At 41.6% G+C, this 576,716-nt stretch overlaps 1 protein-coding gene across 1 annotated transcript; it reads right to left on the reverse strand.

Annotated features, from left to right (window-relative positions):
• Window positions 1-107,048: 107,048 nt before the first annotated feature.
• LOC126092089 (DNA mismatch repair protein Msh6) lies at window positions 107,049-432,918 on the reverse strand. Its single transcript, XM_049907512.1, has 27 exons — window positions 432,706-432,918; window positions 413,472-413,516; window positions 375,577-375,633; window positions 345,707-345,762; window positions 345,593-345,625; window positions 345,407-345,520; window positions 345,222-345,254; window positions 345,028-345,141; window positions 326,074-326,229; window positions 291,761-291,895; window positions 291,486-291,624; window positions 280,917-281,056; window positions 273,245-273,379; window positions 256,439-256,664; window positions 252,541-252,746; window positions 244,853-244,950; window positions 244,615-244,770; window positions 241,586-241,743; window positions 204,088-204,197; window positions 192,766-192,921; window positions 184,853-184,987; window positions 169,048-169,139; window positions 161,022-161,154; window positions 151,876-152,058; window positions 134,448-134,625; window positions 113,748-113,899; window positions 107,049-108,658 (listed from the first exon to the last, which is right to left on the reverse strand). Exons 1-27 carry the CDS (start codon window positions 432,824-432,826, stop codon window positions 108,389-108,391), a joined length of 3,531 nt encoding a protein of 1,176 aa, XP_049763469.1. The 5' UTR covers window positions 432,827-432,918; the 3' UTR covers window positions 107,049-108,388.
• Between the last annotated feature and the right edge of the window lie 143,798 nt (window positions 432,919-576,716).

Raw genomic sequence — 576,716 nt, forward strand, 5'->3', positions numbered from 1 at the left:
AACTTGCCGACTCATCAAAGAGGATAATAGTAATAAGCACTATAAACTATGTCCAATCATTCTAAAAGTTTTGCATGTTTTAAAGGCAGTGGACTCCTTTGAGCAATAACCCACAGGTAGGGGAGGAGTAAATTATGTATTGGTGTTGTTAGAATGTTGGTCAAAGTATATTATACTTTATCCCATTAAACAAGTATATACTAATATACCCTCCATGAACCATGGACCTTGCCGTTGGTGGGGAGGCTTGCGTGCCTCAGCGATACAGATGGCTGTACCGTAGGTGCAACCACAACGGAGGGGTATCTGTTGAGAGGCCAGACAAACATGTGGTTCCTGAAGAGGGGCAGCAGCCTTTTCAGTAGTTGCAGGGGCAACAGTCTGGATGATTGACTGATCTGGCCTTGTAACATTAACCAAAACGGCCTTGCTGTGCTGGTACTGCGAACGGCTGAAAGCAAGGGGAAACTACAGCTGTAATTTTTCCCGAGGACATGCAGCTCTACTGTACGATTAAATGATGATGGCGTCCTCTTGGGTAAAATATTCCGGAGGTAAAATAGTCCCCCATTCGGATCTCCGGGCGGGGACTACTCAAGAGGACGTCGTTATCAGGAGAAAGAAAACTGGCGTTCTACGGATCGGAGCGTGGAATGTCAGATCACTTAATCGGGCAGGTAGGTTAGAAAATTTAAAAAGGGAGATGGATAGGTTAAAGTTAGATATAGTGGGAATTAGTGAAGTTCGGTGGCAGGAGGAACAAGACTTTTGGTCAGGTGATTACAGGGTTATAAATACAAAATCAAATAGGGGTAATGCAGGAGTAGGTTTAATAATGAATAAAAAAATAGGAGTGCGGGTTAGCTACTACAAACAGCATAGTGAACGCATTATTGTGGCCAAGATAGACACAAAGCCCATGCCTACTACAGTAGTACAAGTTTATATGCCAACTAGCTCTGCGGATGATGAAGAAATAGATGAAATGTATGACGAGATAAAAGAAATTATTCAGGTAGTGAAGGGAGACGAAAATTTAATATTGAGGGGTGACTGGAATTCGTCAGTAGGAAAAGGGAGAGAAGGAAACATAGTAGGTGAATATGGATTGGGGGGAAGGAATGAAAGAGGAAGCCGCCTTGTAGAATTTTGCACAGAGCATAACTTAATCATAGCTAACACTTGGTTCAAGAATCATGAAAGGAGGCTGTATACATGGAAGAAGCCTGGAGATACTGACAGGTTTCAGATAGATTATATAATGGTAAGACAGAGATTTAGGAACCAGGTTTTAAATTGTAAGACATTTCCTGGGGCAGATGTAGATTCTGACCACAATCTATTGGTTATGAACTGCAGATTGAAACTGAAGAAACTGCAAAAAGGTGAGAATTTAAGGAGATGGGACCTGGATAAACTGAAAGAACCAGAGGTTGTAGAGAGTTTCAGGGAGAGCATTAGGGAACAATTGACAGGAATGGGGGAAAGAAATACAGCAGAAGAAGAATGGGTAGCTCTGAGGGATGAAGTGGTGAAGGCAGCAGACGATCAAGTAGGTAAAAAGACGCGGGCTAATAGAAATCCTTGGGTAACAGAAGAAATATTGAATTTAATTGATGAAAGGAGAAAATATAAAAATGCAGTAAATGAAGCAGGCAAAAAGGAATACAAACGTCTCAAAAATGAAATCGACAGGAAGTGCAAAATGGCTAAGCAGGGATGGCTAGAGGACAAATGTAAGGATGTAGAGGCTTGTCTCACTAGGGGTAAGATAGATACTGCCTACAGGAAAATTAAAGAGACCTTTGGAGAGAAGAGAACCACTTGTATGAACATCAAGAGCTCAGATGGCAACCCAGTTCTAAGCAAAGAAGGGAAAGCAGAAAGGTGGAAGGAGTATATAGAGGGTTTATACAAGGGCGATGTACTTGAGGACAATATTATGGAAATGGAAGAGGATGTAGATGAAGATGAAATGGGAGATAAGATACTGCGTGAAGAGTTTGACAGAGCACTGAAAGACCTGAGTCAAAACAAGGCCCCGGGAGTAGACAACATTCCATTAGAACTACTGATGGCCTCAGGAGAGCCAGTCATGACAAAACTCTACCATCTGGTGAGCACGATGTATGAGACAGGCGAAATACCCTCAGACTTTAAGAAGAATATAATAATTCCAATCCCAAAGAAAGCAGGTGTTGACAGATGTGAAAGTTACCGAACTATCAGTTTAATAAGTCACAGCTGCAAAATACTAACGCGAATTCTTTACAGACGAATGGAAAAACTGGTAGAAGCCGACCTCGGGGAAGATCAGTTTGGATTCCGTAGAAATGTTGGAACACGTGAGGCAATACTGACCTTACGACTTATCTTGGAAGAAAGATTAAGAAAAGGCAAACCTACGTTTCTAGCATTTGTAGACTTAGAGAAAGCTTTTGACAATGTTGACTGGAATACTCTCTTTCAAATTCTGAAGGTGGCAGGGGGAAAATACAGGGAGCGAAAGGCTATTTACAATTTGTACAGAAACCAGATGGCAGATATAAGAGTCGAGGGGCATGAAAGGGAAGCAGTGATTGGGAAAGGAGTGAGACAGGGTTGTAGCCTCTCCCCGATGTTATTCAATCTGTATATTGAGCAAGCAGTAAAGGAAACAAAAGAAAAATTCGGAGTAGGTATTAAAATTCATGGAGAAGAAGAAAAAATTTGAGGTTCGCCGATGACATTGTAATTCTGCCAGAGACAGCAAAGGACTTGGAAGAGCAGTTGAACGGAATGGACAGTGTCTTGAAAGGAGGATATAAGACGAACATCAACAAAAGCAAAACGAGGATAATGGAATGTAGTCAAATTAAGTCGGGTGATGCTGAGGGAATTAGATTAGGAAATGAGACACTTAAAGTAGTAAAGGAGTTTTGCTATTTAGGGAGTAAAATAACCGATGATGGTCGAAGTAGAGAGGATATAAAATGTAGACTGGCAATGGCAAGGAAAGCGTTTCTGAAGAAGAGAAATTTGTTAACATCGAATATAGATTTAGGTGTCAGGAAGTCGTTTCTGAAAGTATTTGTATGGAGTGTAGCCATGTATGGAAGTGAGACATGGACGATAACTAGTTTGGACAAGAAGAGAATAGTAGCTTTCGAAATGTGGTGCTACGGAAGAATGCTGAAGATAAGGTGGGTAGATCACGTAACTAATGAGGAGGTATTGAATAGGATTGGGGAGAAGAGAAGTTTATGGCACAACTTGACTAGAAGAAGGGATTGGTTGGTAGGCATTGTTCTGAGGCATCGAGGGATCACAAATTTAGCATTGGAGGGCAGCGTGGAGGGTAAAAATCGTAGAGGGAGACCAAGAGATCAATACACTAAGCAGATTCAGAAGGATGTAGGTTGCAGTAGGTACTGGGAGATGAAGAAGCTTGCACAGGATAGAGTAGCATGGAGAGCTGCATCAAACCAGTCTCAGGACTGAAGACCACAACAACAACAATACTAATATAATAATGCATTGTTTTCAAGAGTATTTTCAAGATGTAGGTATACCACAACATCTATTAACTGATAATGGCCCACAATTTATTAATGATAATTTTAAGAAATTATTGAGTTGGGAAGGGATAAGATACGTAACTATATATGAATATCGTCCAAAAAAAGATCCTTGTGAACGTGTTATGAAGGAATTAGGACGATTGTGTAAAACATTCTGTTCTACAAGGCATACTACCTGGGCACAACTAGAGCTGGAATTTCAAATAATCCTTAAAAAATTACCACATATGTCAACAGGATTAGCTCCTGTAGAAATTATGAAAAAAACTTTTATAGGAGCGCCCTTGTTAAAATTGTTCACATGGCTGAATTCAGCAGTGATTTACTTGGAAAAATTGCAAGAGAAGGAACAAGAGAATTTGATTACACAGGCGCAAAAAAGAGTCAGAACTTTTAACGATAAGACTATTCTACCAAAATTTCAAATAAATGATTCGATATTAGTACAAGTATTTCATCATAGCTCGAATTTAAAGAAGGAAACAAGAATTTTTTTTTCATCATTACAGTGGACCTTTTAAAACTCGGAATATACCACATACAAAAGCAGTATATCTAATAGACCCTGATACTGGGAAAGATAAAGGATTATACAATATAGATATGATTAAAAGATTTAACACTCCAAGAGAGTTTGTGTCCTTTTCCAATTTGGGAAATTGATGATCATGTTTCTGTATTTCTATCTTAGTTTTCTCAGGGAAAATTTCTATTTTCTTTGACAGTTCTAATATCTTTTATTAATGTTATACATTCTACTACTACTCTCTCCAGAAACTATATATATATATATATATATATATATATATATATATTGTTTATTCAATAATAATTGCATTGGTGTGTTTACAAAGATAGCCATGAGCTTAGTTAATAGACTTAATTATAAGTTAATATTTCAAAGAAGATTTTGAAGATGTGCGATGCACTTGTAGTACATGAAAAGCCAAGAAGAAGAACGATATTATCTTTATTATAATATGTTAGTAATAGAAGTGGAGGGAGTTTTAGCACTACGGAACTTGCAGAGAAATACTTTAACTCAAAAGGTCTTTGCATAAACTATGAATATAGTAAGCAGTAGGCTAAATCTTCTGGAATTTAGAATAAGAAGTTATTGGTTTTGTACATTTTTTAAACGTAAAGAAAGAAGAACAGGATGGTTGGGTTTGTATTTCAATTTTTTGGGGGAGGTTAATCATGGGTAGTGATATCACCAATATTGAGTATTGACTAACGAGCAGACTGACCACAGAAATTATGCTGATTGTTGACGACAACTTACGTAAAAATACTTGCCTGTTTCATTGCATTTCATAGGTGTTTCTTAGGGTCAGTTTTCAGGATGTCTGTGATGGTGAAGCTGTGGCAAGTCTGTTCTGTAGGGAATGCCAAACAACTTTTCCCTCCAGCGCCACAGATGGGGTCCCTGGGGAGGTGGGTGGTAAATGAATACATCTATGGGGTACTGTCTTCTTTTCTTCTTCGATCCTTACATTCCAGTCTCTCAATTTCCTTCTCTTACTTTTGATTAGAAGTACAAAATCTGCGTTCCCTATGTCCATATGCAAAATTCCTATCATAGTGTCTCTTTTGTTACAGTGTATATGATAGAAGCTACAACCTACAACAGTAGGTTTGCATTGGCTGGTATTCTGCGTATGACTATGACAATGGATTACCAATTTTTTGGGTTAAGTAAGTGACATATGTTAGTCACACCACACGTTGTAGGGGAGAAGAGTCTAGGTAGGAGATGGAAGGCAAGACAAACTGATGGCGTGATAACATGTCTAGCTGAATAAAAAGCAAGATCTTAAGGGTTAACAAGAAAATGAGAAGATTTGATTACTAGCTATCTTTTGTATTGTCTAAATCTAGTAATTATAAGAAAGTAGAGGATGAGCTACATGTATCACTAAGAAGAAGTAAGATGCATAAACGTGAGAAATGTGTACATAGTGATGTTGTATGTGTTATAAACAATTGAAAAAAGTTAGAAGAGAGGAGTTAAGATATTTAGATGAAGAGCAATCAGGTATTGCCAGCAGAAAGCAATATTCTCGTTTAGAGTGAGAAAAGATAGCAAAAGGGGCCTAGTAACTGTGTTTACTGATAAAGTTAAGGTGGGACATATTCAAATATTGGATGATGTGTAGGAGAGAAAATGGGTAGGTGGGTCCATAGGAGGAATGGTCTATACCTTGGTCAGGTGAATCTGTGGAAGGAATGACCTGTACCATTTAATGTAGGCAGCAGAGAAGTAAGGTTAGACAGACCCATAGAAGGGATAAACCGAAATCTATAATGTAATAGAGATTTGAATCTGTGGAAGGAATGACCTGTACCGTTTAATGTAGGTAGGAGAGAAGTAAGGTTAGACAGACCCATAGAAGGGATACACCGAAATCTATAATGTCATAGAGATTTGAATCTGTGGAAGGAATGACCTGTACTATTTAATGTAGGTAGGAGAGAAGTAAGGTTAGACAGACCCATAGAAGGGATAAACCGAAATCTATAATGTAATAGAGATTTGACACAGCGAGTGCCCTTAGGAGTGTAAGTGCACTGAATATAGAAGTATAACGCTTTATAAGAACTGGTGATCACGATATGAAAGTTTTCACCAAACTAGCTCAGTAATCGAATAAAATTGCCTGATAGTAGAGACGAAAATGGTTAAAGCAGGGATGTTCCAGGGTTGTTGACTAGAAGCAGTACTGAGATTTGACTCTAGAGACTGAATAGTAGGCATATACCCAACAAGCAGCTATTCAGGTAATAATAATGTGTGAAAGAGTAAAAGATAACTATGTAATACACGAGAAGTAAACACGAAACTCCTGAGTATAATGGCTTATTAAATAAATAAGAATAAAAACTATAAGTAAGTTGACACAATACACATATGTAATATTAAAGTGATATCTTGCTATATAGAAAGATTGGTCATTGCAGGACAATTTCTTGCATCACTCAGCATGTGAACTAAAAAAAAAAAAAAGGTGGACATACACAAAGTAGACTAACGCTGTTTAGCACAATTTACGTGAAATGAAACTACAAAATTGAGAAGAATTTTTATTAAAAATGAAGTTTTTATTCCTTTTTAGAGAAGGAAATCATATCCATTGTTCTTTACTTTGTTTATAGTTGTATGTTAATGAGAAATCAATTTCTTTTACAATGTGAGGGGTCCCGACATCTTTCCTTTAATTTGGAGAATATGAAGTGTTATACGCCGTTTCAGCAAAACATTTCACATTTCTTGTGTAGTACAAGTGTGTGCCTGTGTTTGGACCGTATGGGCGCCAAACGGCGAGGTCATCAGTGCCTCTACACGTATTAAAACACACGAATGTGGAAATTAACTAAACCTGTTGTGGTTGCGTGCACTCTAAATGACCACAGAGGCCCCCATGCACTCTCACATGCACTAAAACCAATGTGGGAGGGATTGTGTAGTACAGGGATAGATGATCGTGACAGAATAATATTAAGTAGGGAGTAAATCGTGGAATGTATACTGTGCGCTGGTTTTTGTTTTTGTATGTGCAGAAACTAAATGGGAGGTGTGGAATACGAGAAAAGTCAAGGTGTGACGATAAATAAACGGCTTCGCCTGCTGTGGACGGGGCCAGTCGCACTTTGGCATCGCGGTTTGGCGATGGCTTGACTGCCAAAGAGCAACCACACTCTGTAAGAAAGAAAACAATAGACAAGATGGTTTTGTGAGAAATTAAATACAGTATATTGTAATCTGGAATGTCATGTTGAACCTTCAAGGCGCATGTGGTATAAAAAGCTGTGTTCTCCTCTAATTTACAAGTAACACTAATAATCAGCACACGCATTCAAGGAAATCTATGTTTGTAAAACGGAAGTAATGGACATGCTTTTTCATGATATAAGTAGACGTTATCGTCTTTTGCTCCAATAACAGCTACAGAACGTGAAGAATTCAAGCCTTTCCACGGCTATAGATTGGATTTCAGAGGCACTGATCAGCAGGAACTCCACATCGAGAGAATCAATTATGGAAACTGAATTAAAAGAAAAAGGTAAATACTCATCCATCAGACCTTATGTCGGGTGACAGATCTCATGAAGTGTTCTGACTCAACTTCAACTACAGGGAGTGAGCCAGTACCTGCATAAAAGCTTAAACCAACAAGAAAAACACTTGAAGGGAATATATTTAACAAAAAATTCTCATTGCTCAAGTTACACCAAAAAATGCATGTGTGAATATAAAAGCAGCAACAAAGTAACCAGGCATTTAAAATGAGATAGTACAGTGATCTGGATAAAAGAAGAAATCCAAGAAAAGTATGAAAAGACTCAAAAAAATTATTTAATACAAAACTGTACTCAGAACATTTAGAAATATCCAAATCACCACAAATTAGCGTATTTGACATAATTATGAAATCGATCAATGAATGTGGCAAATGTGAACTCATAAAATTAGACTTTAAATTCTTTGATAGAGTTAAAAATCTTACACAAATAGAAGTCAGTAACAACATTCAGAAACAGACTTATTAAAGAAAGGTATAGCATGTATAAGTAATTTACAAATAACCCAACTTTTACTAGCATGGCAAACATCACTGGACTTGTAAAAATAACCATTGATAGACCTATGCTGCCTTTGCAGAACAAAACTATATTACTGGGAAAAAAGCTCCCAGATGATTACCAAACACTGTTATGGCAGCAGAAATACTAAATTGTATAAGAAAATACAAAAAGTCCACATTGTTTTAAAAAACCGGAAAAACACTCAATAGTTCTCAAAGCTGACAAAGGGAATACAGTAGTAATAATGTCTAAGTCAGACTATGCTGATAAAATCTTGAAACTTTTCAACAAAAAGATCATCATTCACATAGAATAAAAGCAAACATTTGACTCCAAGCCTTTATTAATAAAGCTCTACATATAACTTAATTTTTACTTGAAAAAAGAAAAAAAAATATGTTTTACACCATGATGAACTTGCACCTACATTGCAGTGTAAATATCTCTACACATCAACTAAGCAAAAAATTGATTTATATTCTTAGACAAAACTACATATATAATACCAAACATACATTTAAGAGCTTGAGCGTCCTGCCACAACAAATTGAAGATAAGCACATTGCAGACAACCAAAAACTTAATTCCTTAGATGTAACCTACATTTATGCTAATTTTCTGGTTAAAGGAACTACTGAAAGCAATGAAAACAATTGAGTTGCATATGGTAAATGAGTGCAGTAAAAATAGAAGAGTTTGCTACTTTAGTAAAATTAGCACTGTGCATGCGATAGAACACAGTTTAGTAATGAGAATTCCCTAATTGGTTCAATAGCTAATATTTTTGTACACGATACTGAAAACATTTTTAAAACTCAACCTGAATGAGCCAATAAAGCACATTATCAACTCGGGTGCAAATAACAAAATAAAGTTCCTAGATCTTGAAATCACGAAAATGGACCAATTCATGCATTCTGGAAAAAGGCGTCTCAAACTGTGTCATTCACCATAGCTCTTCGATGCAAAGGAGCATATTTGCGGTTCTGCAGAGAGAGACCAATAAAATATCCGCAAACTATATAGAAAAAATAACTTCCGAACTAAAAACCCGAGAAAAATAATAAAAAATGCGGATTACCATCCTCATCTTAGTCAACAAAACTTGTACTAAAAAGCTACATGTCAACAGTCTACAGCTATCGTTCTAGAGGTTAGTGTCACTGTCTCTAGATCGTAGTGTACAATGTTCAATTCCCAGCTGAGTGTCTACATTGCACTTATCATTTCATCTCATGTTCATCAATATGGAAGTCGCTTAAATGATGTCAAATACAATGATGTGCTCCAGGGTGCCGTATAACCCCAGACAGGCTATCCCAGACAATAATGTCATATGACCATTCTTGTTACACACAAATGAAAAGAAAATATTAGACAGCATTAGTCTAGCAAAGACACACGACAACAATCAAGCTCAGTTCATTGTCAAGCCATATAGGCAAAAAAGTTCAGTAAGTCACACCTACAGTTGAAAAAACCAAACTGATATTACGCTTCTGAACACACAACAAAATACGATCATAAATTTGTGATTCCCTACAACGCCCAGCAAAGTTAGCCATTCAGGATTTGTAAGTTAAATTCTGGTAGCTGTGAGGAAATATGTCCATGACAGAAATTCCAAAAAGAGATTGTATGTGACTGGTGCAAACCTGTTTTCTCTTAGTTCACATCTAAAAAACAAAATCACACAACCAGTGACATAACACATTGCTTAAAATGGCAGCTTGCTAAAAATTTTACAAGAAATGGAATTTTCACGTGTGTATGAAATCGTTCTAAAAAAGAAACAAAAATCATCGAAAATTAACCAATATTTTAGCAAACTTTTAGTCATTAAGCAAATTCTTTATTTTAGATAGTCTGATGATATATAGTATCTTCTTCATAATTCGCAGAGGCAAAGCACATCGTTCCTGTCTACACAACATCGAAATTGATATGCTGGTTCATTCATTTTTACTTACAAATTTTCACATCAAATGTTGAAAGTGTCCCCCCTGTTGTTGAATACACAATTCAATTCGTCTAATCATGTTTCCAAACACAAGCTGTAACATTTCTTCTGTAACAGAGGCAGTGAAAGTGGATATTGCAGTTTTCAGTTCATCGATGGATTTTGGACGGTTTTTGTAGACAGTTGCTTTCGCTGCATGCCAGAAGAAAAAGTCAGGTGATGTTAGGTTAGGAGATCGTAGAGGCCATAGTCCCTGTGAAATTACGTGATCACCAAAAACATCAGCAAGCAGTGGCACTGAAACGCGAGCTGTATGCGTGGTTGCACCATCTTGTTGAAAATAACCGTTCAGTATTTTACTTATCACAAGGTCTCCTATTAATGGGTACAGAATATCACTGCAGTATCGTTATGCATTTATTGTTTCGTTGAAAAATATGGAACCGACAACCCGATGTCTAGAAATGTCAATCCGAACTCCTATTTTCACAGAATGAAGTGGTTCCTCACGAATACGCAATGGATTTGCAGTACTCCGCATACGAGAATTTTACGAGTTCGTGTACCCGGGCAAATGAAACCACACCTCATCAGTGAAAAACGTTTCATTAAGAATATCCCTTCCATTTTGTTGAATGAAATTTTTGAACCATTGACAATAATGCAGTCTCTTGCCACGATCGGTATTTTTCAGTTCTTGCACGACTGTCACTTTGTATGGGAAAAGTTCTAATTTTTTCCTTACAGCTGTGTGGGCCGTTCCCACGCTGGCTGAGATAAACGAAAGGTGAATAATCATACAGCACGCACAGCTACAAATGATACGGCACTGCGGAGAGACTTTTTGAACACCCCGTGGTTCAGCAGTAATGTAAAGAATAAAAAGTAAAAACTCCTGGGCAGAGAACATCGATATATAAAATAACTTCACACATTTTTAAAATTTGATATATTCTTTCCTTTATCTATTGAATCTCATTAATATTTCTAACGTAAAAACTCCTGGGCAGAGAACATCGATATATAAAATAACTTGACACATTTTTTTAAAATTTGATATATTCTTTCGTTTATCTATTGAATCTCATTAATATTTCTAACTCTCGACTTAGTTGGTCAACTCAAAGTTAGTCATTGTCTAAAATATTATTAACTATCCTTATGGTAAATAATGTGGTGAAACTAAAGTGCGCGTCATTTATGTTGGCAGCCGAGTTTAGGTTCGTTCTGCGCATCTGACGTCACAAAACACAGTCAGCCAATGAACAGAGAACGACGTTGCCACATCTCGACTGCAGTGCAGAGCATGGACGATTGTCTTCAGTTTTAGAAACGTTCAGTCATAAATAAAGTAATAGAACAAAAGCAATGTCTTGATAGCAGACATTCTTTTATAGAAAGTTTGGAAAAAGCATTCTTTATACCAATTGCTTCATATTCTATTAATTAATTAAACCAAACAAGCAATAAGACTCCTAATTCAGGCGATAGCAAGGAAAGGTATTTGTATCACTCTCACGAACCGATTTTTCGCAATAAAGAACAGCGGTAATTGTTTATTTCCTTTTGTACTTCGACGAAGCGTGAGTAATTCATAGTCATACCAACAGTGTTTGTCAGTATTTTGCGTTGCGTGTTATAGTCCTCATGACATTAGATAGACAGACGAGGTGCGTTAGGGTAACGGTTAAGGTTATGAGTTCAAACCTTGTGCGGTGTTTAATATTTTCATTATTTAAAAACAATATCGAAGTGCCTTACTTCACGAATTATATTCGTTTGAATGCAATTCTTTGAAATTTCTAGTGCTTTGTCTCTTCATTAGCCCTTTCGCTGCTGCAGACACGTGCTCGCCGCATTCCGCGCTGTGCGCGATTTTGTTATCACTGCACTGCTCGCCTGTGCAGACACATGGTGTTCCTACTGCTTTGACACACTTATCATTCGATTTCACAAAAACTATTTGGCCCAAAAATTTGATTTTTACACGTCTTCTTGACTGATACCTTCCCCCCATAAATGACTTAGTTTTGTTTCGATGTTCAACGCAGTTATTATGCAGCATTAAATGTAGTAAACCATTGCACGAAATTTTGAAGAGTTTGCAGAGGTAGAAGTCCATAGCGTATACTTTCCGTATGGTCGATTTTAGTTGCCACAATGTTGTGAATGAAATGTGGACAAGATACCTAAATTTCATATAAAATTTACTGTATAACAATATCTCATTTAATTTAAGTACGACATAGGTGTCGTATGTAATATTGAGAAATATTCCGTCTTTCCCGACTGTAATACAAGTATTATTTACACCGGACGCGTCTGGCTTTATTTTAAAGCACTTCAATCAAGGAAAGGTATGGCACATACACAATGGTACTCATGTTCTCTTTCTTGTTTTTGTTCCACAGTCGCAGTTTTACCAATGGTACTGAAATATATTTCTCTTCTGCAACTGTAATAAGGGGCTTATTTAGACCAGACGCGTTTCTCTCTTTTGAAGCATCTTCAGTGGACAGTATTTTGTCTCCTCCAGTACCAAGTAATCATTCGTAGTTTTGTGCTGCGGTAACACAATATTCAACGTCTATGTTGGCTGATCAGTGTTTTAGCAAATAAATGATGTTTGTGTGTGCCACACACAAAAATTATATTTGACATAGCTCAGAGCACTTTACTGATAGACGGTACATTCAAGTCCTAATGTTTTTGTAAGTCCACAGTTTTGGTTAATGTATTTTGTCTACTTCCTTTTGATTGATTGAAGTGCTTTAAAATAAAGCCAAACGTGCTCAGTGTAAATAAAACTTTTGTTACAGTCGCAAAAGACGGAATATTTCTCAATATTACATACGACACCTATGTGGTACTTAAATGAGCTATTGTTATACAGTAAATTTTATATGAAATTTAGGTATCTTGTCCACATTTCATTCTCAACATTGTGGCAACTAAAATCGACCATACGGAAAGTATACTCTATTGACTTTTACCTCTGCAAACTCTTCAAAATTTCGTGCAATGGTTTACTATATTTAATGCTGCATAATAACTGCGTTGAACATCGAAACAAAATTAAGTCATTTATGGGGGGAAGGTATCAGTCAAGAAGATGTGTAAAAATCTCATTTTTGGGCCAAATAGTTTTTGTGGAATCGATTGATAAGAGTGTCAAAGCAGTCGGAACAGGCGAGCAGTGCAGTGACAAAATCGCGCACAGCGCGGAATGCAGGGAGCACGTCTTTGTAGCAGCGAAAGGGTTAATGCGGCCGTAGTGGCTTTACTTCATGAACTGCGCGCTCCCCTCCTAAACGTAAGCTTGCGAACTACGCTGTACTCTGGCGCTGCTTCTATTGGCGCGTGCGTCGTGTGCAACTGGCAACGCAGCAATCTCCCGCGTCTGGGCGGGCATGCGCGAGCCGCCAAGATAAAAGAATTGAACTATAGTCCCACATTCCGAAAGTCGCAGACAGTTGAGACCTTACAGAACTAATGAGCTGTCACTGCGTGTGGCTCGCGTCGTGGCATCTGTGAAGTGTTGTGCCCGACTTCATTCACAATGGTGAGGAGATGCGCGTTACAGAGTGATGTGCAACTGCCATCGTAGGAAAGCTGGAGCAGAAATGATTAGCGAACAAGTTAACACAACAGACAGAAGATATACTTGACTTAAATTTCGCCAAGTGTATGAAGACTCGTTATAAATAATGAAGCAAGAAACAGAACGATATGATACAATAGCAACAAGGATGAGACTCTCTGGACTAAAGCACAAACGAATGTGTTGGAGCCGTAGCTAGGTGAGGTCTGTGTGATGTTAGGCAGTGAAGAGGCTCCAGGTGGGAGCAGGCTGTGTGGCTGCCGCCGACCGTCCTATACTGCAGCAGCAGAGGGTGGGGCCGCTGTAGGCGTGGCTCAGCAGATGCACACCATTGGGTCCGCCATCTCCCGCGCGACTGCTATCGCCATGTGACGAAAACTTGCACTCCCATTGCCAACTCTAACGCCTGTGAGGAGGCATCGATAAGTGATGGACACTTGGAAAACTCTGCGACGATCAGAGTATAATTACACGAATAACTGAACAGTACTGCCATATCACATGTTACAGGATCAACCTGCAAACGGCAAAACTCTGATGACTATCTGTGTGAATAACAGCATCGTTGTTTAAGATGCTGCATACCTTGTGAAACTGAAGTGAGCGATCATACACAGTAGCAACCACGAAGTGCAGAGAAAAATACCGTGACATTCATTACACAGTAACTCGAAAAAGAGAGAATAAAGGTGCAGTGAGTAAGCAGGATGAGCGACTAAACTGATCTTCAGAATAAAACACTTTCATCTGCAACATTGTCTCACTCGATTGATGGAAACATGGTACTGGATTACCATTAAACAGAGTAAAACAAAATAAAGAAAGAAATAAAATGTGGTTAAAATATACAAAGAAAGAGGATTTAGAATTCCTTTGAGATGTTTATGGTGCTCTGTATAAACCTGCAACAGCTGTAATAAGTACAATGTCACTATGAACGTAAAAAAACCCATCAAATGCCATTTCTGAAACAAAAATGGGTGATGTTATGTTGAAAGAACGCCGCCTGGAGCTTTATGAATGCGGACTTCCTAAGTCGGTACTCAAGAGTGAAAATAACAACATTTTGAGAATTAAGAAGAACATGTCATCGTATTGTGACAGAACATAACATCACACAATGATTGGTTTGATGCAAAACATATTTACAGGAAAGCTTAAGGTCTAATTCATTTCCTCACGACTTTTGTTACATCATATTGGTGTAATGTCTACAGAATCAATATCTGTAAATTGTAAATCATGCAGACTTTTATCCAGATCATCAGCAATTCTACAAAAACAGTAAATTATCATATTACCCAAAGAACCATATAACGTTCTTATTATCTTGGAAATCTCATAACCATATCATAATTTAAGCCTATTACATACAGTTGCTTCGGTCATAATAGATATTGTTCCCTGTAGATCGACTGAAAAGAGCTTTGTATGTAGGTGACATGTACATGAATGTCATATACTGTATGTTGGCTTGTAGGGTAGTACAAAAGCCTAGTCATTTGGAAATCTGTTTCTGTATTTTAGGCCTAATCTAGGTGACGTGTGCTAATTGTATGAAACACACTTAAAGAGTGGCTTATCTCTGTAGTCTCCAACTTCATGATATGAGAACACATTTGCTGTGAAGGGAGGTCTTTGGGACAATTCTGACACAAACTGTCTATGAGTACATGGGGTATGTATGAGTACATGGGGCATGTATGAGTACATGGGGGAGCTGAAGTGTGATTGTGTGCTGGCATCAGAGGTCGGGAATGTGGTGGAGAGGACACCAATGCTGGCTGGGCTGGTGAGGGTGTGTGATCCATAGAGGGCAAGTGGGGAGCCATGATGGTGAGGAGACCGTTGGTGGAGAAGTGGTAGGCGAGAGCAGCTGTATCGACATCGTGCAGTATCTTAAAGGTTCTCTTAAAGAGAGAGGCGATACATCTGTCCGCGCTCTAGCAGTCTGAATGCTGCCCCTCGACAAGGAGGTTGTTGTTGATCGACTTGATGTGAAGGTATTCAGGAAGAAAATAGTGAACATCATGGTGCTACTCGAAACCTGGGTCAGAAGAAACGAATGTGGATAAAATTGCTGGCACACTGCCGGGAGGAAACGTATAAAATGACACTCATACTATCACATCCATCTCACTCACGTTAACCCACACGAACACTCTATCACACACGCTCCAAGTCGAAGGAGAAAGTGTGAAAGGTGCTGTACCTGGGATTAAACTAGAATTTAAACAACATAGGAACTGAAAGAAAGACAGAAGGAAATATGACTGGCTGACCACTTACAAAAAAACGTAGGCAAGCTGGTCACCTTGTTAACACTTTAAGAACATCTCCCTAAAATTCGAGGAAGTAAGTGGGACAAATCACAAAACCATAAAACTCTTCCCACATTCATTTGAACATTACTTAAAATAGAGGACAGATCTGTCAGAATATCTGCCATTGTCCTCTGGTTGGAAAATAAATCACAGTGTTATAAAATATGGCACACAGTAATCTGTACTCCACAAGTACTACACATTGGAGGGTCCCCTCGCCAAAGCAAGAAGCCGTTGTGGCCTACGTGAAGGCGAATAAGGATAACCTCGTCCCATCTGTGTGACTGGAAGGAGGTACACCATGGCCGTGTTGTGGGATTTACGAGACAGTGGTTGTTGTCTGTCACTTCCAGCCACTCATCTTCCTATTGATGCATGACTCCGTACATCAACAGCGAGACGACAGCATGCAGGGGAACGGCACACTGCACTAACTGAGGAACATGACGTGCCTCTTTGGCTACTATGTCTGCTCTTTCGTTCTCAGCAGTACCCACGTGCCCTGACACCCAGCAGAAGGACATCTCCTTCTCCATCCTTTTCAGCTGCGGGAGAGCATCCTGGATATCCTAACTACTTTATCAGCTGGACACAAGCTTTGCAGAGACTGAAGGACACTCAGGGAGTCTGAACAAACGAGGAATTTAGCAGGCATGGCACGTATCATCTGCTCCAGTACCCTCAAAATCGTGGATATTTCGGCATTGAATACAGTGAACTTTGGAGGCAACTGAATCTTCAGGACACAATCCAGGAAAACAACAAAGCAGCCAACTTAGTTCCCCTGTTTTAACCCATCTGTAAAGAGAGATACATAGTTGTGCTGCTCATATAAAATGTCAGAGTATATCGCATTAAAAACAAAAGCAGAAGTGCAATCTCTCCTGTACTGCACTAAATCTAAAATTTCTCTGGGCCTCTGCAATAACCAGCCAGGTAGTTGGTTAAAATCCCCTATTTGAGCCTGGATGTGCTCCACACCAATGGACTCCAGCACACCCGTTACACTGATTCCAAATGGCCTCATTGCCCATGGAAGATTCGTAAAGGGGCGTTTATAACACGACGAGCAATGGTATGGTATGCTGAGGAAGTGCGAGCAGCAAGGAGCTGACATGCCTGATGCGCCATGAGAAGCCGCCACCAGATAGTACATGGCAGTTCACCAGCGTCAGCACAGGGACTAGGTATGGAGCTCATCTTGTAAGTACCTGAGGCTGGCCTGATCCCCTCATGCTGTACAGCGCCAATGATCTTCAGATTTTGCACATGGACCGAAATCCCCTGAATCCACACTGAGAGTGACTTAGGAGCTGCATGGTCTCCAGCATGCAGACCAGACGATGGTGAACCATTCGCTCCAATGTCTTTCCTACAAATGCCAGTCTGCTCCCCAAGATCTCTGGCTATGACACTTCAAAATGTTCAGTGTCTTCTCGGCCCTTGCCTTCAGGTTCCTCAGGTGTGGTAAGCACGACATTAGGAGTAAAAAATGAGGCCTGAAAACCGCACAGAATGGAGTTCCACTTAAGCAATTCAGGTAAATTAAAAATACAATGTGAACGACTAAAATGAACATACACACACTCGTCTGCTGAAAACGCAAAACCAATCTGTGCAGCCCACTCCTCCAGCCATTTCACTGTAAGTAGCAACTGACAAGTTGCTGTCGCTCTACTGGAGGAGGAACAGAACACGGCCAAATCGTCCACAAATAAGGAGCACTGTATGGGACTCTTTACTGTAGATGTTATACTGTTTGTGGCTATGGCAAAGAGGGTAACGCTTAAAACACCGCCTGAGGAACACCATTCTCCTACTCGAAACTATTCGACAGCACCTCACGAACTCAGTACGGAAAAAAATTCTTTGATATGAAGGATCGAATAAAGATGGGGAGATGGCCAAGGAAGCCCCATTGGTCGAGCTGTTATAGAACACTGTGGCTCCAAGTAGTGTCAAACGCCTTGCTGATATAAAAAAATATACCTATACAATGCTGTTTACGTAGGAGAGCCTGCTGAATAGCTGCCTCTAGCAATGTCAGGTTTTCCGTAGTGGATCGAAATCTCCTGAATCCACACGAAAGCGACTTACTAGCTGCCTGGTCTCCAACATCCAGACCAGAAAATGGTTAACCATTCGCTCCAAAGTCTTTCCTATACAGCTTTCTAAAGCAATGCCCCAGTAACTGCTGGGGCACATTCTGTCCTATCCAGACTTTAGAAGAGGTAAAAAAATTGCCTCCCTCCACGATTTGGGAAATTTTCCCGTCTTCCATATCTAATTAAAATATTGTAACAGGACTTCCTTTGACACTGGTTTCAATTTCCGCAGAATGCTGTATTGGATTTGGTCGTGAGCGGGTGCAGTATCATGAGCCACAGACATGGCCAAATCCAACTCAAACATGGAGAATTGGCAGTTGGAGGACACTGAATTGATAGGCCTGAGGTCCAACTCACACCATGGTGGCATGGTACTGACTGGCTCTCAATGGCAGTAGTCCGTGCAAACTGCTCTGTCGCTGTACGTGCAATGTCTTCTGGTGTTGTTTGGAGACACATCTGATGCAATAACACTATCATGGGTAACCGAATGCCTTTACCAGAAATCCTCCTGATGACTTCCCACACAGTAGTAGAATAAGTGGAATAATTGATAGAGTCCAGCAATAGTTGTCATGACGTTTTCTTGCTCTCCTTGATCTTGTGTCAAGCCTTTGCCCTCGCTAATCGAAAAGCTGCGAAGTTTTCTGCTGTTGAGCGGCACTTGAACCGTCCCAGAACTTCATGCCTGACACGGATTACTGAAATGCACTCATCATTCGACCAAATTAGATGTGGCCTCCTACAGTGATGGAGAAGATAGCAGCATGTGGATTACCCGTGTGGTGTGGTCCACCCACTCTGTATGCAGCTGCAGCATTCAGACACAGCCATCTAGCTAAAAAGCGTCCATTTGGCTCTGCTGAGCACCCATCATGACCACATCCTTTCAGGGAGAGCTCCATCAAGTAGGTGAATGTGGAGTGGGAAGTGGTCACTGGAATGATGGTCATCATTGACTTCCCACTGAACAGAGTCAGTAAGGGCTGCAGAGTAGAAACAGAGGTCAATGGCTGAGATTAACCCAGTAGCAGCACAGATCTTGAAACATCATGAGGTTTTCCAGAACCTGACCCTGAAGGCAAGTAGAGGCCGAGCCCCACAATACATGACGGGTATTAAAGTCTCCCAGTAGGATAAATGGTCAGGGCAGTTGTTCTATAAGATCTGTTGGAGTATCAGAGACAACCACTTCGTGTGGAGGTAGATACAGCAAGCAGGTGATCCTCTGACACACATGAACTTCAGCTGCAACCACTTGCAGATCAGTGGCTAGGGGCAGAGCAGAGAAGTGGTCCAAGTTATTGACAAAGTGATTCCTTCGTTGCCCCTTTCCTCAGTCACGTCATGCTTATGATAGAGCGTGCAGCCCCATAGCACGAGGGCGCAAGACGCTTTAAAATGCGTTTCCTGCTAACACAAGCGCAAAGTACATTCCTGTGCCAGCCATTTCAGTTCCTCACATGTATCCTGAACCCGTTAAGGTTCCACCATAGGATGGGAGTCATCTATCATGGGGTAGCACTTTCATTCTGACGATGAGGGGAACCTGCAATGGGTAGAGGCTCGGTCTTGGGGCGAGGTGATCGCCGAGACCCGTCGCCTCTGAAGAAGATACGAGAGAGGCGTCAGAGAGGATGATGTCGACATCGTCTGACTGTGTACCTCCTGTCTCCGTCAGTGGGCGATCCTTTGCTTTTGGCTTCAATTTTTTGCCCAGGGGGCTTCAGAGCCACGACTGCAGAAGTGACAGTTGCAGCATTGGGCGGTGGACCAGACTGGATATTTGTAGGGACAAGGAGTTCCGCAACATCAGCAAACATGGCCTTTTCTGAATTTATGGGGGGAGGGGTAGGCTTCGAAGTAACTGCAGCAGCACAAGTGTATTGACAAACGCACCTACCAGTGCTACCACTAGCAACCTCCGTTTGTGTAGCAGCATCAGTTTCCTGGACTGGCTGTTTGAGAAAGGAAGCAAAGGAGGCAGCGAACATAGGTGACTGCATGGCCTTGTATACCTTTCTGGCTTCCTGATACAGGATACACTTTGTCGTTTTTATCTCTTGGCTCTTCCGTGCTTCAAGGCAGACACTGCAGTCCCTACTTTAGATGGGGTGATCCCCAGAGCAGCTGATGCACTTTGGAGGAGATGAACAACTACGTGTGTTGTGGGCAGCTTTACCGCATTTATCACAAGTGGCTTCTCTCTTTCCACAAAGAGTAGTGTGCCCAAAGTGCTGATATTTAGAATAGTGCATTGGGCTGGTAAAATAAAGCTGCATGCTTAGGCAAAGGAAACCTGCCTTGACATGTGTTGGAAGTTTGGTGCTGTTAAATGTAAGTATAAAAGAGTATGATTTGACAAGATCACCACCTACCTTTTTCATGATATGTTTCACGTCAAGAATGAATTCCCGAGATTACTCAGCTTTCAGTTCTTTTTGGGGAATGTCAATCAGGTTCCTGAAAGTCACAACACCATTGTTGTAGTTCAAGGTGTTATGCAGTTCAGTTTTCTACTGTGTACTCCTCGAGTCATCAAGCTTTCTGGAGGTTCTTCACTTGTTGGAAACTAGACGTTTCGACTAACAGGCTCCCATTTCGAAAATGATTGGCAGATTTTAAGGTTCCTGCAATGCGCTGCAGATATTTCTCGATATAGAACGGTGAAACTTTATCGAAGCTGCCCTCCTTTCATTTAACTATTATGAACACATTCTGAAAAGCAGCATGCATTCTGTTAGTATTACGTGGGTCTGGGGAACTGGTTCTCTGAGCCCTCTTGTTAGACTGGATGTTCGTACCTACCAGCGGCCCACTCGTTCCGATGTGAGGAGGAAGAGAACAATTCGAGGGTTCCGTTTTGGTCCCCACGAGCAACCAGGGAAATCAAAGTCCACCTCAACAGAGCCCCAGGTGCCTACGTAAGCCTTGTATAACTGAAGTGCGGCACACTCCCGAGAGGTTGCCCACTGATGACTGTTCCACTTCAACAGTCGTGCATCTTATCAGCATGCAGCATACGTTGAGACAGAGAGGTTTTTTATAGAGGTTTTCACCATCCTCGCGATCCAGGTGGTCAAACCGAGATCCCTGTTCCTGTGATACACAATGTACCATCGCCGTGCGCCATGCCGTACAGTGGTCACTGAAGCATGACTGTACCTTACAATGACAGGAGACTTGTGGCACTAACCAGTCCCCAGCTAAGGAACTCCGAGGTCGCCTAGCCTATACCCAGCAAATGAATGCTGAGACCCTGAGGGTGGGATGCGTCATTCGACGGAGTAGTGGAGGGCAGTTGGGAGGGGTCATCATTAAACCTTCTTGCAGAATCCACACTGGCCTAAGACGACTGACAGATACTGTCATAGGTTTTCTTTGTAACAGTATGTCAAAGGGACGGTCATCCCTCCGGAGGTAAAATAGTCTCCCATTCGGATCTCCGGGCGGGGACTACTCAAGAGGATGTCGTTATCAGGAGAAAGAAAACTGGCATTCTACGGATCGGAGCGTGGAATGTCAGATCCCTTAATCGGGCAGGTAGGTTTTTTTTTTTTGGTTTGTGGGGCGCTCAACTGCGCGGTTATCAGCGGGGCAGGTAGGTTAGAAAATTTAAAAAAGGGAAATGGATAGGTTAAAGTTAGATATAGTGGGAATTAGTGAAGTTTGGTGGCAGGAGGAACAAGACTTCTGGTCAGGTGACTACAGGGTTATAAACACAAAGTCAAATAGGGGTAATGTAGGAGTAGGTTTAATAATGAATAGGAAAATAGGAATGCGGGTAAGCTACTACAAACAGCATAGTGAACGCATTATTGTGGCCAAGATAGATACGAAGCCCACACCTACTACAGTAGTACAAGTTTATATGCCAACTAGCTCTGCAGATGACGAAGAAATTGAAGAAATGTATGATGAAATAAAAGAAATTATTCAGATAGTGAAGGGAGACGAAAATTTAATAGTCATGGGTGACTGGAATTCGAGGGTAGGAAAAGGGAGTGAAGGAAACTTAGTAGGTGAATATGGATTGGGGCTAAGAAATGAAAGAGGAAGCCGCCTGGTAGAATTTTGCACAGAGCACAACTTAATCATAGCTAACACTTGGTTTAAGAATCATGATAGAAGGTTGTATACATGGAAGAACCCTGGAGATACTAAAAGGTATCAGATAGATTATATAATGGTAAGACAGAGATTTAGGAACCAGGTTTTAAATTGTAAGACATTTCCAGGGGCAGATGTGGACACTGACCACAATCTATTGGTTATGAACTGTAGATTAAAACTGAAGAAACTGCAAAAAGGTGGGAATTTAAGGAGATGGGACCTGGATAAACTGAAAGAACCAGAGGTTGTACAGAGTTTCAGGGAGAGCATAAGGGAACAATTGACAGGAATGGGGGAAAGAAATACAGTAGAAGAAGAATGGGTAGCTTTGAGGGATGAAGTAGTGAAGGCAGCAGAGGATCAAGTAGGTAAAAAGCCGAGGGCTAGTAGAAATCCTTGGGTGACAGAAGAAATATTGAATTTAATTGATGAAAGGAGAAAATATAAAAATGCAGTAAATGAAGCAGGCAAAAAGGAATACAAACGTCTCAAAAGTGAGATCGACAGGAAGTGCAAAATGGCTAAGCAGGGATGGCTAGAGGACAAATGTAAGGATGTAGAGGCTTATCTCACTAGGGGTAAGATAGATACTGCCTACAGGAGACCTTTGGAGATAAGAGAACCACTTGTATGAACATCAAGAGCTCAGATGGAAACCCAGTTCTAAGCAAAGACGGGAAAGCAGAAAGGTAGAAGGAGTATATAGAGGGTCTATACAAGGGCGATGTACTTGAGGACAATTTTATGGAAATGGAAGAGGATGTAGATGAAGATGAAATGGGAGATACGATACTGCGTGATGAGTTTGACAGAGCACTGAAAGACCTGAGTCGAAACAAGGCCCCTGGAGTAGAAAACATTCCATTGGAACTACTGACGGCCTTGGGAGAGCCAGTCCTGACAAAACTCTACCATCTGGTGAGCAAGATGTATGAAACAGGCGAAATACCCTCAGACTTCAAGAAGAATATAATAATTCCAATCCCAAAGAAAGCAGGTGTTGACAGATGTGAAAATTACCGAACAATCAGTTTAATAAGCCACAGCTGCAAAATACTAACACGAATTCCTTACAGACGAATGGAAAAACTAGTAGAAGCCGACCTCGGGGAAGATCAGTTTGGATTCCGTAGAAATACTGGAACACGTGAGGCAATACTGACCTTACGACTTATCTTAGACGAAAGATTAACGAAAGGCAAACCTACGTTTCTAGCATTTGTAGACTTAGAGAAAGCTTTTGACAATGTTGACTGGAATACTCTCTTTCAAATTCTGAAGGTGGCAGGGGTAAAATACAGGGAGCGAAAGGCTATTTACAATTTGTACAGAAACCAGATGGCAGTTATAAGAGTCGAGGGACATGAAAGGGAAGCAGTGGTTGGGAAGGGAGTAAGACAGGGTTGTAGCCTCTCCCCGATGTTATTCAATCTGTATATTGAGCAAGCAGTAAAGGAAACAAAAGAAAAATTCGAAGTAGGTATTAAAATCCATGGAGAAGAAATACAAACTTTGAGGTTCGCCGATGACATTGTAATTCTGTCAGAGACAGCAAAGGACTTGGAAGAGCAGTTGAACGGAATGGATAGTGTCTTGAAGGGAGGATATAAGATGAACATCAACAAAAGCAAAACGAGGATAATGGAATGTAGTCGAATTAAGTCGGGTGATGCTGAGGGTATTAGATTAGGAAATGAGACACTTAAAGTAGTAAAGGAGTTTTGTTATTTGGGGAGCAAAATAACTGATCATGGTCGAAGTAGAGGATATAAAATGTAGACTGGCAATGGCAAGGAAAGCGTTTCTGAAGAAGAGAAATTTGTTAACATCGAGTATAGATTTAAGTGTCAGGAAGTCATTTCTGAAAGTATTTGTATGGAGTGTAGCCATGTATGGAAGTGAAACATGGACGGTAAATGGTTTGGACAAGAAGAGAATAGAAGCTTTCGAAATGTGGTGCTACAGAAGAATGCTGAAGATTAGATGGGTAGACCACATAACTAATGAGGAAGTATTGAATAGGATTGGGGAGAAGAGAAGTTTGTGGCACAACGTGACCAGAAGAAGGGATCGGTTGGTAGGACATGTTCTGAGGCATCAAGGGATCACCAATTTAGTATTGTAGGGCAGCGTGGAGGGTAAAAATCGTAGGGGGAGACCAAGAGATGAATACACTAAGCAGATTCAGAAGGATGTAGGTTGCAGTAGGTACTGGGAGATGAAGAAGCTTGCACAGGATATAGTAGCATGGCGAGCTGCATCAAACCAGTCTCAGGACTGAAGACCACAACAACAACGACAACAACACGGTCATCCCATCGAAGTGCCTTGTGGAGATTCGAGTTATGTGGTTGCAAGGGTTCTCAATTATCTTATCGCATAACATCATAGACTCACAATCTTCTACAGCCGTATGGAGGAAACCCTACATGCAGAGTGATGAAGAAAGGGCAGTACATGGTGATCGGCGACACGGCGTTTTACACAAGAAATGGGATTGGGTTGGTCAGGAGATGGAGTCGACAGTTATTGAAACACAGAGTCACTGGACAAGCAGAGGACTTTGCCATACAAAAGTTCAGTGAGTGAAGCTCGAACATCGCGTTTGTGGGCCATATGCACTCCTAGGTATACCAGCAGAAGTGGCTCCGTCCACTGTGGAACATAAGAGCCAACTTTAGCGCTCGACGGGCGCGTCTCTCCGTGGATGATCGACGGTTGCTGCCTATGTTGTGCAACTTGAGAAAAAGGACCGATCCTTACTGCTGACATTTGGCAGTCGTTATTGAGATCCACGTATAGATTTTGACAGTGGATATGACTACAATGTCCTTAAGTGGCACAGCTTCTAACCATCGAGTGACACACTCGATCACCAACAGGTTGTACCGACAGACTTCGGAGATGGTTAGTGGGCCCACGAGGTCGGTGTGCATATGCTGAAAACGTCCTTTTGGGACGTCAAAGCGACCTAGGGGCAGTTGAGCGTGGCGTGATACCTGGCTTCTCTGACACAGAATGCACATGCGGGTCCAGACCTTATGATCCTTCACATTAGGCCATACGAATAATATAGTGCTCCATTACAGACGGGATGTGGAATTTACAACAACGCAAATCGTATCCGAAAACACTCACGCTTTATTAAAAGAAAGTCAGTGCAACACAGGTACGTTGTGCACCGGCTAAAACCATCGTCTGAGAAGCTTGCACGTGGCCTCAGAAGGGGAGGCGATGACTTTGGCATCACAGGTTTACTCCAGACTGTGCACACCTTTAAAACAACACAGTGTGCAAGTAGTGGCGCGCACTACTCTGGCAAGTCCGAGAAAATCGCAAGAGTCGTGTTACACGTCTGTTACGTAACTGATGTGTCCGTGGCGAGGGGTCAGTCGTTTCAAGTCATGGTGGTCAAACGACGCCAGCTCGGTAGCTCAGTGCAATGAGCCATAACGAACAAAATGACATTAAAAAAAAAGCGGTTAGCGTTCATGGTTTGCAAACGGGTTGTGGCCGACACGACGGCTCGAATACCACCTACCAATTAGTTTTTAATCTATATTTTTTTTCAACACTGGTCACATTATTTAATTTATATGACATTTGATAGGTAATATAATGAAAAAACCATTAGCAATTTCATGAACTTGTAGAAAATTTCATGTTATTTGAATATTTACTATTTGTAATTCAATTTTCAAGGACGATGGATGGGCTTGGAAAGCCCGAGTCAAACCTCGATAAATAATGATGCGAATGACATTATTCACAATCAGTAATATGGTAAGTCACGGTGTGCCAGACCACAAGAGTAATGTAAAATTACTCGTTGGACATGTTCTCGAAATCACACGTTGCAGGATGGTATTTGTCATACATACAGGGGAAACAAAAATGGAAACTTCATGCAAATACACGTGGTTTTTTTTTCGTTATATTAACTTATCTCTGAAATGTCATAAAAAGTAAATAATGTGACCAGTGATGAATGAAATATAGATTTAAAAAAATGAGTGAGAGATGGGTTCGAACCATCGCGTCGGCCTTGACTCATTTGTAGCGTGAACGCTAATCGCTTCATTTTATTTATTTTTTTTATTTTCAAAGGAACCTTCCCGGTGCTCAAGAGAGGTGTGGGGACAAAGTGGGCAGGGGTGTCACAACCCGAGGCCTGGCCACCATGTCCTATTATTTTTATTTATTTATTTTTGTCAGTAATACCACCGAGAGTATCAGCAAACTGGCGCCACGCAAGAAAGAGGGCGCAGCAAGACCTCAGACTAAGAAGAACATTCCAATTATCAGTGAATATATCGGTTCTAAGTGTGGAGGTTCAAATGGCTCTGAGCACTATGGGACTCAACTGCTGTGGTCATAAGTCCCCTAGAACTTAGAACTACTTAAACCTAACTAACCTAAGGACAGCACACATCACCCAGCCATCACGAGGCAGAGAAAATCCCTGACCCCGCCGGGAATCGAACCCGGGAACCCGGGCGTGGGAAGCGAGAACGCTAACGCACGACCACGATATGCGGGCTAAGTGAGGAGGAGGGGGGATCAACTCTTCATGACAAGAACACACCAGCTCTGTGGTGGGGTAAGGAAGACACTGCAGAGGAAATTGGAGAAAAATTGTCTGTATTTTGGATTGCGGACAACTGCACAGTGGCGTTCATTAAGGAACTGCCAAAAGTCAAGGATACTTTTCTCGCCATCATCAAAAAAGCAGTGTGCTGTGTGTCCACAAATCCACCTCACAGAGTTCGTCTTCGCTGGCCTTGTATCCCGCGCCGGGAAAGACGAGCACTTGACAAGGTATCTGATGAAGAGTCGTATGGGTAATTGGGGACAACATGTGTCGCGCCAACAGCCAGACACCTCTCGCCGATCTGCACACCGGGCAGTGCTCGTCTGTGTTCGTAACGTCGCAGTCGACACCAATGGAATGTCTGTGAGGTCAATCCTGCGAAGGCGTGACGGGCATACTTGCTTCCCGTTGACGGTAAGGTACCGTGCAGACGGGGCGTCTGTATCAAGATAAGGAACGCACACCGGTCGCCAAGTGGCGCTCCAGTCGATGTGGGGAAGCTTGCCCTCAACCATATTCTGTGACCTGTGCTGCTGAAGGAAACCGTAGATCACCTTCGTGGATGTCAATTACGCTGGCAGTATCACAGGACGGGCGTAGCTCAGTTCAAGGAAAAAGTGGCGGAAATGAAAGAAGGGCGGCGGGGCTTGCGAAAGTTGGGTAGGTGGTGAGAGAGAGTGTGTGGTGCAAGGGCCTCCAGCAGTAGGCAGGTAAGGCACGCAGGACTATGGCGCCACAGTGTCATGTGAGAGCCAATGAAAAGGTCTATTGCCCTGTCAGACACGTGACACAAAGCTAAACCACCTGTGCACCGCAGGTGGGTGAGGGTTTCGTACCTAATCTTGAATAGCAAGCCGTGGCAAACAAATGAACCAAATGCTGCTAGCATGCGGCCGGCCGTGGATGGCGGAACAGGAAGTGTCTGTGCCACATGTACGATACGTGACGCCAAGTATACATTTAAGTATTGTGTGCATTACCGAAGATCGAGTGCCTGTAACTGGTGATCCAAGAGCCCGGCTCATAGTTGGGAAAGTAGATTTCGGTAGGGGAGGGCAACTGTCCACAACAGAACACTTGTGAAATCGACTCCTAAGCATCGGAGAGTATCAGCTACACACAAAGTAGCAGCACTGTCCAAGGAAAGTTCCGCACCTATAGCTATGGCACTCGATTTGCCCACATTAAGGCAGCTACCAGAAGCTTTGCGAGGTGCCGGGGCTAGCAGTGTATTTAACATTAAATTCTTCTAGAATCTACATATGTAAATGATGCTCTAAGCCCCCCTATTCTAACTCCGACTTTTGCTGTTGCACAACGATAAAAAAAAAAATACGCGAACCGACTCTAATCAACCCTGCCAGTGGAGTAGAAGAGAGTTTGGCACCTGCAATAATTTAATTTGATAGTTAAGTTAAATAAACGAAGGTTTCATTAACATAGTGGGGAATGATAGGGTTGCTCTACCGATTAACAGAATGAAAGTTCTGTCCAAAATAACAATATGATTTATTAAGACTAAACACAAAATAATAAACAAAACACATGAATTCTTTTACAATACATCAAATTGGCTCAAATTGGATACTCAAACAAACGCTGTGAATGTGAAGTTGTTCCTAAACTAGATTGTGAGGATTATGACGAAGTGGTATGTGCAGCCAATTCCTTGCAACTCAAATCTTAGAGAAAACACATAGTCAACCCAACATTAATTGCTGCTACCCAAGACAGAACAAAGTTAGAAAAAAGACGAACAGGCGCGCTCTGCTGAGCTCTGATTATCACCTAGGAAAATCCCTATCTGCCGGTGCTGCGGACATACATTACCAAACTGTCTTCTTGACTGCCAGGACACGATCTGGCGTACCGGAGCCGTTGGCTGGTTGCTTCGACTTCCTCGACCGAAAGGCGAGAGCCGACTACTTAGAGCACCCGTACAGGCCGAACGCACAACATTCCCGCCCCCACGACAGTGGCCGTGGTTAAAACGTTCCAATCAGCAACTCGAAAACCGGCGGAAAATTCCCCTCTATTGCTGGAGCACTACCATTCCACCAATGGAGATTCTTGGCGCCAATTTCTGCGCTGATTTTGCTACGTCACGGAGCTATGCCCTGAGCAAGCCAATCACAGTTACTATTTTGCAGAAAGCGCGGGAATTTTCCCGCCACAGCTGCCTAGGTGCACAAGTCATTCCCACGCCTCGCTGGTAGCCCGCCAGAAAGTGTTTTCGCTAAGTTTCTGCGAAGTAACGGAACCTCTAGACCAGCCGCTACTTCAGGCCCTGCGGGCGTGCCTCTTGACAATGTCGGCGTCTGGAAAGCATTCACTCGACTCCCTCACACCTGTTGGCTTACCCTTTCAAAGTCAGAGCCCGCCTGTCACTGGACCACCCGGGTGACGAGAGACGCTGCGTGGGAAGTCCGCGTGTGAAGGAATAGCAACTTTCCACCGCATGCAATTAGAGAGGAGAATCGTAAGATAGAAATATGAGAGGGGGCTCATGCCACCTCTCAGCTTCGCCGTAGATGGCAACCCACGCCAGTGACTCCCTGACCTCAGCAACGCTATGAAGAATGGGGACGAGATCGTCTGCATATGCAGTGCAGCTGAATACATAGTCACCGAGAGACATGTAGGGCACATAGCAACAGTTCCGTGGCAAACGCATACAACAGTGCAGAGAGTGGGCAGCCTTGATGCATTGATCGACGGATCAAGATGGGAGGAGTAAAATGGCCATTGTAGAGCACACGAGACGTAGCTTCACGAAGGAGACGCATTACGAAGTCGACAGTAGTATCAGGGTAGCCCATATTGCGGAGCACCCTTTCCAGGAAGTCACGATCGACTCTATCGAATGCCTGGCTGAAGTCAAGAGCTGCCGAATGTCCTGGCATACAACAAGCGTGAGCAAGAGCGATTATGTCCCGATAGCGGCAGAGACCAGTGCGGATGTTACTGGTACCCCCCAAAGCAGTTTGATTGGGGGAAACCATATACCGAGCTGTCCGTTTAAGCCACACAGACAACAGCTGGGCAAAGACCTCTGTATCACTGTTGAGTAGCGTCAACAGACGGTAATCACATATCTGTGAGATACTCCAACGCTTGTGGATGGGAATGAGGAAACCATCGAGGTAACTGTCCTGGCAAATTTCCATCCACACTGGCGCAGATGTCCGATGAAACTCCAGTGGGAGGCCATCAGGCCCAGGCGACCTGTTTGTGGAACCCACCTGGATAGCGTCGTGGACTTTGTCCTTCGTGACGTTAGCAATCAGATCCATCATCGCATCCATAGGAACCGAGGCAAAGGTGAGCCTGGAGACCGCTGTAATGTTGGCAGGGCGGTGACGTTGTTCACAGTACAGCGTAACATAATGTTCACGGAGGGTGGACCCAATATCCTGTTGGGTATCAAAACTCTGGCCATCATCAATCGTAAGAACATCAATCAAATTCCTCCGACGGTGGCGTCGTCCTGCTATGACATGATGCATAATGGACGCTCTTACAGTAACCCATCGTTTGTGCGCGCCCTGACCATAGGTCCTTCAAGGTGGCCGAGAGAAAGGGACGTGAGCTGCGCCTTGGCACGATTCGCCATCGCCTGGCGCTGTGGCGAATACTGCTTCATAGTACATTCTCAGAGAATGGGGAAATAGAATTCCCGAGTCCGTCGACGCCACGCTGCAACCTCCCTTCCATCGTCAGAGAACGCAGCAGGCCAGACTTCAGCACCCTGTATGCCACTCACAATATCGCGGGAGATGTAAACGTGGTCAAGTCGGCTGGACACTCCCAAGAATCCACTGAGCTGAGGTGCTGGAGAATTGTCGCTAGTGCCGTGCATGGTGAGTGAAGTGGTCTTTGGGTGCCTACGCGCAGTTGAAATCGCCTCCCGTGATCAATACATCCTGCTATCCCAGATAGAGAGGCGTGACTGTCTCTGAGAAGGTGGAACGTTCACTGTGGCAACCCAAAGCAGATAGTGCACAGACATTGACCATCCTGATGGCATAAAATGTGAGAGCCATACCTCTGGCGTCAGGGAGATAGGCAGCTGCATCAGCGAGGATACCATCACGTAAGAGGGTTCCATCCCACTACCAGTAGGTGAAGCATGAGAGACATTTGCTGTAAAACCATGGGGAGCACAGAAAGAAAATTTGGAAATTTGTGGTAAGGTCTTATGGGACCAAACTGCTGAGGTCATCGGTTCGTAAGCTTACACACTATTTGATCTAACTTAAACTAACTTACGCTTAGGACAACACACACACACCCATGCTCGAGGGAGGACTCAAACCTCCAACAGGAGGAGCTGCTAGGATCGTGACAAGACACCTCAGACTGCACGGCTAGCCCGCGCAGCGAGCACAGAAAGTTGCAACGTGCACCTCCTGGAGGAGAGCTACATCACTGTATACGGCATACAGCATATCATCGAGTAAAGCCAGTTTGTGGCATACGTGAATAGTGTTGACATTGACTGTGGCTATGCAATAAGTCCGGAAAGCTGCCATCGCTAGGACAGGCGATTCAAAGGGAGGGGGGGGGGGGGGAGGAGCACAAGAAACTCCCTGTTAGGCCCCCACTGAAGGGCACGTCACTGTGGCGAGGAGGGAAACGACACCACCGAGGTGAGTCCATCGTTCTGTACGCCTTCAGAATGTCCATCCTCAGCATCGACGTCGTCAGCCCCGGACACAGACGTGTGGCGCTAGGCTGGTTCAGTGGAACATTATCAGAGGTGCGCCCACAGGTAGCGTCAGACAGAAAAAGGGGGGCAACCGCATCAGACGCAGGCAGGGTAAGGTCGTTGTCCGAGGTTGGGCCGGCAGGAGTGGCCGAGCGGTTCTAGGCGCTACAGTCTACCGCTACGGTCGCAGGTTCGAATCCTGTCTCGGGCATGGATGTGTGTGATGTCCTTAGGTTAGTTAGGTTTAAGTAGTTCTAGGGGACTGATGACGTCAGAAGATAAGTCCCATAGTGCTCGGAGTCATTTGAACCATTTGAAGGTGGACACTGACTCGATACGGAGGCAGGGAAGGACGTCACATCATCAGGTGGCAGGGCGTCAGAGGACAGTGCACCACCATTTGCAGGATCGTTATCCTGTGCACACATCCAATGGACGCAGTCGTCAGAAGGGGTACAGCATTATCTCTTCCGTTTCCTCGGCGGCCGTTGCTTCCTAACATGCTGTTCTGTGTCTGATGGTGGGCGGCTATCGTCCGACATGTGGCGAGATGGCAGAAAGGCAGAGGTATATATAGCTCCACGAACAACAACCGTGGGGTCGGGACAGACAGCTTGTGCCTGCAGACGATGGTCGTTCATTTGTACTGCCTCCGGCAGGGATGTAGGAGAAACTTACTTGGTATCGCCTGGAGGAGCCGACGCGGGTACCGACTGATTCAGCACAGCAGGCATCACCGCCGCAGACGTAGCACAGGGCGCCGCAGGGGGAGCCTCGTCTGAACCAGCCTGCGTCGGAAGCATTCGGAACGGACGCGGCCTTCCTGGCCACAACCTGTACAGGTGCGCGGCTGGCCGTCTTACGTGACGACAGCCTTGCAGCCGGCAATATCCGAGTAGGTAGGCACGTGTTTCCGTAGTTCAATTTTTATCTGACGGACACCATTGAGGATACAGTACGTTGCAAACGTGTTCCACGTTTCAGCCACGTGAATGACGCAGTTGCCGTAAGATTCAGAAGCGGCTACCACAGCGTCCGACGGTACTTCAAACGGGATTTCGAAAACTCGCAACGTTTGGAGGCCAAAAACGAACCTGATCGACCACTACAGTCCCCGTACGTCCGTCAGAGTATCGCAGCTTGAGGCAGCCAGCGTGGCCCTGCCCAACGTCGGCGCACAGCTCGTCATTCGCCAGGTTTCTCTATACACAGCAGTACTAAGGATTGAAAAGTGTATTCCGAGAACATGTTGTGCCGGGAGACGCATTTAATCTCATAAAGCGTTCAACTTCGTACGCCTTCGTGAAATAATGGAAAAGTTAATTTAATTGTGGCGTGGCGGTAAGAAAACGCCATGATGGTCAATGAAGCTGGACTCTGAGACAAGCCACTACGCGGAAGTAAACAGAAGCGTACGCAGTCGCTCGCAGGCAGCACAATGGGCGAGCCCCAGCAAAGGCGCGCGCGCTGCACCGCAGCCGCAGGCCGACTGGCCGCTCGACTGCCAGGACTTCGAACGACCACTCCCTTCGCGCCTATACGTCAGTTACATAATAGACGTGTAAAACTTCTGTTGCGATTTTCTCGGAATTGCCAGACTAGTGTACCTTACTCCCTGCACGTTACCTTACTCCCCGCACGTTATGTTGCTTTAATGGCCTACTACAGGTGTGCACAGTTTGAAGTCAACCTGCGATCCCAACGCCTTGGCCTCCCCTTGGCGGTCGACTTAAAGAGGTGTTGTTTATTGTTCTGGAGTTTTCACAACTCCCATTACTCCAAATGCTTCGAAAAGATCACAGGTAGTCCCAGTCTTCAAGAAGGGTCGTCGAGCAGATGTGCAAAACTATAGACCTATATCTCTGACGTCGATCTGTTGTAGAATTTTAGAGCATGGTTTTTGCTCGTGTATCATGTCATTTCTGGAAACCCAGAATCTACTCTGTAGGAATCAACATGGATTCCGGAAACAGCGATCGAGTGAGACCCAACTCGCTTTATTTGCTCATGAGACCCAGAAAATATTAGATGCAGGCTCCCAGGTAGATGCAATTTTCCTTGACTTCCGGAAGGCGTTCGATACAGTTTCGCAATGTCGCCTGATAAACAAAGTAAGAGCCTACGGAATATCAGACCAGCTATGTGGCTGGATTGAAGAGTTTTTAGCAAGCAGAACACAGCATGTTGTTCGCAATGGAGAGACGTCTACAGACGTTAAAGTAACCTCTGGCGTGCCACAGGGGAGTGTTATGGGACCATTGATTTTCACAATATATATAAATGACCTAGTAGATTGTGTCGGAAGTTCCATGCGGCTTTTCGCGGATGATGCTGTAGTATACAGAGAAGTTGCAGCATTAGAAAATTGCAGCGAAATGCGGGAAGATCTGCAGCGGATAGGCACTTGGTGCAGGGAGTGACAACTGACCCTTAACATAGACAAACGTAATGTATTGCGAATACATAGAAAGAAGGATCCTTTATTGTATGATTATATGATAGCGGAACAAACACTGGTAGCAGTTACTTCTGTAAAATATCTGGGAGTATGCGTGCGGAACGATTTGAAGTGGAATGATCATATAAAATTAATTGTTGGTAAGGCGGGTGCCAGGTTGAGATTCATTGGGAGAGTCCTTAGAAAATGTAGTCCATCGACAAAGGAGGTGGCTTACAAAGCACTCGCTCGACCTGTACTTGAGTATAGCTCATCAGTGTGGGATCCGTGCCAGATCGGGTTGACAGAGTAGATAGAGAAGATCCAAAGAAGAGCGGCGCGTTTCGTCACAGGGTTATTTGGTAAGCGTGATAGCGTGGCAGACTCTGCAAGAGAGGTGCTCTGCATAGCGGTGCAACTTACTGTCCAGGTTTCGAGACGGTGCGTTTCTGGATGAGGTATCGAATATGTTGCTTCCCCCTACTTCTACCTCCCGAGGAGATCACGAATGTAAAATTAGAGAGATTCGAGCGCGCACGGAGGCTTTCCCACAGTCGTTCTTCCCGCGAACCATACGCGACTGGAACAGGAAAGGGAGGTAATGACAGTGGCACGTAAAGTGCCCTCCGCCACACACCGTTGAGTGGCTTGCGGAGTATAAACGTAGATGTAGATGTACATACTTCAGTATACCAAGTTACATAGTTCTATAAAAATTTCGAATACTGGAAACATCGCCCTGTAGATCCTAGACAGAATGTCTGATGGTTTAATCTGTTCTTTGGCCGAGTAAAATCTGTGTAGTTTTAACTGGTACGACTTTGCAGCTCACAAGCTTCGGTTTTCACTTTTCATGCTTTTCTATAGACTCACGGCTCTATCCAGATGAGAGGAATGCTGCAAGGGTTAAGGAATCGTTGCAAACTTCTGTTGGTATTCCGATTTCAGACGAATACCAGATACACTTCCAAATTTTAGTCATCGTAGCTTCATTAAACAATCGATACATCCGGAAAAAGAAACCTTTTAAATTAGTCTATATCAAAAAAATCACTGGAAGGTAGCTCTAGTCTACAATACAACATGACGAAGAAGAGACAAGAAAATAAACACGAGTATCGTAAATGAACGACAGATACACAGAGAACATTAGCGCAAAGAACTTATAGTCACAAATTAGCAACTGGCATCTAAAAACAAATTGCACCCAAATTCATTTACAAATGGTTCAAATGGCTCTGAGCACTATGGGACTCAACTGCTGTGGTCATAAGTCCCGTAGAACTTAGAACTACTTAAACCTAACTAACCTAAGGACAGCACACAACACCCAGCCATCACGAGGTAGAGAAAATCCCTGACCCCGTCGGATTCGAACCCGGGAACCCGGGCGTGGGAAGCGAGAACGCTACCGCACGACCACGAGATGCGGGCAAATTCATTTACAAATTGCCATAATGAACTAGTAATGTATCAGGTTGTTGAGTCTGCTCTGTTAACACAGCGTTACGCAAATCATCATAGGTTTTCCGGGAAACTTCTGACATCAGTTCTACTCTGACTGCGTTACAGCAAAAGTCGAGTTCTCTCAACGTTTCACCGAGCGGGGTGGCGCAGTGGTTAGACACTGGACTCGCATTCGGGAGGACGACGGTTCAATCCCGCGTCCGACCATCCTGATTTAGGTTTTCCGTGATTTCCCTAAATCACTCCAGGCAAATGCCGGGATGGTTCCTCTGAAAGGGCACGGCCGACTTCCTTCCCAATCCTTCCCTAATCCGATGAGACCGATGACCACGCTGTCTGGTCTCCTTCCCCAAACCAACCAACCATCTCACAACGTTTCCCAACCTAAATACCCGCTGTGCTTGCGTCAGTCATAGAAATTCAGAGCTGACAGAGAGATAGGACTCATACTCGGTCGATAATACAAGCCAGACAGAGATGTAATGTATTCTCTACTTGAGCCGTACAGTTCATTCGTGCAGTTAACACAGTTTAAAAGTTGTCGTGGCCCGACGTGGAATCACGTGACAGTGGGATGGTGGAGGGAGGTGAGAGTAGCACCGGCTACCGCGACGAACCACTCGCCTGCGCCGCACGCGACCCGCCGTGGCTGCGGTTTACGCGGCCAGAGCTGAGTGGTTGCGTCGCCCGCACGCACGAGACTCCGTGTAACTAGCGCGACCCGGGTGCAAACGCAGAGCCACGAGCGTGGTTGCGCGGCTCAACTCGTCACACAGTTTCGACTGCAGCAGCACTCACCTTTTATCGCTATCCATTCTTCTTTCTAATTTGTTGCTGCATATATCACGCCAGAACTGTTGCTAGGTTGCTGACGAACGACAATAACTCATTGTTAGTTCGCTTGCATCTGGGGAATACTTTCGAACACGACGGTGCCAATGCAGAGTTTATTACAAACAAGTTTCTTTACGCCGAACTAAAAAGGAATACGCCCATCAATAGGGGTTCAAAATGCTAGTTTCAGATGTATCAGACAGTGAGTTTCTGCTACTATCTATTAAGTCCAGCCTTGTCGTCAAATATGGGTCGTCTAGGAATCCTTCTTACTCGGTTCGCTAGACAAACAATTCAAACAAATCGTATTAAGGAGTGTTATTACAAAAAGAAATGAGACAGCACTTAACTTTGCAATTACAGAGATGTGTCGCAAGCAAAGGGCGACATACGAAATATGAGATCTTCTTCAGTATAAACAATTCCAAGCCTGAGCTTCGCAGAGTGTACAAGCGACGTAACGAGCGTGGACCCTGCTGCACAAGTCGCCGGTCCTAAAAGTACTCTTCAGCTGGGCCGCGACCAGTCTTCTTCACATAGGGGCCACAGCTGTCGAGTTGTCGTCCCGGACACGGGTCGGTCAGCGTGCGATTGGCTGTCTTCTCACAGCCATCTCTCCTCTATCGTTTCCGACTGGCGTTCCGGCACTTGACTTTACGCCGTAACACTATTCTTTCGACTCTGTGTTCCAGTCGTTTCTTAGAGCCTATGTGCGGAAAGACAGTGCCACATTAGTTGGATGACTCTATTTAGTGGTCAGTCGAAAGATACCCTCGACACATGGTGGTCGTCCTATTCTGAATCACGTTATTAGTAAGTATCCAGAGGTAAGAAAAATAATATGTTCAGAACAAAGAAACACAAGAGAATTCTAGACCCTTTAAATTGTACCGACACTCCAACGAATGAGTGCATGCACAAGATTTAACAAAGTGCAAGAGTAGCTCTGGCCTCTCGCAATCGAAAGGTTAGTCATGAGCGCTGGTGACACGAAGACTGGAGGCAGCTTCTAAAGGACCTGGGTGCAGAGTGTCACAGGCAAGTCGGAATCTTAGACAGACGTCAACATTTCAGTAGAGGTGCGCTTGTTTTCAAATCAGCTGTTGGGTCAGCTGTAGTAATATGATCGGCAGTTTTGATTTTCAAATACAGTGATTTTTACCGACCTTACGTTATGAACTGGCGAGAGTTTTGTGTCGTATTAGACAGCTTACAGTTACCTGTAAAATGTTCCGATTGAGAAAACGTATTTGACAACGTCTTTGAAAGTGAGTCTGAACAGATCGCATTGAGACTGTCATTTTTCATTTTGATGTGCCTCTTTTTTATATACATTTGTCATTACGAGAGTTTCTCCTTTTGTAGAGAAGACAAATAAGAACAGCACCAAACTTGACGCACTACTTCCCCTTGTAATCCATGCCATAAAGTAAGATAATATGGTGTTTAATGTCTGCCTCAACGATCCAGATAGCCCACCATCCAGAAAAATTGGAGAAAAAGTCATCAATGAACTCGCCCTCACACTGTACTGAATTGTTTCTGAGATGAAGATTCTTGTAAGGGAACTGAAACTATGAACGCAGGAAAGTATCTCGTGTCTGCTATGTTTGACAGATTTCATAGATACTGATGCATCTGAAAATGAACTGCAGTCTCAACAGTAAGGACAATTTCAGTGACGTAAAAGAAAAGTGGCAATATTTGTTGAGGATGAACATTTCATTCCATGTCTTTCCTGAAAAGCATTGAGCAAAATGTTTCTATTGGAGCGAATTTGTGGTGTATTGTGTAGTGAGATAGCTGTATAAGGGATCCTCTGTTCTTTCCTCTCTTATGATGACTTCAGAGGACACAACGTGCTACCGGCGGCGGCACTGCATGCCCAGTGAATCGAGCTCTCGGGGGCGTCACACGTAGATGATATTTCTGCTTCACGATTGTTGTCTGCCAGTGATCTCTTGATATTCATTCTCACCCTCAGAAACACAATTCAGTGGGAATGAGGTCGCTGATTTGCATTCTAGTCACCACATCTCGATTACGATGTGAAACGTAGATACAACATTGCGCAAAAGAAAGCTAATGAAAAGGATTTTCATCAAGGCAGACTGAAAGTTTTAAGGGGAATAGCCTATACGTGATACACCGAGCTCATGATACGTCTGTTGTGAATTGAAGAGACTCCCTGAAGAGATTACTCATTCCCTGGTGGCCTGAGGGTTGCAGCTCTGCAGTATTCCAGGTTTGAGCACGTCCTAGTGTTGACCGAATGATGAGAACACAGAGGAACCTTTAGGACGGCAAGCGCCAAATGACACCTAAATATACAGACAGCTACAAGAAATTTTGGCGTGAGCTTCTGAGCACCTTAAACCACACCGAAAGTCAGCAAGAATTCAGTTGAATGTACGTCGCTATTAAGATAGCACGTTTTACAAAGCATACTAATGTGGCGTATACCTTAGAACCCTGTTGCAGACGCCACTATTGACCTCTCCCGTACAGGAGTGTCCGCCTTCAGTACACGTTAAGCCGAATCCAGGAGAGGGCCAGCCGTGGGTAGAGGGGCTTCTGTTCTCCTTTACCACGTACCAGTCATGTGCGGCCTTCTCTTTGCTCAGGCTCTGTACACAGCACTCGAGGAGATGTTCCAACACCGTAACTAGCGAGCTCACTCGAAATCTCCAAAGCGGCAGCACTGTGACACTCGATGACAGACCCCCACTGCAGCCAATTAGAAGCATCGTGTCTCCGTAGCTCCTCACGCAGCTTCTGTGTTCCTGTATCATTACATCACCTCTGTTGCTGCTTTAGCTTCCTACGCACTTGATCGTATTTCTTTGACAAACTCCTACGAGGCAGCTGCTCGGATTTCTGCTGTGGCTGCTCCACCTCATGTTTCCTCCTGGTAGATTTATCTTTTTTTGTTATTTTGTTAAGTTTGTTGCACGTCCTTTCTTGTCTCAACATTACAGAGACTGTTTCAAACTAGAAGAAATTCTTATCATCATCTGCCATTGCTGACTGCCCTTGCTAGAAGAAATTCTTATAACATCTGTCACTGCTAACCGGTGACGCAGTCGCAAGCACACTCTCGCGAGCTGCTAGGCTGTTCGTTCATTCGTTTTAGGTAGCTTTGTTTTAGTCCGTGTCCAGTCAAGTTGTGCATCATACTGTTGACGAGAGAGATCCGTATATGTTAAACTAAGCCACTCTCTCACGACTTGGCGGCAACTGTAAACACAGCTTTCTGTTGCTGGTGCATCGCAGCAACACTGCCACTTCTGCAGAAGCTGTGCTGTAGTTTCTTGTTTAGTTCTCACGGGTTGTCCTATGATTTTTTTTTTTCATTGCTTGCGACGCACTCTTCTTCAGCCAAGACAAGACTCAGTGCCTTTCTTACGAACTTCCAGGTCTGCTGGCCAGAGAGGCTCACCTGAATGACTAGCTGGTGCAGTCCTATATGCTCCTGTTTAACTGCTGGTTTCGCCAGTTGCAACCAATGAGCCCTGACGCTAGCTATGGAGCTATGCAATAGCTAACAACCAGAATGGCTTTGTGATACATTCTCATACTTTGGTATGGAAGTTCAGACTTATTCTATCCTGTATTCGCTGGTTTGTTTATTAGGTAAAGTCATTTCTTGACGATATGTTGGATGTGGGCGGAGAAATTTTTTTTCTCGTCGAACAATAACCCAGATATTTGATGGCCTCTTCTCTTTGTGAACGTTCCTCATTTATTTTTGCTGTAGGAGTTTTACTTCTTAAGAACTTTGCTTTAAGTACTAGAATAACTGTCTTGCGTGGAGACATGCGGATTTTATTTTATGTCCGTCATTCTTGCAGTGTTGTGGTACTTGTTTAGAGTTGTCTTCTAGTTTGCGACTTGGATCTGTCGTTGTGAAGATAATTGCAGTATGTGAAGCAGTATTATTGCATTGTCTGTCGATTTTTCCCTTTCTAAACCTCTACTACATATTCTTTCTCTTGTGCCTCTGTTCCACGTCCATGCAGGGTCAGCAGGGTTATTTACAAATTTGGCACTGTTAAATTAAAGGGTAGCCCAACTGTATGTGAGCGAAAGTTTTCTAAATTTCTGCAAATCGTGTAACTGAGGCGGAACTTGGGTACCGGACCAGTATTCACCTGGTGGGATGTCGGAAACCGCCTAAAACCCACATCCAGGCAGGCAGCTAGGCCGGCTGGCACACTGATGGGCAGATTGAGTCCGGGCCCGGCACACGCCCTCTATCCCGTAAGCGGCACTTTCACACACTCAGCTAGCCGGGTGGACTTCCTAAATCCTTACTCGTAAGTATTTATACTTCAAAGAATCGTGCGAGTTTCTAATTGTTTCCACAAAAGCTTTTTTCTACATTTTCCTCATTGTGTTCAACAGGCATATTGGTTGGTATGACTTCACTTTTGTCGGATTCTTATCCTCTCCCCTTTGCTGCCTTACAAACGTTTGGTATTTTTCCGTGATGAGGCACTCGTTATGTAATTGTTAAGGCATGGCACGGCACTACTTTCAATGCCTGCACAACCTCAGCTTTTGTTCTGTCAGGTTCCGGTGTCTTATTCTTCTTCATCGTTGGAGTAGTCGTAGTTCTTCTTCACCAAAAGGAGAGGTGTTATCGTAGCGCAAATTCGTCTCTTCTCTTAGCTCTGTTTATCGTCCTGTCCAGTTCTCGTAGCTATCATCTGTACCAACACACCTTTAAAAGTTCTGCTGAATTATCCTCCTGCATCTTGGCTTTTGGTCAGAACGTAAGTGCGGGCATATTACTTTCTGCCTTGGATCAAGTCCTGGGGCCCGAATTACTTAACACAGTCACTGTTTATATTATACCCCTATGCTATACTACTAATAGCCACCCCTATCGGGGCAGAATATCTAAGACTGTTAGCGCAAGTCCTAGACAGATTTTCAGAATTTGAAGTCACAGCCAATCTAGTGAAACCGCATTTTGGTGAAGAAAAGGTTAAATTCCTTGGCCTCGTAATATCTCCACCAGGTACACTCCCAGACCCACAGAAACTGGACGCAGTCAAACACTGTCTTGCACCTCGAAATAAGGAGCAGTTTATGGCCTATCTGGGCCTAATATCATTTTTTAGGAAATTTGTACCGAGACAACTTTTGAATACTGATCCCTTGTTAGATCTTCTGGGAAAGTACCACCCACGGATACGGACCGACCAGCGTCAGGCTGATTTCGACAGTGTGAAGGAAGCGCTATTGAATGCCAATATTTTCGCCACCCTGCTGTGGCTCAAGGTTTCTGTTTGTGCACCGCTGCGTCCTCACAAGACTGGGCGCTTGTTTGTTCCACGTCACTGACTAGGCTGGGGAGCTTAGCCCCACAGCTGATTGGTTTCGTTAGTCGAATATTGTCAGAGACTGAACGGTCATATTCCGTAACAGAACTCAAAGTTCTCGCGGTCCTATGGGCATTTAAAAAGTTCGAATGCTGCCTGTGGGGCAGATACACTAAAGCTTATTGCGGCAGGCAGTCCTTGTCGTTTCTTTTAACTTGCAAACTGTGGTGCTGCTCGTATTTGCAAGAGTTCGATTTTCAGATCGCGTCTATTAAGGACAACCAAAATGTAATTACAGATGCCTTGTCAAGGCTACCTCACGGACGGGACATGACGAAATCCTAGAATTTATGGAACATAATTCAGACATCAGGGTTCTGTTAATGCAAGATGAGACACAACAGCCATATTACATTAAGGTGTGTAAGAAAGAGTATGGAACAGCTGCGACAAGCAGATCCGACGTGGTGAAAGGTAAGATTAAAACAATTACAAAACGGCGATGATAATTAAAAGAAATTTTCTACAATTTACAAAGGGGTCTTTTTCCACCGACAACACCCAGATCAAAGCCAGTGGTGTGTTGGTTTGCCAGAAGACTATGTAGACGATTTTATACTGCATACTCACAGTGGCTGGGGCCACTATAGGATTTCCAAGTGCACTAGCAAAATAAATATCTACTGTTACTATACTAGAATGAGAATAATTACTATACTAATTTGCGATGGAAGGTCCTTCAGGTGATACAAAAGTGTATTAAATGCCAAAAGTCAAGTATTCAAACATGGCCAAATTCATTGAGTTGCTCTCAATATTACCAAAAAGAGCTTTGGAAATAGTATCTTTGAATATGGCTTGGCCCTATCCACAAGGGAAAGGACGCGTAAAATATATTGTTGCTTTGTACGATGTTCCTCCAAAAAATATCAAACTGTATGCTGTGCAGTTGCTGAATGCCAACAACATTATTAGGAGAATCACAGACGACTGTTTCTCGATGGTAGAAAGCCAGAAATGTTACTAAGCTTGTCCAATGGAGCTATATTTACATGTCAACAGCCTTTGCACATGCGCACTGCACAGCTTAGTCCGACACTGCATAGCCGGCAGACTGAAGCAGCTTAGCAAGTGAACGTCAACCAAACTGTATTTTAGTAACCTTACGATATAAGTTAACTATTGTAGAAATGAACAGAGTACACTACAAAGCTGAAACTAAAGGGAGAGAAGAATTAATCTAAGGAATAATTACAGTGGACAAAATAAAAAAAAACTTTCTACGAAAAAATATCTACACATTATATTACTATCTACAGTATATATACACTTACAAGTGACTATACACAAGCTACACTAAACACTATAGGAGGACATCTAAGTACAATGAAGCAAGGAACAGATGTAAAGTTTTGAATAAGTTACGAAAGATAAAACTGAGGTCTCGTACTACCAAACCACAAGGGGACAGACCAGTTGCTGATGCGAGCGCCAGATATGTGTTTGCGTGGTGCATTTGCACATGATCACAGGCTAGCGAAACATTGTCTTACCGCTATTCACTGACACAATCTTGTTAGTGACATATTTAAACACATCATAATACACAAAGAGTGATATCCTCTAATGAGAAATGTATAAGTCACAAACACTGAAGGACAATCATTGCAGGTATTTTCAAACAGTTGACGTTGATGTTTTGTATAACACAGTGGTGTACTGTCAGAATTTACCAGTACGTAGGAAACACCAAAATAAGTGAGTTACGCAAAAACGAGTAAATAAATGTTCACAAAGGGTGTACTCGATAGTTCTCTCATAGATGAACGAAGGACTGTAGTAACAGAGTAAAATAAATGCTTCTTCCTTTCCATATAGCCATTCCTGTAGACTAGTAGACACCTAGTAAATAGTGGGACAAAGTATGTGCGGCCCCACATTCCATTGTTGCAAAATTTGTACAAGTTGGCGGCGATGACGTCATCCAAGATGGCGGCCTGTAGACTTGGCAACAGCACATGACGTCATCCAAGATGGAGGATTTTGGCGGGAAGTTTTCATTTTGGCGGGAAGATAGGTCGGTTGGGCTACCTCCACTAACCTAACCCTCCAGAAAAAAATTGGTGGGAAATTCAAATTCCAGCAGGATAATGCATCACACCACGAAAACGGCGGGAAAATAGACCAATTGGGCTACCTCCACTAACCTGACCCCTTCCCCAAGAGAAATGGCGGGAAGTTCAAATTCCAGCACGATAATGGCGAGAAAACCGGACCTGTCTTTGTTGTTATTTATACAATATCATGCAAGTGTGTTCGCCACGAGGTCCGGAGTCCAACTGGCCACATAGCCACCAGCAGAGGACATCATTCAAGTTGTCGAATTTTGGTGGGAAGTTTGAGTTTTGGCGGGAAGGAGGCCAACTGGGCCACATCCGCTCAACTACCGTTATCCAAGATGGCGACTTTCTTTTCACTACTCAGATGACCTGAATTGGCGGTGCACATTCAGCCTTTGCTGAGGAGGAATAAGTACAAGAATTCTGTTCAGCAGATTTCGGCAATGCAGAGGGATGGAGCCAGGATGCGTATCGTAACCAGCTCATGCTCATGCACACGCGCAAACGTCCGAGATATTCACCATGAAGCATTCACTCTCCCAAAACGGAAGAGACGACCAGTTGATGTCAATTCGCTTCAGTCTAAGCATATTCGTATACTCTGTATATACCACTGAATATCAGCTGCTCACCCCCCCCCCCCCCCCATCATTGTCATGGCCGTGCCAAGTGTTTTCTATAGATGAGTTATTGGTGTTTGAGTGGGTTGAGTTTAACAGCTATGTTGTTTGTAAGCATACAGTCGAGGACTGCCCCCATAGCCTCCTACATGTGGAATGGAAGCATGTATTAATGCTCGAACACATGAAGATGAAGAATACAGTCCTGCAAATAAATGCGTTTCAGGGAGATGCTTTAAAGATGCATTACCCATCTCATGGAAACATCTGCTATTGTTGGAACAGTCTGCCTTTTCTAAAAGCACCATATAAGCTCCCAGCCCACAAGAGACGACTGCCTCCGATCCAGCAGACCGAAGAACTGATCTAGTTCACGAGCTCATAGCTAGAGGGTGCTTCGATAGGTCATGTGATCACACGATTCAGCCAATATGAACACGGCATCATGATGACGTAGGTGGATGGTATATAAGGAGGGCTCAGCAGCTGCTCGATCTCTGTTCAGGTCAGTCAGTCAGTCAAGATGAAGCGTCAGTCACCGCAGCAGCAGCAGAATAGGAGGAGGAAGCACCAGAAAAGTAAGTATCTATTTCGCAAAATTACTATTATTATTATTATTTCTGTAACAGCAGCATATTATGCTTACGAATATTCTTCTTTGTCCGCTAGCTTCACCCGTGACGTCAGCATCGGCAGGTTCCAACTTGTCTGTGCCCGCACACGTGGTGACCTCGGACTCTTCCATGCAGGATCCTGCAGTACAGCTTCTCAGCATGCTGGAGCAGGAGAGCGAGGTCCTAATGTCAGTGCCAGAGACCGCTTCACAGTACTGGACTCCTTCACACGCGCCATCCATTGATCCTCACACAAGAGATGTACAACCATCAGTGCAAGAACAGCAGGCTAAAAGAACACCTGCCTTAATGAATCTAATCTTCCTAAGGCCCCCAAAAAACTTATAATACTCTACCAATGATCGCAAAGTGTATGGTGAAATACTACAACTGACTGAGCTGTATAAAAATCCTGATGGAACAGTGAGAAACCTGCAAAACTCTAAATACACAACCATTATACAACCTTTACTGAATGAGCAACCTAAAAGCATTGGTGAGGGTGTCGACTTCAGCATAAAGGCGTGGGCAGTCAACTCCCTCAGTTGAGCCGGATGAACTAATAGACAGACTTGGACTGTTGATGGCTTCGGCTGCTGCGGGCAATACAGCTCATTCGAATGAGGTTGTTTCGGTAATCTCTGAGCTTCGAGAGAGAGGTATCATCGAATAAGTATGGAGACGGTAGTTCGAGAATTGCACAAGCCAGCACGCAAAACATACCCTCGCAGGCATGTCATGATTAATGGGCTGGATGACTTGTGGCAGGCCGATCTTGTAGATATGAGTCAATGTTCACATGAGAATAATGGATTCAAATACATTTTAATGGTTATTGACACATACTCTAAATTTGCATGGGCATTACCTGTCAAAACTAAAACCGGTAGAGATGTTGCTGTAGTGTTTGAGCTTTCGCTGCAGACAGGAACGAATCGATGTCCGGACAATCTTCAAACCGATGATGGTGGTGAGTTTTACAATGGACAATTCAAGACTGTGGTGGAGCGGTGCGGGATACACCACTACTCCACGTTTACCCACCTGAAAGCTAGCATCGTGGAGCGTTTGAACAGAACGGTCAAAGCTCAAATGTGGATGCGTTTTAATCTTCGCAGTTCGTACAAGTGGCTAGATATCCTCCTACAGATAATTGCGCGGTATAATCGAACCAAACATAGTACAATAAAAATGAGACCGATCGATGTTCGCGATAATTCACTCATGGACATAGTATACTTCCGCATTAAAATGCTGGAACAGAGGCTCAATGTAGGTGACTTAGTACGTATTTCAAAACACGAGAGAGTGTTCGAGAAATCGTACTTACCAAACTGGTCGGCGGAGATATTCACAGTATCCAAAGTGCAGAGAACGAACCCTAGGACATATATCTTGAAGGATGGCAAGAGTGAAGAAATTGCAGGATGCTTTTACACGGAGGAATTGCAGAAGAATTCCGAGCTGGATGTATTTCTCATCGAACGCGTGATAAGACGTCGCGGGAATAGAGCGCTAGTTCAATGGTTAGAATTTCCATCATCAGAAAACAGTTGGATTGACGCTGACGAGTTAGTATATAACAGGGAGCGTAGACCTCTATCTCATCAGTAGCGTACCATGCACGATAGGAGGCACACCATAATAAGAGGTGGAGGTGGTGTTCTCGACAAGTTGCCTGTTGAATTGCACACTCCAGGGTGTAACTTCTGTGGGCCTGGGACAAAGCTTCAGAAGCGCCTGGCACGCGGTGGTAGAGGTATTAAGCTACCAGGCGAAGCCTGCCTCGAGCACGGCCTCGCATACGCTGCAAATACAGATCTCCCAGCACGCCACGTCGCTGACCGAATATTAGCAGATAAAGCCAAGCAAACAAGGCGAAGAAAAGATCTAAGAATAGGTCAGCGCTTAGCTGCATTCGTAGTTGATAAAACCATGCGTGGAAAAACTAAGTTGGCCTTGGGGGTGATGAATTTCAAACGAATTATGAATGCAGCGCGAACAGCTTTGGGGGCGAAGAAGAAGAAACCCGGTTGTTTGAAAAACTGTATTCTCACTTCGATGTGTGCAGCTAAACGTGTGTTGAAAGGGGGGGGGGGAGAAGAACAAGAAGAAGAAGAAGGCTGCAATTAAACCACCTAGGGTCCTACCACTACCAAACACATCAGGTGGAATTATTCTGTTCCCCGTTCCGGCCCTTGCAGCTCTGTCGGCGGTAGGGTCACTTACAGGTGGGGCCAAAACGATCAAAGCGATCAAAACCGCACAGAATGCACAGGCGCAACTAGAGGAAGCCAGAAGACATAATCGGGCCGTGGAAGCAGCAGCTATCGGAAAAGGTCTCTACTTGAAATCATACAGGAAAGGACTAGGTCTCTTCATAAATAAAAAAAAGTCCGTTACTTATCCTACCTGATCGAGCGCTCACGAATAAAGATCTCGTTAATATTCTGGATTCTGCGGCGTCTTTATGCGTGATACATTACCGAAAACCATGTCGCGGACTAATGAGTGCGGAATTGTAAATTTAGATGTTGCTGGGGGTCCAGGGACCCATTGGGTGGCGTATGTTAAGTAAAGTGCAAATACAGTACAATACTATTTCGATTCATTTGGGGATTTACAGCCGCCTGAAGAATTACAACGCTACTTCACCGGCAACAGACGTGTTTTCTACAATTTCCGGCGATATCAGGACCTTAACACATACCTGTGCGGGCATCTCTGCGCTATGTTCCTCATCACAGCCATGGCAAATTAGCCTTCGCCTGCATCAGCGAACCTCTGGAATGCGCGCTAAATTTAGACCGAGCGGTGAGAAGTCTGGAATGCGCACTTTCTCCTCGCCTCGTCAGAACCGGTGTGCGAACATCCACACATATAAAAGAGCCATCATTCAACGCACGCCCAACATTTGAGGTTTAGATGCAATGTCGTACACTCTGACTTTAAAAGAGCTAGGATCAGTATTACGTGCAAATTACTTTCCGCCTATTGATTTAAGTGCAGGGGATTGGAGTCTTGCGCTGATTGGTCTGGAGACATATAACAACATTCTAAATATCACAAAGAGCAACAATAAACTGCATCTGGAAATTGACGGTCGTTTCTACAAATATAACTTGGTGCCTATGATTTTGATGATTTAAACGAAGTCTTAAAACAGTCAGGAAAAGGTATTGAACTACAGGCAAACATTAATACCCTTAAATCTGAAATACGGACATAGAATGCTAGATCGACTTTAGACAGAAAGATTCAATAGGTCCACTGCTAGGTTTTGCAAAGAATCGTGTTTTGGTGAAGGACGCTAGTAAATTTTACGCATCTGATGAAGCTGTAGATATACTACCAGTCAGCACAATCCATGTTGAGTGAAATATTGCCACAAACTCATACCTCAACGATAAGTTGATTCACTCAATTTACGGATTCTTCCCTACAGTCGGTACAGGGTATAAAATAGTTCAAGCCCTCACAAACGCTATATATCTCCCGGTGACAGTTCAGACATTGTATTACCTAGAACTGTGTATCGTTGACCAAAATAATCAGCTTGTTAACTTTCGAGTAGAAGAGATCATTGTACGCTTGCGTCTAAGGCGAGATGGGAGTAAGGTATAAAGCTAGCACACCGAGCTCACAACCCGTCAGTGTATCGCGGCAGGGCAAGGCGCTAACTCGCCTTAATTACAAATTCCTTATTTCAGCAAGTTTAAAACCTCAAAATGAAGTCGCTCAACGTAACTCAGTCAGTAGAGTATTATGACCGAATTATACGTCATGAACACCACTCGCACAAACGCTACGCTTCAAGCGCATGTAACAAAAATGATGAAATTAGGATTGTTATCCGGGATCAGGACGCCGTAACATTGCCTTGCAAGAGCTTCCTGCATCTGGACTGTACGTTTAAGAAAGGATGGTACAGTGGTAACGCTATCGACGCTCAGGCGAAATGCTCTAGCATTCTTGTTTCAAGAGATACATTATGAACTTAAAAGTACTGAAATAGATCGCACAGGCACTTTCAGGTTAACGTCAACCCTTAAGACGCACGTTTCAGCCTCAGCCTCTGATTCAAACAGCTTGGAAAGTGCGGGACGGTTCATAGATGTGCTGGATGGTGAGGATTTACCGCATGTGTGCCACCAAAAATGCTCATGGGTTATTTTGAGGACATGCAGCGAATTATTATGAACGTTAAACAGGAAATTATTTTGGTACGGAGTGCAAGTGATGTGAATTCATTCTTTCAAACAGCTGCAGAGAATGTTAGAATCAAGATTAATAACATAGTATGGAAAATGCCTCACATCACTGTTGCTGACGAAGAACGCGTGATACTCTTAAAAGTTCTGAATGCCGGCACCTACCTACCACTAACCTTCCGATCATGGGAGCTTCTTGAATACCCAGTCCTACCTACAGCATCAACACATACTTGGGCTATTAAAACATCAGTGCAGTTGGAAGCACCTCAACTCATCATAATCACATTTCAAACTCAAAGCCGTGGGAATGTGTCAAAGGACTCAACTAAATTTGACCACTGCAAGTAAACTAACGCCAGGGTCTACCTGAATGTCGAATACTACCTATACGAGAATCTACATCTACAGTCGGACAGCAATGTACACAGTCTGGCATTTGACATGTATGCGAGGCGTTGAAAATGAACGATGCCTACTGGGTCCACAGAGTTTCAAGAAGCTAGCACCAATAATCGTAATTGACTGTTCAAAACAGAATGAGATAATTAAATCAGGGCCTGTAGATGTACGGATTGAATCTGAATCTTCGGCAAACTTCCCTGATCAGACTTCGGCGTATGCTATCGTTCTGCATGATCGTCTTGTTCGCTACTGCCCGCTCACGGGTGTAGTGCAACGAGTTGTATAAATTAATAGACACTGTGGTAGCTCTAAGACAGATCACGATGTTACCCCAAAGTGTGAGGGTCGTAGCTGACGTACAAGGATTTTACTATGACGAAAGCAGGCGATTCATTATTAAAGTCTGTGCATTAATAGCATTCACACAAAGTGATGGAATAATAGGAACATATGCATCAAGAGTTACATCGCCGAAACCACTGAAGGAAGTGAAGTGCAATGTGGTTAACACACTTCTATCATGGAATTCACTGGGATGACCGTGCCATCTCTTATAAAGATTTGGTGCGAGTGATCCGTGTATTTGATCACAAGGAGACAATCATCTATGTTAAAGGTGATGCGAAGATTACCTGGCTGCGTGAAATATTTAAATTTGCTTCTATTCAAGACCTGGAATTGTATGGATGTCCATCTATCCATCGACTCAAGAACATTTACGAAAAAAGTGCTTTGTATCTGCATATGAAAATGTAAAATTACTTTTAGCTTGGATTACAAATAAATAATGATTTATAAAATTTGTTCTTTTTCTTTCTTTCTATGACACCCAACATCAACTGCACATACGGTTCACGTCCACGCTGTCGCGGCATGCTACCAGTGTTAAAGACTGCGATGGAGCTCCGTATGCCACGGCAAACTGGCTGACACTGACGGCGGCGGTGCACAAATGCTGCGCAGCTAGCGCCATTCGACGGCCAACACCGCGGTTCCTGGTGTGTCCGCTGTGCCGTGCGTGTGATCATTGCTTGTACAGCCCTCTCGCAGTGTCCGGAGCAAGTATGGTGGGTCTGACACACCGGTGTCAATGTGTTCTATTTTCCATTTCCAGGAGTGTATATATATATATATATATATATATATATATATATATATATATATATATATATAATTTTACAAGTAAAGCAGAGATACTACAAGCTAATTATACGATCTTACAAGGTAAATAATATCGCTAGTGAAGTTCCACAGGAAACACTTTTAACTAAAGGCATATGTAACATTTTCCACTACAACAACCTATTGAAAATATATTTCATTCAAGCAAGTGGGTCTAAACATTTTTTCCACTACAACAAGCATGTGAACATATACATATATTTCTCTCAAGTAAGTTGTTATAAACATTTTTTCCACTATAATCACCAAGTGAATATATATATATGTGTATATATATATATATACATTAAATAGTAATATTGGTAAAAAAATATATTTCAACATATCTAAAGACTTTTTAAATAATTTATTTGAGTTTTTAAAATTTTTTTATGATTTTCTTTCAGAGAATAATTAATATATATTTACATACACGCACACTTAACACAGGCTCGCACACATTCGCACACTCGGACATACACGGAAGCACACTAGCTGATACACATCTCCACAGCAACAAAGTTCTTATTGAATATGGTGACCCATTTAAAATTTGGTCTGGCAATGCATTTTCTTTCCCCACAACGCCCATCCCATTCGGTTCTAATAAAAATTTCACGTCGTCTCCTCAAATTCTCCATAGTTTTACTGAAAATTGAATTATTCATTAATTTATAAAAAATCTTTCTCAAAGTCACACGCCGTGGAAGCTCTCTGTCTCGTATTCAAATCAATATACTCCTTCAACCAAGGGACTGCTTGAAGGAGATGGCCCGGGTGATTTTAACCAGCTCCATACCCAAGCTGAGGCATTGCTGGAGGTTACAATAATGAATAATATACCTCTGCTTATCCCCCAGCATTGTCATAAGTTTCGGTGTGGAATCTCCTCACGCAACTTGTTGCTCTGGACACAGCAGCAAATCAGTATGCGCATCATGCAAACTAATAGGGTATGTGAGTTCTGCCTCCACCACATACCCTACATCAGAATCAGTTGCCATACCCCCCATGATTTTTCCACCTAATCCCTTGCATTCATCTTCGGACAGCCACCAAAACTCGGAAATCGGCAGTGATTGCTGCATGGCGTGCCCGTATAAGTTATTTACGTCGAGATACATTATATAACTTGAATCAAGGGACGCGCTGAACCTATCACCCATCCGTGGGTTATTTGCTTTCACGTGTCTATGGACATATTGGCAAAGTCACCCGCAGATCCCTCGCTCAAAGAAAAGAAGCATGTCAGGATCAGTCAATAATTCGATGCTGCACTTCGTTTTCTTGAGGATTGCATCCCAAGACAACCCAGGTGCCGTGTAATAAAAGGCAGGGTCCAGAGAATATGTTTCATAAGTAGACTCCGGAACTTCTCGAAAACGTCCGCAACCAACCGCATGTCTGTGTCCATGTAAAGCAGTGCGTACTCTACTAAACTGGAAATATTGAATCCTGCCAGACATTCACGGCATGCTCATACTCTGCATTCGTTGTGGCGTCGCCTGTGAGGTTGTTGGAGAATGCAGTTATTTCGGGTAGCCTGGTTTCGTTGATTTTGGCCACACTATCCACATACTCATATGGGAAAATCCCCTTCCTAGTCGCAAGTTGAAACTTTTCCTCGTCGGGAAATGCGGCTCGAGTGATATGCATATCCCCCAGAGGTACAGAGGTAGAGTCTCAAGAAGTTTCTGTAGTGATGCCTGCATAAAACGTAGCATATCAAGGAAGCGGAGCGTAATTCTTGGCATCAGTCGTTTGGAGAATGAAATATACTTTTCAGCGCTCTCAGGTAGGACACTGATCAGATCTTTCTCCAAACTGAATCAATCAAGTGCTGAACTAGAAAGCGAGCATCATACCCACTTAAACTGTGGAAGAAGACGGGTATGTGTCTAGGTAAAGGGTACTTCAAATTGTATGCGTTGTGAGCGGCACCACGGAATTTCCCTGTAAGATGACAGTGGTCCCTACGAGGAGTTTCTGCTTTCCTGTCTAAAGGCAACCCACAAATATGACAGTCAGTGGCGTTATTATACAAATCTTCATTCTCCTTCGAGTTGGTCATGGGAACGTTGCCGCTGCAAAGCGTGTCAGCTTCCTGTGAAAATTTTTCAATTTCGGAGAGCAAGCAAACCGCAGTATTATTCCCAACGTAAGATTTGTATCGGTTAAGGTTGGAGTCATATGACGAAACAATTTGGTACGCTGCCGCATGTGGTATGTGTTTATCTGTAAAGGTGGTGTGTGAGGTTTTAGGGTCGCCTTCACAGCGGGTCACAGGAGCGAGAAGGCATTCAAAGTCGGCGTACACTACAAACGGACATTGGTCCTGATGGTGAGCATTCTTAAACTTTGTGAATCTGTTTCCCTCGGTGGGCATAATAACACGTACTGGGTCCTTCGAGGTACAGTCTACTAGATGCGTAGCTAATAACTCTTCAGAGGAGAAATAATTGAAGCACCTTGTAAGTAGCGTGAATAAAAGTAGCGTGAATAAAAGGACGCTATGTGCAAGAAGCATGAAGCGCCCTTCGAATGTATCCTGATAGCTAAAAGAGCCACGCGCACTTTGAATAAGAAAATGCTACTTGACACTGAAATTAATATAAAAGATAGGGTCGCCACCAACTCTAGCCACACGACAAAGAAGAGGTAGCACTGAGTCGGAAAATTACTTAATTTATTAATAAGAAAAAGTCACAAAAGAACATTCATTGTAAAGTCATTGATAATGACTGGGATGTAGTTATTAATATGATCCAGGCATTCTTCCCGTGAATCAAATATTGAGTAAAGTAAAGAGGTCGTGAACACCATGCGTAAGTGCAGCCTGCAGCAAGATTCGTGAAAACACGATCTATTCCAGAGCATTTGTTTCAAATAAAAAAAGGGACACTAATCACTACACCTGTGCACATGGAAACGCTATAGGTGGGCCAACAAGGAAAACTACAAGGTAAATGGCGAAGGTAACGACGACGTAACATCGGTACACAAGATAAGATTGGAGGCAAAATTATTTATTCCTTAAAACATTGATGTAGTGCATCTATAGACTGCTGTTGCATGCTAACTATGTACAATTGATTGTGAAATACTACACGCTTCATAACAGACTCGCGTGCCCACTCGGTCCATGGAGACAATTTCTATGGACCGTGGAAAAATTTTAATCACATGAGACAAAGAAAATTCACAAATACACAAAAATTACCAAGATCCGGAAAAGATTAGAAGCATACACACACAGTTGTAGGCATATAAACATTCACACTGAACCGAGGGCACTTCAACATATGCAACTCCTTTGTGCCGCGTTCCTCTCACGGATCAAAGTCAAGACTGCATTGGGAATCAAACTGAAAGTCAACAAAAGCCTTGCATTCCCTGCTGCAACCCAGCAAGTAAATCTTTATAAGACGAAATTCGAGACCAAAAGCTAAAAGCTCCCCTCTCTATGTGACAACGCGCCACGCGGTCAGTCCAACTCACCCTTCTTCGACTGGAGCACAGCTGTGTACGCTTCCTGTACCGGCGGCAGACTGCCTCCCGCTTCTCCAGCCTCTTCCACGCTCCGCGTGGACCGGAAAACCCCAGGATGCCATTTCCGCCACCAACCTAACGCAGGTGGATTTCTCACAAGTAGCGGAAACCTCTTTGCCGACTTGACCACTACGAGTGTTGGCAATGAAAGGTGGCTACAGGACCCTTTCATCACCCCAAGCGTCCCGGAGAAGACTGTGCCGCGAATTTTCTCGCCATGCTAGGAGATTCGCCAACAGTCTTCGAAACAAACATACCCTAACGAGTAACAATTGCAACAGTAAACAGCAGCACAAAGGAGTTGATTAATCTCTTATATCCAAGTGAGTTTCATCTGACCTTAGTCAATAATTGTGACCTCATGCGGTCCGCAAAGCAAACAGAACAAATTAAATTAAGCGTGATATACTGTCATCTGACCTACTACGACCACAACCATGAGATATTATTTTAAAATTGCTTTAACCAACTATCAAAAGTTAACATAGAGACATAGGTGAACAGGTGCATAATATATATAAATATATAAACAAATACAATGATGCACAATCATTATCACGAACCAAAGCAGTATCAGCTGGTGCTGACATATATAAAAACATGCAAGTGAAAGTGCAAAATACAATATTCACAACAAATACAGTGATACAAAATCATTAATGAACCCAATGGTATGACAGCTGGTAAATAATCACCTATGGAAAATAAGACATGAGTACAAAAACACATCCAGAAATCAACTCGTTGACACGCTGTCATTTTTCAGTTTCGCCACATGGTTGTTTCACTGGGTATTCTCTTTAGGTGCTGGGGTGGGCGTCTCTTCTAAAGGCGACTTGGAGGATAAGCTACTAGGGGACCACAACACTGAACTGGGGAGTTCGCAGCGGCGTTGATTGTAACGTCCGTTGTAACCCAGGTTGTTCATCCTAGACAGCACCCCGCGACGTTGCCTCGTGCCCGTTTCCACCCTCTGCGTCCATACTGTGGGATGGTTCGGCGTTGCAGATTTGCAGAACATCGCCACTTGTGGGCCCTGCCTCATCATCGAGAAGGCGGCTTGGCGGTCGTCGTCCGTGTGTTGTGGAGGAATGTGTTTTACCGACACACGCCCCCGTCTACTGTCGTGTCAATGGGGAGACACGCGCTCTTCTGCGTCGCATCGAGGTCGACGTAAACTCGTGCGGGTGTCGGGCTTGAGACCCGCTTATCACCTCTTTGCACCGTCTCAGCTGATGCGTCAGTGGTGGGACCCGCGTCCCTCCGGGCAGTGGGCGTTACCTCACCGCAACAGCCGTCTGGACTAGCGGCGCTCAGGGATCGGCGGCCTCGCCTGGTGTGCGTCATACTTTCCCTTTCGCTTGTCAGATGACTAGCGCATGGGGTGGAACGCCGGCCATCAGCTGGCGCTGCCGTGGTGACACGCCTGCGGGCTCCGGTGTGAGCCTGCGCCTGGGGGAAGACCAGCATCCCCTCCCCTCTGACGGGGAAACAGCTGTGACCGCTCGCCGCATCACTGCTTCGCCGTTGATACCAGGGTTCGGCAACGCCTGCCGGTGGACCAAGCCCTGTGCTTTCTGATGCGGAGGCTCCCTAGGCGGCCTTGCACCCACTTAAGAACTGCGCTCACAGAGATCGTTACAAAATATCATGTGTACAGATTACCACAAAATCTTCGGAGTTTCTCACTCCTGATCAATACATGGAATAGTGCCCAAAATTAACTTGACAAAAAGGGCCTTCTTAACATTACTAATAAAAAAAAACAATGAAGAAAATTAAATAACCAATATTCAAACAAACAAAAAATCCTTTTTACAAAATATCGTTCCAGCATTACATCTGCTGTCAATCATTCAGGGTAGATCTTGTACAAGGTTTGGTCAGGATTTGGATAGGATTTGGCGCCGCTGCTAGCTACAGACACAAAACTCTACCTACTCCTAACTACGCTCTCACACACAATCTACACAGCTCGTACTAGTCACCATCACCATATAGCCCGACTACAATTCCCACATATAAACAAAATATTCCTTTCAACACCAATACCCATATCGTTGTTCATTGACTGCTCCTCCAAGGTTTGCAGAACATGTTTGCTGATCTGTGAAAAATTTCCGAGACTTCTTTTCTATGGACATTGCATAATAAAAGTTATGATTAATGAGACACAGAAGGTTCATTCAAGTCACATCTGGAATGGTAAATGTTTCAACATCTATTCATCAGACTAACGCAAAAGGTCAGTGGGCATAAAAATGGAAATAAAAATCATCCTATCCTATTAGCAAACACATAAACACTTCGTCCTATAAGTACATAAAAAAAATACTGTCAAAAGAAATGCATTGTCCAGGGCCATGAGTACCCAACTTACTGCTATCATAAGATACTCATAATGATTACACACTTACTCACCACATGTCCCCAGGGGTCTTCACCTACCGTCATGTTATTTTAGCTTGGAGGTAGTCGCATTGATTCTCTATTAAATATCAAGCTGCTTGAGTTTATAAGCTGTTTCCATATACATCTTCTGGGGTTTCACATCCTGGTGTCCTCAACCGTACCTAGTAGTATGTGACGGCAAGTTACACTTTCCAAATATCTTATAAGATGGCAACTCTGAAAATCAAACACTATTAATCTCCCTTCATACACAAGTCCTTCACCTACAAGTCACCAGGTTGCTTCATTAACATCGCAGTACATTTGAAAAATCTCACTGAATCATGCTCACCTAAGGGGAATAAGAACACTAAAACTGTAATTTATCATCAAGAATTACCTTACGACCATTGACTCGCCACGCCAACACACCCGATACCTTTTTAGTCATCAAAAAACGAAAGCCATCTTACTGTAACAGGAAACACTTCATATGAGCCTCATGATCATTCACATTCAGACGTTTTGAAGCTGCACAACACTACTCCTTTCTGCTGAGAAGAAGAAATAACTACACACATATTGGGGGACCCTTTACAATACACAGAAAATATACACTTTAATTTTAATCACACCAATGTGAATCAAAACATTGGAAAATATGCACTGTAATTTTACTCACAAAAGAATGAATGCGAAAAAGCATATGGGCAATACGTCATTCCGACCTCCGAGGGCCAAGATCTTCTGCCTCTTATTCAATGTAAGGTTTTACGTTGGAGATGTGGTGCAGGCCCTTCGACTTTCGAGAGCGGAGTGTTTCTACTTCAAGCGCATTCGGATGTGGAATCCGCTTGATTCTGTACGGCCCGTTGAATAAGAAGAAGAACTTCTTTGACAACCCAGCCCGTTTATTAGAGAGCTTGTGCGAGCGTACAAGTACTTTCTGGCCCACGTGAAAAGTTATATTCCGCACCTTCTTTTGGTAGGTTCTTATCCGAGCCTCGGCGGCACTCTTTATATTTTTCAGGGCAAGCTCCACAATTGCAGATCTTCGTAACCTGGGTTCTACTGGCCAGGGAACCATCTCTTTTATTTTACTCGGAGGCTCCTTGTTTTTCAGGACCAGAATCGGTGGCAACGTCGTCGAGGAATTTGGCAACTCATTTAGTATGTTCTGGAAACCGGCTAGTTTCGTGTCCCACGTCCGGTGGTCACGGTGGCAGTATAATCTACACAATTTTCCAATCTCCTTCATCCACCTTTCATAAGGATTTGCTGAAGGGCAGAAAAGGGAGATAAAGATTGGTTTCACTCGCTTTCTCCGAAGCATATACTCCCAGTGACGTGACCTGAATTGTGGCCCGTTGTCCGAAATCACACGCTTCACAGTGCCAACCTCCCGTAAGAAGTGATTTGCGAACGCGGCAGCTACTGCCTTCCCGGTGGCCCTACGCAGCGGGGTGAGGCAGACGAATTTCGACGTCAGCTCTACTGCCACAAAGATGTACGCAAATCCGTTCCTAGAACGCACTAGCGGACCGAATAGATCTACTGCTGCGAGAGCCCTGAGTTTATTGGGAACGATCGGGTGTATTGGTGCGGCAAACGACACAGTGGGCGGCTTGGCTTGCTGACAGGGCTTGCATACCCTAATTACTTTACGTATTCGCCGAAGCATATTATCAAAGTAACAGGTTTCCCGCAGCTTCTCCAAGCATTTCCTCGCACCAAAGTGACCGTAGGTCAAATGCACGTACCACACGAGCTTGTTCACCAGTTCCTCCGGAATCGCTAACAGCCACCTGGAGTCATCCAGAGCTCGCCTCTTAAATAGGATGCCATTCCGGATAATATAATACTGCCTGATGGCCGCGTGGGATTTATCATGCCATTTCTCTTTGATGTCACGCAAGACTTCGTCCTTGTCATCTTCCGCCCCGATATTGCCTAGTGACGTAGTGACATAATTTTCGAATGCCACATTTTGAAGGTATAACACACTGAAATTGTTTTCATCAATAGTGTTATCCTCAGCATGGGTGAGCCCGATAGGCATTCGAGATAGAGCATCAGCAATGATGTTCTTGTGCCCCGGAATGTACTCTATCGTGAAGTGGTATTCCTGGAGGAACGCCGTCCACCGTCCGAGTCTACCGTGATTGATTTTGGCGCTCATTAGGAACTGTAGTGCTCAGTGGTCACTGTACACCCTGGTCGTGCGCCCGAACAAATAGTAAGGAATTTCTTGAATGCCCAGACAATCGCCAGGGCTTCAAGCTCCGTGACAGAGTAGTTCCGTTCACTCCGCGAGAGCACACGGCTGGCGAACGAGATAGTTTTCCAGGTGGACGGGTCCTTTCCACCATCCGTCTGGAACAACACCGCTCCCAGCCCCGTCAGTGAACTATCTGTCATCAGGCAAAATTCCTGATTCAAATCCGGATGGGCGAGCAATGGAGCGTTAACGAGTGCATTCTTTAATTCGTCAAATTCGCTCTGTGCTTGTTCGTCCCACATCCAAACGGTGTTCTTACCCGTCAGTGCACATAAACTAGGGGTGGACAAAACATTGAGATTTATAAATCTCTTGTAGAAATTGCAAAGCCCCATATAACCCCTGAGCTGACGCTTTGACGTGGGCGTTGCGCACCCCGCAATTGCTGAAATTTTTTCGGGATCCGGATGAATTCCATCCGCCGACACAATATGACCCAGAAACTTTATGCTTTCACGCCCGAACTGGGATTTGTCCAGATTCACGGTCACCCCAGCTTTCTCGAATACTTCGAGCAATCGATTTAGAACCCGGTTGTGTTCCTCCCATGACTTCTCTGCAATTAGAATGTCGTCCACATACACAGTTACGAGCGCTCTTAGGTCGTCAGGTAGTATGCTATTCAGGCCTCTTATGAAGGCGGCTGAAGAAACATTCAACCCGAAAGGGAGACGTTTAAACTGGTAGCAGCTCCCACAGCAGAGGAAGGCAGTGTATTGCCTGCAAGACGAATCGAGCATAATTTGCCAATAGCTGTTTCGGAGGTCAACGGATGACAAAACTTTCACGCCATGAAACCTTTGCAGCAGTTCCTCCAATCCTTCTGGCCTATCTGTCTCAGACATGATTACCGTATTTATTTGCCGCGAGTCCAACACCAAACGCACGGACTTGTCCCGCTTTGGCACAACGAGTAATGGCGAGTTGTATGAACTCCTAGCTCGCTCTATTATACCCTGCTCCAGCATCCTACTTATTTCGGCTTCCACACTGCTCTTGTGCACCAGTGGGATGGGGTAGGGGTTAACAAAGAAAGGAAGATGCTCGCGCACCGTAAAGCGGTACAGAAATCCATCAATTGCCCCCGGTGAATCCGAAAATACTCGGGAATGTCTTCTCAGAACGCGACACAGTTCCATACGATTCGCTTCCGAGGCTCCCGCACCAGCAATACACCTTTTCACCGCGCTCGTGAAAACATCGTTCCTACCATACTCATTAGGTTGTGAATCTAGATCACTAATCAGATTGACCAAAACCTCCTGCCCAGGTCGCGACTCAGTCCTAACGTGAAATTTCAGACAGCTCACCTCAGACTCCTTGCGCAAAACACATTCCTCGAAAATTAGACTGACAGGGTTGCTCCCGGCAATGATAGTCATAACACCGCCAGCCACGTCGATTACGGCGCGGTGGGCATTCATGAAGTCAGTCCCCAATATCATCGCCACGCTCATCAGCGGCATCACAAAAAAATTGAATTCAAACTCATGTCCTTGACAGACGAAGTTTACTCGAGTCTGAACTTTAATTTTAACACTTTTTCCATATATCGCGCCCCTGACTGTAGTTCCTCTCACCTGGAAAGTTGGCCAACTCCCCGTTTCCTCAGACTTCCGAAACGCCGCCTCACTAATCAGCGAAAAGGGGCTGCCTGTATCGAGTACACATCTAAGACTGACTCCCCGAATGTAAACAGACACGACTGGGTTTACCGCAGGCACACCAATACTGTGGTCCTCCCTCAACAAATCTTCCCTAATATCGTCTTCCTCTATCAAATGCACATCAATATCACTGGTCCTCATTAAGTTGTCGCCAACCGAGTCAGCCGCTAGTCATTGATCCCTTTGATTAGGGGCATTTGTCGGATTGTGCCGCGGGTTTGCGGGACGAATTTCAACACCCACTGGCGGACCACCCGTACTGTTTACAGCACCCCTGTTGTTGCTTGTTCGATAATTATTCTGTGGTCGGTCACGACTACCGTTCCTAGGTCCGCTATAATTACTCCAATATCTCTGCTCATTACCATATCTTCTAAACTCCCGGGGGTGTCTTTGATTTACTCTCGGCGAATGATGACGATTGGCATCGTTCGTTCTGCGACGCTGCCAACGCTCGCGCGCCCTGTATAACTCTGAGGCGACCGGTTACGTCTGGAGTGCCACCTGTCTCTACGGCTGCGGCTTCGCTCGCGCGGCCGCTGCTCGTAGGCGCTCTGACCGTAATTCTGCGTGGTGCCATTCGCATCGCACTCAAGCTCTAAAAGGAAATTGCGAAACCCCTCTACGTCATCCTTACATCGTCCTGCAAGGTAACGTGCCGCAAGTGCATTGGAAACTTTCCCAGGCAAATACGAATAATTTCTGCAGGTCCATAAGGATCGTCAAGATGTTCATTCGCCTGCAGCATGTGCTCGAACATCTGCACAGGGCTGGAGAATTTTGGCCTGTTTAACTCTGGTAGCATAATGAGTCCGTGTTTTACACGACTTTGCGCTGCCACTGACCAATATATCGACAGGAAGTGTTGACGAAACTCCCCAACAGTGTAGCAATTGCGTGCAATTGACCTCATCCGCGCCGCTGGCTCACCTTCGAGGTAGCCGCACATATACTCTATTTTGTGCGCACTGGGCCACGTAGGAGGGAGGGAGAACTCGAACTGCTGTAACCAGGCCCGCGGGTGAATCCCCGTAGCCGAGTTACGGAAGACTTCAAACTTCCTCACGGTCAGAAAATGTTTAAAGTCAAATTCGTGAGTTTCCCTTGGCGAACGTTCCTGAGGGGATCCGCGACGTTCCCACCTGGTACGAGATCCGTGATCATGACGCTGATCAAATTCGCCATCGTTCCCGGAATCATCGTCGGAATAATGGCCCTTTCGTTCATTTCTTTCAACTTCATGGGCCTTTAACCCTTTTAGGTGAAGTTCTAAACGGGCAATGCGCTCACATATTCCCTCGGTAACCCCTCCTTGTTGTATGTTTATTTCACACTGTCCACGCCGACATTTCGTTATCGACCGTATTTCGTCTGCATCCGCTGATGACGAGGTAATCGTTTCCCTATTATTGTCAGACTTACGCGCCACTGCGTCTGAGATCCTGGCTATTTCTTCTCGCATCTCTCGGTGGGCCGTGTCTTGTTTTGTTTGCGTAAGCCCTTGCTCTCGCTCGAGAGCTATTATCGCCTGGCTGAGGGATTCTACCTGCGCGCTAAGGTGGACCGGGCACTTAGCCGCTGTGTCCTCTATTCGGGACACAAGAGCCGCGTGGTCACTCTGGCATTGTGCTGCTAACGCGCGGAGATCCCTGGCGGAATTTCGTCCTACTCGGGACTCAAGAGCCGCTTGTTCACTCTGGCATTGTTCTGCTAGTATACGTATATTCCCAGCGAACCTTTCTTCTTGCTCCATCACCTGCTTGCTAATGACTTGGTGCCCCTCTTCTAAGGCGGAGATGCGTTGGTCAATGATCGCCAGTTTCTCCCCAACACCCTGTACTATTTCACTAGTCAATCTTTTATTCGCTTCCTCGATATGCCTCCTATTTTCTTCTGCTTGTTTTTTATTACTGTCTAGTAATTGTCGTAGCATAGCCTGTAATGAATTTGCATCTATCGAATGATTCGAAATCACTACAGCGGGCTCAGGATGGACAACACTTGTATTTGCGTTTTCCGCGTTTCGTTCCTGGTCGGACTCGACGTTTTGACCTCGTCCTTGTTCAGGGTTATTGTCTGGCAGGTTTTTCCGATCGTGGCTCCCTGAACAGCTACGCGTCTCCATCATAAGGATAGTTAATCTGTGCTCCAAAATACAACAAGAATAATGCCAAAGTCTCCTAATGGACTCACAGTCCCCACAAAGCACCCAAGATTTACTGTATGACACCGATACACGCCACAGGACAAGAGTCAACCCACACTTGTAACACAATTGAATACTAAATCACAATATCTATACAGCAATACATATACAAGATAAAACATGTAAGAAAATGCACACCTATATCATAAATTCACGTAAATTCTGTATCACAGAAAGACAATATACCAATTAGCACATCCAACCGAAAATAACTAATCCTCACTGCGCATCAGAAGATTCCAGGTTTACCGAAATCCGTGAGCAGGGTAAGCCATGTGTAAGTGGCGTGAATAAAAGTAGCGTGAATAAAAGGACGCTATGTGCAAGAAGCATGAAGCGCCCTTCGAATGTATCCTGATAGCTAAAAGAGCCACGCGCACTTTGAATAAGAAAATGCTACTTGACACTGAAATCAATATAAAAGATAGGGTCGCCACCAACTCTAGCCACACGACAAAGAAGAGGGAGCACTGAGTCGGAAAATTACTTAATTTATTAATAAGAAAAACTCACAAAAGAACATTCATTGTAAAGTCATTGATAATGAATGGGATGTAGTTATTAATATGATCCAGGCATTCTTCCCGTGAATCAAATATTGAGTAAAGTAAAGAGGTCGTGAACACCATGCGTAAGTGCAGCCTGCAGCAAGATTCGTGAAAACACGATCTATTCCAGAGCATTTGTTTCAGATAAAAAAAGGGACACCTGTGCACATGGAAACGCTATAGGTGGGCCAACAAGGAAAACTACAAGGTAAATGGCGAAGGTAACGGCGACGTAACATCGGTACACAAGATAAGATTGAAGGCAAAATTATTTATTCCTTAAAACATTGATGTAGTGCATCTATAGACTGCTGTTGCATGCTAACTATGTACAATTGCTTGTGAAATACTACACGCTTCATAACAGACTCGCGTGCCCACTCGGTCCATGGAGACAATTTCTATGGACCGTGGCCAAATTTTAATCACATGAGACAAAGAAAATTCACAAATGCACAAACATTACCAAGATCCGGAAAAGATTAGAAGCATACACACACAGTTGTAGGCACATAAACATTCACACTGAACCGAGGGCACTTCAACATATGCAACTCCTTTGTGCCGCGTTCCTCTCACGGATCAAAGTCAAGACTGCATTGGGAATCAAACTGAAAGTCTACAAAAGCCTTGCATTCCCTGCTGCAACCCAGCAAGTAAATCTTTATAAGACGAAATTCGAGACCAAAAGCTAAAAGCTCCCCTCTCTATGTGACAACGCGCCACGCGGTCAGTCCAACTCACCCTTCTTCGACTGGAGCACAGCTGTGTACGCTTCCTGTACCGGCGGCAGACTGCCTCCCGCTTCTCCAGCCTCTTCCACGCTCCGCGTGGACCGGAAAACCCCAGGATGCCATTTCCGCCACCAACCTAACGCAGGTGGATTTCTCACAAGTAGCGGAAACCTCTTTGCCGACTTGACCACTACGAGAGTTGGCAATGAAAGGTGGCTACAGGACCCTTTCAACCTTAAACGAAAATGTTTTATATTAACAGAATCTTCCGTCGGTTCTTGGTACAACAACATTATAATGAATGAAAAGCACCAGTTTGCTTTTGTATTATAATACTCAGTAAATGTCTGAAGATGGCCTTGTAAGCCGAAAACCGGTTTACAATAAAAGTAACATTGTAGAACAAAAGCAAATTGGTGCTTTTCATTTATTATTTTAAAAATGTGTTACATGACAATTAGTTGATAGTTAGGAGCAAAGGAGTTGGGACATGTCTTTGATCCAAACATAATGATAATTATTACCTTCAGAGAAGAGGAACATGTTTACATGCAACTCCTGCTCACCTGCAAATTTTGAAAAATGGAGGAGGCCGACGACGATATGCGTGTCTTGGTCATCTGACTTGCTTTTCTTCTTCTCCAGGCCATAAGCATGAACCGATATGCCGGTATTCAGTGCCTCAAATTTTGGTATGTCCTGGATCTTGACAGGGAACTCTATACCATCAAAGGTATAACACAGATCAATATTATCACCGACATGGTACGTACTGGGACGCTCTGGATGATCCCTTCGATGATACTTCCTTTCGCAAGCCAGGATTGACCATGCAAAACAAGCCTGATCTTTTCTATTTTCGACATTAATGCATGCCTGCTCATTAGCTATATCTTTAGGGAGCTTGATATAGCTAGACCCTCCATTTACCGGATCATAGACATGTACATGGATGTCCAGGTGTAGAATTCTGCTGAGTGCTTTCGCTGAGCCGTTGACTTCCATCTGGGAAAACTAGCTCAATATAGCACTAAAGGTGGATTTACAAAACCACTCAGCGATTGATGTGCTCCGTGTGCTGCATTTAGTGGCGGGAAACCATGGATCACTGACTACCTTGAGGAGCTCTGTTTCCACGACAGGAAGGCACGTGTTTAGAAATCCTACAGGATCGCGGTACCCCCCTGCCAGGTTTTCGATCCTAGTGAACGAGATTCGCTCCTCAAAGGCGTCGGCAATCACTGAGTACTACAACTGTGGTATGGTGTCACCGACCTGATGTACTTGACTAAAAGGACGGGCGAGAGAACTGCCACTAGCCACAGGATCATCACTAATACTACTCCTATGACTAGAGCCAGTGCAAGTAGCTGGTACGCGCTGTGCTTCGCATGATGGCGCCAGTGGAGGAGACGCACGTGGTGGCCGGGGCGCCCCCCAGTGTGTACAGCCAGGCACGGGCTCCGTGACCTTGGCAGCTTGCCGCATGGTGACCAGAGGTGCCTTCACTGGAGACGTGTGTCTCTGCAGACCCTGCTGGTTGGATGGTTTAGCCGCCACCAGTACACGTGTGATGCCTTGTTGAGGCGCAACCACTGTAGAAGAAAGAGATAAAGTAAATAAGTACATTGTCTTCCAATGCTGGCGAGATGAAGGAAAATGAATTCTAACTGAGTGAGTAATAACGTTTGTGGCTCTGAGTCCATGGCATAAACAATTCATCGGGACAGTCTATCGCGCCCTCAAAAAAATCATCCAGCCCATCATCTAATAAGGACTTATCATGATCTAGAACAAGGAAGATATTAACAAATGGAATAGTTAAAGAAAAAGAAATAATTATATTAATATTATTAGAGAGAGGTTTTTTTTAACTTACAAGTAGGCTGTTGACTGATCTGCTGTTGAATGGCCTCCACCTGCCTGTCTTTTGATAGTAGGTCATCAACAGCGTTTTCTGTAACAGAATGAGACATAATTTTAGTTATTTTGAAAGGTTAGCTAGAGTGAAAGATGATAAAGACTGATTTATTTTTCTCGATACTTAAGTGAGTGGTGGTGGTGTTCTGGGCTATTTGGAGCTCGAGGCTGAACACAATTATGTAGGGTGCTACGTGCGATCTAGAAACAAAGAGAAAAATAAGAAGTACGAAATAAGAAAAATTTTTTTTTAAATAGTTAATATAAAATGAGGAAAAGATTAGAATTAAAATTATACTCACAAGGCAGTTCCGGCTATCCACGGAGCACAGGGGGCTGGAGAGCCTGTTGTGCTCTAGTACGTTCCTCAGTCTCGAGGATAAAGTCCATGAGGCCCACTACAACAACAAGATATATAACTAATAAGGAGAATATGTAAGATATAGAGGAAAATTGATAATGAAAAATAGAAATTATTTACTTACTCGGTAATGGCGTACCCTGGACTCTTGTTCACTTCCCACTGGACTCTGCGGTGTTGTTGTCAGAGTTAACACACTTCATATTCGTAGTGAACGAAGAAATAGCAAGCACAAACAAACAATGTGTCAGACAATGGATGAATGAGAAAGATGACCAGGGGGTGACTCCTTATATAAGTGTGATGACGTAGTGTCACATGATCTTAGGATGAACTAATGGGTGTTGAAAATTTTGTGGGGGTGGTGGTTGAGTTCACTAGCAACCCTCGTGACTGAAAGCTGTACTAGTCAGATGCTTCCAGGACATGATGGAGAGGTAAGTGTTTTATAATTTATAAAATTATAGACAAATTATTCATACTAGGAGTGAAGATGCTATTTAGAATAGAGACCGGATGATATTGAATTCAGGATTTGAGATCATTATGCATTATGTGTGTATATTAAGAGCTATAGTGTTAGGATGAATGATTTAGATATATGCTTGATGAGGGATTTATTAAAAGTATATGCGGGGAATGTTTTATATATATATATATATATATATATATATATATATATATATATATATATATATAATTAGAGGTTGATGATATGAAGAATAGCATTAGTAAACGATGAAGGAAATGATTTTTAGGAAGTATGGAGATGAATATTGTTAGCTATTTTTCTTGGTAAAGAGTTTATGGTAGGGAGCGAATTTGTATATGAATAAAGAGAAGGTTGACTAGTTGTGGAACAATGTAGAATTTGAGTGAGTTGTTATTTTCTGTAGATAGGGATGTGAGTTGAGAGCTTTGCTAGATTCATTTGGGGGGGGGGGGGCTATCTAGCTAGGAGCGCGCGATGGCTCACGCATATGCGCGTGTGTTTTCGTGATGATCTTGGATTAGGTAATCGGGCCATGTGTGTTGAATAATGAGACTTGTGTCATCAGTTAACTTAGCGAGAGCGTTCTTTGTTGAGCAAGCCACGTGGTGGATCAGTGGTTGTGTGACGTCAGGGCAGATTCCACTGCCCAGCAAACAACTTTGGCACCAACTGACCTAAGGCTGTGATATGAGTGGTCGGACGGTCGCGGGACGGTGAGGTTGCATGAGAGAAAGCGGACGTCACGGTGGCGTCCTCTGGTGCACGCGATATGAAGTACACTCTGGACCTCGTGGTGGTGGACACAGTGGGTGCAGCCATCTTGAATAATGGTACATGCGTCATGTTCTGATGTAAGGGTGGAACCCTCTGCTGACAAGAATATGAACTAAGCCAGTTGCAGTCTGGACCTCATCGCGAACACACCTGCATGATATTGTTTAAATAATAATAAAGAGAAGTCCGTTTTTCCCGCCATTATCATAGGTGTGCCACATTATCATATTCGAATTTGAACTTCCGCCATTTCCTTGGGGGTGGGGTGTGTGTACAATCTTACACCACGTGGTGAATACACTGGGTGCAGCCATCTTCATTGACGTCATGGTCGCCATCTTGGATGATATCACGATGGCATCCTCTAGCGGTGGCACTGTGTACTAAGTCAGTTGGAGTCCAGTCCTCATGGTGAATACACTGGGTGTCGCCATCTTGGATTACATCACAGATGAGAGCGCCCTCTGGTGGTGGCAATGTGTGCTAAGTCAGTTGAAATTCTGACCTTGTTTTGAACACACATGCATGGAATTGTTTAAATAAAGTCTTATGTCCAAGTCCTTTTCCCATGAATCCTTAGAAGGTGGCAGTCTAGCGACTGAGGTTAGTAAAGCGTCTTTTATTTCACACCATTTTGTTAGCTTAGTAGACATATGGGAATTGAATTTTGTTTACCACAAAAAAAAAAAAATTGGTGGCAGTTCATAGGGAGAGGTGGCAGTTGGGTGACTTAGGTTAGTGGAGGTAGGCTAAACGAGCTATTTTCCTGCGATTTTCTTTACTTACTAGAGATAAGAGCGGTGTGGTGCATTATTCTGTTGGAATTATAACTTGCCGCCGTTTTCTAAGGGGTTGGGGTTAGGTTAGTGGACGTAGCCCAATTGGTCTATTTTCCCGCCATTTTCGTGGTGTGACGCATTATCCTGCTGGAATTTGAATTTCCTGCCAATTTTTTTCTGGAAGTTTAGGTTAGTGGAGGTAGCCCAATTGACCTATCTCCCTGCCAAAATTCAAACTTCCCGCCAAAGTCCGCCATCTTGGATAACATCATGCGCTGTTGCCCAGTCTACAGGCCGCCATCTTGGATGACGTCATCGCTGCCATCTTGGATACATCTGGCAACAATGGAATGTGGGGCCACACATACTTAGTGCCACTACTCTAGTAGACATGCAATAGGTGTAGCTTAAGTGAACCTATGTTGGCTTATAGCTACTTGCATGCCATGAACATTTCTTCTCTTCAGCATCTGGAATGACAGATGTTCCCGTCAGATAGGATTACCGATGGAGGTTTATGCACATCACGTGAAACTTCTGTACTCACGTTGTCCTTTTAATAATTAAAGATGAAACTTAAATTGGATTGACTAATGTCTTATGTAAAGCAAAGTTTGTAAAATATCATAAAATCATAATGTAATACTGAAAATATCCATGGGACGAAGAGAACATAAAAGATTGCATATAGTAGTTACAGTTTTAAGTGGTGCTCATATGGCAAGAAATGTAACTAATACTTATAAATATGTTTATATACTGAATAAGTAGCGAGTAAACCCGGCATGTCAGAGATTCTATAAATTTAAATACTTAGATGACTAGTTTAAGAGAATAATGATGTATTTTGAAATTCAATTGTATGTATTCGTTTGTAAGATCAGGACTGTGTTGAAATATCGAATCTCAAAACAGGACTGTGAAGTTATACGACTGCTTAACATATGCAGCAAATTAGTGCACCCGTGCGTCAAAGCGAAAAACAAGTGCAAGCGTTTACCAACAGGAAAACATCTTGACCCTCGGGAGGGTCGTGGGACGGCAGACATCTTACAAAAGTGAGGGTGGAGAATAAACTGGAAAACGCTGTAAACATACCTCGATCTCGATCAAGTGTCGAACCGGTGCTGAACGCACGAGTTGGGTTCAATCACTGAAATATGCGAATTACGACGGGGAACCACTGCCCCGGGGTGTAAATGATAGCCTACTCGTCGCAGCTTCGATACCCTAAGTATGACACGCCACGGCACACCATTTTGAAGCAACGCGATGAAAACTTACCCAACAGACTTCGTGATAAAAGGTGAAATGGCATTACATACTCAGATAGCCTGTCTGTTGCTGCCGTACTAATGAACTTACAAAGTACGCTCTCAGAGTACAGCTTGTGGCTTAACCATGCAGGTAGCAGGTAACGATTATACGCCAATAAGGGGAGCAAAATTTTTCACTTTAAAATGTGCTCGTTGTAAATTATTTGTAAACGTAAATGTACGTATTACAACGCTAACACGTCCTGGGCAAACAACAAATTAAAAATGTAGCCACCAATAACGGTCTTTCGAGTCCATATAGGCCAATAATAATAATTTAAAATGTTTAAAAATAGAAAATTGATGACGAAGATGACGTTTGGTTTGTGGGGCGCTCAACTGCGAGGTCATCAGCACATATACAAAGTCGCAATTTTTACATGGTCCAATTTTTTCACAGTCCAATCTAGCCAGTGTCACAGATGATGATGACGAAATGATGAGGACAACACAAACACCCAGAAAACTGAAGATGCTCGATTGCCTTACTACTGTATACTGTCGTCTGGTGATAGTGGAACACGTCATTATACAGTAGGGGGAGGGGCAGTTGCGTAGGTACCTGTAAGGTTTTGCTTGTATAGAAGAAAACGAAACTTATTAATTCATAGACGCGCCATTTGAATGCGCCAAAGATTTATTAATCCATATTACGCCACATTATTGTAATCTGAGAGGACAGCAGAGAAATTAAAAACGCTGTATCTGTACCTTAAAATTTTTTAACGTCGCCTCTTTTATTTTAATGACTGTAATATAGCTCTTCTGTTATCGTCAGCCGTAGTGTATGGATGTATCTTGTTATACATGTGCCTAGCAAATAAAAGTGGATAGCTCGTGGAAGAAAAGTATTTTATTTCTACGAGCTACGAGTACAATCGTTCCCTCCCTACGCACATCACGAGTTTACCGTACTCCCCTGTTCACCATAATTCCCGGATTTAAGCCCCATTAAAAATCCGTGGGGCGCCTCGACCGGGCTGTTCCAAAATATCACACCACACCTTAGAAGAGTACATGTTGCTCTTTGCCTATTAGAGAACCAACGAACTTATGCTAAACACAAACGCAATGAAAAAAGGCAGAACCAAAGTGATATTCTATTCTAAAACACAACATGCCACTGCATGCACTGACAAGTAATGCTGATCAGAACCGCCCCTAAGAGACTGAACGTTATGACTACACCAAAATTTCTGCAGAACAACGCCGTTCAAATACTGCTTCGACAGCCAAAAGGCAGCCATCTTGAATGGCCTTTATCGAGATATACTGATGGGCTGCGTACCGGGCAGAGCGCACCGCTGCGAGCTATGACGGTGATTTCCGTTAAGGCTGCGTGATGAAGTGACGGTCTATGCTAGCTGGAGCGGCAGCTGGCTCAAGATGACACAGCTGCTGGCAGGAGCCAGTGAGCGGCTCTCTGCACTCCGATTCTCGTTAAATGACGTACAAGATGGTTTCTTTTGGCTGTCTGAAGCAGTATTTGAACGGTGTTGCTCTGCAGAAATTTTGATGTGGTCATAACGTTCAGTCTCTTTAGTGGCGGTTGTGATCCGCATTACTTGTCAGACAGCGCATGCAGAGGAAGGCTGTGTTCTAGAATAGAACGTCCGTTGTTTCTGCCCCCTCTTTTTTAATTGCATTTGTGTTTAGTACAATTTCGTTGATTCTCTAGTTGCCTCAGAATAACAAACTGTGCCCTGACATCGAGATTTTATTAATTGGTTACTATACAGGGTGTTACAAAATGGTACGGCCAAACTTTCAGGAAACATTCCTCACACACAAAGAAAAAACATATGTTATGTGGACATGTGTCCCGAAACGCTTACTTTCCATGTTAGAGCTCATTTTTTACTTCTCTTCAAATCACATTACTCATAGTTTGGAAACACACAGCAACAGAACGTACCAGCGTGACTTCAAACACTTTGTTACAGGAAATGTTCAAAATGTCCTCCGTTAGCGAGGATACGTGCATCCACCCTCCGTCACATGGATCCCTGATGCGCTGATGCAGCCCTGGAGAATGGCGTATTGTATCACAGCCGTCCACAATACGAGCACGAAGAGTCTCTACATTTGGTACCGGGGTTGCGTAGACAAGAGCTTTCAAATGCCCCCATAAATGAAAGGGAAGAGCGTTGAGGTCAGGAGAGCGTGGAGGCCATGGAATTGGTCAGCCTCTACCAATCCATGGTCACCGAATCTGTTGTTGAGAAGCGTACGAACACTTCGACTGAGATGTGCGGGAAGTCCAACGTGCATGAACCACATGTTGTGTCGTACCTATAAAGGCACATGTTCTAGCAGCACAGGTAGAGTATCCCGTATGAAATCATGATAACATGCTCCATTGAGCGTAGATGGGAGAACATGGGGCCAATCAAGACATCACCAACAATGCCTGCCCAAGCGTTCGCAGAAAATCTGTGTTGATGACGTGATTGCACAATTGCGTGCGGATTCTCGTCAGCCCACAAATGTTGATTGTGAAAATTTACAATTTGTTCATGTTGGAATGAAGCCACATCCGTAAAGAGAACATTTGCACTGAAATGAGGATTGACACATTGTTGGATGAACCATTCGCAGAAGTATACCCGTGGAGGCCAATCAGCTGCTGATAGTGCCTGCACACGCTGTACATGGTACGGAAACAATTGGTTCTCCCGTAGCACTCTCCATACAGTGACGTGGTCAACGTTACCTTGTACAGCAGCAACTTCTCTGACGCTGACATTAGGGTTATCGTCAACTGCACGAAGAATTGCCTCGTCCATTGCATGTGTCCTCGTCGTTCTAGGCTGGAATGTTCCGTGCTCCCTAAGACGCCGATCAATTGCTTCGAACGTCGATCAATTGCTTCGAACGTCTTCCTGTCGGGACACCTTCGTTCTGGAAATCTGTCTCGATACAAACGTACCGCGCCACGGCTATTGCCCCGTGCTAATCCATACATCAAATGGGCATCTGCCAACTCCGCATTTGTAAACATTGCACTGACTGCAAAACCACGTTCGTGATGAGGACTAACCTGTTGATGCTACGTACTGATATGCTTGATGCTAATACTTTAGAGTAATGAGTCGCATGTCAACACAAGCACCGAAGTCAACATTACCTTCCTTCAATTGGGCCAACTGGCGGTGAATCGAGGAAGTACAGTACATACTGACGAAATTAAAATGAGCTCTAACATGGAAATTAAGCGTTTCGGGACACATGTCCACATAACATCTTTTCTTTATTCGTGTGTGAGGAATATTTCCTGAAAGTTTGGCCGTACCTTTTTGTAACACCCTGTATATATTTCGGTGCAATATTTAATCTAATACATAGTTTCTGAAAGTGTCAACATTTGACTATAGTGTCAAAGCGCTGTTGGCACTGCATATAGGATGAAGCAAAAAGATGTTAAAGTTAAATATGTCTTCTCTTTTTTGTTTTTGCCCAGATTAAACCGTGGCATTCCAATATTCCATTGAGGGACGAAGGAAGACAGCTTCCTGGATGGAAGTATTTCTAACCCCGAAGCATCATACAAGAAAAATTCAAGGTCTGGGCTGGACGAGATGCACCATTGTGCCTGACAGTTGGTAGGGTCTACGAGAATTTGTAACGACAGGTTCCGTTTCAAGACTATTGCAAGGGAAACAGAGGTAGAAAGAGAGCTGTCCGAACTGAAGCAGATGTTATCCTCGTACATAGAGTGATGGTAGCCAACCCAACCGAGTCCTCATGCAGACTTTCTCTAGAGACCAACATTTCTCAAAGATCAGTGGTCAGCATTTTGCACTAAGATCTGGGAATGAAGCCGTAAGCCTTGCAGACTGTGCAGCAGCTCACAAACACTTCAGACAAGCGAGCACGTGTGAGCCGCGCTGCACAGATTGTCTCGGAAACAGCGGCGTACACAGCCTGACGTTCACTTCCTGTTTTCTGACGAAGCAACATCCCACATCAGCAGTCGTGTGAACAAGCACAACACAACAGTTCCTGGAAGTTCAAGACTACTGACGCCATCACTTTCATCCCTGCCCAAATGCCCCAGTAGGCCTTAAGCCGTCGGCACACGGACCGTGCATCCGAACGTTGAGCGTTGAGCGCGCCGAGTTTCTGACGTCATGCCGTGGAACAGCACGTTCGGGAGTCTTTCCGGACGTGCAGAGCAATATCTGGCATGTCAGATATTCTCAGCGTGCGTCTGAGCGTTGACCAATGAGATGGCACAGCGCCACCTACGTCACACGCACGCCGTCTCCCTTCCGTACAGAGTTGTGAGGCGCCATATTGGCGTTCATTTCAAGCCTATATGTATATATGCCGTTTCTGAGCACCATCAAATTGGGAATCACTGGAAAACCCGTTGTTAGTCGTGTGATTCGTTTCAATAAAATAATGAGAATGTCAAGAGAATTATTGTAACTTGCGTATTTTGAGAGTAGGGTATTTGAAGGCAGCGACACATTGAAGATCCACCCAAAACGCATTGTTTTGGTACAATTAGTTATAATTAAATTTCAATTAGTAACATAATTGTCTACGATTAACGTTTTTAGCTCGAGGCAACATAATGTGGTTAGGCAGTCGGAGTGTGCCTTTTGTATAGCGTAATGAGTAGAGTCTCTGTCTCATAATCTGTTTTTGTTGGGCCGTTGGTTCGCGTCCTTACACTTCCAAATTTTTTTCCTAACATTCGCTTTTTTATTAGGTTCTGATACTTTATTATTAGTTTAATATAATTATATGCTATAATATTTGATGTTATATAAATATAAGTTCACGTTTTTTTGAGGGGTGACTGTTCGATTGGCTTAATCTACAGGACAGCTTGCGCAACTTGTAAAAAGATATTTTGCTTTGCAATTCACATGTTGCAAAGATTCTGCTACTGGTTAGGAACAGTGATTAAGTAAGACTGACCTTGGGGTTTTACTAAAATGTGGGAATGATGAAACAATGTTTATCTTATGCAGAGAAGTATTCCAAATTTGTAACGCACTGTTTGTAATGGAACTTTTATAAGCCTGTGTCCTTATTGATTGGACATGGTACTTTCCTTTTCGTGGACGATGGAGGAAATGTGCCTTTTAATAGAGGTAACGTGGGAATTGTACGCACGCCTGTTGAGTAAACAGTGTGATTTATGAACTAGAAACATCCCTCAACTGCCGCTGGAGTGCGTTGCGATCGTATATACCACGTTGGGGCCCACGTACCGTATGCACAAGTGGCATCGTTCCTGAGCGTTCTGCAGCACGTTGAACTTGGCACGCTCAACGTTAACGCTCGGCAGCACGGTCCGTGTGCCGACGGCTTAACAGTCACCAGTGGGCAGACTCTGTAAGCATATTGAGTGGGTTGGGTGCCAAATTGAAACCCTTTAACCAGATCCTTGCCTTGTATTTTCACCCGATTAAATACCCATTTAATGTTAACAGCTTTTTGCCTCACCCTGTATTATTTCAATTTAAAAATGCGTATACGATTCTGGAGTGTTTCAGAGCTTGGCAGCAAATGAGGCAGGGTAAGACTCAACATACGCATGGCTGAAAGTAAAAAGTAAGAATCTTATGATCAGTTCATGTTGTGTAAAATAGAAAACTTTTGGTTTATGTTGAAGAAGCTTCCAGGTGGAATACTTGATGATGATATGTATTCGTTCTTTATGCAGAAGTACATAGTTGTGTATCTGACTAATGAATAATATTTGGTTTTTATCCTTTTTAATGACATTAAAGTGATTAACTAAAAAGTTACGTTTATCTGTATTCAGTTACATTAAAACATTACTTGCAAGTCTGCGTATGTTACGTAACAATTATTTATGTGGACCTCGCAGTCAGTGGGGCGGCTCGTGTGCCTCGGCGATGCAGACAGCCGTACTGTAGGTGAAACCACAATGCAGGGGGCCGAGCGGGGCAGCCGCGCGGTTTAGGGCGCCTTGCCACGGGCTCCCCCCGTCAGACGTTCCGAGTCCTCCCTCGGGCATGGGTAAGTGTGTTGTCCTTACCGTAAGTTAGTTTGAATTAGATCAAGTAGTGTGCAAGCCTAAAGGACCAATTACCTCGCAGTTTGGTTCCATAGGAACTTACCACAAATTTTGCACAATGGAGGGGTATCTGTACAGGGACCAGATAGACGTGTGATTCCTGAAGAGGGGCAGCAGCCTTTTCTGTAGTTGTTTGGGCCACAATCCAGACGACTGACTGATCTGGCCTTGTAACGCCAACTAAAGCAGCCTTGCTGTGCTGGTACTACAAATGGCTGAAAGCAAGGGCAAATTAGAATCATAATTTTTCCAAAGGGCATGCGGCTCTACTGATTGGTTGAATGATGATGACATTCTCTTGGGCACAATAGTCCCTCATTTGGATCTCTGGGCGGGAACTAATCGGGAAGATGTCGTCATCAGGAGAAACAAAACTAGTGTTCTACTGATCAGAGCATAAAATGTTATATCTGTTAATCGGGATGGCAGGTTAGAAAATTTATAAAGGGAAATGGATTGGTTGAAGTCAGATGTAGCAGGAATTAGTGAAGTTTGGTGGCAAGAGTAACATGACTTCTGGTTAGGTGACTATAGGGTTATAAATACACTCCTGGAAATGGAAAAAAGAACACATTGACACCAGTGTGTCAGACCCACCATACTTGCTCCGGACACTGCGAGAGGGCTGTACAAGCAATGATCACACGCACGGCACAGCGGACACACCGGGAACCGCGGTGTTGGCCGTCGAATGGCGCTAGCTGCGCAGCATTTGTGCACCGCCGCCGTCAGTGTCAGCCAGTTTGCCGTGGCATACGGAGCTCCATCGCAGTCTTTAACACTGGTAGCATGCCGCGACAGTGTGGACGTGAACCGTATGTGCAGTTGACGGACTTTGAGCGAGGGCGTATAGTGGGCAGGCGGGAGGCCGGGTGGACGTACCGCCGAATTGCTCAACACGTGGGGCGTGAGGTCTCCACAGTACATCGATGTTGTCGCCAATGGTCGGCGGAAGGTGCATGTGCCCGTCGACCTGGGACCGGACCGCAGCGACGCACGAATGCACGCCAAGACCGTAGGATCCTACGCAGTGCCGTAGGGGACCGCACCGCCACTTCCCAGCAAATTAGGGACACTGTTGCTCCTGGGGTATCGGCGAGGACCATTCGCAACCGTCTCCATGAAGCTGGGCTACGGTCCCGCACACCGTTAGGCCGTCTTCCGCTCACGCCCCAACATCGTGCAGCCCGCCTCCAGTGGTGTCGCGACAGGCGTGAATGGAGGGACGAATGGAGACGTGTCGTCTTCAGCGATGAGAGTCGCTTCTGCCTTGGTGCCAATGATGGTCGTATGCGTGTTTGGCGCCGTGCAGGTGAGCGCCACAATCAGGACTGCATACGACCGAGGCACACAGGGCCAACATCCGGCATCATGGTGTGGGGAGCGATCTCCTACACTGGCCGTACACCGCTGGTGACCGTCGAGGGGACACTGAATAGTGCACGGTACATCCAAACCGTCATCGAACCCATCGTTCTACCATTCCTAGACCGGCAAGGGAACTTGCTGTTCCAACAGGACAATGCACGTCCGCATGTATCCCGTGCCACCCAACGTGCTCTAGAAGGTGTAAGTCAACTACCCTGGCCAGCAAGATCTCCGGATCTGTCCCCCATTGAGCATGTTTGGGACTGGACGAAGCGTCGTCTCACGCGGTCTGCACGTCGAGCACGAACGCTGGTCCAACTGAGGCGCCAGGTGGAAATGGCATGGCAAGCCGTTCCACAGGACTACATCCAGCATCTCTACGATCGTCTCCATGGGAGAATAGCAGCCTGCATTGCTGCGAAAGGTGGATATACACTGTACTAGTGCTGACATTGTGCATGCTCTGTTGCCTGTGTCTATGTGCCTGTGGTTCTGTCAGTGTGATCATGTGATGTATCTGACCCCAGGAATGTGTCATTAAAGTTTCCCCTTCCTGGGACAATGAATTCACGGTGTTCTTATTTCAATTTCCAGGAGTGTACAAAGTCACATAGAGGTAAAATCACTTAAGGGTAATGCAAGACTGCACGTAAGCTGCTATGAACAGCTTAGTGGACACATTATCATAGCCAAGATAGATACTAAGACCACACCTACTACAAAGTACAAGTTTATATACCATCTAGCTCCACGGATGATGAAGAGACTGAAGAAATGTATGATGAGATAAAAGAAATTATTCAGATAGTTAAGGGAGATGACGGGGGACTGGAATGTGGCAGTAGGAAAAGGAAGCGAAGGAAAAGGAAGCGAAGGAAAAATAGTTGGTGAATACGGACTAGGGGAAAGGAATCAAAGTGGAAGCCATCTGGTAGAGTTTTGCACAGAGCATAATTTAATCATCACTACTGATTATGAACTGCAGATTAAAACTGAATATATTTTAAAAAGTTTGGAAATTAAGGAGGTGGGTCCTGAAAAAGTTGAAAGAACCAGATGTTACTGAGAGTTTCAAAAGGAGCATTAAGCAACAGTTGACTAGAACAGGCGAAAGGAATGCGGTAGAAGATGAATGGGTAGCTTTAATGGATGAAACAGTCAAGGCAGAGGATCAAAGCGATAGAAAAACAAGGACCAGTAGAAATTCTTGGATAAAACAGGAGGTACTGAATTTAACTGATGAGAGGAGGAAATATAAAAATCCAGCAAACGAAGAAGACGAAAGTTAACATAAACGTCTAAAAAGTAGGACTGAGAGGAAGAGCAAAAAGGCTAAGCAGGAATGGCTAGAGGACAAATGGAAGGACTTGGAAGCATATTTCACTACGGGAAAACTAGATACCGCCTAAAGGAAAATTAAAAAGGACTTTGGAGAAAAGAGAAGCAGCTGTATGCATATCAAGAGCTCAGATGGAAAACCAGTACCAAGCATATCAGGGAAAGTGAAAGGTAGAAGGAGTATATAAAGGGTCCAAAGAAGGTAGGCAAAGTCAAAGGGAATTTTGCAGAAATGAAGCAGGACACAGATGAAGATGAGATGCCAGATATAAGAATGCGAGAAGAATTTGACAGAGCACTGAAAGACCTAAGTTGTAACAAGGTCTCTGGAGCAGACATTCTGTCAGAACTACTGATAGCCTTAGGAGAGGCAGCCATGACTTCCACCTGGTCCAAGATGTAAGAGACAGGCGAAATTACCAAATTATTACCTTAACCGTATTTACCCGAGTATAAGACGACCTGATTGTAAGGCGAATTTCTATTTTTTCAAGACAGTTCTTGAGAAAAATTTATTTGTGACATATTCTGACTAATCAAAATCACAATATGTTTTACCAACATAAAATATCCTTCTAGAAAGTTAACATTATACTTACTGTAAATTTATGCCGTTTATTGAGTGTGTACATTCTGGTACTACAAGGAGAAATAAAATAAACGAAAAAAAATGGTTTACATTAATTTGCTGACCGCTTTCTTCTCTACATTTTTCACTTACTAACCCAGTCGCCTGTAGTATCACTAATTTTAATCATCGTCATCATCATTATCCTAGTTGCATAGTTGTGAAATTTATATCTTCATTGTCACAAATATTTGATAATTTCTTCTGAATATGTTGCAGTTTCTTAGGTTGTAGTTATTGTTGGACCTGAGAGCACGGCCGTTCGTATCCGATTACATTTCGGATTTCACTTCTGTACCGACGTGGGAATGTTACAGTACTGCTTGCTTCCACCCGCCGCTCTCTTACTGGCTGCGTGGAACCAGCAGCTGACACACCCCATTCCGTCCCCGTCATGCGTCACGGTGAGCGCCGATGACACTGGAGCCACGAAGCACGTCGCTGGCCCTTGTCGAGACTGTTACCGTCTCCTGCAGAAATGAATAGTGTTGTGGAGTAATTATCGAATTTTAAAGTAAATCCAATTCCGACAGCAGATGGTTCTAGCAAACTGCAGTGTAGCAGGCCAAAGTACGTGGTATATATTTCCATGGTCGGCAACATGACATAATATGCTGCCCACGCACTACCATGGACTGGCGTCATCGTAAGAATGAACCTCATGTAAAACTACACTTCCTAATCTTTAGCGTTAGCTGAAACCTCATTGGAGCCAAGCTGTCTCGAGTACGGATCAACAGCTTTACCGGCGCATGTAACTAGGACAGTACTTTCCAGGCAAGTGATCCAGCTAACCCGCAGTGACGTGAACAGTTGCAGTAAAGACGTAAAAAGAAACGAGCAGAGAACTATATACAGTACTGGCCATTAAAATTGCTACACCATGAAGATGATGTGCTACAGATGTGAAATTTAACCGACAGGAAGAAGATGCTGTGATATGCAAATGATTAGCTTTCCAGAGCATTCACACGTGCTGACATGAGGCAAGTTTCCAACCGATTTCTCATACGCAAACAGCAGTTGACCGGCGTTGCCTGGTGAAACGTTGTTGTGATGCCTCGTGTAAGGAGGAGAATTGCGTACCATCACGTTTCCGACTTTGATAAAGGTCGGATTGTAGCCTATCGCGATTGCGGTTTATCGCAACGCGACATAGCTGCTCGCGTTGGCCGAGATCGAATGACTGTTAGCAGAATATGGAAACGGTGGGTTCAGGAGGGTAATACGGAACTCCGTGCTGGATCTCAACGGCCTCGTATCACTAGCAGTCGGGATGACAGGCATCATATCCGCATGGCTGTAACGGATCGTGTAGCCACGTCTCGATCCCTGAGTCAACAGATGGGGATGTTTACAAGACAACAACCATCTGCACGAACAGTTCGACGATGTTTGCAGCAGCATGGACTATCAGCTCGGAGACCGTGGCTGCGGTTACCCTTGACGCTGCATCACAGACAGGAGCGCCTGCGATGGTGTACTCGACGACGAACCTGGGTGCACGAAAGGCAAAACGTCATTTTTTCGGATGAATGCAGGTTCTGTTTACAGCATCATGATGGTCGCATCCGTGTTTGGCGTCATCGCGGTGAACGCACATTGTAAGCATATATTCGTCATCGCCATCCTGGCGTATTGCCCGGCGTGATGGTATGGGGTGCCATTGGTTACACGTCTCGGTCGCCTCTTGTTCGCATTAACGGAACCTTGAACACTAGACGTTACATTTCAGATGTGTTAAGACCCGTGGCTCTACCCTTCATTCGATCCCTGCGAAACCCTACATTTCAGCAGGATGATGCACAACCGCATGTTGCAGGTCCTGTACGGGCCTATCTGGATACAGAAAATGTTCGACTGCTGCCCTGGCCAGCACATTCTCCAGATCTCTCACCAATTGAAAACGTCTGGTCAATGGTGGCCGAGCAACTGGCTCGTCACAATACGCCAGTCACTACTCTTGATGAACTGTGGTATCGTGTTGAAGCTGCATCGGCAGCTCTACCTGTACACGCCATCCAAGCTCTGTTCGACTCAGTGCCCAGGCGTATGAAGGCTGTTATTACGGCCAGAGGTGGTTGTTCTGGGTACTGATTTCTCAGGATCTATGCACCCAAATTGAGTGAAAATGTAATCACGTGTCAGTTCTAGTATAATATATTTACCCAATAAATACCCGTTAATCATCTGCATTTCTTCTTGGTGTAGCTTTCAATGTCATTCAATTTTTAAACAGAAAGAAAATAACACATGGAAAAACTCAGGCGATGCGCATCTTACGTGACCGGACAGAAAATATAACATGCTCTCTATATTAGCTAACATAGTATTGTAAGAGTGATGAAAATTCCCGACTTTAAGCATGTAGTTAAATACTGAAGCCACAGAAGGTGTTACAGTCAGTCAGATGGTAATCTCTGAACTCCTCCCATATCGGACTCCGAGATAAACATTTCAGTACTGCTGGTTGATAACGTGACGATCAGCAACAGAATCCCAAGCCACCAAAGAATTCTCATTTCCTCCTCCTCTTTTATGAGGTGCTGTTCTGCATTTCGCCATCGTTCGGCAGTGACGTTTCACTAAGCTTCGTGCATCAGTTCCAGTACGTTTGGCAACTTAAATGTCTTGTTATTTCTCTCGACAAATTCCTTAACTTGGCTACAGATCAATGCCATTGGGTTCAGATAGTAGTGGAACGCTGACAACTGTAAAAATGCAGCATTTATATAGTGTGCTCGACGCCATGAAAATTGTGTTCCATGTTTCTATGACTCTGGCGAGACCACATCTGTCCTTCAAAACAATGGGCATATTCAAACAGAGTATTTGATTTTTCATTACTCTCCAAAAATTTAACTGTGTAATGTTTTCTTAACTTCAACAATATTTTATAAAATATCGATAATTAAGAATGTGTATTTGCAATGAAAACCAAAATTTCGCGAGCAATATGTAATTTGAAACTAGAAGACGTGTATTTTTCTTTAAAAATGATGGTTAAGCATTAGTTAATTACCATATATTCGATGAATTTTATATTTAGACATTCAAACCGAACTATATATATATATATATATATATATATATATATATATATATATAAAACACAACCAGCTGCGAACCGTCGCCTACAAGCATACCCTATTACCCGCCGACGACGCTACTATTTACGCCACGCATATAATACTACTCCCTATTTTTATGACCTACTGTTTATCGAAATACTGATTTTTCTCTGCGACCTTGTGAAAAACATTAACAACAGCTTGTCTCTCGCTATTAACGGTGTTCCGCGCTCGTGTTTCACTACGAAGCACGAAGTAGTGTCATCCATGTTCGCGGTACATATAAACAACGAGAAAGTCAGAGCACAAGCTTCGCCCTGACAAGGAGTATGGGACTTTACCACCACCACCACCACCACCACCACCATCATCATCAACATGATTAAGAAAGACGTTGATGGCTGTTAATACATGAGAATGTCTTAAAGTTTCATTTACATTCACACAGTGATAAGATATCCAATACAAAAGTTGGAACTACTTCCAAGGACGGAACCACACCAGTGTACCAGAGCTACGGCTGCTGGACAGTCGTATCGTTTGTGTTTGTTTACACCAGGTTTATTCTTATGATGAACGAAATATGCTCTCCTCGAACTCAGCCTAGTTCTCAGCCGAGCTGGTATCACTGTTTCCCCTTCAGCCCTTCCTTAGTGCTGTGCTTGAGTAACTGTGAAACACGGATTGCAGTATCTTCTAGTGTGCAAGCCATGTGAAACAACAGCCGCTAATACATGGTGGTGGTGGTGGTGTATTGGGGCTTATGGGCGCTCAACATAGAGGTCATCAGCGCCCTGACACACATTAAAAGGAACGAATGTGGACAGACCTAAGAAAACTAAAGCACACACTCAAAGAAAGCAGGAAAAGAAGGAAAATGCTACATAAAAAAGTAAAACCTAAGGAAAGGGGAAACATAGCAACAAAAATGTCACAGGAAATTGTTATTGGCTGGCCACTTACATAAAATATGGGCGAGCTTGTCACACAGTGTGCAAATTAAAATCCTCTCCCTAAAATCTTTGTAAAAACATTTGACAGGGCACAGAACTTTAAAACTTTAACCACATTCGTCCGAGTGTTGCCTAAAAGAGATGGCAGGTCCGCTGGCAAGTCAGCCGCGACCCGCTGGTCAGAAAATAAAACGCAATCCAATAAAACGTGGCGCACAGTGACCTGGACGCCGCAAGCACCACACATTGGAGGGTCCTCTCGCCGGAGAAGGAAGCCGTGCGTCATAGGGCTGTGGCCTATTCGAAGCCGAGTGAGGAGAACCTCGTCCCGTCGATGGGGCTGAAAAGAAGTACACCACACACGCGTTGTGGGCTTTACTATACGGAGCTTATTGTCAGTCACTTCCAGCCACTCATCCTCCCACCGACGCATGACCCGTGAGCTCAACAGCGAGGTGAGTGCGTGCAAGGGGATAGCGCACTGAGATACTTGTGGATCGGGACACGCCTCCTTGGCTGCGAGATCTGCCCTTTCATTCCCAGCAATGCCGACATGCCCCGGAACCCAGCAGAAAGCTACAACCTTCCCCAGTCGCTGTAGTCGGAGGAGGAGGAGGAGGAGATTAGTGTTTAACGTCCCGTCGACGACGAGGTCATTAGAGACGGAGCGCAAGCTCGGGTGAGGGAAGGATGGGGAAGGAAATCGGCCGTGCCTTTTCAAAGGAACCATCCCGGCATTTGCCTGAAGCGATTTAGGAAAATCACGGAAAACCTAAATCAGGATGGCCGGAGATGGGATTGAACCGTCGTCCTCCCGAATGCGAGTCCAATGTGCTAACCACTGCGCCACCTCGCTCGGTGGTGTAGTCGGAGGAGGGCATCCTGGATGGTCTGGACTATTTTGTCTGCCGGATACGAACGTTGCAATGAGTGAAGGGCACTGAGTGAATCGGAACAGACAAGAAATTAAGGAGAGGAAGAATGTCTCATGTGCTCCAGTGCCCGCAAGATCGCAGACAATTCTGCATCAAAGACAGTAAAAGTCTGAGGCAGTCGGACCTTGAGGACACGATATGGAAAAACAACTGAGCAACCCTTGTTTCGACCCATCCGTAAAAACAGCTACATAGTCGTGGTGCTCAGATAAAATGGCAGAAAATGCTGCATTAAAAACGGTGGCAGGAGTGCAATCTCTCTTGTACTGCAATACATAAATAAAAGATCGCAATCAACCGGAGCTCTCCGCCATTCGCGCACCAGCTGCCATCCTGCGTGGATGCTCGTGTGCTTCGCTCCGCTTTTGTGCGGCATCGGGCGAAGCCGGATCGTAGGTGTTAATGAAATTGTGTGCCGGGGCGCCCATAACGTGGGGCAAGCCCGTGTACGCGGGGGCAAAGGACAGGGTCAGGACTATACAGTCAACATCACTTCCGAAAATTCCGACAAATTCCCGATTCGCTGTGGATTCCTTATGGAATTCCGCAGCCGCTAAGGCTCCCCAACATTCCTCCGTCCATCCCCCCTCCTCCGAGCAAAACACATAGATACACCACATATCGCCGACACACACCGAAGGATGACGGGAAAATCCAAACCGCAAACGAAATGGAACGCGTCGTTTCCGCTATGGCGAGATGCGGAAAACACCGTCACTACATCCGACTCAACAGCTACAAAGAAGAAAGTCGCAGACGTTCCGTTGAATCCAAACTCCGATACAGAAGCTCCATATCTTCCCCCTTCAGAAACGGACATAGAGACCGAAACCCTCGCAAATGTCGCAACGTCGAACAAATTCGACGACTTCCCGATGGGCACTACAGGTGACGATAAAGTGAGACACCCGCCCAAACCAGCAAAACCATCAGTACCAACAATCGTGGTCTACAATACTAAAGATTACATAAATATCCCACGTGTCATCAAACCAAACCTGAACGGTAAGTTGAAAACCAGATCTGCACAAGACAAGATCACATATAACTATACAGAACCAGAAGCTTTCCAAACACTCTGCAAACTCCTGGACACGGAGAAGATACCATACTACACTCACGAGCTGTATCTGAATGGACCCTTGAAAGTAGCCATTTATGGACTGCTAATCAATATGAGCCACAGATTGTGTAGTTGGGCTGAACTTTCCCATCAAAAGGGTGGCACAGATGTCAGAGCCCATCGAAAATGGCGCAGGCAAGCGATACAAAGACCAGTTCATGGTCGAACTTGAAAACACCAATGAAGGGAAAACAATCTCTTCTTCGTATGAAGGTAACAGTCTATTCCTACAGAGCACCGAGAGGGCCTGCACAATGTCACAGTTGCAAGGGCTTCTTTCACGGATCACGTCGCTGCTGCCCTCCCCCAGGCTCTGTGAAATGCTACCAAGACCATAAAACAGCAGACTGTACAAAGGAGTACAAAATAACTCCGACTTGTGCGAATTGCGGCGGCGGGCAAACTGCCGATTACAAAAACGACCAGAATTCTGAGCTGATCCTTCCAAGTTTTCTGCACTTCCTAAGAGTAACAAGAACATCCCAAATTTCATCCCAGCACCACCCCAAAACCACAAACCATCACAATATGTTCCGCAAAATCCCCATCAACCTTCAGCACCAACCTCCGGACTGGGTGATGACATCAAATATCTCCTTGGTATGGTCACCCAACTAAATCTCCGACAAGTAGTCTCCACGGTAAACGAAACAGTCCAAGAACTCCGACAAACTCCCGATTTCATCTCAAAATTCAGCATCATTTGCAACACCGCAATGAAACTTTTCGATGGATATTAACAACCTAAGTAGGTCAGTAACACTCATGATATGGAATGCAGATGGCATAATCCAGCGACGTCCTACCCTTAAGGAACATTTAGATCAATATAGATATGGCACTGCTCACAGAAACACACTTCCATCTACGCTGCAGATTTACAGTAAGGAACTGTACAATATACCAAAACGACCGACTGGATAGAGAAGGCAACGGAATGGGCGTCTTAGTAAAAAATAAAATTCCTCATCGCCAAGTAGTTATACTAAACCTCATAAGAGCAGAAGCAACAGCCACTGAAATACAAATTAGTAATAAACCTGTAATATTAATAGCGTTCTACAACCAACAAGGCGTTCCTACAAAACATAAAGCTGACATAGATGCCCTGATAGGTCTTGGAAGAAACGTCATTGCAAGAGGTGACATAATTCCAAGCATCAAACTTGGCATTGCAGAGCCAGAAGCAGGGACAGAGAGATTCTCTACAACTATCTTCAGGCTAGGAGTGATGTAACAGTTGTTGCCCCTGATCCCCCAACTCACATCCCACGAAACTACAACCAACACCCAGACATTCTACAGCTATTCCTCCTCAAAAACATCTCCTGGAACACCATCATATCCATCACCAACGAGCTAAACTTGGGTCACAACCCGTTCTCCTTACCTTGGGCGCAGTAAACCATCCTGAACCATGGCACAAAATAAAATCATCCCACACAAACTGGGACCACTTTAACATCTCCATATCAAATAACATTCCTGACATCCCAAATGTAACTTGCAAACCAATCATAAACCAAGCCATCAAGTTGATATCAGACACCATCAATGAGAGCAGCAAAAAATTCACAATTACGATCACCCACCACACCAAATCCCAACTCCGTCAACAGATACAGAACCTCCTAGCAGAAAAGAAGCACTATCAGCAAAGATCCAGCCTACTGCCATCGTGCAGAGCAACTAGGGAGGTAAATAAGATCTCAGCTCCAAGACCACAAACAACACTGCTGGGAGAAAACTCTACAGGAGGCAAAACAAAATCCCAGGAAGTTCTAAGATTACTAGGGCAAGGAAAACTCCTTCTACCTCCATTAAACCATTGCACGGCCCAAATGGGGTAGTTTATGATCCAAAGTACAAGGCAGAGGCAATGGTTGATACCTGGGAACCGCAATTCACGACGCCAGAAATTGACGATGAGGACGTTGACGACCACAAACAAACGATCATGAGAAGTGTGGCTTGTAGCCTGCATGCGCCCTTATGACTACTCACTTTGTTACTATTACTACCAATACTCTTTCTGGCCACACAAGAATCCTACAAAACAAGATATCTCCTGGCCCTGATTCCATCTCCCCTCCCCCAAAAACACCTTCCTCCCATTGCCATCGATATCCTAACCGACATCCTCAATGCCTGCCTTTGATTGCTTTATTTCCCAAAACCCTGGAAAATCGCAAAAGTCCTCACTCTTCCCAAACCTGGCAAAGACCACCTCTTCCCCCAAAACTATCGATTGATTTCTCTTCTAAGCTGCTTAGGCAAAATACTCGAAACAATCATCCTATCCCACCTCCAAAATTTCCTAAACAACTATCATCATTCCTCAATAATTTGGCTTCTGTCAACAACACAGTCCTGTCTACCAAACCTTGAGGCTAGTGGAACACACATGCAACACCAGACAGATCCGGCACAGCATAGGGGCCGTCTTTCTCGATATCGAAAGGGCCTTTGATAAAGTCTGGCACACCTACCTCATCCAGAAACTCATCTTCTACAACTGTCCTCTCCACGTAGTCCACATCCTCAGGCCCTTTCTCAACAACCATCAGTTCTTCATAGCCGTCGAATGCTGAGAAAGCCATCCCCATCCAATAGCTACAGGGGTGTCTCAAGGTTCCATTATGGGTCCCACCTTATATTCAATATACACAAATGACAAAAAATGGCTCTGAGCACTATGGGACTTAACATCTGTGGTCATCAGTCCCCTAGAACTTAGAACTACTTAAACCTAACTAACCTAAGGACATCACTCACATCCATGCCCGAGGCAGGATTCGAACCTGCGACCGTAGCAGTCGCGCGGTTCCGGACTGAGCGCCTAGAACCGCGAGACCACCGCGGCCGGCCACAAATGACATCCCCCAGCAGATGGGAGGCCACCTTGTCCTCTTTGCTGACGACTCGGCGATATTCAGAAATAGCAGTAACATTCCATACACAGCAATGAAGCTCCAGCAACACCTAGATGATATTCATCACTGGTTTCGGCTATTGAAAATAACAGTAAACGCAGAGAAAACCCAGGCTATCATTTTCGCTTTCATAAGCATACCCTAAAATGTCATCTTATCACTGGATGGAAACAACATACCCTGGAAGAACAACATCAAACATCTCGGAATCTATCTCGACTGCAGACTAACCTTTCAAACACATGTAGAGCATATCTGTAATAAGAACCAATGAGTCATCTATATCCACTAATCAAAGGAAAGGGATTACCATTGAAGACAAAATTCATGATGCCCAAAACATAGATACTTCCGGTAATAACATATGGCTCCGAAATCTGGATGATGGCCCTCCACACCCATATGAAGAAAGTCCAAAGAACCCAAAATGGACTCCTAAGGACAGCTGTGGATCTGTCTCATTCCTTCCAAACATTCTGGAACAAAATGCCCATGACATTCCTAAAATCCCACAAATTCTTCATGAAAAAGCCAACACCTTCTATAAAAGCACGCGAACCTTCCCATATGATTCCATCCAATCCTTAGGAACAATCGCTCCTGACTCCTGATCTAAATTCCGGCGTATGCTCCTATACCGCAACTTCACGATACAACTCACCAAACTTAACATCTCCCCACTTTCCAGGGAGCTCGTCCCCTCAACCAAAATCCCAAATATCCGATGTAAGGAAAGAGACTGTATGGTTGCGGGCCTCGAGACGATAGAGGCCCACAGCCCATCCGATTACGCAACGGCCAAAATGTCCAATACCCAAACTTCGCTCGTCCCTTCCTCTACTGACGTATGTGAGCACTACATATTAATCATTTCTTTTGTTAGCATTTAATTCTGGATTAATATTCATTCTTGTTTCATCTGAGTGTCACCTTCATGTCCTAAAGCTTATTAAAATCTGGAAACGTTTTTACCCGGTATTTTAGTACATGAACAACAACCGCATTTTTCATTGCAACCAACTTTTTAAATCATTACAATCTTCCGTAATCAAAATATTGATCTCGATTCAAAATCAAGTAATGTTTTTTGAAGTCAACATTTTCGGGTTTGAAAGTCACGTTTATTTAAAAACCAAAATTAATATTTGTATAATTGTAGTATCCATGCATCTATGAGAACTTATATTGCAAACCTGTTCGAACACAAGTTTGTAAGATAACAGAATTTAATTAATGCTATTTTCTCCTGTGATTCACTAAATTGTCATATTTTAAGCAGAGCAGTAGACTGTTGTATACTCTGTTCATCATAAGACTAAACCTGATGCAAACAAATACAAACGTGAAGGTTTGTCAGCAGCTGCAGCTTTCATACACTGGTGTTGTTCCGGTCGTAGGTCCAATTACTTATTAGATATCTTATTACTATGTCACTGTAAATGAAACTTTGACATTTTGATGTATTAACAGCCATCAAAGTTTCTCTTTATCATACTTGAGCAACTTAATTTTTATTTCAAGAATCGTGTACAGACATAGTTTCTGTAAGCGCTATTTGGGCGCGCTCCTAGTTTCCCATGTTGTTATATATTGAAAATACTGAAGGACTTACCTCTTAAGTCGTTTCATAACGGACTCCAAAGAAAATATTTCAGTACTGCTACGCTGATACCAAGGCGATCAACAACAGAATCCCAAGCCACAAAAAAGTCCACATTTGCTCCTCTTTTATGACGCACTGTTCTGCATTCCGTGCATTAGTTCCAGTACGTTTGGCAGCTTAACTGTCGTGTTATTTCTCGCGACAAATCCCTTAACTTGACTCTAGATCAGTTCTACTGGGTTCAGATAGCAGCGGTACGGTGACAACTGTGCTCGACGCCGATAACATTACTGTTCTGGCTCGTGAGAGACCACATCTGTCCTACAAAACTACGTGCATATTCAAAAAAGGGTATTAGATTTTTCTTTTTTCTCCGAAAAAATTTGACTATGTGATGTTTTCTTAACTTCAGCAATCTTTTATAAAAATTGATACTTACGAATTTATACTTGCAATGAAAATCAGAATTTTGCGTGCGACATGTAATTAGAAACTAGAGGACGTGCATTTTTCTTGAAAAAAGATTGTGTATGTTCCGGCGTCACGAAAAGTGCCGGCACGAAGATGAAGAACGCAAGAACAAGACTAGGATGTGAGGCGACGTCCGCCAATAGCACGCTGACTAGGACGTCACCACGACTAGAGCCGCCTCTACAAGAAGACAACATAACGCCCATTTAGGATCAAAGAAACGTAACTACAAAATAGTGTTATGAGATGATTTGATTTAAAGGTTTTATCCAAAAAAACTGAGTTCTTTCTAATAGCTTTCCACAAACCTTTCTAAGGTAAATAAACAGTATACTTCATTGACTGTTGTTTTCTACAAGGTGTTACATACACTCCTGGAAATGGAAAAAAGAACACATTGACACCGGTGTGTCAGACCCACCATACTTGCTCCGGACACTGCGAGAGGGCTGTACAAGCAATGATCACACGCACGGCACAGCGGACACACCAGGAACCGCGGTGTTGGCCGTCGAATGGCGCTAGCTGCGCAGCATTTGTGCACCGCCGCCGTCAGTGTCAGCCAGTTTGCCGTGGCATACGGAGCTCCATCGCAGTCTTTAACACTGGTAGCATGCCGCGACAGCGTGGACGTGAACCGTATGTGCAGTTGACGGACTTTGAGCGAGGGCGTATAGTGGGCATGCGGGAGGCCGGGTGGACGTACCGCCGAATTGCTCAACACGTGGGGCGTGAGGTCTCCACAGTACATCGATGTTGTCGCCAGTGGTCGGCCGAAGGTGCACGTGCCCGTCGACCTGGGACCGGACCGCAGCGACGCACGGATGCACGCCAAGACCGTAGGATCCTACGCAGTGCCGTAGGGGACCGCACCGCCACTTCCCAGCAAATTAGGGACACTGTTGCTCCTGGGGTATCGGCGAGGACCATTCGCAACCGTCTCCATGAAGCTGGGCTACGGTCCTGTACACCGTTAGGCCGTCTTCCGCTCACGCCCCAACATCGTGCAGCCCGCCTCCAGTGGTGTCGCGACAGGCGTGAATGGAGGGACGAATGGAGACGTGTCGTCTTTAGCGATGAGAGTCGCTTCTGCCTTGGTGCCAATGATGATCGTATGCGTGTTTGGCGCCGTGCAGGTGAGCGCCACAATCAGGACTGCATACGACCGAGGCACACAGGGCCAACACCCGGCATCATGGTGTGGGGAGCGATCTCCTACACTGGCCGTACACCACTGGTGATCGTCGAGGGGACACTGAATAGTGCACGGTACATCCAAACCGTCATCGAACCCATCGTTCTACCATTCCTAGACCGGCAAGGGAACTTGCTGTTCCAACAGGACAATGCACGTCCGCATGTATCCCGTGCCACCCAACGTGCTCTAGAAGGTGTAAGTCAACTACCCTGGCCAGCAAGATCTCCGGATCTGTCCCCCATTGAGCATGTTTGGGACTGGATGAAGCGTCGTCTCACGCGGTCTGCACGTCCAGCACGAACGCTGGTCCAACTGAGGCGCCAGGTGGAAATGGCATGGCAAGCCGTTCCACAGGACTACATCCAGCATCTCTACGATCGTCTCCATGGGAGAATAGCAGGCTGCATTGCTGCGAAAGGTGGATATACACTGTATTAGTGCCGACATTGTGCATGCTCTGTTGCCTGTGTCTATGTGCCTGTGGTTCTGTCAGTGTGATCATGTGATGTATCTGACCCCAGGAATGTGTCAATAAAGTTTCCCCTTCCTGGGACAATGAATTCACGGTGTTCACTTCCAGGAGTGTATTTTATCCACTCGATGGACACTAATGAAATATTTAATAAAATTATGCACGCAGTTACGTTTGTCCGATCATAAACTTAATGGCTGCTGCTGTATAACATATGAACGTCAAACAAATAATATGCAGCTTTAAGCGATATTATCATATTAAAGATTACTGCAGTTGTGTTATTAATGTATTTATAAGTACAGATTACACGGCACAAGCTATGGGAGTGTACGTCGTTGCTTTCAATGAGTACTGAAAGCAAGAGAACTGTTTTCCAGAACGTTTATTATCAGTCTATGACGGAGAATACATAAAAGCCATTATTATTTTCACTTTGTATTATTTGTCTGCGGTATCACTGAATTACAATGAAAAATTTTCAGGTAACAGGAATAATATTCTTGTTGACAAACATAAGAAAAATCATTTTAACGAAACACAGAGCTGCCGGGCGGAGTGGCCGTGCGGTTCTAGGCGCTACAGTCTGGAGCCGAGCGACCGCTACGGTCGCAGGTTCGAATCCTGCCTAGGGCACGGACGTGTGTGATGTCCTTAGGTTAGTTAGGTTTAATTAGTTCTAAGTTGCAGGCGACTGATGACCTCAGAAGTTAAGTCGCATAGTACTGAGAGCCATTTGAACCATTTGAAACACAGAGCTGCCTCACACCTGTTTTTCTGTTCGTGGATTACTGTTTAAATTAAAAAAAGAATATACAACACAGACATTTAAACGAGCCAAAATTAGTGGTTTACATGAAATAGCTAAGGTGATGAACTTGCAACAATAATAAAGGAGATAAAACCAGAAAATAAACATGAAGTCTGTTCCTGTGATTCTTCCGCGTTTTCCTGATTTTCTAAATCGTTAGCAGCATTGAGTCCTTGATATAATGTGTGATACCCAGGAGGTATCATTGCATAAATCTATAAGATCTTTTTTCTTTTCTTTACTTATTCAGAGAGGACTCTCATATGCTAAGTCATGAATTCGAAGAATTTCGTAGTCCAGGTCTTTTCTTGGAGTGCAAAACTTGAAAGTCACGATTATCGTAGGAATACTTGAAAAACATCATGTCAGGCTGATCTTTCCCACATTGCATCCAAACAATCTTAAGCCATTTTACAGTTTCTCCATTCTCAGCAGATTTCCTGTTCTGTATTACTTTCTTCTGAAGCTGGTCGAAATCCATTTCTGTCACTCTGTACTTGTTGGAAGTCATTCTTACAATTGTATACCGGCCAATGGGATCGAAAACATCCACATGTTTAGTTTTTCTTTCGATGCTCGCATGCACTTAGTCTATTTTCATTTGTGAAAGTCCAGGCTAAAAAATCATTTGTCGATAGTTGGAATGTTCAGTGTATTCACTGCATGCAAACACATAGTGCTCATGTTGGCATTCCTGTTCTGGACCCCACATGTATCAGAATTCAAGGTTATCGCTTTTCCTTGTACTTCATTTTCCAAAAAATCCCACAAACATGAAGCTACCTCTATGGACCCCCTTTTTGCCGTTGGCTTGTCCCTCATGTAGCAATCGGTTTTGTTGACTCCTATACTGAGAAATGTGATTGTACACTGAGAGCCTTCTTTTACAGAATACTGCCTTTGCATTCACTTTAGGGCAGTAAAGCACAGCTTGTAAGTCAAATTCAGCCAGCAAAGATTCGCCTTTTCTTGCACTTTCTTTCTTAATCATCATAAATTCCTGTGCCATTACTTTCCTTTCAAAAGCTCTTCCGGATCCCTTTTAAAATCTTTTTCTTCCTTTTCCTCAGTCGAAAGGTGTGAGAACTTTAAACATTTATCACACATATCTTTTCGTGGCCTGTGGAATTTCAGATTAGATTCCTTTGTGAATATCTCGGTATACAGCCATAATTTCTCGACTATCTTTCCTTCCTCATAGAATTGTTACCGATATCTCATACATTATCTTAATACTCGTTGTTGTTGTGGTCTGCAGTCCTGAGACTGGTTTGATGCAGCTCTCCATGCTACTCTATCCTGTGCAAGCGTCTTCATCTCCCAATACCTACTGCAGCCTACATCCTTCTGAATCTGCTTAGTGTATTCATCTCATGGTCTCCCTCTACGATTTTTACCCTCCGCACTGCCCTCCAATACTAAATTGATGATCCCTCGATGTCTCAGAACATGTCCTACCAACCGATCCTTACTTCTAGTCAAGTTGCGCCACAAGCTCCTCTTCTCCCCAATTCTATTCAATATCTCCTCATTAGTTACGTGATCTACCTATCTAATCTTCAGCATTCTTCTGTAGCACCACATTTCAAAAGCTTCTATTCTCTTCTTGTCTAAACTATTTATCGTCCACGTTTCACTTCCATACATGGCTACACTACATACAAACACTTTCAGAAACGACTTCCTGATATTTAAATCTATACTCGATGTCAACAAATTTCTCTTCTTCAGAAACGCTTTCCTTGCCATTGCCAATCTACATTTTATATCCTCTCTACTTCGACCATCATCAGTTATTTTGCTCCCCAAATAGCAAAACTCCTTTACTACTTTAAGTATCTCATTTCGTAATCCAATTCCCTCAGCATCACCCGACTTAATTCGACTACATTCCATTATCCTCGTTTTGCTTTTGTCCATTCTGTTCAACTGCTCTTCCAAGTCCTTTGCTGTCTCTGACAGAATTACAATGTCATCGGCGAACCTCAAGGTTTATCAGCAGATAAATAATCTGCTGCACACTCCTTCCTCTTGTAATGAGAAGGAAGGGTAGGAAAACTCTTAATGTGTTTCCTAATAGCCTCTTTACTTCCTTCGGATCTCTTTATACCTGGCTCATGACATCCTCTTTGCTCTTTCTGAATTACATGATGTTCATTTCGTTTTTTAATAGTATTTCTTACAAAGGTTTCAGAAATATCAAATGTCTTGAGAAAAAACTGCATACACACTTATCAGATCACTTTATTAGATAGAATTTCTTGGTTCTCTTCCTTAGTGATTCATCCGATTCTGTCATTACACTTCGTTTCTCTTCTTCTTCCACTAACTTATTTAGGAACTGCCCTTGTAGCTCAACTGACCGAAGATCCCAGTAGAAACTATGAATATTTTGTCTGTCTTGCTCCGTAAACTTACTGGAGCACTGTCGTGGACATTTAGAACAATCTTTTGGCTTCACATTTCTTGCAGGAAATGTAGATTGTAGAAATGTATGCCCTACCATGCTGTCGATTGATTTTTCTTTGATTTCTTTTCCATTCCTCTTTAGCCGCTACCCTTTTTCATTTTCTTGTTTTTTTTACTATTCTCAGTACCAGCATTGTTATCTGCAATTTCCCCTTCCCGATGGTGATGATTTACTTGTGCACTAGTTGCATCCTCAGCAGTTTTTGTGACATTCTTTACAAGGGACGTTCCATGTTCAGTACTGGAGCAATAACATCACAGGTTTTCAGAGGACGGGAAAAGAAAATTAACTGGACCTACTATAGTGTCTAGTAATTGTTTGGCTACTCACTAGAATCTGTAGTGTTGTCCGGTTCATAGTTTCACAAATTAACACTGCGTCCAGTGGCCTAAAGACGGATCAGCTCTTCCGTCTGTCTGATTCTTACTACTTTTCGTAAAATGTAGATAAGTTGACAACTAAAACGGTAACCACGTAAGATAGAGTTACGCTTGTTTGATCGTAACTTAGGTCTTGATTTCGTATACCTTACGGTACTAACCAGTGATGGGATGGCGAGGCGCGGCGACTCGAGAATTTCTCGAGCCTCTAGTTCTCGAGCAGTTCTCGAGAAGCTCACGAGAAATGGCTCGGCGGCGTGTGCCGTTGCGCGCCAGTTGGCTGCGACAACATACGCCGCGCCGCTGTTTTAGGAATTGAATGCCGCCGCCAGGCAAACACGCTCGCTGTGCTCGTAACTAGTATGCCTCAAGTTTCATTCGAGGCAAGTTGTTATTCAAATCAATATGGACACTCGAAAACGAACGTCATGGTGATGGCAATACTGTACGGAGGATGGAGATAACGTTACTTGCAACATTTGTCCTAAAAATCTCCGTAATGTGTCAAAAAATACAACGGACATCATTAGACATCTTAAACTGCACAATTTATCGAGCAATAAAACAGCGACGTCCGTGGATACAGAAGCTCATTCTTCCAATAGCGCGAGGCAGACAAAATATCCAGGTACGTATGGTACAAGAGGTGAATTCCGTGCGAAAGTTCGGATAGTGTCCGAAGCGGTCCGCCACGCTTAAAAAAAAACATTGATTTTTTAATCGTACTCCGATAACATACACCAAAATAAAACCTATCTATCCTAGCTTTTGCAAGATACGATACGTAATTTTATTGGACTAGTTTCGAGCATAACGTATCCCCTCGCAGGGGCACTGATCTAAATCTTACGTTTCTCTTCATAGAGGGAAGTAAACGGCAACAACAGATAGATGAAGCACTAGTGACCATGATAACAGACGATTTTCAACCGCTTTCAATCGTCGAGGACACTGGTTTTCGATGTTTTGTTTCACTGTTGGACCCACAATACTCGATACCAAATCAAAAAAAAGTTGCGCCTCATGATTGAGGACGGTTACTATAAACAGAAAGAGGCTGTAAACATGGCCGTGGAAGACTCTACTTGTGTTTCTTTAACGGCCGATATTTGGACCTCAATAGTGAGGCATATATTGCTGTAACTGGTCATTTCATTAACACTAATTGGTGCCTGAAAGCTTTAGCTCTCGAGACATTCCGTTTCCCGGAAAAGCATACAGCGCTAAATATTAGTGAGGCGTTAGATAACGTGATTTCAAATGGAACATTGAAAACAAAGTTATAAGCATCACAACTGACAACGCCAGTAACGTGACGGCAGCCGTACAACTTATTCACAGTGGCAACATAGATATGCAACATGTGCCTTGTTTAGCACACACCATCAATTTAGTTGCGAAAAGTCCTTTGAACAGCAACAGTGAGCCCTGCATAATGCGGGAAAAGGCCAGAAAAATTGTTAGCAATTTTAAAACAAGTTGCAATGCTAATGTAAAAACTCCATGAGATCCAGGATATAATGAAAAAACCTGTTCATAAATTGATTCAGGAAACCGAAACCCGATGGAACAGTACGTTTTATATGCTACAACGTCTAGAGGAGCAAAAGGAATGCATTGCAGCCTGTTTATCAACTTTGTATTCAGGTGTAGAGAACCTCACAGCTGACGAGTGGCGAATTTTGGGCGAATGTTTGTGTGTACTGGAGCCATTTGAAGTGGTGACAAGTGAAATCTCAACTGAAAACTATACCTCTCTTTCGAAAGCTATTCCAATAATCAGACAGCTAATCATAAACGTATGCAATGGGAAGTGGGCTACCACGACAGCGCAAGAGCTACAGCATCTGCACAACTCACTAATAGCCCGGCTAGAGATGACTACACTAAGCAGATTCAGAAGGATGTAGGTTGCAGTAGATACTGGGAGATGAAGAAGCTTGCACAGGATAGAGTAGCATGGAGAGCTGCATCAAACCAGTCTCAGGACTGAAGACCACAACAACAACAACAGGACTAATAGAAACTAAGTACATGCCGTTGCCACAGTTCTCGACCCAAGATTCAAAACGTTACCATTTACGAATCCCATTCATTCAAAACATGCCGTTGCAAGCCTAATTGCAGAGTGCACAAACGTGGTAGAGACCGTACGATCTACTCATTCGGCTGCTAACGACACTAGCCACGAATACCATTTCGTACAAAATATTGATAATTTTTACCTATGGACCGTGTGACAGCAACTGAATAAAACACAATTTTAGTGCCATACGCGTTTCGCCTCTATTTTCTGCAAGGCATCATCAGTGAAACAAGCGTTCAGTTCATAGTGCTGTGGAATGCGGGAAAAAACCGCAAATTGGCATTCATAAGAAGAAGAGCAACACCAAAAATGCAACAGGAGCGTAATATGTAAGAAATTGTCCACGCAACCTGCCACTGATGATGCCTTGCAGAAAATAAAGGCGAAATGCGTATGGCACTAAGATTGTGTTTTATTCAGTTGCTGTCAGACGGTCCATAAGTAAAAATTATCAATCTACCGTAATATTACTCGTAACTGAGGAAGACAGGACTACAAAAATTGAAGATGTCAAAACGCCAGTAGTTCCTTATGGGCATCTTTCAATGAAGAGGTTTCCAATAAAAATCTAATGAAAAGCGGTTGCGATAGCATAGACCTGGAGGTACAATGATTTTGGAAGAACGGTACCTACAACGCACGGATAATCCTTTACACTACTGGGAAAAAAATTAAAAGTTACCAAAGTCTAGCTGTCGTGGCAAAAAAATATCTTGCAATACCTGCAACTTCTGTCCCCAGTGAAAGAATGTTTTCGAAAACAGGACTACTTATAAACAAACAAAGAAGCAGACTAAACGGCCAATTGGTTAATAAAATCATATTTCTAAACAAAAATCGACGGCAGTGTAGCAATGGGACGTAAAAATGCCTTCTGCTGAACAACTTTTGTTTCCTTTCTTACTTCAGTAAGTAAACGCATGTACGCAGTTTCTGTATATAAAAGGCTATAGCACTTCTCTTTTGCGTTTAAGCATGCATGCATACATGAAGAATGTACAAGTTGATTTATTTTGTAAGAAGAAAGCTTCTGTTTTATGCGAATTCTATGCTTTCTTTTAAACAACAATTCTATGATTTTTGTCTTATGAGACATATACTAATACTTCAGTACACATTAATAACGGTAGTGCAGTTGATATCAATCATAGAATTTCAGTGTCTTCCGAGCACGTACGTCCGACGAGTACGACCGCTGCGGCTCAGTGCTTCGTGTACTGAAGGTTTGCGCAATTTCTCAGAGAGCGCAGCACTGTCAACTTCTCGAGCGTACCCGAGAAATTGCCTTCGCGTCGCGCGATCATAGCCCATCCCTAGTAGTAACAACTCAGAAGTGTAGTTACGTCTGTCTGATCCTAAATGGGAGATAAGGGCCGCTCCTGCCAACCTGGGCCGCACAGTGCTACACCGGCACTATCAGACCACGACAGAACACAAGACACTAGGAGAGCACAACCATAGCAGTTATTGTTGATCCATATCCATTGCTTGTATGGACATAGTATATAGATAAGGACACTGACTATTTGCATGTCGCCAATAGCTTGTGGCACGATCTTGTAAATCTAGAGTTAAGGGGAGTTGGGACGTCCTATGCCAACAATGTTAAATTTAATGACTTGGCTTCCCTGTATTTCTGGAACCACTGTAGCCATTGGCATGGAACTTCTACAGAACATTAAAACTTGTGTTCCGGGTCTACTGAACTACAATAATTGCATTTCAGCCACTGCTTTCGGAAATACAATTTTTTTAATTACACGGTTACGATTTTGCATACTTTTTTTGTACATTATCATAAATAATTTTAATTATACATAACATTATGTTGTTCTTTTAGTTCTGTAGACTCAGGATATGTATGTTAGTACTCCCTGAAAATTTAAATACTCTACTTGAAGATTTAGGGAAAAATGCAACATAAAATTTTCAGGAATGGCTTCTAAAGTTTTAGAAGTCTGTAACTCAATATATGCTTAATTTTTTGTTTTTAGTCACTCAGAAGCACCCTTCACCATATGTATATCATCCTTTTGATCTCTTTTCAAGGTTTTTCTTCTTTCTAGACTCCTTAGTGGCCAACTGTGCTGCATACTTTGCCATAACTATGTGAACCTTGTTCATCCGTTCAAGTTATCTGATGCAGTTTGCTCCAGGATTAATTCCTATATGTTGTAGCACTTTCACTCTACCAATGTTGCCATCAACAAAAGCATTACTGACCCCCACTTTAGTGTCTTCATTCCAACAAAACATTTTTCGGTAAGCGACTCCATATAAGATTATTGGGATTTCGAGTGTGACCACGCAGACACTTCTTCAGTAATTCAGGATTTACCAGGTCGCTGTAAATATGTTTTATGATATTCACAACTGCTGCTGGGATGGAATGTTTATGACTGTATGAGTACTGGGCATTGCAGTAATTGCAGCACGAATCAGGTACACGAGGGCAAAAGTGGTGTACTGGCTTTCATCAGCTGACAGTCTGTGGAAGAAGGTAGCCCATAATGCCTGCTTCATTTTCAACAAATCCTCAGTATTATTTCTAATGGTCATCCCACAATACTGCTGTAGTCCATCAATAATTTTGTCCGCCAGCCTGCTTCTTATGGTTTTACAATCAGAAAGTTTTGTGTGTCTCAAACTTTGTCTCAGCTTCCTCAACCTGGTGCCCATCCTCTTCTGGACATGACCAACACATTTGTTTTGTGATAATCTTGTCACCATAAGGCTGAGCAGCTACTACACTGTTACATCTTTTTGAGTCTCCAGCAGCTAAGAGCTTAGTGTAACACACTCCCCTTTCGTTCATCGATTGACTAAAAATTTTAATAGCTGAGGCTTCCATATCACCACTTGTTCCTTCATAATTTCTGTCACAGGTATGCCCTTCATCATTCCCTGATTTAAACTTATAGCAATGTTTGGTTAAAATCTGGAAATCTATTACCTTTCCAGTATGTACACTGGTTACCGCAGCAACAGAATTCTTAGAACTGTAGCTGCACTTCTGCCAAGTGCCATCAAAAGCTACTGGTATTTCAGTCATACCATCATTTATTCCAACAGCTTCATTTGCAGCACCCTTCATTGACTCAAATGCAACAGATTGCACAGCAGCTCCTATAAATCCTTCATACTTGGTGATTTTACAAGGTGGGTGTGGCATATTCATCACAGTACACATTGTTTCTGCTGCAGTGTCTCCTTTGCCAATAGCTCTCAATCCATACAACCACCTAACATTTACTTTACAGTAATTACATTTACACTTATCAGAATTCCAAAATAAATGAGTATATTTACAGAATCACGATTTTGGGAAAAAACCTCGTCTTATCATCACGTTATGGCTGTACAATATTAACACAAATTCTTTACAGAATGTGACAACTGGTAAAAGCCAATCTCAAGGAAAACCAGTTTGGATTCCGGAGAAATGTAGGAACACGTGAGGCAATACTGGCCCTATGACTTATCTTAGAAGAAAGCCAAACTTACAATCGTAGCATTTGTAGAGTTAGAGAAAGCTTTTGACAATTTTGACTGGAGTATTCTCCTTGAAATTTTGAAGATAGTGGGGGTAAACTACAGGGGGCAAAAGGCTGTTTACAAATTGTATAGAAACCAGATGGCAGTTAAGAGTCGAGGGGCATGAAAGGGAAGTAGTGATTGAGGTAGTGTTGAGGTAGTGTTGTAAGCCGATCCCCAATGTTCTTCAGTCTCTATATTGCACAAGCAGTAAAGGAAACCAAAGAAAAATTTCAAGTATGAGTTAATGTTCAGTGAGAAGAAACAAAAGCTTTGAGGTTTGCCAATGACGTAGTAATTCTGTCAGAGACAGCAGAAGACTTGGACGAGTAGTTGAACAGTGTTTCTAAAGTAGAATGTTAAGATGAATATAATTTCTTCTTTTAGTCAAGTTGTGCCACAAATTTCTTGTCTCTCCAATTCTGTTCAGTACCACCTCATTAGTTAAGTGATCCACCCATCTAATCTTAAGCGTTCTTCTGTAGCACCACATTTCTAAAGCTTCTATGCTCTTCTTGTTTGAACTATTTATCATCCATGTTTCACTTCCATACATGGCCACATTCTAAACAAGTAACTTCAGAAAAGGCTGTGAGATCACAGTGAATACAATGGGTAGGACACATGGAGAGAAGGGGAGAGTATAGAATTCGAAATAAAATGATGAAGGGTGTGATCCATTCAGCTATGCAAAAAGAGAGACCTAGAAGAAGATGGATTGACGTAATAGTGGATCTCACCAGTATGGCAGTATGGGGATGGAAAAGAGCAGCAAACAACCGAGAAATGTGAAGGAAAAGTGTTGAAGTAGTCAAGGCTCACCAAAGGCTGTAGTGCTACTGAAGAAGAAGGGCAACAACAACAATGACAAGAGCAAGACAAGGATAATGGAAAGTCGTTGAATTAAATCGGTGATGCTGGGGAATTAGATTAGGAAGATAAACTGATGGTATCCAAAGTAAAGACTATATAAAATGTAGACTGGCAAATGGCAAGAAAAATGTTTCCGAAGAAGAGAAATCTGTTAACATCAAATATGGATTTAAATGTTAAGAAGCCTTTTCTGGATGTATGATAAATGGTTTAAACAGAGCATAGAAGCTTTTGAAAGTGGTAATGAACAGAAATGTGCAGACAAGAAATTTGTGGCACAACTTGACTAAAGGAAGGGATCAGTCGATAGGACATTCTGAGACATCTGTGGATGATGAATTTAGTATTGGAGGGAGGTGTGCGGTGGATAAAAATTGTGCAGGGAGACCAGGAGATGAATACAGAAAACAGATTCAGAGGGATATAGGTTGGAGTAGTCATTCAGAGACAAATAGGCTCGCACAGGATACAGTAGCACGGATAGCTGCATCAAACCTGTGTTTGGACTGAAGATCGCCACTGCCGCTACCACCACCACAACCACCAACATATATCCTGACAAACATTGAGTATGTAACAGAAAAGTATGTGATCAGAATTATCTACTGAATCAATTTGGTATGGGTGCACATGCCTTGAGGTTTGACTACAATTAGCTGCGTTGTCATTTTTCGATCTTCATTTCTGTAGTTGTTAACATTATCATAAGGGCCGTTTTTGTCATGTGTAAAATTTTGAAATAGTTTTATTTTATTTTAATGAACTGTTAAAAGTGTAACTCATCCAGAATTATTCTAGCACATTCAATATCCCCTGCCACACTCACCGACACTCAGTCTAACCGCCGAGTTGTTCAGCAGCCACAGTTCATAGTTTTCTGTGCAGCTGGTGCGGTCTTCCTTTTAAGAAATACAGTTGTGTCATCTGACAGCAAAATGGTTCTGTGAGCATCTACATTCAAGCTCAAGTCACTGATGTGCAGGAGGAATAGCAGAGATCCAAGTACTGACCCTTTGCTTGACTTCTTTACTTCAAGATTAAATTTTAGTTACTGAATTGAACAGCTTGTTTGTGAATGTCATACAGACATTCTGTACGTGATTGATTAGGAATGATGCAATCCATATATTTGCATCCTCTGAATCCGTTACTGTCTATAGCTCTAATTTTTCTGGTTCAAAAAATGTGTAGTTTTCCTTGAATAACATATTAGTTTATGAAATACTTCAATTACAAAATTAAAGTTTCTAAAAATCTTGACAGGCTTTGAAAATACCAGCACACACTAAAACATCTGCCCCACAAAACAGAACCATCATTTATGTCCATTTCAGGCCACTGTGCTAACTGTCAATCAGGCTAACTTCTCTGTCTAATTTTTATATATACACTATATATTTCCCACCTTATATGTTAATATCTAAATCTCAACAACTTCATATTTTAACGTTTCATAATATTTGACCTGAGTGAGTCATTAATTAGAAGTCTTGCACAAACCCACATTCAGTTGGTGGCGAGTCATTCAAACAATACACATACTATGTCAGTTCATGTTTAGCATTCAATACATAAAGTTCTATGTCAGTCAGCTGATAGAAAGAGTGTAGCAGTATTATTAATTGTATAGAATGCAGCAAATTCCTTGTATTTACATAAGGTGAAGTTCATTGTTAGTGATTATTGCACATAATCCATTATCTAAACCGAATAAATCGTTAGCATGTTATGTAATGTTCTTAGTGAAAGTAATCTAGTGCTACAAATCATGTATTATTGGCACTTGTAAGTACATCTGTTGATATGTTAGATAACACACAACTACTATTTTTGAGCTGGTAAACATTGTAGTGAATTATGGTTCTCAGGGGGTCTTGACTGTGCACCCCATATTTGGATTCTGCAGGCAGCAACAGTGCGAGTTTACAGGCGAACAGTGTTTGAAACAGTCATTCTAACATAAAACAGTGTCCCACTCAGAAGTATGTACTAACATCAGGTAGCTTTTTGGCGTCTCTGGAAACAAAGCACAGATCGGGGTTGTAGTCTCTTTTCCATCTAGCCGAGTGGAAAGTCCCTTTATCCTTTAGATCATGGATCAAGAAGACGTCTTCTATGTCCGCCCATTGCATTACTCCCTCCCCATCCTCATTGGTGTCGTTATATCCCCACTGGGTACTGTGGCTGTTGAAATCGCCCACTATCACTGTAGGATGCTGTATGTTGGAAATAGCAGAGTAGTACACCTAGGTGGAGAGATAAGCAAGAAATATAGGTTAAATGATGGCCTGCCCCAAGGATCCGTGCTAGCTCCATTACTTTTTAATATATATACATCAGACCTACCAGAGACATCTTCTAAGAAGTTTATCTATGCAGACGATATTGCTCTCACATATCAACATCGAGACTTCCACAATTCCGAAAGAATCATTGAGGAAGACCTCATCAAAATGGATGAATATTTTGAAACATGGAGGCTCAGACCTAATACTTCTAAAACCCAAGTCTCCTGTTTCCACCTCAACAACAGACAGGCAAACTATGCACCCCACGTGGAGTTCAGAGGCCAACTGCTTAACTACAATCCCCTCCCAAAGTATCTGGGAATTACATTGGACCGATCTCTGACGTACAAGGAGCACTTATACAAATGCACAGCAAAAATCAAAACCAGAAATAATGTCCTACACAAACTCACTGGAAGTAGCTGGGGAGCAAGCGCCACAGTTCTCAGAACATCTGCTCTTGCACTAGTATATTCGGTGGCTGAATACTGCGCTCCGGTCTGGCTAAACAGCACTCATACAGCAACGGTGGACACCCAGCTAAACGACACAGGGAATGGCAAAAGTGCGCTAACAACCGTGACCTACCCTTACACGAAGGCTGCAAGAATCCCAGCCACAGGCTCAAGTCCCGTAAGCCATCACGGAGATTAGGGCAACAGCTGATCAAGGACAATTATGATATCAACGAAGTCTGGCGTCGGGAATGGGATATGTCTAACCCTGATCACTTTAACTTAGTCTCGGACCCAACCGTACGCCCTGAGGGCTTCGGTCTTTCCAGAAAATCTTGGACAACTTTAAATCGTATCCGAACAGGCTATGGTGGATGTAATAACTGGAAGCACAAATGGGGACAGATTGACTCACCCAACTGCGACTGTGGGAATCCACAAACTCTACATCATATCGCAATGGACTGCCCTACGAGAAGATTCCCTGGCACAATGCAGGAGTTGCACCTCCTGGAGGGAGATGCTTCTTGCTGACTGAGGGACTTGGACATACAACCATGAGTCTGGTCTACTCTTTTCCTTCTGAAGAACCTATTACTAGACACTATTACTATAATTACTATGTATTTTTGTGTTTTACTTCCTTTTTTTAGATCTAATAATTGTTTGTTGCCTGTAACATATTGACCATTCATTGTTTTTATACGTTGTTTGTGTTATTACTTACTTACTGCTGTATTCTGTTAGCCATATGAAATATAAATATATACTAACATCAGGCAGCTTCAGCCGTTTGAAATAAGACGCATTGCTGCACACGTTGGGCACTACATATTGGTGGTGTGTCATTGCTTTGAACAGTTGTCTGTGGAACATTCCCACAGCTGTTGACCAGGTTCTGGAGGTCGGTGAAATACAGATGCACGCCGAGATCGATACATTGTGTGAGCAATGGTGGCTGACTGGTCGTTATCTAGGGATGAAATCTGGACATATGTTGGACTTGCTGTGTCATCAGGTACCCTTGGGAACAGTCTGCCTGTGTCAGGATTAACATCACATGTGGCTCCTGCCATGTTACTGCTGACACTGCGACACAGCCGAAAGTGGCTACCCTGGTGTTGTTAAAGTGACTGGGGAGTGTAACGCTGCTGTTCTGTCCTGTGATGAGAGTAGGTTCCGTCTGTATTCGAGTGCTGGAAATACACAAGTTTGGCACAGATCTTGTGAGCTGCTTGTGCCATAGTGCATTCACCTGCGACACACAGCCCTACCCCAGATTTCTGCATGGTGAAGTAACCAATGCTCGACATATTGCCGGGACAGTCATTTCTGGGCTATCACCATTTCTCCTACGGGTAGGTGATGCATTTTTTCAACAGGACAGTGAAACCCCAATATGGCTGCTTCAATGCAATATGCTCTTCATGATGCGCAACACCTGCCCTGGCCAGCAAGATCACCCAATCTTTCACCAGTCGAACTCGTGAGAGACGCGATGAAGGAACTTACTCATTCTTACAATACTTGCAAGAACAGTTGCCGAATTGCACCAAAAGTTGCAAGAGGCTCAGGACAATCTATCGCAGGATGCCATTTGGCTCCTTTACAATCCTTTTCAGGCAAGAAAGCGTACCTTTGTTGCTGCTTGAGAGGGGTACACTGTGTACTGATGCAACTGTCTTGACACCGGTAAAATAGTTACGTAGGCAATCAATTTCAGTCATCTGACCATCATCAATTTCATCACAGCATCACGTTATGTGAAATATAAAATTTTTATTTCCAGGTGATAAAACCACAAATAATACACTGTTATTATATTGTAATATAAATTACATCATCAATCTGTGGAAACTGTGCAAGGGGATGTACTCGCTAGTGTTAAAACTGTCTAACAGATGACTGAAATTGATTGCATACCTAAGCAAAGTATTTTACCAGCAGCTCAAGGCAGTAACGTGACATTTTACAAATATATAAGAGCTGTGGGGGCACCAGCCCCTGGACACTGTGTATTGTGTCATGTGCATTTTATTTGGTCTGAGTTTGTCATAATGTGCTCTTACCTTACTTATCCATAAAATAACCTTGTCCTCGAGAGAGTTGCGTTTTTTTGGTCCTCTACCCACGACACCACAAAATTCATTCATCAGTCTTCTTGGTCATTGTGTGAATATATCTAAATTATTTTCAACTATTCAAGGAGAACTTTCATGTAAATAAAACTAGCAGAGACACATAATGATTTTATTTTTAACATACAAAAGAAACTGAAATAAAACAGAGAAAACTTACAAAACTAGCTTCTCAATGCTACAATGTTCTAACAGAAATGAATATGCAAAAGCAAAAGAAACATTTTTGTAACAACAACATTTAGGAATCACATTTCATTTGTACTTGATTTTTAAATATTATGAAAAATGAAAATAAACTAAAATACTTTCTTGTGATGATACAAAAGTCAGTACATTAACACGACATGAAACTACGGGTAATTTACATAAAAGAGTACACAACTGTTTAATTAATGAAATTCTCAGACTTAACTGGCTGTAAAGGGCACTTTTATCTAATAGGAACTATTGAGTATTCACTAAAAAACATTTTGTGTAAGAAAAATCTGCTGGTTGTAATAAATGTGGAAAATGGTACTATTATAATTCAAAAAGATAGTGAAATTCTGTGCAGGCAACTTTACAAACAAAACACAAATCTTCAAAATTTCAGAACAAGCAACAGAATCATTTTTTCTGAGGCTGCACGGACCCATTTATCATTTTTGCAGGCCTCTCGTACTTCTACAAAATGGGACTTTCTGAATGTATGTATAATGTCTTTATATTTGGCTTCCCTCACTGTCAGTTATGTATAGTGCTTTATCAGTCACAGTTGTATTGGTAGTGAGGATGAAATCACACTGATCTAAGTGTCATAAAAAAATGACAGAATATTATGGAACCCAAACATCCTATTCTAGCAAAGCAAAACAAACAAACAAACATGACTTCGTACTGAAACAGCATCTATGAGAATAAACATTTAACAAAGTGGAATTGATTAATTGGTTGTTCTTTACTTTGAAACAATGTGACAGTTTGTCGATTATGGGTTCCAATACCATCTTCCAAGCTGTTCCCGGACTCTAAATAACTTTGCCACAGTGAAAACTGCAAGTATATATTTTGAGGAGTCTTATAAAACAGAACTTGGAAAATAATGTCTGTTGTTAAATCTATCAATTTCCAAGTTTTAGAGTGTTTCATTTCTTTTTGTGGAATGTTGATAGATAACAAATTTCCAATCTTTGGAAAGAGTATTACCAGTGGCACTCTACACAGTAACACCAGTTCACAAAGAAATAAATGAGAAAGGCAGTCCAGGAGCTTACACCTCTCACAGCAATATTTTAGTGACCTTATAATCCACACTGCAAATGAAAGCAGCAGTGTGTGCCACACTGACATTGACATTAACATCAAACTCTTCAGTTACCTTGTCACACAATCAGAAAACAAAGAGAGCAAATAAACTCTAATACAAGATGCTCATTATGCATTACATCATCTGTCTTTAATGAGCAAGAGTCTGCAGGAGGCTGATACAATTTTTCACATCTAGTGTACTTGAAAATATCTTCTTACATAATTTTCTCTTCTCAGCCCTGCATCCTAATTCCTCTGCCTTTTTGAAAGCAACTCTAATGATGTCAGTAGAAATTCCTCCCAATTTTGCTGCATTAAAACCGTATGACTTTGGACACACACCTTTCACAAACTTGTACAAGAAGGTCACCATCTCCTCTGTAGGATCATCTGCACCTTCATTTTCAACAGCACAAGCCTTGGAAAAAGAAAAGAAAAGAAAGCAACAAATTATAATGCTGAACATACACTAAAGACGCAAGGAGTATTACATCAACATAAAAAAAAAAAAAAAAAAAAAAAAAAAAAAACAGAAAGCAAATACACTAACATTCGTGAGTATTGCAACACTTTATAATTTATGCCAAAAATAGATACTACATTTTTAGGTTTTAAGTAATATCATTTCCGAGAAGTTACATGCCCAAGATCTGAAGGGTACACCCATGTCCACATTTTTTTGGTAGCAACACAAAGTTGTCATTTTTAGCATCAACAGACAAAGAGCATTACACAAACAGGGCGCACAGTAGCCTACTTTATGCACCATAAGCCAAAGAGAGACAAAAAAACTAGCTTTAAGGTGTGGCATTCAGATACACTGTGGCATAACAATGTTCTTGTCCACAACTTGCACACCATAAACAGCTTCTCAATTCCGTGGTTAAATACTTTTAGGCCATCCAGTGTCTTTTGTGCTCTGCTTCTTGAGTTATTCTCTTTTTCTAGAGTCAAAACTATGTTTTTCAATGGCAAGTAATACTTATGACAAAATTCAGACTCAAAGGAGCAGCACTAACACATAAGCACTTGCACAAGCAGTATAATTTCTACTTTGGTAGTTTTGTATTTTAAAAGCTTACCAACGTTCTCGTATTTCAAAGAACGCTCACACTTGCTTTTGCACTGGGGTACGAGCTGAAGAAAGTATTTTTCAACAGCTGGCCATTGTTCCAAAAAGTCTCTCTACAGCTGGTTCTACTGTCAGCCGTCTATAGATATAGTGTTTCATAAATCAATAACCCAGTAGTTTTATATCTAATTGTATTTTTTCAAAATCTTCCCAACAAGATGTTTGGCCACCAAAAAAATTATAGAGAAATGAGATTATGTACAAAGCATTTTCACCAGTCTTGTAATCATTTCTGGAATGCATTATGGGTGATGTTTATGCTACATGTGCCAGCATCAATCAACTGTTTTCTTCCTAACAGGACCAAAGAATCATTCGTAAGATGATTCACAGTTTTGTTACTATTGGTTCATAACGATTATCATCAATAACTTGGAACGAAAACGTTGGGCATTATTGAAGTCTTAATTTAACTCTCAGCAAATATCACTAGTGGTGTCTTTAGCAATAAAGAAAGTCTGCAGTTATCGTGTCATAGTCATTTGTTTGGAATCAGATCAGTATTTAATTACAGTATGAAACTCTTTCTTTGAAGCTGCATTCACAGTTTCATAAAAACAAAGAGAGAAATGTGCTCATCCAATATCATCCACTTTTAAAATATGGAGCTAAAGCACCACATATTAAATATCCTGCCTTTCTTCTGCTAAACACTGCACAGTATGCTTCACATCTTCACAAGCTGCCTGAACAGCGAGGTTCCCTCCAGTCACTCTCAAACACCAGGTTAACTCTGGCCTAAAAGCAGCTTTAACAGGATAAAGCTGAATCGATGGTGTAGGTCCGTGGGGTGTAATTGTACCAACACTCCTACATTCAGGATGGACAGAAGACAAATATATAGCTGTGAAGAACTCACTTTCACTTTACATTGTTCTCTGAGCTTCCGAGTGTAGGCAAGCACTAAAGTTCCAAGAAACTGAAAATTTCTGCCTTAAACTGAGATTTGTTTAAGATCTTCATGATCACTTGAATAATATTTCCAATATAGAGCTCAAGAAACACTCTTTGGTGCACAGGGTTGTTAACCAACTCAGAGCTTTTTCAATGGTACTTTCTAATTTTTTTAAATCCATCTGCCACATAAAATGTTACTTTACTGCATACAAACCCTTTTCCATATGATGTAAATCTTTTTCAAAAAAAGGCCATGGTATAAAACTGACTTTATAGACAAAAACTGAAAAATACAGACTAAAACTGACCAATCAGTAAAATGTTATATTTCATAATATTTTTAATATTCCAACCTGGCCTTTTAATTGTTTCAATCTGAAAAATACTCACTTTTACTTATTTTACTGAGCATTTTTCATCCCTGAATACTGCTTATGAGCAAACACTATGCACGAATCTAAATACACAACTGAAAGGCAAGTATTAATTCAAGTGAAACAACAGGGAAAGAAACATGACTACAGCAGAGCACACTAAGCAGAACTACAGTAAAACTTCATTTATATGTTTTTCTCACTTACACTTTTTTTCCCCCATATCCCGGCAAAAATCCAGCGTGCACAAGTTATGATGCAGTATTTCAGAGTGGGTTGCTGGGAAGCGGATTGGTAAGGTCAATATTAGACTATAATAAAATTTGATAGTATAATAAGGAACTTTGTCAAAGTTAGGCATTGGTCAAATTTTCTTTGATCAAATCTATCGCCTCGCCTTAGATTTGATCAAAGGAAGTGTTCATTTTATGTTTACTGCAGAAATCAACTGCATGGGGTGCTAGCATCGCTGCAGGTGTCTGACACACGATGTTTATCAATATGACTCCCAAACTTACATGATGTGTTGCATATATAACTAAATTGATAGAAATATTCGAGGCAGATGAAGCACTGTGTAGCTTGAAACGTCCCGAATACAAAAACATAATAGAAAGTGAGAGGGGAAAAAAAAAAGCTGTTAGCCATGAAGTACGGCCAGGATATACCCCCAACAATATAAAGGAAAAAATCTACAACTTCTGTGGAAATAAAAATTTTTCATGACTGCAGTAAGTATTAAATTTATTTGCCTTCACATATTCCTCCTTCAGTGCGTACAAATAGTTCCAAACATTTCTGGTATTCAGTTTCATTTCTGGTATTATTTTCATCAATGTGCACAGCAGCATTAGAGCGATATACCAGTACTGTATAAACTAGAGTAGCTAGAAATCACAGTATTATGGTAAATCTGCCTTTTGTGTATGTAGCATTTCTGAGGAGTGTGTTCAGCTTCATAATATGAGGAGCCAATTTCTTGAGCACATATTGAAATGTACTCTCGTCCATTCCCAAAGGGATTTTCATGCGACTTTACGTCCTTGACTTGTAGCTCCTGTTGCCAATTTTGTTGTATATCTTTTGCATTTTGCCATGAAGTCCATGGCTTCACCCAAGTTAAGTTTCCTTTTTTTCTGCTTCTCTTGCAAATGCAATGACAATGCAATTGCAGTGCACGCAATTGTGGACCAAGCATAATTTCATTTATGGCGTCGGTGGCCTAGTGTGTCGATGTTGGCAACGACCATTCATTACTGAAAATTCATATCACCATGAAGTAAATAATTAAATTTGTTCTTGCTCTATGGTTGATAGATTCTTGTATGTACCCTCATCCACTCAGAAAATTAGTTATACTCGTGAAATGAACATTTCATAACAAAACATTTGCATTATACGAAGATGGTGTTGCCAACATCAGCACACTACACCACCAATGCCGGAAGTAAAATTGAACTGTAGAGAATAGTATTAACTCGTCGTCGGCCATTATGAAGGAACTTTGACGAAATATTTGATGACAGTGTAATACCCCCTTTTGCGCCCCGTCTAAGATCATTGTCAAAGAAAATTTGATAATATAATACTGGCCTAAGCTTCATTTATTAACACGGCAGCACAGTTGCTGACCAGAAAATCACTTTGTTGCGAGCATCTGAATCCAACTAACATTTAATTTTTAATGTGACAGGCTTGAGACTGGTTTTATAGATTGACAGATACACAACAACAGTATAAACTGGAATAAGAGGGTCGTCACAAAAACCAGATGTTATTCAGAGACTGTACAGTACTGGAAAGTACAGTATAACATGATGGGAATGGGAAGCTTCCCTCACGATCAGGAAATTTGTGAAGCCCCACTGTTTTAAGAACATTGTTAGATTTCCCACAAAATACACTAGTAACAAGAAATTGTGGATTATGACAAAAGTTTTCAAAAGCTGGCTTCGAAGTGTCAATGGTAAAATGGGTGCAGCAGGCTGGAAGATTTTATTGTTTGTAGACAGGTGTGTAGCACATCTTCCACTTACTTCCTATATAAGAAATGTGACCGTGGAATTCTTTCCAGCAAATTGCACGACTGAGCTCCAGCCACTTGACCTTCGAGTAACACATATTTTCAAGTTGCATTACCGTAAAATGCTGTGCAGCAAGCCATCATGTGTGTAAACATGGAAAGAAAGGAAGAAATGAAAATAAACATCTGACAGGTACGATTTTTACTTGGCATTTGCTTCATGTTGTGCTACTGGATCCAAAGAACACTTCGTTGTGCTACCGGACCCAAAGAACACTTTGAGAAATCATTAACGAATTTGTTTCTTCCGATAGGCAATGCACTACACTGCAGCTTCATAGCACAGAATTTCAGACGATACCATTCGGAACTGTTTACAAAAAGCTGGATTTGAAAATGTAGTCCATGATCAGGGTGGAAATGATCATACTGACGGTATTTCACCTAATGAAACTACGTGAACGTTGATGAAAACCTCATCAGTACAGAACCTATGGCTATCACTGAGATAGTTCAATGGGCATTGCGGGACATGGATGATGAAGAAACTCACAATGAGGATGATACAGAAGAGCCTCAGCTGTGAAATTTAACAATGCAGTATACATGTTAGAATTACTTTAAAAAATTTGTGATGCGCCACAATGTTTCTGACGAAATAATGACAAAGTTATCACGTTCTGAGGGTACAGCATATGCTATTGCTGCGCCAAAGAAAAAACAAGCAAAAAATATGGACTTCTTTTATGAAATGACATTTTCTTCTGTGTAGATGTTTACATTTTTCTTTATATCTCTGTTAGGTATGGTACCTAGTAAGCCTATATAATGTTTTGTAGATTTTTTTTAATTTACTGAATTTTTCATTTTTGTTTACCAATTAATTTGATAGTAAGGTGCTATATTTAATATATACATTTTTCACACTTATACTTTTTTTTGTAGTCCATTGAAAAATGTATAAAAGAAGTTTTACTGTACATACTGCCTTTGCATACAAGGTGAAACAAACATTGATGGGGAAACAATAAGTTCAGCAACTATTTAATAACATGACTGCAAAAAGGTAGTGCTCACTTACCATGTGTGCGAAATAAATATCAGACATATCCTTGAAACTGTCAACCAAAAGATGATAATGTGTTGAGAAAATTGTTCGGCATTTCATTTTCCTTAGTCTATTTATGACAGCACATGCCACTGCACACCCATCATACGTAGATGTACCTCGACCTGGAAAATAAAATGTTCAAATATAAATGCAGGAAGAAAGAAACAATTTTTATTTATATTGGACCTCTGGGTCAATGACATTGGGTCATAGAATATATTACAACATATGCCCTATTATGAAAAGGATAGTTGCTAGTCAGTGTATTGTGGAGATTCTGAGTCACAGATAGGCACAATAAAAAGACGGTCAAGCACAGCTTTGGCCAAACAGGCCTTCAAAACACACACACACACACACACACACACACACACACACACACACACACACACACACACACACACAAATGCAAAGGCAAAGGCAGTCTGGTCTTAGAGCCAGAGAACGTGGTCATGTGTGGATCCTGCCCTGAAATGAGATTCATCCTTTATGAAATCCTCCCCACTCCACCAAGAGTGTCTTTCCACCGTCCACCTAACCTTCGTAACCTCTTAGTTCATCCCTATGAAATCCCCAAACTACCTTCCGTACCCTCTGTCTTCTACCCTTGTAACCGCCCCCGGTGTAAAACCTGTCCCATGCACCCTCTCACCACCACCTACTCCAGTCCTGTAACCTGAAAGGTATAAAGGCAGAGCCACGTGTGAAAGCACCCATGTGATTTACCAACTGACTGCCTACACTGTGAAGCTTTCTATGTGGGAATGACCAGCAACAAACTGTCCATTCGCATGAATGGACACAGGCAGACAGTGTTTGTTGGTAATGAGGATCACCCTGTGGCTAAACATGCCTTGGTGCACGGCCAGCACATCTTGGCACAGTGTTACACCGTCCGGGTTATCTGGATACTTCCCACTAACACCAACCTGTCAGAACTCCGGAGATGGGAACTTGTCCTTCAGTACATCCTCTCTTCTCATTATCCGCCAGGCCTCAATCTCCGCTAATTTCTAATTTCAATTTGCCGCCGCTCATACCTCACCTGTCTTTCAACAACATCTCTGCCTCTGTACTTTCGCCTCGACTGACATCTCTGCCCAAACTCTTTGCCTTTACAAATGTCTGCTTGTGTCTGTGTATGTGCGGATGGATATGTGTGCGTGAGTGCAAGTGTATACCTGTCCTTTTCCCCCCCTGAGGTAAGTCTTTCCGCTCCCGGGACTGGAATGACTCCTTACCCTCTCCCTTAAAACACACATCCTTTCGTCTTTCGCTCTCCTTCCCTCTTTCCTGATGAAGCAACCGTTTGTTGCGAAAGCTTGAATTTTGTGTGTATGTTTGTGTGTCTATCGACCTGCCAGCACTTTCGTTTGGTAAGTCACATCATCTTTGTTTTTAGATATATTTTTCCCACGTGGAATGTTTCCCTCTATTATATTCATATGATTACACAACTAGATAGATTTGCTGTGCACATTGGCAAAGGCAACAAGCAGTGATTTCTGATGATGATTAGGTAACTTTCCACACCTCATCCTACTGAACTGCCCAGACCTCCCGTTAAGGCAAGGTCAAGTGTTAACAGAATCCTTATAGGTTCACTTTGCTGTCCATCTGTCTGTGTCTGTCCATTAAATATCCTTTTCTTCAACAAAGGATATATGTATCAAAATGAAATTTGTGTCGCACACTAAGGTCTATGGCCCCTGGCTGGGGGGGGGGGGGGGGGGGGGGGGGAAAGCTTCTAAGTCAATGCAATCAAAAGATATGGCCATTTATGTGACATATTTTGATACAAACTTATCAAATTCTACGGAATATCTTCACATTGATCTAGAATCATGAATTTTGGCTAGAGCAAGATTTCATGGGAGAATGAAATTTTAAAAACCCAAAAATTGTTAATCTATAATTATACCACATAAAAAAATAAAAAATTGTCCTTTGTTAGCAACTTCAAATTTCAAATTAAAACATTCTCGAAAGTCTTGGAATTTCTGGTACCAATATCTTGCCAGTATCAAATGTCAGTACCAGTGAAAAATTGTCGAGATTTTTGAGAGCCGGGATGGATGATGATGCCTGGTTTGTCGGGCAATCAACTGCGCGGTTATCAGCACCCGTACAAATTCCCAACATTTGCTCAGTCCAATCTTGTCACTTTCATGAACGATGATGAAATTATGAGGACAACACAAACACCCAGTTCTTGGATGGATGAACTGTCTAATACATAATTAAATTCGAACGTAACCCTCAGAGAATGTGAGTCCTAGTTGCACTTGGCCAATTATTATTATTATTATTATTATTATTATTATTATTATTATTATTATTATTATTAAGTTTTGCACGCCATGGAGTCCCTCTGGTGCAGAAAATACAATTTGGAGCTACTTTGCACTGTCCTTGCGAGTAATTTTCTGGTCTCAATATTGTCTTGCTGACTTTGTTTGACGGTGCTCTAATGATGTGTCCTGTATCTTGTTCATTGTAAATTTCATCATCAAGTAGTATTTTCCAGTCATTAGTACTGCTGTCTCTAATATGTTCAAGTGTTTTACACTAAGATATACTCAACTCTCTCTCTCTCTCTCTCTCTCTCTCTCTCTCTCTCTCTCTCTCTCTCCACCCCCCCCTCTATTGCTGCTGCTGCTGCCTTCCCTCCCTTTTCTGGCTGGGGGTGAGAGGTGAAAGTCTACTCAAATCTTTAAATTAAGACTGGTACAATTAATGATTTACATATGTACAATTATTTAGATTTCATAGAAACTAACTTCCTTTTGACGACTCTGGTAAGACAATAACCACATCTGTTAGCCTTCCGGATGCATGGTTTCGGTTAGGCTTAAATGGAATTGTGAGAGGTTAGTATGCTGACAAGATAAAAAAATTCACTGGTCTTTGCGAAAGGTGTGTTATTAGTTTGTAGTACATTTCTGTGTTCTCTGAGAGCTTTAAATTAATTTTCATTGTTAGCTAATAGAACAATGTTTTCAAAATATGTTCTTCAGTTGTGTTCCATTTTGTAATAATTTTATTTTTCAGTTACTTTGCTAATTATGATATTAAATAAAATTGGAGGCAGTGAAATCATAGGTTGGACCTCAAAATCTTCACAAGAGTTTGTTTGCAACTTCAATTGTATATTTTGAGCTAGGAAGCGCAGGATTTTATTAAATTCATCAGTTTGTTACAGGAACAACACTGTCTCATCCACTTCTATAAATATTGCCTATTAATAATAGCGAAGGTTTTCTTTTATTCTTAAATCTATTAAAGTATACGGTAATCTTGACTGAATTCATACTTCTTTTTATCAACATCCTTAAGATATGTAAAGTGTAAGATATGTAAAGTGTGTCACTCCTAAGAGGCATAAGGCTTCTCCATTGCTTCGGAAGATATCTGCAATTTCATTTTAGCAATGTGTAGCTGGAGTCAGCTCAAACAAACATTGCCCATCACATCTTTTACGTGATGCCCTGTGTCAACGGAAAGCATCAATTTGTTTCTGGTTAGAAACAAAATGATTTTTAAAGTGGGATTTTGTATGCCTAGAGAAGCCTAGTGAGATACTCGTTTTACTGTCAAGTATTAACAGGAACAGTAAAATACCAAGAATAACCAGTACTCTAGCACGGATGGGACCACCCGGCCCGCGTCAACTGCTACTGCCACAAAGCAGTGTCGCTTAGTTACTGCTGGAGTACTTGTCACTCTTTACTCTTTACTATCACTGTTAATACACACAGAGAAAACTAATATCACAGAAGACTAATCCGAGACTGCTCACTCAAACGTGCATGAAAAATTCCACTTTAAACATTTTGTTCATAACAAGAAACCAAATGGTGCTTTCCATCAACCACGGGCATTGCATGAAAGGCATGGTGAGCAGTATCTGTTTGGGCTGATTGCAGCTACACATTGCAAAAAGTAAAATTCAAATATCTGCTGAAACAAGAGGGCAAATACATCCGATTACTTGTAGACTTGTAGGACAGACAACTCAAATATTAGCCACTGTGGACCTGCTTCTTCTGTACCCACAACGGACATTGTCCGTGGAATCTCAGACACATTAATGAGCCAAAACATCACGACTGCCTGCTTAACAACACGGTGGCCTGCCTGTACGATTCAGCTTTACAATTACCTCAAATTACAGGCAGGTGGGTCGTGTGCACTGCTGGCATCCAATAATGTACCGTGTGGGTCCAGATCAGGCGAATCTGGTGCCCCAGGTGCCAGTGTGAATTCACTATCATGCCCCTCAAACCACTGTTGCACAATCTCAGCCTCATAACTCCGACAGGTACCAAGTTGAAAGATGCCTTTGCTGTCAGGTAACATGTCGAGCACGAAGGGTGCACGTGTTCCACAATACTGTCCACTTAGCCGACAGTTGTAGTGATGCCTTTGATTACTACTACAAGTCCTACAGAAGACCACACAAATGTTCGTTATAGCTTAATTCTGCACTTGATGGCCTGCATACGGTGCTCGTTTTGAGCAGCCGTTCACACGGATGAACGGTTATCTGTGCATCATCCTGGTCTAACGAGAAACGTGAATCATCTAATCAGACTGACTCTCAGTCTAATCTCGACGATCCTTTGCCCGCTGAAAATCTAATCCGCGATATCATTCGATTGGCACAGAAACGTGCACAGGTCGTCGGCTATAGAAACCGACATTCGACAAAGTGTGTGTACGGTGTGGTTTGAGACACTTGTGCCTGGACTGGCACTGTAATCTGTTGTCATACGTACCACACATCACTGCCTATCCTGCTTTACAGAGCAGTGTCAGGCTCTACGGTCTGTGAGGAGGTTCTGACGTCCAAAATCCTGTCGTATACTCGTAATATCACCATCGTATACAAATTTTCCAGCTATGCTCACAGCAGTGTCACAAGGGACTGTGAAAAAGCTTCACTGCTTCCACGACACTTGCTCCCAGACGTGGGCCTGACGATTCTGCCCCTCGATCAGTCGCTTTTGTCGGTCTACCATTTTATTTAAAACACGAAGCAGAATAAATCTTGTTTGATGACAACACAAGCATTGTTATAAAGCTGAACACAGAATCATCAAATAGTAAATGCTATTTTTCTGAAAGTTACTGAAAGGTTTTGCACAAATTGGCTAGATTTCAACTTTGAAAAAACACAGCTTACCCAGTTTTGTGCTGTCAAAAATATTTCACCTCCTTTTAACCTACTATACCAACAAAAACAGGGTAGAAAATTGTAAGTTCTTCGGCGTCCATATTGTTGAAAACAAACTGGAAAAACCATCTATTAGACCTCCTAAAACGCTTATAGGTTTGACTACTTTTGTCATAAGAATAACTGCCAACTTTGGGGATATAGAAGTCAGTAAGATGAGAAATTCTGCATATTTTTATTCACTAACAGGATAATATTCTGAGTAACTCCTCACTTAAGCAAAAGGTAATTAGAATTGTGAGTCGTCCACACATGTACATCTTGCAGGTATCTCTTTAAGCATCTAGGAATATTAACCACAGCGTCACAGTATGTTTATTCACTTATAAAATTTATTACCAATAATCCATCTAATGTTGAAAGTAACAGAGATATTCATCAAGTACAACACTAAAAGCAAAATTAATCTGCTATATCCTTTAATGAATCTAGCCTCGGCACAGAAAGGGGTGAAATACACAGCTATAAAACTGTTTCAAATTCTACCCATGAAAATAAAATGCCTGAAAAAGTGTTTTCTAATCCAGATTAAAGAACTTTCTTCTCAACAATTCCTTCTACACCATAGAGAACTTCTTGAGTACAGCAAAAAATACAACTTTCTGTGTCTCTTCTGTTGACATGTTCAACAACATAACGTTTTTTATGAAACTGATCTCTGCAACGAGTAACTAACTATTGGGGAATGCTTCCCAGATACGGGTGGCATGAGGGAAATGAAATATCTCCTGTGGACTAATAGGCAATGCAGCTTGTGGTCCAGAGCAGGTGCAAATGGCGCCTGTATCCCATGTTTGGAGTGACTTCCAGAATTGCCGAAAGTAATGGAATAGCACTGCAGATTATTTTCCCTGCATAATGCAGTCTTCATTTTACATGCAAAATGTGGCTTCGTCTCAAGTTAATCAATAACCAGATGCAAACAAGTTCCCTGCATAATGCAGTCTTCATTTTACATGCAAAATATGGTTTCACCTGAAGTTAATCAATAACCAGATGCGAACAAGTCCCATGTTTGGATCTATGGGGAGATGGGTATCGGATGTGATGTGGAGCAACTTTGAAAGGAGACACTGTATGTTAAGAAGAAGAACGATATAGAGTTTAACGTCCCATCAATGGTGAGCACATTAGAGATGGAAATCAAAACAAGGATTAGTACTTGGAATGTCTAACACCGCTAAAGGAGAAAAACTAGAAATTCTTAAACAAGACCGAAAAGAATACTATGACCTTGTTAGGGGCTGCTGAGGTAAGATGGAATGGAGGCACAGAATTGCAGTCAGATGAATACATAATGTACTACTCAACAGGACAAATAAAAGTACAAAATAGAGCAGAGGTGATTATGACAAAGGAAATGGCTAATTGTGTGGCAAATGTAGACTATGCAAATGATGGGGTTATCAGGGTAAGACTGAAGGGAATACAGAAAATTTTGATTATCCAGGTATATGCCAACTTCAGAACTTTGACGACCACTTCACAGGGGAAACATTTAACATAACAGAGAAAATCGTGGAGAAAAATCAAGGGTGCTACAAAATAGTAATGGAGAACTAGAATGTCATTGTGAGACAAGGGAAGGACATAAGCATAGTAGGCAGTCATAGTATTAGGAGAAGGAATGACAGAGGTGAATGGTTTACTAACTTCTGCGTGGTAGGCAGCTAAAGTGCGCGTCATTTATGACGGCGGCCGAGTTTAGGTTCGTTCTGCGCATCTGACGTCACAAAACATAGTCAGCCAATGAACACAGAACGACGTTGCCAGAGCTCCACTACAGTGCAGAGCACGGACGAGTGTCTTCAGTTTTAGAAATGTTCAGTCATAAATAAAGTAATTGAACAAAAGCAAGGTCTTGATAGCAGACTTTCTTTTATAGAAAGTTTGGAAAAAGCATTCTTTATACCAATTGCTTCATATTCTATTAATTAAATAAACCAAACAAGCAATAAGCCTCCTAATTCAGGCGATAGCAAGGAAAAGTGTTTGTGTCATTCTCACTAACCGCTTTTTCGCAATAAAGAACAGCGGTAATTGTTTATTTCCTACTGTACTTTGATGAAACGTGAGTAATTCATAGCCATACCAACAGTGTTTGTCGGTATTTTGCGTGATAGTTTAAAGCCCTCCGGGAGAAACATTGAATGACGAGCCGCGTTAGTGTAATGGTTAAAGTGTATGGCTACTAATGTTCTGAGTTCAAACCTTGTTCGGTGCTTAATATTTTCTTTATTTAAAAACAATATCGAAGTGTCTTACTTCATGAATTTTATTAGTTTGAATGTAATTTTTTGAAATTTCTAGTGGCAACTAAAATCAACCATATGGAAAGTATACGCTATGGACTTTTACCTCTGCAAACTCTTCAAAATTTCGTGCAATGGTTTACTACATCTAATGCTGCACAATAACTGCGTTGAACATTGAAACAAAATTAAGTCATTCATGGGGGGAAGGCACCAGTCAAGAAGATGTGTAAAAATCAAATTTTTGGGCCAAATAGTTTTATGAAATCGAATGATAAAGTATGTCAAAGCAGTCAAAACACCGTGTATCTGCACAGGTGAGCAATGCAATGATGACAAAATCGCGGAGTGCGGGGAGCACGTCTCTGTAGCAGCGAAAGGGTTAATGCGGCCGTGGTGGCTTTACTTCATAAACTGCGCGCTCCCGCCTAAACGTAAGTTTGCGAACTATACTATGGCGCTGCTTCTCTTGGCGCGTACAACTGGCAATGCAGCAATCTCAGACGCGGGAATGCGCGAACCACCAAGATAAAAGAATTGAACTATAATAGTGACAAATATATGGTTCAAAAATCACAGGAGGAAGATCTACACCTGGATATCACCAGACGATAAATACTGAATCCAAACTGATTTTACACTGGTGGAAATCCAGAGATGGTATAAAGAAGGTGCACATATTATCAGATACAAACATTACTAATGACAATTTACTCATGCAAGGGGGGGGGATGAAGGAAAGGGGGGGGTGCTGAAGAATGTCACTCTGATGAAGAAGTGGGACCTAGAGAAGATAAGATCAGGGGGAGAGAGAATTACAGAAATGATACCACATTTCAGGTCAAAGAACCAACCGATAATGTCAAGGAGTATTGATATAATCTGAAAGACGTAATCAAAAAAGTAGGTAAAAGGGAAAATGGCAAAAAGCCAGGGGTTACACAGAAAATGATTTCCAAGATGGAGGAAGAAGAAAATTAAAAAATCAAGAACAGTAAAGATGCAAGAAAGAAATACCATAGGCTGTATTAGAGAAACAGCACAACAGGAAGAAATGGCTAAAAGAAGAGTGTGACAGAACTGAAGAACTGGAGAGGAAGGAAATATATGATTTACAATACACAACAATGCAAATGATGTGGCGCTAGTATGGAAATTCTCAGTAAAGTCAAAAATATAGCATACAAAGACCATGACGGTGTCCTCGAGAGAGGGAAAGACTAAAAAACACTCTGGAACTTGAATTCTAGAACAGTGTTTATGATGAGAAAGGAACACCAATCACAATAAAAGTAGTAAAAGTGCAAAAGTTGCAATAAAAAATCGTAAAGCAGTAGGTACAGATACTAAACTGGGAGAAATAGTAAAATGTCAAGCAAGAAGGAATAAGAGAAATATTGACGTTATGCAACAAAATATACGACAGTGGTGAATGGCCGGAGGACTTTTTGACAACAATAATGATTTCAACAACAAAGAAACAGTGAACCAAGAAGTGCAGTCGGTACAGGACAATTAGCCTCATTGCACGTGCAGCCAAAGTTATATTATGAATCATTTATGAAAGACTGGAGAAGGTAATGGGGGAAAATTTGGATGTGGACCAATCTGGTTGCAGATGGAACACAGGTACAAGACAGGAACATGACTGTTGCCAGTTTTGGGGGAGAGATTTATTGAAAAGGGGAGAGGCCTATATATGTCTTTTGTAGACCTGGAAAAGGCATTTAATAATGTGAGTTGTGATAAGTTTGCAACTATAATGAGGGAAAAAGAGAGAGGATTGGAGACCTAGAACTAATTACACTGTCTTCCCAAAGTTACGAAACTGATTTTATTCTTGTTGCACAAGCAACATCAGTGCGGTAACAGCAGTGGCAGCTGGAACTAATGATGTAAACAAGTGATGCGCATTTGGTCAGTTGTGAGCAGGTAGTGTTAATTACTGGTGTGCAATCATGGTGTCCAATGTTCTTATGTCACTAACTGCAATGGAACTAGGTATCTACATCAAATATTCAAGACAGTTTCCAGAAAGTTTTGAAGAAGAGAAAAGTCTGTGTAACGTTTGTCCCAAACTCCTTGATTCCTGAATGAAAACTATGCATGAGGACCTGCCACAATTTGACTGAAATACAAAATGCACACAATACTTTTCTGAAAAAATCACCATGGGTGATGAGACTTGGTGTTATCAATATGAAACTATCACAAAATGACAAACTTCAGAAGAAATTCATGTGAAGGGGCAATGTTTTGACAGCATAACTGGTATTCAAGCCAATTTATCATGTAAGTAGAACATCCCAAAGACAGATTTTTCTGGGAGTTTCACATGGTTGTATGAACATTCTGTGCATTGTACTTGTGTGTGTGTGTGTGTGTGTGTGTGTGTGTGTGTGTGTGTGTGTGTGTTGAAAAAAGGGGGGGAGGGGGGGTAGGAAGGTAGAACACATGAAGCATTAAAACCATCTCTTAATGTTTCTCTATTCTTTATTAGTCCAGTCTCAAAAGAATTGTGCTGATGGGGTGTATTTAAATCAAAATGGATCAATGAAAGTCAGAAGAAAAAGTACCAACTGGGCAGAACTAGGAAAAGGAGTAAGGGAAAAGGAGTAAGACAAGTCTCCTACCTTTTTCAGTAAGTAGTTACAAAATGTGATTGAGCACTGTCCACTAAATGAGAAGGAAGTAAATATTGGAAGATGAAGAATATAGTGTTTGAGGTTTGCAGATGACCTAATCCTTCTAGCAACATGTGCAAGAGAGTTAAATTTAGAGTGAATTTCATAGAAGCTAAATGAAAGGAGAGTCACGGAATGAAAATCAATACGAAGAAAAAGAAAGTAATGGCACTAGCAAGAAATGAAAGGGCAAAGATAATGATTAATGGAGAAATATTAAAACATGTGCAAAGCTTTAAATACCTAGGAAGCATGATAGAAGGAGACTGCAAGAGTAGCACAGCTACATCTACAGGGGCTGGAAGAACAGCACATCTACATGATTTCTCTGAAATTCACAGGTAAGTGACTGGCAGTGGAGTCATTGAACCACCTTTAAGCTACGTCTCTACCGTTCCACTCGTATGCGCTGGAAAAACAAACACTTAAATTTTTCCATGCGAGATCCGATTTCTCCTATTTTATTATGATAATTTCTCCCTATGTAGGAGGGCACCAACAAAATATTTTCACACGCTTGAAGAAAAAGCCGGTGACAAATTTCATGAAAAGGTACTTGCTGCACAAAAAAACTGCCTTAGTTTTAATGACTGCCAGTCCAATTTGTGTATCATATCCATGGCACTCTCTCCCATATTTTGTGATAATACAAAATTGGCTAGCCTTCATTGAAATTTTTTTATGTCCTCCATCAATATTATCTGACGTGGATCCCACACTACACAGTAGTACTCCAGAAGAGGATTGACAAGCATAGTGCAAGCTGTGTCCTTAGTACATCAGTTAGATTTTTTAAGTGTTCTGCCAATAAATCACAGTCTCTCGTTTGCTTTCCCCACAACATTATCTATGTGATCATTTCAATTTAAGTTATTCGTAATTGTAATCCCTAAGTATTTAGTAGAGTTTACAGCCTTTAATTTTGTGGTGATTGATTGTGTAAGAGAAATTTAGCGGATTCTTTTTAGTGCTCATGTGGATGACTTCACACTTTTCATGATTTTAAGTCAGTTACCACTTTTGATCATATGATGACATTACATGATGATAAATGGCTGCATCATCTGCAAACAATCTGAGGGCTGCTCAGTTTATCTCCTAAATCAATTCTGTAGATCAGGAGCAACAGAGGGCCTGTAACACTTCCAGATATTACTGCTGTTTTAGTCAATGACTTTCCATTCACAGGGTGTATACGTGGACACGGAAAAAAAAATTCCCGAATTTTTCCCGGATTTCCCGGTTAAAAATACACTTTCTCCCGGGTGGAAAAACACTTTTTCGTTGTTAAGTGACAGTATATTTTCCCTGCAAAACTTATCGATCCTTTGAATGGTTATGGGTTTATACACGGGCGTTGAATTTCCCGGCCGGAAAATATCTTTGATGTGCAGCAACATGTACGCTGCGTATTTTCGTATTACGAAAGTATACATTGGAATTCCACCAAACACTTCATGTTACTTTCCGAATCATTGAAATTGAGATTGTGATGCGCTTTTGTAAGCCAGTTATTGCTCAAGTCACGTGATCTCACCAGCCGATGACAGCGGATATTCAGAGCATAGGACAAGTGATGTACCGTATTTACTCGAATCTAAGCCACACTTTTTTTCCGGTTTTTGTAATCCAAAAAACCACCTGCGGCTTAGAATCGAGTGCAAAGCAAGCGGAAGTTCTGCCGTCGAATATATGTAGCGCTACACAGGCATGCTTTGTAGGCACAAAGATAAATACTGGCGCCAAAACCTCTGCGTCGGTAAATAAATTAAAAAAAGAAAGGGGGAAGACGAGCTTTTTTTCTCCGCCCCAAGTTTCGACCACTGCATTCTCATACATTATCCAATGAAGTAAATATAAATTCTGTATTGTTCATCTTCGAATGTACCAGAATTACAACGTACTACGAAAATCCGACTGGCAAGACTGTTTGGGATGTTTGTCAATATGGCCAACTCTACGTTCTCAATTTTTTCCTACCTGTGAGAAGTGATGGTTGCTAATAAGAACCTGATGAAAAGTGAGTCACATGCAGTATTCTCTTCACCATAAGAATAATACGAATATAAACATTTTGCCATGTATTCTTTCGTGTTTGCTGCTATCTCATTTAAATCCTGTCTGCCTAATAAACTACGAAACTAGAGTGAGACAACAGCAAACGCGGAAGACTATACGTATCGTGTCATGTTTATATTCGTATTATTCTTATACCTAATAGTGATAACAGTCAGAAATGAAGCACGGCAACTGACTAGATTTTTAAATCTAAGATGACTAATTTCTGTGCAGAATTTGATGTACTAAAGAAGCGTCCGCAAAGATTTTCAAACGGAGAAAAATTTTCGCCTAACTTTCGTTCAGAACATATTCTATCATACGCAGTCTATTATATGGCTCTTGTTGATCATTATCAAAGAAAGCAGCAGTGTAAGTAACAACAAATAGCATTCACTTGCCATTGTTTCGCTAATGAGATGATTCTTCTCTTTCTTTGTTTTTTTTTTTTTTTTTAAATTGTAAGCGGCAGTAGCGCGCACAAAAGCAAGCCATGCCGCGAGCCGCGACAGGCCGTAAACACGCACTATCAGAATGCGACAAACAATGCATGACACATTTTCAGCTGAGAGTGACGTAAACACCTATAACAAAGAGAACGGCACTTATCAGATCAAAGCAAAATAAGCAATTGATTCAAACCAGACAAAGCACGTGAAAAAGAAAGGGTACCCGTATAAATACGGACGGAGCGTCTGACGCACAGCAATGGCTACCTGGTAAAGCTTAACTGCTAAGCTTACAACTCGAACCAAACTACTGTAGGTGTATCGTCATTCATTCGACCTAAATTATGTCTCATATTGCAATGGACCAACTTTGTTTCGATTTGGAGGTGCGGCGTAAAACTTTCCTCTCCCCTTGAATTTCGAGTCTCAAATTTTCAGGTGCGGCTTAGATTCGAGTGTGGCTTAGATTTGAGTAAATACAGTAGCCAGCCAACAGCAACGTCACTGTTAAGTAGCACGAACACCCAAACAGGGAAAGTTAATAGTTTAAATTAATATACATAGTGTTGCTACAAGAAAAGCAAAGCGTTCACATACAATATTGGTCTCTGAGGTTAATAGGCTACAACAGAAGCTAAGCTTTCGTATATAATGTTGATCTTTTTAGCGCGTGCTACACTTTAAGCTATATCACACAAATGTGCCAGTAAAATTGTTAATAATGACATAAATGTCTGATCTTCAGGGTTCGAAATTCTTCTAAATGGCTCGTCACCAAATAGTTGATTTTTAAATGAGAGTCAAATGCTTCGCGCGACCTGTTAGAAATAGGTTCATTTAAGCAGTTGCCAGAGAGCGCAGATAACAGGCGACACCACGTCTGCGCAGCTACCATGGCGTAGGAAGCCCGTATGTACGTACATATAAAACATTGAAAGGTCATACATTATGTCATAAAAGAAACAAGACATCAGAGGATACTCCAAGAGCATCGGAATTATGTGAACCATACTAAAATGTGCACATTTAAAATGCATACTTAAAGTGCACATTAGTATATCCAGATTGCCAGTGAAGTAGACCTCGACCTTACATTAAGCTTTTCAGTGTGGTTTTCGGGATGTAAATTTTCTTGGAGCACTAGTACTGTATTATATCATGTTTGGTTATTTATTATGACATAATGCCATACGTGCTAGAAGATGAAAACGTGCACTTGAAATGCTGCAAACAGTTGAAACCAGCCAGTACTGCGGAATTAAACATTTCGTTTGAAATACATTGACTGTCTCTGCCGAAAAGGTTAATAAAAGTCAAAGTTCTTTAGCAAACAGGCAAAAATAACTTCTTTGTTCGCAAGGCGATTAATGCTTGACTGTCAGAAAGGTGGAAGTAAAATAAAATCTGAAACTAACAACATATTTTAGCCTTCCGTAATTAGTGAATGTGTTTTCATTCAGTTGATAGCGCCTGGCCACAGATATCCGTTTTGTTTTCATTTGACGTAAGAGTAAACTAAGAAGAAACAGTAAAATCTCTAAATGTAAACATGGCTCACGTGGAGACTACCCACTAAACTCTGACTGCTCTGCGCTACATCCCCGGATCTATGATATTTGCTAACCAGGTCAATACTATAAAAAAAAAATAAATAAATCGAATTTCCAAAAATATGTTCATCTTGTAGCGCACATCTTCCTGGGAAGTCTGAAACATAAAACGTGTGTTCGAGGAAATGTAAGACATGTTAAGTTGCCAAAGTGCAGTGCCACGCCTCTTTAGACAGCATTCTTCTATCGCAAGTAACTGTATTTCGTTCCATGGAATTTAAACGTGTATATTTAGTAATGGATGCCATCAAACTATATTCAGGACAGTGGAAATTGGAATGTCCTGTGGCGCCTCTCCTGCTACCATTCCGCCGGTTTGACAGCCTGGCCCTCTTTCATTTAAAAAAAAAAAAAAAACGCACCTAGCGATTAATAGCGGATGGGATTATTTGTAATCGGGAGAACAGGAACTCTTCAGAAAATATGCACTCTTTATAGCTCTTTATTGCCTATTAGTTAATAATTTGCTGTTTTGTGTGACAAAAAATTAAATATTGGATACATAAAACTAATAAAGACAAGAGACAAGCAAGAAAGTACACATTTCTTCAATTCTTAGCTCCTAGCCGTTTTTTCTCTCTAATCTTGCTACAGCATTACGTGGCGTGTTTTCCTTTCTGCGAAAGAATCTATTCCTTCATCGAAGTTCGTCAAACGGTTTGCTACATGAAAAATAGAAATGTCGTTATCTAATACTGAAAAAGCTGTTAACACAAATATTACCCAAGACTGGTGTGGTTTCTAGATCTGATTATGTCTATTTACTCACTGTCTGCTAGATAAAACAAAATAGGCCTTTCTAATATTGCAGCAATTTTGTAGCACACACCAAATAAAGGAAACTGTTTTGGCATAAATGGCCATTTTTATAACAAGACAAAATATAATTAACGAAGTACCAATATCAAATGTCTATTAGGCCTACTATAAGCAAAAAGCTTAATGTTAGGAAACAGTTTCACATTTCATTCACACGCACCAGTTTTTCAAGCATATAGATCGAAAAGTAGTATTATGAAATTGTTATATAAATTTGTAATCATCTTATTCTTCCGTAATTTGTATAATGTCCCCATTTCTTCTCCTTCCCCATTCTAACAAACAATCTTGTCATCACCAATTGTGTAGCTATTCCTGTCGCAGTCAAAATTTGTTCGCCAATTAACTTCACTAACCCTGCTATAATCACAGGTTTCGTTATCCCACGATTATTCTCCGGTTAGGCGTTGTTACGTACTCTTACAACATGTTTTCCGCGTTACTTCCAGAATAGAACTTACGCGGCTGCTAGTTGGGGACTGTACAACTGGTCCTTACTAGTGTAGCAATCTGGCAAAAAATTTTCTGTCAAAATTTCATTTTCTTGGATACACCGAGAAGACAATATGTAATCTTTCTCACCTGTTATTCCTGTTAGTCATTTATTTCCATTCTGGTAGTCTGAACCTAAGGATTTCGCTAGTAATTATAACAACGCTGATCATTCGCAAATCCAATCAACCACATAATCAAACGGCAATTGGCATTCACCCATTTGGCTTTACTCCGCTCAGCTCCTGTAGCCCCATCCCTTTTTGTCTGGGGAAAGTTTATTTCTAGATGCGACGAGGATGTGTTAAAAAATGTTCAAAAACCAACAGGGATGCGTTTCAGAATCATATGAGTAATTGATAGACCAACATACGCTGAATATTAAGCGCTTTGTGAAACAAGTTTTTTTCCCCAGGCGAATATGAATTTGGCGCCCCCTTTTCCCGGTAGCATCTAGCTGCTTGCACAGCCAACAACCACATTTCTGTTGCCAGAAGCGGGACAATCTACTGCTCAAACGCAACTCAACTGCGCATGCGCACTAGGTCCGCTCGTAACTGCTAAAACGAATCTCATGTGAACAGTTGTGATTTCACACTCATCGGAGGCAACTTGTTGTTGCCACACGCTTGCATGAGCACTGTCTTTCCTTTGCAATTTAAGTTATTTTCGTTTTTTCTCTCTTATTTATGTTTTATTGTTGAAGAGTTATCCTGCAGTAGCGGAATACAGTAATATCCTCTGTCAGAGTACTAGTTCTTACCAGTGGATGTAAAAAAATTTAACTGAAAACTAGAACAAGGAATAATTCCCGGGTTTTTCCCGGATCCCCCGGTTGTCCCGGGTCGTATACACCCTGATTCACCAGTTATTAAGAACTGTCACCTTCCTGATAGAAAATCATTACTCCAGTCATGTGACTGAAACAACACCCACCCAGCATGCAATTTAATTAGAAGCTGCTTGTGAGGAATGGTGTCAAAACCCTTTTATAAATCTAAAAATATGGAATCAACAGCAGTCGATAGCAGTATGTTACTTAGTGAGAATGAAGAACTATGCAAAAACAGACATAATGTCTTGTGGGATACCAGCAATCACTGATTTTATAATGTTTCTTAAAATCCGTTTTGATTGCAAAAAATTTTATTATTCATATGACCGGTTTCGGTTCATTCAGAACCATCTTCAGATCTGATGTTTCAGTTACAAGAGTAACCCGTCCAAATCCAGCAACTTTCACATGCTACGTCACATCGTGACGTGGATTTGGACGGGTTACTCTTGTAACTGAAACATCAGATCTGAAGATGGTTCTGAATGAACCGAAACCGGTCATATGAATAATAAAATTTTTTGCAATCAAGACGGATTTTAAGAAACATTAATGAAGAACTAGTTGTGTTTCACAAAAACAGTATTTCCTGAATCCATGTTGGCTATTTGTCAATAAATTGTTTTCTTTGAGGTAATTCATAATGTTCGAACACAATGTATGTTCCAAAATCCTGTAGCATATTGACATTAATGATATGAACCTGTAATTTAATGGATCATTCCTACTACCTTTCTTGAATATTTGTGTGTCTTGTGCAACTTTCCAGTCTCTGGGTAAGGATCTTTCTACAAGCGAGCAGTTGTATATGACTTAAGTATGGAGCTACTGTATCAGTATACTCCGAAATCTTAAGTGTTTTAAGTTGCTACATTAGGCCGATGTTATCTACTTCCATGTTACTCAAGTCAGCAGTTGTTCATTATTTGAATTCTGGAACATTTACTATTTGAATTATAGAATAATTACTTTTGTCTTCTTTCATGGAGGAATTTCAGAATACCGTGTACAGTAACTCTGTTTTAGTGGCGCTGCCATCGATAACATCACCACTGTTATTGCACAGCACAGGTATTAATTGCGTCTTGCCGCTAGTGTACTTTACATATGATCAGAATCTCTCTGTGTGTTATGCCACATTTCGAGAGTGTTTCGTTCTGGGAACTACAAAAATTAACAACAGGATAGCAATAGTGAAAGAGGCATTTTGTAAGAAAAGGCGAATTTTTTTTGCAGAAATATGGGTAAAGATTTGAGGAAAAGACAAATGAACTGTTTAGTATGGAGTGCCCCTCTGTATGGTGCAGAAACGTGAACAATGACGAAGAAACATTGAGCACAGCTGGAGGCTTCAAGGTGTAAAAAATGAAGAAGTACTGAGAAGAGTGGGGAAGCAAAGGCAGTAGTGAATATAATAAAAAGAAGGAACTGAAACTTCATTGGTCATACACTAAGAAAGAAGGAGAGGCTTATAAAACAGTCTTAGAAGGGTATGAGGAAGGGAAGAGCTTTCAGACCCTGGATGATGTGATGGACAATGCTCACATACATAACACCATTAAGAAGGATTATAGAAAATAGGGATGCAATGAAGCTGCTAACATGGCGAAAAATGTATGACAATGATGATCATGAATACTTTTCTGTAGATAAAACAAGCTGTTTGTTTCAACAGCTTTCCTATAAACTTTCAGGAACAATAAAAAAAATTACTTGATGATTTGGTTATACAGAATTGTGAAGAATGACATAAAATCCTTCTGAAAACATCAATAGTGATTTTGTAATGAATTCAGATATAAAATTATCAATTTAAAATACAATGCTTTAATTCATCAACTAATATGTATTTCATTAGTTACATTCAGAAATTTTTAAATACTTGTAGTTTCAAACATTAGGATTAATATTTAAACATGCAAAACTACCACTGAAAGTTGATAACTCTTCATAAATTAACAGCTTTAATTGTAATTCTCTGGGATACGTAGAAGACCCACCAGAGTGCACCATTATGGTTCGTGTTTAGTGTTGACACTAGGCCTGACAGAGTATACAGACATTTGAAAAGATACTGCATACTCTTGTGAGGCAGTGTTAACAGAATCTGACAAAGTTTGAAAGGGGCATCACCATGAAGTCCCATTTGGCCAGTACTTCAAATTGTGCACTAACCAGATTTATGGTACAGTCAGATGTGACAGAGCGCAGAGGTTAGAGTGATGGGAACGTGAGGTCAGGTATTCTCACCATCAAGGTTCCATTCGACCATCTCCTTTCGTCACAAAGGGAGGATCTTCATACTGTGCACAAAGCACATCTTAATCCCCTCAGATCTGCATCTGCCATCAGAGAACAAGTAATGGACTCCCCATAACATTCTGTGGCATCCCGCACAATCGACTGAGGACGAGCGACAGCCAGACAAGGGAATTATTGTCCCACGTGTTAGGCTGCCCTTAACGTCACAACATGAACAGACTGGGAAGTATGGACTGCCGACGAATAGCACTGTATTTTGTCTGTCAATGAATTGTGGTTCCTAATTACCACTGACGACCATAGTTGGAGCCAAGAGGTATGAGATCAGATAATAGCTGGTAGTGATGATGGTACAATACTATGTCATGGACAACCCAAGTTCTCACGTGTTACCTCTCGTGCGACACTATCGTGTTGCTATTTTTCGACAGGACAATAATCGACGACATGTGACACGTGACTCTAAGACCTATCTGTGTGATGCCGAGATATTCCCATGACTGGCAAGGTCCTCGGATCGATCCCCGGTAGAATACATGTGGAAAACCTCACGTGTCAACTCCGTCCCAGTGCCAGTCCCAAATATCAAGGACTAGTTACAATAGTTGTGGGCCAGCTTTCTCGGGAGAAAATATGACGACAGCCTTACAATGCTCTTTCCAATTCAATCAGTGCTTGCACCTGCGCCAGGGAAGCGCAATGTCAGAGGGATAGGTGTGCTCATACTGCTAAGTTCTTCGTAAATTTGACCCGATTCTGTTATTCACTAAAACACCATAACATCCCTACTCGACATGAGAAGTTTATTTTATTTTGTTTCCTCTTCTGGGCATTTGATTTCCTTTGTCAAGCAGTGCATATTATTATTGTTTTAACAACATCCATTGCATCCATGTTCTGTGGTGTTATGTTAATAAAAATTATCTCAAAGTCAAATTTTATGTAAAAATGGAAATGTGTTATGTTAGACTACAAAAAGGAAATGTTGAAAAACCTGAATTGGCTAACACTTGGTGACAGACGCCAGTTATCCTACAAAAGTCTCCTTACAAAGTTTCGAGAACAGGTGTCGACTGAACAATTTAATCTTCTTTGTTCCCCTACGTATTGGCCCACATAGGGACCATAGAGACAAGATTAAACTAATTATGGCATGCACGGAGGCAACTGAGCAGTGTGTTCTTCCTGCTTTCCTTATGCAAATGGAACAAGAAGAAACTCTAATACGTGGAAAATGCTACGAAGCCTACACCATGCATTTCACAGTGGTTTGCAGAGAATGTATGTAGGAATGCAAAGGAATTGGGTATTTTGGAAAAGCTTACTATTAAAATTTGGAGGGTACATGTTCCAAGAAGAGTTAAACACTTTACTTCATCCCGTACATATACTCACAAATAACCACTCTACTAAAAACAGAGAAAAATCAAGTGTGTACAGTCCTACGGACAGTAATAGTTTTGGTGAATCATTTTGAACTGGATGAGGAAGGGAGGGGAGAATAGTAGCAGTATTAGTACTGTGTGTGTGTGTGTGTGTGTGTGTGTGTGTGTGTGTGTGTGTCACAGTACAGTACATGATGATGCCCCCTAGTACTGTGTGTGTGTGTGTGTGTGTGTGTGTGTGTGTGTGTGTGTGTGTGTGTCACAGTACAGTACATGATGATGCCCCCTAGTACTGTGTGTGTCTGTGTCTGTGTCTGTGTGTGTGTGTGTGTGTGTGTGTGTGTGTGTGTGTGTGTCACAGTACAGTACATGATGATGCCCCCTAGTACTGTGTGTGTCTGTGTCTGTGTCTGTGTGTGTGTGTGTGTGTGTGTGTGTGTGTGTGTGTGTGTCACAGTACAGTACATGATGATGCCCCCTCTACCACAAGCAGCTGGTGGGGAACAAATGCATATGTAAATAAGACGCTCTTTGGGCAGACTCATGTTTAAAATTTTATCCAATACATTTATTGCAAGTCATACAAACCCAGTTCGTCGACGAGTACCAGTGAGTGCTCTGTAGCATGTGCACAGATAGTCGCAGTTTCGCTTAGTTCAATGTAAAATGTGCTCTCTCCGGCCATTGCATCATCTCTCGCACCTATCCTTGTGAAAATTCTGTCAACCAATGTAAGCTCAAACGAGGCAGCTGGAACGTGGCAGCCCTGGAAAATCAAAACGCAAAAAGCTGGTAAGAATTTTTAATTGAAATGAAGTCAGCTTTGTAATGATGTTTCTCCTTATATCTCAAACACTATGTTGCGCTGAACATTTCTTAGATGTTCAACTTTTGCACCAAAATAAAAAGGAAAAAAATATAAAAATAATGTGAGGGCGGGGGCATGAACAATTTCCTCCTCTTTTCACACCATGACACACAACTTTTTGTTATTCCGTAGCTCAATCCAAATAAGAAAGGACTACACAAAAATTAAACACACTCAAATTTGCTAAGACTGCACAACCCAGGAAGAATGGACCAAATGAGTATGTACAACAGAATTGAGCATGAGGGCAAAGAGGTGGCATAACCCAGCAGTCTGTTAAAGCCATCTGTATCACAGTGGAGCACTACAATGTGTGATAGTGCATACTGTAATGTAACAGACTGAGGCTAGCATATGGCAATACAGGATACGTTGGACTGCTAAGCAACACAATACACTTTAGTTCCATAGTGTATCAAATTTTTGTTTCCTACTTGCGTTAATTACTATTAATGATATTTAACATAATACATGGAAAATACTTTAGTAGAATCTTTGTTCAGTCTATGTAAAATGATATCTATAATTGTTTGTGACATAAACAGAGGCCATATTTATAATAATCGGCAAGAAATGAAAAAGTAATTCGTATAAAGTGATATGAAATGTCTAAGGAAACTGTCACAACTGAAAACAAGTGAAAGCCCAAATTAACTGTGTCTAAAATTAAATGTAATAGTAATTGTTAAGTATAGTTATGAAGTCAATTTTGGAGCAGAACACATGTGAATTTGTTAAAACTAACAATTAAGAACTGTGTGTAACTAAGTCTATTAAGATATATAAACTGCCCCTGACAGAGAGAGTTATGCATCCAAAAGGAGAAAAGGAAATTAAATTTCATGGATTGAGGAAATATGTGATATTATTTGAGTGATTATAACATTGAGTCAAATTTACTAAGAACTTGGCAGTATAAGCCCACTTATCAGTAGGATGCTGCACCCCTCCTGGTCTGGATACGTGCACTAATAAAGTTGGGAAGGGTGTCATGAAACTGCTGCATCCTCACCACAGGCCAGCTGGCTCCTATCGGATGCTTTAAACGGTGCTTGACATACCAGATACTTGTCCCGAGACAGAGCTGACATCCGATGTCTTTCCACACGTGTACTATCGCGGACAGATCTGGTGATTACAAGAGTCCCTCAATGTCACAGAGACACACAACACAAAAGGGCAGGCACTGTCCTGTCGAAAAATGGCAGCGCAATACTGTCACACAAGAGGTAACATACGAGGACGCAAAATGCCTATGTTGTACCATTGTGCCATTAAGAATTCCTGCAATCACTACCAACTGTGATCTGAAGCCATACCTGACGGCTCTCCACGCCGTGACACCAGGAGTAACGTAGCTGTGCCTCTCCAGCACAATGACAGAATGGAACTTCTCCCTGTCGTCGCACACTACCCGACACTCGTCATCTGGGGTACGCAGAACCAGACTTCATTGCTGAACAAAATTTGTTGCCATTTACAGACAATCCGTTCTTCCCTGTTACAGCACAACTCTGTGTTGTGCTGTTAACAACAGCCTAAGCATGGAACAATAATTCTCTATCCCGCTTGTTTCCTGATCAACACGCTAATCTTCCCTATCGACAGTCAGAAATGAATGACTAGAATCTTTACGAGTACGGCTGCTCTCTCGTCACCATGTGGTCTGACATCGGATCACTGTCACATCTAAAAAATCTTGGTGTTGCACAGTTTGAACTGCTGGCCAAATAGAAACCAACAATGCAGCCAATTTCCTGGCCGTTGTTGATAATGTTGTGTCATACAAGTAACTGGTATCAACATTCTCTTTACAGGAATCACTTGAAATCTGATGCTGTTCTTTATCAGGTCTGATAACAATCCTATAAATGAAGAAAGCTAATGCATTCTGGTGTCCATTCATTCTGTCTCAAAGAATTGCAGCTCTAATCATTTACATACCCACCAATGATGTGCATATGTATAAAGTGACACTGCCAGCTGTCCACACCTTTTGAATGCTTCCCTCTTTCTGATCAGGCAGTGTAAGTTAAGACAGCTGTGTCCAAACAGTAACATATGTAGCAATATGGTAGCACTTGGAGTGAGCGATATTTTGGAGTGGCTGTAGTGAGTGGAAGTTGTAGTTTTGAAAGCAATATCTTGCCAAAATGCAGTTCAGAAGTTGATTTATGAATCAACTGCACAAATTAGCTATCAATGAAATTTGACTACTTATTGTGTGAAAAGTTACTATTCTCAAAAAGCAAATCTAGATGCCAGAATAATTCCTACATCATGTACTCAGGCAAATGCAGTGACTGGATTTGGAGAATAATTAGCGACCAATAATGACACCCACTGGATTTGGAGAATGATCAATAACCTAGAAATTTGGATTTTTATTAATTTGTTGTCACATCACTATTAACACGAAGAATCAATATAAAAGTTTTCTGGGTATGATACCATGTCCTACTGTATAAAACTACAGCTGGAGAAAACTAACGTTTTGGCCACGGATGCAGCGGCTTTCTTATGGGTCTACTGGGTATGCCGCTGCAACCGTGGCTGAAATGCTGGTTTTCTCCAACAGTAGTTTTATACAATATGAATCGATACCATACTCAGAAAACTTTCATGTCGAGTGAGTCAGGCCGCAGAAGCCTACATGATTATATTAACAACCTTGTACAAAAACAAATCTTCCGTGTCTTATCTTTCCAGTCTCCCACCAACTCCCAAAGTCCGGCCACAGAGGAGAATTCCCCTCGTAACTCGGTACCATCCAGGACTGGAACAACTGAATTACATTCTCTGCAAGGGTTTCAATTACCTCTTGTCATGCTCTGAAATGTGAAATGTCCTGCCCACTATCCTTCCCATCCCTCCTACAGTGGTATTCCGCCGTTCATCGAACCTACAAAATATACTCGTCCAGCCTTTCACAACCCCTGCTCCCAATCAGTTACCTCATGGCTCATACCCCTGTAATAGACCTAAATGCAAGACCTGTCCCATACTTCCTCCTACCACCACCTACTCCAGTTTGGTCACCAACATCACCTATCCCATCAAAGGCAGGGCTACATGTGAAACCAGTCATGTGATTTACAAGTTAAGCTGCAACCACTGTGCTGCATTCTATGTAGGCAACAAGCTGCCTGTCCACATGAAGGCCACCGACACACTGTGGCCAAGAAACAAGTGGACCACCCTGTTGCTGAACACGCTGCAAAACACGATATCCCTCATTTCAGTGACTGCTTCACAGCCTGTGCCATATGGATCTTTCCCACCAGCACCAGCTTTTATGAACTGCAGAGGTGGGAACTTCCTTGCAATACATCCTAGGTTCTCATAACCCTCCTGGCCTCAACCTTTGTTAAATTCTATCCTCATCCATCCAGCCATCTCCCTGGTTCCATTTCAGCACTACACAGCTGTCATTTCACTGCTACACCCAGTCTTTTTATTTCTCTCCTTCCGGCTACTTCCCCCCCCCCCCCCCCCCCCCGGTCTCCTGACCTCTATCTAAACTGCAACACTTCGCTGTCTGCCACCACCAACATACTATCCCTTCCCACCCCAGTCTCCTCCTTACCCCCACTCAGTCGCCATTCCCATCACTGCTGCTCGCAGTGTGGTTTCAGTTGCCTGAGACTGCAGCTGTGTGTGTGAGTTGCGTTTGTGTGATTGTGTGCGTGCATGTGTGTATGCATCTATTGCTGACAAAGGCCTTAATGGCTGAAAGCTTTAATTGTGTGAATCTTTTTGTTGTGCGTATCTGCGACTCAGCACCTCTGATATATGGTGAGTAGCAACTTTCCTTCTCTAATATTGTTAATTCCATCCTGGAGTTTCCATTGTTTGATTATACTAACATGAAAAATGTTACAATAGACTATGTTCAGACAGTTTGACTTACATCTTCTGAGGGCTGCAACAGTGGTGCACATCCCACCACTCATTAAACTCACCATCCCATTGAGTCGGGTGGCACAATCTACTGCTTTTGTACTAACCTGGCTCAGCCTACATATCAGATGCCAAACCTGTGGACTCTGAAAACAGATATTGCATCCTCCACAATCTCAATCCTAGTGGGATTAAACAACAAATGATACTGTAATGGTACTTTATGTTTTCTTGCTGTGGTATCATGTATCGATACCATCCCTACTGGCATATCACAGATGGCAAAGCAATTTTAAGATTCCGTCCAACACTGATAGCTGTCGTGGAAGATCCAGCAGTCCCAATGGAGCACATCAACTGAGCCACATCTCCAGCAACTCTGGACTACAAGTGTACTCTGTTGCTGCAATATAGGATCGTCGGTCGCATCGACTTGACCCACTCACACTTGGAGCCAGCTTGCAGCGCAGATGCCACCTAGTTGTGCCCGTCTCCACTCCATAGTTTGTGACTTTCTACAGAGAGACTCATACTTATTCAGATTGAGATAGCTGGACTCTTGTGTCCCACTGCATTACTTGTATCGAGTTTTCGTAAGTTTGGAGAAATAGAAAATTTTTGTTTGTTGTGTTAACTTGCTTGATAATCATTTCTGCTCCTGTCCAGATTTCCTACGACAATTGCCGCACCGCTCTGTAGCCTACATCTCTGTATTGCTGTGTATGAAGTAGTGCACAACATTTATCAAGGCCTCTGACAGTATAGATCATAAAATTCTGCTACGAAAGCTAAAAATGGCACAGCATTAAAGGTCTTCCTCTCACACCGAAGGTGTCATATCTTAACAATAGATAGGGACATAAAAAATTACGTATTTTCAATAAATGCAAATTTCACCTCAAAATGCAAAATTACATAATGAATGTTACTTTAATGTAAGCTGTATCCAGATGAAATCTATCCCTGTCCCCCAACCACCACCACCACCACCACCACCACCACCACCACCACCACCACCACTGACGCCGCTGCCGTCAAAACCACCACTGCCACCGCCAGCAGAGTCTTTTAAATAGCTTTACAAAGTAATCAGTTTTCAGTTACTGGTGTCATACAAAATTACAAGATCTAGCAAAGCATAATTTGGAAAGAATATATACACTTAAGTGCCAAATAAACTGGTAAGGGCATGTGTATTCAAATACAGAGAGATGTAAACAGGCTGAATATGGCGTTGTGGCTGGCAATGCCAAATCAGACAACAAGTGTCTGGAGCAGTTGTTAGATCGATTATTGCTGCTACAATGGTGTTACAGTTGGTGCACGAGTGCACCGTAAATGCCAGGAATCCGGTAATACATAAAATCTCCGACATCGCTGCGGCCGGAAAAAGATCCTGCAAGAATGGGACCAACGACCACTGAAGAGAATCGTTCAAAGTGACAGTACAACCCTTCTGCAAATTGCTGGGCCATCTACATATGTCAGCCTGCGAACCATTCAACGAAACATCATCGATATGAGCTTTCGGACTCAAAGCCTCTAGTGTCCCCTTGACGACTGCAGGACACAAACAAAGATTTACATCTCGCCTGGGCTCGTCAACACCCACATTGGACTGTTGACCACTGGAAACATGTTTTATTGTCGGATGAGACTCTTAAAATTGTATCTAGCAGATGGACATGTACAGGTATGGAGACAACCTCATGAATCCATGGACCCTGCATGTCATCAGGGGACTGTTCAAGCTGGTGGGGCCTCTGTAATGGTGTGGGGTGTGTGCAGATGGAGTAGTATGAGACCCCCGATATGTCTAGATATGACTGACAGGTGACATGTACGTAAGCATCCTGTCTGATCACCTGCATCCAGTCATGTCCATTGTGCATTCCAACGGACTTGGGCAATTCTACCAGGACAGTGCGACACCCCACACATCCAGAATTGCTACAGACTGACTCCAAGAACACTCTCCTGATTTTAAACTTTCCCACTGGCCACCTAACACCCCAAACGCAAACATTATTGAGCATATCTAGGATGCCTTGCAACATGCGCATTTATGGACAGCCCTGGAGGATTCATGGTGTCAATTTACTCCAGAACTACTTCAGACATTAGTCGAGTCCACACCACTTCATGTTGCGCATTTCTGTGTGCTTGCAGGGCCCTACATGTTATTCGGCAGGTAAACCAGTTTCTTTGGTTCTTCAGTGTATATGGTGAACTTTAATAAAACAAACTGCAGGGACAGATTCAAAAATGGAAATTGAGGAAAACACTCCTATGAACATGTGTACGGAGATGATCTCTGCCACACTAGAATGACAGCTCCTCTGACCATATGCTGTTTGTTCCTTGTGTGTTCACGGCTGTATAAACAGCAGAATGGTCCAGTATTTGTGTTGGGAACAAGACAAGATGATATTTGTGTACGGTCAAGCAGATGGAAATGATCGAGAGGAAGCACAGCTATACAATAAGTACCCTCACCGGCACGAACCACTTCACACAACATTTTAAGCCCTTTTTCTAGGCATTTGTGCGAGTATGGGTCCTTTCAGACAGACGAACCTGCAGGGAGCCGGTGGACTGTGCGTACACTAGATATGGAAGACCAGGTTCTGCAGGATATTAAGACAAACACAAGTAGAAGCTCCACACATGTGGCGAGGGTGCGGCAATCCATGAAGTGGTGTGTGAAAGCACACATTGCAACCCATGGAGATCACTATGAGCATCTGTTGTGATATGGATGTAATACAATTCTGTGATGTGTTCCAAGAAGACCTGTTGTTACATGCACACTGTCCATTTCAGGACAGATGTTCATAGGACCTTTCTTCCTCCATTTCCAGTCAAGAATCTGTCCCTGCAGTTCATCGGTTTTAATAACATTTAACATGTGTGTGTTTATTATACACTGAAATATATCTAAAACCATACATCAGACCACAAAAAGGTATAATTCCAATTTGTTTGTCTTATTGGGAGACATCCAATGATACCACACTCAACTACCCACTCCACCCCATGTGTGGGTGGGTTGTGGGCAACTTTTAAATCTTCAGTAGGATCCCCCATTTTTTATTACAAATTACGATTCTACAGCAAAATCTACATATGTTTTGTCTGAAGCATTCTCTTTGTTTCACCACTGATGCAGCTGTAATCGGAGGAATATAAAGGGGTACACAATCTTAACATATGGCATGCTACTCAATGGCTCTTAAATTTCCAATAGCACAGGGGACCCCACCTCCACACTGCGATGGTAGGACAGGCCACTATTTCACAACTTCTAATAGGAAACCCCATTCGCAATGTTGTATTTCTCCGACATATTGAACACGGGACTACTCAATGCGCCACTGTGGCCGTGTAACGAACTACAACGTAGAATAGATAGCAATCCTAAACGTTACAATACTTGCGCAGTGTTTAATGCCTGCACACCAACCTATCATTTGGAGAACATACATGCAAGTGGACAATGAATGTTGCAACCAAAGAAAAACCTGAAATGATCCTGATTTCGGAGAATGTAGGAGAAATGTTAGAGGCTGCTGTTGACAGGAGAAGCTAATGAAATAGTCATACTAGCAGCAGTGCACCACAACCGTCAATAAGCAGCTGGCAATTACTCCTTGATTGCGATAGGTAGGTGTGGGATTATAATCTGGAAAAATAATTTGTTCAAGTGACAAAGTTGGCTTATCTTTAGCTTAAAAGTTACTATTGTGGATCTTTATGGGTTGTGGTAGGTGGACATCAGCTGTCTACAAATTATTACAACTGCTTACTGACGTTTTTATGGTAGTAGGTAAATGGGTATGTGTTTCCACTTTTCAGTGCTTTGGGTGTTCACAGTATCTTACACTAAACTTTATGGTTGTCTTTCACACGTATACTGAATGACAATCATTTGAAGGTTACTTGACATATGCCTGCACAACGTTAAATATAAACCCCTACTTCTAGAGTGTGATTCAAGATCCGTTAAAAAATCCAATTCACATTAAAGATGCAGTTCAGGTTCAAGTAAAACCAGAAGTGACTCTTTGACATCTGTCGATTACATTTTCCTAATAATTAAGTCTATACCACATTCTGAAAATTACAGTTTCAAAGTTTGTGTGCAATATGTTAAATGTAATTTACAGTGCTCTCAGTACTAATTTAAAATCTAATATTTTCATTCTTGCATCTCAAATACCTGTCCCACAAAATTTTAACTTTTCCTAAACTGAATTTTCAAGCTGTGCAAATGCACTAAAAGACACTGTAATATTTTATTATTATTATTATTATTATTATTATTAAACGGAAAATTCAATCCGAACTAATACTGCCATCAGGAATATTCTTACTTCCTTTCTCAAATCCACTGGTAAGTGTTTAGAGATTAGTGAAGTGTACTGGAATCTGATTATCAGAATTCCCAGCCAGTACTGCATTTATTTTCACCATTTTTAGAATAAAGTGAGCGGCTATGAAGCCACAAATCTGTCTATCATTAATTAGATATTATTTGCTTTCTTACATACTAATTTAATCCACGGATCATATAATAGAAAAACATACTTTCACCACGTGAATTAATCATTGTGCTCATAACCTCATTGGCAAAAACTTTACAGACCGAAGTTGCACATCCTGCTACTGGTAGCATAATATACCACACTCTGAACAACGTGTTTTGGAGAGATCATTAGTGCAGTGTATCACTGAAACTACATATTTTCGTAATACTCACATATAAGTATGAAAAATATCAAGTATGGCCTGTTAGTTTCTAAGATTGTGGTCCCTTCTGACACTAATCGCTGGTGAGAGAAGGAAAGTGGCGTCACTAGTGACTTAGCGAGAGGGGAGACTTTGAGACTTAGTCTCCCCTGTATTCGTACTTAAAAAGATGCAATAGTAATTCATAACAAAAATATATACAACTTCCTAATAAGAGCTCTAAATGTGCAAAGACATCAGTTTTGTAGCCTGTGCCACACCCTGAGTATCTGCCTGCTTGAGACTCGACTGCTCTCAGTCTCTGCCTCCCTTGCCTTACCTGGCTGTGGGCGCCTGCGCGTTAGTGGCATTCTCAGCTCCCCTCCACTTCCCCTCGTCCACGAAGGCCGGTGCACTGCACTTGCTAGCAGGTATTGAGACTATGCTGGCTTTTAACAAGGAAGTGAACAGTCGCGCAGTTTGTGTTCATAGTCATTTTTGTGTGATTTTAGTGCATATTTTCGTTGTGTCGCCAGCAACTGAACACCTTGTAGAATTTTTATTAAAAACGCCTTTTTCTACATTAACGTACGAAAAAAGTGTGAATTGAAGGACAAACGACCTACAGATACTCCTATACTCAGTGTAGTTTTAAGTGCAGCCAAACAAAAACACATGTTTCACACAACCTGGTACGAAAAGTATACTTGGCTCACTGTGAATACAGTTAATAACAGATTATATTGTTATTCTGTTTGGTGGTGAAAAGGAATGGTGCAATGAGGGCATTTGTACAATAAAGAACTTTGACAGGAAAGCACAAAAGCATCAGATATCAAAACGTCACCTGCAGAACAAAGATTCATTTCAGTTATTGAGCAAAACTGGAATTGAGCACGCCCTTTCTGAAGCTGCTCGTCTGTCAGCAATAAAGTACAACGAACAAGTTGCATCCAACAGGAGAGTATTAGCTCATCTTATTCAGGCAATTGTATTTCTTTGTAAACAAGGAGTAGCCTTTCGTGGCCATCGAGAAGATGAATCCTACAGCAACAAAGGTAACTATCAAGAATTGTTGGATTTAATAGCTCAAGGAGAGAGTTAATCTGAAACCATCTGTCATCATCTTCAACCTTTAAAGGAACTTTTCCAGATATACAGAATGACGTAACAGAAATGATAAGTCTGGCAGTTAATGAGAAAATAAAATCTGAAATTCAGACCTGGAATTTCAATTTTGATTCAGGCTGATTAAACATTATACGTGTCATGCAAGAGTCAAATGAGTAGAATATTCAGGTACAGTATTGAAGACAAAATTGAGGAAAGATTCGTTCGATTTTACGATGTTCCTGGATGTAAAACTGCTGAACGTTTGTCAAACATTATTCATGCAGTACTGAAAGAATGGAATGTGGAAGGAAAAGTGGTTAGTCAAACATATGATGGCACTTCAGTAATGGCGTGCAGAGAAAGAGGACTACAACAAATTGTGAAGTAGTTCTGTGCTGTTTATTCATTGTTACGAACTGAATTTGGTACTGTTACATGCCTCCAAAATCATACAACAAGTACACATGTTTGTAAGTGATCTTACTGGATCTCTTTAAAGTTCTTCAGCCAAAATCTGTCAGTATAACTGCTTGCCACGACAAAATAAGAACCGTTTTGAGAAACTTATGACAATGAAGAACGGAAACATTCGTTGATGAATGCATTAAATGAAGCTTGTGTTTGAATGGCAACTTATCATTCTGTGACAGTCAAAAGACATCTCTCAGGGCACTGACTTATGAGATACTGGATTTGCAAATTGTTCAGATGGAAAGAAGATTTCCCAACTTTCTCAAAATTCAGTTTGTTGAACTTTTGAACGAAAAACGTTTCCCGAACTATCAAAAAGAATTCCGAAAAGTTGAAACTGCTTCATTTATTAGAACAGTACCCTTTTTTCAAATAAGAACACCTGAAAATGAACTGTGTAACATACATGCTGATGAGAAAAAACACTTATCTACAAAAATCCTCTTAAAGTACATTGTCATCAATGATTTAGACTCTGTTTACGAAGAAACAATGAAGTTCCTGCATTTGGTTTTGACCCTGCTCACAACTACAGCAAGCAGTGAACAAAGCATGAGTACTCTTAAATGAGGGAAGAATTATTTAAGGAATTCAATGTGTTTGAGCACGTTAGCAACAGAAAAGACACTGCTTGGAGAGCTATCCAGTGATCAGATCTTTGCAGACAGAGTTATAGACTTATTCGTGTAAAGAAAAGACAGGCACATTGCACTTGTGTACAAGAAAATATAAGGCTGCTTCTCTTGCTGCTGGAGTTCTACAAATTTGTCATCGTTTCTTGAACAAGTTAGTTATTATTATTATTGGCGGTGGTAGTGGTAGTGGTGGTCATAGCAGTTGTTTTATTTGATGCATTTTGTTTTATTTGTTTAAATTATTGTTTATTGTACTATTTTGTCTCCCTATACAAGCTGTAGAGTCTCCCCAACCTTTACAACCATACTACACCACTGGACGTCACAAAGTTCAAGTGTTTTTAACTTTAGTGACATGGCGATTTCCCTACACATTGTATGTTTGTGAAACTTGTCTGGTAATTCTGGTAACCAAGGACAGAGTGTACAGCACTCACTATGTTCATTTCGATACAGATACAGCTCATTTACATGCAGCTTATAACAGCAAAAGCTGAATTGCAGCACTCATCTCCAACCACAGAGGTGTTGTCGTATCCGTCCCATCCTTGTAAGTTAAAATGTAACCTACTTCGTATGTAAAATATATTCTAACCTAACCACCTCGATCCCATCAAAAACTGACAAATGAGATTGGATGCAGTGTGACCAAGATGTTATCATGTGACCTCCGGCGATGGCCTCTGGCGACCGTTGTCGGAGCCACTCTGACCGCAGCCTAGCAACCGTCTGGGCGATCTACATGTATCGTTTCTTTTCGGCACATAGCTGAAGAAATCTTGTTTCAGAAAATATAGAATGGTCTGTCATATATTAAAAACAATTATTTAAAAAAAAAATAAAGCAACGTTTTCTGTTCCTAGACACCTCATTTATATCAAATAATTCAGAATTGTCATTGATATTGTTTCTATTAAACATAGTTATTACCAAACATACACAAAACGAGCTTCCACTTTCTGGTTGTTGGGACTAATCTCAAGGAAAGCATGAGCAGGTTATGATAATCTTTCCAATAGAAACTTCCGAAGAAGGTATTAGAATATTTAATCACTGGCATAACTGACATATCATGTGGAATGAACGACTAACTACTGTTTCAAAAGTGAAGACAGTAGTCTGACTAACATAAATACAAAATAAATTTCACACAATGAACTTTAGAGTTCACAATTAAATTGGCGAGTTGTTGAAGACAAAGACAAGCTTTAAGCAAAGTCCACACCGAAACTGCGTAAGGAATAAAAATATTTTTTTCAGTCCGTTACCAGCCAAGCAAAGCAGTACAGACACGGTTAGCCCAAAACATCACCTTCACTTTCACTCTCTGATTCAGCCAAATCAGAATCATGAAGATTAATTATGAAAGGCTCCATTACTGAGTCTGTTGGTTTCCTTTTTAAAATCTTCTTTCTGGAGTGTTTCTGAATGTCTGGTGCAGTTTACCCATCCAGAGAGTGTTTCGTTGTTCACTGCTTCACGTGTGAGTTTCTCGACATCAGCAATCCGGAAGGTGCCATTTCTTTCTATGATATGGTCTTTAACTTCAGCATCCATACCAGCTCAATAATATTGTAGTGGCAATGATATGGTGATGACGTGGTTACTCCATGACCAGACTGTCTCACAAGTTCATCTATCTTGTTAAGTGCGGTAAGTAACTGTGTCCTGTTCTGTGGCACAGTGTGAGGACTAGGTAATAACCATGAAATAATTTCATCCTTTCTGGTATTCGAAGCAGGAGTCTTATTCACTGCACAGAGTGCACGCTCGCATTGTGATTGACAATAACAGAATTCCCAGCCATGTACTGAAGTAGCTGTTGTACAACCACTGCTTGAAGACAATAAGGTATGCCCCTTTGCCTACAGGAACCTTCAAGCCTCCAAAATCCTCACTTGTCTTCCATTACATTGGTCTTCAATGGCCCTGATGCATGTACATTTCATCAAGGTAATAAATATCTGACTTTCCAGCTTGTTTTATTTCATGCATTGATTTCAAGAACACTGTTCTTGCTGCTACAATGCCACTTCTCTCAAAGAGTAGCTTTCTTCTTTTATTGGTCCTTCTGTATTTAAATCCCATTTTCCTTAATATTCTGAGCATGGTAGATTTGCTGTTGTTGAAACTGTAAGTTCCTTTCATGCATGAACATAATTTATCTGGTGTAGGATATTAAACTGTCAAATATTTACCACCGTAAGACATTGTTGCTGAAATCACTGAGCTCACTTTCTTTCAATTTTGATGCTTACCGGGCGATATCAAAGTAGGTGATCCATTCTCTTCAGCAGATACACTGGCTTCACTGGCGATCCGTTAACAGTTCTCAACCTAATACCGCACACCACCACTGTTCATTAATGGTAACTGGCAACACCAGGAGATGCTTTCTGATAAGATGTGGATGCCACTTCAGACACCCAACTAAGGAACTGATACATGCTAAACACTATTTCTCTTGTCTACTTGTGTAATACTGGGTGTAATTTGCTTTTGCCAACCATATTGATCATACTGCCTTGAAATAACTTCTGAAAGAACGCCACGCAAAACACTAAAACAAGTCATAAACTCACTCCACATAGTATGAAATTAACTCAAGGGCATGCTACGGCTAACTCAATGATATTGGTTGGCACATCAAGTGATGTATCCAAGCTTCTTAAAGCACTGGACTATACAGTGCTCTAGTGTTTCTGGGCTAGAGGTGAGCCAAACGGTTATTTTGGAGTAATATTTCAGATGGGGTTACAGTTAAACAACAAAGTAGGTGGAATCCATCAGTTTAATTTTGAGTATAATTATAACTGTGAGTTGTGCAAAGTGGCAGGCCCATCGCATGGATCGTGCCATTACTTTAGCTAATTAACTGTCCGGTGCATTTCAGTTGATGTTTGGACAGTTACTGACATTCCATATTACATGTACATACATTATTGGTCACTATTAGAAATATTACCCTTGTAGCTGCAACAGAAAGTACGCAGAACTTCGCCACAGCACTGTTTAAGTGGAATGTTAAAAATGTGCTGTTTTAAGTATGAGTGTATGGCCTTGTAATACAACACAAAAATAGACATAACGTGATAGATTCATTTACTCTTGTACGAAATAGTCCATTTGAGGCTAGTGTGAGTATGCTAATCCAAATTTTATGTGAGATTTGGAAAACTGCTCAATTTCTACAGCTACTGTGAGAGTCTTATTTTTTGGTGGGAGAATGACTAAATTACATTCCTCCAAGCGTTCAGTTTGTCATGTATCTCTTACATTTGGCATTATTGTACGCACAATTCCAGAGGATGATTGGTTGTGTTGATCACTTAAGGGTAACAGGTTTAAACGCCTCAGGCATCATTATGACACCTTTTTTATGCTGTTGATCTAATTATTTTTTTGTTATCAAGATTGTGAGAGTGAATTAACAGTATTGATGCTAGGAATACAAATTTGCATCAAATTTTCAGAAATTTCACGATAACATAATTTCCTGTCCTGAGGAATACCTGTCGATTGCATGTTTTGCTTTCTTTCCCCCCTTCTATCAGACATATGAGGCAATTATAAACACTTCATCTGTCAACACCACCTGCCTACTTTGACTTTTTTTTCTTTTTACAATTTAATATCATGACAGTTAACTGTCTGAATATGTTAACAGACTAATTCATGGAGGAGGCAGATGAGCATTCAAAATGAAGGGCTAAGTTTCGCATGTAACACAACCTCAATATAGCAATGAGTGCACCTAACAAAGGTTCTTAGTGTTGCTAAACATAACAGAAAATGAACTGACTTGAGCTCTTTGAAAATAAAAAAGCATATATTATTCAAAAACGTTCATGTAGTATGTGCAAGTACTAGTACGCCCTAATATAAATATCACTGACAAAGTAACCGATCTGATTATCATTGTAAGCGTACCTGTATTCATTCCAAATATGCCTCCATCAAATGGTTAATTTGCCATACATGTGTCAGACGAAATATAAATATACCATTGTACAATTTTCCGTACAAGCTGACGTGCTCAATACTATGTAGATAATGTTTCAAAGTCAATGGCTACAAACTAATTAAATAAAAAAAGCCCATTTGCAATGGATATGTACAAATTGAGAAGACTAATTTTTCTCTTAGTAAAGCCATCATTACGTTTCACCAAATTGCACAGGTTTTTTTGTACACAAGTTGATAAGATACAATTTAAAGAGATTGATCTGATAGAGAACCGGCACTTTTATCATCATAATGATGCCACTAAGCATTAGGGATATGGTGTACTTTGAGAAGATACTCGACTACTTTCCATTTTTAGATTATCTGTAAGACTCAAATATTTCAGTAAGAGTAAAACACTTAGAAAATATTAACATGCTGCATACTCTTTACAATATTTAATGGATTTTCATGTATAAGACTATCGCTACTCTTTGGAAATATCATCAGGTTCTACGACCATTAACTGGAATCAGGAACACAGTTACCAACTTCCAGGTTATCTGTAGTGGTAGCCTGTTAACTGCCAGAGAACAAGAACTGTGAATGAATACGATAACTGCCAGAGAAAAATACTGACCTCTGATAGTTATATCCACAGTCTCTCAAATTCATAATGGTAATTAATTATTTGTACTACCCACTTACACTAAACAGGCACACAGAGAGATGACTCAAGGAAATGACCTTACATGTGCAATGGTTTTACAGCCGCTCCTATCAGTCACTGCTCCGACGTATCTTTATTTAATTTTTAGTACTGAGAGCACGCGAAATAGTACACATTACTATCAACAGGTGGCGTCCAGTCTCATAGTTATTTCCTTGGTGTATAGAACACCTGCCACATGGTCTATCCCTCTCCATCGTAGCCACATCTCAGTTGATGTGAAAGCATAGTACAATCTTCGGTAAACAGATGACGTGTGGCACTGTTGGCTGTTATTGAAATAACTGGTAGTAGCAGATGAGCAGTTATCACAGTAACTGCTACTATTAAATAGCAGGTTGTTTCTATCAGTTACATTATTTTTTGCCACCTCTATTCTGGGCATCAAGACCCGCTAAGTTACGTGGCATGTGCTGTGCACTCTGTTGCCCTGAACGTTAGACAATGTGTGTGGTTTCAGCATGATGGTTGCCCAGCACATTGTGCAATTGACACACAGCTGGTATTAGGCTGCATTCGCAGTGGCACCGATGACGGATGTCAGACACCGTCACCACAGTCGCCTGATAACCCCGTCTGACAGCTTCGTCACTGGGCATCTGATATAATGTTGTTAAGTGTGTGGTTTATTATACTACAGTGGTAGGATGTCCGACTTCCCTGTATAATGTTTTTACCAATGAGGTTATGAGCACATAATGTTTAATTCACATGGTGAAAGTATGTGTTTCTATTATATGATGCATGGATAAAATGTGTGTGTAAGCAAGCAAATATTATATAATTAACGAAAGGTAGATTTGTGGTTTCACAGCAGCTCACTTTATTCTAAAAATGGTGAAAATTAATGTAGCTCTGGCAAGATATTCAGATTCTAGTACACTTCACTGTTCTCTAAGCACGTACCGAGAGGATATGAGAAAGGAAGTAACAGTATTCCTGGGGGCACTATTATTTCACATTTGTGTTGCATTTAAGAAATAAAACCAACATTTCAGTGCTTTTTAATACACCTGCACAGCTTCAAAATTTCAGTACAGAGTAAATTAAAAATTTCATAGTATAGGTAATTGAGATGCAAGAGTGAAAATATTAGATTTTAATTTATTATCTGCAGCATCTTAAATCACATCCTACATATCACACAAAAACTTTGAAGCTGTACTTTTCAGAACATGTATACACCTAATTATTAGAAAGATGGGACCCACAGATGTCAAATATCGAAGTGTTACTTCTAGTTTTACTTGAACCAGAACTGCATCTATAATGTGAGAATCATTAACAAATTTAATTTCACTATCACATCACAGATTTTACAGTATTGCACTGAGGTCATAATAGCAAATAAAAAACAATGTAGTTGAATGAGAAGCACATGTTTGTTTATGTTTTAACCTGCTCATGTCACAACACTACTTACCCAGCTTCTGCAAAGAGGCAGTTCCAAAGTAAACTATCCCTGTTGAGTGACTGATGTTTCAAAATACAGCAAAGAATAAATAAGAGATGTCTGTATAGCATTTATTGAAATAAAGTTGCAGCTAATGAAACTTTTTTAATTACATAAAAAGCATTAGCTTGACCAGAGGCTAAAATAAAAACAAACTTCACAGAAATACTTACCATCTGGGCCATTATGACAAGGAGGGCCAATTGCCTCATTAATGTCGACTTTCCACCCATGTTTGGTCCTGTCAAAACAATTAGACTGGCCACATCGTCGCAGCCTATCGTCACATCATTTGGCACAAATTTCTCTACCCATGAGATACATGGATGTCGGCCCTCCAGAAGTCGCACATAGGGCTGTGGAAAACATGTATACTGATGAACAAACAAAGCTCGCTCTCTCTCTCTCTCTTTTTTTTTTAAATTGCTATTAGAGCACTGAATAGTACAAGGATACATCAGAATAAAATATGTTACTATGTGTTTATTTTTTACAGATGTATTATTTCTTTTTTAAATTAGAGGCATCTTCAGAAAGTAAGTGGACTGTGACCATGAGTGGTAGAGGGGAATCCGCTGATAAGTGTGAACATCACAGGAACATGGTACTACAAAAACTCAGGTTTTAGTGTCCAGATGTGTGAAAGAAGTTGGTAAGAAAACCCACCGTGTGCGAGCCACATGCTGTGATCCCTGTTCTTACTCAAGAAATGAATAACACCTGCCGAAATTTTTTTGCAAATCAGGACGCTTGCCAACAAAGGTGTTATGAACAGAATGAGTGTGTTTAGTGATGTAGAGATTTCAGTAGAGGCAGAACAAATGTTCATGACAAACAGATTAGTGAGAAGACTTTCCATTTTGATTGATGAGTTGGTGCAAAAATTTGAGGAAACTGTTCATGAAGACTGCCGGTTGACAGTGGATAATATTTCTGTGATGTTTCCACAACTCTCTGGAACACTCTTGTATGAGACACTCAAAGAAATGGAGGGATACCGGGAACAGTGCACAAGATGGGTCCCATAACAGCTGACAGAGCAGTACGACAAAAATTGGGTCAATAGCACCCACAAATTTCTTGAGTGACTTGAATTGGAAGGTGAGGACTTTCTGAGCTCTATTCTGACTGGAGATGAAACATGGCTGGCTCAATACACGTTTGAGACAGAAAAACAGTCATCATAGTGCTGTCACACCAATTCCCCATCTGCCGAAAAATTCAAAACAACAATTTTGGGCAAAAAAATCTTGGCCCCAGATTTTGGGACCAAAAAGGCATAATTTACATCAAATTTCTGCCTCAGGGGGAGACCACCAATGCACAATGATATCTAGAGACCCTAAAAAAACTCTAAGGGAACATTGAAAACAGAAGGAAATACTGACAGGAGGACTGCGCTTGTTTGGTGGCAATGCCCATCCTCATATGGTTTTAGCCTGCCACCCCCGTATTCCCGACTTGGTGCCTTCAAATAATCTTTTCACCTCCCTGAAAGTACACATTAGTGGAATTAAAATTTAAACTTATGAGCAGGTGCAAAAATACGTTCTGACATGGGGGAATGAGCTGGCGATAGAGTTCTTTGAGGAAGGCATAAGGAAGTTTGTGCCACAGCTCACCAAGCATTCAATGGAATGGTGATTACATGGGAAAATAATCAACAAGCTTATCAACAATATCCCGTAATTTTTATTATAAAATACAATTTTCCAGAAAATATGAATGTCTAGTACACTTAATTTCTGAACATGCCTCGTATATTTATTTTGGGTATTTGAATTTACTTTTGAAATCATAATATGCGCTACACAGTAGAAAATATAGATATTAACACTATCTGTGGCAGAAGATTAGTTACAACTTTCCAATTGTTAAAAGAGGAAGAAATGGGGTAGTTGGTGACACTTAGATGGTAGTTTCTGATAATATTATTCCCACACTATAACTTCAACAGCATTATTCACAGGTTAATTTGTGTAAGTCCATATCTTACACAAATAGACCACATAAGTATCAATATTTACTTTTCCTTTCTAAGCTTGTACTGCAATACGCCCTTTGACAACAATGTTCCTCCTCTTGCCAACATTGTCACCTCAGAGTAGCAATTGCAACCTATGCCCTCAATTATTTGCTGGATGTATTCCAATTCCTGTCTTCGTTTACAGTTTTTATCCTCTACAGCTTACTCTAGTACAATGAAAATTATTCCCTGTTATGTCTACAGATTTCCTGTCATCATGTCCCTTCTTTTTGTCAGTGTTTTCCCACATGTTTCTTTCTTCACTGACTCTGCAGAGAACCACCTCATTCCTTACCTTATAATTATAAGTCCACCCAATTTTCAACATTCTTCTTTAGCAACACATAGCAAAGGCTTCAGTCTCTTCTGTCCTGGTTTCCCCACAGTCTGTCTCTCATTACTATACAGCGCTGTGCCCCAGACGTACGTTCTCAGAAATTTCTTCCTCAAATTCAAATCTATGTTTGATACTAGCTCTTTTTTGCCAGAGCTAGTATGCTTTTTATGGCCTCCTTGCTCCATCCAGCATGGATGATTCTGCTGCCCAGGTAGCAGAATTCCTCAAATTCATCTATTTCATGATCCCTAATTCTGATGTTAAGTCTCTCGCTGTTCTTGTTTTTGCTACTTCTCATTACTTCCAATCCCCCTTCGAGTTCTCTCAATCCATATGCTGCACTCATTAGACTGTCCATTCCATTCAACACATTCTTACCCTTTTACCCTGCATTTTCATCTCAATCTTGAACCATTCTTTTATTTATGTCGTTCCCTTTTCGGTGTACAAACTGAACAGTAGGGGCAAAAGACTGCATCCTTGTATTATACCCTTTCTAACTCAAGCATTTAATTCTTTGTCTTCCACTCCTATTGTTCCCTCTTGGTTCTTGAGCTTATTGTGTATTACCTGTCTTTCCCCATACCTTACCCCTATTTTTCTCAGAACTTTGAATGTCTTGCATCATTTCACATTGTCAAATGCTTCTTTCAAGTTGATAAATCCAATGAATGTGTCTCAATATTTCTTCAGTCTTGCTTCCATTATCCACTGCAATGTCAGAACTACCTCTCTGGAGCCTTTACCTTTCCTAAAGCCAAACTGATCTTCATCTAACAGATCCTCAATTTTCTTTTCCAGTCTTCTGTATATTATTCTTGTCAGCAACTTGGATGTATGAGCCATTAAGCTGATTGTGCAATAATTCTTTCATCTGTCAGCTCTTGCGGTCTTCAGAATTGTGTGGACGATATTTTTCCGAAAGGATGACAGTACATGGCCAATCTCAAAAATTTTCTATACATCAACATGAATATTCATTTGGTCACCACTATCCCCAATGATTTTAGAAATTCCAATGTTATCTATCCTGTCTGCCTTATCTGACTTCAAGTCTTCCAAAGCTCTTAAATTCTGATTCTAATACTGGATTCCCTATCTTTTCCTTGTCAACTCTTGTTTCTTCTTCTATCACATCACCTGACAAGTGTTTCCCCCTCATAGAGAACTTACATATACTCTTTCCACCTGTCCACTCTCTCCTCTGCATTCAACAGTGGAATTCCAAATGTGCTTGATGTGACCACCCTCGCTTTTAATTTCACTGAAGGTTGTTTTGGCTTTTTTATCTGCCGAGCCCATCTTTCCGACAATCGTATCTTTATTCAGTTTCTTTACATTTTTCATGCAGCCATTTTGCCTTAGCTACCCTGCACTTCTTATTTATTTCATTTCTAAGTGACATATTTCTGTAATCCTGAATTTCCCTTAACATTTTTGTACTTCCTTCTTTCGTGGATCAGCTAGGTATTTTATCTGTTATCCCCGATTTCTTCGTAGCTGCCTTCTTTCTACCTGCAATTTCCTTTCCAACTTCTATGAGAGCCCTTTTCAGAGATGTCCATTCCTCTTCGACTGAACTACATACTGAGCTGTACAGTTATCGCAGAATCTATAGCCTCGTGGAACTTCACGCACCTATCTTCATTCTTTAGTAGTTTCGTATTCCACTTTTTTGCACATTTATTCTTCCCGACTAACACTGCTCTCGAGCTGGTACATCGACAGCCACTCACTATCCCTGGTGATATTTTGGAAGCGACCCTGCTCCCTCCTGACAGTAACATCTCAGGTTTCGTACAGCAGCTCCTGTGCGTAAGTGTCCAGCTGCAACCGACATCTCCGCAATGTCACAGTGAGCACCGTGCCTTTATCCACCGTGACCTCACAACATGCACACGTCACGCTTCAGGTGGACGCATACCAGTATTCGAGTCCGCACTCGGTTTTGCGACGTGAGGAAAAGTCATTCTCCATTCATCCGTACGGGGTCGCAACAATTGCCGCCATAAACAGGCTTAATCTGGCCGACGTCCTAGAAACCCCTCCAGCCTACGAGCACAGCACCGATGAGGTGGAGGTGCCGCCGCCTACCACTGACCCCAGCCACAGCATCACGATCACTGCCCCTGGTACAAAGCTGGCAAATACCTTCCCCCATGCTGTTCCAGACACGTCACTCCCGATGCCGTGTCTGACAATGCCAGTCGACGCCGCCTCTGGCCGACCACCAGCAATCTACACAACACGTCCCCTACTGCCTGGGGCCCTGATGTCACTTCCGCACTATCCTTTTCACAGCCTCCAGCTGACACAGACAGTGCTCCGCCCCGCCTCCACATGCACCTGCCCCTGCCGACAAAGTGCAGTCACCACCATTGCAGGCACTTCCTTTTTATTTTATTATTTTTTTTTTTTAGGACGCAAAACAGCTATGGTCATAAGTGCCCATTCTGTGACTTAGTGAAGGATAAAAACTGGAATTTAAATCAGCAGCAATGGGAGCAAAACTCATGAAGGAAGGAAACTAAAAACAGAAGGAAATCTTAGAAAAGTGCTATTGAACAGGGGTTGTTTTCTCTGAAAAAAGCTTCAAATGACCAATGTCATCTCTCTAACACTTATAAACTAAAGGACGGGATTGGCTGAGCGCACGTCACCTGCTGAAAGGGAAGATATATCAGGCGACAGCTGTAAACGGACGCGTAGCGGATTAAAATAGGGGCACTGAAGTAAAAGGTGTCTCACGGTCCACGATTGAGAGCAGTGGGGATAAAGTGGGTGAGGACTGTCACTTAAAAGATGTGGATGGCTAAAAAGAAGGTGCCTAATATGGAGTCTAGTAAAAATTACCTTCTCCCAACAACGAGGCTGGGAGGAAGAGGTACAAGCACAGGGAAGAGGTTTTATGTCCCATAATTTGCTATACTGAAGTGTAGACCAATGTGTGTGCCATAAAAGAGCAACACGACGACATAAAATGCTCGGTAGATTGGTAAAGGGGACCAAGCAAACAGCAGGTCGAAGAAGAGAGACAGCAGCCTTTGTCACTTTATTGGCTGCCTTGTTTCTGCATATACCAATATGCCCAGGGGTCCAGAGGAATGCCACAGATATGCCCCCCAGGTGGAGCAGTCCTGAATCCAGTGGACCAGAGGGTGGATGGGATAAAGAGCTTGGAGGCTGAGAAGAGAGCTGAGCAAATCCGAGCATATAATGTACTGTATCCGCTGAAGGTGACGGATTTATTTGACAGCCTGGAGAACAGCATAGAGCTCCTAAGTAAAAACCGAACACTGGTTGGGGAGCCGAAATCTAATAGGGGTGTCGTCAATAATATAGGCACTCCTCATACCAAAGGTGGTCTTGCAGCCATCAGTGTAAATAAATGTGGCATCCTCCACTTGTGCACACAGAGCAGCAAATGGCCGATGATAAACTATGGGGGGTTACCATCCTTGGGAAGCTGACAAAGATCATGGAGAACAAAGGTCCGGAGGCATTCTACTCCCATCTGTCACGAAAGTTTTAGGAAATTGGAAGGAAAGTGAATTTGACAGAAGTGGACTCCCGGTGGTAATAGAGAGGACGGGCTGCACGCATACCTTAAATCCAAGGAGGCATTGAAAAAAAGGCCACGGATTGGATGAGCAGGTATGAAAGACTGATAACTAGCGTAACGACTGAAAAGGACAGCACGTCAAGGTTTAGCAGTATCAGTGTAAAGCCTGTCCGTGGGGCTAGTGTAAAAAGCTCCAGACGCTAAACACAATCCACGGTGGTGGACAGAATCTAGACACCAAAGAATAGACAGCTGTGCAGAGGAGTAAACTATGCTTCCATAGTCCAATTTCAAGCGCACAAAGGCACGATATAGGCGGAGGAGGACCCTGCTCGCCAGGAGGTACTACTCAGAACACAGAGACTGTTGAGGGATTGCAGACAGCGAGCTGAAATATATGAAATGCTGGAAGACCAGCACAGTTTTCTGTCAAACACAAGTCCCAAGAATTTGGTGACGTCCGCAAACGGAAGGTCAACAGAGCCTAGATGCAGGGAAGGTGGCTAAAACTCTGTAAAACACCAAAAATTTACACTGAAGGTCTTACCGGGAGAATATCGGAAGATGGTTTCCATGCTCTGTGAGTGCAGGCGATCAAAACAGCCTTGAAGACATCGTTTAAGAAGGCTGGCCGATTGAGAGCTATAGTAGATTGCAAAATCATCGACAAACAGGGATCTCGAGACATCAGGAAGGAGACAATCCATAATAGGATTTATGACAATGGAAAACAGAACAAGACTTGGCACAGAGCCCTGGGGCACTGTCTTCTTGGGAGAAAATACAAGAGAGAGCAGGGTTCACCCCCACCTTAAATGTGCGCTCCGCCATAAATTCACAGATGAAAAAAGGTAGCCGACCTTGAAAGCCCCAAGAGTACAGTGTGTGGAGGATGCCTGACCTCCAACAGGTATCATATGCCCTCTCCAGATCAATAAAGATAGTTACAGTTTGGCATTTCCTGAGCAAACTGTTCATGATATAAGTGGAGAGAGCAACAAGATGGTCAACTGCGGGATGCTGCTTTTGGAAACCACACTGGCAGTTTTTAAAAGGTTTCGAGACTCCAGCCACCACCCCAGACAGCAATTTACCACACGCTCCAAAAACCTTAGGTACACTACTTATGAGGAGAGAGGTTGGGCGATAGCTGGAGGGAAGTTGTTTGTCCTTTCCAAGTTTTGGAATAGGAATGACGATAGCTTCCCGCTACCTTCTAGGAAAGGTACTGTTCATCCGAAGCTGGTTATAAAGGCACAGAAGGTAGCACAGACTAGGGTATGATAGAAGCAGCAACATTTGGATGTCCATAGCATCCAGTCCCGGAGCAGAAGAGTGAGAAGGAGGAGAGTGCACGTCTGAGATCCCGCATAGAAAAAAATGGCATTATAGCTTTTGTAATTATGAGAGGAAAAAAGCAAGAGGTTGTTCTTTCGCTATCTGTTTCTTTGGGAGAAAGGCTGGTAGGTAATTAGAAGAGCTCAAAATCTCAGCAAACGGTCGACCCAACGAGTTAGAGATTGCAACTGAGTCCAGTACGGTATCCTGCGTGACAGTTAGCCCTCAGGTCGGGGAAAAACTGGATGTGCCGGATATCCATCAGATTTGACTCCAACCAACTGATGAGGGAGTGAAGGTATTAAAGGAGCCGGTAAAGAAATCCCACCTTACCTTCTCGCTATCGCATATGATCTGACAGCATCACGCACGTTAACTGCTTACAGCGGATACAGTTGGCCAACGTAGGCTGATGGTGGAAAACACAAAGAGCATGTTTCTGCTCGCATATTGTGTCACGGCATGCCTCGTTCCACCAAGGAACTGGGGGGTGCCACAGCAAAGAGGAGGTACAAGTGACCTGATTGCTGATGCTAGGAAACTGATGGTCATAAAATGTTGCTAGGGAGGTGAAAAGTGTCTAATTAGCTTCGTAAAACACTTTTCCAGACACCACACACACCAAACCATCACTCGGCCAGTCTCTTCTTCCACTTCAACAAGGCAACACCTCCCAGACACACCATTAGCAGCTTGTCGGCGCAATGCCATGAGGCTCCTCGTCATCTGCCGTACTTCACCAGCAGGTGATCAACTCACAGCATGAAAAGGACAAGACAGACTGTATCAATTACAGATCTATCCAATTATTACCAATCACTCACAAAATTCTCCCCAAGGTGTTACTCGACAGATTAGAATCAGAAACTGATGCAGCACCAAACAGATTTATAATCTGTGATCACTCCTGGAGATCACGCAAATGAAAAACATTGTAATCAAATTTGTGGACTTTAAGAAGCCTTATGACTGCACAGATGGGGAGACACTCTTTAACACACTAGAATGATACGGAATAGACAGAGAAACTAGGGCACTTGTAAAACAGACACCCACAGACAGCACACCGAAAATCAAATTCATGGGAGGAATCTCAAAATCATTTGAGATACACACAGGTGTCAGACAAAAAGGTTGGCTCTGACAGCTTTTATTTGACAGTATCTTCGACAAAATTATTAAACGATGGGAAGAAAGTAAATGTGATTCAGTGAGGGAGAACATGTGCAAACAAAACAATCGTAAGTTGCCTGGCAATTGCAGTGTCCTGGAAATACTTGGCAACAGTAGAGAAGAAGCACTGGACCACATAAACAAGTCTTTGCTCAAACAAGTCTACAGATGTATTACCAGAAAACATAATACATGGAAAGAAAGAATACCAAGAGAAGTCATGCACTTAAAATATGAAAATGCTAAAAGAGCCGAAAAATTTATGTACCTAGGGGAACAGAGTAGCACAAGGATCAAACATCGAAAGAACACAAAAACTTCAGAAAGCATATAAACTCACATGAATGCATTACAATGGAAAAAAAAACTAAAATGCAGCTGTACTACCAGAAGCACTGTACAAGTCAGTAACGACCATCAATGGAGCACCAGGAACCACAGAAACAGACAAAATAGAATGAAAAATTCTCAGAAAAATTTATGGAGCAATATACAGAGAAGATGTGAGGATGAAGAGACCAACCAAAGGATTATACAAACACACAGACAAGATCAGAAAACATCGACTAACATTATGAACACACAAATACAAGTAACAACCACAGATTCAATTAAAAAAAAACACCACTGGCTCCAAGAAACAGAAGAAGACGTAAAACAAGCACGAATCAACAGGGAAATGATAAATGATAGAGGCAAATTAATAAACAAAATTATGAACATAAAATTTAAAGTAAAAGAAATGAAGAAAATAGGGAAAATATGGACAAAACAAAAGAAACAGGAAAGAAGGAAACAAGAACATAAATTTAATAATCATGTAAAACTGCTGTGAACACTGTCTAATAATAATAATAATAATAATAATAATAGTAATCAGTACCTTTGTCTCAATATTTACATTCATAATTCTTGGAATACACGTTTCCTCCTCAATATTTCGAGTATATTCAGCTAATGACAGAAGAACATCTAGCTCAGCAAGACATTTCACAGCAGTCATCCACATGTTGGTCCTTCAAATAAAAATAAATAAATAAATAAAAAAAAACAATTTAAGTCCAGATTAGATTAAAAAATCAATATCTGACATTAAAAACATACAACAATTAACCACATTTAAATAAACTGTTTAACTAGGCCGATTGATTTTTTATTGTTATTTTACATGAACTACGAACTTTTACTCCTCGTATACTCATACGTCCCAATAGATGCTTCAACATTGATGTTCAACAACACCGCATACAAGCTGTACTACTCCAAAGCAACATCCTGGGGCTCCTCTTGGTTAATCTACACATTAAAGATATTCCAGGTACACAAAACACAACGGATGCTGCGCGAATGGCACCACCATCCTAGTGCAAGACTGGAAACCATCAAACATCTAATTACAATTAGACACAACACTCAGAACTGCCGAGCTTTGGTTGGAATGATGGCACGTTACGGTAAATGTCGACAAGACTGAATCAACAACATAAACACCACAACTGCAGACAAATAACCCTACACGTATGCCCAATACATTTCTCTGAGAGAGTCAGGTAGCTTCATGTCCTGGACTGGAAAGTAATCTGGAGGGACCATATACTACATATTTCCAACCTAGCACACTTGAGGTTCAAACAACTTTACTCAATGCTTAACAGGCAAAGTGCACTGAATAGGAGGGCACTGACATCCATATACATGACACTGATGATGTGTGCAGCTCCAACATGCCTGTGCCATCTACTGGTGATACAGAACACGGTGCTACATATCATAAGCTATGCTCTGTCATACACTTGCATCGTGGACGTTACAATGAATACCGACCTGAGACAAAATGCTCTACTAGAAACACTTAACCGCCTATGGTAAGGAAAAGTACACAAATAATCCAAATATAGAGCAACACCATTTCAGCAAAGCTGCCTGGCACAGCCAGCTGAATGTACAAAGCCACACAAGAGGCACAGCAAGAATGCCAATTTGCACATTAAACACAAACAAAACCCACCTACATTACATACTGCACCATTCATTTTATGACCAATCGACCACTCACATGATGACTGGGGTATGCTAGAGGTAAGCAGATGGTGCACCTCACATCAACATTGACACATACTCTTTGTGACAAAAATAAGCTAGGACACTGGTACTGAGCACAGCACAATACCCAATAACAAACCACAACCTCACATGATCTGTCACACCATGCAAGAAACCCACTACTGTTCTCGCTACTTATTCTGCCCGTTGCAGAGGTTTTATCTCCGTTGGTGCTTGCCGTGTTCACTTTTCTCCCCACTGTGCCCTTACACCGATTACTCTTCAATCGCTTTTCATCCACCCTACAGTAGCTTGATGGGCCGTGTTAGTGGGTAATCCTACCCAGATGCATAGACTACAGAAACCTACATCCCGTGACAGAAAGTCAATCACAGTACACTTACGAATGGAGGGAGGGAGGGAGAGGGGGGAGGGAGGGAGAGGGGGGAGGGAGGGAGAGGGAATACAGCTAACAGATGATGATGATGACGATGTCTTCGTTCACAAATGTTCCGTTCATGATTTTGTTAAGTTCCTTTTGGGTAGTTTTTCCCTAGCTCATATAACTATTACTGAACCACCTCACTGGAATCTCATTAATCACATTATCATCAATAATATGGAAAAGATAAGATTCCTACTCTCCACATAGAGGTGGTGCTGAGTCACAAACAGGCACAATTGAAAAAAAAAAAAAGAGTACTAAGAATACTTAACTTTTCAACAAAATCTTCCTGCAGTACTCTTCCTCGTACTCACAACAACAACCACCTCACCGCCGCCACTGGCACACAAGCACCCAACTTTAGCACCCACAGACATTATAAGGGGATCCCCCCCCCCCCTCCCCACACCAAAAAATTAAAATTTTTAAATTGTTTACAAAACTAATTTATACCTGTCAAAATACTCTCCATTAAAACTCCTACATTTGTCCCACCAGGGCTTCCACGGTTTGAAACAATTTTTGTAGCCATCTTTAGAAATAGCTTGAAGCTTCTCCCTTGTTTTTTCCTCAACTTCTTCAATGTTGTCAAATCGGTGCCCTTTTGTGCCCCTTTTCATACATGGAAATAAAAAAAGTTGCACAGAGGCAGGTCATGCGAGTAAGGTGCGCGGGGCACTGTAACCATGCCATTTTTCAGCTAAAAACTGTCTAACAGAGATGGCTGTGTGTGCAGGTGCGTTGCCGTGGAAGAACCCGTCTCTTGTATGCCAAAAATAGAGTCTTTATTGATGAACACTGTTGTGCAATCTTCTTAAAACTTTCAAGTGGAAGGTTTGATTGATGGTCTGACCTGGAGGAACAAAGCTCTGGATTTTTTTCAATATTTTCATTGATTCAGGCAGTTGATGGACGTCCAGAACGAGGTTTGTCATCAATCTACAGTCGCCATTTTTAATTCCATCAAACACTTGAGTTTTTCTCATATTGTCATCTTGTTGAGCTGTTTTCTGCATTAAAAGTGTTTCAGTAGCACTTTTACTGAGCAGAAAACAAAATTTCACAGCTGCACGTTGTTCATTTAAACTTGCCTTATTAAAAAACAACTCAAGAACGAAACAGCACGAGCAAAAACAATCACTGCAGATGAACAGCACAAGCCAGGTCGACGCCACCAGCGGCACTGAACTGCCAACGAGTTGTGCTACACACACCTAGCGGCTATTCTGGTGTTTTTTGGGTACTCCTTCGTAGCTACATGTTTCATAGTAGTAGTTGTGTGAATGTTTCAATTCTGAGGAAGAACCTTGTTTGAAAGCTTAGCACACAAGTAGGTACACCAGTTTTTTACAACAAGAGTGAGTCTGCAGAGTACTTTGTAGACATATAAAGAATAGCTGTCTTAATGTTACCAGGGTAAACATGCAAACATTAAAAACACAGTTTAATCTTAGTTTAATTATAAATGATAAAATAAACCTAATTATATGAGCTAAATCCTGTTTAACTAAACAATAGTAAAACAAAATTTCATTATATCACTCTGTTGCCACCTTTAAGTGTTACCCACAGTAACGACCCACTGTAAGCGTTAAACAGTGCAGCTGCATCACATCCCAGCCAACTGTTTATTCGACTGCTAACTATCTCAGGACAACTGCTTCATTGTGGGATTGTAACTCAAGAGTTGTGTGAAAATAATCAGGTAACAGGAAACATCAGCTTAGTCATTTACATTCCATTCCAAAATAATTTGAGTTCATTCAGTTTTTATGTTGTTCATCAGCCTCTCTCTCTCTCTCTCTCTCTCTCTCTCTCTCTCTCTCTCTGACATCATCAGAAAGATTGGAAGTTGACTGAATAATGAGTGGCTAATAAGGCCCCCCATGAACCATGGACCTTGCCACTGGTGGGGAGGCAACCACAACGGTGCAACCACAACGGAGGGGTATCTGTTGAGAGGCCAGACAAATGTGTGTTTCCTGAAGAGTGGCAGCAGCCTTTTCAGTAGTTGCAGGGGCAACAGTCTGGATGATTGACTGACCTGGCCTTGTAACACTAACCAAAATGGCCTTGCTCTACTGGTACTGCGAATGGCTGAAAGCAAGGGGAAACTACAGCTGTAATTTTTCCCCGAGGGCATGCAGCTTTACTGTACGGTTAAGTGATGATGGCGTCCTCTTGGCTAAAATATTCTGGAGGTAAAATAGTCCCCCATTCGGATCTCCAGACGGGGACTACTCAGGAGGATGTCGTTATCACGAGAAAGAAAACTGGCGTTTTACGGATCGGAGCGTGGAATGTCATATCCCTTAATCGGGCAGGTAGGTTAGAAAATTTAAAAACGGAAATGGGTAGGTTGGTAAAAGTTAGATATAGTGGGAATTAGTGAAGTTCGGTGGCAGGAGGAACAAGACTTTTGGTCAGGTGAATACAGGGTTATAAAAACAAAATCAGATAGGGGTAGGGTTAATAATGAATAAAAAAAATAGGAGTGCGGGTAAGCTACTACAAACAGCATAGTGAACGCATTATTGTGGCTAAGATAGACACGAAGCCCATGCCTTCTACTGTAGTAGAAGTTTATATGCCAACTAGCTCGGCAGATGATGATGATGATGAAATCGATGAAATGTATGATGAGATAAAAGAAATTATTCAGGTAGTGAAGGGAGATGAAAATTTAATAGTCATGGGTGATTGGAATTCGAGAGTAGGAAAAGGGAGAGAAGGAAACATATTAGGTGAATATGGATTGGGGGTAAGAAATGAAAGAGGAAGTCGTTTGGCAGAATTTTGCACAGAGCATAACTTAATCATAGCTAATACATGGTTCAAGAATCATGAAAGAAGGTTGTATACATGGAAGAAACCTGGAGATGCTAGAAGGTATCAGATAGATTATATAATGGTAAGATAGAGATTTAGGAACCAGGTTTTAAATTGTAAGACATTATAAGGGGCAGATGTGGACTCTGACTACAATCTATTGGTTATGAACTGCACATTAAAACTGAAGAAACTGCAAAAAAAAAAAAAAAAAAAAAAAAAAAAAAAAAAAAAAAAAAAAAAAAAAAAAAAAAAAAAAAAAAAAAAAAAAAAGAGAGGTTCAAATGGCTCTGAGCACTATGGGACTCAACTGCTGAGGTCATTAGTCCCCTAGAACTTAGAACTAGTTAAACCTAACTAACCTAAGGACATCACAAACATCCATGCCCGAGGCAGGATTCGAACCTGCGACGTAGCGGTCTTGCGGTTCGAGACTGCAGCGCCTTTAACCGCACGGCCACTTCGGCCGGCAAACTGCAAAAAGGTGGGAATTTAAGGAGATGGGACCTTGATAAACTGACTAAACCAGAGGTTGTAGAAAGTTTGAGGGAGAGCATAAGGGAACAATTGACAGGAATAGGGGAAAGAAATACAGTAGGAGAAGAATGGGTAACTCTGAGGGATGAAGTAGTGAAGGCAGCAGAGGATCAAGTAGGTAAAAAGACGAGGACTAGTAGAAATCCTTGGGTAACAGGAGAAACATTGAATTTAATTGATGAAAGGGGAAAATATAAAAATGCAGTAAATGAAGCAGGCAAAAAGGAATACAAACGTCTCAAAAATGAGATCGACAGGAAATGCAAAGTGGCTAAGCAGGGATGGCTATCATTTTAGTAAGCCACGGCTGCAAAATACTCACACAAATTCTTTACAGACAAATGGAAAAACTGGTAGAAGCCGATCTTGGGGAAGATCAGTTTGGATACCGTAGAAATGTTGGAACACGTGAGGCAATACTGACCTTACGACTTATCTTAGAAGAAAGATTAAGGAAAGGCAAACCTACATTTCTAGCATTTGTAGACTTAGATAAAGATTTTGACAATGTTGACTGGAATACTCTCTCTCTAACTCTGAAGGTGGCAGGGGTAAAATACAGAGAGCGAAAGGCTATTTACAATTTGTACAGAAAGCAGATGGCAGTTATAAGAGTCGAGGGGGAAGAAATGGAAGCAGTGGTTGGGAAGGGAGTGAGACAGGGTTGTAGCCTATCCACGATGTTATTCAATCTGTATATTGAGCAAGCAGTAAAGGAAACAAAAGAAAAATTCGGAGTAGGTATTAAAATCCACGGAGAAGAAATAAAAACTTTGACAGAATTACAATGTCATCGGCGAACCTCAGAGACAGCAAAGGACTTGGAAGAGCAGTTGAACGGAATGGACAGTGTCTCAAAAGGAGGATATAAGATGAACATCAACAAAAGCAAAACTAGGATAATGGAATGTAGTCTAATTAAGTCGGGTGATGCTGAGGGAATTAGATTAGGAAATGAGACACTTAAAGTAGTAAAGGAGTTTTGTTATATGGGGAGCAAAATAACTGATGATGGTTGAAGTAGAGAGGATATAAAATGTGGACTGGCAATGGCAAGGAAAGCGTTTCTGAAGAAGAAAAATTTGTTAACATCGAGTGTAGATTTAAGTGTCAGGAAGTCGTTTCTGAAAGTATTTGTATGGAGTGTAGCCATGTATGGAAGTGAAACATGGACGATAAATAGTTTAGAGAAGAAGAGAATAGAAGCTTTTGAAATGTGGTGCTACAGAAGAATGCTGAAGATTAGATGGGTAGATCACATAACTAATGAGGAGGTATTGAAAAGAATTGGGGAGAAGAGGAGCTTGTGGCACAACTTGGCTAGAAGAAGGGATCGGTTGGTAGGACATGTTCTGAGACATCGAGGGATCACCAATTTAGTATTGGAGGGCAGTGTGGAGGGTAAAAATCGTAGAGGGAGACCAAGAGATGAATACACTAAGCAGATTCAGAAGGATGTAGGTTGCAGTAGGTACTTGGAGATGAAGAAGCTTGCACAGGATAGAGCAGCATGGAGAGCTGCATCAAACCAGTCTTAGGTCTGAAGACCACAACAACAACAACAACAACAACAACAACAACTCAAGAGTCAGTGTAATGTTCTTGCAAGGATAATTAATTATCTCTCACTTGGCTAAGTGTTTATTATTGTATATTACTGCTACTCACTTGGATGTATGGCAGCACAATTTATCACTGTGCTAGCTGAATCAATAATTATGGAAAAAGTATAGGCTCATAACTGTAAAAGAACAACAGAATGGTGCAAGGCAATGTTATTTGTCGATGACACACATTATACATAGGCATGCCTGCTTGAGGATTAAATATTTCTACTCTTCTTTTATGTTGTGCCTGTCTGCACCTCAAAGCCTCTTCTAATATGGTTAGCAGCTATCTATCCTTCCCGTATTATTGTTACACCATACTGAACTTTTCACTGATTAATGTCACTATCAACTATCTGTATTCCTGATTTGCCTCTCAAATTACAAACATCTGAGTGTATAACCTACAAACAACTCATGGGGATCCCTACGAGAAACAGGTTGACCTCATTCTATGCCAATCTTTTCATGGGCCGCACTGAAGATGCATTCCAAAGACACCCTGACTCAATTCACTTTTATTGATGGTATCACTGAGGTGTGGATTCATAGTCAAGATGAACTGCATTTTCTTCGACAGCTTGAAACCTTTTCTCTACTCCAATTTTACCTAGACTTTTCCTGTCACACAGCCACCTTTCTTGACATTGACCTCCATCTCACTAATGCTCACAAGCAACCTCAGTCCATATAAAAGCAACCAAAAAATAACAATACCTTCACTTTGACAGCTACCACATCACACAATCCATTCCCTACAGCCCAGGCATCCTTGGGAATCTTACCTGCTTCATCACTTGAATCCTTCACCACCTGCACTAAGACCCTGTTCCATACTATCCTCTCCCACAAGTACCGCACAGATTTTGTTCGCAAACAAATCTCCTGAGCAATCTCCTCTCACCCTCCAAGAAATACAACTCCTGTTTGGAAAAACACTCAGAAACAAGCACTCTTTACCCAAAGATTTCCTGGCCTCTGATCCCTCCATACATTATCTCACTGAGACTACGAATTTTTTAAAATTGAGGACTGAAATGAGGTTCTCACACACCACTTAACAGTTGCTTTTGTCGCCTTTCCTCCATGATATTCTTGTCGAACCATTCAACATTATCAAACCATAATCCCCATCACAATGCTCCTCACTGTAATTGTTCCTGCTATGAAATCTGCCACAGACACACCCATTTTCAAACGCTGATCAATTCCACATCATGATAGACACAGCATCATGTGAAACCATGTAACACGTGTTCACTGCACCACTTTCTAGCAGTATGATACATTTCCTTAAATTCAGTGTTACAGAGTTCTTGTAATTATATACATTCTGTCGTATTTTTACTTTTTGGACTGCAGTTTTCATTTCTCTAAGCCTCTTTAATCCAATTAATCTGTGATGTATCTTAAAAGTAGGAAAAACAAATTATTTACTAACAACTTACTTTGAACTGAATTTCTGGAATATTTTCTTGTTTATTCCATTAATTGCTTCCTTTCTCAGATCCTCTAAGTTTGATGCCTTTGCAAGGAAGCTCTGAAATCATATGAGAGAGGTATCAGCAATGATTATTTTAAGCAATTTATTAAATTCTAAATTATGTCCGCTTACCGTTAAAAATAAAATGAATTCACATGCAAGGAAACAGACAAGACACACTGATTTAAACTACTTTGTGATCAACAAAATGGCAGTGGTGGCCAGTCTTATGTCTGTGGCCATAATAATTTGCACCCAACTAACTCTTAAAGAATATGCTGCTTCTCTTCCTTTTCCAGTATTACCATAGTCTACCAGCATATTTTTTCTTAGAGTTTCAATTCTTATGCAGTTTGTGTAATTTAGCACCAAAAATATGTCTATTAAATTCCTGTTAATAACACTTTTTTGCTTCCTGTTGATTTTGTGCCTAGCGAACCTTCAAAACTGTTGATGTTACTCTGCAATTAGATGTATTTTCTCTTGATATCAACAACAGCCGCAGAATGATTCACAGATTCCAATTCTGTATTCTTTTAGTGGAGACAAATATCCACTCCAATTTTAATCTCCACTCCAATTTATATTAAACTGATTAACTACTAAAACCAAGGAATAATTATTTATATGAATTTTCAATTATTTACATTCATGCACGTAGAAATAAAATAACAGAACACTTGGTTTGTTAAGCTGACACAAGGATTAATATTAACTAAAAGAGCCATTAATTTTATGGCCACATTATAATAAGAACATAGTTTTCTTGGAGAAGAATAACTAAATAGTTTTTAGAAAAAGTTTGGATGTATATTTGAACGAACAACATTTCTATAACTAATCCAGTGCTTTTCACTTACATTAATGCACAGACAATTACATTAATTTTAATTTTGTTACTGTATACTGCAAACGTAATGCAAACTTAAATTACCTGTGTGTCTGATCTGATGAACTGCAGAGGAAACTTGCAAGATATAAATGAATTCAACATAGTGCGTGGACAACTTCACCTGTGGTTGTCGTAACTGCTGTCTGCTTCACATCTGCTGTGCAGCGAGCTACATTAATTTAAGTATTAACTGTATTTTTCTTCAGGGTGTATACGTGGACAAGGAAGAAAAATTCCCGGATTTCCCGTTTAAAAATACACTTTTTCTGTGTTAAGTGACAGTATACTCTTCCTCGGCACTGTAAAACTCATCAATCCTTTGATTTTTTATGGTTTTACGTACCGACGTAGAATTTTCCGGCACTTTAGAAAACGAAACTCAGGGGGGAAAAACAAGTTTTGAAAGACCTTTGATGTGCAGCAACATGTACGCTGCATATTTTCGTATTACGAAGGTATAAATCTGAATTCCAACATCTGAAATCTACCAAACACCGCATGTCACTTTCCAAAGCATTGAAATCGAGATTGCGACGCGCTTTTGTAAGCCACTCATAGCTCATGTCACTTGATCTCTCCAGCTGATGACAGCATGACACGTGATGCAGTCAGTCAATAGCAAGATCACTCTTCAGTAGCGCGAAAACACAAATAAGGAAAGTTATTGGTTTAAATTAATATACATAGCATTCACATAAGAAGATTAATAAGCTCGAAGAGAAGCTGAGCTTCCACGTATAATGTTGATCTTTTTTGCACAAGTTACACTTTAAGATACATCACACAAATGTGCCAGTAAATTTTAAAACAGCGAAGTAAATGTCTTCTGGGCTCGAAACTCTTCCAAATGGTCGTCCTCAAAGAGTTGATTTTTAAATGAGAGTCAAAACGCTTTCTGATTTAAGAAATTCATCGTACATTCTCGCACATAGTTCATCTTGCGTAACCGGAAATTTACTTTGAATGTAACGCTTTTCAAACCACCAATTGCAACATTTTCCCACGACCTGTTACCAATAGGTTTGTTTCAGCAGTTGCCAGATAGTGCCAGATAACAGGAGTCACCGTGCTTGCGCAGCTACGATGCCGCAGGAAACCCGATGTTCGTACGTGTAAAACATTAAACGAACTTACATTATGATGTAAAAGAAACAAGACATCAGAGGATACTTCAAGAGCATCGGAATTTCGTGAAGCATACTAAAATGCATAATTCGACTTAAAGTGCACATTCGTATGTCCAGATTCGGATGCAAATTTTCTTGGAGTACCAGTACTGTATTATCTCGTGTTTGGCTCTTTATTATGGCATAATGCCATACGTGCACTTGAAATGCAGCAAACAGCTGAAACTAGCCAACAGTGTGAAATTAAACACTTTGTTTAGAATGAATGACTGAATCAGCAGAAAAGATTTATTAAAAGCCAAATCTCCTTAGCAAACCGACAAAAATAACTTCATTGTTCTGCAAGGCGATTAATGCCTGACTGTCAGAAATCTGAAACTAACAACATTTTTCCCTTCCGCAATTATGCGAAAGTATTTTAATTCATTTGCTAGTTCACAGCCTCAAAAATCCATTTTGTTTTCATTTAACATGAGAGCAAGAAACAAGGAGGAAACAACAAAACCACTGAACTTAAACACAAGGCACGTGGAGACGACCCACCTCCCCACCACAACTCAGACTGCTCTGTGCATCAGCCCCGGATCTACGATATTTCCGAACCGGGACAAAACTAGGTAGTGGCACCCAGCCACACTTCTGCAACCAGAAGCAACTGCGCATACCCAAGAGCCTGCCCGCAACTGCTCAAACGAATCTAATTTAAAGAGTTGTCACGGCATGCTCATCGGAGGCGAGTTGTTGTTATGAAACATTGCATAGTCTTTCTAATGCCTTTGACACACTTTGCTGTTGGCCGACACTCGTCTGAGCACTGTGTTTTTTTGTTGTATATGGCGCATTTCCTTTGCAACTTAAGTTTCATTGCAGTTTTCTTTTTTCCTCTCGTTCATGTTTTGTTGCAGCAGAATTATTCTGCAGTAGGGGGATACAGTACTATCCTTTGTTAGAGTATCGGTTCTTACCAGGCAAAATAACAAAAATTTAACTGAAAACTACAACAATGAAAAATTCCTGGAATTCTAAACAATTCCTGGGTTTTTCCCAGATCTCCCAGTTGTCCCGGGTCGTATACACTCTGTTATTACTTGTCACTTCTTCTTCCGTGTGTTTTTGCTTTTAGGAAGCTTTAATTTTCGAGTGGTAGTATGAGTGTTCCATAGATTTCGTGTTTGTTTTGAATACAGTCAGAGAGAGTCCCTTTAGTCAGCTGTAGAGCCGGTAGTGCTAGTGTTTGTTTTGAATACATTCCAGAGACAGGTAGTGCTTATTTTCATTGTTTTGAAAAAGAAGTGTCTAGTAACCACAGTTTAGTCAGCTATCAGCCGCCTTTAGTGAATTAGCAGTGTAGTTAAAAGTTGATTAACTCTCTACAGTAAATTGATTTCTTAGGATGGATAGGATGTGTGACTGCTGTGTACGGACACAGGAGGAGTTGGCCACTGTTCGCAAACAGCTGAACGTGTTGATGGCCGCGGTCAGCCGTATTTAGGCTGCTGCCTCGGAGTGTAGCGGCAGTGGGGAGTCTGGTGCGTCGCATGGTACACTGCAGGTGTTACATGCTTCACCCAGTGTCCCTGCTGTCGAGACATCTTCGCGGGTACTGGGCGCGGTTGGGCCACCCTCTGCCCAAGGGGAGTGGCGGGTTCAGCGGCGTTCGCGGCGCACGAGGCGGAGGGTCAATGTGGAGGCTGGCCGTGTGGCATCGCCCGCTCTGCCTGTGAGTGGACATGTGGCCGCTCCTTCAGCAAGGTCCGAGCAGGCACACGGGGGGAGGGGTTTATTAGTTATTGGGAGCTCCAACGTTAGGCGGGTGATGGAGCCCCTTAGGGAAATAGCAGGAAGGTCGGGGAAGAAGGCCAGTGTTCACTCTGTCTGCTTGCCGGGGGGGTCTCATCCGAGATGTGGAGGAGGCCCTGCCGGCAGCAATAGAGGGCACTGGGTGCACCCGACTGCAAATTGTTGCTCATGTCGGCACCAATGACTCCTGCCGTCTGGGTTCAGAGGTCATCCTCAGTTCATACAGGCGGTTGGCGGAGTTGGTGAAGGCGGAAAGCCTCGCTCGCGGGGTGGAATCAGAGCTAACTATTTGTAGTATCGTACCCAGAACCGATCGCAGTCCTCTGTTTTGGAGCTGAGTGGAAGGATTAAACCGGAGGCTCAGACGATTCTGCGGAGATCTGGGGTGCAAATTTCTCGACCTCTGCTATCGGGTGGAGAAATGTAGGGTCCCCCTGAATAGATCAGGCGTGCACTACACGCCAGAAGCGGCTAAGAGGGTAGCCGAGTACGTGTGAAGTGCACATGTGGGTTTTTTAGGTTAGAGAATTCCCTCCCTAGACCCGACACGACGCCTCCTGAGATGCGGCAAGGTAGGAGTAGGCAAAATGCAACAGGGAATAATAATATTAATGTGCTAATAGTAAACTGCAGTAGTGTCTATAGAAAGGTCTCAGAACTGCTCTCAATAAATGGTCACAACGCCCATATAGTACTAGGGACAGAAAGTTGGCTGAAACCAGACGTAAACAGTAATGAAATCCTGAACTCAGATTGGAATGTATACAGCAGAGAGAGGCTGGACAGTGAGGGGGGGAGGCGTGTTTATAGCGATGAAAAGTGCAATAGTATCGAAGGAAATTGACGGAGATCCGAAATGTGAAATAATTTCGGTGAAGGTCTCGGTTAAAGCAGGCTCAAACATGGTAATTGGATGTCTCTATAGGCCCCCTTGCTCAGTAACTGTTGTGGCAGAGCACCTGAAGGAAAATTTGGAAAATATTTCGAGTAGATTTCCCCACCATGTTATAGTTCTGGGTGGAGATTTTAATTTGCCGGATATAGACTGGGAGACTCAGACGTTTATAACGGGTGGCAGGGACAAAGATTCCAGTGAAATTTTTTAAAGTGCATTATCTGAAAACTACCTTGAGCAGTTAAACAGAGGACCGACTCGTGGCGATAACATATTAGACCTTCCGGTGACAAACAGACCCGAACTATTTGAAACAGTTAATGCAGAACAGGGAATCAGCGATCATAAAGCTGTTACTGCATCGATGACTTCAGCCGTAAATAGAAATATTAAAAAAGGTAGGAAGATTTTTCTGTTTAGCTAAAGTGACAAAAAGCAGATAGTACTTGACGGCTCAACACAAAAGTTTTGTCTCAAGTACAGATAGTGTTGAGGAAAGTTCAGAACCATCGTACAATATGCATTAGATGAGTATGTGGCAAGCAAGATTGTAAGAGATGGAAAAAGAGCCACCGTGGTACAACAACCGAGTTAGAAAACTGCTGCAGAAGCAAAGGGAACTTCACAGCAAACATAAACATAGCCAAAGCCTTGCAGACAAACAAAAATTTCGCGAAGCGAAATGTGTGAGTAGGGCTATGCGAGAGGCGTTTAATGAATTCCAAAGTAAAGTTCTATGTACTGACTTGGCAGAAAATCCTAAGAAATTTTGGTCTATGTCAAAGCGGTAGGTGGATCAAAACAAAATGTCCAGACACTCTGTGACCAAAATGGTACTGAAACAGAGGATGACAGACTAAAGGCCAAAATACTAAATGTCTTTTTCCAAAGCTGTTTCACAGAGGAAGACTGCACTGTAGTTCCTTCTCTAGATTGTCGCACAGATGACAAAATGGTAGATATCGAAATAGACGACAGAGGGATGGAGAACCAATCAAAATTGCTCAAAAGAGGAAAGGCCGCTGGACCTGATGGTATACCAGTTCGATTTTACATAGAGTACGCGAAGGAACTTGCCCCCCCTTCTTGCAGTGGTGTACCATAGGTCTCTAGAAGAGCGTAGCGTTCCAGAGGATTGGAAAAGGGCACAGGTCATCCCTGTGTTCAAGAAGGGACGTCGAACAGATGTGCAGAACTACCGACCTATAGCTCTAACGTCGATCAGTTGTAGAATTTTGGAACATGTATTATGTTCAAGTATAATGACTTTTCTGGAGACTGGAAATCTACTCTGTAGGAATTAGCATGGGTTTCGAAAAAGATGATCGTGTGAAACCCAGCTCGCGCTATTCGTCCACGAGACTCAGAGGGCCATAGACACGGGTTCACAGGTAGATGCCGTGTTTCTCGACTTCCGCAAGGCGTTCGATACAGTTCCCCACAGTCGTTTAATGAACAAAGTAAGAGCATATGGACTATCAGACCAATTGTGTGATTGGATTGAAGAGTTCCTAGATAACAAAACGCAGCATGTCATTCTCAATGGAGGGAAGTCTTCCGAAGTAAGAGTGATTTCAGGTGTGCTGCAGGGGAGTGTCGTAGGACCGTTGCTATTCACAATATACATAAATGACCTTGTGGATGACATCGGAAGTTCACTGAGGCTTTTTGCGGATGATGCTGTGGTATATTGAGAGGTTGTAACAATGGAAAATTGTACTGAAATGCAAGAGGATCTGCAGCGAATTGACGCATGGTGCAAGGAATGGCAATTGAATCTCAATGTAGACAAGTGTAATGTGCTGCGAATACCTAGGAAGAAAGATCCCTTATCATTTACCTACAATATAGCAGGTCGGCCACTGGAAGCAGTTAATTCCATAAATTATCTGGGAGTACGCATTAGGAGTGATTTAAAATGGAATGATCATATAAAGTTGATCGTCGGTAAAGCAGATGCCAGACTGAGATTCATTGGAAGAATCCTAATGAAATGCAATCTGAAAACAAAGGAAGTGGGTTACAGTACGCTTGTTCGCCCACTGCTTGAATGCTGCTCAGCAATGTGGGATCCGTACCAGATAGGGTTGATAGAAGAGATAGAGAAGATCCAACGGAGAGCAGCGCGCTTTGTTACAGGATCATTTAGTAATCGCGAAAGTGTTACGGAGGTGATAGATAAACTCCAGTGGAAGACTCTGCAGGAGAGACGTTCAGTAGCTCGGTATGGGCTTTTGTTGAAGTTTCAAGAACATACCTTCATCGAGGAGTCAAGCAGTATACTGCTCCGTCCTACGTATATCTCGTCAAGAGAACATGAGGATAAAATCAGAGAGATTAGAGCCCACACAGAGGAATACCGACAATCTTTCTTTCCATGAACAATACGAGACTAGAATAGAAGGGAGAACCGATAGAGGTATTCGAGGTACCCTCCGCCACACACCGTCGAGGTGGCTTGCGGAGTATGGATGTAGATGTGGTGCTGATGCACAGTGATTTACCATAATTATATAAATTACATTTACTCAACATTGTGGTGAGACATGGCTTCCCTTCTGCCCCTAAAATCAATTACGGCATGAGAGCTGGATTTCATGTGCAGTAATATATGATTTAAATGGAGTCCGCCGAATATAAAGTGCTGAGCGACCACAATTTTCAATGCATGCTCTCTGAATTAACTGCTGTACATGCCTTAATTTAAAATCATTATACTAACTATGAGCACTAAGGGCCAGCTACAATGTGAAGCTATAAGATGTGAATGAATCAAATGTTTTCAACCAAACTGTTTATTTATGATTGCATGATTAGAGTGTGAATTGTCATTTTCAGTATTTTTGCACAAGTAGATTTAGTTTTGCCTGGTTTGTAAAAAAATATTTTAACAGTTGCACAGGAAAAAATCATGGCATTTCTAGTACTTCTCCTCTCCCTTTCCCTCCCTCCCTAGGCAGCCTGTCTCTTCCCGACCTCTGCATTCAGCGCCACTTGGCAAGGCTCTGCTGCTCATGCCCCCTGAACACGCAACACAGAGAGCACACGGAGCCCAAGAAACAGCTGTGATTGGCCGACATCAGGCCTCTACCACCCGACCCACTGAAACGTCAATCAGAAAGTAATTTTAATGAGAGTACTATATATTTCACAGTCTTATATATGTTATGCAGTCTTAGAATGAGTGCATACATACCGAACATTCAACTTCAAAAATAGTTTGTACAACACAGAAATACAATATTCCACTTATGCCTTGAATTAAAATATTGAAATGCAGTATGAGTGATTCTGAACTTTTGGAAGTTATATCATGCATACAAAGACTATGGAGCAACTTTTTGTATGCAAACCTCACTTCCACCACCACACTCCATCAACTCCTGTTATTGCCAGTAAAATTCCTGATGTACACACTTAAAAAGATAAAGCAACACCTCTGTTGGCAAGAGATCAACAGGGATTCATTACGATTGATACAAATAAACAAGCAAAGTTTTTGAGAATTGTACCAGTGCACTGTTAACCCAGTATGTGATAATACTGCATCATAAGCTTTGCTTAGTGTTGTCATTTAATCTTAGTTTTTTTTTCTGTGATAATATTTTTTTTAGTAATGTCTTCTGCTTTTTCTCCTATCTTACTGCTTCAGCCACCACCACCACCACCACCACCACCACCACCACCGTTTGACAGTTATTTCCCAAATGGTCATAGTATATGAGACCATGTTACACTGCTTCCCCTCTGGCGCATATTCCTTGTTTCATACTGCAAATCATGTTCACACTCATTGCACCTGCTCTGTCTATAATCACTAACCCTTATTGGTTTATAAAAATGTGGTTAAAGAAAAGTGAGAAATGTTTGTAATTGGAACTACAGTATAACCCCACTTTTACACTCCCGAAATTAAAGTTTTCCCAACGTTTACAACATTTTTTATCTCTGCTGTCAAATTTCCTATGTCCACAATGTTATTTCACACCCAATTTTGCGACAACATATTTATAATTTTCCTGTGATTTACCGTTATGAAGTAATGTCCGTGGAAAAAAACGGACATAAAATGACGCTGGCCGTCAAGTAGTGTTTACAAACATTATGTGGTTAAGTTTCTTGACACCAAGGTGCTCTACTTAGCGGATTTAAACTGGTAAATGTGTAAAAGTTGGAACAATTCATGCTGTATCTTCTGCCGCTGCCAAACTCTACTCTGCATGGTGGCTGATAGGAGTAACTAAGTTCATACGAATAAAGGTATCATGACTAATCACAACCATTTGCAAGGTGTCTCTATGAAGCATATGCAGTTTTATGATTGCTGCAATCATTGACACACCTCTGTTGAACAGTGTTTAGTGTGTTTCGTCTTTCGGCCGCTTGTAGTGCTAGTTGCCACCTTCATTCAGTTTGCGTTGCCCAAATATTTTTGGTTTAAACAAAGTGCAAATTACATATATTCTCATGCTGAACAAAACATGTTTCAAGGATTTATTCTTGTCGTTAAGTGCAACACACACACACACACACACACACACACACACACACACACAAAATGTAAATTGTGGTTTGCATGTGTTTAGTTTTCTATGTAACTGAGGAAGTACAGTACTGGATAACCTCAAAAAGATGACTACAGTTCAAGAGACGCAGAATAACACATGTGCAACACCACATAAAATACTTATGTAAATATTTGCACTTTATATCGAGAAAAAATTCTCCAAATGCACTGTGCTAAGCATAAAAAAGTATGTAACTGACACAGTGATTCATTATTTAAATAATCAATGGCACCTGCAGACATTACAAAAACATCGATAATGGCGTATGAAATTGAGTGCAATGTTTCTGCTTCCCAATCATCAGTTCCCATTATATCAGTGGTTTTTAGTAGATAATAAACCATTATTAGATAATAAACAAGTCCCTGAAATGGGTATTTTGATGCCTATTCTGTGCATACTGTATACATAAAGTGCAAAATTGCAAGGGTGTATCCTATACATAACTTTTACAGCTTAAAACATTATTTCCCGCATTTTACACGAGTTTTTTTGAAGTCCCTTGAAAAGTGTAAAAGTGGGGTTTCACTATATTTTGATTCAGGATCAGTGAGACAAAATGTCAGGAAACACAAGACTATTATTTGACAAATCCAGCTGGAGCCATGGCAACAGTCTCCGTGAACTGGCTCAGTGCAGTTTTGTCCCAGTTCAACATAGGGGGTACTGTACCACAGGGTAATTACTACATAATGCAAGCATGGGAAGTGGCTGTGAATAGTATTTTTGCCGATAAATACAACAACTTGTTATTAATGTCACTCGCTATGCCACTCAGGTTACTAACAGTACGTACATGAAAAAGACTGACAATTTCACGATAAAAAGACTGAGCATGCCAGAAAAATATAATACGTCTAATTTGATGATGTTTAAATTTGGAGAGGAAGGATCAGTGCTGAGGAGAGAGGGATCTGAGCGTGTGCCACAAATATAATCATTCCCAGTTCTCTCAACACACACACTGTCGATATGCATAAATGCACTAACAGGCAGCAATTTCTACCAACCTTATAACAGACATAAGAAGATTCTAGTTTTGTAAAAACTTCATAGTTTCGCATCGAAGAGCAGAACTTCAGGAACAGCAAACAAATTATTTGCAGGGTAATTATATCTAGGGTATTTGGTTTGGAAAAGTGTCAGATAGTATGAATCACAGATAATATTTGTGAAGAGGAATTCAAATGGGTGGAAGTTTATATTGATTCTCTCTCTCTCTCTCACACACACACACACACACACACACACACACACACGACAATATGAATAACTGCCAACAAACTGAGAGAAAGCAAGTATTATTGTGGAATAAAAGTGTTGGTTAATATTTAATTGTTGCTACACATTTTAGAGGTGATACTGCTGCACTGTGAGAAGACAACCAGCTGCCACTGCAGCCATATATTCTCTTTCACTCTGAACCCCCCCCCCCCCCCCGCAAGCCCAAACATAGTGAGACTAACTGCTTTGATCATGACCACCTGAAGTATGATTCAGATAACTTCTGACTGTTGGCAGTTTTGTACAGAGCAAGCTGAGGGGAACGGTCCTGCCAGCATGAACCTCAGGCTGCACACTGACTTTCACTGCCCAGCCATTAACGAGCTGTCAGTAAAGCAATGTTAAGTAAATAACAAACAACAATACCGAGCATGAATCAATATCCACTTTCTTCCACTGGTTTGGTGGAGTTTCTCTAACACAACACAGCGGTATGGCACACTGTCCATTACTACTGTTAAATTTGGGAGAATATTTTTACAGCAGCAAATTGGAAACCAATGCCATGAAAACTGCAGCACTTCTTTTCTCACCACAATCGCCTCACTTTCTGGGAAAAGACAACCATAGACAGTACGGAATGAGGCCTCGAGCTGAGCCAGTACAAAGGACCATTACCCTGTCACCCTTTCCTCTCCAATTAGTGCCTTGTTTCTCCTTAGCTATCTTGGTTATTCTCTGGTACTACTACTTCTATTGTCCACAATATTTTGAGGAGAAAATGATGCTTCATCACTCTTGTCTTCTTTATCTCCTTTCTCCTTCTGATACACAGCACCGTAGACCTGTGAATATTAAGTGCACTCAAAGCTCAGTCACCTCACACAAAACATCTAAAATTGGCTTCCTGCTCTTGCACTACAGTTGTCTGAATTCCCTTTCTGACTTAGGAGCTGGCTAATGTGTTCTCAGATGACCTCTACCCCAGCAATCATCATCTTGAGATGTTGTATACTGCTACTAGAATGACATTAATATGACAACACTAGTTCCCAGGAACATCCGACACAAACAGAACACTCCGATGATTGGGGTGGGGGTAATATATCCAGGGTGGTCCATTAATAGTGACCGGGCCAAATATCTCACGAAATAAGCATCAAACGAAAAAACTACAAAGAACGAAACTCGTCTAACTTGAAGGGGGAAACCATATGGCGCTATGGTTGGCCTGCTAGATGGTGATGCCATAGGTCAAACAGATATTAACAGCGATTTTTAAAATTTTTTTAAAATTTTTCATTTATAGGTAGAAACCCCCATTTTTTATTACATATTTGTGTAGTACTTAAAGAAATATGAATGTTTTAGTTGGACAACTTTTTTCGCTTTGTGATAAATGGTGCTGTAATAGTCACAAACATATAAGTAGGTGGTATCACGTAACATTCCGCCAGGGCGGACAGTATTTGCTTTGTGATAACATTACCCGCGTAAAAATGAACTGTTTACCAACTGCAGAAAAGGTCGATATTGTGTTGATGTATGGCTGTTGTTGTGGTCTTCAGTCCTAAGACTGGTTTGATGCAGCTCTCCATGCTGCTTTATCCTGTGCAACCTTCTTCATCTCCCAGTACCTACTGCAACCTACATCCTTCTGAATCTGCTTAGTGTATTCATCTCTTGGTATCCCTCTACGATTTTTACCCCCCACGCTGCCCACCAATACTAAATTGGTGATCCCTTGATGCCTCAGAACATGTCCTACCAACCAATCCCTTCTTTTAGTCAAGTTGTGCCACAAACAGCTCTTCTCCCAAATTCTGTTCAATACCTTTTCATTAGTTACGTGATCTACCCATCTAATCTTCAGCATTCTTCTGTAGCACCACATTTCGAAAGCTTCTATTCTCTTCTTGCCCATGTTTCACTTCCGTACAAGGCTACACTCCTTACAAATACTTTCAGAAACGACTTCCTGACACTTAAATCTACACTCTTCGACCATCATCAGTTTTTTGCTCCCAAATAGCAAAACTCCTTTCCTACTTTAAGTGTCCCATTTCCCAATCTAATTCCCTCAGCATCATACGAATTAATTCGACTACATTTCATTATCCTCATTTTGCTTTTGTTGATGTTCGTCTTCTACCCTCCTTTCGCGATGCTGTCCATTCCATTCAACTGCTCTTCCAAGTCCTTTGTTGTCTCTGACAGAATTACAATGTCATCGGTGAACCTCAAAGTTTTTATTTCTCCTCCATTGATTTTAATTCCCATCCCAAATTTTTCTTTTGTCTCCTTTACTGCTTGCTCAACATACAGATTGAATAACATTGGGGAGAGGCTACAACCTTGTCTCACTCCCTTCCCAACCACTGCTTTCCTTTCATGTCCCTCAACTCTTATAATTGCGATCTGGTTTCTGTACAAATTGTAAATAGCCTTTCGCTCCCTGTATTTTACCCCAGCCACCTTCAGAATTTGAAAGAGAGTATTCCAGTCAACACTGTCAAAAGCTTTCTCTAAGTCTACAAATGCTAGAAATGTAGGTTTGCCTTTCCTTAATCTATTTTCTAAGTTAAGTTGTAGAGGTAGTATTGCCTCACGTGTTCAAACATTTCTACAGAATCGAAACTGATCTTCCCTGAGGTCGGCTTCTGCAAGTTTTTCCATTCGTCTGTAAAGAATTCGTGTTAGTATTATGCAGCCGTAACTTATTAAAACGATAGTTCGGTAATTTTCACATCTGTCAACACCTGCTTTCTTTGGGATTGGAATTATTATATTCTTCTTGAAGTCTGAGGGTATTTCACCTTTCTCATACATCTTGCTCACCAGATGGTAGAGTTTTGTCAGGACTGGCTCTCCCAAGGCCGTCAGTAGTTCTAATGGAATGTTGTCTACTCCCGGGGCCTTGTTTCAACTCAGGTCTTGCAGTGCTCTGTCAAACTCTTCACGCAGTATCATATCTCTCATTTCATCTTCGTGTGCATCCTCTTCAATTTCCATAATATTGTCCTCAAGTACATCGCCCTTGTATAGACCCTCTATATACTCCTTCCACCTTTCTGCTTTCCCTTCTTTGCTTAGAATTGGGTTTCCATCTGAGCTCTTGATATTCATACAAGTGGTTCTCTTTTCTCCAAAGGTCTCTCTAATTTTCCTGTAGGCAGTATTTATCTTACCCCTAGTGAGGTAAGCCTCTACATCCTTACATTTGTCCTCTGCTTAGCCATTTTGCACTTTCTGTCGACTCATTTTTGAGGCGTTTGTATTCCTTTTTGCCTGCTTCATTTACCGCATTTTTATATTTTCTCGTTTCATCAATTAATTTAAATATTTCTTCTCTTACGCAAGGATTTCTACTAGCCCTTGTCTTTTTACCTACTTGATCCTCTGCTGCCTTCACTACTACATCCCTCAAAGCTATCCATTCTTCTTCTACTGTATTTCTTTCCCCCATTCCTGTCAATTGTTCCCTTATGCACTCCCTGAAACTCTGTACAACCCCTGGTTTAGTCAGTTTATCCAGGTCCCATCTCCTTAAATTCCCACCTTTTTGCAGTTTCTTCAGTTTGAATCTGCAGTTCGTAACAAATAGATCGTGGTCAGAGTCCACATCTGCCCCTAGAAATGTCTTACAATGTCAAAACTGGTTCCTAAATCTCATTCTTACCATTAATCCTACCAGGTGACTTCCTCTTTCATTTCTGACCTCCATTCCATATTCACCTACTACGTTCCCTTCTGTTCCTTTTCCTACTGCCGAATTCCAGTCACCCACGACTATTAAATTTTTGTCTCCCTTACCTATCTGAATAATTTCTTTTATCTCATCATACATTTCGTCAAACTCTTCGTCATCTGCGGAGCTAGTTGGCATATAAAATTGTACTACTGTGGTAGGTGTGGGCTTCTTTCCCATCTTGGCCACAATAATGCATTCACTATGCTGTTTGTAGTAGCTTAGCCACACTCCTATTTTTAAATACATTATTAAACCTACTCCTGCATTACCCCTATTTGATTTTGTATTTTTAACCCTGTATTCACCTGACCAGTAGTCTTTTTCCTCCTGCCACCAAACTCCACTAATTCCCACTATATCTAACTTTAACCTATCCATTTCCCTTTTTAAATTTTCTAACCTACCTGCCCGATTAAGCGATCTGACATTCCACACTCCGATCCGTAGAACGCCAGTTTTCTTTCTCCTGATAACGATGTCCTCCCGGGTAGTCCCCGCCTGGAGATCCGAATGGGGAATTATTTTGCCTCCGGAATATTTTACCCAAGAGGACGCCATGTATATATGTATGTATGGCTATTGTGATCAAAATGCCCAACGGGCATGTGCTATGTATGCTGCTCGGTATCCTGGACGACATCATCCGTGTGTCCGGACTGTTCGCTGGATAGTTACGTTATTTCAGGAAACAGGGAGTGTTCAGCCTCATGTGAAACGTCAACCAAGACCTGCAACAAATGATGATACCCAAGTAGGAGTTTTAGCTGCTCTCGCGGCTAATCCGCACATCAGTAGCAGACAAATTGCACGAGAATCGGGAATCTCAAAAACGTCGGTGTTGAGAATGCTACATCAACATCGATTGCACCCGTTCCATATTTCTATGCACCAGGAATTGCATGGCAACGACTTTGAATGTCATGTACAATTCTGCCACTGGGCACAAGAGAAATTACAGGACGATGACAGACTTTTTGCACGCGTTCTATTTAGCGAGGAAGCATCATTCACTAACAGCAGTAAAGTAAACCGGCATAATATGCACTATTGGACAACGGAAAACCCACGATGGCTACAACAAGGGGAACATCAGAGATCTTGGCGGGTTAATGTATGGTGCGGCATTATGGGAGGAAGGATAATTGGCCTCAACTCCACGTCCTTCCGGCACGAGATGCTGGAGTTGGCAGTCATGTGTGGAGTTTGTGTGTGTGTGTGTGTGTGAGTGTGTGTGTGTGTGTGTCTTTTACTGATGAAGGCTGTGGCCAAAAGCTTCTGTCTTTTGCTACACTGTTGATTTTTCTACCTGGAGTTTCCACTGTCAGAGAAGTTATGGTAAGGAAGATCAAATTTACATCGAACATCACACTTCACACACTCATTTAAGGAATTACTATTCATCATTTTAATACATTAATGATGCTGTTATCCCATTCACTTGTCACTCACCATCATCACAACACTTTATTTCCTCAACAATGACTTTGCAACACTTATGAAACAACTACAATACCTGTGTGTCTTCTGTAACATATCTCTTATAGCCTTTCCTTTGGGATACTAGCTGATATTCATCAGTTGCTCTCTTACAGGCATGCTCTGGAACCTCCAACTGGTAAGCCTTTTTGCCGCTTCCAACATAAGTCACCTGCAGGAGAAAAATGAACAAGTGTTCAAATAGTACACAGAATAATGTTCCATATTCCCATACAATTCATTATGTGCAGTGTATAATTGACGAATAACTGATAAATGTCTATACAAGCTAGACCACCAACTGCAGAATTATGTACTTCAGGAGACTATTTCAAACAATGTAATAAACTAATAGGTTGTAATAAAACCTACAAAATGGCTTAAATTAGAAAAAGACAGCGGAAAAAAAACTTTTTCATACCATACTCCAATTCAGATTCTTTTCAATTAAGAGAGAGAAATGCTGTGTTTAACACTTTCACTATGCTCTATCACATGCCACATGAGAAATGGTGTCCCATCTGCATTCGTGGCGTTCTTCTTCTTCTTTTCATTTTGAAATTTTGAGCACCATGTTAATTCTCACCAGCTTCGTTTCTTCTAGTCTTGTTCTTTGTTCAATATTCTTTCATTCTCATCATACTTTGCAACATTCTTTTCTCTTCTATTCATGGTGATTTTCCTGATGATGTTTGATATTCTCTCTCTATCTTGGTATAGAGTTCTTGATTTGCTCATATCCTAAACTGACAGTCTTCTATTCTTCAATATCTCAATGCCTCCTGATAATCTTTTGTTTCACCACTTCTAATCTCTGAAGTATTCCTTTTCTTACTAGGTAAAGAGCTTCTGCTGTGCATAATGCTCCAGTGCGGATCATACTCTGAAATGTCTCAATTCTACATCAATCAAAGTATTATCCTTATTGTTGATGTTCATGGATTGTATGCTAAATTCGTTTTGTTTTACTTGTGCTCCCAGAGCTTCCTTTTTCTGCAAGCCTAATTTGATCTCCCCAACTTCTGAATTTTCCCTCTTATTGTCTTCCATCTAGAAGCTACCTTAATATTTGTCAAACTGTGCCCCCTCGATAGTAAACTGTAGATCTGCTTTAGCCGCCATCTCTGAAGCCTTTAATTTCTTGTCACCATTTTTTAGTATAAAAGTCTGTGAATCGGCGGGTAATAAAACTCCTGTACTTGAACTAGGTGCTAAAAGCGACATTCGAATGAAAGAGTGTTCTCAGACAATAAACAATAAAGATAAATCTGTTACTGTGATGCAAACGAACATTCACTGCATTAGGAACAAAGTATTACAATTAGAACATTTTTGCAGTATTGAAAACCTTGATGTTGTTTGTATCTCAGAACATTGGCTGACAGAAGATCAAGTACAATATTTTGTTCCTCAGGGGTATGCTGTTGGAGACATTATGTGTAGAAGTGAAAGAAAGAATGAAGGTGTCCTAATATTTGTTAAAGATAGTATAATGTTTACTAAAATAGATGTTAGCTCTTACTGTGCAGAACTAGATGGAGAATTCAGCTGTATACGACTAAACGTAGAGAATACTAAAATTGTTAGCTTATATAGATCACCAGGAGGAGATGCAAATACATTTTTCGAAAGATTTGAGCTGCTTATGAGGAAAATACTAATAAACTAATTATCTGTGGCGATTTCATCATTGAAATGGCCAACAGTGATGAACATGTTACTATAACGTTTTTTAATATCTTAAGATCACTAAATTTACAATGTACAAATTACAAACCAACACGGGATAAGGAGTGCTTAGATATCGTATTTACTCGAATCTAATCCGCACCTGAAAAATGAGACTCGAAATCAAGGAAAAAAAAATTTCCCGAATCTAAGCCGCACCTGAAATTTGAGACTCGAAATTGAAGGGGAGAGAAAAGTTTTAGGCCGCACCTCCAGATCAAAACAAAGTTGGTCCATTGTAATATGAGACACAATTTAGGTCGAATGAATGACGACACAGCTGCAGTAGTTTGGTTCGAGTCGTAAGCTTAGCAGTTAAGCTTTACCAGGTAGCCATTGCTATGCGTCAGGCGCTCCGTCCGTATTTATACGGGTGCCCTTCCTTATTCACGTGCTTCATCTGGTTTCTTTGATCTGATAAGTGCTGTTCTCTTTGTTATAGGTGTTTACGTCACTCTAGGCTGAAAATGCATTACTGTACTGTGTCATGCATTGTTTGTCGCATTCTGATAATGAGTGTTTACGGCCTGTCGCCGCTCGTGGCATGGCTTGCTTTTGTGCGCGCTACCGCCACTTACAATTAAAAAAGAGAGAGAGAGAGAGAGAGAGAGAGAGAGAGAGAGAGAGAGGAGTAGTCTTATTAGCGAAACAATGGCAAGAGACTGCTATTTGTTGTTACTCACACTGCTGCTTTCTTTGATAATGATCAACAAGAACCCAGTAATAGACTGTGTATGATACAAGATGGTCTGACCGAGAGTTTAGGGAAATTTTTCACCATTTGAAAATCTTTGCAGACGCCTCTTCAGTACATTACATTCTGCACAGAAATTAGAGTCATCTTAGATTTAAAAATCTAGTCAATTGCCATGCTTCATTTCTGACTATCACTTTTAGGTACAAGAATAATACGAATATAAACATGACATTATATACATATTCTTCCGCGTTTGTGGTTGTCTCACTCTAGTTTCGTAGTTTATTAGGCAGACGGGATTTAAATGAGATGGCAGCAAACATGAAACAATACATGGCAAAATGTGTATATTCGTATTGTTCTTATGGTGAAGAGAATACTGCATGTGATTGACAATTCATAAAAGTTCCTATTAGCATCCATCTCTTCTCACAGGTAGGAAAAAATTCAGAACGTAGAGTTGGTCATATAAACAAACATCCCAAATAGTCTTGCCAGTCGGATTTTTGTAGTAAATTGAAATGCTGCTACATTCGAAGATGAACAATACGGAATTTGTATTTACTTCGTTGGATAACGTATGAAAATGCAGTGGTCGAAACTTGAGGCGGAGAAAAAAGCTCGTCTTCCACCTTTTTTTTTAAATTTATTTACTGACGCAGAGGTTTTGACGCCAGTATTTATCTTTGTGCCTGCAAAGCATGCCTATGTAGCGCTACGTATATTCGACGGCAGAAGTTAGTTGTGGCGGCACCTACCAACATTTTTCAGAACTTCTGCTCACTTTGCATTCGATTCTAAGCCGCAGGCGGTTTTTTGGATTACAAAAACTGGAAAAAAAGTGCGGCTTAGATTCGAGTAAATACGGTAATATTATAGTAAATTTTTCTACAGATATGTACGACGTCAGACTTGCCAGTGGAGCCCTAGCTGATCATGAACCATTGATTTTAACATTCTCCTGTGATCAGTTGCCTAAATCAGACAAATCATTCAGAATCAAGTCTAATGCCACATGGGTAAGAGGGCAGAAAGATGAATATATTAATTTATTTATTGACAGAATATCTGATGTTAACTGGGACTTTGTATACAACACACAACCTGGAAAGGGTGCTGGTGAAATGGTGTTTAACAACTTCCTGGAAATACTCATAGAGTTATGGTACTCCTGCTCACCATTAATCAAAAGTAGCCCTAAGCATAAACAGAAAAACAAACAGCTAAAATGGTATACAGATGAGCTAGCTCTCACTAGGGAGGAGATGCTCAGACTGTACAGAAAATATAAAAATTCTTGTAAACAAGGACCTGAGCTAGATAATACTTCTTATAGAGCTTATCTAAAATGTAAAAAAATCTACAAAGACAAACTGTCCTTGGCCAAAAAACAAGCATGTGAACATTACATTGAAAGTGCTCCCAACAAATGTAAAGCAGCATGGGATATCATCAACCAATATAATTCACAAACCCATACACAAGATGCAATGATGGTCCCAGAAGAAGTAAATAATTACTTCCTAACCTCAGTGAGTGAGCTGAAAAACAAAATCAAGCAAAATGGCACTTGTGCACTAGATCATCTTGGTGCTGTGCCCCATAGTATGTATACTTTCCACTGGAATGTTGTCACCCCAGAGGATATTGTAAAAGCTGTGGCAAGGTTCACGAACTCCAAAAGTATGGACTGTTATTGGTTTTCTAACTATGTAATGAAAAAAATAATACACCTTATCTGTCAACCTCTTTCTTTCATTTTTAATGTGTGTTTAGAATCTGGAGTTTTCCCAGATGCACTCAAAACTGCTAAAGTGATACCAGTCTTTAAAAAGGGAGATAAGCATCTGCCCCAAAACTATCGACCAGTTTCTATTGTCCCAATTTTCTCTAAAGTTTTTGAATATTTAATGTACAGTCAACTAAATAACTATTTTGATAAGCATGATCTCCTCTCCAACAGACAGTTTGCATATCAACATGGTAAAAACACCACTACTGCTGTCACTGAAGTTGTTAACCAGGTGTTAACTGCATTCGAAAATAAGGATCTAGTATCAGTCGTACTGTGCGATCTTAGCAAAGCCTTCGACTGCATATCATCTAACACCCTACTTGCAAAACTGGAATTTTATGGCATACACAAACCATCTTTGGATGTAATCGAATCATATTTAAGTAACAGGAGACAGTATGTATCAATTAAAAATAGATGCTCCTCACTGAAGGAAGTTCGGACTGGAGTGCCTCAGGGCTCGGTCCTAGGTCCGTTTCTGTTTATCATTGCAATTAATGACTTACCTTACCATGTAGGAGCAAATTCAATTGTGTGTTATGCAGATGGTACAACGTTGCTCAATACACACCATGACACAACAGACAACACAGGAAAAACTAGAACTAGTAATGGATTGGTTTTCTTCTAATGAACTCCTGTGTAATCCTGATAAAACACAAGAACTAATTCTGGGTTTAACTACAGCTGTTGAAAGCACATCAATAAAATTGTTAGGATTCCACATTGATTCAAAATTAAACTGGGAGGAACACATTAGCCATATCTGCAAGAGAATAGCAAGAGTGTGTTATCTCATCTGGAGACTGACAGATTTAGTCACTGATGAGTATCTAAAGGTGGTATATTTTGGCCTCTTTCAGTCACACATTTCCTACGTCATATTGTTATGGGGACATTCTTGCTTTGTCAGTGAAATTCTGAAAATTAAAAAAAAAAGTAATCAGAATAATAGGCAAAGCTAAGCCCAAGGATCACTGCCGCCCCCTCTTTATCAAGCACATGATATTAACTGTGGTGAATGTATACATCTACACAGCACTGCTTTATGTCAAAAGCAACTTAAATGAGTTCGAGACTAGAAAGAACATACATTCCCACAACACCAGAGGCAAACTGGACTTTGACATACCAAGACACAGACTCTCAAAGACTACAAACTCACACAAAATAATGAGTTTAAAACTCTTCAATAAACTTCCAGCATCTGCTCGGTCACTGACCAATAATATTTTCAAACGTAAGGTTTATGATTGGCTTCTCAAACACCCATTTTATAAGATAACAGAATATTTTGAAATACACATTGACATTACTATATAAGAATATTCCTAAAAGAAAAGGAATTAAATTGTAAAAACTTTACAGTAAAGTTATTGTTAATTGTATATTTAATGTTCAGACCTATTCCGCTGTAAGTGGTCAATGGTGAATAAACTGAATACTGATCGCCTCACAAAGAATACGATTAAAGAGCAAAGCAGAGAATCTGACTCTGAGTTTAATCTTTATAACCCCTGAAAGCTTTCCTCTGAACTTAACCTTGGATGTTGTATTGCTTAAGGTCTGTTTAATCAGTCCACTGGATTTTCTATCCAAACTCAACTCCTCTAAAATTTGAAACAGTGTTTGATTATCTATTGAATAACAAGCTTCTTTTAAGTCTATGTTGTTGTCTATGTCTAACACTTCAAACAAATCATTTATGCAATAAATTGTAGCATGGGTGGCTAGTGAGCTATTCTTTTATATTGTTTCTGAACAACTGGAGATTTCCAATTTACTCCCTGATGCCTGTTACTGACATGTTGTGGACTTCTGAATCCTAGATAGGGATGTATAGTCTACACATAACTCACCTTTGTTTCTAATACTGTGGTTGTGAATTCCACAGTTCATCCATAATTCATCTTTGTTATTAACCACAAACAGCTTTAGAAAGTTTATGCATTTGTAATTAAGTGTACCAATTCCTAGGTCCCTGAAGTGTCTCCTAGAAGATGACCAGTTATCAACATTATGTAATAAACAACTGTCCTAGTTTGTAAGTATCGGTGATTAATTATGAATCTTCATTTTAAAATGTCGTCACTCTAAAGCAAATGCACATGTTGAAAGCCCACATTTCCCACCACTTCATTCTCACTTGTTCTTTAAAAATACATCCCATGCGCTTCATTATATTAACAAACTTCCAATATGTTTCATAATGCAGTACAATCAAATAGTTCTAGTTTGTCACAAACAAATTTTGTCAGTCCAGTTCTAATACAAAACAACAACTTAATTTATTACAAAACAAAGTTAATCATCATTTCTTTTCCATCCTTCTTAGCCTCCATTGCATCATCAACATAAGTTTTCCAGATACTCAGACTCCTGGGATGTCATGATGGATATAGTTCAAATGTTCTTTGCTAGCCAATAATATCATACTTTTTAACACACAAATTAACAAAAGGAATTTCACTGATTGTTCCCTTTATCAGTGACACACACACACACACACACACACACACACACACACACACACACACACCATGTAACAATATTATGAAAACAATAGTTGTTACTTACCATATAGCAAAGATGCTGAGACGTGATAGGCACAACAAAAAGACTGTCAAAAAGTGGGCTTTTGACCAACAAGGCCTTCGTTGGAAATAACGCGCACGCCAGCAAACCACACACACACACACACACACACACACCATGGTTGTGTGTGTGTGTGTGTGTGTGTGTGTGTGTGTGTGTGTGTGTGTGTGTGTGTGTGCGCGCGCGCGGTTTGCTGGCGTGCATCGTGCATGCTATTTCTAACGAAGGCCTTGTTGGTCAAAAGCTCACTTTTTGACAGTTTTTGTTGTGCCTATCGCATCTCAACATCTTCGCTATATGGTGAGTAAAAACTACTGTTTTCATAATATTGTTACATTCCATCCTGGATTTTCATTGCAAAATTGTGTAGTTAGTTCTGAAAAAGATGTGAGGGGTTTCTATTTTTTCCCCACACTTCAGTCCTACATAAAACTAAGATAACACAAGCTGGTATGAACTACATCAAATAATGAAAATATAGGGAAAAGCTTGCTTCATTGCAGGATAGAAGCATAAGCAGTTCCTAACTGTTGTTTCCACTAATTCAGTCATTGCCATATTTTTTTCAGAGTTTTACTGTGTGTGGGTTGTCTCTCTTTATTGATGAAGGTTGTGGCCGAAAGCTACATGCGAGTGTCTTAACAGTGCCTGTCTGCAACTTGACGTTTCTTCTTTACAGTAAATAGCAATCTATCTTCTCTAACATTGTTGATATTTCTACCTGGAGTTTCCATTGTTTGATATCATTAACAATGAAATACGAAGAAAAGTTGAAGTTGCTCATAGTATGAAGTAACACTACACAGTGGGCATTTTATATACCAATTGCACCTGTTTTTTGCTGTTTCTCTTGCTTTTATAATATTTTTTCACACTCTGGACGTGCATAACTTCTTTTTATCTTCACTTTAATGTCTGTATCAATACAGACTTAAAAGTTCAGGAAGTGTACTATAATTCATGAAATGTTTGCAGAAACAGCACGTCTGGTGGAAAAGTTACACACTGTGTGATCAAATATAGCAGGTATAATAATTAGCCTGCAATGATGACACTGCAGCAGATACGAGAAAAAACAGCAACTGTGCAAACTAAACAAACAAGAGAAACTGGAGTTTTAGTTTACTGGACACACCTTCTCTCTGAAGAATCTCTTCTGTTCCTCCAGGTAGGTCTTTGTTTCTCTTTCCAGCTCAAGCTTGGCTGAAATGTACTTGTCATACTGCTCATCGACCCCTTGTTCTGGTATTATTACACCTTCAGTCCTTGCTTTCTCATGGTCAAATGCTCCCTATAACAGAACATCATTATTGCTAAACACTACAATACCAACTACAGAAGAACATTCACAATAACCAACTACTTATATAACTAGTGATAAAACATACCAATCATTATAATAACAAATCCATCTTCTCCACGAATTACACCATTGCTTTAAAAAAGGCAACACAGAATTTTAGAAAAAAGGCAACACAGAATTTTAGAAGACAATCTGGATTAAATAAAAGCTACACTGATATGGTTACAAGTATTTTATAAATGGTAAACGCCCTTTATTGCTACAAGTAATGCATAACACAACAAGCCAGGCAGTATTAAATGTCTAGTGATTTGAAAACTGTTTACACTACAACAGTTGGAATTCGGCAGTTCCTCTTCCTTAATTGAAGAATTAGTGAATGCGACAGCAGCACTATATCTGTATTGTGCAATATTGCAGTCCCTGTATTCCGAAGTATGATGCAATGTTGACAACATAGGTAAGTTTGGGTCTAGCAGTGAGTCGTACTCGGATAGCCAAATGGTAAGCCGACTGCTCACAATAAGCAGGAAATCTGGGTTTGAAGCCCAGTCTGGCACAAATTTTAACTGTCAAAATTCCATTATACAGCTGACAGTTATCCATATTCGGTACTGTAAATCTGTAATGGGTTTATGCTTTGTATTATGTGCAAATAATTGCTGCTACTGATTTGTTGAAAATGTGTTGAATTTACAGGGTTTGCTGTCAGGGAGGGAAACAAAGTTGGTTCTTTGGTGATATTATACCTTACCACAACATGTGTAGAACATAGACGTTAACACTAACAACAGAATTTTGACATCAAGCACACAAAACATTCTTGGCAGTAATTGTTTGACACTGACATTGGTAGCCACCTACCCCATATGGTGCAATTTATGTAATCAGCTACTCATATAACTATCCCGGTCAACATAAGGTAACAAAAATAAATTTAGAAATATACTCTGAAATTAAATGCTGCAGTAAATCTGCAAAAATTTATATACAGATAACAATCGGTGAAGTACTTGCTTCAACAGCCTAGATGGCAAAATCCAGAGGCAGTCAGAGTACAAGACATAAGGCACAAGCTGAGGTGAGAAAGGAGAGTTTCAACAAGACAGAGAAGTACTTCCTGCAGGTTGGTAGACATGGTAAGGGAATGTTTTAACTATTTGGGAAGCAGTTCCCAGATATTGTTTCTGTGGTCTTTGGTCTGTGCACCAGCTCACTCTGTATACTTTGTTGACAAAAAGTGTTACAGGTCAATATTTTAAATCTTTTGTACATTGATTCTGATGTGCATCTAGTTATCACCTTCAACTGTCAATGCACATAAACTGTTAACAAACTGAATGACTAAACTGTTAATTTCTCTTTATTCTCAGCCTACTGACTGTCGTCTTATTACTAGCGACCAGAAAATGTAGCATCTATTTTTGATGAAATTTGCATCTAATTGTTCTGGTTTGTAAATGATTACACAAATTTAAAAGGTTTTCACACTACATGCATGAGACTATGCTTTAGTGCTTTGGAACTGGCTGTGGAACTGTTGCTTTTGAAAAAACTTCAACTGTCAGCAACCCAAGACGAATATGGAGAAGAGTACTTATCTTCTCAATTGTGTGCTACAGGCTACCTCTGTCTTCATAAATGTATAAGTTAAAATGTGTGTTATTGTACTTCTTGTTACTTACTCTTTTTTCTTTAAGGTGGTTGTTGTGCTTAATCATTTAACTCTAAACAACTATAATTTTAATAATCGGGGATAACTCTTTGTGTTGCTGTTTGATAAACTTCATTTTTAAATTTCTTTGTGTAGAGGGCAACACATGAACCCATTGCTTAAAAGTGGTTGTTGAGCCTAATCAGTTAATTTACACTCAACGATTTTTACTCACGATGTGTGCCTGAGTATTATTATTTACGTTCTTTGAATTTAATAGAAGTTGTTAAGAATAACTCACATAATCAATCAACCCTGCCATTCTCCCCACACTCTGGTGTGCAATCTACGATGACAAAATTTTAAAAGTTCAATACGTTAAGTGACATGTATTTGATTTGTGCATCAGAATGAAACAGTTTTCATTATATTTATACTTCATCCATAACTTCACTTCACGTTGCTACTGTATATTCTTGCATTGGACAACCGGTGGTGTAATATTTTGGCACTAATGAACACAGGAGACAAGCCGATAATTTGATTACTGTGTATATAAAGCCAGAATGGATTAGTTGTCAGCCGTTTGTGCACGTGCATGCCCCCACAACCAACGACAAGTATATGGTGGCAACTGATCAGCAAACTGCAGCCTCTAGATAATTGGCAGTGCTGCAACGGACAGCGAAGGGCTGTTGGAACAGTCTCAGGCTTTCCTACAGACCCACACCATCAAAAATGGCAACAATTACCAATTTACATAACTGATAGTTTCAATGAACAATGTACAGGGAGCTCATTGTTGCCACATTGAAATTTTTTTCCTCCCCAATTCTTCCATTGAATTGTGAAGGTTTTAAATAAACTTCCTTCTATAATTGTACTGGATCCCTTAAGCTTCAGCCTCGTCCACACAACAGGTAGGCCCCATCTCACCCTGGGGTCTACGTGACCTGCTCTTCCTTTTAACCTTTCTCTATCTATATGTACCTCCTCTGTGAGAAATGAACTATTAGTTCCAAAAGCTAGGCAGTGTATAACACTTATGTCTACATATCAGCAGTATTGCATATTTCACCTGCTGAAGATAAATGATGACCAATTATTCTGTCTCAACATTTAATAGTTTTTCAACTGAATTTTCCTTTCATATAATCCTATAAACTTGGAAAATTCTACAGAAACAGGAAATAATTATTGTGAACCTGGTAATGACACCGAGACATTTACACGTCCTGTGTCGACTGGGGCACATTCGCTCAGAGAGTGATATTACGGCAGCAGGCAGGACTGCTTTGTGTTGCCTCAGGATGGGTGCTAATATTGCTACCTTACCTGAGGATACTATATAGTTATGCCAGTTAAGTGTGATTACGTGCCTCGTGCTGACATCACAAAAAGGTGGAGTAAAAGACCCTCCTGAAGTAAAGTTTCCTATTACAAAATCCTATCAATTAGCTTAATGTCTGCTGTACTGCGAGGGCTTTGTGCGCCAGAGCACTGTCCTGATGCAAATCAACACCGTGCGCCAATTTTCCGCATCTTTTTTCCTTTATCTTTTTCTCAAATGCTGCAGGAAGGTGCAATAGTATAACGCACTGACAGTTACACCCTTTTGCAGGTAATCCACCATAATTACCCCTTCTGCATCCCAGAAGACTGATGCCCTTATCTTACTGGCTGATTTTTGCACCCAGAATTTTTTTGGGGTAGGGGATGAAGGCTGTTTCCATTGTTGTGAGTGTTGCTTTGTCTCAGGATCAAAGTGGTGAACCCACATTTCATCCACTGTCACATACCTTGCAAGAAAGCCGTCTTCATCCACTACAAATTGATGGACGATTTCTTACAACACTTCAGACGCTACCGTCTCTGATCTGTTTTCAAGTCTTTCGGGATATACCGAGATCGTATTGTGAATTGCAGTCACTGTTTCATCAGTGAAAATGGTGACAGACCTTCTGCTCCTTGGTGCATCTTCCACACTTGTTCTTCCACGTTTGGAGTCGGACACCCAGTTTTTCACTGTTGTACATGATGGAGCACCTTGGGTGTCATTCCCTTCAAATGAAGCTATTCAATCACAGCACGGTTCTTGATTCTCTCCACATTTACGCTCACACTACGGTATACAACGCATCCTAGTGGCAAAATTAACAAAGCTGGAGCAGCGAAATTTGACTTGCATACCCACAAAGGGTCACCATAAAAGTAGGCAGTGGTGGTTGTGGTTGTGCAATACGTTACGATAATTCACAGAATGAAGGCTTTCACGGCAGGTGTTGTCATCACTTAACACTTCTGGGCTGAGATGATGTGGTCCTTACATAAGACTCTCCCCTGACATTTTGCCTTCGACTGTGGTAGGCATCCTCCTAGGACAATTGGCGAGCTGCAACGAGAGCACGAGTGAACACCGTACACATAAGTCATCCAGAGGGCGCCGCTGTCTATCACGTGACGTCGGCTGTGCTATGATCTCCGATATTGCCAACTTTCTCAATTGAAATTAATCAACTGTCACGCTGTTGCTGCAATGTTGACATCCATATCTTATCCAGCTTAATGCCTTTATCTTTTCTATTAAAATTACTGCAGTGTTTGGCAATCTCAATGGTCTCTCTTTACATTCGCTCATAATAATGCGACGTCTTTGCTATGATGGTCGTCTCACTAAACTTTGTTTCATGATCACCTTCCTGAAACACATGTTCCGCTACAGCCGATTTATCAAGATGTCTGGGGCGGCAGTTCCTTTTATGTTCACCCAGATGGGCGTTGACGCTTCTTTTTGTTGTGCCTATATAGACCTTTCCACAACTGCATGGAATTTTATAGACACCTGGTGTAGCTAGAGGATGTCGTTTATCTTTTGCTGATCTTAAACAATCTTTTATTTTCTTGGTGGGTCTGAAAATAGTTTCCACATCGTACTTGCTTAAAATTTTTCCAATGTGATCTGTGACCTTACTGATGAATGGTAAGAACACTTTCCCCTTGGGTTGGTGTCGATCCTTGTCCGTCCTGGTTGTCAGTCTAGGGCGTAATGCACGATGTATCTCTCTGTTGGAATACCCATTCTTCTTGAAGGTCGCTCTAAGGTGTTCAATCTCATCATCTAAGGGAGCTGGTTCACGTATTTTGTGTGCCCTGTCTATTAATGTTTTAATCACACCTCTTTAATGTCTTGGGTGGTGGTTAGAATCTTTCTGCAGATAATGACCAGTGTGTGTGTCTTTTCTGAAAACCTTATGACCCTATGATCTGTCCTCTCGTTTAATTACAGTCACATTTAAGAAGTTCAGGAGACCATCGATTTCCTTTTCCATAGTGAATTGGATTAATACTATTCAGATATAACAGGAAGGCATCCAGTTCCTCTTCTCCATGGGTCCATATAACAAATGTATCGTCTACATAACGATACCATCTGGCTGGTCTTTTTCTAGCTGTTTGTAGCACCCGTTAATCAAAGTTCTCCATGAACAAATTAGTCACAGCTGGATTAAGAGGTCTTCCCATAGCCACGCTGTCCATAAAAAAATAATTATATTGAAAATAAGTGTTTGTAAGGCAATGTCTGAATAATGCCGAAATATCACTAGCAACAATGTCCGCTATACATGTGACCGCTTCATTCACCGGAATCACGGTAAACGACGACACCACATCAAAACTGATCAGGATATCATTAGGGCCCACACTAATTTCCTTAATAATATCGATGAAGTGATATGAATTTTTAACATAACTGTCAGTTCCACCAACATGAGGTTTCAGCAGCGAGGCAAGGTGTCTGGATCATTCATGGGTGGGAGACCCTATTGCACTGACTGTAGGTCTCAAAGGTACCAGCGGTTTATGTACCTTCCCTCAGTGCCTTCCTTTGTGCCTATGATATATTACTATTAGGTGACTGCCCCTCGGACATCTTGATAAATCGGCTGTAGCGGAACATGTGTTTCAGGAAGGTGATCATGAAACAAAGTTTAGTGAGACGACCGTCATAGCAAAGACGTCGCATTATTATGAGCGAATGTACAGAGAGGCCATTGAGATTGCCAAACACTGCAATAATTTTAATAGAAAAGATAAAGGCATTAAGCTGGATAAGATATGGATGTCAACATTGCAGCAACAGTGTGACAGTCGATTAATTTCAATTGAGAAAGTTGGCAATATCGGAGATCATAGCACAGCCGACGTCACGTGATTGACAGCGGCACCCTCTGGATGACTTATGTATATGGTGCTCACTCGTGCTCTCGTTGCAGCTCGCCGATTGTCCTCGGAGGATGCCTTCCGCAGTCGAAGGCGATACGTCAGGGGAGAGTCTTATGTATGGACCACGACATCTCAGCCCGGAAGTGTTAAGTAATGATTACGGTAACTATCTTGGGCTAGAAACTTTTTGAGCGCCCGTCGTATTGCCCATAAATGTAGGAAAAGCCACATCTATTAAAATTCATGTGGAGGACGTCACTGGATTAGTTCTCATGACACAAAGTTTTGCAGCAAGTCAACGAACGTTCCTCAGTGAACATCGAGGATAGAATAAGAGTTTGCGGGTAGGTCATCTCACAAATGGAGAATGATGGAAAAGTTCAGCCTCCTACCTCCTTTGGTTATGGTTGTAATCATGTGTGTGGCCATTGTTTTAGTTGTAAACTAATGCCTAAAGCCTTCAAAGTCTGAACTGATGTTACGAGTTGGACAAGAGACAAGATTACTACCGTGGACTACGTGAAAGCAACAAAGCAATGGTTCACAGTGAAAAAAGTTATGGAATTGATATACCGTCTGAAGTGCATTATCTTCAAAGACACAAATGTGTAAGATACATTTGTGCGGCACTAACTGAAGGCATAACAGTACAGCTGTTTTCAAAACAAAATGGCTCTGAGCACTATGCGACTTAACTGCGGAGGTCATCAGTCGTCTAGAACTTAGAACTAATTAAACCTAACTAACCTAAGGACATCACATACATCCATGCCCGAGGCAGGATTCGAACCTGCGACCGTAGCGGTCGCTCGGCTCCAGACTGTAGCGCCCAGAACCGCACGGCCACTCCGGCCGGCAGCTGTTTTCATATTACCATTTAAATCTTTAAATACACTTTCCTTGGAAGGCAGAAACTCTTACATGTACTGTTATGATTTTTCTCTCCTATTTAGAAGACAGCCTTGGAACTAAATAATCAATAGTACTATCAAATTCTTTGGTACTGTACAAAAAAAAATTACAGCATGTGGCCTAGGTATAAAACATGAAACACTCCAACATACGGAAGTAGTATCAAGAACATTATCAAAAGTGTGCAGAAATAGGTGAAGTGGATAAAGTGACCACTTGTGATAAGCAGGAAGTCTGGGGTCGAGCCTTGGTCAGGTAAAAATTTTTGTATATAACAATAGGTATAACATGTATACTCAACACAGCTGATGTCAAAGAATTCAGAGTCAGCAAATTAATTTCGAATTATTATCAGTTTGAGAAAGGAAGATAAACAATGATAACAATGGCTAACATGTAAGTCATCTGTCATCAAATCTTACGTTATTTTCTTAAATCGAAATTTTAACAATAATTACAGAAATATTACATGTACTCTGTCTTGCACTATGAAAAGACCTTTGGTGTAAAATACAACAATAAGATATAGAACTATTGGCTCTTGCAACAGCTGTGATTTTCCTAGCTATGGAGATGAACATGATCAGAACAAATAAAAATCCAATTATGAGATGAAAACTTGGATGCACTTCTAATCACACCCCTCCACTCTCCTGCAAAATAGAGCTGTTTTTTGAGACAAGATTGTAGCAACAAATAAACTGTTTTCCTGTTGATCATATTCAGTCAATGAATGACATTAAATCATGCTCAGTTTTTCATTAATAATGGCATATTAATACAGCTGAGCTTTATGTCTGCTGCAAATAATAACGTGAATCAACCAGATGTCAATCATAAAGTCATATGAGACGACAAAGGAAGAAACTCATGTATACTCCATCACCTATTTACAATGCAGTAACAGCTGAAAACACGTCGAGAGATGCAGGCTTTTGAAACTGAGGGCTCTTACTTTTAGCATAGGAGAGGAAAGTGATGGAGTCGTTCAACACCACACATGTCATTTGGGAAAAAATTTGAAAACCAAGAATGGAGTGTCAGTATCTGATGAGGTACAAAAATTTGAAAAGTTTTAAGAGGCAGAGGAGAAAGTGAGCATGCAATCTGCTAAAATATGGGGCAACTAAGTGCGTTAATGGCAGATAGGAAATAATGAAATTAAAAGTATATACAAAGAGATGAAACAAGAGAAGATAAAAAAAAGAAGAAAATGAGAAAACTGCCACAAACTGAGGCTAGGAGAGAGGTAAGGACCAGGCACACCCCTATCTTCAGTCGGAAGATCATGGTCTTGTGGTCAGCACTGCTGTCTCTTGATCAGGGGGACCCGGGTTCAATTGCCGTGCAATTCGGGTCGCACAAGCAGCATAAAATAAACAGACTTGCACTAGACCGCCCAGCTCTCCAGAAAGGAACCACAACCCAAATATGCCAGGTGTACATTCCATCCCCCGGCCCCATTTTCAAACTTCTGAGGAGCTTTTACTGGATGGAGAAGCCATGTGGCATGGGTCGAAAATCAGAAAATGGAGTCTCATGTGTTCTGGAACAGAAACACTGCGTTGCCAGTATATACACTCTGTCTACAACAAGATGGTCTTCATATCAATTTAAAAGATTGCATCATGGTTGTACTAAGTTATTTCATAGGTGGTGTTCCTTCTATTGGAGTAGCCTTTACCAAAAACAAAGCTGGTGTAAGCAAGGTGCATATGAGAAACCAAACTGTACTTAAAGTTGAAAGCTACGGCATAGTTCAGGTCCTTGAGGATTACTAGACGCCATCCATTACTTAAAGGAATGCAAGTTTATTCCAAATCAAGAACAATTGTGATGATAGATTACAAACAGCCACACGAAGCATACCCCATAAATTTCTTTGTTGTTCGGTGCAGTATTGTTTTGAACATGTACTACACTGACAGAAAAACAGACCACAACACCAAGGAGGAGATGTGCGGCATAAGGGACAGCTCATATGCATGTTTCTACATCTGAAAGATGATATCTATTTACCAGTCACATAAGAGTAATAGTAGGGCCACTATGAGGATGCAAATCAGGTTTGCTTTAAATACATGCTCTAATTCTCATCGGCATTAGTCACCTTTGAGATTGGCCATGGTGTAGAAAGGCTTGACAGACATGTAGTCACTGAGATGATTGCTGGCAGCAGTGCTCATTGCTGGCAGCAGTGCTCAACAGAATGTACGATAGCAAGAAGACTGGGCTCCGGCCATGTGGCACTACTGAGAGGGAACCTCCCCATCGCACCCCACTCAGATTTACTTATAAGTTGGGACAGTGGATAGGCCTTGAAAACTGGACACAGATCAATCGAGAAAACAGGAAGAAGTTGTGTGGAACTATGAAAAAAATAAGCAAAATATACAAACTGACTAGTCCAAGCGCAAGATAGGCAACATCAAGGATAATGTGAGCTCAGGGGCACCGTGGTCCCGTGATTAGCGTAAGCAACTACGGAACGAGAGGTCCTCGGTTTAAATCTTCCCTCGAGTGAAAAGTTTAATTTTTTATTTTCAGACAATTATTGTCTGTCCGTCCGTCCGATGCGATCACTTTTTTGAGAGTGATTATCACATCCACAAGAAAACCTAAATCGGGCAAGGTAGAAGAATCTTTTTACCCATTCGCCAATTGTACAAGTTAGGTGCGTCGACAACATATTCCTGTCATGTGACGCACATGCCGTCACCAGTGTCGTATAGCATATATCAGACGTGTTTTCCTGTGGAGGAATCTATGGACTATGACCTTGCGATCAAATGTTTTCGGTCCCCATTGGAGAGGCACGTCCTTTCGTCTACTAATCGCACCGTTTTGCGGTGCGGTCGCAAAACACAGACACTAAACTTATTACAGTGAACAGAGACGTCAATGAACGAATGGACAGATCATAACTTTGCGAAAATAAAGATAGAAAAATTTTCACTCAAGGGTAGACTCGAACCGAGGACCTCTCGTTCTGCAACTGCTCACGCTAACCACGGGACCACGGCGCCCCGGAGCTCACATTATCCTCGATGTTGCTTATATTCCGCAAGGACTACTCAGTTTGTATATTTTGCTTATTTTTTCCATAGTTCCACACAACTTCTTCCTATTTTCTCGATTGATCTGTGTTCAGTTTTTCAAGGCCTATCCACTGTGCCAACATATAACTAAATCTGAGGGGGGTGCGATGGGGAGGAGGTTCCCTTGTGAGAGGGAAGACTATTGTGTTCGGCTTATGGCTTTGGCGCATCATATTTCATCTACAGCAGCATCTGAGCAGCAGCTGGCATCACAGTGACTTACTTCAAGGGCAGCTTTGACCCATAGGCCCTGCAGTGCACATTCCACCGATGCCAAATCACCGTCATTTGAAACTTCAGTATCATCAAGCAAAAGCTGACTAAGCAGCAGGTTGGAGGTGGTTGTGTTTTCTGATGAAAGTTGGCTCTGCCTCGATACCAACGATGGCAATGTGTCGGTTAGGAGGAAGCCAGTCGAGGGCACGCAACTAACCTGTCCACGTGCTAGACACGCTGGACCTGCGCCAGGAGTTACGGTCTGGGGTGCGATTCCATGTAACAGCAGAACCTCTCTTACGACTATCCCATGCACTCTGATTGTGGATCTGTACAGCAGTCTTTCTGTCATTCATGAACAGCATTCCAGGGGGTGTTTTCCAACAGGATAACCCTTGCCCACCTACAGCTGCTGTCACTCAACATTTTCTACAGTGTTGACATGTTGCCTTGGCCTGCTCTATCTCCAGATCTGTAGCCAATCAAGCACGTAAGGGACATCGTCAGAAAACAACTCCAGTTTCATCCACAAACACCATTAACCCTCCCTGTATTGATCGACCAAGTGCATCGAGCATGGAACTGCACCCCACAAACTGACATTTGGCACCTGTACAACACAATGTATGCTTGCATTCAACAATCTGGCAGTTATAATGGTTATTATTGTACCATACACTTGCAATGGCTTATCTTGCTCTTACATTAACCTGTCATTTTGCAATATTAACCTCTTAAATGTGTTACCTAGACAAATGTATTCTCGAAAATTTATTAATCTACATTAATAATTTTTTGGTGCTGCGATTTTTTTTCTGTCAGTGTATATGCCAACAGGGGATGTGGGGGTGTGAGTATGCAGTTTACAGCCTTTAATACTATTTTTGTCTCAGCTACAATCACATTTTAAATATGTTATTCTAATGTAGCAAATCCTTTCTTAGTGTGTTTTAAAATACTTGGGCGGTTGCAAATAGCACTGTATATGAACTGTAGAAGTCAGTAATAGTATACTGGCTACCCAAAAACAATGACTTGATTGCAACACACCTCAAAAAATTTAAGATCTTCACTCATATCAGGAAATATTCCTCCACTGTACTCGGATGCTGTAAATGTGTACCTCTTCAGCAGCAGTGACTCCTCGCAGGCCTTACAATCTAGAAAAAAAAAAAAAAAAAAAAAAAAAAAAAAAAAAAAAAAAAAAAAAAAAGAGAGAGAGAGATTCATAATCAAGCAGAAATTCAGGGTTGAAAGATTATGAAGGTAACAGGTAATACTTTGAATGCTGTTGTAAAACAAATGTCACAAATACCAATTTTTGTCAGTTAATCAGTTATATGTGCAGTCCTCTGTACACAACCACATAAGTTATTTATCATAATTGCAAAAACAGTCTATTACCAATTTTTAGGCCAGAAAGACTTTCATCCACCACAACAGCTCATTGTATTCGACTGTCTGTAGGGGCGAATGGCAGCTAGGTCTGTGCTAATGGAGGCAGAGAATCTTGAATTTACTCAACAGCATCGCAACAGAATTGTTGCTGATAGGATACAGATAGCTTACATTAAACTTAATCTGTGTTTACATTTCATAATTTTCATTAACTTTGGACTTACCAGCATCTGTAACACGCAGAGAGAAGATGTCTATTAGTGACAGATACAGAAATAGCCTCTTACTGATACGGTACACAGTCTTGACTAAAACTACTATGTACTAAAGCACAATGAAATTAATACTATGAGCCTATGTAAGAGACTGTATGGTTTGGAGGTTATACAAAAACAAAGAGACAAGTAAAGGTGTAAAATTTTTATACACACTATGTGTAGTCACATCATTACGGCCTTCATTCAGATGTGACAACACTATCATGTCGCACAAAAAGTGGGTACATAAAGTAACTGATACTATATAAATATGAACATAACTCAGTGCCATTTGAGGTAATAAAAGTTATTTATCATAATTGCAAAAACAGTCTATTACCAATTTTTAGGCCAGAAAGACTTTCATCCACCACAACAGCTCACTGTATTCGGCTGTCTGCAGGGGTGAGTGGCAGCTAGGTCTGTGCTAATGGAGGCAGACAATCTTGAAATTACTCAACAGCAGCGCAACAGAATTGTTGCTGATAGGATACAGAGAGCTTTATCCTAAGAGTTATGTTTTCTGCATAACAGGATGGATGAATCGAAGGATGCAGAGATGCCTGGCTAGAAATGTTGGAGCTAAAAAATCATCATCATTGCAACCAGAATGACACTATAGTGAGCAGTTGTCTGGTCTGGGGAATGTTTAGTGGCTTCTCCTAATCCTAAGAATTCTTGTAGAAATTGTTCTTGATCCACTTTGATTACAAATCCTTTTTCCAAAATTGGAGTAATTCACAGTCTGATCAGTTTTCCTTGGGGAGGATGGATTCCTTCACCACTCTAGAATTGTCTGACAATGATGACAAGAACAAGGTCATAAGTACCGCCACAGCCCCCAAATTTGCTGAACAAAACAAAGAACCAGTCATTATTTGTTTTCTGTCTTGAGTTTACTGCAGTTTAACTAAAGACAAATTTACAACAGATGCATTTCACTTTTATTTATAAAGAGTCTTCTGTTGTTATTCTGCAAACTGGAGACTTAAGTTTGTACATTTTTGATTGTTTTAGATTAAAAACAGCATTTCGTTTATAAAGTTTGAGCGCAAGTTACTTATGGTATTTCTTTACATATTCTCCAAACCACTGCTTCTCCCCTCCATGCTAGCAGCGGTTGACATCAAAAATACCTCGTTTCACATACACACTTGGTAGTTTTTGCCACTCTGCAATATTTCTTGTGTTGCATTTGTGTTATTTACACTTCACCTTTCAAGTTAGGTGTGTTTTTTCACTCTGCACAGTATTGCAGTGTTTATGTCTATACTTTGTTTTTGTGCAGGTTGTGAGCATTGCCAACCTGTGAAACTACTTTTTTTGAAAATTTCGTGTGTGTGTTTTATATGTTTGGCAGAAATGAACCACATAGAACAGGTTATATTTAATAAATTAGTGCCAAATAGGTACAACATCTTACACTGGATTATAGATACATGGATGAGATCTAGGGCCTGGTAAGATGAAACAAGCGATAAAACTGACCACATACACACAGACATAAATTCTGATCATGACGAGATACAGTTTACAACAGACAAAGAGCAAAATAGGCACTTAAATTTCTTGGACATCACTGTACAGATTCAAAACAACCAACATACATTTGACATATACTGAAACTGACAATAACTGGCACAATTATACATGAGACATCACAACACCCCAGTTCTCAGAAGCAGGCTGCACTTAGATATATGCTCGACAGACTAAATACATTACCATTAGATACAGACAGTTATCAAAAAGACATGAATATCATAATACAAATAGCCACAAAGAACAGATGCCAGGAAAACTTAACAACAAACTCGGGAAACAGAAAAGAACAAATATCCACAAACACAAAGACAGACTCCCACACAGACACACACACACAAAATACAAGATCAGGAACAACACACAGTGAGGAAAAAAAAAAAAAAAAAAAAGATGGTACACAATGACATACAACCACCAATACACACACAGAATATCCAATATTTTCAAAACAGAAGGCATAAAAATAGCCCACCAAATCAACAATTCAGTTTAAAAATACTTCCCAAAAACAACAGGAAAAACTTAACTACACCATAAATGAGAAATATACCAACTGAAACACAATAAATGCGATGGAAGATACATAGGTCAAACCAGGAGGAGGTTGGACACCAGATACAAAGAACATTTAAGAACATGGAAGCACAGGACAAATCATTTACCTTTTGCATTACACTTACACCAGCCAGCAACAAAACATTACAACCAGTGAGACACAGACATCATAAGGCTAACACACACACACACACACACACACACACAAATATATATATATATATATATATATATATATATATATATATATATATATATATAGAACTACTGATACTGACAAACATTGCCAAGTGTATATATATGAAATGATGTCTTTCGACATCAACTGCTGCTAACAAGGATGGAAGAGGCTGTGGTTTGAAGAATATGTAAAGAAACACTGTATGTAGCATGCACTCCAACTTTATAAACAAAACACTGTTTTTAATCTAAAATAACCAAAAATGGACAAACATATGTATACAATTTGCAGAATAACCACAGACGATGCTTTACAATAAAAGAGAAATGCATCTGGGGTAAAATTCTCTTCAATTAAATCGCAGTAACCTCAACACAGGAAAACCATAACTGATTTTCACAGCTGCTGCGGAAGATGGGCATGCAAACAAATGTAAACAAAGAACATTAGCTCTGGAAGAGAATAAACTGAAGCTTTCTGAACAATAACCGATTAACAGCAGCTAAGCAACAATTGCTTTGCCTTAACTGTCTACAGGAGGCCTCTGGATGAAACAGAAGAGGCAGGCAAAAATCTGAATACCCGCAATAAAGAAACTGGAACAGCAATTAAGAAAGAATAAGAAATAATAGTAGCAGTAGTAGTAGTAGTAGTAATGATAATAACAAAAAACAAAAATATTGTTATTTACGAAAGTCCATAAATAACAGTACAGTGGCCACAGAGTATGAAAAAGGTAAAGAAGCAATTGGGAAAATTATTGGGGTGAAGGTCAGCTAGATAGTGTACATGACATTGTCTGGAATACGAAACATCAGAGTATGATGTAGTACTGGTGACAATAAAACAAAATATGTGGAAAGGCAACAAGCTCCTTATAGATTAGACCCTGCCTTAAGGTAGCTAGTGGGAAACATATCGAAATGTTGGTTTACAATGTCACTCCTACTAAGCCAATAGTTCAACAATTTCATTGGAACAACTGAAGGAGAAATACTGCACTCTGTTTAATTGAAGGGTAAACATAAAGTGACTAGAAATCCTCTGAAGGCTTTTGCGAAAAGGACAAATGTTGGAACACCACAGGTAGATGATGTTATTGTAAACAATAAGGACAATAACCAATTTTGTGAACCTAATCTTGCTGGTACACTTGCCCATTGCAATGAAAGTGAGAAAGAAAGAACTTCACAGATGAAGTTTGTTTCTGTTAGTGAAAAGTATGAATATTTCATGAGCGAATCTGTTGTGAATGAAATATTTGATATGTCAGTTCTCAATAGAATTTTTTCAAACTGTGTAAGATGTGTTCAACATAGAGAAGTCAGTGTGGAACACACTAAAAAACATCATGTAGGACTTGCCAGTGGAATGAAACTGGAGTGTGGAAGTGTTCATACATGACCACCTTTTGGAACATTGTTGCAGTATCTCCAAATGAAGAAAATAGTAGCAAAATCTATGAACACAACATTAGATTTGTTTATGCCTTGCATACAATTGGTAAGAGTGCTACTGCTGGTGCAGTTTTCTATGGCATGATGAATCTTCCAAATCCCCCAACCAAGTTTATCCGTCGGAAGTAGTGGATGTCTGTATAGGATCTATGAAGAAAGCTGTGGAAGAGGCAGTAATAGAAAACAGTGGTAATAGAAACTTGACTGCAGCATTCGATGGTATGTGGCATAAACAGGGACACACCTTTTCATGGTATAGTATCTGTCACCAGTATGTATACAGGGAGTGTTTAAGATGTAGCATCTAAATACTGTAGGTGTCCACAAAAAAATAAAGGTACACATGAAAATAATTGCACAGCTAACTATAGCGGCAGTAGTGGAGGAACGGAAGTGGCTGGTGTTGCTAGTATATTTCCCCATTCTGTTGCGTGTGATAAAGTGAGTTGTACAGATTCAAAACAACCAACATACATTTGACGTATACTGAAACTGACAACAACTGGCACAATATGTGAATTACCTTGGTGACAGTAATTCTAAAAGTTTCAAACATATTCAACACCTGAAGACCACTTATGATGAGGGCACAAAAGTTACAGACACAAAATCTGTCACGACAAAATTCAATGACTATTTCACTGCACTAGCTGAAGACCTCATTCCACAAAACTGTAAAGAACCAGTCACAAGTTTCTCCAGCAAATCGGTGACTGATGATATCTCTATGTAAGTTTATCAAACAAATACCAATGAAATAATAAGTAAAATTAAATCATTAAGCAATAAAATGTCAAGTGGTCTTGATGTAGTATCCGATTTCATATCAAACACGTGTGCTCACCATGTAGCAAAACTGGCAAAAAGTTTCAACCTCTCTAGAAACTGATGTCTTTCCAGAAAAAGCAAAAGTTTCACCGCTTCAAAAAAAGATTTTTGCGATCAAATATTGAAGTAGCAACCTGTATCACAGGTAAGTTCCTTCTCACAAATTCTAGAAAAACTCTTATGACAGTATATTTTTTAAGTTCCATAAATAAATATTTACCCTTACTGTACTAGAACATGGTTTTAGATAGTCTAAATCTGTACAGACAAGAATTTTTGAATTCTTTGACTGCGCTTTAAAATCCCATTATCAACTGTTGTACTGGGTGTATACCTATCCAATGCATGGTCAACTATTCTTTTAAACCTGAACCAGAGTTCCTCTACTTGCTCCTGAACTGTGCTGAAAGTTTCAAATTCCTCATTGAGATATGACACTACTGATTTTTTTTATCTAGTTTACTGAACATATATATCTTTCTGCTTGTTTTAGTTGTCCTTTGTACTTTGGTAATCATTGTTGCCACAATTGCGTCATGGTCACTGATACCAGTTTCAATGTTGACATCCTCAAAGACATCACGTCTATTCGTTGCCATTAGATCCAATATCTTTCCATCAGGTGTGGGGTTTCCAAGTATCTGTTTTGGGTAGTTTTCAGATAAGGCATGTTGTAAAGATTCACCGGATGTCTTATCAGGCTCAATTACGTCTCTTACAATGATAAAAGTATGAGCGAGGAACTGATGTGAACATGAAATGAGGTTTTCTGTAAAGTTTTCAATTACATCAGCAGATGGGTGATAGAATGATCCAGCTACCATTTTATGCCCGCCCCTGATACTGAGTCTCACGTGCAGCTTCTGTTTCCATCTTGATGAATTTGAGTTTCTTGTCTACTGCGATAAATACACCACTTCCATTTCCCATCTGCCTATTCTTTCGAAAATTTAAGTGCCTATTTTGCTCTTTGTCTGTTGTAAACTGTATCTCGTCATGATCAGAATTTATGTCTGTGTGTATGTGGTCAGTTTTATCGCTTGTTTCATCTTACCAGGCCCTAGATCTCATCCATGTATCTATAATCCAGTGGAGGATGTTGTACCTATTTGGCACTAATTTATTAAATATAACCTGTTCTATGTGGTTCATTTCTGCCAAACATGTAAAACACACACACGAAATTTTCAAAAAAAGTAGTTTCACAGGTTGGCAATGCTCACAACCTGCACAAAAACAAAGTATAGACATAAACACTGCAATACTGTGCAGAGTGAAAAAAACACACCTAACTTGAAAGGTGAAGTGTAAATAACACAAATGCAACACAAGAAATATTGCAGAGTGGCAAAAACTACCAAGTGTGTATGTGAAACGAGGTCTTTTTGATGTCAATGGCTGCTGGAATAGCCTCTTAAACATGTTAAATGAGGCCACAAGGCAAACACTATGAGTTCACCTTGTGTCCCTCCCTGTCCCTTGCTGCCATTCCCCTAAGGGTTACCATCATTCGCCGTATGTTTGAACTGCTGACAATTAGCAGATCCCTATCCTTTTGTGTTTGCCACCTCCTGACACTGGACAAAACATATTTCCCCAAAACAGGTGAAGTGAATGACAGTTTCAGTGGAAGACAGAATCTCAGATTTGTCGATTAGGGGGATTGGTCAACACACTGAGTATCCCTGGTCCCCTTCAACCCTGTACAGGATGTCTACATCTACCACTGACACACCGCTAAGTCAACTGGATGGGTAATGGCAGATCACATACTTGCTGCAGAGGAGACAGGATCCCCAGGAAAGGATAGCACTTGAAGTACCTCTGCTACAGGTTTCACAGGTACACTAGTCTCAGGAGCTCTTCCACCACACTGATTTGCAGCAATAACCATACGTTTAACAGTAGTCAGGGCGCATGTCAACCAACTCATCCCTTGTTCGAGAACAGCATTCACAGTGGGGTTGCATTTTGGCTGGTGCAATCTGTTATAAGTTAATGAATAAATAATTTTAAATTAAACCTGCTGATTATCTTTTAATCTGTTGAGCTAAGAAGTTGCTATTTTCCTGTAGGATTTGGAGCAGAGACACAAAACAAGATTTCTATAAAGGCAACACAAAACTCTGTGGTAAAAATCACTAGTTTTTTAAAAGGTTCTTATGTTAATTACAGTTGTTAGCAAACTCAAAAACAAAGTTAATTTACGATAAATGCAGATAACATATAGGGGCACTGCTCTTTAAGGGAAAACTAGATGTAACACAATATTTTAGTTAGAAAATCTGTAACAGTAACTAAATCACAAATGTTGATTTGTTACAAATTGCTCGTAGTATGTAAAGGACAATGGTAGCTTCCAATTTTTTTTTCATTGATGTACAATGAAATTGAGGGGTTACATACAGTTGGGCTGAGCTGTGAACCACAAACACTGATTTGCTACGAATTAAATTACATATACAAAGCACTCTTACTACTAACTTATGAAAATATAGTTTTGTAAGTGTTTGAAAATTCTCAAAACTAACCTATTTCCCACTTAATTACACAATCAAATTAAAGAATGATTGTTTTGTGGGGGGATAGGTCTACTGTCCTCAAAAATGCGTATTGCATGGTTTTTCACTTAACTGATTCTCGCACATTTCTACACTGGCATGCCGAAGAATAGTAATGCAGCCTAAGTTTATCTGGATGAAAATCAATAAAATCTGCAGCATCAAGAAGGCATGTCTTCTGCCTGTTGCAGCCACAGTCTGGAGACATTGCATGCTAAAGTAATAGTACCAGAAATATTTGAAAAACTAAAAGTATGCCTACAAAAGTTTTGGTGTATATTACAGTGAAGTCATCAATGTGTCTACTGTTGGAGAGCTGTCAATGATAGGTAGAATCAACGACACTGCAACTTTGCTCAAAATTTTTTAAAATTATCCTGTACTAAAATATTACTGCATTATACACCAAAAGTCACTGTGAGGAAAAACCTTAAATATGCAGCAAGTTATGCCACCAATTCTGAAATGTGTGAATAAAGCTAGAGTTACGGCACTCAATACAAGAGAATTCTGAAGGTACTGTGAATTGTTGGATCTGGAGTATGGTGAACTTGACCTACATTGCGAGATGCAGTATTTCTAAAGGAAAGCTTTTGAATACATTCTGGAAATTGAAAAATGTTCTTTCTGATTTTTCAGTACAGGAAAATACACTACCTGAGGAATGAACTATTACATGACAACAAGCAATTGGATGTGATATTTTTAGTTGAAGTTAGCTGACATCTCAAAACCTAAATTTCAAACTAGAAGGCAAAAGTATCCGTCCATTTCACATTATATTAAAACTGAGCATATCTCAGTTCTAAAATGAGGATCTGTGTCAATTTCCATCTTGAAAGAACAGAGTGAAGGTGCTGTGGATAACAGCAATTTGACCAAACACACCGAAAACTGTGAAAATTGCAAAAGTAATTTGAAAATAGTTTTCAAAAGTTTTAAACCTATTGCAGTTCCTAATGAAACAGAAATAGAGCTGATTAGTTTAAAAACAATTTCATGGTTAAAAATGAAATATAACAACCCTTTTTCGTATCGAAATAATTGTCATGATTAATTTCTGGCATTCATTATGCACTGAACATTTTCTAGAGCTAACAACATCTGTACATACTTACAAAGGTCTGTGACTCTGAGACAACATACAGATGAATACAAGGCTTTTCATCTATGACATTTACTGAAGGCAAAACCACATATAGATAAAAGCTCAGCCGCTGTGTGTGTCAATCAGGCCTCCAGCTTCTACTATGCCTGTTATAGGAGTAACACACACACACACACACACACACACACACACACACACACACACACACACACACCCACACACCAGAAAATCTTCAACCACAACAAAACTTTATTTCATCATAGAATGCTAAACACAGAGTTCTAAATATAAGGCTCACAAGACTAGGAACACAAGAACAGATCAGTTGCACCTACTGAGCTCATCGTTTGCTTGCGCTGCAAGGTACATTCTACACAGGAACCCACACGAGACTCATTCGGGTTGACACTTGCACACTAACACGACACACGCCAGACGTTACAACAGTCCCTCGGTAGGAGCAGCGTGCCATCTAGAGATGCACCGAGAAGTACATATGATGGCCAGATATCGTGGTGCAGTGTGGTACAGGAGCTGTTGGCGAAGGCAGCGCAGTTGTCTAGGTCACTTCTGGGACACAGGTAGGCACTAGACTGGGCTGTGGTGGTGGTGGTGGTTGTCAGCCCACACGTGGCGGCTGGTCATCCGATGATGACTCGTGCCATAAAGTGCTACCAGTTTTGGGAACAACTCTGACTCCAATTTTGTCTTCTATCGATTGCAACAGAGAGGGCAACCGCAATATCCGGTGTGTTACAAAGGCCTGCACCACGGTTTTGGCCAAGATATTGTCTATCAGAATTGCTTCAGACCAACAAGAGAATTTCACAATAACGGTGAGCAGGTAATGCTCGTCATTCGAGGGTGGTAGTGGTCCGACGATGTAGATGTGGATGTGTGTAAAGCACACTGTGGCACCTGGGAAATTACCTACTGGCGCACGAATGTACTTCTAACTTAGCTGCATTGGCACTTTGTGCACTCTCAGCAACTCTTCGTGTCCTCTGGCTGTACGAAATGAGCTAGAACTAGATGGAGCATAGACCTCGTACCTAGGTGGTTCAGGTCGTGCAGGGATTTGAACGCTTGTCGACGGAAGTTCAGAGGCAGATGCGGATGTGACTAACTCGGCAGTGGACACATCGCAATACAGTTGTTTGCCGGTGCCAGGAACGTCTACAAGCTGTAGCTGTAATGATGACCCCACGTCTCGTGACAGGTCTCGATGCTTTCGATCTGGCCTCTGCGACGGACTGTATGGCACTCGCAGAGGCACAGCACGCTTCCAATGTGAGAGAGGCAGCCTGCCACAATGTTGCCCACACCTCAAATGTGCCGGACATCCACGGTGAACAGGGCTACGTACATCAGCTGACTGTGTTGTCCTGGCGAGCAGTTGAGGTCATTGTGTGAGCAGCTCGTGGTTGCAAGGGGCAAGGGCGTGAACTTCGATACGAGGGCGGAAGTACCTGATAGCTACATACATTGCCAGTAATTCGCTGTCGCATGCACTCCATTACTTCGGTGAGGCAGTCTGCTTTTTAGAAAAGACAGATAGCGGTCGGCAGGTCACGTCAGTACGTCGTTAAGTATGCCCCTATTGCCGTCTGACTCGGCATCTGCTACTCCGGCCAACAGAGCATTCGGCTCAGGATGTGCCGACAATGTAGCATCGGCTATCCCTCGTTTAGACTTCCCAAATGCTTCGATCGTATCATCTGTCCACGTAATTTCTAAGTTGCCTTTAGCCTTTGAGCCCACCGGCACAGCTGTCAGTGGCTCTTAAGCTGGCAGACAACCTCAACATTGTCCAGCAATGGTAGCGAGCCTGAGAGCGTAATGTGGTGGGGCCTGGAAAGTCAGTCTGTGGCTGTCCGAAGACATACTTCGCCACATTCGGCACAATTCTGTGTTCACTCAGTCATTAGAAAACCCGGGCAAGATGCAGTCAGTGTTGTTTTGGTGATGCAGAGAAGATACTGTCCAGACATGTGAAGCAAAATGACAGACCACGCAGCACCGAATCTACGGCCTCCTGCCACAGCTGCGCTGCTTACCAGAGGCCGAAAGTCACGAACTCTCTCTCAAACGAGCCAAATAATGTAATAAAGGCCGTCTTCAGGATGTCCTCGTCTGCCACCGCAATCTGTGTGTAGGCCTCGGCACGATCTGGTAAGCTGTATACACACGTGCCGCTCAATGCACAATTCTAGTCGTGGAGCAGAGGCTCGGACATCTGTCGGGAATCGTGCAGGTGTTCACAGCTCTGTAGTGTTGACAAGTCACCACACAGTACACTCCTTAGGAGCGAGGTGCAGGGAAGGTTGCTATTTGCTGATGTTGAATTCAACCGAGCTCAGGCAATTTGCCATTTTAATGCAGTCCAAGTTGCAAGGGCACACTATTTGATCCAAAAAGGATGGACTTTTCAACTATGGCATACTTATGAAGAACTCTGGAAATAATGCAAAGTTCTTGAAAGATTCAGTACAACTGGTATCTGAGGACGTCAGAGAATTGCCGCATAGACCAGAAGGGGGCTAGTCTCGAACACTGTTTGTGCAAGTGTAGTGTCTAATAATCCACACTGGTAGGTTTGCCAGCAATCTGGCTTTAGTCACACGAGTCCTGCTTATTATGGTTGTGTGACTAAACATACACAGCTTTTGCTACGCTTTTTAACAATGATTCAGAGAACACACAACTAATATCCATTCCAAGGGAATCACCCAAGCACGAGTAATAAGTATGAAGAGGAATTGGGAGATGTACCATAAGGACAAGCAGATATATCAACCGAGGCTATTCTTGCCAGTGTCCTAGGTTTTCTTGATGGGCCAGAAATTTAAAATTGTTGTCGAGTCCCATGAAACGATTTCCAAGAAAAATAACGTTTGTGATAAAGTAGGTTCTAATGACGAATACACTGCTCAAAAAAATTGGAGGAACATGTTTATCAACATACATTACGTTACATCTATTTTGATATGGGTGGTGCCTGTTATCTTACTGTATAGCTCGAGCTCTTCACTTTTGATGTATGCAACAACTTCGACTTGGGTTGCATTAAAGTACCAGGTGATACCATCAGAAAGAAGCGAGTACCAGGCACCCTGTTTGGGTACTGTTTCGTCTGCCACAGACAGCCCCTGCCAGGCAGACTACACTCAATACACCCCTGTGTACCATATAACATACACAAGCACTTGCAGGCATAACCAAGAGGGAAACAATCCTTCACAACAAACAGAACTTGCTAGAGACTAATGCGAACCTTTTCCTGTAGAGGTCGCCTCACAGATACAGGGAAATTGGAGTACTCCGCCGGCTTTATAAGGCCAGCGCAGCAGCAGTACAGCCAGTTCCTCGCTGAGCTAGGACCAGCTCCGACGGACCTCACCGACGCTCTTGATGAATGGTCGTCTTCAAGTTATTTGTTTTTGGGTGTATATAGTTATTGTTCGAGAAGTGTAGTTCAGTTTCAATAAACTGACATTATACTGAGTGTTCTACAATACTCAGAGTTCTTCAGTGGCAAAAAGTATAGTGGAACGAACCAACAAACATCATGGTTATGACAGCAGCACCGACGGAATGGCAACAATTCTTTCAAGGACTTCTGCACTAGTTTTTGGAAACTCAGACACAACTGATTGCCAAAATCCGAAGCCTCCACCACCCCGCGACACCACCGCCGTTCCCAGCATTCAACGATCAAGTGGAAGAATGGAAAACATACGAACGACGTATCCGGCAACACTTCACGATTCAGCAAGTCACCCAAGAAGACAGGCAGCGCGCTTTTTTCTTGTCATGGAACCAATCGAAGACGTACGTCCTGCTCACTAAACTTCAGCCACTGGACCCCGACTCCCTCACCTTCACCGCCATCTGTGCGACGCTAAATGCCTACTACAAATGCCGATGTCATGTACTCGCAGCCCGCTTCGAGTTCTACCAATGCCGGAAGAAAACCGAGCAGACCTATCGCCAGTGGGCTGCCGAACTACAAGGTCTCAGCAGGAAATGTAAGTTTCACACATCTTTCCAAGGAATGATACGCTGATGACTTGGTGCGTGACCACTTGATACAGGCAGCACCAGACGCCACCTTCTGCCAAGTTAGAAGACCTGTCCCTCGAGCAGGTCATAGAACTAGCCTATAAGTTCGAAATTTCTACAGCCGCTGATCGACGCCTGGAATCCTGGGCAAATGTAGCAGCAATCCTTGACGATGCCACGACAGACACGGAAGACGTCGCAGCAATCCAGGGCTCAACGCCGCACTCCTACCACCACCGCAGTCGGAGACCACCTACACAACAAGACGCCGTGTCGCACCATCCTGGCAGAGGCCAGAAGCCACTGCAGCAACAACACAACCGGCAATGTCATCGTGGGGATTGTCTCCGCCTGCCCTGCCCTGCCCTGCCCCCCCCCCCCCCCCCTATTCCACACATGATAGAGAAGACTACCCAGACCGCTGGGCGCCGCGATGCACACACTGCGGCACGGAAGGCCATTTAGCGTCCGTTTGTCGTGCAAAAATCACCACCTCCAGCAACTGCCAGCCCAGGCCATATCCAGACGGCTTGAACAACACCCCAATGGATGTCAACCAGGTAGACAACTCCTCGTCATCAAAAATTTTTATAGACGTCACTATCAATGACAAGCCTCTGTGTGTGCAAGTGGGCACAGGCGCAGCAGTATCCTTGATTAATTACACTTCATATGCCAACACTGGTTCACCACCCCTCTCTCCAGCCCCTAAGGGCCTACTGCCGTACAATAAGCAAGAGACAGCTCTCCTAGGACAATTCACGGCTCAAGTCAAGTACAAATCGATTCACCACCCAGTCACGTTTCTGGTTGTCAACTATTCCTCCACAGCAGCCTTATTTGGACTAGACTTCTGCTTATTCAGATTTTCCATTGTGGACTATGTTCACCTAGTGTCTCTGCACGTTCCTTTTCCTGAAGTTGATGCACTCTGTAATGAATTCCAGGACCTGTTTTCACTCCAGCGTCTTCAACATGAAGGGGTTCTCCAGCCCGTGCGGTTCAGCTTGTGGTCCACGCCTTTAGTCATCGTGCAGAAACCAGGCTGCCACCTTCGCCTCTGCGGTGACTTTAAGCCTACAGTCAACCCTCAGCTTCTCGTTGATGACTATCCCCTTCCACAACTGGAAGATCCTTTTCGCAAATTGGCAGGGCTCCTACTTTACCAAAATCGACCTACCAGAAGCATATCTCAAAATTCCTCTTTATCTTTCCTCCCGACAATACACAGTTATAAATACTCCTTTCGGCCTCTTCCAACTAAACCGACTCACGTTCGGTTTAGCCAGTGCTCCTGCAATCTTTCAAAGATACCTTGAACAACTTCCAGCTGATATCCCGGACTGTATAAATTAAGTAGACAACGTAGTCGTTACGGGGTCCTCCTCCGAAGGGCACATAGCCAACCTCCGCCTTCAAACTGCAGGTCTGAAATGTAATATTTCTAAATGTTCATTTTTCCAACAATCTATTTCCTATCTGGGTCACATCATTTCCCAGAATGGCATTTCTCCATCTTTCTCTTACATCGACGCCATTAACAACCTGCCCTGTCCCCGGGACCTTCATCAGTTGAAATCCTTCTTGGGCAAAATTTCGTATTACAGGAAATTTGTTCCTTTTGCAGCTCAAGTGGCAGCACCCCTGTATCGCCTCTGCCGCAAAAATGTCCCATTCTGTTGGACACCAGTCTGCGAAACCGCCTTCCATACCCTCAAACAGCAGCTCCAATCCGCTGCTTGTCTCACGCCTTATGATCCAAATCATCCTTTGATACTTGCTACGGACACCTCTGAGTATGGTGCGGGAGCCGTCCTGTCTCACAAATTGCTGGATGGCACAGAGTGCCCCAAAGCATACATATCAAAAGCTCTCTCCACAGCACAAATCAAATATTCCCAAATTGAGAAAGAAGCACTTGCCATGGTTTTTGACTGTTCAAAGTTCTATCCCTTTCTCTATGGCAAGTCCTTTCACATTATTACTGACCACAAACCACTCCTCTCTTTATTTGTGCCTTCCGCACGATTACCGACTAAAACATCCCAATGTCTCCAGCGTTGGGTGTTGTTCCTAACCCAACTTCGCTATACCATGCATTTCCACACCACCTCCCAGCACGCCAATGCGGACGCCTTTTCACGTCTACCACCAGGTCCGGACCATGCTTTTGACCAGTTGGACCTCCTCGTTTTTCAGATTGATGATGACGTCCCAGAGGCCCTGAAGGCATTTCCCGTTACAGCTGTCAAAGTAGCTGCAGCCACCGCATAAGATTACCTCCTCCGAGTCGTCCAACACCGCATTCTCCATGGTTGGCCATCCTAGCCGCCTCCTCAGGATCAACGCCACGTCCGGTTGTACTTTTCCATCCGACACCAGCTTTCGGTGGTGGATGGAGTCCTCCTTCGTTTAGATTCAGCAGCACCGAGGGTCATCATTTCGATATCCCTCCAGCCGACGATCCCCCATATTCTTCACCAAGGGCATTGGGGGATCGTTCGCACCAAATCCCTAGCGAGAAGGCATGTTTTTTGGATCGGCCTCACGTCTGACATCACAGAGATGGTGCAGCACTGTACCGTCTGTGCCAAACAATTGCCGCTCCCCCCCCCTCCCCAAATTCCTTCTCTGGCCTATGCCAAATGGTCCCTGAGAACGCATCCATCTTGACTTCGCGGGACCATTTCTGGGCCACCAATGGCTCCTAGTCACGAATACATTTTCACATTTCCTGTACGTCATTCGGTGTTCAGCAATCACCACGCACATTACCTTATCAGCCCTCGCAAAAATATTTTGCTCGGAAGGATTACCGAAAGCCACAGTCACGGACAATGGACCACAATTTCGCAGCCAGGAATTCCTCTCCTTTTGCACAGACAACGGCATCCAGGATCTTCTTACCCCGCCCTTCCATCCCCAATCCAATGGGGAAGCGGACCGCCTCGTCAGAACTTTAAAGACACAAATGCTCAAATATACCAAAGACCACTCCCTTGAAGATGCTCTGACGCTATTGCTCAGTTCCTATCGGGCCACTCCGATAGGGCACTATAGCCCAGCGGAAGCACTCCATGGCCGCCAACCCAGGACCCTCCTACATCTTCTCTTCCACTCTCCAAGACTTCAGATTCCTCCTGGACAGTCCCGGTTCTTCCCTGGCTCCTTAGTCTGGACCCGAGGTTTTGGCACTAAATCAGGTTGGCTGCCCGCCGTCATCGAGCGTTCCCAGGGTGGCGAACTTTATGATGTCATCTTGGATGGCCACATAGTCCGTCGCCATCGAAATCAATTGCGTCCTCGCTACCCTGCGACACCTGCACCGCACCCTACGACACGGAACGCCGCCACCTCTACACCCCATTCCGGACCACTGACACAGACCCCTTCACTAATGACATCTACGTGTTGCATGGGTGTCGTTTCAGGGCATCAGTCGCCGCCACCAGCACCACCAACACAGCAACTGCAGCCGACGAACCAGCTGCCCGGCCCCTCTTCGGCACCTCACCAACAGCCGATGAAGACGAACCGATGCCACTGGTCCCACCCATGCCGCCATCACAACTAGTACGCAGGTCAGCCTGCATCGCAGGACGTACAGCACCATATTCTCCAAGGGTCAGCCTCCACAGCCTCCTCCAGGAAGCCGCAGCCGCAGATCTCCACGACGTAGCAGCTATCGACCTTTCGCGTAGCTCCCCCCAGAAGGGAGGTATGTTACGTCTGCCACTGATGGCCCCTGCCAGGCAGACTACACTCAATACACCCCTGTGTACCATATAACATACACAAGCACTTGCAGGCGTAACCAAGAGGGAAACAATCCTTCAAAACAAACAGAACTTGCTAGAGACTAGTGCTAACCTTTTTCTGCAGAGGTCGCCTCACAGATACAGGGAAAGTTGGAGTACTCCGCCGGCTTTATAAGGCCAGCGCAGCAGCAGTACAGCCAGTTCCTCGCGGAGGACCAGCTACGACGGACCTCACCGACGCTCTTGATGAATGGTCGTCTACAAGTTATTTGTTTTTGTGTGTATACAGGGTGTTACAAAAAGATATGGCCAAACTTTCAGGAAACATTCCTCACACACAAATAAAGAAAAGATATTATGTGGACATGTATCCGGAAACGCTTAATTTCCATGTTAGAGCTCATTTTAGTTTCATCAGTATGTTCTTCCACCTACGCTCAATGGAGCACTTTATCATGATTTCATACGGGCTAGAACATGTGCCTTTACAAGTACGAGACATGTGGTTCATGCACGATGGAGCTCCTGCACATTTCATTCGAAGTGTTTGTACGCTTCTCAACAACAGATTCGGTGACCGATGGATTGGTAGAGGCGGACCAATTCCATGGGCTCCACTCTCTCCTGACCTCAACCCTCTTGACTTTCATTTATGGGGGCATTTGAAACTTCTTGTCTACACAACCACGGTACCAAATGTAGAGACTCTTCGTGCTCGTATTGTGGACGGCTGTGATACAATACGCCATTCTCCAGGGCTGCATGAGCGCATCAGGGATTCCGTGCGACGGATGGTGGATGCATGTATCCTCGCTAACGGAGGACATTTTGAACATTTCCTGTAACAAAGTGTTTGAAGTCACGCTGGTACGTTCTGTTGCTGTGTGTTTCCATTCCATGATTAATGTGATTTGAAGAGAAGTAATAAAATGACCTCTAACATGGAAAGTAAGCGTTTCCGGACACATGTCCACATAACATATTTTCTTTCTTTGTGTGTGAGGAATGTTTCCTGAAAGTTTGGCCATACCTTTTTGTAACACCCTGTATACTGATTGTTCGAGAAGTGTAGTTCAGTTTCAATAAACGAAATTATACTGGAGTGTTTTACAATACTGAGTATTCTTCAGGTACCCCGCCTGACACGACATTGTCCTGCAGCTCACCTTCCATTCTGCAATTCCGATGTCAACTGGCACCTTTGTCACAGGCAAAACATGTTACTTACAGGCGAGTCAAGATTCCATCTGATGCAAGGTGATGGTTGTGTTGCATGTGGGGCTGCTGTGGTGAGTGGTACCTGTTATTTGGCCAAGTTTCTGTGATGGTGAAGGAAGGCATCAGTGTTGACAGCTGTACAGATCTTGTAAATTTCCTTGGTCCCCTTACCGACAGGCAGTACATCGAACAGCCACACGGTGGCTGCTGCATACATCGGTGGCCCTGAATTCCTTCTCATGGACGGTAATTTCACGGTCCATTTGGCAGGTGACATCACGATGTCTTGAGAAAAGTGGGTACTTAAATAATGGAATGGCCAGCGATCGTTCCTTACTGAAACTCCATCGAACATGTGTCGTGCTTGTCCTGTTCCACCACAGACACTAAATATCAATGGCTCTTATTAAAGAATGTGAATGGATATCGTAGGATGACCTCCAAAGACTTACGCGGGTATTACACGACAATCCACCATGAATGGTACTGGTCTAGCATCACAGCCATCTAGTGGTACAACGGGTGAAACTATGAAAAGTAGCAGGCACATTGTCCGCGCACCAGAATAGAAACTGCCGTCAATCTGCGCATGTGCAACAGGATGAGATTACCTGCGCATGCGCAGAAGGGGGTATCACAGCAGCTTCTGCTTCTTATTTGCTTATTTTTAGGTAGGTTCCTATTTTAAAAAATGCAGTTGATATCTGTTTGACCTATGGCAGCGCCATCTAGCGGGCCAACCATAGCGCCATCTGGTTTCCCCCTTGAAGCTAGACAAGTTTCATTCTTTGTAGTTTTTTCATTTGACGCTATTCAAATGAAAAAACTACAAAGAACGAAACTTGTCTAGCTTGAAGGGGGAAACCAGATGGCGCTATGGTTGGCTCGCTAGATGGCGCTGCAATTGGTCAAATATACAGTGTGGTAAGAAAATGTCTGAAACGCTTGTAGGGATGTTGCAGGGCAGGATGTACTGAGATATGAATGTTACAAAAAAAAATTCGATACGTTGCACCGTTTCAGAGTTATTTAGCATTGAAGTTAGCCAATCAGATCATCGCGTGCGTAAATTCAAGTTTCAGCTAACGAGACAAAGCACTCGTTGGGCAACACCGCCCCCGACAGGCCGCTTGAATGCGAGCGCGCGACGCCCCGATTGGCTAAATTCTATGCTAAATAACTCGGAAACGGAACAACGTATTGAATTTCTTTCTTAACATTTATGTCTCAGTACAACCTGCCCTGTAACATCCCTACAAGCATTTCACACATTTTCTGACCACCCTGTATTTATATTTCCAAAATTGGAAAGATAGCACAAGTGCACCTGTAAGTATTGGTCCTTTAAAGTGTTGCAAACTGCAGTGCATATATCCATAACAACTTTTTAAATGGTGGGCTGTGCTATTCTGTGGCTAAATGTAAGACTCTTAAGATTCCCCAGTCGCCAAGAAACAATGTTACAACCAGCCTGCAACATAACAGGGCATTTACCAGTATTTTATTCGTGAACTAGGCTGGTATGATCACAAAATGTGTAAACATACAGCTTAATTCTTACTTTCGAGAATGTGAGACCGACTGTGTCACACTTGCTAATTCCATCTTCTATCACACACAGCAGCTTATCGAAAAAGGCCATGTCCATCCTCACTCAGTTCTGAAATTCTTGCGGATCTTTCAGCCTCAGCTTTTTGTAAGCAGTGATTATAATCCTCTGCCTTCATCCCTTCTTTTCAGCCAGGGTTGAACTCAGCAACGCCTGGTTTTTTGTTTTCGGTGTTCTGCCCTAATCCGAAGATTTACTGTCACTGCCAGGGTAACAGCTCCAAAAACAAGGACCTGCATGTGCAAAATGCTGAATACACATATACCTGTGTAACCAAGTACTGTAATATAAAACTAACTGTTGAGTCTATAATTCAGAACAGTAGTAACCTACATAATAGAATAACAATTACTTGACAAATAATGATGAAAAACTATTTCTTTTGGAATAGGAACCACAAGCTCACATAAATAATTCGAACGAATGACGTTCTGATGTGTCACACAGTCCCCCTTGTGTTTCACACGGTAGAACAAATGACTTTACAAGAGATCTGATAGTTCTACTTGCGTTTAACACATAATCACCACCTACCACGCTTGCGCACCACGAAGGTGTAATAGGTCTACGTGAACCAGCCTTTACAGGGCTATTACAAATGATTGAAGTGATTTCATAAATTCACTGTAGCTCCATTCATTGACATATGGTCACGACACACTACAGATACGTAGAAAAACTCAAAGTTTTGTTCGGCTGAAGCCGCACTTCAGGTTTCTGCCGTCAGAGCGCTCGAGAGCGCAGCGAGACAAAATGGCGACAGGAGCCGAGAAGGCGTATGTCGTGCTTGAAATGCACTCACACCAGTCAGTCATAACAGTGCAACGACACTTCAGGACGAAGTTCAACAAAGATCCACCAACTGCTAACTCCATTCGGCGATGGTATGCGCAGTTTAAAGCTTCTGGATGCCTCTGTAAGGGGAAATCAACGGGTCGGCCTGCAGTGAGCGAAGAAACGGTTGAACGCGTGCGGGCAAGTTTCACGCGTAGCCCGCGGAAAATTGGCTCATGCCAGAACCGGAGACCGACAGCGCCGACTTCATCTTTCAACAGGATGGTGCTCCACCGCACTTCCATCATGATGTTCGGCATTTCTTAAACAGGAGATTGGAAAACCGATGGATCGGTCATGGTGGAGATCATGATCAGCAATTCATGTCATGGCCTCCAGGCTCTCCCGACTTAACCCCATGCGATTTCTTTCTGTGGGGTTATGTGAAAGATTCAGTGTTTAAACCTCCTCTACCAAGAAACGTGCCAGAACTGCGAGCTCGCATCAACGATGCTTTCGAACTCATTGATGGGGACATGCTGCGCCAAGTGTGGGAGGAACTTTATTATCGGCTTGATGTCTGCCGAATCACTAAAGGGGCACATATCGAACATTTGTGAATGCCTAAAAAAACTTTTTGAGTTTTTGTATGTGTGTGCAAAGCATTGTGAAAATATCTCAAATAATAAAGTTATTGTAGAGCTGTGAAATCGCTTCAATCATTTGTAATAACCCTGTAGTTACAGATAGACATGCTCAGGGTGCTGGTGCGTAGGTGTACAGTTTACCTGCATCGTGTAATAGGGACTTTATAGAGAACGTGCCACCTATGTGTCAGGCGGGGATAAATGCTCCTGGAGAGCATAAATCTTCTTGAAGCTCTCGAAGTCCAATGAAAAGCACTGAGAATGATGGGATGAATGCTTGTTTCCACTCTACCCTTGACAACTGTTGGACATTTCAGTTCTTATTAGGCAAATAAATGAGAATGTAATGATGATTTGCTTTATACTTAATTTGTGAAAGATAAAGGTATGATTTGTTAGCATACCCAGGCTTCAATTATCGTTCAATGGAGTATGGCAGATGGCCGAAGTCATGTACCCCTAATTCTTCTGAGCAGTGTATTAATATTTAATTGTATATTATAGCTATTTGTTTCCATATCTACATGAAACAAAAGTTATTGATTTTATTTTCACTTTCAAGCCCAGAAGAACATACAACTGTTTATTTTGCTTACTGTAGAACTTTTAGTTTTTCTGACATAAGATTATCTTAGGAAAAGACAGCACTAAGAAGACTGAGCACTTAATTGCCAACATAATGGCCAAATTATAAAGATGTTTACAGATTGTTTTTTAGTTTAAGCACATTTAAGGTTGGTCTCTCAAAAATCTGACTGCAATTGATTATTAATAAAAGACTAAAAATATCCAGCTGACTATTTCTTTTTAAAAACATAACCCAACTGTTAGGACAAAGACTCCGATTACACACAACGCAGAGTCCGGCATTTCTCTGTTTTTTGACCCGGCAACCCTACACATCACACGGCAAGTGGTACATTATTGTCTCTGAAATCTGAAATGCTGAACCAATTCTTAGGTCATGTGTTAGTTGCTAGTTCCTTACTGTAGGCATTATTATTAAAATAGTGCTGGTCTGGTTTCTCAATTTCTATAATAATCCAATATCTCAAAGCAATGGGAATTTTATAACCGAACTTTATTCTTTCTAAAAGACGCTTTAATTAAAATGCTACTTTTGCCATAGGACGATCTTACAATTTGGAGACATCAGCATCACAAAGAGCACTTTCTTCAAGTACTTCTATTCTGTTATGCGCTAAGGAATTATCTTCTGGAACAATTCAGCAATATCAAAGAAAGATTTTGCTTCTGCAAGACGAGGTTGTCTGAATTATGTGCAGAGTACCCCTATGAACCTCCTGCCATAATATCTTTAAGAAACTGCTTACAACAACTTCCAAATATATTCATTCAGTTACGAGGTTCAAGGCTGACAATCCCATTCACTAAGAAACCAATGAAGTGTACCATGATCACAATACAAGAAAGAAGCCTGACCTCCATAAAATCTAACTCGAGTGCAGGAAGGTGTACGGCACTGCAGTGTTGTTGTTGTTTTTGGGGGAGGAGAACAGACAGCAAGGCCATCGGTCGCATCGGATTAGGGAAGGAAGTCGGCCATGCCCTTTCAAAGGAACCATCCCGGCATTTTCCTGGAGCGATTTAGGGAAATCACGGAAAACCTAAATCAGGATGGCCGGACACAGGATTGAACTGTAGTCCCACTGCGGTGTTAAAATGTTAAACTGATTGCCAAACTACTCAAACAATTACACCGTAACAGGGCATTATTTGAAAATACTTAAAGAAGTATTTACTTGAAGAAATGAGAGAGAGAGAGAGAGAGAGAGAGAGAGAGAGAGAAAGAGAGAGAGAGAGATCTAGTAATCTTTGCATAATGTCTTATCACTTCGCTTCGGTTTTATTGAGCAGAATGTTTGAGTGTTGGATGCGGACACTTTGCATGGGCATGACAAAACTGTTGCGTGAAGACGTAGGCGTAATCTGTTTATGGTGTAGCTGCTGCCAGTATACTGACAGCACGCTAGCCATGGAATTCAGGCTGATTTCATTGTCAATCCTCTGCACTGCTACCAACGTGCTCCAATCGAAGTTGCCACAGTGCATCCTCCCTGCTCCTCCAAGAGGGGGGAAATTCCTACGCCAAGGCCCGTGGTATTACTCAGATACCTGTGTGTAGTCTATGGTCGGGCTACTAACAAATTAACAACCAGTGCCCCTCGGCAGTGATGATCTGACGTAAGAGAGCGCTTCTGCAGACACTCTGGGTAAACCCAAAGCCCCAGTTTGTTGCACTGCTCAGCCTCTGGGTTCCTGCAGCCATCCTACCACAAACACTACAAAGGCAAAACCAGAGAAACAATAGGAACCAGATGTGATGATAGCGACCAAGTGACTGGCTCCTAGCTGGCTCGCCTCAGAATCTTCCATCAGCAGAGATGACTTGGAGCTAGGTGTGGAGACTGCAGTCGCCAACATCCCCACCTCCAATAGCTTTGCCTCGATCTCAACACCAGAGGCGGATAAAATCACTCCCCCATCGTCGCCACTATCCAAAACGGCACAATGTAAATTATCAGAGAGATTGTTCCCAAGCTCAAATGTGCCCCGACAGCCACTGCCGCCTGGCCACTGCATGTCCCACCTTCTTGGCCCTCCCCTCCCAGGGTGTGGTGCCTGCTAACAAACAACTGCAGTCTTCTCCCAGCGTTCAACTGGCAACACTCCTCGACGAGCTGAGAGCTGAGGCAGCTGTTTGCTGGAATAAGCTTTTCTGTGATCTCCTCCACATTTAGGGGCACGTTGGCAAAGTTTCATGCTGCATCTGTTGCCCAAACAAAAATATCATGATTATTGCGGAAGGAGCAATTTCATTAATGTCATGCTTTGATGAGTCTCTGTCGGTCCAACAGAATCAAAATTGAAGCCTTTTGTTTCGGAAGACTTTCTCGACTGGCATGCTATTAATATTATATGTTTGACAGAAACACCCCTGAAGAACTATTTGCTGTTAGAAACTACGCCATCACCCAGTTCGACTGCACGGACCACCCAAGGCTGCGAAACAATGATATTGGTTAAGGGCAAAACGTGTTTCCGTACCTTGGATCTTCCACAGACTCAGAATATCGAGGCTGCCAGTATAGAAATAAAAATTGGCTAAAACCTTTGGCAAATTATCACAGCCTACTTACACCCCCTTCCGATTCACTTATCTCTGTTCCGGTCCACCCAAAGTGTCATCGTCCCTGACGAGCCCAAGCACACTCCTGGAGATGTGAACAAGAATTCTGATATACTCGACATTTTTGTCACAAAAACTTAGACCTCGATGCATCGTCCACAGTGCACTATGAGGTGAAATCCAACCGAAGTCCTGTTGTGCTGGATCTTACCAGTGTTGTAGATGAAGTTGGGAGCATGGCAAGCACACAAGTGATAAACTGGGACAGGGAGAGAACATGCAGGAAAATATGCCGCTATAGATGGAAGGGCACGTGGACGAATCCATTGAACAATGCACTGGCATCCTCAGTGACTGTGCTCATGCAAATGGCATTATGCCAGGAACCTGCCCCCCTGACATCTGGAACCTCAGTCACCAACCCAGGAGGTGTAGGCTGTGGCAACACCACCACGACTCAGCCAACCACCACCTGTTGCGGAGTCTAGAGGACCAGGTGAAACAATGATTACAGGAGCACACGAGGCACTGCTGGGAGGAGAAACTAAGATCTGCCGAACAGGATTATCCAGACGCAAAATCAGGAAAGTAACCTGGCAATGAAAAGCTCCACCAGAGATAACAAGTCACTCCAGGGTGAGAATGGTCTTGCATATGACGAATAAGGAAAGACAGACATAATAGCAAAATCATTCGAGTCAGAATTCTGAACTCATGTCATCCATGACGACGAGAACGGTAGGCAGGAGAGAACACATATTGGATGAGTGACTCGGGTAAGAAATACATGCCCTATGATAGAATTTGTGCCTGTTAATGACCCGACAATATGTGCACTCATCAAGCGTGAGGATAAACACAAGGCTCCTGGTCCTTATCGAATCTGTACCCTACACCTAAACTAGCTTCCCCCTCCCACTATAACGTACCTAGCAAGCATTTTTAATGCCTGCCTGAAGCTTATTGAACAGATTTGTCTGCCCAGAGTAAGGAGAGGAACAACAGGAGCAGTATTCCTGGGCATAGACAAGGCACTGGACCACATCTGGCATGACTGCCTAATTTATAAGCAGATCAAATAGGGTGCACAGGACATTTAACAGATCTCATCAGACGATCTGTCACCACCTCTTGACAGAAGAATGTGCAGATTTTGAGGGAGGGAGGGAGGGAGGGAGGGGAGGTATATGCACCATAGTCCGTACACTCAAAAAACGCTGTCCCAGGTGAGTCACACGCCCCTCAACTGTAACTGAAAATATGAGATCATCCATTTAAAAGAATAGGAATGGAAATCCGTACAATTCATGCTTAAAATTCTGTTGGATCTGCATGGTGTGCGTCACTCCAAAAGGCTTAAATTTAAGCTGGAAAAGCATAGAAGGCCCTATTACAGCAAGTTTTTTTTAAATGCCCTCTGGCATTACCAGAAATGTTTCTGTACAATCGAACCTATTTAACACCCGAGCATGAATGGTGACCAGGTCAGGTGTAGATACTGTGTACTGTCCGGTGACAACACTTCCCACTACTGGTGGCCAGAAGAGAATGAGAAGTGATACTAGTTAGTTATTTATCTAGATATCTCCCCCAATGAACCATGCTAATTAAAAGAACGTAACCATGAAATTATTGAGGGTTACTAAATTCATCATGACCGGAACCACTGGTGCTGCCACTAAATCTCACAACCATTGGGAGCATGAACATGACAGCTGGAGGAGGTGGTGAAGGACCATTGTGTACTGCTGCTGCTGCATCGTTGACAAGTCTGGCCAAAATCTCTGTCCGGAGCGTCCTGACCTAGCTGCATGTGGAACCCAAAGTGTCTCAGCAGAGTGTAAAACGCTGCAAACAGAGCACAAGTGTCCTCTCTGCTGGCAGCACCTGAAGTCACTTTATTCAGAGCAGAATATGAAGCAAAGAGAAAGTACAGAGCTCATCAGTCCTGTGGAGAATTCCCTCGTCTCAAACAGTAACTGCCAATCAGTAACATTTTTTTTTTGTTCCACCAATGAAAAAAATTAACTAGACTCCGCTGTACTATCATCACCTTAGGAAAAATGAGGCACACCCATTCAAGTGTACTGAAATGCCTCTTCCAGAAATTTGCATCTAAACATTTTACATCACAATACTCCAGTCAATCCAGATGTCTTTTATTTAGTGCCATTTGCTCACTGTTCTCTAGTGTGGGAACATAAAGAGAGAAAAATAACAAAGGGAGAAATGTTGGGCTATATGCTGAACAGGTGGTCGAAACATGTGACTGTCATTTCCATGGATTGCCTGAATCTGTTAGAAAACTTTCGAGACTGATATTTTCCCCCAGAAAGTTTTCTCTCAGGAATGGCTTAAGGGGCTGGCCATATCATTTCCGAAATCCTCTTTTCACCAGGGAAATGTTTCACAGATGTCAATAGCAAAGTTACCGTATTTACTCGAATCTAAGCCGCACTTTTTTTCCGGTTTTTGTAATCCAAAAAACCGCCTGTGGCTTAGAATCGAGTGCAAAGCAAGCGGAAGTTCTGAAACATGTTAGTAGGTGCCGCCACAACTAACTTCTGCCGTCGAATATATGTAGCGCTACACAAGCATGCTTTGTAGGCACAAAGATAAATACTGGCACCAAAACCTCTGCGTCAGTAAAGGTGGAAGACTAGCTTTTTTTCTCCGACCTGAGTTTCGACCACTGCATTTTCATAGATTATCCAACGAAGTAAATACAAATTCCGTATTGTTCATCTTCGAATGTAGAAAATACGACTGGCAAGACTGTTTGGGATGTTTGTCAATATGACCAACTCTACGTTCTGAATTTTTTACTACCTGTGAGAAGAGATGGTTGCTAATAGGAACCTGATGAAATGTGAATCACATGCACTATTCTCTTCACCATAAGAATAATACGAATATAAACATTTTGCCATGTATTGTTTTGTGTTTGCTGCTATCACATTTAAATCCTGACTGCCTAATAAACTACAAAACTAGAGTGAGACAACAGCAAACGCGGAAGAATATACGTATCGTGTCATGTTTATATTCGTATTATGCCTAATAGTGATACAGTCAGAAATGAAGCACGGCAACTGACAAGATTTTTAAATCTAAGATGACTAAATTCTGTGCAGAATTTGATATGCTAAAGAAGTGGCTGCAAAGATTTTCAAATGGAGAAAAATTTTCGCCTAACTCTCGTTCAGAACATGTTCTATCATACGCAGTCTATTATTTGGTTCTTGTTGATCATTATCAAAGAAAGCAGCAGTGTAAGTAACAACAAATAGCAGTCTCTTGCCATTGTTTTTTTTAAATTATAAGCGGCAGTAGCGCGCACGAAAGCAAGCTATGCCGCGAGTGGCGACAGGCCGTAGACACGCAGTATCAGAATGCGACAAACAATGCATGTCACAGTACAGTAACGCATTTTCAGCTTAGAGTGGTGTAAACACCTATAACAAAGAAAACGACACTTATCAGATCAAAGCAAAATAAGCAATCGATTCAAACCAGGCGTAGCACGTGAAAAAGGAAGGGTACCCATATAAATATGGACGGAGTGCCTGACGCATAGCAGTTGGTACCTGGTAAAGCTTGACTGCTAAGCTTACGACTCGAACCAAACTACTGTAGCTGTATCGTCATTCATTCGACCTAAAGTGTGTCTCATATTACAATGGACCAACTTTGTTTTGATTTGGAGGTGCGGCCTAAAACTTTTCTCTCCCCTTGAATTTCGAGTCGCAAATTTCAGGTGCGGCTTAGATTCGGGAAATTTCTTTTTCCTTTATTTCGAGTCTCATTTTTCAGGTGCGGCTTAGATTCGAGTAAATACGTTACGGTTTGTGCTCGGCTGGTAATGTCCCTCCAAAAAGCAAGAGGAATGAAACAAGACGATGCTTACTGGTTCGACACTTTTCGAAGTATGTGGCTGAAAAGATTGCCGCCATTTACTATAGTAACGGTTTCCACTGGCCAAAAACCTTTCGGATGCATCAGTCAGCATCATGTGACACGTCTGAGTGGTTTCCACACAGTTGTATGGGCACAGTCGACTCCTCATTTGCCAGCACAAATGACACAGTTGACAAACTTGCTGGAAGTAAACGACTGTTGAGGAGATCAGACAACAGATGAAGAGACAAAAAATCTACACCGAGTATATGCCTGGCAGGAATGGCGAAAATACCGTATTTACTCGAATCTAAACCGCACCTGAAAAATGAGACTCGAAATAAAGGAAAAAAAAAATTTCTCGAATCTAAGCCGCACCGGAAATTTGAGACTCGAAATTCAAGGGGAGAGTAAAGTTCTAGGCCGCACCTCCAAATCGAAACAAAGTTGGTCCATTGTAAAATGAGACACAATTTAGGTCGAATGAATGACGATACAGCTACAGTAGTTTGGTTCGAGTCGTAAGTTTAGCAATTAAGCTTTACCAGGTAGTCATTGCTATGCGTCAGGCGCCCCGTCCGTATTTATACGGGTACCCTTCCTTTTTCATGCGCTTCGTCTGGTTTGAATCGATTGCTTATTTTGCTTTGTTCTGATAAGTGCTGTTTTCTTTGTTATAGGTGTTTGCGTCAATCTAAGCTGAAAATGCATTACTGTACTGTGTCATGCATTGTTTGTCGCATTCTGATAGTGCGTGATTATGGCCTGTCGCAGCATGGCTTGCTTTTGTGCACGCTACCGCCGCTTACAATTAAAAAAAAAAAAAGAGAGGAATCGTCTCATTAGCAAAACAATGGCAAGAGACTGCTATTTGTTGTTACTTACACTGCTGCTTTCTTTGATAATGATCAACAAGAACCAAATAATAGACTGCGTATGATAGAACATGTTCTGAACGAGAGTTAGGCGAAAATGTTTCTCCGTTTGAAAATCTTTGCGGCCGCTTCTTTAGTACATCAAATTCTGCACAGAAATTAGAGTCATCTTAGAATTAAAAATCTAGTCAGTTGCCGTGCTTCATTTCCGACCGTATCACTAGTAGGCATAAGAATAATACGAATATAAGCATGACATGATATGTATGTTCTTCCGCGTTTGCTGTTGTCGCGCTCTAGTTTCGTAGTTTATTAGGCAGGCAGAATTTAAATGAGATAGCAGCAAACACGAAAGAATACATGACAAAATGTTGATACTCGTATTATTCCTATGGTGAAGAGAATACAGCATGTGATTCACATTTCATCAGGTTCCTATTAGCAACCATCTCTTCTCACAGGTAGGAAAAAATTCAGAAAGTAGAGTTGGCCATATTGACAAACATCCCAAACAGTCTTGCATGTCGGATTTTCGCATTACACTGAAATTCTGCTACATTCGAAGATGAACAATACGGAATTTGTATTTACTCCGTTGGATAATGTATGAAAATGCAGTGGTCGAAACTCGGGGCGGAGAAAAAAAAGCTCGTCTTCCACCTATTTTTTTTAAATTTATTTACTGACGCGGAGGTTTTGGCGCCAGTATTTATCTTTGTGCCTACAAAGCATGCCTGTGTACCTTTACATATATTCGACGGCAGAAGTTAGTTGTGGCGGCACCTACCAACATTTTTCAGAACTTCCACTTGCTTTGCACTCGATTCTAAGCCGCAGACGGCTTTTTGGATTACAAAAACCGGAAAAAAGTGCGGCTTAGATTCGAGTAAATACGATAAATGTCCAAGTAGGATCATACGAGGTGCATTCAAGTTCTAAGGCCTCCGATTTTTTTTTCTTCTGGACTGGAAAGAGATAGAAACATGCGCATTGTTTTAAAATGAGGCTGCGATCATTGTCAATACGTCCCAGAGATAGCAGCACCGTACGGCAGATGGAATTTTACCGCCAGCGACGAGAATGAGAACTGTTTTAAATACTTAAAATGCGACTTTTTCCTTACTTGAACAGCGTGCAATCATTCGTTTTCTGAATTTGCGTGCTGTGAAACCAATTGAAATTCATCGACAGTTGAAGGAGACATGTGGTGATGGAGTTATGGATGTGTCGAAAGTGCGTTCGTGGGTGCGACAGTTTAATGAAGGCAGAACATCGTGTGACAACAAACCGAAACAACCTCGGGCTCGCACAAGCCCGTCTGACGACATGATCGAGAAAGTGGAGAGAACTGTTTTGGGGGATCGCCGAATGACTGTTGAACAGATCGCCTCCAGAGTTGGCATTTCTGTGGGTTCTGTGCACACAATCCTGCATGACGACCTGAAAATGCGAAAAGTGTCATCCAGGTGGGTGCCACGAATGCTGACGGATGAGCACATGGCTGCCCGTGTGGCATGTTGCCAAGCAATGTTGACGCACAACGACAGCATGAATGGGACTTTCTTTTCGTCGGTTGTGACAATGGATGAGACGTGGATGCCATTTTTCAATCCAGAAACAAAGCGCCAGTCAGATCAATGGAAGCACACAGATTCACCGCCACCAAATAAATTTCAGGTAACCGCCAGTGCTGAAAAAATGGTGGTGTCCATGTTCTGGGACAGCGAGGGCGTAATCCTTACCCATTTTGCATTCCAAAGGGCACTACGGTAACAGGTGCATCCTACGAAAATGTTTTGAAGAACAAATTCCTTCCTGCACTGCAACAAAAATGTCCGGGAAGGGCTGCGCGTGTGCTGTTTCACCAAGACAACGCTCCCGCACATCGAGCTAACGCTACGCAACAGTTTCTTCGTGATAACAACTTTGAAGTGATTCCTCATGCTCCCTACTAACCTGACCTGGCTCCTAGTGACTTTTGGCTTTTTCCAACAATGAAAGACACTCTCCGTGGCCGCACATTCACCAGCTGTGCTGCTATTGCATCAGCGATTTTCCAGTGGTCAAAACAGACTCCTAAAGAAACTTCGCCGCTGCCATGGAATCATGGTGTCAGCGTTGTGAAAAATGTGTATGTCTGCAGGGCGATTACGTCGAGAAGTAACGCCAGTTTCATCGATTTCGGGTGAGTAGTTAATCAGAAAAAAAATCGGAGGCCTTAGAACTTGAATGCACCTCGTACTGAAGACCCAGACTCAATTTTATTCTCTGTTCACCATAAGTTTGACTACACCAATTGTTCACTGTCGTTAGTACTGGTATATGTTGTGTTCGTGTGGAAAGTACAGCACTCAGCTATTTGGAGTAAACTCTCACTTGGAACACTGAATCTACAGGGCAACTCTCATTGGAAATGTCATTGTTCGTGAACGGCTTCTGTGACCGGTGCAATGTCAACAGTGCAGCATGACATGCTGCCATTCATGCTTCAGTTGTGGATGGCCACATTGTTGATGACGAATGTCGGTTTCTCCTAATCTCCATCTATGGCATTTGGCTAACGGCAGGGTCTACACCTCCAAAACGCCTGTGGCCAGTAGTCGTATCAAATCTACGCCAATCATCTTTCTGGCTCTGTGTCTGCTGCTGAGAAGTATGCTCACAGCAGTGTTGTTGGAATTTGCACCACTGCGCTGATACTTTCAAGTTCAGGTTTGCGATTTGATCTTCAAACTGTTCACTCTTTCGTCCCACGTTGGCGCATCACTCACGTCATCCATGATGAGAGTGATAGGCAGGAGAGAATTGTTATTGGACGATGAGTGACTCCAGTAATCAATCCGTGCCCAGTGATAGAATTTGTGCCCGTTAACGAGCTGACAATGTGCGCACTCATCAAGCATCAGGGTAACCGCAAGGCTCCTGATCCCAACTGAATCTGTACCCTACTCCTAAAGTACCTTTCCTCTGCCGCCATATCCTACTCAGCAAGCATTTATAACATCTACCTAAAGCTCACATACTTCCCTTCAGCATGGATAACTGAAGGACATCACACTACCCAAAACTAACAAAAACCTGCTCCTTCCCAAAACCTACAGGCCCACTTCCCTCCTCCCTGGCCTCAGTAAAATTCTAGAATTAATAATCCTGTCATCCCTCCTCACTTTCTGACTAAAAACAACATCCTTATATCTGAACAGTTTGGATTCCGTGATGAGCATTCCACCATTGAACAATGCCTCCGCTTGGTAGAGCACATTTGTCTGGCCAGGACATGGAGAAAAGCAACAGCAGCAGTGTTCCTGGACACAGAGAAAGCATTTGACCACGTCTGGCATGATGGCTTAATTTACAAGCTAGATCAGATATGGTGCCCAATATACACAATCTGGTTCATTGACTCCTTCCTTACAGGATGACAGTTCTTCATAAGCATTGGAGCCAGGCATGGAAGACTGCAGCAGGAGTCACGCAAGGCCTACGTTTAGGTCCCGTCCTTTATATCATATACATGAATGACATTCCTACGCAGATTGGCCAAGAGATTGCTCTATATGCCAATGATACCACCTTATACAAATGCAGTCACAGCCTCCTCCACCTACAACTCCTCGACAAGATTGTGCAGTTGTATAATTACCAGGTGATCTCTTTCATCCCCAAGATCCAGCTCTCTTATTGTCATTTACCACTGGAGACATTTGACCTGGAAAAACCTATAACGTACCTATGCCTTGAAATAGGTTGACACCTAATGTGGAACAAGCATCTCACTACTGCAGCAAACAATGACTGCGGACTTTTCTGTAGGTTGTATCCACTCCTGAAAGGAGACAGATTAACTGTTCAGTGCAAACTCATCCTCTGATGCCAGCTAATATTTTTGTTCATCTTGATTGGCTCTGAAGTGTGGTCTACGGCATCAGACACAGCACTAACAAGACTGCGCCGTCTCCAAAACCGAGCCTTCCATGTCATCTCAAGGGCTGGCAGATATGTCCCCACACACACACACACACACACACATTAGAGACCTTTTGTGCCAACCCACCATTTACTCACTTGTCCAGGAAAACCCCACAAAATTTTACAAAACAACACAAAATTCACCCCATTCAAAATTTAGGACAAGAACCATCAGAAGCTTCTCACAAACGCCTAAAATTAACCCTTTTGCACCACTTTATGGACCAAATAACACACACACACACACACACACACACACACACAGCACAAGCTTACACACCGAAAATGCACACACAACCTGAACCCCTCATCTTCCCAAAATCCCCTTCAGGCAGACACAGACCAGTGGTACTTCATATACAACATCGTACAATCATAGCTTTCGTCGTTCTCTGCAACTGTTTTCGTGAAACAAAAAGGATCTATAGAATATGTACATCAATAAAAATGAATTGTGCTTGTTGTCAGACCCTTTTACTTGCCACAAAGAACCTGTTTCTCATCTGTTACTTTGTATTCAAAGATGTTTACATTTGATCTCTTCATTATTTTAAACAATGCAGTACTATGTCACCTGTCAAAACTCATCACAATTATCAAAATATACCGTATTTACTCGAATCTAAGCCGCACTCGAATCTAAGCCGCACCTGAAAAATGAGACTCGAAATCAAGGGAAAAAAATTTTCCCGAATCTAAGCCGCACTTGAAATTTGAGGCTCGAAATTCAAGGGGAGAGAAAAGTTTTAGGTCCCACCTCCAAATCGAAACAAAGTTCATCTAATTGTAATAAGAGACACAATTTAGGTCGAATGAATGACGATACAGCTGCAGTAGTTTGGTTAGAGTCGTAAGCTTAGCAGTTAAGGTTTACCAGGTAGCCATTGCTATGCGTCAGGCGCTCCGTCCGTATTCATACGGGTACCCTTCCTTTTCACGTGCTTCGTCTGGTTTGAATTGATTGCTTATTTTTCTTTGTTATAGGTGTTTACGTCACTCTAAGCTGAAAATGCATTACTGTACTGTGTCATGCATTGTTTGTCGCATTCTGATTGTGCATGTTTACGGCCTGTCGCCGCTCGTGGCATGGCCTGCTTTTGTGCGCGCTATCCCCGCTTACAAATAAAAAATAAAGAGGAATCGTCTCATTAGCGAAACATTTGTTGTTACTTACACTACTGCTTTCTTTGATAATGATCAACAAGAACCAAATAATAGACTGCGTATGATAGATGATGTTCTGAACGAAATTTTAACGAAAATTTTTCTCCGTTTGAAAATCTTTGCAGGTGGCTTTTTAGTTCATTACATTCTGCACAGAAATTAGAGTCATCTTAGATTTAAAAATCTACTCAATTGCCGTGCTTCATTTCTGACTGTATCACTATTAGGCATAAGAATAATACGAATATAAACATTACATGATATGTATATTCTTCCGCGTTTGCTGTTGTCTCACTCTAGTTTCGTAGTTTATTAGGCAGACAGGATTTAAATGAGATAGTAGCAAACACGAAACAATACATGGCAAAATGTTTATATTCGTATTATTCTTATGGTGAAGAGAATACTGCATGTGATTCACAATTCATAAAAGTTCCTGTTAGCAACCATCTCTTCTCACAGGTAGGAAAAAATTCAGAACGCAGAGTTGGCCATATTGACAAACATCCCAAACAGCCTTGCCAGTCGCATTTTTGTAGTACATTGAAATGCAGCTACATTCGAAGATGAACAATACGGAATTTGTATTTACTTTGTTGGATAATGTACCAAAATGCAGTGGTCGAAACTCGGGGCGGAGGAAAAAGGCTCGTCTTCAACCTTTTTTTTTTTAATTTATTTACTGACGCAGAGGTTTTGGTGCCAGTATTTATCTTTGTGCCTACAAATCATGCCTTTGTAGCGCTACATATATTCGACGGCAGAAGTTAGTTGTGGCGGCACACACCAACATTTTTCAGAACTCCCGCTTGCTTTGCACTCGATTCTAAGCCGCAGGCGGTATTTTGGATTACAAAAACCGGAAAAAAAGTGCGGCTTAGATTCGAGTAAATACGGTAAGTGATGGTAGTTTACCATTCTGCTGATTATTGCAGAATTTGTTCTAGAGGAGTACATACCCATTTCTCTAGTGCCCAAGCTGCTTATAGTAAAAGATTATACATCAATTATCTTCAGGCTTACTACACTACTTGAGTTTGTATCTATGTTAAAGTCACCAAATATAGTAAGGTCATTAGGACCAGTCAGGACATATACAGTATTAAGTCACAGCACCTTTCTTCTTTGGGGTGGTGTTCCAGAAAAGCATTTTTTTAATTGTTGTATGTTTATATTGCAACACCCCTATGTTTATGGCATTGCTTGCAATAACTATTTGTTAGTAAGTAACCTTCTAACCTGTAATATATTTCTTGATGGGGTTTTAGCCGATGTTCAGGTACTGCTAACATATGAGTTTTGTCAATGAATATTTGCAGGAAGTCTCAATTGTTTCTGAGATAATGAATACTAAGATGCACTATCTGCAAAGATATTATCCATCCCTGTTGATTTAGCACTTTGCATGAATCACATTGTTTATGTTACAATTTTTACAGTACCCAATTGCACTGACTGTGTCTTTAGGACTGTGTTGCAGTGACTTTTTACTTATTTCAAAGTCTGGTTTTTCCTGAAGTGAGCACTAGTCTCGCAAATCTGAACTACATCCTCCGCTCCTGTATTTCTCTTTCTTTCTTTTTGTGGTTTTGGTGTAGGGCAATTTGAACCCCCCCCCCCCCAACCCCAATAAATAGCTTTCTCACAAACTTTACATGTCTGGGAAACTAGCTTGGCCTTTCTCTTATTGTTTATGTGCACTCTATGGCTTGTGTGTTTACCACAGTTCATATTACCTGTGCCTAGCAAATGTAAATAGTAAAACTTATCACACAATTTTTATTTCATAATCGTAGAACTGTAATTCTTTATTTATGCATCACTACTGTAGCAAATCATGTGGGAGAGGCACAATTGTGACGATGTTGTTTGGTTTGACAGTTTCGGCAATAAATTTATAAAACATTGCAAGGCTGTCTTGTTCTCAATTTCATATACAAGCAGCCACCTGCAATCGCAACACAATTGCCTTTATTTTAGTTGACTTTCCTCTGTTATGGCACACAGTAAGAGTCCTTTGAGCAACTTTGCGTTGGAAAGTCCTTTTTCGAATCTTTATCGGAATTTTTGTCACCACTTTTTGGGTTGCCTATGTTGGTTGTATTACCACAAGCAGGGTGTAATGCAGAAAATTTATTTGATAGTGATATCAGTGAAGCTGTACTTAGAAGTTGCACTTGCTTGCACATTTTATTCGGAACATACCACATTTTCCGCGTGGAATGCCCATTAACAACAACATTGTATTGTACCTTTTCATGGAGGGCAGTACAGCTAAATATTTATTGAATGAATATGGCATTGTTTATACATATTAAGTACAAAAAATTCCACATTCATTCAACACTAACTAAGATGAAGTTTCCAATTAAGTGCTTCATATTTTTTTCCAGCTCTTGTTATTTTCTCACAAACTCTTGATATCTTTGAGTTGATTGTCACTCATCATCTGTTAAAACAATATATTTTCTTTTGATGTTACATGTTCATTATTTAATTTTTGTGGCACTTCCTAACAATTAGTAATGTTGGGCAATTCCACTCATGTTCACCTTGTATATGTTTCAGGTTTACTTTTACACATGTGTCACAGTATCATCATCTGTCATCGATCTACAGGATACCTCACTATTTTTTGATGCTGATTTTGTAAACATCACTATGACTTTTTAAAGAAGCCGAGACATCATTGCACAAATGTCTTTCACTTGGTGCCCTCTTGAACTACACTGTTTGATATATATTCAATGAATGAAATAGTACAGAAAGATCTAGGAGACTGTAAATATTTTAAGAGAAAAGGAGGCCACTCACAGAATAGCAGAAGTGTTGAGTCATTGACAGGTGCACACAGAAGAGTATGACAACTTTGCCATATTTACACACACACACACACACACACACACACACACACACACACACACACAAAAGCATGTGTGTGAGAGCATGTGCACATTAAATTTGCTATAAAACTTTATCTTAGAATTAGTATTATTATGTCTGTCATTAAAGATATGGCACCACTTTACCATTGTTCTTGCATGAATTGCAGTATTCGCATTAGTATCCATTACTACACCACTCTCAAATTCTCCTTTGCTTGGGACCAGAGTACCCCCCCCCCCCCCCCCAATTATGCTGCACTTCACAAACAGGCAACTGTAACAATGCACACCACTGCTGCACAGTTGCTCACACTTGTGCCACAAGAGCTACACCTGATCAAATATATCATGAGTAATCAGAAATTTGAACTATAAAATTGAACTATCCCAGCTATAACACTATCATGTGATATAACTGTATGCCACTTAATGATCCATCCTCTTATTTTTGGTCTTTAAGGCAGTAATTCGTTCATCAGCATGAACACAACAAATATGTAGAGGCACCTCTGGTTCCATAGTAGTAAATACAGGTATTATCAATGGACAGAATTTTATAATTCTCACCTTTAAACATTTCCAGTGGCATCTCTGGTTCCAAAGTAGTAAATACATGTATTATCAATGGACAGAATTTTGTGATTCTCACCTCTAAACATTTCCCCAACACAAACTGCAGTCTTAAATGCATTCAGGGTTGAAATGAAATCTATGATTTTTCTCTTAGAGTAGATCTTGTCCTCATAAAAAATAGCTCTTTCATCAGGATGTGCATTATGAAGATCTGAATTTCCAAAAGTATGTATCCTGTGCAGAATGAAAAACAAAATATGAATTTAGTAAAACTTAAAAAAGTTTAAATATGTAGGAAAGTTTAGGTACAATGTGAACAGTTTAGGAGTAAAGAGGAACATTCACCAAGAACCTCCCACAGAAGAACCCCGAAAGTGCCCCACTTGTGACAGGATACTTTCTGGGACTGGATCAGACTCTGAATGTGACTCTCCAGTAAATTTACTCTTCCTCAAATCCTGCCCTGAAATGAGATCCATCCTTCACGAAATCCTCCCCACTCCACCAAGAGTGTCTTTCCGCCGTCCACCTAACCTTCGTAACCTCTTGGTTCATCCCTATGAAATCCCCAAACCACCTTCCCTACCCTCTGTCTCCTACCCTTGTAACCGCCCCCGGTGTAAAACCTGTCCCATGCACCCTCCCACCACCACCTACTCCAATCCTGTAACCCGGAGGGTGTACACGATCAAAGGCAGAGCCACGCGTGAAAGCACCCACGTGATTTACCAACTGACATGCCTACACCGTGAAGCCTTCTATGTGGGAATGACCAGCAACAAACTGTCCATTCGCAAGAACGGACACAGGCAGACAGTGTTTGTTGGTAATGAGAATCACCCTGTGGCTAAATATGCCTTGGTGCACGGCCAGCACATCTTGGCACAGTGTTACACCATTCGGGTTATCTGGATACTTCCCACTGACACCAACCTATCAGAAATCCGGAGATGGGAACTTGCCTTTCAATATATTCTCTCTTCCCGTTACCCACCAAGCCTGAACCTCCACTAATTTCAAGTTGCTGCCCCTCGTACCTCAGCTGTCATTCAACACCATCTTTGCCTCTGTACTTCCGCCTCGACTGACATATCTGCCCAACCTCTTTGCATTTACACATGTCTGCCTGTGTCTGTGTATGTGCGGAACACAGGCAGACATATGTCTGATATGTCTGCCTGTGTCTATGTATGTGCGGATGGATGTGTGTGTGTGTGCGCAAGTGTATACCTGTCCTTTTCCCCCTCCCTAAGGTATCCTTTCATCTTTCCCTCTCCTTCCCTCTTTCCTGATGAAGCAACCTTGGGTTGCGAAAGTTTGAAATTTGTGTGTGTGCTTTTTAGTGTTTCTATCAACATACCAATGCTTTCGTTTCGTAAGTTACAGCATCTTTGTTTTTATAAACATTTTTCCCACGTGGAATGTTTCCCTCACACACATACTTCAAATTACCCCACCACCACATTACGTGGACTTATAACTTTGTCGACAGCATGATCATGGGTGTGAGATATTGATGTATAGTTTTAAGTAAGGAGTATCATCTGTTAATTATCAACAATTCCTCCAACTGAACATTATATATAGAAACTTAAATTATGTAGCAAAAAACTGTAAATGTGCATCAAACACGAAATTGATCCCAGGCCCTTGCCTTTTGTGGGCAACAGCTTTAATCTACCAGGAAGTTTTGTATCTGCACACACACACACACACACACACACACACACACACACACACACACACTGGTGCAGAGTGAAAAATTGATTCTGGAAAGAAATGATTCGATGAATTTCAAAGTGATCACACATCGACTTAACATAAGGAGCATCCAGAATGTCCAAAACCCTGTACAACCATTGTCACTTGGCCATGAAGTCACAATGTCACTCTGAATCATTGCTGATCAAATTGATGCACTTTCCCTGGTACTGAAAATATCACACTTTCCAATTACCTTTGATGAACAATGTTAAGATCTGTGTAAATGCTATACCTGTATCTTTCACAAATGTTTCATAACAGTAAACAAAACATGGTTCATCATTAAACATCAGAGATACAGGAGTAGTCAGAACAGTTGGCGATAAAAGGTGAAAATGCACCAAAGAAAGTAAATAATGGCTCCATTTGTATGAAAAGTCACAGCTACTGTTTTCTGCAAACCTCACAGTGTGGCACTCCTGGATTACCTCCAGAAGCACAGAATTGTCACCACTTAATGATAAACTTCACTACTCAACAAACAGTAGGATATTATTCACAATACGCATTCTGATCTTACAATGATGAAAGTCCACTTAACAATTGAAGTCCACTTCCATCATGATAAACGGCAATCACATCTTGAACTGATTCTGGACAGCTGCACAACATTGTATTTCAAGTGATACACACTTGCTATATTTGGCAGACTTTATTTCCAGCAATTATGTTTCATTCCCAGACCCAAGAAACGACTGGCTGAATGACAATTCACATAGTGGACAAACTATTTTTTGTGAAGGGCATTAAAAAGTTATTGTCCTCAAATTGTATACTGTACATTACTTTGCAAGATGACTACATTAAAAAAAAATTCTCTTATGCCTGATTTTTGTTTTCCCTACCAGGCTGAGACTTTTTTGAACCTGCCTCGCATCTGAGCTTTGTAACATCCATTCATGCACTGGTTCTCCCCTCTATGGTAGCCAGCTCAAATCAAGTCCTGTTGGTGTATAGGTCCCGGATGTCAGATTGCGAAAGCACTCAGCATCACCACATACGAGTAGGAAGCTGCCTATCTTTCAAGGGGTGTACACTATTTGAAACATAAAATTTCAGCCAGTGACACAAACACAACATCCTGCAGACCCAAGTCTGCTCAACTACGCTATTAGCAGACCTTTACTTGAGACACAATGAAACTAAATGCATCCACAAAATTTGAAAGTGGAAAACTTTCACAGTTTATGTGGCTAAAACATTAGGCTACTTTCCAACCAGCAAAGTTCACATTGAACATACATGAATATTCTCATTTCTGATATATACTTATAATGATGTGCACAAATGAAGTTGCAATGTTGGCTGAAACAGTAGAACTATTCATATCTAACAACTTACTTTGTGAGGCGCCTTTCCAGATCTGGCAACGGGCGCATAATCGCTCTAACTTCCTTTGCTAATTCTCCATTTCTCACTAAAATACCAACTGCCTTCTGTTTTGCAATAATCTTTGCGCGATTACATAGTGGATTACACACTTGGAGACGCAATAACCTAAAATAAAGCAGCAGGGTAAAGACAATTAAATCATAAACAGAAGTACATCACTAACGCAGCAATTTTAATGTGGACCTACCTTTTCCCAAAAGGCGTAACACAATAATCAAGCTTCTTATATAGTGACTCATTATCACCAAGTATGTTTAAGTTTTTTAAGGCAGCTCCATCCAAAATCTAAGAAAGAAATAAAAACACAAAAATCATTTCTCCAACAATATTTTTAAACAAATATTTCAAATTTAGCCAATTCCATGTTACTTTCAATGGATAACATTACGCGTATGCAATACGGTGGTGCTCTCTCAAATATGTGGGACATTTGGGACACAATAAAATTATCTGTAGCTGTGGCAAATGAAACTGCTTATTCACCACGGACCTCAGTTTTTGTTGGGATTATACTCTTGTATCAGATGAGGATACACACATACAAATGGCAAAACAGTACAACTACAATAATTTCACAAATTAAAATGTTCAATGAGATCTGTAACTCAAGTTTTACGGAATAATGTTTAAAATAATTATGCCTTCTAGATATTTCTTTCAGCTTGTTACTGCTTAATGTAAGAAAGGATTCACACTAACTGCACCTCCTTATCACAATGTTCCTGAAACAGGACACGTGCAGCAGGCAAAGACAAGAAAACTTTTCTCTGAACAACACAAGAGTATATTAATAATATTTTCAGCTACTGTTTATAATATTTAAAACAGATAATTACAAGCTCTGATATTGAGCATTTGGAACAGTGTGTACTTGAACAAATCGTAAAAATCAAACAATGAAAAATCCAGGATGGAATGTAACAATATTATGAACTAATTGTGAACTAATGGTAAGATTTTTAAAATCAATAGGTGACACAGTTTAATCACTTGAAATCAAAAAGCCCTTTGTCAATAACTGAAATAATAATAGGAGGAAAAAAGTGAACAGGGAGGTCAATTGGTTACCAAATACAGTGTCACATAAAGCATACAGCAAACTTACTGCATCTGAATTGTCCCTATATTTTATTTCTTTGAGCCAGTCTCATGCTCTGTTGATTTTCAATGTCATTTAAGTCTTTTGTTCAATGTACTACGTAATCACACCTGTTTTGTCAGCTATTACCTTGCACGATACAACAACGCAAAGCACCGTCTGTGAATTTTCTTTCAACCCATTTATCGCTGCAAATCCTTTCAACAGGGTTGTCAACTTTGGAGAGAGAGAGAGAGAGAGAGAGAGAGAGAGAGAGAGAGAGAGAGAGAGAGAGAGTCTGCAGGGGCCAGGTGTGGAGAGGGAGAATGCAGCAGCACAGTGATTTCATTTTTTGTGCAATGGTCACACACCAATGTGATTGTGTGGGTGCGTTTTTTTGATGTAAGAGCCATGAATTGTTTCACCCCATTTCAGGCCATTTCCTTCTCGCAGGGTTTGCAACACATCACAATAGTAGCATCAATTAATAGTTTGTTTCTGTGAAATGAATTCATGATGAACTAATCCTTCAACGTACAAGAAAACTATCAGCACTGACCTGACCTGACAAGTTTTTTTGGTTTCGGAGATCCTTTCTCAATCCAGTGTGAAGATTGAATCTTGTCTCAACATCATAACCGTAGACCCACATCTCATCACCAGATTCTCTTAAGCAACATCATTCTCATTTGTGCGTTCCAAAAGCTCTTCGCAGATCGCGATGCGAAGGTCTTTCTGGTCTTGACTCGTGAGCCGTGGGATGAACTTGGCAGCAACACAGTGCTGTGTCACAATTTCATAACATGATCCAACTGAAATGTTACATTCTCCTGCAATCTCTCGGACAGTCAGTCTTTGATTGGCACGCACAATGTCACTGACGTTCCTGACAGTCATCATTCGTTGGCATCGAAGGACGCCCTGAACGAGAGTCATCTTTAATTTCCATATGGCCGTTTTTAAACCGTGTTAAGCCATATTTGTAACACCAAATATGGCTTAAGCACTCATCACCATAGGCTTCCTGCATCATTTGGTGTGTCTCTGTAAAGGTTTTCTCGAGTTTCACGCAAAATTTAATGCAGACGTGTTACTCCTCTAACTTTGCCATCTCAAAATTTGCAAACTCTGTGACAGCATTCTACTCAATACAGTGCTGAACAATAACTAACAGACATATAACAATGAAACTTCCGGTAGTTACACATTAAACACAGGTGTGTGCAGGGGTGCCAACAGCATTTCGGGTTCAACACACGACTGCCGCGAAATAACGTATGTTCTGGAATTTTTTGAACAGACCTCGTCTACGACCGGACTATTTACACCCCCTACATACAGAAATACTTTCATCACCACGAATGAAGAAGCAAGGTAGATGTGTGGAGTGATGGTATCAGTACTGCATTAGAATGTGGCAGTACTGGAACTGTGTCTGCTCCATAAGTTGTCAAGCAGCACTGAATGGATGTGTGATTTTTTCCCCTATGTAACCTACCTACCTGCTCTTACAATCCACAACGGTCAATTCCAGTTCCTGACATCGACACGTTACGGTTGCATGCATAAGTCCAATATGTGAATGACCTCTAAGAGAGTGTTTCCCATATGTTGGGCAGGCACAACTGTAGTGCAGTGACATAAATCATCTCGTCCATCCTGCACCCACCTGACACATCCTGCACTCGCCTGACACGCCAGTGGCCAAAAGCCAGTTGTGACAACATTTCTGTCACGTGACACTTTTGCCATAGCGACAGCAGCTCCCTGCCCCCAATACTACTACTCACAAGTGTATAACAATTGTAACTTATGTCAAATTATGCATCATTCACTCATGAAAAACAATCTCACTGTTTTATCAACAAAAACAATCAATTTTTGAAAATATAATGTAATTGGATAAGTAAAAAAATCTACTCACCAAGCAGCAGCAGGAAACGCAGGTACTCAAATTCGAAAGCTTTCAGAGCCAGTGGCTCCTCCTCCTGGCAGAAACGTTGAAAGGGAAGGAAGAGAAGTGAACAAACAAGAGTGGTGAGGTTTAGGAAATGGGGAGAGTACAGGAGAGTTGCTCAGAACCCCAAATCAGGAGAGACTTACCAGACAGCATGAGAAGGAAAGACTGATTTTTGGGGACTGTATCTGGTGAGACTCGAAAACCTGAGAGCTTAAAGATGGAGATAGGGTAATACCCAAGACAGAGATTACTGAGAAAACATTGTGTGCAAGTTAATAAGAGTGGAAAGCTATGTGCATTGTATGTGGCACAGGTGAGGGGGGCAGGGAAAAATAGAACGGTCAGAAAATGAAAGATGTAGAAAACTTAAAAGGAGTGAAGGCAGGAAAAGTAACTGAGAACAAATGCTGAGAGTGAAGAAATTAACATAAAGTGAGGCCACATAGGTGGCGAGAACTGAGGACGTGTTAGCCCAAGTTAACATACGTGCAGTTCTGAGAGGCTAGTGCCTGGGGGAAGAATCCAAATGGCACATGTGGATGTGATGAATCAGGCATCGAAGTCACGACTCGTGTTGTAAAGTATGTTCTGCAACAGGATACAGTTTGTTGCCATAGATACCCTCCTAACTGCTTACTTGGTAGTCGCCATCACAAATGTAAAAGGCACAACAGTGTTTACGTAACAGCTAGTACAATAAATGTCATTTCACAGGTGGGTCTGCCTTAGTCAGTATATTTTTTGCCAGTTGCAAGGCTAATATAGGTGGTAGTAGGAGGGTACAAAGGGAAAATCTTACACCAGGGACAGTCACAGGGGTAGGATTTGTGATTAATACATTCAAGGTCTTGATAATACTGAGTGACAGGACATGTAACTGGAAGCTGGTTTTTGGAGGGATCAGCAGTACCATAATTGGATGTGAAGGACCAGGAAATTTACTGTTGAAATAGGCTGGTGTAATCATGTCAGGGAAAGGCCAAGGTGAGAATGGTGGTGTATTGCTGGAAAGAGTCCACATATGAACAAATACATTTGCTTCGAATGCCAAGGCTGTATGGGAGAGAATGTTTGACATGGAAAGGATGATAACTGTAAAAATTTAACTACAGCTCTTTGTTAGTAGATTTAATGTAAACAGCTGACACTCTGTGAAGACGAGGTTGACATCAAGCAAAATGGCATGGGATCCAGAATAGGGCCACACAAAATTCAATTGGGAGAATGTATTTACAGATCCAAGAATTTTAGCAGGTCAGCCTCACTACGAGTCCATATGCCAAAAATGTCAACGTATCTAAAACCGAACCAGCGGCTGAAGGCTTATGGATCCTAGGAAACCCTCCTCCAAGCGACCCATGAAAAGATTGGCATAGGAAGGAGCCATCCTGGTTCCCATGACATGCTGCTGATCTGTGACTGTATGTCTGCCCCTCGAAGGTGAGGTATTTACTGGTAAGCATAAAGTTTATTAATGTGAGCAGGAAGGATGTCATAGGTTCAGAATTAGGTGGATGCTGGTTGAGGACCTGTTCAGTAGCAGGCAAGACAATATAAATGGGGGATGTTTGTATAGAGGGAAGTGGCATTGATGGTGACAAGCAAGGTGTGTGGTTGGAGTGTGAGAGGCACAGATTTCAAGCAATTTAGTAAATGGTTGGCGCCTTTAATATAAGAGGAAAGTCTTACTATTCTGATGTCATAATTGAAATGGAGGTGATAGATAAACTCTAGTGGGAGACTCTGCAGGAGAGACGCTCAGTAGCTCGGTACGGGCTTTTGTTAAAGTTTCGAGAACATACCTTCACCGAAGAGTCAAGCAGTATATTGCTCCCTCCTAGGTATATCTCGCGAAGAGACCATGAGGATAAAATCAGAGAGATTAGAGCCCACACAGAAGCATACCGACAATCCTTCTATCCACGAACAATACAAGACTGGAATAGAAGGGAGAACTGATAGAGGTACTCAGGGTACCCTCTGCCACACACCGTCAGGTGGCTTGCGGAGTAATAAACTACCTTAATTCATCCTGCCCTCCAGTTTCCACTTCAAGTGAACATATTAAACATGTTTCTGCAATGGTCAGCCCTTGTCAACCTGATGATACCAAGCACATTTCACTGTATTCACTAAAACCCGTCCAGCTGGGGTGGCCGAGTGGTTCTAGGCGCTACAGTCTGGAAACGCGCGACCACTACGGTCGCAGGTTCGAATCCTGCCTCAGGCATGGGTGTGTGTGATGTCCTTAGGTTAGTTAGGTTTAAGTAGTTCTAAGTTCTAGGGCACTGATGACCTTAGAAGTTAAGTCCCATAGTGCTCAGAGCCATTTTAACATTTGAACCACTAAAACCCCATCAACTGTCTCCACATCATTACTGATACCTTCTGATAACAAAAGTGCTCAAAAGATTCAAGAACACAGTAGCCTTTCCTCAATGTAGGTGACCTTTGAAGATTCCTTTACCTTAGTATCTCACAGCTAAACTTTTCAGTAGATGGATTCTGTGCCTAAAAGAGAAGGAAAGAAGACCCAAAAAGGTCTGCAATGAGTGTGCATGACAACGCAAAAAAGAAGAGGCATTATAGTGGTTCACAAGAAATGTTACGCAGGATTTTATATCAAAAACTGACTCGATATATTGGCAGGGTGATTTATTTATAATCTTTAACTTTAACTTTATTTATAAGTTAAACTTTCAAATCACTGTAGAAGTTACACCATTGGTCAGAATGACTTCAAATGGCAAAGGAATATTATCAGAGAAGGGGGAAAACGTATGGCAGAAGAATAACAAATAGTTACAAAATGTAGCAATACATGGCACTGTAAGCATCATAATTTAATATTAGTTGACTGCGAATAACAAATGAATCTCACAACAATGCCCAAGTTGTACATCTGACATTAAACAAACTATATTACTCAGTGTGCGTGGGTGTACAGGGGTGATACTGTTAGTTACAGAATCCCATCCACTATGGAAAGGTCATATCACATTGGATGGGAAAAATCGGTTTTCAAATGTCCTGAGGGCTAAAACTGCATGAAAAGCATCACTCACATCGGTTTTTAATTGCCCTGAGACCAAAAACCACATAAAAAGCATAAATCACATCATTTTTTAATTATCTTGAGGCCAAAAACTGCATAAAAAGCATCACTGAAAATCAAACTGGATTATTAATTCCCGTGTGACTGGTGCAAAATATGTTCAATACGCTGTCCACTATTTTGTGCAACAAGTTGAAGTCAAGAAACAGCATGTCCGACAAATGATCGAAGTGTTTCCGGGGTCATGTTCAAAATGTGTTGCACAATGCACGCCTTCAATGCAGCTAAGTTTACAATCGGAACACTGAGCTCAACATCTTTCAGATAGCCCCACAGCCAGAAGTCACACGGATTAAGATCAGGTGCTCGACACGGCCAGGCTGTAGGGAAATGGCGGCTGATAATTCTAGCATTCCCGAAATGGCGCTTCAGCAGTTGCTTAACTGGATTTGCAATGTGCGGAGATTCGCCATCTTGCATAAAAATGATCCCATCCACACATCCATGCTGTTGGAGAGCTGGAATGACATGATTGCACACTAGACACTTATAGAGCTTACCAGTTACAGGACAGTGCAGGTAACAGGACCAGAAGCACCTGCTTCTTCAAAAAAATTTGGCCCTATGATAAATGATGCCGTAAACCCGCACCACACAGACCTTTTCAGTATGTAGTGGTACTGGTTGATTGTGTGTGGATTTTCTGTTGCCCATATTCAACAATTCTGGGTATGGACATATCCTGTCAGATGGAAGAGTGCTTCACCTGTCCACAAAATCTTCCACGGCCAATCATTGTCCACTTCCATGCAAGCAAGAAATTCTAAAGCAAAGGTCTCTCTTTCTGGCAGGTCAACAGGAAGCAACTTGTGCACATGGGTGATTTTCAATGGATAGCAAAGAAGGATGTTTCGTAGGATTTTATGCACGGTGTTCACGGGTAAGTCCAATGTTCGGACAATTCTCCATGCACTACACGTTTACACACCACCACTCGTCTCCTCCTGCACTGCTGCGGCCACTGCTTCCACTGATATCGAATCAGTTTTTTGCCTCCCTCTGCCAGGTTGCACAACAAAAAAACCTGTCTTTTCAGATTTCCAAATCATTTTCTCCGGATCCACGGCAGTCATCGAACCAACACCTTTTTTCAAACCCTGAAGTGTCTGGAACTTCTGCAGAGCAACATGTGCAGTCATCATTCCTGTAATACAGCTTTATAAGCAGAGCACAATCCTGCATTGAGACAGCCATGGCAAACATTGCAGATGCGAAAGGAGGTAAAATCGCGTACCTAGTGTGTGGGTCGTGCCATGACAGGTGCTTTCATTTATGTATTCTGACACATACAGCAACATCTATTGGTCAATTTTCACACTTTTGTTTCCTTTTGATGTACCTTTCCCCCCTTCTCCAATAATATTCTGTTGCAATTTGACATCATTCTGACCAGTGGTGTTATTTCTAGTGTTTTGAAGGTTTAACTTTAATTATAATCACTCTGTACATCACAATATATGTTTCTTATTAATGACTGCATACACACTAAATTAATAAAATCTTATCTGCAGCAACTGCTAATACTTATGTTAAATCTGGATGCTACAAGAACAACATTCCCTGCTGATCACGTTTGCAAGCCTCTTAGGCCACAAATGATGATATTGTTTGAGTGATGTACCCCAATGACGCCAAATACTCAGTATTTACATAAAAGAATCAAAATTCATCTCTGAATTTCAAACAAAAATGTGCACACACTGAAAAAACTGCTGGACATACCATATTTTCTGGTAACTTTACAGTTCCTTCTTCATCAGAAACCTGTGCCACAGGAAGCACTGCATCCACAGGTAGGTATGAAGAGAACTGCTTCAGTGATAATATTCTGTCCAGCACCACACATTCTTTCAGGTACCAAATGCATGCGCCCAAGGCCTTTATCGCAAGTTCGCCTTCCGAATTTGCTGACAGACCCATGGGATCAGCTAAATGAGGAAGAAAAACAGTAAAATTTCTATTCACTCTAAGAATTAAAAGTTAGAGCTGAGAATAATGAGACCTGTAGATATTAACACATCCAACCTCTGTGTGACATTATACATAATTACATAATTTAAAAAAACAGCTTTTCAGTGTGAAGAAAAGTCCTAGATGAAATTAGGATAATGCCAGAGCTAATATCGTCTACCTTTGCCCCCACTACAGATGAGAGTCTGTCATGCTATGGTCTGAGTGATCTGCCCTCCCTTTATACCTTTCCCCATGGGGGTACAAATATTCACACGTAATTTACATTGCCACCACATACATCAGAATAACATATAACCGAGAGTGGCTTGAAACAATTATTCTCAGGTTAATCTTGAGTAATTAACTGTAAGATGATTTAATGTTAGAACAACCACTGCTGGAGGTTTGTTTTGACTACCGTTTCACAGGTGCCCGGGTCTCGGAGAAGTGACGGCATGCGGCCCAGTTTGCAATGATGGCAAAGGCATTTTGCAGCTCCCTGGTTTTGGGCCACTGTGGGAACACAACCGGAAGGTCAAACTATGGACGACATATCCAGAAATATAATTTAATAAGGTAAATAATCCACATACTAACTTCATACAGAAGAATAACTGAAGGTAAGTTATAGACAAGGCACATTCAAAAAGAAATGAGCCAGAGGCTGTAAAATGAAAACCACTGAAGTGATCGAAATATCATTGCCTTTAGAAGGTGTAGACCATATAATGGCATTGAGCCACCAAACTCTCTACTCGAGGAATGTGCGTGCAAAACCATGTGACGACAGAGCGAGCTCATCCGTGCACCACCTGCACTCAGGTGTGCTATAAACACAGAAATGGAGTGAAGGGGTGAACTGTTTTTCCTGACAGTGTAAGGAATGCAACAAATGAGGGTTCATTAGAGAACGGCACAAGAGTACGATGAGCACTACACGTTCGTTGTGCAGGTCGAGGTAGGGCCCAAGTGATTTACGGGAGGATGGATGTCACTGGGCAATAAATCACAATCTGGACTGTCACATCACATTACTGGAATCTCTTCACCCTCAACGGGTGACAGTGTGGTGTGCAGTGTCCAGTCAGGGAATAATCGATGTGATATTCCTTGATGACATGACTACTGAATGGTACGTAATGGTTTTGGAAGGCGATTTCATTCCCATTATCCAAAGTGACTCCAATTTCGACAAGATGTGGTTCATGCAAGATGGAGTTTGACCACAATGAAGCAGGAGAGTGTTTGATGTCCTGGAGGAGCACTTTGAAGAAGGGGATTAGTGTTTAACGTCCCGTTCACTACAAGATAATCAGAGATTGAGCACAAGCTCAGATTAGAGAAGGAAATCGGCCGTGCTCCTTCAAAGGAACCATCCCAGCAGGGCACTTTGGGGACCACATTCTGGCTCTGGGGGTACCCAGAGGCCATTGGCATGGCCCCCGATTGGCCGGCATATATTAAAGCAAGGTGTACAACAATAACCCCAAAACCATTGCTGAGCTCAAAACAGCCATTCGGGAGGTCACTGACACCATCAATGTACCGACACTTCAGTGGGTCATGCAGAATTTCGCTGTTCAGCTACGCCACGTCATCGCCAATGACAGTAGACATATTGAAAATGTCGTAACCTAAATCCAAATATCTGTTGTGACATTTACATGTTGAATTAAGTGCGTGCACATCGTAGTTTGTAACTAATTTACATTTCTTTTTTTTTTTTTTTTTCATGTAGTTCAATAATTGTCACCCTGTAACAAACTTCAGTTATAAGACGACTTGGGCCTCTTACTACTGTTGGGAGTAACGAGTACACCTAAGGACTCTACCCAATTTTATTTGCTTTGAAGTAAAATTTGTGACAACAGTTATGTCTAACACAGATTTAATGGAAGAAGTCTGCTGGCCATAACCAGGCAAACAGGTCAAATTTATGGAAATTTTTCGTCTAAACATTATCCTATCCATTGAAGTATCTACCACAACAAACCACACGCTCCCTTGTCGGGAACCTACCCATCTCCCCTCTAGTTCTGAAAGCTAGATGGTGCCTCTCTCTTATATTTGTGTGTGTCTATTGGCAGTATTACACAGTTCACCTCATGAAGGCAAGTATGATCAGCAATTCTGGCTCATAGTTTTTTCAATTGAGTTTTCTTTGATTAAATTAAAAGACCAGTAAGATGATCCATGTGATGTTATCTGTCTTCCAGAGGGTTTACCAAGTTCTACTTTGAACAACCTGTCAACGGTTTCTATTATGTTGAAATGTTGTGCGCTATCAGTACCAGTCTTACATATTTAACACATACAGGAGTGCAACCTCACTTTCAAGTCAATAAAAGAAAATTTCTCAATCACACATTCCCTACGAAATAGATAGAACGGGGGAGGGGGGGGGGGGGGGGGTGTTCTGTGTAGTTGCAAGTGGAGCACTGTGGTTTAAGTCCGTCAGTTTAAAGTGGTGGTGGTGGTTAGTGTTTAACGTCCCGTCGACAACGAGGTCATTAGAGACGGAGCGCAAGCTCGGGTTAGGGAAGGATTGGGAAGGAAATCGGCCGTGCCCTTTCAAAGGAACCATCCCGGCATTTGCCTGAAACGATTTAGGGAAATCACAGAAAACCTAAATCAGGATGGCCGGAGACGGGATTGAACCATCGTCCTCCCGAATGCGACTCCAGTGTGCTAACCACTGCGCCACCTCGCTCGGTCAGTTTAAAGACCTGTGGCCTTAAATTACAGTACACCATGAAGATTGTGTAGCTAGGTATTTTCGTTGAAGACATATTCTGTTACAAAGAGTATATGCATTATTTCTGGACACCCCATAATACAAAATCTGCATTACAGAACTAGCAGTATGATCGATATTTATTATTTCTGATCTCTATCTTAAATTTGTGGCAATAGTTTTTATTTTCCCCTTTCATCATTTTCTTGCATCCATGTAATGCTACTTACCTCCAGCTCTTCTGCCTGCTTCAGCTCTGTAATGACCTAAGCTTTCCACTCTTACCATTCCCACTGTCCTGAAGTTATTTCTTCCAACTTCCATCAATATTTATCAACTTCCTAGGGCATCAGTTGTACTCCCCTCTCCCTCTACCGGTGTGTTCAGACTACTTCTCACGTCAATCCTCCTCTTTCTGTTTCTTACACAACTCACTGCAGTTTTTCTGCTTCTAAAGTCCACATTACCATGTCACACAAAAAATTATGCGAGTACTGCATAATCATTGGAAATCCCACATGGAAAAGTCCAACTCTCGCCTGTCCATCCCAACTTCTGAGAAGGCAACATTATGTTAAAAGCTAGAATATCTTTTACTACCGTTTAGTTTGTGTTTATGACTTTAATGTCAGAGGCTTAGCATTTTGTGTTTATGGTTTTACTGCTGCTAATATTCTTTTGTTTAGTATTTTCAATAATTTTTTAAATTTTATCTTCCAATTTTACTTCTAATCATAATAAGTAAAGAAGATCATAAGCTATATTAATGCAAAGAAACACTTGAGGAAAAAAGAGAAATTCTATGCGAAAAAAATTAAATAATTTTACAATAATGCAACAGTAAACAAACAGAAAAAGAGAAGCTCTTAGAGAAATGTGATAGCTAAACAGTGAAAGTAATACATGCTTACAAATTCATATTAAAGTAATTACCACTGTTCAAATACTGCCAGAACGCCTTTGGGAAATACTTGTTTTGATTATCATCACTTTCTACATCATCAGCTGTAAAGTACTGCCCCTCTCTCAAAAACACGAGTGTCTCTTCAGCTGTCCAAAATTCTGTCCTTGGTAGCAATACATCTTTCCTCACTACAGACTTTATAGAACCTATAATTTTTTGAGCCTCTTGTGAAACACTATCCTTCTCCAGAAGGACCTGAAACAGTGCATTAATGTGAAGAAAGAAAAACACAGGTTTATATATGTGTAACTCAGACTACTGATTATACAAAACATAAAATACTTTAGGATTTTTCAGAATTGCTATTCATTACTAGCTATGTATTAAATATGGTACTCTGATGGGATCTTATTCTTTTAAAGTAAAGTGATATGCTCTCCTGTTTTTCTTACTTCAACTACAAGTTTAAATCATAACAGTATGCTGTCCGGCTGCACCACAGTGGTGGTGTGTGCGAAACAGTGGTCAACAGCCAGCGACACCACAGTGGTGTCGTGTGCATAGTATTGCGCAGTGGCTGGTGACAGCACTGTAGTATCTTTTGCATTCTATTGGTGTTTTGTTTAGGTAACAATAAGTTGCACACGTCATCCAGTTTTTTTTGTTTTTATAAGTACTTGTGCCCTTTCATTATGGCAGACGAAAGAGATGATATGATTATTAACAATGAATGCACGGACGTCTTGTCTGACATTCCGGACGACTTGGCCAATTGAGAAGAAGATATTGGATATCACAAAAATGAAAGTGAAGCAGAACCATTGGAAGATAGTGAAATATGTCCAAGCAGCATTCGCTGAACGCTACAGTTGCCAACTGATTTGGATGAATCAGAAGAAGAAGACAGTGCACAGTGGTCAGACTTCGATTTACCAAGGACCAATAACAAATTTGAAGGATCTCCGGGTCCAAACCACATTTCCCTAAGATACACAGAGCATAAAATGCTTTGGGCTTGCTATCCTTATGGGAATTGTAAAAAAAGCAAGGATCGATGATTCTTGGTCAACGAATCCATTGGTAGACACACCAATATTTCGCGAAACGATGTCCCACAACCGATTCAGACAAATATTATCGTTTTTAAGTCAAAACATCTCAACTGATGAAGGAATGACACCGTCACATTAGTGGTTGAATTTTAAAGTTTACAATCCATCGAAAATTACGAAATATGGCATACTAATTCGGATGCTGTTCAATTCGAGTACAGGATACATTTCCTCATTTAAGATATATTCTGGTGCTGGACAGCCTTTAGCAAAAACAGTGACGGAACTATTGACACCTTCTTATGGAAAGTGGCATCACCTCGACATAGGTAATTGTTATAACAGTGTAGAGCTTTCAGAGAAGTTACTTGAAAGGAAAATTCAAGTTTGTGGAATGACATGGCAAAATAGAGGATTTCTGGAAAAATTAAAGAGCACAAAAGTCTATGTGTTTGAAGCTTGTCATCGACGGAAAGGTGAAGTAATCACACATGTATGGAGAGCTTCAAAAACTAAAATCATACGAATTATCTCTACAATACATAATGCCACTTTCACTGCCACTCAAAGAAAATGTAGAAAAACCAATTACACAATTAAAAAAACTTGAAAGTGTATTAGACTACAACAAATACATGAAAGGAGAGGATCGGGTAGACCAATATTTGGGTTATTACTCTATGAGTAAAAAATATAAAATGGTCAAAAAAGGTTTGCATGTATCTCTTTAATTGGGCATTATTTAATGCATTCCGTACATGTCAATATTTCAATACAAAAAACAAGAGTCTCCGATTTCACGATTTTTATAAATTGAAAGTGTCCGATTTGTGGATAAAATACCACGCACTTGCTTCTGAGCAAAACTTGGAGATTGCCACTACATCACGTATGTGTCGTCATGATCTGGCTGACAGACTTTCTGATCACATAAAGCAACACCAACTAATACTTATTTCTGAAATGAATAAACGTAAACAAAGAAACTGCCATGCATGTTCCAAAAACAAAAAAGAACAACAAACTTAATGTAAAAGTCTTGTGGAGTTGCGTTACACATCTTTGAGACTTTTTTGCTGCATATCATATGAAAGAGAAATACTAAATACCAAAGACAACGAAAATAAACAAATATGTGAAACAAATAAATTTTGTATTTATTTACGTATGCGTATCTTCGAAATTTCACGAAAGTAGGGGGAACAGGGTTCAGAACTTACGAGGACTAACCATGAGGTTAGTAAAACTTAACAATTTATAATCTCCAGATAATGTCAAGAACAGCCAGTGACAAGCCAAGTAATCCGAATTAGCGCTGCTGGCACCAAGTGAATGAAGTTGTATGAGAGGTGGGGACAGCAAAGTGTTAATTATCCTCAGACAACTTATTGCTAATCACTTATAGTGTGAGGGGGAAAATATGTAACACAGTACCCAGTTCTTGCGTGCTAATTGTTTAGCGTTCAGCTGACAGAGGGTATTTAGTTCCACATGCCTAGCTAGCCAGACGAGTTCTCGTTTGGCTTGAAGAGATACACAGTGAAACTGATTTACGTGCTTGGCGTCTAGTGAATACTACCATTTTTTGACAATAGTTCAAAAGTTTCTTCTTCACGTATGTTGCGGGCAAATCTCTTTCGATTTCTGCCTGCGCTCCAAACCACGAGCATGGCTGACCAACATATCACAAACTCTAAAAGCATCTGGATACTAACGCTGTGCAGGATCCGAGTATTCTTCTGTTAGCTACTTAGCGCATTTGAAAATGGATAGTGATGAGTTTGATGTTGAATGTAACAGCTATCAAATTGATGCATACTGTAATACTAGCAGTACTTTTCCGGAAATATCAGTTCCGCAGCTACACTTTATCGTATTTACTTTATTTTCCTGAGCACAAGACGACCCTGAGCACAAGACGACCCTCTATTTTTAAGAGGGTCCTAGAGAAAAATTTGTTTTTAACATATCCTGACTAATCAAAATTTTACTGACAATATGTATGTCTACAGTCAGGCCATTTATTGACTGCCTACATTTTGATTCTTGAAGTACTGAATATTTTATGAAGTTTTGGGATTGAACTGAATCTTGTTGACTTCTTGCCATGATATATCAGCTGGCAACCATCCAGCCATCTTCAGGTGAGTGTCTGCTTCATAGCACAGATCGGTGTGGAAACTTGTGTGCATCAGTGGCTGTCACAGGAGCTTCCTCTTGAAATCTGCGCCCTTTAGAAAAACTGTTCCACCTGTGGCACGCAGGTGTGTGTATATATGTGAAGTTACACGTCTGCCCTCTGTCGGAAAGCACGCCCGCATTGCTAAAAACAAACACCAGATGTTGCCAGACGTGTCATTATGACTAAAATGTTTTCTCTCAGAAGAAATTAAAGGGATCACCGGGTCCCAGCGTTGTCCTGTTTAAAACGGCCATCACAATTTATAAGATTTTCTGCTGGATGTATTTCCAAAGATTCTTTAATTACTGAATTAAATCCCAAATGGATCTCACTGGGGTCAAGATTTTTGTGGCAGAATGATCTATAGAACGTCCCGTGGTAATCAACGATTAGCTACAGACGACTTACTGAGCTGCGAAAGGCGAGTGTGGCGCCCCCGTTCATGTACTGTGCGTATTGTCTGACCTATGTACGCTTTGCTGTATTGGCAAGGAATTTTGTAAATCCTGGCCTTCCGCAGACCCACATCGTCCTTCATCGAACCGAGAAGGACACTAATCTTCGGTAGTGGCCAGAAGATTACTAACTTTGTGTTTCCTTAGGATTCTGCCTACTTCGGACGGAAGGCTGCCGACGTATGGAAGGAATGCCCTGGACTCGAACAGCAGCGATCAGGTTTCTTTCTCCATTGCATGGCACTAATCTGATGTGCACAGTAACCGTAACCTTCGAACACCGACTGTAGGTGTTCTAGCTCCTTTGTAAGGCTGTCTCCATTAGAAACATCAGCCTGGTGTACCAACATTCTAAAGACACCAGTAGTTTGTGAAGGTTGATGGCAGTTCAAACACTTGCGCAGATAAAGGTCCGTATGTGTAGGCTTACGGCAGACACAATGCCCTAATGCCCCCGCCATGGTAAACTGTATGTTCTTGTAGACTGAATTCAGATGTTGCAAGAAATGTGACAGTTGTTCTTCATCATGGGGCCACAGCCACACGTCGCTAACAATTCTTCTTCTATCCTTGTAGTAAAGTCTTCCCAGTAATATGGATCATTCTTCTTCTACTCCCCCTTTCTCAGTGTTGGGTGATTTGGATGTTATTCATGCTTTGTGCTTTCTTTTCACTTCCATGTCCGTCCTTCAACAACTAAGTCTTAATCTTTGGCACTCTCTTTTGTTTAAATTTTGGCACTTTTAGGTCAGCAACTAATAGCTGGTGGTTGCTATCTAGGCACTCACTGGGTATGACTAACATCTGTAACATACTGACCAACTTTTCTATCAAGACTATGACTTCACTCAACTCAAGTCTTAATTATAACAGACACTGCTGTATCTGACATTTGGTTAAGATCAAAATCATGATAGTATTAAAAAATAAAGAAGTTTGTATAGTCAAATGGCGGAAATATCATTCAAAGATTATTACATGATTGTGGCCCAAAAGTATGAAGAGATTATCCAAGAATTTATTGCTGTGTTGTTAAAATTTGACATGGTGAGACCACGGGCGAGTAAAAATAGATATTGCTTTTAAAAAAAAAAAAAAAAAAAAAAAAAAAAAAAAAAAAAAAAAAAAAAAAAAAAAAAAGAGAGCAGGTATCAGCCAGTAATAATAATGCTATTTATTTATCATAGATCATTCCACGAAATACCGTGTGAAGCTAATCGAACTGATATTGACAATGCAAGCTTTCACTATGGAAGGTGCTCACAGGAGGACACAGACTTGCAGCAGATGGGCATGCACTACAGCACCGCATGCACAGTGATAACTAGGAAAACGATGAACACACCAGTGGTTTTAACCTGCGCAGCTCAGTTTACTTTCACTTGTATATGACTGAAAGTGGTCAGAGGACTTTGTGCCTAAACATTGTGGCAGTAAGTTACTGACATACAACAGTTTACATGAAATTTCATGGAACAGACAATTTTATATTCAGATGACTGTTTACATTTACGATTGTTGTTTCAGTTCGTTGTTACGTCTACTGCCAAGTTCCAAAGTTCCAGCCTGAGTTGTTCTTAGATCTCTCTTTTTTTATGTAGGGCACCACTACATCAAGAAATTTTCACCACACTGAAAAGCTGCAAACACTGTGTGTGTAGCACAATATAAATTCAAATATAAATGTGAAGAGCCATCTCACAATGAACCAGTTTTCTTCTAAACCCGTTCTTTATGAGTATTATTAAGTGTCCAGCTGCCATCTTGACTTCTTTGTAAGAAGGAACCTGCATGAAAATTCATTACTGTTAGCTTTGTGTTTCTCTATCATTTCTTTACCAAGACCTCCATGGCTATATATCTCACCCTCCAGAGAGGATTTTAAACAATTCATAACTGTGTATGGCATGTAATGAATTGACATGGAAACTAATGCAGAGGGTGGACAAAAATAAGGAAATGCCAAAAACAACACGCATTACCATGACTAATACAGAGTAGGAAACCTGTTGACATTCAAAACAGCTTCCATTCATCTCAGAATGGATAACAACTGGTCCTGTATGGTTTTTAAGGGTATCCTATACCATTGATCCCGCAGAATTGAGGTAAGTTCAGATAACAATGATGGAAGTGGATAGTGATAATGTACCCTTCTCTGCAAGTAGACCACAAAAGCTAATTAATATTGAGTTCTGGTAATTGTGGTGACCAGACAATTTATATTAGGGCTAACAAAACCATTGCTGGATGATGCAAGTTGTGTGAACAGAGCCCCATCTTCTCTTAACACAGCACCACCACTGAACAGCAAACATTATACCAGCTAAAATTGTTACATAATCCTCGGCAGTAATGTTACCGTTCAGAGGAACCACGGGACCCTCGGAATACCACAATATCGCTGCCCAAATCACTGCCAAAGCCCTGCCACGTATCGCTCCTGGGATGTAAACTTGGCCAGAAACCGGAAACTGTATGAAAACAAGTTTGATCCATTCAAACGACTTTCTTACACTGTTTCACAATGCAGGTTTTATGGCTTCAGCACCACATTTTGCTGCTAACAGGCAGTTGCATCACTGACGAGTGGTTTTGGAATTCCTACTCGTCCTGAAATTTCCTGCTTATGGAGCCAACAGGGTTTGTGTGTGTGTGTGTGTGTGTGTGTGTGTGTGTGTGTGTGTGTGTGTGTGACATTCAGCTCTGCAGTGACTTTTGCACGTGTCATTCTCTTATTTTTCATCACAATCCTCTTCAATGAGAGTCCACCACTGTCACTCAGCACAGACTACCGTCCACATTGTGACTTAGCAGATGATGTTTTACTGCTTTACCTGTACGCAATACAAATCTTTGTTATGGTACATCTTGAAACACATGAGCGACTGCAACCTCTGGCAGCTGAAGCCACAGTCGTCGAAAGCTTATACTGTGACAGTCTTTTCGTTGTGCCCATCTACAACTCAGAATACCCGCTATATGGTGAGTGGCAACTTTCCTTTCCATAATATTATAACTGTCATTAACTGTGTTGATAAATGTTGATGTTCATTTTGTCTATGTAAAAAATTGTTTTTATAGAGTTTTAATGCAACTCATGTTACGGATGTATTTCCAAGCATGGGGATTTGGGGAGGAGGGGGTCATAAATTATGAGTTTTGAGCATATTGTTCTATTATCATGCTTTTTCTACAATTACTGTATTTGCATTCTTGTATTTGATGAGAATGTTGTGGAGATACTTCCATTAAAGGGCATGGTCTTAAATAGTGATATCATTGTGACTGAAAAAGAGTTTCTGTGTATGAATATTGTTGCATTTGTTCATGGAAACCTTTGGTGTAATAAAACTAAAATACAATTTGAAAGAATGCTAGTTTCAACTTTGGCCACCAGGTACAAATCTGGCACTGTGAATGCACGAAAGATGTACAGAAATGTTTCCCTACATAATGAATCAGGAACACGGCGTTGGCAAAAAGAAGTCAAACATGTGAGAAAGGCATAATTGATTTTATTATTAACTGCCGCTTACACAGTTTGTTCTGTATAAGCACCAGAGAAGTTGATGGGATGCTTATCCCTGAAACGACATGATCAACAGTTGATTGTAGTAGTTCCGACAGAATCTCAGCAAAATGTGCCTGTATACTGGGCTTCAAATCAGGTAGTGACTTAACATGTCCCTGGTAAAAATATTTTTTTTTTTTTTTTTTTTTAGATATCCCCAGGGACCGAAAGTCACATGGATTCAACTTGAATGACCTTGCGAGGAATGCATTTGCAAAACCTGTCGAGGTAATACATTTGTGGAAGGTCGCATTATGCAGACATTTCACTATGTAAGCAACATAAGATGCTGCCAGATCTTGCATGAAAACAGCAGTTTCCACACAGCAGCAAACTTCCAAAGCAGGAATCCCATGCTGTATAAGATGGTATAGATAACATGGAGATTGGTTGGTTGATTTGGGAGAGGGGATCAAACAGCAAGGTCGTTGGTTCTATGGTCTAGGATGGCAGAAATCAAAGGAGGAACAACACAGAGAGCACAGTCAATCAGGACGAAGGGAAAATGGGCAAACAAAGAGATAAAAGGAACATCAGGGCAACTGAAAGAAGAAATAAAAGGAGGGGGTGGGGGAAACAGGGAGAGCAGGGGTGCCCCAGAAATGCTGAGAGGGGTCAGGCACCAGCACCGCCACCTACCCGTCCCAGTTCCCACACCCGACCACAACCACAACACAAAGGGGACAACATCAGGAGAAAGAGACGCAAGAGAAGAGGAAACAAAACCGCACTAAAGACCACACAAAACCTAGGGAAAGGCATCGAGAGCGTGGCTGGTGTAGAGGGAAGACCAAGGACTCCATAACCAATGCTAACACTAAGTGAGGGACTCCAATTCCAGAGGAAAAATCAAGGACTTAAACCTTAGAAGCCAAACCACTTTGGTGAAGAAAACTGAGGACAGACATAACCAAGCACAGGTCATCTGCTAACCCAAGAGACAGAGAAGGTGGGAGGACACATTTATTGCGGTGAGCCAAAATGGGAGGCAGTCCAGCAAAATATAGACCACCATGAGGGCAGCCCCACAACCACAAAGTTGGGTGGGGAGGAGGGGGCCGCTCACTGCAGAGTAAAAAACCATGTGTCAACGTAGTATGGCCAATACGAAGATGACAGAGGATGGCAGATTTCCACTGGGAGCGGCAGAGGGTAGAATGCCACATGGTGGGAGTCTCCTCGATAGAATGATGTTTATTAGACAGTGGGATAGCCAGTCAAGAGTCAGTCCAAGATCGAGCAAAAAGAGATTTGATGTAAAGCAAATCTGCCCCTGGCGGGTTCAAGAAGAACGCCCCACCGGGCAGCCAGACGATCAGCAAGTTCATTTCCAAGTATACCGAAGTGGCCAGGAATCCTAAGGAAACCAACCAAATAAGCAGAATCCCCAAGAACAGCGAGAAGGTTGTGGATGGCAGAGACCAACGGGTGGTGCGAAAGCTCTGAGTAATAGCCTGAAGACCACTCATTGAGTCCATATATAACAAAACTAGGGTAAGTGAGAACTATTTAAAGAAGCAGAGGGCCCTATAAATAGCATCAATTTCACAGTGAACACCCCACACGCAACAGGCAAGAGATGGGGCTCCATGCCAACAGAAGACGTGAAGGCATATCCCATATAATAGCAGATTTAGAGCCATTGGTGTAAAACACAATGACATCCTGAAACCCCCATAAGGACAAGGAGGGGAGATGGACAACACTGTTAAGAGATGCAAGGCGGAGCAAAATCGGTAACCCACATGAGGGTGGGCAACTGCTGCGAAAAGAATACAATAGAAGGGGTGAGCAGGGGAAGAGCAGATAGTGTTGGCATAGGAACCCAGAAGATGAGATTGGCATTGGTGGCTAAACGGATACCACAATGGTGAACTGGACCCAAGAGGAGCAGTGTGGAAGGTACAGCTGATCCATAAACCTCACAACCACAATCCATACAAGACACAAGTACTGCCCGGTAAAGGCGGAGAAGGGTTGAACGATTCACACCGTAAGAGGTGTGGGCAAGGAAGTGAAAAACATCAAGTTTACAAAAAACAACCAAACTTCGGACAATGGATATGCGGCAACCAAGTGAGCTTGTCGCAAAAAGAAGAGCCAAGAAATGGATCTCAAGAGCCACGGGTAGGTTTTGTGTGTTGAGATATGGCTCTAGATCAGGATGGGCCATAGTACAACAGAAACACACCATCCTCGACTTACGGTGCGAGACTGTCCATGTGGAAGTGTGCCAGACGGCACTCTGGAGCTGTCGTTCTGCAGAATCTCTGAGTGGGAGCTAGCCCAAATACAGAAATCATCTACATACAGTGCAGGGGTGGCCAATGGGCCAGCAGAGGCCACAAGTTCATTAATGAAGGACACTTAATACGGAGCCCTCTCGGAACACCATTCTCCTGGGACCACAGAGAACTTAAAACAGTGCCAACCTGAACTCTGAATGACCAGTGGGACAGGAACTGGCAAATAAAAATCGGGAAGGTCCTCCAAAGACACCACTCACGGAGCATAAGGAGACTGCAATGATGCCAAGCTGTGTCGTAGGCCTTATGAAGATCGAAGAAAAATGCAACAAGATGGCAGTGTTGAGAAAAGGCCTGCCAAAGTGTGGTTTCCAATCAAAGGAGATGATCAATTGGAGACTACCCCCTCCTGAAAGCTACACTGTAAGGAGTAAAAGGTCCTTGGATTCAAGGATCCAACTATAGCTAACAACCCACCATCCAGTATAGTAAACTCACAGGGACATTGGTCAGGCTGACTAGCTGGTTAACTATCAAGGGAAGATTGATTCTTGCCAGGCTTAAGGACAGCAACCACTGTCTCCCCATTGAGAGGGGAAAATACCATGGAGCCAAATATGCTTAAACAACCGAAGGAGATACTGTTGTTGTAGAGGACTGAGGTGTTGAACAACTGGTTATGGATGGAATCGGGGCCAGAAGCTGAATTGTGATAAGAAAAGAGGGCCAGAAGACGCTCCCATTCAGTAAAATGTACACTAGAATTCTGCCTGACAAGGAGTAAAATATAAGCGGGAAGCTCAGCCTGCTGTTTACAGAGGTGGAAGGTAACTGTATAGGAGGTTGATGACGATGCCGTCAAAAACTGTGTCGCAAGGTGTTTCAAGAGCTCTGATAGATATGTACAGAGGCCACCTAGAAGGGCAAGGTCCAGAATGGAAGACTGCCACTGACAACCGTGGAGGGTGTGAAGAGCTAAAGAACGCAGAGGAAACAAAGCATTCCGACACACCTGTTTGCTCTGATTAAGTACCAGGATTTGACATGAAGACGTTTAAATTTAATAAGACCGGCAGAGGACGGGTGCCACGGAGATGTTGCAAGAGAAATGGCGATAACGGATAGTGGTGGTAATATCCGTGATCCACCAAGGAACTGGTTGATAGCGAATGGGGCCTGTCAAGCAGGGAATGGGAATGTCAGCAGCATGGATTATCTTTCGGACAGATCACAGACGACTTCATCAACACAACCTGGCAAAGGTGGAAACACAACCAGGGAGGTATTAGAGGCCAATCAACACAATGGAAAGCCTAGCAGATAACCTGGTCATTGGGAGTGGGAAGGGAAGAAGCAAATCAATATGAAAAGGTCACTATCAGAGATGACCAGAGTAACAGAGGAAGAAGGGGGGGAATAGAGGAAAAGATCAATGGAACTCGATATAATAATAATAATAATAATAATAATAATAATAATAATAAGTGTGGAGTTGATAGTCTCCCATCGGGCGCCTCTCCAGTTGGCGGATAGGGGAATGCTCTCCAGATATGGAGGGTACCGGGGAAATAAAATACCTGGGGTGGACCAAAACTATCAACCGAAATCCACTAACGTCTGCCTGGTATCCAGCGGTTAGGGGTCAGCGTCTGTTCGCCTAGATGGTGCGGCTGCAGCAACCTTCTGGATCTCAACAATCAAGTCTTATTCTTCGTGATCTTTCCTCAGAAGGACCACCACCAAGCTAGTTTTCAACTTGAAAACCAAACATGATGATAACACAAGGAATGAATCCACTACCCCGGGCACCAGTCGCAAGGCTGGCTTTACCTGGTCATCGGATTCCGGGGGACCAGGAGCATCATGTTACGCCTACGGTTGAGAACCAGATGACGTCCAAATTATTACACACAAAACAAAGACACTTCATCGGTACACTTAATACTAATACTCTTTTCAAACTGGGCAAGATCAAACAACTTACAGACGTGCTGCAAAAATTCCAGATCAAAATCCTTGCAATCCACGAAACACGATTTACGGACGAAAACCATTTTGATACAGACAACTACAGGATCTACAAAGGAAAACCAGCAGTAAAAACTAATGAGAAAAGACTCAAACAGTTTGGTATAGCATTTGCAGTCCACAAATCTATCAGCGACTCTGTCATTGACTTCCAGTCTACCTCAGAACGTATATCAACGCTCTCCGTCAAATCGGCCAACAAAGCATATACCTTGATCAACGCACACGCACCCACAAATAACTATAACAAGAAGAACTGCCAGAAAGTGGATGACTTCTGGAATGACCTTGAAGAGACGACAAACAAAATTGCCAAACACCATGTAATAATCTTGTTAGGAGACTTTAACGCACAATTAGGTAAAGAGAAAAAATACAGGAAAATCACCAGAATCCATACAGCTCACAAGAGAACTAACAAGAATGGGGAAAGATTAATAAGCTTTTGCGAAAATTTCGGCCTCGTAATTATGTCAACACAATTCAAAAAACCCAACAAGAAACTGTATAGTTTGAAGTCGCCCAACACAATGTTGGGTGAATTCCAGATAGACCATGTAGTCACCTCCAAGAGTAACACAGCAGAAATTCTGAATGTGAAAACGAGAAGAGGATTTTTTTGACTCAGACCACCATCTTCTACAGTTAAAGACCAGATTACAACCCAATAGAAAAAAGCCAAAACTAGACAAAGTGCTGAGACCAGACCCCGAATACATAAAACTCAACAAGGAAAACATCTTACAGGAAATTAGTCAGACAAACACCACAAACTGGACGGAACTTGTGGACGTCCTCAAGTCCACGATGAAATTGAGTCAACCCCCGAGAAGGAGAAAACACAGGTGGTGGAATATAATATGTGACCAAGCAATAGTAGAAAGGACCAATGCTTGGAAAAACTTCAATAGTCACAAAACATCAGAAAAATGGCAACGATTTCTAGTAATCCAAAAACAAACATCGAAAACTATTCGGAGGGAAAAAAGAAATTATGACAAACGGCGACTAGGTGAGATAGAACAAGACTATAAGAACAACAACACCAGGAATTTTTATAAGACGTTTAAAGAACATATTGCAGGATACCAGCCACCCAATCTTTGCTTCAAGAAACCGGATGGTTCACTAGAAACTAACACGAAGAATAACTGCCAAATCCTCGCAGACTATTTCAACAAACTTCTCAACTGCGAAAGACCTACAGAGGATATTCACTACGAGATGTCTACACCAAATCCTGACGCTAAACCGCCAACCATCAACAAAATAGTAGAAATTATCAAGACACTGAAAAACAATAGAGCCCCAGGAGGAGATGGAATTATTGCAGAACTATGGAAACTAAATGATGAAAGATTAACAGGAAAAATTCACAAAATCATATTAAACATTTGGGAAAGAGAACAGATCCCTTCTGAATGGAAATGCGCACTCATCCATCCACTCCACAAAAAAGGGGACAAAACTAAACCAAATAATTACAGGGGTATCTCACTCGTACCGGTCACATATAAAATCCTATAAAAAGTTCTCATGAATAGATTAGAAGCAAAAGCTGACCCACAAATAGGAGAATACCAGGCTGGTTTTCGCAAGGGACGATCATGCATAGAGCATATCTGGAATCTGAAAATGATTCTCCAGATGAGAAACACCCGAAACACAGTGGTTACTTTTGTAGATTTTAAAAAGGCCTACGACTCAATGGACAGAGTAGCACTCTGCAAGACGCTGTAAGAATTCAGCATTGACAGAAAGACAAGAGCAATCATTCGGGAAACATTAACTGACACAGTCTCCAAGGTTAAATTTATGGGGGATATCTCGGAACTATTTGAAGTCCAAACTGGAGTGCGACAGGGTGACAGACTTTCACCATTACTCTTTAATATCATTCTTGAAAAAATTATCAGGACATGGGAAAAAGAAGTCAAAGGAATCCAAATTGGCATTAGAAAAGATAATAGATTCAATTAAGTGTTTAGCTTTTGCGGATGACCTTGCAATCCTTACAAATAATAGAAAAGAAGCCACTAACGCCATAGAGAAGTTACACGAAATTGCACAAAGAACTGGCCTGCAAATCTCATATGAGAAAACCCAGTACATAGAAAGAATGCCACAAGACAAATTACCTATAGTGACAACCCATGGGAAAATCGTACAAGTACCACATTTTAAGTACCTGAGAGAAATCATACAGCCATCAGGGATCAACCTAAAGGCCAATGAGGAAAGAATAAAAAAAACTACAGAAAGCATATAAACCCACGTGGAACTATTATACCAAAAAGTCCATATCCATTAATGCAAAATTGAGGCACTTCAACACTGTCGTACTTCCGGAGGCACTGTATGCATCTGAAACAACACAAATAGGTGGGCAAACTAAAATCAAAGAAATAGAGAAACAAGAAAGGAAAATTCTCAGGAAAATTTTTGGCCCGATACAAGAGCAAGGAATCTGGAAGAAGAGACCAACATCAGAATTATATAAATACACAGACAAGATTACGGATACAATAAAGAAAAGAAGAATGCAGTTCTACGGACATATCCACAGGATGAATGAAAACAGAATTTCAAAGCAAATTCTTAAAGTCAACAACTCAGGCAGGGGAAAAACAAAACGGATAAAAGAAGTTGAAGAGGACCTCAGGCAAGCACACATAACAGTAAACGATGCAGAAAATAAAACTGAATTCAGGAACATCATTAAAAAAAAAAAAAAAAAAAAATTGACATCACAACACAGAAGAGACCAGGATGCAAATGGACAGCAGAGCGAAAGAAACAATACAGTGAACACATGAAGAAAATTTGGGCTCAGAAAAAACATAAACAATCATCATAAAGGAATTCAAGTTCAAACGCTCTCTTAAATGGGAATAATCGAAAATAATAATAATAATAATAATAAATATAAGTTTTGGAAAGATCTGTGATGTGCAGCAACATTTACGCTGCAGAGTTTCATATCACAATATGCTGCATACTTTCGTATTCATATCACGAAAGTATAGATTCGATACACGATACAGCACGTTAGTTTCCGAAGCACTGAAATTGACTTTGAATGCGCTTTTGTAAGCCTATCATAGCTCATGTCACATGATCTCGCCAGCCAATGACAGCACATAAATATGAAATGTTAATGGTTTAAATTAATGTACATAATGTAATTACAAGAAAAGTTAAACTTTCACATATAATATAGGTCTTTAAGAGATTAATAAGCTACGCGAAAAGCTAAGCTTTCATGTATAATATTGGTCTTTTTTGCATGTGTTACACTTTAAGATACATCACACAAATGTGACACTAAACTTTTAAATAACGATGATAATGTCTGGTCTTCTGGGTTCAACATTCTTATAAGTAACTAGTCCTCTAGGTGTTAAGTTTTAAGTGAGAGTAAAACACACTGTGATTTAAGAAATCCACTGCACATTCGCACACTTAACATAATTCATCTTGTGTAAAAGGAAATTTACTTTGAAACTAATGCTTTTGAAAGCATTATTCACAATATTTTCCCATGGCCTATTAGAAATAGCTTCATTTCAGCAGTTGCCAGAAAGTGCCAGAAAACAGACAGTACTGTGCACGGACAGCTACGATGACTTAGGAAGCCCACATGTTCATGCATATATAGCATTAAGAGATCTTACACGATATCATAAAAGGAAGAGGACACTCCAAGAGCATCGGAATTTCATAAACCATACTAAAAGACATATTTTGGCTTAAAGTGCACACTCATATGTCCAGATTCACAATGAAGTAGGTGCCAACAAGGTATTAAGCTTTTCAGTGCAGTTTTCGGGATGCGAATTTTCTTGGAGTACCAAATCCATATTGTCTTGTGTTTGGTTCTTTATTATGGCATAATGCCATACATGCCAGAAGATGAAATTCAGTGATCAGTTGAAACTAGCCAATAGTGCGGAATGGAACACTTCATTTCTAATAAATTGATTGCCTCTGGGGAAAAGATTAATAAAAGCCACATGAAAACAAAATAAAATCAGAAAACTGAAACTGATAACATATGTTAGCCTTCTGTAGTTACATGAATGTATTTTAATTCACTTGACAGCTCCCGACAACAGAAATCTGTTTTGTTTTCATTTGATGTGTGATGTGTGAACAAACAAGAAACAACAAAATCACTAAATGTAAATACAGCTTACATAGAGACTAACCCCCTCCCCACTACAACCCAGACTGCTGTGCAGATGCGCGAGTCTGGCAGCTTGGGTGCTGCCAGAAAAATTCTCCCGGGTAGCACCTGGCTGCTTGTTGCTACAGCTAACAGCCACACTTCAAGAAGCTGGACACAGGAGAATGTACTGTCCACACGCAACTCAGCTGCACGTGCGCACGAGCCTGCGGGCAACTGCTCAAATGAACTTAATGTCAACAGTTGTGACATCAGGCTCATCGGCAGCAGTTTATTGTTGTGAAGTATTCCGTAGTCTTAGACCTAAAGCCTTTGACACATTTTGATGTTTATCAGTTCTTACTGGTCAAAATTACAAAAAATTAACCAGACTAAAACAATGAAACATTCCCAGAATTCTACAAAATTTCTGGGTTTTTCCCGGTTCTCTCCGGGATGAAAAAATTCCCGAGTTTTTCCCAGATTCCCTGGAGTGTATACACACTGTTAGCGTATCTACCAAGTTTTGCTGCCACACATTGGATCGCCAAGAGTAGGGGCGCTTCAATTATAAACACCCAGTAATTGAAGAGGCTATTCCTCGACCATTGCTTACACTTTTCCATTTTCCCCCACGGTCTTACTTTCGGCCCTGATGAAGGAACTTTATATAATTCGAGAAGCTAGAACGTGCCATATTGTGTGTGTATCAGCAGCATTAAAAGTTCCATCTCTTGAAACTAATTACTGGCTAGTTATTCTGTCTTATAATTTTAAGTTAAGTATAGTTCTAATTTGTAATATAATTGAAGAAGTTAAGCTTTCCAGACAACAGCCAAATGAAGTTCACTTGATCAGAATAGTTTTATGGCACAGACTGCACACAATGTTATTGCAGGTATGTTGAAATTTCAACAAGAATGATGGTAGCAAATGGAAAATATAATGGATGTTGATCAAGCCCTTTATACTGCAAAATAGAGGTCCCATGCAACACTTTAAAAGCAGTGTAACTACTACTTCACATCAAACTGAAGCCACAATTATGTTGCTTAATAAAATGTGCCAATGTAACAAAAAAGTCCTTAAAATATATGTACAAATGTCTAACTGAAGCAGTAAACAATACTTACCTGAACAGGCGGATGATGTGCTAGCAGAGTCCGGAGTCTAGACCTATGCCGATCATCAGAAAACTGCCCAAAATTAAATGTACCTATAGATGTGTCAATGAAACACACCCCAAATACTGGAACACAGGAACCCACCTGGAATAGAATGCTTCAGATTAATTCAACCTCTTACACTGTGTACATATATGACTCACACAGAAAACAGCAATGGAGGGTAAGACAGATTGCTCCTCACCATACAAAAACGACTCGTTAAGTTGCAGACAGGCACAATTAAAAGGCACATCCCTCATGCCCATGGTCTTACCGCTTCTGAACACTACCTTTCCCAATGTCCTTCAGATTCGAAACCTACTTCATTCCTCATACACCTTACTAACTTTATCCTAACCCACACCTACTTCTCCTTTGAAAGGAAGGTATACAAACAAATCTGCAGCACAGCCCTGGGGCTATGCATGGCAATCTCCTATGCCAACCCGTTCATCGGGCACCTAGAGGAGATCTTCCCATCTACAGAAGATCTTCCTACCATCTCGAAACACCAAACCCTTTACCCTGATACAGTTACATTGTCGATACCTTCACGATCTGAACTCATTGCCAAGACAACTTACCCCCATTCCTTAACAAACTCAATACCTTCTCACGTATCTGCTTCACATTGTCCTCCTCAACAGTGTGTGCCATCTTCTTGGACCTGGGGACAGCGTACCTGCAGTGACAAGTACTCCCTTACCCAGTATACTGAGGGTCTCAACTAGGCCTTCACAGACTGGCACTATCCCCAAACCTAGTCCACAAACGGTTGTGCTATAGGATTATGATGATTAACAATAGTGATAACACACACACAGTGTTAGTAAGCTAAAATGTTGTAATAAAAAATAAAAAAAAAACTTTATATTGATTAAACAGTTTGTAATATTGATTAGTCAGACTATATTAAAAATTAATTTTTCTCAAGAAGCCTCTTCACAAAAAGGTGGTCCTCTTATAATCGAGTCATCTTATACTTGATTAAATATGGTAAATTGTTTATTATTTCAAAAGTAATCACAGTAACTGTTAATATATTTATGCCATTGTGAGATAAGATGACGCATGGCTTCATGGAAACATTTTTGCAATTGTCTACAGAACCACAATTCTATCTACATGTGCACCTCTTTGTCCAAAGAAAATCTATGGCCACAAATGTCTTCCTTCAGAGCCCCAAAAATATGAAAATCATAACGGGAGAGATCGGGACTGTATGGAGGATGTGTAAGAGATTCCCAGAGAGCTTCTGGAGCATAGTCAAAATGCCAGCCTACACGTTGCAAAGGTTGTTTTGACTATGCTGCAGAAGTTTCGCTGGGAAGCACTCACACATCCTCCACGCAGTCCTGATCTCTCCCCATCTGATTTCCATATTTCTAAAGACCTGAAGAAAGACATTTGTGGTTGTTGAAGTGCTTTGTATGAAAAGGTGCATACCTTGGTACGATCATGGTCCATTGTTGTTGTTGTTGTGGTCTTCAGTCCTGAGACTGGTTTGATGCAGCTCTCCATGCTACTCTATCCTGTGCAAGCTTCTTCATCTCCCAGTACCTACTGCAACTTACATCTTCCTGAATCTGCTTAGTGTATTCATCTCTTGGTCTCCCCCTACGATTTTTACCCTCCACGCTGCCCTCCAATACTAAATTGGTGATCCCTTGATGCCTCAGAACATGTCCTACCAACCGATCCCTTCTTCTGGTCAAGTTGTGCCACAAACTTCTCTTCTCCCCAATCCTATTCAATACTTCCTCATTAGTTATGTGATCTACCCATCTAATCTTCAGCATTCTTCTGTAGCACCACATTTCGAAAGCTTCTATTCTCTTCTTGTCCAAACTATTTACCGTCCATGTTTCGCTTCCATACATGGCTACACTCCATACAAATACTTTCAGAAATGACTTCCTGACACTTAAATCTATACTCGATGTTAACAAATTTCTCTTCTTCAGAAACGCTTTCCTTGCCATTGCCAGTCTACATTTTATATCCTCTTTACTTCGACCATCATCAGTTATTTTGCTCCCCAAATAGCAAAACTCCTTTACTACTTTAAGTGTCTCATTTCCTAATCTAATACACTCAACATCACCCGACTTAATTCGACTACATTCCATTATCCTCGTTTTGCTTTGTTGATGTTCATCTTATATCCTCCCTTCAAGACACCATCCATTCCGTTCAACTGCTCTTCTAAGTCCTTTGCTGTCTCTGACAGAATTACAATGTCATCGGCGAACCTCAACGTTTTTATTTCTTCTCCATGGATTTTAATACCTACTCCGAATTTTTCTTTTGTTTCCTTTACTGCTTGCTCAATATACAGATTGAATAGCATCGGGGAGAGGCTACAACCCTGTCTTACTCCCTTCCCAACCACTGTTTCTCTTTCATGCCCCTCGACTCTTATAACTGCCATCTGGTTTCTATACAAATTGTAAATAGCCTTTCGCTCCCTGTATTTTACCCCTGCCACCTTTAGAATTTGAAAGAGAGTATTCCAGTCAACACTGTCAAAAGCTTTCTCTAAGTCTACAAATGCTAGGAACGTAGGTTTGCCTTTCCTTAATCTTTCTTCTAAGATAAGTCGTAAGGTCAGTATTGCCTCACGTGTTCCAGCATTTCTACGGAATCCAAACTGATCTTCCCCGAGGTCGGCTTCTACTAGTTTTTCCATTCGCCTGTAAAGAATTCGTGTTAGTATTTTGCAGCTGTGACTTATTAAACTGATTGTTCGGTAATTTTCACATCTGTCCACACCTGCTTTCTTTGGGATTGGAATTATTATATTCTTCTTTAAGTCTGAGGGTATTTCGCCTGTTTCATACATCTTGCTCACCAGATGGTAGAGTTTTGTCAGGACTGGCTCTCCTAAGGCCGTCAGTAGTTCCAATGGAATGTTGTCTACTCCGGGGGCCTTGTTTCGACTCAGGTCTTTCAGTGCTCTGTCAAATTCTTCACGCAGTATCGTATCTCCCATTTCATCTTCATCTACATCCTCTTCCATTTCCATAATATTGACCTCAAGTGCATCGCCCTTGTATAGACCCTCTATATACTCCTTCCACCTTTCTGCTTTCCCTTCTTTGCTTAGAACTGGGTTTCCATCTGAGCTCTTGATGTTCATACAAGTGGTTCTCTTATCTCCAAAGGTCTCTTTAATTTTCCTGTAGGCAGTATCTATCTTACCCCTAGTGAGATAAGCCTCTACATCCTTACATTTGTCCTCTAGCCATCCCTGCTTAGCCATTTTGCACTTCCTGTCTATCTCATTTTTGAGACGTTTGTATTCCTTTTTGCCTGCTTCACTTACTGCATTTTTATATTTTCTCCTTTCATCAATTAAATTCAATATTTCTTCTGTTACCCAAGGATTTCTACTAGCCCTCGTCTTTTTACCTACTTGACCCTCTGCTGCCTTCACAGCCTTACTATGCTGTTTGTAGTAGCTTATCCGCATTCCTATTTTCCTATTCATTATTAAACCTACTCCTGCATTACCCCTATTTGACTGTGTTTATAACCCTGTAGTCACCTGACCAGAAGTCTTGTTCCTCCTGCCTCCTGCTACTTCATCCCTCAAAGCTACCCATTCTTCTTCTACTGTATTTCTTTCCCCCATTCCTGTCAATTGTTCCCTTATGCTCTCCCTGAAACACTCTACAACCTCTGGGTCTTTCAGTTTATCCAGGTCCCATCTCCTTAAATTCCCACCTTTTTGCAGTTTCTTCAGTTTTAATCTACAGGTCATAACCAATAAATTGTGGTCAGAGTCCACATCTGCCCCTGGAAATGTCTTACAATTTAAAACCTGGTTCCTAAGTCTCTGTCTTACCATTATATAATCTATCTGATACCTTTTAGTATCTCCAGGGTTCTTCCATGTATACAACCTTCTATCATGATTCTTAAACCAAGTGTTAGCTATGATTAAGTTGTGCTCTGTGCAAAATTCTACCAGGCGGCTTCCCCTTTCATTTCTTAGCCCCAATCCATATTCACCTACTACGTTTCCTTCTCTCCCTTTTCCTACACTCGAATTCCAGTCACCCATGACTATTAAATTTTCGTCTCCCTTCACTATCTGAATAATTTCTTTTATTTCATCATACATTTCTTCAATTTCTTCATCATCTGCAGAGCTAGTTGGCATATAAACTTGTACTACTGTAGTAGGTGTGGGCTTCGTATCTATCTTGGCCACCATAATGCGTTTACTATGCTGTTTGTAGTAGCTTATCCGCATTCCTATTTTCCTATTCATTATTAAACCTACTCCTGCATTACCCCTATTTGACTGTGTTTATAACCCTGTAGTCACCTGACCAGAAGTCTTGTTCCTCCTGCCACCGAACTTCACTAATTCCCACTATATCTAACTTTAACCTATCCATTTCCCTTTTTAAATTTTCTAATCTACCTGCCCGATTAAGGGATCTGACACTCCACGCTCCGATCCGTAGAACGCCAGTTTTCTTTCTCCTGATAACGACGTCCTCTTGAGTAGTCCCCGCCCGGAGATCCGAATGGGGGACTATTTTATCTCCGGAATATTTTACCCAAGAGGACGCCATCATCATTTAATCATACAGTAAAGCTGCATGCTCTCGGGAAAAATTACGGCCGTAGTTTCCCCTTGCTTTCAGCCGTTCGCAGTACCAGCACAGCAAGGCCGTTTTGGTTATTGTTACAAGGCCAGATCAGTCAATCATCCAGACTGTTGCCCTTGCAACTACTGAAAAGGCTGCTGCCCCTCTTCAGGAACCACACGTTTGTCTGGCCTCTCAACACATACCCCTCCGTTGTGGTTGTAACTACGGTACGGCTATCTGTATCGCTGAGGCACACAAGCCTCCCCACCAACGGCAAGGTCCATGGTTCATGGGGGGAGATCATGGTCCATAGGCAACCGCAAACATTTGTCCTCGATGTCGAGTCTCACTGTAGGATAAAAGTATTTAGTAGTTGTTGTTGTTGTTGTTTTCTTCAGCCCAGAGACTAGTTTGATGCAGCTCTCCATGCTACTCTACCCTGTGCAACCTTCTTCATCTCCAAGTAACTACTGCAGCCTACATCCTTCTGGATCTGCTTAGTGTATATTCATTTCTTGGTCCCCCTATACAATTTTTACCCTCCACACTGCCCTCCAATACTAGATTGGTGATCCCCTGGTGCCTTAGAACATGTCCTACCAACTGTTCCCTTCTTCTAGTCAAGTTGTGCCACAAACTCCTCTTCTCCCCAATCCTATTCAATACCTCCTCATTAGTTACGTGATCTAACCATATAACCTTCAGCATTCTTCTATAGCAACACCTTTTGAAAGCTTCTATTCTCTTCTTGTCTACACTATTTATCGTCCATGTTTCACTTCCATACATGGTTACACTCCGTACAAATCCTTAAATCTATACTCAATGTTAACAAATTCCTTTTCTTCAGAAACGCTTTCCTTGCCATAGCCAATCTACATTTTATATCCTCTCTACATCAACCATCATCAGTTATTTTGCTTCCCAAATAGCAAAACTCATTTACTACTTTAAGTGTCTCATTTCCTAATCTAATTCTGTCAGCATCACCTGATTCAATTTGACTACATTCCATTATCCTCATTTTGCTTTTGTTGATGTTTATCTTATATTCTTATGAACAGTTAAGGGGATTATTTTTGAAATAACAAAGTTTACTTACTTAGTTTCCATCTGCCTTGTTTTCATTTGAGTGTCCCTCATGCAGAACATGTGCATTCAAATGAGATCATTTGTCTTTAGGGAAATAAAGATACCGATCTGCTCACCTTTATATATGGTACTGACTGCACAAGCCATACAGATGAAATCTTGAAGGGTTATGTATTAAGTCTCCAACATTGCTTCCACCATTTTGCAATAGATGGCATTAGTGGAAAGTAGTGGTGCAAGTCGTAGGTTGTAAGTGCCATACAGTAAGCTTAGGCATTTGAGAACATAACACAATCAAAATATCAGAAGATTTCTGATTGCATCTTAAAGTTATTCTCAGCTGAATATGTCTATTTACGAGCCAGATTCTCGTCATCTGCAGGATGTTTTAATTTTTGGCTTTGATATGAAGAAATCTGCGGTTGAGGCTCATAAAAACCTGGGGAAGACCTATGATGAGACACCTGTTAGCAACAGAACTTTGCAGAAAATGGTTTCCATGCTTAAAGAACAGTGATTTTGATGTTGAAGACCGGCACGGTTGTGAAAGAGAGAAAGCTTCACAGGAGGTCGTTATCGAAAGCAATTTATGTGTGTGAGCTGAGCACTGAAAGACAAACGGCCACAATACAGTGATAGAGATGAAAAGATGATTTTTCGGCATAACAATGCACGACCCCAAGTCGAAAATCCCATCAAAACATACTCGGAAATGTTGAAATGGGAAGTTCTACCCCACCTGCTGTATTCTCCAGATACTCCTCCCTCTGACTGCCACCTTCCTCGACCTGTGGCTCACGACCTACAGTAGCTGACTAGCACTTGCTGTCATATGAACAAGTGCAAAATTGGATCGATCCATGGCTCCCCTCAAAAGATGCCCAGTTTATACACTACGAGATTCATATGCAGCTCTAAAGCTGGGAGAAAGCAGTGGTCAGTGACGGCCAATACTTTGAATTGTAAATGTTTTGTAAGTTTTTTTTACAATGAAGTCTCAAACTTCGAGAAAAAATGGCAGAAGCAAAGTTGTAGACCTGGTACATTGTTTTCCAGGCACTAGTGATACTGTAACTATAAAAAATGAAAATGACTGACCACAAAGGGCCTTTCTCTCATATGACTGTTTTTGAGAGCACCAGCATTGTTGTTGCTGTTGTTGTTGTTGTTGCCATTTCCTTGATCTGAAGACTGGTTTGATGCATTTCTCCATGCTACTCTATACTGTTGAAGCCTCTTCATTTCTGAATAACTAGTACAACCTACTTTGATCTGTAACTACTTGCTGTTTTTGCCCGTTAGCCTCTCTCCACTCTTTTTAACCCCCACACTCCCTCAATTAGTAAAGTCATCATTCTTTCATGCCCCCCCCCCCTTTTTTTTTTTTTTTTTTTTTTTTTTTTTTTTTTTTTTAATGCTACAGGCCATACTCCCGACCTAACTTAAATGGAGCATTTTTGTAAAAATGTGGTACATCACATAATGTGCACACCTCCTCTATTTTATCAATGGCTCAAGGTACTGAAATACTATTTTTGATTAGTAACAGCAGAAAAAAGTGCTATGCAGTTAATACTTCACACTTTTACACATCAAAAAACGAACTAGTTACTTTTTTCCTCGCAAGAGATTGTGTGCTTTCCTTAAAGTCTTATAAGAGACTTTGAGCAGATGTGTACGGAGTAAAATAAAACAAAGACCCCTTTCTTTTTATATAGGGGAAAGATAAACACTTCAAGGAATCAAAGCGTAGATGAGACAGTAACAGAAGAAATACTTCACAAGTTTTTGCTGAAAACAACAAAACTAAAGACAAAGCAACATAAATTCCAAAATGGATAACTGAGTAAATTTGCAAATACATAATGAACAAGGAAAAGAAATAAAACGTTAAAAACAATGCTAAAGTATAGACAACTATAGCATAGATAGGTATTTATTACCATTTCTGTCAGTGAGAGTAAATAGTGGTTTTCATTGTCTCCTATGTCCACATCTATAGGCCCAAATGTTATTGTTCCTTTGGTGATTAACTGGCAGACTTCTCTCCTTACTACTTTGTCATACTTTGTAGTCTTTTTTGCTGTAAGAGAAATTACTGGCATATATTCATTAAATTCCAACAATTACAATAAATGGGAGCAGACATAACAATACCCAACATTTAACATTTCTGATAATAATACAAATTGCTACACAATAGACAATAAATCGGACCAATTGAAGCAATTTGTACTCTTTTTCTGGACTAACATTCATCATCACAGTCTAAAACACAGTTACATTTCAAGACATCTATGAAGTCTACAATAGCAACAATGCAAGAGTTTTATTGCACTATCAAGATTTACAACCTGTTGAATATAACAGCAACAGAAACTTATTTCCACAGAGCATACGGTTTGTGTCCCATGTCTCATAGTAAATTTTTCCACTTGATCTAAGCCTTTTAAACATAAGCGGCAGAGTCGTGGGTTGTACGGAGGGAGGAGAGCGGTCAACATGGCAGCCATGCTCGAGGACATGCCAATGACTGTTAAGAGACCTCACAAAAATGTTGGCCTTGTCGATTGGAAGTGTTTACAGAACCATTTGAGCACTTTCTTCATGGACTGCTAGATTGGTTACTCCAGTTCAAAAACAAGGACAGCTAGTGACATATCATTATGCTGCCAAGTAGTGAGTTTACTGGCTGTAAGCCCAATGAAAAATGAATAAGACATGCAGAAAGTGTTTGTTTGTGTGTGTGTGTGTGTGGGGGGGGGGGGGGGGGGGGAGTTGACGGAGTTAGAGGGACCAAATTATGAGGTCATCAGTCCATCCGTGCATCATATATGTGTCAAGCCAGGAAAAGTCCTCAGAGACAAAGAACACAGAAGACTAATACTGATGAACACGACTGGAACAGAGACTCAATAAAACCAAGAGACAGAAGCATGAGGAGTAAGAGGGTGAAGTTGGGTGAACGGCTCTGCCCAGAAAGCAGCTGGAGGCCCCTGGGACACATTATGTGAGGGTAGATGAACTCTCTACAAGCAACAGCTGTTTAACCCAATTATACTATCAGTGTGGACAAGTTGATAAAACTCACGAAAGAGAATGATGACACCAAGACAGGAACTCAACAACAGACGTAAAAGGATAAGAAGAATTAAACAGGTGGGAAGGGTGATAGCAAGACCAGACCACCAAGCAAGGACAGCCGTGGGCCCCATGGGTCAGAGCAAGTGACGGGGCACCACTGCAATCCCTCAGCTGACTGACTGAGGCCACAGTTAGAGGAGTAGAAACCACCTTCATGAGTAAAATGTAAGATCAAGTCAGTCACTTTGGCATCATCCACCAGCACGAGAGGCAGCATTTCAGCAAGTTTTAGGTTTCGCTATAAAGTGACCCCATCAGGGCAGTCCAGTATGTTGTGGGCCTCCGTTAGATGGACACTAGACTAATAATAGAGTGGCTTCCCATGTTGTAGGATGTGGCGATGGATCAGCCAAGTGCAGCCAATGTAAACTCGACAGAACCATAGAATCCCTGTGAGAAGCACAAAGCGAAGACTGCAGCATGATCCCCTTTCTTATTTGTAGTTTGTCTGGAGACAACAGGACACGCCAGTCACAGTTCCAAGCCGCCTACAATTGACAGCAGAGAATCAACTGAAGATCCAGTTATGGTATCCCTATCTCCAAAGTTGACATCCTCGCAGCCAGAAAGCTATGCGCAGAAAGCAACGTGTTTTCTCAGCTGTGCGCATGACGTCACGGTGGAAGCAAATCCGATCAGCACCTTCATTCCCTGGGATCCAAACAAAGATGAGCAACAAAAATAGTAGATCCTGGGTAGACACAACCAATGGGTGTCAAAGTAGCACTGGTCAAGAGCCTAAAGACTACTCAGGGAGAGACTACTGATTATAGAAGTCTCACTGGTGCACGAATGAAGGTGGCTGAGGGCTCAAACGATGGCCACCAATTCTGCAGTGGGTACACTGCATGGTTTGGCAGGAAGTGTAGTTCACTGCACCTTGCATATCTGTAGGCAAAACAAGTTCATCTGTCAAAACATAGAGCAGTGAATGTATACCACTTATAATGAAGGCCAGGAAAAGGTGACAAAAACTCATGGAGGTCAAAAGTTTTTTGGTCCAAAGGATAAGTAGAGACAGATCCAAGGATGGGGTACACACCATAAGAGCATACACATCTGCTCTCTGACAAGAGGTGAAAGTAGGGGAAGTTGGAGTTCAGAGCAGAAATCATGTATGCGAACTGTGATCATGGCTCCAGTCCTTGGCCTCTGTTGTGGAAGTTGAATCTCTTTAACAGGAAAAAGGAACAGTAGTTCAAATGCTCAGGTGAGTGTCTATAGTTTAGCAGCAGTAGAGAGACCCGGCCTCTGCAGTTAAGACAAGTAGGGCCCCACAATGATGAGTAAGGACCAGCAACCACAATCCACAGCTACTGGGCATCAAAGACAAGTCCCAAAAAGTGACAAGACCAGTCGGTTGTCGAGCTAAAGGTCTGATTGTGGAAGGAAAGCAAAATGGCAACAGAAGTGCATGACACATATCTTGGTAGCTGAAAACTGGAAGCCATGGGTAAGAAACCAGGATATGCCTTTTTGTGGCATCCTGCAGTCAGCGTTCAGCAAACCCACAGAGCAATTGCAAATGCAAAAGACTTAAGTATATGGGGAAATTGAAACTACAGACCCCACAGCGGCACTAGACCATGGCTAGCCACTAGAAAAAGGCCCACATTCAATACAGAGCCCTGCAGGACCCAAGAAGGGAATCCCGGTCAGACCTAGAGCAAATTAAATATTGTAGGAGGCATTTCTCATCTGGTCTCTTTACCCTGTGTTCCTCCCGCAGCATAGCCAGGCAGGAACCACTGTGGGGTCATCTCTCCAAATTGTAGTAATCCCTTCCTTCAGAAGAGACTGTGGGGTCTACAAGTCATCCACCTTGGTGGCACACACTCCAAATAGTGGGTCTCCCATGGGTGCCAGCCTGCCACAGCAATGACTACCTATGTAGGTGACCATGCCCCAGAGTCCCCATGCCCCAGCCATGACAGGTACATACTCATAGGCATCCACTTGGACACTTGGGTTTGCAGTGCAGGCACGAATAGTCAGAGAAAGAGAGAGAGAGAGAGAGAGAGAGAGAGAGAGAGAATAAGAATAACCAGCAGCAGTTTTCCTGATCACATTTTCTTTAATATTGGAATATGGCATCTACACCTTCAGACATTATGTCCAAAGCCCTCCAAAACATAGTGATGTTCATTGTCTCCTATAGCCACATCCATAGGCCCCAATGATGTTGTCAATTTTGTGATTAAATGGCTAACTTCTCTTCTTAGCACTGTGATATTTTTGTTCTCTTCCTTGTTGTTGGTTGGTTGTTTGAGGTTTAAGGGACCAAACAGCAAGGTCATCAGTCCCTTGTTTCAAATAGGCTCCAATCCGCTAATGGGACTTCGCAGTAAAGTCAGAAAAATAAAACGGAAAAAGGTAAAAACGTAAAAGGGCAGTCATATTGTCATTGGTAAAAAACAAAATGAGGGAAGTCGGCAAGAGAACGAACCCAACACTATGCTGAAGCAGCATAGGCAAGACCACCTGTGACGTAAAAGGTACAACTGCTAGAATGTAGAAAGTACGTATGGGAATAGAAAGACTAACCAAGCCTTAAAAAAAAAAAAAGGGTAAAAACAGAGTAAAAGGGGAAGAAAAGAGGATTTTGGTCAGGGAGGGGAATCTGGAATCTCCGAACACTGCTTACAGTGAGAGACACCCAAACACTCACCGCCCTGCCCCAACACCGGAGAGAGATTAAAAACCTTAAAACTGAGAATAAAAACCACTTCCCGAAGGAAACCGAGAACCAGAGAGACCATCCGGGAATCGTCAGCCAACATCAAAGGTAAAGTGTTGGGGAGCCTATACTTAGCACGCAGAGCCAAAAGAAGGGGGCATTCAACCAAAATGTGGGCTACTGACTGGAAGGCTCCACAACCACATAGTGGGGGTGGCTCATCACGCAAAAGAAAACCATGGGTCAGCCTGGTATGGCCAATGCGGAGACGACACAGTGTGGTCGAGTCCTTTCAGGAGAGGCGAAAGGAAGAACGCCACGGGCCTGGTGTCACCTTAAGTGCACGAAGTTTATTAGACAGGGGAGTAGCCTCCCAAGAAGTGGCCCATGACTGTGCGAAGTGGGATTTGATGTGAAGCCGTAAATCCGCTGCAGGAGGGGTTACAGAAAATGGGGGTAAGTGACTGCTCCCCCAGCCAAACGATCAGCGAGCTCATTACCCGGGATACCCACATGGCCAGGGACCCAAAGGAAATCAATGGAACAAGCAGCACGGTGAATATCAGCGAGATGGTCATGGATGGCAGAGACCAAGGGATGGCGCGAAAAACACCGGTCAATAGCAAGAAGGCCACTCATCGAGTCCGTACATAACAAAAAACGGTTGTGTTGGGACTGTTTAATAAAGGTAAGGGCCTGGGAAATTGCCATCAATTCTGCAGTAAACGCCCCACATGTAGGTGGCAGCAGATGATTTTCCGTTCTGACAGAGGACGTGAAGGCATACCCCACATGATCAGCAGATTTAGAGCCATCAGTGTAGAAAACAACAGCACCCCGAAACTCCCATAAAATTTGGCGGAAAAAGGAACGGAACACCACCGGGGGGATGGAATCTTTCGGACCTCGCCGGAGATCCATCCGAATTCGAGGCCGAGGAACTAACCAAGGAGTGGTAGAGGGGAGGGAGCGAGGAAGACAGGACAAAGAAGGAAGCTGAAAATCACGGCAAAGAGACGCAAGGTGCAGCCCAACTGGTAAACCCGCCCGAGGGCGGGAGTCGGGTGGGCGACGTCCATGGTCTGGGAACAGGATAGAATAGGAAGGATGAGTGGGAGAGGAACAGATACTGAGTGCATAAGACACCAGAAGCTGGGACCGCCGAACAGAAAGGGGGGGGGGGGGGGGGGATCCCAGCTTCAACCAGGAGACTATCAACAGGGCTAGTAGGGAAGGCACCGGTGGCCAAAAGGATACCACGATGGTGGACTGGATCCAGCACATGCAGTGTGGAAGGAGCAGCTGAACTATAAACTTGACAACCATAGTCCAAGCGAGACAGAACTAGAGCACGATAAAGACGGAGGAGGAGGGAACGGTCCGCACCCCAAGAGGAGTGGGCAAGGAAGCGAAGGACACTGAGTTTACGGAAACATCCTACCTTCAGGAGTCTGATATGGGGCAGCCAAGTGAGCTTGTTGTCGAAAAGAAGACCCAAGAAATGAAACTGTGGGACCACAGGCAATCTTTGTGCAGCGAGATAGAGCTCTGGATCAGGGTGGATCGTAGTACGGCGACAGAAGTGGACCACTCGCGATTTTAAAGGAGAGAACTGAAACCTGTGTGAGAGGGTCCATGCAGAGGCACGCCGTATAGCTACCTGGAGCTGCCGTTCTGCAGATGCAATCGAGGAAGAACTAACCCAAATGCAGAAATCATCCACATACAGGGCAGGGGCGACCAAGGGACTGAGAGGCCACAAGTCCATCGATAGCAATGAGGAAAAGGACACTCAAGATGGGGATGCCCGTCTCCTGGGTCCGTGGAGAACTAAAAGCAGTACCAACTCGGACTCTGAATGACCAATGGATCAGGAACTGGCGGATAAAAATCGGGAGTGGGCCCCGAAGCCCCCACTGATGATGATGATGATGATTGGTTTGTGGGGCGCTCAACTGCGTGGTTATCAGCGCCCGTACAATTTCCCAACCTTTGCTCAGTCCAATTTCGCCACTTTCCTGGATGATGATGAAATGATGAGGACAACACAAACACCCAGTCATCTCGAGGCAGGTGAAAATCCCTGACCCCGCCGGGAATCGAACCCGGGACCCCGTGCTCGGGAAGCGAGAATGCTACGGCGAGACCACGAGCAACCCCACTGATGAAGGGTAAGTAAGATGTGATGGCGCCAGGCCGTGTCATAGGCCTTGCGAAGGTCAAAAAACACTGCAACCAAATGGCGGCGCTGGGAAAAAGCCTGCCGGACTGCGGATTCCAAGCGGAGTAAATGATCGATTGGAGACCGTCCCTCTCGAAAGCCACACTGGTAAGGGGACAATAGATCCCGAGATTCGAGGACCCAATTGAGCCGACGGGTTACCATCCGTTCAAGTAACTTACAAACAACATTGGTCAAACTAATTGGCCAATAGCTGTCAACAGATAGGGGGTTCTTACCGGCTTAAGGACAGGAACCACAATGCTATCCCTCCACTGAGAAGGGAAGTCACCCTGGAGCCAGATACAGTTAAACACCCGAAGAAGATGTTGCCGTTGTGGAGCACTGAGATGTTCAAGCAGTTGGTTATGAATGGAATCTGGGCCAGGGGCCGTATCATGAGAAGAAGATAGAGCACAAAGAAATACCCATTCAGTAAAAGGTTCGTTGTAAGATTCTGACTCACAAGGGGTGAAACATAAGGTGGAAGCTTCAGCCCGCTGTTTTTGATGAAGGAAAGCAGCTGGATAGGAGGCTGACGCTGATGCCACTGCAAAATCTGTCGCTAGATGTTCTGCAAGAACTAATGGGTCCGTACAAATGGCATCCGGGAGGTGAAGGCCTGCGAGGGTGGACTGCCGATGGCAACCTTGGAGAGAGTGAAGTGTAGCCCATACCCGTGACAGAGGGACAGTAGAACCAAGGGAAGAAACGAATCGTTCCCAACATATCCACTTGCTCTGTTTGATTAAATAACGGGCTTCAGCGCAAAGGCGTTTAAAGGTAGTAAGGCTGGCTACGGATGGGTGCCTCTTGAAGTGTTGCAAAGCTCGACGGCGATCACGGATGGCAATGGCAATAGTCGTACTCCACCACGGGACTTGCCGGCGACGAAATAGTCCAGATGAGCGCGGGACAGCAAGGCTAGCAGCGCGAACAATCGCGTCCGACACGTCACGTACAACGTCATCAATACAACCCGACAAAGAGGAAGAAAACGCGACCTGTGCAGTGTATAGAGGCCAATCGGCGCGTTGGAAAGACCAACGAGGCAACCTGTCCATCGGGGAGCGGGAAGGGAGCGTGATAATCAATGGGAAATGGTCACTATCACAAAGGTCGTCGTGTGGCGACCAGTGTAATGAAGGGAGGAGAGAGGGAGAAGAAAGAGAAAGATCAATGGCAGAAAAGGTACCATGACCGGCACTGAAATGAGTAGGGGAGCCATCATTAAGAAGGCACAGGTCGTGGTCTGCAATAAATTGGTCTATAAGAAGACCTCGTCTAGATGGAAAGGCACTGCCCCACAAAGGATGATGAGCATTAAAATCCCCGAGGAGGAGGAAGGGAGGAGGGAGTTGCTGAAGAAGAGCGGTTAAGGTAGCGGGTGTAAGAGTCCTGTCAGGAGGGAGATAAAGATTGCAAACTGTGATTGCAGAGTCGAAGTGGACCCTAACAGCAACCGCTTCCAATGTAGTTCAAAGAGGAATCCACGTGCTAGCAATGTCTGTATGGACCAATGTACAAACGCCACCAGAAGCCCACAGGGGTCCGAACCAATTTCGACAGAAAACACGGAAACCACGGAGGGTCGGTGAGTGAGCATCAGTAAAATGAGATTCCTGGAGAACCACACAAGCTGCAGAGTAGGACGAAAGAAGGGATTTCAATTCCGGATGGTGGCGATAGTATCCATTACAATTCCATCGGAGAACCACAGAACGATGGTTTAAATGGGGGCTGAACACTTTAAATCCAGTCATACCGCCGGGTCCCCACCCGTCACCGACAAGGAGGGGGCGACATCCATGAACGACAGGTCAGAATCCGGTTGTGAAGTCGGGGAAGGGACCTCCGGTGACACCAGAGGCTCTTTGTCTCGGGACTTATGTTTCTTCTTCCGTTCAGGCTGCGTTCGAGGTGGGCTGTGTGGCACGAAGGAGCCAGCTGCAGCAAGATCAGGAACAGAAAGAGACCGGGCAACCTGGGGGCCGACAGACCGCGGCTCTCGCGGTCGTCGCGCGGCAGCAGACCTTTGGCCTGGAAGGTGCCGGGAAGGGGCATCCCGGGAGAGGCGCCCTTGACCGGCAGACGCCGAAGGAGTGGGACACTTCTCCGGCTGGGGAGGGGGAGCAGCGCCAATAGGAGAAGGTGTGGGAGCCGCAGGGGTGGGGGGGAGGAGAGGAGTCCGGGATGGGGGTAAAGAAGGTGGAGGAAGGGGTGAAGATGTAACCAAGGCGTAACTAGATGTCATGGACACATGGTGGAGTCTTGCATATTTCTTACGGGCCTCTGTGTAGGTTAAACGATCGAGGGACTTATACTCCTGTATCTTTCTTTCCGTCTAATATACTGGGCAATCTGGTGAACGTGGAGAATGACTACCATGACAATTTACACAGACAGTAGGGGGAACACAGGGACTCCCCTCATGGAGTGGACATCCACAGTCACCACAGAGACAGGCCTGTGAACAGCGGGAAGACATGTGTCCAAAACGCAATCACTTAAAACACCTCATAGGAGGTGGAATGTACGGCTTCACATCACAACGATAGATCATAATCTTAACTTTCTCAGGGAGGGTATCCCCTTCAAAGGCCAGAATAAAGGCACCAGTATCAATACGATTGTCTTTAGGACCCTTCTGAACATGCCGAACAAAGTGAACACCCCGCTGTCCGAGATTGTCCCGAAGTTCCTCATCAGTTTGAAGGATGAGGTCCCTGTGAAAAATCACACCTTGTACCATATTTAGAGACTGGTGGGGGGTAATGGACACAGGTATTGCGCCAAGATGGGTACAGGCACGAAGGGCCGCAGATTGGGCAGCTGAAGCAGTTTTTATCAGCAACTAACCCGACCGCATCTTGCTCAGGGAGTCCACTTCGCCAAACTTGTCTTCAATGTGTTCCACAAAGAATAAAGGTTTGGTATTGGTGAAAGTATCTCCATCAGTCCTGGTGCAAACTAGGTAACGGGGGAAAGGTTTTGCCCCTAGCCGACGGGCCTGACCCTCTTCCCAGGGGGTAGCCACGGAAGGGAAGGCCGAAGGGGCAAGAGAAGCAGCACTTGAGGAATCAGTTCCACGCAGAGAGACGGCCGCAGAAGAACGGCCAGAGTTCTGGACCCGTATGCGTTTCATTTGCAGAGCGTCCGCCCTGATACCACCCACTCCGATCAGGGGCTCTCCTCACGGGCGCCACCCAGCCACAGCAAGGGCCGTCTGGCACGGCGGCCATTGCCTGGAGTTCCGATGCTCCAGGAGGACGAGCAACCACTCCAAGGCATGCATGAGGTGGTCACAGCTCAGGTATCAGAAGTGTGATCCCTGTGTGTTCAGGGGGCTCAACCAAAAGGGTACATAGCGACCCCACCACACGGGCTGGCTACCGTGCTGGCTATGCACCCTAGCATCAGACAACGACGTGAAAGGAAAGATGGAATGTACTGAGAGGGCGCACGTCGGAGACACTAGGTAAGGTGCTCTTCCCCAAATGGCTCTCACTACGGAGGAGAAATTTTGTAATGGGGGTCAAACCCCAGAGGGGGACCAAGGAATGCCAAAAGGAGGAGATGATTATGCAACAAAGCCGAATTAGAAAACCAACAGAACCAGGAGGATAGCGGGGCCAACATAAGCAAGGACACCAAGAGAGGGAGAGGAGAGGGCGAGGGGAAAGGAGCAAGGAGGGGAAAGGAGGGGAAGGGAAAGGAAATGCAGCCCTGGAGAGAAAGAAGGCTGCAATGGCTCGGGGCCCCGTGCTCGCCACGCACGTATCCACGAAAGAGTTATGGACCCCTGGGGGGCTTCCTTGTTGTAAAAAAATTACTGTTCATATGTACCACCATTCCTTGGGCAGAAGGGTGTATGTCCAATCTGCACCATTTAACAGCAGACACATGCTCCTGCCTGAGAGTTATATATATTATTGCACGTTAATGATAATAAAACAGTGTTATTGTTTTCAAAACAGGCTTACACCACTCTGCTCAAATAAAGTTGTTACTATTGCCAGTAAGAGAATTATATTCTCTCATTTCTTCCTACTTCTAGACGTTTATATTTTTGCCAAAAAAAGGGCAATATTTTAATTAAAATCTGAACTTTACAATAAATGAGAAGAGGCATGTCCTTTCCAAAGGAACAATCCCCTCATTCATCTAAGGCCTTTCAGGGAAACCGTGAAAAGGAAACTAGGTGGCTGGACAGATATATTGTCTCCGGTCTTCGCACATGGGAGTAAAGTTGACAAATGTGCAGCTCACTATCTGAAACATGAAGCAGCAGCTGTTAAAAAACAGCACAGCAGTACCAGTAACAGAAGAAGAAGAATCAGAGACTATCATGTAATCAACCAACTCGGAACATGTTTATAGTACACCAAAATTCACAGTAACATACAAAAGCAATAAACCTGTACTAGTGCTAACATTTATAGGTATTATTTTTATTTTTTATACACATACCACTACTGCTACATCTCTGCTCCATCATTTCAGGTGTTTCTGTCTGTTCTACACGAGCAACTTTATATCCTTTGTGAATCAGATCAGCAGAAAATTTTCCAAATGCCATTTCTGGAAATCCAGAATGAGCATGATCTCCCTGTAGAAGCAAATTCCTAATATATTCTTCACTGTTTTTTTTAAAAAAAAAAAAAAAAAAAAAAAAAAAAAAAAAAAAAAAAAAAAAAAAAAAAAAAAAAACTTAACTTACGATCAATATCTATGTGTAGACTCACCTTCATATATGCCAACCCGAGTTCCTGAAATCCTATTACTGCATCCATGTGGTATAGTTCATAAAATTTGCCAACTTTGAAAAATATGACACTGTCAAAATTATTCGATTTTATTTCCCACCACTGACGCATTGCCTGTATGATATGAAGAAGGATTACACCAAATTAACAGAGGTGAAATTTTTTATGACCTAAATATAAAGGTAAGTTAAATACGAAATGGTGCAGATTACATATACACAGACTTACCTTCATTAGTTGATAGTTCATTTACTGTTACCCATTTTCTCAAGCAACTTGGCAGTCTCAATTCATCGACCCAAAAGTTCATAAAATTTCCAAGTGAAGTACTAATAATAAGATATAAAACTTAGGCAAAGGAGGTATAGTGAGCAACCACGTTTATTACAGTGTTTTCCTATTTCCCTATTAAATTTATCAGTTGTGTGAATTTTCTAAATCACACCAGCACTCGTTTAATGCTCAATTCATCGTGCAGTGCAAAGCTGATAGTACCTCTTGACAACACTGCCTTTTGGTTCCACCCACAACTGGAGTGACAGGAAATACAGCTATCTGTATTGTTACACAGAGCCCTGATCTCTCTGACCCTTTTCTCTCATTTCTTATACGAGATTATAATAAGTGCAAGGCAATTGTTGCACAGTATGCCAAACACCAGTGAACTCCAAGCTCCACAATGTGTTTCACAGGGTAACACCCTACTTCTACAGTTTCCACTGCCCATACATCTCCACTAGTTTTGTTTGGGCTATACTGACCTACAGTGACTTGAGCAGTGTGCCTTTGGATTCCTTTGATGCTTCCGATCATCCCAATGTAGCAAGACCCTGCATTACACTGCACTAGATCTTTCTTACGACAATGTACAGCTCTTCCATAAAATTCTCACAACAAATCCACAACTTAACTGAATGGATAATTCCATCATTACAAATCTGGTGGTTCAGCGACCGATCACTGGACAATTGTCCAATTTCTTTTCTGTTGTTATACTAAAGCATATACATATCTCATTCAGGAAATTTTAACCTCTTCATAAAAAGCCTGGAAGCTATGTTGTCCCACCTCACAGCGAAAGATATGGAAATAGTGTATAAAATGCATATTTGAACCATCAGCTGTTTTTATTTTAAACCCAAATTCTACTGTTTTTGGCCTTGGACCCTTTCACGGATGCTATCCAAATATACAAATAATGATATGTAGTATGCAGGAAATGTTAACAGCTTTTTTTTTTCAAAGAGTGCAAAATAATTTGAATACTTAAAAGGGTTACCATGGTTTAAGCTACCATATCACATTAGTCATTACTTAAAATGTGTAGTGTGTCTCATGAAAATAAATATGTGACACAGGACTTTAAAAGCAAACATCCAAAAACAAATTGTATACAGAGCAGTATTGAATATAAGATCAAGTCTTTAAGTATTACTTATACAAAATATTGAGAAGTTGGTCAAAGATGATTAAAAGAATGTTTTGGTCATATGGAATAATAATATCTTAATAACAAGTTACTTGGTAATGTAGGGGATCAGACTATCTTTGATGAATATCTTTGGTACAATATCACATGTAAACAGAAAACAAAGTTGCTATCTCCAAACTGTAAGACAACATAGATGTTACAATATAAGGCAGAAAAGTTATAAAATCCTAATGTTACATGGAATCATATTCTATGCCAATACCTGATAAACTGTATACAAATGTCACTTATATCATAAATGCAATGGAAATCACACTGTAACATCAAAATAAGCTAAAATACAGTGCTCAGAATCGGGTTTAGATGTCACGGAGGGTTGATATGCATCTAAGTTATAGTAGCGAAACAATTACTGTCACGTATCAATTATATTTAAAGAAACCCTTCATATGTAAATAAAGTTTCATTACAGTGCTTAATTGGAAGCTTAGTATGTCAGTAATACTAGTATCATAACAAAGTGGAGGGGAATAAATAACAGCAGCATAACACAAAATGAGATTGATGACAACACACTTCACTTCAGGGCCAAACTGTGTAAGAAAAAGACATGGGCAAACCTATGCACCCACCTTGGGGAATTTCAAAATAACCACATGGCTATCAGCTGGACAAATGCTAAAGAGATCACGAACACAAAGTTCAGGAAGAACACAAGAATAGAATCGGATCACTATCTCACAGAAGTTAAGTGCCTTTGGATTCCAAACAGGGATAGACTGCCACATATGAATAGACGAACAGAAAACATAATGGTAGACAGAGACAAATTAAGACACAATCGATCCAGATATGAGGAAGGAATTGAACCATTCAATGAATGGGACGACAAGAAGCGAAATATGGCGAAACAGGCTGAACTGTGGGGAAAGGAAGCAAAGAAATGGAAGCACTGGCGATGGAACAAGGAACGTGAGGAAGCAGTAGAGACTCGCAGGAAAGCCAGGAGAGACTGGAGCAGCCAGAAGGACCCGGAAAAATGGGAAGTTTTCTTAGGAGCAAGAAAGGAAGCGGCCCAAACAATAAGATGGACCAGAAGACAGAAGATGAAGCAGGAACTGGAAGAGATTGAGAGCAACTTCAGGAAAATCAACGGCAGACACTTTTTTGGGAAATTCAAAAAGAGTCTGATAAGAAAGAAGAGCTGGCTGTCAGTGCGAAGGAGAACAGTCGGATTTTTGCAGAGCACTTTCACGACCTGCTGAACTCTGAACCACCTGAAGGAGAGCTGGAACTGGGGACTGACACAGAAGAGAAAGAGCCACGCCCTCCAACCAGGGATGAAGTCACACAAGCCATAAGCGATCTAAAGAATAATAAGTCAACTGGAGAAGATGGTATAGCAGCCGAGATGATAAAGTGGGGAGGCAACGAAGCAACAGACAACATGATCAACATAATCACCAGATATGGAGAACAAAGAAGTTGCCAGAAGGATGGAAGACTGCAATTGTAGTACCAACACATAAGAAGGGAGACAAGAGAGATGCTAACAACTACAGAAGAATATCGCTACTAGAGGTCGGGTACAAGGTGCTGTCAAAACTATTGCTCAAGAGAGTAGAAGAACAGGTAGAAAGTACAGTTGGTGACTACCAAGCGGGATTCAGGAAGGGAAGAGGTTGCATAGAACAGATATTTATCCTGAAGCAACTCTTAGAACATAGGGCCTTAAAAAATAAAAATACAGTAATAACCTTTGTGAACTTAACAGAGGCATATGACTCCATCGACAGACAGACTTGTCAGGATCCTGAAGAACAGAGGACTTGATGGAACTACAAAAGAAATTCTGACAGACACAAAAGCAAGGGTGAGATTCAGAGGAGCACTGTCAGGAGAATTTGAGATCAAGACTGGTGTTAAATAGGGAGATGGATTGTCACCATTGTTGTTCAATATAGCAATGGACGAAGTGACCAGGCAGTGGAGAGTAACAAACGAGGAAATGGGAATACCAAAGACCCGTGTGGGGGACAAAAAGGAAAACAGGGTTCAAGTGGACTGCCTAGCCTTTGCAGATGACATAGCAATAGTAAGTGAGACGGAAGAAGACGCAAAGACAAAACTCGACAACTTAAGTAAGGTAGCCAGAAAGGTGGGACTGAGCATTGCCTATAACAAGACAAAGACATTAAATACCACTGCAGACGGGGAAACACCAGAAGGCACTGTGCAAATGGTGGACAAATTTAAGTACCTGGGAGAATTTATAACAGGAAGGAACAGGAGCAACGAGGGAATAACAGAGAGGATAAAGAAGATGAGGTCATCCTTCTGCATGGCGAGAGAGATATACAATAAAAAGAATATATCCACAGAGGCAAAGATAAGCCACTATGAGGCAATGGTGAGGAATGCAGGATTATGTGCTGCTGAGACGATGACACTAGGAAGAAATGGGGCAGAACAACTAGAGAAAGAAAAGAGAAAAATACGAAGAAAAATTCTAGGCCCCAAAAGGGGTGGAGAGAGGTGGATGCGAAGACCTAGGGAAGAATTGTACTGGAACATGAGAATAATATCCAGGTAAATCAGACTCAAGGCTAGGCAAGGTTTGCTGGACATGTAGTTACGATGAGTATGGACAGAATGACGAAAAGAGTGTGGGAAACAACAGGAAGGACAAGGGGAAAGACAGGAACCAAGTGGGCTGTTGAACTTTGGAAGGACTGGCTGGAATTGGGGATCAAGGTCAAAGGAAAGGAAAATTGGAGGAACAAATATACACACAAATATGCCAGAGATCAATGACAGAGAAGAATACAGGAAAAGATTACGGTGTCAGTGGAGCCAACAGGAGAAACGGAAACTGAAGATCTTGGAAGAAGAGCGGGAGAGAAGATGAGAAAGAATGAAGAGGTTCTGGGAGAAGCAGAGGAAACTGCAGTCCACGAAGGGGCTACCCATGGTCCTACAGAGGCCATAACGGAAGAAGAAGAAGAAGAAGAAGAAGAAGAAGAAGAACAACAACAACAACAACAACAACAGCAACAGCATAACCAAATGTGCTCTCAAATTTGGCTTTAACGGATAATGACAACACATGTATACAGTAGTGGGAGTACTCAGCCTTTGAGTGCACATTTTGAGAAGCATATAGAAAAAAAATTCTTTACATCATGAAGGTAAGTGAATGCTAACCAAATACGTACTTGCTTAAGTAAAGACTTAAACGTATTAGACAGAATGTAGACATCAGGCTACAGATGACATATCTAATATATCAATACATGATGGATATTCACATAACCTCATTTAACAATCACACACTTTTAAGTAAAAAATGAGTATATGACCTGTTATTCATTAAAATAAAAACTACAACTTGAGAGTAGGAACATATTTCAAGTGAAGACAACTTGTTGACCAGAAGTGGACAGAAGTTACAAACATTTTATAAATTCTTACAATAAATCACAGTGGATAACAAACCATAATATAATGTATCTGTACCACATTTGCATAATGAAGAAAGCTAGCAGGTGTAGACATTTAAATGCTAAATGAAACTTGTCACACGTATGTCGGGTAATCTCTTCATATTATAAAACAAAACTATAATGTTTATCGTGACGACAAGCCTATGGGGCCCTAGGATTCCGTCTTCAAGATTGTAACCACACAATAGGTACCATTGATGAGAATATGAAAACACTACACCAAGCAAAAAAGGGATTAAGTATGAACCTTCTGGAGAAAATTGAAATCTTTTGTAACTTCATAAAAAAACCAAATGATATTCTCAATGAACAAAAAGATTTGAAAAAATAAGGCTTTCTTTGAGAATTTCTCTGCGGTCTTTCAAATACCTGATTCCAATCCTTAGTATGTCTTTTTGAATTATACTTCAAGATAAAGGTTTTTTTTCACAGTTGCTATTGTGGTTAAAACCTTGAAGATGGAAGCCTAGAGCACTATATGCTTGTCTTCATGATAAACTTTATAGTTTCTCCCAAAAGTAGGAAAGGTTTAGGGACTTGATCAATCAGTGCAGCTAATAATTTCAGGGGTAGTGCATCATCTGGAGGAAGATAAACATTGCACACAGTTATTTCCTGCGTCAACCTTATCCTGACAGCCACAGCTTCAAGAGGGGTTTGAAGGGGCACAGTGTCACTACAGACTGAGTTTAGGACATAAATGCAAACTCCATCTGACACTCGATTATAGTTGCTACGGTTCCTGTAATATCCCTTATAGCTGCAGTTATGTCTTCTGCCACCGAGCAGTGTGTCAGCAATGTGCAAGTAGAAGCAAGTGACTTATTTAGCGTTTATATAAGTGTTGTAGTCAGATTGAATTTTGTTTGAGAGTTCTTAGCACACTTGTTTAGTTAAATCCTACATATCACTGTGTAGTTTCGTATTTAGCAGGGGCAGATTTGCATTTTAATATCTGTGATGTGTAAAGTCGCGTAGTCTTGTGTCATTTGTTTATTTCTTTCAAATAGTCTTTGTACGTTACTGACAGTACAGTTAGCCTTCTGCCACCGAGCAGTGTGACAGCAGTGCGCAAGTAGCAGCATTACTGCATTTACTTGGCAGTCTTTTATTTTAATAACCGTTTAAATTTTGTGTCGAATTGTTTGGGCTCTCTGTAGATTACTTCAGACGTTCTTTGCACAACAGAATTTAGCATGGATAGGGACTGCGACTGCTGTGTTCGGATGCGGGCTGCGTTGGCATACCTTCGCTCCCAGCTTCAGGCAGTGTTGGCTTCGGTCACACAGTTTGAGGCTGTTGCCAATGGGCATCACTGCGGGGGCCCGGACAGAGGTTTGTCGGGGATGGCCAGCTCATCCCACGCATACCCCAATCGGGCTACGGCTGTGGCTGCACGGGATACTGCCCACATTGAGGCTGACCACTCAACCATGGTAGAGTGGGAGGTCGTCTCGAGGTGTGGCAGGGGCGAAAGACATTCCGGAGGGCTGAACGGAGGGCCTCTCCAGTTTGTCTGACGAACCAGTTTCAGGCTCTGTACAGGGTGCACCCATCTGCAGGTGGTCGCTCATGTCGGTACCAATGATGTGTGTCACTATGGATCGAAGGAAATCCTCACTGGCTTCCGGGGGCTATCTGATTTGGTGAAGACTGCCAGTCTCGCTAGCGGGATGAAAGCAGAGCTCACCACCTGCAATATCGTCGACAGGACTGACTGCGGATCTTTGGTACAGAGCCGAGTGGAGGGTCTGAATCAGAGGCTGAGACGGTTCTGCGACCGCATGGGCTGCATATTCCTTGACTTGCACCATAGGGTGGTGGGGTTTCAGGTTCCGCTGGATAGGTCAGGAGCCCACTACACACAGCAGGCTGCTACACGGGTAGCAGGGGTTGTGTGGCGTGGACAGGGCAGTTTTTTAGGTTAGATGGCCTCAGGCAAGTACAGAAAGGGCAACTGCCTCAAAAGGTGTGGGGCAAAGTCAGGACATGCGGGGACCTAGCAGCAATCAGTATTGTAATTGTAAACTGTTGAAGCTGTGTTGGTAAAGTACCGGAACTTCAAGCGCTGATAGGAAGCACCAAAGCTGAAATCGTTATAGGTACGGAAAGCTGGCTGAAGCCAGAGATAAATTCTGCCGGAATTTTTACAAAGGCACAGACGGTGTTTAGAAAGGATAGATTGCATGCAACCGGTGGTGGTGTGTTTGTCGCTGTTAGTAGTAGTTTATCCTGTAGTGAAATAGAAGTGGATAGTTCCTGTGAATTATTGTGGGTGGAGGTTATACACACCAACCGAGCTAGGTTAATAATTGGCTCCTTTTACTGATGTCCCGACTTAGCAGCATTAGTGGCAGAACAACTGAGAGAAAATCTGGAATACATTTCACATAAATTTCCACAGCATGTTATAGTCTTAGGTGGAGATTTCAATTTACCAGATATAGATTGGGACACTCAGATGTTTAGGACGGGTGGTAGGGACAGAGCATCGAGTTACATTATACTGAGTGCACTATCCGAAAATTACCTTGAGCAATTAAACAGAGAACCGACTCGTGGAGATAACATCTTGGGCCTACTGATAACAAACAGACCCGAACTTTTTGACTCTGTAAGCGCAGAACAGGGAATCAGTGATCATAAGGCCGTTGCAGTATCCCTGAACACAGAAGTAAATAGGAATATAAAAGAAGGGATGAAGGTTTATCTGTTAAGCAAGAGTAATAGGAAGCTGATTTCAGACTACCTAACAGATCAAAACGAAAATTTCTGTTCCGACACTGACAATGTTGCTTGTTTATGGACAAAGTTCAAGGCAATCGTAAAATTGTTTTAGACAGGTACATGCCGAGTAAAACTGTGAGGGACGGGAAAAACCCACCATGGTTCAACAACAAAGTTAGGAAACTACTGTGTAAGCAAAGAAAGCTTCACTGCAAATTTTAACGCAGCCAAAACCTCTCAGACAAACAGAAGCTGAACGATGTCAAAGTTAGCGTAAGGAGAGCTATGCATGAAGCGTTCAGTGAATTCGAAAGTAAAATGCTATGTACCGACTTGACAGAAAATCCTAGGAAGTTCTGGTCTTACGTTAAATCAGTATGTGGATCGAAACAGCATATCCAGACACTCTGGGATGATAATGGTATTGAAACAGAGGATGTCACGCGTAAAGCTGAAATACTAAACACCTTTTTCCAACGCTGTTTCACAGAGGAAGACCGCACTGCAGTTTCTTCTCTAAATCCTCGCATGAACGAAAAAATGGCTGACATTGAAATAAGTGTCCAAGGAATAGAAAAGCAACTGAAATCACTCAACAGAGGAAAGTCCAATGGACCTGACGGGATACCAATTCGATTCTACACAGAGTACATGAAAGAACTTGCCCCCCTTCTAACAGCCGTGTACCGTAAGTCTCTAGAGGAACGGAAGGTTCCAAATAATTGGAAAAGAGCGCAGGTAGTTCCAGTTTTCAAGAAGGGTTGTCGAGCAGATGCACTAAACTATAGGCCTATTTCTCTGACATGATCTGTTGTAGAATTTTAGAACATGTTCTTTGCTCACGTATCATGTCATTTCCGGAAACCCAGGATCTACTCTGTAGGAACCAACATGGATTCCGGAAACAGCGATCATGTGAGATCCAACTCGCTTTATTTGTTCATGAGACCCAGAAAATATTAGATACAGGCTCCCAGGTAGATGCCATTTTCCTTGCCTTCCGGAAGGCGTTCGATACAGTTCCGCATTGTCGCCTGATGAAGTAAGAGCCTATGGAATGTCAGACCAGCTGTGTGGCTGGATTGAAGAGTTTTTACGAAACAGAACACAGCCTGTTGTTCTCAATGGAGAGACGTCTACAGACGTTAAAGTAACCTCTGGTATGCCACAGGGGAGTGTTATGGGACCACTGCTTTTCACAATACATATATATGACCAAGTAGATTGTGTTGGAAGTTCCATGTGGTTTTTCGCGGATGATGCTGAAGTATACAGAGAAGTTGCAGCATTAGAAAATTGCAGCGAAATGCAGGAAGATCTGCAGCGGATAGGCACTTGGTGCAGGGAGTGACAACTGACCCTTAACATAGACAAACGTAATGTATTGCGAATACGTAGAAAGAAGGATCCTTTATTGTATGATTATACGATAGCGGAACACACACTGGTAGCAGTTAATTCTGTAAAATATCTGGGAGTATGTGGGCGGAACGATTTGAAGTGGAATGATCATATAAAATTAATTGTTGGTAAGGTGGGTGCCAGGTTGAGATTCATTGAGAGAGTCCTTAGAAAATGTAGTCCATCGACAAAGGCGGTGGCTTACAAAACACTCGTTCGACCTATACTTGAGTATAGCTCATCAGTGTGGGATCCGTACCAGGTCGGCTTGATAGAGAAGATCCAAAGACGAGCAGCGCATTTCATCACAAGGTTATTTGGTAAGCATGATAGTGTTACGGAGATGTTTAGCAAACTCAAGTGGCAGACTCTGCAAGAGAGGCACTCTGCATCGTGGTGTAGATGCTGTCCAGGTTTCGAGAGGGTGCGTTTCTGGATGAGGTATCAAATATATTGCTTCCCCCTACTTATACCTCCCGAGGATATCACAAATGTAAAATTAGAGAGATTTGAGTGTCACGGAGGCTTTCCGGCAGTCGTCCTTCCTGTGAACCGTACACGACTGGAACAGGAAAGGGAGGTAGTGACAGTGGCACGTAAAGTGCCCTCCGCCACACACCATTGGGTGGCTTACGGAATATAAATGTAGATGTAGATGTATATGTAGAACCATGTTTCCTGGAGGGGAACGCAGAAAGCAGGTGTAAAGCTTAACAGTTGCCATAGCTCAGCCAGGCAGTGGAGAAAGCCGCCACAATTCCACTGGAGGACGACGTCATTGTGAGACTAGAACATTCAATGAGGCAGTTTAGGCCTCAGGGTCACCTGCTGCCACTGACTTATTGCCTGAGCAGTCAGTATCTGTTGTGTCTGAGGGACCGGCGAAATCTAGGTACTCAGCAGATGCCAGTATCTCCACTTTATCCCCAGAAGCGGAGCTTGTAGGTAGCGGTGGTGTGGGTGCCACAGCAATATCCTTGGTCTTAGGTGTCTTCTTTTTGGACTTTTCTCGCTGCTCCTTGGGTTTCTCTGGCTTGGAGGGCTTCACTGATTCAGTCTTCAGGACTGAGAATGATCACGAAGCTCTACGACCAGCTGCTTTTGGGCACTTCAGCCATTGGCGGCCGCAATCTTTTCCATTAGCAGAAACCTGGGAAAGGAGTGACCCAAGGGGCCCCTTCCTGGCGAGAGGTGCCGAACAAAACTTGTGCTTCTCTGGCTGAGAAGTGGGGACTTGTGTCCCGATGGTTGGGGAGTCAGTGCTCCCAAAGTAGGTAGTGTGGGAGCAACAGGGGGGGACGTGCCCCCCACCATCAAGGGGACAGATATAGCCTTCTGGCTCTGAGAGCCAACTGGAATCCGTGGAACTGATGGCAACAACTGTTCTTGTAGTGGCGGCGTATGAGTTGGTAATAGCCACAGGATGTAGGTGCGCGTATTTTCTCCTAGCGTCAGTCGGTCCAGGGTCGTGTATTCCACGATTTTCCTCTCTTTCTGTAAAATCCTGCAGTCTGGCAAGCAAGGTGAATGATGCTCTCTGCAGTTGACACAGATGGGAGGCAGGTAACATTGATTACTGGGATGTGATGGACATTCACGATCTCGACATGTGACGCTGGAAGTACAGCAGGAAGACATATGGCCGAACTTCCAGCACTTAAAGCATCACATTGGGGGAGGGATACATGGCTTGACATCACAGCGGTAGACCATCACCTTTACATTCTAGGGTAAGGTGTCACTCTCTAAGGTCAAGATGAAGGCACCGGGGGCAACCTGATTATCCCTCAGACCTTGATGGACACGCCACACGAAAAGAACACCTCGTTGCTCTAAATTGGTGTGCAGCTCATCATCAGGCTGCAAAAAAAGGTCCCTGTGGAACATAATACGCTGGACCATATTTAAACTCTTACGTGGCACGATGGTAACAGAAACATCCCCCAACTTACAAGCAAGTGAAATCCATGACTGGGCAGAGGATGCTGTTTTTATCAAGACTGACCCAGATTGCATTTTGAACAAGCCCTCCACCTCCCCAAACTTATCCTCTAAATGCTCTACAAAAAACTGACTTCATCCAAACAAAGGCAAGGTGTATACGTGGACAAGGAAAAAAAAATTCCCGGATTTTTCCTGGATTTCCCGATTAAAAATACACTTTCTCATGGGTGAAACGAAACTCAGGGAAAAAGACAAGTTTTGGAAATATCTTTATGTGCAGCAACATGTACGCTGCTTACCCGTATTACGAAAGTATACATTGGAAATCACCACATATTACTTTCTGAATCATTGAAATTGAGATTGTGATGCGCTTCTGTAAGCCAGTCATAGCTCATGTCACGTGATCTCGCCAGCCGGTGACAGCGGATATTCAGAGCATAGGACAGCCAACAGCAACATCACTGTTAAGTAGCACGAACACACAAACAGGGAAAGTTGAAAGTTTAAATTAGTATAAATAGTGTTGCTACAAGAAAAGAAAAGTGTTCACATATAATATTGGTCTCTAAGGTTAATAAGCTGACAGAGAAGCTAAGCTTTCACATATAATGTTGACCTTTTATGCACGTGTTACACTTTAAGCTATATCACACAAATGTGCCAGTAAAATTTTTAATAATGACATAAATGTCTGATCTTCAGGGTTCGAAATTCTTCTAAATGGCTCATCATCAAAGAGTTGATTTTAAAATGAGAGTCAAACGCTCTGTGATTTAAGAAATTCATAGTACATTCTCGCACATAGTTCAACTTACATAAAAGTAACACTTTTCAAACCACCATTCGCAATATTTTCCCGTGACCTGTTAGAAATAGGTTTGTTTCAGCAGTTGCCAGAGAGTGCAGATAACAGGTGACACCGCGCTTGCGCAGCTACCATGATGAAGGAAGCCCATTATGTACATACTTGTAAAACATTGAAAGATCATAAAATTATGTCATAAAAAGAAACAAGAAATCGGAGGATACTCCAAGACCATCGGAATTTTGTGAACCATGCTAAAATGTGCACATTTAAAATGCATACTTAGAGTGCACATTGGTATCTCCAGATTCCCAAACAAGTAGATCTCGACATGATATTAAGCTTTTCAGTGTGGTTTTCGGGATGTAAATTTTCTTGGAGCACCAGTACTGTATTATATCACGTTTGGTTCTTTCTTATGGCATAATGTCATACGTACTATAAGACGAAAATGTGCACTTGAAATGCAGCGAACAGTTGAAACTAACCAGTACTGTGGAATTAAACATTTTGTTTCAAATCGATTGACTGCCTCTGCGGAAAAGGGTAATGAAAGTCAAATTTCATTAGCAAACAGACAAAAATAACTTCATTGTTCTGCAAGGAGATTGATGCTTGACTGTCAGAAAGGTGGAAATAAAATAAAATCTGAAACTAATAACAAATTTTAGCCTTTCATAGTTACGTGAATGTATTTTAATTCACTTGATAGCTCCCAGCCACAGATATACATTTTGTTTTCATCTGACAGAGTAAACGAAGGAAAACAGAAAAATTACTAAATGTAAACACAGGTCATGTGGAGACTACCCACTATAACTCAGACTGCTCTGCGCATCAGCCCCGGATCTACGATATTTCCTAACCGGGTCGATACTAAAAAAAAAAAAATGTATAGCCCCGTCCCCTTTTGTCTGTGGAAAGTTTATTTCTAGATGCAACGAGGATTCTCATGACAGAGACATCATGTACACTATGCACGCATTCAAAAATCAACTTATGACACATTCAGAAATCAACTTAAAATGTGTTCAAAACCCAACAGGGATGTGTTTCAAAATAATATGAATAATCTATATTTTGTTTCAAATCAATTAACTGCCTCTGCGGAAAAGGGTAATGAAAGTCAAATTTCTTTAGCAAACAGACAAAAATAACTTCATTGTTCTGCAATGTTCTGTTTTTCCCTCATTATATTAATATGAATAATCGATAGACCAACATGCGCTGGATGCTAAGCGCATTGTGAAACAAGTTTTTTTTCCTCAAGAATATACATTTGGTGCCCCCTTTCCCTGGTAGCATCTAGCTGCGACTGCTTGCACAGCCAACAGCCACTTTCCTGTAGACAGAAGCGGGAGAATCTACACTGAAACGCAACTCAACTGCGCGTGTGCATGAGCCCGCTCGTAACTGCTAAAACAAATCTAATGTAAACAGTTGTTACTTCACGCTCAGCGAAGGCAATTTGTTGTTATGAAGCATTGCATAGTATTCCTAAAGTCTTTGACATATTTTGTTGTTGGCAGACACTTGCACGAGCACTGTGTGTCGTCGTCGTATATAGCGCATTTCCTTTGCAATTTAAGTTATTTCGTTTTTTTCTCTCGTTTATGTTTTATTGTTGAAGTGTTATTCTGCAGTAGCGGGACACAGTAGTATCCTTTGTTAGAGTATCGGTTCTTACCAGTCAAAATTACAAAAATTTAACAGAAAACTGAAACAGTGGAAAATTCCCGAAATTCTAAAAAATTCCCGGGTTTTTCCCGGATCTCCCGGGTTGTATACACCCTGAAAGGAGTCCCCATCAGTTCTCGTACATACGAGGTATCGGGATGAAGAAGGTTCACTGCCATCCCTAGCCTGGCGCTCCTTCCACGGTGTGGCCAGTGAGGGGAATGATGTAGCGTCATACTTTCTTGCATTGTACTGAGACTTTGAACGCTTAGAGACTGCCGGTGTTTGATCACCAGCACGTGATGACGTAGTACGCTTCATCGCTAATCGTCCGCACTGATGCCACCCTCTCCGACCAGTGGCCCTTCCCCACGGGCGCCACCCAGCCTCAGCCGCACCAAAGGCCACTTGGCAGGATGGCCACCACCGGGAGTCCCGATGCCCCCCAGGATGACGGGCATCTGCTCCTCGGCATACGTGGGGAGTTAATGGCGCAGGCATCGGCACAGCGATCCCTGTGTTGTCAGGGGGCTACAACCGACAGGGTACACGGCGGCCCCACCACAATGGACTGGCTACTGTGCCGGATATGAGGTGCAAAGAATTCCACGGTCCTCATCGGCGCAGAAAACGACACTGCACAGTGGGTGGAGGAAAAAACACCCAGAAAGGCATCCTCGCCCAAGTGATGGAGAATGAGCTGTACTGCATGCGACAACGAGAAAGTGGGCTAAAGATCTCTCAGCACGATGGACACGATGCACCACATAAGGCGCCAATCCCCAATTGGCTCGCTCTTTGGGAAAATTTTGAAAAATGGAGGTCAAACCCTACAGGGGACCATCACATAAAGGCCGAAACGTGAGAGACTCCTTTCAGTCGTCTCTTACGACAGGCAGGAATACCTCAGGCCTATTCTAATCTCTGGACCCGCAGGGGCAACATACCCTTTATGTCGATCTGGCATGTGTTGTGTTGACATTTACACATGAAACCACACAAAATTCAGCTACTACGAGCTCTCTGTGAAGGTGACAAAAAACAACATGTGGAGCTGTGCAATTTTGTTCTTGGCAAGATGGAGGTTGACAGTTTTCTTCCATGCTTAGTGTTTAGTGATGAGGCAACATTTCATTTAAATGGAAAGGTGAACCCCCATAATGTGAGAATATGGGGTACGGAACAAGCACACGAAGCTGTACGACATGAGAGCAACTCTCCAAAATGTAATATGTTTCATGCAGTTTCGCAGGAACTGGTGTATGGTCCATTTTTCTTTGCCGAGAACACTGTTACAGAAGCAAATATCTCAATATGCTTGAAAACTTTCTTTTCCAACAGTTGGAGACTGATTCAGACGACTTCATTTACCAACAGGATGGGGCACCACACTGGTATCTGGAAGTGCGGGAATTTTTAAATCTAAGGATTTACTGAACGATGGATCGGTTGCACTGGCTCAAATGGTTTGGCCTTATATTACTAACCTCCAAGGTCACCAGACCTGGCTGTATGTTGTTATTTCTCATGGGGGTTTATAAAGGACTGTTTATGTGCCTCTGTTACCAACAACAATGAATGAACTGAGACATCACATAACAGCAGCTGTGGAAGCTGTAACTCAAGACATGCTCACTATAGTGTGAGAACAATTTGAACACTGCATTGACGTATCCCGTGCATCTCAAGGGGGGCATATTGCGGATCCATGAAAACATATGGAGAAAAAAAAAAAATTGAGAAAAAAAAAATGGAAAAAAAAGCTTTGAGTTTCCCTTTCATCAAAAAACTAAGATGCATTGTATATGTTTATTAATATCAGAAATCAAACAATGGAAAATCCAGGATGGAATGTAATAATATTATGAAAAGGAAAGTTGCTACTCACCGTACAGGGTGTACATCAAGTCCGGGAACACTTTCAATTATTTATTTCACAAGAACCAAATGCTGTACAGATATCATACGTACGCCATTTTGAAGAAAAAACCTGAAAGTTTTTTTTCCCTCTCTTGTATACCACCACAGCGTACTTTGGTAATTTTCCGATAGTCAGCGCTAGTCACAAACATGGTGAGTTCAGGTGCAGAGCTGGGGTTCTGTGTGTTGGAGTTCGACAAAAGTACCAGATCTCACTCCGTGTGACTTTTTTCTGTGGGAACACATTAAACAACTGGTGTATGTACCACCACTACCAGCTGATGTAGCAGAGCTCCGGGAGAGAATACAGGAAGCGACTGCCACAGTTGACGATGCCATGCTGGGACGAGTATGGCAAGAATTCGATTACCATATTGACTTGCATATCCAATGGTTTTTTTTTTTTTTTTTTGTATATATACAAACATTCAGAGTCTCTCTTCAAAATTCAATATGTATGACATCTGTACAATGCTTAGTTCTTGTGCAATAAATAATTGAAAGTGTTCCCGGACTTTATGTATGCCCTGTATAGTGGAGATGCTGAGTCGCAGATACACGCAACAAAAAGACTGTCGCGAATAAAGCTTTCAGCTGTAAAATAAACAAAAAACACACACACACACACACACACACACACACACACACACACACACACACACACAAATCTCAACTCACACACACGACCGCAGGTTAACTGTCTAACCTGCAATACTTCACTGTCCGCCATTGGGAAGGGTAGTGTTCAATTGTGGCAAGAGCATGGGCAGGAGGGATGTTGCTGTATCGGGAAGTGTGTCAACAGCGACCAGTAGGGAACTTGAAGTTGCAGGGGTGGGGATGGTGGACAGTTGGTGATGGAAGTGGTTGGCATGTTTGATGTGGTACACTAGGTTACAAGCAATTGGTTGGACGCGTTTTGTCAATGAGGACTGAAATCCTTTCAGTGGGGGACAATAACCACCTACAATAGGGCATCAAGGATTGTTGTGGTTTGTGAATTTTGGGGAACATTTGGAAGGTCGGTGTATGGGGTGTCATAGGGAGCGATTCTGGGAAGGGCGTAAGGCTTTAATTAGGCACTGGAGTTAATGTTGGGTTCCTGGTATGAGATCACTCTGGCAGAGTTTATACGTGGACGAGTCAGAAAACTGACAAATCTTCCACCAGTACTCACAGTAACTGTCACCACAATGATGGAGCCTTTGTCTGCAGGGAGGATCAAGATCTGTTTTGCAACTGTGTATGGCTGTTCTCTCTGATGCTGAAAGCTTGGTGTTCTTAGGAAGGGACCTGGGAAAGGATGGTGAGGCCAAGTTGGAGGAGAGGTATTCCTGGGAGGTGACTGGAATGGTTAGGAGGGAGAAGGGAGGATAACAGTTATGTATGGTGGTACGAACTGCGTGAGGCAGGTTCAATGCTGGTATTAAGTTGGCTTTGGTTGGTGGGATTGGTGGCAAAAGAGTGTTTCCATTGCAGGAATTGGAAAAGGAGAGTAGGTCTTTCAGAAGTTAAATCTGGCTGTAGGTCTAAAAGCAAGCCCTTTTGATAGGGCTGTAACTTTTTGTGAGATTGAGGATTTTGTGGAAAGGTTAACAACAGTGTTCCAGGACTGCTTACCGTATTTACTCGAATCTAAGCCGCACTTTTTTTCCAGTGTTTGTAATCCAAAAAACCGCCTGCGGCTTAGAATCGAGTGCAAAGCAAGCGGAAGTTCTGAAAAATGTTGGTAGGTGCCGCCACAACTAACTTCTGCCGTCGAATATATGTAGCGCTACACAGACATGCTTTGTAGGCACAAAGATAAATACTGGCGCCAAAACCTCTGCGTCAGTAAATAAAAAAAAAAAAAGGTGGAAGACGAGCTTTTTTTTCTCCGCCCCGAGTTTCGACCACTGCATTTTCATACATTATCCAACGAAGTAAATACAAATTCCGTATTGTTCATCTTCGAATGTATTAGAATTTCAATGTACTACGAAAATCCGACTGGCAAGACTGTTTGGGATGTTTTTCAATATGGCCAACTCTACGTTCTGAATTTTTTCCTACCTGTGAGAAGAGATGGTTGCTAATAGTAACCTGATGAAATGTGAATCACAAGCAGTATTCTCTTCACCATTCACCATAAGAATAATACGAATATAAACATTTTGCCATGTGTTCTTCCATGTTTGTTGCTATCTCATTTAAATCCTGTCTGCCTAATAAACTACGAAACTAGAGTGAGACAACAGCAAACGCGGAAGAATACACTTATCGTGTCTGTTTATATTCGTATTATTCTTAGCGTAATAGTGATACAGTCAGAAATGAACCACGGCAACTGACTAGATTTTTAATTCTAAGATGACTAATTTCTGTGCAGAATTTGATGTACTAAAGAAGCGGCCGCAAAGATTTTCAAACGGAGAAAAATTTTCGCCTAACTCTCGTTCAGAACATGTTCTATCATACGCAGCCTATTATTTGGTTCTTGTTGATCATTCTCAAAGAAAGCAGAAGTGTAAGTAACAACAAATAGCAGTCTCTTGACATTGCTTCGCTAATGAGACGATTCGCCTCTTTTTAGTTGTAAGCGGCGGTAGCGCGCACAAAAGCAAGCCATGCCGCGAACGGCGACAGGCCGTAAACACGCACTATCAGAATGCGACAAACAATGCATGACACAGTACAGTGATGCATTTTCAGCTTAGAGTGACGTAAACACCTATAACAGAGAAAACGGCACTTGTCAGATCAAACAAAATAAGCAATCGATTCAAACCAGACGAAGCACATGAAAAAGGAAGGGTACCCGTATAAATACGGACGGAGCGCCTGACGCATAGCAATGGCTACCTGGTAAAGCTTACGACTCGAACCAAACTACTGTAGCTGTATCGTCATTCATTCGACCTAAATTGTGTCTCATATTACAATGGACCAACTATGTTTCGATTTGGAGGTGCGGCCTAAAACTTTTATCTCCCCTTGAATTTCGAGTCTCAAATTTCAGGTGCGGCTTAGATTTGGGAAATCTTTTTTTCCTTTGTTTCGAGTCTCATTCTTCAGGTGCAGCTTAGATTCGAGTGCGGCTTAGATTCGGGTAAATACGGTAGGCTCTAAAACTTGGAGTGTTGGGGGATGTGGTAAACTGAAATGTCTGCCAAGCAGGGACTGAATGCTATGAGGGGTTCACAAGGAGGAACACAGTGCGCAGGGTAGTGGTTGATATTGAAGCCCAAAGGCAGCAACAGCACATCAGCAGGTTAGCTAACTTACAGTGGTGGTGTGTGAAATGTTTTTCCAGATGCTGGAGCCAGGGATTCAGTTTCAGAGACGTGACTTATACATAGTTATCTTATGGAGCAATATCTGTCCCATGGAAACGTGGTTGGTTGGTTGTTTCGAGGAAGGAGACCTGACAGCGAGGTCATCGGTCTCATCGGATTACGGAAGGATGGGGAAGGAAGTCGGCCGTGCCCTTTGAAAGGAACCATCCCGGCATTTGCCTGGAGCGATTTAGGGAAATCACGGAAAACCTAAATCAGGATGGCCGGACATGGAAACGTGTTTTTGCAGTACCAGTGATGTGAGGCAGAGTTACTGGCAGAATCTGAAAAAATGAAGATCAATGTGGAAGGAAGAAGGATGGGATCCAGAGAAAGGAATTTTTATGGTTACACCGTTGGGGAGGGGGATCTCATGACTTAAGCAGCATTTAAGGAACAACATGTGGACTCGGTTTTGGCCAGGGAAAGGGATGCTTTTCTGAACTGGTACAGAAAGATGCAGCATTGTGGCAGGGAAGTTCCAGTCCTATTTAAAGGCTTCACTTTTGAATTATACACCCAAATTTATCAATGTTGGACTCGTCAGAGACCTACTCTTCTTCTCCTGAACCCTGCAATGGAAACAGTTCTTTGCCACCAAATATACATCGAATAAAAGCCAAACTCCTCTCCCATTTCATACCACCATCCAACCATTTTGAATAATCATTTTTTAAATATTGTAGAGAAAATAGGATCTAAATGTTCATTAGAAGAAGCAAGGCAGTTAATGGCAGAGGCCTTATCCACACCATTTGATACAATTGAAATTCCACCCACCTCTCCTTCTAAAATTAGGAAGATAATAAACTCTCTCAGGAATAAAAGCTCACATGGAATTAATGGCATTTCTAGCAGGATAATAAAAGCCTTTTCCCAAGAAATAAGTGGGATTCTTAGTCACATATGTAATATCTCTCTGAAGCAGGTTATTTTCCCGGATAGACTGAAGTATGCCATTGTTAAACCACTGCTAAAAAAAGGGGATATGTCAGATGTCAACAACTACTGCCCAATCTCTCGTCTGACTGCCTTATCCAAAATTCTTGAAAAAGTAATGTATTGTAGAGTAGCTTCACACCTTCGTAAAAATAAAGTTTTAACAAAATGTCAGCTTGGTTTCCAGAAGGGTTTTTCAACGGAAAATGCTATATATACTTTCACTAATGAAATATTGAATGCTCTGAGTAGCCAGAAGTCACCCGTTGGGATTTTCTGTGATCTATCTAAGGCTTTTGATTGTGTAAATCATGGAATACTTCTAGATAAGCTCAAGTACTGTGGTATGAATGGGACAGTGCTCAAATGGTTTAAATCATACCTAACTGGAAAAGTGCAGAAAGTTGAAATAAGCAGTTCACATAATATGCAAGAAACTGTTGATTTCTCAAACTGCGGAACAATCAAGAATGGGGTGCCGCAAGGTTCAGTCTTGTGTCCTCTGCTGTTCTTAATATATATTAATGACTTGCCATTCTATATTCACGAAGATGCAAAGCTGGCACCTTCTGCCGATGATACAAGTATAGCTATCACACCCAACAGACAAGAATTAACTGGTGAAGTTGTAAACAATGTTTTTCAGAAAATCATTAAGTGGTTCTCTGCAAATGGGCTCTCATTAAACTTTGACAAAATGCAGTATATACAGTTCCACACAGTAAATGGAATGGCACCATTAATAAATATAGACTTCGATCAGAAATCAGTAGCTAAGGTAGAATATTCAAAATTTCTAGATGTATGCATCAAAATTTCTAGGTGTATGCATTGATGAGGGGTTGAACTGGAAAAAAACACAATGACGATCTGCTGAAACGTTTGAGTTCAGCTACTTATACTATTAGCGTCACTGCAAATTTTGGCGATATACATCTCAGTAAATTAGCTTACCATGACTATTTTCATTCTCTGCTTTCGTATGGCATCATATTCTGGGGTAACTCATCATTGAGTAAAAGAGTGTTCATTCTACAAAAGCGTGTAATCATAATAATTGCTGGAGCTCATCCAAGATCATCCTGCAGACACTTATTTAAAGAGCTAGAGATCTTCACTGTAGCCTCACAATAAATATATTCACTTATGAAATTTGTTATTAACAATCCATATGAATTCAAAAGTAATAGCAGTGTACATGGCTACAACACTAGAAGAAAGGATGATCCTCACTACTCAAGGTTAAATCTAACTTTGGCTCAGAAGGGGTAAATTATGCTGCCACAAAAGTCATTGGTCACTTACCTAATAGCATCACAAGTCTGACAGATAGCCATATAGCATTTAAAAGGAAATTAAAACAATTTCTTAATGGCAACTCCTTCTACTCATCAGATGAATTTTTGGATATAGTAAGTGGGTAATTTCCCCAACCCCCCACCCCCTCCCCAAAAAATAAGAAAAAAAAAAAAATAAAAAAAATTAAAATATAAAGTGTCATGCAATATTTTGTGTAATGTAATATCTTGTATAGACACCTTTTATTAACCTGACACGTTCCACATCATCATGAAGTGTCGTATTCATGATCTATGGAACAAGTACTAATCTAATTTAATCTAATCTTAGACCCCCCCCCCTCCTCCCATGTAACCATCCCAATCACCTTCCAGTAATTTCTTATCTCTAACTTGACCTCACCATCCTTCCCAAGGTCCCTTTCTAAGAACAGCAACCTTTCAGCAGAGGAAAGGACAGCCATAACAGTCTGAAAATAAATCCTGACCGTCTCGTCCACATATACACACTGCCAGAGTAATCCCAATCCAGAAATCCAACGTAGTCTCCAATGCCTACTTAAAGGATTACGCACTTCCCAGAACCTTTCCCGCGAAACCATTTCCCTCCTCATCCCTATGACACCCCACACACCCATCTTCCAAATGCTCCCCAAAATTCATAAACCCATTGCAGGTGGTTATTGTCCCCCACTGAAAGGATTTCACTAGCCTCCCTTATCAAAGATACCAAACACTCAACTCTCCATCATCCCAACCACTGTAGCTCCAGGTTCCATACTGGTCACTGTTGGCGCTACTTCCTTATACAACAACATCCCTATGCCTATGGCCATGCCGTACCTGAATACTATCTTTATGTTTCCCAACATCGTTCGGACTTCCGATGCACTACCTCATTCCTGGTTCACCTAACTAACTTTAGTGTACCACATACCTAGTTCTCCTTTGAAGGAAAGGTGTACAAATAAATATATGGCATAGCCACGGGCACTCGCACGGCACATTTCGACGCCGACCTGTTTAGTCGCCATCTACAGGAAGTCTTCCTAACCTCTCAAAACCCAAAACAAATGGTCTGTTTCAGGTTCACTGATGATTTCTTCATGATCTGGACTCATAATCAAGACACCTCATCCTCAATCCTTTGCAACCCCAGCACGTTCTGCCTCAATCGTTCCACCTAGTCCTCCTCAACCCAGAGTGCCACCTTCCTCTCGATGCTTCCACGCACACCTCTGTCCACATTAAACCAATCAACAGTACCTGCATTTTGACAGCTGACATCCCTCTCGTGCAGCCTTACCACCTACGGACGACATATCTGAGCCGACAAGAACTCTACCTTTCCCCGTACGCTGAAGGTCTCACCGAGGCCTCCACAGACAGGCACTATCCCCTGGGCCGAGTCAGCGAACTGATTTTCCGTGTCCATTTCTCATCACTTTGTCAATCCTCCTGTCACACCCAAGAGGCAGCTACAAAAGATTGCCCCCTTCATCACCCAATACCACACCAAACTAGAACAACTGAACCACATCCTACATCAGGGTTTTGATTGGCCATCATTGTGCCATTAAATAAGTGATATCCTACCCAAGATCCTTCCCACCTCTCCTAAAGAGGAGTTCCGTCACTCAACTAACCTCCACAACATCCGAGTCCACCCTTATGCCACTCCCAATCCCAAACCCTCGCCAAAGGGATCCTACGCCCGTAGAAGACCCAGGTGCAAGACCTGCCCAATCCACCCAACCAGCACTTTCTATTTCAGTCCTGTCACAGGTTTATATTAACCCATCAAAGGCTAGGCAACCTGTGAAAGCAGCCATTTTTTATAACAGTTCAGATGCAACCATTGTGCAGCTTCTTATATTGGTATAAATGTCCATCAGGATGAACAACCAATGCTAAACTGTCACCAAGAGCATAGCAGACCACACTGTGGCACAACATGCTTGATTTTAGCAGCTGCTTCACAACCCGAGCCATCTAGATCCTCCCTTCCGCCACCAGCTTTTCTGAGCTGCACAGTTGGGAGTTATCCTTAAAACACATTCTCCTCTCCAGACATGATCCTAGTCTCAACCTACGGTAACCTACTGTCACAACATCCTCCACCCAACAGCCTCGTCTGTCAACTCCTCCCCTTCCACATTCCCTCACAATCTTTGTGTACTGCCCTCTGCCAATGTACCCACCTGGCTGTCCCCCTTCCCCTTCCATGCTCCTCTCTATTTCTGCTACCGGTTTTCCCCCCACACCTCAAGTCCTGACTCTGTGCTTGGCAGTCTTGTCCCTGCACACCCGCCTCCCTCCCCTTCTCTCCCCCCTCTGCTGCATTCTGGTCGGAACTGTCAGTGGTAATGGTCATGCACATGTGAGAAGTGCTTCCTGAGTGAGTGTGTGTGTGTGTGTGTGTGTGTGTGTGTGTGTGTGTGTGTGTGTGTGTGTGTGTGTTTTCTTTGCTAAAGAAGGCTTTGGCCGAAGCTGTAATGGGTAACAGTCTTTTCGTTGTGTCTGTCTGCAACAAAACAGTTCTTCATTACAGTGAGTAGCAATCTAACTTTTCCTAATGTTGCTGATATTCAAACCTGGAGTTTCCATTGTTCTGGACATTTTCAGGTGTATTCACAACCTGCTACATCCCTCCCTAACTTCAGCTAGCCACTGCCACTGCCTCTTGACACTTACTATAACTTCACTAGTAAATATAGTGAAGTACGTAACTAAGGAGCACGTGGCCCCAAGACGCTGTAGTAATGATACAGAATATGTGGTTCTGAGAAGTTACAGGCATGTGCAAATAATTGTCATGTATCAAGCGCTCTTTATTCCACTTTCTTCATGCTTAAATGTTGTGAACTATTGTTGTTTAATGCTGTCAAACCTGTTTATCACATTATAAACATACATGTATCTGGACACAGAACAAAGTCACATAATTATATGAATAAAATTACGTGGAAAATTGTGGTTGAAAATTACGAACTATTTAGGAATAAATGAGCCGACTCACTGGAAGCAGAAGCATGTGAGTGAGTGAGTGAGTGAGTGTCATCCCATTTACATAGGGCTCCCACAACTAGATTTTGTAAATCAATTTCCCAAGTCCGCTTCTGAGTGGTCATGTAAACACTTCAAAATCGATTCTGGAAATCTACTTCTGGTTGCCGGTTTCCCAACTCTGTAATCGATTTTCACTTTCATGTGAACGCAACAGGTTTTGAAATGCTCTTGGGTTGTCAGGTTTCGTCTTGTTTCCAAAAATTTTTGGCCAATATGGATTGAGTGGCTTTTCGATACAGTGAAGGATAAGTAGAAATATTAAACTGAAGCTCTTTACAACTCGTCTAATTGAAGAGAAATAGTGATCGTGCTGACTAAATCATAAACTGTATTGGCTGTTTTCCAGGCGCCATGTTTAACCGTGCGAGCAAATCCGCTTCAGACCTTAACACGCAAACACAACAGCAAAAAATGGAATTTTAAAAGTCCCCCCCCCCCCCCCCCTCTCTCTCTCTCTCTCTCTCTCTCTCTCTCTCTCTCTCTCTCTCTCTCTCTCTCTCTCTCTCTCTCTCTGTGTGTGTGTGTGTGTGTGTGTGTGTACACGTGCATACAGGATTGTTCCTAGACAAGCTCTGTACCTTCTGTTTGTGTATCTGTCGATGGCACAGGATATATAAAACAGATTTTTCATACATGTGGCCGCTCCCATTGTGTATACTTGGTGCATCTTGCCCTTTGTATATATTTAATTGCTGTTGCTACACAGAAGTGAACATTTTAATCACGTAAGTTACTTTTAAAATAACCTCAGGGCACCATAAAAACAACATACAATAACACTCCACATTCCTGGAATTAACGTTCACCAGCCATTTAGATTCTTTATCACCTCATCAAATTTGCTATGTTGACAATGATAATTTGCTCCCGATTTCCCATTAACATATTTATAATTTTCCCACGATTTACGCTTTATGAAAAAATGTCCGTGGAGAAAAAACCGAAACAACTGATGTGTACAATGACGCTGGCAAGGCGTTAGCTGTCAAACAATGTTCACAAACTTTACATCATTAAGTTTCTTGACACCAGGGCACTCTACACAGCACAACTGAACCGATAAATGGGTTACAATTCATATCGTATCTCCTGTCACTGCCAAGCTCTAGAATTGGCATGGTCACTGATGGGAGTAACAAGGTTCATTCAAATAAGGGTATCATGAACAATCGCAATCATTTCCAAAGTGACTACTGTGCATGAGTAGTTTCATGATTGTTGTGATCATTGTGACATCTTTGTCGAATCATATTTAGCGCGTTTCGGATTTGACCACTTGTAACACTCACACTTTTGCTCAGTTTGCTTTGCTCAAAGCCTCAAATGTTTTTGGTTTAAACACAGCACTAGTGTCGTATGCTTTCATGCTTAGCAAGATGTTTTTCGAGAATTTATTCATGTTATCAAGTGCAAGAGTAATGCAGGTGGTTTCCTGCATATTTGACAGTCACAGTACCTGATAACCTCATAAAGCCAACTACAGTGCGAGAGACGCAGAACAACGCATATGCTAACACCACATAGAATACTTACGTAAATGTTTGCACTTGACAACGAGAATAAATTCTCTAAATGCATCACACTAAGCATGAAAAATAAGTAACTGGCACAGCGTTTCACTATTTAAATAATGAAAGAGAGCTGTAGGATTTCCAAAAACATCGATTATGACGTATGAAATTAAGTTAAACATTTCTACTTCCCAGACAGTTCATCATAAGAATAAACCTGATGTAAACATTGCACTATGTATTCTTCTGGGTTTGCTGTAACCTCATTGAATTTCTGTTTCACGTGGAACTTCAGCCAAGCTGCCTCGAGTACTGTTAAGTACGATAATAAGGGTGCGTTTTGTGCTATGCGTAACCCACACATCACCTTAGCGATAATACAGGACAACAGCTTTACCGGCGCATTTACCTTGGACAGCACTGGCCGGTCGGCTGGCACAGCTAGCCTGCTGTGACGTGGCCAGCTGCAGTTCACACGTAAAAAGAGAACGAGCAGAGTAATGTCACTTAATTTTTAAGTAGAATGAAACAATACACTGCAAATAATCCACAATACGCTCCTCAGACGACTGGATGAAAACCGCAACACGTTATCGTTTTTAGCTAATGTACTGTTGTAATTAAAAACACAAATTCCTTACTTAACCACAGGGTAATTTTTCTGCGCAAGCTGTGTGTCACATAAGAGAGTATTGAAGGATTTCACCGTACAGTTAAATATTGAAGCCACTGAAGGTATTACTTAAAGTCAATTGTTTGGTAATCTCTTAGCTCCTTCCTTATCCGAATCCGACAAACACATTTCAGTTCTGGAAGTGTCACCTGCTACGTTGATAACGAGTCGATCAACAACAGATTCCACAAAGCCAAGCAGGTGCCGCATTTTCTCCTCATCTTTTATGACGTGGAGTTCTATACCCCTCCAGCGTTCGGCAGTATCATGTGAAAAAGCTGCATGTGTTAGTTCCAGTATGTCTGGCAGTTTAAGAGTCTTGCTACTTCTCGAGCCAAATCCCGCACCTTGGCTCCAGATCAGTTCTGTTGGATTCATATTGTAGTGGTACAGTAGTAAATGTAAAAATGCAGCATTTGTATGATGTGCTCGATGCTGTGAAAATGATTGTTTTTCATGTTTCTACGATACTCTGTGGTATAAAATAATGGACATAGTCCAAATAAATATGATTTGGTTTTTCATTTTTGCCTTAAAAAATTAAATTGTTACGTTTTCTTAATTTGAACAATTTTTGTGAACAATCTTTAATAAAACATCAATAATTAAGAATTTGTATTTAAAATGGAAACAAATTTCATGTCCAATATGCAATTAGAAACAAGAAGATGTGCATTATTCATAAAAAAATGACGACTTTTATAATTACGAGATGCAGGTACTTCAAACAGAACAAGGAAAAAAATAAAAACTACGTAGCTAAAACACGATTAAGAAAAACGTTGATGGCTGTTAATACATTTGAATATCTTAAAGTTTCATTTAACGTAACTTATTAATAAGATATCTAGCACATCTACATCTACATCTACATCCATACTCCGCAAGCCACCTGACGGTGTGTGGCGGAGGGTACCTTGAGTACCTCTATCTGTTCTCCCTTCTATTCCAGTCTCGTATTGTTCGTGGAAAGAAGGATTGTCGGTATGCCTCTGTGTGGGCTCTAATCTCTCTGATTTTATCCTCATGGTCTCTTCGCGAGATATACGTAGGAGGGAGCAATATACTGCTTGACTCTTCGGTCAAGGTATGTTCTCGAAACTTTGACAAAAGCCCGTACCGAGCTACTGAGCGTCTCTCCTGCAGAGTCTTCCACTGGAGTTTATCTATCACCTCCGTAACGCTTTCGCGATTACTAAATGATCCTGTAACGAAGCGCGCTGCTCTCCGTTGGATCTTCTCTATATCTTCTATCAACCCTATCTTGTACGGATCCCACACTGCTGAGCAGTATTCAAGCAGTGGGCGAAAAGCGTACTGTAACCTACTTCCTTTGTTTTCGGATTGCATTTCCTTAGGATTCTTCCAATGAATCTCAGTCTGGCATCTGCTTTACCGACGATCAACATTATATGATCATTCCATTTTAAATCACTCCTAATGCGTACTCCCAGATAATTTATGGTATTAACTGCTTCCAGTTGCTGACCTGCTATTTTGTAGCTAAATGATAAAGGATCTATCTTTCTGTGTATTCGCAGCACATTACACTTTTCTACATTGAGATTCAATTGCCATTCCCTGCACCATGCGTCAATTCGCTGCAGATCCTCCTGCATTTCAGTACAATTTTCCATTGTTACAACCTCTCGATACACCACAGCATCATCTGCAAAAACCCTCAGCATCTGCAAAAACCCTCAGCGAACTTCCGATGTCATCCACCAGGTCATTTATATATATTGTGAATAGCAACGGTCCTATGACACTCCCCTGCGGCACACCTGAAATCACTCTTACTTCGGAAGACTTCTCTCCATTGAGAATGACATGCTGGGTCCTGTTATCTAGGAACTCCTCAATCCAATCACACAATTGGTCTGATAGTCCATATGCTCTTACTTTGTTCATTAAACGACTGTGGGGAACTGTACCGAACGCCTTTCGGAAGTCAAGAAACACGTCATCTACCTATGAACCCATGTCTATGGCCCTCTAAGTCTTGTGGACGAATAGCACGAGCTGGGTTTCACATGACCGTCTTTTTCGAAACCCATGCTGATTCCTACAGAGTAGATTTCTAGTCTCCAGAAAAGTCATTAAACTCAAACACAATACGTGTTCCAAAATTCTACAACTGATCGACGTTAGAGATATAGGTCTGTAGTTCTGCACATCTGTTTGACGTCCCTTCTTGAAAACGGGGATGACCTGTGCCCTTTTCCAATCCTTTGGAACGCTACGCTCTTCTAGAGACCTACGGTACACCACTGCAAGAAGGGGGGCAAGTTCCTTCGCATACTCTGTGTAAAATTGAACTGGTATCCCATCAGGTCCAGAGGCCTTTCCTCTTTTGAGCGATTTTAATTGTTTCTCTATCCCTCTGTCGTCTATTTCGATATCTACCATTTTGTCATCTGTGCGACAATCTACAGAAGGAACTGCAGTGCAATCTTCCTCTGTGAAACAACTTTGGAAAAAGACATTTAGTATTTCGGCCTTTAGTCTGTCATCCTCTGTTTCAGTACCATTTTGGTCACAGAGTGTCTGGACATTTTGTTTTGATCCACCTACCGCTTTGACATAAGACCAAAATTTCTTAGGATTTTCTGCCAAGTCAGTACATAGAACTTTACTTTCGAATTCATTGAACGGCTCTCACATAGCCCTCCTCACACTACATTTCGCTTCGCGTAGTTTTTGTTTGTCTGCAAGGCTTTGGCTATGTTTATGTTTGCTGTGAAGTTCTCTTTGCTTCCGCAGCAGTTTTCTAACTCGGTTGTTGTACCACGGTGGCTCTTTTCCATCTCTTACGATCTTGCTTGGGACATACTCATCTAACGCATTATGTACGACGGTTCTGAACTTTGTCCACTGATCCTCAACACTATCTGTACTTGAGACAAAACTTTTTGAGTTGAGCCAACAGGTACTCTGAAATCTGCTTTTTGTCACTTTTTCTAAACAGAAAAATCTTCCTACCCTTTTTAGTATTCCTATTTACGGCTGAAATCATCGATGCCATAACCGCTTTATGATCGCTGCTTCCCTGTTCTGCGTTAACTTTTTCAAATAGTTCGGGTCTGTGTCACCAGAAGATCTAATATGTTATCGCCACGAGTCGGTTCTCTGTTTAACTGCTCAAGGTAGTTTTCAGATAAAGCACTTTAAAAAATTTCACTGGATTCTTTGTCCCTGCCACCCGTTATGAACGTCTGAGTCTCCCAGTCTATATCCGGCAAATTAAAATCTCCACCCAGAACTATAACATGGTGGGGAAATCTACTCGAAATATTTTCCAAATTATCCTTCAGGTGCTCAGCCACAACAGCTGCTGAGCCAGGGGGCCTATAGAGACATCCAATTACCATGTCTGAGCCTGCTTTAACCGTGACCTTCACTCAAATCATTTCACATTTCGGATCTCAGTCAATTTCCTTTGATACTATTGCACTTCTTATCGCTATAAACACGCCTCCCCCTTCACTGTCCAGCCTGTCTCTGCGGTATACATTCCAATCTGAGTTTAGGAATTCATTACTGTTTATGTCTGGTTTCAGCCAACTTTCTGTCCCTAGTACTATATGGGCGTTGTGACCGTTTATTAATGAGAGCAGTTCTGGGACCTTTTTGTAGACGCTCCTGCAGTTTACTATTAGCACATTAATATTGCTATTCCCTGTTGCATTTTGCCTACTCCTACCTTGCCGCGTCTCAGGAGGCATCTTGTTGGGCCTAGGGAGGGGATTCTCTAACCTAAAAAAACCCCATGTGCACTCCACACGTACTGCGCTACCCTTGTAGCCGCTTCCGGCGTGTAGTGCATGCCTGACCTATTCAGGGGGACCCTACATTTCTCCACTCGATAGCGGAGGTCGAGAAATTTGCACCCAAGATCTCCGCAGAATCGTCTGAGCCTCTGGTTTAAGCCTTCCACTCGGCTCCAAACCAGAGGACCGCGATCGGTTCTGGGAACGATACTACAAATAGTTAGCTCTGATTCCACCCCGCGAGCGAGGCTCTCCGCCTTCACCAATTCCGCCAACCGCCTGTACAAACTGAGGATGACCTCTGAACCCAGACGGCAGGAGTCGTTGGTGCCGATATGAGCAACAATTTGCAGTCGGGTGCACCCAGTGCTGTCTATCGCCGCCGTTAGGGCCTCCTCCACATCTCGGATGAGACCCCCCGGCAAGCAGAAAGAGTGAACACTGGCCTTCTTCCTCGACCTTCCCGCTATTTCGCTAAGGGGCTCCATCACCCGCCTAACGTTGTAGCTCCCAATAACTAATAAACCCCTCCCCCCGTGTGCCTGCTCGGACCTTGCTGAAGGAGCAGCCACATGTCCACTCACAGGCAGAGCGGGCGATGCCACACGGCCAGCCTCCACATTGACCCTCCGCCTCGTGCGCCGCGAACGCCGCTGAACCCGCCGCTCTTCTTGGGGCGAGGGTGGCCCAACTGCGCCCGGTTCCGTGAAGATTTCTCGACAGCAGGGACAGTGGGTGAAGCATGTAACACCTCGGGTGTACCTTGCAACGCACCAGACTCCCCACTGCCGCTACACTCCGAGGCAGCAGCCTGAAGACGGCTGACCGCGGCCATCAACACGCTCAGCTGTTCGCGAACAGTGGCCAGCTCCTCCTGCGTCCGTACACAGCAGTCACACATCCTATCCATCCTAAGGAATCAATTTACTGAAGAGAGTTAATCGACCTTTAACTAGACTGCTAATTCACTAAAGGCGACTGTTTATTCACTAAACTGTGGTTGCTAGCCACTTCTTGTAGAAAACAATGAAAATAGCACTACCTGTCTCTGGACTGTATTGAAAACAAACACTAGCACTACTGGCACAATGGTTGACTAAAGGGACTCTCTCTGACTGTACTCAAAACAAACACGAAATCTATGGAACTATTAATGGCACTCGACAATTAAAGCTTCCTAAAAGCAAAAACACACGGAAGAAGAAGTGACAAGTAAGAAAAATACAGTTAATACTTAAATTAAGGTAGTTCGCTGCACAGCAGACGTGAAGCAGACGTAGGAGTGTAACAACACCAGTACAAATGTGCTACGGCTTCTGACCAATCATCAGGTTTGTGTTTGTTTACATCAGGATTATTCTTATGATGAACGGATTATAGTTCCAGTTACATCAACAGTTTTTATTAAATAATAGAACTGTATTAGTTAATAAACAAGTCCCTGGCATATTGTGATGCCTATTACATAAATATATCGTACATATAGTGTGAAAATGCAAGGAGGATCCTAAACTAACTTTTACCACTTAAAACATCATTTCCAAGATTTTACACAGTTTTTTTAAAGACCCTTGAAAAGTGTACAATCGGGATTTCGCTGTGTTTTAGATTCCTCCAAATGAAAAATAGTGTTTACCTAGCGGGGGCTACAAATCTCTTATATCAAATAGCACAGCCTCACATCATGTTTGATTAGTAACAACAGGGCTCTTAACCATTCAAAATACAAGGCATTGCAGTTATTACAAATCTGGCAATAATGTGAAAATATTGTAAGAAATATCAGTGCTCACTGTAAATTATTTGATAATGTAAATATGAGGAGCAGAAATTCAATTTCATAGCACTAACAATTTTCAATGAAAATAGGCCTCGATTCTTGGAACATGCTAATAACTGTTATCCTTTACAGCTATCGGGGTATTCTTGAAACCACAGAGCAAGCAGTAGTAAATAAAAGGCAGCTAACTGATATCACTGGGGAAGCACCTACAGGACAGTCTTCAGCCATCCTTCCAATAATGGTGCTTCTGTAACTTATAGCCACTCTATGTACATAAAGCTTACAGCACACTAATCTTATGTAGGGGGAAAAATTTATTTCCGCAAAAACAAATTACACGAAAAAACTGTTTTCACTACATAACGTAAAAATGTGTCAGTTTTCAACACAATAATGCAAAAATCTGACTTCTTCATTGTCCTTGCGTAATACACTGCAAGTCTGAGAGTTGCAGTTGACTGATGTCGACTTCGTACTGTTCTCTATGTAAGACTCACTCACTTCTCTGAACCCCGTCCCCGATGTGTTCAATGTAGCTGGTGAATGATGTTGCTCGAGAAGTACTATTAAACTTAACATTATGTGGGCAGCCAAATTGTTAATGCTGAAATGTAAATTCCCATGCCAGTAGTTCTGGATAAAAAAATATTTAATTTAGAAAACAAAATGATCCAACCAATATAGGATTGAGTTTGTAATGTAAGTAATTGTTAACTGCAGCTAATAATCATGTGTTAAACAGTTAGTTTCCAGTGGATGGCATGTCATGAGGACAGTAAGTCAATGTCCAATATTCTGCCAGTAGTCTTGAAAGTCCATGGGATGGTCTGCTAGAACCACCAGTACCTAATACTGTGTAGTTTGCTCAGACACACTAAGTTCAGAGTTCATTTGTTTACATCTGCTCTGCCACAATTCACTGTGCATTAAAGCTCACTGCAATTACCAGGCAGTCGTAATTAAAGTGAAGCTTTCCACAGAGGTACAGTGTGGGCTCTAATTATTGTATGACAGTGAAGCTCGGTAGATATGTTAATGGGTTAATGCAGAACCAATTTACGCTGGAAAAACATTGGTTCCAGTTTCGGCCACTATACAACATCTCATCAACGACTCCAATGCTCATACTGACCAAACTGTGTCAGCAACAGTTAATAATACAATCGACATAATGCCTTTCTTACTTGTTTGAACTTTTCTGCCCACATCCTGTTCCTAGTCCATAACATTTGGAAACACTTCTATATGTCTTTCTTGCATTCAGTGAGCACTCAGTGACATTTTTCCGAGTAAATAGTTTCCGCATTAATGCTTTAGCGTATCTACTATGTCTCTCTGTCATGCAATAATTACGGCCCACACTGTACCTCTGTAAGTTAACTGCACTTTAATTATAGTCACCCAGTACTTTGGCTCTCAGATTTTGTTACATGTAATTTCATTTTTCTTTTTACAAGTGTTGCCCAGAAAGCAACGAACAGCACTTTTTTCCCCCTCACCCGAAAACAATGCTATGAATGCGAAATATTACGTATGTATTATTTGAAGTCTCCTGAGTGAGTGCACCAAGTTTCCGTTACTTCCAATAGATAATGTAGCTGCATGACAATTTCAAAATGGCGTCTGCAGAGAAAGGAGCTGTGGGGGATATTCATAATCGCTTGTGCAAAGTCTATGGAGCGTCTGCTGTTGACAGATATAGAAACACACACACACACACACACACACACACACACACACACACACACACACACACTTGCATCCACATATGTATATATAAACGTATGTATAAACTAAACAACATTCACTGTTTACTGATCAGTCATTATACTGGGCATGGAGGGTGAGGCCATCAGAAGGCAGTTCGGTGGAGCTCCACGATTTGCAGCAGTTGGGGAGACCATCCACGGCTGCCCCTCAGACTTCCACTTGTTTGGGCCATTAAAGGATGCCATTCATGGAAGACATTATGAGGATGATGAGATGATACACACAGTAAAGCACTGGCTCCGTCACCAGTAACAGGATTGATACCGACAGGGCATACACGCCCTTGTTTCGTGCTGGAGGATGGCCATAGAACGGGATGGAGATTATGTGGACAAATCGGATGTGCAGGTAAGACACCATTCCTTCATGGGTGTAATTCTCATATTCTCATTATGTTCAATACAAAGAATTGTTGAAGGAAAAAAATACAGTGCATTACTTTCTGGGCAGCCCTTGTAGAACCTTTTTGTGTTTTGTAGATTTCTAGTATATATCTCTCAGATGCATCATCTTGAATAATTATATTGTAAGGAAACTGTATGTTTTGCCTTTCAACATAATAAACAAAACATTAAATAAGTCACAAATAAAAAGCAAACATCTCAATCTGCAACAAAAAATAGGACTGAAACACAATTTTGCTGTTCCTAAACACAGTTAATTGTTAATAAATATCATACAAATAGTTTCTAACAGCTAATTGTTGTTCAAACAGGTATTTTTTTCATTTTTTAAAAACTGATCATTACTTACAGGTGTCAATGTTTTCTTGAAAGATTCTGGAACAAACAGTGTTTTAGCATTATAGTTTGGGTCAGTAGGCTTTCTTTTGTCTGCATCACGGATATTCTCTGGCTTCAAAAACTCTAGTTTCAAATGTGTCCATTCATCAGCAGTTTCTGTTTCACCCTGTTAAAATAACAAACAAGATAAAAACGTAACAACTGCTGTTATTTTATCTTAAGCATTATGATGAAGTAAATTTTTATCTCTTGTTAACAGTAAAGATTCTACATCAAGCACTGGAAAAAGTTCATTTCCATTAATATGTGATTTATTTAGGGTATTTAATATAATAGAGAGATTAGAGGGAAAGTGGCAATACATACTACATGCAAATCTGTTAGCACACTTTACATATAAACCGAACACAAATTTTTCAGCAGCATGTAACATAAACCTCATGATTCGTATATGATTCGTGTCATCATCTGAGAGGGATATATGGACATTTCTGTTACTTGTGTGCAAGCACATCACATTTTCTGCTTCAATTCCTATCATCCCCCACAGGTGAAATATTGCTGCAGTCTGCTCTGCAGAATATTCTGGCCTAAGCTGCCGGAATTGATGGTCATGTGTGTGTGAGGTGTGCTTGGTTCTTCTTCCAACAAAGGCTGGGGCCAAACGCTTATATGTAAGTGTCTTAATTGTACATGTCTGCAACTTAGCATGTTACCTTTACAGTAAGTGACGATCTATCTTTTCCTACATTGTTTATATTCCTACTGGGAGGTTCCACTGTATAATAAATCCAATCTACTTAATTTTCTGGGACAATTCAATTGCTTGTTTGTCATTATTGTTACAGACTAGAGGAGAATAAAAGTTTGTAACATAACAAACAATTGCAAGTCACTGACTGCCACTGACTTAATATACAGGAAACTTGCCAAAACACAAAAACTTGTTTGCAGTTTTTTTTCTTAAAAATACAATTAATATAATATACTATAGAGGATATAAAACTAACACACAATTGACATCTTATTTTAATAACGAACGATCTGAAGTACGCGTCCTCCCCTGCTCAAATTTTCAGATCATCCTTCATGACATAACATTTCTCCACCAGGTTGTCATGTAAGGGTTTTTCTTTCTTTTTTTCCCAGTGATTTTAAATTAATATTAAGCAATTCTTTTAAACAATGGGTGGGCAACATACAATTATTCTCATTCCTGATGTTTTAAATGTACCAGAGAAGATCTGCAACAAATAAACTAGGGTTACTACGTACCCCCCCCCCCCCCCCCCCCCACATGAACCATGGACCTTGCCGTTGGTGGGGAGGCTTGCGTGCCTCAGCGATACACATAGCCGTACCGTAGGTGCAACCACAACGGAGGGGTACCTGTTGAGAGGCCAGACAAACGTGTGGTTCCTGAAGAGGGGCAGCAGCCTTTTCAGTAGTTGTAGGGGCAACAATCTGGATGACTGACTGATCTGGCCTTGTAACACTAACCAAAACGGTTTGCTGTGCTGGTGCTGCAAATGGCTGAAAGCAAGGGAAAACTACAGGCGTGATTTTTCCCGAGGGCATGCAGCTTTACTGTGTGGTTAAATAATGAAGGCGTCCTCTTCGGTAAAATATTCTGGAGGTAAAATATTCTGGAGGTAAAATATTCTGGAGGTAAAATATTCTGGAGGTAAAATATTCTGGAGGTAAAATATTCTGGAGGTAAAATAGTCCCCCATTCCGATCTCCGGGCGGGGACTACTCAATAGGACGTCGTTATCAGGAGAAAGAAAACTGGCGTTCTACGGATCGGAGCGTGGAATGTAAGATCCCTTAATCGGGCAGGTAGGTTAGAAAATTTATAAAGGGAAATGGATAGGTTAAAGTTAGATATAGTGGGAATTAGTGAAGTTCGGTGGCAGAAGGAACAAGACTTTTGGTCAGGTGAATACAGGGTTATGAATACAAAATCAAATAGGGGCAATGCAGGAGTAGGTTTAATAATGAATAAAAAAATAGGAGTGTGGGTAAGCTACTACAAACAGCATAGTGAACGCATTATTGTAGCCAAGATAGACACGAAGCCCACGCCTACTACAGTAGTACAAGTTTATATGCCAACTAGCTCTGCAGATGATGAAGAAATTGATGAAATGTATGATGAGATAAAGGAGATTATTCAGGTAGTGGAGGGAGATGAAAATTTAATAGTCATGGGTGGCTGGAATTGGGTGACTGGAATTTGAGAGTAGGAAAAGGGAGACAAGGAAACATAGTAGGTGAATATGGATTGGGAGTAAGAAATGAAAGGGGAAGCCGTCTGGTAGAATTTTGCACGGAGCATAACTTAATCATAGCTAACACTTGATTCAGGAATCATGAAAGAAGGTTGTATATGTGGAAGAATCCTGGAGATACTGGAAGGTATCAGATAGATTGTATAATGGTAAGACAGAGATTTAGGAACCAGGTCTTAAATTGTAAGTCATTTCCAGGGCCAGATGTGGACTCTGACCACAATCTATTGGTTATAAACTGTAGGTTAAAACTCAAATGGCTCTGAGTACTATGCGACTTAACTTCTGAGGTCATCAGTCGCCTAGAACACAGAACTAATTAAACCTAACTAACTGAAGGACATCACACACATCCGTGCCCGAGGCAGAATTTGAACCTGCGACCATAGCGGTCGCTCGGCTCCAGACTGTAGCACCTAGAACCTCACGGCCACTCCGGCCGGCAGATTAAAACTGAAGAAACTGAAAAAAGATGGGAATTTAAGGAGATGGGACCTATATAAACTGAAAGAACCAGAGGTTGTACAGAGTTTCAGGGAGAGCATACGGGAACAACCGACAGGAATAGGGGAAAGAAATACAGTTGAAGAAGAATGGGTAGCACTGAGGGATGAAGTAGTGAAGGCAGCACAGGATCAAGTAGGTAAAAAGACAAGGGCTAGTAGAAATCCTTGGGTAACAGAAAAAAAATTGAATTTAATTGATGAAAGGAGAAAATACGTCTCAAAAATGAGATTGACAGGAAGTGCAAAATGGCTAAGCAGGGATGGCTAGAGGACAAATGTAAGGATGTAGAAGCTTATCTCACTAGGGGCAAGATGGATACTGCCTACAAGAAAATTAGAGAGACCTTTGGAGAAAAGAGAGCCACTTGTATGAATATCAAGAGCTCAGATGGAAACCCAGTTCTAAGCAAATAAGGGAAAGCAGAAATGTGGAAGGAGTATATAGAGTGTCTATACAAGGGCGATGTACTTGAGGACAACATTATGGAAATGGAAGAGGATGTAGATGAAGATGAAATGGGAGATAATACGATACTGCGTGAAGAGTTTGACAGAGCACTGAAAGACCTGAGTTGAAACAAGGCCCCGGGAGTAGACAACATTCCATTAGAACTACTGACAGCCTTGGGAGAGCCAGTCCTGACAAAACTCTACCACCTGGTGAGCAAGATGTATGAAACAGGCGAAATACCCTCAGACTTCAAGAAGAATATAATAATTCCAATCCCAAAGAACGCAGGTGTTGACAGATGTGAAAATTACCAAACTATCAGTTTAATAAGTCACGGCTGCAAAATACTAACGTGAATTCTTTACAGACGAATGGAAAAACTGGTAGAAGCTGACCTCATGAAAGATCAGTTTCGATTCTGTAGAAATGTTGGAACACGTGAGGCAATACTACCTCTACAACTTAACTTAGAAAATAGATTAAGGGAAGGCAAACCTACATTTCTAGCATTTGTAGACTTAGAGAAAGCTTTTGACAATGTTGACTGGAATACTCTCTTTCAAATTCTGAAGGCGGCTGGGGTAAAATACAGGGAGCGAAAGGCTATTTACAATTTGTACAGAAACCAGATGGCAGTTATAAGAGTCGAGGAGCACAAAAGGGAAGCAGTGGTTGGGAAGGGTGAGAGACAGGGTTGTAGCCTCTCCCCGATGTTATTCAATCTGTATATTGAGCAAGGAGTAAAGGAAACAAAAGGAAAATTCGGAGTAGGTATTAAAATTCATGGAGAAGAAATAAAAACTTTGAGGTTCGCCGATGACATTGTAATTCTGTCAGAGACAGCAAAGGACGTGGAAGAGCAGTTGAACGGAATGGACAGTGTCTTGAAAGTTGGATATAACATGAACATCAACAAAATCAAAACGAGGATAATGGAATGTAGTCGAATTAAGTCGGGTGATGCTGAGGGAATTACATTAGGAAATGAGGCACTTAAAGTAGTAAAGGAGTTTTGCTATTTGGGGAGCAAAATAACTGATGATGGTCGAAGTAGAGAGGATACAAAATGTAGACTGGCAATGGCAAGGAAAGCGTTTCTGAAGAAGAGAAATTTGTTAACATCAAGTATAGATTTAAGTGTTAGGAAGTTGTTTCTGAAATTATTTGTATGGAGTGTAGCCATTGGACGATAAATAATTTGGACATGAAGAGAATAGAAGCATTTGATATGTGGTGCTACAGAAGAATGCTGAAGATTAGATGGGTAGATCACATAACTAATGAGGAGGTATTGAACAGAATTGGGGAGAAGAGAATTTTGGGGCACAACCTGACAAGAAGAAGGGACCGGTTGGTAGGACATGTTCTGAGGCATCAGGGGATCACAAATTTAGCATTGGAGGGCAGCGTGGAGGGTAAAAATCGTAGAGGGAGACCAAGAGATGAATACACTAAGCAGATTCAGAAGGATGTAGGTTGCAGTAAGTACTGGGAGATGAAGAAGCTTGCACAGGATAGAGTAGTGTGGAGAGCTGCATCAAACCAGTCTCAGGACTGAAGACCACAACAACAACATACTATGTACAAAGCTAATCAGTTCATACACATACAGTGAAGGAATGCTTACTATACATAGATTTGTATAGAAGTCTGCAACACGATTTTCTTCACTTTGCACTGCGCAAATTTCTAATGACAGTTTTTGAAGTTTTAATATTTGAGACAGACCGTTTGAACTACCTCAAAATATAATTTCATATATTATTATATTATTGCCGATCCGAAGTCGCTCTGATATACTATTTTCCTTATTTTCACGCCTGTAGCATTGCATATCATCACTGCAAATGTTACACCATTTAATTTATTTGTGAGGTACTGTATATGCCAGGCCCTTGATAAATTTTTATCCAATTGCATTCCTAGGAATTTCACACAGCTGGCATTCCATTCTAATGAGCGGCTTAGTGCCTCAGACCACTAACACAAAGTTTCAGTGTTCAATCTCTAGTCAGTCCTACATATTTACAGCAATTTATTACTTCTTTCAACTCTGCCACTCATTTGCTATGGTGGCACTGTTGTTCAAGTAGGGGAAGTCAGGAAGGCAGGGGCATAACATGTGTGCCTCATGAGGAGCTGTGGTGTTCACACCAACCTTATGTTTGAAGACAGTGTTACACTGTGTACCATTATACAATTCTTGCTTTTGCTTGCCTACGTACTTCAACAATACACCTGTAATATTTACGACTACAGAGTGTAATAAAACTATGTACACACAATTTAAGAGTGTTAAATTAACAGATTGTTCAAGTGACAGCGATCTACCGCAATAATTACACTCTTCTTTATGTGAGCACCATTTCTCCACTAAGGGTCCATGAAGGTTTTGATGCCTGCAATTTTCAGAGACTGTTCAAACTGCTGTGCACTGAATATTGTTTTAGGGATGTTTCTGAACTATTACAGACCTTTTTTTTTGAGAGGGATGGGAATAAATGTTTGATGTACAAGATACCGATAGACCCTTCAGATGAGTCAGCTGCCAAATTGCCTGATGCTGCAGCCATTGTTTGTGAGACACTTAATCATTTTGAGTGCAATAGGAAATTGTTAGCATGCAGATGCCACTTGTGCATTAATATGAACCGATGACATTTTCAGTTACCTCTCTACAATGATACACAGTACAGAGCAGTCTGAACACCATCTGTGAATATCGATGGCATCAAAACTTTCGTGAAAACCTAGTGGGGAATTAGTACCTATGTGATTTTTGTAACATAAAAAAATGTTTTTTTTTCCTGCTAAATACTCTAAAATTTTGTTTACATAGTTTTCTACAACTGTATACTCTCCCAAAATCTGTGCACTGCATAACAAAAGGTACTTTATTGTAATGGACAGATGCTCCTATTCAACTACACTACACTGTCTATCCCTAAACGTAACGAAACACAATAATTTTGTTGTGTGTAGGGTCATGTCTTAAATTTTCAACATAAACTAATCATTGCATAATGGCACATGAGAAAGTAACTTTCAAGAGACATAAACTAACATGAAAATCAACATTAAATGTTCTACTTTCACCCCAGAACACAAACTACAAAAAGACAAGGGGGAACGGCTTAAGCGTCACGCAGTACATTGTTCCCTCCCGCTGCACATTGCGCCAACACCCGCCTTTTTACGTGCACACAACTCTCCAGTCCAAGGGGCTCCTGGGATGTGAGGATGTGTTTTAGATAAAGTTCCCATTTCCAGAAACTAGTATTGGGTGCTCTATCCTTGATATTGTACGCTTCACCTGTGGTGGGGCTGAGTAGATGGTAGTGGGTGGGTCCAAGGGGCAGGTTTTTCTGCGGGTGTGATTGTGGGGTCAGAAACTAAGTTACGGATACCAGTTCGGCACTGGGTAGCATATTTAACAATTGTTAAAAATGTATTTTCTTTGACAGAATTAACCACCTTTCTGGTGTCTTTTCTGTTCCTTCTGTGTGTTATCTGCAGCTTTTGCCTGTCATCTTTCTTGTCATTCGGCAATCTTTTTATTTCTTCAGTGATCTTCCTTTCACTTGAAGTGACCATTTTCTCATATACAGAAACTTCTTTCCATGTTTAGTCAGGGTGTATACGTGGACAAGGAAAAAAAATTCCCGGATTTTTCCCGGATTTCCCGGTTAAAAATACACTTCCTCCCGGATGAAAACACACTTTTTCCGTGCTATTAAGTGACAGTTTTTTTTTTTATTTTTTGCATCAATAAGTACGCTGTATATTTTCGTATCACAAAAGTATAAATTCGAATCCCACCAAACACCGCATGTTACTTTCCGAACCATGTAATCGAGATTACGATACGCTTTTGTAAGCGAGTCATTGCTCATGTCACGTGATCCCGCCAGCCGATGACAGCGGATATTCAGAGCGTAGGACACGTGATGTAGTCCGCTAATAGCAATATCACTGTTAAGTAGCGCGGATACACAAACAGGAAAAGTTAATGTTTTAAATTAATATACATAGTGTTGCTACAAGAAAAGCAAAGGTTTCACGTACAACATTGGTCTCTAAGGTTAATAAGCTGCAACAGAAGCTAAGCTTTCACATATAATGTTGATTTTTCTTGTCCGTGTTACACTTTAAGATACATCACACAAATGTGCCAGTAAAATTTTTAGCCGAGTCCAGTGACTTGTTCTCAAAGTTTTCCACAAATAAATTAGCTACCGCAGAGGAGCGAGAGCTTCCCGTAGCACTACATCAATTTACTCATAATAACGACACGATTGTCTGATCTGGGCTCTAAATACTTCTAATCGCTCGTCATCAAACGCTCTGTGATTTAAGTAACTCATCGCACATTCTCACTCATAGTTCCACTTGCGAAAGAGTAAATTTGCTTTGAAAGCAACGTTTTTCAAACAGCCATTCGCAATATTTTCCCGCGACCTGTTAGAAATAGGTTCGCTTCAGCAGTCGTCAGAGAGCGCCAGGTAAGAGGCGCCACCGCGCTTTGGCAGCTACGATGACGCAGGAAGCCCGTATAAAGAAAAGAAAAGAAAAGAGGCCGAAATATCGGTGTCTAATGCTGCGTAAGTTGTTAATACAAATACTACCCATGACTGGTGTGGTGTCTCAAATCTGATTACGTTTATTTTGTCGCTGTCTGCTAGATAAAACGAACTAGGTCTTTCTAACACTGCAGAAATTGTAACACATACCAAATAAACGAGACTGTTTTTGCACAAATGGTCATTTTTATAACACGACAGAATATAATTCACGAAGACCAACATAAAATGCCTATTAGGCCTACTACAAGCAAATAGTTTAATGTTAGAAAATAGTTTCACATTTCATTCATACGCCCCAGTTTCTCGAGCATGAGATCGAAAAGTAGTAGTACGAGATTTTTACTTAAATTTGGAATCGTCATATTCTTCCCTAATTGGTGTGATGTCCCCGTTCCTCGTTCTAACAATCAATCTTGTCATGACTAACTCTGGAACTATTCCTGCCTTTGTCAAAATGTAGTCGCTGGTAAACTTCACTAACCCTGCCAGAATCACCGGTAGTTATCCCTGATTATTCTCCGGTTAGGCGTTATGATGTTCGTACAAACCACTTTCCGCCCTACTTCCAGAATAGAAGTTAATCGGCTGCTAGAAGGGGGCTGTACACCTGGCCCTTACAAGTGGAGCGATCTGGCCAAAAATTTTCTGACAAAATTTCATTTTCTTGGATACACCGAGAAGATAATACGTAATCTTTCTTACCTGTTATTCCTGTTAGTCGTTTATTTCCACTCTGGTAGTCTGACTATGGATTTCGCTAGTAATTATAGCACAGCTGATCATTCCAAGCCCAATCAACCACATAATCAGACAGCGGTTGGCGTTCACTCGTTCGGCTTTACTCTGCTCAGCTCGTATAACCCGGTCCCCTTTTGCTTGCAGGAAAGTTTATTTCTGGATGCGACGAGGATTCCCCTGACAGACATCACGTACACTAGGCACGCATTCAAAATTTAACTTATGATTCATTCAGAAATCAACTTACAGAGTGCGTTCAAAAACCAAGAGGGATGCGTTTCAAAATCATGAGTAATCGGTAGACCAACGTGCGCTGGATGCTAGGCTCTTTGTGAAACATGATTTTTTTCTTCTCAAGAAGATGAATTTGGCGCCCCCTCCACCCCCGTAATTGTCATTCGGGTCAGATACATCGGTTTGCCCCACCACTCAACTGCGCATGCGCATGAGCCCGCTCGTAACTCCTATAACGAATCTAGTTAAACCGTTGTGACGTCACTCTCATCGGAGACATTTTGTTGTTATAAAGCATTGCATTGTCTTCCTAACACCTTTGACACATTTTGTTGTTGGCAAACGTTTGTATGAGCACTGTGTTTTGTTGTTGTATATGGCACATTTCCTTTGCAATTTATGTTTTATTTTCATATTTTTTTCTCGTTCACGTTTTATTGTTGTAGTATTATTCTGCAGTAGCGGGATAGAGTAATCACCTTTGACACATTTTGTTGTTGGCAAACGTTTGTATGAGCACTGTGTTTTGTTGTTGTATATGGCACATTTCCTTTGCAATTTATGTTTTATTTTCATATTTTTTTCTCGTTCACGTTTTATTGTTGTAGTATTATTCTGCAGTAGCGGGATAGAGTAATATCCTTTGTTAGAGAATCGATTCCTTTGTTAGAGAATCGATTCTTACCAGTCAATATTGCAAAAATTTAACTGAAACCTAAAATAATGAAAAATTCACGGAATTCTAAAAAATTCCCGGGTTTTTCCCGGTTTTCTCCCGGATGAAAAAATTCCCGGGTTTTTCCCGGATCTCCCGATTGTCCCGGGTCGTATACACCCTGTTATGATATTTACCTGGCTACCAGTTGTTCCGAGTGACTAGTTTTTTTTATTTGGCAATGCTTTTTCTTCATTGTTCATGTTTCTTCAGTGCAGTCCACTTTCATTATTTGGTTATTTGTTTTCATCGTTGGATGGGATCTCCGCCCACCACTCTTTCTCTCTGTTTGTGTATGCTGCAATAGTTTTTCCTTTGTTACACATCAGGATAGTATCCCTGGTGGACACTACAAATTCGTCAAAGATCTACCTCAGCAGCTTACAGAAGCCAAACCACTGTGTTAATGACCAGTAGACTGCCAGATAGTGGGAAATGCTGACTGAGTTGTGGCAGAAAAGAAACGGAGGCTATTTCAGAACAGGGGGATGATTGAGCATCCAAAGTCTGCAAGCACAGCACGACAACATCATAAAAGCTGAGAAGTACCATCATAATACTGACAAAGCAAAACGTTTTAAGGAGGCCAAGGTACAATGTAACAACGAGTATTCAGGTGCCGATCCAGTACGAAAGAGTCTCTGAAAGGAGAAGTTGAAAATCTGAAGTCACTACGAGAGCTGGCTGTGAGGGAAAACCAGGTCACACGATATCATTGCCATCCCCACCGCAACAGAGCGCACAGGAAGTGCCAAGTTAAATACCCACCCTTCTTACTAATTTTTTAAGGATGCAAAAACAACTGATGTCACAAGCACCCAAAAGTCATAACCTTAGAATATAAAGAAGTAAAAGAAATTAAAAGCAACTATATGTTAAGCCCAATTGACCGAAAGCAAGAGTGCTATGAACAGGGGTTCCCCTTGGAGAAAGGTCCAAAAAATATGCCACATAGACAACAGAGTTGCCAAATCAAAGATGAAACATCCTTCACCATATGGCTATGATGGATAAAAGAAAAAACGTGGTTGACAGCTTGTGCATCTCTGCTAAGATGGCAAACATGTGAAACGTGGTTGACAGCTTGTGCATCTCTGCTAAGATGGCAAACATGTGAAACGTGTTTGACAGCTCGTTTATCTTTGCTAAGATGGTCGATAACTCCAATGCCAAACATACACCGGACTGCTGACAGTGAGCACAAAGTGGTGGTGGATTACCACTTAACAAATGGTGATGGTTAAATAGACGGTGCCCAATAAGCAACCTAGCTAAAATGATTGTGTGGCAGGTTTTCAATCCCCAAAGCTTGTTACTGTAAAGAGAACACAAGTGGTGATGCCAAAGTGACACCACCACCACAATCACGACCATAGGTGGAAGCATAAGTGGCCAAAGACTCTACGAGCTAGGGCATAGCCACCTGTGGCAAGCTAACATACGAGGTGCATTCAAGTTCTAAGGCCTCCGATTTTTTTTCTCCGGACTGGAAAGAGATAGAAACATGCGCATTGTTTTAAAATGAGGTCGCGTTCATTGTCAATACATCCCGGGGATGGCAGCACTGTACGGCAGATGGAATTTTACCGCCAGCGGCGAGAATGAGAACTGTTTTAAATACTTAAAATGGCTACGTTTTCCTTACTTGAACAACGTGCAATCATTCGTTTTCTGCATTTGCGTGGTGTGAAACCAATTTAAATTCATCGACAGTTGAAGGAGATATGTGGTGATGGAGTTATGGATATGTCGAAAGTGCGTTTGTGGGTGCGACAGTTTAATGAAGGCAGAACATTGTGTGACAACAAACCGAAAAAACCTCGGGCTCGCACAAGCCGGTCTGACGACATGATTGAGAAAGTGGAGAGAATTGTTTTGGGGGATCGCCGAATGATTGTTGAACAGATCGCCTCCAGAGTTGGCATTTCTGTGGGTTCTGTGCACACAATCCTGCATGACGACCTGAAAATGCGAAAAGTGTCGTCCAGGTGGGTGCCACGAATACTGACGGACGACCACATGGCTGCCCGTGTGGCATGTTGCCAAGCGATGTTGACACGCAACGACAGCATGAATGGGACTTTCTTTTCGTCGGTTGTGACAATGGATGAGACGTGGATGCCATTTTTCAATCCAGAAACAAAGCACCAGTCAGCTCAATGGAAGCACACAGATTCACCGCCACCAAAAAAATTTCGGGTAACCGCCAGTGCTGAAAAAATGATGGTGTCCATGTTCTGTGACAGCGAGGGCGTAATCCTTACCCATTGCGTTCCAAAGGGCACTACGGTAACAGGTGCATCCTATGAAAATTTTTTGAAGAACAAATTCCTTCCTGCACTGCAACAAAAACATCCGGGAAGGGCTGTGCGTGTGCTGTTTCACCAAGACAATGCACCCGCACATCGAGCTAAAGTTACGCAACAGTTTCTTCGTGATAACAACTTTGAAGTGATTCCTCATGCTCCCTACTCACCTGACCTGGCTCCTAGTGACTTTTGGCTTTTTCCAACAATGAAAGACGCTCTCCGTGGCCGCACATTCACCAGCCATGCTGCTATTGCCTCAGCGATTTTCCAGTGGTCAAAACAGACTCCTAAAGAAGCCTTCGCCGCTGCCATGGAATCATGGCGTTAGCGTTGTGAAAAATGTGTACGTCTGCAGGGCGATTACACTGAGAAGTAATGCCAGTTTCATCGATTTTGGGTGAGTAGTTCATTAGAAAAAAAATCAGAGGCCTTAGAACTTGAATGCACCTCTTACGTCCACAAGCGACATCAGCAAGCCCCTGCATATCAGCAACATTGACTGGATATGCCAGTTGCTATTAAAGCCGACGAACAAGCTACAGAAGGGAAACCGACAAGCTCACACACTGACACACAAACAAACCGTCAACACTACCCTACACTGTGAATCCGATATATGTCCTATCGGACACGAAACAATGATGAACGTAACTATTACAGGTATTTTGACACTGACCGAGAAATCTACACCGGCACCCCACGGCAGCTGCCGAGTACCACCACCGCACAGTGAAAAAAGGTATCGACTTGCGTGATACACACTAGTAACAAAGCCTACCCTTGCAAAACCTGTTGCAGGCAGCAAGAAAACTGCTACTGCTTTTACAACCCGACCCAACTATCGCAGAGGTTTTTCTCCCTCGGCTCTTGCCTTGGCACTTTTTTCCTCTGCCCTTCAAACTGCTACCCTCTATTAAACTTTCAACCAAACCAAATCCAGACGAGCACGTATTAATGGTTAACGTTAACCAGACGTATGCAAACATTGCAGTACCTACATCCTGCGACACCTCACTTTAGTGAAAACCAACCCTTATGCAGAGATAGCAGTACACCTTTTGTGCTGGCCATCATGCCAGTGTGGGCGTGGAGGGGCTCCACATCTATTGGAAAAAACAACCTGCTGACAGAGAGCAACATGGAACTCACCCAAAGGAAAGGAGTAGCAAGCAGGGGAAGGTATGAGAACTGCAGCATTGGCACCAGCATCAGCAGCCACATTTCCTGTCAGATCGACGTGACCAGGAACTCACATAAACATCACAAACATCATAAACATCTCAACCGGGCTAGCATAACAGGCCCCAGCGGCCAAACAGATTTCACAATGCCGGATTATATTAAGATAGCTTAAGATGGATGGACGTCCAAATGCATAAATGAAACACACTTGTAGTTTCAAACGAACGAGGAATAGGCACAGGTGGAGGATGATGTACCGCTTAGGACATGTAGGATACTGAGGGACCGAGTGCAGCGGACGACCAGGTAAGACATGTGAGAGGAACAAGAAGAGTTTTCTACCAAGCATGAGTGCCAGGAATTTCATAGCTTCAGCGAATGGAAGACCAACAGGCCCAAGATGTAAAGACGGCGGAAGAAAGCCAGTGCACTGCCAGAAATTCATACAAACGGTTTTGTCAGTGGAAAAGCGAACGCCACTGTCAATGAAATTTCCTGGCAGATTAAAACTGTGTGCCAAACCGAGACTCGAACTCGGGACCTTTGCGTTTCGCGGGCAAGTGCTCTACCAACTGAGCTACCCAAGTACGACTCATACCCCGTCCCCACAGCTTTACTTCTGCCAGTACCTCGTCTCCTACCTTCCATCCCCCAGGCTGTGGCTCAGCCATGTCTCCGCAATATCCTTTCTTTCAGGAGTGCTAGTTCTGCAAGGTTCGCAGAAGAGCTTCTGTTAAGTTTGGAAGATAGGATACAAAGTACTGGCAGAAGTAAAGCTGTGGGGACGGGGCTTGAGTCGTGCTTGGGTAGCTCAGTTGGTAGAGCACTTGCCCGCGAAAGGCATAGGTCCCGAGTTCGAGTCTCAGTCCGGCACACAGTTTTAATCTGCCAGGAAGTTTCATATCAGCTCACACTCTGCTGCAGAGTGAAAATCTCATTCTGCCACTGTCAATGTTCCAAGAGTAAAAAGGATTGAGACCTCAGTGAAGACGCCACTCACTCAAGGAGACAAGTCTATGGAGAACTGCAATAGATCGGAAAATTGTCGACAAAAAGGGAACCGGAGATGACCAGCCGGAGACGGGCCATAATAGAGTTAATGGCTATAGCCCAGAGGATGACACTCAGGACGGAGCCCTGAGGCACCCCATTTTCCTGTATAAAGGTGTCCAACAAAGCAGAACCCACACGTACCTTGAAAATTCTTTTAAAAATTCCAAGCTACGTCGGAAGCCCCGCATGGAGAGAGTACGGAGGATACCAGTCCTACAGCAAGTCCTGTAAGCTTTTTCCAAATCGAAAAACAGAGCCACAGTCTGGTATTTCCACATAAAAGCATTCATAACACTGGCTGAGAAAGTGACTAGGTGGTCAACTCCAGAACAGTGCGCTCTAAGTCCACACTGGGCAGTAGTTAATAAATTACGAGACTCCAGCCACCATACCAGCCGGTCACGAACCGTACATTCCATCACGACAAACTGCCTATCGGCTTCTGTCCCGGGTTCTTCGGCCGACGTTCATCTAATGATTTTTCTGATGTTTCGCCAGCACGAGTGGCTGGCATTGTCAAAGCTTCACCCTCCATTGCTGGTGGTGAACTACCGACAATGGAGGGTGAAGCTTTGACAATGCCAGCCACTCGTGCTGGCGAAACGTCAGAAAAATCATTAGATGAATGTCGGCCGAAGAACCCGAGACAGAAGCCAATAGGCAGTTTGTCAACAAGTGGCCACGAAAGCCTTAACAATTTTACATTCCATCACCTCGCAAACACAGCTATTGAGCGAAATGGGCAGTAGCTACAAGGAATGTGCTTGTCCTTACTAGTCATATGACAGTGGATTCACTCCAATCTGGGAAACTTGCACACTGCCCACGTGCTAATGTACATATCAAGGATGGTCTGTATGTTTTTGTTTTATAGGTTGCAAAAACAACTAGGGTCACACACACTCATGTCAAAACTTTAGAATGCAAAGACAAAGAGAGGAGTTATAAATGACTACAAGTTAATACAAATGAACGGAAGAGAAGACAGCTAAAAACAGGAACATGGAGAAAGGTCTATAAAATACGCCATGGAGAGACAGAGGTCCCGAACTAAAGATTAAATGTCCTTCGTCATATTGCTATGACAGATAAAAAGTAAAATATGATCGACAGCCCAGATGTCATTCGCTAAAAAGGCCGGTACCTAAGATGGCACACACAAATGAGAAAGTGAGTGGTTAAAAACTTAACAAATGGCGATGGCTAGAAAGACAGTGCCCGATACGCAATCTAGCTAATAATAAACAGATTAACCATAGAATAGGACTGACCTCCTTCAGTATGTGATACCATGAGGAATCGAGGTGCAGCTGGGAGATTCTTGAAATCTTTAGTCTCATTTGGTTTGCTTTTAGTAGATGTAGTCCGACTTGGAGATTGGTTCCTTCCAACTGAGCCCCCCTCTCGCCCGTCCCCTCAGATGGGGAGCTCACCCACCTTGGTTGAGTGTTCACACCTCAGGTCACATCTCTTTAACTCCTGACAGAGGGACCACTTGGCAATTTGGGAAGGTAACAGATCACACAATCACCCCTCCCTTGGCCTGACATGTACCAGGGGTACCAGCGAGTACGTGTGAATCCTACTTGTCAACCCATGACTGGGAATTACGGGTTACCCAGTCACTTGTTACGCATCAAACACGTGGGCCGGCCTTCAGGAAAACAAAAGGAGGAAGAAAAAACATAGAGGAACCTCAAATGCTTAAATGGAGGAAGGTAGGAGATGCAGAATGAAGAAAGAAATAAAAAAAGAGCAGATGAGGGGCTGTACTGATGTCAGGCTATTAAGTATCAAAACCTCTGAACACATTCCCAAAAATATCCCGGACGTGTTCCCCAAGGAAAGGGAGAAAGAATAGCAGAAGGATAGACATGTAGCATGGAAGGGCAGAGGTGCTGTAAAGGCTGGTGCCCAGTGGTAGCCAAGCACGAACTCGCCAAAAAAAGGTGGGTCCCACGAGGTAGCGTGTTAAAGTGTGTTTCCACATCTGACGGAAGACTCTGTCCAATGACTTAATAATAGCCAATAGCTTACTTTTAAATATGCCTATCTGCTACTCAGTCCCTTCTCCTTTTGGTGAGTAGCAATCTCTCCTAATTCATATTGTTGGCTTTTCATTTAAAATTATAAAATACTTTTAAAAGTAAGAACAATTTAAAAACAACCACACATGTTGAAAATGGTCACTCAGCATCTCCAAACATTTTGAGCTCTCGGAAAACTATCTTTATTAAATCAATTGTTATACTTTTAGCTGCCACCTACGTTTAGTCGACATTTGTCGTATTAAAAGGGGGAGGCTACAATACTCCACCCAATAGTGAAAGTACAGAGATCTACATCTAAGACTGTCACAGTATTGCCTGTGGAAGTGTCTTCCACTCAGCTTCAAACCATAGGTCCACAACCGGTTCCCAGTATGATGCTGCAAAATGGTAGCTCGGCTTTCACCGTGCGAGCAAAGCCAGCCGGTTTCACCAAAGCAGCCAGGAACTGAGGCTAGCCTCTGAATCCAGGCAGCAAGCATGATTTGCAACCGGTTGCACCTCGTGTGCTCAATAGCCGCCTACAGGGCTTCATTCACATCTCAGATGAGACTCCCCATTCCATGGGGCATAGAGAATGTATACTGGCCTTCCTTGCCACCTTCCTGTTATTTCCTTAACATTAGAGCTGCCAGAGACCACCAAACCCACACTCTACACTAGGACAGTCCTTCCAGGATGACTGTCCTCACTCCCAGCAGACAGTTTACGACAGCTGTCACAGTTCAACATATGCACTCAAAATGTGGACCAATGAAGTCAAGCCTTCCTGAAGGCGATGCAACATCAAGGATCACAGTTGATGCTAGAGGAAGGTGATGCGACATCACGGATCACAATTGATGCTAGAGGTAGCCCATGGCAGCAACACAAAGTCTGTTGACCATAGTCAACAAAGTAAGTGGCCAGTTTCCTCCAGCATCTATAAACAACAGGTACAGACCCTATCCATCTTTCAACTGCATTCAAATCTACCACTTAAGCAAGTAGACACTGGCTGCAATCCAAGTACTTCTGATATGCTGTCACTGCCTTTCTCTCTTCAACAGTCAACCCACCCAATATAAATACTCTAAAAATACAAAAACACTTGAAAAAAGTTAATGGTTACTAGTTGACACATCAATACAGAAGTACTACTCATTTATTCACAGAAACAAATGAATAAAAGCTAAACACTATGTAGAAACAGGTGCTGCTGCTGGAGAACACAAACTGCTACATGACTGGAGCTCTACTTTGATATAAAATACAGATGTACTACAAGAACTATAAGAATGACAAGAAGACATTCACAGCACTTCCAGTAACAACTGACAATCAAACGCATCACAAGAAGTGAATGTTGGGCAAGCGGAATACAATAAGATCACAAAGTGTTGCTTACCGAGTGGGGCTGCTTTTATGTTTGACATACTGTGTAATTAGATCAAATGATGCAATACGATTTTAAAAATTGTTGCTAAAAATAGCGTGAATAATGAACTGGCCCCTCTTCTCACTTCCACAGATTGGAATGAGGTGCACAACAATTGGGAAGTTGTATTTATCAATCCACCTTATTGTGAGTCACTTCCAGCCACTGCATTTCCCACCCATCACATGCACCGTTCTCCACAACAACACTGCTTAATATGAGAGGGTGGTACATTCGATCACAGCAAATTCCCTGCAGGCCCGCTTGCCACTTGTCCGCAGCATCTGCCATTGTATTACAATGATTTCCATATGTCTTGTTCCTGTGCAGAATAATACATCCTCAATTAACTTTTGGAGGTAGAAGAGCGTGTACTTGATATGCTTCTCATGCTAGTCTGCTGTGTACTTTCATTGGAAAGCCTGTAGATGATTAAGCACTTAGGCAGATGGAAAACTATACAAGAAACTGAGTAACCACACAGTCCATATGTAACTGCTAGATGACTTCTAAAGGACACAAGTGTTCCAGGGTGCATGGTTGGAATTTTGACACCCTAAAGAACTTTATGCAGCTCAGTAAAGATACTGGGATAATTCTATAGTTTGGGGACATAGCTCAGGCATTCTATACTCACTGCTGACAGAGGGCAACATCCCACACCAGTATGGTATCAGCATAACAACATGAAAAATAACTACATGATACTGATATTTTCCTCAAGCAACTACATCAAATGTTAACTTCATAAATGGAAAACATAATTTCATACCCTTCCTTTAAACCAAATGGAGGTAATGGTACAAGAATTTGTCTGTTGTACACCGTATGTTCAAAGATCAGTGTCACTATCTCTTTATCAGTTGTCACAGTTAAGTATTGATTGTTTTAACTTCGAAACATCTCCATTATTGGTGTTATATTTGGTGATAATATGGTGTCAACCAGTGTGATGTTGCATCTGAATACAAGCGAATTTGGAGATAATATGAAAATTACTTCAGGTAAGAATGAATCTGCCAGTTTTGCTGAGTACATTTGCTTTTGATATGTCTAGTATTGATTAGAACCAGTTGTTCTATTCTTCAAGTGGAATATGCATCAATTAGAGCAATATAAAATAACACATCAGCTACCAAAACTCCAAAAATTTGGTCTTGCAATGGATATAATGGTAAATGTGGGGGTACAGGTGCAAAATATAAGAATTTTTGTACTCTACTGCCCTTGGAAATGGGACTATTTCCTCTGCACAGAATTACTCCCTCTGAACATTGCATGCATTCATTGCTGGACAGACAAATGATGAAATCAATATCTCTCAGTGTGCAACATGAATCCAATTGTTAACTCCTACACAACCTCACTTGGTCCTATAATCTATAATAATCTAAAATAAAAATATATTATCATAAATACCTCAGTAAGCACTCTTACCTTGTCTTCTCCAACTGCTGATTGCTTGCTTGCTTGTGGAAGTGAAATATTTTCCTCTTTCGCTTCTTTTCCACTATCAGACGTAGCTTCTCTTAGATCGCTGTTACCATTCCTCTACAATCAGAACATAAACAGTACAATAATTGTGAACAATCTGAGATACTTTTGAAAAGGCAAATTTTTGGAATGCATACCTTATATCCATCGAGGGCTGAGTCCACTGCCAACTGAAACCAAAAGCATGTAAAGAAACAGGCTGGCGCAGAACAGATGACTTACTTAAAGTAACCATGTATTCCCGAATGCCCTAAGAGAAGTTAAAAATTTTGGTGAATTGTGTACTGTGCAGAATAAATGTTCCGAAAGAAAAATGAAATACCTTTATTTCACTAGCACTGTCCTTCTTGTAAGAATTTTCTGAAGAGTTTACACTGTCCTGCTCCACATCTGAGTCATCAGAACTGTCACCACCATTCATGATTCTCTTGAACTTCTGTAACAAATAGTTGACATCAATATCAAGGATTCCTTCAGGTATTGTTAATAGTGGAATGTGTTACAATACCTTTTTCGACCCCGAAGAACCGGGTGGGCTTTCCTGTAATTTAATTTTTTTAACGGATTAGATACAATGCTATTAGTGAACAAAACCATAGCTTACACACATCAACCAACCCACCTTCGCAGGACGCACTCTGCCAGCAGGTGTTCTTGGAGAACTGAGATTCTGAACGCCTGCAATAAAAAAATAATAGCAGAGAAAATTATTAATTGAAATGATTTATTTTACTGGATTCATTACTCATTCTAACACTAATAATACCAGCATTTCACAGGCAAACTGACAAGTATCAGAATAAATTTACTGAACCAAGAATGAAATGAGCCAACAATTTATGGAGCAAACGAATCGCAACAAGAAGGCTTGTAGAACAGTGCACCAGGAACAATCGAGGGATGGCAAAGATGTAAACCTCTCCTGTGCGACAGTAAAGATCAGTGTTACCCTCAGACAGTGAAGAACTGACAGATAAAGTTGCAAGTGCGGTAAGGGCTGCATATCAATATGTTTGCAGATCTGAATGGGACAAAATTATCAGCCTCTGGGACACTGATGAATTCCACCATGACACTTTGGTTTCTACGGTGCATGCTGCTGTGACAGAAGCACATGTGTGGAGTCCAGAGTTAGATAATCATACGCAAAAATGGTGGTGGTGGTGGTGGTGGTGATAGGGTTTAGGGTGTTTGAGATCACAATTTCTTCTGCCCTTATTAGAATACAGAGATAAATGTAGTTGAAAAAATAAAAAAGGTTAAAACTTTCCATTAGTAGAAAAACACACACACACACACACACACACACACACACACACACACACACACACACGATAGCCTTCCATCCATTTTCGTCTTGGCTAACACAGCCATATCAATCACAGTTCCGGTAGCTCTTTGCATTTTTTCACCATATTATTTGCAAATCCTCTTCACCAATTTATATGGTAGGTGGCAACTGGTCTCGGACCTACATCACACTTTTCAATCTCCTCGTGCTGGACCCCAAGGCGTTCATCCTGATCAGCAGGGACTACCAAATCAGTGAAGGCAGCACCATATCGCTCATCTGTATCATCGAGAAAATTAGTTCACTAGACTCGCTCTGCAGAGTTACTCTATTTATTGTGCGATACAATTATAATGAATGATCCTCTCCAGCACATGTGCATCATCGTGAAGTCTTCTGTACTGCTTATTTAAAACTGTCTCAGCCTCCAATTTGCAACTCCAGTATGTAGCAGTTCTGAGCTACTGCAACAGAAACGCCTTTTGGTGTGATCTGAAATACAGGTGACTATTTGCATACGATATGATGCCATGTAATTCCGCTGGCATTTTGTCGATTCAATTAACGGAAGCAGTGTCGGACAGGAAAGCGTACCCCTCCTACAAGAAGAGGAATCTCCCATTAGCTGTCAGTCGGAATAAAGCCGGGCGGATCTCTACATTCGAGGCCTAAGCTGTTCATTCTCCTATGAGAGTGACAGCACTATTACAGAACGGATAAAACTAGAGACGCGGGTCAGTGGGAACCTGGCTGTCGTAGCAAGAACTTCCACACTGACAGAGGCATGTCGCAACCGAACACAAATACTGATCGGCACGTTTCTGTAGGAATTTGTTTAAGGGATGCTGAAAGTGGCAATAAGGAGACTTAGTGCAGGCAGGCCACTGGTTTGTAGTAACACACTTCATTGGCAGGACAGTATACAACAGAAGAATTAATGAGTGCGCCATGGGAAAAAGCACAAGTGCCTGAAGAGCACTTTGTAACTGTTTGATTTGAGTCTTGGGAGAACATCACTTTGCAAAACATGATTTATATTGGCAGGAGAAAAGACCAAGATGCTTCACTAGCCGTCGCTATTTTGATACGGTAGCCCTGCACCACACTGCCTTTTCTGGTTTCTAATACGTCAATCGGCCATCCTGGTGATCTGAGATGCACCGCACCTAGTTAACTGAACTCGGGTCACCTCACATTTAGTTAATACCTGCTTCTGTCAGCTCGTCAATGACACGATCCCTGCAGCACTACCTTGCACCATCCCGCACTAGGCCAGAACTTGTAATCCAATACACCATGTGTGTGTTAAGATTATCCACTAAAGAAATGTAAAACATATTCATATAATACAAATATAAACACACACACACACACACACACACACACACACACACACACACACACACACACGAAATGGAGTTATCCTCGCGTACAAACTCACACAAGTCGTTTTTAATTTATTTGCATTGTGGGACAGCTCCAGCTTCGTTCTGCAGCTGTGCATTATAGAAAGCAAGCAGGAATTTATTACAGTAGTGGTACAAGTCCATGTGCTTTTGTGCATTGCAGCATGTTGCTATTTCTTGTGAAGATGATGGATTCAGGAGAATTATCAAGTGACTGTGATACAATTGATGATCCATATTTTCAAATGATTGCAGGTAAAAGGAATTATACACATTTTGTTCCAGAAAAGGAATATGCAAGTGTCAATAACAATGGAAAATAAGGGTGTCCACCTTAATGTTATTTGATAATTTCTGGACTATGGGTGATATTAATCACCAAAATAGTTATCTGAATGGTCTATGCACGTATCATTCAGTTACCGCTGACAACCAAGAGATGGCTCTGGTTCTCAGAAAAGCTGTATTTATGAATATCCATTACATGTGAACAAAAACTGTGCAATAGTATGCAAGAAGTTTTTCTCGAATACTTTTGAAATTTCTAATCGACGAATCTCTAGGCTTTTAACAAAAAGCAAGGAAGAAGGTACACCTAACCTTGATGGAAGGGGCAAACATCAGAACAAATTCTCTGTATCGAAAGGTCTGATCAATGATGTAAGGGAACACATCAAAAGCTTTTCAGTTTCCGAGAGCCATTATGCAAAGAAGGATAATCCACACAAAAAGTTTTTAAATTCTGAGCTGTGTGTGGCCAAAATGTACGATTTGTACAAAGATTAATACATATCTCAGAATAAAGAAATCATGGTGGATCGCATACATTGAAAAATCTTTAACAAACACTTCAACTTGTCATTTCGACCACCAAGTAAAGACACTTGCTCTTTTTGTGACAAACTGAGCTTTGAAATGGACACTCCTGCCAATGCAGAAGAAAAAAGAAAGCTTCATACTGAAAAGGAGCTTCACCTTAGGAGGGCTGAAGCTGTAAGAACAGCAATCGCTACAGACAGCATGTAGTGAAGAGGCAGATTCCCAGGTGTCCGTGTTTACCTTTGACCTGCAAAAAGCACTTGCATTTCGTAAACTGACAACATCGATATCGTACTACGAAAAACATGTACGTGCATAATTTTGGTTGCCACAATTTAACTGATGGCAAAATTGATATGTATTTTTGGGATAAAACATCTGGATCAAGGGTTTCACAGGAAATTGTTATCTGTGTATTGAAACATATTGAAAAGTGTGTCACTTCTCAAAAACAAGTAGTTGCATACAGTGACACGTGTGGTGGGCAAAACAGGAACATGAACATTGCCCTAACACTAATGAAAGTGACACATTAACAGGTTTTCATACAATGTTCCATTTATTTCATGTCAATAGTGGTACAGCTCTATTACCTCCACTTTTCTGCCAATAATGCTGCTGAAATTGATGATCAAAACAAAAAGAAAGAACGGTTCAATACTAGCTACAAGCCGTATACTTGAATATTTCTAGTACCTCAACTGCAGATTTTTCAGTGCTCATTTAACTTTAAGACTCTGTATCTCAGAATGAACAAAAATGGACTTGTACCACTATTGAAATAAGCCCTTCATGTAACAGGCAGGTCACACATCAAGTGATGAATGATCAAGCCACTTTTCAAAACATTACAATTTCCATTCCAGAAATCTGAGCTCGAGACAAGACAGAACACAAAATTGTAAAAGACATATCACTTTTTCTCCAATCAGCTAAGAAAGGGCAGATCCCCACTATCCTCGTGTCAGAATACAACAACATACCCTCTCACATACGTCATACCGATATATTTTACATACACAAGAAACATGTGGACCTTCACTCTGTATCAGAAAAATACGATGAGCGAACTACACACAGTACCAAGGTGGGTGACTGTGGTTTCAGTTTTTCTAGCCTTAATGAGGAAAACCATAGCAGAACTGTTTTCTCCATTCACAGCTTCTTGCCCCATACCTCCAGTGACACTTTGTGAGTTAACAAGCATTTCACTCTCATTTAAGCATATAGCCGAGAGAGTTAGCCTACAGGAATTGTGAAACGAACCCCGTCGTCCAAGACCGCGTGCGACAAAGGGTGCAGATTCACCACGAGATGGGGAAACTCACAGGCGTCTACTGTCTATTGAGGTCCAAGCGCTGTAGTGTGTGAGTGAGACAGACGAGAACCTACATCATAGGGAAACCCAGTAGAAGCCTTTTGTGGCCGAGGAGACATAGCAGTGTTAAATGTGGCGGAAATAAGATTGGCCATAAAGGGAAACATTTATAAAAACTATTTGATTCTGTAGTAATTCTGGAAATTAAGCCACAGTTATTTTAATCTACCATCCTTCATAAATTTTCACGGTGATCCCAATAAAACTGAATATTGATCATATCTATATGAGTTTAGGATTTACTGTTAAAGTGAAGTACAAAAGTTTTGTAACAAAGACACGATTGCTAAAATCTGAACGCTTTAGTCGATCTTAATGATCAACATTTCATACAGAAGAGCATCATTAAAATGACAAATGTTGTAAATATCAACTCTGTAACTTCATTTGTTTAAAAGATATAGTAAATTTAAATTATTAGTATTTTCAGTTCAGCATCAGATCATCATTTCCTCCACACATAACACATTGAACGATGACAGCATGACACCTTATTGAATCTTTAGGTAATAGAATATTCGTCGTAAAGTTTAGTACATAATAGTTACTTTTGTTCTTTATTTATTTATCAGAAAGCACATTAGTGCAAGGCTACTGGCCGTCTTTCAAAGTTAAGGAGGAAATTGTATTGGTTTTATGTAAAAGATTTTAATGTTTATTATGTAATGGATATTATTGTTACTTTATTTACAATGTGAAAGTGGTCAAGCTTTGATTATTTAAATATGTTAAAATGTAAAGTAATGTACAATTAGCTGTAGACAATCAGATGGATGGTTTCAGGAAAGGGAACTGCGCTAGTCAGTTGAGCGAAGATGTTCGGCAAGCGGGAAACGCGTTCGGAGACAGGCAGAGGGCAGTTCTGGCCGAGACACCAAAGGGCACAGTTCGGATTGAGACGCGAATGCGGACAGTCGGTCTTTAGGCAGCTAGGAAGTGAAACGACTTAGAAAATTTCACTTTGTGTGGTATCGTGGGACTTAGTCTCTGAGCGGTGAGCAGCCGCACACCTAGTGTGAACTCCAACTCTTTGCATAGTTAATGAGGTGGGATGTTCGACTTTTAAATCAGGATGAGATTGTGAATGATCGAACAGTGTCCAATGGATATGCGCTCGAATGTAACAGTAACTCTAAATATGGCCACTTTCGCTATTAGTTTGCTTTCTGAATAAACATTAGTCTTACCAAATCACAACTGTGTGGCCTTCATCATTTGTGGGTTGTTAATTTAGTTCCTAATGTTCCCTGTTTCTGATCTGACAGCATTCCTCAGTGCCCCAGTTTTAGAAGCACTACAAAATGTGAGAACCGAGATGGTGATCACACGAAAACTAAATAGAACCTGAAAATGTGCACAACACTGCATCATCTCCGTCTCCATCAGAGTACTCCATTTAACAGCTGCCAAATGTACAGCATCTGTCAATAAGAAATTCTACCCTTGTCAAATAAGTATATTTTACTGTTAATGCCATTGGTTGTATTGTGCCAAGGTGTTTGTGACCAATTCCAACTGCATAAAATTTACCTCACTTTATCAATTACTCTACCATATGTAAAGAGGGCCATCACAATACATGTCAAATGGAGAAAGCAAACTACTGATCTAAATCATACGCTGTGCAGTTGTCGAGGACTACTGTCCAGACTTACATCGAGGAAGGAATCTTCTAGAACTCTGGTAAGAACTAACAACAGATCCATTACTGGAGCTTAGGTAGGTCCTATTGCTGGCTTTCCCATTTCGAACCTCACTTTGAAGACCCTTAAATGACTAAGGTCAGGCACATAAAGGTGATAAACAAATCTTGTTGAATGGGGACACCTTGATGAGGATGAATTATGTGACTGAAGACTGCCACAAACTTGTAGGTTGGAACTTTAATAAACCTGTTCCAAAACAATCTTCTATATAGTGAACACTATCCTTGTGTCTACATACTGACAAAATCAGGTTTCTGGTTTGGTTGTATTATTTTGTATGTGTTTATTTCTATTACTTGTTTGTGAAAGTGTATTCAGGCTTGGAAAATAATGAATACATACAAGTCAGCACATAAAATAACAAAATTGTGATGCTCATCTCAAAGCTTTAAACTCGTATTTGCTGTGCTAATTTTTCGAAGTGAAACAATTTGAGCTTACTAAACGACCAAAATTTGGAGTTACTTGCGTCTTCTTGTAAAACTGTAATACTCACTGCACCCATTTCTGAAAGATAGATCTGTGCATTACCCCTAAAGAGCCACAATGCACACGTATAGAGTACAGAGCATATTTTGCATGCTTGTTTCACTATGAGGACTTGCTACCTGATGTGAAGCCTGAGCAGGGAGTGGTAACAAGAATGTAAATACTACTTTAAACAAAATTGGCCAGCCTAATTTCCTAATGGTACATTGCATTCAGTACTTCAACAAATGATAGTCTTTTGGCTTCATAGAATATTCATCCAACATGCACACAGAACGACACAAAGACTCTACAAAAGTAGAGCAGATATCTTGGTTTGCTCCTCGATCCTATGAGTAATGCACTCGAAAGTAGTACGGACTTGGTTGATCCCTCACATATGATAAGTTGTTCTATTTCTAATAAAAAATGAATCTGGTAATCTGAAATTGTGGGCTTCACTCTAAATTCTGGAAGATTAAAAACACTAGCACAGTTAAAATAAATAAAACCAAATTATTCTGACAGAAACTTAAATCTAGTTTCCAACAACCACTCCTTCAGCCTCCTTATTGTCACACACAACTGGAAGAATAACTACAAACTGAAGAGTCATTCACAAGAAACAAGCACTGAATGGGGCTCATTAGTTTACAAAACTGTCTACAAGCTATTACAAATTGTTACATTTTGAAGACTAACTTTAAGGACACCATCATTTTATGTGTAACAACACGATTTTAGTCACCAATTCAATACATATAAAGAACATGGGGAGAGAAGGGATTTCAGAAAACAGGAAGACAACTTGCAACTAATACTGCAGGCTACCTCCAGAACGCAGGTCATCTACTAGGTGACAGGTCTACATGCTCGTTGAGCACCTCCACCAGAGTTAGGTTGTCAATGGTGGAGTCATCTCCTGAAAAGGATAAGGAGCTGTTCAGATTAAAGGATCCCAACAAGGCTATAGTTGACCATGCACTTAAAATCTTTTGCCAAGCAGCTGGTGAGGACCGATCACAAACTAATAAATTTTTTTTTGGTGAGACAGGAGTAGGTAAAGTAAATTGGGTAGTCTGGTATCAGGCAGATTGTTGTTGCATAACTTACTACGTGTTCTGGCAAATGACGAGCAAGGGAGTTTTTTAAATTATGGTTTTAAGGCACAAAATTGCTACGGTCGTAAGCACCCATTCTGAGGCTTGTGAAGGGTAAAAACAGAAATTTATATCAGTAATAATGGGAGTGAACTCAAGGGGGGGAGAAACTAAAAACGGAAGGAAATCTTATAAAAGTGCTACTGAAGGGGGTTTGTTTTCCCCGAAAAGAGCTTCAAATGACCGATGTCATCTCACTAACACTTACAAGCACGACATGATCAGCTGAGCACGTCATCCGCTTAAAGGGAAGATTATTAGGTGACAGCTGTAAACAGGCGCATAGTGGATTAAAACAGGGCCACTGAAGTAAAAGGTGTCTCACTGAGCATGATTGAGAGCAATGATGACAAAGTGGGGGAGGATTGTCATGAAAAAGATGTTAATGGCTAAAAAGACAGTGCCCAATCTGGGGTTTAGTTAAAATTACCTCCAACCGACGACGAGGCCAGAAGGAACAGGTACAAGCACAGGGAAGAGATTTTATGACTCATAATTTATTATCCAGAAGTGCAGACTACTGTGCATGCCATAAAAGAGCAACAACAACAACACAAAAATCTCCGCAGATCAGCAACGGGAACCATGTGAACAGGAAACCGAGGAAGAGAGGCAGCAGCCTTTGTCACTATATCAGCTGCCTCGTTTCTGTGTATACTAAGATGCCCTGGGATCCAGAGGAATGCCACAGAGATGCCCCCAAGTGGAGCATATGGAGGCAGTCCTGAATCCAGTGGACTAGAGGGTGGACAGGATAAAGAGCTTGGACGTTAAGTAGAGAGCTGAGCATATAATATACTGTATCCACTGATGACAATGGATGTATTGGACAGCCTGGAGAACAGTGTCAAGCTCCGCAGTACAAACCAAACACTGGTCGCGAAGCCGAAATCTAATAGGGGTGTCGCCAATAATAGGCACTCGCGACAGCAAAGATGTCCTAGGCACCGTCAGTGTAAATAAATATGGCATCCTCCATTCGTGCACATAGAGCAGCAAATGTCTGACAATAAACTATTGGGGGGCCAGCAGCGAAGTCAAGGAGGCATCATACCCCCATCTGTCAAAAAAATGTTTTACAAAATTGGAAGGAAAGTGAATGTAGCAGTTGACGGAAACGGACTGCCGCTGGTAGTAGAGACGAAGGGCGGCCTGCATATCCTAAATCCAAGGAGGCGTTGAAAAAAAGGGCACGGATCAGATGAGCAGGCATGAAAGACTGACGACTAGTGTAATGACTCAGGAGGACAGATCGCCGACTGGACAGCGGAGGTTCAGCAGTCTCAGCGTAAAGGCTCTCCATGGGGCTCGTGTAAAAAGCTCCAGACGCTGGACGCAATGCACAGTGGTGGCCAGAGTCTAGACATCGAAGAATAGACAGCCGTGTCGAGGAGTAAACTATGCTTCCATAGTCCAACTTTGAGTGCACTAAGGCGCGATATAGGCAGACGAGGACCATTCCGTCTGCTGCCCAGGAGGTACACTCAGAAAACTGGAGGGTGTTGACGGATCGCATACAGCGAGCCGGAAGATATGAAATGTGTGAAGACCAGCACAATTTTCTGCCAAACAAAAGTCCCAAGAATTTGACAATGTCTGCAAACGAAAGAGCAACAGGGCCTAGATGTAGGGAAGGCAGATAAGACTCCATATGATGCCTAAAATTTACACAAACAGTCTCACTGGGAGAAAATTGGAAGCCGGTTTCAATGCTCCACGAGTGGAGGCGACCGAGACTTCCTCAATGACGTTGTTCTAGAAGGCTTGTCTGTTGAAAGCTGTAGTAGATCGCAAAATCGTTGACAAAAAGGGAGCCCGAAACATCGAGAAGGAGACAATCCATAATTGGTGTACTGTTATGCCATTCCGTCTCCCAAAGCCGGAAAACTAAACGACAGAAGACAGAATGCAGGTCAGTTTCAGAGATGGCCATCTCCACAAACAGTTTCCACATAGCCTGTCGGCAAGTTCGTAGCCTGGGATTACGACGTGTCCCGGGGTCCATACAAACAACAATGAACCATGGGACAGTTCCAGGGCATAGATGGAATCCCGAGTGGACGCTACCAAAGGATGGCGAGGGTAGCACTGGTCGATAGCTCGTTAGGCTGCTCAAGGAGTCAGTATACAGGAGAAATGACTCGCCAGGGCACGAGCGGATGTACTCAAGAGCACGAGATATGGCTGCCAGCTCTGCAATGAAAACACAGCAGCCATCTGGCAAGGAATGCTGTTCAATATGTCCTCCATGAACATACACAAAGCCTACGTGACCATCAGCCGTTGAGCTGTCGGTGTAAACCACTTCGTGGCCCCGGTACATGTCGAGAATCGGGAGGAAGTGATAGCGGAGAGCCACAGGGTTAACTGAGTCCTTAGGGGCATGAGAAAGGTCCAGAAGAATCTGTGGCATAGGTGTACACCGTGGAGGTGTACGTGAATGGACCTCAAGGAGAGGAGGTAATGGGAAGGACTCCAGTTCAGACAGAAGGGACCGGACGCGAACCGGATTTGTAAGCCCTGACCTGGGCTACCAACATGCGAGATGAATCGCTAGGGTAGGGAAAAGGAGACGGTAAGTCGGATGCACAGGAGAACTACGAACGTGTGCAACGTAACTGGAAAGCAGTTGTGCACGCCTAACCTGCAATGGAGGGACTCCGGCTTCCACCAGGACACTGGTCATCGGACTCGTTCTAAAAGCTCCCATCGCTAGGCGAACACCACAGTGGGGCACTGGGTAGAGTAGACGCAACGGTGAGGGCACCGCCGAACCCTACAGCAGACTCCCATAGTCAATGCAGGATTGAACAAGGGCTCTGTAGAGCTGCAGCAGCGTAGAGCGATCAGCACCCCAGTTGGTGTTACTCAGGCATCAGAGGGCATTGAGATGCTGCCAGAATTCCACCTAAGCTGATGAAGGTGAGGTAGCCAAATCAGTCGGGTGTCGAAAACAAGTCCTAAGAATCGATATGTCTCCACTACAGTGAGTGGATCACCATTAAGGTAAAGTTCTGGTTCTGGATGAACGGTGCGACGCCAACAAAAATGCACGACGCACGACTTTGGGGCTGAAAACTGGAAGCCGTGGTCTAGAGTCTACGACTGCACCTTGTGAATGGCTCCCTGTAAGCACCGCTCAGCAACACCAGTACTGGAGGAGCAGTATGAAATGCAGAAGTCATCAGCATACACAGAAGGTGAGACTGACGGCCCTACAGCCATTCTCCTGAATAGAGGGGGAACTACTGGAGGCACCGACTTGGACACGGAAAGTACGGAGCGACAGGAAGTTTTGGATAAAAATTGGTAGCAGGGCCTGGAGACCCCACTCGTACAATGTGGCAAGGACGTGATGTCGCCAGGTCCTGTCGTACGTAAGTCAAAAAAAGATGGCAACCAGATGTTGGCATCTGGAAAAGGCTGTTCGGATGGCAGACTCGAGGGACACAAGATTATCAGTGGTAGAGTGACCCTGACAGATGCTGCCCCGACAAGACGTCAGTAGGCCACTTGACTCCGGGGCCCAACGTAACCGCCGAAACATCATATGTTCCAGCTTCTTACAAAGAAAGTTGGTGAGCTGATTGGGCATGTAGCTATCCACATCAAGCGGGTTTTGACCGGGTTTGAGCACTGGAATGATGGTGCTCTCCAGCCATTGTGATGGAAAGACGTCATTGCACCAGATCCAGTTGAAGATGACATGGAGATGTCGCTTGTAGTCAGATGAGAGATGTTTAATCATCTGACTGTGGATCCGATCCAGCCCAGGAGCTGTGTCGGGGCAATGGGCAAGAGTACTGAGTAACTCCCACTCAAACGGGGTGTAACAGGGTTCACTGTGGCGTGTAGTCAACGAGAATACTTCCCTTTCCATCCGCTGTTTGAGAGTGCGAAAGGCTGGAGGATAGTTCTGACAGAGAGGCTAGAGCACAGTGCTCAGCAAAGTGCTTGGTAACAGCGTTTGCATCGGTAGATAACATGCCATCAATGTTAATGCCAGGGACACTCGTTGGGGTCTGGTACCCTCAGAGACATCTGATCTTTGTTCAGACTTGGAAAGGTGATGTATGGCACCCAATGGTGACACATACCTCTCCTAACACTCCTGTTTCCGTCGCTTTATATGCTAGTGAATGCGGGCAAGGAGCTGCTTAAAGGCAATTGGATGCTCTAGGGAAGGGTGCCATTTATGCCACCGTAGAGCTCGCTGACGCTCTTTAATTGGCTCAGCGACTTCCGTTGACCACCAAGGTAATGTCTTTCGCCAGGGGCACCCTAAAGATCGAGGGATCGCGTTTTCCACCGCAGAAACGATTGTTGCAGTGACCTGCTCAACAACAATATCAATAGCACCATGTGGGGAAGCTTCAGCGTTGACAGCAGAGGTGAAGGCTTCCCAGTCTGCCTTGTTTAAAGCCCATCTGGGTAGGCGTCGGTGGGCACGACGATGGGGGAGTGGCAGGAAAATGGGGAAATGGTCACTACCACACAGGCCGTCATGTGCTCTCCAATGGATAGATGGGAGAAAGCCAGAACTGCAAACTGAGAGATCAATGGCCACATATGTGCCATTTGCCACGCTGAAATGTGTGGGGGCACCTGTATTTAAGAGGCAGAGGTCAAGTTATGACAGTAAATTTTCGACCTTCCTACCTCGGCCAGTAAGTATGGTGCCACCCCACAAGGGGTTATGCACGTTAAGATCTCCCCAAAAGTAGGAAAGGTTTAGTGAGTTGATCAATCAGAGCACCCAATACGTTCAAGGATAATGCACCAACTGTACGAAGATATACATTGCATTTGCTTCCTGCATTGTAGTTATCCTGACAGCCACAGCTTCAAGAGGGGTTTGAACAGGCACAGGTACACTATATACTGAGTTCAGGACAGACGCAAACTCCACCTGACACTATTATAGTCGCTACGGTTCCCGCAATATCCGTTATAGTCATGGAGGGCAGGGGACCGCATTGCCGGGAACCAGGTTCCTGGAAGACAATGCAGAAATCAGCTGTAAAGCTTAACAGTTGCTGTAGGTCAGCCAGGTGGTGGAAAAAACTGCTGCAATTCCACTGGAGGATTACGTGATTGTGAGACTGGGAGGCATGAAACACTCAATGAGGCAGTCTATGCCTCAGGGTTACCTGCTGCCACCAGATGAGTACCTGTGCGATCGACATCCATTGTGTCTGAGGGCCCAGCGAGATCTAGGTCCTCAGTGGATGCCAGAATCGCCACCTCATCCTCAGACACAGAGCTTGTAGGTAGTGGTGGTGTGGGTGCCACCGCAGTGGTTCGGTTCTTGGGGGTCTCTCGCTGCTCCTTAGGTTTGTCCAGCTGGGAGGGCTTCATTGATTAAGTCTCAGGGACTGAGGAGGACCGTGAAGCCATATGACCAGCTAGCTGTGGTTGCTTCAGCCACTGGCTGGTGTCAGCTTTGCCACTGGTAGGAACCTGGAAAGGCAGTGACCCAAGGGATCCCTTCCTGGTGAGAGGAGCCGAAGAAGACTTACTCTTCTCCAGCTGAGGTGTGTGTGTGTGCGTGTGTGTGTGTGTGTGTGTGTGTGTGTGTGTGTGTGAGGGAGGGGGGGGGGGTTGCTCCTGAAGTAGGTTGTGCGGTAACAACAGGGAGGGAAGTGCCCCCACCATCAAGAGGGCAGGTGAAGTCTGACAGCTCAGAGCCAACTGTACCCGGCAGAATGGAAGATGGTAGAACCAATGTTGTAGCAGCAGCGTAGCTTGACATCATATGCACAGGATGTAGCCTCTCATATTTTCTCTTAGCCTCAGTGTAGGTCAGTCGGTCCAGGGTCTTGTGTTCCTTCTGGAGAAACCTGCAGTTTGGCGAGCCAGGCGAATGGTGCTCTCCGCAGTTGACACAGATGGGAGGTGGCACACAGGGAGTATTGGGATGTGTCAGACGTCCACCATCCCGACAGGTGATGCTGGAAGTACAGCGGGAAGACATATGGCCGAACTTCCAGCACTTAAAGCACCGCATCGGGGGAGGGATATATGGCTTTATGTCACAGCGGTAGACCATCACCTTGACCTTCAGGTAATGTGTCACCCTTGAAGTCCAAGATAAAGGCACTGGTGGCAACCTGATTATCCCTTGGACCTCAGTGGACATGCCGGACGAAATGGACACCTCACCACCCTAAATTAACACACAGCTCATCTTCAGACCGCATATCTGAGGTTTTATGGGGTGCGATACGGAAACACGGACATCCCCCAGCTTGTCACAAGCGAGTAGTGCCCATGACTGGGCAGAGAATGCTATTTTGATCAAGACAGACCCTGACCGCGTTTTGGACAAGCCCTCCATCTCCCCAAACTTGTCCTCTAAATACTCTACAAAAAACTGAGGTTACACTGACAAGAAAGATTCCCCATCAACTCTCGTACATACAAGGTACCGGGGTGAATTAGCTTCACTGCCATCCTTAGCCTGGCATTTCTCCCACGGTGTGGCCAGGGGGGGAGGGGGGGAGGGACAATTTGTGGTCATATTTCTTAGCATTGAAGTTACACCTTGCTTGCTTAGAGACTGCTGGAGTTTGACCACCAGCAAGAGATGACGTACTACACTTCATAGCGTGTCATCCGCCCTGATACTACCCACTCCAACCAAGGGCCCTCTTCACAGACGCCACCCAGCCACAGCAAAGGCCACCTGGCAGATTGGTCATTGCCGCGAGTCCTGACGCCCCAGGGTGACAGGCATCTACTCCTTGGCATACGTAGGACGTCAGAAGAGCGATCCCTATGTGGTCATGGGGCTACAACCAACAGGGTACATGGCGGCCCCACAACGGACTGGCTACCGTGTTGGATATCACGCGCAAACGAGCTAAGAAGTCCATTATCGTCGACAGCGCAGAAAGCGGTACTGCATAGAGGATGGAGGAAAAGGCAGCTAGGAGGTTGACCTCGCCCGACAGCTGGAGAATGAGTGGAAGTACAGATCCACGTCGATGAAGGATGTGAGAGGTCTCAGCGCATGATGGACATTATGCACCATGTAAGGCACCCTTCCCCAACTGGCTCGCTCTTTGGGAAAATTTTGAAAAATGGAGGTCAAACCCTACAGGAGACCATCACATAAAGGCCGAAACGTGTGAGACTCCTTTTAGTCACCTCGTACGACAGGCAGGAATACCTCGGGCCTATTCTAACCCCTGGATCCGCAGGGGAAGACTGTAGGAAACCCAGAAGTATCAGTGCAAGATCGAAATAAATGCCTCCCACAGGTGAGAGTATTAAAATCCTAATGGTAAACTGCCGAAGCTTTTGCAACAAAAGTGCCAAAGACTGAAACATTCATAAAAAGCAGTGAAGCTCACATAATACTAGGTACAGAAAGCTGGTTGAAAACTGAAATTGATAGGAGTGAGATTTTTGGGGAAAATTTAAGTGCATATTGAAAGGAAAGGCAAACGGAAAATGGGGTGGTGGTGTATTTGTCACAGTAGACAAAAAACTCCAATCCATGGACATAGAAACTGAAGCTGCATGTGAGATTGTTTGAGCAAGATTTAGTATCAGGAGTGGGCATAAGATGATAATTGGATCCTTCTATTGTCCACCATATTCATCTCCTGATGTAACCAAAAACTTCAGAGAAAACCTCAGTTCACTTGTAATTAAGTTATCCACTCATACAGTAATAACTGGTGGAGACTTCAATCATCCAACAATTAATTGGGAAAACTACAGTTTTGTTAGTGGTGGGTGTGATAAGACATCCAGTGAAACTTTACTAAATACCTTCTCTGAAAACTACCTGTGACAGATACTTAGGAACCCAACTCAGGATTGAAAGATATTGGATCTAATGGCAATAAATAGATTTGACGTATTTGAGAATGTCCACATCAAAACTGTTGTCAGTGACCATGATGTAGTTTGGCAACAATGATTAACAAAGTATAAAGGACAACTAAAACAAGCAGAAAGATATATATATATGTTCAGTAAACTACATAAAAAATCAGTAATGTCATATCGCAATAAGGAATTTGAAACTTGCAGCACAGTTCTGGAGCAAGTAGAGGAACTCTGGCTCAAGTTTAAAAGAATAGTTGACCATGCACTGGATAGATATACACCCAATACAACAGTTGATAATGGGAGGGAACCTATACAGTATACAGTCACTGTAAAGAAACAGAGATTACTGTGTAGTAGGAGTAAAACAAAGTATAGGGATACAGATAGAGAGATGCTGAATGAAACGTATTTGGCTGTCAAGAGAGCATTGCATGATGTCTTCAATGACTACCGTAGCAGAATATTATCAAGTTACCTTTCACAGAACACAAAGAAATTTTTGTAGTATGGAACTGAAACTGAGGGTAACAAAGAAAGAACTGAAATGCTTAACTCTGTTTTCAAATGTTTCTTTACAAAGGAGGACCCAGGAGAATTGCCCCAGTTTCGTACCACTGAAAAGTTGAGTGAAATAAGTATTACAATCAGTGGTGTCTAGAGACAACTGAAGTCATTAAAACTGAACAAAGCTCCAGGACCCAATGGAATCCCTGTTAGATTCTATAGTGAATTTGTGGCTGAGTCAGCCCGAACTATATAGTAGATCCCTTGAACAAAAACCCATGCCGAGTTCTTGGAAAAAGGCGCCTGTCACACCCATCTACATGAAGCGTAGTAGAAGAGATCCACAAAACTACTTGTCAACATGCTTGACACTGATTTGTAATAGAATCTTAGAAGATATTCTGAGCTCAAACATAATGAGATATCTTGAACAGAATGACCTCTTCAATGCCAACCAGAATGGATTCAGAAAACATCATACACCTGAAACCCAACTTGCACTTTTTTCACGACATACTAAAAGCTTTGAATCAACGCAACCAGATAGATACAGTGTTTCTTTATCTCTGAAAAGTACTTGACTCAGTACCACAACTATGCTTACTGTCAACAATACAGTCATATGGGCTATCAAGTGAAATTTGGTAGGGAGGACACAATGTTATTTTGGATGGAGAGTCATCACCATATGTGCTCCAGGGAAGTGTGTTGAGACCCCTGCTGTTCATATTGTATAATAATGATATTGCAGACAGTAATAGTAAAATCAGGCTATTTGCAGATGATGCTGTTATCTATAATGAAGTTTATCTGAGAGAAGCTGCAAGAATATTCAGTCAGATCTTGAAAAGATTTCAATGTGGTGCAGAGACTGGTAACTTGCTCTAAATTTTCTGAAATATAAAATACTGCTTTTCACAAAATGAAAAAAAAAAGCTTAGTATTCTGTGACTATAATATCAATAAGTCACTGTTGGAATCGGCCAACTGATACAAAACCTGGGTGTAACACTTTGTAGGTATATGGAATGGAATGATCATATGGGTTCAGTAATGGGTAAAGCAGATGGTAGCTTCGATTTATTGGCAGAGAAGTGGGGAAATGCAATCAGTTCACGTGACAGACTGCTTACAAATCACTAGTGTGATCTATCCTAGATTACTGCTCACATGAGGGAAATCCTTACCAGATAGGACTAGCAGGGGATGTGAACATATACAGAGAAGGCGAGCATGAATTGTCACAGGTCTGTTTAATCCCTGGGACAGTCACAGAGATATTGAGCAGTATTTTATATTTCAGAAAATTTAGAGCAAGCTACCAGTCTCTGCACCACATTGAAATCTTTTCAAGATCTGACTGAATATTCTGCACAGTATAACTGGCAGACTCTTGAAGACAGGCATAAACAATTCTGAGAAAATATATTAACAAAGTTTCAAGAACTGGCTTTAAATGGTTACTCTAGGGATATACTACAACCCCCTATGTATTGCTCACACAGGGGTTATGAGGATAAGATTAGAATAATTATTGCACACACAGAGGCATCAAACAATCTTTCTTCCCACACTCCACACATGAATGGAACAGGATGAAACACTAATAACTGGTGCAATAGGATGTACCCTTTGCCTTGCACCTCATGGTGGTTTGCAGAGTTTAGATGGAGATGTAGAAATTAACATTAGATTCAGAGTCTTTATTTGCTGTTGAACACATGTAGTGAAATAGGTTTTATAATGATGTCAAGATACATAAGAAGTTACTATTTTAGTTAGTGTTTACATTACAAGTAAAAATTATTTATGCTACATTAATCAATTGTATAGTACTGCAATTTCTGTGTTACAAGTATCCAAGAACTCTGTACGACTGTACTATGGATAGTCTATTAACCATTTGTGCAGTTTACTTTTAAAATTATTGGAAGGTGTATCGAGTGCAGTATGTGGTAATTTGTTAAATAATTTCAAACAGTTCACTTTGTGAGAGTCGCCTGTTATCGTCAGCTTATATCCAGGAATGTCAATATTCCCTTGGTTTCTGGTGTGATGAAAGTGTATGTTCTCTCTAGTATTAAATATTTTTCCGTTCTTTTCAGCATATATCAGTGATGCATAAATACGAAGATTTATCATTGTCATTACTTTCTTTTTGATGAAAAAAGGACAGCAGTGTTCCTTTGGACCAACCTCGCACATTATTCATAGCACTTTTTTCTGCATCAGTAGTACATCATTGACATGACATGAGTGGTCCCATAGTAACGGCCCATAAGGTAGATGAGACTGAAAAAGTCCAAAGTAAGCTGCTCTGAGATACTTGTTACTCAGTAGATCAGACAGTTTCCAGATGAGGTAGGACACCCTTGATAACTTTTTGCAGACCTGTTTGATATGGGGTTGCCAGTTAAGTTTGGAATCAACTTGTATTCCAAGCCAGTCTCAACTGCAGGTGCTGAGTTTTCTCTGGATTACATTGAAGTTTGTTAGCCAAGAACCAGTTTAGTGTTAAGGTGAGAGTGTCCTGTGATTTCTGGTGTAGCTTTGATAAATCTCAATCTGTGCTGATTAAGGTTGTATCATCCACATAGCAGATCACCAACTCAGGTCCAACATAAGATGGCAAATCATTAATTGCAACAAGGAGGAGGAAAGGACAAAGGACAGTGCCCTGAGGTACACCAGATGTGACACTATTCATAGAAGAGTGTCTCCTGCTGTTTAGATAAGAACTGATTATTTCTAATTCTGTAATATTTATACCATAATACACTCCTGGAAATTGAAATAAGAACACCGTGAATTCATTGTCCTACGAAGGGGAAACTTTATTGACACATTCCTGGGGTCAGATACATCACATGATCACACTGACAGAACCACAGGCACATAGACACAGGCAACAGAGCATGCACAATGTCGGCACTAGTACAGTGTATATCCACCTTTCGCAGCAATGCAGGCTGCTATTCTCCCATGGAGACGATCGTAGAGATGCTGGATGTAGGCCTGTGGAACGGCTTGCCATGCCATTTCCACCTGGCGCCTCAGTTGGACCAGCATTCGTGCTGGACGTGCAGACCGCGTGAGACGGCGCTTCATCCAGTCCCAAACATGCTCAATGGGGGACAGATCCGGAGATCTTGCTGGCCAGGGTAGTTGACTTACACCTTCTAAGCACGTTGGGTGGCACGGGATACATGCGGACGTGCATTGTCCTGTTGGAACAGCAAGTTCCCTTGCCAGTCTAGGAATGGTAGAACGATGGGTTCGATGACGGTTTGGATGTACCGTGCACTATTCAGTGTCCCCTCGATGATCACCAGTGGTGTACGGCCAGTGTAGGAGATCGCTCCCCCACACCATGATGCCGGGTGTTGGCCCTGTGTGCCTCAGTCGTATGCAGTCGTGATTGTGGCGCTCACCTGCACGGCGCCAAACACGCATACGACCATCATTGGCACCAAGGCAGAAGCGACTCTCATCGCTGAAGACGACACGTCTCCATTCGTCCCTCCATTCACACCTGTCGCGACACCACTGGAGGCGGGCTGCACGATGTTGGGGCATGAGCGGAAGACGGCCTAACGGTGTGCGGGACCGTAGCCCAGCTTCATGGAGACGGTTGCGAATGGTCCTCGCCGATACCCCAGGAGCAACAGTGTCCCTAATTTGCTGGGAAGTGGCGGTGCAGTCCCCTACGGCACTGCGTAGGATCCTAGGGTCTTGGCGTGCATCTGTGCGTCGCTGCGGTCCGGTCCCAGGTCGACGGGCACGTGCACCTTCCGCCGACCACTGGCGACAACATCGATGTACTGTGGAGACCTCACGCCCCACGTGTTGAGCAATTCGGCGGTACGTCCACCCGGCCTCCCGCATGCCCACTATACGCCCTCGCTCAAAGTCCGTCAACTGCACATACGGTTCACGTCCACGCTGTCGCGGCATGCTACCAGTGTTAAAGACTGCGATGGAGCTCCGTATGCCACGGAAAACTGGCTGACACTGACGGCGGCGGTGCACAAATGCTGCGCAGCTAGCGCCATTCGACGGCCAACACCGCGGTTCCTGGTGCGTCCGCTGTGCCGTGCGTGTGATCATTGCTTGTACAGCCCTCTCGCAGTGTCCGGAGCAAATATGGTGGGTCTGACACACCGGTGTCAATGTGTTCTTTTTTCCATTTCCAGGAGTGTACTTCAGTTTGGGTAGTAGGATGTCTGTCAAAGGGGATACAATGAAATGCCTTACTCAAATCACGAAGTTCAAGTGAGACTGTGTTTATTTTTAAATGCAGTTAATGTCTGGATGCATTTTCCCTTGTCAAAAATCGTGCTGGCTATTACAGAGAAGGTCATACTTTTCAAAATAGTTGTTTAGCTGTTTGTGGAAAATTGCTTCACATATCTTGGAAAAGGTTGGTACAATAGACACTGGTCTATAGTTTTCAGGTAGGTGTTTTTTCCCCTTTTTGTATGTAGGTATAACTTAGGAAATTCTGAGCTGACAGGGAAAACTCCAACATCTAGGCATTTATTCATAATAAAAGCAAGTGGATTGCAAATGAGGTGTATTGTCCTTTTTATTGTGTAGTTAGACAATCTGTGGTAATCCATGCTTTTCGAGTTTCAAAATTTTCTAACAATATTTATTATATCTGTGGGTGTGACAGGGTCCCAGTGAAATTCATGTCCTTTAGGTAGATAATCAGCAAGTGTATCAATTGCTAGTATGCCTTAGTGATTAACTTTTGATTTTAATTGATTTACTGTAGCTGTAAAATATTTATTGAACTCTTCTGGCTCAAGTAGAACATGTTGTGTTTGGGAAGAGGTATGCTCTTGTTTTATAATATCCCAAGCACCCTTGCATTTTTTTTTGGTCCCCTTCTAAGTAATTTTTACAGACAGCTTGTTTGGCAAGTTTAAGGTTGGATTCCCCCCCCCCCCCCCCCAGATACTAGTAAGGTCATCAGTGTACCAACAAGCTTTTTACCTTTTCTATTTGGTTCAGTACTGTTTCTTTTCATTGGTAAGCAAGAGTACCGTAAGTCAGTATATGTCTTAAGGAAATTATTAAATAGAATTTCAACAGTCAATTGATCTGTGTCATATTCATCAGTTTACCTTTCTGAGGAAGTCTGTGAATAACTTAACATATTCCTCTTTATGACCTCTAACCCACGTTATGCTTGGCTTCCTATTTGCAACCTTATAAATCTTATCTGACTGTGTATACTGGTATGTTCGGAGTAGAGGATCATGATCTGCAAAACATTCATCTACAACGCTTACACTATATAGGTCTATTGAAAAATGAACTATAATATTGTCCAAACAGGCATTTCAATGTGTCGGGCTATTGTTAGTATGATGTATATTTAGTGATCTGATTAGGTTTAAGAATGTTTTTGTGTTGAGTTCCTCTGTGTCTAGCAAGTCAATGTTGAAATCACAACACATTGCTATATTTGTTTTGAGTTTTTATGATTTTTCTCATCAAGATAGTTACCTACAAAAAGGTACCCTATGTATAAAAATTGGCCAGGTGCATGTAGGACTCATTCATGGAGGGTTCTATACAAACTACTGACAGGTCATCCATTCTGGGAAACAAGAATTGTACCATTTTTGCCTGTTATCGACACTGATACTGGCAAGATATTGGTCCCAGGGATTCCAAGGTTCTTGTATATGTTTCAATTTCACTGATATAAATGTGACAAAGTGATACAGGATGCAAGTGGGCATTATTACTATAATCAATTGTTCTCATTTAGGCCAACTGGGTCAGAATGGTAGAAGTCAAACATCAGACAAGGAATGACTTTATTGCTCATAGAATGCATTTCCAAATTTATCCATCATCAGATATCCAGGAGCAATTACTGCACTTATCTTGAAACATCATATCTACATGCATTAATCACACCTGTGTATCTAATGATGGATAAATTCTGGAATGCATCATATAAGCAATAAAATCATTCCTTGACTGACGTTTTGACTTTTACCATTGTGATCCAGTCAGCCTGAATACAGAACTACTGATTGTTTTAATTTCAAGTTTGATGTCGGATATCAAATACCAAAAGAAATAATTTTTTCTTGCGATACAAATACAAATTAACAGTTTGCAGATTTTTTCCTTTACTTGTACTGTCACGCCTTACTTCTTGTCGAATTTTATTACTGTATACTAACAGGAAGAACCCTGTAAGTTGTGATGAGTTAGTTTGTGAGTATTAAGATATATGACATAAAAGTGAAGCGCAGAATGATCCAAATTTTCTTGAAAGAATTGTGACTAGGGATGATAGTCTGTGCTACGGATACGATCCAGAGTCAAAGCAAGCATCCAGCCAGTGGAAAACCCAAAACGTCACCACAACCCGAGAAAGCACATCAAGTACTAACCAAAGTGAAAATATGTTAATTTGTTTTATGTCAGTGGCATTGTCTACAAGCAGTGTACTCTCCAGCACAATCAGTGAACCAAAATTTTTATTTTGATGCATTACGAAATTACGAGTGTGTGCAACAAAAACAGCCAGAATAGTGGAGAAATGAGAACTGGTTGCTCCACCACGAGAATGCTCCAAGCCAGACAGCTCTGGTTGTTTAACAGTTCATGGCAAAAAACAGCATGGTATTTGTGCCCCATCCACCCTAATGACCTGATCTGGTTCTGTCTATCTTTTTGTGACAACAATAACTGGCTGATGGGAGTAACTAGTCTGTTCGAATAAAGATATCATGAACCATTTCCAAACTGTCTCTACTGCACATGCACAGTTTCGTGATCGTTGTGATCATCTTGACACCTTTGTCGAACCATATTCAGCATGTTTCATCGGTTCATCACTTGTAGTGCTGGCTGACACCTTCACCCACATTGTGTTGTTCAAATGATTTTGGTTTAAATGGTGCCAATTACTAATTTTTTCATGCTGGACAAAACTTGTTTGAGAATTTATTCTCATTGTTAAGTGCTGTATTTACATATGTATTTTTTGTGATGTTGCAGAAATAAACAACGTGAGTGATAGTTTGCGTGCAAGTGGTTTTCTACATAACTGAGGAGGCACAGTACCTGATAACCTCAAAAAGACAACTAAAGTGCAAGACACATAGAACAACACATATGCAAACAATGCACAAAATACTTATGTAAATATTTTCACTTGACAAAGGGAAAAAATTCTCAAAATAGGTCATGCTAAGCATGAAAAAATACGTAACTAGTGCAGTGTTACATTATTTAAATAACAAATGACAGCTGCAGGCTTTCCAAAAAACTTCGATTATGATGTATGAAACTGAGTCAAAGGTATATACTTACCAGACCGTTATCAGTTCTGGTTGAATCAGCGGTTTTTATTAGATAATAATCATTTATTAGATAATAAACAAGTTCCTGACAAGTATTTTGATACATATTAAGTACATATACATAATGAGTGAAATTGCAGTGTCCTATAGGTAACTTTTACAGCTTAAAACCCTGTAAACATGCACAATACAATGTTGAACAGTGTATTACCTTGATGAAAAACAGGTGAATCAGAATCATTCCAGGAATATCCACTGGAAAATGAGTGATGATGCTCACAGTTTGAAAGTTCCCCTAGCAAAAGATTCTCGGATAATTATTCTTATAGTTTTATTTCTGAGAGTAAACTCATATTTAGGTGTAAGAAAAACAACAATGACTATCATTTGGAAATGAGTGCTGTCAGTTTCAAGAAGTGGCTCACAGACCAATCCATGCTTCGAAGGCTGTCACTAATGTACCATGCCACGCCATAGTCTGTCACTAATGTGCCACGCCAGTAATCATTCAGCTGTTACAGAGAAAACACCAAGTACAGACACTAGAAAAGCAGATCTTGTGCTCTGGTCTAAAAACAAACATATTCTGCACAGTATAAAGCACAGTCAAGCACAATTTTCTGCAGCTCGTTAATTAATACAAGTCGTGCAACACAACACACTTTACTTCCATGAATATGAATCCACTCACAAAATTTTGTGTGTACCCACATATCACTGCCAGTTTAACCTGATGGAATTAATTGGGCACAGACTAAAGCTATGTGGTGAGGGTGGACATCCCCTCCCCCCCCCCCCCCCCCCTTTCAGCATGGGTACACTGTGTGCGGCTCACTGAAAAGCTTCAGGAAGAAGACTTTGATAGGGACGTGAAGGTGGGTATAAGCCTTGGATTACCAATGTAAATTGACAATCAGATGGTTTGGACACAGACTCAGACAGCAGTGACAATGGTATTACGATGTAGACTTTGGTTTTAAAAACTTGTAGTTTCAAAAAATGTGTCAAAATATCAATAGCATACACAGTATGTGAGAACTTCCTAGCTTTTGTTGATTAGGAATTTGTGTCCTATGGAATATGCAGACTATAATGTTAAATGTCTTGCCCAAGGAGAAGCTAAGTTTTTACCGCTGTGTTCTATGCTCTAATAAATCTCAAGAATGCCGGATAAATTAGTCAACTCCGAAATTTTGACAAGTAAACCCGTCATTTTCAAGGCACAAACACAAGCGGTTTTCGTTATCAGTCAGCATTTCCTACAGTTTTTTCTTTTTTTCTTTTCTTTTTTTTTTTTGCAGAAATTGTTTATTTGTTCAATGGATCATAAATACAGTCTCTCACTGTAATGTCAAACAATCAAACAAGTTAGTTTACATTCATAATTTACATTAAAAGCAAAAAAATATGACAACATACTAACCAATTACACAATAGTTTCTTGTCTTTACTAGCAGTAATTATTTCTTATGCATTGTAATTTAAACTTAACAATGGTCAAATAAACCCACATAAAGACATTTCATACATTTTTTTTTTTTAATTCTATGGAGTAGAAATAATTGTCAAGCAAATGTTATCATTTTGGATTGTGTCTGAAGTTAATTTTGTTGTGTATTACACTTGTACTTATAATAAGGTCCAAATCGCAATAAATGACAATTATTGCAACACGTTTCGATGACCTTGTCATAGACAACTATCATTTTGAGAAAAATTGCGGTCAACATATTCACAAAGCTGCGTCAGCTGTTCCCGTCTTCCAACACCACATAACATTGGCTATAGTTGTGGGGCAGTGGGCGCAATGTCTTCAAGATGTGAAATAAGAGTTCTTTCATATAGATGATTCATCAAAACCTGTCTTAAAATTTACTAGCACCCACCTCATGGATTTGAATGTACAATAAGATGCACTGTATGCAAATGAATCTGACTGTTTTCAGCAACAACACATTTCAGCAAAACGCAGTTAGTTTGCTAACTCTGCTGCCACACCATGAACAGACCTGATCCTCTCCAAGCTTTCCTGTCACTCCACATCTACGCATGGAAGCACCAACTTATCTTTCCCATATCAGTCACACAAACAGAGTTACATGCACACGAAAATACAAAAATTTAATTGAAAAATTACCTGCATAGGGTCATTCCATGTCAATTCAACCAATTTGAGAAAATGTTCCAGCTGAGAGTCTCAGATTTGGCTGAAATTTAGCACACCAATGCTACCAAGTGTGGAACACTCATGCACAAAATTTTAAGTTCCCCTGCCAATTAGTCCCAGAATTGACTTGTGAAAGAAGGTGGCGTTACCCGGAAATTGCAACCTGCATCTGGCAATCTATCTTCAGACCCAACTTCAGGTCTTAATAACTTTGGAACTCTTCCGCAAAGTCCAGTGAAATTTTTACAACCCAGTAACATCCACTTAGAGAACACACTCTATGAATCAAAACACCAACAACATATTTCTGAGGGAAAATAAAAAATTCCAAAATGTGATTAAAAGGTACATATTGTAAGTGCCCTCAATGCCAAATATAATTCACTCAAAGAGGGTATAAATTTTTTTGTGGTAAGCTTAATGTGGCCTAAATACACACAGAACTCATCTTGCCCATATCAGTCACACAAACAGAGTTACATGCACACAAAAATTTGAAAAATTAACTGCAAAACATGGATTTTCTAAGCGTGGTAGCACAAAAGGGACAAGTGATATCCAAGCCAAATTTCAAACACTGCATAAGTAGACCATAATATAATGTGTGTCAAAATTTCAACTTGTTATTGCAATGCATTTGTGTACAATGGAAGTTGACCGAGATGTGTTTGGTTACGTTTCTTTTAACACGATTTAGCAAGTAATAGTGATGATGCAGACAGCTTGTTTCAGATAAAGCTGTAGCAATTATTGGGAACCATTAGGCAACAGAAAGTTAAGCAATGGTAGTTTTGAGGGAGAGAATGAGTCATTGTTAGGCAGGAACAACAAAGGAAACAAGCAACAAATACAGGTTACACATGTTTTTAAGATTCTAGTTCAGACTGGTCAGTACTGTTGTGGAAAGTCAGTATGGAGGCAGAAGAGTGTACTAGTGGTGCTTATGTTCAAACAAGTTGCAGTATTGGTAGAACACAAGCATCTGAATGTCATAAAACAACATACGGAACAAAATGTGGCATTCACTTTGTTCTGTATGATCTGGATGAATCGGACCAAGATTTGTTGCTATGAAGATTCCGGATACACCCTGTGGGCACAAGAAGTACGGTGTTTGTTATCATCATATGAAATTGTTTCTGGATAAGTATTCTTTCCTACAAAGAAGTTGTTTTGATCCATTTCGGATTCATAAGAAGACAGTGAAGTGTAGCGTCAGAGAAACTGATATAAAATCAGTATTGAAAGTGAGTCAGTGCACGGGACTTAACATGAAACCCGGACAAAAGTTATGTTCCAGGTGTTTTACACTGCTATAAAATGATAATTTACGTGACAGTGACGTAGAGCATCAGCCACCTACAATCACAGCGGATGAGCAATTAAATACTTCAGTGACTGCTCTTGGTTTGTCTCCCATGAAGACACACAAAGTTGGAAAAAGAGACAGGCCCAGCTATGGAAGAAGAAAACTACAAGAAGCTCAAATGGAATTAAAACACAAAATAGCTGACACACTAATGGTGGAAGAGGAAGAACTATCTGCTCCAAAGGAACAGAAATCATGCCAGAAATGCTCTGATTTGGACAAAATTGTGCATGATTTGAAAGAAAAATGTGCCATATCCACACGCCAGAAAAAAGTAGCTACTCTTATCCTTGCACCTTCCAGCTGGTCTATTGACTACACTGCAAAGGAATTCAATGTTTCTACAGATATGGTAAAGCAAGCTAGGAAAATAAAAGCAACCCAAGGAGTGCTTCCACAACTTCAGCTGGCTCAGTGTAAGCAATTGAGTTCAGAAATAAAGGTGCTAGTGTCGGAGTTTTATGAAAATAATGACTACAGCCGAATAATGCCTGGAAAAAAAAAAAGACTATGCAACGGTGAAAATGGGAAATGTTCGTGTACAGATGCAAAAAAGACTGTTGCAACACCAAAGAAGGTTTTTATCATCTTTTTTCAATCTTCGGCCAAAATGGGTTGTGCCTGTAAGTGCAAGGGGCACACACAATGTTTGTGTATGTGAGACCCATCAAAATGCTAAGCTGATGTTTGCTGCTATAAAGGAGTCTGGTCTGCATTACAAAGGTGCAATGAAGCTGCTAGTGTGTGACATCAGTTCCTACCAGTGCATGATAGACAGGTGTGAAAAGTGTCCTGGTAAGGTAAATCTTGCAGAACGCATGAATAACAAACTGTATGGTGAACTCCTTATGGATGACGATGAACTTGTTTCTTATAAACAATGGACACACATGGATCACACAAGTCTTGAAACAAAGCAAAGTACAAACTGACCACACACAGCTTCACAGCAACAGCACAAGCGGCTTATCTCCAGTTTTGTAAAGATAATTTGAAACAAGATGAAATTATAGTAATACTAGACTTTCTGAAAATTATGCATTTATAGTTCAAGATGGCATCCAAGGATATCATTCGGACAACGATCAAGCAACTCTCCAGCCATTTGTGATTTACTATAGAGGTGAATCAGGTGATGTGTTTGTCATGAACCTGTGCATTTTTAGTGACTATTTAATTCATGATGCCATTGCAGTTCTTGCCCACATTCGCACTGTCATGGCATATGTGAAAAACAAGCTGCCTCACATACATTTTGCTAAATACATCAGTGATGGGGCAGCTAGTCAGTACAAAAACTGTAAAAATCTCAAAAATTTATGCATGCTTTACCATGATATTCAGATTCACGCAGAATGGAATTTTTTCGCAACGAGTCATGGTAAAAATGTATGTGATGGTATTGGTGCTACCATTAAGCGCATGGCATCACGAGCTAGTCTTCAGCACCCTACAGGAGGTCACATTCTAACACCTCTTCAATTATTTACCTGGGCACAGAAAAATATCTCTGGCATACAATCATTCTATGTTTCGAGGTGAAATCAATCGAAAAGTTGCTGAAAAGCAGACTAGAACACGTTAAAACTGTTTCAGGCACAAGCAGCCATCATCACTTCTCTCCAGCGGACTCTGACAATGTGCAGATGAGCAGACTGTCCATTTATAACTATAGGTTCATGCACAACATGTGTCTTCACAGTGTGTCTGACTCAGGATTCAGAAGGAAAAGCAGCAACATACAACCAGGTTGTTATGTTATTGCTGTTTATGATGACAAATGGTACTTAGGATGTGTTGCAGAGTGCTGTGAAGCAGATGGTGATGTATTTAAGAACTTCATGGCACCAGCAGGACCAGCAAGATCATTTCATTGGCCACGTTTGGCGGACAGGTGTTGGATTCCTTTTGAACATATTCTTATGACAGTTCCAGTTCCTACCAGTGTCAGGAAGACAGTACAATTTGCCACTCAATGTACAGAATACAGTAGCTAAAGTGTGGGAGGACTTCTGGTCGAAGCACAATCGACTGGTTTTTAGCAGTTAAGGTGCAGTAAACATTAATGATAGGTTGTGTTAATCTGTCTATATGTTATTACTTAGTGATTAAACAGCTGTGGTAGAGGATAAGAAGAGGCAGAACAGTTTACGATATGTTTTTACAGAACTGTGTTGTGGAACAATGGTCACATCACCAAATACAACTGTCAACTTCCATTGTACACAAATGTCTTGCAATAACATGCTGAAATTTTGAGATATATATCACTATGGTCTACTTATGCAGTGTGTGAAATTTTGCTTGGGTACCACTTGTCTCTTTTGTGTTACCACACTTCAGAAATCCATGTTTTCCAGGTAATTTTTCAAATTTTTGCATTTTCGTGTGCATGTCACTCAATTTTTGTGACTGATATGGGCATGATGAGTTCTGTGTGTGTTTAGGTCACATTAAGCTTACCACAAAAAAATTTATACCCTTTTTGAGTGAATTATATTTGGCATAGAGGGCACCTACAATATGTACCTTTTAACGTATTACTTTTTTTGATCATATTTTGGAATTTTTTTTTATTTTCCCTCAGAAATATGTTGTTGGTGTTTTGATTCATGGAATGTGTTCTCTAAATGCATGTTACTGGGTTGTAAAAATTTCACTGGACTGTGTGGAATAGTTCCAAAGTTATTTAAGACCTGAAGTTGGGTCTGAAGATAGATTGCCAGATGCGGGTTGCAATTTCCGGGTCACGCTACCTTCTTTCACAAGTCATAATTCCGGAACTAATTGGCAGGGGAAACTAATACTTTGTACACGAGTGTTCCACACATGGTAGAATTAGTGTACTGAATTTCAGTCAAATCTGAGACTATGAGCTGGAGCCCCTGGTTGAACTGACATGGAATGACCCTATAGCACAGACGTAATAAGCACTGGCCATCAGAAATAATGGAGCTGCCACATTACAGATCAATAACAATATTGACATTACTCAACACAGCAAACACAACTACGAGCTCTTACAAAATACCCCCATGAGATCTTTACCTGCTGGAGATCCATTGTCCAGACACAATTTCTTCTCTGGTGGAGGGTCTGACGTACCTACAAAAGAGAAATGGCACAATGGAAAAAATTGTTACATTACAGCAATCCAGTTACTATACTAACACATTTATATGTTACCTGCAGGCTTAAGGTTTCATTCTAGCACCTCAGTATGCCAATCTCAATATCCTTTAGGACTCTTAACAAGCAACAACACAAAACAACTTTATACTGCAGATCAAGTGGATTACATATAGTGAGACCCTCTACGGAAAAATATTCCAGGTACCAAATCATAAAAAAAATGTAGAAATTTTTTTTCAGTTACTACACTAATATTGATGAAAATTGCAACATGAAATAGCATAGAGTAATTGAAGTGAACTTCATACAATAGATTAGGATCAAAACAATATACAAATTATTAAGGTTTCCGGAATTGCTCATGCTCTCTGAACAAAAGTCCAATAAACCTTCACGTGTTGCAATGGGAGCCTCTAATTGGTCTAACATGGAACTGGAGGGGTAAACTACATTTATGGAGACTCTCTCTCTGTGCAGATTATTTCCAAATCCCCAAAGCACTTACAAAAATTACTTGAGAATTGTGGCAAACAAGCTGCCAGTGAATGAGATGTTAGGACAAGTGGGGCAGAAATCAGAGCTAAACCTCATTTTTCCAACAAGGCTCACAACTTCCTCGCTATATGCAATAAGGCATTGTCCTGCTGAAATACAGTGTATGGAGTAAGCTGATTATGGAGTTACCAATCTATACTTTGTATAGATTGGCACCCAAAACCACCTAAAATGTCACTTGTCCTCCAGGATTCTCCAGAATGCGGGCTGCCACAGTGGGGTGACTGGCATGGAATAAAAGGGTTAAAATGGTATTAGTCCAGTAAACATTTTGCAACTCAAAAAAACTGGCGATGGGATTCGAAGGCCCACTGATGTCCGAAGCATGTGCAGTGTCTTGTTAGCTTCACAGCATTTGACATTTAATCTCATCACTATTTATAAATTGCAATTTCTAAACTGTATTTGTATATATTTACGATGATTAGTTAGTTTTTTAAAAAAATTAATGTTTATCTTGGCACCCAAAATGCACAGGCTTGTGGAATGGATAAAATATGCACAAAGGTGTGTGTGTGTGGGGGGGGGGGGGGGGTGTTACTGATTTCAATTTTGCCTAAGTTCATGGAATTTTAATTAAGGAATGATTTTTTCCTTTATTAACAAATTCCTAGTAATGTTCGCCAAAGATGTGTCACTGGTGTGAGTCCATGTTCTAGGGCATCTTTTGGAGTTATTGTATCTTTTGCCATTTCTCCTCTTCTTTGAGATGAGCAAGAGTGCATTACAAATTCTGGTTGCTACTGTGATTCCTCTTATTGTAAGAAGAAACAATTGGGACGGTCAACTTTAGACTTGAGTTCTGAATATATTTAAATGCATGGAAAATGTAATGCTTAGTTATTACAAATAGAATACAGAAAAAGGAATTTGTTGTTATTTCTAGTTCATTATCATGACCCACTGGCAATCTAATCTACATTTATTGATGTTTGTTTTGGTAATGTCGAGACAATAATCTACATAAAACCACTGCTACAGCGACAGATGTGTTGTCTGGTTGTCCTTGAACGCCTGCAGAATGAAACCAAAGGGAACTCCTTAATTATACTTGGAAATTAAATTATGACAATACTGCTGACTGACCCAATTACATTACATCGTAGAGAGAGAGAGAGAGAGAGAGAGAGAGAGAGAGAGAGAGAGAGAGAGAGAGAGAGAGAGAGTTGCACATGCAGTATATTACTCTGAAACACTTCAATAGACCCACAAAATGCAGAAGTTTTGATGTCAGTAAATTTGCACCATCACTCACACAACCAACCCAAAAAACTTTTGCCGCAACCAGAAACAACTCAACTGGCATCTTGTGCACTGCATTATTTGCATGCAAGAAAAAACATGCACAGCTGTTGATGAAACCAGTAGGTGCACTACTTGTTTTCAATAAATAGCACAGTTAATAATAAACAGCTGGGTTTCTAACTTTTTGTAGGAATTAATATGTAATATAAAACTTGATATGATTAGATTTAAAAAAATTGATGAGGCAACTGCTTTATAACACATTACAAGACCTCCAATTGCACCCTGCTCCTCCCCCCACCCCCACCACCACCACTTGTAGGGATGAGGTGCAATGCAAAAGAAACTCACAAAATTTGACATCTTCAACTTTTATAGTCCTGTCTTCCTCAGTTGCGTGTAAATAATCGCAGTTGCATGTAAATAATCACAAAATTTGTGTTGCCATCATGTAAAATATACTGCAAGCCCCCAGAAAAGTGAGAGTCACTCTACAACCAGCAAACAAAACACATGGCATTAAAGTGTGGTGAACAGATAGGATTACACCCCAAGCATCACACTCTGGAGATTATTCTGCAAAGCGAATCACTTTTACACTGAACTTTAAAATAATTACCGTGCCCTATCACACTGACTGATACTTTTCCTTTGTCGAACTGGCAAGGAATAAGAAATTTCCTGTAAAACAAACATACATATTTAAATTGCTTATTGCAAAAAAAGCACTGATAACAAACTCTGATAGTACTCATAATGTGGACTCTGTGTGTGTGCATATTGTGTCAATAATTCATATTCATTATAAATGAATGGTTTTAACTTCCCAGGTATCTTTTAAATTGAATACTTTAGTAACTGGTTTCAATTTCTCTTTGTTGTGGCAGTGAATCTGCAGTAAAATAAGTGATAGAGAGGAAGGAAATGGTTCTACCAGGAACACCTGAACGCCCATACTTTTGTTATCTTTACAGGTAGTTGCTGGTGTCTGCAGGTGTGATGGCTTTAGCCATACTTTCTTTGTCCTTTGGCTGTAGCTCTCTATTCCTGCGGCAATGAGAATAAAGATGGTAGTTGGAGCTACACTTATGTTCTTTTCTTTTTCCAGCTATCAGTTCTCAATGGACCTCAATTATGTTCAGTACCTACCATAAATTTTCTTATATTTGTACTGTTCTCAGTTTTTCATTGGTATATACACATGCAGCTGTTGTTTCCAGTACAGAGTTGTTTCTGTTTTGTGTTGAAGCACTTGTCTTCCCAAATAGTTTCACTGAACTGTATGCAAAACAGTAAAGTGAAGTTATCATGCTGGCTTGAAAACCTTCCCGGTTTCAGCATACAATGTGTGTACTTTTAGCACAATTTATTGTATTTTTCCTCCCTCTTCAATGAAATGAGTGAATATTCAACTCCAAACTTTATGCATACCTTTGCAGTCAAGAAATAACAGCGGGAAGAATAATACTGTCCCTGGTTTAAGGCCTGCCTTATGTGTTTCTGATGTTGCGAAGCTTTTATTTACAGGCCAATTTTGTATAGTGAAAGTCTGCTATTTTAAACATCATAGGTGGATACAGGATGCACAGCCTTAATTTTGCTCGAATGAAGCCTCGATAGAGATATACAGATTACACTGTAAAGCCAAATACCAACAAACATTTGTTATCCTGGTCAAGTTATTAACGTTTTTCATTACGGCTTTCTTTGACACCTCTTACAAGGGAACATTCCTAAGTGTATAGACGGGGCAAAATAATGCGTGCACCCAATTTCACTTTTAAGGGGTAAAACACATCTCGAATGATAATTTGGCGTATTTGGTTTAGAGGGAATAGCTACTAAACCATGAAATATAAAAAATATGTTTCATATCACAGCTAAAATGTAACTGATGTTCTTGAAAACTGTATAATCGACTTCTGAAAAAAATTTAAAAATTGCAATTTTTTTTATCGATAACTGTTAATAAATTTTGCAAAATGGAAACTATTGTTACATCATAAATTAAAAAGTTTTCAAGCCACACACATCCATATGTAATAAAGATGATTTCTGGAAAATAATTTGTACAAAATATGCTCTCAGAGTAGAAGCAATGTAACTGATTAAAATATCTGAACATTCATTATTACACTAATTATTTGTTTTACATATTTTTGCTGTGTCATGTAAACTGTTTTCAGTTTTTTTGTTTTGTTTTTAGTTTACTGTTTCACACGTGTGTATTCTGTTAGATGAAAATAACAAGTAACTCATCATTATGATATAAAATTGTTCACATAATGATAATCTGTACGGAAATCCTTAAAACATAACATTCTTTTACACCATGCACACGAAACGAACAACATTTTTCACATAATACACACAATAAAATACAAAATTCAGATCTTTCCTTTGCGGAGGACTGCAGCCATACAATTTTTTTTACTGACGTTTCCATCATTTTACTTAATTGTTTGTTTATTTATTTCGCTCAATCATATTTCGGCTTTGTAGCCATTCTCAAGTGCATGTTAAAATATTAAAACAACTCTAACCTCTCTATTGATATGTCTTTGTTGGAGAAACGTATTTCTGGTCTCAAAGATCAGCTTCATATTTCAGGAGATGTACTCGTATCCCATAATACAACAACTGATCTTTAAGATGAGAAATTTGTTTTTCCGATGATGACATATCACAGACAGATCGGAGATATTTTAATTCTTTAACGTGCACTTGAGAATAGTTACAAAGCCGAAATATGAGTGTGCTAAATAAACAATTAAGTCAAATTGTGGCAATGTCATAAAAAAAAGTACAAAAGTTGCCGCAAACTGTGGCTGGTGATCCTCTAAATCGATTTGCACCTGCCATACTTCGATACACTGGAAAACCTCAGCGAAGAGAACTGTCTAAGTACTAGTGATTGCAGCTGATTATATTAGCTTGATTATATTGTTTCTCAACTGGTGAATGACATCCTAACCATGCAGCAAAACTAGATCTAAAAGTACTTTACACCGTTCTTCCAACATCGAAAGCCATATACGTTCAACGACTGTACCTGCCTCATTGAGTTCTTTGGGGTCACAAGATGAAGTTCCTCGACTTCATGTACAATACTCTAAACAGTTCTTTCACACGACCACCCCACGCATCTAACAATAATACACATTTTTCTCCCACACTGGGAAAGAAAATTTTTATCGAATATCTTTTGACATAGACAGACATTAGCTTATCAAATTTCAATACCACTGCAAGAACATTTGGGGCTTCAACAGGAGATTATCTAATTCTTTGTCCAAACTTTCCATTCATTTCTTTTAAAAAGAATGAAAAGGGGGTAGCAAATTTGCCAGCTGCAAAGACTGTAGGTTGAATCGTGTAACAGTGAGAAACTGATGACAATGACTGCAGCATAGATTCAACTTTCTTTGCGTTCTTTTGGAACACATTACGTAAAGAGTGCTATTCCAGGTCAAATCCGCTCTAAACAGAGTACTACAAATCTTAAAATGACCTCATAGAGATCATTTTTATCATTTATGTAGTGTCTAGTTATAAACCACATTGTTTTCTGAGACACAATCCCATGCACCTTTTTAAAATTCAGTAGCCATTTGGGGCTAGTCTTGAAGTTACCCTTATGTGACTATTTCCCCACTCATTTGCAGGGCCCACTTACATAGGTTAGTATCACAGATAACAAGTCTATGATCCATAGCTTCTAGTATTTTTTGTGAAGCCCAGCAATGTATTTCACATCCTGTGAAAGTGTACAAAATGCCTTCTCTGAAAACTACCAAGAACAGATATATAGAAACGCTACTCATGATGGGAATACATTGGATGTAATGGCAACAAATACATGTGACGTCTTTGAAGATTTCCACATCGAAACTGGTATCAGTGCCCATGACGTGGTTGTGGCAACATTGATTACCAAAGCACAAAGGACAACTAAAACAAACGGAAAGATATATATGTTCAGTATACTACATAAAATACCAGTAGTTTCATATCTCAATGAGGAACCTGAAACTTTCAACACAGGACAGGAGCATGTACAGGAACTAGGGATCAAATTTAAATGAAAAGTTGACCATGCACTGGACAGATATGTACCCAGCAGAACAGTTCATAATGGGAGGGAACCTCTATGGTGTACGGTCACTGTAAGGATACTTCTAAAGAAACAGAGATTACTGCATAATAGGTGTACAAAAAGGTTAAGAATATAGATAGAGAGATGCTGAATGAAACACATTTGGCTGTCAAGAGAGATGAGTCACCTTCACAGAACCCAAAGAAATTCTGGTTGTATGTAATGGCTGTTAGTGCGACCAAAGTTAGTATCTATCTTGGGCAAGTGTTGTGAAAGGTGCCAGTAAGCGAAATACTAGGCTTAAAGTAGCAGTGAGAGATGTAACAGTGGAAATTCCGCTCTCAAATTCCTTCAAAGTTCTTGAGGAAAACGTAGAAACTGCGGACGACTACACAACCATGCAACAGAAGGCAGTTAGTGAAAAAAGGAGAAAGAAGATCAAGCTAGGGAAGGCGCTTATTTATGCAGACAGTCATGGACGAGCGGTAGCGGCGGAGATTCACAGCAGGAACTCTGAAATAGAAGTTTCATCAATGGTCAAGCCAGGCACCCATATAGCTGAAGTTACAAAGGACTTGAAACGTGAGTGTGCACAACTATCATCAAACGATCTTGTAATTATTATCGGTGGTGCAAATGACATTTATAGAAACAAAGGGAAAAAGTAAAAAACTCATTGAAAGATTCATTGCCATCACTCACTCACACTAATGTAATTGTCATAAATATACCACATCGCCACGACTTAATGGAAAATTCTTGCATAAATTCGGCAGTGAAAAAAACAAACTCTAATATATTAAATGTCAGTAAGCACTTCAAAATTGTTTAAGTTGTAGATATTTGTAATCTTGAAAGGGAAATGCACACCAGACTTGGACTTCATTTAAATCAGCCAGGAAAAAGATTATTGAGTGATGAAATTTGTAAAATTGTACTATCTAAGCATAAGCATATTAGTAATATGTTGCCATTAGAATATTATTCACACTCAGTCAGTCAGGAAAGTAATACTTTTTTTGATTAGAAATATGCAACTGCACTGAGAATGCCTTACAAAGTAACTGTAAAACAAGGCCCCTAGCACATAATACTCAGGAATACAAACAGAAATTAGGGAACTTTTCTATTGAGAAGGATATTTTAAGTGTTTTTCATATCAATGTACAGTGTCTGAGAAACAAAATACATGAGCTAGAGAATTTTCTGGAAGATTTTCCATGTGATATTCTGTGTGTTAATGAGCACTGGCTCTCTGAGGTTGAAGGAACTCTCTATGTTCCACCTGGGTTTGAATTAAAAAAAAGGTTATTACAGACAGAGACTTGGTCATGGAGTTGTCTCAATTTTTCTAAGAAGTAATGATCATCTAGACCATCAGTTATTGAATCTAGGAACTTTCTGCTTAGAAAAGTCATTTAAAGTAGCAGGTGTCCTTTTCTCAGGAATTAAGCTGATTCTGATTTCACTCTACTGAACCCCAGATGCAGACATAAATATATTTATAACCCACAGGGAACAACTGGCACAGCATCTATAGAAATACATGAATTTCAATATAATTTATCTAGGGGACATTAACATTGATGTCTTAACCCAGTCAAATGCTATGACCCAATTATGTAATATTTTAAGATCATACAACATCGATCTGATTAATGACCAACCAACAAGAAAGAAGTCTTGCCTAGACAATATTCTCACCAACATGGATAGAAATTCATTTTCATACGGAGTTGAAGATCCACTCATCTCTGACCACAGTGGGATCTGGATTAAATTTCCAATGACAAGAACCGAGCATTATAAAAGGGAACAGAAAATTTTCAGAATGTTATGGAAAGGAACATAGAAAAACAGATTCATTTTAAGGGAGATGGACTGGGAGAATAAAGTTTTAAACTGTAAGAATGTAAATGAGGCCTTTACAAACTTTTTGTCAACAGTTAGCTTTAATATTAATAAATACTGTCCAAAGATAACAAAGGTACTAAATAACCAAAATAACTTGAAAAGGAAACAGAGCTGCAAATGGTTCACTCCAGAACTTGCAGCCCTTAGGAAGGTTACAATCATCCTTCATAAAAATGCCAAACAGGGAAACCAGGCAGATGAAGATAGGTATACCAGGGCAAAACAAGTCTATAGACGGGAAATAAAAGCAGCCAAGAAAAGACCCAATGAAAATTTTATCAATAATTCTAAAAATAAGTGTAAAGCTGCCTGGGCAGTTATAAATAAAGAATTAGGAAGAAAAGTAAGGAAGGAATCAGTGCCTATTGCATCCAACAACTTAATGAGTTCTTTTAAATAGTGTTAAAAATATTACTACCACTGACAATCTCTAGTTAACATATAAACATAGAGTGAGCAACTATACCGCAGATAGAACTAGAGGATTAAATTTTAGTTAAAAGCAAGTCACCCCTTGGAAAGCGTCTAAAATAATTGCAAAAGTGAGTAACTCCAAAACCGAGGATTATTACGGTTTCTCTAATGTGATATTGAAACAAATTTCAGACAATATTGTTAACATTAACTTAATTCATAAATTGCATCCTTGAGGAGGGAATCTTTCCAGATTGTTTAAAAATGTCTATCACACTTCCAATCCACAAGAAAGGGGACAGAGACTGTCCAAATAACTACAGACCAGTTACAATTGTCCCTATTTTATCAAAAATCATTGAATATTGCATGAAAACACAACTATTTAAGTACTTTGAAACGAACAATTTATTTAACAATGTTCAGTTTGGATTTAGGACAGGTAAATCAACCATTAAAGCCATAGACAATATCATCAACAAGATTGTTATCTATTTCAAGCTACATCTGATTACTTGTATTACACTCTTAGACCTCGGTAAGGCTTTCGACACTATTTCCCATGAGATCTTATTTTCTAAGTTAAAACTATACGGAATAAAGGGCTCACAGTTATCGCTAATAGAATCGTACCTTGATAACAGACAACAAATGGTCATAATTGAGAACCAACTACCAGAAATACTCAAAATTGAAACCGGAGTTATTCAAGGATCAGCCACTGGCCCATTTCTCTTTCTAGTGTATATCAATGACCTCCCTCTTAAATTGCAGACAAATCAATTCTGTATGCTCACGACATCACCTTAATAACATCAGATGGAAATCTGGAAACTTTACAGGACAAAAATACAGACATTGTAGAAAACTCCACCACAAGGTTGCAAAGCAATAAATTGGTCTTAAATGGCAATAAAACAGAGACAATATATTTTCATTTTAGTAAGTTGAAACCAGAAGGGTCAGTAAATACATCTGTCAAACTGTTAGGAATTTATTTAGACCCGAATTTGAACTGGGGCGAACATGCGCAACAACTATGCAAGAAACTGTCCAGAGTAATTTTTTTATTGTGCAAACTTAGGATTTGTGTCAGTAAGAGCCAAATGTTAGAGGCATACTATGCCTTTTTCCACTCACATCCGTGGTTGAAAACTACACGTGCACCCTGCGTAATGCTAAATGAACTAGCACCATACTGGCGACCAGACAATCGGTAAACAATCTTCTGGTCATAATCAAATCACGATGACTCACAGAAAACGGAATGTTGAGTGTCCTTCTGAGGGCAACTTGATTAGACAGCTCGGACCGATCGTACGAGTCTGCCAACTTAATACTGAAGGCATAAGTAAAGCCAAATGCCAATACATGCATACAATTTTAACATTGTACAACATTGACATAGTTGCAATCCAGGAGACCCATATAGAAAACGATGAGCAGCTAAGATCAAGAGGTAAAATAACGGGCTATGACCTGATACGTGCTACACATCACAGTCATTATGGTACAGCAACGTACGTTAGAAAGGACATAGAGGATGCAGTCCTTATTTCTACATCTACCACATGTGATATCCACGAAGTTACTGTAAAAGTAAGTGAACTAACAGTAAACAACATCTACAAACCTCCAGGCCACTCGTGGCCTCCACAAGTTCTACAACCCCTGCCTCACCCCACAATATATGCGGGTTTTTTTTTTTTTTTTTTTTTTTTTTGTGGTTTTAGGGCGCAAAACTGCTAAGGTCATTAGCGCCCAAATATATGCGGGTGACTTCAACAGCCACCACGAACTGTGGAAATACCGCACATCTGACCAGAATGGTGAAGACTTGGTGAAATGGGCTGAAGATTGCAATACACAGCTAATCTTTGACGCCAAAGACCAAAGTACATTTAAGTCAGCTGCATGGGGAACTGAAACCCACCCTGATCTATGCTTTGTTACGGCTGACACTAATAACAAACCTATACCAGCCTCCTGCAGGATACTTGGGGACTTCCCTCACTGCCAACATTGTCCAGTGCTCATAGAAATAGGCCTTACTATCCCCCTAATTTCCTCGTATCCTCGGCCCAGATGGAACTTTGGGAAAGCGGACTGGGCTACTTTCTCAGAAAAACTTGATACACGCCTTGGATGGATATCTCCAACTTATAAAAATTACAAAAGATTTGTGGGAGCAGTCATCAGCTCAACTAAGAACAGCATTCCCCGGGGATTTAGAAAAGAATACGTGCCGGGGTGGAACGAAGGGAGTGAGCGCCTCTATAAACAGTTCCTAGAGCACAGAGATAGGGAGATTGCAGATGACTTATTGCACAGTCTGGACGCTGCCAGGCGCACTAAATGGATAGAGACTGTTGAGGAAATGGACTTCACAAAATCAAGCAGAAAGGCGTGGTCGCTACTTCGGAAGCTTGGTGGCAGTAGCAGGGACCAACGACCAACCAGCTCTATTTTTCCAAACACGGTTGCGGCACACATCAGTAAAACCTCTAGAGCTCCAGGGGATCGAGCTCATACCATAAAAGTTAAAAAGGAACTTAAAAAGTTGAAATCTTTAGTAGGAAACAATTCACTACACTCGCAGCCCTTTTCAATCGAAGAGATAACACTGGCTCTGAGAGACATCAAGCCACGGAAAGCCCCAGTTTTTGATGGAATTCATCCAGAGTTTCTGATTCACTGCGGTAAATTTGCAAAATTGTGGCTTGCACAGTTCTTCTCCAGCATGATGGAAACTGGAAGAATACCAAATACCCTTAAGAAAGCAAAAATCATAGCGATACTGAAACCAGGTAAACCAAATGACCAGCCAAACAGCTACTGCCCAATTGCCCTTCTTAGCATGATCCACAAACTACTGGAGAGACTTATATGTAACAGAATAAGTCCAGATATCCTAAACTGTATCCCTGTGGAACAAGCAGGCTTCCGGCCAAACAGGAGCTGCACAGATCAAGTCCTCTCACTAACTTCCTACATCGAGGCAGGCTTCCAAAGACAAGAAAAAACATCCGTGGTATTTATAGACCTGACAGCGGCTTATGATACTGTATGGAGGCAAGGCCTGATTTACAAAATACACCGCATCGTGCCATGTTTGAAAATGGCTAACCTTACCAACGAGATGCTCTGCAACAGACCATTCCAGGTGATACTTGGAAATTATAGGAGCAAAACAATGAAGCTCAATAATGGCTTGCCCCAAGGATCAGTCCTGAGCACCGCTACTTTTCAGCATGTGTATAGCCGATATGCCTAATACTAAATCCGAAAAGTTGCAGATGCAGATGACTGGGCCATAGCTACACAACATCGAGATATGGAGCATACTGAGACTGCCCTGACAAGTGACTTGTCCTTGCTGGGAACGTACTTTCGTGAATGGAGACTACAACCTAGTCCAACTAAAACTGAGGCTGTGTGTTTCCACCTGAATAATAAATTGGCTAACAGACGCCTTAAGATATATTTTGATAACAATATTCTGCCTTATAATAAAAATCCAAAATACCTGGGAGTGACATTAGATAGAACCCTGAGCTACAAACAACACCTCATCAACACTGCTGCAAAAATCCATACTAGGAACAATATCATTCAGAAACTGTGTGGTACCAGCTGGGGCTCCTCCGCCTCTACCTTGCGATGCTCTGCTTTGGGACTCGTCTACTCTGCGGCAGAGTACTGTTCCCCCCGTTTGGCTACAGAGCGCTCACACCGAGATGGTGGACACAGTACTGAACCAAACTATGAGGATTATTTCAGGTACAATAAAATCAACCCCCATTCACTGGCTACCTGTACTGAGCCACATACCGCCACCTCACTTACGAAGAGAACGTGCGCTTCTCAGAGAATTTAAAAAAATACAAGACAACCCGCAACTTCCGATCCACACTTTGAGCAATGGCATCGACAGAGATAGATTGCGCTCTAGACATCCGCCTCTTATAAGGGCCAAAGATCTGGAGAAAAATGGTTTCTGTCTTGAAGAATGCTGGAAAGTTGAATGGGAAGAATCGGCACCACCACAGGTAAACACCTTACTGAAACCGTCGAACAGACCTCCCGGCTTTGGCTTACCACGTAAAACCCGGACCATCCTCAACAGGATCAGGACGGGCCACGGTCGATGTGCGGACTCTCTACACAAATGGGGAAGAGCACCATCCCCAAAGTGCGATTGTGGCGCTGAGAAGCAGGCAATCCGATACATCACTGCAGAGTGCCCTCTGAGAGCCTACTCAGGTCAAACAACGGACTTCCTGGATGCGACTCGAAGTGCAGTTCAAACCTAAATGTTAATTTGTAATTATATATATGTTGTTCATGACATAACTGTATTTAATTCTTTATGTCTTGTTTTTAGGGCCAAAGTTACAAAGTTATTGTAGCAGCTTATTTCTCTATAAACGTGATTTGTACTTGCCATACGCTAAATAAATATGACATAATACTTTGGGAGAACTCTTCAGGGGCTCAGGAAGTTTTTAAGTGGCAGAAGAGGGCAGTTAGGGGTATAAACTGCTTACCCGACAATAAATCATGCAGACCAGTATTCAGGGAGATGAAAATAATGACTCACTCTGCAATATTCAGATACCACTGTCTGATAGACATCACAGAAAACGAGAGTAACTTCACAGTAAGGAGGGAGGTACATTCACACAACACAAGAAATAAACATTACATTGACAAACCCCAGGTAAGACTTAAAAAAAAAAGAAAAAAGAAAAAAAAAGAAAACAACTGCCATAACTACATGAGGATTAAGCTATTCAACAAACTGCCTATAACACTGAGGGAAATGCCAGTACAGCAACTACGGAAGAAACTAAAGAGTTGGCTGATTCTGAATACAACCTACAACATTCTCTAATTCGAAGAAAACTTGAGACGCCTCCAGAATGAGTGATGATTATAGCATGTAGTGAAAATATAGGCGGTATCATATTCTGCGACAAATTTGATCCAAGGAGATGTATAACTGTAAATCCTTTTCGTTTCTGTATATTTTTTACAAAATAATTGTTAGCTAAAAAAACCTGTATGTATGTATTGTATTGTATTGTGTTTTGGTACCTTCTCTTGCATTTTTTGGTGCTGTCTATTACAACACTAAGTTGTTTAACGACAAAATTTGATTTGATTTGATATTCAGTCCCTAGCGAATAAGGCAGGAACTGAAACTGAGGGTAGCATAGCAGTAGCTGAAAGGCTTAACTCAGTTTTCAATTGTTCTTTTACAATTGAAAACCCACAAGAACTGGCTGAATTTAATCCTTGTACCAATGAAAAGATGAGCGAAATAAGTATTGGTGTCAGTGGTATCTAGGTACGGCTGAAATCATTAAAACTGAACATAGCTCCAGGGCCCAAGTGAATCACTGTCAGCTGCAATACTGAATTTGCAGCTGAAAAAGACCCTCTTCTATACACCGTTTTTCTTAAGAATGAACCTTATGTAAACAAACACAAACACGATGATTGGTCAGAAGCCTTAGCAAACTTACACTGGAGTTGATACGCTCTTGGAAATAGATTCTACGTATGTATCAGATACATTATTACTAAGTTACGTTACAACCCCCCCCCCCCCCCCCTTGTGTGCCTCAGTGATGCAGATGGCGGTACCGTAGGTGCAACTACAACGGAGGAGTATCTGTTCAGAGGCCAGATAAACGTGTGGTTCCTGAAGAGGGGCAGCAGCCTTTTCAGTAGTTGCAGGGGCAACAGTCTGGACGACTGACTAATCTGGCCTTGTAACACTAACCAAAACGGCCTTGCTGTGCTGGTACTTCGAACGGCTGAAAGCAAGGGGAAATTACAGCTGTAATTTTTCCCTAGGGCATGCAGCTTTACTATATGGTTAAATGATGATGGCATCCTCTTGGGTAACATATTCTGGAGGTAAAATAGTCCCCCATTCAGATCTATGGGCGGGGACTACTCAAGAGGATATCGTTATCAGGAGAAAGAAAACTGGCGTTCTACGGATCGGAGCGTGGAATGTCAGAGCCCTTAATCAGGCAGGTAGGTTAGAAAATTTAAAAAGGGAAATGGATAGGTTAAAGTTAGATATAGTGGGAATTAGTGAAGTTCGGTGGCAGGAGGAACAAGACTTTTGGTCAGGTGAATACAGGGTTATAAATACAAAATCAAACAGGGGTAATGCAGCAGTAGGTTTAATAATGAATAAAAAAATAGGAGTGCGGGTAAGCTACTACAAACAGCATAGTGAACGCATTATTGTGGCCAAGATAGAAACGAAGCCCATGTCTACTACATTAGTACAAGTTTATATGCCAACTAGCTCGGCAGATGATGATGATGAAATTGATGAAATGTATGATGAGATAAAAGAAATTATTCAGGTAGTGAAGGGAGACGAAAATTTAATAGTCATGGGTGACGAATTCGAGAGTAGGAAAAGGGAGAGAAGGAAACATAGTAGGTGAATATGGATTGAGGCTAAGACATGAAAGAGGAAGCAGTCTGGTAGAATTTTGCACAGAGCATAACTTAATCATAGCTAACACTTGGTTCAAGAACCATAAAAGAAGGTTGTATACATGGAAGAATCCTGGAGATACTAGAAGGTATCAGACAGATTATATAATGGTAAGACAGAGATTTAGGAACCAGGTTTTAAATTGTAAAACTTTTCCAGGAGCGGATGTGGACTCTGACCACAATCTATTGGTTATGAACTGTAGATTAAAACTGAAGAAACTCCAAAATGGTGGGAATCTGAGGAGATGGTACCTGGATAAACTGAAAGAACTAGAGGATGCGGAGAGTTTCAGGGAGAGCATAAGGGAACAATTGACAGGAATGGGGGAAAGAAATACAGCAGCAGAAGAATGAGTAGCTCTGAGGGATGAAGTAGTGAAGGTAGCAGAGGACCAAGTAGGTGAAAAGACGAGGGCTAGAAGAAATCCTTGGGTAAAAGAAGAAATATTGAATTTAATTGATGAAAGGAGAAAATATAAAAATGCAGTAAATGAAACAGGCAAAAAGAAATACAAACGTCTCAAAAATGAAATCAACAGGAAGTGCAAAATGGCTAAGCAGGGATGGCTGGAGGACAAATTTAAGGATGCAGCTGCTAATCTCACTAGGGGTAAGATAGATACTGCCTACAGGAAAATTAAAGAGACCTTTGGAGAAAAGAGAACCACTTGCATCAATATCAAGAGCTGAGATGGAAACCCAGTTATAAGCAATGAAGAGAAATCAAAAAGGTGGAAGGAGTGTATATAGACAGTCTATACAAGGGTGATGTACGTGAGGACATTATTATGGAAATGGAAGAAGATGTAGATGATGATAAAATGGGAGATATGATATTGCATGAAGAGTTTGACAGAGCACTGAAAGACCCGAGTCGAAACAAGGCCCTCGGAGTGGACAACACACCATTAGAACTACTGACAGCCTTGGGAGAGCCAGTCCTGACAAAACACTACCATCTGGTGAGCAAGATGTATGAAACAGGTGAAATTCCCTCAGACTTCAAGAAGAATATAATAATTCCAATCCCAAAGAAAGCAGGTGCTGACAGATGTGAAAACTACCGAACTATCAGTTTAATAAGTCACAGCAGCAAAATAACTAACACGAATTCCGTACAGACGAATGGAAAAACTGGTAGAAGCTGACCTCGGGGAAGATCAGTTTGGATTCTGTAGAAATGTTGGAACACCTGAGGCAATACTGACCTTACGACGGAAACAAAAGGAAAATTCGGAGTAGGTATTAAAATTCATGGAGAAGAAATAAAAACTTTGACGTTCGCCGATGACATTGTAATTCTGTCAGAGACACCAAAGGACGTGGAAGAGCAGTTGAACGGAATGGACAGTGTCTTGAAAGTTGGATATAACATGAACATCAACAAAAGCAAAACGAGGATAATGGAATGTAGTCGAATTAAGTCGGGTGATGCTGAGGGAATTACATTAGGAAATGAGACACTTAAAGTAGTAAAGGAGTTTTCGTATTTGGGGAGCAAAATAACTGATGATGATCGAAGTAGAGAGGATACAAAATGTACTGGCAATGGCAAGGAAAGCGTTTCTGAAGAAGAGAAATTTGTTAACATCAAATACAGATTTAATTGTCAGGAAGTCATTTCTGAAAGTATTTGTATGGAGTGTAGCCATTGGACGATAAATAATTTGGACATGAAGAGAATAGAAGCATTTGATATGTGGTGTTACAGAAGAATGCTGAAGATTAGATGGGTAGATCACATAACTAATCAGGAGGTATTGAATAGAATTGGGGAGAAGAGGTGTTTGTGGCACAACTTGACTAGAAGAAGGGACTGGTTGGTAGGACACGTTCTGAGGCATCAAGGGATCACAAATTTAGCATTGGAGGGCAGCATGGAGGGTAAAAATCTTAGAGGGAGACCAAGAGATGAATACACTAAGCAGATTCAGAAGGATTTTTTTTTTTTTTTTTTTTTTTTTTTTTTTTTTTTTTTTTTTTTTTTTTTTGTGATTTTAGGGCGCACAACTTCAATGGTCATTAGCGCCCTGACTACTCTAATAATGCACCGCGAGGCACAAGTTGACAACAACAACTAAAAGGGAAAACACGATAAAAGACAGACTGACAGGCATAGGATTAAAAAACAGCATCATCAAATGTCCTTAGAGAGGTTTGTCAAATTGATAAAACGAAGAACACGAGCAGCTGCTCGTGGGTCATCCGCTAAAATGACATCGAAAGTACTTGGCAGGTTAAGATCTAGACGCAGTGTGTTAAAATCTGGACAGGACAGTAAAATATGTCTAACCGTCAGCAAGTGCCCACATGGGCAGAACGGCGCCGGCGCAGCCGTCAGCAGATGGCGATGGCTGAATCGGCAGTGTCCAATTCTTAACCGGGCCAAAACTACCTCCTCCCGCCGAGAAGGGCGTGAGGAGGACGTCCAAGCCACGGGAAGAGGTTTTAAGGCCCGAAGCTTGTTGTCTGTAAGTGCAGCCCAATCGGCATGCCACAGCGATAAAATGCGCCAACAAATGACCCTGCTAAAATTGGACGAAAGGACACAACAAGAAGCTGTCCGAGGCTGGAGGACCGCAGCCTTGGCCGCGGCATCTGCAGCTTCGTTCCCAGGGATACCGACATGGCCAGGAACCCACATAAAGCTAACCGGAGAACCGACGTCCACCAGCTGCTGAAGACAGCGTTGGATCCGGTGTACAAAAGGGTGAACCGGGTACGGATCACTGAGGCTCTGGATGGCGCTCAGGGAGTCGGAGCAGATGACATAAGCAGAATGTCGGTGGCGGCAGATGTAAAGAACAGCCTGGTAGAGGGCAAAGAGCTCAGCAGTGAAGACCGAACAATGGCCATGGAGCCGTTATTTGAAACTTTGTGCCCCGACAATAAAGGAACACCCGACCCCGTCATTGGTCTTAGAGCCATCTGTATAAATGAAAGTCATGTTGATGAACTTCGAACGAAGTTCCAAAAAACGGGAGTGGTAGACCGAACCGGGGGTAACCTCTTTTGGGAGCGAGCTGAGGTCAAGGTGAACGCGGACCTCCTGGAGCCAAGGTGGCGTGTGGCTCTCGCCCACTCGAAAGGTTGCAGGGAGTGAAAAATTAAGGTGTTGAAGGAGGCGACGAAAGCGAACTCCTGGGGGTAGCAGGGCAGAGACATACAACCCGTATTGACTATCGAGGGAGTCGTCAAAAAAGGAACGATAAGACGGATGGTCGGGCATTGACAGTAGCCGACAGGCATACCGACAAAGCAGTATATCGCGCCGGTAGGTGAGTGGCAATTCGCCAGCGTCAGCATGAAGACTCTCTACGGGACTAGTATAAAATGCTCCGATCGCAAGTCGTAAACCCCGATGTTGTATGGAGTTGAGGCGGCATAAGATGGATGGCCGTGCAGAGGAGTATACGAAGCTCCCATAATCCAGCTTGGAGCGGACGATCGACCGATATAGACGAAGTAGGACGGTTCGATCCGCTCCCCACGACATACCACTGAGAACACGGAGGACATTTAAAGAACGGGTACAACGGGCGGCCAAATATGACACATGTGGAGACCAGCTAAGTTTCCTGTCAAATGTAAGGCCTAAAAATTTGGTTGTCTCCACGATTGGGAGAGCGACGGGACCGAGTCGTAAGGACGGTGGGAGAAACTCTTTGTAGCGCCAGAAGTTAATACAGACCGTCTTCTCGGCAGAAAAACGGAAGCCATTGGCGACACTCCAGGAGTAAAGACAGTCAAGAGAACGCTGAAGACAGCGCTCCAGGACATGTGTACACTGCGCGCTGCAATAGATGGTAAAATCGTCCACGAAAAGGGAGCCTGATACTTCAGCTGGGAGGCAATCCATTATTGGATTGATCGCAATGGCGAAGAGAGCGACGCTCGAAACTGAGCCCTGTGGCACCCCATTCTCCTGGCGAAAGGTGTCGGACAGGACAGAACCCACACGTACCCTGAACTGTCGATCCATTAAAAAGGAACGAATAAAAAGAGGGAGGCGACCGCGAAGGCCCCATGTATGCATGGTGCGGAGAATGCCCGCCCTCCAACAGGTGTCGTAAGCCTTCTCCAAATCAAAGAACACAGCCGCGGTCGGGCGCTTCCGCAAGAAGTTATTCATAATGAAGGTCGACAAGGTAACCAGATGGTCAACAGCAGAGCGGCGCCTACGAAATCCACATTGTACATTGGTAAGTAGGCGTCGAGACTCGAGCAGCCAAACCAATCGAGAGTTAACCATTCGCTCCATCAATTTACAGACACAGCTGGTAAGCGAGATAGGTCGATAACTGGAAGGCAAGTGCTTGTCCTTCCCCGGCTTAGGAAGCGGGACAACAATAGACTCGCGCCAGCATGCGGGGACATGTCCCTCAATCCAGATGCGATTGTATGTACGAAGAAGAAAACCTTTACCCGCAGGAGAAAGGTTCTTCAGCATCTGAATATGAATAGAATCAGGCCCTGGAGCGGAGGACCGTGATCGGCCAAGTGCGTTTTCGAGGTCCCGCATGGTGAATGGGGCATTATAACTTTCACAACTCGAGGAGCGGAAGTTAGGTGGCCTAGCCTCCTCTGCCTGTTTGCGGGGGAGGAAGGCAGGGTGGTAATGAGCGGAGCTCGAAACCTCTGCGAAAAAGCGGCCGAAGGCATTGGAGACAGCCTCAGGGGCCACAAGGACGTCATTCGCGACCTTCAAGCCAGAAACTGGTGAGTGGACCTTAGTGCCAGATAGCCGGCACAGGCTACCCCAGACAACAGAAGGAGTAAAAATGTTCAAGGTGCTTGTGAAAGCAGCCCAGCTGGCTTTCTTGCTTTCTTTGATAATATGACGACACTGAGCACGTAATCGTTTATAATTGATACAATTCGCCACTGTAGGGTGGCGTTTAAATGTGCGTAATGCACGTCGACGAGCACGTAAAGCGTCTCTACATGCTGCGGTCCACCAGGGGACCGGTACGCGACGTGGAGAAGAAGTAGGGTGAGGGATGGAATATTCAGCAGCAGCGAGAATGACTTCCGTGAGGTGTGCGACCTGACGATCGCAGCTTGTGAAGGTTTGATCCTGAAAGGTCGCCCTGGAAGAGAAGAGCCCCCAGTCTGCCTTGGAGATGGTCCAACTAGAGGAGCACGGAGAGGGGGTATGCTGCAGGAGATGGATAACACACGGGAAGTGGTCGCTCGAATATGTATCAGAAAGTGCATACCACTCAAACCGGCGTGCAAGTTGGGGAGTACATATAGAGAGGTCTAAATGGGAATAGGTGTGAGATGTGTCCGAAAGAAAAGTAGGGGCGCCAGTATTGAGGCAGACAAGATTGAGCTGGTTGAAAAGGTCTGCTCCCCCGAATAAATACATAGCAGAACCAGCAGTGTAAATGATTGTTAATTTACTGCAATCCATGGTCCGTTCGTTCATATCTCACCTAAGTCATTTTTTTTTTCTCGTTCAATTTGAAATACCTAAAGCTTGTAATGGTGAAATTCATCATCGTTTTTATGAATAATGCACATCTTCTGGTTTCTAATTACTTACTGCACACGAAATTTCCGTTTTCATATCAAATATAAATTCTTAACTGTTTTACACCACAGATATATACAAGTGCAGAAATATGAAAAACAATCATTTTCACAGCATCGAGCGCACAATACATATGCTTCATTTTTACATTTTCCACAGTACCATTACAATATGAACCCAGATTTGGCCCGAGAAATACCAAGACTGTTAAGCTGCCATATGTACTGGAACTAAGGCACGCTGCTTTTTCACGTCACTGCCGAACGCATCCTACAGAATGGCACATCATAATAAAAAAAAAAAACACAGGAGAAAATAAGGCGACTGGTTGGCTTTGTGGATTTTGTTGTTAATCGACTCGTTATCAATGTAGCAGATGAAAGTTTCAGAACTGAAATGTATTTCTCAGATTCGGATACAGAAGGAGCTAAGAGATTACCAGACGACTGTCTGTAATTAATACCTTCAGTGGCTTCAGTTCTCAACAGTACGGCGAAACTCCTGCAGTATGCTTTTGCATTACACATAGCTCGCTCAGAAAAATTATCCTGTACTAAAGTTAGGGATTTTCATCACTCTTGTTTGTAATCAGAATATTTTGTCAGGTGGCAACGAGAGCATTTTATGCTTTCCGTCTGCTCACCTAAAATGCACGTGTAGTTTTGCCGAATATTATTTAATTCTCTTTAAATATTAAAGGACATTCAAAGTTACGTTTCTTTGCTAGTCTCTTTTTACATCTGAACTGCAACTGCTCTCATCATTGCAGGTTCGCTGGGTCGCTGGCTCCAGTGCAGTCCAAGTTTAGTGCGCCGCTCAAGCTGTCCGTTCAACACAGCATACACCGTATCCTTATGATCGTACTTGACAGTACTGGTCACAGCTTGGCTTTCGCTCCACGTGAAACAAAATCCATTGAAATTCAAGCAAACGCGGAAGAATACATGGCGTAAACTTTTCAACAGATTTATTCTTATCGTGAACGGAGTATAGCTATAAACTATCGTAGATATCTCTAACAAAACACCGTATCCAATTCTTGGAAAAAAGCATAGGTCACACTCATCTACAAGGGAAGTACAAGTAACCCAAACAACTATTGTCCAATATCATTGTTATTGATTTGCTGTAGAATCTTAGAACATAACCTGAGCTCAAACATAATGACTTATCTTGGACAGAATTACCTCCTCAATGCCAACCGGCATGGATTTTGAAAACACTGAACATGTGAGACCCAAGTCGCACTTCTCTCACATGACATACTGCAAGTTTTGGATCAAGGCAACCAGTTAGACACAGTGTTTCTTGATTTCTGAACAGCTCGACTCAGTACCACAAATAAGTTTACTGTAAAAAATACAATCATAAGGGCTATCAAGTGAAATTTGTGACTGGACTGAGAACTTTTTGGTAGAACGGACAAAACATGTTACCTAGGATGGAGAGTCGTAAGATGTAGACATAATTTCGTACGTGCCCCAGGAAAGTGTGTTGGGTCCTTGCAGTTCATGTTGTACATTAATGATCTTGCAGACAACAATAACAGTAAAATCAGACTTTTTCCAGATGAAGCCGTTACCTACAATGAAGTACTATCTGAGAGAAGCTGCTTGAATATTCAGTCAGATCTTGATAAGATTTCAACGTGGTGCAGAGATTGGAAACTTGCCCTAAATGTTCAGAAAAGTAAAATTTTGCACTTCATAAAACAAAAAAATGACACATCCTATGACTGTAACGTCAATGAGTCACTGTTGGAAACGGCCAGCTCATACAAATACCTTCGTAGGGATATGAAATGGAATGATAACATACATTCTGCCATCAGTAAAGCAGGTGGTAGACTTCGGTTTACTGGTAGAATACTGGGAAACTGCAATCAGTCCACAAAAGAGAGTGATTACAAATCACTCGCGTGACGCAGTCTAGATTATTGCTCAAGTGTTTAGGACCTGTGCCAGACAGGGGATATTATTATGATGATTGGTTTGTGGGGCACTCAACTGCGCGGTCATCAGCGCCCATACAAAGTCTCATTTTTTGCACAGCCGAATTTTTGTACACAGTCCAATCTAGCCACGGTCACGAATGTTGATGTTGATGATGATGATGATGATGATGATGATGATGATGAAATGATGAGGACAACACAACCCGGGACCCCATGATCCAGAGGCAGCAATGCTAACCACGAGACCACGAGCTGCGGACAACAGGGGATACTGAACATATACAGAGAAGGGCAGGATGGATGGTCACAGGTTTGTTTAATCCCTGGGAGTGTGTTACAGAGACAGAGATACTGAAGGAACTGAACTAGCAGATGGGAGGATAAGATTGGAATAATTACTGCATGCACAGAGCCATTCAAACAATTATTCTTCCTGTTCTCTGTATGTGAATGGCATATGGCAAAACCCTAGTAACTGGTGCAATGGGATGTACCCTCTGCCATGCACCTCAAGGCGATTTGCTGGGTATACGTGTAAATGTAGATGTAGAGCTTATATTAAACAACACACTGTCATGGTGAGAAGCCTCATTCTGTTTGAGACTTTCTAGTAAAATCTTGGCACTTTCAACGAAATGGAATCTCATGCCTGCACACAAAGAGGTGAAGTCTTTCGCTTGTATTATTAGGGAAGTTTTCTTCCACAACTGAGAAATTACATTCAATGTCAGACTTGTAAACCCTACTCCTCAACTTCATTAGTAGTTCACTTGCACGTTTATACAAAAAGTGGATTAAAGGTCCTTCTTTTTTAAAGTACTGCAAGTAGCATGAAATGACGTTGGCACTGTTAGTAACAAACATAAGTTGCACTTTTATGTCAGGTTGCTTTATAAGCTTGACTATTTCCTTCGACTTTTAGATTTCGCAAGTGAAACTGTGAGGATTTATCTACTGATAGCACTCCACTGGACCAAAATCCTTTGAGCTGCTGGGCTTACAGTTAAGCGACGTGATGGCAGATAGTTTAAGAAACTAAGCTTAGGCAATCCAACTTTCTTCCGACACAGTTGAAAATCTTCTCATCTGGCACGCCAGTCGTGAAAATAGTGAAATATTGCAATAATAAGATTTACAAAATCAGATGCAAAATTTTCAAGGCCACACAAGAATAAATTAGGAATTTTACGCAAACTGCACGTTCGGATATCAATCGAATATCTGCTGCGTACAACTAGAACACTTTTATTCATTAGTTATAATACTCTCTTATTCACATTTGAGCCGACACAACTGATCGCCAGCAAATTCCTTAAGGGAAGATTTAGTTTCTTTCTTGCACAAACGAGGTTTTGACACAGGTTTTCTATCTTAGCGTGGCCCACGAAATAAGTCTGAGGACTAATTTCAACAACTTCTTTAGCTGCTGACCAGTAATGTGTTGCAACTTGCATTTCCTTCGTGCTGGGTTCATTTGTGTTATCATAGTAGAGCGCATATGTTGAACTTCTTGCAACATCTGCAGTTTGCTCCCAGAAATAGGGCCCTAGAGCAATTACATAAACCATCTTCGATAGAGACAAAGTAAAATCATCGGGCACAAAATTTGCAATTATCTCTCTGGGAACGTCTGCAATATCATTGCAGCTGCTCAGTGAATAATTACACAATACTGATTTTATTACAGGCCATGTCAATTCCATTTCCGATCCGTTTTCTTTGTTAAGTTAAAATGCAAGTTTCACCTGACCGTGTCGTACTGTTTTTGATCGTTGCCCACAAGATACCTCTGTAGAGGAAGCTGTTCCAGTCTCACTGCTTGAACCGACTTCATTTGATGACGTGTAGAATCCACTTTTTCCAACCTCAATCGAAAAGCGTAGTTTTCTTACAATTTCTTCTTATTAGTTTTCATTCTAACATATTGGTCTTGAGAAACCATGGTCAACACTACAATCGCTCTTACAGATTATGCAGAACAGTGTTGTTTCTGAACTTTTATTGTCTGTGATCCAATTAAATATCTATTTTTACCACAGCATTTGAACCAAGTTTGCTTTATCTTGCACTTCCACGTGTCTGTGTCCTCTGAGCTTCAGCACAAACACAAAGGTTTATTGCACAATTACCTGTGGAACAAATGTTTGTTAAAAACGCAATATATTATTAATTAATAATACGAATATAAAGTAAAATCTCACTTTTACAATTTTCAGGAGGCGGTAGAAAAAAAGTGTAAAATAGGAGTAATATCTAGACGACTGGGTGTCTTTCTCTATGACGTGTGTCTGTGAGCTAAGTAATCGCCCGTACCTCCTGAAGTAAATAAGTGCCGGGAAATTGTAAACAAACAAAAAGGAGCATCCATGCGATGCATTTTGTATGGTCAACTTTGCGCATGCATAGTTTCCTGGAAATAAAGGAATGAATCTATGAGCTTTTTAGGAGACGACAGTTTAATGGGGCCCATATGTCTGTGATTATGTTGTATGTCGAGGTTATGCCATAAATTTACGTGCAGTAATGACTGTCGAGTCCAAAGGAAACACACTTGAGTTTATGGATGATTACAGACAACAAAAATTCTAGATGTGCTGCCCTGACTGTCACATATTATATAAAAGTCTCCGGAAAATATTTCTATAAAAAATATAATATTTTGAAGATTCGAAGACTGAAAACTGAGAAGAATAAGCCACAGATTCATGAAAAGTTTACATGAAAACTGTGGGCAAATATTCGTGCTATGACGACTTAAAAGCACAACTGAGGAGCTTGACATCTGAAGAAAAGAAGCGATGGAGTATGTGTAATAGCTCCTCAACAAAGTGCTCAAAATAAGGATGAAGCACACTGATGCAAAAAATACTAAACTGAAAACCAAAATCACCGTTCTAGTGGCTTCTGGAGCCTATGAAATACCCAAATTTGTCGAGTCCAAGGACGTTGATCTCTATATAATATTTCATGATTAAATACATATGACGCGTTGAAAGGCAATTAACCTTAACATAGCGATTACGAACCTCCCTTAACCATTTCTCCGCTTCAGGAATAATCACTTTTCTTTTTATTTATTTATTTATTTATTTATTCACGCTCTGTTGATACATTATGCAAGAAAATTACATGGATATGGAATGATTCATAATTAAACACGAGAACAGTACTTATAGATGCTAATAGATACAAATTGTAATATTGTATAGGAACACATTAAGTTAAGCTTAGGCACTTCCTACAGTGATAAGAGATATAAAGCAATCAAATAATTATTTAAAATTCTTTACCTACAGTTGCTTTTGCGTTCTCTTTCTCTGTTGCCATTTCATCACAATGCAACATTAATATGCTATGGTAGAAATGCATCAGAAGATGCAGACTTCATGAATGGGCATTATAACAACACTCACGTTCTATGAATGGTGGTCTCCATGAGGTTCCCAAGTTGTGCAGCGACCGTAAACCATAAAATTACGAAATAAGCAGCAACCAGTCGCAAAATCATGTTTTATTTAACTTAACAACAGTGATTTGCCATTACAACACTACTGCACTCAGCTATAACATTGTTGAGTGCAAGTGTTCCCATTCTAGTCCAAGTCTTGCGATATATCGTGTCGTATCTTATTGATTCCATTTTCGATTGGTTACGGGCTGACGAAAATAACAGTTCATAAACCGCTGAAAAATCCTGTTTGTAAGGGTTTGTATGCAGAGTAAGAACTCTTGAAAGTTGCAGTATCATATATTGTCTGTGAGCTGCAAATCAAAATTGTTTATCAGTTTTATTTTCAATTATTTTCCTGGCATTACACCACGCGACACATCATATGCAAATCTCATCTTTACATCTAATCATTAATAAAATACCATAAGAGTATGATGTAGATGAAGACAACGCTAATCCGGAAGTACTTACTATACAAATTCTTTAGAGTGTATTATTGCGGTCTTTCACAGTCATAGCTAACAACTTACCCTTCCCACAGCGTTCTAATTCGTTTGCTAACATAATGGTTTTGGCGGAGCTACGAAATTCAGTAAAGCGTGACTGACATATACAGTGGTCGAGAGTGACGTGTAGCACCGCCCCCTCCCCCCAGCCCCTGCACTCAGTGGCTTAATATTTTCGAACACAACTGAAATAAGTGTCAAATTTCTCAGTGGCCCTGCCCCGGATCGGTATTGCCGGTAGAAGTAGCTAGTTGTCCTCGGAGCTACAGCCAACACATGCGAACTACTTCAGTGCGTCATTTCTAGCACAGAAAATGAAGAATAAGTCGCGCAGAAGTTGCTGGCATAGCAGCACTGTCTTCCCATACATTTCTTCGCCCCGCGCCCGTGCGCTCCTCAAACCATCCATCACTCCCTCGATCGGGGACTTACTGTACGCGCAGCAGCTGAAAAGAAATCAAAACACTGAGCCACCGGTTACAGCCAGTCTTAATATGAAAGTACTAAAGCTTCACTGAGGTTTCCAGAATGAAGTCAGAATGGTGTCTTTCAGTTCCACTTCCTGTGAACTGACAGAAATCTCAAGGAATTTCATACTACTGAAATGATCATTTAGTATTCGGCAAATATTAACTGGGTTAGTGTTCACGTCTTCCCTATTTTTAAACAGATGTACTTTTACACACAATAAAAAGTCTCACTTCAATTCGGTAACAAGTTTGTTTGACACTACAGGTTCAATGACTATTGACAAGTACAGGCAGTCCGAAACAAAATCTGAAGAAATGTCCACGTTGAAGGCCACATACAGAAATCCATGCGATACCTAGTAATCTAAAGAGTGTTACGTAAGATAGAGGACCTGAAGAGTGTAGAGAGGCACAGAAATCGTGCGGCGAATTACAGTTCCATAGTAGCACCCAGTGGCAGATGAGTATGCTGCAGAGCTGTTGGTGCCAGCTTATATAACAGAAGGCAGCACCAGCAGCACATGTCACCATCAGCAGACTCAGAACACGGTCTATGGTGTTGCCAACCAACGGTACGGCCTTGTACTCGGTGAGCTACTAGTTGGCGAACAGTGGTAGATCACAGGCCGCAAACTGCAGCATCTTTGGGTTGCGGCTAGCAAGAAGTAGTGCCAGACAGGGCCACCCTTGGGGATGGTAACTGGGCATGTTACAACATGTTACAATCCTTTACACTCTTCAAATAATAGTCTTGAGAAACAGCTACCAATATACAAAAAACTCCTGAAATCATCGTCATCGGCATGAAAAACTTGTCGGAATAACTGTTTTTGAAGGATGGAGCGGCAAGCGGTACTTATTCTAACGCATAGTCCCAACAGACCGGCGTTCGCTGATGGTAGGTATACACTGTTTTACTATTTGTGAGATCTTACCTTCAAAAGCCTACAGAGATACACCACAAAGAAACCTTTAGTTGAACAATTCAGCCATCAGTATTTGCAGCTGGCACATTGCTTACCTCCCTTTTCACAGTTTTAAAAGAAACTTTTAATGGAGAGAATGTACCGAGAATTCGAGAATCTCTCTACAAAGCCCCAAATGTTCCTGTGATGGCATTGAAACATGATAAGCTAATGTCTGATCAAGTGAAATTATATTTAACAGATGTTGTCTTTCCCAGTGCAGGAGAAAATTCGTTCATTTTGTGTTGATTGGTGCAAAAAATTGTTATATTTCTTTATTGATTATTATTTTAACGGCTTTGCATCATAATAATGGGTTACTTATTATTTTCAATTAAGAAAGTACACATAAATGAAATGGCGAACTGAAAAGGTAAAACAATAATAATAAATTTACAGTTTAGTATAACAGTTTAAAACAAACCAAAAGAAGTTAAAGAATTAATTAGACTAATAATGAACATTTAGATGTTTTAATTAGGTACATACTTCAACAGTATATTTTGTACAACATATTTTTTAACAATGGTATTACAGAAACCAGCTTAATTACACATGGATGTCTGTGGCGTTAAAAGCGTTTTAATTTATGTTGTAGCAAAACTTTCCATTTTGATGAAACACATTTTATCCATGAAACATGTTTTTCTATATTTATTGGTTTAGAATCTACTCCTCCTAAACCCAATATGTTAAATTACCTTTCTGGGTGTGTTTTAGCCATTAAAAATAAAATTGGGCACAAAAAAATAAAAAAATACATATCACATCATTTTGCACCTTCTACACACTCTTCAAGTTTCATCAAGATCGTTCATTGAAACTTGGGAATGTTACCTTGTTTGTTCACTTTCTTACACACATCATCTGCACCAGCATTTGTTGTGTCATGTGATAGCAACTTGACTGAAATTATGTGTCGAGTGCAGCCCAATTTTCACTGTGCACTATCCAAGCCGCTTACTCCTCCTCGAATACATTAAAAGGAGAAGGAAGGAAGATTAGAAATTTATGTCCCATCGACAGTGATGTCACTAGAGACGAATCATACGCTCGGTTTATGAAAAAATGGGGAGGGAAATTGGCTGTGCCCTTTCAAAGGGACCAACCCGGTATTTGCCTGGGCAATCCTGGAAAATCACAGAACACCTAAATCTGGATGGCAGGACGGGCCTTTCAACCATATTCCTCCTGAATGTGAATCACGTGTGGTAATCAATGGACCACTTGTATTACTATAGGAGCCAGTGTAGTACTGATGAGGGAGTCGTTTCTTGGATGATTAATGACTTTCAGTATACCAATCAAAGCCTTTAAATGTGTCTTCAACAGATGTTTATAAGTATGAACACATTCTGTATTACAAGAGACGCTCTGTTGCACACTCTGAGAACAACTCGTTGCTAGAACCAGCTTTCATCACTGTGGTTGTTTCAGTGTTTTTACTTCTTATGTTTGTTTCCATGAAACACTAGGGGTCTATGCAATCAACACCTGCTTCCCTCTGTAGCCCTGCTGAAACTGAGGTGCAACATGTGCCCGTTACTGGCTCTTTTGCATCAACATCAATCATCCCAGCAGCACATAGCACTCCTTTGCAGTTTTTTAATTGCCATCTGTACGTACTCTCCGTCTGGGCTGTAAAAAAGGATATTTGCATTCCCGTATTACACCATCACACACGCAAGAGTTTGTTTCAAGAGGACTGGCGATGGTGACGGGCATCAATATCTCTACAATTTAGCAACTGCTACAGATGTAGTGCACTTTCTCAGAGACAGAATTCATTTTGTTATTTCGCAGGGCTGCAATTTTCACAAACTTTAATTTTATAATTATACTAGAGGATCCGGTAGGAAGACATTATCCTGCCACAGACATCGCTAGCAAAATATATGTCTTCAACTAAAATCTTTTCTTCAATATAATTGAAATGCTTCAAATACATTAATGTAGTTAGATACTGAAGAACAAAATTAAGAATGGTTGATCTCTTAAATCTAACTAGTGACTGTTTTAGATCTATGAACTCTAACCTAAGTAATAATAAATGTTGGAAATTAATTTATCTCCTCAGATATTCCAGATTCAATCCACATACGGCCAATGTTTGGTCTTGCGCTTTATTTATGGTCAGTGCAAAGGCCAAACGAATAGTAAATTTTATGTGCTTGAACTGAATGGCTGCGTTCGAATGTCAATTCAAAATTTTGACTGTCATTGCTCTGAACAATGTCGGCTCTGCAAAAAGATGTCATTTGGAAGCACGAATTGGATTTGCAAATTTTGCACAAAAACAATTTTGAAGCCGGAGTAACACCATCCATAAGCTCTCTACGGTTTCAGTGGTGAATGCAACGAAACAAGTGGCACACCCAAGGACAGAGAGCATGTCATCAGTATCAGAGATCAAATGGTGACGAGAGTATCATCGATCTTGCAGAAGATGGTAGCACCCCTGGACCTCTTCATGGACGGATCATATAAGATGCCGGAATATCATAGGGGCAACAGAGACCTTAAGACCGTGCAATAGGTCAATTCTAATTTGTGGTCGAGGCACCATCCGAGGGGGAAGGGCAGAGGAAATGCACAGGCCACTTTCAAGTGAGTGGAGTTGGAGATCCCAACAGAGGGAAGTGAGACATATTCAAACCAGCAATCCCACCCAAGGGCAGGTATCAGGAGGGTACGCAGGATGGTCACAGAACTGTCAAATGCTGACTGCATAAGAAACTAGAAGTTGGCTTCGTCGTATTTGTAGGGGGGAATCCCTGTTCTGCAAGTAGTCTGTGGACGGGACAAGTGCAAAAGGCACTGATAGGCATACGCACCCCATAATGATGAACAGGATTGAGTAGTTTCAGAGTGGAAGGAGACACCGAGCCATAAACATCACAACCATAATTTAGTCTGGGCAAACCAGAACACGGTACAGATAGAGAAGAGTAGCATGGTCTGCACCCCAAGATGTGTGGGCCACGAGGTGGAGAGCATTAACCTTCCTCATGCAGGTAAGGCCCAAGGTCAAAGAAAACTGCAACGAGGTGCCGGAGCTTAGTACGAGCCGCTCTGAGTGCTGTTTCCAATCTGAGTAAATGCTCAGATGGAGATCATATTTCCCAGAAGCCACGCTGATACGGGGAAAAAAGGCCCCAAGATTCGAATACCCGATACAAACTGCCGCTAACCATTCTATCGAGCAGTATGTCGGTCACGTTAATTGGGCCGTACCTGCCAACAGACGTCGGGTTCTTCCCAGGCTGTCTCGCCATTGCGAGGGAAAGTCACCAGTGAGCTGAATGCGGTTGAAGACCCTGGGTAGACATCTGCCCCTGGGTGACACCCAAGTGTCGGATCGTCTAGTTGTGGAGGGCATTCGGGCCTGGGGCTGTGACATGTGAAGAGGTAAAAGTCTGCAAGAATTCCCATTCATTGGAGTGTTCATTATAGGATTCAGTTTGGTGAAAGTTGAAACTGACGGGGGTTTCTTCAACTCATCATTTCTGCCAGAGAAAGGTAGCAGAGAATGGCGATGCTGTCGAAAAGTGTGTCGCAAGGTGTTGTGCGAGGACCCACGGATCAGTACACAAAGTACCCTGTACAATAAGACTCTTGAGAGTTTGTTGTCGCTGGCGGCCCAGACGGCTACGAAGCTCGGTCAAGCCTGTGATGACGAGGCATACATTCCCAGAGAAGAAACATAGTGCTCCCACCTTTCCTTTTTATTCTGCTTAATAAGGCAGCGTGCTTTAGCACGGAGACGCTTAAAAGCGATTAGTCTGTGAAGGGTGTCATCTAAATCATTGCAGAGCCTGTCTGCAGTCCTGGATAGCAACTGCTACATCCTCGGTCCACCACTGTACTGGTCGATGAGGAGAACCTGTGGATAGTGGGATAGCAGTATCGGCAGCATGAAGAATAGTGGTAGAGATGTCTTGCACGATCACATCGATGCAATTTGAGAGGTGTCAAAGTGCACACCAGACATATATAAAGGCCAATTGGCTCTGTGGAAAGCCTAATGTGGGGGACCGTCTGCCTGGTGGCGGCAGGTGAACGATAGCATCATCAGGAAGTGGTCACTGTCACAAAGATCATCGTGGGTAACCAGGGAAGACACAAAAACAGGGGACGAGATTGTGAGATTGATAGCAGAAAAGGTGGCACCGAGTGGGTAGGGGAATCATCACTGAGCAGACACGAATCGAAGTATGTCATAAGTTGGTCAGTTAGAACACCCCCACCTGTGGAAGTGGCACTCCCCCACAGATGGGTGGTGTGCACTGTGGGTGGTGTGCACTGAAGTCCCCCAGGAAGTGGTACAGGGATGAGAGTTGCTGTATTAAGGTAGGCAGGTCAACATAAGGAACTGACCTACCTAGAGGGAGGTAGATATTGCAAGGGATGATCGCTGGAACCTTTCACACATGTACCGCTATTGCACACACAGTGGTACGAATGGAGGTTCAGTCGATAATGACATCGATGCAAACCAAAGTGCGGACCACTCCAGACGATATCCCGGGATGTCACAGTTCCGACAGAATGCCCGACAACTACGAAACATTTTAGAATGGTCATCACGAAAGTGCAATTCTTGAAGAGCAAGACAGAATGCAGAATATGAGGAAACAAGTTGTTTTTCTGGTAGATTACAGTAATATCTGTTGCAATTCCACTGGGTTATCGTGTGGTGAGAGTCCAGGTTAGACATAAAGAAGCCGAGGGGAGACCGTGTCACCAGGTCAGTCGTCATCACCAATGAGGATTGGGCGACACCCATAAATGTCAGACTCAGGTAGCGAAGGGGGAGATGACACCTCCAGGGGTCGAGGTGGGGAGGCATCGAAGAAGGGGGCATTTCTTTGGCTCGGGAGGGTGAGCGACAGCACCTAGAGGGGAGGGGGAGGAGGCTGGGGTAAGGAAGAGGTAGAAGAGGGAATGGATGCAACAGAGGCAAAAGTAGAAGAAATCGACACTGGGTGGAGGTGGTCATATTTCTGGCAAGCCTCAGAATCAAACAGACAATCCAGGGACTTGTGCTCTTTGATCTTTTTTTTTTTTTTTCTTGTAAACTGGGCAATCTGGCAAGAGCGGAGAGTGGCGGTCGTGACAGTTGACACACACACAGGTGGCAGAACACAGGGCCTTCCCTCAGGGAGTGTGTGGCCACAGTCACCACACAGAGGGTCCGCCATACAAAGGGGAGACATATGCCCGAAACACGAGCACTGAAAGCACCTCAGGGGTGGCAGGACGTACGACTTCACATCACATCAGTAACACACAACCTCGACTTCCCCTGGGATGGTATTCCCCTCGAAAGCCAGAATAAAGGTGTCACTCTACAATTATTACATAAAACACCAAAATAATCAGAAATGAATATTTTGGAAGAACACAAAAAAAAAATATCAGAAGGAAATTCTCAATGAAGACACCAATTTCAAACACAAAAATTATTTAGATAATTTCACTGACTTAATCGATAAAAGTCGACAGTGAAAGAGTGGATACGCATGCCAGAGATGCCTAAAGACATCTTTACCTCCGACCGATGTCTGTTCTTATGTAAATATAAAGCACTGTGGTGTCAGCTGTCCTAAACTACACTAAATATTTCAGGATTTTAAACTAAAATATCACACTCTGCTGTGTGAAACCTAACATGACACTGCAATTTCTTGAATTTCACATGAAATGTAACAAGAACAGTCACACCAGACATTATTTAAATTTCAGAACAACACTGATATAAATTGCGAACAAAGATAGGGCACACGTACTTGAGATACCTAAAGATATAATCACCTCTGACCATAGTTGCTTACTATGTAAATATAAAACATCTATGGTGTTGACTGTTAAAAACATTTCAGGGAATATCTATAATGCCATATCAAAATATGTCACACAGTATAAAGCAGCACCCAATCGACAAGAACAGTCACCAGATACAGTCACGCCAGATGTTATACACTCATCTGGACAACATAAACATGTTTCCCTCTTACTTACATAATTTAGAAATATAAAAAATTAATTACAACACAGTTGTTTGTGTAGTCCGTAATAATTAACTTGGGACTTACTCTCTGCCATGTACGTCACGGTGGTTTGCAGAGTATAGATGTACACATTGAACGAAAATTATAACTGCATTTTCAGTTATAACTCAGTAACTCACAAAATTCTTCACTTACAAAAAATTAAGTCTAATATTCTTATGGAACTATAGCACATTGTAATTCTCAAACTCTGTATATGCAGGTACTTGAAAATAGAAATCTTCTGAAACAACTGTCTTAATTATTGGTAAATGTTTTAAGCAGCAACACTGGAACCTTACTGACAATATAACAATAACTTTTAATCTGGACCTTCACCCAAAATCGACCAGTCTCTTTTGTGTCTTTACTAGTATTGTCATTCTTAAAGAGGTCTGCTTGCTTATTCTATGGCAGCCCCTCCAAAGCATCTGCAACTGGGGGCACCATAAAATAGTGCACTCTACCACTGCTCAGGCTCCACGCCTACATGCCGCATTCACTTCACACTGTACAAAGAGAGACCTCTCATTGGCGTAATATTATTACAACGTAATGGAAGCTATATATGTTGTGGTTGTTGTTGTTGTTGTTGTTTTTGTTGCTGTGGTCTTCAGTCCTGAGACTGGTTTGATGCAGCTCTCTATGCTACACTATCCTGTGCAAGGTTCTTCACCTCCCAGTATGAAAAATGGCTCTGAGCACTATGGGACTTAACATCTATGGTCATCAGTCCCCTAGAACTAAGAAACTACTTAAACCCAAGTAACCTAAGGACAGCACACAACACCCAGTCATCACGAGGCAGAGAAAATCCCTAACCCCACCAGGATCGAACCCGGGAACCCGGGCGTGGGAAGCGAGAACGCTACCGCACGACCACGAGCTGTGGACCCTCCCAGTACCTACTGCAACCTACATCCTTTTGAATCTGCTTAGTGTATTCATCTCTTGGTCTCCCTCTACGATTTTTACCCTCCACGCTGCCCTCCAATACTAAATTGGTGATCCCTTGATGCCTCAGAACATGTCCTACCAACCGATCCCTTCTTCTAGTCAAATTGTGCCACAAACTTCTCTTCTCCACAATCCTATTCAGTACCTCCTCATTAGTTATGTGATCTACCCATCTAATCTTCAGCATTCTTCTGTAGCACCACATTTCAAAAGCTTCTATTCTCTTCTTGTCTAAACTATTTATCGTCCATGTTTCACTTTCATACATGGCCACACTCCATACAAATACTTTCAGAAATGACTTCCTGACACTTAAATCTGTATTTGACGTTAACAAATTTCTCTTCTTCAGAAACGCTTTCCTTGCTATTGCCAGTCTACATTTTGTATCTTCTCTACTTCGACCATGATCAGTTATTTTGCTCCCCAAATAGCAAAACTCCTTTACTATTTTAAGTGTCTCATTTCCTAATCTAATTCCCTCAGCATCACCAGACTTAATTCGACTACATTCCATTATCCTCATTTTGCTTCTGTTGATGTTCATCTTATATCCTCCTTTCAAGACACTATCCATTCCGTTCAACTGCTCTTCCAAGTCCTTTGCTGTCTCTGACAGAATTACAATGTCATCAGCAAACCTCAAAGTTTTTATTACTTCTCCATGGATTTTAATACCTACTCCGAATTTTTCTTTTGTTTCCTTCACGGTTTGCTCAATATAAAGATTGAATAACATCAGGGAGAGCCTACAACCCCGTCTCACTCCCTTCCCAGCCACTGCTTCCCTTTCATGCCCCTCGACTCATAATTGCCATCTGGTTTCTGTACAAATTGTAAATAGCCTTTCCCTCCCTGTATTTTACCCCTGCCACCTTCAGAATTTGAAAGAGAGTATTCCAGTTAACATTGTCAAACGCTTTCTCTAAGTCTACAAGTGCTAGAAACGTAGGTTTCCCTTTCCTTAATCTAGCTTCTAAGATAAGTCGTAGGGTCAGTATTGCCTCACGTGTTCCAATATTGCTACGGAATCCAAACTGATCTTCCCCAAGGTCAGCTTCTACTAGTTTTTCCATTTGTCTGTAAAGAATTCACGTTAGTATTTTGCGACTGTGACTTATTAAACTGATAGTTCGGTAGTTTTCACATCTGTCAGCACCTCCTTTCTTTGGGATTGGAATTATTATATTCTTCCTGAAGTCTGAGGGTATTTCGGCTGTTTCATACATCTTGCTCACCAGATGGTAGTGTTTTGTCAGGACTGGCTCTCCCAAGGCCATCAGTAGTTCTAATGGAATGTTGTCTACTCCCTGGGCCTTGTTTCGACTCAAGATCTTTCAGTGCTCTGTCAAACTCTTCACGCAGTATCATATCTCCCATTTCATCTTCATCTACATCCTCTTCCATTTCCATAATATTGTCCTCAAGTGCATCGCCCTTGTATAGACCCTCTATATACTCCTTCCACCTTTCTGCTTTCCCTTCTTTGCTTAGAACTGGGTTTCCATCTGAGCTCTTGATATTCATACAAGTGGTTCTCTTTTCTCCAAAGGTCTCTTTAATTTTCCTGTAGGCAGTATCTATCTTACCCCTGGTGAGATAAGGCTCTACATCCTTACAGTTGTCCTCTAACCATCCCTGCGTAGCCATTTTGCACTTCCTGTCCATCTCATTTTTGAGACGTTTGTATTCCTTTTTGTCTGCTTCATTTACTGCATTTTTGTATTTTCTCCTTTCATCAATTAAATTCAATATTTCTTCTGTTACCTAAGGAGTTCTGCTAGCCCCTGTCTTTTTACCTACTTGATCCTCTGCTGCCTTCACTACTTCATCCCTCAAAGCTACCCATTTTTCTTCTACTGTATTTCTTTCCCACATTCCTGTTGATTGTTCCGTTATGCTTTCCCTGAAACTCTGGTTTAGTCAGTTTATCCAGATCCCATCTCCTTAAATTCCCAACTTTTTGCAGTTTCTTCAGTTTTAATATACAGTTCATAACCAATAGATTGTGGTCAGAGTCCACATCTGCCCCTGGATATATCTTAAAATTTAAAACCTGGTTCCTAAATCTCTGTCTTACCATTATGTAATCTATCTGAAACCTGTCAGTATCTCCAGGCTTCTTCCATGTATACAGTCTTCTTTTGTGATTCTTGAACCAAGTGTTAGCTACGATTAAGTTATGCTCTGCACAAAATTCTACCAGGTGGCTTCCTCTTTCATTTCTCTCCCCCAATTCATATTCACCTACTATGTTTCCTTCTCTCCCTTTTCCTACTACCGAATTCCAGTCACCCATCACTATGAAATTTTCGTCTCCCTTCACTATCTGAATAATTTCTTTTATTTCATCATACATTTCTTCAATTTCTTCGTCATCTGCAGAGCTAGTTGGCATATAAACTCGTACTACAGTAGTAGGCGTGGCTTCGTGTCTATCTCGGCACAATAAGCTACATATAGTCTTTTATATTTCATTCACATGGCTATCCACCATACTTTGAAAAGCTTAACAATAAGCCATGGCTGTTCCCACAGGAATGTTAGGACACACCACAAGTTGCAACAGGTCCCCCCTACTAACAACTGTTCCACCTCAACAGCCAAACATTTCATTGGCATGACTGCAGCTCACCTTGAGACTGACATGTTTTTATACAGATTCTTTAACATCCTCACGATCCTGGTAATCAATCAAAGTTCCCTCCGCCAATTCGCTGTAGCACACAAAGTTCCACCACTGCACCATACGTGCCCACAGCTAAGGTGGCGCCTATCAGTCCCCAGCTCAGGTACCCCAGGGTCGTCTAACCGGCACCGAGAAAACAAATTCAGAGACCTCGGGACTACTCGTGTCAAAACTGACGACACTTGTCGCACGGGTATGTGTGCACTAAAATGGCATTAACACAAAGAAAAAAGATAATTTTTTTAACTACTCGAGACTTCGACATCGAGACATCACGTGGTAGCTTAAATCTAATACAGACACCTATCACTAATACTACTGCTATCCTCCACATAGCTGGTGACGTAATTGACGGTTGACTTTTTAAAGATTAAACGATAGAATAGATCTCAATTTAATGTCCTACTATCTGACAAAACACGGTACTAATATCAAAATCATTTTAAACAATTTTCGCTTGGCATGTTGCCATCAGACATACCGTTCTTCAGACATTCTTTCTTCTCAGATGGTGAGCACGCAGAGTCTGGAAAAGTAATAAAGAATTTTCTATAGACATCAATAATCGTACATGGGACAGGAAGATCTTATAACTCAACTGGATTTTTTATCTAATTATTTTAGATCACAAACCACACAAATCAACACTCAATACTGCATCATACCTCCAACAAAAGCTATTTAAGAGTATTTAAGAGTAAATTATGATAATTTCAGTCTTTCAAATTCTGTAAATTCAAATCTGATGTAGCTTTTCTTCAGTCATTTTCCTTTCCTAGCTCATTAACAATACATATTTAAACATACATATTTTAAAAGCAAGGGCCTCATTTAGAAAAATCAGTTTTCAGGTGCTGCAGACATCTGGGAAACACGTTGACACACAGAGAGGTTGCTCAATCAGTATATTTGCCAAAGCAATTTCAAAAAATAAGCTGTAATAACATAACTGATTCTTTTTTTTTTGTATGTGCATATTACAAATCGAAAGTATTGATTCCTTTCGAATACAATACTACTTGACAAATTTATTGTGACAGTTATGGCTCCTAATTTTTCGGAATTAAGCAGTATTGTTTGGCCTAAAGTGACCATATAAAAATTTTGGAATTCTTGAATTTTAATATATTGAGGATTGGAGGAGCTACTGGCAATGGCCTAGAGAAAATTCTATTCAAGAAAGTAATCACTTAGCTCCCACAGCAACAAATTCATATTTCGTATGGAAATATCATTAAATATTTTGCACAAGAAACTAATCGGCCCCTCATAGTTTATAGTTTTGCACCACATGTAAATATCTTCAAAATTAGGACTTATCACTAGACATGGCACCTGTTTAGTACACTGCTTGCCCAGAAGGGTCACAGTAATCTGGATCTCACAGGGTCAGGTATTTTATTATTCATTATTTACTGCTTGTACATTTACAATATACAAAGAGTACAAGAAATGAAAGTTGCTCACTGCTCCCAAATGGCCACGAAACAAACTTCAAAAATATTCATCTAGGAAGCTGAAGCTTGAGTCAATGCAACACAATGATTCTTGACTTTGCTACAATATGAAAAAAATATACTGTGGAAAATCTCAAAAACATCCTCTTTGTTTGTGCTAAATAAATGTTTCCATTAGTGTGTTTACAGCATAATTTACATTTCAAGATGAGTTCTCAAGAGCCAAAATTAAGAAAGCTATATTAAGGGGAGTTTGAATGCCATATCCAGACAACGTTAAAATTAGTGACTTGAATTCCCTGTATTTCAGGAACCACTGTAGCCATTGACATGAAACTTTTACAGGACATTAAACTGCATGTTCTGGGACTAATGAACTTCAATAATTGCACTTCAGCCACTTTCAGAAGTACTTTTTTTGGACGTTATCCTAAATAATTTTAATTATACGTAACACTATGTTCGTTTTTTTTTTTAGTTCTGTAGACTAAGGATATGTATGTTATTACTCCCTGACAATTTGAATACTCTACTCGAAGCAGTTTCTGGGATTTAGGGAAAAATGCAATAGAAAATGCTCATTTTCAGGACCAGCTTCTAAAGTTTAAAAGATTGTAACTCTCTTAATATATGTTTAACTTTTTAATTTTAGTCACTCAGAAGCACCCTGCACCATACTGTATATCATCCTGTTGATCTTTTTCCAAGTTTCTTCTTCTTCTTTCTGGACTCCTTAGGGGCCAACTGTGCTGCATACTCTGCTTTATCAATGCAACCCTTGTCCAGCCATTCAAGTTCTCTGATGTAGTTTGCTCCAGGATTAATTCCCATATGCTGTACCATTTTCACTCCACCAATGTTGCCATTATTAAAAGCAATAACAGCAACACTGACCCCCACCCCCATGACCACCATTGTCTTCATTCCAACAAAAACTTTTTGGTTCGCGAGTACAAATAAGATTATTGAACAACTCATTGGGATTTTGAGTCTGACCATGCACACAGTTCTTCAGTAATTCAGGATTTGCCAGGTCTCTGTGAATAGGTTTTATGATATCCATGACTGCTGCTGGAGTTCAATGTTTATGGCTGTATGAACTGCCATACTGCCTGCTTCATTTCCAACAAATCCTCAGTATTATTTATAATGGCCATCCCATAATACTGCTGTGGTTCATCAATCATTTTGTCTGTCAGCCAGCCTCTTATGGTTTCACCATCAGAAAGTTTCTTGTCTCTCAAACTTTATTTCAACTTCCTCAACTTGGTGCCCATCTTCTTCTGGACATTATCAATTTCATTAGATCCTGAAGTAATGCACGTAAAACTTTTAACATTTTCAACTGATTTAGATTATATATAAAAAAATAAAATAAAATACTTCTCATGTAAGTTTATAAGTGATATATATATATATATATTTAAAAGAAAGATGATGAGACTTACCAAACAAAAGCGCTGGCAGGTCGATAGAGACACAAACAAACACAAACATACACACAAAATTCTGGCTTTCGCAACCAACGGCTGCTTCTTCAGGAAAGAGGGAAGAAGAGGGAAAGACGAAAGGATGTGGGTTTTAAGGGAGAGGGTAAGGAGTCATTCCAATCCCGGGAGCAGAAAGACTTACCTTAGGGGGAAAAAAGGACGGGTATACACTCGCGCACATACACACATATCCATCCGCATACACACAGACACAAGCAGACATTTGTAAAGGCAGGAGATACATATATAAAATCATTTTATTCAGAAAATTGCAAATTTTATAATGAGATGAAAATCCGAAAAAGTAAAAAAAAATTTTTTACGTTCTAACTCCCCTTAAATAAAATAACTTACAGATTTTAAAAACAAACTGTGTAATAAATGCTTTCCTTCAAAAATGAAGCAGAGATATTAAGTTAATTAGTAAGAATCGTATTACATATTTTAATCTTTAACATACACCTGATGAGATAACTATGTAATAAAAGTTACTTCAAATAGAAACAACTGCGTAAGAGTACATTTAATGAGCATAATCTGCATTTTTAGAAAGATTTTAAATGGCATTCTACTGAGAACAGAATGATTCTAACTGAATTAAAAACCTATACAAAACAATCACTTTAACTATTTTACTTAAGGTCATTTTTATAATACCTTTCATAGATTTCTTTTTAAACACGGTGACAGTGGTGATGATACCTAACGCAAGGTCAATGTACACTGTTACAGTACACATCGTAGCATCAGTCTTTCATAGAATACAATCAGTTAGCACATCCAAGATTTCTACATTTGGATCAGGTTAAAAAAAATTAGACAGCACGTCCCTTTGAGTGAAGAATGCCTTTGAATTAAGTAGATAGATGTCCTTTTCAAGAACATAAGCAATCAGCAAGAAACTTCTAAAATTGGCCCTACTAGTTGAAGCAACTGTACCAAGTCCATCTTCAATGACACACAGATCTTCTGAGCAAGTATGCTGTTTAGAATTTGCTTGCATACTTATTTTACCGCTCAGAATATACCTTCACTGCAGCATGAAATTCACATGGTTTTTGAATTACTGTGTTAAGCCAATAACCTTACTTTGCCAGTATACCTACGTTGTATAATTCTAAATGGATACCAGAAATGGTTTCTTGAGCCAAATTCTACAGCTGCTTAGCTACTACAATTTGATTTTCAAATGTCCATTGAGAACGTGCTTTATCAAGTAAGTTTTTAAGCAGTGCCTCAAGTCCACTGCAAACACTTTTACAATGTGTAGTAGCAAAGCAGTGCAATTCTCCATGAATAATCTAATTAGTCTTTTGGATGCATGTGCTGAGGACAAAAAACAGCTTTTACATTACATAGCAATGCCGATATAAAAGCAGAATATCGTTATGCTTGACAGTTTTTCCATTTGATATTTATATCAGTTTTTGCTGGAAAACATTAAATATCACTATATCACGTTATAAGTAGTGAGAAATTAAGACATTATTTAGATATTCAAGTTCAGTGTTATCCTACTAATAGACTGCACGCACTTTAAATTACATCACTTCCGCTTTTGGCTTTTCACAGCCAAAAGTGGTAAACTATTTCATTTAAAAAAAATTATTGAGGCTGTAGACCTGGATTACAAGAAGTGAATGGACAGAAGAGAAGGAAACAGTTCTGTTCAGCTGGCAGCCCAGTGGTAGCACTGAACATCTTCAGGCACTAATGAGTAATACGAAAATGAGTATGATGATGAAGTATACTGATAAATGGTCCAAACACATCCATACCTTACACAACCAGGAGAATAATGGAAAAATGCTTACAATGGGTTCGCAACAGACAGCTTAATCCTTAATGTTAAAAAGACTAATGTTATGCAATTATCAGGCATAAAAAATATTCCTAACTACATGAAATGAAATAAGATGATTGAAATTAAAAACTGAAGCTGAATTGTACGGAGGCGAGACTAATTAAGCATTTGCACACAAGACAGAAGACAATCATGAAGCTAAGAAATAGTATGATAGACTGACCTCCAGAGGATGTAGGGGCGATTTAGTGGATAAAATTTTGATAAGGAAACCATGGCTGGAAATATACCTAGTTAGAAGATCAAATCACTCTCAAATTTACAACTTCATGGTATGCACGCAGCGGAGACAACTGAGCTCTGACGCCACAAATGGCACATGACAGGCTGAGATGATTCAAAAAAGACCTAGGTACATGTGTTGCACAGATAGATCTACCATTACAGACTGTACCTTTAAGTGGAAGATTTCAAAGTGGTTCCATCTTGTAACTTCTTTTATATTCAAACAGTTCATTTCTGGACACAAGTCCGTTCAAGACTACGTATTAAATCCCCTCTTCAACTCTAGAAGCCTGCAATATGAATTATGAAACAACCTGTTTGATAATGAATGCAGTACAACTAGAGAAGAATGCAGGAAGATCAGCAACATCTGTTTAGCTGATGAAATGCTATTGCTCTTAAACAGAGCACTCTCCCTTCAAAGAACAGTATTGGGTTATTCCATGTCAGTTCAACCTGGGGCTCCAGCTCATAGTCTCAGATTTAACTGAAATTCAGTAAACTAATTCTACCATGTGTGGAACACTCATGTACGAAGTATTAGTTTCCCCTGCCAATTAGTTCCAGAATTATGACTTCTGAAAGAAGGTGGTGTGACCCGGAAATTGCAACCCGCATCTGGCAATCTATCTTCAGACCCAACTTCAGGTCTTAAATAACTTTGGAACTATTCCACACAGTCCAGTGAAATTTTTACAACCCAGTAACATGCATTTAGAGAACACATTCCATGAATCAAAACACCAACAACATATTTCTGAGGGAAAATAAAAAAAAATTCCAAAATATGATCAAAAAAATGTAATACGTTAAAAGGTACATATTGTAGGTGCCCTCTATGCCAAATATAATTCACTCAAAAAGGGTATAAATTTTTTTGTGGTAAGCTTAATGTGACCTAAACACACACAGAACTCATCACACCCATATCAGTCACAAACATTGAGTCACATGCACATGAAAATACAAAAATTTGAAAAATTACCTGAAAACATGGATTTTTGAAGTGTGGTAGCACAAAAGGGACAAGTGGTATCGAAGCAAAATTTCACACACTGCATAAGTAGACCATAGTGATATATATCTCAAAATTTCAGCATGTTATTGCAAGACATTGGTGTACAATGGAAGTCGACAGATGTATTTGGTGATGTGCCCATTGTTCCACAACACAGTTCTGTAAAAACATATCGTAAATTGTTCTGCCTCTTCTTATCTTCTCCCACAACTGTTTAATCACTAAGTAATAACATATAGACAGATTAACACAACCTATCAATGTTTACTGCACCTTAACTGCTAAAAACCAGTCGATTGTGCTTCGACCAGAAGTTCTCCCACACTTTGGCTACTGTATTCTGTACATTGAGTGGCAAATTGTACTGTCTTCCTGACACTGTGGTAGGAACTGGAACTGTCATAAGAATATGTTCAAAAGGAATCCAACACCTGTCCGCCAAACGTGGCCAATGAAATGATCTTGCTGGTCCTGCTGGTGCCATGAAGTTCTTAAATACATCACCATCTGCTTCACAGCACTCTGCAACACATCCTAAGTACCATTTGTCATCATAAACAGCAATAACATAACAACCTGGTTGTATGTTGCTGCTTTTCCTTCTGAATCCTGAGTCAGACACACTGTGAAGACACATGTTGTGCATGAACCTATAGTTATAAATGGACAGTCTGCTCATCTGCACATTGTCAGAGTCCGCTGGAGAGAAGTGATGATGGCTGCTTGTGCCTGAAACAGTTTTAACGTGTTCTAGTCTGCTTTTCAGCAACTTTTCGATTGATTTCACCTCGAAACATAGAATGATTGTATGCCAGAGATATTTTTCTGTGCCCAGGTAAATAATTGAAGAGGTGTTAGAATGTGACCTCCTGTAGGGTGCTGAAGACTAGCTCGTGATGCCATGTGCTTAATGGTAGCACCAATACCATCACATACATTTTTACCATGACTCGTTGCGAAAAAATTCCATTCTGCGTGAATCTGAATATCATGGTAAAGCATGCATAAATTTTTGAGACTTTTACAGTTTTTGTACTGACTAGCTGTCCCATCACTGAAGTATTTAGCAAAATGTATGTGAGGCAGCTTGTTTTTCACATATGCCATGACAGTGCGAATGTGGGCAGGAACTGCAATGGCACCATGAATTAAAAAGTCACTAAAAATGCACAGGTTCATGACAAACACATCGCCTGATTCCCCTCTATAGTAAATTCCAAATGGCTGGAGAGTTGCTTGACTGTTGTCCCAATGATACCCTGGGATGGCATCTTGAACTATAAATGCATAATTTTCGGTAAAGTCAAGTATTACTATAATTTCATCTTGTTTCAAATTATCCTTACAAAACTAGAGATAAGCCACTTGTATTGTTGCTGTGAAGCTGTGTGTTGTCAGTTTGTACTTTGCTTTGTTTCAAGACTTGTGTGATCCATGTGTGTCCATTGTTTATAAGAAACAAGTTCATCATCATCATCCATAAGGAGTTCACCATACAGTTTGTTATTCATGTATATTGCAAGATTTGCCTTACCAGGACACTTTTCACACCTGGTAAGAACTGATGTCACGCACCTTTGTAATGCAGACCAGAATCCTTTATAACAGCAAACATCAGTTTAGCATTTTGATGGGTCTCACATACACAAACATAGTGTGTGTCCCTTGCACTTACAGGCACAACCCATTTTGGCCGAATATCGAAAAAAGATGGTAAACCTACTTCGGTATTGGGATACTTTTCCCTGAATTCTACATATAGTTCTGATATGTTGCATAGCAACAGTCTTTTTTGCATCTGTACACGAACATTTCCCATTTACACCGTTACATAGTCTTTTTCCAGGCATTATTTGGCTGTAGTCATTATTTTCATAAGACTCAGACACTAGCACCTTTATTTCTGAACTCAATTGCTTACCCTGAGCCTGCTGAAGTTGTGGAAGCACTCCTTGGGTTGCTTTTATTTTCCTAGCTTGCTTTACCATGTATGTAGAAACATTGAATTCGTTTGCAGTGTAGTCAATAGACCAGCTGGAAGGTGCAAGGATAAGAGTAGCTACTTTTTTCTGGCGTGTGGATATGGCACATTTTTCTTTCAAATCATGCACAATTTTGTCCAAATCAGAGCATTTCTGGCATGATTTCTGTTCCTTTGGAGCAGATAGTTCTTCCTCTTCCACCATTAGTGTGTCAGCTATTTTGTGTTTTAATTCCATTTGAGCTTCTTGTAGTTTTCTTCTACCATAGCTGGGCCTGTCTCTTTTCCCAACTTTGTATGTCTTAATGGGAGACAAACCAAGAGCAGTCACTGAAGTATTTAATTGCTCATCCGCTGTGGTTGTAGGTGGCTGATGCTCTTCGTCACTGTCACGTAAATTATCATTTTATAGCAGTGTAAAACACCTGGACCATAACTTTTGTCCGGGTTTCATGTTAAGTCCCGCGCACTGATTCACTTTCAATACTGATTTTATATCAGTTTCTCTGACGCTACACTTCACTGTCTTCTTATGAATCCGAAATGGATCAAAACAACTTCTTTGTAGGAAAGAATACTTATCCAGAAACAGTTTCATATGATGATAACAAACACTAAAGTTTTCTGGAACCGTGCTTCTTGTGCACACGGATTGCATCCGGAATCTTCATAGCAACAAATCTTGGTCCGATTCATCCAGATCATACAGAACAAAGTGAATGCCACATTTTGTTCCGTATGTTGTTTTATGACATTCAGATGCTTGTGCTCTACCAATACTGCAACTTGTTTGAACATAAGCACCACTAGTACACTCTTCTGCCTCCTTACTGACTTTCCACAACAGTACTGACCAGTCTGAACTAGAATCTTAAAAACATGTCTAACCTGTATTTGTTGCTTGTTTCCTTTGTTGTTCCTGCCTAACAATGACTCATTCTCTCTCTGAAAACTACCATTGTTTAACTTTCTGTTGCCTAATGGTTCCCAATAACTGCTACAGCTTTATCTGAAACAAGCTGTCTGCATCATCACTATTACTTGCTAAATCGTGTTAAAAGAAACGTAACCAAATACATCTCTGTCAACTTCCATTGTACACAAATGCGTTGCAATAACAAGTTGAAATTTTGACACACATTATATTATGGTCTACTTATGCAGTGTTCGAAATTTGGCTTGGATATCACTTGTCCCTTTTGTGCTACCATGCTTAGAAAATCCATGTTTTGCAGTTAATTTTTCAAATTTTTGTGTGCATGTAACTCTGTTTGTGTGACTGATATGGGCAAGATGAGCTCTGTGTGTATTTAGGCCACATTAAGCTTACCACAAAAAAATTTATACCCGTTTTGAGTGAATTATATTTGGCATAGAGGGCACCTACAATATGTACCTTTTAACGCATTAAATTTTTTAAATCACATTTTGGAATTTTTTATTTTCCCTCAGAAATATGTTGTTGGTGTTTTGATTCATAGAGTGTGTTCTCTAAGTGGATGTTACTGGGTTGTAAAAATTTCACTGGACTGTGCTGAATAGTTCCAAAGTTATTAAGACCTGAAGTTGGGTCTGAAGATGGATTGCCAGATGCGGGTTGCAATTTCCGGGTCACGCCACCTTCTTTCACAAGTCATAATTCTGGAACTAATTGGCAGGGGAACTTAAAATTTTGTACACGAGTGTTCCACACTTGGTACCATTGGTGTGCTAAATTTCAGCCAAATCGGATACTATCAGCTGGAACATTTTCTCAAATTGGTTGAATTGACATGGGATGACCCTATTCAGACTTGAATAATTGCAAGAGTACAGAATGAAATTATCACAAAGAAAACTATAGCATAGGGAGATAAGAGTACATGACACATAAGTTATGAAGCGGAAACAATGGATGATAAAATTGAACAGGTTGCTCAGCATGTGTATTTGGGGAGCAAGTTAACTGATGACGGAATGAGTGAAAAAGAAATAAAATCAGGAACTGCAATGAAAAATCAAGACTCCCAGAAACAGAAACACTATGCAGCAAATTGGAGTTAGAGTAAAGAAAAAGGTACGTTAAATACCCCATGTGGTGTGTGTCTCCATAGGACTTTGGAAATTGGGCTGTGAAGAAGCAAGAAAGAGGCAAAATTAAAGTACCGAGATGGATAGAGAAAAATGGAGAACATAAAATTGTCAGTAAAGCTACAATTTTCAAGGACAGGAGAGCACTCCTTTCCTTGATTTCTTGCACTGTGGATCAACAAATACAGTAGACATGTCTTGTGAAACATTCACAAAACTGAAGTGTCATCCGAAACTGCTGGCATGAGGAACTGTTGTCTGGAACAGTCCTCTTGAAGACAACACATATCGACACACCACTGCCCTCATGAAGGACATTAGTCAGTATTTCTGTTGGCAACTTTTCAATCCTACAGTCCTAACCATACATGGCCAGTGATTACAGCCTGAAGATGACAAACTCAAAACTGCCATTGTCAACTAGTTCAATTCCCAGGTGGAAAACATCTATGCGAAGAGGTTGAAGCAGCTGGCATGTTATGAAGCATGCTTAGGGAAGAACTGTGACTGCATGGATAACTAGCATAGATTTGTAAGAAATTAAAATTGCAAGTAATAGCTTTTTTCTAAAAAACAATTTTTTTAATGAGCTGTTTGGCTCCCCCTCCCCCAAACACATTCCCACCCTTAAAAATCAAATATATTGGCCCACAAATGTTCCTGTAACATTTTCCATTATCAATTTTACATAATATGCTTCATGCACAATCTGTTAAAAATACTTTTTTACCACAGCTGCGCTGCTCCAGAAGATTGCCTTAAGATATTATTGCACGGAAGTATGAGAAGTACGCTAGCTATCTTGTCTGCAAGTCAACCCAATGGGAGAGATTTCTAAGTACATAGCAGGCATAACTGAGTGCTTCTCAATAGAGTTACGTGCAAGCTGGATCCACCTCAATTCATTATACATCTGGATGACTAAGAACTTTACACACGGAGCCTTATCGAATATCTGCCCGTTTCTCTCTACTTCTGGCACATGCAAGTTATTTTTATTTGTTCGGAATAGCTTCCTGTAAGTCAACAGAGCTGTCTGCTGTCACCCAGTTTTAAACCTGTTCCTCTGCTCTCCAGCCTGTGTCCAGATACTTCCTTTAAGAGTCCTCCAATGTATAAGGTTAACAATTTATGCCGGTCAAGAGCAGGTGTGGGCCACATACTAAACCTTGCGAGACACCTTATCAAATGTTTCCCAACTCTCAATTTAGTATTATTTCTGTGGAATCATTTGTTAACACAATCCACTTTTGTCATTAACGCCATATCATTAGTTTCTCCGAGCAGAATCTTCTGTTCTGCATAATTAAAGCTGCTGACATGATCACAAAAAGTGGCAAGAAGGTAATTCTCATTTAATTCTCCTGGGACTGAGTTCATATGATCCTTTCTCTGAAGAGAAGTCTTTACAGAAATCAAAATGAGCTATAGTAAAAGATTACTGTCTGAAACATTCAATATTCTGTTGCACGTAAGATTCCCTAAAAAAACTGGAGAAAACAAGATGAAGGGAGATGGATCTTTAATTAGAAATCAGTTCCTTAACTCCCCTAAAGTTTATAAATGGCTGTTACTATTGCATACTTCAGTCTTTAAGAAATGCTCTTAAGCTCACTTCACACAAATAAGTTATGTGACAGTGGCATGACTGGCCCAGCGCGTGATTGCACCAGTTGTAATGCCGCGACAACACACATTCAAAGTGGCCACTGTTTCTTCCAGTGTGTGCAGTACACTTGAGCAGCTGGGATGGCAAAGTTCTCAGGCGACAATCTTATGCTGATTGCCGTGATTTTGGATGAATGGACAATGGAGCAAAGTTTTATGAATAGTTCAGAATGTCAGAAAATTCACTCTACTTCCTATTGAACTACTTACAAGTTCACATTGAAAAATGAAACACATACTGGAGAAAAGTATCACACCAAGAGAACGGATCGCCTTTTGCTTAAGGTTGGTCAGTACATAATGTAAATAACACACTTTGACAGTTTATTGATAATTAAATATATGAAATCAACATTCATAATTACTGTCTTGTGTTGCAGTCTTTAGTGTTTTCTTCTGTTTGATACTGATTCGCTACTGCTAATACCCTCCGTGAAATCTTTGTCTACCTTTTTTCTGAGATATGGCTACTGGAGATACACTAAACATGATTTCATTGAGTTACCACAGGGGATATAGTACAGTTCACAAAATTGTAAGAGAAATTTACATCACGATTACAGGCAATATAATGGACAAATTTATGACTGCTCCGACAGAAGAAATGTTGAACATCAGTACGGATTTTTATTAAATGTGGAATTTTCCCACCTGCATAGAAGCTTCGGATGTGAAACACATTACTATTCAGGCTCCTTCAAACGCTACATCAGTATTCTTTAATTACAAAAAGATTTTTTTGATAATTTTGTTGGCTCTTGTAGACACTCGATGTAAATTTGTTACTACTGATTTTGAGGCATATGTAAAGAAATTTTCTTCCAATTAAAATTTAGGTAAAGCACTTCAACCAGGCTCCTTGTGAATGCAAGAGCAAATTCTACCATACCAAACACTGATAGTCAAGTTCCGTATGTTTTAATGACGTACTTTATGCACCCACATCCAAGAGATAATTTGAACAAGTGTAAGCATAACTTCAGCTCTTGTCCGAGTCATGCCAAGAGGACAACTGAAAACGATTTTGGTATATTGCCTGAAAAATTTAGACTTTACAATAGGTGGATTAAAGTCACTCTAAAGTATGTAGATTACATAATTACAGCCACTTGCTTACTGTATAATTAGGGGTTTTCTTTTTGGATTTCTCTTGCTGCTCCTTGGGTTTCCCTGGCTGGGAGGACTTCACTGGCTCAGTCTCCGGGACTGAGGATGTGTGAAGCCCTACGACCAGAGGCTTTTCGCCTCTTCAGCCATTGGCAGGTGTCGTCTTTCCCACTAGAAGAAACCTGGAAAGGGAGTGATCCAAGGGACTCCTTCCTAACAAGAGAAGCCGAAGAAGACTTACACTTCTCCAGCTTAGAAATGGGGACAGATGTCCCTGAAGGGGGGGGGGGGGGGGGGGCGGAGGTGTTGCTCCCGAAGTAGGTGGTGCAAGAGCAACAAGGGGGGAAATGACTCCCACCATCAAGGGGGCAGGTGTAGTCTTACGACTCTGAGAGGCAACCTGGTTGGTGGTGCTGATGGTGCCATAACTGTTGTAGGGGTGGCATAAGACGATGTCATACCCACAGGATGCAGGCGTTCAAATTTTCTCTTAGCCTCAGTGTAGGTCAGTCTGTCCAGGGTCTTGTACTCCGTAATTTTCCTTTCTTTCTGGAGAATCCTGCAGTCAGGGGAGCAATGCGAATGGTGTTCTCCACAGTTGACACAGATGGGAGGCGAGGACCGCATCGAGGGAGGGATAGGGCTTTACATCACACCGGTAGACCATCACCTTGACCTCCTCAGGCAATGTATCACCCTCAAAGGCCAAGATGAAAGCACCGGTGGCAACCTGATTATCCTTTGGACCCCTGGTGGACACGCCGGACAAAATGTACACCTCGCCGCTCTAAATTGGCGCGCAGCTCATCGTCAGACTGCAGAAGAAGGTCTCTGTGAAATATGATAACCTGGACCGTATTTAAGCTCTTATGGGGCTTGATGGTCACAGAAACATCCACCAGCTTGTCACAAGTGAGTAACTCCCGTGACTGGGCAGAGGATGCCGTTTTGATCAAGACTGACCCAGATCTTACTTTGGACAAGCCCTCCTCCTCCCCAAACTTGTCCTCTAAATGCTAAACAAAAAACTGAGGCTTTATCATCACGAAACATTCCCCGTCAGCTCTCAAACATACAAGATACCGGGGTGAATAAGATCCGCTGCCATCATAAGCCTGACGTTCCTCCCATGGTGTGGCCAGTGAGGGGAACGATTTGGGGTCATACTTCTGTGCATTGAATTGCGCTCGTGATCACTAAAGAGATGGCTGGTGTTTCATCACCAGCAAGAGATGATGGACTATGCTTCATTGCGTGTCATCCGCCCTTATGCCTCCCACTCCGACCAGGGGCCCTCCCCATGGGCACCACCCAGCCACAAGAAAAAGGCCACCTGGCAGGATGCCACTGCCGGGAGTCCCGACGCCCCAGGGGGATGTTCATCTACCCCTTGGCATACGTGAGGAGTTAACGGCGCAGGCATCAGCATAGCGACTCCTGTGTGGTCAGGGGGCTACAAGCAACAGGGTACATGGCGGCCCCACCACAATGGACTGGCTACTGAGCTGGATATCAGGTGCAAAGAAGTTCATGGTCATCGTCAATGCAGAAATCGACAGTGCATGGTGGAAAACACACCCAGGAAGGCGTCCTCACCCAAGAGATGGAGAATGGGTGGGCCTGGAATGCGACGATGAAAAAGTGGGCTAAAGCCCTCAATGCACGATGCACCTTTTAAGGCGGGCGCCCTTCCCCAATTGGCTCGCTCTTCGGGAAAATTTTGAAGAATGGAGGTCAAACCCTACAGGGGACCATCACATAAAAGCCGAAATATGTGAAACTCCTTTTAGTTGCCTTGTACGACAGGCAGGAATACCTCGGGGCCTATTCTAACCCTCGGACCCGCAGGGGGAGGACTTCTTGTCTAGAAGGTTGTAGATACGAAACTCATGAAAAATAGTAACTTTTTTTTTATTTCTAAATCCAATCAAAAACCTAAACTTTTATTCAGTTACCTGATACAAATGTATTTTTTAAATTTCTAGTATTTCACTGTATCATTTTCATTATTGTACTGACTTTTTTATTTGCCCTTATTTTTCTACCATTCTTTTTCTCATTTTAAATGCGCCAGTACTGTCTATAATCTATAACAAGTGCCAACCAGGACCGCACTTCGGTTGGTAAAATGGCAGTTCGTGTAGCCAAGTGTGAGGATAGTTTCAGGTTACTAACAAATGACAGCAAGAAATTGCAATTTGTTTTCCAGTGCTGAAACTGACATTTTTCTGTCTTGAGTTTGCTCATAGAGATTAGCTGTAACTGACATGAACAAAGCTGTTATGATTTTAGTTCACCACAGACTTTTGGCTGCTGTTTTCTCTGATACATTGCACATCATGAGGTTGTGGGTTGACTTCGGTCACGGGCTTAAATTCAGGGCTACAAAACGCGTCTTGTGCCGCAGTTTAGTCACTGGTCACTTAAAATCAGTTGTCGACAGAGCATCTCTTCTCTCTGTTATACATCATGGTATCCGCTTCCAACATTGCTCCGCGTTGCACCAACATTGCTCTGCGTTGCACATTAACAGCGTTTGTGAAGTGACACACTGTGTGTGTGTGTGTGTGTGTGTGTGTGGTGTCACTTATAACGAAGTGATAGCCGGATGCCAATGTGACAACACTGCAGTCGCAAGTGACGGACATCAACTATCGAGTAATTTTAATCAGACTATAGTAAGTACTTCATATTAAACCACCAGATAAAAGCAACATAAGTCAGACTGAGCACGTTTGTAGCAGAATACAATTGTTCTTTCAACATAATGGAATGTTTACTGCAATTTGTTAACTCAGTTCATCCAGATAAAGAGATTTCAAAAAAAGTTACTTGGAGGTGGACAAAAGTGACATCCATCATGAAGAGTGTTACTGGCACTGACAGCTAACACAGGGTGCGACTAGAGACTAGAGAAAATACATTTCCTCTAACTATGGATGAATCCACAGATATAAGCATTACAAAACACTTGTGTCTAGTCACACGTATTAATGCAGGGGATATTATTGATACTTTTTATGAGCTTCTGCATGTAAGTGGTGGAACAGTATAACTCCATTAGAAAACTGTTAGTTCACTGGCAGCAAACTGACATGTTGCAGCATTCGCCTGTACGGCCATCAACCCACATGGCACAATAACAACAGAAAACAGTTTTGCAACAGTTCCACTAGGCGGCCCTAGCAGTGCCACCAGGGGAGACATTTGTATTGCCGTGCGACAGTATTTAGGCCCACGCACCGCTGTCCAGAGAGAGTTCATGTTGAGCCAGAGCTACTGACGGACGTTACTCCACTACGACGCCGCCGCCTGCTGCCGATCGGCTGTCTCTTCGATGGACACCGCCTGGCCTCTGCAACCCCACCAACTGTCCAGTCACCATGGTTGAATGGTTCACAAACTTTGGCAGCACATTGACTAATATCACTGTGCACACACTAAAAGTTAACTTTTGTGGAACGTGGTTTCCCTGTCCAGTAGCAGAACTTTGTAAAACATTGGTTTGTAGAAAACTCTACCAAGTATGGCACTGAGTTGTTGAACTCAGCTCGTCACTCATTTTAGAGTGTTAATTGTGTTAATTGTGTTTGGTTCATCAGATTAGATGAACATACTATCTTTTTTCAAAAAAAACTAACATCCCCTACAAAGAAAATTTACTGGGGTTTGCAGCAGACAAGGCTTCTACTACGATGGAAAAGAGAGAATCTCTTTTTACACTTATTGAGAAACGGTTCGTCTAATAACAACTGAAGATCATGGTATGAGAAAGATTTGTGCAAGAATCACGATAACATGCCATCCCATACTGCTCTGCCAGTGTAGCAATTTTTAACCTCAAAACAAATTTCAGTATTACCAAAATGGCGGTCAAGGGGCACAATTTTCAAACGACACAAGATGTCCAAAAAGCTGTGACAAGGGTCTTGGAGGATATTACAGAAGGTGAGTTCCAGAAATGTTACCATCAATGGCAGAAGCGCTGGAAAAAGTGTGTGGAATGAGAAGGGAACTACTCTAATGGAGACAACACTAAACTTGACTAAAACGGTAAGCAACTTTTTTTTTCCCCACATCAGTCTCATTACTTATTGTCGCACCTCGTGTATGTCATGAGGTGCATTTACCATTCATTTAACCTCTGTGCCTCTTATGCAATCTGCACCGGGTAGTGAAGGCATCGATATAAAAAAATATTTGTTCAATTCTTAAACTGTAATACATAATATGTAAATAAATAATATTAGTTAACAATCTTGCGTACTTGTCATGACTAAATAAGGTCAAATGACAGCTACGGTTCGTCTCCATTGCAATTCCTTACAGAATTTTTTTTTCTTTTTTTAGGGTTTTTGTCCACTTCTTTCATTCCAACATTGTTGGCAACACTGGCTCACCCTCATTAGTATAATAGTTTATGTATATAGAGATGAAGAGTGGTCTTATTACACTTCCCTGGGGCATTCCTAGGACTACCTTTGTCTCTGACGAATACCTGCCATCCAGGACAATAAGTCCACTACTGGGTTTCTCAACTTAAAAAAGTCTTTAAACCTCACACATATCTGAGAACCTAATCAATTTGCTATGACCTTTGTTAACGGACTGCAATGTGACACTGTGCCAAATCCTTTCAGCAAATTTAGGAATATGGAATCTACCTGTTCTCCTCCATTACTTGTTTGCAGGATATTGTGCAAGAAAAAGGCAGCATAGTATGTAGAGACACATGAAATTTATTCGCAGTCGTGGATACGGACAACTATCAGCTGTATAATGAAATGATGACAATGACCGGGATTTAAACCCAGATTTTCAGTTTATCGTGAGTGGTCTCCTTGCCATTTGGCTAACTGAGCATGATTCACAGCCAGAACCAAGTTTCCATATGTTGTCAACTGTTCTGCTGGACACCTTACAGTGGTTTGCAGAATGTAGAATGGCCAGTGACAAAATTTCCTGCCTTAATCTTGTCACTGGAAATTTGTTGTAAGTTACAGTGACACATTAGTTTTGGAGAGCAAGGATTCACTGCTATTACAATAAACCACAAGCAAAACTTGGGAAATGCCTCCACATTCAGTATCGGGGATGTTATTCCCCAGTCATCATTAGTCTATTTATTAAATCTTCAATTATCCCTCTTTCTCCGAAGCACTCTACAGGTCTTTACTATCAAGAGCCATAATATCTCTGCACTATGTTCTCATTAAATGATGGATAATTCTTTAACAGTTTCAAGTTAACAAGGGATGAAACCCGTTGAACAGTTCAATTACCAAGTTCCTAAAATTATTGCCACAGTCTTGAAAAATTAAAACAGAAGGACAATTTCTCAAGTGTGCCTTCTCTCAATGTAAATACAGTCTGTTTCATACACCTGTGCCTCATCTTGTCAGCTTGGAATTATGTTTGAGTGTGGTCAACATCCATTCTGCTACAAGGGTATTGCACAGAATGTCTCGTACAGAGCGCGCTACAACTAAGTACCAGTAAATCCATTTAACTGTGCACAGCAACATTTACTTTGATGTTGGCAGGAGGCTGCTACACAGTGTGAGATGGAGGGAACAGCTGCAAATCCCCTCCATTTTCTATCACTGTTGCCATTGCCAGCACCAAACACCACAGCTCTTTAACCACTCTTCCAGTAACCCAGCTCCAAAAGACTGTGAATGTTAATGTGGACTATAAACAACAATAGAGCAAATGACTGCCACAGCTAAATGACATGGCTAAAAACTAACCTTTTTGTTTTTGTCGCTAGCTTGTAACATATATCCCTCAATAAGGAAAACCACAACTCCCTTCTTGCATATACGTATGTCAATAAAGCCTCCCCTCTTCGTCACTCCCATCCTTGCCCTCAGCTCTACCTTGTTCTCATCTACCATGTCACACATCCTATTCTACACTCTCTGTAATCAGGATCCAGTGCCCGGTTTGTGTGTGTGTGTGTGTGTGTGTGTGTGTGTGTGGAGAGTAGTAATCTATTCAATTAAAATGGTTGTCGATTTATTTAAAATTACAAAAATTTAAAACAGCATGACAACATATATTGAAAATAGTCACCTATTATATATAGCTACATGAGCATAAGCTTTGGTAAGGGGTAACAATAAGAAATTGATTTGCGGGCTTTCCTGGTCTCTAGAAACATAACACCACCCTGTGCTCCACTATCTACAGTCCTCTGGGTCTCATGAATGAATTGCCTATCCAGTAAACAAATGTCACGTGCGTTAGTGAACATTCTACATAGAACCACAATTCCCGCATTAAAAGACTATCGTTACACAAAAAGTAATAAACAGCAGAAATTAACATAAGTAACGTAACTTATGTTATTTTTTTCCGGAATCCTTTCACTAACGAAACAGCATCGATAGCCCAAGATTCCAATAGGCCTACTTTGAGAGTAAAACAAATCCTATTTACTAACAAACACCAAAAATAAATTTGCCTTTTACGTTTAATTGTAAAAAATATGAGGACACATCACACGATTTAACAACTTCCCTAAAGTAGCATAGGATTCCATGCTATACAAAGCATAGAACCTGTAGGCAATGCTCTTACGACGTACAGGATGGACTGTTAATACTCAATAACAATGGGATAGATTATACATATACCCGACATCGTATAGTTCATTAATATATGTCACTCGATTAGCATACACACAGTAACCAACAGCTGAGCGCAATGACGATGTTCGAATACGTTCAACTGTACGATTCAGGTGCAAACCATAAGAAAATCAAAAGTAATTCGCGACCCCCCCCCCCCCCCCCCCACAACACTAACACTCAGTAGTAACTCAGTTTCTTACCTCTACTCCGCTTCCCATCTGCTCCATTTACTTTCTGTTCGGCACTACACGGGTTTTGCCCTGTAGATTTCCGTTTACTTGGCTGCCCGAAATAAGAAAACAACGTATTCTTCTGTGACATATCTCACCCTGTCGTGTTCACTCTTTGTCACCGCATAAACAATATTGCCGCCAAAATTCGCCCACATGCGCTCAAAGCAGTATTTTGTTCTCTTTGGCATCATGTGAACACAGACAATCCGTATGAAAACAAAGCGCATCGAAAACAAGTTCCGCCATCTAGCGTCAAGGCGGGTAAGCCCATGCAAATAAATTAACGCCACTTAGCAGTGACGAAGTTCAAATGGAGGGTAAAGATTTTTCAACAAAGGAAACAAACACTCTCATTTTTAATAAAACAAATATTTATTGATTAAGTGCAGGTTACATAGGTTGTTGTTGTTGTGGTCTTCAGTCCTGAGACTGGTTTAATGCAGCTCTCCATGCTACACTATCCTGTACAAGCTTCTTCATATCCCAGTACCTGCTGCAGCCTACATCCTTCTGAATCTGCTTAATGTATTCATCTCTTGGTCTCCCTCTAAGATTTTTACCCTCCATGCTGCCCTCCAATGCTAAATTTGTGATCCCTTGATGCCTCAGAACGTGTCCTACCAACTGGTCCCTTCTTCTTGTCAGGTTGTGCCCCAAAATTCTCTTCTCCCGAATTCTATTCAATACCTCATCATTAGTTATGTGATCTACCCATTTAATCTTCAGCATTCTTCTGTAGCACCACATTCCGAAAGCTTCTATTCTCTTCTTGTCTAAACTATTTATCGTTCACGTTTCACGTCCATTCATGGCTACACTCCATACAAATACTTCCAGAAACGACTTCCTGACACTGAAATCTATACTCGATGTTAACAAATTTCTCTTCTTCAGAAACTCTTTCCTTGCCATTGCCAGTCTACATTTTATATCCTCTCTACATCGACCATCATCAGTTATTTTGCTCCCCAAATAGCAAAACGCCTTTACTACTTTAAGCGTCTCAGTTCCTAATCTAATTCCCTCAGCATTACCCTAGTTAAGTCGACTACATTCCATTATCCTTGTTTTGCTTTTGTTGATGTTCATCTTATATCCATCTTACAAGACACTGTCCATTCCGTTCAATTTCTCTTCCAGGTCCTTTGCTGTCTCTGATAGAATTACAATGTAATCGGCGAACCTCAAAGTTTTTATTTCTTCTCTGTGGATTTTAATTCCTACTCCAAATTTTTCTTTTGTTTCCTTTACTGCTTGCTCAATATATAGATTGAATAATATTGGGGAGAGGCTACAACCCTGTCTCACTCACTTCCCAACCACTTCTTCCCTCTCATGCCCCTCGACTCTTATAATTGCAATCTGGTTTCTGTACAAATTGTAAATAGCCTTTCGCTCCCTGTATTTTACCCCTGCCACCTTCAGAATTTGAAAGAGAGTATTCCAGTCAACATCGTCAAAAACATTCTCTAAGTCTACAAATGCTATAAACATAGTTTTGCCTTTTCTTAATCTAGCTTCTAAGATAAGTCGTAGTGTCAGTATTGCCTCACATGTTCCATCATTTGTATGGAATCCAAACTGATCTTTCCGAGGTTGGCTTCTACCAGTTTTTCCATTCGTTTGTAAGGTATTTGTGTTAGTATTTTGCAGCCATGACTTATTAAACTGATAGTTTGGCAATTTTCACATCTGTCAGCACTTGCTTTCTTTGAGATTGGAATTATTATATTATTCTTGAAGTCTGTGGGTATTTCGGCCTGTCTCATATATAGGTAAGTAATGATTTACAATTAATGCTCCTAGGAGCCAAGTTACCCAAACATTTCAATTATATATTTTTCTCGCAGTTTTTTTTTTTTTTTTTTTTTTTTTGGGAAACTTACTCATTAAATTATCTGTAGCCGAAGACGATTTTAGTTTTTCGCAATGTTCTGCGTCTATAGACAGCACTGACAGGCCTGAAAGCCGGTTTTGGCTCATAGAAGTCTTAAGTTTTAATTTCGAAAAACTTTTGTCAGCTTTGCAGTTGTTACAGGAAGAGCAATAACAGGAAACATGCTGTTATTATCACCAGAATACTGGATGCAAGGCTATTGAATTTAATCAGTAATAATTCTGTGATTACCTTAAGGAAATAGATTTTCTGAATTTCAGTTGTTATGAACATTTTCAAAGAAATTAATAGTGCACACAGATCAAATGACATGTCTTTACTGTATTTAGCAATCAGTTTTCCCATTTCCTCTTTTATTATTTCACTTGAAAATGATAAGAGTTTCTCATGTTGTAACACTTCGAATGTATTACTCAGATTATGGAAGCTTTGAAACCTTTGTTTAGTTTGAGAAATTAATATATCTTAACAAAAATAGTACATATTGTCTTTGAAGTATGATTCAAGGTCTGAAATTCCCTCATCTTCTAATAACTCATCAAAATATCACTTCATCATGATCAGTCTTTTATTTTTGAAATCAATGATTAACCCTCGCTCTTTTGCTAGGTCTCTGGACTCGTTTAGCAAACTATGGAACGAATTTTGGTTTATTATTTCACTCAGTCTATTCAAAACATTACTTAGTAAAACACTAAGATTTTCATACGGTATAACCTTAGAAACTGCATTAATGCTTTCAAGTAATGAATCAAAAAAGGCGACAAGCACTATAAAGTCCTAGTTCTCTAAAACATTAATTATACTTTTAAAATCGTCATGCTCGTCTATTTAAGTGGAAATTAAATATATCTGGTACAAAGTTTTCATTATTAATGAACATTAGTTCTTTATAGCTGATAAAGTGTCATGTCTTCAAAATCACCTACTATGGCATACTTTTTTAAGGGTAGTTTTATATTTTCAATATTTATCGTTACTCAGCGATGACCAGCATTTTATAATATTGCCAAAAAAGGTACATATTTTTTCCAAATTATCGGTAAAATTGACACTTCAGGAACACATTTCACAGAATCATTTGTAATTAAATTTAATGTGTGTGCCACACAATGAATAAAATTGGAATTTGGTGTTCTTTTATAAGGGTTTGTAATCCTCTATACACACCCGACATAACAATGTATCCATCGTAAGCCTGCTCTTTTCATTTCGAGAAATCAATTCCATATTCTTTTGTAGTATTAAAAACTTCGGTTTTAAGTCCCTCTGCAATACCATTGGCTACCGATGTAAATCCCAAAAAGGACTCACGGATTTTTATTTCTACAGGCATACAACCATCATTTTCTGCTAACGAGATGTATCGAAAAACTACAGAATGTGGGACAATGTTTGACAGGTCTTGAGTTTTATCAAAAATAATCGCCAGAAATTGAGCTTTTTTAATTTCTAAAATAATATTTTCTCTAACTGCAGGAGCTAGTAAATTAACAATTTCATTTTGAATCATGAGGCTTAAGTAATTTATTGCACCTTTGGTCTATAAGCGGTCTTTTAAAATAGGATCATAAAATGATAGTAAATGTAAAACTGACATGAAATTTCCAGATTCAGAATTATGGCCTCTTAAAGGTAATTTGTATGATGCTAAAGTAATTATGACATTAATAACACAGTGCAATAAATCTCGACCAACGGCCTTTCTGCAGTGGATACAGCGGTTCCCGTCAGATTACCGAAGTTAAGCGCTGTCGGTCGTGGCTGGCACTTGGATGGATGACCATCCGGGCCGCCAAGCACTGTTATCATTTTTCGGGGTGCACTCAGCCTCGTGATGCCAATTGAGGAGCTACTCGACCGAATAGTAGCGGCTCTGGTGAAAGAAAACCATCATAACGACCGTGAGAGCGGTGTGCTGACCGCATGCCCCTCCTATCCGCATCCTCAGCTGAGGATGACACGGGGGTCGGATGGTCCTGATGGGCCACTTGTGGCCTGAATACAGAGTGAGAGCACAATAAATCTCGCCAGAAAGTAATTTTACTATTGATTTCATTTGGCAAAAAAATGGCTCTAAGCACTATGGGACTTAACATCTGAGGTCGTCAGTCCCCAAGATTTAGAACTACTTAAACCTAAGGATATCACATACATCCATGCCCGTGACAGGATTCGAACCTACGACCATAGCAGCCGTGTGGTTCTGGACTGAAGCGCCTAGAACCGCTTCCTGTTGGGCCCCATGACTACTATGGTGGAGACTCAACTGAAAGGTCTCTGCTGGATTCCTTTCATGTTAATTTCTTAAATCTGTTGTCATTTACGGCATAAATTCCTCTTCTAAATTTACTGTGGCGTTTCTGACTATCTGGGAGGAGACTGAGTAGTGGAACATGTTACTTTTACACATAAACAAGAACGATCTGTCACACTACTACACTTTAAAACACAGTTTATATGTAATTCATGTCACACAGTCTCATACGGAACCTACCTCCGCTTTCTTTTATATACTGTATATGATAAGATACTGTCATCCCCCTTCCCTTCTGTGTGAGAGGATGAATGAGCAAATGTATTTCTAGTTGCATGCTTGAGGGTAGCAGATAAGCCTGTCGGCTAGAGAACAGTAGGACCAACGTCGGAACAGATAGCTACGCTTTCTAAAAGCAAAGTGGTTTCTATCCTTAGTATGGTCCTGTCCGTCGCTTGCCATGTTGGTATAGGATGCTGCCCCTCTGGCCACTTCCGTTTGTATTTGTGAGCCCCCCTCAGGAAGGGACCAAGTCAGTCTGTCCATGGCGAGCATCTGAAGTGGTAAGATCTCCGGCTAAGCGCGTCTCTGCTAAGTCCGTAGGACAATGGATTACTTAAGTTCAGCCTAACTGAAAATTTAATCACCTTTATTTCAGGTTTAGCTCTAAAATATCTAATGTTATCTTAAATTGCAACGCAGTGTATTTCGAGTGTGAAGTTCAGAACATCTTCCAGTAGTTGCTTTGTCACTACTTTGTGAGTAAAGTGGAACCACGTGTTGATCAATAACTCTAACTAAGATCATCAATCTTAAATGCGAGTGTGCGTGAGATTATAACATCTCGTCTTGACAATATTTTTCAATATAGCAATTTTTCTTTATGTTCAACCCACGTGGGGTGTACTTTGTGAGACCACTACCACGTGCTTATACAATTGTTTGACCCATCAGGTTAATAGTAAGACGTTAGTAACCAGTTCGAGGTTTTTCTTTTGTAAATTGCTTTTCGAACTAATTTATTTTAATTATCAAAATTATTGTGGAGTTACACGCTTTGTGTAAACCAAGTTGACCACGTGAAGCATGTGGTGTAATCATCAAAGTGGCCCTCAGCTATTCTTTTTGGGAAGATTTCACAGAGAGTTAGTATGAATTTAGTATACCAGTGTGTGTTAATTACGTGACGGACAGGATTGTGCTACGAATGTAACTTCTTTGGGTGAAAATTGAATCGGTTGGTTGTGGTTAATTTCCTCTTGCATATGTTTCAACGTTCTTCGTGTGTTATTTTATGAATGCAGTGTTGTATGCAGTCTCCCAATCTTGGCTCCATATTTGATGTGTTCCGTAAGATTACAAACTCACATTTTCCACAATCCTAAATAAGGCACCAGTTTAGTTATCAATCAAATTTAATATGCTGAAATTTCAATGATCAATGTTAAAATAAATTTCGAAATACAAACTGATTTATTTCTTTTTATTTAAATTCTCTCTTTATATATATATATATATATATCACCAGTTGTCGTATGACTATTAAAAGATTATAATTAATGTTACTCTGGTTGGGAATTTGGTAAGCTAGACTGGATACCTGGTGAAACAGTTGCGCAGTAATGCAAGGTTAACTTCCCCAGACAGCTCACAGCTTTTAACCCGCTTTTATTGTCTATTAGCACCGCTTTCATAACAAATTAATGCAACAACATTACACAACAAATACAAGTAATACTTCGTGGAAGCACTGTTTTTGCAGAATCATTTATATTTGCATATGTTACATTTCTCTTCCAAAGGATATGACATTAAAGTAAGCTGGTTCTGATATTCATGAGTAAGAGAAGACTAACATTTAAAATATGGTACTTAATAAAGTTATACAATCCTGTTACATGCCCTTGATGCGTCGAAAAATTAATAGACAACATTCCAGGAAAGCTTTCCTCGCCCATCTAGTAATATTAGAAATTCAACTTAGCGCTCAACACAGCGATAACAACAATAAGACATACACGGCATAACTGACACTGCAGCAGAACACAAGTGATCACTGTGTAGATTGGCTGACGTTTCAAAGCAGCACGAAAAGTTCTAAACATCACAGGTGAGATTCCTTCAGAACATACTGATATTGTCAAAATGAGAATAAAAAATGGAGTACAGGGCTTAATTTGGTCCGGAACACTCTGGAACAGCGTTTTGGCATATCTGAGGAAAGATCTTTTTTGGACAGAGTGGACCAAATCTGTAATGGAGATTGAAAGTAGTACACTTATTTTAAAACATAATGTCAAGAAGAATTCACCTCATGAAGGCACCGGTGAAGGTATCAGTGACTGGCCTATGTGTTACGAAAGTGTGTTAACGATTTGTTTGCAAAAACCATTCCACATGAATATCAACTTGCAATATCTGCACAACTGCAATGTGCATTGACTGACTTCTCTGTATTTCTGATCTTCACATTTGTAATTCTCTGTGAATTTGGTGTATATCCAAAGATATTTCTGTTCGTTCATATTACACATTTCCAACATGTTACTTATGTACATATACTGTAGTGTTCCTGTTCGTTTTCGATATAAAATGTGGCTCAAATGGCTGGCTCTGAGTACTATGCGACTTAACTTCTGAGGTCATCGGTCGCCTAGAACTTAGAACTAATTAAACCTAACTAACCTAAGGACGTCACACACATCCATGCCCGAGGCATGATTCGAACCTGCGACCATAGCGATCGCTCGGCTCCAGACTGTAGCGCCTAGAACCGCACGGCCACTCCGGCCGGCTAAAATGTGGCTTTCTTTTCATCGGTGAGCTACTTTTTCATACTTTCTATTCATGGCAAATGAGCGTTGTAACCAATACTATGTATGCATATTGACCTATGTTGTTTTACAAGGCGCATCAAGATTAGAAGCAAATATTTGTAGCAGGCAAAATTAATGGTCTTGAGGAATATGTAATCAGAAAAGTCAACACATCAAACGCACCATCATGGAATTTACATCGCTGATTCAGACGTTTTCGTCTGACGTATAATCCATAAATTCGTCGATCTTAATCGAAAAATTCGGTTACTGTTCTTACTAATAATGTATTTTCCATTGGGCCAGTTCTCCCAAGGAACTATTTTTTTGCTATTAGAGGTATCATCTCTTCTTTTGTTTTCATTACGGGTGACGAAGCGCAAATATCTGTAAAACATACTTTTATAATTTTTGGTTATGTACCATATACGTTAATAATCGCGGCTCCCAACCTACAATACGTTAGAAAGGAGTCAACAATGGGTACTTAGCTCTGTAGTTACATTACTTGGATTCATTTCGGGGAAAAATATTACTGTAACATTGGAAGTTAGTTTAAAATAAAATTTAATTACGCTTGGGACTGAAAAAGAGAATGTAATTCGCCTGAACCGATACTCGTGTTAACCCAAAAAATTTACTGTTGGAACTAATGTATTCCTGCATGCAGCGAATTTTTTTCGCGTTAACCATGAGTTCGTTCTGAGTGATTTCGCGCTAACTAGGTTAAACACTAATGCCATACTATATTGATTTAAATTTTATTTCATTAAATGTGTACTTAATAAAATCTACACATATTGAAAAAAGTTTTTCATCGCCTCCGTTCCCAGAACTCCTGAATAAAGACATTGACTGTGGATATTGTACACCAGACGCAGTCCTTCTGACTATTCAGAGATGTCACTAAACCCGCCCAAAGATTTAAACAACCATGCATGAGCAGCACCTATTAGATGGAGGGGGTCTGACAGACGATCAGTTCCAGTCATTCCACCAGGAAGGAGGTACACGGCTCGTGTTGTCTGTAGACGGTCAATGCCGCGCTTCTATCGCGTCTGCTTTGTTACTTTGTGCCAGGAAGGGTCCTCATCAAGGGAAGTGTCTAGGCTTCTCGCAGTGAGCCAAAGCGATATTGTTCGGACATGAAGGAGATTCAGAGAGGGAGGAACTGTCGATGATATACCTCGCTCTGGCCATCCAGGGGCTACTACTGCAGTGGATGGTTATTACCTACGGATTATATCTCGGAAGAACTCTGACAGCAACGCCACCACGTTGAATAATGGGTTTCGTGCAGCTACAGGACGTCGTGTTACGACTCAAACTGTGTGCAACAGACTGCATGATCAACAACTTACTTCCTGCCGTCCACTCTAAGGTCCATCTTTGCAACCACGGCACCATGCAGTGCGGTACAGATGGACCCAACAACATGCCAAATGGACCGCTCAGGATTGGTATCACGTTCTCTTCACCAATGAGTGTCGCATATGGCTTCAACCAGACAGTTGTTGGAGACATGTTTGGAGGAAAACTGGGCAGGCTGCACGTCTCAGTCACACCGTCCAGCGAGTGCAGCACGGTGGAGGTTTCCTGCTGTTTTGGGGTGGCATTGTGTGGGGCCGACGTACGCCTGTGGTGCTCATGGAAAGCGCCATAACGGTTGTACGATACGTGAATGCCATCCTTCGACCGATGTGCAACCATATTGGTAGCATTGGTCTTCATGGACGTAAATTTACGCCCCCATCGTGCACATCTTGTGAATACTTCCTTCAAGATAACGACATCGCTCGAGTAGAGTTGCCAGTATGTTCTCCAGACATGAATCCTAACGAACATGCCTGGGATACATTGAAAACGGTTGCTAATGGACGACGTGATCCGCCAACCACTCTGAGGGCTCAACGCTGAATCGCCATTGAGGAGTGGGAGAATCTGGACCAAGAGTGCCTTGATGAACTTGTGGATAGTATGCCACAACGAATACAGGCATGTGTCAGTGCAATAGGGCTTGCTATATGGACGGGTAGTTCGCGAACGAACGGGTCCAAAGGAACGGTTCACCAAGATGAACGAAAGGACCGAGAAACGAATTCCAAGGACCTGTCTTTCATAGTTCACTTCGGTAGCGGCTGTCTACTCATAGTTGCCGGGAACGAGGTATGATCGGTTCATAGTTCACTAGTTCACTTCGGTCGTGGCGGCCACTTCGGCAGTCCTCGTTCCAGCCTCGGTCCCGTGCTTGTCACAGTCTCGGTCTCCCTCGGCCGCACCCATCGTTCTTTGCATGACCACCTGTCTCAGTTCCACTGCCGACTGCTCCTAGTTCGTTCAGTATACAGTTGTTCGTTTCGTTCACTGCACTCGCCCATTTTACATGTGTTTCAGACTGTTCTTGCACGTGGTTCTGGCTATTCAGCGTCCACCACCGGTAAGCAAAAAGTATTTTATAATTATGTAAATTACACAAAAATTACGTTGTATTTAATAGGTACGTCTTTTCAGGTAACAAATGGCATATCAGCTCACTTTATAATATCGATGAGCAGCGGAAGAAATACTTATAAAAAGGCAAGTTTTTTTTGTTATTCATATATTTTTTGGTTTCATCGACTTGACTTAGCAACTAACTTTCAATAATTTGCTTAATTTGTAGTGTAAGAAAATTCATATAAAACGATTTTCGTGTATCTTTAATATGCAAAACATTATATCTAGGAAGGCTCTAATTATTTTTAAGTTTGGTTGTTTTCAATTTGTATTACCTGCTAGTTTGGTTTCTTTGAAAAAAAAAAAAGTGTGGGTTGTGCGTTATTTTGGCTCAGTAGGAAAAGGGGTGCCTCTCAATTTGAAAAGACATAGATTGCCATAAAATCGTATTTATTTATTATCTCAAAAACATGTTCAGAAGGGGCTTTCAAACCAAAAACTTTATTACTGCGAACTTAATTATTATTATTGCTGCATTAACTTTAATAATGCAACACAAAAACCTAATTTTCACTAAGCGTGTGAGGGAAGTATGATGAGAAAACCACATTTTATTTTGAAACTATTTATTCTTCCATAAAGTCTATACTTCGCCTAGGAACTCAGAGACAGCGTGAAGTATATAAAGGGTGTAAACGATTATTGTTTACAACGTAGCATAGCTGTGTAGAGGAAGTCGAGATGAATAATTTTATACAAGGCACTTGTGGCCCATTAAGTTGGGAAACAGCCACCAGCAAGTGTACAAGACTATATGAGCTATAGCCCATACGCATCGCGTGAGATTTTCATGTTCTCTTCTCCAGCTCTCTACACACAAACTATTAATGCTAGACAAAATGAATACGACCTTTTTGTTGTAGGAAATTTAATGTAGTTAAATATTACATCGGGATACGTTTTCGCTAGAGGCTATGGTTTTCCACTTATTAAAGAAAAACGTAGAGAAGCGACTTTGAAAAGTTTTCCGTATTACATTACACACAATTATCAGCACCGAACTAGTAATATATGTCGCTTTTCATATACATTTGTGTAAAGTTTATATCAAGTACAGTAAAACGTAATTGTAAAATTTCGTATTCGTTTCACTCTCGTCTGTTAATGGCTGCCTGACAGCCCTTGCTCGCTCAGAGTTCTCTTTGTCAAATAACTGATGACTGATTCCATTCATGAAGCCCTCCCCCCATCTTTCTTTTCACTTATAAAGTTACGACGATATTCCAGCATCCTTATGTAGGTGCCGCTGTTGCTGATACAAATCTTGTGATTTTAGTATGACGTTTCTCAGATCCTGTGTCGGAAGTTATGATTTATATCAATAAGTCTTCAGTTCCCGCACAGTTAGTATGGCAGTTTGATGCGCAGACAATGTGATGTAGACACCAGCAAACTGCAAAAGGAAACTTAATGTTGGTTTGATAGACGGCTCATTACTGGCCAGATATTTAATTCGAGTAATTCCCTTGCAAATGTGAATTATTATAAGTAAACCAACAGAAAACAAAGACGTTGCACTTGCTACGATCTTCCCTCGAAAAGGAAAGGCGACTGTATTCTGAGGTGGCCGTGCTGGGTCGTAAATTGGTTTTAGTTCCGTAAACCCGTTCTTCCGTTTGTGTTGAGCCTGCTGGCCTGACCATGTGGCCACCGAGTAACATCTTTGTCTGCTTGTAGTCACTGGCCCGTCACACCAACATTGCGATGCGAAAAACGCATTCAGCTAAGAAAGTCTAAGTAAACAATCTGTCAACATTAGACAATTAATGAATTTATCATGCGGTCTTGCAGAAGTAATACTTGGGTGGACTTAATATTTTTTCAAGGTTTTCAAATTTTATGGTCAAGGGGCCTTATCTCATTGAGCTCAAATTTCACAGCTCATTTCTACATGGAATGGAGCCCAGTCTGGGAAAGGAGAGGGAGGGGTGGTAGCCCAAGAAGAGAAGACATAATTTTAAAATTGTCATAAGAGCAACCATAATTATACTTCGAATCTTTTATCATTTACTTTATCAATACCATTCCCTGCTACTCAATTTCCGACTATTTTAATCATGTGTAATTTTGCGTATCAATATTTATTTGTAATGATTTGTACAATGCATACAGAGACTCTATTTAAAACTTTTCAAGGTATTTTTTTAAGGCGAATTAGTAATGAAATTGTAATAATATTACAGATCCCAAGATTTTCAACATCTTTATTGTGGTATCACTACAAGAAAATAGAGGTGGATAGAGGAGAAATCAAATACTGCAAAGCCATCATCAGTATTGCTGGAGGCTCCATGGCTAATTTAAAAAGGCGTCTTATATAGAAACACCCCACAGTGCCACTGGAGAGGACGGATTTTCGATCTAGGTCTCCATCGTCAACACATGCAGAAACAAGTGCCAAAACGTCAACTGCATCATGCCAGCGATTCACCCCAGCCTCTAGCTCCTCAGCCTCTGTAAGCAAATCTGTCAGCGATGTTGATTCGCTATCGTCGAACAATCTGATCAGCAGTCCGCCCAATTTATAAAAGCAAAGAAATCGATTTACAGTTGCTTAAAATGATTTTTAAGGAATACCATCCCTTCAGCATTGTGGAAGACAAAGAATTTAGGAAGTTTGTTTCCCTGCTCTGCCCCAATTACCAGCTTCCAAGTGGGAAAACCCTTTCGGCCAGCTTGCTGTCACACCTAATCAGTCAACTGCGGGATAATTTACGAGGAATACTGAATTCGATGACAGCAGTCGCTCTGACGACTGACAGGTGGAATTTCTCGAACAATCAAAGTTTTATTGCGGTTACTGCACACTATATGGACGATAACACGAGACTTCATACGAATGTATTGGGTTGCCTGGAATTTTCGCCTCGACACACTGCTGAAAACATAGGTAATTTTCTACAAAGCGAAGCGACCAACTGGGGAATAAGTAACAAAATAGTGGCAGTTGTGACCGACAATGCACCTAACATGGTTGCTGCGGTCAAAATTGGTAAATGGGCTCACATCCCCTTTACGCCCACACTATAAATTTAATTGTCAAATCGGTATAAAACCAAAAAATCGAAAAAATTAAATGTATCGTTCAATTTTTCAAAAAAAGTTCATTTGCAATTAATAACCTAAAGGAAACGCCAGTGCAAAAGAATCTTCCGATACTAAAACTAAAAAAAGAAGTTACAACGCGATGGAACTCGCTTTCGTCATGCTAGTACGTGTTTTTGGAAACAAATTGCCCATAATTTCCACTTTAGCTGTTCTCGGAAACGATGAGCATATAGTGACGCCAGAGGAGTGGGATATCATAGAACATTCAATTAAGTTACTTCAAATCTTTTATGAGCAGCTAAAGAGGTGAGCGTTGAACAAACTGTGTTGTTGCCCAGAACGGAGGTTTTAATTTGGGCGCTTTTAAACTTCATGTCTACGTTTAAAAACCAGGAAGGGTTGCCCCCCGTAATAGTTTCAACGTCTGAGTGGATGATAAAGGCTGCCGAAAAGCGGCTTGTTAATACGTCGTATGTTGTTGGCCAAGCGGCGTTAGTTGATCCACGATTTAAAAAGAAAAAAAATAGGTTCATAACAGGAAGCACGAAGTATATGCGGGCATACGTTAGAATCGTGAGTGAAGTTCATCAACTAATCAACTATTAGCACAAGAAATAGCTAATGAACCCACTTCAGTAGCTTCCTCTTCAAGAGACTTCCACCATTATCACCTTCTCCAACATTAACAAATTTTAGTTTGTGGAAAGCCAATGACAACGAATGGCTGTAACTGAAATGGACAAATACATTTGTGAGATGTTGCTCCCGAGGGATGGTGATCCTCTGTTGTGGTGGGAATAAAGGAAACATCTTTATCCACATTTATATTCATTGGCCCTATATAGGCTGTGCATACCAGGAACCTCTGTACCCTCAGAGAGGATATTTTCGAAAACAGGACAAACACTGACTGAAAAAAGAAGTCGATTGGAGCCATCAAAAATTTCAGAAATTATACACTCCTGGAAATTGAAATAAGAACACCGTGAATTCATTGTCCCAGGAAGGGGAAACTTTATTGACACATTCCTGGGGTCAGATACATCACATGATCACACTGACAGAACCACAGGCACATAGACACAGGCAACAGAGCATGCACAATGTCGGCACTAGTACAGTGTATATCCACCTTTCGCAGCAATGCAGGCTGCTATTCTCCCATGGAGACGATCGTAGAGATGCTGGATGTAGTCCTGTGGAACGGCTTGCCATGCCATTTCCACCTGGCGCCTCAGTTGGACCAGCGTTCGTGCTGGACGTGCAGACCGCGTGAGACGACGCTTCATCCAGTCCCAAACATGCTCAATGGGGGACAGATCCGGAGATCTTGCTGGCCAGGGTAGTTGACTTACACCTTCTAGAGCACGTTGGGTGGCACGGGATACATGCGGACGTGCATTGTCCTGTTGGAACAGCAAGTTCCCTTGCCGGTCTAGGAATGGTAGAACGATGGGTTCGATGACGGTTTGGATGTACCGTGCACTATTCAGTGTCCCCTCGACGATCACCAGTGGTGTACGGCCAGTGTAGGAGATCGCTCCCCACACCATGATGCCGGGTGTTGGCCCTGTGTGCCTCGGTCGTATGCAGTCCTGATTGTGGCGCTCACCTGCACGGCGCCAAACACGCATACGACCATCATTGGCACCAAGGCAGAAGCGACTCTCATCGCTGAAGACGACACGTCTCCATTCGTCCCTCCATTCACGCCAGTCGCGACACCACTGGAGGCGGGCTGCACGATGTTGGGGCATTAGCGGAAGACGGCCTAACGGTGTGCAGGACCGTAGCCCAGCTTCATGGAGACGGTTGCGAATGGTCCTCGCCGATACCCCAGGAGCAACAGTGTCCCTAATTTGCCGGGAAGTGGCTGTGCGGTCCCTTACGGCACTGCGTAGGATCCTACGGTCTTGGCGTGCATCCGTGCGTCGCTGCGGTCCGGTCCCAGGTCGACGGGCACGTGCACCTTCCGCCGACCACTGGCGACAACATCGATGTACTGTGGAGACCTCACGCCCCACGTGTTGAGCAATTCGGCGGTACGTCCACCCGGCCTCCCTCATGCCCACTATACGCCCTTGCTCAAAGTCCGTCAACTGCACATACGGTTCACGTCCACGCTGTCGCGGCATGCTACCAGTGTTAAAGACTGCGATGGAGCTCCGTATGCCACGGCAAACTGGCTGACACTGACGGCGGCGGTGCACAAATGCTGCGCAGCTAGCGCCATTTGACGGCCAACACCGCGGTTCCTGGTGTGTCCGCTGTGCCGTGCGTGTGATCATTGCTTGTACAGCCCTCTCGCAGTGTCCGGAGCAAGTATGGTGGGTCTGACACACCGGTGTCAATGTGTTCTTTTTTCCATTTCCAGGAGTGTATTTATCAACAGCAATGTTTAAATTTCTACATATGTGTTCTACAAGTTGTTAAATAAAGTTTTACAATGAAGTGAAATGAGTTTATCTAAATGGTCCCTGTACCATTTTCATATATCAAATTCGGTTGGTAATCCTTTGGAGGAATTACAGGGCAGTCTGACTGATTTAAGTTCATTTTAATCTCCTTTATATTCGCTCAAGTCACCAATTTTTTTAATAGCACATGTTTCGAAAATGTCTGATCCCACTTGAGTTTATAAAATGTATATTATTTACTCAAATACTACAATTTTTGTAGTCCCTGTAATATTTTGTTGGATATGAGTCTGTGTTATGAAAGAAAATTTATGAATTGTAATTTTAGAAAACTTTTCCTACAATTTTTATCCAACACTGTAAAACATAGTGTTTGTAGGGTACAATACTACTAGTCGTGAGTGTCCACAAAAATTTTTCCAAGGAGGGGGGCAAGGCTCTAAAATAGCCATTTTTGATGTAAATTAATTGGTCACTTTTGAGATGTGTCATGCCACCAGAACTCTCCACAAAATGATGGATATCGACTCAATATTCGTATTTATTATGGGTAGACTACTTTGATACTTATAAGACAGGCATGATTCACGATTATCTTCTTTGAAGTAAAACATTCTATGGTATTAATATAATTCTGGAAATGACACATTTATAAAGGTGACAAACTAAAAGTATATCATTTTACGATAGCATTTAACATGTATTCAAGAAAATGACCAGTAAGTTAGGAAATAAAACAGCAAAATATTTAGAAAACATATTTTTATCAAGTACTAGTAACGTCAAACTGATATTGAAAGCATTACTCAGAAATGAGAATACTATTGGTTATAAACAAAAATGAACCAGTCATAAAGAACCTCTGACTCTAAAGTGATAAAGCAAAAAAAATTTTTTTAAGGCATAGCGGAATGCACACGGCATTCCGTTAAACAAAACATTGCTATAGGACGCGCTACCTTCAGCTGTTGCTGATTACGTTAAGAAAACTGTGACGGAGAATTCGGTTCCACAACAGTGGTGAAACGCCTCATACGCAACTCCACAACATTTCGAAGAAGGCAGTCGGTATGGCACAGACGAGGGGCTATTTTCCGTCTCTCTTTGATCCAAAGTAAAACGGCATGTTCATTGCTATGGAAATCAAGCCGACTTACAACCGAATGAAGCCTGCGTTCCATAATCGAGTGTCTGCTGTCATATTTCGTAAAGGGAATATGATAACTTCTACAATATTATTTCAATGGTAGACGCTGACACACGAAAAGTCGGCCCCGAGTACTACACTGCCCATTGTGCCCCAACAATCGTTATCTATTGTTTCGGAGTTGTTGCTTGCATTAGTTTATTTGTTATTTCTTCACTGCCTAATTATTACATGTTTATCCATTTGTTGTATTTGCTCGTAACGGGCAACAAATCATGTGTAATTGTACTCGAGATCGGTTTTCCGTGTGCCACCCTATATTATTTCCCGCTACAGTTGGCTAAATGAGAGGTTCTGCAGAATAACGGAAATTACTTCTACAAGTGTGTGAGAATTCTGTAATGAATAAAAACTCTTTACTCCAGGGGGGAGGCAAGTGCTCCCTCTTGGTGCACTCCACCCTTTAGTCACCTACACTACTAGTTTTCAGTTTTTCATAAGAACCATATACCATGCACAAATGAACGGTGAACGACTAAAAATGAACGGTTCCCAAAAAAGAACAATCACCAGTGAACTAGTTCCCAAGGATGAACGACTTTGTCCATCTCTAACTTGCTACTGGGTATTATAGCTACTAGTGCAGACAGCAATGTGGACCACCACATCTGAAGGTCTCACTGTATGTTGGTACAACATGCAATGTGTGGTTTTCATGAGCAATAAAACGGGCAGAATGATGTTTATGTTGATCTTAATTCCAATTTCCTGTACAGGTTCCACACTATTGGAATCGAGGTGAAATAAAACTTTTTTTTGATGTGTGTATATTGACTGGTTATATTTTTCATCACCTTTTGCTTATCATTTGTGTTGGTTAGAAGAGATCTCTTCCTAATATAAGCACACTGTTACAAAGAAATTTAATGCTTCACCAAGCTGTTAATGGTGTATGATGAAAAATTTATGTAATTAATACACTCTGTACAAAGCACATAAAATTAATCATCCATGTACATACAACTAACGTGGGATAACTTGGGTGTATAAAATTATGGAATGTGTTTTCTTAGAAAGGTGTGTACTGCATGTGTAAAAATCTAGGAACGTGTTGCTCACATGTAATTACCTAGCGCATTTTGTTCGACTAGATGATAAACCTACATGTAACTTTTCAAATGGGGCTGCCCTCGAGCGACATTCATTGCATGCACATCCTTAATCTAATCCTATTGTTTCTTGCCATAATGCAAATAAAATTATGTTTACTCTACATTACAATGTGAAATGATACTTATGAGTCCTGCATTACTCAACATAGAATGCTACATAATGTGACCTAAATTATGATAATGATGTATTATTTCCATGGAGGTAGATAAGATTTTTGAACTTGCCATTGCAAAGTAAATCATTCGCAGAATCTGATCGCTGAAAAACTGAAGAAATTTGGGCAGTTTCTTTATAACTTAATCCTTCCGTTTATTTCTTCTTTCCATAGCTCCACAGGGGTAATCTCTCTTTCTTTCACACATTTCTTTCACAATTAAACTTATTAACAAACAAATACAACGTTTGAACGTCATCAATCGCGTACACAGATTAAAATAAACGCTTATAGATTGTTAACATTCAACTTAAAATGAGAAAGACCCTATACATTGTTGTCCGCCGAAAAGCGCCACAGGAAATCAGAGACATTCAGTGTTGCCAACATTAGGACGAATGATAAATTAAGCGTTCACGGTGCAATCCAAAATTTAAGTGTTCACCTTGGGTGAGAGTATGGGAAACATTCTTGCTAATACATTTGTTGGGGCATCTGTACCCCGGGAGTCCCATTTCACTGATATGGCTGATATGGCGCAAGCTACACCCCTGCCATTTAGCCATTTCAAACAGTGTGACTGAAGTGGCACGCTGAAACAGCCAGATAAGTGTGGTGTCATTAGAATGACACCGCCTTTAGCCACGCCACTTGCTTTGTGATCCCTTTTTTCATCCTATCACCACCGATTAGCATGCAATGACTACCATCTCATGAAGGAATTTCGAAGTATCATTCAAGATACCATAGCCGTATTCTGGTTTTCGAAGCGACTGACTTCAAACGGTCAGTGCTTCGAACCTGAGAGTCCAGTAGTAGTTTCCGATGCACCACTGCAGGTTTACTGTAACCCTTACACATTCACATTGCTAATGAAACACAGAAATTGCATCAAGATTGAATAAAACAGGCACTATGGTGACTTCTGTCCAGTCGAGTAACGCTTCCAACAGTCTGTGATTGGAACCAATCCTGGGACTCCAGTAGTAGTTTCGGATGCACCACTGCATTTTTACTGTAACTCTAAGACCTTCAAATTGACGATGAAACACAGAAATTGCATAGGGAATGAATACAACAGGCACCACACCATCACCTGTTCAGGCTAGTAACGCTTCAAACGGTCTGTGCTTGGAAACTTTCCTGGGATTCAAGTAGTAGCTTCCGATGTACCACTGCACGTTCTCTGTAACACTTGGACATTCACGTTGGCGATGAAACACAGAAATGGCATCGTGATTGAATACAAGAGGTACCATGGCGACTTCTGCCCAGGCGAGTAACGCTTAAAACGGTCTGAGCTTGGAATCTTTCCTGGAAGTCCTGTAGTAGTTTCCGATGTCAAACTGCAGGTTTACTGTAACCATTGAGCCTTCAAATTGACGACGAACTACAGAAATTCCATCGGGATTGAATTCAACAGCCACTATGCTGACTTCTGACCAGGGGAGTGACGAATCAAACAGACTGTGCTTAGAACCTTTACTAGGAGTCCAGTAATAGTTTCCGATAACCACTGCAGGTTTAATGCAACCCTTGGACATTCACGTTGACGATGAAACACAGAAATTGCATCGGGATTAAATACAACAGCCACTATGCTAACTTCTGTCCAGGCGAGTAACGCTTCATACGCTCTGTGATTGGAACCTTTCCTGTGAGTTCAGTACTAGTTTCCGATGCACACTGCAGACTTACTGTAAATCTTGGAGCTTCACATTGACGATAAAACACAGAAATTAGAAGGGGATTAAATACAACAGGCACCATGTCAACTTCTGTCCAGGGGAGTAACACTATAAACCAGAGGTTCTCAAACTTTTGTTTGTCACGCTCCCCTTCTGCCGAGAAGAAAACGTCCGTGCCCCCCCCCCCCCCCTAAAAAAATATAGAGATTTTTATTAATTATCAAGAAACTATTGTAAAATTTGTGATGGTGACGTCATGTAACATGGTGGGCTGTTAATGTATCGAGTCGCAGTTATTACGTCATCAGTCTAGTCTAGTGATTATAAGCCACTCCTAAAGTAAAGAAAGTCCTTGGTAAACAACGAAAAATATTTGCGATCCTTGCAGATTACTGGATGCGGGCCATTATTTTGAGTGTAGCTTATTACTTTCACTCATTATCAAAAATAGTCGCTCAGTCACGGTGTTAACGAATATCACTGATTTGTACGCCTATAGCGCTCCCCATTGTCATTGCGCCTAGGTTGGCATTTATGTCAACGACGACAGTTACCGAACGGCGACAAAGGCCCAGTTCCCAGAACCAGACAAAAAATAAAAAATAAGTTTTACGAAATAATTTTGCAGACTACACAGAACTTTAAAAAATATGAATAAAACAACTTCCTTACCTTGATTACATTCCCTTGCTGCACACCATTTATTCACCAGTATACGATTTTAGGGCTACTCTTCGCTTGCCATATCTAGGATAAACTTTCGCTGTGTCTTCATCCAGAAGAAATACTATTATTAGTTGAAATAACATACCACACGTAACATCAGAATCCATAAGGATCATACGCAATATTTATATTTAAATCAGATTCACTATGTTTATTTTATATTGTTTCTTCTAAGTAGTTTTTTATAATTTTACAGTATTACCTACATGTAAGAATGGGAGGAAAATAACAAGTTCTCTCATAATGTGACGTATTTATTGTAAGAATATTATTTCCACACACATATGGCAAGAAAAAAATAAATCAATGTGAAGGATGAGCTTGCATATTTTTTACAAGATTTTGAATTCTTGGCTGAATAGTAGAAACTGCGCAACGTAAATCATTGGCAATACTGAGTTTGCTTCTAAGCTTATTTTTTATCGCCACTACCGCTGAAAATGCTCTTTCGCACAAATAAGTGCTTTAAAATGGTAAATACAGTTTCAGTGCTTGTTCTGCTGTGCTGGGATACACCGTGAGATATTTCACCCAAAATAAAGGCTTATCCATCTTCTCAAAGTCATACTTCGCTGCAGAATCATTTTTAATTTCTAAGATTTCCTCTTGTAGTCTGTCTGGCAACACATCCACGTCAACGTGAAATGGATCCGTCGCTAACCTATAATAAATTTTATCATCACAACTGTTAGGGAAGTATCGTTCGAATTCATCAATGAGGTGCTGCAAATGGTTCGATATTTTACTCTTAGTATCAGTATCGTTAAAATCGTTTTGAAATCGGGCTTCTTCCAGGATTCCAAACAATCTGGGAAAGCAGGAATAATTGCAGGCTAAAATTTTACGTTTCCATAGTTGCAACTTATCAGTAAACGCTTTGATGGTATCCCAATGAAAAATTATGTTTGACTCTCCACCTTGTAATTTCAAATTCAATGTGTTTAAAGACTCGAAAATATCTGACAGATAAGCCAATGCAACATGAACACTGGGCTTTCTAAATTCCACATACAATCCAGTTTGTTTGTTATTTTCCAAAAACTGCATCACTTCGTCTCGAAGTTCAAGTAATCTTTCTAACATACTTCCTTTTGAGAGCCAGCGTACTTCTGTATGAAATAATAGTGTTTTATACTCCGGTCCCAAGTCTTCACAAAGAGTCGTAAATAACCTGGAATTTAACGCACACTTTTTAATATGATTAACGATTTTGATGCACAATTTCAAGACATCATTGAGTTCCTTTGGAAGTGTCTTAGCTGCCAATGCTTGACGGTGTATTAAACAGTGGATAGCAGTAACACTAGGGTTTTTTTTCTCTGACCATCTGCACGAATCCTGAGCGACATCCAAGCACTGATGGGGCGCCGTCTGTGCACACGCCTGTCAGTCTCTGCCGTGATAACTCATTTTTACAAAAGAATTCAGAGGCGGCTGCCATTACATGAATTGCTTTTGAAGTTGTCTTTAACTGTGTAGAAAACAGCAACTCTTCTTTAATTGCTTCATTTTCTATATAGCGAACGAAAGCTAGTAGTTGGCAACAATTCGCAACATCGGTAGTCTCGTCTAACTGTATTGCGAAAAACTGCGATTGTTTGACGGCCGTAACTAATTGATTTTGTACGTCTTCGGCCATATCATCAATCCGACGTTTCACAGTATTGTCAGAAAGCGGTATTTGTGAAAGTTTTTGTTTGCTTTCTGACCCAAGAACAATATCAGCAGCTTTCAACAAACGGGGTTTGACTAGTGTCCCTCCGATAATATGACTTCTCTTGGTCCTTGAAATAAGTAGCGATAACTCGTACGAGGCTTCCACTACCTTTTATGATGTCTGAGCGAAGGATCCAGCAGTGTCCAACTTCATTCGTTTCAAATTATCACATTTTGCAGCAAAAAATTCCTTCGGCTTCTCATTCAATGCACCATGCTTTTCCCACAAATGGCATTCCAGACGAAAAGGTCTCATGGAATCATTGCTCAATACCTCATAGCAAATAACACATTTTGTATAGAAGCAAAACCGTATTTGATATAATCATCATTATATTTACGTTTTTTCACGACACTCATGGTGAAGTAAAAGGAAAACAAGAAGTTCACAGTATAATTTCGCACTAACACTGATTTTACTGAGGCACAACTGTGAAAGATACAACGCGATTTCAGCAAAATCCAATACATCAGATGTGTCAACAACTGCAAGCAACCAACTGAAATAAAGGAAAGCTACTGCCTGTCGTCTGTCGGCACCTCAGATGACTGCCTGTGAGGAGTGGGGCGAAGAACGGGGAAGCCCCGCCGCAGCGCAGGTAGTCAGCGCACTGTCTGTCTGTCTGCGACCTGGTGGCCGAGCAGGGCTCTTGCTGGGAGAAATTTCATGGACACACCTCACACATCGCTGGAAACTGTGCACAGTGCCAGTTATCTCTGTACTCGTACCAAAAGAAGCCATTTGTCGCAGCAAAGAACGTACACTAATTTCAAACGAAATTATGCCGTATTTCAAAAAGGCAGAAGAAAAATAACTGTTTTGTCAAATAAGTAATCCGAATGAAAGAGCTGTAGCACTGCCCGTTCGAAAAAAAGAAATAGCCTCACTAATCGACTTCATTCTCTACCTAGCTGGGTTATGGTTCATTGTTAGCAGTCACGGCAATGTTTCCAGAACGACGTGAAGTACTCTGCTCAGAGCAAACCCTTGTACTAGTTTCGCATTCACGTTGTGCACATTTTTCTGGTGACAAAGAGCATGACCCTGGAGTCCAAATTACGAACGCGCCAGTTCATTTGAAGCGTATACAGTCTATTAAAGTCACGGTAATCGCATCACATGGGGATCCGCGGGTTGACAGGGTAATAAAACGGCATTTTTGCAGTTACGCAGTATAAGTGATTATTACTCTGATGAACATAGCCTACTACGGCTAAAAGTTATAACATGATTACGTTCAGTTCATGTGTACAAATGTACGGAATAGTTAATACCTGACTTTTCTGTTTTCCAGTTGTCAGAAGTAAGTTGTTTACAAATCTGATATATTAGAATTAACGCATATCGTCTTCGTAATTTTGAGAGTTTCTGCGTGTGACATTCTAAACGTGACATTCTAAACGTGATCTTCAAAAGCTGTATGTTCTAGGATAGGTTATTGAGACAGGATTGCGGGAAGTGGAACGCCAAACGATTGCATTTAACACCATAATCTATCATTAATACCTGCACATTCATTTTTATTAAAATATCGATATTAAAAAGAAATATTAGGTTTATACCGCTAACTCCACCCGCGTCCCCCTTGCAACATTATCACGCCCCCCCAGGGGGGCGCGACCCCAGTTTGGGAATCCCTGCTATAAACGGTCTTGATAAAACCTTTGTTTGGAGTGCATTAGTTGTTTCCGATGCACCACTGCAGGATACTGTGACCCTTCGAATTTCACATTGACGATGAAACACAGAAATTACATCGGGATTGAATACAACAGGCACTATGCTGACTTCTGTCGAGGCGAGTAATGCTGCAAACAGTCTGTTCTTGGAACCTTACTTGGGAGTCTGTAGTAGTTTCCGATTACCCACTGCAGGTTTACTCTAACACTTGGACCCGACTTCTATCCAGGGGAGTAACGTTTCAAAGGGACTGTGCTTCGAACATTTACTAGGAGTCCAGTAGTAGTTTCGGATGTACCACTGCAGGTTTAATGTAACACTTGGACCTTCCCATTGACAATGAAACACAGAAGTAGCATTGGTATTAAAATCAAAAGCCACAATACCCACTTCTGTTCAGGCGAGTAACGATTCAAACGGTCTCTGTTTGAACCCTTTCCTGGGCGTCCAGTAGTAGTTTCCGATGCACCACTCCAAGTTTTGTGTAACCATTGGCCCTTCACATTGATGATGAAACACAGAAATTGCACCACGATTGAATACAACAGGCACCATGCCGATTTCTGACCAGGGGAGAAACGCTTCAAACGGTCTGTGCTTTGAACCTTCCCTCGGAGTCCAGTAGAAGTATTCGATGTACCTTTGCAGGTTTACTGTAACCCTTGTAGCCACATTGACGATGAAACACAAAAATTGTAGGCGACTGAATACAACAGACACCATGACTACTTCTGTCCAGGGGAGTAACGCTCAAACAGACTGTGTATAGAAGTTTTCCTGGGAGTCCAGTAGTAGTTTCCGATACACCACTGCTTATTTATTGTAACCCTTGGATCTTCACATTGACGATGAGACACACTAATTGCATCGGGACTGAATACAACCGGCACAATGCCGACTTCTGGCCAGGGGAGTAACGCTTCAAAGGGACTGTGCTTCGAAAATTTTCTCGGAGTGCAGTAAGAGTTTCGGATGCGACAGTGCAGGTTTAATGTAACCCTTGGACCTTGCCATTTACGACGAAACACAGAAATTGCATCGGGATTGAATACAACACTCACCATTCCGACGAATGTGCAGACGAGTAACGCGACAAACTGCCTATGCTTGGAACCTTTATTGGGAGAGTAGTATTAGTTTCCGCTGCACTGCAGGTATACCAGGGGAGAAACGCTTCGAACCTTTGAACCTTGACATTGACGATGAAACATAGGAATTGCATCGGAATTGAATACAACAGCCACAATGCCCACTTCTGTCCAGGCGGGTAACGCTTCAATCGGTGAGTGATTGGAACCATTCCTGGGAATCCAGTAGTAGTTTCCGATACACCAATGCAGGTTTACTGTAACCCGTGGACATTCACATAGACGATGAAACACAGGAATTGCATCCATATTGATTTACAACGGGCACCATGCCGATTTCTGACCAGGGGAGAAACGCTTCAAACGGTCTGAATCTTCCCTGGGAGTCCAGTAGAAGTATCCAATGCACCTTTGCAGGTTTACTGTAACCCTTGTAGCTTCACATTGACGATGAACACAAAAATTGTAGGGGATTGAATACAACAGTCATCATGACTACTACTGCCAGTGGAGTAACGCTATAAACGGTCTGTGATTTGAACCTTTCTTTGGAGTGCATTAGTTGTTTCCCACCCACCACTACAGGTTACTGTAACACTTGGATTTTCACATTTACTATGAAACACAGAAATTGCATCGGGATTGAACACAACAAGACCATTCCGACTTCTGTCCAGGGGAGTAATGCTTCAAACGGTCTCTGCTTGGAACCTTTGATGTGTGTTTAGCACTAGTTTTCAGTGCACCACTAAAGGTTTACTGTAACCACTGTACATTCCCATTGACGATGAGACACAGTAATTGCATCGGGATTAAATACAACAGCCACTATGCTGACTTCTGTCCAGGCGAGTAACGCTTCAAAGGGACTGTGCGTAGAACCTTTACTAGGATTGGTTGGTTTTGTGGATTAAAGGGACCAGACTGCTATGGTCATGGGTCCCTTGTTCCAAACTTTGAAACACACACAAAGAAAAAAAACGAACAATGGAAAAGACGACAGACGACACAGGACACGAGAAATTTAGACACAGACCAGACAAAACGAAGTAAAATCAGACAGTGTGTGACGGTGGTTGGCCGACCATAGAGAAAAAAAAGAAAAAGCCTACCCCCTAGAAACACATTAAAAATCAGTTCAAAATCGTAGGCCAAAAGCCACAATCAACAGAAAAAAACATGACAAACACTCACAGTAAATGATAAAAACCCCCTGCCCGAATAAAACGCAAAACGAAGCCTGTCATGGCAGTCTCATCTGTTAAAAGGGCAGGGAGTGCATCAGGCAGCGCAAATGCCTGCCTGATCACAGCTAAAAGGGGACAGGCCAACAAAATGTGGGCCACTGTCAAAGCCGCCCCGCAGCGACACAGAGGAGGGTCCTCCCGGCGCAGTAAATAACTCTGTGTCAGCCGGCTGTGGCCAATGCAGAGCCGACAAAGGACAACTGAGTCTCTGCGATTGGCTCACATGGATGACCTCCACGCAGTCGTCGTCTCCTTGATAGCATGGAGTTTATTGGGTGTAGTCAGATTGCGCCATTCAGCGTCCCATAGCGCGAAAACTTTGCGGCGTAAGAAGGCTTGCAGGTCAGTCTCCGGGAGGCCAACGTCCAGAGACGGTTTACTGGTGGCCTTTTTCGCCAGGCGGTCAACATTTTCATTGCCGGGTATCTCAACATGGCCTTGGGTCCACACAAAGACCACAGAGCGGCCGCAATGGGCAAGAGCATGGAGGGACTCCTGGACAGCCATCACCACACGATTGCGAGGGAAATACTGGGCGATAGCTCGTAAACTGCTCAGGGAGTCGCTACAGATAACAAAGGACTCACCTGAGCAGGAGCAGATATACTCTAGGGCACGAAAGATGACGACCATCTCAGCAGTGAAAACGCTGCAGCCAGCCGGCAGTGTTGTTCGTAGTGGTCCCCTAGAGTCAGAGCATAACCGACATGACCAGCAACCATCGAACTGTCAGTATAAACAACGCCAGAGCCCTGATACATGGCAAGGATGGATAGAAAGCGGTAGCGAAAGGCCTCCGGAGGGACTGAGTTCTTCGGGCCCTGTGCCAATCCGAGCCGAAGGCAAGGGCGAAGCACACACCACTGGGGTGTACGCAGAGGGGCCCGGAAAGGAGGCGGAATAGCAAAAACTCCAAGCCTGTAGAGAAGCTCTCGGATGCGCACTGCGATCGTACAACCCGACCGGGGCCGACGTTCTGGGAGACGGACGACTGACTGCGGGAAAAGGAAACGATAATTAGGATGCCCAGGCAAACTACAAACATGCGTAGCATAAGAAGCCAGTAAACGTTGGCGGCGTAACAACAGTGGAGGGACACCTGCCTTCACAAGTATGCTGTCCACAGGGCTGATCCGGAAAGCACCAGTGGCAAATCGGATTCTGCTGTGAAGGACTGGGTCCAGCACCTGCAACGCAGATGGGGATGCTGAACCATAAGCCAGGCTCCCATAACCCAGACTGGATTAACGCCTGGTAGAGCCGTAAGAGGGTAGATCGGTCTGCACCCCAGCTGGTGTGGATCAAGCATCGCAGAGCATTAAGATGCCACCAACACATCTGCTTAAGTTGCCGAATATGTGGGAGCCAAGTCAACAGGGCATCAAAAACCACACCCAAAAACCGATGTGTCTCCACCACAGAAAAAAGTTCGCCGGTAAGATAAAGCCGTGGCACAGAGTGAACTGTTCGGGCCGGCAGAAATGCATAACGCAGGTCTTGGCAGCCGAAAATTGGAAGCCATGGGCGACAGCTCAAGACTGCATCTTACGGATAGTGCCCTGCAGCTGACGTTAAGCAGCTGCAATGCCAATGGACCTATAGTAGAGGCAGAAGTCGTCAGCATACAAGGAAGCTGAGATAGACGTTCCCACCACCACAGCGAGCCCGTTAATTGCAATTAAAAACAGTCAGACACTTAAAACAGAGCCCTGTGGCACCTGTTCTCCTTAACTCGGGAGGAACTATGGGAGGCCGCGACTTGCATGCGGAAGGTTCGATGCGACGGAAAATTTCGGATGAAAATCGGCAGTGGACCCCGAAGACCCCAACCATGAAGCGTAGAGAGGATGTGATGGCGCCATGTCGTAATGGGGCGGTAGCTGTCAACCTCCAATGGGTTCTTGCCAGGTTTCAAAACGGGGATTACAATACTTTCCCGCCATTGCGATAAAAACTCACCCTCGACCCAGATTCGGTTGTAAAGGTCGAGGAGGTGTCGCTGGCAGTCCACTGAGAGGTGTTTCAGCATCTGACAGAGGATGCGATCTGGCCTGGGAGCGGTATCAGGGCAAGTGGCTAGGGCACTGTGGAATTCCCACTCAGTGAATGGGACATTGTAGGATTCAGGATGGCGCGTGTGAAATGAAAGGCTCCAACGTTCCAACCGCTCTTTAATGGAGCGGAAAGCCAGAGGGTAATTCACAGATGTGGAACTGAGAGCAAATTGGTCTGCTAAGCGGTTGGCAATTATGTCGGAGTCAGTACAAATTGCCCCATTCAGTGACAGTGCAGGGACGCTGACAGGGGTCCAATAGCCATAGAGGCGCCTAATCTTTGCCCAGACCTGCGATGGAGGCCAATGGTGGAAACATACCGTTCCCAGCACACATGCTTGCATTGGCAGATAAGGCGGTGGGCCTGCGCACTCAGCCGTTTGAAGGCAATGAGGTGTTCTATGGAGGTATGTCGTTTGTGACCCTGGAGCGCCCGCCGGCGATCTTTAATCGCCTCAGCGATCTCAGGCGACCACCAAGGCACAGTCCTCCGCCGTGGGGACTCAGAAGAATGGGGAATGGCAGATTCTGCGGCAGTAACGATGCTGGTGGTGACCGAGTGAACCACTACATCAATGGCTTCATTAGAAAGAGGCGCAATAGCGGCCATGGAGGAGAACAAGTCCCAGTCAGCCTTATTCATAGCCCACCTGCAAGGGCGCGCAGAAGAGTGACGCTGTGGCACTGACAGAAAGATCGGAAAGTGGTCACTACCACACAGGTCGTCATGCACACTCCATTGGACAGAAGGTAAGAGGCTAGGGCTGCAGATCGAAAGGTCGATGGCGGAGAACGTGCCATGTGCCACACTGAATGTGTGGAGCCACCATCATTTAAAATGGAAAGGTCGAGCTGTGTCAATGCATTCTCAACGGTGGCGCCTCGAGCTGTTGCCACTGGCCCACCCTACAGAGGGTTATGGGCGTTGAAGCCTGTAACATTATGTGATTGTCTTATCACTTTAAATCATTCACTAATCGAGCAGTCGCTCGGCAACAGCTACAGTTAGCAAATAATGTGGCGAGAATGTAAAAGGTGAACGACCTGTGACGTAACTTGTTTATTGTCGAAGCGCCGTCAGAGATGCAGTGAGTTATTGACTTTGAAAACCGCGGCGCGAAAAACAGACAGAAGAAGAACACTTTTACACATTTTCTTTTTGAGGTACGAGATATTCTCGATGAACAGTTACTCATTCTTCTCTTGTCTCTTGTGTCGGACGCGCATGTCTTGCCGCCGTATTATTATCGTTAAAAATAATATTGTTTTTGTGAAAAGTGAATGTGTAATACTAAAAGTGCCTAGCAGTAGATTTATTGTGCGACGTGTATGTGAAAACGTCGAAGGAATTGTTTTCATTAAGAGAAGTTCCAGTCAAAACGACATCCATGTTAAATCCTTCATTGCAGTGTTAAGTTCGTCTATTAATTGCCATAAATTCAGAGTTAAATGGAACTGGTGTATGGACTACTCATTTACTATAGAATCTATGTCTCACTTCTTCATGAAATTATTTAATTTTCTATATGTTTCTGCCAAATAGAGAGTTCACAGTCACGAATTCTTTCGTCGAGTTCGGGCGGAAGTTGCATGCGGCGAAATATTTTCTCCGCGCCATATTCTACTGGTAAATGCATGATAAACTACGGTCCCTTAGGAAATTCATGTTGAGCTATCCAAAATAATTATATTTTGAATAGGCGTTTACTCTCCTCTGCACTGCAACTTCCGACTGATCAGACGATCCAACAAGAAACAGCCGCACACAGTCGGCGTTCGCAAATATGTTTCCACCGCTGATTATAGCTATATGTTACAGCACAAAAGTAACATATTGTTATAATTAGCGACTACGAACGGGGACATTTATAACTGTATGTTTATGTATACACATTACGTAAACATATCGTTATAATTGGCGCCCGAACAGGGACCTGAATAAAAAAAAAATATACTCAAAGGAATAATAATTTATATAAGATACGCATTGTGGGAATATTCATAAATAATTGTAGCTAATCTTGTGCTTTTTATTTGTTATATGACATCAAACGCCATCCAATAAAATTTCCATTGAGCGAAAGAAACGAGATATTCAGAGAAAATTACGGAAGAGAGATTTTTTTTGGAACAGAATTTGTGCGAAAATCTAGTTGCAACGCCCAAGGCAGTCATCAGTAACGTAAGTTAAAATTTCGTTAGCCGTAGCCAAGCTTCCTTAATTTCAGCCGACATTAATCAATTTGTGGCGATCTTTAGTAGTTGCAGTAAAATTTGCTTTGAATTCAGTAGATTGCATTTAGTAGATTAGTAATTTCTTCAAGTATTGTTTAAATTCCATTGTTGTGTATTGCATATCATTTGTTTTTAAATGTCCGCTGCCTGTTCACGGAGCTGACCAGCCTTAGTTTTCATTTATTTTGAACAGTGTGCAGCCATACTTTCTTTACGGTCCAGAATAGTCTCTTGTTCTCGTGACGTGCATCTCCCGACATCCGATCTTGTGACGTAGCAGTGACAACCGACTCGCAACCGATAAATTACATCTCTGTCGACAGCTGACGGCCGTAGCTCAAACGAACTTCATTGACTTACTGTTTGTAAATAAGTGAGCTATGGCAGACGATAAAATGTCATCACTAGATTCAAATGAACGGAATGAAACGAGTGAAGTGTCGCGTCGCTTACGGTCCCGCACGGTAATTAGTAGGGCTGAGACACCAATTGAAACAATTGTAGAAAGTGAAGTGGGAAATCTTACGGACTTTGGTGCCTCACACCATAATGTTACCGGTACTGAACTAGACAATGCCAACATAGTTTCTGCCACTTGTAGTCGTAGCCATATACTGGTTACAAGGGAGGCAGGTGAAAGCAATTCAGGGGTAGTGACAGACGATGTATTCAAACAGCTACTGAGTCAAATAAGTCAAATGATGCAGGACGGAAATCGCCAATTGAAAGAGGAAAATCGCCAAATGGTGAATTCCATTAAAAATGATTTGAAAGACGAAAATAGACAAATGTTAGCCTCACTTGAAGATAAACTTTCTACAGTAATTGAAGATAAACTTTCTACAGTAAGCGAAGAAATAAAAACTGTTAGAGAAAACGTAGCCAAAGAAGTAGCAAAGCAAGTTAAGGATGCTGTTTCTCAAATGCGAAGTGGAATAATTTTCGAACTGAATGACACTTTAGCTACCATGCAAAGCGAGACAGCTGACATCCGAAACGCAACCAAGAATCTTGACTCCACCGTAACCACGGTTAATCACAGATTAGACGGAGTAACTACGCAGGTAGAAAAACTAACTGAGGGAATGTCAAATTTGACTCTGGAAACGGAAACGAAAGTAAAGGAGAGGCTAGATAGTCATGAGAGAGAATTTAGAGAAAAGTATGAGAACTGGATTGCTGGAAAGGACAAATTTGTCGAAGATAAAATTAACAAAGACCTAGTAGAGACTGTGAAAGCAACCACTCTTGGTATCTTGTCAGCTCCTGGAAGCTCCGGAGATACCGTAATGTCTGAACTCGGTAGCATTAGGCGTACCCTTCAGCAAGAATTACCAAATTGGAAGCAAGAGGTAACGGAACAGCTAAATAACCTGAAGGCACAAGTGAGTAGTAGTTCCCGAATACAGATACCGAATTATCCTAACTCTTTAGCCTCAGAGGAAGAAGATGAATTATTTCGGCAATTCCGAATACCTGTTGTATCTAATGAACACACTTCACCACCACATATTCCAGTTAGTCACCGAAATCAAGAATCTGACTCAGTAGTAAAAATGATGAAGGAAGAAAGCATCGAGTTTTTCAAACCTTTAACCCAGAAAAACGAAATATCCACCCAATTGTCTTTCTTCGTGGATTCTCCGGCATTTTTCCAAATTCGTGGACTGATAGACAGCGTATCCAATTTGTTACCGGATATATAGGTGGCGAATCGGCAATATGGGGAACAGAAATGGTTGATAAGTGTCGAACATATGAGGAGTTTGAGCACTGTTTCCTCAGCAAAATTTGGAGCGAAGGTGTTCAGAAGCGCCTTCGTAAAGAAGTCTATAATGCAGAACAATTTGACCCCAGGAATAGTAGCCTGAGAATGTACTTCGAAAAATATTTTGGCAAAATTAGGTATTGGGATAACCCTATCATTAGTAAAGATGTAATTATGATTCTCAAGTCTAAATTACCCATTTCGATTCGTGAAAAGCTGATAGCCATACCAGATGATGATCCAGATACCTTTCTGTCGATATTAGATTCCCTAGACCTGATCTATGAGGACATGAGAGCTAACAAACCGCGGAATACTCCGCACAATTCTTGGCCACAACATTACGACAGTAACGGCTATGAAAAGCCATGGAACGGTTCAAAAAATAGTAACGATTGGCAAAACGGAAATAAAGACAGTGGGTATCCGCACAAAAGGAGTAGACATAATCAACACAACCGATTCAATCCCGTGTATAACACGACTGGTAACCAGTACGGCATTCAATCGTACAAGCAGAAGTTTGGAAACGGTTTGGCAACAGCAGAGCGGATCGCAATGGAATGCACCGTACTCGCGCAGCCAACACTCAAAATTACGGGCAGCAACAAACAGCTGATAACGCCCACTCATACCAATACAACTCCGCGCCTAGTAAAAATCAAGCGCAGGGAATGTACAGAAACATACAGTTTAACGGCAACCCACAGTGTGAAGGTGGATTTCACAGTAACAATTCCGGAAATCATAATAGTAATAAAAATCATCAGACCCCGCGAAGACATTACAATCGCCCTGTATTTTTCGCAAACGCGGAAGACAGTAACACGTATTGGACACCAGAACAAACGCAGCAACATTTTGACACGAGGTTTGTGCATAACAGTAATTTTGTTCCTCAGTGTTCTCACAATGTCAGATTGGTCGAACTTTCTAATGATGAAGCCCAATCAAAACCACACAAGCAGGAAAACTAAGTCCAGCATCTGAAAGCTCCCTGAGTGATGCTGTGAGACAGAATGGGGGCTACCACTTCGACGGAGAGACTAACCATGACGTACTTGTACTGAGATACAATGACGGGATTGACATGAGACAAGAATTATTACAAGAGAAAGAGACAACTGACGGTGATGAACCGATAGATGACCAAGTGCAAGCTATGACAAAACTTCCTATAGCCGGAATTTTGACGACTGTAATCCTAGATACAGGTGCAAATATTAATGCTATGTCCTTATCTTTCTATAAGCAAATTAGTACATTAATTAAAATTCCAACATTAGCCGTCCAAGGATGTTCAATAACAGGAGCCATCGGCTCCCAGACACAAAAGGTCATATACAAGCTTGGGTACCACTGGAGATTCAATCAATACCCATAAAATGTATTTTCCTCGTTGTCAAGAATTTGGCAGTGCCATGTCTCTTGGGAATGGATTTTCTACGACGATATAGAGCCCGAATAGATCTTTATATAGGCATTTGCACACAGTTAGTACAGCAAACAGAAGTTGCACTGGAGTTAGTGAAAGAAAGAGTAAAACACTTTGGCACTTGTAATAGCATTAGATTACAAAGGATAGGCAGAAAACCTTGTCGTAATCATTTCAATTTGTTTTATGGTAACTGTGATACATTTAATGATACAATAACAGTCAGTGACTTACCCTCTCAGCAGGAAATAACCAATAAGACTACAGAATCAACAGAGTTATCCGAACCTCAGCGACAGGAATTATTCAGTTTGTTGTCACACTATATCAACGTGTTTTCAAAACGACCCGGTATTATAAAAGACTATGAATATACTATGGAAGTGGTGCCGCACCAAACTTTCTGTCGCACGACATATCCCATACCGTATGCAAGAAGGGAAGCAGTTCGTAATGAAATTAAGAAAATGTTGAACTGGAAAGTCATAGAGTATTCTAATTCACCATATAGTAGCCCGTTGTTGACGATTTTGAAACAGGATAACACAGTACGACTCGTACTTGACGCACGAAACATAAATAAAATTGTTGTGCCAGTACGAACGAGACCTGAAGTGATTGAAGAACACCTCCAGAGATTTTATGGAGTTAAATATTTGAGTAGCATAGATTTGAAAATGTCATTTTGGCAAGTGAGACTAAATCCTAACTCACGAAAATATACGGCATTTATCTTCGCCGGCAGATCCTATCAATTTCAGGTCATGCCTTTTGGATTGAATGTTAGTTCTGGAGTATTCATCTCCGCCTTAGATCATGTTCTTGGTCCAGATCTTATTGATGAAGTCACTCTCTACGTTGATGATCTTTTAATTGCTACTAAAACCTGGGAAGGCCACGTTGAATTAATTCAGCGATTCCTGGAATACGGAGTCACTGCCAACTTGCAAAAGTCACACTTTGGCCGAGCCGAAATCAAATTCTTAGGACACGTCATTTCATCTGACGGAATCCGTCCTGATCCGGCTAAGCTAAGTGCAATTAAAAATTTTCCTGTCCCATCTTCAAAACGCCAACTTAAAGGTTATCTTGGACTCGCTTCATTCTTCAGAAGATTTTTACCAAAGCAAGTAATGAACAACCCTGATTTATTGAAATTGTCAAAGAAAAATACTCAGTGGAATTGGACTAACGACTGTCAAAAGGCATTCCTCGATATCAAAGAAGCTTTGTTAAATAGCAACATTCTTTATCATCCAGATATGGATAAGGAATTTTGTGTGTCATCTGACGCAAGTTTTCAGGGATTAGGTGCATGTCTCTTCCAGATCCATGAAACCAATGGAAAACCAGACATCAGAGTAATTAGTTTTGCTAGTAGGGTTCTTACAGAAACTGAACGATCCTATTCTGTTACTGAGTTGGAAGCTCTTGCAGTAGTTTGGGCTTTCAAGAGATTCAACTACTACATTAATGGCAAGAAAATCAAAGTCTATTCTGATCATCAGGCTCTTAGTTTTCTTCTGACTTGTAAACTCCTACATCCTCGCTTAACGAGGTGGTGTCTTTTCTTACAGGAATATGACTTCAAAATAATCTACATAAAAGGCAAAGATAACATTATTGCGGATGCTCTATCTCGCATGCCTGAAGGCTCTTCGGACAGTACTGAACTTTTGGAACAAATGTCAAATTACAGAATTTTATTGATGAAGGATCCAATACATCGGAAATATTTTCTTGATCTTTGTGACCAGATTGTCCAATTGCAGGAAACTGATCCAAAATGGAGAGGTGTGAAACAGATCCTCGAAACTAATCCTACCCATCGCATGTGCAAATATTACAAATTGCATAATCAAGTTCTTTTTCATCGAACATCACTGTCATCAGAAAATTGGCTAGTATGCATTCCGCAGGAATATGTAGAACACTTACTCTGGTATACACATATTTCGTGGGGACACTTTGGTCCAGAAAAGTGTAAGCGTAAAATAGCAAAGTACTGCTACATCCCTAACCTTCATAGCAGAATTCACAAGCTCTTGAAACACTGTATCATTTGTCAAAAGGCAAAACCTTTTAATCTTTCGTATATACTGCCTTTGAATCCTATTATCACAGAGAAACCTAGACAAACCCTAGGCATAGATTTGGCAGGACCCCTCCCACGAGGTCGTGGAGGACTAAGGTACCTTGTAGCTGTCATTGATCTATTTACCAAACATTTGAGATTGTACGCTATGAGATCTGCAAATACTCAACTAATCATCAATCGTTTAGAACGTGACTACTTTCCTAGATTCGGAAAACCTGAATCAATTCTCTCAGACAATGGGTCTAACTTTGTCTGCAAAAGATGGAAACTTTTCCTTGCTAGTCATCAAATTAGGCAAATCCTTATCTCCAAGTTTAGACCGCAGTCGAACCCGACTGAGCGGGTGTTCAAGGAGTTTAATCGTTTTATTCGTACTTATATACCAAATCAGCAGACTCGCTGGGTTGACTTTGTGTCACCTTTCGAGGAAATTGTGAATAATCTACCACACCTGTCTACTGGTTTCACTCCGAGTGAGTTGATGTCTTCTGACCAAGAGAAAAATGAATGGGTCAATTCAATTCCTAAGTGTAACAACGCAAGTGCTAGTTTAGACGCCAGAATAAGACAAGCTCTAACAACGTTGACCACCCAAGCCAATTTACACAAGAAGGCGCATGACAAACATATTAATAAGGTGATAACTTATAAAGTAGGCGAAAAGGTCTTGCTAAAAACACACTTTAAACCATCGTTGCTCTTACACAAAAATCGAAAATGGCAAAGTCTTTTTGAGGGACCTTACGAGATCCTTCGTATACCGCATACAGGTTGTTATCTGATTCCTGATCCCGCAAATGGAAAAATAAAAGGGTTATACCATCACTCTGATCTTAAAAAATATCATGCCACAGAATAAGTCAAAAGGAAAGCTTTATAATGACAAGAGAAGGTTAGCCGCTAGTGACTAAGTGACAACTGATTTGACTTCGTTAAAAAAAATGCTTAGAATATATTACACGACAGTGAGTCTATCTTGCTATACAGCAGACAATTTAAAATATGTTATCTTGAGCCATAATTTAAGTACAGACAAGCTGATAAAAAAAAATCTTGTTTAACAAAGAAAGTGATCAACTCCAAGAACTCTAGTTTTAAGATTTAGTTTTAAGGAGATAATATTTAAGAGAGAAAAATGAAATATAAAGCGAAGGATATGCCTAACAAGCCGGCTTCTGCGATGTGAAATGCTAAAGAAGTGAAAATAAAACATAGTATGTAAGAATTTTTTTTTAAGTTCAAGGAGCAATGATCCAGAAACGAAATTTATTTTCGTCAAGGACAAGGGTCGCTTGACAATTATTGGTTCCTGATCCCACTAAAAAGGAAAACAAGTAACTAGTTTCTAAGTCAGCTATGTCTAGATTAAGTTCCAATGTACATAGAAATCTGGAACAGGTTCATCTCTGCATTAAAATAACGTAATGTTTACGAAGCATGTGAGTTACTTGTAAGTACCAACATGACCACGAAAGCGCTATCCTTCAGCTAGATAAACAAAGTAGCATTAATTGTAATTGCAATACGCAGGACAGATACATTCAAAGCCATAAGTGAAATAAATACCAAGTATAAGAGTGTAAGTGGCAAGGACAAAGCAATTATAACTTAAGGTCATATATAGAGGCCAATGCAGTGTCGTGCAAGCAGGCGTCAAGGCGAGAATAAAATGACAATGAAACCGCCGGCAAAACAAAGTAGCTAGTTTGTAATTGGAGCGTGTACGCAGACGTACGGCGCAAAGGAAAATTAATTTCTAAGTCATAAGGAACAAGGAGTTGTTTGCTAGATTTCTTCTTCTATGTACTATTATATCTATGTCTTTCTTCCGAATTTGTGTAAATACCCTAACCCGCCTAAACCCGTCCCGTAGACTTGACGTCACAGATTGAGAAATGCGGTTGACGTGGAAGGCTGGTTTGGCATACGATTTTCAAAAGGAAGCGCGTGAACGAAATCGGGAAAAGCTAGTTTTGAAATGTCTTTATTTTTCCTTTTAAAGTCAATCCGAGACGCAAACCGAGATCGCGATAAGGAATTTGAAATTTTCTTGAATGGTGTTCTGTTCTCATGAGAGAGGGCAATCAAATGTGACTGATTGATCCTCACATCTAGTAAAAAGAGAATTTTTGTTGAAATGACAGTGATAACTTTAATGAATCTAATAAATAGAAAGAACGATTGAAATGAATTGAAATAATAATAATTGCTAACAGATCGGAGAAACTAATGTATTGTACTGTGAACTAAAAGCATAATTAGTCTTAGAGAAAGATGAGGAACAATGTAAAGCGAAATGTTAAGGTAGTTACCAACAAAGTAACAGAAATTGAAATGGACATGATAATCAAAGCTCTGAATTAACAAGCTTCAAAGTGAGACAAACTATTTGATTATAAACTGTAAAAAAAGATTGTGTACATAGTAGTGTATAAGTGAAGGCTTAAAATGGTGTGGAAGTCTGCCACAGACACGAAGCAATGCATCGTTGTTATAAGTAAGTGATAATTTCATTCACGGTGAAGAGAAAAAAGTGTTAAACGTGCAGATAGGCCGACGGACAATGATAGTCCGGTTGTGTAACCGAAGGCGGTGATGTGATTACGTGCAGTGCATCGGAAACCAAGTGTGTTAGCTGCTTTGCAAAGTGCGAGCGCTAGCCTACCTTAAAATCTTCAAAATCGGCTGGAAAATGTGGAGACAGGGATGGTTTCAATGGAGCCTCTGTCCCTGATAATTCTCGTCCCTCCTCACCAGCTCAGCAAACCACAAAATACCACAACACCATCGACGCAACGTGTTCACTGAACCGTGCGCGGAAAAGCTGAAGTACCGCGTGGAGGCTAGTGAGCGCCTCGAGTTGCGATTCAGCTCTAACAATCAGCCTGTGTCAACGTACATCGACGCAACAAACGCGTTAAATTTAAAGTGATGTACTAGCACAGCACTCCCGCTGCAGTTCGACGAAACGGACTTTCCATGAAAGCCGCTCCCAAAATAAAAGACTCTTATATGAGTTCACAACATATCACATACAATGCTAATGTTATATCCCGTGGATGAAATGTGAACAGCCAAACCACACGCGAATAGTGACAAAGTCAAATTCCTATGAATCCCAAGTCCTAAAATAGATTTAAGCTTAGTTTTTAGACTAATGGGTATTTATATCTCTTTTGTTACATGTAACGTGTGTACGTAACGTGCGAGTGAGACTCGCCCGCCAGAGCTGATGAAAAGTTTTCTACTCGGAGACCGCAAAGTAGCGATCCAACTTCTCAAGGCATAAGCTTCACCTGGAGAAGAATCAAATTTTAACTTACCTGTCAATACACAAACAGTGAAAGCGTAAAAATCATGACAACTAGTGAGCAATGGAAAATGGACACGTGTGAGAAATTCTATGTGTGAGAATTATGTGCGTATAAAAAGATGAATCCTATGTGTTTTCTTTCAGGAGCAAAGAGCCTATGAGCTCTGGACAATAACTTGAGGCCACAAGGATGGTCGGTATGAACTCTGAAAAAAAAAAAAAAAAAAAAAAAAAAAAAAAAAAAAAAAGACTGTAATGAGTATAATGTCCATTGTAAACTTCGTAGATTTACTGTCTTAGTTTTTTAATTTTTTTGTGTATCTTTACCTTAAGAACTGTCTTTGTCTATGAATGAGAGATCACCATATTTGTGTAATCCTAATAATCAAATGACAGGAATACTGTGTTTGATCAAAGTAAATCTGTAAAGTACTCAATCCCATAATGTTAACGGCGACATGTGAATCTTGGTAATCTCCTTGATTTCCAAGATTCCCATGGAAGGCAATGTAACATTATGTGATTGTCTTATCATTTTAAATCATTTACTAATCGAGCAGTCGCTCGGCAACAGCTACAGTTAGCAAATAATGTTGCGAGAATGTAAAAGGTGAACGACCTGTGACGTAACTTGTTTATTGTCGAAGCGCCGTCAGAGATGCAGTGAGTTATTGACTTTGAAAACCGCGGCGCGAAAAACAGACAGAAGAAGAACACTTTTACACATTTTCTTTTTGAGGTACGAGATATTCTCGATGAACAGTTACTCATTCTTCTCTTGTCTCTTGTGTCGGACGCGCATGTCTTGCCGCCGTATTATTATCGTTAAAAATAATATTGTTTTTGTGAAAAGTGAATGTGTAATACTAAAAGTGCCTAGCAGTAGATTTATTGTGCGACGTGTATGTGAAAACGTCGAAGGAATTGTTTTCATTAAGAGAAGTTCCAGTCACAACGACATCCATGTTAAATCCTTCATTGCAGTGTAAGTTCGTCTATTAATTGCCATAAATTCAGAGTTAAATGGAACTGGTGTATGGACTACTCATTTACTATAGAATCTATGTCTCACTTCTTCATGAAATTATTTAATTTTCTATATGTTTCTGCCAAATAGAGAGTTCACAGTCACGAATTCTTTCGTCGAGTTCGGGCGGAAGTTGCATGCGGCGAAATATTTTCTCCGCGCCATATTCTACTGGTAAATGCATGATAAACTACGGTCCCTTAGGAAATTCATGTTGAGCTATCCAAAATAATTATATTTTGAATAGGCGTTTACTCTCCTCTGCACTGCAACTTCCGACTGATCAGACGATCCAACAAGAAACAGCCGCACACAGTCGGCGTTCGCAAATATGTTTCCACCGCTGATTATAGCTATATGTTACAGCACAAAAGTAAACATATTGTTATAATTAGCGACTACGAACGGGGACATTTATAACTGTATGTTTATGTATACACATTACGTAAACATATCGTTATAAGCCGTCCAGTAACAGGAAAGGTGGCGGCAATTGGGCTATCAGAGCAGTCAGGACATGCTGTGGGACATCACCATCCAGTGGAAGATAAAGACTGCAGACGGTAACAGCCTGTGGTGTCCACACCCGAACAGCGAGAACATCTAAAGGTGTTTGCAGAGGGACAGACTTGCTGTGAAGGGAGTGAAGGACATACATGCAGATGCCACCAGATACCTTCTCATAAGCGACGCGGTTCCTATAATAACCCCAATAGCCACAGATGGCAGGGGTTTGCATTGCCGGAAACCAAGTTTCTTGTAGATTCAGACGAAAGGGTGAAGGCTGATAAGTTGTCGAAGTTCAGCGAAATGGTGGAAGAAACCGCTGCAGTTCCACTGGAGGATGATATTGTCAATATCTGAGAAAGGCGTGAAGGGCCAGGGGGGGGGGGGGGGGCAGCTTACGCCGCTGGGTCACCTGCTGCCACCGATTGAGCACCTGTGCAAGTGCTGTCCATGGTGTCAGAGACCGGCGAGATCAAGGCCCTCAGCGGACGCCAGAATCTCGACCTCATCCTCAGACGCAGAGCTCGAAGGGTGTGGTGGGTTCGGTTCCACCGCAAGTTCTTTGGCCTTAGAGGTCTTTCGCTTGGACTTCTCTTGCTGAACCTTGGGTTTCTCCAGCTGGGAGGGCTTCACCGATTCGGTACCCAGGACGGAGGAGGATCGCGAAGTCCTACAACCCACCGCTGGTGGGAACTGGCGTCATCCTTCCCACTGGTGGAAGCCTGGGAAGGGAGGGACCCCTTACGAGCGAGAGTAGCCAAAGAATTTGGACGCTTCTTCGGCTGAGAAGAGGGGAGGGACGTCCCCGATGGGTAGGAGGGTGGCGCAGGAACAACAGGGTGGGTAGAGCCCCCCACGGGAAAGGGGGCAGGAGGAGTTGTACTGCTCGTCGACCCGGCTGGAATTCTCGGAACTGATGGGGCTAGCACAGTTGTTGTAGCAGCGGCGTAGGAAGATTTCATTCTCACAGGATGTTGTTGGTCATTTCTTCTTTGCCTCACTATAGGCCAGTAGGTCGAGGGTCTTATATTCCATGATTTTGCGCTCTTTCTGTAAGATCCTGCAGTCTGGCGAGCAAGGTGAATGATGCTCTCTGCAGTTGACACAGATGGGAGGCGGGGCACATGGAGTATCAGGATGTGATGGGCGTGTGCAATCTTGACATGTGAGGTTGTAAGTGCAGCGGGAAGACATATGGCTGAACTTCCAGCACTTAAAGCACCACATCGAGGGAGGGATATAGGGCTTGATGTTACATCGGTAGACCATCACCTTGACCTTCTCCAGTAATGTATCACCCACGAAGGCCAAGATGAAGGCACCGATAGCAATCTGATTATCCTTCGGACCGCGATGAACACGCTGGACGGAATGTACACCCCGGCGCTCTAAATTGGCGCACAGCTCGTAATCAGACTGCAAAAGAAGGTCTTTATGGTAAATAACACCCTGGACCATATTTAAACTCTTATAGGGTGTGATCGCAACGCTAACATCCTCCAACTTGTCACAAACAAGTAACCATCGTGACTGGGCAGAGGATGGCATTTGTATCAGTACTGACCCAGAGCGCAATTTGGACAAGCCCTCCACCTCCCCAAACTTGTCCTCTAAATACTTGACGAAGAACTGAGGCTTTGTGGATATAAAAGACTCCCCATCAGCTCTCGTACAAACTAAAAATCGGGGCGAATAACTGTTATTGCCATCCTGAGACTTACACTCCTCCCACGGTGTGGCCAGGGAGGGGAACGTTTTCGGATCGTACTACCGAGCATTAAATTGAGCCCGAGAACGCTTAGAGACTGCTGGCGGCTGCCCGCCAGCGATAGATGATGTACCACACTTCGTTGCGGGTCATCCGCCCTGATGCCACCTACTCCGACCAAGGGCCCTCCCCACGGGCGCCACCCAGCCACAACAAAGACCACCTGGCAGGATGGCCACTTCCGGGAGTCCTGATGCCCCAGGGAGATGGGCATCTACTCCTTGGCATACGTGGGGAGTTAACGGCGCAGGCATCAGTAGAGCGATCCCTGTGTTGTCAGGGGCTACAACCAACAGGGCACATGACTTCCCCACCACAACGGACTGGCTACCATGTGGATTTTAGGTGACATGTAGTCCATGGTCGCCGTCAGTGCAGAAATGGCAGTGCACATCGCACGGCGGAAAGTGAACACAGGAACGTATCCGTGCCCAAGACATGGTTTCCGATGCACCACTGCAGGTTTACTGTAACCCTTGGACCTTCACATTGTCGATGAAACACAGAAATTGCATCGTGATTGAATACAACAGGCACAGTGCTAACTTGTGTCCAGGTGAGGAACGCGGCAAACGGTCTGTGCTTGGAACCTTCCGTGGGAGTCCTTTAGTAGTTTCCGATACACCAGTGGACATTTACTGTAACCCTTGTCCTTCACATTGTCGATGAAACACAGAAATTGCATCGTATTGAATACAACAGGTACTATGCCGACTTCTGTCAAGGTGAGCAACGCTGCAAACGATCTGTGCTTGGAACCTTCCGTGGGAGTCCTGTAGTAGTTTCCGATGCATCACTGCAGGTTTACTGTAGACCTAGACCTTCACATTGTCGATAAAACACAGAAATTGCATCGTGACTGAATATAACATGTACTATGCCGACTTTTATGAAGAACAAAGTAAAGGCGCGAAACCTTCAAGACATTTTCTATTTCTTAGTAGGAGTTGGTTATTAACGATATTGTCTTTAACATGTTGTAGATGCTTAAAGATCTGCATTTCTTCCAAAACATCCAGTTTTAAGCCCTTAACCTCGGCACGAAGTAACTCGATATTAACTGGAGGGCTCGGCGCATGAGCCGTTTTCACAAGGTGTTACTAATGGCTCTACTTATGCCGATTGGCGAGCGCAGTTGGTCAAGCTGTTCATCTTCTTTCTTTTTATCCTCATTTTCCTTTTATGATGAAGGTGATTTTAGCCCGTTGAACACCTCACGTTTTATCCCTATATATTTCCACGATGTCTTTAGATTACGTCCCCTCAGCCCCCCCCCCCCCCCAGCACCCCCGGCTTTAGGTATAGTTTTTAGATCTCGTCCTGTTGTCATAGGTAGCTTCATATATAAGCTTCTTTACTAGCATAAGCAACCGTATGCGGCTATTTTTAGGTTTCATCTCCTATTTAGCTCGTCTCTTGCACTATCCATTTCATTTTTTGATATACGTTGATCCACGGTTGGAAATATGTGGGCTATTTAGCCCCGACACATGTAAAAACTTTCTTGTATTCGTATGCGCATGCACCTTCAAGTAACTTACCTTGTCTTGCGCACGTGCATAGATAACGGTCAGGTTTGTGAGCGCCCGTTTGTAGCTGCAGTTTATGGCGGGTCATGGCCCAACGAACATAGGCAGTTGTGAGTTGGAGCGTACACCATTAAGTAGTGGTTTTGACTTTGTACAGATTACCTGTCTTGTGTTTTCCTTTTCTTTTCCGTTTATAAATGTAGAGCTATGGTGTTCTTTTAATCCCTGACAAAGGTCTTGTTAGGAACGTGTGGGTTTTATTACTGGTCTGAAAAAGATGTAGTTATCTACGCCGAAACCTGGGTTAACACTCAACACTAGGTGTTTTTTCGCAATCGAGACGGGTTTTTAGTTTTTTAATATACAGAAATTGCATCAGGATTGAATACAACAAGTTGTATTCCAACTTGTCCTAAGGCGAGTAACGCTACAAACGGTCTGTGCTAGGAACCTTTCCTGGGAGTACAGTAGTAGTTTCCGATGCACCACTGCACGTTTACTGTATTCCTTGGAACTTCACATTAACAATGAACATAGAAATTGCATCGGAATTTTATACAACAGGCACCATGCCGGTTACTGTTCAGGGGAGTAACAATTCAAAAGGGATGTGCTTTACACCTTTCCTGGGAGTACAGTAGATGCTTCCGATGCAGCACTGCAGGTTTGCAGTAACCCTTCGACCTTCACAGTGACGATATAATACAGAAATTGCATCGGGATTGAATACAACAGCCGCAATGCCACTTCTGTCCAGTCGAGTAACGCTTCAAACGGTCCTTGTTTGGACCCTTTCCTGGAAGTCCAGTAGTAGTTTCCGATGCACCACTCAAGGTTGTCTGTAACTGTTGGACCTTCACATTGATGATGAAACACAGAAACTGCAACGGGACTGAATACAACAATCACCACATCGACGACTGTACAGTCTAGTAACGCTTCAAACGGTCTCTGCTTGGAATCCTTCCTGGGTGTCCAGTAGTAGTTCCGATGCACCACTGCACGTCTACTGTAACCCTTCGACCTCCACATTGACGATGAAATACAGAAATTGCATCCATATTGAATACAAGATTCACTCTGCCGACTTGTGTCCAGGCGAGTTACTCTTAAAACGGGGTCTGTTTGGACTCTTTCCTGGGAGACCAGTTGTAGTTTCCGATGCACCACTGCTGGTTTACTGTAACAATTGGATCTTCAATCACCATCAGTATCACTTTAGCAAATTTCAATCTAATTGTAGCTTCCTACGATAATCACTACCAGTATCACTTTAGTAAATTTCAATTTAATTCTAGCTTCCTACGATAATATATTAATTATTAAGCTTACTTCTCTCTGCTGGCAGCATCGGCCTCTTAAATCACTCCCCTTTCCCTTATTTCCACCCTAACCTGTTTCAAATACGCTAATTACATTTCTCCTCTTACGACATAGGATACACAGTGACACACAGCCGTCACTATTTTGGTCATATTCTCCTTGCACCGAATACCACTAATCCATTTTCTATACTCCCGCAATCCCAGGAAATCTCTTGCAGTCGCCTTTCTTTCGGCAGTCGCGGAGTCACAAACAGGGCGCGCAAAATCTCGGACACCCCTGTGTTACGTCACTTGGCGGAAGCACCGGCCAGTGCCCCTCGCGGCAGGTAGTGCCTAACAAAGGGACAAACCAGTCTGCCACCCTACTTCAGGCCGCTCAGCGGAACGCATCAGAGCTTTTAGCAGCTCACTGCAACATCCAGTCTTGACCTGCACATTACGAGGAACTTAGCCTCCTCTTCAACCAACTAAACTACCACGTAATCCTCTTATCCGAAACGTGGTTGAAACCACACATATCCTCTGCATCTATTCGTCTCCCAGGGTACACATTTCTTAGGGCAGACAGATCAAAAAAGCGAGGTGGCGGGGTCGGCGCGTATATACGAACACATCTCAAAGCGAAAGTCTTATGTACGTCTAATCCTGCTGAAGAAAAAGAGGCTGAATTCATGTTCATTGAAATAAATATACAAAGTCGGAAATTCTTGACTGGCGTCGTGTACAAGCCGCCAAAAATAAATTCAATGAGTTCCTTCCAGTCGGAATTACATTCACTTCAGTGTCAATACGAACATGTCATCGTAATGGGTGACTTGAACATAGACCTGCTAAGAGACACTCCCTCCGCAACAAACCTAAGAAGACTGTTTAGTTGCAATAGCATGAACATTCTTCCATTACAACCTACACACCATACGGCGCACAGTCATACTCTTATAGACGTAATCGCAACGAAACAGACTGACAAAGTAAGAGATGTTGGTCAAACATCGGCCCCTGGCCTCTCAGCACATGATGTAATATTCCTGGCCTACTCTGTGCAGCCCCCAAGGATCAAATCGCGTTACATAACTTGTAGGAACATGAAACGTATTGACCTTGACGCGCTAACAGCCAATTGCTCAGAAATCTCATGGCATCAAATAATCAGAGAACCTACAATCGACGGCAAAATTAATGAACTTGGTGATAAACTCACTGCCCTCTATGACAAACATGCACCTGTGCGGACAATCCGTGTAAGAAAATCTCCTGCTCCATGGCTGACAGCTGAATTACGTCAAATGATGACTAATAGGGATGCTGCCCACAGGAGTTTCAAGGCAGATCCGAAACCCGAGCGTTTCGAAGAATACAGAAAGGTACGGAACAGAGTGAAACAATGCATTCACAATGCTAAAATCAGGCACGCTCGCTCTCTTGTATGCAGCGATCTGACGCCCACGACTCTATGGAAGAATCTCCGTAGCTTGGGGGTCGGAAAGGCAAAATCGGAAACTTCTTTTCATGTGTCAGCTAACGAATTAAATGAATTCTTCTCTGCACCTCTGAATACCAGCACGGCTGATAATTACCGTCCACAAGAATCCCCAAACAGGATAACTAAAAACGATACCTTCCATCTAAAACATGTAACAACAAATACGGCAAGAAAAGAAATAATGAGAATCTCTTCTGATGCAATAGGCAACGACAGTATCGGTATAACCATGATTAAGAATGTTGCCGATATCGTAGTACCTGTCTTAACTGACATATTTAATTTTTCCCTCGTGAACGGAATACACCCCACTTCATGGAAAAGAAGCATAATTCGACCCATCCCTAAGATCGAAAACCCGCAACTGCCTAGTGATTACCGACCAATTAGCATACTGCCTGCTGTTTCCAAAGCACTTGAATATATTGTTCATGACCAAATCACTGAACACTTGCATGAATTCAGCCTATACGACAAATTTCAATCCAGTTTCCGTAAACATCACAGCACAAACACTGCTCTAATTAAAGTAACTGATGACCTGAAACGTGCCATCAACAATCGAAAGGCAACAGTATTGACGCTACTGGACTTCAGCAAAGCTTTTGACACTGTTAACTTTGACATATTGCTCAGAAAAATGCAACAGCTTAATTTCTCTGATAGTGCAATGAGATGGTTTGAAAGCTACTTAAAAGACAGACAGCAATGTGTTGTCTGCGTAAATGAAAAATCTTCCTGGAAACATGTTTCCTCAGGAGTGCCACAAGGATCAGTCTTAGGACCACTTTTGTTTTCTTTATATGTCAACGATATTTCGTCGGTTCTATCCTCCTGTAAATATCATTTCTATGCCGACGACCTCCAACTCTACCTAAGCGTCAGACCTGAAGACGTAAACACTGCAATCGCTCAGATGAATGATGATCTGTCTTCAGTAGTGACATGGGCGAAAAACCTGGGGCTTGAACTAAATGCAAAAAAGACGCAAGTAATCTTAATAGCCCATCAGAAACTAATAAGTTCAGATTTCCGCGAACGGCTACCTCCTATTCTGCTCGACGGTACTCCAATACCATATCAGAAAACAGTGAAGACCTTGGGCGTAACTTTGGATGAGCATCTCAACTGGGCGGAGAATACAGTCGCAGTGTGCCGAAAGACGTCTGCTTGTCTCTATGCTCTCAAAAAGTTTCGGAACACATTTCCACAGGACTTGAAACGCCAGCTCGTGCAAGCACTCGTTCTACCGAACCTCCACTATTGTGATGTGATTCAGCAAGGCACGAGTAGTGAAAACAAAAGACGGCTAGAGCTAACCATGAATGCCTGTGTGCGTTACACCTGCAACATTCGCCGATATGATCATGTTAGTGCTTCATACTCCGAGCTAGGGTGGCTGCGGCCGGACAAATTGCGTGACTACCACACTCTATGTCTGCTTCACAGACTCCTCGTCGCGCAAGCACCCCAGTACCTTGCTTCAGAGATTAAAAACCTGTCATGCCATCATAATCGAAACACGAGGTCACTCTTATTTGGTATCCTAACTGTGCCCACTCACAAAACAAATACTTTTGCAAACTCCTTCTCAGTTGCCGCTGTCCGCCTCTGGAACAAACTGCCCCTTACCTTGCGCAAAATTCAATCTCCTGCTGCTTTTAAGAAGAAGTTGAAGCATTTCCTACTATCATCTTCATAAAGTTCTCCACAAAATTAATGTACCAGGCCAATCCTCTGATCTGTCAAATAGCAAAGCTAGCGTCTCCTATCTTGCTCCTGAGATGCCTTCCTCTTCATCTATCTCTATTAGCCCCACAATATTCTTTTCCTTTATATTTCCTTAATTATGTTTCATCATGTCTCTCTATTCTTCTGCCGGCCGCGGTGGTCTAGCGGTTCTAGGCGTGCAGTCCGGAACCGCGCGACTGCTACGGTCGCAGGTTCGAATCCTGCCTCGGGCATGGATGTGTGTGATGTCCTTAGGTTAGTTAGGTTTAAGTAGTTCTAAGTTCTAGGGGACTGATGACCACAGTAGTTAAGTCCCATAGTGCTCAGAGCCATTTGAACCATCTCTATTCTTCTCTCCCTTCACCATGAGTCTCCCTCATACTCCCTGCTGCCAGCACTCCTATCTAAAATTTGTCTCTTCAATAATGTCTAATTATAACAGTACTTATTATCTACGAATATAAACTCTATATGTATGTATTTCTAATTGTTTATTTCACTTTTTGTACTAGATGTAGTTTAACATGCCTACTAAAACGTATGAATGTAAAATACGTAGAATGCCTGGTTAGATGTAAGAGAGGGCCTGATGTCCCTAATCTTGCCAGGTTAAATAAATCAATAAATAAAAATAAATAAATAAATAAATAGCATAAGTAGCTGAACTCAAACGTTTCAGCAGATCCTCAGTGTGTTTTTTCCAGTTCAACCCCTCTTCAGTGCATGCATCTAGAAATTTTGAATATTCTACCTTAGCTACTGATTTCTGATCGAAGTCTATATTTATTAATTGTGTCATTCCATTTACTGTGTTTTGTCAAAGTTTAATGAGAGCCCATTTGCAGAGAACCACTTAATGATTTTTCTCAAAAACATTTACAATATCACCAGTTAATTCTTGCCTGTTGAGTGTGAAAGCTATACGTGTATCATCGGCAAAAAGTACCAGCTTTGCATCTTGCTGAGTATAGAATGGCAAGCCATTAATATATATTAACAAAGGTCGAGGACACAAGACCGTTCCTTGTGGCATCCCATTTTCGATTGTTCCCCAGTGTGAGAAATCTCCAGTTTTTTGCAAATTATGTGAACTGCTTATTTCAAATTTCTGCACTCTTCCAGTTAGGTATGATTTAAAACATTTGGGCCCATTCATACCACAGTACTTGAGCTTATCTAGAAGTTTTCCATGATTTACACAATCAAAAGCCTTTGATAGATCACAAAAAATCCCTACAGTTGACTTCCGGTTACTCAGAGCATTTAATATTTCATTAGTGAAAGTATATACAGCATTTTCCGTTGAAAAACCTTTCTGGAAACCAAACTGACATTTTGTTAAAACTTTATTTTTATGAAGGCGTGAAGCTACTCTACAATGCATTACTTTTTAAAAAATTTTGGATAAGGCAGTCAGAAGAGAGATTGGGCGGTAGTTGTTGACATCAGCTGTATCACCTTTTTTATGCAGTGGTTTAACAATGGCATACTTCAGTCTATCTGGGAAAATACCCTGCTTCAGGGACCTATTACATATATCGCTAAGAATCCCACTTATCTCTTGGTAACAAGCTTTTATTATCCTGCTGGAAATGCCATCAATTCCATGTGATCTTTTATTCTTTCAGAAGGGGACGTGGGTGGAATTTCAATTCTATCAAATGGGGTGGGTAAGGCCTCTTCCATTAACTGCCTTGCTTCTTCTAATGAACATTTATATCCTATTTTCTCTACAACATCTAAAAAATGATTATTCAAAATGTTTTCGACTTCCGGCTTGTTGTTTAACAAGTTTCCATTCACTTTGACGGTGATGAAGTCATCCTCCACTATTGGTTGCCCTGTCTCCCTTGTAATAATATTCCAAATTGTTTTGATTTTGTTATCAGAGGTATTAATCTTAGACATTATGCACATGCTTCTGGACTTTTTAATAGCCTTTCTTAATGTAGCTCAGTATTTTTTATAATATTTGGCTGTTTCTGGATCATTACTCATTCTTTTTGTAAGATACAGTTCCCTTTTGTGGTTACAACATTTTTTATTCCTTTAGTAATCCAAGATATTTTGCATGGTTTCTTATAATTATATTTAACTACTTTCTTGGGGAAACATTTTCAAATTCTCTTATAAGTGTCTCATGAAATAAGTAATATTTTAAATTAGCATTGGGTTCATTATAAACCTCATTCCAGTCTAACTGCTGCAGATTTTCTCTGAAATTTCTAATTGTTGAGTCATTAATTGCACACACAACTTTGGAGGGTAGTTTTGAATTACTGAATGGAGCTATGTCATATACTGTAACTAGCTGAGCATCATTATCAGAATGGCCATTCTCAACAGGACAAGAATTTATGTTTTTAACCTATTTTGGTCAATAAAAGTGTCCTCTATCAATGTACTGCTGTCGTTTACTGCTCGAGTAGGAAAATTAATGACAGATGTCAAAGTGAAAGAACCGAGAAACACTTCCAGGTCATTCTTCCTATTACACTCTTTCAGTGACCCAGCACTGAAGTCCCCACAAATAATAATTTGCTTTCCCCTATCTGACAGATTGCACAACAAAGCATCCAAGATTTCCAGGAATAAATGAAAGTTTCCTGAAGGGGACCTACATAATGTTACAAATATAAGAGCCCTCCTTCAGTTTAAGGTGACCGGCACATGCTTCTATATGTTGCTCTAGACAAAAATTTTTGTATCTAAGCATTCTACACAGTGATAACTTTTGACATATACGGCAACGCCTCCTTTCACCTTGTTCTCTCTACTCATATGTGCACCTAGTTAACAACCACAGATATTTACCTTTTCAATATCAGACACAATGTGAGGCACTGACAGGCATAGTATATCTATTACATTATAAGATTCAGTGTCATCTAAACAAACCAGGAGGTCATCTACTTTATTCTCTAGCCCCGGGATACTTTGGTGAAAAATGGTAACATTATTTTTTACTTTACTTTTGTGAGAACCTTTCCTGGGAATCCAGTAGTACTTTCCAATGCACTGCTGCAGGTTTACTGTAACCCATGGACCTTCACATTGACGATGAAACCCAGGAATTGCGTCGGAATTGTATACAACAGGCACCATGCCTTGTTCTGTCTAGGGGAGAAACTCTGCAAAGGGTTTGCGATGGAACCTTGCTTCCAATATACCACTGCAGGTTTACAGTAACCCTTGGAGCTTCACATTGACGATGAAGCACAAAAATTTCATCGGAATTGAATGCAACAGGCACCAAGCCGACCTCTATCTAGGGGAGTAATGCTTCAAACTCTCTGTAATTGTAACGTTTCCTGGGAGTCCAGAAGTAGTTTCCGATGCACCACTATAGGTTTACTGTAACAATTGCACCTGCACATTGACGATGAAACACAGAAATTGCATTTGGATTGAACACAACGGGCACCATGACGTCTCCGCTAGAGGGGAGTAACGCTTCAAACGGTATGTGTTTGGAACCTTTCCCGGGAGTCCAGTAGATGCTTCCGATGCAATATTGCAGGTTTGCAGTTACAATTCTACCTTAACATTGACGATGAAACAAAGAAATTACATCGGGATTGAATACAACAGCCTCAATGTCGACTTATGTTCAGACGAGTAACGCTTCAAACGGTCTGTGCTTGGAACATTTCCTGGGAGTCCAATAGTAGTTTCCGATGCACAACTGCAGGTTTACTGCAACCTTTGGACTTTCACATTGACGATGAAACGCAGAAAATGCATTGCGATCCAATACAACAGGTACTACGCAGACTACTGTCCAGGCGAATATTGCTTCAAACGTTCTCCACTTGGAACCTTTCCTGGGAGTCCAGCAGTAGTTTCCGATGCACCACTGCAGTATTGCTGTAACCCTTGGAGATTCACGTACTCGGTGAAACACAGAAATTGCGTCGGTATTGAATTCAATAGGCACCATGCGATCTTCTATCTATGGGAGTAACGCTGCAATGGGACTGTGATTGTTACCTTTGCTTGGAGTTTGGAGTGCAGTAGTTGTTTCTGATGCACAAATGCAGGTTAACAGTAACCATTGGACCTTCACGTTCACGATGAATCACAGAAATGGCATCGGGATTGGATACAACAGGCACCATGCCGACTTCTGTCCAGGAGAGTAATGCTCCAAACGGTCTGTGCTTGGAACCTTTCCTGTGAGTCCAGGAGCAGTTTCCAATGCACCACTGTAGGCTTACTGTAACCTTTGTACCTTCCCATAGACGATGAGGCACAGAAATTTCATTTGGATTGAATAAAACGTGTACTATGACGACTTCTGTCCAGGCGAGTAACGCTTAAAACGGTCTGTCATTGGAACCTTTCCTGGGTGCCCAGTAGCAGTTTCCGATGCACCACTGCAATTTACTGTAACAATTGGACCTTCACATTGACGAAGAAACACAGAAATTGGATCGGGATTGAATGCAACAGACACTATGCAGGCTTCGGTCCAGGCGAGTAATGCTTAAATGGTCTGCCCTTGGAGCCTTTCCTGGAAGCCCAATAGTAGTTTCCGATGCACCACTGCAAGTTTACTGGAACCCTTGGACCTTCACATTGACGATGAATCACAGAAATTGCATGATAATTGAATACATCAGGTACCACGCGGACTTCTGTCCAGGTGAGTAACGCTTCAAACGGTCTGTGCTTGGAACCTTTCCTGGATCCCAGCAGTAATTTCCAATGCACCACTTTTGGTTTACTGTATCCCCTGGACCTTCACATTGACGGTGAAACACAGAAATTGTACTGAGATTCAATACGAAAGGTACTATCCCTACTTCTGTCCAGGCGAGTAACGCTTCAAACGGTCTGTGCTTGGTACCTTTCCTGGGAGTCCAGTAGTAGTTTCCGATGCCCCACTGCAGGTTTACTGTAACCCTGGGACCTTCAAATTGACGATGAAACAGAGATATTGCATCGCCATTGAATACAAAAGGCACCATGCCGACTTCTGACCAGGGGAGTAACACTTCACACGGTCTGTGCTTTGAACCTATCCTGGGAGTCCAGTAGAAGTTTCCGATGCACCACTGCACGTTAACTGTAACCCTTGGACCTTCACATTGTCGATGAAACACAGAAATTGCATTGGGATTGTATACAACAGCCACTATGTCATCTTCTGTCCAGGGGAGTAACGCTGCAAACAGTGTGTTCTTTGAACCTTCCCTGGGAGTCCAGTAGTAGTTTCCGATGCACCACTGCAGGTTAACTGTAACCCTCGGACCTTCACATTGTCGATGAAACACAGAAATTGCATGGGGATTGAATACATCAGCCAGAACGGCGACTTCTGTCGAGGCGAGTATCTTTTCAAACGGTATTTGATTGGAAAATTAGATTAGATTAGGTTAGTACTTGTTCCATAGGTCATGAATACGACAGTTCATAATAATGTGGAACGTCTCAGGTTAATAAAATGTGTCTATACGCGATATTAGATTACACAAAGTATGCATGACACTTAATATCTTTAATTAATTTTTTTTGGTGTGTGTGTGTGGGGGGGGGGGGGGGGGGATGGCTGGTTTGGAAATTACCAACTTACTATATCCAAAAATTCCTCTGATGTATGGAAGGAATTACCATTAAGAAATTCTTTTAATTTCCTTTTAAATGCTATATGGCTATCTGTCAGACTTTTGATTCTATTAGGTAAGTGACCAATGACTTTTGTGGCAGCATAATTTACCCCCTTCTGAGCCAATGATAGATTTAACCTTAAGTAGTGAAGTTCATTCTTTCTCCTAGTGTTGTGGCCATGTACACTGCGATTACTTTTGAATTCGTTCGGATTGTTAATAAGAAATTTCATAAGAGAATATATATATATTGTGAGGCTACACTGAAGATCTCTAGCTCCTTAAATAAGTGTCTGCAGGATGATCTTGGATGAGCTCCAGCAATTATTCTAATTACACGCTTTTGTGCAATGAACACTCTTTTACTCAATGATGAGTTTCTCCAGAATCTGTTGCAATACGAAAGTAGAGAATGAAAATAGGCGTGGTAAGCTAATTTAGTGAGATATATATCGCCAAAATTTGCAATGACGCTAATAGCATAAGTAGCTGAACTCAAACGTTTCAGCAGATCCTCAGTGTGTTTTTTTTAAGTTCAACCCCTCATCAATGCATACACCTAAAAATTTTGAATACTCTACCTTAGCTACCGATTTCTGATCGAGGTCTATATTTATTAATTGTGTTAATTCATTTACTGTGTGGAACTGTATATACTGTGTTTTGTCAAAGTTTAATGAGAGCCCATTTGCATAGAACCACTTAATGATTTTCTGAATAAATCGTTTACAATTTCTCAGTTAATTTTTGTCTGTTGGGTGTGATAGCTACACTTGTATCATCGGCAATAAGTACCAGCTTTGCATCTTCGTGAATATAGAAATGGAAGTCATTAATACACTACTGGCCATTAAAGTTGCTACACCACGAAGATGACGTGCTACAGACGCGAAATTTAAGCGACAGTAAGAAGATGAGGTGATATGCAAATGATTAGCTTTTCAGTTAATTCACACAATGTTGCCGCCGGTGGCGACAGTTACAACGTGCTGACATGAGGCTAGTTTCCAACCGATTTCTCATAACAAAAGGCAGTTGACCAGCGTTGCCTGGTGAAACGTTGTTGTGATTCCTTGTGTAAGGAGGAGAAAGGAGGAGAAATGCGTACCATCACGTTTTCGACTTTGATAGAGGTCGGATTGTAGCCTATCGCGATTCGGGTTATCTTAGCGCGTTGGTCGAGATCCAATGACTGTTAGCAGAATATGGAATCACTGGGTTCAGGAGGGTAATACGGAAAGCCGTGCTGGATCCCAACGCCCTCGTATCATTTGCAGTCGAGATGACAGGCATTTTATCCGAATGGCTTAACTGATCGGGCAGCCATGTCTCGATCCCTGAGTCAATAGATGGGGACATTTGCAAGACAACAACCATCTGCACAAACAGTTCGACGACGTTTGCAGCAGCGTGGACTATCAGCTCGGAGACCATGGCTGCGGTTACCCTGGACGCTGCATCACAGACAGGAGCACCTGCGATGGTGTAATGTTTGGAGACATCGCGGTGTACGCACTTTGGAAGCGTTTATTCGTCAACGCCATACTGGCGTATCACCCGGCGTGATGGTATGGGATGCCATTGGTTACACGTCTCGGTCACCTCTTGTTCGCATTGACAACACTTTGAACAGTGGATGTTACATCTCAGATGCGTTATAATCCATGGCTCTACCCTTCATTTGATCCCTGCGAAACCCTACATTTCAGCAGGATAATGCACGACCGCATGTTGCAGGTCCTTTACGGGCCTATCTGGATACAGAAAATGTTCGACTGCTGCCCTGGCCAGCACATTCTCCAGATCTCTCACCAATTGAAAACGTCTGGTCAATGGTGGCCGAGCAAGCGGCTCATCACAATATGCCAGTCACTACTCTTGATGAACTGTGGTATCGTGTTGAAGCTGCATGGGCAGCTGTACCTGTACACGCCATCCAAGCTCTGTTTGACTCAATGCCCAGGAGTATCAAGGCCGTTATTACGGCCAGAGGTGGTTGTTCTGTGTGCTGATTTCTCAGGATCTATGAACTCAAATTGCGTCAAAATGTAATCACATGTCAGTTCTAGTATAATATATTTGCCCAGTGAATACCAGTTTATCATCTGCATTTCTTTTTGGTGTAGAACTTCTAATCACGAATAGTGTATATATTAAGAAAAGCAGAGGGCCGAAGACCGAACCTTGTGGCGCCGAATTCTTGATTGTTCCCCAGTTTGAGAAATCACCAGTATTTTGCATATTATGTGAACTGCTTATTTCAACTTTCTGCACTCTTCCAGTTAGGTATGATTTAAACCATTTGGGCACTGTCCCATTCATACCACATCTTCCTGATTTCAGAAGGTGAGGTGGGTGGCATTTCAATTGTATCAATTGGTGTGGGTAGGGCTTCTTCCATTAACTGCCTTGCTTCTTCTAATGAACGTTTAGATCCTATTTTCTCTACAACATTTAAACAATGATTTTTCAAAATGTTTTCGAGTTCTGGCTTGTTGTTTAACAAGTTTCCATTCGCTTTGATGGTGATGAAGTCATCCTCCACTATTGGTTGCCCTGTCTCCCTTGTAATAATATTCCAAATTGTTTTGATTTTGTTATCAGAGGTATTAATCTCAGACATGATGTACATGCTTCTGGACTTTTTAATAACCTTTCTTAATGTAGCACAGTAATTTTTATAATATTTGGCTGCATCTGGGTCATTACTCTTTCTTGTTGTAAGATACAGTTCCCTTTTGTGGTTACAAGATATTTTTATTCCTTTAGTAAGCCAAGGTTTTTTTGGATGGTTTTTTATAATTAGATTTAACTACTATCTTGGGGAAACAGTTTTCAAATTCTCTTACAAGTGTAACTTGAAATAAGTTTTATTTTAAATTAGCATCGAGTTCACTGTACACCTCATCCCAGTCTAACTGCTGAAGATTTTCTCTGAAATTTCTAATTGTTGAGTCATTAATTGAACGCAAAACTTTTGAGGGCAGTATTGAATTACTGAACGGAGCTATGTCATATACTCTAACTAGCTGAGCATCATGTACAGAAAAGCCATTGTCAACAGGACAAGAATTTATGTTTTTAAACCTATCTTGGTCTATAAATGTGTTATCTATCAATATGTTGCTGTATTTTACTACCCGGATAGGAAAATTAATGGCAGATGTCAAATTGAAAGAACAGAGCAACACTTCCAGGTCATTCTTGCTATTACACTCTTTCAGTGAATCAACATTGAAGTCCCCACAAATAATAATTTCCTTTCCCCTATCTAACAGATAGAACAACAAGGCATACAAGTTTTCCAGGAATAAATGAAAGTTTCCTGGAGGGGACCTATATACTGTTACAATTATAAAAGAGCCCTCCTTCAGTTTAAGGTGACCGGCACATGCTTCAATATGTTGCTCTAGACAAATTTTTTTGTATCTAAGCTTTCTACATAGTGATAACTTTTGACATATATGGCAATTCCCACTTTCACCTTATTCTCTCTACTCGTATGTGCAGCTAGTTTATAACCACTGATATTTACCTTTTCCATATAAGACACAATGTGATACACATGCAGGCATAGTACATCTATTACATTATAAGATTCAATGTCATCTAAAAAAAACAGTAGCTCATCAACTTAATTCTCTAACACCGGAACATTTTGGTGAAAAATGGTAACATTATCTCTTACTTTACTTTTGTGAGAACCTTTCCTGGGAGTCCAGTAGCAATTTCCGATGCACCACTGCAGGTTTACAGTAATCCTTGAACGATCACATTGACGACGAAACACATAAATTTTATCGGGATTGAATAAAACAGGCATCATTCAGTCTTCTGTCCAGGGGACTATCGCTGGAAGCGGTCTGTGTTTGTAACCTTTCCTGGGAGTCCAGTAGGAGTTTGTGATGCACCACTGCAGATTTACTGTAACCCTCGGACTTTCATATTGACGATTAAACACATAAATTGCATCATGATTGAATACAACATGCACCATGACGACTTTTTTCAAGGTGAGTAACGCCTCAAACGGTCTGTGTTTGGAACCTTTCCTGTGAGTCCAGTAGTAGTTTCCGATGCACCACTGCTGGTTTACTGTGACTTTCGGACCTTCACATTGACGATGAATCACAGATATTGCGTTGGGCATCAATACAACAAGTACTATACCGAATTCTGTCCAGGTGAGTAACGCTTCAAACGGTCTGTGCTTGGAACCTTTCCTGGGAGTCCAGTAGTAGATTCCGATGGACCACTGCAGGTTCATTGTAAACCTTACACCTAAACAATGACGATGAAGCACAGAAATTGCATCGAGATTGAACACAAAAGGCACCATGCTGGCATCTGTCCATGGAAGAAACGCTTCAAACGGAGTGTGATTGGAACCTTTCCTGGGTGTCCAGTAGTAGTTTCCGATGAACCACTGCAGGATTACTGTAACCCTTGGACCTTCATATTGACGATGAAACACAGAAACGTCATCGGGATTGAACACAAAAGGCACTATGCTGACTTCTGTCCAGGCGAGTTACGCTTCAAACGGCCTGTGTTTGGAACATTTCCTGGGTGTCCAGTAATAGCTACTGATGCACCACTGCAGGTTTACTGTAACCCTTAGACCTTCACATTGGCGATGAAAAACACGAATTGCATTCGAATTGAATACAACAGCTACTTTGCCAACTTCGGTCTAGGGGCGAAACGCTTCAAACGGGCTGTGATTGGAACTATTGCTGGGAGTCCAGCAGTAGTTTCCGTTTCACCACTGCAGGTTTACTGCAACCCTTGGAGATTCACATTGATAATGAAACACAGAAACTGCATCGGGATTGAATACAACAGCCACTATGCTGACTCCTGTCCAGGCGACAAACGCTTCAAATGGTCTGTTATTGGAACCTTTCCTGGGAGTCCTGTAGTAAATTCCGATGCACCACTGCAGGTTTACTGTAGCCCTTGGTGCTTCAGATAGACGATTAAACACAGAAATTGCGACGGGATTGAATACAATAAGCATCATGCCGTCTTCTGTCTAGTCCTTTCCACCATGAACACCTTTTTTTTTTAAGATGGTGTAAAAAGTTAAATTTTCTGTATACTTGGGCATAGTAGACACTGGTAAAAATAATAAAAATATCCTTGCATAAGAAACGTAGTGGGAAAACAACTAGCACAATCGTCAGGGTCAGGTTTTATTTCACCACAATTTTTCTCTGACTTCCTGCTATTTGTTTTATATTATAAGTTACCTGATGAACAGTTCTGAATAAAAAATTATTCTTTCATTGCTTTTATTTATTAGTTATTATAAAAACGTTACATAGATTGCAAATCATATTCTGTGGCAGTAAGATTAATAATAAAAAAAATTATTTATTTTGTAACACAAAGTCATGGTTCAGACTGCTTTACTTTTCGTGAAAGAATTTGGAACAATCCTTTCCTTTTGCAAGGCATAAGTACTGATTGCATTTTATGCACTTTGTCTTTGTTCTGAACTGCAGCGCTCATACTGACATGTTCGTGGTGACAAAATATCATCCACTGTCGGCCAGTGATCATACCCATCATATCGCTTGTCAAAACCTGGTTTCGGATGGGGTTTATAAACTTTTGCCTTTGTGGAGGTACTTAACGTATCATCTAACGGTGTTTCAAACTCTTCAGCTCCTCTTTCTGTCTGTACATGACAGAAGAACCTCAGCTAGAGTCATTCTAAATTTCAACAGGTCCATAATGTTGTTTATGGCAGTCTGGTTTTCACGACAGTGCTCTCTGTAGAGAAACCGGCAGTTGACCACTGAAAGGTCTATGAAATGCAGCAAGTACTTGAGTGTCCATTTTCTGGTTCTGAACCACGTTCGGTAACACTCAACCTGCTGGTTGGTTGGCTGGTTTGTAGGATTAAAGGGACCAGACTGCTACTGTCATCGGTGCCTTTTTCCAAAACTTAAAATACCCACACAGAGTAAAAACGACAATGGAAAAGACGACAGACGACATAAGACAAGAAAGACGGAGACAGAGACCAGACAAAACGAATTAAAATCACACAGGGTTGGCCGACCATAGAGAAAAAAAGGAAAAGCCAACCACCGAGAAACACATTAAAAACTGAGTCTAAAGCCGTAGGCCAAAAGCCGAACTCAACACAAAATAAAGATAAACACTTAGAGCAAATGATAAAAGCCCCCTGCCCGAATAAAACGCAAAGCTAAGCCCGCCATGGCAGTTGTTGTTGTTGTGGTTTTCAATCCTGAGACTGGTTTGATGCAGCTCTCCATGCTACTCTGTTCTGTGCAAGCTTTTTCATCTCCCATCACCCACCCTACATCATTCTGAATCTGCTTAGTGTATTCATCTCTTGGTCTCCCTCTACGATTTTTACCCTCCACACTGCCCTCCAGTACCAAATTGGTGATCCTTTGATGCCTCAGAACATGTCCTACCAACCGATCCCTTCTTCTAGTCAAGTTGTGCCACAAACTCCTCTTCTCCTCAATTCTATTCAATACCTCCTCATTAGTTATGTGATCTACCCATCTACTCTTCAGCATTCTTCTGCAGCACTACATTTCGAAAACTTCTATTCTCTTCTTTTCTAAACTATTTATCGTCCATGTTTCACTTCCATACATGGCTACACTCCATACAAATACACAAATGGCAGTGACATCTGTTAAAAGGGCAGGGAGCGTATCAGGCAGCACAAATGTCTGCCTGAGCACAGTTAAAAGGGGACAGGCCAACAAAATGTGCAGAACCGCCCCACAGTGGCAGAGAGGCGGGTCCTCACGATGCAGTAAATAACTGTGCGTCAGCCGGATGTGGCCAATATGGAGCCGACAAAGGACAACTGAGTCGCTGAGAGTGGCTCGCATGGAGGAACGCCACACAATCATCGTCTCCTTGATAGCCCGGAGTTTATTGCGGCGGATGACTGCTCGTAAATCAGTCTCCGGGAGGCCAATGTCCAGAGACGGTTCACTGGTGGCCTGTTTGGCCAGGCAGTCAACATGATCATTGCCGGGTATCCCAACATGACCTGGGGTCCACACAAAGACCACAGAGCGGCCGCAACGCGCAAGAGCATGGAGGGAATCCTGGACAGCCATCACCAAACGAGAGCGAGGAAAGCACTGGGCGATAGCTCGTAAACTGCTCGGGGAGTCGCTACAGATAACGAAGGACTCACCTGAGCTGGTGTGGATACACTCTAGGGCACGAAAGATGGCGACCAGCTCAGCAGTGAAAACGCTGCAGCTAGCTGGCAAGGAGTGTTGTTCAGAATGGTCCCCTAGAGTTAGAGCATAACCGACATGACCAGTAACCATCGAACCGTCAGTATAAACAACGCCAGAGCCCTGATACGTGGCCAGGATGGAATAAAGGCGGCGGCGGAAGACCTCCGGAGGGACTGAGTCCTTCGGGCCCTGTGCCAACTCGAGCCGAAGGCAAGGGCGGGGCACAGACCACGGGGGTGTACGCAGAGGGGCCTGGAAAGGAGGTGGAAGAGGGAAAGCCCCAAGCCTGGAGAGAAGCTCTCTGACGCGGACCGCGATCGTACAACCTGAGTGTCGAATATCCAGTAATAAAGGGAGCAAAGATGGAAGTGCACAATGGAGGGAATATAGGCTACCCGGAACACAATGCAGCTGATGTGGCCAGAAGCTCAGTGTAAGTCCAACTCCATGACAATAACGAATATGCCAGATTTTAGGGCAAGATCGATATAGAATGCACCACGTAAGGCGTCCTTCCGCAAATGGTAGGCACTAACGGAAAAATTTTGAAATGGAGTCATCAAACCCCTTTTAGTCGCCTCTTACGACAGGCAGGAATACCGAAGGCCTATTCTTACCCCTGAACATGCAGGGGGGGCCTGCTGGTCATGAATGTCTACGCCACCCATATTGGCAGTGTACTGCTGAATTACAAAAGGGCAATCTACATCAAGATAGTGACCCTCCTGCTTACACCACCTTTGAACTTTACATTTTGGCTCAATGCCAGCACAGTTACGAAAGGGCAATCTACATCAAGATAGTGACCTTCCTGCGTACACCACCTTTGAACTTTACATTTTGGCTCAATGCCAGCACAAGTGGATGCTATCATGGGCCTCTGACTGTAATGCCACTGAGTAATTACTACAGCTTCATCTGCTCTAACATGTGAACGACACTCTCCTCTTATCATTCTTCCCTCTTTCAAATTAGCATTCTTAATTCTGTAAACCATTATTGTGCCAGTAGCCTCAATTACTTTCTCATTAAGCTTTGCTAAGAGAGGAAGTGTGGTGGAGTACCTATCAAAATAAAAAAAACTTCCTATTGGGAGAGTCTGTGTTATTCGTAAAATAACAGAAGAGCCTAATCCTAATGACTTATCACCCAGAGGTGTAGCAGCCCCGTGATAAATTTCAAAATCCAACACTATACCAGATGCTGAGGTCATGATATAGTTTTTAAGACTTACAGGCCTCGGTTTTCCTTTAATTATATTGCTTCAGTTTGCAACGCCCAGTAAAAGGGATCATTTGCGCGTCAATACTGCAGTAGTTAAAGCTACGAGGCAAACTGTGAAAACTTCTTCTTACTGTGTCGATCACTGGCTGAACTTTCCACAGTCTATTAGTTTTCGCCTCTTCAGGTGGTTTTATAGTATCAACAAAGTGCACATTATTCCTAAGTGCAAGGAACCGGTCTCTAGACATAGTGCCACTAATAGCTGATAAGGAAATAGATTTCTTCCAGTACATGGGTAGCCTAGGACGCCCTATGCACCCTACCATTAAATTTATCCCAAAAAACACCTTCAGTTCATGAGCTGTAATCCTTAGGGATTTCCCTGTCTTTGCAACACTATACATATTTGTATATTTCGCTGCCTCTTCAAAAAACTTTTCACTGAAATATTCACAGAAATATTCAGCAGAAGTTCGAATTGGTGAAGTACTCTAGGATTAAAAAGAAGATATTATAATAAGAAAATGGGAATGATACACGAAATAGGTAACTCAGATCGCACCTCTTTGTCACTGACCTCAACAGCACTGTAATTAATATTTGGTGGATGAAACTTCAACAGAATTTGATCTCCGAAAAAGCAGTGGTCTGACACCTCCTGTGAACTCCTGCGCTCTTCAGGAACTTCTTCGGCACTCAAATCATCATCAGGCGAGTCGTCTGCCTGCTGAATATTTGAAGGAGGAGGAACAAACTCGTCGTCTTCATCTGACGAAATGCCACTCAAATCCGAATCCTCTACTAGAGAACGGATCTGACTGTCTGATAAACCTGCATACAATAATGGGAATATGAATAAAAACATTCCCATTCAAAACTGTATGAGAAGCAGTAATATAGGGAGGCCAATGACACTATCGACAACACCCACCCGAGGTAGAAGTTACACAGTCAACACCTAAACCGCACAATCGTGCTAGTACAAGTTTAACGCACAATTACTGTGCAGAGATATGAAATTACTAATAATTATCAATATCACAACGTTGTACACACTATTACGAATAACCAGATCCAGCAAATCGCCAAAACAATTCAATTTAAATTAATTATGAGCTACTAAACATGCGCTGACATAATCCTCACTTCTCGATCAACTTAATCAACATGTGCTGCAATCTGTTGGTGCCGAATGGCAAAATAAACACGAGAAATGTTTAGCGCACAACCTGCACGATCGTTGCAGGTCGGTTGGAAGCAAGGCAAGAGAATCAGTTTGTCGTAAAAAAATAAAAACCGAACACGGACGATCATGTGGGTTCAGGTGGAAACTGCTAGGGGTGTAACGCTGCAAACTGTCTGTGGTTGGAAACTTTGCTTGGAGTGCAGTAGTTGTTTCCGAAGCACCACTGCAGGTTTACTGTATCCCTTCGACCTTCACATTGACGATAAAACAAGGAAATTGCATAAGGATTTAATACAACAGGCTCCATGCCGCCATCTGTCGATCAGAGTAACGCTGCAAAGTGTCTGTGATTGGAAGCTTTCCTGGGAGTCCAGTAGTAGTTCCCGATGAAACACTTCACGTTAACTATAACCCTTGGACCTTCATATTGACGATGAAACACAGAAATTGCATCCCGATTGAAGACACCAGGCTCCATGCCGTCTTCTCTCCAAGGGAGTAACGCTGTAAACTGTCTGTGCTTGGAACCTTTCCTGGGAGTCCAGTAGTAGTTTCCAACGTACCACTGAAAGTTTTCTGTAACACTTGAACTTTCACGTAGACGTTGAAACACAGAAATTGCAACGGTATTGAATACAACAGGCAACATACGGAGAACTACCAGGTGAGTGACGCTTCAAACGGTCTGTGCTTGGAGCCTCTCCTGGGAGTCCAGTAGTGGTTTCCGATGCACAACTACAAGTTTACTGTACCCCGTGGACCTTCACATTGAGGATGAAACACAGAAATTGCATCCGGATTGAGTACAAGACACACTACGCCGACTTCTGTCCAGGCGAGTAACGCTGTAAACAGTCTGTGCTTGGAACCTTTCTGGGAGTCCAGTTATAGTTTCCGATGCACCACTGAAAGTTTACTGTAAACCTTGGACCTTCACATTTACGATGAAACATCGTAATTGCATCGGGATTGAATGTAACAGGCACTATGCCGACGACTGTCCAGGTGAGTAACACTTCAAACGATCTTTGGAAGCTTAAATGGGAGAACAGTAGTAGTTACCGATGCACCACTGCAAATTTACTGTAACCCTTGGACCTTCACATTGACGATAAAACGAAGAAATTGCATTGGAATTGAATACAACAGGAACCATGCCAATTTCTGTCCAGGGGAGTAACGCTTCAAACGGTCTGTGCTTGGAACCTTTCCTGGGAGTCCAGGAGAAGTTTCTGAAATACCACTGCAGATTCACATTGACGATGAAGCACAGAAATTGCATCAGAATCGAATAAAACAGGCACCATCTCGTGTTCTGTCCAGAGGAGTAAAGCTAAAAACGGTCTGTCATTTGAACTTTTGCTTGGAATGCAGTAGTTGTTTCCGATGCAATACTGAATGTTTACTGTAACCGTTGGACCTTCACACTCATGTCGTCACACTGGAATGGCATCGGGATTGAATACAACAGGCACCATCCCGTCTTCTGTCCAGGCGAGTTACACTTCAAAAGGTCTGTGCTTTAAACCTTTCCTGCGAGTCCAGTAGTAGTTTTCGATGCACAACTGCAGGTTTACTGTAACACTTGAACCATCACATTGACGATGAAACGCAGAAATTGCATCGGAATTGAATACAACAGGAAACATGCCAACTTCTGTCCAGGGGAGTAAAGCTTCAAACGGACTGTGCATGGATACATTCCTGGGAGTCGAGTAGTAGTTTCCAATGCACCACTGCAGGTTTACTGTAACCATCCGACATTCACATTTACGATGAAACACAGAAATTCAATCAGGATTGAATACAACAGGCACCATCGCGTCCTCTGTCCAGGGGAGTAACGCTAAAAACGGTCTGTGATTTGAACTTTTACTTGGAGTCCAGTAGTAGTTTCCGATGACCCGCTGCAGGTTTACGGTAACCCTTGAACCTTCAGATTGACGATGAAACACAGAAATTTAATCGGGATTGAGTACAACATATACTATGCCGACTTCTATCCAGGGGAACAACGCTTTAAACCTGCTGTGTTTGGGAACCTATTTTGGGAGTCCAGTAGTAGTTTCCGACACAGAACTGAAGGATTCCTGTGACCCTAGGACCTTCACATTGACGATGAAATGCAGACATTGGGATTGAATAAAACAGGTACTACGACTTGTTTTGTCCAGGCGAGTAACGCGTTAAAAGGTCGGTGCTTTTAGCCTTTCCTGGGAGTCCAGTAGTTGTTTCTGATGCACAACTGCATGTTTACTGTAACTCTTGGACCTTCACATTGACGATGAAACGCAGAAATTGCATCGGAATTGAATACAACAAGAACCATGACGCCTTCTGTCCATTGGAGTAACACTTCAGAGGAATGTGCACGGAACCTTTCCTGGGGTTCCAGTAGTAGTTTCCGATGCACCACTACATGTTTACTGTAACCCTTGGACCTTCAAATTGACGATGAAACACAGATGTTGCATCACGTTTGAATACAACAGGCACCATGCCAACTTCTGTCCAGGGGAGAAACGCTGTAAACTGTCTGTGCTTGGAAGCTTTCCTGGGACTCCAGTAGTAGTTTCCGATGCACCATTGCAGGCTTACTGTAATAATTGGATTTTCAACCTGACAACACTTCAAACGGTCTCTGTTTGGAAACATTCCCTGTACTCGAGAATTAGTTTCCGAAGCACCACTTCCGGTTCACTGAAACCCATGGACCTTCACATTGTCGATTAAACACAGAAAGTATACCGTGATTGAATAAACAGGCGACGACTTTACAGGCGGTTTGTCCTTGGAACTTTCCCAGGGATTACAGTAGTAGTTTCCGATGCACCACTGCTTGTTATCTGTGACCCTGGGACTTTCACATTGACGATGAAACACAAAAATTGCATCGAGATTCAATACAACAGGCACCAGACCGACGACTGTCCAGGCGAGTATCGCTTCGAACGGTGTGTGCTTAGAACCTTTCATGGGGGTCCAGTAGTAGTTTCCAATGCCCCGCTGCAGATTTTCTGTAACACATGAACATTCACATTGACGAAGGAACACAGAAATTGCATCGGGATTGAATGCAACAAGTACAAAGCTGACGTCTGTCCAGGCGAGTAACACTTCGAAAGGTCTTTGCTTCAAACCTTTCCTGATAGTCCAGTAGTAGTTTCCGACGCAGAACTAAAGATTTACTATAACCCTTGGACCTTCACGTTCACGATGAAACACAGAAACGGCATGGGGATTAAATAGAACAGGCACCATGCCGACTTCTGTCGAGGAAAAATATGCCTCAAACGATATGTGCTTGCACCTTTTCCTGGAAGTTCAGTAGTAGTTTCCGATGCACCACTGCAGGTTAACTGTAACCCTTGGACCTTCACATTGAAGACGAAACACTGAAGTTTCATCTGGATCGAATACAACAGTCACTATGCCTCCTCCTGTGCAGGGGAGTAACGCTTAAAACGTTCTGTGATTTGAACGTTTGCCGAGAGTGCAGTAGCAGTTTGAGATGCAAAACTAAAGGTTTACTGTACCCTTGGACCTTGATATTGACGATGAAACACAGATATTGAATCAGGATCGAATACAACAGGCACCATACCGTCGACTGTCCAGGTGAGTATCGCTTCAAACGGTGTGTGCTTGGAACCTTTCATGGGAGTCCAGTAGTATCTTCCGATGCCCCGTTACAGGCTTGCTGTAACCCTTGAACTTTCACATTGACGATGAAACACAGAAACGGCATTGGGATTGACAAGAATAGGCAACATGCCGACTTTTGGCAAGGAAAAAAATGCCTCAAACGATCTGTGCTTGCAACTTTTCCTGGGAGTTCAGTAGAAGTTTACGATGCTTCACTGTGGGTTTTTTGTAACACTTGGATCTTCACATTGAAGATGATACATGATGAGATACTGAAATTGCATCTGTATCGAAGACAACACTCACCAAGCCGCCTTCTGTCCAGGGGACTAAAGCTTAAAGTGGTCTGCGTTTTGAACCTTTGCTGGGAGTTCAGTAGTAGTTTCCGATGCACCACTGTGGTTTTTATGTAACCCTTGGATCTTCTCATTGAAGGTGAAACATGATGAAACAATGAAATTGCATCTGGATCGAATACAATACTCACCAAGCAGCCTTCTGTCCAGGGGAGTAACGCTTAATACAGTCTGTGTTTGGAACGTTTGCTGTGAGTGCAACAGTAGTTTCCGATGCAACACTACAGGTTTACTGTAACCCTTGGACCTTGAAATCGCGATTAAAAACAGAAACAGCATCGGTATTGAATACAACAGGCATTATGACGACTTCTGTCCAGGCGAGTAACGCTTAAACGGTCTTATTCGAACCATTAATGGTACTCCAGTAGTAGTCCGATGCACCACTGCAGGTTTACTGTAAGCCCTGGACCTTCACACTGACAATGAAACACAGAAAATTCATTGGGATTCAATACAACGGCCACCATACCGACGATTGTCCAGGCGAGTACAGCTTCAAACGGTTTGTGCTTGGAAACTTTGCTGGGAGTCCAGTAGTAGTTTCTGATGCAACACTATAGGTTTACTATAATCCTTATACCTTCACATTGACGATTAAACAATGATATTGTATCGGGATTGAATACAACAAGCTGTAACTGTGACCAGGTCGGTCGCGGGGTAGCACTGACGAAAGGCGCGGCGGGACCCGTGGAGAGGCCCACGAACCACAACACAACGGGAGAGGACGGACACGACCAACGTAGGACAGAACGAATACGACAAGACCGAACAACAGAGTCACAAGGAAGCAAAGTCGTACACGAACCAGGAAGAGAGCAGTCTAGGGCAAGCGAGGTGCAAACCAACGTAAGCGAGGGGGCGGCGCCGCTATTGGCCGTTGGGACCACGTGTTCCACTGTGGCGCCCCACACTAAAGTGGGCCAGGAGGTGCGCGCCGCCACAGCTTACGGTGCAGCTTATGGTGCAGCGACCTCTACGGGTCTTCGACGTCCATGACGCCTGGCGCGGATTCAAATTCCGCGGTGCGCGGTACCAGATCCCTCCCTCCTGAAACTTGCGCGTAGGGGCGGAGGTGGGCGGCCGTGGGAAGAGGAACTGGGCGTATCAACCGCTAGCGGTGGGGAGGGAGAGACGGCCGAGGTATCCACGACAGCCGATCCAGAGTCCAGGGCGTGGCAGGGAGGCGCCAATCCACCCGGAGGTGGAGAGGGTCGGCAGCAGGCCCACAGGGTGACGGCAACCGGGAGCTGGGACGGTGACTCGAGGACCACGTCCGTACCCGAAGGAGGTAGGGACAGAGGCGGCGGCGCGAGCCCCGTGGCAGCACGAGGGCGGAGCTGCTTATGATGGCGGCGCTCCAACCCTTTCGACGACTGCACCGAAGTAACACGCCGCCGTGGGCCGCGACGACCGTGGCGGGTCTCCAACGCGCCTTGCGCCCGTAATCGCGGGCCCACACGGCCGCGCCTCGGGCATACCGCTGCGAGGGCCGGGGGAGGGGGCGGGAGGAAGATGGCATCAGCAAATGGAGCAGGGTCCGCGGCTGTCGCCCAAGAAGGAGCTCTGCCGGACTGCGACCGTCAATTGGCGTAGTGCGATAGGTGCCCAAAAACAGGGTGAGGGCCGACGTGGTTGGAGATGTGGCTCCCGCCTTAGTCAGCTGGTGTTTACAAGTGCGGACAAGCCTCTCCGCCGCGCCATCGGACGAAGGGTGGAAAGGGGGGCTACGGATATGCTCGATACTCTTGGCCTGACACAAGTGGTGGAAGGAGGATGCTGTGAATTGGGGACCATTATCGGAGACCGACATGTGGGACAGACCCTCAATGGCGAGAACCTGGGCCAGGGCCGTGAGTGTAGCCACCGTGGTGGTGGATGCCATTCGGACAACATATGGGTATTTGGAGTAGGCATCGACGATGAGTAACCGAGTGGACCCCAAAAACGGGCCCACAAAATCGACACGGATGCGATCCCAGGGCCAGCGAGGCACAGGCCAGGGCGCAAACGACTGAAGGGGGCTTGCCTGGTGACGTGCACAGACAGACAGCCACACACCAGGCGCTCAATATTGCCATCGATGGCGAGCCAATACACATGCCGGCGAGCCAAAACTTTCGTACGGGACATACCCCAGTGCCCGCGGTGTTATAAACCGAGTGCCCGAAGCCGCAATTCCGGAGGGATGACTACCCGGTGGGCATCTGACTCCGTGTCCGACAGAAGGACATCGTCGACCACGGAGAGCCTGTGGGACAGGTAGCACCAGGGGCTGAAATCGGACTGCATCTCACGAGTAACATAGGACGGCCACCTCTGGACCAGCTAGTTGAGAACCTGCCGCGAGACAGGGTCGCAGCGGGTAGCCGCAGCAACATCAGCAGCCATAATAGGAAGACCGTCCAGCGCATCCCGGTGGGCGGAATCGATGTGAAAGCAGAGGACCTCCTGTTGGTCAAAGGCAGGATTGGGGCCCGCAGGGAGACGTGACAAAGCATCTGCATTATCATGGTGGGCGATGGGCTTATACCGGATGGTGTAAGCGTAATTACGTAAAAACGACGCCCAGCGCTGGAGACATTGAGCCGTCCGCTTGGGAAGGTGATAGGGGGCCCGGAAAGAGTAACCATGGGTTTATGGTCTGTCAGGAGGTTGAACTTTGCCCCAAAGAGATAGGAATGAAATTTTTGGACGGCGAACACGATCGCCAGGGCCTCCTTTTCAATCTGGGAGTAGTTCCGTTGCGCCGGGGTCAACGTCTTAGAGGCATAAGCAATGGGCTGTTCAGAGCCATCGGCATTCCGGTGCGCGAGGACGGCCCCAATGCCGTATGCCGATGCATCAGCTGCAACAACCGAGGGGTGGTAAGGAGAGAAGGGAGTAAGGCAAGGGGCAGACTTCAGTATCGCCTTTAAACAGAGAAAAGCCTGGTCACAGGCAGGACTCCAAACAAAAGGTACCCCTTAGCGACGCAAGTGATTGAGGGATTGAGCAATGGAGGCAGCCTGGGGAAGAACTTTAAATAATAAGTAACCTTGCCCAGAAACACCTGTAGTTCTGATAAGTCCTTGGCACGAGGAAGGACCTCAATGGCCGCGACATTACGACCCGAAGGGCGAATGCCATCTTTGCTAAGCCAGTGGCCCAAGTATTCCAGTTCCGGTTGAAAAAGACAACACTTGTCCAGCCGACCACGGAGACCAGCAGACTGCAGAGCGTGAAATAAGGCGCTGAGGTTTTGCAAATGTTCCTGGTGGGAACGCCCAGTGACCAAGATGTCATCCAGATAATTCACACGTGCAGGGATAGGCTGGGTAAGCTGCTCCAGGAATCGCTGGAAAATGGCTGGCGCCGAAGAGACACAAAGGGAAGGCACTTGTACTTATACAATACAAAAAGCGTGTTGACAACCACGATGTTCCGAGATTCGGCATCCAATGGCAATTAGTGGTATGCCTCAGCCAGGTCGATCTCGGAAAAATATTCCCCCTCGGCAAGCTCGGCAAGAAGGTCTTCCTGTCGGGGAACGGGGTAAGTGTCAACGAGGGACTGAGCATTGACTGTAGCGCCGAAGTCCCCACACAGCCGAAAGGACCCATTGGTTTTCCGTATGAGCACCAGTGGTGTCGCCCATGCACTGTAAGTGACAGGCTCCAGCACAAAAGTATCCTGGAGCCGACGAAGTTCCTGCTCGACCGCTGGCCGTAAGGTCACCGGAAGGGGCCGGGCCCAGAAAAAGCGAGGCTGTGCATCCGGCCGGAGGGTGATGCGCGCCTGAAAGCCGGAAGTACATCCGAGATCCGGTGCAAACAACGACGCAAAAGCGGAGCATAGATCGTCCAAGTCCTGAAAGGGAACAGCTGTGGAAACGACCTTAACTTCGTAGGAAAGGCGACCAAACGGCGAGAGGGAGGCGACAACGCAGGAGAGCTCAGCCGGGAATACGTCGCCATATTAATCGGGGAGACGGTGCCCCAGTGTCGACCTGAAAACTGACATCCTCAGTGAAAATGCGGAACGTGAGGAAAAGCTTCCGCACTGATGGGTCATCCTGTGGGACGACCGAGTGCAGAGCGTGGACGGTATCTTGAGGCCCAGGAGGTGCAGGACTGGAGCGAGTCGAGCGACTACGACAAACCATTCGGATGTGGCCCTCCTCGTTACACGGCGTGCACGTTTTCCAGCGGTGGGGACAATCAGCCCGCGAACGGGCAGTAAAGCACTGTGGGCAAGGCGGAAGTGGGCCGCGCGACCGGCGGAGAGGGGCGACGGAAGGCGCCGACGCCACAGAGACGTCGGAACACGAAGAGTCCCGACGGCGCTGGCTCCTGTCGGCCGGGCCACGTCGACGTCGCGAGGGCGGAACCCGCCGTGACGCCGCCGCCACCTGCAGTCGCGCCACAAGACGCTCGTTAGCCGCTTGAGCAATTTCAAAGGAGTGGGCAATGTGGAGAATGTCTTCCAAGGAGGGGTTGTCGAGTTGGAATTATCATATTGTTGTTGAAGTCTAAGGGTATTTCGCCTGTCTCATACATCTTGCTCACCAGATGGTAGAGTTTTGTTAGGACTGGCTCTCCCAAGGCCGTCAGTAGTTCTAATGGAATGTTATCTACTCCCAGGGCCTTGTTTCGGCTCAGGTCTTTCAGTGGTCTGTCAAACTCTTCACACAGTATCATATCTCCCATTTCATCTTCATCTACATCCTCTTCCATTTCCATGATATTGTCCTCAAGAACATCGCCCTTTATAGACCCTCTATATACTTCTTCCACCTTTCTGCTTTCCCTTCTTTGCTTAGAACTGGGTTGCATATAAACCTAAAATACTTACTTTGCTACAAAAAGGGATCCAGTATTCAGTAATATACATTTTGAATAAATTGCCTGTAGCCATGCAAAACTTGGTTTCAGATGAAGCACAGTTTAAACAGAGTTTGAAAGACATTTTGATAGGCAACTCCTTCTACTCTGTAGATGAATATCTTAATGGGGACTCTTAGACCAGTAAATGTCTGTTAGATTTCAGTTTTGGCAGCACTTGGTCACAACAGTCACAATTGGGCATTTTGTGAATGATAAATTTATTAAAAGTGAGACTATCTTTCATTCTGAGAGTGTATTAAATCTGTAAATATTAGCAGCTCTGGTTTACTGTAATATATTCACATATTTTGATTATCTTCTGATATGTGATCAGGAAAGTGAGTATTACATCCAAATATTTTATGTTTTCTATGTTGTACTTTCTGACTTGTTCCACACCCACGACAATCATCTTATTTTTGGGTCCATGAAACCAAAACTGAATCTAATCTAATATAATCAAAGATGTAACACTTGAGGACAAAAATGGTGTCTGCTGTAGTAAACTAAAACTGGAAAGTAAATGTGCATCATTTACAGACATGCCCCTCCTTCCAAGATTTTAGAATCTTATTATACTTGTTAATCTAGGTATTTTGAATTACTAATTTTAACAGCTGCCACATCACACTCAGGGGCCATTTCTCCACAATTTATAGAATTATTGATATTCATCTTTTTGGTTATTAAGATTATTTATTTATTCATCCAAAAATTTTGAAGACTGTGGAATAGGCCTACATCATTGGTTTGCACACACACACACACACACACACACACATACACACACACATACACACACACACACACACACACACAGCGAAAGAAAATTAAAAGTGGGTTGTTGTTACTGCACAGTATCTGTACTGCAAGCAAAACTTTTTTTGTCTACTTGACAATATAGTTCTCCAAGTGCGCTGGTGTAGGAGTAGGGACATGGTATGGACAGTCAGCTGCAACTCTGCATGTTTTGAATCCTCTAACCCATGGGTGCTCAACTCATTGATGTCAGCTGTATAGTAGACTGTGATGGCTTTATGAGGTGATTTTTCAAAAGCTCTGTCCAGAATCTGTTTAAATGGGCTGCTTTTGTAAAGTACCAGTTTATAGATATTGAGTGTTTGCATGGTATTTGTAGGCAGCAAATCTAACAACACTGACTCCACCTCTTTCATCTCCACTCCGTCTGCCTTTAATGGTCACGCCAAGAAACAATCTTTCATCCTGCACAGTAAGGTTACTTTTTGAGAACTGAAACTTAGCATGTTGCAAGTGAGGGCTGCGTTGGCATGTCGTGAGCAGTGAGCAGGGAGGGCGCTCAAGGTTCGTTGTGGGATGTGATCTTTGGATAGCACAGTTAAAGAAATTAAATGTGAACAGTTTCCATAGGTACAGGCAGAAGTGCCAGATCAATAAACATTACTGCATCAAGAAGTTACAAAGAAGTATACGGTCGACCTGACAGCACAAATTTTGAGACCTCAGTGCAATAAATCCGTTCTAGCTTTCACAGCTCAACTTTTCCAAAAAGTGGATGTGGAAGATATTGATAGAAAAATGAGTACTTTTCTTCTCCTGTAGTAAGACTGAACTTGAAAAGCAAATCATCCGATTTCAAAATGATATTTCCATAAAGTTAGAAATTAGTGAGTGTAAAAGCCTACTCTAACATTGTAAAAGTGGCTTCATATGGTTTATCATATTTTGGATCAACTTCTCTATGTGAGGCAGCGTTTTGAATGTAGAACATAGTGAAGCCTAAATCTAGAAATATACTCTCTGATCCGCATTTCTCACACTGTTTAGGTTAGCTCAGACAAATTTTTCACCAGATTATAAGAAACTTGCCAATGGTATGGAAATCCACGTATCTCTCTCAACTTTTTTGTGTGTTTATGACGGCGTGTGTTCTAATTTTTTTCACATGTGTCATATATTGAAAATTGAGTAGTAGGTCTACAACTTTTAATGGAGAGAAAACTACCTTCCACGTATTTTGTGTACTTTGGCTAGGGTTGTTTTGTGTTTAAGCCTTCACAAATTTTTAAGTAAATTGATCTCTAAATGGACAAAATGGCATGTGGGAGGTATCAAGCCTAAAAAGGTTGAGCACTCTGCTTTAACCCTTTCATGCCAATCCACCCTCCCTCCCCTGTGACACATTAACGCCACTTCTAAAATGTGATACCACTGATCTGGCAGCCTATTGCTTTGGAGGTGTAGATTTGGATGTGGTAGGCAGTGTACCACTTCACACATTTGACAAAGGTCTGAGAACAGGGTCGACGCAAACCAACGATCCTGGTCCATTGTGATCACAACAGGGAATCCGAAGTGCGCAATTCGTATTTCTATAAGTGCTTATGCTGTTGATTCCACCATCACGTCTGGCAGTGGAGTGTCTCCAACTCATCATGACATTGTGTCAGTAAGATAAGATACATTCAAATCCCCACTGATGCTAAAGGTGGGGGGGGGGGGGGGCAAGCAAGTCTAGGAGTACCTACTGTAATCGTCCAGTAGAAACTTTGAATGTTTCTAAAGCTGGGGTCGAGTGTCATCCTATTTTACTCTGTTGATGCTTCACACATGTGTGTCCAAAATCAGCACTGCTTTTTCATATCTGACCATACAAAATGTTCTGTCACCAATCTAACTGTTGGGCATGTTCCTGGATGAGTCAGTCTGTGCAAGTTACTAAAGATGGTTTTTCTATAATTTTTGAGTACAAGTGAGTGGACACCCTATAATTTGGTTACTGTAGCTATCACTTGCTGACGCTCTAATTTTAGACTGATTCTATTGATTTGAATAAATGTTGGACTTCCTCACCGCTCTCTTATGCAGTTACAGGATCGCTAAGTCAAATCAAACTGACGTAGAACTGATTCTGCAAAGGTAGTCTGTGACAATTTTATCAATCACCTTCATATGTACAACGCCCATGGAGAACTGCCTGATCAAATTCTAGTGCCTAAATCCTCATGTTGAACAATACTTACTGGGGTTTTTGACTGCCTTCACCAGCGAGCAGTGGGCAGTAAATATTTTAAATTTTCGCACTTCCAATGTCCACCTTGAATTATGTAATGACCTCATAAATTGCCAAAAACTTTTCAGCGTAGGCAGAGCATTTTTATTGAGCCTTAAACTGCCTCTTTGAATAGAATATCAGTGTGTAATGTTTTCCGCCAGTTATCTGGTGTAATACAGCGTCGATCGCCACATTACTCGCATTGTCTGTTAGGGTTAATGGGGCGCCCTCAAGTGAATGTGCTAGAGTAGCTGCCTGCTCTAATCTTTTCAAATGCTTTCTGTGGGTCGTCTGTCCATTTTCTCTGATTGTCCTTTCCAGTCAGAGGATCCATCAAAGAAGCCTGTAATTGTGCTAAAAGTGGAAAATGTCTCCTATTAAAATTGATAGTCCCTAGGAATAAGCACAGCTCCTGAGGGGTTGGGCATAGAATGGATTGCTTCAGGTTGTTAGTTTGTAGGCTTTAATCCAGGTGCTCCTTGCCGAATAACCCAGGGATATTACTTCACTTTTTCTGAGTTGGCACTTCTCCTCATTTATTACGATGCCATGTTTCTGAAAAGTATCGAAAATTAATGGTAAGTGTCTTTCATGCTCTTCAGCAGTTTTTGGAAAACCAGGATATCGTCCAAATAGCAGAAACAGAATGAAAATCCTCTTGATAGTGAATCATTAAAACACTGCCAAATCTGGGCAGTACTTTTAAGCCTTTGGTCTGAGGGCGCAAGAAATTATCACTGTGGACTTTCAGAAAAAGCTTTATTTGCGCCTATCGAAGGAATGAGGCAGGGCACAAGAATTAGCAAATACAGATAAGTAAAATACACAATCTTACAAACATTAATGTGTCGCTGAGAAGAATATTATTTTTAGTAGACGTAATTACACGAGAATAATAATTGACTAGAAATAACAACATAACTATTATATCTCAAAACAATAATTGCGCTCCATGGTGGCTGTGAAATGTTCAGTGTAGATTGTAGCGCCCCTTGCAGCTGGCATGGGAAGCCAACTGGCAGCTGTGACGTAAACAAAATCACTCTCATGCACAACATATGCAACAGTTTACTGCACTAACGGAAAGTGAACTTTATCGCTACAGCAACCCCCTTGGCACAAGGGGAGCGCCATCTAGGTAGTCCACAGGGAAGTGCACACACTGCCCAGATCTCCTTGTGTGAGGTAATGGTGGTACTGTGCCAGTAGGAGGCGGCTCTGCTACAGCTGGAGGCGGCTCTGCAACAGCTGGAGGCGGCTCTGTGACAGAAGTGGGTGGTGTCGGTGCTTGTAGTATTTCAAAGGTGTGTTCTCCTCATTGCAACACCTTGTGTGCACGATGGGAGTGCAGGAGGTTAAGTTAGAATAATCGCAGGCCATGTCTCGAAATTTGGAGAGGGCGAAGTCGAGCGACATGCTCCCAGGGCTGAAATATAAATTCGTTGTGATCCTGAGCAAGCGTTTGTGACGGTGGTGCTTTGATGAATTCTCCGGGAAGGCAGAGTGTCTCATTGCGCACTAGTTCTGCGAGTGAAGTGCCTAAGTCGTGTTTGTAAGGTGTCCGGAGGCCCAGTAAAATCATTGGTTACTCAGTGGTCCAGTCTGATCTGTGGCACATGATCGCCACCTTGAGTGCGTGATGCCAGCGCTTGAGCAAACCATTACTGGCCACATGGCAACTAGGAGTCCAGTGGTGCACTGTGCTGCAGAACTCAGCTAAGTTAGACGATAGTTCTGACTCAAACTGGTGGCTGTTCTCTGTCGTCACATGTCGTCAAAACCCTTCCGGCAAGAATGGTCTTGGTTTTCCGGTCGAGGGATCGCAATAAAAAGATACCGGAACTTGCTACATCTACTAACTTTAGTTCACTTGTTGCCACTGCATCGTTGAGACAGTTGCAAAGTTCTCCATCTGTTTTTTTGCGCCTCGGCGAGTTCTGTGAAGTCTATTACGCTCGAGTTGTTCGTAATTGCAGAAACATGGAACAGGCGATCCGCTACCATGTTGTCGATTCTGGGTACATGTCTGATGTCGGTACTGAACTGTGCAATAAACAGTAACTGGTTGTGCTGGTGCATTGAAGTTGTTGTTATTCTGACTGAAGACATACGTCAACAGCTTATGATCAGTGAACATAGTGAATTCTCTCGCTTCCAGCTGAGATCGAAAATGTTTTACTGTCTCGTATATCGCGAGGAGCTCACGACTGTATGCACTTCACAAATGATGCCGACAGCTTGTGTGAGTAAAATACCAACGGCCTTCGTGGAATTGTTGCAGCACAGCTCCAATCGCTGTATGGTTCACGTCTACCACTAATGCAAACAGTGTGTCTAAAACACTGAGCGATGACCGCTGCTTCTACTATCGTGCATTTCACCACTTCAAAGGCTGAGTTCTTGTCGTTGCTTCATTGAATCAGCAAAGTTCCCTTGATTTCCGAACAGGCCAATACTCCAGTGAGTGTTTCTTGCACTTCATTAGTATGTGGTAAATGTTGACGGAAGAAATTAAGCATACCAAGAAACCGACGTGACTCACGAGCTGTGCACGGACGTCTGATCTGCAAAACGGCTTCCACTTTTTCTGGTAGGGGAAGTGAGCCTTTAGACGAGATTCTGTGTCCTGTGTGATCTGCAAAATGGCTTCCACTTTTTCTGGTAGGGGAAGTGAGCCTTTAGACGAGATTCTGTGTCCTGTGTGATCTGCAAAATGGCTTCCACTTTTTCTGGTAGGGGAAGTGAGCCTTTAGACGAGATTCTGTGTCCTGTGTGATCTGCAAAATGGCTTCCACTTTTTCTGGTAGGGGAAGTGAGCCTTTAGACGAGATTCTGTGTCCTGTGTGATCTGCAAAATGGCTTCCACTTTTTCTGGTAGAGGAAGTGAGCCTTTAGACGAGATTCTGTGTCCTGTGTGATCTGCAAAATGGCTTCCACTTTTTCTGGTAGGGGAAGTGAGCCTTTAGACGAGATTCTGTGTCCTGTGTGATCTGCAAAATGGCTTCCACTTTTTCTGGTAGGGGAAGTGAGCCTTTAGACGAGATTCTGTGTCCTGTGTGATCTGCAAAACGGCTTCCACTTTTTCTGGTAGGGGAAGTGAGCCTTTAGACGAGATTCTGTGTCCTGTGTGATCTGCAAAACGGCTTCCACTTTTCCTGGTAGGGGAAGTGAGCCTTTAGACGAGATTCTGTGTCCTGTGTGATCTGCAAAACGGCTTCCACTTTTCCTGGTAGGGGAAGTGAGCCTTTAGACGAGATTCTGTGTCCTGTGTGATCTGCAAAATGGCTTTCACTTTTTCTGGTAGGGGAAGTGAGCCTTTAGACGAGATTCTGTGTCCTAAGAAATCAATCTGCGACAGTCCAAACACATATTTGCTGTGTTTAACACTATCCCATATTTGTTGAGTCGCTCTAAAACGTGTAACAGATGTTGTTCATGTTGTTCTGTGGTCAACGAAAAAGTTAAAACGCTACCTAGGTACACAAAACGGCATTCAGTCCTCGCAGTATTGAGTCGATAAAATATTGTCACTTTTGTGTGGCATTCTTCAAACTGAATGTCATGTACTTGCTTTCAAATAAGCCAAAAGGTTTTACAATTGCCGTTTTCGGAATGTCTTCCTCTGCAACTGGTATCTACGAGGGTGAGTCAAATGAAAATCTTAAATATTTTTTTCAATATTATTTATTGTGCACAAGTGGTACAAAGCTGTATCACTTTTCCACATAATCTCTCCCACGCTCAGTGCAAGTTCTCCAGCGCTTAAAAAGTGCATAAATTCCTTTAGAAAAAAAATCTTGTGGTAGCACAACCACTCATGCACCGCGTGGCGTACCTCTTCATCAGAACGGAACTTCTTTCCTCACATTGCGTCTTTGAGTGGTCCGAACACATGGAAATCACTTGGTGATGAGGAATAGCGCCATTCCTTGATCGCTCTCTTCCTTTCTGGTTGGTGGAAGTGAACCCAGCTTTCGTCCCCAGTAAAGATTCTTGGAAGGAAGCCATCACCTTCTCGTTCAAAGCGCCAAAGAAGTTCTTCACAAGCATCAGCACGTCGTTCTCTCATTTCAGGAGTCAGCTGCCGTGGCACCCATCTTGCAGACACTTTGTGAAACTGGAACACGTCATGCACAATGTGGTGTGCTGACCCATGACTAATATGTAAACATGCTGCAATGTCATTCAGTGTCACTCGGCGGTTTTCCTTCACTATGGCTTCAACTGCTGCAAAGTTCTGTGGAGTCACAACTCGTTGTGCTTGACCTGTACGAGGAGCATCTTCCACTGAAGTCACACCATTTGCGAACTTCCTACTCCATTCGTTGACTTGCTGCTGTGACAAACATGCGTCACTGTACTGAACCTTCATTCTTCGATGAATTTCACTTAGGTTTCACACCTTGACTACACTAAAACCGAATAACAGAACGCTGTTCTTCCCTGGTGCAAGTCACAAGTGGGGCGGCCATCTTTATACTGATACTGCGACGGTATGTGTGCATCTGCACTATGCTGCCAACTACAGGCCATTCTGCACGCTGTTTGCAGCACGCTTACCAACTTACAGGATAATGGCGCGAAATTTCGAGTTGTTATTACAAATTTAAGGTTTTCATTTGACTCACCCTCGTATCTACAGGGTGGTCAGAAAATGTGTGAAATGCTTGTAGGGATGTTCAGGTCAGGTTGTACTGAGACATAAATGTTAAGAATGAAATTCGATACGTTGCTCCGTTTCCGAGTTATTTAGCATAGAATTTAGCCAATCGGGGCGTCGCGCACTCGCATTCAAGTGGCCTGCCAGGGGCGGTGTTGCCCAATGAGTGCTTTGTCTCATTAGCTGAAACTTGAATTTACACGTAATGATCTGATTGGCTAACTTCAATGCTAAATAACTCGGAAACGGCGCAACGTATCGAATTTCTTTCTTAACATTTATGTCTCAGTACAACCTGCCCTGTAACATCCCTACAAGCATTTCACACATTTTCTGACCACCCTGTATATATTACCCTTATTATCCTTTATGAAAGAGTACAGTTCTTTTAAAGTTAATACGACATGTTATTTGATTAACCCCTTCAGACACAGAGCACATTGCTACGTCTATAAATCTAAAGCAAAGTACATTGGCCCCAAATTGAGAGAAATTAGTGAACCCTGTGCTACTTCCTTTTGGCAAAGTATTGGCATTTTTATTCTATGCTATGATAAACTGCAAATGGGCAAAGTCTATACACACTTACAACTTTAATATAAAATGAGGATCCCTTGTCTTGTTATTGCAGTCACAAAATGTTCTTCTTACAATCAAAACTACTTTGAGCTCCTTGAAAGATGTCTAAAACTGAAGTGATGCTATCTTGTGAAGCATTGCATATACAGCTTCAAATTTTTGAAAAGAGGCCACTAGTTTGGCCAATGTTATTTCCTGGTAATGACAAGAGGTCTGTTTTCAGTAGACTGTCATTGATTGCTTCTAATCATATTGCTGACTACTGTTGGATTCAAACAACATTCAGACCAATATGAGCATGTACAGAATGAAGCAAATTATTATAACATCCAAAAAACAAAATGGATATTTTAGATATTATCAAAATGTTCTGCTTTTACTGAAAATTTAACTTATCTGACAAGAAATCCCTTTTCACTTTTCATCTCACATATACTGATTAGTATCCATTATATTACGTTATTGTATACTTACACCATATGTGTGTATGGCATTGTATTACACTACAAAAATGTAAACATTAAAGAATACAATTTGTGTATTAAAGCTGTTTGGATTACTACTGTGTGTCTGTGTACTACTTTATATTACAATACAAAAGTGCTACTATTAAACTTTGTCTTTACTCTTTGGATTACTATTGTATGGTCTGTGTCATTCTGTTATATTACAAAAACATAACTATAAAGGTTTATAATGATGTAAAATAATACTGTAGAATAGCTATTGCGTGTTTTCTGTATTATAACATTATAAAATGTGTATTATCCCCATTAATATTGTATATTAACACTGTTAAATTGCTAATGTGTGTTTTGTGTATTCTTATTACATTACAAAAATATAAGTATTGTGCTATATAATGAAGCATATAGGTTTAACATGGATTCTTGAACAATACCTATCCACAAACTATCCTAATTACTACTGCATTCATTTAATGGATGAGTAATGAGATGTAAATTGTGATTTTTTATTTTTTTATTTACCTAGTAATTGTTGCGTATGCTTTGTGTGTCTGTGTTGCTTCAGTGTTGATACTATTACTCGTTTCATCATCATTACTGGAGCCACTTGAACTATGACTGTCGTCTTGTCATTGCCTTCTTCACTTTCTGTACTGACTAGTCTAATTACATATATGTTCTACTTTTGTGATGTTATTAGTGATTGTGTTCAATTGCGTCCATGCATTAGGCTTCCTCAATGCATTCTATAGTGTATTTTCCGTTATGTGTTCTACATTGTTCTGCAAGTGTATATATACAATGCAGTCCAACAGTGGGTGTTTTGGGGAACCAATTGACCCACATGTGCATTTGTTGCTTTCTAAAAGTGAAAAGCACTGCAAGAGCCTATTTATTTATTTACATTTTCTTTGTGTGGAGCCATCGTAATGACGGCATTTGCAAATGTCAGACTTAATACTATGGTTATATTTTCACTTATAAAAAGCACTATATTCTGTAGCTGTTGCCTCTTATGTCTATTTTTTACATTTATCACATTACAACTGATATGTTAATGCCTCATGTTACAATCACTATCTTAAAATTCGTTGAAAGAATATCAACATTTTTCTATTAGAAAAGATTTTAATTTTGTTTTAAAAACACTTCCCGTGTATGTTCTTAGAGAGTTTGGTAGCTTGTTATACCAAATCAAACCACTGATATATGGACTTCTATCAGTCATTTTTAACATTGTTCTGTTACAGAAATAGTTACACTTTGTTCTAGTGTTGTGATCATGTACAACACTGCCCTTGATAGCTTCTGTTGGTTGACTTATATAAAATACAACTATTTTGAAGATGTACAGAGAATATATTGTCAGATATTTGTGCTGCACAAACACTTCACAACATGAATCTCTATGTCCCATACCATGTATATTTCTTATTGCGCTTTTCTGTAGTAGTAGTATTATTTTTAAATGCAGCTGCTCAGCCCCATAGTTCAATTCCGTAATTGAGAAAGGGCTAAAGTGTTCCATAATATACTAATTTCAGTGCTTGGCTAGGAACTATCTTTGCGAGTTGGCTGTGAAGATATATGGCACTACTGACTTTACCGCATACGAAATTAATGTGGTATATCCACTGCAAATTTTCATCAACATACACACCCAGGAATTTACAGTTACCATTTTCTGTTGCAGAGATATTACGCACACTATCCATATTCTTGTGGTCAGAACTGCCTGTTTTAAATGTCAGTAGGAGAATTGGTGACATTCACCTTGAGTCCCTGATCATTGAAGTATTTTGTTACTTCTGTTACACCACTAGTAGCAAGAGATTCTAGCTCATTAGTCTCACTCCCATAGAATAAGATTGACGTGTCACCTGCATAGCTTACAATATGGGAGTTAATGGGTTGTGCAATGTCGTTAATGTATATAAGGAAGAGAAAGGGTCCAAGGATTGAGCCCTGTGGTAGGTACACCTTGTAATACAGGTTCACTGGTGGACTGGGAGTTCATGATTTTATTATCTAGGTTGTATGACAATTTAGTGCTTTGCTTACAATTCAGCAGTTATGTGGTTAGAAGATTCATGGCTTGATCCCCAGTACTATAAGATTTTAGCTTTTAAGAAGTACCTGATGGTTTACCATATCAAATGCTCTTGTCAGGTCCAAAAATATACCTGCAGTCTGCATCTTCTGGTCCAACAGACAGTAAACTTTATGGATGAACTGTGTAAGTGCTGTGGTTGTACTTAGCTCTTTTCTGAAGCCATGCTGCGAATCTACAAGCAGTTTATGTTTTGTGAAAAAGGCGCTTAGCTGAGAAAATATAATGCTTTCGAATATCTTACTCAAAGTGGGAATTAATGATATTGGTCTATAGTTGGAGACATCTTCCTTACTTCCCTTTTTATACACTGGTTTCACTACACTCATTTTTAGAACCGTTGGATAATTGGTTTCTCTAATACTGCAATTAATCAGGTGAGTAAGAGGTTTAGAGATTTCTTTTAAGCACGCTTTAGTAATAGCACTGGATACGCCATCCCATCCAGGTGAAAATTATTTCTTTAGCATGTATATTGCCCTGCGAACCTCTTGCTCATTCACTTCCACAAATTCAAATTCAGTACACTGGGTGAGATGGCATCGGGTCTCTACCTGTGAATCTATAATATGGGTTGATTGTTCACCAGTAATGTAGTAGTTATTAAAAATATTACATATAGTATCTGGGTTTTTTATAATGTTACCATCATGTCTCATGCTGAGTGGGTCTATGTTCATCTTGTTGGGACCTTTTCGGTATTTGTCAATGAGCTTCCAAGATGCTTTGCTTATGTTGTCAGACTGTTCTATTGTTTTGCTGTTAATCTGCTTCGTTAGGTTAAAATTTCAGTTTTAAAAGTTTGCTTGGCCCTGTTGTATTTTTTCTTGAAAACCTGCATATTAGTAGCTTTATAAAGCTTGTTTATATCACGTATTTGCTGCCTGAGCCTAATCAGATTTGTTGGGAGTATTAGTCTAGGACTACTTCCATTTTGACAGTGTTTAACTACCTTCTGGATTTCTCTGACTGGACAACTATATTCATAATGATGCAGTAGGGTTGAGTAGAATTCATTCCATTTCTCATCCAACCCTTTTACCTGGTACACAGAATCCAATTTCTCATTCGCTAGTTTGTCTTTATGAGCATTAATATTCGAGGTATTCAGCATTCGCTTCTGTAGCACAATTTTTGTTATTTTAGGCACAACTGAATTTTTGTATTCTATCACCTGACAGAACTGGTCAGAATAAAGAAAATCTAAGTTACTGTACTTCACATTATCTATAACGTCTTTGGTGATTATAGCATAATCTATTCAAGTGGAACATGTCTCCATCACTCTGGTGTCAGAGTTCACTATATTTACAAGGTTGTATGAGGTCAGTACATCATTGAGTTTCAAGTTTACTATACTATTTGAGTTTGCATCTATATTAAAGTCACCTAATATAGTAGGGTCATTATAACCAGCCTGACCAGCAACACTACTAAGTTTATCCATAAACAGCATTACATCAGCATTTGGTGGCCTATATATTCCAATCACTTTATGCTTTGGTAACTTAAGATCATTACTGTGGAGTACAATACCTGTTATTTCAATTGATCTTTCTTTGGTGGGGTGTTCAAGAAAGGAATTTTTTTAACTTTTATATCCTTATTAACATAAACTGCCACACCACCACCTTTATGGTTTTGCCTACAATAACTATTTGCTAGTATGTAACCTTATAATATATAACATATTATTTCACTGCATTTTAGCCCATGTTCCGTTATTACTAGTACATGTGGCAAGTGTTCCTCTATGAATAGTTGTAGAATGTCTAATTTGTTTCTGAGATATTGCACATTTAAGTGCATTAACTTTAAGGGTGTAATCCCTTCTTGTTTATTTACCATCTTGCACGAATCAAAATTGTATGAGTTACACTTTTTACATTTTGCATACACTGGTTTTTTAGACCTGAGCTGCAATGACTGATCACTTATTTCACAGCCTGGGTTTTCCTTGCGCGAACGGGACTCAGTCATATCCGAAATACGTCCCTGAAAACTATTATTATGGTTCTTTATTCTAAAAAAATCTCGTGGTTGTAGCCCAGAGCGATTGGAGCTTTCTCCACACTGTCTTTCTCCCACAGTTTGCTTATGTGGGAAACTAGCTTGGCCTTCCCTTTCCTATTTAAGTGGAATACGTGTTTTGTGTGTTCATCACGACTCATCTTACTTAAGTCAATCAAATTTACATGGCTAAATTTATCACACAGTTTCTTTAGCTCGGAATTGTAGTGTCGAATCTCTTTGTTTACACACAACCACAGTGGTAAATCATGTCGCACTGGCACGTTTGTGATGACAATGTTCGTTTGAAATAGTTTTAGTAATATGTTACGGAAGTATCACAAGGCTGTCTTCCTTTCGTTTTTGTCTACGTCGTTGCCGCCGCCAATAATCACAAGCGTCTTTGTGCAATTGACTTGTTTCTTTTGTAATATTCTCCACCACTGCATTTTAACATTGCACCAGGCTTGATTTTCGCGAAAACTGAATGCTTTGAAGGCTTACTTTCCGAAAACGTTTGGATAGATCTTTTCCAGGACTGTCGGCATACAGAAGGAGCCCTTTGGTGCATCTTAAGGTTGGCAAGTTCTTTTTTGGTTCTTTAGCGGGAGTTTTGTGATTACTTTCTGGTTCGTTTATGTCTGTTGTTTTACCATAATCCGCTACTAGTTCTGAGAATTTGTTTGATAATGGTATCACTGGGGCTGTACTTGCATGTAGTTCTTGCAATTTTTTTTTTCGGCACACGCCATATTTTCTGCGCGGAATGACTATTAACAACGGCATTATCTTGAGTTAGGCTATAATTCCGATCCACTGCTTTCTATTTAGTTTCCAGCCCTTGATATTTTCTCAGAAGTTCTTGATATTTTGTATTGATAGACACTAAATCGTCTGTTAACACGCTTATTATTTTCTCTTTTGTCTTTAGCATGTTCGTTATTTCGTTTTCTGTGGCACTGTCAGCATGTCAATCTTTTATATATTTCAAATTGACTTTGACACACTTATCGTGGTACCAGTACTTGCAGTCGGCACACAGGATACCTCTTTTGACTTTCTTTACGCAAATTTTACAAACCGCACTATCACTTTTCAAAGAAACTGAGACATCACTACAAGAAAAATGTTCACTCGACACCATCTTCCATCTTGGGATATGGCCACGTCCAGTCATAAAATGAACCGTGCCTTGACTGGAATTAAAATCGCGCATCTGTAACCACTCTGGAATGTCGGGGGAAAATTAATAAACTTCAAGACGCTTATCATTTTCATCCCTGTCTTTTTGCCAGGTATCCACACACCAACTTTTCAGCTGATGCCATCTTCTATGTGCTCTCCAGTGATTTGCAACTCTCTCAGGTCTACACAACTGCAGTCAATATTTTGCAGACTGATACCTAATCGCCCCCCCCCATGAACCACGGACCTTGCCGTTGGTGGGGAGGCTTGCGTGCCTCAGCGATACAGATAGCCGTACCGTAGGTACAACCACAACGGAGGGGTATCTGTTGAGAGGCCAGACAAACGTGTGGTTCCTGAAGAGGGGCAGCAGCTTTTTCAGTAGTTGCAAGGGCAACAGTCTGGATGATCGACTGATCTGGCATTGTAACAATAACCAAAACGGCCTTGCTGTGCTGGTACTGCGAACGGCTGAAAGCAAGGGGAAACTACGGCCGTAATTTTTCCCGAAGGCATGCAGCTTTACTATATGATTAAATGATGATGGCGTCCTCTTGGGTAAAATATTCCGGAGGTAAAATAGTCCCCCATTCGGATCTCCGGGCGGGGACTACTCAAGAGGATGTCGTTATCAGGAGAAAGAAAACTGGCGTTCTACGGATCGGAGCGTGGAATGTCAGATCCCTTAATCGGGCAGGTAGGTTAGAAAATTTAAAAAGGGAAATGGATAGGTTAAAGTTAGATATAGTGGGAATTAGTGAAGTTCGGTGGCAGGAGGAACAAGACTTCTGATCAGGTGACTACAGGGTTATAAACACAAAATCAAATAGGGGTAATGCAGGAGTAGGTTTAATAATGAATAGGAAAATAGGAATGCGGGTAAGCTACTACAAACAGCATAGTGAACGCATTATTGTGGCCAAGATAGATATGAAGCCCACAACTACTACAGTAGTACAAGTTTATATGCCAACTAGCTCTGCACATGACGAAGAAATTGAAGAAATGTATGATGAAATAAAAGAAATTATTCAGATAGTGAAGGGAGACGAAAATTTAATAGTCATTGTTGTTGTTGTGGTCTTCAGTCCTGAGACTGGTTTGATGCAGCTCTCCATGCTATTCTATCCTGTGCAAGCTTCTTCATCTCCCAGTACCTACTGCAACCTACATCTTTCTGAATCTGCTTAGTGTATTCATCTCTTGGTCTCCCCCTACGATTTTTACCCTCCACGCTGCCCTCCAATACTAAATTGGTGATCCCTTGATGCCTCAGAACATGTCCTACCAACCGATCCCTTCTTCTGGTCAAGTTGTGCCAAAAACTTATCTTCTCCCCAATCCTATTCAAAACTTCCTCATTAGTTATGTGGTCCACCCATCTTATCTTCAGCATTCTTCTGTAGCACCACATTTCGAACGCTTCTATTCTCTTCTTAATAGTCATGGGTGACTGGAATTCGAGTGTAAGAAAAGGGAGAGAAGGAAACATAGTAGGTGAATATGGATTGGGGCTAAGAAATGAAAGAGGAAGCCACCTGGTAGAATTTTGCACAGAGCACAACTTAATAATAGCTAACACTTGGTTTAAGAATCATGATAGAAGGTTATATACATGGAAGAACCCTGGAGATACTAAAAGGTATCAGATAGATTATATAATGGTAAGACAGAGATTTAGGAACAAGGTTTTAAATTGTAAGACATTTCCAGGGGCAGATGTGGACTCTGATCACAATCTATTGGTTATGACCTGTAGATTAAAACTGAAGAAACTGCAAAAAGGTGGGAATTTAAGGAGATGGGACCTGGATAAACTGAAAGAACCAGAGGTTGTACAGAGTTTCAGGGAGAGCATAAGGGAACAATTGACAGGAATGGGGGAAAGAAATACAGTAGAAGAGGAATGGGTAGCTTTGAGGGATGAAGCAGTGAAGGCAGCAGAGGATCAAGTAGGTAAAAAGATGAGGGCTAATAGAAATCCTTGGGTAACAGAAGAGATATTACATTTAATTGATGAAAGGAGAAAATATAAAAATGCAGTAAATGAAGCAGGCAAAAAGGAATACAAACGTCTCAAAAATGAGATCGACAGGAAGTGCAAAATGGCTAAGCAGGGATGGCTAGAGGACAAATGTAAGGATGTAGAGGCTTATCTCACTAGGGGTAAGATAGATACTGCCTACAGGAAAATTAAAGAGACCTTTGGAGATAAGAGAACCACTTGTATGAACATCAAGAGCTCAGATGGAAACCCAGTTCTAAGCAAAGAAGGGAAAGCAGAAAGGTGGAAGGAGTATACAGAGGGTCTATACAGGGGCGATATACTTGAGGACAATATTATGGAAATGGAAGAGGATGTAGATGAAGATGAAATGGGAGATACGATACTGCGTGAAGAGTTTGACAGAGCTCTGAAAGACCTGAGTCGAAACAAGGCCCCTGGAGTAGACAACATTCCATTGGAACTACTGACGGCCTTGGGAGAGCCAGTCCTGACAAAACTCTACCATCTGGTGAGCAAGATGTATGAAACAGGTGAAATACCCTCAGACTTCAAGAAGAATATAATAATTCCAATCCCAAAGAAAGCAGGTGTTGATAGATGTGAAAATTACCGAATAATCAGTTTAATAAGCCACAGCTGCAAAATACTAACACGAATTCTTTACAGACGAATGGAAAAACTAGTAGAAACCGACCTCGGGGAAGATCAGTTTGGATTCCGTAGAAATACTGGAACACGTGAGGCAATACTGACCTTACGACTTATCTTAGAAGAAAGATTAAGGAAAGGCAAACCTATGTTTCTAGCATTTGTAGACTTAGAGAAAGCTTTTGACAATGTTGACTGGAATACTCTCTTTCAAATTCTAAAGGTGGCAGGGGTAAAATACAGGGAGCGAAAGACTATTTACAATTTGTACAGAAACCAGATGGCAGTTATAAGAGTCGAGGGACATGAAAGGGAAGCAGCGGTTGGGAAGGGAGTAAGACAGGGTTGTAGCCTCTCCCCGATGTTATTCAATCTGTATATTGAGCAAGAAGTAAAGGAAACAAAAGAAAAATTTGGAGTAGGTATTAAAATCCATGGAGAAGAAATAAAAACTTTGAGGTTCGCTGATGACATTGTAATTCTGTCAGAGACAGCAAAGGACTTAGAAGAGCAGTTGAACGGAATGGATGGTGTCTTGAAGGGAGGATATAAGATGAACATCAACAAAAGCAAAACGAGGATAATGGAATGTAGTCGAATTAAGTCGGGTGAGGTTGAGGGTATTACATTAGGAAATGAGACACTTAAAGTAGTAAAGGAGTTCTGCTATTTGGGGAGCAAAATAACTGATGATGGTCGAAGTAGAGAGGATATAAAATGTAGACTGGCAATGGCAAAGAAAGTGTTTCTGAAGAGGAGAAATTTGTTAACATCGAGTATAGATTTAAGTGTCAGGAAGTCATTTCTGAAAGTATTTGTATGGAGTGTAGCCGTGTATGGAAGTGAAACATGGACGGTAAATAGTTTGGACAAGAAGAGAATAGAAGCGTTCGAAATGTGGTGCTACAGAAGAATGCTGAAGATTAGATGGGTAGATCACATAACTAATGAGGAAGTATTGAATAGAACTGGGGAGAAGAGAAGTTTGTGGCACAACTTGGCAAGAAGAAGGAATCGGTTGGTAGGACATGTTCTGAGGCATCAAGGGATCACCAATTTAGTATTGGAGGGCAGTGTGGAAGGTAAAAATCGTAGGGGGAGACCAAGAGATGAATACACTAAGCAGATTCAGAAGGATGTAGGTTGCAGTAGGTACTGGGAGATGAAGAAGCTAGCACAGGATAGAGTAGCATGGAGAGCTGCATCAAACCAGTCTCAGGACTGAAGACCACAACAACAACAACCTAATCGTCACTGGTAATTTATCAGGGTGTATACATGGACAAGGAAAAAAAATTCCAGGATTTTTACCGGATTTCCCAGTAAAAAGTAAACTTTCTCCTGGATGAAAATACACTTTTTCCATGTTAAGTGACAGTATACTATTCCTCGAAACTGTAAAACTTATCAATTGAATGGTTATGGTTTTATACAATGGCGTAGAATTTCCTAGCACTACAGGAAACGAAATTCAGGAAAAAAAAAAAAAAAAAAAAAAAAAAGAAAAACCACGTATTGGAAAGATATCTGATGTGCAGCAGCATGTACACTGTATATTTTCGTGTTGTGAAAGTATAAATTCCAATTCCACCAAACACCACATGTTACTTTCCAAAGCATCGAAATCGAGATTGCGATGCGCTTTTGAAAGCCAGCCATAGCTCATGTCATGTGACCTCGCCAGCCAATGAAAGCAGATATTCAGAGCACAGGACAAGTGATGTAGTCAGCAAATAGGAACGTTACTGTTAAGTAGTGTGAACACACAAATAGGAAACGTTAATGGTTTAAATTAATATACATAGTGTTGCTACAAGAAAAGAAAAGCTTTCACATATTAGTCTCGACTGTTAATAAGCTGCAAGAGAAGCTAAGCTTTCACATATAATGTTGATTTTTTTTGTTGCGTGTATTACAGTTTAAGATACATTACACATATGTGCCAGTGAAATTTTTAACGACATAAATGTCTGATCTTCTCAGCTCGAAATTATTCTAAACGGTCGTCCTCAAAGAGTTTATTTTTAAATGAGATCAAAGGTTCTGTGATTTAAGAAATTCATCGCACATACATCATCTTGCATAAAAGGAAATTTACTTTGAAACTAATGCTTTTCAAACAATCATTCGCATTATTTTCCCACGACCTGTTAGAAATAGGTTCGTTTCAGCAGTTGCCAGAGAGCGACAGATAACAGGCATCACTACGCTTGCACAGCTATGATGACGCAGGAAGCCCGAATGTTCGTATGTGTAAAACATTAAAAGATCTTACATTATTTCATAAAAGAAACAATACGTTAGAGGATTCTCCAAGAGCATCGCAATTTCGTGAACCATACTAAAATACATAATTCAGATTAAAATTCACATTTGCATGTCCAGATTCGGATGTAAATTTTTTGAAGTATCAGTACTGTATTATCTCATGTTTGGTTCTTTGTTATGGCATAATGCCAAACGTGCTAGAAGATGAAAACGTGCACTTGAAATTCAGCAAACAGTTAAAACTAGCCGATAATGTGGAAATAAACACTTCGTTTCAAATAAATTGACTGCCTCAGCAGAAAAGATTAATAAAAGCCAAATTTATGTAGCACACCGACAAATATAACTTCGTTGTTCTGCAAGGCGATTAATGCTTGACGGTCAGAAAGGTGAAAACAAAATAGTCAGAAACTAATAACAAATTTTAGCCTTCCATAATTATGTGAATGTATTTTAATTCACTTGATAGCTCCCGGTTACTGAAAAAATACGTTTTGTTTTCATTTGACATGAGAGCAATACACGAAGAGGAAACAGCAAAATCACTAAAACGTAAAGACTGGTCACGTGGAGACTACCCACCTCTCCACTACAACTCAGAGTGCTCTGTGCAAAACCCCTGAATGTACGATATTTCCGAACCGGGGCAATACAAGATAGTGACCCCCCACCCCTGCGAGCGTTTGAGGTAGGGCGCCAAAAATTTAAAAAAATCCACTTTTCAAAAAATATGTTCATTTTGTAGCGCACATCTTTCTGAAGAGTCTGAAACATAAAACATACACGTTCGAGGAAATGTGAGACATTTTATTTGGTCGTAAGCAGTGCTGTTTTTCTGAGGGAACGCTGGGGTTGCGTACCCCTAAACTTTTTTGTCGGCAAAGTAATTTTTTTACGATGTTGAGAACTTGGAAGAGTGCCAGAGATTTATTTCATGGACGTAAATTTTTTATTTCATTTTTTTGTGTTGGTAATTGCAATACAAATGATATCAGTGCAGAATGAGATTTTTACTCTGCAGCGGAGTGTGCGCTGATATGAAACTTCCTGGCAGATTAAAACTGTGTGCCGGACCGAGACTCGAACTTGGGACCTTTGCCTTTTGCGGGCAAGTGCTCTACCACCGAGCTACCAAAGCACGACTCACGCCCCGTCCTCACAGCTTTACTTCTGCCAGTACCTCATCTCCTACCTTCCAAACTTAAAAGAAGCTCTCCTGGAAACCTTGCAGGACTAGCACTCCTGAAAGAAAGGATACGGCAGAGATATGGCTTAGCCACAGCCTGGGGGATGTTTCCAGAATGAGATTTTCACTCTGCAGTGGAGTGTGTGCTGATATGAAACTTCCTGGCAGATTAAAACTGTGTGCCGGACCGAGACTCGAACTCGGGACCTTTGCCTTTCGCGGGCGAGTGCTCTACCATCTGAGCTAGCTCAGGCTTTGCTTTCCAATGTTGCTCTTGTGTTGGCGATATAATCACTAACAGGTCACCAGCATATACAATGATCCCATCAGAAGATTCATCTCCTTCAATAAAATTCAAAAGTGGTTCAACTGTGATGTCCCAGAAGGTTGGTCTGCGGATAGAGCCTTGTGGATATTCATTGGGGATCCTTCAGGCACTTTGCAGTCCCCTCGTGCCACTCTGTTCCTACAGTATTCTCGGAGACTATTGTATAGGAATCCAGGTACCTTTAGCCCTAGAAACCATGGTAACATCACTGGCCACCACGGATTATCAACGGCCCCAGCAGTGTCTACAAAAATTGCAATTATGTAATTCTGTCTTGTCTATTCTAGAATTTGGGACCCTGTCTAACTTCAAATCACTACATTTGTCTTGCCTAAAGTCAAATTGGTGTTGACTAAGGCCAAGGACTTTCCTATGAGCCTGGAGACAGCTACACAGAAGCCTCACATGGATCTTAGCCAATGTGTGTGTGTGTGTCCAGTATGATTTTGGTTCTGAAGCATTCCTATTTGTGTTTTTTTTTTAATAATCACTGTTAGTGTTTACCAAACTGTAGGTGCTCAACCAAGCCTAAAGCTATAATTTATTAAATTTGTTAAATATGGAGTTCAGATTATTTGAATTTACTGAAGCAGCCAGAGACATGTGGTCGTGTGTGTTTGTTGTGCTGCCTGGCTGTGAACTGATTACATCCATACAATATTTTTGTTGTGCCGCGAGACTATACCCGTACAATGAATACTGTTAACTGGTGAATGCAGAGATTGGAATGGATTGAATTTAATGAGGGCAAGAGTAAGATAATGCCAATTTTTAAACAGGTGGATAAAGGTTGTAACTACACTGCTTTTACACTATAAGTGAATTACTTAGTACAAAATGATGGTAAATAACTTTTGTTTCACAATATTTAACTATATGTAACATTTTGATAAGGAGCAAATATGATTGTAAATAACTTATATGTCACAAGGTTTAACTAAATGTACCATCAAACTGTATAAATATATGAAAAACTGTATGAATATATGACAACATCCATACATTTTAAAATGTCCAATAAAATAAATAAATAAAAGGCATTAAGGATGGAATGATAAACTTAATAGGGAAACAAAACATCTGAAATGTGTAACAACATGAGTTAAGAAAGCGGAGATGTATAAAAACAGCTGTGGCAAATTTTGCAAAAAATAAAACTGGTTAATACAAAATTGTTAAGGCTTTCGTGGCATTGTCAAAGCTTCACCCTCCATTGCCGGTGGTGAACAGTTCACCACCGGCAATGGAGGGTGAAGCTTTGACAATGCCAGCCACTCGTGCTGGCGAAACGTCAGAAAAATCATTAGATGAACGTCGGCCGAAGAACCCGAGACAGAAGCCAATAGGCAGTTTGTCAAAACTGGTTAAATTGATCTTTGTAAAGCTTTCAATTGTGTTTGTCATAAAAATCCCTGAATAAAACAGCACTGACTTTTTAAACATTTCACTCCATCTGATGAGGAGATGGTGGGCAGCAGGAGCCCATAGGCCTCATCAGCCAGTTATTGTAATTCTGTGATTATACACTTTGTTTTTGAATTTAGGTGGTTATTTAGTTTTGATGAATTGTTGATGAGAGTTGATGGGAGGGAGGTGTTCACATTGTTGTTACTAGATTCTGGTATTCATTTCAAACCTGAGAAAAAACCTTCTTAAAAAAATAAAAATAAACTCAGCTGAGCAAGAGGAAAAGTTTTTATAACAACAGACAGCAGTGGGTAGAAATAAAACATTGATATGGTCTTCTTCATATGTGTGTGATCATAACATCCCTAATTACCTCACAATTATCAAATGCATTTAAAATCTATCTTCCATTGACAGATATAAAATACCTTTAATAATAAATATGGTAATATTGAAAAGAGTGTCTACTTTGATTTTCTGACAGTGAAATACGGGGTAGATCACGGTCTGCTACAAGGGTCTTTAGTTTGTATGAAAATGACATGCCCACTTCAGTAAATCAAAAGGTGATCTTGTATGCCAGGCACAACCCGATTAGTGTGTACTGACTTGGTAAAGAATATGGAAAGAAGAGCCAATGAGAACATACAAATGGCAGAATGATATTTTAGAGCAAATAACTTATTCACAAATAGAAACAGAATAACAAGTGCAAAATTTAAACAGCAAAAAGAATTTTATTATTAACATTGAAGATGCAGACCTAGAAGAGATGGACTGTACTAGGTTTTAGAGAATACAGATAAACAAATTACTGGCATGGGTTAGCCACATTGACAAGATTTGCGAAAGAAAGTACAAATCTATTTTTAATGAAGAAAATGTTCAATAAAAATATACAGAAATTGAATTTACCTTCCTACATATGTCATGTTGTATACAAATATGGGAGTGCCATGGTGGCCACGGCACTGTTCAGTTTTGTTAAAATTTTGATAATTAGGAAAAACCCCTGTATTTCTTCTTTCCCTAGTGCTGCCTGTGGACCCAACTACCTTAGATGTGCTTGTTAATTGTACCCATTGGAGGTAACTAAGTTTTGTGCTAATTTGTTTGTTTTAATAAAAGCTAAGATTGACATACTTAATCAAACAGCCCTTCCACTCTCCTCACTCTGTTACACAATGCTAACAGAGCATGTTTGCTTTTGATCTCTTATCTCTTTAGATAATAATAATGTCGTGTGACGAGGACCTCCCGTCGGGTAGATCGCTTGCCTGGTGTAAGTCTTTAGATTTGAAGCCACTTCGGCAACTTGCACGTTGATGAGGATGAAATGATGATGATTAGCACAACAAAACACCCAGTCCCTGAGTGGAGAAAATCTCTGACCCAGCCGGGTATCAAACCCAGGCCCTTAGGATTGACAGTCCGTAGCACTGACCACTCAGCTACTGGGGGCGGACATCTCGTTAGATAATTTTGGAACATAAATACTGGTTGTGAATTGTTTATTTCAGGATGGGTGACAGAGGTGCCTGTAGTTGACAACCTAAAGAAGGCAGAATGGTAATATGAACTTAGAATTAGGGTAAGCAAGCCCCTTGGGAGTGTAGATGGCCAAGTGCAGATGCTGATGGAAGTATTACACCACCCTGTAGTCATACCACCAATGCTCCCAAATAGGTAAATGAGGCCATTGCCAATATCCAATCAGCTCTAGTTGAAATAGCATTTGTTGTGTACTTTTTACCAAACACAATTAAGGTATCTGAAGTCCTGAATAATGCATTATTTGAAAAGGTCATGTGGTGTGCATTGCATCAAAGGGTGCAAACAATTAGGTAAACAGACAGACTGGTTACAGGAACAAGCTTTGTCTTCTTGGAACATATGGAAGAAATGTCTTCTTAGAATCTAGGAGAGAAATTAGATGTGAAGTACATGTAACTACTGGAGAGGAACGTGAGTATGGTAGCCACATCTGTAGGAGCGGTGTTGACATACAGCAAGAGTGCACCACAGACTGAGAGTGCACTGATTTGTTTGCCAAGTTATACAATCTTTCACCTGGATTGTTTCAAGAGAGTAGAAAGTTGTTAATCAAAGCCTTAGCCCAGATTCAGAAACTATTCTAGTTCCTAGTTGAATTACAGGAACAAGGTGAAAGTTGCAGATTGAGAGGGCAACAGTTTTATAAGTTGCTGTATCGACAGTGTAAAGGGCAGTTAATGGATTATGTTAATACAAGCCAGGGTGGTACATTACAGCCTTAATGAATTTCATTAATATTTAGGTTACCAACAAGATGGGGAACAGTTAGTAAGTATGTGTGGGATATCACATGCACAGTAAACGCAATTATGTTTACCACATAGTGAAGTAGAGGTTATCAGCAATATTCTCAATGGGATACGACCGCAGTCATACACAGGTTTACATTGTGTATTACAGCAGGGTAGATGCTGTCCCTTATGTTGATATGAAGTGAAAGGCAGAAACTGGGATACAGGATTAAAATGCGTCTATGAGAGGCAGAAAGGCCTATTGGTACCTTACAGATATAACAGAGTGCTGTGTATTTGTTTTAGATATGGGATTCTTGATTATTTTAAGAGAGACTGTCCAGGCATCCAGCCAAAGAACAGGGAAATTCTAACTACAGGCCAGGAGCAGGGGCAAGGTTAGTGTAGGTAGACCCATAGTGTGTAAAAGAATTGTGATTTTGCCTATTACTCCCGTTCCATTTCTTTATCACTGATTAGTGTAGAGTGGTGCCACGGAGTGTCAATTGCTGTGTCGGTTTCCTCCACTGAATAGTAAATTATTTAAGGTAAAGATGTCATGTTATATAGTTGTCCCTGTGATTCTCAGTTCTGACTGTACCAAACACAAACAGGCCATATTATTAACTGGCAGGAATGAGAATTTTCATTCCTTTTCGATAGGAAGTCAACTCATAAATTTTGTGACCATTCTCATGAGACACTAGCACAGGTTGATACAGTCAGAGATATAGAGGAACAAGAGATGGATAACCAGGTCACACCATTAAGGTATATGTTGTTGTTGTGGTCTTCAGTTCAGAGACTGTTTTGATGCAGCTCTCCGTGCTATTCTATCCTGAGCAAGCTTCTTCATCTCCAAGTACCTTCTGCAACCTACATCTTTCTGAATCTGCTTAGTGTATTCATCTCTTGGTCTCCCTCTACGATTTTTAACCTCCACGCTGCCCTCCAATATTAAATTGATAATCCCTCGATGTCTCAGAACATGTCCTACCAACCAATACCTTCTTCTAATCAAGCTGAGCCACAAATTCCTCTTCTCCCCAATTCTACTCAGTACCTCCTCATTAGCTACGTGATATACCCATTTAATCTTCAGCATTCTTTAGTAGCACCACATTTCAAAAGCTTCTATTCTCTTCTCATCTACACTATTTATCTTCGATGTTTCACTTCTATACATGGCTACACTCCATAGAATTACTTTCAGAAAAGACTTCCTGACACTTAAATCTATAATCAATGTTAACATATTTCGCTTCCTCAGAAACGCTTTCCTTACCATTGCCAGTCTACATTTTATATCCTCTCTACTTCAACCATCATCAGTTATTTAGCTCTGCAAACAGCAAAATTCATCTATTACTTTAAGTGCCTCATTTCCTAATCTAATTCCCTCAGCATCACCAGATTTAATTTGACTACATTCCATTATCCTCATTTCGCTTTTGTTGATTTTCATCTTATATCCTCCTTTCTGTTCAATTTCTCATCCAGGTGCTTTGCTGCCTCTGACAGAATTACAATGTCATCGGCAAACTTCAAAATTTTTATTTCTATTCCATGGATTTTAATTCCGGCTCCAAATTTTTCTTTTGTTTCCTTTACTGATTGAATAACATCGGGTTAGGTTACAACCCTGTCCCACTCCCTTCGCAACCACTGCTTCCCTTTCATGCCCCTCGACTCTCATAACTACCATCTGGTTTCCACACAAATTGTAAATAGCCTTTCGCTCCCTGTATTTTACCCCAGCCACCTTCAGAATTTGAAAGACAGTATTCCAGACCACATTGTCAAAAGCTTTCTCTAAGTCTACAAATGCTAGAAACGTAGGTTTGCCTTTCCTTAATCTATCTTCGAAGATAAGTTGTAGGGTCAGTATTGCCTCATGTGTTCCAACATTTCTAAGGAACCCAAACTGAGCTTTCCCGAGGTCGGATTCTACCAGTTTTCCCATTCGTCTGCAAACAATTCCTGCTACTATTTTGCAGCCATAACTTATTAAACTGATAGTTCAGTAATTTTCACATCTGTCAACACTTGCTTTCTTTGGGATTGGAATTATTATATTCTACTTGAAGTCTGAGGGCCTTGTTTCGACTTAGGTTCAAATGGCTCTGAGCACTATGGGACTTAACTTCTGATGTCATCAGTCCCCTAGAACTTAGAACTACTTAAACCTAACTAACCTAAGGACATCACACACATCCATGCCCGAGGCAGGTTTTGAACAAGCGACCAGAGCGGTTGCACGGTTCCAGCTGTAGTGCATAGAACCGCTTGGCTACTCCAGCGGGCTTGACTTTGGTGTTTCAGTGCTCTGTTAAACTCTTCACGCAGTATCATATCTCCTACTTCATCTTCATCTACATACTCTTCCATTTCCATAATATTGCCCTCAAGTACACCTCTCTTGTATTGACCCTGTATTGCTCCTTTCATCTTTGTGCTTTCTCTTCATTGCTTAGAACTGGTTTTCCATCTGAGCTCTTGATATTCATAAAAGTGGTTCTCTTTTCTCCAAAGGTCTCTTTAATTTTCCTGTAGGCAGTATGTAGCTTACCCCTATGACTCTACATCCTTACATTTGTCCTCTAGCCATCCCTGCTTATCCATTTTGACCTTCCTGTTGATAATTCCTTTTTGTGAGACATTTGCATTCCTTTTTGCCTGCTTCATTTTTATATTTTCCCCTTTCATAAATTAAATTCAATATATCTTCTGTTACCCACGGATTTCTACTAGCTCTCGTCTTTTTACCTACTTCATCCTCTGCTGCTTTCACTATTTCATCTCTCAAAGCTACCCATTCTTCTTCTACTGTATTTCTTTCTCCCAGTCTTGTCAATCGTCCCCTAATGCTCTCTCTGAAACTCTCTAAAACCTCTGGTTCTTTTAGTTTATCCAGGTCCCATCTCCTTAAATTCCCATTTTTTGCAGTTTCTTCAGTTCTAAACTACAGTTCATAACCAATAGATTGTGGTCAGAGTCCACATCTGCCCCTAGAAATGTCTTACAGTTTAAAACCGGGTTCCTAAATCTCTCTCTTACCATTATATAACGTATCTGAAACCTTCCAGTGTCTCCAGACCTCTTCCACATATACAACCTTCTTTCAAGATTCTTAAACCAAGTGTTAGCTATGATTAAGTTATGCTCTGTACAAAATTCTACTAGGCAGCTTCATCTTTGATAGCTTACCCCCATTTCATATTCACTTCCTACTTTTCCTGTTCTTCCTTTTCCTACTATCAAATTCCAGTCCCCCATGACTATTAAATTTTCGTCTTCCTTCTCTATCTGAATAATTTCTTTTATCTCATCATAAAATTCTCCAGTCTCGCTTCATGTCTATCTTGGCTACAATAGTGTGTTCGCTATGCTGTTTGTAGTAGCTTACTCACACCCCTATTTTTTTTTTTTTTTGTTTTGTTTATTATGAAACTCTACCATCTGATGAGAAAGATGTATGAGACAGGCGAAATACCCTCAGACTTCAAGAAGAATATAATAATTCCAATCCCAAAGAAAGGAGGTGTTGAGAGATGTGAAAATTACCAAACTATCAGTTTAATAAGTCACAGCTACAGAATATTAACGCAAATTCTTTACAGATGAATGGAAAAACTGGTAGAAGCTGACCTTAGGGAATATCAGTTTAGATTCCGTAAAAATATTGGAACACGTGAAGCAATACTGACCCTATGACTTATCTTAGAAAATAGATTAAGGAAAGGCAAACCTACATTTCTAGCATTTGTAAACTTAGAGAAAGCTTTTTACAATGTTGACTGGAATGCTCTCATTCAAATTCTAAAGGTGGCAGGGGTAAAATATAGGGAGCGAAAGGCTATTTACAATTTGTACAGAAACCAGATGGCAGTTATGAGTCGAGGGGCATGAAAGGGAAGCAGTGGTTGGGAAGGGAGTGAGACAGGGTTGTAGCCTCCCCAATGTTATTCAATCTGTATATTGAGCAAGCAGTAAAGGAAACAAAAGTTCGGAGTAGGTATTAAAATCCGTGGAGAAGGAATAAAAACTTTGAGGTTCGCCAGTGACATTGTAATTCTGTCAGAGACAGCAAAGGACTTGGAAGAGCAGTTGAACGGTATGGACAGTGTCTTGAAAGGAGGGTACAAGATGAACATCAACAAAAGCAAATGAGGATAATGGAATGTAGTCGAATTAAGTCGGGTGATGCTGAGGGAATTAGATTAGGAAATGAGAGACTTAAGGTAGTAAAGGAGTTTTGCTATTTGGAGACCAAAGTAACTGATGATGGTCGAAATAGAGAGGATATAAAATGTAGACTGGCAATGGCAATGAAAGTGTTTCTGAAGAAGAAAAATTTGTTAACATTGAGTATGGATTTAAATGTCAGGAAGTCGTTTCTGGAAGTATTTGTATGGAGTGTAGCCATGTATGGAAGTTAAACATGGACGATAAATAGTTTAGACAAGAAGAGAATAGAAGTTTTCGAAATGTAGTGCTGCAGAAGAATGCTGAAGAGTAGATTGGTATATCACATAACTAATGAGGAGGTATTGAAAAGAATTGGGGAGAAGAGGAGTTTGTGGCACAACTTGACTAGAAGAAGGGATAAGTTGGTAGGATATGTTCTGAGGTATCAAGGGACACCAATTTAGTATTGGAGGGCAGTGTGGAGGGTAAAAATCGTAGAGGGAGACCAAGGGATGAATACATTGAGCAGATTCAGAAAAATGTAGGCTGCAGTAGGTACTGGGAGATGAAGAAGTTTGCATAGGACAAAGTAGCATAAAGAGCTGCACCAAATCAGTCTCAGGACTGAAGACCACCACAACAACAACAACAACATGAAACATACTCCTGCATTACCCTTATTTGATTTTGTATTTATAGCCCAGTATTCACCTGACCAGAAGTCTTGTTCATCCTGCCACTGAACTTCACTAATTCCCACTATATCTAACTCTGACCTGTACATTTCCCATTTTAAATTTTCTAACCTACCTGCCCAATTAAGGGATCTGACATTCCATGCTTTGATCCATAGAACGCCAGTTTTGTTTCTCCTGATAATGATGTCTGCTTGAGTAGTCTTCACCCAGAGATCCGAATGCAGGACTATTTTACCTCCAGGATATTTTACCCAAGAGGACGCCATCATTTAACCACACATTAAAGTTGCTTGCCCTGGAGAAAAATTACTGCTGTAGTTTCCCCTTACTTTCAGCCATTCGCAGTACCAGCACAGCAAGGCCATTTTGGTTAATGTTACAAGGCCAGATCAGTCAATATCCAGGCTGTTGCCCCTGTAACTATTGAAAAGGCTGCTGCCCCTCTTCAGGAATCACACATTTGTCTGGCCTCTCAACAGATAGCCCTCCACTGTGGTTGCACCTATGGTAAGGTTATCTCTATCGCTGAGGAATGTAAGCCTCCCCACCAACAGCAAGATCCATGGTTCATGGGATAGTAAGGCACATATGTCTGCCTCTCCACCAACAGCAAGATCCATGGTTCATGGGATGGTAAGGCACATATGTCTGGCGTATTCAGATGAACTTACAAGAGAACCTCCCCATCGCATCCCCTTCAGATTTAGTTATAAGTTGGCACAGTGGATAGGCCTTGAAAAACTGAACACAGATCAATCAAGAAAACAGGATGAATCTGTGTGGAACTATGAAAAAAATAAGCAAAATATACAAACTGAGTAGTCCATGCGCAAGATAGGCAACGTCGAGGATACTGTGAGCGTAGGAGCGCCGTGGTCCCGTGGTTAGCGTGAGCAGCTGTGGAACGAGAGGTCCTTGGTTCAAGTCCTCCATCAAGTGAAAAGTTTAATTTCTTTATTTTCGCAAAGTTATGATCTGTCCATTCGTTCATTGACGTCTCTGTTCACTGTAATAAGTTTAGTGTCTGTGTTTTGCGACCGCACCGCAAAACCGTGCGATTAGTAGACGAAAGGACGTGCCCCTCCAATGGGAACCGAAAACATTTGATCGCAAGGTCATAGGTCAACCGATTCCTCCACAGGAAAACACGTCTGATACATTCTATACGACACTTGTGACGGCATGTGCGTCACATGACAGGAATATGTTGTCGACCCACCTAACTTGTACACTTGGCGAATGGGTAAAAAGATTCTTCTACCTTGCCCGATTTAGGTTTTCTTGTGGATGTGATAATCACTCCCAAAAAAGTGATGAAAACATAAGAGTTTGTCACATAAACTGCAACAAATGAATGCAACAGTTTCACAGTCGCACAGTTTTCCCTGTGCTCTGTCAAAACATATGTTTTTAACGTTTTCAAATTTTTCCCTGTGTAGACCGTCAAATGCTGCATATGTCCAAGCAAATCTGAACATGTCCTGGAATTTTGGAGAGCGAAGTTGACTGTGTGTGGGTGCCTGAACTTTGATAATTGACACACGATCACGTAAACAATACTGGTCTGTGTACCTGTGCAGCTTCGCAAAATCATAGAATCTTTTCACAAAGTATTTCATTTGCTGAAAACCAAACACATCTAACAGTTGCACAGGAGGTGTACAACCTGGAGGAATGGTAATCACATCTACTCCCACACTAAAATTGTCTGAAAATAAAAAGTTAAACTTTTCACCCGAGGGAAGACTTGAACCCAGGTCCTCTCATTCCGCAGCTGCTCACTCTAACCACGGGACTACGGTGCTCCTGAGCTCGTGCTCTCCTTGATGTTGCCTATCTTGCGCATAGACTACTCAGTTTGTATATTTTGCTTATTTTTTCATAGTTCCACACAACTTCTTCCTGTTTTCTCGATTGATCTGTGTTCAGTTTTTCAAGGCCTATCCACTGTGCCAACTTATAACTAAATCTGAGGGGGGTGCGACGGGGAGGTTCCCTTGTTAGTGATGTCTTGGCGCTTGCTAAATTCAGTGAGTAAAAGATTGAACTTCTGACAGTATTTTGATCAGGCATCCATCATGCAGGCCTTTTTTCCAAGGATGAAACACCTCAAATTGGTTACTGAGTAAGTGGTTAAAGTTGGAATCATTAGGTCTTCCTTTTCTGCATAGTCTCCACCCATATTTTTGGTTCCCAAGGGTAATGGGGGGATTCTGCCTGTTGTAGATTAACTTTCTTTGAACAAGAAGATAATTTCAGAGTTAGCTCCATTGCCATACCTACATTCCTGTTTCTCCTGCTTTTGTAAGGCTAAAGTTTTCACTACTCTGGGTCTCAACCAGGCCTGTTACCAGACTCCGTTGTCCAAAGATTCCAAGCCTGCCACAGCTCTGCCAACTGATTGGAATCTCCATGATCTTAACTGTGTTTCATTTAGGCTCTCGAATGGATCCCTGTATTGTCCTATCTGATGGATAATATTTTTGTCAGACATCAAATTTAAATCTATCACTACCTGGATGAGTTGGTTATCTTCAGCAAGGATTTCTCCAAGCATATTAGGCAAGCTGAAAAGGCTTGTGCTGGTTAAGGGGGTCAAGGTTCAAAGTTAATGTTAAAGTTTGCTCAAATCACAGTTGTCGTTTCTGGGACACACACTTTCTCACTGTTGATCAGAGCGGCACTGAGGCTATTCACAATTGTATGCCACCTAAGAGTGCCAAGACTGTGGCAAGGTTAATAAGCATGATTAATTTTTTTCAAAAGTTCATATCTAACTTCGCTCAAATGGCAGGTTCATTGAATGAATTAAGAAAGAGAGGGAGGAAATTTGAATGAGGTCCTTCCCAACAAGGCGCCTCCCTGGCCTTAAGACGGCATTAGCAGCAACCTCCATGTTGACAACTTCTTACTTTTCCAAGGAATTTGTAGTTTGAACAGATGCTTCTATGCCAGGTGTCAACAAGAGAACACAAGGTAAGGAGAAGACTGATAGAGTGTGCCTCTCACAGTTGATCAGGAACAAAAACTAAATATTCAGTTTTTGAACTGGAAGCACTGGCCATGTTGTTTGCTTTGGAGAAATTCCTTATATGTTTGGAGTTCCATCCATTCATCCTAGAAACTCATAATCAGGCCATTAGTTGCGTGGTGTGGAGATGAAGGGGACGGGGCATATTGTTAGATTTACAATTCGGATTTCTGTGTTCCAGTTTACTAGAGTGTGTCATATACATGAAAGGGACAACTTTAGTCACGTGTTTGGGGAAGAGTATAGTGAACCATTTAGTGAGCAGACACTTGAAAGAAGCAGTCAGCACTAAGCGAAGTTCATCAAGACTACACTCATCCATCTCCCAGTGTTGTTTAAGGACATTGCAGAACATAAGGATTTCAGTGTTCGGTTACATGAAATTAAGACGATAAAGGGTAATGAAAAGGAGAATCTCTACTGTTTAAACAGAAATGTTTTGTGCTGTCCAGCCATGGGAAGTAAATGGGGCAAAACAGTTTTACCCCCCAAACTAGTGACCTCAATATGTAAATATTATAGCAAGTTGCCAGTCGATAGCCACTTACAAATATTTAAAACCTGACTGAATATATGTGAAAGTTGGATTTGGCAGAGCATGGTCAAGAAAATTAGGAATGTGTATACTCCTGCAAGGTGTGTGCAAGAGTAAGTCAATGATGAGCACATGGCAAGGACTGTTGGCTTCTGGAATGGCAAGTTATACCTAAATTATGTAGGCTCTTTTCCGTGGTCCTGAGTCAGGAATAGGTTGATACCAGTTTGTGTAAATACCTTTATCTGCTTTTGCTGGTTATTTCTGGTTTGTGATACAACCACACAAGACACTATAAATTGTTCACTGTCCTCGCTTGGTACGTTCAGGCAATGTAACATTTAATCTCTGTTAATGCATTCACATTGAGACTGTTCTGAGTTTTTGTTTTGGAAGGGGGATAGCACATAGCACTACAATGCTCTACTATCCTAAAGCTACACTTGTGGAATGGGTGAGCAGAAATTTGTGTTCCATCCACATAGCGTACGACGGTTGAGATCTTTCCAGGAGGGACCAGTCACCTCATTAAATGGCTTTGTCCTCTAGTACAACAGTACATGAATCTCCCTCTAGCCTTAATTAAGTTCACATACAAGCCCAACCCAGCACTAGTGAATTTGTGGTTAGTACAGCAAGGTTACTTGTGAAAATCTGAGACAACTGGAAGAGGGGACGAGCTAATTTGAAGCATAGTCATGGCGGAGAAGTCCAGGGGTATAACAAGGAGAGACTTCCTACTCAGATCAGGTGACAGGGTTTGAGTGTAGAACTTCCGTACACTCTGTAAAGAGAAAGAGAAAATAATGAGGAAGTTGCTGATTAGATTTACAAGGCCAGTAGAAACCACCTGGTTTGTGACTAAAGTCATCCCTATTGTCAAAAACCCAAAGAGTGAAGAGACTTTTCAGGTACACTTATACCAAGTTAAACCCTGTACTAACAATGCAAGAAACTTAATAAATTATGTGTATTAATTTGAGTCTGTATGAAAAAAGGGGGGGGGGGAATTATTTTGATAACCTACATTAAAGAAGCATGTCCCATGAACTGGCGCAACTGTGGGTAACTTGTCTCCTTACGTGTCTTATATATGTATGTGTATTAAAATTTGTATTTTTAAGCAAGGCACGGCAAGCTACTACCTCTAGTCCTGCTATACTCCAGTTTAGTCTTTAATTGGAGAGACAGCTATGCTAAAGAAAAGAACCTTCAAAAATTTCTTTTAATTGCAATTTCCCATGGAGTGGTGGCACTAATATTGTCCTATTGGTTTTCTTAACTAGGAAGCTCCTACCTCATGAAGATGTTTTGGGGATGAGGAGACACACTATGATCGACACAGTGCCTTTCCGTGGTTATCAGCTGCACAACTTTGAAACATTTCACCCCTGACATTGGTATGAAATAAAGGAATATTTGCACAAGCAAGTTCATACAACAAATGTAAATTTAAATTGGAGAAGCAGATGGACACTTCTTTTCACACAGTCTGGGTGCTATTCAAGCAGTATGCTCTTTTGTAAATTACAATGAGCTAGCCACCAAAAATCTTCTAATGTTGTTGATCTGCCAATCCTCAATAGCTAGTACCACTATATTAACAATTTTGTAAACACAGCTTTCATTTTGCAAGAGTGATGCGTTAAAATATAAAATAACTATCCAGCTTTTATGTTTACGCATCAAGCTATTTCTGCTGTATCCCCCCCCCCCCCTCCCCCTTCCATTTTCTGTTTCATGCACATGTGGAAGTCATCCTCATATGGTTTTTTCAGCTGTATATTATTGCTAATTCACTTAAAAAGTATCATCTTTTGTTTTAAACAGTGTGAAAATGAAATGTCTTGTAGCACTATAATATACCATCCTACATAGACTAGGCATACTGCCTAAGGGGAAAACAGTAATTGACTTATAACAAGGTTCTTTTGTTGTATTTTTCAGTCTTGGGTCACACACACAGCTCGCCTTTTTAAGAAAAGGATCTACGGATGATTCGATAAGGTGCGATGAAATTATTCGTGTTACCCAAGGCTGAAAAATACAATAAAAGAATTAAAATATGACCTACTGACAAACAAAACTATAGTGGTGGTGCTTGTGCTGCCGCTACAGCTACTACTATTAGTACTACTATTGCTGTTAGAGGAGAAGAATAAGGCTCCAAAATAAAACTCTAGCCCAAGCTACACATTTAATGAAATTATTGTTTTTTATATGTAAAAGATTGGAAAAGTCAGTACTGACAGATTACAGAAGGCAGTTCTGCATGAGCCTGTTTATTTTTTATTCAAAATGGCCCTAATGGCCTTCTCTTGCAGCACAAAAATTTCTTTTGTGTTATTGCTGTTGGAGTTTCTTCAAACAGTAATTCCATACTGCAGTATGGTTCAAATAGAACATGGTACTCTGCACATATGAGTTGTTTATTAGCATAATGAGCAAGCTATTTCATAATACCCCCCCCCCCTTCCCCCATGAACCATGGACCTTGCCGTTGGTGGGGAGGGTTGCATGCCTCAGCGATACAGATGGCCATACCGTAGGTGCAACCACAACGGAGGGGTACCTGTTGAGAGGCCAGACAAACATGTGGTTCCTGAAGGGGGGCAGCAGCCTACTCAGCAGTTGCAGAGGCAGCAGTCTGGATGATTGACTGGTCTGACCTTGTAACACTAACCAAAACGGTCTTGCTGTGTTGGTACTGCGAATGGCTAAAAGCAAGGGGAAACTACAGCCGTAATTTTTCCCGAGGGCATGCAGCTTTACTGTATGGTTAAATGATGATGGTGTTCTCTTGGGTAAAATATTACGGAGGTAAAATAGTCCCCCATTTGGATCTCCAGGCGGGGACTACTTAGGAGAACATTGTTATCAGGAGAAAGAAAACTGGCATTCTATGGATCGGAGCGTGAAATGTCAGATCCCTTAATCGGGCAGGTAGGTTAGAAAACTTAAAAAGGGAAATGGATAGGTTAAAGTTAGATATAGTTGGAATTAGTGAAGTTTGGTGGCAGGAGGAACAAGACTTCTAGTCAGGTGAATACAGGGTTATAAATAAAAAATCAAATAGGGGTAATGCAGGTGTAGGTTTAATAATGAATAGGAAAATAGGAATGCGAGTAAGCTACTACAAACTGCATAGTGAACACATTATTGTGGCCAAGATACATACAAAGCCCACGCCTACCACAGTAGTACAAGTTTACCGTATTTACTCGAATCTAAGCCGCACCTGAAATATGAGACTCGAAATAAGGGGAAAAAAATTCCCAAATCTAAGCCGTACCTGAAATTTGAGACTCGAAATTCAAGGGGAGAGAAAAGTTTTAGGCCGCACCTCCAAATCGAAACAAAGTTGGTCCATTGTAATATGAGACACAATTTAGGTCGAATGAATGACGATACAGCTACAGTAGTTTGGTTCGAGTCGAAAGCTTAGCAGTTAAGCTTTACCAGGTAGCCATTGCTATGCGTCAGGCGCTCCGTCCGTATTTATACGGATACCCTTCCTTTTTCACGTGCTTCGTCTGGTTTGAATCAATTGCTTATTTTGCTTTGATCTGATAAGTGCTGTTTTCAATGTTATAGGTGTTTACGTCAGTCACTGTAAGCTGAAAATGCATTACTATACTGTGTCATGCATTGTTTGTCGCATTCTGATAGTGCGTGTTTACGGCCTGCCGCTGCTCGCGGCATGGCTTGCTTTTGTGCGCGCTACCGCCGCCTACAATTAAAAAAAAGAGAGGAATCGTCACATTAGCGAAACAATGGCAAGAGACTGCTATTTGTTGTTACTTGCACTGCTGCTTTCTTTGATAATGATCAACAAGAACCAAATAATAGACTGCGTATGATATAACATGTTCTGAACAAAAGTTTGGCGAAAATTTTTCTCCGTTTGAAAATCTTTGCGGCCGCTTCTTTAGTACATCAAATTCTGCACAGAAATTAGTCATCTTAGATTTAAAAATCTAGTCAGTTGCCGTGCTTCATTTCGGACTGTATCACTATTAAGCATAAGAGTAATACGAATATAAACATGACACGATACGTATATTCTTCCGCGTTTGCTGTTGTCTCACTCTATTAGTTTCGTAGTTTATTTGGCAGACAGGATTTAAATGAGATAGAAGCAAACACGAAAGAATACATGGCAAAATGTTTATATTCGTATTATTCTTGTGGTGAAGAGAATACTGCATGTGATTCACATTTCATCAGGTTCCTATTAGCAACCATCTCTTCTCACAGGTAGGAAAAAATTCAGAATGTAGAGTTGGCCATATTGACAAAAATCCCAGTATTACCAGTCGGATTTTCATAGTACATTGAAATTCGAAGATGAACAATACGGAATTTGTATTTACTTCGTTGGATAATGTATGAAAATGCAGTGGTCAAAACTCGGGCGGAGAAAAATGCTCTTCTTCCAATTTTTTTTTTTAATTTTATTTACTGACGCAGAGGTTTTGGCACCAGTGTTTATCTTTGTGCCTACAAAGGATGCCTGTGTAGCGCTACATATATTCGACGGCAGAAGTTAGTTGTAGCGGCACCTATCAACATTTTTCAGAACTTCCACTTGCTTTGCACTCGATTCCAAGCCGCAGGCGGTTTTTTGGATTACAAAAACCGGAAAAAAAGTGCGGCTTAGATTCGAGTGAATACGGTATTTGTCAACTAGCTCCGCAGATGATGAAGAGATTGATGAACTGTATGATGAGATAAAAGAAATTATTCAGATAGTGAAGGGAGACGAAAATTTAATAGTCATAAATGACTGGAACTCTATAGTAGGAAAAGGAAAAGAAAGAAACGTAGTGGGTGGGAATTTGAGGAGATGGGACCTGGATAAACTGAAAGAACCAGAGGTTCTAGAGAGTTTCAGGAAGAGCATTAGGGAACGATTGACAAGAATGGGAGAAAGAAATACAGCAGAAAAAGAATGGGTAGCTTTAAGAGATGAAATAGTGAAGGCAGCAGAGGCTCAAGTCGGTAAAAAGATGAGGGCTAATAGAAATCCTTGGGTAACAGAAGAGATATTACATTTAATTGATGAAAGGAGAAAATATAAAAATGCAATCAATGAAGCAGGCAAAAAGGAATCCAAACGTCTCAAAAATGAGATCGATAGGAAGTGCAAAATGGCTAAGCAGGGATGACTAGAGGACAAATGTACAGATATAGAGGTGCATTTCACTAGGGGTAAGATAGATACTGCGGATATAGAGGTGCATTTCACTACGGGTAAGATAGATACTGCCTACAGGAAAATTAAAGTGACCTTTGGAGAAAAGAGAACAACTTGCATGAATATCAAGAGCTCAGATGGAAACCCAGTTCTAAGCAAAAAGGGGAAAGCACAAAGGTGGAAGGAGTATACAGAGGGTCTATTCAAGGGCAATGTCCTTGAGGACAATACTATGGAAATGGAAGAGGATGTAGATGAAGATGAAATAGGAGATATGATACTGTGTGAAGAGTTTGACAGAGCATTGAAAGATATAAGTCAAAACAAGGCCCTGGGAGTAGACAACATTCCATTAGAACTATTGACAGCATTGGGAGAGCCAGGGCTAACCAAACTCTACCATCTAGAGAGCAAGACGTATGAGACAGGCAAAATACCCTCAGACTAAAAGAAGAATTTAATAATTCCAATCCCAAAGAAAGGAGGTGTTGACAGATGTGAAAATTACCAAACTATCAGTTTAATAAGCCATGGCTACAAATACTAACCTCGGAAAGACCAGTTTGGATTCCATAGAAATGTTGGAACACTTGAGGCAATACTGACCCTACGACTTATCTCAGAAAATAGATTAAGGAAAGGCAAACCTACATTTATAGCATTTGTAGACTTAGAGAAAGCTTTTGACAATGTTGACTGGAATACTCTCTTTCAAATTCTGAAGGTGGCAAAGGTAAAATACAGGGAGTAAAAGGCTATTTACAATTTGTACAGAAACCAGATGGCAGTTATAAGAGTCGAGGGGCATGAAAGGGAAGCAGTGGTTGGGAAGGGAGTGAGACAGGGTTGTAGCCTCTCCCTGATGTTATTCAATCTGCATATTGAGCAAGCAGTAAAGGAAACAAAAGAAAATTTTGGAGTAGGAATTAAAATCCATGGAGAAGGAATAAAAACTTTGACGTTCGATGATGACATTGTAATTCTATCAGAGACAGCAAAGATCTTGGAAGAGCAGTTGAACAGAATGGACAGTATCTTGAAAGGAGAATATAAGATGAGCATCAACAAAAGCAAAATGAGGTTAATGGAATCTAGTCAAATTAAATTGGGTGATGCTGTGGGAACTAGATTAGGGAATGAGATGCTTGAAGTAGTAAATGAGTTTTGCTATTTGGGGAGCATCATAACTGATGATGGCTGAAGTAGAAAGGATATAAAATGTAGACTGGCAATGGCAAGGAAAGCGTTTCTGAAGAAGAGAAATTTTGTTAACATTGATTATAGATTTAAGTGTCAGGAAGTCGTTTCTGAAAGTATTTGTATGGAGTGTAGTCATGTATGGAAGTGAAACGTGGACAATAAATAGTTTAGACAAGAAGAGAATAGAAGCTTTTGAAATGTGGTGCTACAAAAGAATGCTGAAGATTAGATGGGTAGATCACATAACTAATGAGGAGGTATTGAATAGAATTGGAGAGAAGAGAAATTTGTGGCACAACTTGCCTAGAAGAAGGGATTGGTTGGTAGGGCATATTCTGAGACATCAAGGGATCACCAATTTAGTATTGGAGGGCAGCATGGAGGGTGTAAACTGTAGAGGGAGACCAAGAGATGAATACACTAAACAGATTCAGAAGGATGTATGTCACAATAGGGAGATGAAGAAGCTTGCACAGGATAGAGTAGCATGGAGAGCTGCATCAAACCAGTCTCTGGACTGAGGACCACAACAACAATGTTTCATAATAAGTATTACATTTCTTAATTTGCAACAGACATTGTCTATATTTTGGTTGAGTCACTGTAGTGTCGACACAAACACAGTTCTCTCCAGCGTTTACAGATTTTCTTCTACATTTACTAATGCCATGTTATCAGAATACAGCATTTCTTGATTTTCTCACTGACTTCAATATTTTTTACAAATTGTTTGAAAAGAAGAAGGCCAAGTACAGATCTTTGAGGTACACTGTACTGAGTGTCCCTGAATTCACATCTGCCTTCAGATTCTGTTGTTACATACTGCTTTTGTTACTGATATATGATTTTATCTGTTGCATTGCATGTCCATGTAAACCATAGCTTTCAAGTTTTTCTTTAAGTGCTGTATGAATGAATGTGTCAAAAGTTTTAGACAATCCAGATACAGAGTTTCTTTCATCTGAAGTATCAGTAACAGATTATATTGGGCTTGAGATAGCAGTTTCTGTAGACTTCCCTTTTTGGAAACTAATTTGTGCCAGAATCAGTTCCTACGTTTTTCTAGGAATGTGATCATCCTACTATACATGAGTACCTATAGGATTTTTGAGAAACCAGAGATTAAAGGTACTGGTCTGTAGTTGTTTGGGTCATCTTTTTTTCTTATATGTTGCAACTACTTTGCCTATTTGTAATTTTTCTGGAAATCTCATTCTCAGAATGAGCTGTTAGCTGTGTCCAAAAGTTCAGTTATTTCTTCATTCACGTGCTTTATTAGATCATGTGATATTTCATCACCTCCTGGAGAATTGTTGGAATTTAATTTCTCAATTACTTTATGAGCTCCGTTTTTATTATTGGTTTCAGGAACGTTGAGTAGGATGGTTGCTCAAGTCTTTTTAACATGCTTTGACCCCTGTTTCTTTCCCATTTAAATTTTGCACAGCATCTGTAAAATTGTTGTTGAGCTCACACACACATTCACACAAACGCAGCTCACACACACATGACCGCTGTCTATAGCTACCAAGGCCATTCTGGCTGACCTTGGCAGCCACAGACAGTGGTTATTTGTGTGTGAGCTGCATTTGCTTGAAATTGTGAGTGTATTTTGTCTACTGCATTGTCTTTTGTGCAAAAGCTGACAATTTTTGTAGTCTTATTGTTGTTCCTGTCTCCGTCTGAACGTGCTATCTGGTGAGTAGCAATGTAACCTTTCCATAATATTGTCTTTAAGTGTTGGTTATGTCTTGCTGTTCACATTTAGGATTTGAAATTTCTTTAGCTCTGTTTATTGAACTGGCTGTTCCTTCTGTTATTGATTGCCTGAACTACTTCTGATACTGTTTATATGTCTCCCTGTTTATGTAAGTTGCTTCATTCCAGTACTGAGTTCAGTTATTTCTTCAGTAATTCATTGGCTACTCCAACCTTGCTCTTCCTAATGGGTCCTTTCAGGGAAGACTGCATAAAAATGATGAATTGGAATGTTAAAGAAATGCAGCATAGTTCTCATTTGTGCTTAGTGTGTGCTTTGTTTCAGTCCAGTTTTCTTTCTCATGTTCCTGTTCCCTTGTCTTGCTCTGTATCTGCTTTTGAGTTACTATTTTTGTAGATGCAAAACATTAACCTGTGATGATCAGAGATTGCTGTTTGCAAAACTTTTGCTTCACATTCACTATTTTCAATTTTAGTGATAATGTTATCATTGATGGTCTGACTCTGATCAGTCACTTTCGTAGGTACATTTATTATTATTACCATACTACAGTGTAGTAGCATTTCTTTCAAATCTTCTTTTAGTTTCCTTTCTTTACCCATATCTTTGTTGTAGTCTCCACATACTACGACATCCTTCATTCTAAACTTCAGTAATAAGTTTGCTAGTTTTTTTCAGAAATGTAGCAATATTACCACTTGAAGGCCAGTACAGACCAAAAATTTTGCTGCATGATGGGACACGGTTACTAGCTACACTACCTTCTCTCTTAAATGAATACATAAGGAACCTGGAGTGCAAGTAATGAGAAAACGGTAAATCAAATTGACGATGTTGCCATAGACAATAGACACAGAAAGCAACTGCAGATGTAAGATCCTTCCAGCAAGTGGAACGAGGATCAGGGCACAATTTAGTAATAAGTTCAATGAGAATCATGTTTAAGGAAGCATCTAAAACAAAAATTACACCTGAAAACATGATAAATATAATAGGATAGAAGAAACACTAAAATACAAAGTTGAAGTTTAAAATTAATCTGGGATTCTAAGTAGCATGAGAGAAGTCATGATGTGACCAGTAATGAGGAAATTATTTGTGTTACCCAAGGCTGAAAAATACAATTAAAAATGAAATATGATCCACTGACGAACAAAACTACTATTGCTGGTGCTTGTGTTGCAACTAGTGCTAGTGCTACTGCTACTACTACTACTACTACTACTACTACTACTACTACTACCGGTACTACTAGGCCTAGTGTTAGAGGAAAAGAATAAGACTCCAAAACAAAACTTTAGCCCAAACCACACATTTTGGAAGTGAAGTAAAATATGAAGAGGACAGATTGTCATAAAAAATCAAGTATTATGTGAGGAATAATCAGAAAATTTAAGAAGGCTTGGAATAATACTCTTTTGATGTTCTATGATCCTGCATGTGTATGTTTTATTGTGTTCTAGTGAAATGTGGAAATAAGGAGATCCAAAGCCACAGAAACAAGGGTTGTGGGAGCTCAATTAAGATTGCACACTGAGAAAAATAATCTTTTTGGCTTCTAATGGATATGAAGCTCCTGCCAATCTCATATGTTGCCTTCAAATGCTTCTATCTTGTGCTACTTTCTGCCAATTATTTAAGTAAACAACACTGAATGTTGCTTAAATTTCATTTACCTATGTACTACTGCGTCTCACCCTTTCTCTCTTACCAAATGACTTCTCCATGAATATTCTTGAAACTACTTGGTCCTCTTTCATCCTCACCAGATGGCCTGCCTGGCTAAGTTTTCTGTGATTTGTAATGCTCATTATTGTTGCTTATTGTGATAACATGTGTATTTCTGTATTGTGTCTTCTCTCCCTGCTTTGTGATTCATTATTGTACAGGGTGATTCAAAAAGAATACCACAACTTTAGGAATTTAAAACTCTGCAACGACAAAAGGCAGAGCTAAGCACTATCTGTCGGCGAATTAAGGGAGCTATAAAGTTTCATTTAGTTGTACATTTGTTCGCTTGAGGCGCTGTTGACTAGGCGTCAGCGTCAGTTGATGCTAAGATGGCGACCGCTCAACAGAAAGCTTTTTGTGTTATTGAGTACGGCAGAAGTGAATCGACGACAGTTGTTCAGCGTGCATTTCGAACGAAGTATGGTGTTAAACCTCCTGATTGGTGTATTAAACATTGGTATAAACAGTTTACAGAGAATGGGTGTTTGTGCAAAGGGAAAAGTTCTGGACGGCCGAGAATGAGTCATGAAAATGTAGCACGCATCCAGCAAGCATTTGTTCGCAGCCCAGGAAAATCGACTCGCAGAGCTAGCAGAGAGCTGCAAATTCCACAATCAACTGTACGGAGAGTCCTACGAAAAAGGTTAGTTATGACACCTTATCGTCTGAAATTGGTTCAAGCACTGTCTGCAGCTGATAAGATTAAAAGAATCGATTTCTGTGATTTTATCCTTGCTCAAATGGAAACAGATGAATCTTTCGTTTCAAAGATTGTGTTTAGTGATGAAGCAACTTTCCACACTAACGGGAAAGTCAACCGTCACAATGTCTGTATATGGGGCACTGAGAATCCGCGGGAAACAACTCAGTATGAACGTGACTCGCCTAAGGTGAACGTTTTCTGTGCCATTTCAGCCAATAAAGTTTTTGGTCCCTTTTTCTTCGAAGGTGCTACTGTAACTGGACTACAGTATCTGGAGATGTTAGAGAATTGGCTGTTCCCTCAGCTCGAACAAGAAGCACAACAATTCATATTTCAGCAGGATGGAGTGCCACCACATTGGCACTTATCTGTCCGTAGCTACCTGAACGTCAACTACCCGAGGCGATGGATCGGCCGCCAGGCAGCCCGTGACAGAGCACTTCATCACTGGCCTCCAAGAAGCCCTGATCTTACCCCCTGCAATTTTTTCTTATGGGGGTATGTTAAGGATATGGTGTTTCGGCCACCTCTCCCAGCCACCATTGATGATTTGAAATGAGAAATAACAGCAGCTATCCAAATTGTTACGCCTGATATGCTACAGAGAGTGTGGAACGAGTTGGAGTATAGGGTTGATATTGCTCGAGTGTCTGGAGGGGGCCATATTGAACATCTCTGAACTTGTTTCTGAGTGAAAAAAAACCTTTTTAAATACTCTTTGTGATGATGTATAACAGAAGGTTATATTATGTTTCTTTCATTAAATACACATTTTTAAAGTTGTGGTATTCTTTTTGAAGAAGCTATGGTTTACATGGACATGCAATGCAACAGATAAAATCATATATCAGTAACAAAAGCAGTATGTAACAACGTGGAGGCAGATGTGAATTCAGGGACATTCAGTACAGTGTACCTCAAAGATCTGTACTTGGCCTTCTTCTTTTCAAACAATTTGTAAACAATATTGAAGTCAGTGAGAAAAATAAAAAATGTTGTATTCTGATGACACGGCATTAGTGAACATAGAACAAAATCTGTAAACGCTGGAGAGAACTGTGTTTATGTCGACACTACAGTGACTCAACCAAAATATAGACAATGCCTATCGCAAATTAAGCAGCATAATACTTATGATGAAACAGCTTGCACATTATTCTAACAAACAACTCCTATGTGCAGAGTACCATGTTCTATTTGAAATATATTAACAGTATGGAATTACTGTTTGTGGAAACTCCAACAGCAATAACACAAAAGATTTTTTTATTTGTCAACTTAAGCCGTTTCACAGGAAAGAAGTACACATAGATGGACCTGATGCTTTTGCGTATATGTCAAGAGCTGCAAGATAAATGTTGGTTGCATGAGTGTGCCATATGCTGAAGTGATGACTGCTGAAGCATTACACCTTCAAGTTACTGACAATGATGTAACCAAAGCATTATGGGAGGGAGGAGAGTTGGTGAAGAAGACAGGAAAGTCACAGAAATTTGTTGCAGAGGTTAGGCATTGGGTCATGAAATGAGTAGTTCCCCATCATTATGGGAAAAAAAGGAAGCTCAGAAGTGTGTACGTATTAAACATGCCTCATAGTATCAGGAACTAAGTGTTTATTGAAAATAAATTCAAATATCTATTTATTTTGGTTTCATTATTATAATTTTTCAATTTACCCTTTTGTTACATTTTCCCAAATACTCTCATTTACAGAGGTCTGCAGCATTTTAAGAAATCATCAGAAAATCAAAATAGTGTAGTTTTGGAGAGGTATCGTGGAATTTCAGCATATATTTTTTTCAGCAAACATTGAAACAGTGATAGCACAAGTCACTCTTGACCTATATGATTTAAGATGAAATCACCCAGAATGTGTCCTACAGCCGATGCCTTCTTGTAGTCAGGTAGTGCCACAAATTTCTTTTCTCCCCAGTTCTATTCGAAACCTCCTCATTAGATTTGTGATCTACCCACCTAATCATCAGCAGTCTTCTGGAGCACCACCATCTGGTTGTATACAAATTGCAAGTAGTCTTTTACTCCTGTACTTTGCACGATACCTTCAGAATTTCAATGACAGTATTCCAGTCAACACTGTCAAAAACATTCTCTAAGTTTACAAATGCTATAAATGTAGGTTTGTCTTTTGTTAACCTATCTTCTAAGATTAGTCATAAGGCCAGTATTGCCTTGTCTGTGCCAACATTTCTTCGCAATCCAAACTGACCTTTCCTGTGGTCGGCTTCTATGAGTTTTTCCATTCTACTGTAAAGAATTCATATTAGTATTCTCGCCTGTCAGCACCTGCTTTTCTGGAATTGCGCCATTCTTCCTGAAGTCTGAGGGTATTCTACCTGTATCATACACCTTGCGCACCAGATGGAAGAGATATTTCAGGCCAAAATAATTTTTTTTTCTTAAAAATAGTGTAAGCTTCTCACCAGTGATACTCTAAAAAGGCATAGTAACTATACTATACAGCATAATCACACAAGAAATATTAAGGCTGAGAAATTACTCCTTCTGCAGAAAACTACTGTCCAGAAATTGAGTCTTTGTTTATTTGTAACCAATAACTTTGAGCTATAAAGTATATTAAGGAATACATTCAGCTCAGTGATAATGGTTTTAATTTGTAGGCCAGAGTGTACCAACCGTAATGCTTTTCATTTTAAAGGCCTAGGGCAACCCACTACTGAATAATTAAAAAAACCGCAAATGCTTTCAAAAAGAATAAATATTTAAAAAAATTACTTTTGAGTTCACCAAACATTACGGCATTCACCCAGGAAATATCAATTTTTTTGAGATAGTCAAACTACCAATTAGCCTATTTCTTTTCTGGGCCACTTGGTATGGAATGACCCAAAAGCCAACTGAGAAGTATGCCTCACAGATAGAGCTTCTGTAGAGGGTCCTCATTATTACCAGGTCTTCGTCATTCACCAGCCATGCCTGGACAGATTGCATTACTCTGATGTACAATTGGTAATGCACCTTCCTAAAAGTCTACAACATAGCAGTAGTGCAAGCTCAACCAAGAAACTTCTTACTGGAAAAATAATTTTATTGTGTAGAGGCGAAGATATATAAACAATGACGGATGCTGTTATTACTTGTATGTACATACTGTAAGCAATTAAACTATTATAGTATGATGTATGTAAATAATTCCATGTTGTTTTATCTTGTAAAATGAAAGCTAAATATTTTAAGATCTTAGGTACATTATTATTGTTGCACAAAGTGTCCATACACAACATTCTTTAATTGCTTCCACAGTGGCATTGTACACTTTATTGTTTTATTGCTATAATTAGCAATTAACAGACACAAAGCACTAGAGGTAAAAGGACCTGATATATACTGAGTGGAAAAATTAAAAAGTCCAGAGCAAAAGTAGTAGTTTACAATGAACAGTAGCAGCTATTAGTCATCATCTTATCTTATGAGTAATATTACTAACGTTTACTAGCACTAGAGCAAAGAAAACCAATTAAAATGAAATGATAGTAGACTTAATAACGAAAGCTGATCTACTTAAAATATGTTATTCTGAGCTATTTCTTTTACATTGTACACACAATTACAATACTGTAATCTGTTTTCTTCACTTTATATCTGCACTAAACCATTTACAAAATTGTTAAGATAATGCCGGATGAAACGTTTATAAATATGTAGGCCTTAAACTATTTGTTGTTACAAAGATCGTCTTTGGATATCTATTACATGAAAATTGAAACACACAATCATCCCAATTAAGTGCACTTACTAAAACAGCAAAGGATTACATGCATGCTTACCTTACTTTTGCAGAATGTATTGGGTGAAAACGAGACCAAACTGTATGCTGTTTGATACAGTAATTTGTAGAGCAAGATGTACATAAATCGATTACACAAATTTCATGTTCGTCAGAACTTTCAACCTTTTACGTGTAATGCAGTGAGTCGAACTGCTGAATTTTACAATAGAAAGTTGAAACATTATTTCATACTATGCACCAATCGAGACAATTCTTTAACGCACAATACGGTGAGAAAATAAATAAAATGCACAGAGATTTAACACTTTCACATTTTCCTTACTTCAGAAAATCATTCCAAAACAGACATTTCAATTATCTTCTTACGCAAGTCTGTTTCAGTTTTCTGTACATAATTTATAACCAACTGTGAAGACTTTTCGACACAGATCGCCGTTTGTAAGGCAATGGAGAATTTTTCCATCGCTACAATCGCATCTTTTCCCATCCTGTTATAATCTGGACGACCTCGGACAAACTTTTTATCCTCTTCGTTGAAAATGGCATATACTTCCTCACTTGTTACCACATTCTTCAAGCGTTGTCGTTTTCTTGCCAGTGTTCTAGCTTTCTTTCTTTCCTCATACAAAGTTTCCCAGTCCGACACTTCTTTTTTCAGACAAGCGAGGTACGTCTCTACATTAAAATCTGATTCACTTTTAGATCTATCAATCATTTCGCTTGATGAACCATCACATTGCATGTTTTCATCACCCATAAACGTGCTCCTCCGATTAAAAATTGATGACTTCCTTCTTGGAGGATTTTTATCAGGTGAGATTACGTTAATGCTCGAAACTTTAGAGACATCTAAGTTTGATGACATGGCTTCTTCCATAATAACTGTAACAAATAAAGAAAAAAAAGGCTAGGTGATACACTATTTAGCCTATATGTAACTGCGGAAAAGCAAATAAACTTTGAGTACTTAGTAACTATAGTTCCATCAAATTACGATGAAGCTTTCTTATATCTTTTATAATTTGTTGCTCAGTGCTCACGATTTCAGTGCAGCTATAAAGCCCGCCCAATTTCAAATATATCAGAAATGACATATACCACAGAGATATTAATGCAAGCAATTTCCAAAGTACTCAAGGAAACACGCATGGAGCTAATACCTCCATGGAAACATGAATGAAAGATCGATTCACTCCCGACGGGACTGGACAGACAGAACGTAAACACTACAGTCTAATATAGACTGTGGTAAACACTATTGAGGTAAAGAAAAGGAGGGAAATGACGCTATAGACTTACGAGGCCCTCACACGTTCAATAATATTGTCAAACTATCATTATACTAAAGCCCGGTCCACACGCAACGATCTGTCTGCGCAGACATCGGCGCAGATGTCTGTACATGCAAAACATCGCTCCAATTGTGATGTGTTCACACCACACAAACCCCAATCTACTACTCGCCCGCCATCTGTCGGTGTAGAAAAGGAATAGTAGTGGCAAGCGACTACGCTCCCCTTAAATGTCAAAAATTTAATTCAGTTATTTTGAAATATAGAAGTGGAGGAAGTTCTGTTGTGGTCTGTGTTCGCAACTTGTGATGCAAAAAACATTCAGACCAACCGCAGGAAACAGAAAGCGGTCAAAATGGTGTAGACAGTGGCTGCTAAAGCGAAAGCAGTTTTCTCACGTAAATTTACTGCGAGAGTTGCAGGGCGAACCTAACGACTGGCGAAATTATTTGCTGATGGATGTCGAAACTTATAATTATCTCTTAAATTTTTAACCCCTCATATTATGAGAAAAAATACTTGTATGAGAAGGGCAATTTCTCCTCATGAACGGCTGGGGGTAACATTAAAATTCCTACCAACAGGAAGGGGCTACAAGGATTTGGACTTTCAACTGCAATATCGAAACAAGCGTTGAGTAAAATAATGCCCAACACATGTGAAGCTATTTACGCTGTCCTGAAGGATGAGTTCATGAAAGCAAGTCAAGTAAATTAAGTCTGTCAAGTTACAGATTATATTTTTGGTGTTGTAGGCGTATTTAAAACACAGTAGGCCTGTATTATTGGAGATTATACACCTACATGGCCAATGAGCTATGGTCTACTTTGTTTCTGAGTAGGCATTTTCAGTTCGCTACTGTGTAGAAGCAACCTCGTACTATACACAGCATATAAAAATGCATGTAAACAAAGATCAGAGCAGGAGGGCACCTTTTATGCAGCATACCAAAAATGTAAAAAATTCTACAAACTTAAGCTGATACAGACAAAAAAGGCTGCTTATGAAGGGTACATAGAAGGTGCAACAAACAAGTGCAAGGCAGCATGGCAGATTGTAGCACAAGAAAATCCCACACGTCACACACATGAAACTCAGCTCACTCCAAGGGAACTAAATGACTACTTCATTAGCTCAATTAAAGAAATTGAAAGTAAGATAGAAAAAACAGATACATCTGCAAGCGATTTACTTAATGCCCTTCCACCAGTAGATCATGTCTTTAACTGGTATAGTATCACACCTGCTCAGATTAAAAGAACAGTCACAAAATTTTCAAATTCTAAAAGTATGGACTGCTACTGGCTCTCCAATTACATAGTAAAAAAAACTGTAGACTCGATCGCTAAACCATTGGCATTCATATTTAATAAATGTTTACAGTCAGGAGTGTTTCCCGACTCCCTCAAAATTTCCAAAGTTATTCCAGTGTTTAAAAAGGGTGACAAACATCTTCCTAAAAGTTATCGCCCAATCTCAATTGTGCCAATATTTTCTAAAGTATTTGAGTCACTTATGTACACTCAATTAAGTAGCTATTTTGAGACACACAACCTTTTGAGCAATAGTCAGTTCGGATTCCGACAGGGCAGAAATACCACTGCGGCCATCCTGGAAATTGTTGACCAGACATTAACAGCCTTTGAAGACCGGAATATGGTGTCACTTGTCTTGTGTGATCTGAGCAAAGCTTTTGACTGCATTCCCTTTGGCACTCTGGTTGCAAAACTAGAATTTTATGGTGTATGTAACCCAGCATTAGCAGTAATAGAGTCATATCTTCATAATAGAAGACAGTTTGTCTCAGTTAAAAATAATTACTCCCCTGTAGCAGCAGTTAGTACTGGTGTACCACAGGGCTCGGTTCTGGGACCCTTCTTCTTCATCATAGCCATCAATGACCTACCTCATCACATAAATAGTACTACCATATGCTATGCAGATGACACAACCCTCCTCACCTCACATCAGAACATCTCAGCTTTGGACAATAACACACAGGAATCACTCAAATCAGCCATCCACTGGATCACATCCAATAAATTACTGTGTAACTCAGAGAAAACACAACAGCTTCTCTTAGGGTTACCCAAAACCATAGAAAACAAAACTGTAAAACTATTAGGAATGCATATTGATTCCAAACTTAACTGGGAAGAACACGTAAATCAGGTTTGCAAAAAGCTTTCAAGAGTCTCCTATCTCCTTTGGAAACTTAGGGACATGATTAGCATGAACTTTCTGAGAACAATGTACTGTGGACTCTTCCAGTCACATATTACATATGGCCTTCTCATATGGGGGCACAGCTCTCACAGTAACAAAATTTTGTTGATGCAGAAAAGAATGCTGCGCATAATGTGTAAAGTCAGTCCCACGGAGCACTGTCGTCCTCTCTTTATAAGGCTAAGACTGTTGACCATTGTAAACTTGTATATTTATATCTGTGTGTTACACATTAAAAACAATGGTATGGAAGGTGTTGTCAGGGAAGAAATTCATAACTACAACACTAGAAGGAAGGAAGATTATGATATACCAAGACACAGACTAACAAAAAGTAGTAACTCACACAAAGTGAATACCTTAAAAATATTCAACAAACTACCGCAATCTGCTCGGGACATGCCCACAAAAATTCTTAAACAAAATTTGTACAATTGGTTATCTGACAATCCATTTTATTCTATGCAAGAATATTATGATCTGAGTAGCACAGAGATAAACCTGTAATTGCATAATTAACTTAATTAACTACTATATATACTGTTACAAAATATTTCATATTTAATACCTTTGTATTTCAACTGTGTTAGGTAACTACTTTATTTGCCAGTGTTATGATGTGTTACGTAACTACTGTGTTTGCTACTACAATGTAACTCATTTTGGTACCTTTGTATGTATCTGAAACAAGAATATGTATTAAGCATTGTAGTCACCTGCTTAAGGTTTATGTTATTTGTAAGTTACTCATATACTAATTATATCTATGCCTTATATATAGTGTCTGGAATATTAATATTATTTTATGTACTGACGAAGCCTATCTCATCTTGCATGATCAATGGCTAATAAAGAAAGAATCTTGAATCTTGAAAGAAAGAATCTTGAAGAACCTGTTACAAACTTTTGTTCCAGGATACAAAACTCATACACCAGATCTTCTAGATTTCTGAACTTGGATAACTCTTTTCGGTAAACAGTTCGCAACGAATTTATTTTTTTTATTACTGTTTCTCTGTTGGCCGAGGCGTCAACTGTCCGCAATTTTTCAATTAGAGCATTGTATGCTGCTGTCTTTTTGTCTCGGTCACTATATTCTTTACTGTTAATCTTCCACAAACATGGATGGTTTCTATATATTTCAATGAATTCACTTACAAACTTACAAACTGACGAGTATCAGCTATTTTAATGCCCTGTGCGCACAAATACAAACACTAGACTGAGCAAACAGCTGTTTCGCGCCAGATTTGCGGCGATCTCCGGTCCACACGCTCCAACTTGTCTGCACAGAAGTGGTTTGAACCCACAGGTTTGAGAGGTTTTGCTCAAACCTCCAACTCCAATTTCCAGGTTTGCACACACCTCAGGTTGGTGCAAATCTTCTGTTCACACGCAACGATCTGTCTGCGCAGATGTTATGTGCGCAGACATTTGCGCAGACACATCGTTGCGTGTGGACGGGCCTTAACCGTCTGAGGGCGTGTATTGATGTATTGTCAGTACTAGAAATGCTGATGAGCAGTATTGGTTGACCTCAAAGTACTGTCAGTATTGTCAATGCAAACTGAACGTGTGACGTCAAATATTGATGGTTTGACAATATTCTCCATTCACATGTTGAGACAGCTTCAGAAGGCAGCCACACGGCGTTAGCGTGCACTGTTTATTCTTTCAGCTCGCTGTCGTACACATCGTACCACAGATTCGCTTTTTAAGGAGTATTTTAACACAAAATAATTTAAATGGGCCTAGGCAAGGGTCATCATTGTATGTGCCACTTTAGGATGGTTAACGGAGGATTTTCGACGGCATTGCTTACTTCATTAATTTGAAAATATAGTATAGATTGCTTGTTGCATAGCTGTTTTGAAAAACGCTCTCATTTCTAAAAATACGACATATATCTGCAGCGACTAGAAAGAAGTCTGCGAAACGCTTTTCAGTTCCACCAAATTATTAAAAAGCGTAAAATTTTTTTACGTTTATTGCTTAAAAGGTCCTTGTCATGCAGATATAATCCCTTCACTGGTTTACATAGAATTTTAGTAGTTGTGCTTGCTGGAATTGCACAACTAAACTTCGAGCATAGGAAAGACATGTTTGTCGCCAGGCATCTCGAAGTTACTCCTAATATTTTGTCGAATGCGGGCGCGACTCTCATCAACACATTTTGCTTCTCTATTTTATCTCGTATCGACACTAATAACTTGTTGTACGATGTAGAACTCATCGGAACAGTCTGATTTAAGTCAGTAAACAGACATGTGACTGGTCGTTCCTTTTTTCAACCAATCTCGGACCCATTTCCTCTTTTTCCTTGTTTTCTGTTGCTTGCAAGCTACAGCTTATACACTCCTGGAAATGGAAAAAAGAACACATTGACACCGGTGTGTCAGACCCACCATACTTGCTCCAGACACTGCGAGAGGGCTGTACAAGCAATGATCACACGCACGGCACAGCGGACACACCAGGAACCGCGGTGTTGGCCGTCGAATGGCGCTAGCTGCGCAGCATTTGTGCACCGCCGCCGTCAGTGTCAGCCAGTTTGCCGTGGCATACGGAGCTCCATCGCAGTCTTTAACACTGGTAGCTTGCCGCGACAGCGTGGACGTGAACCGTATGTGCAGTTGACGGACTTTGAGCGAGGGCATATAGTGGGCATGCGGGAGGCCGGGTGGACGTACCGCCGAATTGCTCAACACGTGGGGCGTGAGGTCTCCACAGTACATCGATGTTGTCGCCAGTGGTCGGCGGAAGGTGCACGTGCCCGTCGACCTGGGACCGGACCGCAGCGACGCACGGATGCATGCCAAGACCGTAGGATCCTACGGAGTGCGGTAGGGGACCGCACCGCCACTTCCCAGCAAATTAGGGACACTGTTGCTCCTGGGGTATCGGCGAGGACCATTCGCAACCGTCTCCATGAAGCTGGGCTACGGTCCCGCACACTGTTAGGCCGTCTTCCGCTCACGCCCCAACATCGTGCAGCCCGCCTCCAGTGGTGTCGCGACAGGCGTGAATGGAGGGACGAATGGAGATGTGTCGTCTTCAGCGATGAGAGTCGCTTCTGCCTTGGTGCCAATGATGGTCGTATGCGTGTTTGGCGCCGTGCAGGTGAGCGCCACAATCAGGACTGCATACGACCGAGGCACACAGGGCCAACACCCAGTATCATGGTGTGGGGAGCGATCTGCTACACTGGCCGTACACCACTGGTGATCGTCGAGGGGACACTGAATAGTGCACGGTACATCCAAACCGTCATCGAACCCATCGTTCTACCATTCCTAGACCGGCAAGGGAACTTGCTGTTCCAACAGGACAATGCACGTCCGCATGTATCCCGTGCCACCCAACGTGCTCTAGAAGGTGTAAGTCAACTACCCTGGCCAGCAAGATCTCCGGATCTGTCCCCCATTGAGCATGTTTGGGACTGGATGAAGCGTCATCTCACGCGGTCTGCACGTCCATCACGATCACTGGTCCAACTGAGGCGCCAGGTGGAAATGGCATGGCAAGCCGTTCCACAGGACTACATCCAGCATCTCTACGATCGTCTCCATGGGAGAATAGCAGCCTGCATTGCTGCGAAAGGTGGATATACACTGTACTAGTGCCGACATTGTGCATGCTCTGTTGCCTGTGTCTATGTGCCTGTGGTTCTGTCAGTGTGATCATGTGATGTATCTGACCCCAGGAATGTGTCAATAAAGTTTTCCCTTCCTGGGACAATGAATTCACGGTGTTCTTATTTCAATTTCCAGGAGTGTATAATTGCAGCACACGCTTTCTTTTCGGTGTTCGACATTTTAACCTTGTAAAACTGCGTTGTCGACTGACAGTGTTTGTCAATGTTGATAGTGTGAGGTCGCTTCAACATACTGAAGGCCTGACAAACTATTATTGTCAAATAAATATTGAACCTGTGCATGCCCCTTTACAACGTATGTTGTTTTGAACCCAGAGTTGGCAGAGCCTGGTGTCATAGCCCAAAACATTAGCAAACTACTGTTTAAAATTTCTTCTTATTCATTATTTCTGTTGTATGCACGCAACAGCTGTTTTAAATACTAATAATGACAGTGCTTGCACAAATGAAATAGTGTCAGGAAGGCAATTTCGAACGTTTTTGTGTTCTTGAACGTGTTTTTTGTTGCTAAATGTCGAATAACCAAGAAGATAAGGATGTGATGTGAAAAGGATGCTTTGTAATTCATTTAATTCTATCTTTACTACATCTGTGTCGATAGCAAATGAAATTGTAACTCTGAATCTAATGCTTGTTGGCTTATTGTTACTGTTTCTTGTTCATTAAATTTTCAGCTTTCAACTCTTACAACTTTTTAATTTTCACATTTGCAAAAAATTTACCTTGGTGCTCTTTGTTGGCCTATAAACTTGTGTACTGAGGAAGAAAGCAAAGCACATTAGTGTATCTTGCATCTGTCAACAATGTGAACTTTACTGAAAAGTTGAAGAAACAGAACTGCATGGAGGTATCAGAACAGAGTGTTTGTTTCATGAAATTCTCAGTGCAAAATTTCATTATAGTTTACATGTCTTCTCACTTTGAAATCTTACCTATGACTTGTCATTCAGTGCATGACCAATAATAGCAATTTACAGAGTAAAAAGAATGATAAAAATTTTAAACATGTTCAAGCATTGTTCAATACTATAAATATGATTAAAGCGGTGCTATCAAACACTTAGATCCTGTGAAATGGATATTTTGCTTTAACATGTACATAAGTCATTTTTTTCACATCGATAGTCTAAACTATGTACGCATGGATCTGCCTTTCCAACAGTAGCTTATTTACTTCTTTTACTGTAATATTTCTCGCTAGTAACTGTGTAAGTTTTTCAGATATAACCAGACATATCACAATTGGAATTTGTAACTTCTTTGATCATCTGGTTCCTTTTACTTTTGAATTTATTTTTGAGCTTTCAACGTATACAAGCCTATACCATGCTTTATGATACACCAATAGTTAGTGAGTTAGTTAGTTAGATTGATGTTCCATGTATCATTTGCACAATAAATCGTAATGATGTGGAACAAGCAATTTTATATTAATATCAATCTTTTTGTAAATATATCTCCATGCTGAGCATTTGTTTCTTTGTTTGTTAATTAAAGACATACAGATGTTAGTCAGTAGTTCCTAAACATCACCATTTACACGTTACAGTAATAGACAGGCTTCTTCAGAATAGGAATAGTAAAAAAAAACATTTTCAATTTAATCTCAGATTTTACTTTTTACCTGTCAGGCATTTTATTCACCGGGTAAGTGATCAAAACTTTCGGTTGGAGCTTTGCAAACCTCTGTTTGTGCTACAGACAACCTTAATGTGCCGTAATGAATGTCACTTTTTCTTCTGTTATTGTAATTATATGCTTTATTGTTCCTGTTGAAGCGCAGTGGATTATTTACAACAACCTTCACGAACAAAAAACCACACTGTGTAGTGGATAGATGCTGCTCACATGTCGAGCAGGAGGCAAGCATGACGAAAAGAGTGATCACATAAGTTTTTGGCCAAAGCATTCTTCAGAAAGGAACCACACACACACACACACACACACACAATCATACACCCCAAACTCACACACACATGACCATTGTCTCCGGCTGTTCTAGGAATGTGAACAATGAATAATTATCGGGGGAGAAATTTCGAGCATGAGGTGCTGTACAAACAATTAGGACAGTGGGGAAGCCGCATCTTGTGTGGGGACGAGACCACTGATACAGACTGGCTTGGATACCCTAGCACACAGGAAAGAATAAAAATAAACAGTGCAACCATAATTCATGTACACAAAAGAAAACATTGCTTCAATGGCTCCACTTACGAATGAAATGTCTTTCAACTTTAGAGTACGACTGGATTGATTAGCACAGCTATAAATGACACAAACTGGCATTTTTTTGAAACAACTACATCTCCACACAATCAAAACACCACGTGCTATTTGGGATACGACCACAGAAGTCAGTTGACATCCCCAACGGTCGAAACTGGGCAAGTGCACTTCAGAGTTCATCACAGAGAAGTATCACCGGGGTGAACCATTAAGGTATAAATGCGTGAACCTAGTGTTCTGTTAAGTGGTTTTCCATGTCACCCCCCATCCCCTTTAACTATTCTACTGCGTTTCACATAAAAATTATTCAAATTAACTTAGTGTTCTGCACTTAACCTGCTGTTCTGTTCCATGTCACCCCCTCACACACAGCCCTCCCTTAACTATTGTACTGCTAGTAGCATGTTGATATGAAACGGTTGGTTCAAATGGCTCTGAGCACTATGTGACTTAACTTCTGAGGTCATCAGTCGCCTAGAACTTAGAACTAATTAAACCTAACTAACCTAAGGACATCACACACATCCATACCCGAGGCAGGATTCGAACCTGCGACCATAGCGGTTGCTCGGTTCCAGACTGTAGTGCCTATAACCGCACGGCCACTCTGGGCAGCTATAAAAAGTTTATCCAAATTAATTAAATCGATATTCTTCAGATGTATGGCGCAGTTTTTTTTAATTCGCCGCATTCTATTGGACTTAGAGTATTGTTCATCTGTATGGGGGTGGGGGCTTACCAGTTGGGTCTGATTTAAGAGATTGATAAGGTCCAAAGAAGAAACGCCAGATTCGTGACTGGTACATTTAGCCATAGTGAGAGCATTACAAATCTCATTGAAAGTTTGAAGTGGTACACACTTGCAAATAGACGATGCGCTAAATGGAAGGGGCTGCTCACTAAATTCCAAACCCTATCTTCGCTGAGGATGTAGAGCATATATTATTACCACCAATGTTCGTATCGCGTAATGCTCACCATTCAAACATAAGGGAAATTGCAACTCGTACTGAGGTTTTCAGACAGTCGTTTGTCCCTCGCGCAAACCACGAATGGAACAGAAGGAGGGAAATATAACTTCGATGCGATAGTGCCCTCCACCACACACTGCTTGGTGGCTAGCAGAGTATATATATGTAGATGGAAAATAGTTTAAACAAAAGATCGCTAATAATAAAAAAAAACACATCCCGCCGCCTGACACCTGACGCTGACGCCAGAGTCCAGGTGCACTGGCACTCCCGCCATTATGTTTTTGTCAAAGAATAAAGGATGTAATTACAATTCAAAAAAGCTCTAGAGTATTTTCGGTTTATCGATTTCACCACTTCCCTGAAACCCAGTCATCTCGAAATTTGTGACAGCTCGTTCCATACATAGCTCCACCACACACACAAGTTTTCCCCTGAATAAGAAATCATTGTCATTGCGAAATATACTAGAGTACATTCATTCGGAGTTAATTTTCACGGATATATATGCTCTACATCCTCAGCGAAGATAGGATTTGGAATTTAGTGAGCAGCCCCTTCCATTTAGCGCAACGTCTATTTGCAAGTGTGTCCCACTTCAAACTTTCAATGAGATTTGTAATGCTCTCACCATGGCTAAATGTACCAGTCACGAATCTTCCGGTTCTTCTTTGGACCTTCTCAATCTCTTGAATCAGACCCAACTGGTAAGCGCCCCCCCCCCCCCCATACAGACGAACAATACTCTAAGACCAATAGAATACCGCGAATTAAAAAAAAAAAACTACGCCATACATCTGAAGAATATCGATTTAATTAATTTGGATAAACTTTTTATATCAACATGATATTAGCAGTACAATAGTTAAGGGAGGGCTGTGTGTGAGTGGGTGACATGGAGCAGAACAGCAGGTTAAGTGCAGAACACTAAGTTAATTTGAATAATTTTTAAGTGGAATGCAGTAGAGTAGTTTAAGGGGATGGGGGTGACATGGAAAACCACTTAACAGAACAATAGGTTAAGTGCCAATAAAGGGCCAAACATTAGGTTAAGACACCCAGAGTACAGTGCTGAACATTATGTTATGCAACATGTTTGTCCCATGTAACTGCTTCTTACAAGACCTAGATGTTTCCAAACAGTAGATAATGATGAGCAAGAGAAGTTTAACCGCCACAAACTGAATTTTTTATAAATAAACAAAATACCATTTCCATATATTCGATACATCATCTAAATTGTTTAAACAATATTACACATATTGAATACCCTCCAGAAGAACGATCAACTGAGTCTTTTCCCTGCCAATTCCTAGGTAGAGGTGGCGGTCAGATGACTTAGTGGAGGTGACCTTTTTCCCCGTCATTTTCTTAGGTTAGTAGAGGTTGCATTGTCCTGATGGGATTTGAACTCTCAGCCAGGGGTTGTCTGGCACTTGCATCATCAACTGACATCGTGGCCGCCATCTTGGATGAGGTCGTGTGCTGTACACGACAGTGCACATTAGTACACGTTAGCCTGCCAACATGGGTTGGTAAGGGGGGCATGGCGGTCGGTTGAGGATCGTGCTGGAGACTTTAACTATTTCAGTCCAAGTCCAGGTGGGTGTGGTGCTTTCCCATCAGAGAGGATAATTAATTGATCAATTTAATTAAGTAGTCAATCAAACTGATAAGAGTGAGAGGGGGGCCTAGCCAATAACTCAGACCTGAAAGTGTACCTGTAGCAGTCAGGGTGGAGAGGGAGGGGGGAGGGTGTGGGAGAGGGTGTGGGGGGACAATAGGTTAAGAGTCTGTCAATCAATAGGAAATGGGGGTGACATGGAAAAGCACTTAACAGAATAATAGGAAGTGCAGCGACATGGGAAACCACTTAGCAGAACAATAGGTTAAGGACCTGTCAATCAAAGGAGAAGAATAGGTCTGCCCTTGAGAGCATATCTGCCCCTGATGTAGGCAATCTGCACTAACAAAATTCGCCAGAATATAGCTTGTCCCCCTACTATTATCTTTATTCACAACTCCGTCACAGCTCATTGGTGTCATCCCAGTGCCGCTTTGGCGACTGCTCACCCTAACCAGTGCCGTTCATTACCCTCTCCCTGATGTACTGTCCTACTCATCAGTCACCTGCACCTCTCCATCTTCTGCTCTCACTGTCACCAAGTCTTCTAACCCCCCCCCCCCCCCTTTACATCCATCCTCCCTTACCTATAGTATCCTACCCCACCACAGCAGTAAGTGACACATGTATATCTCTCTGTCTCCAGCTCCCACTACTATTTCTCTTTCAGCTATGACTCATCAGCCACCTCTACCTCTACTACACATGAGCAACTGTTGCAACAGATGACATCACAAGCATCCCTTCATTGAGTCTTACTTCATCAGTCAATGCAAGCCATCCTTAAGGACCTAAACAACTCCCAGGTAACCAGCAACAATGTCACATCCTGCCACCCCATCCCACAACCTTCATTCCCTCCAACAGCTATTAAAAACCTGTAAAACGTCAAAATACCGAAATCTCTCCCACTCTCACACCTAAAAAACCGCAAACTGTACCTGACAACACTCACCATATGTACACAACTTCTCCCCCTCCAATTTCTTCCCCAACCATCCACACCTTCACCTCTCCAACACTGACCCCCCCTTTACATCCATCCTCCCTTACCTATAGTATCCTACCCCACCACAGCAGTAAGTGACACATGTATATCTCTCTGTCTCCAGCTCCCACTACTATTTCTCTTTCAGCTATGACTCATCAGCCACCTCTACCTCTACTACACATGAGCAACTGTTGCAACAGATGACATCACAAGCATCCCTTCATTGAGTCTTACTTCATCAGTCAATGCAAGCCATCCTTAAGGACCTAAACAACTCCCAGGTAACCAGCAACAATGTCACATCCTGCCACCCCATCCCACAACCTTCATTCCCTCCAACAGCTATTAAAAACCTGTAAAACGTCAAAATACCGAAATCTCTCCCACTCTCACACCTAAAAAACCGCAAACTGTACCTGACAACACTCACCATATGTACACAACTTCTCCCCCTCCAATTTCTTCCCCAACCATCCACACCTTCACCTCTCCAACACTGACCCAAAGTTCCTCAAACTCAAATCCCTCACCTTCGAAATTAAAAAGTGCCTACCAACCCTCCACATCCAACAAATCATCCCAAAAAAGAATCTGACTTACTGAAGTTCCTGAACCCCGACTTCCACATTACCCTCCTTTCCAAAATTCCTTGTGTTATCTTTGGTCCAAAAGCCTCCTTAACATCTCTCGCCACCACAGCCTTGGCCAATCAACTCCATCCTCCTCAGCATCCTCCCACCCTCACCACACAGTCACAAAGGTCGACCTTGAGATCACAGATGAGGAAGTGGTGTCTGAACTGAATAACAAAATTCGGATTTATAAGTCCAAAAAGTCCTTTGGATCAATAATTACCTCAGCCCTACTCATCTCATCCATGTTTTTTTTCTGAATCTGCCGCCACCATAGACCTTCTCCTTAATGTGGGGGCCCTGATAACACTGAAAAGCCTCCCATTTTCCTGAAGAGTGCATAACCTAGCATCTCCTTCTACCTGCAACATCTGCAATCACTCATACTCCACCCACTCTGTGAAATGCAAAGCTAAACCACAACCTACCAAATCTCAGCCCACTGTCACAATACATCCCATTAATACCTCCACTCACCCCAACTCTCACTGCTGAAGACATTATCAAATTCATTACAGTCATCTTCCAAAACATTCATCCACTGCAATGTCCTCATGCCCTCCGACAAATCTTCTTTGTTGCACATTCCATCTTCCATCTCAGGTACCTTCTCCCACAATCAGGTCTACTTCGTCATCATCCACTTCAGCGCCCTTGTCTAAACCTACTATGACCTTACCACTATGAACCAATCTTATCCCTTATAATGGCATGCCAAAGCTACAAAATCCTGTACCACAACATCCATTACCTCACCACCAACAAACATCTTTCAATGCATAGCTTATCCCAAAACAACTTCGATACCTTTATTCTTAAATAATGTTCCTCTAACCCTATAAAATCATCTGCACCTCTTCCTATACCTTCCACTGTATGGATAACCACCTTTTGCTGTCCAGAAGTACAGTTGCAGTTGGCCACACAAGAACATGTTTCCCACTGAACACCTTATCCTTACTATCTTTTTCCAAACCCTAACCATTACCTGTGCCACTATCTACATCTCACCTAATCACCCCATCCTCTATAATTTCCCTACCCATAAGGATTGTACCTTTTAAACCTATATCATTGCTGCTGATTTCAACATACATAGTAGACCTCTGCAGAACTCTAGCATCAGCTCACCAACTCCCATTGTTACCATCCCACACCACACCCATCCTGAAAGCAACATCTTCCCCAATGTCGTCCTAGCATTTCCAAACCTCCTTGGATGTCTCAATGCGGAAGTCCTCGATCCAATTCGAAGTACTTGTACTCCTCACTGTCTCGTACACACAACCTGATCCCCATGCAACCCATCCCAGTCTCCATCAAGAGTTATCCAAGACTACTTCTGTGCCAACTGTAATGCTTATTGGGAATCCATAGAAACCTTAACTGGAAGCCACCCCCTTAACCTTCCAGCAACATAACGATATCCCTCATGGCACTTCCTTCCTTCAGCAGACGTCGTCAGACGCTATATCCACCCACATTCCTACCAAGACCATATATTCTCGCTGCCCCACCCACCTCCCACAAGTCCTTCTACTCGTCCAAGAATCCTGTCACATATACTGCTTTTTCTTGTGGACTCATGACTGGAATACACTCACACACCACCAGCATATACAGAGCCATATCAGGAATTTATTAAATGCAAAACAGCACAGTGGAACGCCAAGAATATTCTATGCCTCGTTTTGTTGACTTTCATTCCAAGCTCACATTTCAGTGGGATAATGCCCATCTGAACATGGCGAGAGTTTCTATTCCTTGTCTTTATACTTGCCTAACTCTGTCTTGGTCATCGGTGTCGCTGGCTCTCTCCAACTAGGAACGTTTTGAGCATTGTGGGCCAGGCCATTCAACTTGTTCGGGATTTTGACGATCTAACTCGCCAGTTGGACTCAGTTTGGCATGGTATCCTTCAGGAGGACATCCAACAATATCAATCAGTGCTAAGCCGAATAACTGCTCGCATAAGAACCAGATGTACCAATGTGTGGTTTAACAGACTGAGTGGTGGTGGATGTATAACAGCAGTGCGACGAGAACTGGAACAACTATTTTGGATTAGATTCATATCTCCAGGTCAGCCAACTTGGATTTTAACGTCATCAAAGGTGTCGTGTATTTTGATGATTTTGCTGACATACTTCAGGTTGACGAAATAGATCTCGGGTGAACAGCCTGGTATGAGTGTGCAGGATGTTCACCCGAGATTTATTTCGTCATAAAATACACCTGGAGAAATTGAAGAATTACATACTTCAGGTTTCTGAAAGTGAGTGCCCTGTATGGTATTCTCGTCGTTGATGTATATTTTCGCTGTTCTTTTGCGGGTTTCACCTTAATCGATATTAATTTTTATCACACCAAGGCACACCTACAGTGAAAATCGGTGTTAGTTAAAAAATAAGAGTGTGTGGGTTGTTGCACTACATCTGGCTGAGAATCCTTGGTGGTTAGTTGGGAATGAATTGCAATCTGAATTCGCCATGAAACCTACTGTTAGAATCTATTGATACTACTACTACTACTACTACTACTGCAATTGCTAGTACTGTGAACCACACACCTATATGAACTTTTATAGCACATTTTCCTGTACAAGCACTCTTAACAATTCATCATAAATGAGAGGTGCAGGTATTGTGTGTAATATGTAGTGTGTGGTGTGTGTTTTGTATGCTGTGTGAGTTGTCGGGTATGTTGTGGTACATTGTGTGGTGTGTTGTCTGCAGTGTGTTGTGTGGTGTAAGCTGCTGTGGTATTTTCTGTGTCATGTATGGTGTTGTGTGGTGTATGTGTGTGGCATGTGTGATTGTGGGGTGTGTGGTGGCTGTTGTGTGTGGCGTCTGAAGTGTGGTGTGTGTTGTGTATGTTGAGTGGTGTTGAGGTGTGTGATGTGTAGTGTGTGTGGTGTGTGTTGTGTGTACTGTGTAAGTTGTGTTGGACATATTTAATGTGATTTCTGGTGTGTGGCGTGTGTGGTTTGTCATCTTTGGTGTGTCGTGTAGTGTGTGGTGTGGTCTGTAGTCTTTGGTGAGGGTGTGTTGCATATGTATTATGTGTGGTATGATATTATGTGTGATGTGGTTTGTGGTGTACTGTGTAGTGCTTGGATTTGGTGTGTGTTGTGATGTGTGTTTTGTGGTGTGTGGTGAGATGTGATTTGTGTGGTGTTTCACGTGTGTGGTGCTCAATTCTTCGACGCTGCGTCTGGTAAGCCACATGCCTTAGAAAACCAACTGTCTGTACTCTTCAAACCTTCATACAACGAACTGTGAAGTATATCTTATACCACTGCTAGTCATTCCCTTTCCTGTTCTGCTGGCAAATGGAGCAATGGGAGAACGATTATGTGTCTCTGTACTTTCGGTGTTTTCTCTCAAGCAACTTTCAAGTGTTCAAGTGTGGTGAAGTGTATGACTTGTACTCGACAACAGGGATTGCTATGGAGACAGTCAGTCTATGCTCGTCATATCTTAAACTGCTGTTCAGTTATGTTGTCTGTATGTGTTGGAACGTAAAGTTAACGTTTATGTCTTCTGGTTGGTGTTAATTACAGTCTCAAGGAGTCACTGCATAAGCTAAATGCAGGATATCATGTACGATTTATGACCGGATTGAAGAGGGGGCCAGTATTCTTCAAAATGTGTATAGAACTCCCAGATTTCTAGTTGTTGTGGTTTTGGGTCTCTACCAGAAATGAGAACGCCTTAATATGATGATTCAGTGGATAGTACTGCCACATGTTCTTTGAATGTACATTCAACGATTTTCTTTATGCATGTCAGATTTCTCTATTTACAAATCCTATAGAGACATCTGATGTCATATGTGCAGTTTGGAGATGTAGACCATGTAATAGAGTTCTGCAAAGTATCCACTGGGTTACAAGAAGACCACATTGTGCGCTTATAAGCTGGGAAGCAATTGATGAATTTTTAAAACTGGTGGAATAACTGCATTTAACAATAGTTCATTTTCTATATTGGTTAAGTTACATGTAAACTAAGTTGAACTCGATTACACAGACTCCATCGGTATTTATGACTTTACAGTCCACTTATCTAATTTATAAAGTGCCTGACTAAAGAAGAAGTTGTCATTGGGATATAACTTATGACTACAGTGTTCGCCTCTACACAGACAATCAGGTTCGCCTCTACACAGACAATCAGTAACAGAGTCATAAGAAATGGTAAGTGACAGGTACAAATCCTATGACTGACTAAGGAGGGGACAGTTACCGAGACTTTCCGAGCCACAGAGTCGTTAGATTTGAGTCATTCTTTGGCTGTGTAAAGTACAGGACAGGCGGATGGAAGCGGATGGAAACATTAACAAGCCATTATATCACAAGCACCACTACTCAAAAATGCATAGAATTCTCGGTTTCCTAGTTGTTGTAGTTTCGGATCTGTAGAAGAAATGGGAGCACCTTGAGGTGATAATTGAGTGAATGGTACTGCTACATGTTATTCGATGAACATTCAATGATTTTCTGTATGAATGTCAACTGTCTCCATTTATAGATCCTATGGAAACATCTGATGTCATGTGTGCAGCATGGAACAGGTGATGAGGTAGAAACCCTTAAGTGTGAAATTCAGTTACATGGCTGCAGTCATGCTGGCGCCCAGTTTACGACGACTGGTGATTTTGGTGTGGCAGACCACCGTTTGGAAGAAAACGGCCCCATCTCACCCACTGCTTACAGTGGCATGGCGTCCGTCCATGCATTACCGGATGGAAGACGAGTCAGGAGAGGACAACATACTGGTGCACAACGTACACGCCACATCACTCCCAGTGGAAGAGTGGGTAGGACAGAAGACAGCCAGTGTGCCTTTCCACCTCGATGGCGAACGGCGCAAACGGTCTGATACAGGAACGACAACCAGCGTCAAGAAGGCGTCCAAGAAGAGGAGGCAGCTCGCTGTCTCTACCACTGTCGGTAGAAGACGCGCCATTGCAGACGAGAGTGTGGCAGGCTCAGCCTGGAGTACAGTTACGTCATGGCGTGCTGCTTTGACGCGATAGCACACGCTGATATGGAAGAGTAGACGCCACCACCGCAGCAGGAGGCCACGGCCACCACCCTAGGCTCCTGTTCTGTAGAAGAGGACGTGGCTGCCTCCCGGCTGTCAACAACGGCTGGCCACCTCCTATTGGCTTCGGGGTGGCAGAAGAGTATTCAGGACTCCTGCAGTATATGAAGGAGTGGATAACTGCAGACTACACCGTGTGGACCGCAGGAGGCAACCTACAGAAGATTTTTTCGAGGTAACTGGTGAGGCATCAAACCAATCGATGCATCAGTTTGTGCATATGGCCATCCGTGAGAGGCTGCTGAAGATGGTCCTCTGGAGCTTCACCAGATCAGCCAAACCAGACTTTCTCGAAGAAGAGTGGTCTCAGCCGGATTCAGAGTGAGGAATGTGACGCACGTAAAATCGCACGTCACGCACAAAAACCCGCTGTCTGCTAGTGATCGCCGCCGACACCCTGGAGAACAGGCGGCTCTACCACATTCAGAGGGTGGGCAACACAAAGGTTACTACAGAAAATCCGAAACAGAAGAAAGACCTGGCGCAGTGCTTCTGCTGCCAAATGATGGGGAATATGGCTCGCCACTGCTCCTTTCCCAACGTACGCGTGAAGTGCACTGGAGGCCACGGTGGCAGAAACTGTTCGCTGCTCGGGACGCACACACCAAATTGTGCAAACTGTGGCGGCCTACACGTGGCGAGTTACCACAGCTGCAAGGTAATTGAAGCCGCAATAGATCGGCAATGTGGACAGCTGCCCAGGAAGGCTGCAGACTGCTCCACTCATCATCCGCGCCTATGCGCACAGGCCGTGGGGAGGCCGTCAAACACCTGCTGGATGCCAGCTGCTGATGCTGTCACCACCGCCTCCTCCTGAGGGGGCACTAAACAGTGGCGCGCCCGCGCCACGAAACGTTTCCGAGAGGGTAACCCGGAGATCGGCGCGTCGATTCCCGCAGAGGGAAAACGAGCTAGGAGAAGAAGTCAAAATGGCTGGAGGCAGCGGGAGTGGAAACACCCCAGCCGCCGCCCGCAGTCCAACTGGACCCAGCCGCAACACAGCAACCGCTATGAACGCAGGAAAAATGGCTGCAGTCGTCTCCACACTCTCTGCAGTGCTCAAAAAGGTCTGGCATCTGGCTGAGATGCTCCAGAGAGTGGCAGAGGCAGTGCTGCCGGCTGCCACGCAGTCGTCGCGCTAACGCGCTCCCCCGCCACCCGCGCCCAGGACCGTGAAGTCTGGTGCGCCACGGACTGCCTCAGCTCCCTGCACCACAGGCAGTAGCGATGCCTAACAACCTGGAAAGGGTAAACGTGCTGACATCAACGTCATAAGAAGAAACACGTTCTGTGCACAATTGTAGATGATGTGGAGGTAAAGTAGGTTAAATCTACAAACATTCTGCCTACCCAGGGATCGAGGGTTGCCCTAGCAGAGCTCTGTCTGTCTGTGTGCCTGTTACATTTATTAGTAGTGCTGGCTGACCCGAAATACTGAAACAGGATCCATCCATTCCCCTAACTTCTACTCAAACCTTTTGGGGCTGTTACGCATTCTGTCTGATTGATCACCAAAATCTGGATACACCTTAGCATGATAATTCAATGGATATTCATCATGAACTCAGTGTTGTCGCTACAGTATTCGTTTTAAAAGCATAAGACTACACTTTGAGAGTGTTCACACTTCTTTATGGAAATTTCATTCATTTCGATACGTTAGTCGTTGATTTTACCATGAAACTGATGTGAAATTTTAATGTCTTGCTGAATGTATGTCGCCTGTCGCCATTTAGAAATCCTATACAGACGTTCGATGTTAAGTATGCATTTTAAAACACATAGTTAGATGGAATTCTTAGATGTGAAGTTCTGTTATGTAGTTGCTGTCATGTGTCGTTTGCTGGGTGCATTATTACACTTGATTCTTTGATGTGTATGTCTAGCTGTAGAAGGGAATAGATTTGACGCGGAAATTCTCCGATTTATGCAGGAAATTGAAGTGGGATTAACGATTGAAATGCTGCAGATCGGAAAGGAGCAGACTCTTGTAACATCTTATAGTTTTGTCGCATACATTTACCGATGCTGATGATCATTTTTAGGAATGATGTGGACACATTCTAATTTCTGAACCATGCGATTTGTAATGTGCAATATGGATTGCAGAGGTAGTCACTCTATGACCTGAAAATTCGATGATAAACTTTATGTATGCTGACTGTCTACTTTTAGAAACCTTATGAGGACGTCTGATGTTATGTGTGCAGCGTAAGACACAATAGCACAGATGTGTGCTGGGTTTGCACGGGCTGTGCTGTGTGAGCCATCACTCATTGAACAGCTGCATCATGACGTATGGGGTACACGGCCATGTTGTGCCACTGTCTCGTGCCCGTCTGGAGCAGATCCCTGCTGCGCCAGTGACGCATCAAATAGCTGCATGATTTCTTGTTAGGCGCCTGCTTCCACTCTCAAGGTGTAGCGTTCGTGTTCCTTCCACTAGACAGATGCCGCGGCCCGTGCTATGTCGCTGGGCGATGCTACAGTCACCTGCCTTCAGTTGGCGCTACATTCTTCTGGAGATGGCAGTTCAGTTTTTTTGTTATGTCTAGGAAGCCTGCATACTCACTTCACTAGGCAAACAATCAAACTGCTCATATTAATGAGTATTATAAGAAGACAAGACACAATACTTAACTTTGATAGATCTGCAGTAAGCATAATCAGTCTTCTTCAGAATAGAATAGATAAACACAAGGATCACATTTCAGTGGTGTCGGTGGAGTTTATCAGCAGGACGGGTTTCACTAAACGTGGCCTGCACCTCGACAGGTATGGGAAGGGGAGGTTGGCAAAGCTCATAGGTGACAGCATAGGTGGGGGTGGTGGGATCACTCATGGGAACCTTCTGGTAGCAGTGGGTGTTAGAGCTGCACCGTTTTTAGATTGTAGTCAGCTGGGGAAGTCTCTCTAACAAAGGAACCACTTTCGACAAAGCTCAGGTATCCGAGTAATGAGGGAATTAGTATATTTCATCATCAAAATATACAAGGTATTAGAGATAAAGTTAGGGAACTGCTTACAGATGTTGACTCTGAAATTATTGGTATATCTGAACACTTCTTAAATAAGGAGATAATTCAGAGGCTTCTGTTACCAGGATAAAGGTTGGCTGGCAGCTTTTCTAGGAGGTCTTTGCGGTGTGGGGGAGTAGCCATGAATGTGAAAAACGGCATCCCACTTGAGTCAATTGATGTTTCGAAGTACTGCACTGAAAAGGTGTTTGAATGTTGTGCAGGTGTGGTTAAATTTAGTGGAGCTACACTTCTAACTGTTGTTATTTGTAGATCCCCAGACTCCGATTTCACAACATTTTTGCTAAAGCTAGAGGAGGTTCTTGGTTCACTTTATAGGAAATACAAAAAGTTAGTTATATGTGGTGACTTCAATATTAATTGTATAAGTGATTGTGCAAGGAAAAGGATGCTGGTAGACCTCCTTAATTCATATAATCTTATGCAAACCGTATTCTTTCCAATGAGAGTGCAAGGGAACAGTAGAACAATCATAGACAACATTTTTGTTCATTCCTCATTACTAGAAGGGCATTCTATTAGCAAAAAGGCGAATGGCCTTTCAGATCATGCTGCACAAATTTTAACTCTAAAAGATTTATGTTAAATATAGTTATCAACTGTTTAGGAAAGCTGATCCAGTTGCTGTAGAGACGTTTGCAAACCTTATCAGGGAACAAGAGTGGCAAGATGTTTTTAGTGCTGATACAGTAGACAATAAATATAATGCTTTCCTCAAGACTTTTCTCATGCTCTTTGAAAGCTGTTTTCCGTTAGAATGTTCAAAACAGGGTACTAGCACAAACAGGAGCCTGGGTGGCTGACTAGAGGGATAAGAATATCTTGTAGAACAAAGTAGCAATTATATCAAAACGTTAGAAACAGTCAAAATCTAAATGCAGCAGCCCATTACAACCGTATTGTAAGGTGCCTAAAAATGTTATTAGGAAGGCAAAAAGTATGTGGTATACAGACAGAATAGCTAAATCTCAGGATAAAATTAAAACCTTATGGTCAGTCGTAAAGGAAGCGGCTGGTCTGCAGAGACAGGTCAAGGATATAGAATCAGTGCATAGTGGGAATGTCCGTGTTACTGATAAGTCGCATATATGTACAGTGTTTAATAATCACTTTCTGAATGTAGCAGGTGAACTAAATAGAAACCTAGTCCCAACAGGCAATTATATAGCCCTCTTAGAAAAAAGTGTTCCGAGACTGTTACCTGAAATGCTCCTCCATGATACTGGCAAGAGGGAGATTGAGTTAATAATTAAATCACTAAAGACCAAGAACTCTAATGGATACGACGGGGTATCTAGCAGAATACTGAAGTATTGTTCTGTGTATGTTAGCCCAGTACTTAGCCATAACTGTAACTTTTCCTTTAGGAATGGTCGGTTTCCTGACCGATTAAAGTACTTGGTACTGAACCCACTTTATAAAAAGGGAGACAGGGATAATGTTGACAATTTTAGACCTATTTCTGTACCATCGGCGTTTGCTAAAGTTATCGAGAAGGCTGTATATACAAGGTTACCGGAGCATTTAAATTCACATAATTTACTGTCAAATGTACAGGTTGGTTTTAGAAATGGTTTAAGAACTGTAAATGTTATATTCTCTTCTCTCTGTGAGGTTTTGGACAGATTAAATAAAAGGTTGCGAACTCGAAGTGTTTTCTTTGATTTAACGAAGGCTGATGACTGTGTTGACCACAAAATATTACTGCAGAAGTTGGACCATTGTGGAGTAAGGGGAGTAGCTTACAATTGGTTCGCCTCTTACTTTAAGAACAGAAAGCAGAAGGTAATTTCCGCAGTATTGAGAATGGTAGTGATGTTCAGTCCCAATTGGGCACTGTTAAGTAAAGGCGTTCCCCAAGGGTCAGTGCTGGAGCCACTGCTGTTTTTTATTTATATAAATGATATGCCTTCTAGTATTACAGGTGATTCAAAAATATTTCTATTTGCTGATGACACCAGCTTGGTAGTGAAGGATCTTGTGTGTAATATTGAAACAGTATCAAATAATGTAGTTCATGAAAAAAGTTTGTGGCTTGTGGAAAATAATTTGATGCTAAATCACAGTAAGACTCAGTTTTTGCAGTTTCTAACTCACAATTCAATAAGAACCGATATTTTGATCAGACAGAATGGGCATATTATGAGCGAGACGGAACAGTTCAAGATCCTAGGCGTTCGGATAGATAGTAAGCTGTTATGAAAAGCCCATGTTCAGGATCTTGAACAGAAACTAAATGCTGCTTTATTTACTATTAGAACAGTATCTGAAATAAGTGACAGTTCAACACGAAAAGTAGTCTACTTCGCATATTTTCATACGCTTATGTCATATGGTATTATTTTGTGGGGTAATTCTTCTGATTGAAAAAGGGTATTTTTGGCTCAAAAACAGGCTGTTCGAGCTATATGTGGTGTAAGTTCGAGAACCTCTTGTCGAACCCTTTTCAATAGTCTGCGAATTCTGACATTGCCTCCACAGTGTATATTTTCTTTAGTGTCGTTTGTTGTTAGCAATATTAGCTTATTCCCAAGAGTTAGCAGCTTTCACTCAGTTAATACTAGGCAGAAATCAAATCTGCATGTGGAATGCAATTCCTTGGCTCTTGTGCAGAAAGTAGTGCAGTATTCTGCTGCATCCATTTTCAATAAGCTACCACAAGAACTCAAAAATCTTAGCAGTAGCCCGAACGCTTTTAAGTCTAAATTGAAGAGTTTCCTCATGGCTCACTCCTTCCATTCTGTCGAGGAGCTCCTGGAAGAGCTGAAAAATTAAGCAAATTCCAGTGTTACATTGTTGATTTTCTTTATTTAAACTTACGACTTGTCGCCTGAATATGTTTCTTATATTTCATTTTATCTGTTTCTACTATCGTGTTATAATTTCATGTATTGTTTCGTTCCATGACCATGGAGACGTCTCCTTAATTTGGTCCCACGGAACAATAAATAAATAAATAAATAAACAAGTCTGTGCTATGTAGAGATAGCTAATGATAGCTAATGATAATGTGTTGGCTAACGAAGTGGCTAACGTTGAAGCTGATATCAAAGTGGGTTGCTACCAGTCAGGCGTGGCGCTTGTGTCCTCTTCACCGAGGAGCCGCTTCTGTTGCATTGTCGTCCTGGAGGGAGGTCAGACAGCATGCAACTGGCTGACCTCTTCTCACAGCCGTCTCTTCTCTGTCATTCCTAACTGGCGTCCCGGCGTTGACTTCACGGCGTACCATTTTTCGTCTTGAAATGTGCTGTGCAAGTAGGATATTGACCAGTAGATTTGCGCAAAATGTCACGCTTTTCCATCGTA

The sequence above is a fragment of the Schistocerca cancellata genome, chromosome 7 (assembly GCF_023864275.1).
Source record: "Schistocerca cancellata isolate TAMUIC-IGC-003103 chromosome 7, iqSchCanc2.1, whole genome shotgun sequence".
Lineage (NCBI taxonomy): Eukaryota > Metazoa > Arthropoda > Insecta > Orthoptera > Acrididae > Schistocerca > Schistocerca cancellata.

Excerpts from the sequence above, each read along its gene's own strand:
- LOC126092089 (XM_049907512.1), bottom strand. The coding sequence starts at position 432,826 with ATGTCACAGAAGAATACGTTGTTTTCTTATTTCGGGCAGCCAAGTAAA. Across the intron at positions 252,747-256,438 it reads CTGGCAGTATTTGAACAGTG|CTGATCCCATGGGTCTGTCA; the intron begins GTAATTACTTTA and ends TTCCTCATTTAG. Across the intron at positions 241,744-244,614 it reads CTGGAAAGGCGCCTCACAAA|GATACATACTTTTGGAAATT; the intron begins GTAAGTTGTTAG and ends CATTCTGCACAG.